A 576716-nucleotide genomic window follows, 5' to 3' on the forward strand; every position below is an offset into this window, starting at 1 on the left:
CTAGGATATCTGAACAACACAAACATCGATATAAGTATGAGATCTGTGCATAACGATAGAAATATGACGCACAGTACAACACAGAGGCACGACCGAGGCTGTAGAGAAGGTGTGACTAGAATGTCAGTATGGGCTCCTCCCTGTGAACTAGGATATCTGAACAACACAAACATCGATATAAGTATGAGATCTGTGCATAACGATAGAAATATGACGCACAGTACAACACAGAGGCACGACCGAGGCTGTAGAGAAGGTGTGACTAGAATGTCAGTATGGGCTCCTCCCTGTGATCTAGGATATCTGAACAACACAAACATCGATATAAGTATGAGATCTGTGCATAACGATAGAAATATGACGCACAGTACAACACAGAGGCACGACCGAGGCTGTAGAGAAGGTGTGACTAGAATGTCAGTATGGGCTCCTCCCTGTGAACTAGGATATCTGAACAACACAAACATCGATATAAGTACGAGATCTGTGCATAACGATAGAAATATGACGCACAGTACAACACAGAGGTACGACCGAGGCTGTAGAGAAGTAGTGACTAGAATGTCAGTATGGGCTCCTCCCTGTGACCTAGGATATCTGAACAACACAAATATCGATATAAGTATGAGACCTGTGCATAACGATAGAAATATGACGCACAGTACAACACAGAGGCACGACCGAGGCTGTAGAGAAGTAGTGACTAGAATGTCAGTATGGGCTCCTCCCTGTGATCTAGGATATCTGAACAACACAAACATCGATATGAGTATGAGACCTGTACATAATGATAGAAATACAACGCACAGTACAACACAGAGGCACGACCGAGGCTGTAGAGAAGGTGTGACTAGAATGTCAGTATGGGCTCCTCCCTGTGATCTAGGATATCTGAACAACACAAACATTGATATGAGTATGAGACCTGTGCATAACGATAGAAATACAACGCACAGTACAACACAGAGGCACGACCGAGGCTGTAGAGAAGGTGTGACTAGAATGTCAGTATGGGCTCCTCCCTGTGATCTAGGATATCTGAACAACACAAACATCGATATGAGTATGAGACCTGTACATAATGATAGAAATATGACGCACAGTACAACACAGAGGCACGACCGAGGCTGTAGAGGAGGTGTGACTAGAATGTCAGTATGGGCTCCTCCCTGTGATCTAGGATATCTGAACAACACAAACATCGATATAAGTATGAGACCTGTGCATAACGATAGAAATACAACGCACAGTACAACACAGAGGCACGACCGAGGCTGTAGAGAAGGTGTGACTAGAATGTCAGTATGGGCTCCTCCCTGTGATCTAGGATATCTGAACAACACAAACATCGATATAAGTATGAGTCCTGTGCATAACGATAGAAATACAACGCACAGTACAACACAGAGGTACGACCGAGGCTGTAGAGGAGGTGTGACTAGAATGTCAGTATGGGCTCCTCCCTGTGATCTAGGATATCTGAACAACACAAACATCGATATAAGTATGAGACCTGTGCATAACGATAGAAATACAACGCACAGTACAACACAGAGGCACGACCGAGGCTGTAGAGAAGGTGTGACTAGAATGTCAGTATGGGCTCCTCCCTGTGATCTAGGATATCTGAACAACACAAACATCGATATAAGTATGAGACCTGTGCATAACGATAGAAATACAACGCACAGTACAACACAGAGGTACGACCGAGGCTGTAGAGGAGGTGTGACTAGAATGTCAGTATGGGCTCCTCCCTGTGATCTAGGATATCTGAACAACACAAACATCGATATAAGTATGAGACCTGTGCATAACGATAGAAATACAACGCACAGTACAACACAGAGGTACGACCGAGGCTGTAGAGGAGGTGTGACTAGAATGTCAGTATGGGCTCCTCCCTGTGATCTAGGATATCTGAACAACACAAACATCGATATAAGTATGAGACCTGTGCATAACGATAGAAATACAACGCACAGTACAACACAGAGGTACGACCGAGGCTGTAGAGAAGGTGTGACTAGAATGTCAGTATGGGCTCCTCCCTGTGATCTAGGATATCTGAACAACACAAACATCGATATAAGTATGAGACCTGTGCATAACGATAGAAATACAACGCACAGTACAACACAGAGGTACGACCGAGGCTGTAGAGGAGGTGTGACTAGAATGTCAGTATGGGCTCCTCCCTGTGATCTAGGATATCTGAACAACACAAACATCGATATAAGTATGAGACCTGTGCATAACGATAGAAATACAACGCACAGTACAACACAGAGGTACGACCGAGGCTGTAGAGGAGGTGTGACTAGAATGTCAGTATGGGCTCCTCCCTGTGATCTAGGATATCTGAACAACACAAACATCGATATAAGTATGAGACCTGTGCATAACGATAGAAATACAACGCACAGTACAACACAGAGGTACGACCGAGGCTGTAGAGAAGGTGTGACTAGAATGTCAGTATGGGCTCCTCCCTGTGATCTAGGATATCTGAACAACACAAACATCGATATAAGTATGAGTCCTGTGCATAACGATAGAAATACAACGCACAGTACAACACAGAGGTACGACCGAGGCTGTAGAGGAGGTGTGACTAGAATGTCAGTATGGGCTCCTCCCTGTGATCTAGGATATCTGAACAACACAAACATCGATATAAGTATGAGACCTGTGCATAACGATAGAAATACAACGCACAGTACAACACAGAGGTACGACCGAGGCTGTAGAGGAGGTGTGACTAGAATGTCAGTATGGGCTCCTCCCTGTGATCTAGGATATCTGAACAACACAAACATCGATATAAGTATGAGACCTGTGCATAACGATAGAAATACAACGCACAGTACAACACAGAGGCACGACCGAGGCTGTAGAGAAGGTGTGACTAGAATGTCAGTATGGGCTCCTCCCTGTGATCTAGGATATCTGAACAACACAAACATCGATATGAGTATGAGACCTCTACATAATGATAGAAATATGACGCACAGTACAACACAGAGGCACGACCGAGGCTGTAGAGGAGGTGTGACTAGAATGTCAGTATGGGCTCCTCCCTGTGATCTAGGATATCTGAACAACACAAACATCGATATGAGTATGAGACCTGTGCATAATGATAGAAATAACTGTCATTAAAGATGGGTACGTGTAATAGACATAGTCAAAAATTTAATATCTAGAGTTCACTCGTTTGATTTAAGTACCAAACATAACCGTAAAAAATCAGTTAGGTACTGAATACAGAAGATGATTAACAAGATAAAGACACTCAGTTAAAATTAACTTTAAATTATTCAGAGACTTTTAACTACAGATTTTTCAACCTAATTTCTGGTTCATTGTTTTCAGAATTTGCTCCAACCCACATTGATGGAAAACCGTGTCAACAAAACCTATTCTTAGGGAGAAGCTGCCCTCTAAACTCGAGAACATAGCTGTAGATATTCTCAAGCGTGTGTTCAAAATTGAATATTTAAATTTCTTAGATAATAAAATAACTCGTGCTCTTTGATGAACGTAAACAAAACTTCATTTTATTTAACCATATGTAATTTTCAGTAATTAATCATTAGTGGCAAGTATTAGTCAAAATAAAACATGTCACTAAAACAGTATAAAATGAAAACATAATTTTAAATCTATAAGATTTCTCCCAGGGGGGTTTCTCAGGACATCAGCTTCACCAGTTTGGTCATACCCCTCCCCAGTGGCTGTTCAGACGTCCGCTAATCTAACTTGGCCATCTCGCCCAGGGTACATAATATTAAATCTGTAACAGCGTTTAGGCGCAAAAGAGGCAGAGTGTGTACTGCCTTATACCTCAGTAGCTACAGGCACAATTCAAGAATACAGAAGCAGTTTACTGCTCTCGTCTTGAACACCTTAATTTAAAACATGAAAGGCAGAGAGTCAATTGCAAAATTACTTGTATATGATGGCGATTGTAGGGACAGCAAAGTACCTTTAGCTATGGTCCACCATGGTAACGTTATGTAAGTGAGGAAGGCGTTGAGAGGCACGGACTGAGCTCTCTTGTTCTCTTTCCAGAAGTGGAATGTCTGTGTAAAGCCTCTCATTGTCCACAGCGGGTTGTATGCTCCATCGTCCAGCTCTGTAACACACAAGCCCAAAACACTTAGTACGTAAACTGGTCCATACAACTGGAGTAGCTGTGATATATTTATTGGTAGACAGCAATGTATTTTCAAACTTTCCTATCATACTCGGTGTGCTAGTAAGCCATGAATCGTTGACACACGTTTTTCAATGGATGAAATTTTAAACTTTAAAACTTTACTAACCGCCGGTTTTTACACTGTTTAAAAGTCATGTTGCTAAGGCTTTGAATATACTTTACTCAACCACAAACAACACATGTGTGTGCAAATAGATTAAGATTATACAGTAGAGTCCCGATATTCCAAAATGGTTGGGACCGGACCCATTTCAGATTACCAAATATTTTAGATTAACTAATAGTTAACTGCAATACATTAGAAATATTTCAAGGCGTAGATCATCAATAAAGTATTAAGATTAGTCAGAAAAATCTTATAGTGTAAATATTACTATTCCAAATTGAGATGTCTGTCTACTTCCTGGATGATTTTCCTGAATATATATACTCCCCTTTTTCTACAGTTAAAGTTTTAATTGACTGAAACATTTCACAAATATTATTAGCTTGGAATAAAACACCAATTATTACTCCTGACCTGAAAAATTTAGTTAGTTACCGTAAAATATCCCTTATAATATCTTTTGACACTTCAGTTTTGATGAATAAGAAACTGTAGTACTTTGTATAATCATATTCGGCGGATTCTAGATTTAATTTTCAAATCAAATAATTGTTTTGACACTAAAGAAAGCATTACATCAAATGCCTACCTAGAAGTAACTGGTATCTCGTCAATTAACAGGGTGTCTGTCTACTAAATCTGGTTTGAAAAATTCAAGAACTTTTCTAGGAGAATTCAACACCCCTGAATTTTAAGAGCTACTATCGGAACCCAACTTTAAGCTTTATCACGCCGTTTTATATTAAAAAAAAGACTTTTTAAAGATTTTTTTAAAGAAATCATCATTTATAACTAATGTATAAATAAATAAAAGGGCAAATGAAAAACTGTACTTCAAAAAATTTACAGTTCTTTTTTTTTGTACATTTAAAAGATATACAAAAAAAGGCAAATGGAGTTTTCTAGAAAACTCTCTCTTCCTTAGTTGAAAATGCTGTCAGTGACAGTGAAATATTCTAATGTTTTGTGTATATAGTGTAAAGTTTTGTTTTGTGTTTCCTGTGCCAGTTTGGACTCTTTCCCACTCAGGTAAGCCTGCTATCCTCTCAAAAAATCCTAAAAAATCTAGGCCCTTGTGCTCTATGCTACACCCTTAACCAAAAATATGTAATGTACAGACTTCTCTATTTTCACCCCTTGCTGTAAAGAAAACATGTGATTGGAATTTCTTTCATCTGTTTTTATTTTTGGTTTAGATTTCGTTGTTATTTCGTCGCCAGCATGGCAACCCATAGGCCCATGTTAATTTCTGTTTAATTTTTAATTAATTTTTTGTGCTAACTTTTCGGCCTTTTTTTTAATTTATAAAGGTATTCTGCACATCTACAGGCAAATATCTTTTAACAGTATGCGTAGATTTTCCCTGTGATGCACGCAAGCTGAGATAAAAGGTTTTAAAGAAACATGCTTGCCTATTAATATATAGATTGTTGACAAAATACAAATGGATGCTTGAAGATGCCACTGAAAACAAAATGCCTTGCAGAAGTTACAGCAAAATGTCAGAATGTAATTATTTAATATATTGATGTTCCAGTAGTAGGTAATTAATTCTTTTTCTGAAACTGCTACCAATTAATAGTATATTAATATAAATAATCGATTATGATGTATATAAAGTAACCACAGATTACTTCCTATTTACTAGACACAATAAAATCAACACCAACAAGTACTAAGCAAGCAAAGCTAACATGCAGTAGTGACCTACCATAACTGGGACCACTGAACGATGCTCTTCTTGTCGGCATATCACACCAGTAGTGAACTAAAGTGCCGTCGGGAGCTACTTTGTGAGGAGGTACTTGCCGATTCAACATCTTAGTCTTGCGATTCGCCGAGTCTTTAAACATTTTTGGAAGCGAGTTTGTGCAGTATTTGACAGGTGTCGGTTCAACGTCAGCGCAGGTGCATTTCTGCTTTTCCTCGGCCATTGCGCCAACGTCTACTCCCACCTCCAAGTCCGCCTCTCCCCAAGATAGACAATCATGGAACTCGTCTTCGTCACTGTCTTCCTCGTCTTTCTTGGACCCAGCCTCCGTCTCTGACTCACTCTCTCTGTCGGCCGTCAAAGTCGAAGGCTTGCAAATTTCCGAACGTGCTCGCATGCCCATGCACTTACAAGAACAATGAGAAGTGGCGGGAAGTGGTGAAACTAAACCAACGCTCGAACAATCTACAAACAAAAAGAGAGAAAAGAGGCTAAGCGAGCGATCGTCAGTAATGGATGAAGCAAACCGAATGGTGAACGACGAGGTGAGAGCAGACAACATTGATACATATGACATGACAGTGACAAAGCACACAGAGAGAAGAAAATTATTTACCAGTAGCTAGAGGTTTTTGGACATGAGTAGTCGTAATACTAGAGGCCTACAGATTTATAACATCACCAGGTTTAACCAGGAAAATGATTTTTAAAAATTATTCTATATTTAAATTCTACTTGAAGTTAAATGGCATCTTTTAGTGGATTCTTAGTATTTGTCTGAGCTTGAAATCATTAGTTTTTTGCTGATACGTTATAATTCTTCTTCTATCCTTACTTTGTCTTAAATGTAATATGATTTGATAACAAAGTCTTATTTTAATCAACTGATGACTCTGTCTAAAGTTACATTCTTTTAATTTGTGTAAGTCCAATAAATGAAACTAGCTCTAGAAGCACTAAATACAGCTATTACTACGCTACCTACAAATTTAAACAACTACATTGTGAACTACTTATACATGGTGTTTTTTTTTTACTCAACCCAAATCACAAGTACTATTAGACACTGTTTAAAGACAAAACAAGCTCACATTTTGCTACCCCTGTATTCTTTATTTCATTGCCAATCAGCAGATATGCATTGTTACATAGTTATCTACAAGTTTTAGTGTTACTGGGAATTTATTGTGGATAATTCCTTGGTGTTTTTGCAAGCTCTATTTGAGCATTAAAAAAACCATATTACATCTTATTTACAATCAACACTAAACTTTGGTGTTTTATGTTTATCAATAACACTTAACGGCTAAAACTCATTAATAACTGGAACGATGCATATTTGCTGATCGGCAGTGAAGTAAAGAAAACAGGGATATCATCATATGAGATTGTTTTGTTGTGCCTGACAGTAGTTGGGTTGAGTTTAAAAAAGCACCCTCTACCTATATCATTTTTCATCCTGAAATGATAATAAAACCAGATTTTTAATTCTACACAAGGAAACGGTACAGAACCTCACAGAAAAATAATACAATCATGACACAAACCTACCAAGACGGTAATCCAACTCCTACTAATTTTAATTGCAGTAATTATTGTCTTATTTTATTAAAAAAATATTTGGCCACAATTTTTTTTTCATAATATTATAAACCAAAACCACAACACTTTATGCCTTCATTACTTTTACTGAACTGCTAATAGCTTTTGCCACAGTAAAATGTTATGGTAACAAACTTCTAGTGGAATTATGTAAAAACTATTTTGGACTCGAGATGCAGAATAATTGAGGTTAATAAATCATTAGGCCAGAGAAATCATTCGGTGATGAAAAAGAAATGTCTCCTTGGTAGTAGTTTAATAAGCCCAGTCATTAACCCTAGCAGTGGCCAACCGTCGTCTAGTGACGGTTTGACGTTGATGCTTAGAATGGCCACCGTCGTCTGGTGACGGTATGGGCCAAAATTATTTTAACGGTAAAAAAACACTTATTATCAACTCAGATGAGAATAATATATATACCATTCGAAAGATCACATTCTGAACTTTCATTTTACATTTTATTACATAAACAAACCCTGTAGCATGTATATAACATTGTCACGACGATTAGAAATCAAATGAATTTTTGGCGCGGCACGACTTTTGCAGCTGACACTTGGGAACTGGCAAAACACGTCTTGTTTGTCATTACCCTGCTCGGGAAATTTTCGTCTTGGGATTTTGCGGGTGGTACCACTGGATAGCCATTGATTTTATCTTCATTGTGGTAGTGATATTTAGAACTAAATATTGATTTGACAACCGGTACGATTTTATGAAAACAGCTGTTTTCGAAATTTATAACAAATGGCCAACCATCGTCAGGTGACGGTAGGGAAATACGAATTACATACAGTGTAAGTTAATATTACTAGTCATATAATATGTCATATTGAAGAGGAAGAAATATAGATTGTGAGAATGGCATCCTTGCGCTCAGGGTTATTTACGTCTGCTCAAATGAAGACGACGGAAGTGAGTCATTACTGCTACAGCTGTCTTGTGTATTCGCCATTGTGTGTTGTTGCCAATGAGTGTTCGCTCTCATGTTATCCGCGATTTATTACTAAATACGTTATTAGTTCGTAGTGTTAGTGTTAGTGAAGTTTGTGTGTGTGTATAACAGTAATCTTCATGCATTTTATTATGCATAAATATTACTGAATTGTGTGAAATAGTGTTCATAAAAGGTTGTATTTTGTTAGCATCATGTCCAAAAATGACGATTCTGACATTCAGAGATGGTTGTACGAGACGGACCTTAGTTCGCCGTGCTATATATGCTATATAATGATATACCCAAGGTGTTATACATTTTTATAAAGGTAAATGAATACACTACAACATGTTTATATTGGTTTGGGGGTAAAAAATTTGGTAAAAAAGTTATAGCCTATACTAAATACTGTATTTTGTTAGCATCATGTCCAAAAATGACGATGACATTCAGAGATTGTTGTACGAGACGGATCTTAGTTCGCCGTGCTATATATGCTATATAATGATTTACCCAAGGTGTTATACATTTTTATAAAGGTGAATGAATATACTTGTTTATACATGTTTATATTGGTTTGGGTGTAAAAAGATTGGTAAAAAAGTTATATACTAAATACTGTACACTTCATTTTCTTGAAATGCGCAAAAAATTCAAAACGTTCTCAAATTGATACATAATCATAGGTGAAAATAACTGTTTACCATCATACTTATGACTTTTTTGGATTCCTTACTTCATTAGCTTTACAAATATGTACATATCATCATTAGTTTATACATATATAGCCTACACAATGTTTCACAACACAAACAAACACTTTATAGTTTACACTTATTTGCGGTTTTGGGGTTATTGTATTATTATGTCCCTATTACGTACAAAAAAAATATTTCTAACATGTTATACATTTTTATGTAGGTAATTGAATACACTACAAGATTATTATGTTTTTTTGAAGTAAAAAAAATTGGTACAAAAGTTGTATACTAAATACTGTGAATTTTTTTTCTCGCGAAATCGCTAAAGTATAGAAACATTATTTTATATACATATGTTTATAGGTAAAAAATAATTTTTACCATAAACTTAATGACTTTTTTTGATTCCTTACTCCATTAGCTTTACAAACATGTATATATCATTATTAGTATACACATATATTATATAACTTTTTACAACATAAACTAACACTGTACGGTTTTCAATTTTTTCGGTTCTCCGTTTGTCATTATATTTCGCTCCAAAAATTATGAAAAAAATTATTTTCTTAACATGTTATATATTTCTATGTAGGGAATTAGATTGTCTACAAAATGTATATAATGAATTTCCCATAAGAAATCCGTAGAAAAAAAAAATACCGAGGCCACTATTGAAACTTCAAAAGAAACAAATATTTTTTTTATTTTTTTCACTTTACCGATAAAATACATTGTCTAAATCGTTATGATATTACTATTTCTAGATTCTCCTGTTCTTTCTGAACAAAATGACTATGAGGTTGGCTAGGTTTACTTGTACGGTTGAATTTTTAAGAATTTTCAAAAAAAGTCTGCAAAATCGCCAAAATGGGTTGGCCATTCCCCAATTCTAGCATTGGCCACTGCTAGGGTTAAACAAAAATAAATTCCTCCACGCACTCCCCACTATAATAAACTCCTCAACGCCCCCCCCCCCCCACTATAGTTTTTTTGGATGCCTCACAACAAACTACATAAAAACACATTTGGAAAATTTATCATGATTTTTATTGATTTCCCTTTACCAATTAGTAATACTAGTTGCAGTTCATACTTTTAGGAGAAAACGAATTGCTTCATATCTGCATAAGAACTTAAGGTATAAACAACAAAGTTCTAAGATATTTTCAATTTAAATTTTTTAACATACTTTCTAAATCAACTACCTTCAAAATTTAAAAAAAATTGGGTAAAAATTACACAGGGTGTCTACTACATTCTGGATAAAAAATTCATGGACAATTCCCGTACATTTAAGGGCACTTTGGCGTAACCTTTGTCGGTGTCATTAGGCCTACCGAATAATTTTCCTGATTGGTCAAACTGTATTAATCTTGTTATTAACTGTAGTTGTACCAGATAGAAGAGTAAATAATAATAGATAGCCTAAGAGTTAAAAATTTCAAAATAGAAATTTATTGACAGTAAACAAGCATAGGCCTACCTATACTTTAGGTAAAACTTTTATAGTGTAACAGAGAAACGCAATCTCTTTAATGCATATTGTTGCTCAGTTCTTAGTACAAAATCAAGGTATGGTAAGCGGCTACCAATAAGCAATAAGCACAGAGTAAGATTATTGTATTTTCATTTGCAAAGTTAATATCGACACATAGCAATCATTAGTTGTTTATCTAGGCTCAATTACATTTTCTTAATATATTTTACAGCACTTTCAAGAATCAAAATACCCAGGCCTAGGCCTAATTATTTAGGAGGGCCTAAATAAACTGAGTAACAAACAATGAGGTTATAATAGCAGCAAAGTCACTATCATCATTCTAGTTCTTAAGATTTAGATTGCTTAAAGCATACAACTCAACAAATAAATATATGGGAAACAAAAAACATTTAAACCTGAATAGCCAACAATATAAGACAAAGATACAGAAAATGCAATGACATAATTTGAAACCAAGAAGGCCTACATAGTGATAAAACATTCATGCAAATAACAATGCTTGTAGTTTTGTCAATTGAAAGATAAAACATCCATAAAAAAGGGGTTAACTTACAAAATAAGACTGTAGATTATTTACATGTTTAATATGAAACCATAAACAGTTTTATGGCACTAGGCAATGGCCGCGGCAAAATGAATCTTCAAGCCAAGTACAAGTAAGAAGTGAAATTTAACAGCCATTATAAAGCTATTATTTTCACGATAAAATAGGTTTGGGATCTCATAATAATTCCTCATAATATAATCTCATAATAAGCCCTAGTAATAAAAACAGAAGTTGTAAAGGAATAAAAGTGATACAACTTTTATGAGCTAGCTAACTGAGTCAACAGTTCTTGGAAGTACTTGACTTGACACTTGATTGTCGTGATAAAATATTAATGGGTTTGAGATTGTTAATGGGATTTTTATTGCATAATTACTCTAGTAATAAATTATGAAAATGTAAACAAACATCTGATAAACCTTTTATGTGCTCCTAACCAACTAGCGATCAATAAAATTATGACCCATTAAAAATTTAAGGACATAGTCTGGCATTTAAGGACAATTCCCGTACATTTCATGGCCAGTAAAAAATTAAGTACAATTCCCGGTTTTCCCGGATTTCCCGGTTGGTAGACACCCTGTACAGGCATTTAAGTTTTTTAGCCTACTAAAACACGTTTATACATATTCATACCTAGGTAGCATCAAATGAAGTTCCGTCAAAAACTAAAACTCTTAAAAGTTGACAAAAAAATACTTCAAGACCTAGACAGAGTAAAAGAAATTAATAAAGGAAATTAAAAATGGACACTCTTTACACAGTCACACAGCTGACTTGACTCTTGATGCAGCAAACGATTACATCACAATAGACAACACTCTACAACGTCCAACATACACTCACCGTCTCTGACATCCCCTGCTTCTATCTCAGCCACTCCATTTGCAATACAGTCCAGTCCGTCATTCTCGGACCGAGTGCGAGCTCCGGGGCCGTTAGCCTCGTAAGCCTTGGTTCTCCATCCGCTGCGCACAAAGTTGTTCAGGTTGGCGCTTGGATCACTCAGTCTTCTCTGTAAGCAAATCGCGTTTCTTGTTTTTATCATTATTCATTTTATATCTCTATATAAATATAATAGTTGAAAATATAAATTTTAATTTTTGCATCAATATGCAATAAAAGATTAGTCTATTTTCTTACTAGCCCATTAAACTATCCAAAAGAAAAATAAGATTGGATAGATGTAGATTAACATCACATATAAGTACAATGTTCAGTTATGTGTTTATGTAGTCAGAAACCCCAGTAGTTTTGTGACTAAAACTCGTGTTTATCTCAACCCAACAAACTGACTGACATTGATTTGAGTTAATCTTGGTGGTTGAGCTAAAAACTTGATCGGTTTGACTGGTCAAGTTGACTTTTGACAAAATGTCAAACGAAGATCAATCTTTAAGTTTTTACATAGATAATTTTGAGAATGGATTTGGAATGTATATGGTACAAGTACATACTTGAACTGGTATATGACATACTTGAATTCAAGTAATAAACAACAAATTGCATATACATTAATAAGTTTTAGTTAGCAAGTTTTAAATGGTGTATACTAAAAATAATTTAACTAGGCCTATAAGAAAAATAGTCCTTGGTTCCTCATTCTATTGGACCAGCTGTAATCTAAATATATAAAAGGCAAAGCCCTCACTGACTCACTCATAACTAATTCTCCCACTTCCCATTTACCTAGGAGGCTGAAATTCGGTACGCCGATTCTTTGGGGATTAAATAGGAAAACTAAGTAGTTTTTATTCTGATCGGGCTTTCGGGCTCCACCCCAGTGGCTCTCGAGTTTCCCATGTTAAAACCTTTTGGTTGCAAATTAGCTAATTTGCAACCAAAAGGTGAGTGAGTGTAGCGAACGAACTTCAACCTGGAGGCGAGTTAGCGAAGCGAACGAGCTAACCTGAAGGCAAGTGAGCGCAGCGAACGAGCTCTAACCTAAAGGTGAGTGAGCGTATCGAACGAACTTCAACCAGGACGTGATTGAGCCATGTGAATACTTATGAAGTTAAACGGGGCAGAGCCCGCGGGTACAGCTAGTCAGTTTTATATTTAAATAGGTGAAGTTTAAAGAGCCTCTAACAGAATGTGCCACGGCCAATACTATTCTCTTCGTTCTTGATACGTATAATACTCTTGATACATATTTGAATAAAATATGTTTAAGTTTACATTAATTTGTCCTTTCAGTCTTGAGTATACAGTTTGTGTATATGACAGATCAATTGATAGCACATTGGTGGGTTGTTTGTAACTACATTTATTTTCTATTTTAAAACTGTCATCAGCTTTACTGTGGGAATACCCCTACTTCCATCAATAGTCAAAGGTAAAAGTGTACCTTGAAATACATTTACAATATTGCATATGATTTCAGAACTCTAAAATGCTTATTTTACATGCTAGCTAAGATCCCCCCTTCTCACCTGATGTCTGTAGACGTAGAAGTCTTCAGGATCCTCGTCCCAGTCAGAGTCCCACATGTCGATGGCACACAGTCCCGGCTCAGAGGTAGGTGTCTCTGCTCCATAGCCTGCCACAAACATACAAAATACAAGACCCTTGACACCTAAAACAACCAAAACATAGCAGAAGTCTGTGGGTTGTTTTTGACCAGAAGAAACTATCGTTGTCAGCTGAAGTATTAAAACATTACTACTTGGCTTTCCTTCTAAACACGCTTAATGAGCTGTTGCCCGTCAGCTTCACCCGACATATTTTTAGGCATTTTAACTACTATGATTACTATGAACCCGCTGAAGTTGTGACTTCGCTACAAACTAAAGTGATTTTTGGCATTAATTTTCCGTATAGTTATTAAAAAATAAATCCATTTATAAACTGTATATCTTATCGCTTCAGCTAATTAAACATATGGGACTACTGAAGTTAAACTCTTGGTAGTCAAGCCTTCCAAGAACTTCCAACTACTCTCTCTGGAACAACCTACATAATGTTTTTACCAAAAATACTATTCCTATTCTATCTCCTTTCACTTAAAATAATACCCTCAAACCAAATTTACCGATGGTAAAAAGTATTAGATTGTCTATCTTAAAGTAGCATTAATTAATTTCATGGAAGATTTTAAAGTATTTTTGAAAAACAGTTCAGTTTTAGAAAAGGCCTTGGCACAATGATTGCTTTAGCTGAGTTCTTCGATGAGGTGGCATGGGTCTTGGATGGGTCGCAGATCACAATGGGGTTCTGTGGACTTGTCCAAGGCATTTGATTGTGTTAACCACAATCTTCTTTTTTTTTAAAATTAGCATTTTATAAATGTTATACTAAATCGATATCTTGGCTTGGATACTACTTAAATGTTTGCTTCTAAAGGACAAAAATATAAAAAAATAGGCAAGAAATAAAATCTAATTGGGAGGAAATTAAAGTCAGGTTGCCTCAAGGGTCCATTCTGGGGCCACTTCTGTTAATACAATATCAATTAGTTAAGATGGGGACGCCACTATGTGCGTATTTTAACCCAAATATGAGTGAAGGATGAGTGTAGGATGAGTGGCGCGATCTTGTAGTCTTGTTAGTGACTAAGGCCGACATGTTCGTTAGACACAGCTGTTAATTAATAGCCCATACAGCTAATGATTTAAGTAAAAATGTTTCCAATAGTCTTATTCTGTATGCAGATGACACTACTGCAGTCGTCAAATCAAAAAATTATGAGGAATTAATTCTCAAACTTACAGAATGTCTTGTGAGCTAGAGAACTGGTTTGATATAAGTGGATTGAAAATGAATCAAGATAAAACTCAATTGGTTAGATTTTTTTAAGGGTACCATTTTTGGGTGTTTTGCTGATATCTCGGAAACCATGCATCCAAGCGAAATTATGGTAACTTTGGCGACAAAATGAAAGCTTATTAAATTGCCAGCAAGTTTGTACTTTACTATTTTTCTATATCTTGTATCGTTTTCACGTTATTTACTATCAACAGTTTGTAAATTTAGAAAAATTCATATTTCCTCATTTTTTTTTCTTTTTGACAAGTTACCTCTTTAAATGCTGGGCATAGGGTTGTAGAAAATCAAATTCCCTACAATGATATACTGTATATGACTTTACTAGTTTACCTTCTTCCGTTCAGATGTTAAAGCAAATTAACCGTCAGTTTAAAAAAATTAAATTTAAATTGAAGAAAATTAAAATCTAGTGATGAGCAAGGAATTTAAAGTCTTGCGACAGCTGTTGTCTACTGAACGATTCAATTTATTACCTTATCCAGTCAACTAATTGGTTGGAACATTCACTATCAAGTAGCTAAGGTGAGTACTGGGCGTCTAAAAATAGCACAGATACCCAACAGAATATCATTATATAACAGAATAACTATTATACTGTGCTATGTGGGATCTGAAGCACCAGGGTGGGTTGTTTAAAGCAAGGATGAGGATTTGGATGTAATTTATGTACAAGTTTGTCTAGCTACTGATTTACACAATTACTATAGTGGCCATTACTTACCAAAGCCTCAAGTAAGTTTACCTTTTGGTTTAGTGACGGCCATCTCTGCGTGCCCCTTGCCCTGAGGTCCTTTCATCCTCACAAACTCAACCCTCTGAGCTGCCTGACTTGAGAACAGACCAAATGTCATCCTCTGAGCCATCTTGCTGCTCATACTAGCCTGTACAACAAACAACAATACATTACACAGGGGACAAAATAAAGGAAGGTAGGTTTTTTTGTTTCAAACGCTGAAATGTATCGGAAACTAAAATGAAATAAATAAAAAGGCCTTTATTCACAAGCAAGTTTCATGTATACATGACTAGATGTACCCGCGGGCTTTGCCCCGTTTAACTTCATAAGTGAGCTCGTTCGCATGGCTCAATCATGTCCTGGTTGAAGTTCGTTCGCTACGCTCACTCACTTTTAGGTTGGAGCTCGTTCGCTGCGCTCACTTGCCTTCAGGTTAGCTCGTTCGCTACGCTAACTCGCCTCCAGGTTAAAGTACGTTCGCTACTCTCACTCACGTTTTGGTTGCAAATTAGCTGTTGTCATAAATAAAAAAAATAATAGTGCTGCATCCTGTTGGTAATCCTTATAACTTTAATGCAATTGAACATCATAGAACATAACCAACTTGTTTAATTGAAACAGCTGTTAAGATTCATTTATTCCATTTAAATATGAGTACTCATAAAGTTAACATGGGAAACTCCAGAGCCACTGGGGCGGAGCCCGAGAGTCCGATCAGAAGAAAAACAGCTTAGTTTTCCTGTTTAATGCCTAAAGAATCAATGTACCAAATTTCAGCCTCCTAGGTAAATGGGAATTAAGAGAATTAGTGATGAGTGAGTGAGTGAGTCAATGAGTCAGTGAGGGCTTTGCCTTTTATATATATAGATTTTCAAACTTACTCAAGTCAGAAACTAAATCAAACTAGCCTAATATTTACACATAATATACAAAAAATAACTATGAAAAAAATTACATTTTACAATTATTTTTTTTCCTGAATGAACTGAGTCACGCCTTTAACTAAGGCTGCGGTGTTTGAAGTGGCAACACTACATGGGATGGCTGAAATAATGGCTTTGACTACGCTACACTACTGAACACTCGCACCAGTCTCATCACAGAGTATTAGAGCAAGCGCGAAAATTATCTATTGATAGATGTTTTATATCTGACAACACTGATGTGTATGTAAAGAAGGAAATAATCATATGAGACTTGTGTGTCAATACAAAAAAATATTGATTAAAACCTATATGTTAATTGTTCTTTGTTACGTGTTTTAAGATTTTCGACGACCTCTTCGGAGTAATTCCATGTTCCTTTCTAGCCTACGCCTGATGACCCCTTTGTTGGGTTGAAACCGGTCGCCGCTCAACGGTGACATTGATCACATGACGGATTAAGGTACTTTAACCTCTAGTAATGACTAAGAACAGCGGTTCTTTCATCAAAATCACTTAAAATTCCAAAGAAGTATGACATTATATAAAAGGAAATACTTCCATAACATTAAAAGTAGCCTACAGTACTTAACAATTTATTAGGTACTGTAGCCTACTTTTAAATCTATTTAAAATAATCAAAAACAGACGTGACTTGTTAAAGAGTCATTGTTTAGATTCATTTAAAAAGGAGATAATGTTTTGGATTTTTAATAACTTTATTTTGTCAATATGTACCGGTAACTTATTGGTATCATTTTTAACACAGGAATGCTGCATACAAACTATATTTTAATTGCTTTGTTGTGACCTTTTATATTCATTTTGCAGTAGAACCAACTGCCCATGATCATAGTGGGCAAATTATACTTTCATCACCATATTATACAAATAGTACAAAATGTATTTGACACTTATAAGGTATTATCTACTGAAATGAGGGCCTAAATTTATTTACGCTTTGTTAAATACTCAATGACTCATCCTTTACATCAACACAAAATTTCTAAAAAGAAAATGGAAAATATTGAATCACCCCTATTTATGCCAAATATACAAATTAAAAATTAATTGTGTAAATTAATAATGTATGTTTTCAAAGGTTTAATTAAATTGCATCTAATAAACAAATTACCATAGGTAAATTAGTAGCGGTAAAATTATGTGATCATAATTATACTGAACTATAGTTTGAAGACTATATTTCCCAAAACAGCTCTAGAGAACAGTACAGTTAAGATAAGAAAATTATCTGGCCTCTTTTGATACCATACTAAAGCCTCCACTGTTAATTATGACTGCCTTTTAACAAGCCGCTACAGACTAAAATAGTACCCTTGTATGAAATAACTACTCCTTCACCGTAATTGCCCTTGTTATGCCATTTGATGAATGTTGTAACGTTATAACTTCTTTCATTTAAAAGGGTCTTCAATTATTATTTTATTTTAGAACCTAAATGTTCATTTTCAAGCTGCCACCAGTGAAAGTTGACCTAAACCCGGATCACAGACAGTACAACAGGTATTTAACCTTTTATTTGTAAAATACATGATCCAGAGGCTAAACATGTTACAGATATTATATTTTCTCCAAGTGAAATCGACAAATATATACCATCAATGCTTTGAAAAATTCTACAATATACAAAATGAGTTAAATAATTTAATCAGCTAAGGGTAAAATGATTAGGCCTACTTACCCTGGCATCATAGACTCTTTTGAGAGCGTCGTATCTTATGGAACCCAAGAATATGACAGCTTGAATGTGACCCGACCTGTCTGCTGCCACCAACTCTACACACACCATCTCACCGTCCCTCACAAGAATATCACAGAACACCTGCCAAACAGAGCAAATAATATAAATTGCAAATAATATAAATTGAAGGAATATGTTACCATTATATGTATGTATGGAAATTCCTTAAGAATTTTTTAGTACTAGTTGTAAAAAAGTTTAAAATGCACATTCTAGGTTACTTAATTGAAACATTAAAATGATCATACCTCATTAAAATTATCCACCATAAAGCACACGTGGGGGTAGACCATCTCTTCTACTTCCCCTTTAGTGTCCATTCTCCGACGACTAGGAGAGGCATAGACTTTCTGCAACACACATGGTTGACAAATTTATGTCAGTGAAGGTTTTAAATTTGAATGGACATTGTGATTAAATAGGTCCAAACCCTCAACTTAGGTATTTTAAACCGTACATAGTTACCTTAACAATTGCGACTGCTTTTGGATCTGTTTGGCTTGTATGACCCCTGTGTAGACCAATTTGTTTCTTACTAAGCAATAACTTGTTTGTGTAGTACTGGTCATAATGGTTGAAAAACTACATATTTAGCCAAAATTTAACCCAATCCTCAAAATAGCCTTGAGCCTATCATTACTGTACAGTCCCACAATCTTGAAATAGGTAGCCAAATGTGAATCGTAAGATTTCTAAGTTTGAGGAATGCCAGGTTACAAGGAAACAATGCCAGAAATCAAAAACCAAGTTTTAATACACGAAGAAGAACATGAACTAGTTGGTGGGATCATGTCCAGCAAGATATGACACACTTGGGAATGCAAGAAGAAGATGCTGAGGACAGAAAGAAACAGATGGAGGCGATGTGCTGCTGAGGCCAAGTAGTGACTGGGATACAAATGGCCATGGCAGTAAGTTGTAAGTTAGTAATATAGTACATATCCGTATTGTTTCTCATATACCTAACAATATTACATTTACAAACCCATTAAGTTAACTTGTTCTAGAAAACAAATTACTTACTTTTTCCAAAACCCTCAAAATTGTGGGCTGTGACGCGAAAAACAACAGCTAACTAAGGGCCATGTCATACGAGCGCTATTGCCGTCGCGCAGATGCCGTCGTGTTAAAGTCGCTCCAACCCGGCAATGGGGTTTTTATGGAGCATGTCATACGGACGCTAATGCCGTCGGCGAGTCCGCGTCAGCCGGACGCTGAGCGCAGCCAACGCGGACGGTCGCGCTAGCGACGCGGCGCACGTGACGCGGGACCCTGTCATACGGAGCGCTAGCGCTAGCGGGACGCATTTGCCGCGTGAGCACTGTCAGAACAACTGGAACACCTTTGGAGTGATCATTACGATATTTGATACGATGTTTGATACGGAAAAATTTATTTATTTAGTTGGAAAACTGCCACCTTTGTACGATGTAAAAGTCGAGTGATTACAGCAACAGGCAACTGAAGGCACAGTGCTGGATTGAGGTTGGGGATGCCATGCACGAAAACTGGAATCAGATGACAGGATTATTGGATTCTTCCGATAATACTCTTCACATGTATCTAAAATGTGCAAAAAGCTGATACAACCTAACTGGATGGTGTCCATCTTGGTAATAACATAATTGCCACGACGGCAAATGCGCCCTGAAGACGCTACGTATGACAGGCACCTGGCGTTGGCAAAGGGACGGCATCAACGCGCTGCATTTGCCGTGACGTATGACATGCAATTTTTCCAGGACTATCTCGACGGCAATAGCGCTTGTATGACATGGCCCTAATCAGAATTCATTGTCTTACTCCTAGATATTGATTTACATTAATATAACTATTTTGGTACCTTACAATATCCTTGTTATTCATTACTGAACTAAATGTTTTGTGGCATCTGCCACATCATCAGGTTAATCCACTTCTAAGATTTGTCATACATTTGAAATTGAGAACACAAAAACATGTTGACATGGCACATTTAACAAAAACTGTACATTGTTTAGAACAACCGTCACAGTTGCTCTAAATAATGTTCAGTTTTTTTTAAATGTGTCATGTCAACGTGTATTGTCCTTAATTTTAAATGTATGACGAATCTTAGTAGAAGACGAACCTGATGAAATATGTAGTTCAATAACGAGAAACAAGGATATTGTAAGGTAGGCCTAAGTAACAAAATATTTATATGAAGCTAACTAATTCTCCAGTTGTCAAGCATGTGTTGCTTTTGCATCCTGGTCCCTATGTCCCAAGTAACACTAGGTCCAAATGGCAAAGTGTACATAGAACAACAGCAAACAGGACATAATGTACTGTGTAACTGTAAAAGCCCTCCACAGTAACTCCCAGAACTGTAAACATGATGGCTTAGAGTTTTGTGGAACTAATGTAAAAATTCTTTATGAGAAATCCATACTGCCAGGTCATTGGGTGCCGAGTTTGTAGGAATTTACTGTGATTGTTAACTGGGGTTGAACTGCCTTTATCACAGTTGGTTGATTTATCTAGGTCTAATATTTCACACCCAAGACATAGGATAATCTATGGCATCTCTCGACTTGCTCATCAGTTAAGCAGTTGTTCTCACCTGGGAGTGCCGCCGTAGCACCTGCAGCTCCTTAGGTGATGTTCTGGTGCAGATGGCGAGTGTGAGAGTGTAGTCAAACTGGTGAATGATGAGGTTGAGATATACAGTCTCCTCCCAGTCCAACTCCGGGTCACCGATAGGCAGCTTACGGCTGTCCTTCCGGTAAACTTCCACCTCCGTCTAGTAACACAACATACCAAGTCATCCTTGATGACTATATTCAGCTTTCAGTACCATATAAAGAACTTTTATCAGTGCAGTGAAAACGTCCAGAAAAGTTCTAGTAATCTAAAGTAACTTCTTTGTTAATCGCTTCCAAAAGATTGGATATTTTCACTGTAATTAGCCATTACATCCAAGTCTGCATTCTGCTATTAACCTTTGCCGACAGACCGCCACCGCCCACCAGGTCCACCACTGCTCGAGCGAACTCCATTACCGCAACGATACATTGAATAGTCGTAGGTCTCGGTGGTGTAGTGGATAGCGTACCGGGCTGATAATATGGAGGTAGCCGGTTCGAAACCCACCGGAGGCATTGAATTTTTGACTTGATTTTTTTCATTATCAGCAAATTTGGTTGGTTTGGTTAGGTTATGATAGTTTAATTTTATAATTAAAAAATTATATAATTGATTTTGAGACATTTATAATTTTATTTTATGAACAGAAGTATTTTGTTATTAGTAGGTAGGCCTAAACCTTCATTCAAAATTTTCATTTTCAGCAAGTTTGGTTAGGTTATGACAGTTAAATTAATTTAAATTTAACCTACAAACGACACGTTTTGACAGCGACAGTGATAGAGATAACAATTTCCCACGAACAGTTCGGCTATGAACGGTATGATGCGCTCTGCACGGCGCGGTGGTGGGCAGTGGCGGTCTGACAGCAAGGTCTTGTCATGCTGCTCGCCCTTGATAGTTTCAACTATTTTTTTTCTAGAGCTGCAGTCTATGAGTACAGAATATAGACATTTCTAGAGTTAGACTCAGTTGAACTCAGAAAAACGAATTTTATTGTAACACTAGATCAGAAAATGAGAAACAAACCTTACCTCATACTTCGGCATGTAACGTGGAGATCCTTTGATATGTTTTTTCCTTACAAAGAATAATAAATCGTCACCATCTATGCAGTGTTCAGCTTGGAACAGGAAATGCCTCACAAATAGATCAGTCCAGTATGAGGAACCTTGCAACACTACAAATCCTGATTCTGGAAATAAAGACCAAATCATGTAAATCATGTCAATGATGAAGGTTTGAATCTTTGAGAGTTGAATCCAAAAAAAAATTGAACCATAGACCTAACCTCTTTTTTCTTCTTGTAACAATAACAACATTGGCTAATACATTTTCAAATGTAAAAATATTTCATGCAAATTTAGTCAATTAGTCTTTAATAAATAATTGAATTGTCCATTGGTTGTATGGGATAAGACTACTTTTAATTATTACTAGCTGGCCCGACAGACGTCGTCCTGTCCTAATGTGGATTTATGACAAATGCTCGTTCATTTTCACTAGTATAATTTGTTCATAATATAACACTAATAACCAGTTATAGGATATATAAAGCCAAAAGTACCCATGAACTTTTGAGAAACCCCCATAAACCATACTTAAAATGTTTGTCACTACGAGAAACCTTGCGCAAAACTATCCATTATTTTATAAATTGCCCTTTAAGGTCGTAATTCCTTTTGAAAGTGAACTTTTCATATACCTAATGTTAAAAATATCTCAGCTGTACTTATTTGTTTGTTATTCTTTCAATTTATTACCTTAATAAAATCAGGTGTGTTTATTTGTTTCTTTTACTGTATTTTGTTTATTTCAGGTTAACTTAACCAATCAATAGTGTTATTTATACTTATGATGTCTAACGGGGGTGAAGCCCATGGGTAACAGCTATAGTCCTCGCCACCCTAAGTTGAGGCAGCCAAAGGCCGCACTAGATATACGCCGTGCGGCCTTGGGCTGCCTCAACTTAGGGTGGCGAGGACTATAGTAGGATATAAAGCTAAAAGTGTTATTGCAAACTGTTATGAATTACCATCTTTCAGTAGCTGCCGCATTTCTTTTGTTCTTTGAAAATTTATCTCTTCCAGTAATTGTTCCAGAGCAGTAGGAGTCTTTAAAAAATTAGCCCCAGGAAAAGCCATTGAACTTTTTTTTAATTACAACCAAAAATTTAACTTATTCTTTTATATTGGTATATTGTATACATGAAAAATATTTGATTCAATTAAACTTGTGTTAGTGGTGACAGTCTTTAAAACCTCCAAACGGAATTTGGCCCATAAGGCAAAAATACCCCTCAGATTATTAGCTTAAGAAGATAATTACAAACTAAATATATACTTCCAGATAGACAATTCTATCGATTTAGTAATTACAACATCACAACACTATCATTCGAAATTCAGTCTTGTCACAATCCAACATTTGCTTTCTACTTTGCCTTTTCTACTTAGTCACATCAATCCATTGCTATTTCCAATTAGATTTCATGTCGTCTGCCTACTACTGACACTGACACTGCCTGTCAGAGCTCTGAGCGTCTGCTAGGATTGACTGACTAAACTCAAACTGGGAGAAGTGAAGTTTGAAGATGATTCACTGCATAACAGCTGAGAGGACGGTTCAATACTGAGTTCAAAGAGTACGAAGTAGAAGATTTTAAAAGTAAAACATAGGCTATAAAAATTATAATACACCCGCTACAAGTAAACCTGCAAACTAAGCGAATTTCTAATATTTGCCTAATTGGGTTTTCACTCAAATAAGTGATTTTAAAAATGGTATATTTCTCTAATTATATAACATTAGTTCAACAAACACTTGCTGATACAGGTAGGGTAATAAAGAGTTTTTTTTATAGTTATTTTTAATAGATTAATTTTCCAAATTTGAATCAAACTACAAAGTTAACTTATTCTCTATTATAATAACAGGAAAATTTTTCTTCCAAAGTATGTTGGAATTTTCTCCTTAACTATTGGCATTGACTAATGCTATTAGGCACATGCTTCAAATATACAGTACTAGATTATGGTTCGGAAAGATATTGCAACAGTTTTATGCTTTTAGGGTCAAAATTAAGAAAACCATATTTTTATTCCATAATCCACCCATACACACCCCCGCACACGTAGTCCAATCATGGTCCAACAATGGCTCTCGAACTCGTTCAAATAAATGTATGTTTACATGTAAATTCCATCAAAATTGGATCATTTTTGCTCGAGTTGCTAACGGACGGGGTAACGTAATTTTACCACAGCAATTTTATCAGCTGGGGCAAAGATAAATGGCTGGATGACAACACTAGCCAGTCTTTTTTACGGCCTTATTCTCAATACTGATGATATGCTATCTAAAGTTTGTTTGTCGGACCCTCAATAATTCAAATGTCACGCCATGGTAGCCTTGTAGACATTTATCAAATACAACTTGACCTCTAGTTTAACAAATATGATTATATTTTCTGTTGTATCAGTAACTGTGCTAGTCCTGGAAAGGATGACAGTGATTCTCACTGGAGTCTCTTGGTTTTTGATAGTAAAATAAAAACAATCTTATCACTTGATACTCTAAGTAAAACTAATGGGGAGGCAGCAATGAGTAGCCAACACTTTTCATGTTCATAACATTTTGTAGAGGTACCTTGTCCACAACAGCGCAACACATTCTATTACACCGTGTGTAAGTTACATGTTTTAACCAACGCAAAAGTTGTGTTCTATGGTTACTGTCTAAGCGAGTCACGGGTTCACTTCTCACTTGGCCAATATGGTACACCTCATTGATGGGGGGGTCTTCTGTTGTTGTACCAACAACGATTGAATCACTCTCTGCCTGTCATGTCAATTCTAAGTACCGGTAATCCCTTGAGCTACATACCTAAGTGTTCTCCTCTAAATCTAAAAAAAAAGGCAAACGAGGTGTATATGGAAGGTAGTTAAACAAAAGAGTAAGACTAAAGCAAAAGGATCTTGTTTCCAAAATGTAATAACTAAATCTCACTCTATTTTTAATACCAATAGGTCTGTGGAATTGTCACCTGTTAATGTACATGATCCTACACCTCCTGATGATTAAAAAACTCCAATCACCTGGAAAGGTTGCCCAGAGTAACAATAATGCACTTTGCCAAAAGTGCTTAACAGCTATTTTTAATGTTCCAAAGTCAATTTTTCGTATTGCATAGTATTTACTTATTATTCGATATATAATAGAACAGATTGTAAAGTAAATAAATAAATAAATAAATAAAAAAACTTTGCCAAAAGATTGTCAACAACGTTTAAGGTAAACGAAGGCAGCCAACCCAAAAAAATACTAAAACTTTGAACAGTAATCTATGGTCCGTTCTTGTCTCGCACTTCAGTAATTATAAGAGCTGTTGGGCTGTCTAAGCGTCACCAGCCAATGCTGAATCCGATAATTGACGAACCAACTCTCAAATACAGAAGCTGGTCAATGGTTTCCAAAATGCCATATTCTGATCTCTTGCATTTTTGAACGGGTTTGTTGGTTTTTTTCAAGGCCCCACTAGAAAAAAACGTTTTTCTAGTGGGGCCTTGGCTGCACTTGAGTGAGAGGGGTAAACTTTGACTTGCTATCTTGTTTGAATGTTTTTTTTTTTTTTAAATTAGTTTAGATTACAAATACATTTAGATAGGCAACCTAATATTGAAATGTTTACTATACAATCAACACTGAAATCAGAAAATTAATTATTCTCACTAATTTCTATATCTTCACAGGGAGTAAAAATCTGGGGAGTAAACATCCGAGGGTAAAATTCCGGTGGTAAAAATCCGGGCTGTACATCTACAGGTAGCCTAAACGCTATTTATATGAACAGGTGGTACAGTATGGATCCTATGACAATATAAAGTACATTGGTTGCGGTTGCGGACCAATGTGATAATCTAACATGAGCATTGACTTTGGATAGTTGATAGTAGCGAAGTCTATACTCAAAGCTAGGAAAGAAAGAGTTTAGACCGGACTGTACGTGACTGTACGCCTTGACTAATCTTGATTTCGTCTGTCGTCTCGTCGTCTGGTCTGTCTGTACTGTAGTGGAGTCTGGACTGGAGTCTGGGTCTGATTCTGTGATTCTGATTCTGGAGTGGTTAAATTTTAGAAATTAGAAAAGAACCAGACCAGAACTAAGTAGTGAAAACTTACTATCGATAGTCACACTATCGATAGTTTTCGATAGTTTTTTAAAAACTATCGATACTATCGATAGTACTATCGATAGTCACTCAAATGGAATTTTAATGCATATAATATTGTATATATCCTGCCTGCATGAGTTTAAACAATGGTTTCTACCTAGTCGAAGATAAAGCTGTATCAGATTATTAATTTTAACAATTTATGAGTGACGCCCTGGAGCCCCCTTTATGTTTTTTTTTTCCAAAATATTACAACATTTGTATAAAATAACAATAAGTTTTTTTTAAGGGTTACAACAATAAAAAAAGAAAAATTCTCTTACTATTTTCTTTTTATTATTCACTACAAAAATATTTTTTACTCACATAGCATAAATAATATATATATATATATATATATTTTATGACAATCTAAAACCATAGATCAAAGGAAAATACCGTATACCGGTGTCTACTATGTATGCTAAAACCCACGAGGCAAATGTACACATAAGTTCGGTAGAGAATTAGCAAATGCCCCCGCTTTCAAATGTTTGAGAAGGTAGCCTACTTGTCTACCGAGCTTTTCTACAATGAATTAAAAAAAAATAGTCTATAATATTAACTATAGGTATGCATTAACAGACAAACAATGAAATGTAAGAGTACCAGATAATGATTTCTTTACTTAATTTAACGTAAAAAAACTATCGATAGTCTCATCGATAGTATAATACTATCGACCCACTATCGATATTTTCAAACTATCGATACTATCGATAGTACTATCGATAGTAAGTTTTCACTAGAACTAAGAAAATGAATGTAAAGTAGCCTGTAGAGTAAGAATAACTGGTTGGTGGTTGGTTTTGTGAGGTGAGGGCCGACTCCGAGGGGTGACTGTGACTGACTTGTGTTACTTTGAGTTTTGAGTGAGAGTTGAGTTGAGGAATAAGGATTGAGGAGGAGGGTGTTCCATCCCACAATAATACAGTACGAAGGGGAAGGATACATAGTTAACAAACAATAAACCCTAATCATGGTAAAAAAGTGAAGGTTGTCATTTTCATTTAGATTGTGTTGTGGCTGGTGAATAATTGTGACTTAAACTTTAATATTACGATTTATCCAAAGAATGTCATAGCGAAAAGACATAATGGAGATTTGCGACATGCTCAAAGAAGAAGGATGGTTAGTAAAATAGTTAAATTAACTGTATGCTGGTTGGTACTTTGGTTAGTTATTAGCCTCCCTTATCCTCTTAGAATCTGATCAAAGATGGCCAAGTTATTATAAACAAATATTTTAATTTAGGCCTCTACTTGTAATTTACACTACATAAGTCTTACCTACCCAAGGTCTAGGCCCTAAGTTAGTAGCCTACAGAATTCATGTAGCTTAATTATTTCTCTCCTCATTCGTTTAAGTTAGGCCTAGCCTACCCCTTTTTTAAAATCTCATTTTCAAGAGAGCTAGGCCTACTTGAGTATGCTTTTTGGTTGTGTGGTCTCCATACCAAACTTACAGACCAGCTAGAATCAGTCCAAAGATGATTCATAAGTTTTCTGAGACAACGAGAGGGGTTTAACTACATAAGAGTTCCCATCAATGTTGTCTCAGAATCCTACGGGTTGCAGCCATTATCATGCAGAAGACGAGTACCGGTAGCAGATGTGTCCTTCCTCTACAAGCTCCTCAACAGCAAGGTAGTCTGCCCTTACCTCCTGGAGAAGATCAATTTCAGATCATCCCACCAGGACTAGGGAGCAGCGTTTATTTGAGCTGGAGCATGCAGAAAGAAGTAACCTCCAGAACAGTTCCATTCCAAGGGTCATGCGTTTTGGCAACAACGTCTCTGTATCGGTGGACCTTTTCATGACAGCCTAGCAGTCATAACACGCTCTGCAGCAGTGCCGGATTTAGGGTACTTGAGGCCCTAGGCCAAATTACTTGAGCGGCCCTCCCCCTCCCCCTGTGGTGGAAATTCCTTGCAATCGCGGAAATAATCGTGAATATCTCTTATGCATCAAGGGGACATCATCATTGACACCCGTGATCGTGGATGAAATCGTGGACATCTCTCCTAAATCAAGTCAAAGCAATCATAGGTATACGAGAGCGTGGCAAAATCATGAACATCCCCACGGGCTGCAACAAAGGGACATTATCACCGTCACCCGCGACCGCAGTAAAATCGTTAAGGGGATACGCCACTATCTCCAACTTTATTTTTATTTTTTAATTTTTGTCAACCTAATTAGTATATTTTGTTTATACTCGACTTATTTAGAAGATTTAGGTCCAAAAAATTGAATTTATGACTTATTTACTAAATGTATATGCGGTTTTAGTTTTTTTCACCCAAATTTTTAGGGATTCGGTATTGAGAATAACTTTTTAACTACTGAACTGAATGACATATTCTATTTATTTCCTGATTCAGGATTAAATAATGAGTCATTCTGTGTATAATCGTTATGGTAACTAACAAAACAAGATTTTTAGGACACTTTATTCAAAATATAAAAAAAGCTAAAAAAATTTAAAAATTAAGCGTAAACATAAATAGTTTTAGTAAATGTAATGCTATAGGGGTTTTTATACACACAATCCCTTATTACTTTATAAAGAAGGTCTGGTGAAAATTTGAATACTATAAGTATAGTACTAACGGAGTTATTCTAACTTTTGTACAATAACAACCTAAAAAACACGGTATTGAGATAATCGCAGGTGATTGGCAGAACTAAAATCCCCATGACAACACTAGTTTATTATTTTATATTATATATAAAAATACCAAAGTACTTATTTTGTTTTAAATAAATGTACCCTACTTTAAACCTTCATAATACATAATTATGATACAAAATCAAAAATGTAAATATCAGGAACAAAAAAAATAAATAGTCAAAGTTTTTTTCAAATTACTGGTTGCGGCGTTTTATATTTTATTTATTTTATACTAGGAGTTGTCAGATTGGAAACATTTTTTAGGTAAATGTTCACAACTAAATAACCTATCTAAAAATGCAACTTTTGGAAAATGTAAAATAAATAAAAAATATGGCCCAGAGATAGTGGCGTATCCCCTTAACATCTCCCGTGGCCCGCAATCACAGGGACATCATCATCAACACCCACGGCTGCGGCAAAATCGTTAACATCTCCCGCATGCCGCAATCACGGGGACATCATCATCGACACCCACGGCCGCGGCAAAATCGTGAACATCTCCCGCGGGCCGCAATCACAGGGACATCATCATCGACACCCACGGCCGCGGCAAAATCGTGAACATCTTCTGTGGGCCGCAATCATGGAAACATTATTATGGTCACCTGTGATCGCGGCAAACTAATGGTTAAAAAAATTATTTGTTTATCTAAAAAAATTGTTGTGCAATCTTCTGCGGCCCCCTCTTGCTTGCGGCCCTAGGCCGCGGCCTAATCGGCCTAGTGGTAAATCCGGCACTGCTCTGCAGCCACATCATGCTCCCCGCCACTGAGACCTAGTGTGTCCTATTGTTATTTGTTATCTTTTCACATCTCTTTTTTGATTTCTGTCTAACTTATTTCACTATGTTTGAGTTATCATTGCTATTGTTGATCCATTGTTTCAAACTGTTATTGTTGAATCAAATAAGTTATTTACCATTGTTACCGGTATTGCGTTTCCATATTTTATTTTGTACTTCGTTGTTATATTGTTGCTTTCCTATTGAAGATTATATTTCCTGTTACCGATGTTGCTCCTGCCATGTAGAATTTGTTTAGTTTTCTGTTAACATGCATGTTGTCACCACATAGGCTTTTTGCATCCACATTGTAAATTGGCGATCTTGCTGTTGGAATTAATATAAATAACTTAAATAAGAGGGGTTACCTAAGTTAAGTTTTTTTTTTTTTTTTTGCTGGACGCGCACATGAGGTTAATATGGGTTTGTGCAAACTAAGTGGCTCAAAGTCCAGTACTTTGGTGTTATCCGGAGGCCACCCTTATACAGCGCGCTGCAGGAGTTTTGTCAGGTTGGGTTTATCACTTTAAGTTAATGGACTTATTGTCCAAATTTGACATGATTTCAATAAGCGGCCTTTAAGTTCTACCTCCCAGAAGGCAGCTAAATTATGTTGGCGAGGATTGAGTTGAATGCATCGCCGCCTATAGCTGCCACACCAGATGCAGGCAGTGACAAGTGATGCATACGCTCCGGCCAACAACCTCACCTTGGCCTTCTTGGTGGGGAATTGGCGAGCTAAAGTATGACTTATCTGGTATTGTTTGATTCATAATGAAACGAGGGAAGTCTTACTAACATATTTATGATAACCTAACCTAACATAACCGCCGCAGCATGCTGTAAGGATGGCCTCCAGATAATACTAAAGGACCCTATGTCCTATCAGTAAGCTTAGTGCCAGACTCCAACGGGCTCGTTGTCCCCGGACTACCTACATAAAAGTGCCCTCGTCTCTTAAGGAACTATTAACGTAAGCACATACTTCGGGCTAGGCCTTTTTGACCTAGTTATGCCATTAGGACTTTCCTACTCATATTTTTCTGAACGTTAAGGCCGATTGAGATTGACCTTAGCCAAGGGGTAAGGCAAGCTTGGTAAGACAAGGGGGGGGGGGCCGAAGCATAGCTCCAACAATGCTGTCGGGAGTGATATTCAATGCCAGTCTAAGAGATCAAACAAGCTCAGCGGACATGTCACCTGTCACAATGGAATAAGGTTTTCCCGGCCGTATCTGCAATGCCATGACAGTCTGAGCTGGCGGTCTTCCCCATTCTGTGCAAAGAGGCTCGGAAGTAGGCTACCCGTGACCCAACAAAAAGTAGGTCACAAAATACCTGACATCCCCCTGCTTTTTGAATGCTGGGAACGAGCCTGGTGGTCCAACGTTCCCTAGACTTAGCGTCCCATTCGCGCCGACAGCGTTCAAAACTGTTAAACACTTCTCTCTGGCAGCAGTCTCTCTACCTACTTCAGGTCTCCTGCGATAGATCGCCTGCCACTCCCTCATGAGATGGAAGACGGGGATGACACTGGCAATCACCATGACTGCAGGTACATTGACCCAGCGGTAGGCAGATGCGACTTGTTAAGACTTTTCACCACTGAACTTGAGAAAGCCGGCTTGATTGACGTGCCTCTCCAGCACATGGGCCAAGACCTCAGCACCAATTGGACAGCTGACATCAGTAGGCGGGATTTGCAGGAGCTGACGACGTTTTTGGCATAAGGCTACTATAGATAGCAACTCCCTCAGTGGCTTTGCCAACGGTTTGCTTTATTTGCTCACTGAAAAACATTTGTCTGTCAATCATAATACTAAGGTATTAGGCATTAGGCTTGGTCTCCAGTTGTACATGGCCCAATTGTACAGGAAGCATGGTGGGAATTCTCTTCTTGGTTAAGACCACGATCTCAGTCTTTCCAACTGCCAGCCCAGCAACGAGCCGTGATCCTGCATCTGCTCGTTGACTTGGAACATCACTACTCTGAGTTTTAGCTTTGCATCCTCGACATTCTGCCTGTAACCAGAGCAGCAATATCATCACCAATGAACCGTGTTTCATCGGGCATTTGTAGTCTTAGCAGACTGTTATAAAGACATGTTACAAAGATACCCTAGGACCAATCCCTATTCAGCCCCAGGGTTGATGGAGATCCTACGGTGACCATCAGGGTGTCTAAAAGCATGACACTGTCTGCAAGGTAGGACTCGATTATTATTATCAGGATGTTAGGAGGATCATGGGACATATGCTCGAGCACCCGCAGCATACCGCTCCATCTGGAGGAGTTGAAAACGTTAATAGTCAACGCCCTATTGTATTTTCTCACCCCAACAACAAATGGCTTTAATAGAGCAGAACTTGTTTAATATTTAAATTACAGAAAAACCAGACTAATCCGTCCTTGACTAGTCCGTCTCCTTGCTTAATCCGACTGTGCTATCACCTTTTGGTGACAATGATATTATCACAGTGATATGTATTTACCATGGTGATGTGGAGATCGTCATTTTCGGGATGGCGGCAAAATATAGAACATCTGCCACGGTCTTGGGAACTTAATCATCATTGTCCACAATCGTGGAAAAATCCTATACATATCCCACAGTTACGGAAATAATCATAATCGTCTTTGGCGATCGTGGAAAAATCCTCAACATCCCCCACGGTCGTATGGACATAATTTTCCATCTTCCTCGATCACGGCAAAATTATAAACAACTGTTCAACTCGTTTGGACATCATCATTGTCCCTAGCAATCACGGAAACTTTATCATTGTTAGTCGTACCTATCTGCGATTGCCGCAAACTCCTGAATATCTCCTGTGGATATTGGAAACATCTCCTCTCCCGCGATCAAGGCTAAATACTGAACGCCTCCCGCGGTCACAGAAATATTATCATCGTCTGTAATCAGGTGTGGTCAATAAATGTTACGGATTAGCGAGGTTTTACCATAAAGTTATTTGGTCTAGAGTTGAAGTTTTCTTTTGTTTTACAATAACTTTGAAAGACCAATTACTTAATATTACTTAAAGAAGAAAAGAGTTGCTTGATAATATAATATTTTTACAATTATCTATTAGCAATTGCCGTAATGTTTTATTATTGTTTAAGTATTGTAGGCCTAATACAAAGTTTTTTACCTCATTTTTCTAGGCATCTGTCCAATGATGCTATCCAGCGAATATCAGAGAATGGAACAATCACGAACATTCGCACTCTGCACAATAAGATTCTAGATGTAAGTATACTCTACTGTTTATTTTATCTTAAAAACTGTAATTTTTCAATCTTATATTGCATCCATAAATGCTCACTTTGTTATAAGGTATAAATGTAGTAACTTTAAAAGTTAGTGAAATTCAAATTTTAAATCAGATTTTAACTTAGAAAATAATTTCTTTAGCCTAACTTATGTATAAAAGCTATCAAGAACATATTTAACTAGTTATAAGTTGACACATTCTAATTTATTTGGTTATGTACCAATGACCAATACCTAATAATTATATCTAGGCCCCACACTAGTTATAATTGTTTTTTTTTTTTTTCGCTAACAAGGTGGGCTAGTTATAGATGAAATGGTTTGTTTTAAATTTGTTGTTTTTGGCTCATTGTTATCCTCTGCCATTTTATTTCTAGCTGGACCTAAGAGAGATATCAGTGCCATTTTTCCCAGATGATATTGCGAAGGGAAAACTGGATTCTGTAAGTATTCTCCAAGCTTTAGAATAGGCTATTATCTAATTTGCTTAAAAAAAATATATATATAGAGTGCATACATCCTAAACAAAAGTGTGAACCAGACTAGGGTGTCAATGTATTTCAAACATGTTCAATGGTTTATCTTACAAACATGATACGTTAGCAATAGGTCTTATCATATGCTAAAAAAAATAGAGTTTGTGTTCGGCTATAATAATAGGGGGGGGGAGGGGGAAGGAACTTATATAGTAAACAAGGTTTTTGGGAATGTTGAGGACGTAGCCTGGAATCGTTAACAATAACTTTTTGGGTTGACCTACAAAAGGTTGTTGCTCCGAGGAAGGCAGTGCATTTAATCTGGGGGGGGGGGGGGGGGGGTCAGTTTGTGAGATGAAGGTAGTATCCAAGATGTAGCTTTTGCACCAAGTTTCAAGGAGTTTCTAATTTAAGGTTGGCCAGGTCTGAACAGTGTGTTCCCAAATTGAAACTTAAAAGTAACCATTACAATTACGTCCAGTCTACTTGACCAGGTTTTGTTGTACTGTATGTTTCTTAGTATTATAGGCTATTTTAAACACTTAATTTGTGAAAAAAAGGTTGTTTAAATTTTTAAATTCCTTCCAGAGTTTTAAAACTGCTAATAAAGACAACGAATGTAATTGTTTGTGAGTAAATACTGTTTACTTTTAAAATAATGTTAGGCTACATACTGTAAAAAAACTAATCATCGATTGATTTCTAAATACTTTGACATTGGTTAGGGTTCCGTTTCCCAGTTGTCGAAGCAAATCACCAAATTCATTTTCATCGGCATTGACACACATATTTTAGTTAGTTTAAGGAACATAAAGAAACAGAAACTACTTCCATATTATTAACTAGCTGTGTACCCGTTCTACGCACGGGGATCTTATAATATTCAGTTGAAACCTTCTTATATAAAGAACAGCAGTTGGTTTGCATATTTTAAGATATGCTGGCCAAACTATTATACATAGCTTCATTTTATGTTGTTTTTTGTTGTTCCGGATCGGTATGACAATCAATAAAAGGTTAAATTACCTCTGTGTCTGCCGGTCGATCCTATAACGGTAGGCTTACTTTTATTTTTACTATCTGATCTCGTTTGCATGGCTCAATCACGTCCTGGTTGAAGTTCGTTCGCTACGCTCACTCACCTGTATGTTGGAGCTCGTTCGCTGCGCTCACTTTCCTTCAGGTTAGCTCGTTCGCTACGCTCACTTGCCTTCAGGTTAGCTCGTTCGCTACGCTCACTCGCCTCCAGGTTGCAAATTAGCTGTTGTCATAAATGTAAAAGAAATAATAGTGCTAGTGCTGCACCCTGTTGGTAATCCTTGTAACTTTAATGCTATTGAACATCACAGAACAGAACCAACTTGTTTAATTGAAACAGCTGTTAAGATTCAATAATTTCATTTCTCATAAGGTTAACATGGGCTTCCAGAAATTCCACGTCAAAAATCGACAAAAACTTGATTTTCAAGGGTTTACTGTTAAATATCTAACTGTCTCATATTCGATGAAATACGTCTAAAACCATCTCATATATGTATAGTATTTGGAAAATAAGTTTCAGGCGGGACAGTGCTATAGTTATTGAGGAGTAGTTGTAATAAAGTGCGTATTTTAGCGTTACCAAGAGAATGACAGATAGACAGACAGACAGACAGACAGACAGACAGACAGAAATTGAGATAAGGTTTGATTCGGTTTCTCTGACCTATGAAATGTAAAAATAACCAAAAAGTTCATTATTCTAAGCAATTTACAGACAAAACTCTAATTTTATTTATATAGATTGAACCGTTTTTACTTGGAACATCAGGCAGTATCTGGTTAAAATCTCCTCCAAACAATATTATTTTCCACCCTGTCCTTAACCATTCCCTGTGCTGTGCACCAGTCATAAATACTTTCCTTCGTAGTCCTGGCCTTCCCCAAACACGATACATTTCAACAATACATTACCAGTCTAAACAAAAATAGAACCATTGACTATTGGATCAAGGCCCCACTAGAAAAACAGGCCATGCTGCAGTGCGGGCAGCGCAACACAACGTCAATCTTACCATTAAAATGTGACAAACAGCCAGCTTATTTACCAAAAACATTTATGGGATATGGCAGTGAATCTATCAATGAATCTACCCACTTGTGTGACGTCATGGGTCCTGCAGCATGGCCTGTGTTTCTAGTGGGGCCTTGATTGTATACGCAAGATGTATTAATAGTCAAAGATTGAGCACTACAATCAATAAACAAAATATATGTTTACATCAGCTGGTGTATTTAAAACAGCTTATTGAAACACCGTAGCAGTACTTCCATTAGAAAATGACTGGATCTTTGATGGGCTGTGGGACAGAGCAGGGTTAATTTTTGACACTTCTAATATCAACACCGTCCGTCCGCCGTTTTGACATCGTCTGTAGACCTTAAGCTTTCAAATGAATCCTCAACAGCCAAGTTACCTTTTTCCTAGCTCGAGATATTTCGTGGGGACCGATTTGCTTACAGAATTAAATACATAGATTTCCAGGCTATAGAAAAAAATAATGTGGATGACGGAACTACCCATGTTACAATACATAGCAAGTAAAAGCTAATCCTAATTATTGCTTATTTATTACTCGGGTTGAAGAAGATACTTTCTACTCCCAGGGTATGTTAGACAGGCTGATGAGCTTAGGCTACATCACAAAGAATGAGTTTTCCAACACTATATAAAATCCTGTTTTGGAACTAACCTGGTTAGAAATTAAGTTTGTGTGAAGTAATGTGAGGGAATGTTTACCCTCAATGATAAATTTAAATTTTACAAATTTTCCAGACAGTTCAGGGCACGTCTAACTATCCAGGGTCTAAAGTTAGTCTATCTTTTGATTTCTCTATACATCTCGAGGTTTAAGCTCAGTCCGCCGCAATCAGTTATGCTTACAATGGACTCATAATCGCCCATTTCGAGATATTGAATTTGAACTTTGACCCTACGGTCTTTACAACAGAATTATCGCGGTAACTAATGTTTACCGTTACGTTACCAACAGATTTTTGAGGTTGGGTTGCCACATGACCCTTGCCCTAACCGCTGATAAGCTCGGCCGCTACCTCAACTCTTACCTCTATCTCTACTCTTACCTCTCTCTCTATCTCTATCTCTCTCTCTCTATCTATCTCTCTCTCACTACTCCTTATTCTGTCTGACACCCTAATATAATAAATACTCTTGTCGTCTAAATCATTCAAACATAACTTCCATAACAATATGATTAATTCAAATAAGCCAATTAATAATCTAACGAAAGAATTGGGCTTAGAACCTAGAAATAATTACAGACGAGAAAACAAAATAAAACGTTTATTCTCATCAAAATAATATATTTATTTATTTGTTTATTAGGAGAATATATAATACCTTCTTCAAATAAATCAAATAAACTGTAAGGGATAAATAACCCTTACAGTAAGTTAATTATTAGTTTTATAATTTATGCTCTGATTTGTCTAAGGTGCCTGGGAACGTGATAGTGCAAGTACAGAAGGTCAGGAATATTTCCGCACCGAAGGCCAATGAGGATTCCCAAGCTGCACCTCGTATGTTGAAGATTCTGCTCACTGACGGACATACTACTTGCTACGGCATTGAGGTGGAGCACATTACTTCCCTCAGGTCAGTTGGATATTTTATTTTAATACAACATACCTAGGCTATATAGTTTCTCTAGATGAGTATATCTCCCTCTCCTCGTTGCATTGTAACGTTTAATTAATGAAAAATTGTAGAATTGACCAGCACATTGCTCAAGTGTGATATGTGCTACCTACAGTAGGGACCATGAGAGTTTGCAGTTGGTGGCAGCATATCACAAGACAGGGCGAATGCAACATTGCCATATCGCCTGTTGTTGACGCTAATTAAAATACTAAACAATATTTTCAGGTCAGCTGGTATTATTAGATTTGGCAACAACGTACAGTCCTCAGTTGGGTACTTCGAAGTCATATGGTAAATAGGCTCCTCCCTCAAGTGCAGACTCTCGTGGACCTTACTGTAGTGGAACTCTTTTGTAATTTTGTGTACTCATGTCTTTCACCAATATTTCTTTCATGTATCATCCATTCCTAAATAGAGTATAGGCTATTTACTCTAGCTATGGTGGTAGGCATACCCTGTACTGTAATTGTACCTAAACAATGTAAAGTTGTAGGCTACTAAATAATGGTGTAAATACCTGCATTCATGTGATCAATTTGTTGCTAAATTGCAACCGGTTTCGACTCACAAAGGAGTCATCGTCGGGCCAGTACAGATGACTCCTTTGTGAATCGAAACCGGTTGCAATTTAGCTACAAATTGATCACATGAATGCAGGTATTTACACCATTATTTAGTATTTAACTGTGATCAGGAGGCTAAAATTCAATATAATGATTGTAGGCTACAGTTGCTTACTCAACATAGGTACATTTATTTTAATTAAAGATTTGTCTACGAATGTTTAATTTTTTTCTTCTTTATATGAGTTTTTATATAATGAATAATAACAGATTTAAAATCATTGGAGACAGCGAAGATTTTGATCTCTAGTGATAATGATCTGTACCAGCCAACTCTCAAGTCGGTTTTATTTTTTCCCCAAAATTTAGACCAAAATTTGTTGTATGTAGCCTCAACACAGTTCCTGGTACCAAGGTGATGTTGAAGGGAGAGTCACTGATGATGTCTCATGGTCTGATGCTACTCAAGCCTTCCGTAGTGTCTGTGTTGGGTGGACGTGTCACTGCGCTCATAGACAAGTGGGAACTCAACAGGGTGTGTTGTACTTATATATGAATATTTTATTTTATTTTACTGTGATATAAGTAAACGTAACTAAATTTGTGGCTGTTGCACACATATTTCATAATTTACTTATTTTACTCATAAAGTATCCATTAAAATTGCTTAGTAAGGTCCCAAAAAAACTTTAGTTTATATATGACAAGTGTTGTAGTTCACACTATAGCACTGATTAGGTACAGGATTTGATCAAATTGGTTGAAATAACAGATGTTTACTTTTCTGCAGAGTTTAGCCAAGCACACCAGAGGTCGTATTGGGGAAGAAGGTGGACCTCCCCCTTGGATACCGTTTGGCCAGAAGATCCTTAGACCTAACCTGCAGGATAAGAATTTCAAGGTATGGTGTCATGTCTGAATTTTTTTTTAATTTGCGTTTAATTTTGTTGGTTATGAATGAACTGTTGTGTTTTGTTGTGACACCTAAAACTCATGAAGTAATTGTGAATGCACATTCTTGTCACAAGAGCAACATTTTATTAGAGACGGTGGTCAAATTCAAATAATCTTTATTTGTTTGTAGCATAGAATACATACATAATTTAAACATACATAAATCTAAGCATTTAAAATACAGTACCTTGAATCCGATCCCATGTCCTAAAACTTCAGGTTTGAAAACTTTATTTCAATTTTAATTCTTGAAAAGAATAATCGTTCAGAGCTTACAAGAGCTGTCTAGTTCTTTACGTGATTTTTGCTCACTATTTTCTAAGTTGGAGTAAATGTTATTTTAATTGTTACTGTCGGTATATCTGATCCACGGTTAATACCTTATAATATCATGTTAATGCAATATTTAAGGTTGATCAATATAATTATTTATTTATGTAAACATGCAAATGATGATATTAATGTCTATTTACACAATATTACGATGATTTTCATAGGATTTTTATACTATGTTGAATGAATTGTGGTTTCACATTAACGTTGGTGTCCTTACCCCCACTTCCCCAGGTAAACGGAGTTCTATTGTATTTCAATTATTTCAGCTAACCCGAAAAATTTTCTAATTCGAACAGTGTTTGATCCTATCTAATTTGGATTAGCCGGACTCAAGTGTATTCCTATTCTAAACAATTCCCAGATTATTTTTTATCCAGCCTGAAAAAATAAAACACAAATTTGTATATAAATTGTGTAATTGCTAAACTAGTGATTGTTTACAGTCGCTGGTAGATCTTGGTGGCAAGGAGAACGCAGAGTTTGAGGCTCAGAGGCAAGGTGCCATAGCGGAGGCAGCTCGGGGAGGTGCTCGTAAAGTGTTTGGAGGCGGCACCAAGCCTATCGTCGATCGCAATGTCAGGACCATCATGGACTACGGATACTCTCAGGACCAGGCAGAACAGGCTCTACGACAAACTAGGAACAATGTCGACCGAGCACTGCAGAATCTCCAGGTAAACCAGCCTAAAGATAGACCTATAGCGGGGTAGCTAAGTGGATATATTGTTCTCTGTAATATAGTGTTCATTGTTATACAGGGTGGCTGAAAAGTATAAGTAACTTACACCCCCCTTAACTTTTCAACCATTTCAGATATTTAAAATCTGTTTGGGCAACCTTCTTAGATACGAGGGGCTACAATAGTTATGGTCAATTTTGAAAATTTTGCCCTTAGGGGTAGCAGGGGTAGGGTAGCTCAAAATGTTCAAATGACAAGTATAGACGAGTTTGGTATCATTTTACAGGACTTGACAAAACATAACAATTGAAAAAGAAAACCAAAATCGGCCTACTAATAACAAAATGGCGCCCTAAAACGTTTCAAATCCAAATAACCATGAGGATGGCTGAAAATTCACTTTTTAAAATTAAAACCCCCTTTAACTTTTTAACCATTTGAGATATTTGAAATTGGTTTGCAGAAAAATGTTTGGATATGTAGGGTTACAATAATTATGGTCAATTTCAAAAAAAAACTTCCATTAGGGGTAGTGGGGGGTAGGGCGTAGCTCAAAATTTTCAAATAGCAAGTATAGTCGAGTTTAGTATAATTTTACTGGTCGGTCTTGACAATACATAATAATTAACATGAAGAAAGTAGAAATCGGACAATTAGTTACAAAACGGCAGCTAAAAATGATTAAGACAATGGTTATTAAAAGTTATTTTGAACTGCCAATTTGTTATTAATGATCCAATTTCTATTTTCTTTATGTTAATTGTTATGATTGTCAAGACCTATAAAATTATATCAAACTCGGCTATACTTGCTATTTGAAAATTTTAAACTACCCCCTACCCCCGCTACCCTTAGGGCCAAATTTTCAAAACTGACCATAATTATTGTAGCCCTTCGTATCCAAACAAGTTTCTGCAAACCAATTTCAAATATCTCAAATAGTTAAAGGGGGTGGAAATTAATTTTTAGCCACCCTCATGGTTATTTGGATTTGAAACGCTTTAGGGCGCCATTTTGTTATTAGTGGGCCGAGTTTGGTTTTCTTTATGTCAATTTTTATGTTTCGTCAAGAACTGTAAAATGATACCAAACTCGACTATACTTGACATTTGAAAATTTTGAGCTACCCCTAAGGGTAAAATTTTCAATATTGACCATAATTATTGTAGCTTCTCATATCTAAGAAAGTTTCCGCAAACATATTTCAAATATCTCAAATGGTTGAAAAGTTAAGGGGGGTGTAAGAGTTTTTACGCTTTGAAACTGGATCCAAGTGTAATTGATACCTAGTTGGTCTTTTAACTAATGGTTCTGATTAAATAACCAGATGATATTAGTAGTCTGTAACAAAGCTGCTATCTCATTCATTTAAAACTTATTCATAGGGATGGTCAAGTCTTGAAATTTCGGGAAATTTTACATCTCGTTACACGAGACGAGATTTCTTTTTGGCCGAGATTTTTATCAAGACGAGAATAAAAAAAAAAATTAAAAACGCCTGCAGAAAGTAAATGCAATACCCGCAATACAGGAGCGTGTTGTAGTTGCGTTTCCTTTGCGAAGGCGTTCTTATTAAATTAATCGTTTTAATGTAAATATTACTTTAATTATTTTAATAATATTACTTTAATAACATTTGAGAAGTTTTGTTAAGTTTAAGCAGTGTGAGGAATGTTTTATTACTATAAAAAGTCAAAACAAGTAACTATTTTATAAAAATGAATATTGCTTTTATTTTATGATTTATTTTATTTTAGGATAAGTTGAACTCTATCCAAACTGATATCACTATGTTTCCTAATTGTAGGCATTTTTAATAAGTTAGGCGTGATTAATAAAAAAATGTTATGCTGATGTTTTTTAATAAAAGATTGTAAATATTCTTGCATATTATCATTACTTTTGTATTTAAACAGTCATCTAACAATGTTACAAAATCAGGTAAAAATTTTGAACGAGCATTTCCCGTTGTGTATGAGAAGGGAAATCCCGTCTCGATCTCGTCTCGAAATTTTATGAGAAATAAAAAATCTTGTCTCGTCTCGTCTCGAACTAAAAATCTAATCTCGTCCATCCCTACTTATTCACCTTCAAATACACATCCTGGTCTGTATTACACGTCCTACATCTAATGCAATGAAAGAGTCTAGGTATGAGACAAAAAGCTCACCTGGATGGGGGAAAAACAATTCTGGCACAATAAACACAAAACTGTGCACTATCAAAATTCTGGTATCATTAAACGAGGAATACATAGTAGGCTAGTTTGATGAGAAATAAGAGTATTTATTTAAAAGAAGAATGCAACTTCTAATTTAATTTATCATAACAATTGAATTATGCAGAAGCAGGTATTTAAAACAGTTTTGTAACTTTTAGCTGTATTAAAATAAAATCACTGTGCCTGACATGGCTATGTTATATTTCAGAGGAGGTCAGGCAGTGGAAGAGAAGGAGGCAAGGGTGTAGGGGGAGGCAGAGAGGATGGGAGAGAGGAGAGGAGAGGGGAGAGAGGAGGCAGGCGGAGAGGTGATAGAGATGAGGAGGGTGGAGGAGGACCCAAACCTTCCGGACAAGTATCACTGTTTGCCTTCTTAGAAGATAAACTACCTACTTCCACAGGTATAAACAGTCATGAGTTTAGGATGTAACATAGATAGACCATGAGGGTCTAGGGTTTTTAAATATTTTCTGAGGATACACCCACCTGAATGGGAAAGAGTCCAGACTGGCACAAGAAACTCAAAACTTTTCACTATAAGCCTACACAAAACATTAGCATATTTCTTTGCCATTAACATAATTTTCCCTGTCCACTATTTGCCTCGAAGACAACCTTCTCATTTGAAAAAGCTGTCAGTGATAGTGAAATATTCTATTAGGTTTAGTGTAAAGTTTTATGTTTCTTGTTTCAAATTTTACTCTTTCCTGTTCAGGTAAGCCTGCTATCCACACAAAAATACTTTTAATGTTATATGAGTTATTTTGAAAAGGTTCAGCTAGCTTTCTTCATCACTGATGTTTAGGTTACAGTTGAGGTAACTTTACCCTTTTACATTTACGTGCTTTTAATCTCCAAACAATTTCAATCCACGTGTTTATTATCAAACAAATTTACTTGTATGTTTATAATGTTGTAATATCACTGGACTTTGTATTATCTAATAACAGAGAAGGAAGAAAAGGAGAATGAGAACCACCCGGTGTCAGGAGGATACAGTCACTCTAACAACCAAAGATACAACAACTCGTACCAAAAGGGTCGGTCAGAACGAGGCGCCAAAGGCCGAGGTCACTACAATGGTCCTTCGGAGTCTAGGAACCGAGATGAGCGCAGTAGACCGAACAACCCGCCTGTACAGAACCAGAAACCTCCTAGGTGAGTTGTGTTGACTGTACGAAATTATAATCCTTAGGAATGTTTTAAGTGGAACTTAGATATTATCAGGAGCTGTTTTCTCAAGAAAGTGAATATCAATAACTGTACAATTTTAAAGGTTTAATTTATCTGTGTTTTGCTCTTTGCTTTGCAACGGGATGTTAGCTAAGGAGAATAATGTTTGATGGACTATTCTAATCCATCAGTGGTTTCCTTTTATATTTAAATAGTATTGCTTGATCCAAACCATGTCTGGTGCCTCTTAGTTCCATGTTATGCTTGAGTTTCCATGTTCTTTTGCCTTCCCAAAGATTGTACTGAGTACCTTAATTTCACAAGCTTCTACCTCATAACTCCTACATGGCTTGGATACAGAAAAGTTGTAGTAAAACACTTTAGATTAATTCGTCCAAAATTTGTCTTCTGATTCAAAAGGTTTCAAAACCAGCAGCAAAGACACAACGAGTCGTATCAGAGCTGGAACTATAGCGATTACAACTACGACGACAGGAACAACTTCAACAACCGGTTGGCCCGAGGCTACGAGGATATGAGCGGAGACAATTACAACAGAAGAGCGCCTGCAATGCCTCCGACATACGAGCCTTCCCATGACTACAGCCGAGGTGGCAATCGTCGCTACGACATGCACTGTAAGACTTGATAAATGACTAAAACAATAACTGGTTCTAAATAGGCCTACTTCTCATCAATTATAGTTTGGCTGATGTTGTCAAATATCAAGCTGGATCAGGTTCTGTCTATAGACACTGAATTCTCACCGCGTTTTATTTTACTTGAGGATTACAGTAGTTTTATTTTATTGTACTAAGGGAACCACATAAGTCTATGTTATTACTGGGAATCATAGAAGCCACTTGTTCTATCAGGGGTCAAAGAAAGCTACATTGTAGGAAGTCACTGAGCTTGTTAGGTATCACAGAAGAGAAATCATTAATAAACAGTCAATTAAATTTAAATATAAATTTGTCCGCAGTTTTTTATAAAGCCATTGAAAAAATATTGAAAACATTTGACTTCACATTCACCTGAAAAAACCATCAGTAAAAATAAAATGCATTGGAACTCCAATCATCTGATTCAATTGTCCGATCCGGGCCCCATTCGGATAATCAAATATTCGGATGGTTGAATTTTTTTTCCAAATTCAGAGTCATTTTAAAGAAAATAGTCTGAGACATGCCTAAGTTTTACTGTTGCGATCGCAGAACATGTCTGTGACGATTTCGGGATCAGAAAATTTAAGCTTTTGCCGCCATTGTGGAGTATGAGTTCGATTTTCTGTGACCGCGGGAGACGATGATGGTGTCAACACGACCATGGTATATGTTTAAAATTGTGCCGCAATTGTGAAAACCCATGGCGATGTTACCCCATTACTGCGGTAGATGATGATGGTGTCCACACGACCGTGGGGTATGTTTATCTTTTGGCTGCAATTGTGAAAAACGATGGCGATGTTACCGTTCCTGCAGTAGAAAATGATGGTGTCCACACAACCGTGGGGTATGTTTATCTTTTGGCCACAATTGTGAAAAACTATGGCGATGTTGCCGTTACTGCGGTAGATGGTGACGGTGTCCACACAACCGTGGGGTATGTTTATCTTTTGGCCACAATTGTGAAAAACGATGGCGATATTACCGTTCCTGCAGTAGATTTTAAGTTTGGATACTTGTTTTCTGGCTATCAGTTACCAACCATCATTGTTCATGGTTAAAACTCTGTAAAAAGAAGTTGATCTAGTTAGTAAAAATTAATACAATTCTCAGAACCCTTTCAGTTAAACAATGTTTTTGACAACTAGTTTAAAGATAATCAACACTACTTTACCCTGTTTTCACAATGTGACTTACCAGGAATACCTTTTTATGAATTAACTACCATCTTTCTCTATCATTTGAATCTTTAACTAGATAAATTAATATGTTATGTTGGTTTTGCAGCCAGTAACGGTTCGACATACAAGGGCTCTCAAGCGCGTCAAATGATGGAAGCAGGAATGCCGGAGATTCCAGAGTTTCCGTTCAAGGACGCCTCCTCCTTGCCACCTCTCCTCTCAAACAATACTCCTAGTAAGTCAACAGTCCCTCATTGTTTCTACATCTAGGTGCATTTGACTTTGAACATATTTTTCAATAGGGAAGAAGCTATTACCATAGGTGGCACTGAAGGACGTAGACCCTGGAACGATTTACTTTTTTAATTTGATCTCACATGAAGCTAACCTTTTGTTTCAAATATTACGGAAATTAAAATTTTTATGTATATGAACAGTAAATATTAATCTATAGATAATATCTTTAGATAAAAATATTTATATATTACATACATATATGATTATGTAAATGTGTTCATAAACACAATAACTAGAGACATTCTGGTCCGAAATTTTGCTTAAATGTGTAGAGCTAGTTAAACTTGAGGCTTGTAATTTTTTTTTTTTTCATTGGCAGGTAAATCAAAGCAGTTAAAACCGTAAGGATGCAAATGATAATAGACTTGTTTTTTATCTAATCCCCAGCAAAACTGTAATAAAATCATAAAATTCTCCATGGGCAACTACTGTCCAAAAAAAAAAAACATGTAAGTTGTTGTAACATATTTTAGCCCAATAAATAAATTTACCATTGATATTTAAAAAATAAGTACAGGAATATTATTTCTTTAATCTGTATACATATATATATATTTAATCTGTTGACAGGTTACTTCCACAACACTCCCCCGCCCACAATTCCACCCCCGCCTCCAGGACTGGGCACCAATGGGGAAACTCCCGCCTGGGTATGGAAGATCGGGGACAAGTGTATGGCCAAGTACTGGGAGGATAACATGGTTAGTATCTGAACACCTAACCACCAGAGCTGTTTGATATATTACTGTATACATACCAGATCTACCTCGTCCTCTGTAGTAGCTTGAGTGGATCTAGGTAGCTAGCTTAACCAAAGTCCAAACCCGGGTCATCCACTACACTAGGTGTTGAGGCAGAGCAAGGACAACCAATCTTGTTTGTATAATCATAGACAAATAGAATAAATATAGTCTGTCAAAAGAAGGTTCCGGCGCCCACCTCTAGGTTTGCCGTGTAGTTACGGCGCACACCGCTAGCCGTATGTGACCAGTAGACGCTGCAGCAGTGTGCGCTGTAACTACACGGCAAACCTAGCGGTGGACGCCAGAACTTATGCTAACCGCAGCACAGCTGACGGTCTATATTTATTCTATTTTTCTATGGTATAATACACCATTTATGATTAAGTTTGTGTACCGAAGTAGACACCCCATCTATATGGACCAGCTCTAGCCTGTTTCTGTCCAAAGAGAACATGCTGTAGTTTATTGAAAAGCTCATAGGGTGTGCTACTTAACTCACAGTGTGCTTACTTACTCAAAATGGGTATCGAGTACAATGAAACGAAGTATCGAGTATCGGCGATTCTTCGAGGCATCGAGAATAAGAATCGGCCCATCCCTGCTTTTAACATATTCTTTAACAATACACTCTATGAGCTTGCAAAAATACCATGTTGAGTCTTATTTACAATTAATTCCTAATAACAGCAATTCACATTGATATCTTCCAAACAATGCATAGAAACTGAACGGCAGTGAAAAAAATTATAACAGGGATACCAACATATGAGCTTGTTCTGTCGTTTCAAAGTGTCTCTTGATAATTTTAATTTGAGTTACCGTAAAAAAAAAAACACTCTGTAGAAGATTACGTTAAAATTTACCAAGAAAGGTTTTGAAATTAAGTTTCCATGTTTGATTCTAGTACCTTGTCAAAAATTAAGGGAAACTGGATCAGTAGAAAACAAAAAAAAATTCACCTACTACACAAACTATTTGAGCTTGCGAAAAAGCCATTTTGAATCTTTCTTACAATAAATTTCCAATAACCCTAAACCTCATAAATAAAAGTGTGCAACAATGCATATAGTTTGATCGGCAATGAAGTAAAGAACACAGGATTATAAATGTATGGGTTTTTGCCGTTAAACAGTGTCTCACAGTACTTGTAATTTGGGTTGCGTTATAAAGAAAATACCATATACGTTTTATAACCAGGCCTACTCTGTAATATTTTAATGGTTCGTACTATTTTTGTTATCTTATAAAAGTTAATTTTCCACATGGTTTATCACTCTCGTTTTTTGTTTTTTTTTTCAGTATTATAACGCAGAAGTGACTGGTTTATCTAAGAAGACGTGTGTGGTTAAGTTTTTAGAATATGGAAATTTTGAGGAAGTCCTCCAAGCAGACTGTATACCTGCAACTGAGGTAAGGATGGTTTGTATTTGTAAGATGATTAAAAATTATTTAGAATGGAGAGGACACACCAAACTCAACTGAAGGAAGTTTACAGGCGAGTCACAGCACAAACAAATTGTATACACAATATAATTGATATTTCACCTACTTCAGAGGCTTCTTCAGAAGTTACAGAGGATAGGCCTAACAGTTTGAACACTGTTGTCTTTGTAAATGCTAAACCATCTGGCGAAATATCAAGTCTATTCAGTATATTATTTATTTATGCTGTGACTTGTCTGCAAACTTTCTTAAGTGAGTTAGTTGTGTCCTCTCCATCCTATATAATTTTTAAATCTAAGCTAAATGCTTTTACCAAAAATATAAAATCAAGATTAAAGAAGAGAAAGAGAACTCAAATCAAATCTAAAGCTCTTTATTTATTTCACGCACATTGGTACATATAAATAGTGTCAATTAATCACATTAGAAATGACCACTATTTAACACAATTTGTCCTCATATATACTTTTAGTTCTGTTGTGAACAAAAATGGAAAAACTCATCTAAAGAATAAATCGGTTTGTTTATTATGAATTCTTTAAGTTTGTTTTTAGATTTTTCAATATTATTTTCAGACTTTATCTTTTTGGTTAATACTTAAAAATGTCTTTCCCAAATATGTTGGTTTTTTTTTCTCGTAAAATTTTAATCTATGATGAGTTGGGATTATATCATTTGTTTGTCTTGTATTATACTTGTGGCATATGGAAGATTTAGCACTTACTGCCTCATTTTTCGAAATTAGTATGCAATCATAGATGTATTGTCCATAAACTGTTGGGATTTTAAGATTTACAAAGTGTTCCTCTTTGGCTGATTGATCATAATTTAGTTTAGAAAAAATTAATAATAGACTTAATGAGTTGTTAAAATTTTGGTCCAAACATAAAATGTCTTTAAAATGCACATTATTATTCCGATAGTATTAAACATCAGTAATTGATATCTGATCTGCTGAGAGCTGCTTCAAAGGCTCAGTAGATTGTATCAGCAAATTTCCTATGGAAAAGTGAGCTATCATCAGGGCCGGTTCTAGGAATTTTTCAGAGTTAAGCGAACACCCAAATCAGCGCCACTTAGGATTCCCCCCACCACCCCCCCTCCTCAAACCACTTAACCATATTTGTGAATTTTTCCCAATAATTTTGGGAACAACTTTTTTAGAAGTTTAAGTTAGAAGAATACTTACAATATAAGATTGTTTATTATTCGCAGAAATTTAACATTTTTACTTTTTTACTCATCATATAAACTTTAACAAAACCAAGGCCACACTAAAAACACAGGCCGTCATGTTCGTCAAGCATGACGTCACGATAGAAGACGGCAATGACATAATGTGTGCCGTTTGTGATCAGCTGCTTGATTTAATCTTTCCTTGGGAAATACATAAATAAATACCTACGTCATTGCCGTCTTCTATCTTGACTTCTTTGGGCTGACTGGACTCGCCACCAGATGATTTCAACAAAAATCTACCTACACATTGATTTGGCTTGTTTTTTATCTTCCTGTTCCAAATTCGCCTTACGATTTCTATAATAAGTGCCAGATGTTTTCTTTTTTTTCTTCCATTGTTTTCTTAGTATCGGCTCGCAATATACTTTCTTCTTATTTAATACGCTAATTATAAATTAAACATAAAACACTCGTAATCATTCACTTATCAACAATCATGAATCATCAAAACAACGCCAATACGATACCATTATGTATAAAACTAAAAGAGTGCAATACAACGTAATGCTCTGCTCTAGGATAAGAGGCAGAAGGGAGGGGAAAGTTTCTTGTTGTGACAAGTGGCGCTGCACGCTTGCTTATCTAGCTAGTATGAGTGAGTCGTGAAATGAAACCCACCGGCGCCGCGCAGTACGCTGCCAAGCGTCAGCTCACTACAAATCAAAACTGCAAATGGCATTGAGTCCTTGAGTAGTGCTTTACAAATATACACATTTTTCAAGTGCTGTTGGTACAAACAGAATAAATGCCTTTATTGTGGTATACTTGGACTCTGAGCGAAAATAAACAAAATTACGTTGTTCACGTAAAAAAAAAATTGTTCCGTTGGCGCCACTTTTTCGTGGCGCCATATGCGGCTGCGTAGTTCGCGTATGGGTTAAACCGGCCCTTTTGGCCCTGGCTATCATTTAAACTCAAGCTTGGAACTCTCTTAGAATTTTATTTCAGAATACACCGATAAACTTTTGAGAAGTTTTGAATGATTCATGAATGGACACATGTTTTTGAAACAGGAATTTCATTTCAGGATGCACTAATAACCTTTTGAAATGTTATGAATACTTTATGATTGAACATGTGTTTTTCAAAGAGGAATTTCATTTCAGGGTGCACTGATGACCTTTTGAGAAGTTTTGAATCCTTTTTAACTTGTCTGATTACGAGGACAAAGCGTTGTGTTATGTGTCCTTATAAGGAATTTAACTTAATTAATTTAATTTGATGAAAAAGTATTGATGAATTTGTTTAATCTTCTATGTTGTAATTGAATATTTCTGTTTCAGGAACCCTTGAGCCACTCTAACCAACACAGCAATGCAAACTCAACTCTTAATAGTAATAATAACCATTTTTCTGGTAAGCGGCTGCCTTTTTTTAGCTTCACTTATTGTTTAGATATTTTTGCAATATTTATGAACCATGATGATTATGACCACCTATCATAGTAATCTCGTAAATTTAGATTTAATTTAGTATATTTACTAATCAACGTTGCAGTCAATTTGAATACACACCAAATAAAGGTCCATCTACTATCTGATAAAACTGCTAATTAAAATATAAAATCTTCCAAACACTTTTGAAAAAATGCTTCGTAAAACTTTTGAAAGGAATGTCTTTAAGGTACAAAAATTGACCATAGTTTGTATTTTTTTTGCCATAATATGTTATTAACTGAGGTAGTATTTAATTGAGGAAATAAGGGCTGTTAGCCTGGGCAACAAAATTTGTAAGACCAACGCAACGACAGTGAAAATTATACACACAGAGGAAGGTATGAGCCTACTTGCTGGGCGACGATCGCGTGGTTTGTCTTTGGTCGTGAAAGTAACGCAAGAGGGGAATGACCAATCAGTTCTGCCTTATGTTTCGTGTTGTAGTCGCATGATCCACTATGAACACTCTCCGTTGCCATGACGGTCCCAAAGATTTTGTTGTCCATCTAGGACGGGGCCTTAGTACTCTGAAGTCAACTCATTGACCCCTGTCAAGTTTGTATACTGAGTAGTGCGTAGTAACAATGCTCTAGTTGGCCAAAATTTACTGCACTCTTGATATGTTAAATCAAAATCTTTATCCTATAAGGGTGTTCAAAAATGGTGGGGACAACTTGCATCTTGGATTTTCTCGCCATAAGAGCAATGTTAATTTTGTTATTTTCAAGCAGCCTCTGAAGAATTATTTACCACCTAAAATTATTTTTTCAAATACCAATGTGATTGTAATTTAAATATCTAGTATACTGTGGGATTACAGATTTGCTATGTAGTTTTTTATTTGTTTTATGAGTTAGAATGTCTAGGCTCCAAGGACTCTTAAATTACAAAAAAATGGCTGATTTTATGAAAAAATTCCAAGAACACTTTTATTTAGCATTTTAAATTCCCTATCACACGATACCAAGTTCAAAAAGATAAAGATTAAATAAGAAATAACTAAAATATCACGATTTTTATTCATTTCTGCTGTAAAATGGGATAGAATTTGAAGGTAGAAAGGAGCTAGTCAGGTTTGCCCCATTTTACAACTAAAATCGTAATATTTTAGCTATTTCTTATTCGATCTTTTTGAACTTTGTATCGTTTTATAGGGAATTTAAAATGGTAAATAAAAGTGTTCTTTACATTTTTCCATTAAATCATCAAACTTTTAGTAGTTTTAGTTTAAAAAACTAAAATGTCAGCTATTTTGAAATTTCAAGATGAATGTTTATCTGACATGGGTCTCGGCTGTCTTAAAATTCATACCAAGTTTCATAAAGAACGGGAAGTGATTTTTGAAAAATGTTTTTCTTGATTTTCTCTTTATTTTGACCCAAGGAATCACTAGGTAAATTATGTTCCCACCTTTTTCTGAACACCCTGTATGTTGATGTACCATCCATCAGTTAGCTTGAAATTTTGAAAAATTATTTTATATACCTGCCTGGGAAGGTTTCTTTTCTGCTGATCACAAAATCCCTTAGGGCTCTGTTCACCAGACTTACCTTGTCAAGCTGAGAGTTGAGAATTATTTTATTGATTGAGTTCCTGGTTAATATTAGGAAAGTTACAATTTTATGATTGTTTGCCCAGCAACAATTTTTTCAAATGATTTTTTCTGTACACTTTCTCACTTGTAATTGACACTAATAAAATATGTTGTAAAATTGTGTGGTCCCTGTAACTGGTTTCTATGAAACAGTAAGACAATGTCCATGTTTACGTGTAATGCTAATTTTTTATTTTTTATTTGTGTCATACAGGAATTCTCGAGTTCCGGCGAGGTGGAACGCGTCCATACATCAAGTCGGTGGACAGCAGCCATCGTAAGGCGCAGCGCAATTCACAACAGATGTATGTTCCTCCCGCACAACGTAAAGACTAATGTATATAGTCGTGTTGTACGAAACGCATTACAAACACGATAATGTCACATCAACACTTTCCTTACAGTCTTTTTTGGTCAGTAATTATTTGGAAAACCAAAGTTTGGCCAAAAGAAACAGTTATGAATCTGTAATATTCTGTTTATTCTATTTTTGAGAATACATTGAATCGTATGTGATCACAGTAAGAGTGTATAAAACTGGAGAGTGTGTTGCTTTTGTTATCTTCTCAAAGTTAAAAATCCACACAACTTTCACTTGAAGACACTGGACAAGAATAATATCCCTTTAATGAAAACAGCTGGTCTTAGTCTGTAACAAAGGTACACGTGGCACGTCACTTCACTATACCATCATACTTCTCTCATATTTGGGTAAAAAATACACACCTAGGTGGCGTCCCCATCTCAATTGCCAATGATCGGCAATAGTACATTGAATTGGAAAAAATATGTGTTTTTAGCTTAGAGGAGAAGTTTGAATGTCAAGTTGTGCAAGTGAAGTTGTCAATTTATATAATTTTTTTTCATTTATGTTGTTCAAGTTTTGTTGATTTTTTATCAATGCTGGTATTTTTCATTGCAAACCCTGACTACTTTATAATTTGTATTTAGAACCAAACTTCTTTAGATCATTAAGAATCTATTGATTATGTCTATACTGTCCTCAAACTCTGTTGATCAAACTCTGTTTCTTACGCAAATTTGGATATTTTACTGACCTGCAGTAACATGTTAATCATTGTTGAATGTTGATGTGACAACCGTTCTCTTAGTAGTTAAGTCGAGTTTGACTCAACATTGTGTTATGACAGCCTTAGTTGTATTAACAGCTTTATGTTTACTTAAATCATATAACCTAATATTGTATTTTTGTTATGTTGAATCATTGTAAAAATATTTATTGTTGTCAAGTAATGTTTTGTTGACTATAAGGTGTACTTTGTCCGTATTTTGTTTTAAAATTATTGTGTTATTTTTTTCAAATTATTGTAGTAAAATAAATTAAACATTTCTTAAATCATTTATTGTTTTTTTTTTACACCTTAATGTATTTAGGTATAAAATAACATTTTCAATGCAATTACTACCGTCCAAACTCACTTTAGTAATTTAATTTTCTTTCAAAAACCTTCAAGCTTTAATCAAACTAATATACACACAGTTTGATGTGTACCTAATGTGTGCAGTGTATTTAGGGGGATTGCCATTTGTAAAATGCAAGGAGAAATGCATAGAACTACTGTATTGAACAAATTAAAATGTCCCTTTTTGTCCCTTTTACCCATCATTTTAGGACCTTTTGGCCAATGTTCTGAACATCCCCCACAATGTCACGGAATTACAGATAATAACTACCCATATTATAACTATAATTTTATGTCACCTTATTAATTATTTAAAAATTTGTATATGAAAATAAATCTAAATGTTATCCGTGCCCAGGCTATAACTTCATCTCCATAAGTTAAAAGGTTTGCTTTAAAGGAGACAAACAAGATTGTTATGATTAAATCTTAAAAGCCTACAATTAAATACAACCATGCAAAAATAAAAATTCCATGAAGATATGTTTCTAAATAAAAATAAGTAATCTACAGTATTGTAATTATTTATTCTTCGTAAAGGACTCTGTATATTTTTTCTACATTAAAACAAATTTAATTATTATTAATCAAGTTCTTCTGTTGCGTCTTGTATCTATCTTAACTCAGCCTATAAATTGTATACCGAGGGGAACCTGCTCGCGGCTCTGGAACAAATAAAACATTAGGTTAGTTTTTTCTCTTTTTTAATCTACGTGGCAAAGTTCAGAACCACCATATGAACATAAGGAACTCTCAATCATGAGTGGTTAAAATAAAACCAATTCACAAGTGTAAGGAAATTTTGGGTCTGATATATTCCAAGCCATTGGTTTCTTTGCAATATTAATGCTGCCATAGAACACAGTTGGCAGGAGGAACAAAGTTATGTAGTTGTTATGCAATCTCCAATATATAATGTTATTATACAAATTTTGAAAAGCAATAATAATTAAGACTTACTCAATGTTCCTTTATACAAAATGCAACTGTAAAAAAATAGAAAAAAAATTGTAGCAAACAGAAACAACACATAACAATATTTTTATTATACTCTCTTGTCTATGCAAATTGAGGTCTGCATGATTTGATGGATAAGCCAAAACCTACGAGTACCATTGGACACTGAAGTAGGTATATACCTTCTATATGAACCAGGTGTCGCCCATTATTTATTAGAAAAGAACATACCCTAGTTTAAGAGTTATTATCTAAAAGCATTGGTTTCTCTGTATAAATCCCAAGTAAATTGTTTCCATATCTCATTACCCTTGTGACATGTAATGTTAAACAAATATTCATGCCTTTCATATGGGGGAAAACACGTTGACATACAGTCTAACCTTTATATAACGAACCTCGATATAACGAATTCCTTGATATAACGAATTTTTTTTAATCCCCTAGAACTCTCCATAAGACACAATGTATATTTTACCTCTACATAACGAACAAACCATAACAACGACCTTGATTTAACGAATTTTTCGTGATTTCGGCTAAAATAAGACACCTCAATATAACGAATTTGTCATTGTCAGAACCTCTACATTGCGAATTTAACCTCTGTATAACGAATTAGCTACGTCTTTCCCTCGATATAACAAATCCCCCACCCAATTATTGTTTTGGGAAAATCTGTTTCTTTATCAAATGGAATGGAAAGGTCACGTCATCGCTTGCGCTAACATTCGTCTGCTCCGTTTTACATCTTTGTCTGCTGTCGCTGCGCGCGCAATGTTGCAACTGAGAACTGAACTGAACTGATTTCATTTACTGAGGACTGATGACGACGTAATGTTAAGTAAGCTGTGATTGGGCGATATGGGATAACTATGGTGAATTGTACAATTTTTGGATAAAGAGAAAACTAAGGAAGAATAAAAACAAAACCAAAGAGAAAGAATAGCAACATCGTTATCTAACATTCGTTTTACGACTGTTTTTATTATCCTTAAGTTGGCTATGATTATATACTTAATAATGACTTATCTAATAATTTATTGTTTTCAATACGATTTGTTTCAACTAGCAACACCAATGCTATAGTTAATGATTATTATTGACATTCCTCTGTTGTGATAAATCAGTACTGTACTTTAAGGGGCGGTTCACGAGCTCGGGACTTCATAGTCCGCGACCAGACGTTGGTCCCGGACTATATAAGCGACGACCAAAAAATGGGTTCACGAGTCAGAGCCTAATGATGTGAAAGCCGGGCCCATTGTAGGTCGAGACCAAATCCATAGCGGAGCCTAATGACAGGGATTCGCAGGGAATTTCTGTTGAGACGTTGGTAACAACCAGTAACAACAGTCTGGAAACAAATGTGAAGCCACTGCTGTTGACATACGCACTTCCATACAATAGGATGATCGTGAAAAAGGGCTGAACCAAAACGTCCAAACCGATTATTTTTCCCGTTTTTCATTGTCCCAATGCTCGCCTATGATAATCTATCTAAGTTTATTGATTTATAAACACAACAATCCACGTTTGTATGAAATCAGATAATAGAAGTCTTTTTCTGTGTACATTAAGGTCGATTCACACACATCAGTCCAGTCACAGTTCCGTTACAGTGCAGTTGCAGTCCAGTTACAGTCCAGTCGCAGTTGCATCCGCAATTTCCCAGTCAATTGTCCGTCAGTTGGTTTCAGTCAGTCTTCCGTCTAATATTTATAGTAATTTACAGTCAAAAAATTTAAATTTTAAACCTATATTCTATTAAATTATCATTGTCCATCTTGTTGATTGTTACAAACAGTACTCAAAATACAAACGCAACCATTTTAACAACAATAACACTATTTTCTAACCTCAAACAGTTCCGTCAGGCGTCCGAAGAATCAAAAAGTATCGTTGGAAAGAAATCTGAAATTGACTGACGGATGCCAGCAGAGTGACTGACGGGACTGCAACGGATGAGTGTAGATAGCGCAATAGAAAATCCATCAAAGAATATTTTTGATAACTGTGACGTGCCTGAAGTGACTTTACTGTGACGTGCCGTAACTGATGTGTGTGAATCGACCTTTATTATAATTCAATTAAGATGCATGACAGAAAATAACTGGGTAGGCCTATTTATAACCGGATGAATGCCTATTTTGCATAAATGCCCGATAATTAAGGATGGTGATTTTTGGATAGGATAATTTTAACTAAACTTATTTAAATGGTACAATTATTGAAACTAAAATGTATTTAGAGGTACTGATTATTAGATATAAAAATCGTATGTGTGTGCTGGATTTAATCGTGGCTGTAAACAAAGAATATTCTTTCCGTTATTCTTCCACTCTATGTAAATCTAACTGTAAAATGTCGAAAATAATATTCTGCAATTAGCTCGTAATATGATTTATGTTAACAGCTATGGTTTTTAATTTACATTTTGTGTTGTTGCGATTTTTAAAATCAGTTTCATTACAATGCGTTTATATTTACTAGGTAGGAAGGATTTACTAGTATTATATTATATTTACTAGTAGGAAAACATAGTTTTTTTTTCTTTGGGCATAGTTTTGAACTGAAAATTTGATTTGTTCTGCTTTCATTACCAAACAAATAGCTACCATCAAAACTTTACTAACATCCAATAAATCACCAGTTTCTCGATGAAAAGTGCCATCAGCCAAAAATATTAGTGCAACTGACATTTTTTTCAATTTAGAATACTGTAATGGATTTTGCTGTCGGGAAATCCGTGCCTTGGAGTGAACGCCTCAAATGACTCATTGACGGCATCTTTGGACACATTTTAATCTATCTTTAAATTCATCAAGTCATAAAAGGGTTTTAGTCATGATAACGAGCTGGTCCTATGCGAGGTAGTGGAGTGATGGTACATAATTGTTAACATAATACAGTATAGATATTTCATAGTCATATTCAATACACATGGCGACCAGTGAGTACAACACAAGACGGTGATATCACCGCGAACCGTACTCAACGACTGACGGTTTGCTTGATGTTTCCCACGGCAAAAAATTATTTCTGATAATTATGTTGGATAACGATGGTTTAACTGTGGCTGATTAGTTATATTTATATTCTACGCATAATTTTGTCGTTAAAATTGTAATAACATGGGGTTTATCAGTAAAATATCTTTGTTATGATACTACTTTGTTACGTGCATAATTTATCTGTCGTTTTAAGTTGTTTTATGATTTTTTTCATGTTTTATGATCCTTTTTACCATTTTTACATATTTTTTAAATATGGTGTTGTGGGTAATGAAACTGTTCGGAATTTAATGAGGAACCATATTTAAACATTAGTTTTTAACAAATAATAAAAATAAAGGAGCTAATTAGATAAAACCGGCATCATGTCACGTTAAACCTGCCTCCTACCAGGTCTGAGTTGGAGACCAAACACCATTGTTCTTTTGGGCCCGAACCATCTCATTTGGGCTCGGACTTGACTCGTGAACCCACCGGGACTAATGATCAGAGCCGGGACTATCTGTAATTGGACTCGTGAACCCAACTTTTAAAACCGGGTTTTATCCCTGCACTAATTGTGTGCCGCCTATCAGTTTGGTCCGCGGCTTATATAGTCTCGAGCTCGTGAACCCGATTTTTTAAGTCGCGGCCCAAATACCGGTTATTTCCGGATTCTGGGCTCGGACTACGATAGTCCCGAGCTCGTGAACCGCCCCTAAGTAGCCTACCGGTATCACGAGCAGTAGCTTACAAAGCTTTCTACTGTTTTGTTTTGTTCTTTGTATGGTTTATGACTACGCAATACAGTGTTTGGCTAGGTTTTAGGAGGGTTAGAACAAGCTGTGATTTTAAACTTACAGTTTTTAACCTGTACCAAGGTCAATGCCATTGTCATGATTGCGCAATATTCAAGATCCCTCCCCTTTATTATGCCATGCCGGATAGTTTAGGTTCTACTGTACAATGTAAACACTGTACTGTAAAGTATTGTAGCCTATGCTACTTTAATTGTATTTTAATGAGGTCAAATCCCGACCTATATTGACCGACGCTGGTTCTGAACCTCGACTTAGCGAAATTCCTGCAAACCTAACCTCTATATAACGAACCTCGTTTAAACAAAATCCTTGATTAAATTCTTGGTTTAAAGCTAATGGCCTTCTTTTAAATAAAAATAAAACTTTTGCTATTAATTTTCATTCCAACTACTCCAATTCAAAATACTCTGATGACTCTTATTGCAGACAGCAGATAGTTATAAATTCTTAGGGTTACACGTTGATCCTTCTTTGAAGTGGGATGAGCATGTAAATTTTTTATCAAAAATTCTCCATAAAGGTCATTTTCTAATTCTAAACTTATCAAAAATCCTGGAGATAAACATTTTGAAAATGGTTTACTATGCATATATCTATTCAAACTTAACATATGGAGTGATATTTTGGGGCAACTCACAGTCTTCTCCAGCAATATTTAAGATTCAGAAAAGCATTGTCCGTGCTATGACAAATTCCCCCTATACTGCATCAGCCAAACCAATTTTCAGGAAACTAGATATTCTGCCTTTACCTTGCATTTTCATTCTACATACCCTTCTATTTGTTAAAGAAAATTTTCACAAATTCACTCTTTTAAAATCTACACATAACTATCCTACACGTAATTGTAATCTTTCTTTGCCGATACATCGAACAGCAGCTTTTGAAAAGACACCATTCTATACAGGCAGCCGATTATTTAATAAACTACCTTCTCATATTCGCAATGAATCAATCAATCAATTCTTCTGCCAAAGCATTTAAAAGAAAACTTGTTAACTATCTAAAGAGCCATATGTTTTATTCAGTAGAGGATTTCATTTTATATAGTAATAGTGGTTTGTAAAATGGTTCATGTGGAGAGTTTGTTTTCTCATTATGTTTAAGTTACATTAATTTAGTTTTTAACATTTTTGTATCATATTTTTGACATGTCATCTACCATTGAGGAAACTCCTCTGTATATGGTGTAATTTGTGACAATTTACATGAATAAATGAATAAATGATATAACGAATATTCAGTTCGGTCCCTTCAGATTCGTTATACTGAGGTTGGACTGTATTTGTCTGCGTGTCTGTTAATTTCTATTAGTTTTACCATTGATAAAACATCTCCCTTAGTAGATTTCTCATGCTTATGGAACAGCTGAAGACTATTTTATTGTTAGTTCTGTATGGTGTACTGCAGAGGTCGTGTTTTGTTTACAATTTGTTTCATGTTATTTCAGTAATTTAAAACCTCGTTTAACCAAATAATACGATCTAATCATAAACAATAACTCATTCTCTAGTTCAAACAGTAAGGACAACAGTAAACACAAATCAATAAATGAACGCTAAAGTAAAAGAAACAAAATTTCGCCAACACTAGCAGCCATTGTCACCGTACATGAACTAGACACGATAAACAAGCTTCAAAAATTACAATGGGATGAGAAGTCTACTTGTGTTGGTTAGTTTATTGTTTTACCCAAGAGTTGGGGATCTTCAAACATATGCTGGTCGACAAGATACTGAGGTCTCTTATGCTCAGGGTGTGCTGTCATCCATCTACAATACTCTTTTGTTGACCTGCAATAGAAATTGAACTTAGCAATATTGAAATCCGAAATATTTAAATAGTTTGACCATATCAGTTTTTATAGCAAATTTCTCATAAATATAAAAATGTTAAGGAAATGTTTTAGTGGAATTTAACCAAGTAAATTGAACATCACTTAGTCTACAGGTTTTCTGCGGTGAGGGTATTGAACCTGTGACTCTAACAGTAAAAAAATACCGACCACTGGAACAGCAAACAATAGTAAATTAAGTGTCTGCAGGTGGTCTTTTTCAATCCACCACCACTCCACCACTATTATTTTAATAATTTGTTAAACATATCAAAACTCTACAAACTACAAAACAATGATTGCGGACATAATCCATTTGTTCCAAGTTTCAAAACTAGTTTGATTTATCCTAGCATTATCCCTGTGATGCTGGTAATATCATTGTTTACTGCACTATAGGAACAACTATATTATTTATGATTTGTGTATAGAGTTGTTTTTGAACTACTTCACCTCAAATCTTTGATGTCCTTGTAAACATCAGCAAAGCTAAGCTGCTCCTCTGACAGTTTGTTCCATTCCAGCCAAGTTTCTGAAGTTTTGTTCTTCGGAGTTTTAAAGCGTAAATACTTTGGCAAAACTCGGCCGAATGCTGTTAGTCTGGACGGTTTCTTCTCAATTTCTGCGTCCCATATTAAGTGTTTTAAAAGTACTTCGTGGAAAGATTTCTGAAAAATTTAAACGTGTCAAATTTGGATTGATAGGGCAAAATGAAAATCATTTGAAGATTTATTAAAATTAGGTAACAAAGTTAACCTGATTTAAATACTACTTGTATTATATTTATTGTAATACTAGCAGAGTACCCGTCCTTCGTACGGGGTTGGAATATAAGTATAAAATGCTTATTGCAGTTATACTCAAGCTTTGCGTTTGCAATAAGGGAGGACACAGTTTGATAAAATTTGCTTTTTTAAATTTACAGTATTCTATATCATTACACATCTACCATAGCCATAATGTTCTACCACTTCACCTAAACAATAGAGAAAAATAAATTATCAACAATTCGCAAAATATCACAAATTATTTATGAAATGAAAAACATAAACATAACTGTAAACAATCCTACTTTGACAGTTCTCATTGCGAATCACAGTTTTTTGTTGCTGCTTAGTTCAAATTAGCTGTTTTCATAAATGCAAAAAATATAGTGCTGCACCCTGTTGGTAAATCTTATAACTTTTTAATGCTTTTCCATATCATAGAACCAACTTTTTTAGTTGAAACAGTTGACTAAATTCTTTAATTCCCTTTAAATATGAATACTCATAAGGTTAACATGGGGAATTACAGAGCCACTGGGGTGGAGCCCGAAAGGATTTTTGAGATAAGAATATGTCTATATGTTAATCGTGAATGTAAGCTATCATCATGCCAAATTTCAGCCCAATCCGCCCAGTGGTTTATAATGCGTGATTGAACTTCAAACACACAAACAAACACACAAACTTTCACATTTATAATATTAGTAAGATAATTTCATATGCTTACTTCTGGCATCTACAGGAATGTCGCCAGGTTATAGTAGAGGACTTTCTTCTCCCTGGTTTTCATGCAAATCGCTCGAGATGCTGGGTTGTCCATTCCAATTTGGAACAGTTCTTTGACAATCTCCTCGCTAATAAATGACTTCTCGTCACCACCCAGCTCCTTGATCCACTTGCAGAAGTCAACAGCAATCTGGAATAACAGTGTATAGCAAACGTCATAGTGGTAATTCTTTTATATCAGATCCCACATTGTGCACTAATTGTAAACTGTGGCAATGAATTGAAAAGGTAATTTAATAATAAATTTGTTTACGGAAAAATTTTTATTTTTGCTGTTGATAAAAAAAATTAGAGATGATAATCAACATTTCTCCAGCTAGCAGAGGTGGCTAACCTAGCATCATATGCTAACCAATATGCTGCACCTCCCGTATGATTAGATTTCATTTTCTTACAAACCCAAAATATCAGAGTGCATATTTTAAGGTAGAGATGACTGAATAATGATTTATGAATGAATGACATGATAGCGTCTCCGGCTAAGATAAGCTCTTCATTTTGCCAAGACCATTAATTTGTTGAAAGGCCAACGATCAAGGACATTTAAATCCAGTTTTGACGCATTAAAAAGCTATTAACTTTTCTCAGGATCAAACCATTATTAGATGGGCATAGCAGGTTCAGAAAGTTCAAGATAGACTTGCATCTCATCATCGTCTGCTTCCCCTACCTTGTTGATTAGGAAGTCACCCTTCTCCTCCAGTGTCATCTGCCTGAGATCACTGACATCTTTAGCATCTTTCACTCTCCAAGACGCAGCCTCTTCCTCTGGCAGATTGAGGAACCTTAAGATTGCTTTTTGGCGTAACATCATTTGCCGGTCAAACTTACTATGGAGAACAAGCATAATCGTCATTCATATAACGTAAATTGAGCAGTATAGCATTCATAACAAATTCCCTTTCCTCCAACCTTAACGAAACATAAGAACTGTAGATTGGTTATTAACATTAGAAAGCTTCAAAAATTCGATAAAAATATACCTCTTACCTACTTCTAAAATTTTCTGTTTCTATGTGCTATGGACTTGAAAAAGACAGAAAATAACAAATTAAATTGATGAAAACTGTACGTATACAGTATCAAAGTAAAGTTACTGTTTCTTCTCATAGTTACAAAGGGTTTACAGGAAAAACGTCATCATAGAAATTTAAAATAATGACTAGGCTAATAATAATAATGAATAAACCTGAATAAAAAGCCTTACACTTTGCTTTCCACTTCAACCACATCTGAAGAGCCATCGTAATCATAAATGTCCTCATTTTTCTCAGGTTCGACCTGAACCTCATTTTGACTTTCTGTTTGAGACACAACCGTTCTTGTAAGAGATTCATATTGAGAAGGTGTTGAGTATCCAGACAGTACGCTTTGTACTGTGGACGCCTAAAAGTTAAACAAACATAATAATGAAAAACACATGAAGTTTTGGTGGATTAAAAAGATCAGCTATCAAAGGTTTCTAGTTTTTTTATGGAATGTGGTCATTTTTTGTTATGAACATCTAGAAAATGAGTAGAAGAAAGATTCAGACCATATTTTAAAGCTTCTATTTGATATTTTAAAAGATTACATGATTGGAATTTCAATCAATTGCAAGTGATCATTTTAACAAATCTTACAAGGTTATTTTCTAAAAAAAATTTCTAAATTGCAATTTTTCACTATACTTTCTCACAAAATCTTTATAATAGGCCTACTAATTCTGCTGAATCGAGGTTGTTTTACGTTTAATATATTTGAAATAATTATATTTTAATTAATATTGATATTCAAGAATTTTATCTTTGTAACCTCTCAGTTTACATTATATACCAAAAACGTCAATATTTGAATTTAGTTTGTTTACTACAGGAATTAAATGTTGCTACCTGATTAAAATGTATTAGTTCTTAAATAATTGTTAGAAGTTACTCTTTAATTAAATGTGGACAAACATTTGATTTATTGAGTAAGATTTTTTCAAGCTTTAATACAACTACAGACATCTAAAGTGGCAGATAAGACTGGATGTTTTTTAAACTTTCAAGCCAAAGCAGAAAAATTGTGATTGGTTCCAGAATGAATCTCTAGCACTTTCAGGTTTGAAAGTAAGCACCTTCAATTCTAAATTAAATTCTATTATTTATATTATTCTATTATTCTATTATTTTGACTCCTTGAACAATGCCAATTTGTCTGCTGCAAAGAAGGTTGCTCAAAAGCTCTCAGATTATTTTGGTGAAAAAACGTGTATGGCTGAATTTCTGTCATTGAATGCTGTGGGCACAGCAGTCGAACAGCTATGACTGTGGTGTGATCTCCTGCTGGGTCGTAGAGTCTTTGGTAGATGACATTATCACTACTGGGTCATTAAATGTGCAGTATCTCCAGAATTGTAAACTCACCAATGAAGACGTGATTTTAAAACGCTCAATACTTGCATATCTTCTGCATGATTCCACAGCATTAAACAACGGATTGTTTTACAATTTGTTGATTAAAAAAGGAGGTAAAGTCAAGGAAAATAAAAGGTTGTGTAATACAGAGAAAACTTCAGCTACACCTAATTCACAATCCTGGACCCAAATACAACCTAGAGCTAAAAGAAATCATATTAAAACTAAAAAGGCATTGACAAAAGAACCTGAAATAGTAACAACAAATAAGTTTTCTGTTCTTGACAAACAAAGTAACCAGGATATTACCAAGGCAAATAGACCCGATAGAGAACTCATGACACCGGAAGACTCCATGACAAAGCCTACAGCACTTCAGATTGATAACACTAGGCCTAAAAGAAGAACAAGAAGAACTAGCCAAGGAACTACAACTACATGTCCTGATATTAATCTAACATTCTGCTCGGACAGTCAAGGTAGAAATGTAGCCAACAAGATTGAAACCTACAGCTTGGGCAAAATTAACACGTTTGGCTATGTACGAGCCAATACCACTCTACTGCAGGTTGTGGACTCAGCATCCATAGATAACAACAAGAATTACCCTTTAGTCATACTTGGAGGCACTAATGACAGTCTGAATGGAAACCTATCTGATATATATGTACATCTAGAACACAAACTTACCCAAATTAGCAAATCCAGACCAGTATTCTTATGTACTGTACCAACAAGACATGACAAACCCATGAATCACTTTGAAAATTTAAATATAGAGACGGTAAACAACTATCTCCATGAATTAACAGCTAGAAGTGACAATGTGCATCTAATCAATTTAAGTGAACTCAAAAGATATCACTACACATCCCATGGACTGCACCTCAATAACAAAGGCAAAACTAAATTAGCACATATTATAATTGACTGTTTAAAAAAGTGGTACAGCAACCGAAAAAATGCTAGGCCTACTGTTCTCACGAGTACACATGGCCTGAACTCTGGTACAGCCACAGCACTCATACAAAATCAAACAGTAACAGTTACAGCTACAAATCAAGACAACCCTGGAATTACTGTAATTGAGGCTGACATGAAAGTTGTTATTCAAGAACAAAAATGTAATGTAGATGTTGCTTTCGCTCATTGTATTTCAGCTGATTTCACTCATGAAAAAAACATGAGTGCAGGAGTAGCTGTAGCTTTTAAAGAGTGTTTTGGTAAACCATGTGATTCGGACTACTGTAACTCTAATTTAACACAGCAGAAAGTTAACAATGGGCCATCAGTTTTTGGCTTGGTCACTAAATCAAGGTACTACCAAAAACCAAGACATAACAAGTACATATTTTACAACAATGCTTTTGATCAACTAATAGAAGAATTTAATAAACAAAATTTGAAAACCCTAATTTGTTCTCCTATGGGATGCTCCAGAGATCATGTCACGCCTGCACACTTTGCAAAAAATATAGTGAAATTTCAAAGGTCAACTAATGCATCAGTTATCATCATAACTTCAGATGAAAGAACCAACACCAACATTAGAAATGGCCTTTCGCATGCTGCGTTTATCACAAGTCTCAGAGAAGCTATCGCTGTCAAAACTTCTAGTACTGGTATCCATAACATCCAACAACACACTGATGCAACCAGAACTACAACAGCAGTTCACAAAGATGTTAATGTCTACAGCCAACTACAAGAGGAAGATGATACCTCCCAGTCCAGTTTGAGAATTTCACCTTCAACTGTGTCAAGTGATGGGGGGTTGGCTGTCAGTGGGTGTGCTAGTGTCAGTGCGGTATCTGGTGCCGGCGTAATGCATAGCCTCTCTGCCCTATGTACACTTCAACTCCCTCCTCAAACCCGAAATATTAATATAAATTGTAATCTAGAAGCTAAGGATAAAGTAAGCAACGTTATATCTTGTACACCACCAACTGTAACAGACAACCCGCCTTCAAAAAACTTATTAAAGATGCCAAAAGAAATCACTTAAATTTAACCAACAAAAGTTTTAAATTGGATATATTTCATTTAAATATACAACACCTGCCATCTAGAATAGATTCTTTACAGATAACAGTTGAAGAATTAAATCCCGATTTAATATTAATTAATGAGCATAAAATGACAGATTTAGAACTTTCGAGATTTAATTTAAATAACTATTGTATTCACTCATCTTTTGCAAGAAGTAGATCTGGTGGTGGTGGTGTCTTGATCCTTGGTAAAATCAATGGAAATGTAAAACATAGAAAAATAAATATTTTGGAAAATACCAACATAATATGTGAAAAAGAATTTGAGTGTTGTATTACAGAGTACAAGCATAATAGTTTAAAGCTTTTACTAGTAGCAATATATCGATCCCCTTCTGTAAAAATTAATCTCTTTTTAGAGAAGCTTGACTCTTTATTAAATTTATTGTTGAAACATTTTAAAAACATTGTAATTGTTGGAGACATAAATATTAATGTATTGGACACTACTTACAGGAAAATGCTTAATGACGTACTACAGGTATATAGCATGAGATATCTTGTAAACTTTCCTACTCGTGTTACATATATGTCAGAATCAGCTCTAGATAATGTATTGACAAATGTTTTAGATTATAAGATGAATGTTACTGGAGTGAATACCCAGATATCTGATCACGATGGATTATTGTTGCAGATTAGTTGCCTAAATAATAAGTTCACAAACCAAAATGTTTTGACTCCAAATAAAATAACTGTAAAAGAAGTAAGAGACTTTAGTGAAAAAAATTTACACATGTTTACTAAATTATTAGATCATGAAAACTGGATAGATGTTTACAACGCAAATGTTATGGAGAAATTTGACACTTTTCATAGAATTTTTATGTTTTATTTTAATACATGCTTTCCTAAGTTTAAAAAACGATGCAAACAATCAAATAATATTTGGATAACAGATGATTTGAAGAATGAAAAATCTAAAATTGTAAACATGAGTAAAATGGCACGTAACACAAAAAATAAAATTTTATTTGATAAAGCCAAAAGTCTGAATAAGGATTTTAGAAAAAAAGTCATTGCTACTAAAAAAAAACATTTTGAGACTAAGGTTAAGCAATCTAGTAATGTATGTAAAACTACCTGGAAAATCCTTAATAATGAGGTCTCCAACAAGAAACCAGCATTTAGTAATATTGAAATAGATTTTAATCATACATTGTTTACTGATCCTGGAGATATTAGCTTAATATTTAATGATTTTTTGAGCACCTATGTAACCTCATCAATACTTCCTCACCTTGCACAAAATAGCAACACACATGTCAACAAGCCAATTCAACAAGTCTCCCAAACTAAATTTAGGTTAAAACCAGTCACAGATAGTGAAGTTTTAAAAATTATCAGTTCCTTTGATAACAAACTTTCAACTGGTTTTGATGAGATACCCATGACAATATTAAAGCATGCTTGCTATCAGTTAGTGAAACCTCTTGTGCATTTAATTAACTCATCTTTTGTTAGTGGATTATTTCCTTCTAAATTAAAAATTGCTAAAGTTATTCCTCTTTATAAAAACAACGATTCTAAAAAAATAACCAATTACCGTCCTCTTTCGCTATTACCTACCATTTCAAAAATATATGAGAAAGCAGTTTACATACAACTGACGAACTATCTGGAAACATATTCTTTACATGATAATAATCAGCATGGCTTCAGATCAGGAAGATCAGTTACAACTGCAGCAATAGATTTTATAGAATCAGTAATAAACTCTCTTGACAAAGGTGAAACAACAGTTGGCATATTTTTAGACTTAAGTAAGGCTTTTGACAGTGTGTCACATACAATTCTTTTAGATAAAATCAGAAGTTTGGGCATTGATGGCATTTCGTTTGAATGGTTTAGATCATATATTTCTAACAGATATCAATACGTTGTAATTAAAAATTTGACAAATAACAGGTTAATCTCAAGATCTTCTCCTCTTACAGAGATTCACCATGGGGTACCCCAAGGGTCTATTTTGGGACCGATCTCATTTCTCATTTATATTAGGGATCTGTCAATTCCATTTTCAACTAGTTTACACAGTAGTAATATCTGCCTGTATGCTGATGATGTTACTTTTAAAATCAGCAATTCATCTTTATCAAATTTAGAAAATTATTGTTCTGATACTTTAAATATGCTAAATACTTTTTTAAATTCTCATCAGCTCTTGTTAAATTTAAGCAAAAGTAATTTTATGGTTTTTACAACAGGAAAAAGAAAACAAATTGTACAGCCTGTAATTCAATTTCAAAATAATAAATTGGAAGAAATCACCACATGTACCGATTTTGTTGTAAAAGGCAACAAATCAATACAGGTTAATGCGAAGAACAGTCAGCTGGTTTCAACAATAGATCAGTATAGACCAGAATGCACCACGCACTAAAGACGGAGAGGGGATAAGGTTTAGCCGGGCGGCCATCCGTTTAAATCAGTACTCAGTCCTTACCCAAGTCTCATCGTAGCTAGTTCGGTAAAATTGTTTATCGTTCGTGGAAATTAAATTCATTTCGCGGCGTTTGGTCGGCCAATCTTAAATTTCCTTAAAGTCGTTCAGCCTATATCCCTAAGGGATATAATTGCCTCGCGATCGGAAATTAGAATCAGTGTTTTTGTCAAAAAGTGCAAAAGTTCGTTACCGGCCAAACGCAGTCCGCCATTTGAAAATTTCTCAAACGATTCACGAGTTCAATTGATCGCGTGTTGTAGTATACCGGCTAGTTACGTTTTCCCATCCTTTCCCCTTTGTGTTATATTTGTGGACGTCCAAACTGTAAGTAATTTTGTGTATTTATTTGTTAAATTGAGATTTTCAGTGAGTCGCACTTTGGTAAATTTTCCTGTCTTGTTTTGTCAATTCATGTAGAATAAGCACATGTTCATAGGTTCGATCACAATTTGTTGATTTTTAAATCCATTCATATTGTTGCAATCCGCTTTATTTATTAGACTGTGATATTTCTATAGTATTAAGAATAAATATATGAAAATGTTTTTATAGGGTAATTCAGAGTTGCTTTGTAATATTTTTATATAGTATTTGAATTTTGCACAGAGTCATTATTAAAAGTACAATTCGTTACAGAGTGTCACAATCAGCATTTTAATTTGGGGGAATCATTTAATATCAAAGGAGGGATTAGGTTGCTGGTTCGGCTGAATCGGGAAGTGTTATCGGAGGCTGTGCCAGTTTGCATATAGACGAACCGCCAAAGTGCCAAATTAGCTATAAAACAATAAGCAACGTTCCAGTAAATATTATTACGATTAAACGCAATACTGTTTAATCAGTTGACCTTCGAGAATCGACCTTCATATTTACATCGTTGGCCAACGAACAGGACTTGTTTGGCACTGGTCGTCTCAAATTAAATTAAATACCACTCCTCCGTTGACACCTTCGAGATCGGTGTGAAACCGCGCCAAATATTCCCCTTTGAATAAATCCGTTCAACATTCTCAGACAGATCAATTCCGTCTGATTGTGTCACTCAAGGTCATATTTTTATATTGCACCACACAATCAGAAACTGTCAAACTGGAATCATTATAAATCTTAAATAATGCTTAATAAATCAAATTGTACTCACTTTTAGTTCTCAATAACCTGGTAGTTCTTTATTATATGCTATAGTATCAAATTGGTAAACAAAAGGTAATTCAGTAAATAATAGGCCACTACAAAAGATTCACCTTTTAAGTGCAACACTAAACACTAGTGTAGTAGTGAGCAAGTAAATTCGGTGTAGAATTAAGACTGGTAAATTGCTCTCATTAAAGGTATTACTTTTTTGGAAGAACTACAAACAGTGCCAAGGGCGTCCCCTAAGGACCTTTTGGGAATATTTATATTTTGCAGGGCCCACTCATATTTTTTCAATAACATCAAGCTTCCACTGCCAAAAAGCTCTGTCTGATATTTTTATTTTCTGGAGTTCTTCCAACCCAGGGGCAACCAACATTTGTAAAGATTCATTTGAGAGCATTGCAAGGAGCAAATATATTTAAATACAATATTTAAATATATAAAAGTAGTAGGAGGGAGTTGTTTTTATTTTTCTTTACAAATAAATGATATCATCGCGTGATCTCTTGGTACTGTTTGTGTCTGTGCGATTCACTGAAATTGTTTAGATTATAAGAGATTCTATTATTATTGTTATTGTCGTTGTGTATTGTGCTGTAATTAATTGTCAATTGGTTTTTGTCATCGTGGAAAATTCGTTTTGTTAAAGTGAGATATATTATCGTAAATTGAATTATTTTCCTAGCGGGAAAAATGCACCAACAATTTGGGCCTGGGTATAATACAACTGCGAATGACCGACGCGATCGTATGTCAAGGAGAAATTTAGAGGAATTAATCGATTTAAATGCGCCGATACACCAAAACAATGAGCATATTCCATCAAATAATAATGGAGTTAGTTTAGGTAGACAAAATCCCGATTGTCGTTTACCGATCGTAAACGATGACGAACCATCGTCAAATAGACAAAATTCCGCTTGTCGTTTACCGATCGTAAACGATGACGAACCATCGCCAATTAGACAAAATTCTAATAGTTGTTTAATGGACCTAAACAACCACGAATTGACTGAAATGCTATCAAGTACGTCGAATGCAACTCAAGATAACAGTCATGCCAACAGCTCGTCGTACGTGGATATTCAACCTTCAAACGGCGAACGTGCGAGAGAGATGGAGATAGTCACTGCACAACAACGCGCGTCATTTCCTGTAGCGACTGGTTCACTGTCCACTGTTGCCCCGGTCAGTGCCACTGTACACCACCCACACCCACACACTCGACCTCTCACATACACTCACCATGACACACACGTACACGCTCACGCATACAATGTTAGTCAATCACTTACTAAAACCGATCAAATTGTGGTAATTGAACTGATTAATAAATTGAATACAGTCGACGGCACAGATGAACTTGAATTAATTTCATTTCTCAAAAACATCAAACCAATATTTGATATTTCTCCGAATTGTCATACAGAGATCATTAAACTTATTATCCCTAAGGTCAAAGGTCAAATGTTCCAATTGTTTTTAGAAGCAGTATCGAGTAACGCACGCTGGAATGTCTTACATGACGAGATATTACACAGATTTATTCCGTCAATTAGGCGACGAGAGATTGCATCGTTTGAGTTAGATCGACCACAACAACCGAATGAAACTTTTTCAGAATACGTCGATCACATCATATCTATCGCATTCGCTTTAAAATCGTCAATGTCAGAAGGCGAGGTGATTGAGATTGCTTTGACAAAATGTAATCCAACTGTTCGAAGTCATTTTTCGTTCGGTCAAATGCCACAAAGCTTATTTGAGCTAAAATCATTCGCAAATAGAATCACTAGTTCAATGCGTGCCGAAGAGAGATATTTTGGTAATGCAAATCGACGCCCATTGATTAATTCATCGCCTAGGGTTGTGAATCAAACTCGTCACAATCCAATTACGTCGCAAAACGATCTACGTAACAGACCCAGGGAAAGAATTGTAAAATGTTATCGTTGTCAAGGTGAAGGTCATATCGCTAGGAACTGTAGGGTTTCTTTAAACTAGATTCCGACGTTGTCAAGGGCACACAACGTCGAACTGTAAAGTTATCGCCCAACAAAAGTATGCAAGCAACAGATGTATCCGCGAAACTGCCGCTAATTAAGGTATTGTTTGGCAACAATATAGACTGCCTATCGCTGATAGACACTGGCAGTAGTAGGTCATTGATGAGTAAAACGCTTTTTAATAAGTTGCGAAGTGCTAATTTGATCAAACAGTCAAGTAAAATTAATCAATCAGTAGAAGTCGCGAACCGCCAGAAGATAACTGTGCGGACAGAGGTCAAAGTTCATTTTAAGATAGATAATCTGTCATGGGACTACAACTTCTGGGTAGTCAATCAACTTCCGTTACAGTTAATATTGGGGTACGATTTTATGAAGTTTGCGCGAATGTCCGTGAATTTAGGTGATTCAACAGCGGAGTTTAAGTTTAGGGAGAGTGTTAAATCATATTGTTTGATAGGAGAAGGAGAGATCCCAACTTGTGATAAACCCGATTTAGGTGATTCACCGCTCACAGACGACGAACGAAATAAATTCGAAAACCTACTTCGACAGTTTAGCGACGTTGTCACAGACAAAATCGGCTTAGCCAAGACTGAGCCTTACAAAATTCGTTTTAGTAAGGATATTGTGCCATTCCGACAAAGACCTTACCACGTCCAGCCAGATAAGATGGTAATAAGGAGAAATACTGTGCAACAATTATTAGATGAAGGGGTAATAGAAAAAAGTGTTTCAGAGTTTAGTTCTAGCGCCTTCCTAAGACCAAAAAAGGAACCCGGAAAATTTAGATTGGTAGTCAATTATAAAGAACTAAATAAGTTTATTGAAATGGACAGTTTCCCACAACCAGAAGTAGATAAAGTTTTTCCTTATTTTAAAGATGCTCGTTATTTCACTACACTTGATTTGAACAATAGCTATTACCAATGCCTATTACACCCTGATAGTAGGAAATACGCCGCTTTCAATGTAGGATATGCCTTATATCAGCCTCGTACTTGTCCCCAAGGAATAAAAATCGGTAGCCAGGTGTTAGGACGCATAGTCGACGAAATGCTAGGAGACTTAAAATTTAAATGTGTAATAAACTTTGTCGACGATCTCTGCATTTATAGCGCAAACCCACAGGATCATTACAATGACTTGAAAATGGTTTTGGAACGTCTAAGGGCCGCCGGACTTACAATCAAACCCAGCAAGGTCACCTTGGCAAAGAGGGGCATGCGTTTCCTGTCACACATAGTAAAGGATGGCAAACTGTATGTGGACGATACTAAAGCTGAAGTTATTAGTAATTTTCCTCGACCACGCAATTTAAAGGGTGTGCAACGATTTATCGGCATGGCTGCTTTTTATGCCAAGTTCATACCTAATTTCTCCGAAATCAGTAGACCATTGAACTACTTGAAAAAGAAAGGCGTAAGATTCAGGTGGGGTCCCGATCAACAATCTAGTTTCGACAAAATAAAGCAAACATTGTCCTCACCCGTCGTACTTCATCTTCCAGATTGGTCCAGGAGATTTATAATGTCGTGTGACGCAAGTGAAAACGCCGTAGGAATTGTCCTGGAACAGGAAATTAATGGCAATAATGTTCCAATCGCTTTTGCCAGCAAAACATTCTCAGGTGCTCAATTAAAATACAGCATGTATTTGAAGGAATTTGCCGCTGTATTGTACGGCCTGGAAAAGTTCAAGGATTATCTCACTGATAACCCATTCATCCTTAAAACCGATTGTATGGCTGTAACATATGTTATGGGCTCCGACAAGACTACTGGTATGTTAGCGCGTTGGAAACTACGATTTTCACAATTTCCATGCGAGAAAATCGAGCATTGTAGGGGCACACAAAACATAGTAAGCGACGCTCTAAGCCGGATGTTTGAAGTCAATGAACCACAACAGACTAAAACCCCAGCGCCACAAAGCAACGTTGGCCCCGACCGAGTCAAAGTCAACAAACAACAGCCGACTAAAACTCTCACACCACAAAATGATGTTGTCCCCGAACAAGTTTTCTTTCTACAACACTTCCCTGAAACCTTTGAGTCACTGAGTTCGAAACAACGCGAAGACCCACAGCTCCTCAATATTATAAATAACATCGAAGATGGAATCGACGTACCGAATTATTTTATAAAAAAGGGTATACTACGTTATCAAAAAAACCCCAGAAATCCGTCTAAAATCGTCGTTCCGACTCAAATGAGGAAAATGTTAATGAAATATTTTCACGACATTTCAATATCAGCTCACCTAGGAATAAAAAAGACTATCGGGCGAATCACACGCGAATTCACATGGGAGAAAATTTTCGACGAGGTTAAGCAATTTGTCAGATCTTGTAGCCTTTGTCAGCTGTCTAAACCAGCTCAAGCGCTAAATATTGGCCTGATGAATTCTAAACCTCCCGAAAGATGCTTTGAACGACTACACATCGATACCTTTGGACCATTAATACGAACCGCAAATGGAAATATGTACGCATTAGTTTGTGTCGATACATTTTCAAAGTTTAGTTGGATTATTCCATTAAAGAAGGCAAACACCAAAACAATCATTGCAGCGCTCAACATGGTTTCCCAGAAATAATTGTATCTGACAACGCATCCATTTTTAAGTCAGAAATGTTTAAAAGTTTTTTGTTCAGCTTAGGGATCAAACACATCAATACTTCTGTAGCTAGGCCAAACTCAAATCAGTCAGAAAGAGTCAATCGCAATCTGAAAATAGCGTTAAAGATATTCCATTCGCAAACACAAAAACGCTGGGATGAAAATATCGCATATTTAAACATGGGTTTAAATTCAGCCGTCCACGAAACAACCAAAGCGACGCCTGCGCGAATTTTCTTAGGACGAGAAATTAATCATCCATTGCAATTACAGTGGGACATCGATCAGGAAAACGATACTGACGTTACAGAGGATTGTATCGCAAAAATCATGGATAATATTAAATCAGCCCATCGCAAAAGTAGCGCCAGATATAATAAAAATAGGAATCCATCGCCGTTCCAAGAAAACGATTTGGTATTATATAAAAGGTACATACCAAGTAATAAAGCCAACGAAGTATCGCACAAATTGACTCAAACATGGAAAGGTCCATACGTCGTAACCAATGTGTTAAGTTCAGTAAATGTCAGAATTGAATTAGTCGAGGATCCCAGTATAAATCGAGTAGTTCATGTATGCCAATTGAAAAAATATTATCAGCGGTAGGTGGATCGAATCGTATCGTATTGTTTTGTATGTGTTTAAATGTTTAAATGTGGTAACGTAAGAATCTTTATATTGTATTATATAAATATTGTTGTGAAAAATTGGAGTAACAGTGAGTGATTTCCCTGACAGTGAATAAAAATCAATGATGTGCAACGGTGTAAGTGTGCTGGGCGACTCGCAGGCCAGAAGGATGTGTGAAACATGGACTATAGACGACCCCAGTGTTGATCTCAATGCCAGTGGGACCCGAGGCGGTTGGACAACCACAGACTTAAAATCAGCATTAAGACCCATATTGCCTCATCTCCACAAAACCTGTTTTATTATCTGCTCCATAAATGATATATTCAAGAAAGTACCCCCGAATCAAACCAAATCAAATCTTAAAATCATTACAACCCTCATTAAAGCCAGCAATAGAGACATTATAATTTCGACCATTCCCCCCACCCTCAACAGAAACCCACAACATCAAAACCAAATCAAACAAATCAATGTGTTTATACGATCGTTACATAATCCGCCCAGAGTACGAGTGTTACAATTTCATAAACAATTCCAACCGTTAACTACAATAAAGAAGAATGAATACTTCAAACACACTTATAAAAACGGCAGAAGAGATATTGTCCATCTGTCGAGAGAGGGTTATCGCCTGCTTATCGCATCACTGACAACAATGTTATCGCCGCTCTCTGTCTAACCATTGTTGAGCGCCCGCCCCACCCTCCCCAGCTGACAGCACTACTATCGGACCATTGTTGGGTCACTGTGCTACTGATCCACTAGAGCCAATACACCTGTGCCACTACGCTGCCGACCAACAACAATGTACGAGCCCAGCTGTTCACCACCTCGGACAACACGCTCTGCTGATTACCACATGTGGTAAATCATAGTGTCTATTCTGTGCGCGGGATGCCTTTGTGTGTTTAATGAGGAAATGATCAGTTGGTGTCCTTGTCATAAAATAGATCATTGTAATAGTTTAGTATTGTTGTTACCATTATTTAAATTGTTGTTGCCTGATTGTTGTCGTTATTGTTGATTGTAAATTGTAATTGTGTTCATGTGTATCGTCGTGGTCCACCGGCTAGGCCAAAAATGCTCCGAGGTAGTACGATAGGTTTGACTGTCCTGGGCCGATCACGGATCATTTTTTTCTGCTAGGGGGCATTTTGTACCGATTTTGTTGTAAAAGGCAACAAATCAATACAGGTTAATGCATGCGAAGAACAGTCAGCTGGTTTCAACAATAGATCAGTATAGACCAGAATGCACCACGCACTAAAGACGGAGAGGGGATAAGGTTTAGCCGGGCGGCCATCCGTTTAAATCAGTACTCAGTCCTTACCCAAGTCTCATCGTAGCTAGTTCGGTAAAATTGTTTATCGTTCGTGGAAATTAAATTCATTTCGCGGCGTTTGGTCGGCCAATCTTAAATTTCCTTAAAGTCGTTCAGCCTATATCCCTAAGGGATATAATTGCCTCGCGATCGGAAATTAGAATCAGTGTTTTTGTCAAAAAGTGCAAAAGTTCGTTACCGGCCAAACGCAGTCCGCCATTTGAAAATTTCTCAAACGATTCACGAGTTCAATTGATCGCGTGTTGTAGTATACCGGCTAGTTACGTTTTCCCATCCTTTCCCCTTTGTGTTATATTTGTGGACGTCCAAACTGTAAGTAATTTTGTGTATTTATTTGTTAAATTGAGATTTTCAGTGAGTCGCACTTTGGTAAATTTTCCTGTCTTGTTTTGTCAATTCATGTAGAATAAGCACATGTTCATAGGTTCGATCAAAATTTGTTGATTTTTAAATCCATTCATATTGTTGCAATCCGCTTTATTTATTAGACTGTGATATTTCTATAGTATTAAGAATAAATATATGAAAATGTTTTTATAGGGTAATTCAGAGTTGCTTTGTAATATTTTTATATAGTATTTGAATTTTGCACAGAGTCATTATTAAAAGTACAATTCGTTACAGAGTGTCACAATCAGCATTTTAATTTGGGGGAATCATTTAATATCAAAGGAGGGATTAGGTTGCTGGTTCGGCTGAATCGGGAAGTGTTATCGGAGGCTGTGCCAGTTTGCATATAGACGAACCGCCAAAGTGCCAAATTAGCTATAAAACAATAAGCAACGTTCCAGTAAATATTATTACGATTAAACGCAATACTGTTTAATCAGTTGACCTTCGAGAATCGACCTTCATATTTACATCGTTGGCCAACGAACAGGACTTGTTTGGCACTGGTCGTCTCAAATTAAATTAAATACCACTCCTCCGTTGACACCTTCGAGATCGGTGTGAAACCGCGCCAAATATTCCCCTTTGAATAAATCCGTTCAACATTCTCAGACAGATCAATTCCGTCTGATTGTGTCACTCAAGGTCATATTTTTATATTGCACCACACAATCAGAAACTGTCAAACTGGAATCATTATAAATCTTAAATAATGCTTAATAAATCAAATTGTACTCACTTTTAGTTCTCAATAACCTGGTAGTTCTTTATTATATGCTATAGTATCAAATTGGTAAACAAAAGGTAATTCAGTAAATAATAGGCCACTACAAAAGATTCACCTTTTAAGTGCAACACTAAACACTAGTGTAGTAGTGAGCAAGTAAATTCGGTGTAGAATTAAGACTGGTAAATTGCTCTCATTAAAGGTATTACTTTTTTGGAAGAACTACAAACAGTGCCAAGGGCGTCCCCTAAGGACCTTTTGGGAATATTTATATTTTGCAGGGCCCACTCATATTTTTTCAATAACATCAAGCTTCCACTGCCAAAAAGCTCTGTCTGATATTTTTATTTTCTGGAGTTCTTCCAACCCAGGGGCAACCAACATTTGTAAAGATTCATTTGAGAGCATTGCAAGGAGCAAATATATTTAAATACAATATTTAAATATATAAAAGTAGTAGGAGGGAGTTGTTTTTATTTTTCTTTACACACAACAAGGTTTTTAGGATTAATTGTAGACAAAAATCTTACATGGAATAAGCATGTTGACCAGGTAGTCAACAAAATTACTTCTGGTATCCATGCTATTAATAGAATGTCAAAATTTTGCTCAATAGAAACCTTAAAGATTCTTTATTTTGCTTTTATCAATTCATCAATATCTTTTGGCATAAGTATTTATGGCTGTACCTCTAAGCAAAACCTGGATAGAATTCTTACTCTTCAAAAAAGTGCAATCAGAATTATGTTAAATTTAGAATGGGATACTTCCGCTCGTCAATATTTTTCAAAATTGGGAATAATGACTGTGTATAGTATTTATGTTTTTCATACAATTTTACACACAAAAAAACTTTCTAATGCTAATTTGGTCCCTAAACTTGGTGATTGTCATAATTATTTTACCCGGAACAGAAACGAAATTGCTGTCAGTGTCCATAACTTGGAGCTCTTTAACAAAAAAACCACCTGTGCAGGGAAAAGGTTTTTGGACAAACTCCCAGCTGAGGTGAGGAATATTGATAATATTTCCAAATTTAAAAAAAAACTTAAACATTTCTTAACTGATAAAACACTTTATGGTTTCGATGAATTGTAGATTAGTTTTATTTAGTTTTAAGCCTAGTGACGCCATTCAATGTATGCGACTGTATACCATATGAATAAAGATATTTTTTCATTTCATTTCATTTCATTTCATCATTTTAACAAATCTTACAGGGTTATTTTCTAAAAAAATTTCTAAATTGCAATTTTTCACTATACTTTCTCACAAAATCTTTATAATAGGCCTACTAATTCTGCTGAATCGAGGTTGTTTTACGTTTAATATATTTGAAATAATTATATTTTAATTAATATTGATATTCAAGAATTTTATCTTTGTAACCTCTCAGTTTACATTATATACCAAAAACGTCAATATTTGAATTTAGTTTGTTTACTACAGGAATTAAATGTTGCTACCTGATTAAAATGTATTAGTTCTTAAATAATTGTTAGAAGTTACTCTTTAATTAAATGTGGACAAACATTTGATTTATTGAGTAAGATTTTTTCAAGCTTTAATACAACTACAGACATCTAAAGTGGCAGATAAGACTGGATGTTTTTTAAACTTTCAAGCCAAAGCAGAAAAATTGTGATTGGTTCCAGAATGAATCTCTAGCACTTTCAGGTTTGAAAGTAAGCACCTGCACCACTTGGCTACTGATGTAATATGGTCAGACATCAAATATACATTAAGGTTGATTTACACACATCAGTCCAGTGTCACACTTCAGTCTCACATGCATATGCAATTCCTGGTTCAACTGTCCATCAGTTGGTATCAGTCACTCTTCCATTAGTCCAGGAGCTGAGGGGGTTTGAGCATGCATGAAAGTAGTACGCAATGTTATTGCTGATTATTGTAATATGGACTGTGGTGATCAAAATTACGTATGTCGCCTATTTCAATAGTGGTCGATAAGGTGGGGGGGAGGGGGCAAACATGGCGGTTTGCGCTATGCGTTAAAACGCTGATAGTTCAAAAACGGTAAAAGATAGAACATCGGTTAAAACGTCGTTGGAATTCTTAAAATGTGGACAACAATAATGGTTATTGGGTCCGAGGTCGTATCTCTATAAATAAACAAGTTATTGTATAAAATATGTAAAAATGGACTTTTCGCGTAGTTTTTTAACCGAAAGTAGAATTAATTTGTGAGTGTCGCAAAGAAGTAATATCAAATATCTTTGCTGATAGTTGTAATATGGATTGTGGTGATAAAAAATACGTATGTCGCCTACTTTTCAGGTGGTCGAGAACTTGGGGGGAGGGGGGCAAAGATGGCGGAACGCGCTATGCATCGAGACGACTGTAGCTCGAGAACGGTACGAGATAGGACATCGGTTAAAACGTAGTTTTAATCCAAAAAATATTACCAATAGAAAAGGTCATAGGGTAAAAAGTTGTATCTTAACTAATAAAAAAGTTATAACAATAATAAGTTTAACAAAATCTACATCGCACAGCTATTTTTTTTTTCGAAAATCGTATGGATTGTTGATAAATAATAGTGTAATTCCTTAATTACTCGGCTATATATTAACTAGATGCATTTTCTTATAAGAAAAAAATATATTATTACGAATACATTTGGTTTAAAATGTAAAACACGGCCTCCAAACTACATATAATACTTGGGGTTTCGCCGCAATCAAATGCATAATACAGACTACCACTACAAATCCAATTTAATTTATTATAAAGTTGTAGGTTATTATAATATGATGTAACAGATTCTTATTCAGTTATGCCAGTTATTCAGTTCTTATTAACAGTTGTGCCGATATCAGCAGCACTGCGCAGCAATTATGACGCAACCTATCGGACGAACCCCAAGGCGTTTGGAGGCCGTGTTTTACATTTTAAACCAAATGTATTCGTAATAATATATTTTTTTCTTATAAGAAAATGCATCTAGTTAATATATAGCCGAGTAATTAAGGAATTACACTATTATTTATCAACAATCCATACGATTTTCGAAAAAAAATAGCTGTGCGATGTAGATTTTGTTAAACTTATTATTGTTATAACTTTTTTATTAGTTAAGATACAACTTTTTACCCTATTACCTTTTCTATTGGTAATATTTTTTGGATTGAAACTACGTTTTAACCGATGTCCTATCTCGTACCGTTCTCGAGCTACAGTCGTCTCGATGCATAGCGCGTTCCGCCATCTTTGCCCCCCTCCCCATAAGTTCTCGACCACCTGAAAAGTAGGCGACATGCGTATTTTTTATCACCACATTCCATATTACAACTATCAGCAAAGATATTTGATATTACTTCTTTGCGACACTCACAAATTAATTCTACTTTCGGTTAAAAAACTACGCGAAAAGTCCATTTTTACATATTTTATACAATAACTTGTTTATTTATAGAGATACGACCTCGGACCCAATAACCATTATTGTTGTCCACATTTTTAGAATTCCAACGACGTTTTAACCGATGTTCTATCTTTTACCGTTTTCGAACTATCAGCGTTTTAACGCATAGCGCAAACCGCCATGTTTGCCCCCTCCCCCCCACCTTATCGACCACTTTTGAAATAGGCGACATACGTAATTTTGATCACCACAGTCCATATTACAATAATCAGCAATAACATTGCGTACTACTTTCATGCATGCTCAAACCCCCTCAGCTCCTGGACTACATAGTTTTATTTACAGTGATGTTACAGTCAAGAACTTTTATATTTAAACACATAAATTTTTCATCGTCCATCTGGATGATTGTTAAAAAACAGTACTTAAAATCACACAATTATCTAAATAACAAAAACACAATTTTTTTTATGCAAAACATATACATCCCACGTACCTCAGGAGTCCAAACAATCCCAAAATATCGGTGGGAAGAAATATGAAAGTGACTGACGGACGCCGGCAGAGCAACTGACTGACCTGTGTAGGATGAGTGTAGATAGCGCAAAAGAAAATCCATTGAGAATAAATTGTTTGACTGTGAAGTAACTGTGGAACTGATGTGTGTGAATAAATATTTAGCATTCAAGTATGAAATAGGTAGGTATCTCTTACTCTGGTCCTTTTATCAACGCTGTCTCGTACATCAGTCGGCAAGGTTGTCTCAGGTGGGTTGTAAGGTACGATTGTCTCTACAGATGGAGACAACGTAGTCTCTCCGCTAAGCTGAGGCATGTCCAACATGGTAGCCAGACTGTTGTACACTGCTTCAGATACACACTCTTGAACCACTGAGTATTGCGCTTCTAGCGGCTATATGAAAATAAAAACCATTGCAGTAATATTTTGTTTAAGTCAGTACCTTGGTACCTATTACTTACTCATGTTTCTGGGGGTGGGTACCTATTGATTTGAAGCAGTGATTTAAAGGGTCTGAAGACGTGACAACTAAATATGGTGAGCAGCAGACACTCCTGTCATGTGTTGCATTTAGAGTGTGAAATACTTTATAATGAGACTGTTCCTTTGTAATTATTGAGCTAATATGAATATTAAAGTATAGTCAAAAAAATTTTAACAATGTTTAAATGATCATAAACGTTTAGAAATACTTAAACTGTAACCCTGAAGAGAGTAAAGTAGGCCTAAAGTTAATCTTGTTGAAGACTAGTGCTGAGGTCAAACCATATGACATGGTCTATCTGAGTCATATTCACCTCATCTGTTGGTTTATTGTCTCAGATAGCCTGCTGTCTTGTTAGTTCATAATAAGTCACAGCCAGGGTAATTGTAATATTAATTTTGGTACTTTCCTGTTAGAGGGAACATTCATTGATATCGATGATTTCTTTTCGATATATCGATATTTTTGTTTACCTTTACGATCCATATTTATACTGTTACGATCCATAACAATATGTATGTACAGCTTGAATAAAGATTATTTGAGTTTATTGAATTCCTTCTGTTTTAATACCATCAAACGTATTTAAATATTACATTATGAGAACTAGGCCTACCTACCTAATCTTGTTTAGGCAAAAATAATAGGGTGACCCGGGGCAATTCTGGCACGGGGCAATTATAGCAATGGCCTATATTTTTTTTAAATTTCAGCTTTACAGATCAGTGAAGCAATATTTGTTATTTCAGCATATACCTCCTATATATAGGAAAGCATTTTTGTAAAAATAAAATGTTTGCAGTAATTTTTATTAGCGATTAAAAAAGTACTTTCTTCCACAGCCCGAGGATATCGAAACATCGCACACGGCTAATTTTTTTTCCCCTATGAATTTTATATTTTATTTTTTTTTATACTCAAAGATAATTGTTCAGACTTAAAACTTCATGAACAAAAATAGTAATAGCAGTTATCTCTTTAAGATATTTAAATTTAAATTGGTGCTATAATTGCCCCATTTTCATATGCTATGGGGCAATTGTGGCAAAGAACCCGGGGCAATTATGGCAGCTATATATCTTTATACAAATAATGTATAAATTAAAGAATAAATTGTATAACAACGCGTGTTATGTGTAATATGTTTCATTTCAGTTCATTTGGATGGCTTTGTAAACACCTTTTGCTTAGATTACTCTATGGCAGCCTGATTATTTTTATTGTTTATTGTTGCTAGAAGTTTTGAGGTTAAGGCCCTTGTACGCTTGTACTGTCTTACCGGTTTATTCACAACTTCCTTATAAATAGAGATAGAACAAAAATTAAAACACCATCTTAAACAGCTAAATTAGGCCTATGCCATGATTGCCCCAATGTCAGAGCAATTTAAACAATAAGGAAAATATAAGGTATTGCTATAATTGCCCCAAGGTTGGGGCAATTCTGGCATCTGACACTCCAAAAAAAAACACCTCAAACCCCCTTAAGGGGAGTTTGAGATTGTTGTCTAAATATATGAAAACACTAGAGGAATAACATAGAATTACTATGGTAATTGTCAAAATAAAATGAAAAATATGTTCACCGCGGTACAAGCAGTTAAAGTTAAGGTTCACGTCTGGCTGCCAGAATTGCCCCGGGTCACCCTATGGCTTAAGAAATGAAACTGTTCTAAACTAACCGAACTTTCTGTATCATACTGGTAACCATTTCAAAATTCCGTTTGATAACAGAAAAGGGATGTGGGGAATAAAACAGAATTTTGAAATGTTACAGAAAGTTTGATTAGTCAAGTGTAAGGTTAGTTTGGAACAGTTTCATTTCAATATAATTTTTTAAATGGTTTGTTGATAGGTACAACAAATGAATACTGCTTTTTAGGCCTATTCATTTGCAATAGCTACAATGAGACAGTATGTTTATCTATATAAATAAAATTAGAGTTTTGTCTGTACATTGCTTAGAATAATGAACTTTTTGGTTATTTTTACATTTCATAGGTCGGAGAAACCGAATCAAACCTTATCTCAATTTCTGTCTGTCTGTCTGTCTGTCTGTCTGTCTGTCTATCTGTCATTCTCTTGGTAACGCTAAAATACGCACTTTATTACAACTACTCCTCAATAACTATAGCACTGTCCCGCCTGAAACTTATTTTCCAAATACTATACATATATGAGATGGTTTTAGACGTATTTCATCGAATATGAGACAGTTAGATATTTAACAGTAAACCCTTGAAAATCAAGTTTTTGTCGATTTTTGACGTGGAATTTCTGGAAGCCCATGTTAACCTTATGAGAAATGAAATTATTGAATCTTAACAGCTGTTTCAATTAAACAAGTTGGTTCTGTTCTGTGATGTTCAATAGCATTAAAGTTACAAGGATTACCAACAGGGTGCAGCACTAGCACTATTATTTCTTTTACATTTATGACAACAGCTAATTTGCAACCTGGAGGCGAGTGAGCGTAGCGAACGAGCTAACCTGAAGGCAAGTGAGCGTAGCGAACGAGCTAACCTGAAGGAAAGTGAGCGCAGCGAACGAGCTCCAACATACAGGTGAGTGAGCGTAGCGAACGAACTTCAACCAGGACGTGATTGAGCCATGCAAACGAGATCAGATAGTAAAAATAAAAGTAAGCCTACCGTTATAGGATCGACCGGCAGACACAGAGGTAATTTAACCTTTTATTGATTGTCATACCGATCCGGAACAACAAAAAACAACATAAAATGAAGCTATGTATAATAGTTTGGCCAGCATATCTTAAAATATGCAAACCAACTGCTGTTCGTTATATAAGAAGGTTTCAACTGAATATTATAAGATCCCCGTGCGTAGAACGGGTACACAGCTAGTTCATATATAAATCCCAAAGTACCCATGAACTTTTGAGAAAACTAAAAGTCACACCCTCATAAACGGTAAACCCCCATAAAATATTGATCATGACAAGAAACCTTGAGCAAAACTATCCATTATTTCATAAATTGCCCTTTGAGGTCGTAATCGTAATTCTTTTCTAAAGGGAACTTTCCATATACCTAATGTTAAAAATACCCTAGCTGTACTTTTGTTTGTATTACTGTATTCTTTGTTTATTCCAGCTCAACTTAACCAATCAATTATTAATGCTAGAAGTCAAACGGGATGAACCTCTTGGGTAACAGCTAGTATACTTACAATTGAAAGTTGTCTCTCCGCAGGATCATTAATAGCTTTCCACTTTTCCTTTCTTTTTGTCATTTCATACTTCAATGAGCAAATGGGCTTCTTAGTATATTTAAATTTTACTTGATTCATTTTCATGGACATTTTAATTGTTGATAAAGATAATTTGCTTATTAATTTTCAATACAGTTTTTGATAGGAGCTAACTTAATTAATTATTTCAATTCTAAAGTTGCATATAATTTCTGTTTGAAAAACACTAAACAAATCATTGTTGATAGTACAGTACATTAGTAGAAACAAAATTCTGTAGAGACCTATCTATAAGGTTTGTCCTTTGCCTATAGTAAAACATGGTAAAACCTAGGTTAACACAGATTATGTAACTGTTCCTAGTTTAATTTTGTTGCTATGACATCCGATCCAAATAATTTTGTGCAAGCAGGCAAGTATAGTGAGAAGGATGAGAAGTGGAACCTGGAACCAAGCCTGTCAACTCCAACACTTGATTTCCAATAAACGTCAGTGCTACCAACTGCTGATCTACTCAGCTGTAAACTTTTAAGTACAGGCGTTGATTATAGATCCGTAGTTATGAGCCATGGGTAAAACCATTTAGTATGTTTTATCTATGGTTAAGTCTATGGTAAAACATACTCCTATAGTAGATTTAACATCCGTATGAAACAGCTGAAGCTAATTTTATTGTTAGTTCCGTCCGGTGTATATTGTAGAGTCGTGTTTTGTTTACAATTTGTTTCTATTATTTTACGGTTAGTTTCTCATGATTTGTGCCTCGTTCGGTTTTATAGCTGGTGGACAAGTTATTGTTTATGATTACATTTTATTTGGTTAAACGAGGTTTTAGATTACTGAAATAGTAAGAAACGATTGTAAACCAAACACGACTCTACAGTACACCGGACAGAACTAATATGATATAATATATGAAACAAAATCTAAAATTGGAATTGTAATTGATCCATCCAACTTTAAGGTTTGAAACATCAACAAATCAACCCTTAAGAGGAAAATTTATAGTAAATGTGAAACTTATTTAAGAAACAAATATAATATAAATTCTATATCAGTAATTGGCATAATGATTGGTGCAAGAGGGACTATTACAACATTTTTTGACGAATTAAAAAAATATATAATCTTTCATCAAAATTAAAAAATGAAGTACCGTAGTCATAAAAGTGTTAAAAGGATCATGTAAAATCATTCAAAATCATTTATATGGACAACGTTATTAATCTAAGTTAAGTTACATATTATTTATATGATAAATTTAAGTTTTTTGTTACTGTGTCTAATAGGCAAAGTTTATTATAATAAACTCAGCTTTCATAATAAAATAAATAAAATTGGCTTCAGCTGGTCCATAAGGATGGGAAATCTACTAAGGGAGTATGTTTTATCTATGCTTGAGCTCACATACTGGATCTAAAATGAAAAGTCACCATCACCACTCGATTGATAAGAAGATTTTATTTAGTAGCCATTTTCCATGGCCATTTAAAACTTATCTATGTAAACTGTTAACATGTTACGTAATATTTGGTTTCTTACATATTTATATTGTTTACCAAGAAATATTGCCTTAGAACATATTATAATAATAATAATCACCCCTATGCTCTAAAAATTAAAATAAGGGAGGGAAAATGTGAGTTGCCTAACCTGGGACCATGGGAAGAAAACTAAAATAAAGAAGGCAGTGGTAGGGTCTTCCGGTTGCTATGAAACCAATAATATGAGGTTAGTTTTTTAATTCTGTTTATATTTACTAATGCATTGACAAGAAATTGTTTTGGGTTTTCTTAGTTACTTAACTTGAATGTATGGCACAGTTCTAGCACCTATCAATGGAAGGTCTTCCCTTACTGCCAGGTTATGCTTTTCGAGACATTACGGTAAGTAACTTTTCTTAATAATTCTAACTTGTCTTCATTTGGGAATAAATTTAACGTTTCTCAGTTATTGTATATTTTCAGGGATTGAGGGCATTCACAGTGGTTATTCCTGGCATTCCAGTGTACTTTGACGAATGTAATTTTTTTTATTTAATTTGTATGGTGATTTGGTTTTCTGTAAATTTTTCCCACGTTGTTTTATGAGAACTAAAAGCAAATATGGTAGTTAACTACCTAGATTAGGTTATAGGCTATTTTTACACCCAAACCTAGGTGCGTACCTATTTTAAGGCTATGAATTAGAAATGAGTGTTGAATGAACTAAATGACAGCTTTGTACTGACTATGAACTAAATTTTACTGTTAAACTTAATGCTACCTAAGTTAAAGCAGTTCTAGTTTGCTTATGTTTACCATAAATCTTAAAAATGTCTTTGAAAATACCACTTAATTGCTTTGGGATTCAAAACAGATTTATCAAGTCATGTTGGCTTATTAAAAAATTCAAATGGGATATCCATAATATTTTCACTTTTTTACTGATGGTGACTCAGACCTGAGGAAAATATAAACCATAGATAATTCCCCCAGCCCAGACTAAGCTAGAAACTCAGACTGTCTGTAAAAATATGACCATCCATCGTACTCTGGTTGCTCAGGGAGTGCGGCTGGAGCTCAGTCCTTCCTGTGAGGAACCCAACTCACACGTATGCACATTCTCATCCCTTATGTATGTGTTTGTGAATAGAGCAGACACTTTGACAAGCCACACTCCTTGAGCAAACTGGGTAGTCTATAAGCTTATTTTTATTCCACTTTCCATTGAATTTTACATCTAAAAATATTTGTAATGCCAAACATATGAACATAAGTTAGTAGATTATCCCCTTCAACCCAATTCAAATCACATATTTAATTTTTTGTATGATGAAATTTGCTTTCTATACATCTGTGAGCACTAAACTTTAATGTACCTATTGCTATTTATTTAATTTTCAGCAAACATTTTACATGCAATGTTTAAAACTTCTATAGCTTTCTTTGCTTGTAACTTAGGTACGGTAGACTACTTTGGAGTACCTAGTAGGTGAGGCGATAAGGATAAGGCACTGCAAGAATAACAGTTTCTCTTAGTGCAGGAAGTTAACTCTAGTAGCTAAAACAGAGTGGTGTAAAGTTTGTTGAAAAATTTTTAGTAAGCGAACGCTCACCATCAATACGGAAAAAATCATAGGTTGTCTATTAATATGAGATTTTTAGGAAAAAAAAGCAGAGTGGGGACACCATTCTCATGCTTTCCCACCCCACTACACCACTGATTGTAGGATTTTAATTAAATTAGTGTATTATGTGTTTTAGCAATCCAAATTCAATGTATCCCACCATTTTGACGTCAGAAATGGGTATGCTGTGAGTCGTAAACCTGAGTTTGGTATTGGGAAAACTCCATTGGACGTAAACTCAGTTCGCTATCACGATGCTCTTGATCCGATAAGGTATGAAAATCGTAAAGATTATTTTTCAACTTCAACACACTAATTTCGTCAAAATTTGACATTAAGGTACAGTACCTCAATCTTCTAGTTTAACACATTCAATACAAGGCTCCTCATACAGAGGAGTGTCCTCATACAGATAGGCATCGTATTAAATTAGTTTTAAATAATTTTTGGTTAAATTAAATAGGTAGGTAGGCCTAGTTATAATTGTTAAATATTTAAATGATTCATGGATAAATTAAAAAAATCCAGGCACATCATCAAGACGTTTAAACCAATCGCAACGTAATTTGATGCCTGTTATGATAGAAATTTCATGTCCAGATACACTTGAGTTCTCTAATGTCGTATTTAATAGTTCTCTTCTATTTTAGGGTAAATCTAACAGTGTGTACCGGTACCTTACTCTTTGATTATATAATACCAAAAAACAAGCAACAGGTTACTATAATACAAATAAATTGTTGTATTTTGTTGTGATTTTTAAAAGTTGGTTAAATTACAAGATATCAATAGAGTACCGTAAAGACAGTGTTTCAGTAAAAACCAAAAGGAACAATAAAAAAATCGTTGCACTTTTGTTCAGTCACATATTTCTAAGAATGATAGTTATAATTTTTTTTAATTCAAAAAAGGTTCTTGATGTGTCTTTTTCTGCACATCCACAACACTATCAACGAGTAATCTCTCGGAGCTGCTATCCACGAGCATGTTACAAGACAGTTAGGCAATCTAGATATTCCTAAGAGTAAGCTGGTCAGAACTCAAAATTGTTTTAGCACTGTGGTGATATAGGCTAAATCTACAAAAAAATGCTTAGTACTGTCAGTAGACCAAGCTGCAGGAGAAGCCTTGTCAGAAGACTAGTGCCTCATAATCTTTAGATCAGGGCTTAGGGACGAGTATTTTGTAGACCTTCTTTCCTTCTTTTGGTCAAAGCCAAGATATGTTTAAATGTATGTTTAGTGTGTAGCCTAAGTGTTTTCTATGTGATTAAACAATTATTTTAGCACAATTAATTTCTTATGTTGGAAAAAAGTCTAAAATCTGTAGTGCAGCAGTAATAGTCATTTTTGTAGATTTGAGAGCTGAAAATTGATGGACACTAATGTTCTATTATCTCCTAGATTTGATCCATCACTCATTTACGGCCGGGCAAAAAGCTACAAAATTCCAACATTCACTCCACATTTTGTTCAATATGACAAGAAATGTCTGACCTTCCGAGCGTTCTTTAGACAGTCCGTCGCTGAGTCACCGGATGAACACTTCCGCATCAGACAAGTCAACATCATCTACTTCCTTGAAGATGACACCCTCACTGTCATGGAACCTCCAGTGCAGGTAAGATAGCTTTCACCATTGGATATATTTTGTATTTTCCATTCTTCATTCAGCCATTACTTGGACAGTACTTTCTTACGTAAATCCAAAGTCAGACTGGGAAGAAACCTGTCCACCAGATCGGCCCACAAGCAATTATGTGGAGCCTAAAATATCCCCTTCCTCACACCATTTCAATTAGTTTGCTGTAGCAGAGTTGATGGGTTCTATCTTTATCACACATATTGCTTTGTGTGTTTACAATCAATTTTGTTGAGGCCAGTTTTGTGTTTGTAGTAATAAAAAGAAATTACAAATTTTTCTTGTATTTTGAGTTGCTCGGGAGGGACTTGCTTATTTCAGGCCATAACCAGGCCCTCCATAAAACTCTTGAATTCCCTTAAGGCCAGTCAAAACCTGCAGGTAGCAAAGTTATACTAGGAAAGCTTGTGTTGGTATTTGTTATGCTAATCAACTGACCTTTAGGCATTGTTTTAGTAGTTATGAATTGTAGTGTAACTTAGTTGAAAGATGTTTGGGGACCTCTCTCTCTCTTATTTTCCAACAAACACTGAGGTTGTGAATTATTTCACTGTATTTTTTTGTGATGGGGTTGATTCCCCTTCAAATTAATTAGTGCAAATTTAGCCATAGCTCACAATATATGTTCCCTTTATGGCTGAAAGTAAACTGCTTATTTACTGTAGGCTGTTTACAATCTCAGTTGATTCTTGCCTCATATTTCAAGCATTAATTAATCATCCCCATCCCTGTTGTTTAACCAGAACGCAGGATACGACCAAGGCAGGCTGGTACGCAGAGCCAAGATTCCGAAGGGATCGTCAGGCCAGCATTGGCACTGGAAAGACCTCAACGTTGGCATAGACCTTGTCATTTATGGTATCACCTACCACATTTGCAACTGTGATGAATTCACTACGGTAGGAAGATTTTTATACTTGCACTTTGTTTTTACACCTAAGTTTGTTAAATATACATTTGACTAAGGTAGTATACTGAAATAAGGAAGAACATTTTTTTGAGTCATAGATAGTATGTTAAAGAAGAGAGTTGTCAGAAATGTATTTTGTTTCATTATATATTGAATATCCTTCGTCAACTTATAAAATAATAAAAAATATGATACATCTCATATATTTTTGTAAACAATTATTTATACAGTTTGTAGAAATTTTATGTTGAATAAACCATTAATTTTATAATAATCAATCATTTATTGTTATTGACTGAATACAATATGGAACACGAATTGTCCATTGTACATAAAAATATATTTAAATAACAAACAGTCAATAAATTCTTAAATCTAAAATTTAATGTATCCTATACTCTGTTCACAAAATTTAGTGGGTGGGAGAATGGTGGGAGGTAGTTCCTCAAACATTTTTTGTGCTTAATGTACTTGTGTTACTTAATCAGCTGTTGAGATACCTACACTATTTTAAAGGTAAGGGTCAAGTGGAGGAGATATATTTCTTCCCATAAAGCTGCATAATTTTGTTAACTGAGTATAATGTATAATATCATACAATAATGTAAAAACTAAACAGTGAAACTAAATAGTAGTTCAAACTAACTTAACGTATTGTACCCTATTGTCTCATATCTATTAAGTTGTGTCCTTTTGGCTTATAATTTTTTCTTGGGATATTCGTCAATAAACCACAGCAACAGTTATACAAGTTCATTAGATATTACTAATACAGTTATTTTTCTTTTCAGTACTTGGGAGCAGTATTCATCATCAGTACATCTAAATATCAAAATATTATGTTAAGCAGTGTCTTATTTTTTATCTTATGCCTAGGAATTTCTGCTGAGTCAAGGTTTAGAGCTGAATGCAATGGAGGAAGTACCTCAGGATCCGTACATGTTGAGCCGACAAGGCTTCCCCCACCCTCCGTCTAGAGCTGGGCCTGTAGATGACAAGCTGCGGCGTTTCCTGGAGTACGACGGCAAAGTTCTAAGGTGGGGCCACTAACAGAAGTTATGAAAGGTTACTTATGTCAAATCTATCCATACAATAAAAATATGATTATGACAAAAGAAGAATCATTGACTGAAAAATGTTTTAATTATTGTGCTGACCAAAAATTTGTCTTATTTTGTATCCATCTATACCATTAGCATATTTACGGGAACTGTTAAAACCTTAGTCTTGTTACAATCTATAATGGATTTTTTGTTAAAAACTATCTCACTTGAAATGGAACGATCTAGTCTATCTAGGCTATCGATGGAACATTCAAATTATACTAACAAACATTATTATTGGATTTCAATTAGAGTATTCCATTATTTGTCTTGGTTGGTAGAAATTCATCTTTTTATCTTTGTTTATTCCCCGCAGGTTCTACGCAGTGTGGGACGAGAGAGAGAGTGGAGGGGAGATGAGGAAGTACGTCATCTACTACTACCTGGCCAACGACACGGTTGAGATTGGTGAAGTTAAGACTCCAAACTCCGGTCACGACTCGTTCCCCAAACTGCTCAACAAGATGAAAGTACCCAAGAATTGGAAAGATATTCCACGTACGTTTATCATATCTACCTTTATACTAAATACAATAAGGATTTTATCTGTAATATTCCTTTTTTAGACGTCCTACTTAATAGATTTTTATTGATTTGTTGTCATTTTAAAGCTTATCTTCTAATGAAGAGACAAAAATGATAAGTAAAAGGGTAAAACCTTTGGGACTCATTACCTTTGGGACCTTATATTTATAGGTAGCGCTTTCAAAGGTAGGTTTCAGGTTATGCTGCTGACCAACTTTCTTTAATTTGATGTACGGAAGGTAAATAAAAAAATAGGCCTACATCTAATAACACTTGAAAACAAATATTAACACTTGGTACTTTTTTAACAACACAGTAAATACCCATGAAAATGGTAGTGCAAAATTTAAATATTTTGGCTTTGTGAGCTTTAAAAATACCAAATCTAGGGTATGGTGATCTGCATTTCTTCTGGTTTCATTGTTGTTATGTCATCTATTTTTAAAGCTGTTAAGAAGTTTCCATATGAAGTGTTTTGAGAATTTCTGTTGGACTAGTTTGCACAAAAAAGAATGTGCACGTTCTGTGAGGGGTAACTTAAACGATTAAGGAGTAAAAACCTCTGGATAAGCATATTATCCTTTGTAGTGTGAGAAATACAAAACTTCAGAATATAATAGTTTTCTACAATTATGTAAAGAATTTGACTAGTATTTGAATTTGATTAGGATGTAAATTCAGTAGAATATTCCTGTGGTTTTTCAAATGGAAGTTGGATTCTACCATTCTGTTGGTTTTTAGCAGGTCTAAAAACAGCCATGTTTCTTGAGCTTGAGTTATTACTTTATCACATGTTTCAGAGGATTATCCGTCTATTTTCATGGAGCGCAGTGATGCAGAGGTGACTGAGTATTACCAACCTAAGGACTTTATGGTTGGCAACACAGTTCATATTATGGCGAGGAAGTGCGTACTATCTCTTCAATCCTCTCTAAACTAGGCATAGTTAGATTGTAACTGTAATGTGGTGTGGCTGGTCCTGGCGTGCCGGACATCTGCTGAAGCCCTGGGTAATCTTGCCAACCACTAGTGTCTTTTTATCTTTGTGATTAAGCCATACAAGTGGTTTGTAGCCAACCTCGAGCTGTATAGGTTCATCTGTATGAAAAATTACAAATTTAAAAAAATTAAGAATTTTTATCAGGGAAGGAGAACTTTTTCTGCGTTCGGGGTTTCCCTCCACTAAAATATGTTCAATAACAGTTACAATCACATTCAACACAATTATTATAACGTTGCCTAATAAATCAATATATTTTTTTAATTAAATGAAAACAGCAAAAATATATTTGGTGAAACAAATCAAGCTATAAAATAGTTTATAATTTGTTTCAGAGTTTTTTGTCTGTCGGTTTTGTAGGAATTTTAAACAAAACTGTGAATTTAGTTGAGATGAACATAGTTTGAAGCTATGCACTGTGGGACAATCCTAATACTCATCCCAATACATTGTATGGGTACGTTTATGTTCTTGGAATATTTTGCAGAACAATAGTTTTAATATATTAAAAGTTAACCAATAATTAAGATTTAAAAGCATGCATTTTTTGAGACAAAGAAAAGTCTAAATTTAAATTGTTAAATTTTCTAAATTATTGTTATTGTTGTTATAATTTATGTATTTGTTCCATCTATTTTAAGTACACTGAGTTATTATTCCTTCAAGTTTTCAATTGACATGTCTTCTGATTGTGATTGTGCACAGGTTTATGATCTACGACTGTGATGCGTTCACTCGCAAGTACTTCTCCCACTGTCTGCAGCTCGACCAGCCTGCTGCGATCAAAGTACTGGAAGAGAAGCCAGCACCACCGCCTCCTGTAATGATTATTTATACACATAATTGTATATTCATTTTAATAATACTTTGATTAGTTATTTTTCAAGTGAAATATGTTCATCTTCAGTTTATTTTGCCCTTCTTAAGTTTATAACAATCCTCTTCTGTTACGGTAATTTCTGAGCCTGGGTATTGGATAGGCCTTTCCATCCTCTTCTCTTCCTCTTAATTGTCTCCATTGGTCTCTCTCTCCTCTATCAACATCAATTCCATAGTTCTAGAAATTCTTCTCTTTTAACGTATCAAAACAATCCAAGTCTTGCTTATATTGTTAATAAATTAATAAACCCCACCATTATTTTTTAGAAACCTTATTTTATTTGTTGTTTAAAGTAACTCTTTTTATTATTCATGTTTATTGAATACTGTGCATAAATGAATTTTTATTTCCAACCAAATTGTAAAAGTTTGTAACTGTTTCACAGCCTCTCCCGCCACACATAGGTATAGGAGCTCCAGAAGATACGGCTCAGTCTTGTTACTCCTTCATGCCAAAACCTCCCAAGAAGGATATGCTCAGATACATCATCAACGCTGGGAAGGTGAGAACTTTGATTAATCCTGAAATTTTTACAAAATAATATCTCATGATGAACTAACTAACTTCTTGATCATTAGTATAGATATAGTTGACTTAGCTTACATAATCCTATATATAAGCTCATTTAATCAGTGATACCAAACACATTAAAAGCGTGCACACACACACACACATATATATATATATATACTAGCTGTAACCCGCGGGCTTTGCCCCGATGTATGTCAAAAGGGCCCTCTCATCTAAGCCACCCCAGGCCCCCAACTGTGACAGTACTTCACTCTGATTGGTTACAGATTGTTTTAATGTGATTCCCTAAGAAAAGCCTTTAAATCTTACAAATCAGTTGTTTTGGTTAATCAGACCAACCTGATGGCTTACCACACCTCATGTTTGGTTCAGAGATCTTCTCATCACCTAAGTATTCTCTCTTTTGAATTGTCAATTGTTACTGTTTGTTCTGTATTCTTTAAAATACATGTTAATCATAGTTTTTGAGACGTAAAGCATTATTTATATGCAATGAACAGATCCTTCTCTTTTAGACCTACATCATTTAGTTGCATTCTTTTAATGCACTCTGAGTTTCAAAGAAAACCGATTACTAAAGTCGGGACCACGTAAGTTTGCAGTTGGTGGCAGCCAATCACAAGACAAGGCTAGTGTGACGTTGCCACATCGCCCGTTGACAACACTAATTAAAATATAAGCAATATTTTCAAATCAGCTGGTATTATTAGATTTGGCAACACCGCGCGGTTCTCATTGGTTCATTCAAAACCATATGATAAATAGGCTCCTCACTCAACTGCAAACTTACGTGGTCCCGACAATAGGCTTATTGTACACAAATGGTTACAGAAACTGCGCTACACCGCGGTGCTAGACTGGGTCCACCCTGAGGACAAGGATCGCCAGTTCATGATAGAGTACAACCTGGCCAACGGAGAAGTGTTGGTGCAGGAACTGAAGGTACCCAACTCTGGGTTCGTGGCTGGTCGCTTCCTCCGACCCATGTGTCTGCCCAAACCTGGCTCCAACCCAGACAACCCTCAGTTCTACACGCCTGGCGACTTCAATATAGGTCAGTGGATACTTTGGGTTGTTGGATCTGTTATTATTTTTTTATTTGTAGCATAGTTTTTTATACCTCAACAAAGTAATAGTGTTATTTGGCTGACATTGTCCTGCCTATCCACTTAGTCCTTGTTGCACTGGTCATCAGTGCATCTACTACGCTGTATATTTATTGCTGGGCAATCAAACTTCCTGGTAGGCTGTTTTCCCCAGCCCAGGACGACTTTCCTTAGTTTTGCTATACATATATTATGTCCCACAAATATCAAAGTGCATAATTTTCTTGTATATAATCATATACCGCAATGGCAACTTGGGACTGAACCATCAACCTTCAGATTTTGAAATTGATTACTACAAACACTCCGATACCTGTGTCCTTTGAAATCTACATCTTAGTCCAGTAGAGACAAAAATAGGGGGGATAACTTACAAGTGGTCCGGTAGTTCTAATTTTTTATATGTTGTCTAGGATGGTTAGTAGGTGTTTAAAATGCAAAATTTCCCCTCTCCGCGCCCCTCGCCATATTGAAAAAATCTGTAAAAATCGGCACTTTCTTGAGTTTTTTGCCTATAATTTGTTTTGGTGCGTTTTAGCAAAAAAGTTATAGGCACTGTTGTAGACAATTAAATTTCCTACAATCTACGTTTGATTGTTTGTTTTTAGAACTTATGTCAAAGAAAATATTCACTTAACAAACAGGGGGGGGACCTAATTTTAGATCAAACTTTAGATTACTGCAATTCAGTAATGGCCTGTTATAGGAAAACAAGTATCACAATTAAATTTGTAGAGAACCAATTTAATTACCTACAAAATGCTTCAATCATTATTTGAAAACAGGAAGTGTGACTAAAAAAAACAAACCTTAAATCTAAAGTGTTTAATCTAAAATTTGATGTTTTGCCCTTTTTCTTAAGTGTATATTTTCTTAGCGAATACAGGAAATTTAATTTTCTACAACATTGACAATAACTTGGTTTCGCTATAACACACCAAAACCGGGATATAGGCAAAAATCTCAAGAATGTGCAGATTTTTATAGATTATTCCAATATGGCGGAAGGCGCGGAGGGGGAGAAATTGTGCATTTTGCATTTTTAACACCTACTTACCATCCTAAACAACATATAAAAAACTTAGAACCACCGGACCGTTTAAAAGTTCACAGACCTCTATTTATTAGATTAATAAAATGGTTTTTCTTTGTTTGAAATTTACTTTTGGTGATTAATGAGTTTATATTACAGTACTTTAGAGATTTTTGTGGACATTTATTTCCATCTTGATCAATAAAAAAACAAAGTGTCTCTTTCAGGATCTGGAGTCTGTCCCCACCCCCTCAGGTGATAACATCAAAACCTTACAATACAATACAAGAAGAGTCATGTTTTTAATACTTTATCACCTGAGACCAGGCTCAAAATCCAGTTCCTATAACAAAAAAAAATTTTGTTTCACTATTTGTGGTGGAATATCCCTAATAATCCATTTGATAAACAGTTTTAGTGCAAATAGTTGTATTGTATGAAAATGAACATTTTACATATTGATTGTATTAATATTATGATACAGGATCTATAGTGGATGTGTTTGGACATCGGTTCAAAATCACAAGTGCAGACCTGGCAGTGTACAAATACATGGAGGCCAACCCTGAGAAGTTTAGTGAGCAAACCCTGCAGGGGATGAGAGCTCACATGGTGCGACTGGGACTGCTCAACCAGGAGATAAAGGTAAGCAGACCTAGCAGTGTACAGATACATGGAGGCCAACCCTGAGAAGTTTAGTGAGCAAACCCTGCAGGGGATGAGAGCTCACATGGTGCGACTGGGACTGCTCAACCAGGAGATAAAGGTAAGTAGACCTAGCAGTGTACAGTTACATGGAGGCCAACCCTGAGAAGTTTAGTGAGCAAACCCTGCAGGGGATGAGAGCTCACATGGTGCGACTGGGACTGCTCAACCAGGAGATAAAGGTAAGCAGACCTAGCAGTGTACAGATACATGGAGGCCAACCCTGAGAAGTTTAGTGAGCAAACCCTGCAGGGGATGAGAGCTCACATGGTGCGACTGGGACTGCTCAACCAGGAGATAAAGGTAAGCAGACCTAGCAGTGTACAGATACATGGAGGCCAACCCTGAGAAGTTTAGTGAGCAAACCCTGCAGGGGATGAGAGCTCACATGGTGCGACTGGGACTGCTCAACCAGGAGATAAAGGTAAGCAGACCTAGCAGTGTACAGATACATGGAGGCCAACCCTGAGAAGTTTAGTGAGCAAACCCTGCAGGGGATGAGAGCTTACATGGTGCGACTGGGACTGCTCAACCAGGAGATAAAGGTAAGCAAGCAGACCTAGCAGTGTACAGTTACATGGAGGCCAACCCTGAGAAGTTTAGTGAGCAAACACTGCAGGGGATGAGAGCTCACATGGTGCGACTGGGACTGCTCAACCAGGAGATAAAGGTAAGCAGACCTAGCAGTGTACAGATACATGGAGGCCAACCCTGAGAAGTTTAGTGAGCAAACCCTGCAGGGGATGAGAGCTCACATGGTGCGACTGGGACTGCTCAACCAGGAGATAAAGGTAAGCAGACCTAGCAGTGTACAGATACATGGAGGCCAACCCTGAGAAGTTTAGTGAGCAAACCCTGCAGGGGATGAGAGCTCACATGGTACGACTGGGACTGCTCAACCAGGAGATAAAGGTAAGCAGACCTAGCAGTGTACAGATACATGGAGGCCAACCCTGAGAAGTTTAGTGAGCAAACCCTGCAGGGGATGAGAGCTCACATGGTGCGACTGGGACTGCTCAACCAGGAGATAAAGGTAAGCAGACCTAGCAGTGTACAGATACATGGAGGCCAACCCTGAGAAGTTTAGTGAGCAAACCCTGCAGGGGATGAGAGCTCACATGGTACGACTGGGACTGCTCAACCAGGAGATAAAGGTAAGAGCAGACCTAGCAGTGTACAGATACATGGAGGCCAACCCTGAGAAGTTTAGTGAGCAAACCCTGCAGGGGATGAGAGCTCACATGGTGCGACTGGGACTGCTCAACCAGGAGATAAAGGTAAGCAGACCTAGCAGTGTACAGATACATGGAGGCCAACCCTGAGAAGTTTAGTGAGCAAACCCTGCAGGGGATGAGAGCTCACATGGTACGACTGGGACTGCTCAACCAGGAGATAAAGGTAAGCAGACCTAGCAGTGTACAGATACATGGAGGCCAACCCTGAGAAGTTTAGTGAGCAAACCCTGCAGGGGATGAGAGCTCACATGGTGCGACTGGGACTGCTCAACCAGGAGATAAAGGTAAGCAAGCAGACCTAGCAGTGTACAGTTACATGGAGGCCAACCCTGAGAAGTTTAGTGAGCAAACCCTGCAGGGGATGAGAGCTCACATGGTGCGACTGGGACTGCTCAACCAGGAGATAAAGGTAAGCAGACCTAGCAGTGTACAGTTACATGGAGGCCAACCCTGAGAAGTTTAGTGAGCAAACCCTGCAGGGGATGAGAGCTCACATGGTACGACTGGGACTGCTCAACCAGGAGATAAAGGTAAGCAGACCTAGCAGTGTACAGATACATGGAGGCCAACAAGTTTAGTGAGCAAACACTGCAGGGGATGAGAGCTCACATGGTGCAACTGGGGCTGCTCAACCAGGAGATAAAGGTAAGCAGACCTAGCAGTGTACAGATACATGGAGGCCAACCCTGAGAAGTTTAGTGAGCAAACCCTGCAGGGGATGAGAGCTCACATGGTGCGACTGGGACTGCTCAACCAGGAGATAAAGGTAAGCAGACCTAGCAGTGTACAGATACATGGAGGCCAACCCTGAGAAGTTTAGTGAGCAAACCCTGCAGGGGATGAGAGCTCACATGGTACGACTGGGACTGCTCAACCAGGAGATAAAGGTAAGAGCAGACCTAGCAGTGTACAGATACATGGAGGCCAACCCTGAGAAGTTTAGTGAGCAAACCCTGCAGGGGATGAGAGCTCACATGGTGCGACTGGGACTGCTCAACCAGGAGATAAAGGTAAGCAGACCTAGCAGTGTACAGATACATGGAGGCCAACCCTGAGAAGTTTAGTGAGCAAACCCTGCAGGGGATGAGAGCTCACATGGTACGACTGGGACTGCTCAACCAGGAGATAAAGGTAAGCAGACCTAGCAGTGTACAGATACATGGAGGCCAACCCTGAGAAGTTTAGTGAGCAAACCCTGCAGGGGATGAGAGCTCACATGGTGCGACTGGGACTGCTCAACCAGGAGATAAAGGTAAGCAAGCAGACCTAGCAGTGTACAGTTACATGGAGGCCAACCCTGAGAAGTTTAGTGAGCAAACCCTGCAGGGGATGAGAGCTCACATGGTGCGACTGGGACTGCTCAACCAGGAGATAAAGGTAAGCAGACCTAGCAGTGTACAGTTACATGGAGGCCAACCCTGAGAAGTTTAGTGAGCAAACCCTGCAGGGGATGAGAGCTCACATGGTACGACTGGGACTGCTCAACCAGGAGATAAAGGTAAGCAGACCTAGCAGTGTACAGATACATGGAGGCCAACAAGTTTAGTGAGCAAACACTGCAGGGGATGAGAGCTCACATGGTGCAACTGGGGCTGCTCAACCAGGAGATAAAGGTAAGCAGACCTAAAATAGCAGACTTTAAATGGAATATTGAGTTCCTATTTCACATGACAAATTAATGTTTACAGGACCGAGCAGAGTTTGGTTTGCGCCACGTAGGTTGCCCAGAAGCCAGTAAAACTTGCTGATATTGAGTCTCACTTACTACTGGAATCTGTGTGTGTAGGCCTACAATCACAGTGTTTGTCGTAACATTTAAATTATTATTGTGATACATTTTATTAAATATTTTGAACACTTCAGTATACTTTTGCTTTATTAAGTAAATAATGATCATTTGTGCCCATGAACATCAATACAAATTTGATCTAACATTACTCTCCCTTGGACATATCAAACAGGGTACTGCTTCCCAGCCAAAAATCAAAGTTTATGGCTACTGATATTATTGGTTTCTTGAAAGGAGTTTTTCATAGATAATGGATATTTATATTTTGGAGTTTCTTACAATTATTTTGAGATGTGATGGATGAAGAATGAAGAAGCCACTTTTCCTAATATGTTGTGGGGTAGTTTTTTTAATGTTGAGATTGAATGGAACACAATTTGTATTCCTACCTAAAAAAAACTAGGGAAATCGTTAGGGATTTTTCTGAGTAACTCGATTGCTTACTTGCTCACCTGAGAACCAAAAGGTCAAAATTCAAAGCGTAGATAAGTCCATCTGAATGTATTAAAAAATATGTCGAATAATGCTTGATTGAAACCTATATTTACACCTATACTTATACAAAAAGATGGTGAATACATATAAAATATGGTAGTGGTACAATCATCATCAGAATCAATAGAAGAATGACAAGAATCTCGATGACATATCTACTTTTATCCTAGAATTTCAATCTTCATTTCATTTCAATCTTTAAGGTTGTAGTTGTAAATAAAGCTCTCTCTTTCTCTCTCTCGGTTACTGGAAGTTCTGGGCAAGAAGTTAATTCTACAATTAGGCCTACAGCTTGAGTCAAAATTACTTGTTTGTTAATTAGCTTATTTATATTTTTTACATTTTTCCTTATAGACCTAAATATACTATTCTTCCCAAGCATGTGACATTTGTGATAATTAAATAAGAAGTGAATTGTGAATTAGACCCCAATTGTACTTATAGAATCCTCTTGCCACGAATTCCGTTAACCAACAGGATATAAGTCGGGACATGTCATAATAACAGGATATAACTGGGACGGGTGGCGTCGTCCTGTAATCCAGCTACTAGGAGATCACGAATTGTGGATATTTATACGGCGTCCCCATCTTAAATAATTGATAATTGATAATTGACACCATCAAGACTCTTGTCATTTGCCTATCGGGTCTGATGATGATTGCAGTCTGCAATCAAAATCGATCACTTTCATTATTAAGAAGTAATTATGATAACATTTTACGAATATACCTGAATTTAGAAATTCTTAAGTGCAGACATTAAATAAATATGCTACATGTTTGGCTTAAAACAATCCCTATACAATAATATATACAGGAAAATTAACCCAATTGATCAGCTTTGTTAATTAATTATTACTACATTCAGTCAGTACATACACATAATTTTATGACACGACGGTTAAACCTAGATAAGCCTATTACTTTCATCCATATTTGTTTTGGAATTCAACTTTGTTGCTGAAAACTCAACTTAATTAGTGCAATAGTGAAACAAAAGCCCTGCAAACAACTTGAGGAATGAATTTGGTTTATTTCCTTATTCTGTAGGATTGTGGTGCTTTTAACGTAACATTTATAATTTTAATTGGCAAAATGAACCAATATTTTTATTTTGACGATTCCTCATTCGTATGTCAAGGTATTAAGCTTGAGTAGGAAAATAGACCACTGCAATATTTCACAAACAAAATATTATGATTATAAACTGGAATAAAATGCTAGAACTGGACTAAGGAAAATAAAACCATAAGTTGCATTATAAAATCTTTATTTACAATATATAACAATATATTAATTAATAAATCCAGCTAGTTTATGTATATGAATTTATGCTACGTATATTCACGGCTTCAGTTCTCTTAATATTAATGGTATTTTAAGCATAAAAGGAATTCTTGCAGAAGTTAAGCACTTCATTTCAAGTTCTTATTCAAGATTTCCGTTGACCTTAGAAATCAGACATAGAGATTTATACAAGTGTCAAGCATTTGTAGCGGCTCAATTATGGAAACAAACATGTTTGAGTGGTCGATTGGTTAAAAATAACTTAAGTGTATGTCAGTACAATTGAAGGTGAAAATTTGCTAATCTAAAGAATGTTGCTACCATGCAACATTGCTGCACTTTATTCAGTGTAGCCTACATTTCAAATAAATTGTGTTTGATCTATAAAGTTCACAGCACTTGGTTAAGAAAAATAGCATGTATTCAGGGAAGTCCAATTCAATGGTTAAACAAAAATAATTCCTAAAAAAGTATTTTAAACTCCAAATAGGTTTTAATTGTTATTTTATCATTCACTTTTGAAGTTATACATTTATAAAGAATAACTGCACAGAAATAATGAAAACTAATTATAAATAAATATATCTACTACTAATTGCTTAAGGGTAACAAAAGTTAAAATATCCTTTTTTTACAACACGATTTTCTACAAAGTATTTAGTTGTATTTACACATGGCACATTGTTTATTATTCTTTCTTGTGCTACACTAAAAAAAACAGTAATGATACAATAAAGTAAACTGAAGTCAAACAATGATCATTGATCTAAAATCAATAAGTCTTTTGGTTCATACGGAGTAGGATCTGTTTGAAAATACAGATTCAAATTTCCTAAAATAAATTTTAACCAGTTTGTTAAATGGACTAAGAAGCGCAAATGAATCGTCTAGTACCTGCATCCCAAGAAGTTATATACTCAGTGTTCGATTTGAGGCAGAACAGCGTTCCAGTTGCTCTCTTTCGGAAAGATAAAACAATACTTTCTCCATATACTATGGTATAGCAGGAGAAAGTAAAAATATTGGCAAAAATAGGTACTAGTCACATTAAATAGGTTACGGTTACGGCACCTCATTTTTTAACAAATCGAGCACTGGTTATACTTATGACTTAAACCAATATTGTCTACTATATTATATGGAAACCAGGTTCCACACCGTTTAGTACCTGGTTTCCATAATAAATTCTGTATAAATTCCTGTATAAAGGAACTTTTTACTGTCGAAGAAGTAAACATATTTGTTTAAATGCTTCTTCGACAAACTATAAATATGCACAGCCATTTTTGTTGATCAATTTCATTATCTAGTTTGATTATACTTGTGAGTGTAGCTTGACACAGTATTGGACACATACTATGTTCGGCCATCAATGAGACACTAACCCGATGTTTATTATTGCTCCTGTAAGGGGTCCAACGCAGCTTGCAACTCTTCATCATCAGGATCTGTTATGTGCTGCAAACAATCATAAATTTAGGTTATATAGTCAATGCTGTAGAATGTGCAGATTGATTCCTAAACACACAAAGACTTTACTTCCTTAAATTGTAAAAAGCAATACTAAACAGAAAATCTATATATATAATACGCTAAGCCGATTTTTATAAACAGAACTCCTCCCTCATTTTTGGACCGATTTTGATAATTAAAGTGTCAAAAGAATGGCCCTGATCTGTAGTTTTGCAAAGTCTTTTTAATTTTTTGAAATTTATATTAGTTTAGGCAGGATCTTCCATCAAAGTTGGATTTTCTCCCATAAGATTAACATGGGGAAATCTAAATATTTAATTGGAAACTTTGTCTCCACTAATTTGAGAGAACGACTGGGCGTAGAAACTTGGTAGAGGTGTCCAAAGAAAGGTCTTGGTCTCTAGATGAGTTACCAAAAGAAACACGAGGTGAATCCCGTTAGGGCTCTGCCCCAGAAGCCTTTAAAGATCCCTCCACAGATTTGTTTACATTTTCATCATGTGGATAATACTTTTGAATTAAACAGCAGTTAATTCTTAAATTGTATTTTAAACAACACACGTTTATTGGGAGCTATTGAATTGTCTAAAAGAAGTACCTATTTGCAATGTTATTTACTGATTTAAAAATTGATGAGCTCTTATCGTGTCTAATAACATCCGAACACAGAAAGAAACCTTGCCTAGAATGGTACGGGTACCTATCTTTGACAAATTATTTGCAGTGGCCTATATTACGGACCGTGGCCCACTGGGTTGGTAGCATTTTTGAAAATAACACGACATTTTGGCTGTAAAAAATGGCCCAATGAGTAAATACTATTTGATCAGCTACTGTAATGACAGAAAGGTCATATTCCTTTTAAACTAGACCACATCATCCTTTATACGATACGTTGATTAACAATGCATTTTAACATTAATATTTACGTAACAGCCAATTTACAGTATTCTTTCTTTTTGGAAATGCCACTTTGCTATGTCATTTATTTGCATTATTTGTTGCCAATGAAGCCGCACGCCCATATATAAACGAAGAGGCCCCTAACCGTAGATTTTGACGGGTTTCTCCTAGTATGTAAAAATACACTAAATGTCCTGTAATCTAGCTACTTTGGAGGTCAACAATTGTGGATATTTATAGGCATGATCTGTGGATGCGATACTCCCTGGTGTGGATTAACGTCCACACTCGTGAGTACTATGACTATCTGCAGTACTATCCTGATAATTAGACCAATTTGTAAAATACAAGGAGAAAATGTAGTTCGGATTCCACTATGAACTGTAGGTCCCTTAGTTGCCATTGGTTGTAGAGCTAATTAACAATTCTGTCTAAGGAACATGTCGACAACAAGTTTGCACCACTCATCCTATACTCATCTCCATTCATACGTGGCTTAAAATACCTACATTCGTATAGTCGCCATTTCAGATAAAAGTATTAAAGTATTAAGTCGATTTATATCAAGTAGAAGGTACTGCAAGATGCTTACTTAAGTATTTTAAGTCAAGTATGAATGGAGATGAGTGGCGCGATCTTGTAGTCTTGTAAGTGACTAAGGCCGACTTATTCATTAGACACAGCTGTAATTAATTAATATGTTGGGGCGGCTTCTTAATAATGAGAGGCTGATTAATGATTTGCTTGTTGAAGATGCTTTACATTGAGATGAATGTCTTACCTGTAATGCTCTAAGGTGTTCAGGGATGTCCTCAATTATGAAGATTTGTTCACTAGATATCCTCTGTATGGAGCCTCCACTGTCTACAATGTAGTCTCCATCATTTGTACTCAGCAGCTAGAATAACCATAATCCTCATTAAGTTTACTTCTTATTTTTAATGAGCATATCTTTAATTGGAGAAGTTAAGAGTAGAAGATTAAGGTGGGTTGGCCATATCCTAAGGAGAAAGGAGGAGAGTCTACTGAAGATAGCACTCAGAGGAAATCCGAGGGGAAGAAGACCAATAGGTAGACCGAAAGCCAGGTGGTGGGGTCAAGTACGAAAAGATTTGGAAAGGATGAGGCTTGTAGAGGAAGATGCATGGGACCGAGACTATTGGCGACAGCGTGTTGGCGAGGCCAAGTACCAGCTAGGGTACAAGTGGCCATGGCAGTAAGCAGTAAGTATATCTTTAATTGGGGTTGGAATCTGTCAAAATGCTTTAATTTATAGAGTAGTATTGATTTGAAACTAACCTAAAAATATATTTTTCTACACCCTGAATAACGTTAACGGATCAAGTTCACAACGTATATTCAAGCAGTTTATCAGTGGTTTTCTTTCTGTTGGGGTTTTCAAGCTGTTTAAACACATAAATAAATTATTATTTCATTAATCATTTACAGACCAATTTCAAACTAAAACGTTGTAATATAAGAGTTAGGAAAACATTTTTAGAAAAAGATTGAAATGAAAAAAAAAATTAAATGAAAAATGTCTTTATTTAAGAGGCGAAGATTGCTTGTGTAGGCTACACAACCCAACTATAGCTATCACAAAATATACTCAGATAAACTGTGTTAACTTTAATTTGATGATTAATTTCTGGCTTTAGTTTTTAATAACCACTAACCACTCAACTTATGTTGGTACTTCTGTTGATCAATAAAGATGTAAATGTATGTTGGCCTATTTCCTACTGAGTGGTGTGTGTACATTTGACCACAGCCAAGCTAATGTTTTGAATTGTAACCAAGTGCAGCATAATACTTCACATAGAATATTTCCTTTTAGTTTTTGTATGGGCTAATACTCACATTAGTAGTGATTGTTTTGATGCGTTTGATTTTCTTAGGGTTGGAGGTATTTGCATTTTTAAGCACTTTTTGTGTAAACACATTTCCTAGTACAATTTCTGTCCCATCATCTGCTTCTATCACACCATGAGATGTCCGTTTGTGAACAGTCAGCGTAGAGACCTGAAAAACAGAATGTTTTCAATAAATGCATTGCAGTGTTTAAGAGGTATAATATACTCGTAATGTATGCAGTACTGATGCTAAAACTACAGAACGGTTCACGAGAGTCTGCAGTTGAGGGAGGAGCCTATTTACCATGTGACTTCGAAGGAGCCAATGAGGACAAATGTGTTGACAAATGACCGGTGTTGACAAATCTAATAATACCAGCTGATATGAAAATATTGTTTAGTATATTTTAATTAGTGTCAAACAATTTATTTAGTAAACGGGTGATATTGTAACACCGCACTAGTCCAGTCTTGATATTGGCCTCCACCAACTGCAGACTCCTGTGGCCCCTAGTATAGTTGGACCACAGTACTTATCTTGGATCCCGGGAGACGATGATGAGCCCCTTAAACACCAACCGATACAGTTATTGAGTTACTTGTCATTTACATTAATATTAAACCTGAACACCTGTGTAGATTGCTACTGTAGCTTACCTGACGATAACTACGACCACAGACATTGCACTGGTAAGGTTTTTCTTGTGTGTGCACCATGTGATGCTTGTATAGGGAAGAGTATTCAGTAAACCTCTTGTTGCAACCCTGTAGGAAAATAGAAAACAATGTTCTTATTCTTTAAATAAAACTAGTGTACATGTTGCTCGAAATCGAGTAATTTCAAAGCAGTAAAGGAGTTATTTAAAAACAAATAACTTATTTAAGAACAAATATAAGTCATAAATTCCGATGAGTTTAAAAGAGTCAACTCAAAGATTACGTAACTAATGATAATACTCACAATGTACTTAATAGTTCAATATAATCAACATTTCTCGTAAATATTTGATCAATTTTCAAAAGCTGATCTGACTTTTAGTGTATTGTAGAAATGTTTCCCACTTATAGCCGCAATAGGTTGTCCATGTTGGTCTTTGTCAATGATAATGTAGTCTGCATGGTATCACCCATTGTCGCCAGTACGTTTACAAATTTCAGTCCATATTTTAATAGCACCAAATAACCATTAACTACCTGATTTTCTGCATAACCTCTCTGTCACTATTTTACAATTAACATATGTTCTTCTTCTCACTTTTAATTTCTGACAACACCTGGAGTTTCCAATGTTTGTTTCCCATGTTAATCTTATGGATAAATACGAAACTTTAAAGGGCCCCAGGGCCTCACTCTCTAGTTATTTCCCTAAAAAGAAAGTTTCCTGCACAACTTCACGTTACGCTCTTTCCAATGACATCAAAAACATGTCAATCGGTTCAGTAGTTTCGGAGGAGTAATTGTCACAAAAAACCTGCTTGCGTATTAAATAAGTAATAGATATAGATCTATGCCTATTGCTGTATGAAGAGTATAAGTTTAATCAGGGGTGCCCATCCCCCCCAAAGCTCACGTCGCAGAATCCCCCCCAAATTCGTTGTTTAACCCATGCCGGAAGGTCTGGGGGCTAACCCATAGTTATGTTTATAATGCGAGGAGGGAAGGGGTGCCCCCGACACCTCTTTAAATTTATGGGAATTTAAGCGTTTGAATCAAACTTTTAACCCAATTTAAATGGACGATTTTCCTTTAAAACTCTAGTAGCAAACTATTTGTTAGTTTAGTTTTAATTTAAATGAGTTGGATTTTTGACATGCACACAATTTGAATCAAAATTGGCCATGTAGTTTTTTTTACCCAAATTTTTCATGAGTTAATAGGTTTTAAAAGGGAAAATCACAAAAGTTGCAATAACTTTTGAACCATAATTTTTACGGCATAGAGGGTTTATACAATTTTTGTCATAGTCAAAGAGTATAACATGTTAATTTTTAATCAAAATCGTTCGGGCCAATTCTGAGAAAATTTTATTCATCCATTATTTTATAGGGTTTTATAGGGTTTTTATGGAATATCACTACTTAAAATCCAAAATGAAAAAAAAAACATCTGGAGAGACCATGGATTGGTACCTAAAATACCAAATTTCATCAAAATCTGACTCGGACCACAGGCGTGGTCTGTAGCTCTATTCCAAACATACACACATACAGACAGACACACACATCACTTCGAAAACCACTTTTTTGGGATCAGGGTTTTTACATAAACAATTCTTTTACCATATTAAATTGTAGGGGAAAAAGTACTTGAAGTTATGTCAAAAAGTGTGAGATATTTTCTAAATTGCCCTTTAATCCACTTCTGAGTTTGGTCCTTTTTAAATAAGTGTAAAATATTTAGTCTCAAAAATATTACTAGGCCTAAACTTAATAGTATATTTCGTGCCTAGGGCCAAAATGAGGTTTTGCTGGTTCAAGGTAGTTTTTAAGTTCGATACGAGGTCGAGGACTTAAAACGATCGAGAACTGCAAAACCATTTCAGTCCGTGGTACGAACGCTATTATTCACCACCCCACACTATACCCTATTACCACTAATTCACCTCAATGATAATGCACTGCACACTGATATAGTCAACACAACTACAACTTTAAGGTCATGTGGATAAATAATTTGAGGAATCAGCAAAAATGATACTGATTGTGTATTTAAAGCGGGCAGCTGATAACCTGCTCGATCCCCGAATGACGATGACAGCTGGCATGGCCTGCAAAACGTAACTTTCAGCCATCAATTAATGTACCTATATGTAAAACAGTTAAAAAACATCATAGTGTGGTAAAATAGTATATTACGTTACTAGTCCTGAATCCCGTGCGAGACGAAGTCGAGTAGTGGTTTTTTTTTTTATACGAGTCCGGCCAACACATTTTGGACGAGTGACGTACGATAGTTTACGCCATACTCTGCGCCATACTACTAAATCCGTTCAAATCCCAATATTACCACCAACTAAAGGACTAAAAATCACTAGAGAGGTTATGTTTTTGTTAGAACCACTCATTGCCACCCAAATACAGTATAATCAGCTGATTGGTGTCCGGCAAAACTCATTACAGTACAGTAGTACTGTATGAAACCCCATTTGATTAAGGACAAACAGCTGTTTTCTGGACTAAATCCTTGTATGGGAAGTTCGTCAAAATAGTGTAGTGGGGCGTAAAAAAATAATTTTATATCTATTCTAAGACTAGTAAAATTTGTTTGAAGCTCTTTCTAGATTCAAGAAAAGACAATCAAATACAATTTAATTATCCCAGAATCATGTGTTTCAGTTCTTGAAGTTAACGTAAACACATAGCCTATCAAAAACCTTAATTAAATTTTCACAGTACTGTATGTCAATTTCTTCCAATGAATAAATGACCCAGGCAAATTTATTTCGGAGAGCCAAAATAGGTACTTTCCTGTTAAAGGGAACATTCATTATTATCGATGATTTTTTCTCGATATATCGATATTTTTATTTTCCGATCCATTAAAAATTGACAACAACTAACTAATCTTGTTTAGGCTAAAATATTCTAAGCTAACCTAACATAACCAACCAAACTTGCTGGGCCATTTAAAAATTCCGTTTGGGTTTGGTAATAGAAAAGGCAAGTTAAACACGGAATTTGTAAATGTTATAGCAAGTTTGGTTAGTTATGTTAGGTTATTTTTTTTAGAGCCGTTTCATTTCATTATTGTTTGTTGATAGTGAACAATATTTATCGCGTAGTTGTCAGCTGATATGTTTCAATTTGTTAATATCGATATATCGAGAAAAATCATCGATAATAATGAATGTTCCCTTTAACAGGAAAGTACCCCAAAGGATTATCACAAGCTTTCATGTTGTTGTTGATGTTGTAAAAATAGCAAAATGATTGTCATTATCATAATACTGTTTTTTTATGAATCAAGAATATATTATAATAAACAAACCTAAAAAACCATCAATAGGTCCTCAAGGCGATGAGACTATTTGAGAATGAGTTCATAATGTAAAGGTAAAAACAAACTCAAATTGCAGATACAATTTAATAAGCAACCATAATCCTTTGACAGCAGTTGGCATGGAGTTGTTCTCACTGTCAAACATGATACGAGTCAGTAAGTGGAAGACCACATAAACGTATCTATATATTTAATAGCAATTATAAAATGATTTATTAATCAAGATAAAATGTCAAACGGGGTTTTGATTGCATAATTACCCCAGTAATAAATTAAGGAGGTCGTAAAAATTATCTGATTAATCTTTTATGTGCTTTTAACCAACCACCGGCTTGAATCCCCCCCAAAATCATAAAATCCCCCCCAAATAAAATTCTGATGTCGCATTTTGCGACATCAAACCCCCCTATGGGCACCCCTGAGTTTAATACTTGAGAAAATACATTATATTTTATCGATGATAGTAAACACCTATCTATTAAATATTGATTACCGGGGTAAATTGTTTAAAACTATTCTAAAAAATTACCGCTTCAGTGCAATCTTACGTGGAGTTATATGAAACTTTTGAAGGCAAATTGTGTAGGCTATTTCTCATGTATAACCACTTTAACTTTTTAGCCAGAAATTTTATAAAATGTCCCGTCTAAGGTATCCTAAACAACAAAACAATGGAGGTGGCAGGGGCTTAGCTCTTTTCCTCAAAACTTTGAAGGCACGGATGCTCTTTTGAGAAAAAGTGTGTTAATTTATTTACAAACTAATTGTTAAGAGTTTAATCTTTTTGACACCTTGAATGTTGAACGGAGAAAAAGTGTCAACAAAACATACTTCACTTCATAAATGCAAGGAGTGGCACTGTAATCATTAGTGCTCTCACCTTTCCAGCCATTTGCATCACTACTAACCTAGTTCACAAACCAATGCACTAAATCTATCTATGATGTAGGGCAGCGGTTCCCAAACTTACGAGGAGAGACAAAACATTACCAATGTTTTTTTTATCAGGATCCGTAATTTTTCAGTCGGTCTAGTGAGCACAGAATAGTAACAAGTGAGTACCAAGGGGCCGGGATGCACATTAAAATATTTTCAGTATATTCAATTCAATTCAATTTAATCACAAAAAAAATCACAACACAGAGGCTGAAGATCAGCAATTAATAAAAAAAAAAAAAAAAAATATGCGACATGTCAATACAAATCATGCATTATTCATAGTGTAACGTGATTAACAAAATTTAGCAAATTTCCCATATTGGGAATAAATACAAAAAATACCATGTGTAAAATGTCCAACATAAACAGTACAGTTGTGTAGTTATCAACATTTATTCCAGATAAGGTCTCTTGTAAAATGCTACGACTAAACTTCAGTTATAAATAATTTAAGTTTCTCAAATGATAGTGTTCTGGATTCAACTTTGTATTTTCAATATTATTATCCTCACAATTTTCATTTAGTTTAGTTTCTCTTGTACATAATAATACTAATAACATTATGATGGTAAATAATCATAGGTAGCATAATATTAATATATATTTTTTTGTAGGTTCTGCTTACTGTTTAGGGGCACTTTCTCAATAATTAAGTGAAACTAGCGATCCTGGCGCATGGAATCGTGCGCAATCTAGACATAGGAGAGAAAGGATTTGTGTTGATAATTTTTTACTTGGCGTTTTAAGATTCTTGGTTTTTTTGTTAAATGTGGAGATGGCAAAAGGTCTAATTGAGTTGGCAGTTTTTGTGCTGTTTTGGCAGTTTTGTTTGTGAAAGGCGGTAAAAGATTCTATTTTGATTAATCGACAGTAAAATTATTTGCCAAGCCAAGAAAATCTTCCTCCTTCTCAAGCTTTGGCCACGTTTAATCCTCGTCCACACAAACTATGTGTTCAAACCCCTCCCATGCGTCTATAATACTAACAGCGCGACATCCTACCACCCTGAGTGATAGGGATCATTGGGATTCACTATAACTATAACCTTTCCTCTCCCCTTCTTGGAGAAATTTTCATTCCTTTTAGCGAATTTCCCCTATAGGGAATAAGCTATTACTCATGGTAAGACCTGGACCCGGGACCGATTTACTTTTTCGTTTTGAGGTCCCTAGAGACCATAAACACCATCCGTTCAAATTCATATATATATATATATATTACTAAGTAAATCAAAATACCACAGTACCCTAAAAACATTTTATTTTATATTACTTACATGTTTCGGACATTAATGCCATGATCACAATATAGTATATAACCTATTAGTTTCTTTTATTTACAAACATTATTAGATATTTCTTGTTAAAGAACAGGTGATAATTTTGTATGTTAAGGGAAGGAGGTGTTTTCTTTAAGATTTATAATTTCATTGAATATTACGTTTTGATTTTGAATTTGTGTCAAGTTTAGTAAATTGTCTTTGTCATTAATATGATGAGTATAAATATAAAAGTCTTCTTTTGTATTCATTTTTTCACCTTTATTTTCAACATCCAGAATGTGCATATTTTTATTAATTTCTGAGTATGTATGGTCGGTCTGAAGTATATGTTCGGATAATGAGGATTTTTGTGTTGTCATATTGTTTGATCTGATTGCCTGTATATGCTCTTTGTACCTGACTTCGAATGTTCGACCTGTTTGACCAATATAGTACTTTTCACAGTTGTTACATGATAATTTGTAAATTCCAGATTTCTTATATACATTTGCAGGGTTGGGTCTCGGATTTGTTCTTTTTTGAATTATGTTAAAAGCGTTATTCCTTGTTTTATAACTTAGTTTAAATTTTGAGTTCGGTAATGTCTTTCTTAAGGTTTTGTTTAAGGATGAGCTGAATGGAATACATATAAATTCTTTCTTTACGTTTTCTTGTTCTTCTATTTTCAATCTTTACGTTTTTTCATTTTTTATTAATTTTTCAATCATTTTTTCTTTGTATCCATTTGTTTCTGCAATTCTTTTTATAGTTTTCTTTTCTATTTCAAAGTTGTCTTTAGACATTGGTATGTTAAGTAGTCTAAATACCATTGATTTGAATGTAGAAATTTTGTGTTGCCAAGGATGGTTTGACTCGAATGGAATGATTAGGTCAGTTTGTGTAGGTTTCCTATATATATTGAAATTATGTCGATCGTTTTCTTTAGTAATTGTTATGTCTAAGAAATTTATCTTCTTTTCTTGTGTCTCCATTGTAAATTTAAAATTAAGAAATTTATCTTCTTTTCTTGTGTCTCCATTGTAAATTTAAAATGGAGACACAAGAAAAGAAGATAAATTTCTTAGACATAACAATTACTAAAGAAAACGATCGACATAATTTCAATATATATAGGAAACCTACACAAACTGACCTAATCATTCCATTCGAGTCAAACCATCCTTGGCAACACAAAATTTCTACATTCAAATCAATGGTATTTAGACTACTTAACATACCAATGTCTAAAGACAACTTTGAAATAGAAAAGAAAACTATAAAAAGAATTGCAGAAACAAATGGATACAAAGAAAAAATGATTGAAAAATTAATAAAAAATGAAAAAACGAAAAGATTGAAAATAGAAGAACAAGAAAACGTAAAGAAAGAATTTATATGTATTCCATTCAGCTCATCCTTAAACAAAACCTTAAGAAAGACATTACCGAACTCAAAATTTAAACTAAGTTATAAAACAAGGAATAACGCTTTTAACATAATTCAAAAAAGAACAAATCCGAGACCCAACCCTGCAAATATATATAAGAAATCTGGAATTTACAAATTATCATGTAACAACTGTGAAAAGTACTATATTGGTCAAACAGGTCGAACATTCGAAGTCAGGTACAAAGAGCATATACAGGCAATCAGATCAAACAATATGACAACACAAAAATCCTCATTCGCCGAACATATACTTCAGACCGACCATACATACTCAGAAATTAATAAAAATATGCACATTCTGGATGTTGAAAATAAAGGTGAAAAAATGAATACAAAAGAAGACTTTTATATTTATACTCATCATATTAATGACAAAGACAATTTACTAAACTTGACACAAATTCAAAATCAAAACGTAATACTGTATTCAATGAAATTATAAATCTTAAAGAAAACACCTCCTTCCCTTAACATACAAAATTATCACCTGTTCTTTAACAAGAAATATCTAATAATGTTTGTAAATAAAAGAAACTAATAGGTTATATACTATACTGTGATCATGGCATTAATGTCCGAAACATGTAAGTAATATAAAATAAAATGTTTTTAGGGTACTGTGGTATTTTGATTTACTTAGTAACATTTAAAGTATCCCTCATTGATGTATACAATAACAAAATATATATATATATACATATATTTATATATGTGTCCGTTAGCGCGATAACTCGAGCAAAAATTATCCGATTTTGATGAAATTTGGTACAAACGTGTAATCCTACGTTTATTCTAACGAGTTCGCGAACCAGCATGATCGGACTATGGGAACAGGGATTTATGGGGGGTTTTATGGGGCAAAAATTGGTTTTTCCCATTTTTGACCCTAAAAACTTAAAATTTAGCAATTTCTTTCCAAACCATTTTGTAGAGCTTAAAAAAACAAGTAATTTAGTATATTAAAGAGTTATTATGCACCAAATGGTTTCGGAGAAAATTCCAAAAAACTGTAAATTTAAAATTCCCATGTTATTCTTATGGAGAATAAGTAAACTGATGTAGTTTTCTTGTTTATGATCATGTATTGATCAAATTTGGAAAATGCATTCATTTCATACTAAACTATTAACATAAAAAAAACACCTTTTACCCTCCCTGTTGCAGCAAACCTAAGTACTCGTTAAACTAATGCGCTATTTAATAGGGAATAAATGTGATATTTTTAATGAGACATTTTAGTGTAAATCCAATCAGGCAAATGGAAATTCGCTTAGTCTGCAGATTTGCTGCGGCGGGGGTATTCTTTCTTTGTTTTTGTTTCTTTCTTTTTAAATTTTAAAAGCCTGTATGTTTTCCCTTTTCTTCATATTTCTGTGCTACCTTCCTAAAGGTCTCAATTGTTTCCTTGTCTCTTATCAAGTTATATTTTCTCATCTCTAGACCTTTCCTATCCAAGACCTCTTCCTGATCTTTCCCATTTGCCTCCTGAAGTGGACAATTAATTCATCAAAACCTGACTTGCGGTCACTATTTCTCCGCATCTGCATCTCTTCCACCAGGTCAAATCTCCGCAAATTCGCCTTGAAATTTCCATGTCCTATGACAAACTGCGTTCAATAATGACCATAGTCAATGATAATGACCCATCTTTCAATATTGTTCCAGTCTCCTTCTGAAGTTTGACATATTATATCCGAACGTTTACCTTTATTCTTCACTCTGCTCCCAGCGCATTTGTATCAGCTAATGTATCCCCTCTTATTTTCCTATTTTTTCCGATTCCCGACTGATTTCCTTTTATTTGGTTATGTTTCGATTTTGTGGAAATAAAAACTGGTTTAAAACAGTGAAACATCAATCTTTTTAACTAATCTAACAAATCCTTATAGCGCATGTCTCCAATTTTAGTATAACCTGCTGTTTCAAATATTATTGTCAATTTCAAAGTATTCATCTGTTCAAATGTAAACAAACATTTTCTCCCTAAGAATAACATGGGAACTTTGAAGGCAGACTTTTGGGGGCAGAGCTCTGAAGGAATTCCAAAATTTTTTTGTTTGATGGCAAAACTACATGCTAAGACCTTTCTAACGACACCTTGGACATGGTGATCACTAGCACCACCGCTCCAAAACAATTATGACAAAAATATGCCTCAGCGTATTAAATATATAGATAGCCTAAATAATATTATTTTGTAGGTGGGTCGCAAAAAAATTCAAAGATGGGGATGATGGGTCGCCAAACCAAAAAGTTTTGAAATCACTGATGTAGGGTATAATCAATGTTGAAACTCTAAACACTATCCAAAGATAAAAACATCTATTGAAAACTGTGATAGAGATTCTATTTACATAAAAGCTTAACTTACTGTCTGAAAAGATAAAGGGTCTTATTTTTGTGTTTGGCAGAATTGTGTAATTTTGTATTACAACTGTATGTCATATTACATTGTAATAACACTTACCTCGACATTACAAGCATACGGCTTCTCTCCTGAGTGAATGCGAATGTGATTTTTGTAATTTGTCGCAGAAGCAAACGCTTTGTCACAGTACGGCTCGTTGCAGACATAAGGCCGTTCACCTGCACGTAAATAACATGTTAGTTTTGGTCAACTTGATACTATTTCGGAAAAAGAGAGTATAAAAGTATTAGAATGTCAGAAATTACCTGTGTGTGTTCTGATGTGAACTTTCCGAATGTTAGAGGTTGTGAAAGATCGATTACAGCCTTCTACAGGACAAACAAACGGACGTTCACCTGTAAATGCATTATTAGAATGAATATATGAAAACATTACCAACCATGTAACACAAAAAATTCCAACTAGTTTTGCTTCAATAATCCATATATAATCCCAATCTAAAATCTAAAATTGTCTTCTGCTGATCCATAAGGATGGCAAATGTATGTCAGGTTATACGTAATCTATGGTTTCATTTTATACCTGTATGGGTGCGTATGTGTTTCTGAAGATCTCCGGAAGTTTTAAAGCTCTTGGTGCAGAGGTTCTCTGGACATTTGTACGGTTTCTCGCCGGTGTGCGTGCGGACATGAGCTTTACGACTGTAGTCCGTCGAGAACGCTTTCCCACAACCATCAATGACGCACATGTACGGCTTACTGCCTGTGTGTGTCCGCTCATGAACCTGGAGGATTAATGAAAACAAAACTCATATCAGACAGGTTGTAAAAAAGGAGAAAATATTGTAACGTATTAAAATAAATATTAGGCTAAATATATATACAGAGAGTTTATCTTATACGTCAAACTTCAATGCCGTCAATTATGGCTTAGGTTATGAATATTTAGTTTTAACATCTAGAATAAAAAGTGTTATGACCCTTTGAACATCAATTAGGCCTAAAATAGGATTTGACACAGTTCTATTGAACTTGATGTAAAATAGTATAAACCTGATACACTGCTGGAGCAACCGAGCCAAACGGTCTAATAAGTCCTAATAACTTTATGTCACTGCACTCTGATTTTTGAACTGTAAACGCTTTTATTAGCAAATCATTTTGCAATGATCCTTGATAAAAGGAGAGGTAAAAAAAGAAAGGTTTTTTTGCTTAAGATCCCTACCAAGTTAGATTTCACTTCCAACAACTGTTGTTAATGTTAATTACAAATTGCTTAGAAAGATTATGATTATTTTAAACTGTACAGTAAGTTTCAAGGAAGAAATTTCTTTTCTACTACAAAAAAAATAGTTATGATATACCGGTACCTACTTTTGCATATTCAGTATGCCATATATTTCACAGACTTAAGTTTTGTAACAGAAAGTTAAATAAAAACTTAGACAAAACTAATTAAATATATCACAAATTTATAACGTAGAAGGTGGACAGAACAGACAAAAATAATCGTCAGTAAATATACTAATTGTTAATACCTTGAGATGATGAGAGGAGGTGTAAAGTCTGCCGCAGCCTTCCTGTGGACACATGAAGCTCTTCTGTTTCTTGACTGGAGGTTCAGGCTCCACCACTTGTAGGTCCTGTGTTTGCTGTGTCAGGGTGATGTACGCGACTGTGCCATCCTCCAGCTCCACTGCTTGGCTACCATCTGCAATATCACGTAAAGTCATCTATATTGTACTGTTTCTACCAGTAACATGAGGTATGTAGGTATTGCAGCTGTCCTTGATCATTGGGCATTGGATAAATGGCTAAGGAAACAGCTGACCTTAAGGCGGCTCCAGATATGCGCCATTTGCCACGAAATGTTTGACGATCAGCGATCTAGTCGTCTTGCTATTCGTTGATTAACGAGTAGACGTCTACCCACGAGTTGTTTTCCGAGCAACTGTTCGTTTTTGGAATAGCAAATATTTTTCACTTTGATGTGTGCAAAATTACCGACAATGAATGGGAAAACACAAGCAGGAATGTTTACTGCTTGGCAAATAGACAAACACCTATCCACGTTACTCGCGATTCAGCGAGTCACTGCTTGGTGCTTGGCGAATGGCCACAAGCCACACAAGGCGTCTCACTTCAAGCTACACTCATCCTTAGTTCAAATATGGATTAAAATATGGTCTTGTAGCATCCCTATCTTAATTGGTAATATAACATCCCTTTCAATCACAACGACTTCCGGATCATCCAAAATTATGAGTAGGCCTACATCTGATAATTTCCTGTAATTTCTAGAATATTGGGAACTTCCGTTTTACAAAATCTCTTAGTTTCAAATCTTGCCTATAAAAAATAACAGTACCTGAAAAGTTTACAAATTTGCGATACTTGTACATTTTGTAAAACTAATAGTAAAATAGGCCTCTTGTTCAATACCTTGGGGCTGAGAGTGTATGTAAGCAAGAGTTCCTCCATCAAGCTGCAAAACATGAGCTTCCAGCAAAGCAGAAGATGAATCTTCTGTTAGTAGCACTGGCAGATTCATGGGTTCTTCTTCCACCTGTAAAAATTCCTTTGTTAAGTGGAATTGAATCTTTTTTGTCTGAGAAATTGTCTCATTACCCATTTGAACATCACAAAACTTATTAAGTTATTTAATCATGCAATTTTCATAATTTTCCTCCCCCGAACCTTAAAGACACACAAATTTATTTCTCTTATAAAACATATTTCTAGAGGTTACACACACACCGACACATACATTTTGTTTGGTCACATATTGTCCTGCATAGCTGGCTGCCTAGTAAGGAAATAAAATAAAAAAATGGAAATAAAAATGGTACATACTAGTCAAGTAATTGACAAGAGGTGCAACTTGAAGCAGAGAGGCAAATAAGATAGAGATTGGGGGGGGGGGGTTGTGTATATTGGGATGATGTGATGTATATTTATTGCAAATTGGGTGAAGTATGGAGTTGTCCGACTGTTGTGCTAGGGCCTGGAGAATAGACGTTGGAAAACGGAGCGCTGATAGCGAAGGCAGGCTATTTTGTGGTGTGGCACTAAATAAAATAGTGGGGCTAAGCGTCACAAGCTAAAAAAATAATCCACCCACTTCCACCTGAACCATCTACATCAGCATTTTTAAAATGCTTTGAAAATTGTCCATCATAATTAAACTCTTCACGACTTTGACAGTTTTCACAAGGACAGATAGTGATAAATCATTATACCTCTTCTTCTTTATCCACATTCTCTTCTGAGTCCACATTGACAATCTCATCCTCCTCAGTGGGTTCTATCTCCAGCTTCTGCTCTATTTTAGTTGCAACTAAAGATGTAGATCCACAGTCGTCTACAGGCACCACATCTGCAAAACAACTTTCATATTTGATACCAGGCTGTTGAGGATTAACCTAGGGAAGGTTTTTACTTATGAAGGTTCTTTTCGGCTTCAAGAAACACTGTAAAGTGTAAGACTCATTCACATAGAAAGTAGCGTTGTTATTACCTTGGAAATGTCCAGATATAGTATAACCTTTGGGAACTTCTCTATTTATGGCATTACTTTGGAGTATTACTGTTAACTTGCCACTAATGTTATCAACTAGAAGGAAGACTATATTTACAATTTTATAGGCCTCGTATAAAAGACAGTTTTATGCTAAGCTTGATGATGCAAAGAAATCTAGACACACAAGATCTTGTCGGTACCTACCAAAACGGTGAAGCAAGGATATTGATTTTATAAACTGGGTCCATATATATATATATTTGGATTTAAATCACAAATAAAAACACAAATTAGATAATCGTAGCCTCTAAAAATATTATTTGTCTGCAAGAACATGTAGGTGAATGTGTTAAATGGCTACATTAGGCTGATAATAGAATATTTCTGCTGAAGTTAACATCACTCTGGAGTAGGCCTATGAGAATGGAGCAAAGAATTTTAGAAGAGTAACAAATTAGAAAATTTAACTACCATCAGGGGCAGGTTTAAAGGTTGTAGTGCCCTGATCTGCAAACAGTTTTGACATATTATGAAGTTCGAAGTTTTTTTTTTTTTAAATTGGCTTTTTCAAATGTTTGGGTTACGCCTGCAGCACCCTCTGTTGGCAATTAATTTTACCAAATTTGTAGACTTTTACTCTAATTGTTATAGAAAGAAAACCTTAGGTAATACATTAATAATAAATAAAATAATAATAAAATAACTAGTGGTGCTGCGTAGCAGTGACACGAAGTGCACTCGTAAGTCAGCCACCGGGCCTGCAGTGGCTGTACCAGTAACGCTCGTAAGTCAGCGCCAATAGGTTAAAAGGTCGAAATGCCCAATATTTTACAGCAAACATTTGGGCCTAGTGCTTAAAAACACAATTTTTTTATATTGAAGCATTGTTGTACAATTAAAGGTTACAGAGAAAATTCCAAAAAAATTACATTTAAAATTCCCATCTTGTGGAGAAAAGAAAACTGCTATAGTTTGCTAGTTTTTGGACATATATTTTGATCAAATTTGGGAAATTTCTTTAACCCTTTGCGGTTGAATGGCGAGTATAGGTCGCCGCCCGCCATTTTGCCGACTGCTCAAAAATGGCGATTTACAAGGACAAAAAAAAAATATTAAAAAATAAAAAAAGTTAATTTTTTTGGTTGAATGGCGAGTATAGGTCGCTGGGCGCCATTTTCCTGACTGCTTGAATGGCAAGCTAAATTCCCAGAAAAATGTGGAAAAAATTCGACCTCAAAGGGTTAATACCTCCTATAGGTCCAACTAAAATCATATCAAAAACACTTTTTCCCTTCCCCGTAGCAGCAAACCTAAGTATTAGGTAGATCTAATGTTATTTGAATGGGAATATAAAATATAACTTGTTTATGGGAATATCTTAGCTAAAATCCAATCAGACAAATTGAAATTCGCTTAGATGGTAGGTTTACTGTGGCGGGGGTATTTTAACCCTTTGAGTGCCAACGTCCGGGGAACCGGACGTTTTTAAAACGAGCCAAAAGTGCCGACGTACGGCCGACCGGACGTTTTTAGAACGAGCCAAAAGTGCCAACGTCCGGCTGACCGGACGTTTCGTAATGATCGAACAGTTGTCATAACAACCGAATGGATACTCGGATTCTTTTAACCCATATATTAACATTGAGTCGAAAGTTACTAGATGCGATACATCGATTTTCGTTGGTCAAAATATCGAAAATTCGATTTTTACGAAATTTTAACCTAAAAATCGCCAGATCGCGCTCGGCATTTTTAGCGCGACCTTCGGGACAAATCATCGGCATTTTTTGAGCGTTACTTTTATTTCTCGCCTGGCACTCTAAGGGTTAAATTAACATATAGCCAACAGCATTTGTTTTTAAAACATGGAGGTTAAAATACTGAATGAAATTTGTGTGTAGTTTATATTTTTATCAGCTTTTATTGTTCAACTAATTTATAGTCACAAAACTCTATGCTACTCTCCAAGTGTCATGACTCTGATTTAGGCTGGGCGTAGAATGTAAATTATTCTACTGTAAGAGCACTCACAGTAGAATAATTTTTACAGAAGCAGAGTAGCTTTTTGTTGTTTGCAAACCAAGATTTTCATTAGAGTGGAGCATATGGCATAACAACTAATCAAAGCTACATTGCATAAGATTCTTTAGAAATTTGACACCCTACAAATTTGATACTACAGGTTAGCCCAGGTACCCAAAGTTAAGTTTACAATTTACCACTAGCTGTTTGTAGCATGTCTGGTACGATGGCATGGGTTCCATCATTGAGTGTGATGATGGTGGGTCCATACGGCACAGACAATAGCGTCTCTGCTTCAAGCGAGTCTGACGTTAGGTCAGCAAGGCTGATTGTTTGACCATCTACTATCACTGGAAGAACTGAAACTGTCAAAAAACAGTAAGAGACCGTTATTATGCATTGCAACATGTTTCATCAGCATGTAATACGGTGAAATATATTTTTCACTTTTCTTTTTTTTTTATAAAAAATCTTTTTTACAAAACCAGGTTTTTTGTAAAAAAGATTTTTTATTTTTAGAACAATTAATTATGATATTACACTGACCCCGGGTCCAGTTTGTAGTTTATTTTAGATTTGCTTAAATTATATTTTGGTATAGCCTAGGCCTAATAATTAAATAGTCATTAAATTGACAACATAATATATATTTTAGAAAGGAACACTCAATTTTAACGGAAATATCACTTCAATAATATAATGTGATGAATTATAAATTTTTTACAGACTGAAGAAGAATGTCTAAGGTTTACCAAATCCAGCACTATTTCAAACAGTTTATGGATGCCACACCCTACTTCAAAATAGTTTAGAAGCTAATTTTTAACAAATCAGGTGCTATACTTAAGACGGTTACACACTATCGATCTTTTCCCCGAACAAGACCCCGAACCGAGCAGGGAGAAGGGAGAAGGGAGGTCGAAGGGAGGATGTTCGATAGTGTGTCACGGGTCCGTACACCGATCAAGACATCAGGCCGAGCAGGGAGACGAGCGCTCTGGAGGCGGTTTTTTGGCGAAAGATCAAAGAAAAGATCGGTCCGATGTACGATAGTGTGTCACGGTACATTTTTGCCCCGTACATCGTCGCGAGCGCCGCACCGAGCGGCCGCCTGCGCTAGCATTGATAGTTCCGCGCTCTCACTCGCACACACTCTCTATCTCTCTCCAAACTTCCTTTTGCCGTGCTCGGTAGAATTCGTCTGGTCTTGGTCATGTTCGGAGTAAAATTTTGCTGATATTTATCTCCCTTCTCCCTTCTCCCTGCTCGGTTCGAGGTCTTGATCGGGGAAAAGATCGATAGTGTGTCACCGCCTTTAGGGATGACAGAGTGGACCAGAATACTGCACAGACAAGCACTTAGCTTAACCATAGCCCTCCTGTAAATGGAGAGAGATACTACAATTAGGTATAATGGACACTCTCCGTAGCTCTACCCAAAATAATAATCTACTAGTTCTACTATGGTAATTTAAATAGTAAACTAACTTACATGTTGTTTCATCAAAATTGAGGGTCTCTGTTATCAACTGGGGGTCGTCATTGCTGCTCGAGTTGGAACAATCCATCATTCTTGCTTTATACAAGTGTTACCCTGAAAAATAAGAATGTAATGACTGGTATTTCACAATATCATCTTTGGAGTCATCCTTGTATGACATTAGACCCATTTGTCATCAACCAATTTACATACTAGCTTTGACTATTAATACAAATAGTCAGTGATACTAGCCCACTAATTTCTATTAGTTGATTAACAGGTTCAGTCCCAGCCGTCACACTCCTCTGTATGTAAAGTCACATCAAGCGGGAGTGAGTGTGTTAATGAAAGTAAAGTATAAAAATAACTTATGTAAATAACTAATTGTATTGTGATAGAATCTAAGAAATTTAATTTGGAATGGTTACGCTAATTCCAAACAACAAGTTGTCTAAGAAAATTTTAAATTTTGTATGATTAATTTGTATGATTTAATAATTTTAAATCATTTTAAAGGTTATTAACTAAAGAAGGTTTTAGTAATATTTGACACTCTCTATATAGTCCAGTTTAACATTAGAAAACTTATGTAAAGGTTTTTGCATATTTCTAAAAAATCACAAATTCAAACTTCTGTTGCAGAATACATACAGATGTTTCATCTCAACCAGTCTGTAAACTAGTACTAACTAGTTGCTCTGCCCGTGCTTCGCTACGGGGTGAGAATGCAGAAAAGAATAATTCGGTTTTACTTTAAGATACTATAATATACTATGAGAAACAGTTACAACACACTTACCAGGAAACATATAGGCAAAAGCTCAATCCTGCTTATTGATTATTTAAATTAAGATCTCTTAATGTATTACAGTACTATCATTTTTTAAAGTGTATAGAATTTAAAATATATGCAAAAATATAATCATAGATAAAACATACTCCCGTATAATTCATTGACCACATGGCACCAAGAAAAAATTCTCCTTGTAAACAAATTAAATTAAATAGCAGAACAGCATTTCTGACAACAGCTGTAGTTTCATAACAATGTTTGTGTCCCATGTTAATCTTATGGAGAAATACGAAAATTTAAAGGGCCCCAATGCCTCACTTTCTAATTATTTCCCTAAAAAGAAAGTTTCCTGCACAACTTCACGCTACGCTCTTTCCAATGACACCAAAAATATGTCAATCGGTTCAGTAGTTTCGGAGGAGTAATTGTCACAAAAAACCTGCTTGCGTATTAAATAAGTACGAGTAATGTCCAGTGGTCGAAACTCGACCAAAAATATGTAACGTACTCACTTATGTTATGTTTCACCCCACACTGTAAATAAAACATGTGATTGGAGTTTCTTCCATTTGTTTTGATTTTCTGTTTATATTTCGTTGTTATTTCGTCACCAGCATGGCAACGCATAAGATCCATGTAAATTTTTTCAAATTTTTAATCTCATTTTTTGCGCTTATCTTTGAGCCTATTTAAATTTATAAAGGGATTCTGCACACCTACAGGAAAATAGCTTTTTAACGGTATGCGTAGATTTTCCCTACGATGCACAGGAGCTGAGAAAAAAGGTTTTAAAGAAACATGCTTGCCTATTAATATATAGATAGATAGATTGTAAATTTAATGAGGATTCTGAAAATTACAATGAAAAAAATTAATTTGTCTGCTATTCCCTACCTGTGAGGGTATGGAAATCTAAATTAGAATACTAAGTAGTTTAACACATACAAATTTTCAACACTAACTTCGGTTTCACCCTGTATAGTAATTTTATTTAAAATTAAATAAAATTATTATATATTGGCCTTGTTGAACTTGTAAATTTAATTACCGAAGTACCTATACATTTCATTAACTTACTAACTTAGGCTAATAAGAAACTTGTATTTTTTCGTAGACGATAGTAGCTTAAGCATGATGAGCGCTCCCGCACTTAGAAATTTTAGTTATGACTACAACACTAGGCCTACTGTGTAAAATCAACAACCATAGTAAGTACAAGTTGTCGGAAATAAAGGAAAAAAGTTGAAATTTTACTGTTGATCACTCGCTGTAAAATGACTTAGTCAATAAATTATATCCACGAATAGGCCTACTAGAAAAGAACCGGTGTGGATCATTTGGGCTAAACATAAACCAATGACGTTTTTGGCCCGAAAATAAACATTAGGGTATTTAAATCTTAAATGAAACTGCAAAAACATATGTTAACCCTCCGAGTGTCATGCGTCGCTGCAGCGACTCACAAACACTGTTTACGGCGAAGGCTCTATGACTGACAAAATCGGATTGAACTGGATCGAGTTTGGTATCGTTCTTTTCATTATATTCTAAGCTTTCTCCAGAGGTCTGTCTCTTAGCGCTTTATGTTCTCCGAGCCGATCGTAATTGTAGCAGACAGCTGACGTGCGTATTTGTAAACAGGTTAGTTAACCTCGGACCGATGACTGATGTGTTTCATTATGTTTATCGTTGTTTTAGTGTTAAAAATCAAAAGTAGTGATATACGTGGTGCATTATAAGAAGATTTAAGTGATTTTGAAGGGCTGGTTGATGATCCTGAAGAAGTAGGTAGTGATATTGATGTAAATTATCAGCCAGATTCCTAGCTATGGTTAGGCTATGCATTCTTAGCTAAACGCTATGTACTGAAATCTGTTTTTTGCCCATAACTTATTTATTTGCAAATCTACTTCCTTATATTATTATATATTTGTAATCCTCATAAAATTTAGAACAAAGTGGCTATTTTCAAATATTTATAGGCCTATAATTTATACAATTTCATTGAGCGCGAACTTATTTTTTATTTTTTTTTTTCCAAAATAATTTTTATTTTTACCTAAAAAATTTTTTTTTAAACAAATATTCCTTAGGTTTTATGTATGATATTGAAGCCCATGATTTTCCAAACAAAATGGTATATAGAACAGTAGAATTAACATTGTTTTAAGCTTTTCAGATCCGTTTTAATAAAACCTTGCAAATGCGCCAAAAATAGGCGGACATTAAGGCCTAAACTATGGACACTCGGAAGGTTAATGCTATAAGTAAGGATTTGGGCCAAAAACGTCATTTGTTTATGTTTATGATCCATACCAGGTTTTATTCTAGTATTCGGTTATTTCTGAATAACAAATTGGTCCATGGGGTTGTACGTAAGTTACCTACATTTAAAAAAATGTAAAGGTAACTTAATAAATACACAGAGGATATGCGTCCGGCAGTGACGTCACTGGGTTGAGGGGGCCCGTAACCCCATTACCACAACAATATGATGTACAGCCATCGGTGTTTGTGGTGTAATGGATAGAGTGCTCGGCTGACATGCAAGAGGTCCCTGGTTCGAATCACATTGGTAACTTTTAACTTTTTGACAGATTTTGCTTTGAATTCCATTTCTTCTTAACTGTACATCTTTTGTTAGAATTTTTGGCATCTATAATTTTATTTTATGAGCAGATTTTAACCTTCAGTCGATTTTTTCATTATCAGCAAGTTTGGTTGGTTAGTTTAAGTAGGTTATGAGAGTAACTGCCTGACGCCCCATCCAATAAGTAACCAACCAACCCCTATAGGCTAGTTTGAACCAAATAAAAAATGAAAAGCCTACTGCCTAGAAGTGCATTTTCTACTGGTAAGGTAACATCACCTTGACAGGTAGGCCTAAACTTGTGTTAACCTAGGTCTGGACCTAGTGAAGTTCAACCTTGGTTATCAGCATAGATAACATAGGCCTAAGGTACATAATTATTGAAACTACATTTGTAAATTATGAGATGTCTGGTAATAATCATAGTATTTTAAGAAATCTTAGGTGTAATTTTCTTTAGGGATACCGGCATTCCTAGATTTGAATGTATTTTTCAGCATAAGAGTGTGTTATGCTAAGTTATAAAAATCCAATATGGCAGATTTAATAAGAGAATAGACATTGAACCATGCGAGATTATTCTGGGCACTATCATCAAACAGTGCATTAAAATACTATACACTAATTTGCGGGCTGATAATTTTTAATTATGTGCTCTTTCTATCTAATTTCATGCAACAATACAAATACAAAAGTAGTAAAGAATCTTGGGAAATTACCCATAAACTCCACGATCAGAACGCCCAACATTCATTGCAGATAGTAGGAAGTGGTGGAGGGGGTAAAAACACAATTTGGTGTCAAAGACATTCACATTGATTTATTACTTGAGGAAAAATATACTATAGGCTACTTTAATTCAGTTTTGATTTTTTTATTTTGATTTTAAAATTTAAAATTACCATTATCTTTTGCTTTTGTTGTACTTGAATATCAAGATTTAATAACACATTTAAACAAAAATTTTAATCTGTGCTATTTCGTTACATAATTGAGCGGAGCGAGCGAAGGTCTTATACGTCGACTTATGCATTTCGAATACGCAAACTCCTCCTAGACGGCTGAATCAATTGTTTTCAAATTTTGCATGATGATAAAGACCATATCGGTGAGTGCCAACATCTATATAGCATTAAAAAAGTCCCTCAGGAATCCGCCCCACTGGGTCTCAAAATTTCAATGTAAATCCTTATGGAAGCAGTATTTGACACATAAACAAAGACATATGATCAGCTGTTGACTTTTGAATGCAGTAGATAAAGAAATAGCTGATAGCATTATTCCACAGATATTGGAACAGAAACGGTATGGATCATAAATATAATCAAATGACGACACTAGCTTGAGGTCCATGACGTAGGAAGTGATTAAGGATGTAGTAAAGGTGAGCAGTCGCTGGAGTGTGGAAACTGTTTATTACGATTAGATTTAGTATCTGCATTATTCCTAAAATTCTATGGGAAGGGAGGAAAACAGCAAACAAAAACTCAACATATACAGTGTGTAAATTAAGTATGGAAACAAATCTGTATTTTTAAAACCGAAATAGATAGAAATATTCTATTTGTGGCAATAATAGTTAACAAAGATTCCGCAATTTTTCACATGAAAAATATTTTTTTACCCCCCTAACAGGGTAGGTGGTAGGGGGTGACTTATTTTTTTCAAATAGCAACCCCTATTGAGTGACCCCTCATTTTGAAGAGTTTGTCAAAAGAAACACAATGACGCAAATCCGAGGTGAATATCTCACTCCTAGCCCAAATGGCGGATATTCCAAAATTTGATTTATTGTACGTGAAAAGCACCAATTTCACAAATAATGGAAAGAAATCTGTATTTTTAAAACCGAAATAGATAGAAATATTCTGTTTGTGGAATTGATTGTTGACATAGGTTCCGCAATTTTTTTAATCAACAATATTTTTTCAACCCCTTTAACAGGGTAGGGGGTGGGAGTGACTTATTTTTTTCAACAACAACCCCTATTGAGTGACCCGTCATTTTGAAGGGTTTGTTAAAAGAAAAAGAATGACGCAAACCCGAGGTAGATATTTCACCCCTAGCCTAAATGGTGGGTAATGAAAAATTTAATTTTTGTAAAAAAAAGCCCATTTTGGAATATCCGCCATGTTAGCTAGGAGTGAGATATTCACCTCGGATTTGCGTCATTGTGTTTCTTTTGACAAACCCTTCAAAATGAGGGGTCACTCCATAGGGGTTGCTATTTGAAAAAAATAAGTCACCCCCTACCACCTACCCTGTTAGGGGGGTAAAAAAATATGTTTCATGTGAAAAATTGCGGAATCTTTGTTAACTATTATTGCCACAAATAGAATATTTCTATCTATTTCGGTTTTAAAAATACAGATTTGTTTCCATACTTAATTTACACACTGTATATCAAGCTTTTACGCAGAACTCAGCCATATGAAAGCAGTTCAATTTATTAACCAGCTCCCTGATAGTAACTTTGTAATATTTTCAGACTCACAATCAGCCATAGCAGCCATAGACAAAATTAATCAAAACTGTGATGTAGAGGGCATCGTAATGGATATAGTGTATGAGGTTTCCAATTCAGGTTACACAACCACCAGATTTATTCCTGTTCAGGTCCTTATACACTGGTCTCCTGGCCACTGTGGCATCATGGGCAATGAAACCACTGATAAATTAGCAAAGGAAGCTACTACCCATGGTACCGTAATAGACAATTTGTTAGTACCTATTGACGATTTTAAGAGCTACCTAAATACACTCTACCACAGCCAACATAACAAGTTATTTATTACTTCCGAAAAAGGTAACTGGTACAAGGGAATTGTAGATACAGTTCCCAAATGCACATGGTTCCGAAATTCAAGATTAAAAAGAAAGGACATTATCACGATGTGTCGACTATGTTTGTGACATATAAATGTGAATAAATCTCTATTCCTCATTAAAAAGTATTTTACGCCACTCTGCCTTAACTGCACAATGGGCCGCAATGAATCAGTAGAACACCTGATTATTGAATGCCCAGCACATGAATCAGCCAGGAATAGATGTTTTAAATCAACACAGAAGATAATACAGAAATGTAACAGCTCCAACTATCTGCTAGAAATTCTCAGAACTACCGACTCCACAGTATATCAAGAAATCATAGATTTCCTCATACACATAAAGAGAACAATTTAAACAAAAAACAAAACCAAACACAAACACTCACATAATTCATTCCAATCCTTGGATTCTTCATCCATGGGCCTCCTTTTCGGGATAGAAATGCTTGACAGCCCACAAGCGAGAAGACTCCAACCCAACCCCTCTCCCAACTATCCTATCATGGCCTTAGAATCCTACTAAATCCCATCTAGGCCTATTATCTGACAAAAAAAAACAAAACCAAATTTAAATTTACCACCAAACTAAAACAGTAGCCTATCCTCAACAATTCTAAGTCAATACTAACAAAAACTCGCCAAACTCTAATGAAAACCACAGAATCGTCAAATAAATTAGTGCACAACGAGGCTGCATATAATATAAGCCTGCCTTCAAGCAAATAAGATAAACAATTTTTTTATTACAAACTGCGGTGGGACGACGGAATGGGCACACGGAAGGGACTAAGGCTAAAGGTGTAGTGACGTCATATATCTAGTGGCTAATGTCTTCTCTTGAGGCGACACGATTACCGTAACGAAACGATGTGATTTCAGCGGCATTCGTGGCATAGTTGGTAGCGATTCGGATTGGTGTTCAGGAGGTCCCGGGTTCGAATCCTTCTGGCAGCTATAACTTTTTGTCAACAAATTTTTCATATCAGCAAGTTTGGTTGGTTAGGTTAGGTTATGACAGTTTAATTTTATAATACTAAATTTTAAAATTAATTTTATAATTAATTAAAAATTATAAGTAATTATTAATTAGATTTTTATCTTATATAGTTATTAAATTATCAGCAAGTCTGGTTGGTTAGGTTATGTTAAGACAGTTTAATTTTAAAAATTAAAAATTATTTTATAATTTGAAACAATATTTTATAATTAAAAAGTTAATTTTATAACTAAAAATTAAAAAAAAATTAAATTATTTCAACTTAACAGTTCTAGCGGCGAACGCTGACACTACAAGATATGTTAGCCTTAGTCTCTCCCGTGTGCCCCACCGGTGAGACGACGGTTGTCAAAACCCAAGAAACAAACCTACAATTTACAAACCTAACCTCACATAAACAAACGTATAACCTAAAAGCTACTGTATTGATTTTGATTATTTTGCAAGATAATTAAGCAATTTTGTTATTATCTGATTACATTGGAGTGTTCCAAAATTGTAATGCTTTTTACAAATTTATTTCAAACAAGTTTGGTCAGATACTTAGATAAAGTTTTCATGTTTTATGTTGAAGATGAAAATCTTTGTTACAAAAATTATAAAGATTTAGAAGTTGAAGTTAAGTTAATTGGCGATTATTTAGATAAAACTAAAGTGACTACAATACATACTGGTTATGTAGGAATATGTGTTAAGCAGAATTTATGTTTGCCAACTCTTATTTTAGGGTGAGATTTATTATGTTTAATTAGCCTAGCCCATGTTTTACTCGTAACTGTAGCTAGTGATGGGATAACTGAATGGTTTCCAGGACAGAATAATCTTTCAGTTACTTTTTGCGTCAATCGGATATTTTTAGTTGATTGAATCACCGAATCAATTTTAGTCATTATTCACTGCCCCAAACTTAGTTTGGCCCAAACTACAACAAATTTTTTCTTATGGCAAACTGAATAGGCTAGCATTTAGTCACTTAGCGTCAATCGGTAATTTTTAGTCGAACGAATCGCCGAATAAATTTTAGTTACCTGATGATGTGACGAATTAAATCAACTAAGTTTAGGCTAAATAACTAAATCACCGAATCGGTAAGACTAATTTAGCCAAATCAGGATAAAATAACCAAATTAGTCTGTTCAGCATCAATAACGAATTGGTTCGGTTATTTTCATTTGGTGATTCCCACCACTAACTGTACGTTAGCTAAGAAATTTGTTTGCTTGATTCAGCGGCCATTTCAAAATGTTAGGGCCTAGGCTATATACCATTTACCATTTACCATCGATGTCTTCTCCGCCGTCCTTGTAGACAGGGGAATCGTCAATGGCATATTATTATGTTGACATACATATATTAACATATTATTATGTTAATAAATTTTATAAGATTTAGGGTAGGGATGAGCATCGATAGTCAATTTTTTTCCATCATACCAATGTTTTTGCAAGTATTGAAATAACTTAATCGATGTTTTCCATGACTGAATTGTATATTAAGTTTTAGGTTAATTAGCTGTTACCACAAATACTAGAAAAGTACCGGTATGGATCATAGACATAAATGACTGTTAATTAATGCTATTAGTACAAGAGTTTAGTTTACTTTCGGGCCAAAACATCAAATTTGTTAAATTATGATCCATACCAGTTTTTTCTAGTATTCGTGGCGGTTACAGTACAGGGAGCAGACGAAAAACTGAAAAAAACACATTGATGTTTTCTCGACGATGTTATCGGTAGCCTACATTGATGTTACCATCAATGCTCATCCCTTATTTAGAGTTTTTAGTCATTATAACTTACTCTCTTTTGTTCGTGGTTTTGATAACTACAAGCTACTTAATGTTAACTTTTCATCAGTAACACCACAGAGTCTTCCTCCATGCGCATTTGTTTTTACAGTTTAGAAAAATATGTGATACGGACAGCCGGCAGTTTTAGGAGTAACAGTACCTCACGTGCATCTTTCTAGGAATCAATTAAACATTATTTTGGTCTCACACTTCCCCCGCAAAATCCTTATTGAGTTAATCAGTTGAAGCCTGAAAAGTAAATATAAAAATAGCCTGAAAATATAAATATATAAAAATAAATAAAATAAAGTTGTTACTTTTTTATCATAGATTTTATTCTAAATTTGTACTACTACAAATGAAAGAAACTATACATTTTCGAACCCAATGTGGTAATCATATCAGTAAGTTTTGGTTATTGTTGGTTTTGTTAATGTTCAAAGAATATATTTTGTTTTTGATTGAATAAATGATTGATAAGTTACTTTCATTTATTACACCAGACCATTAACTTAGTACGAGAGGTCGTCCAGTGGTCGAAACTCGACCAAAAATATGTAATGTACTCACTTAACTATTTTCACCCCACACTGTAAATAAAACATGTGATTGGAGTTTCCTCCATTTGTTTTGATTTTCTGTTTATATTTCGTTGTTATTTCGTAACCAGCATAGCAACGCATTAAGATCCATGTTAATTTTTTACAACTTTTAAACTTATTTTTTGTGCTTATCTTTGAGCCTATTTAAATTTATAAAGGGATTCTGCACACCTACAGGAAAATAGCTTTCCAACGGTATGCGTAGATTTTCCCTACGATGCACACGAGCTGAGAAAAAAGGTTTTAAAGAAACATGCTTGCCTATTAATATATAGATAGATACTCAATTTGATGTTTACATTAATTAAACACCAATAAAAAGGTGAACATATCATAACTCAATTCAATATTTACATCAAGAAAAATAATTTTTCAGCTGTATGGAACCAAATTCTAATTGCTGTAGGATCAATATTCAAACCAATAAAATATTGCTGGATCTCTGCGAAACTGTACCCTTTTATTCATCGATTCATATTTCAAATGTTCCTCCTTACCTTATTGATGATTTGTTTTACTATTTTTTAAATAGCATCCCAGCAGACAGGCTGTTTGCCTATGTCTGCTGATTTTCTAAAAAAAATTAAATAAGTTAATACAGAAATTATCTTTTAGCGAATTTCCCATATAGGGAATAAGCTATTACCGTAGTACTCATGGTAAGACCTGGACCCGGGACCGATTTTTTTTTTCGTTTTGAGGTCCCTAGAGGCCAAAAACACCATCCGTTCAAATTCATATATATATATATATATATTTATATATATATGTGTCCGTTAGCGCGATAACTCGAGCAAAAATGATCCGATTTTGATTAAATTTGGTACAAACGTGTAAACCTACGTTTATTCGAACGAGTTCGCGAACCAGCATGATCGGACCATGGGAACGGGGGTTTATGGGGGGTTTTATGGGGTAAAAATGGGTTTTTCCCATTTTTGACCCAAAAAACATCAAATTTTGCAATTTCCTTCTAAACTATTTTGTAGAGCTTAAAAAAACAAATAATTTAGTATATTGAAGCGTTATAATGCGCCTAATGGTTACGGAGAAAATTCCAAAAAATTGCAAATTTAAAATTCCCATGTTATTCTTATGGAGAATAAGTAAACTGTTGTAGTTTGCTTGTTTATTATTATATTTTGCCCAAATTTGGAACATGTTTTTATTTCTTACTAACAATTAACATTTTACATAAAACAACACTTTTACCCTCCCTGTTGCAGCAAACCTAAGTATGTGTTAAACTGATTCTATTTAAATAGGGATAAATGTGATATTTTTAAGGAGACATTTTAGTGTAAATCCAATCAGGCAAATGGAAATTCGCTTAGTCTGCAGGTTTGCTGCGGCGGGGGTATTTATTTTAGCTTTAGTTTACCTATATTTGTAATCGTTACGTATAAAAAGTATGTATTTTGTGGAAAATAAACATATTATTTCATTCATTCATTCACCTTTTGCGTTCTTACTTTTGAAAAAGTGCTAAGGTTAGCGAATGTTGACATATTGCGATGCAACATTGTAGGCTAATCTACTGCATTTACTGTAATATTTTCTGTAAGATGCTTGGCTTTGAGATTGGATGCACATTTTACCAACAAAACATAAATAACCAATATAAGCATATATTACCCCTTAAAGGTAGCATTTTTCCTTTTTGATTGAAGAAAAACACCTTTAAACGTCAAAATTATTATTAGGCATCATATTGTGCTTTGCCTGAAAAAATAAAGAATTTTTTGTTTAATTTCAACTCACCTTAATAAATTGAAAACCCACCTCAATTGAATTGTCCTCATTACTAACTAAGATAGTTATAGCCTACTATGGTACCTATTATAATTTTAATTTATTTTCAGGTGTCTACAGAATGAGAGACCAATAGTGTATATTGATGTTGAAAACCAAACGGATTTCAATAAACGTCTCATAGAAAATTTGCATATAACAAATTTATTTTTAGATGAACAAAGTGAAAAGTTGAAGTATGTCTTAAAATCACCTCATGTAGTTGCACAGTTTTCCATATGGAATATGAAAATACAGCTGTGGGAAACTGGTGAGTTAACAAATCGTGGCATTCTTTGTGATTTTGCAAAAAATAACGCAAAATATTTAACCTGATAAACAAGCTCTGATGTCTTACCTTAATAGAAAAGGAAAATGTAAATTGAAGAGAAGTAAATACTATTGTTTGGTTCATGAAAGTTAATATTTTCTAATTAGCCTGGCTGGATTGTTAAGAGTTTTGGAGCCATCTTTAAATTTGCTGTTGTGCATTCATCTCGAAGCTTTCCAAGTATGAGATAATGGTTCATATCAACCACCACTAGTTGAAGAGTACAGAACATTAAGGCACTCCATAGACTTTTCTGAGCTACCTTATTAAGTTAATTTGGTAGTGATTTTTGTAATCCAACTCTCTCCCAGGTCTGTGGAGAGTCAACTAACTGCACTTAAAAAACCATAAATAATTACTTATTGCATTCAGGGAGTGTCGTAAAGTGATCTGTGGCTTATCAATCTCCATAGTGTTTACAGCAAATCCAGCTGTAGCCTACATGTGTTTATGTATCATTAGAACTGATCTAATGGTTTGCAGGCCAGGGTGTAGGGTGAGTATCGCCCTGAGGTGCAAACAGCTTTGGCGCTTCCTTCCCTTTTTATGGGGGGGGGGTGTTTGGGGACCCTCCCTCGGAAAACTTAACATCCGAAAACAAGATTTAACACTATTTGAAAATTTGCTACTGATTGAAATTTCATGGTGGGTAAGCCTCTGTATTGTAAATTGCAATATAAAAATGGTTTATGTTACATTTTGTGTCAAATGATCCGTGTGCATTTAGTGCAACTACAGCTGTTTCATGCCCCTTGGGCACATCTTCAGATTGTCAGAAGAACGTTAGATAAAAAACAAATTAACTGCACATGGATTGTTTGACGCAAAAGGTAACATAAACCATTTTTATACTGATTGAAATTTATTTGTTTTTAGGTATTTTCATACTCATAGCAAACAAATCAAAGCAAAATACTGTATTAAAAAATATTTTAAATTTGGCATCCTGGGCAATTTGTGCTTTTTTGCTTGATGATACCATTTGAATGTCTTGCAGGTGAAATTTTCTACAGGACAATGGACATTCCTGTAATGATGTATGCTGTACAAACGTCAGGGTCAACAGGAAAACCTAAAACAGTACAAGTTACTGAGAAATCTATTCTTCCAAATATCTTAGATCTTAAGTAAGTTTTTCTTTTTTTGTATCCTACGTGAATCAGGCTGCATTACTATCTTGTTTAAAGTTTAAAAAATCTTAACCCTATGCAAGGATTTACCACCAGTTTGATTAGAATGCTTGGTGCGGGAGTTTGGCTGTTGAACGGGAAGACTAAGCTATTTAAATATTAAGATATAACATAACAGATCTGTACATTTATTAATATTTTATTAAGAACTAGCTGTACCCGCGGGCTTTGCCCCGCTTAACTTCATAAGTATTCGCATGGCTCAATCACGTCCTGGTTGAAGTTCGTTCGCTACGCTCACTCACCTTCAGGTTGGAAATCGTTCGCTGCGCTCACTTGTTTTCAGGTTAGCTCGTTCGCTACGCTTACTCGCCTCCAGGTTGATGTTCGTTAGCTACGCTCACTCACCTTTTGGTTGCAAATTAGCTGTTGTCATACATTTAAAAAAGTCATCCCTTTTATTGGTTATAATACAGTACTTTTATAAAGGTTTTTATGTTTTAATATTTAACATTGGAGAATTTAAACGTTGTTAAGTGCACAGGTGTGCTGCGATTGGGGTTTAATACATTTGGACTTATTCAAAAGTAAAATAGTTTTCTGTGCTGCAATCTGTAGAAACACTGTGGCACTATTTCAAATCATGACTAATGCTAATACAGAATGTTGTAGTTATTCAAACTTACAAAACAGTTGGTGAAAGTAAACATCTGCTTTTAAATTATATTTATTTGTTAACATTCTAGATCAAAAAGTCTGACATTGGCCCACTTAAAACCCTCTGGGGCAGAGCCCTTTTGACCGATCTGCACCAAACTTCACTCGAACCATCCTTGAAAGATGCTTAATAATGCCTGAAAGTTTCATTACAATCTGTCGAGCGGTTTCGGAGTCCATAACGTATATACACATATATACATACATAGTTTCTCTTTTATAGATATAGATTTGTTTTATGATTTAATGATTTAAAGGTGTTGGCAAAATCACGATTGTTTAATCTAATTTGATGTTTAATTACAGAGTTTTATACAATTCAATAACAAAGAGGAGTTGGGTAAATCAAACCTTAACGAACCTCAAAGAGGATAAATTGGGATTTTGGCTGGTTGAGGTTGAACTGGTAGACTTTTGATTGGAGTAAGGATGCATGCTATTATTCTTCTACCATTCTTCTCTCCATAATATTCTAATATTCTTCAAACCATAATTACTAATATCCTTAAGTTGTAACCATGTACTCTATTTAGTTTTAAGTTTTTGTTTCTTTTTTATTTTTAGAAGTCTTTGGAGGTTGACTCAAAACTCTTCCTCCTCTTTCTCTTTCTCTCCACTAAACACAGCCAAAATCAGAGGGTACTCTACTTATTATTTGTTTCATGTTTAGAAGTCTTTGGAATGTAACGGAGAATGATGTGATCCTGCTGGCATCCCCGCCATCTTTTGACCCGTTCATGGTAGATCTGTTGCTGGCTGTGGTATCAGGAGCTGCTCTCCTACTTGTCAGCCCTGAGGTGCGATTGTCCCCCCACTATCTGCTCGAAACAGTTTTTCCCGTCCATTCTCCCGCACTTGTGACAATTGCTCAACTCACACCTTCTATCTTCACTCGATGGAGCGTGGAACAGATTAGAACTCGGATCTTGTCGGAAGACAGCAATTTGAGGGTTCTTGCATTAGGTATGTTTCTACTATCAATAATAACAAGCTTGTAGAATTGTTTAATTTTATGTATTCTTAGTGCAATAGTGAATTATCAGACGTTTGCTAGATAAATGGTTGGTCTAAAGCCTTGTTTAAAGAAAACCAGTATACAGGCAGGACAAGGCTACCTGCTTCAGGTGACTTAAAATACATTAGAGGAAGGTAACCTGCCTGCTCTGGCATCAAGTAAATGGGGATTAATGGTAGAAATTATTGAGTAGCCTATTTGATTGTGGGTGGCTAAATACAAAAGTTCAGAAGGTATTTTTTTAGAACGTGTATCACTGACTTTTAAACAAAAAAGATTTGAAATATTCATACAATTTGATGAGCACTAGTAAGTGTACTTGTGTGCCTTGCAATGGAGTGAGAATGCAAAAGAGAATAATTTGGGTTTTCAAAGTTAATGTAAAAAACAATTTACAACAGAAAATAATCACAGTATTTTCCCTTGATCACCTCAACTACCATGCTTCAGAATACTCCCTACCCACTCATAACCACAAGACATCGAGAAAAAGATTATCATATACCCTCTAGATGTTTAAACCTACTGCTTGCCCAAATAAAGAATCTCACTCGAAATGAACAGAAAGCATCACTAACCGACTGGCTGAAAGTAAGACCCTTACATAAGAAAATGTGCACTGAAATTAAAAACATGCCACCATCTGGCTCAAAAATGTGTTTAATGCTATAATTTTCATTTTGTATGTATCTACACCACTAGCCTTTTTTTCCTTAGGAAACAATCCAAACTCTAGTCTTGTTACTATCAAACTTTCGACCTTTTGTTGGTAGCCCAGTGACAAGTGGCATCCTAGTCTAGAATCGAGCCTGATTCAGATCAAAAAAGTTAATTCACCCTTTTCATTTTCACGAGAAATTGTAGTAAAGAATTCCTGATTTCTGTAATATTAGAGGGTAAATAAATTAATTGTTTTGTGCTAGGTGGAGACAAGTTTCCACCAGGGTCGTGGTGGCTGCAGTGTCGTGCGGACGGTAACCGTACACAGTTGTACAACCTGTACGGCACCACGGAGGTGTCGTGTTGGGCCATGATGGGGTCTGGGACGGACGGCTCGCTGGGCTCACCTTTGACAGACACTGAGCTGAGGGTCGTGGACAGCGAGGGACGAACTATCACTGACGGTACTGGAGAGATGTACATTGGTGAGGTTACAAGGAAATATGAGTTGTTAGACCTTAGACTCTCGAAACTGACTACAAAAGTCATTTTTTTAAAGTGCTCAGTTTATTTTTATTTGTTTAGAATAGTAGCCTCTTTTAACCTTATAGCCTACATCTTCTAATCCACTAGGGCCTCAAGGGCCTGTGCGTGGAACCTTTGTCTATGCATAGAACTTGAGTGGCGTAGATAGACCTTCATTAAAGGGGGGATACCGTGTAGGGGGGGATACCGTGTAGGGGGGGTCTGGGAGGAATGGAATACCCCAATGAGAAAGAAGGGGTCCGAGGGAAATTTTGAAAAATTAACTTTTCTAAACACTATTTTTAAGCATTTAGAAAGTGAAATCTGGTAGGCCTCTTAATAATAAGCAATCAAATTGTAGTATCACCATGTTTTTAAAATTTATGAATCTAAGTTTTTTGTTTCAGTTTTAGGTAGACTATGCCTAGTTTTTTTATTACATTTATTTACAAACTACATAGGCTAGGCTCTTTCCTTTATGATAAAATTTAACTTTACGTCTTTCAATCCTTGAACACTGTATATTTTGATTAAAATGTTAGGCTAACTTAAACTTATTTTATAAATTTTATTTCAAATAAAAGTAAGTAAATCACTTAACTTAATTGTTGCATTTTATTTATTTGTGTAGTTAATGTTTTTGTGTGTTATTTTTGACACTACGTTGAATGTTAAAAACAGCTAACACTGTATTAGCTTAGTGATTTTTAAAATCACTAAATACTTTAGAATGTCAATGCAGTATAAGAGGTTTAATTGAACCCATAAACCCCTAAATTACATTCAGTAAAAGTTGATTTTAGCAAAGTGACAAACACACGCACACTAACAACAGACGGCTGACAATAGGTGTGATAAAGGTCAGATCAAGCGTAGTGTTGATGAAGGGGTAGAAGAAGGAGAGGGGGGGGGTTTAGTTGTTGACTGTACGGTGACTTAAGTGCGTTTGACTTTGACGCGCAAATACTGTACCACTGCAAATATATCAGTAACAGAATTTAAAAACTAAAAAAATAATCAGAAAGGATTTTTTCACCTATTATAATGTTCCACTGTAAAACTTGACATTCCATTCCATTCCCATGTTTACCAGGTGTAAGAATGAAAATGGAAATAGTTGATTTGAACCACTCGAAGCCACCAATTCAGTGTACAGATGCAAATTACAGACTTCTGCCAAAACTGAAAAGACTTCTTACTGTTAACTGTAACGTCTTTTAAGTTACCTCACCTGTCACAGTAACAAAATCTAACGGAGAGAAAAGGATTTTAAACCAAATTATAGCTTTTTTGGATTGATTAGTAGATACATTGATTAATATTTTTCTTTTTGTTAACTCATATTAGGAGTAAGCTGTTATTTGACACTATTAGAACTAGGATAACTAGTTTGTAATGTTTAGGCAGCAAAACTAGGATCTGCATGGTAGAAGGTGATATTTGGGACCAGATGACATCTCCTGTTTTTAGACCAACTGGAGACTTGGTTACTGTGAGTGAATTATTTATATGACAATTACCAACAAATATATTAATTCGTCACCTCTTACAGCTTTACTTCTAAGGTGAAAACCGGTGCATTTGCATACTGAGTATCTTCTTTAAAGTCCTCAAAGAACAAAGTAGTTGGCATGAAAGACCTCTGTAAATGTCGGCTACTCTGTTAAACCAGTTTTGCACCTATTTGGGTTTGTTAAGCGCCAGTGAATTTAAGTATGAATGGACCATAATCAGTCATATGATTGGAGCTATAACTTGGACAATGAGGCATATCTAAATGGATATAGTGCTCACTTTGTAATCAAGAGCTTGATGGTTTAATCTTTAGAAAGGTCAGAATGTAAGAATGTTGTTTGACAGTGGACGCAGCTGTCTTTTAATAAATAGTCCTGCAAAATAATCAGCTGATCATGGTTAGTACAACATGAACACACTGGGGTGTGTGAATCACAGTGTTGAATGAATAAGATGACAGCTTTGTTACTAACTTAGATCAACTAATGCTTTAGACAGGACCATTTATTAAAAGTCCAATGCTCAAGGACAGCTGGGTCCAGTTTTAGCGAATTTCCCATATAGGGAATAAGCTATTACCGTAGGTCTCATGGTAAGACCTAGACCCGGGACCGATTTACTTTTTCGTTTGAGGACCCCAGAGGCCAAAAACACCTTCCGTTCAAATTCATATATTTATACGTGTCCGTTAGCACGTTAACTCGAGCAAAAAGTGTCTGATTTTGATGAAATTTGGTACAAACGTGTAAACCTACGTTTATTCGAACGAGTTTGTAAACCAGCATGATCGGACTATGGGAACAGGGGTTTATGGGGGGTTTTATGAGGTAAAAATTGGGTACACATATTTTATTGACAGAAAACGTTCTCTAAAGTAACCCAAGAAAAACGCAAAGTTTCACAATTTTCTTTCATATCATTTTGTAGAGCTTAACACATTCGCTGCTACTGAAGTTCCGGAACGTCAGCCAGGCTACGGCGCCAGGAGCTAGGAACGTTTTGGAACGTCACCGCTCATTGTTGTTTAAAGTTCCATGGATCAGCCAGCTCGTCATGAGGGTCCTATATTTCTTTGCAGCTCGTGGGCGTGCAGACATACTTTTCTGACAATAAAAAATATATTTCCCCAAAATCACCACCAGGGTCGTTGAGAACAGGGCTTTGTCTCACCTCTTTCCTGCTAGATAGCGACATTACTTTACCGACTGCAACCTGGGTAGTGCTGCAATGTTACGTAGCGGCGAACGTTAGTTAAGCTCCTTGCGCCGTCCAGTCATCTAGCGGTCAGCAGCGAAGGTGTTAAGAAAATAAATAATTTTGTACATTGGAGGGTTGTTGTATGCCTAATGGTTATGTAGATAATAACAAAAAATGTAAATTTATAATTCCCATGTTATTTTTATGGAGAATAAATAAACTGTTGTAGTTTGCTTGTTTATGGATATTTTTAAAAATTGTAATAATCCAATTTTTGCCATTTTATTATTTCATACTTATTACTAAGCTATCAATATTTCAATAAAAACACACTTCAATACACTACCTGTAGCAGCAAACCTAAGTTTTCATTAAAATTAATGTTGTTTAAATAGGAAATAAATCTAACACTTTTAAGGGAATATTTTAGTAGAAGTCCAGCCTGGTAAATGGAAATTCGCTTAGTGGGTTTGTACTTAGTTTTGAAAAACTGTTTTGAAAGCTTTGCTTGGATTGAATAAAACATGTATTAGATAGTTAATCCGCTATTAAGTTTAAACAAAATATTAACCATTTTATCAATGTGAACCCATTTGATATGATTTGAATAAAAGCATTTTAACACGTATGAATAGATTGCAATACTTGTAATGTGTTACATTTCAACTTCCATGTCCATCAGGTGATTATGACGACATTGTAGGAGCATTAGAATGCCTGTTTAGAACTTCTTTCCCTCAACAAACCAACTTGTAATGAAAAAATATAAGGCTATATTCAATAATAAATCAATCATGAGCTAACTTGAACTAATCCCAAGGCACCAATCTGAAGATCTAGTTCCATATCTTTAATGACCAAATAAATATTCTTTTGGGAAATAAATTGTTTTTATTTTAATTAAATTTTAACGATGAATGGAAAAAAGCCATTTGGTTATACTGTAGATATTTAAAGTTAACAAGTTAGTAACAGGTAGGTACCAAACGCTTAATAAATACACTACTAAAATTTCTTAATATTGAAATGGTAACACAAACACAGTGAGTTATATTTTACACTCAATTAATGTATTGTGTGATTATGAACAAACCTATGTGTTGCAGGTGAAGAACAACAGATATGATTACATAGGACGTAAAGATAATTTAGTGAAGAGGTGGGGTCATCGGGTCAGTCTGGATGATGTAGAAGCAGTCGCATCAGAACACACAGACGTGGCCGCAGTCTGCTGCGTTCTGTGCAAGGACATCCTGGCTCTGTATATATGCCTGCGGAAAGGCACATCTGCTGTACACACGGTCAAAGACAGTTTGAAGCAAATTCTGTTGAAGCGTCTAAACAAAGCATCAGTTCCAGACGTTATTCTATTGGTTGATGAGTTACCACTCAATAGACATGGTAAGAGGAGATATTGATTTGTGGAGATATTGAGATTGGAGATATTGACCAAATGAGATCATGGTACTATTACAGTAAAGCGCGGGACTTCAGTCCCTGAGGTTCCGGGTTCAAATCCTTCCAAATCACCAATGGATTTTATCTAAGTGATAATGCCGCAACCCCTAGGTCTAATCTGAAATAATGTGAAAAACAATCCCCAGGCTCATGCCTAGCGTGATAGGACAAAAAAAAAAAAAAAAAAAAAAAAACTAGGAACAACTGGATAACATTTTGGCCGAATAAACGAACCGGTTAAAACCAATAAATTAAAATGATCATTTGTATCTAATAACAACTTGTGATTGGTTAAAAGTAGTGTTTTAGTCTCTTTTGGGATTGTACTAGCTCAACTGAGTCGTCAACCCGCTAAAAATGTATATGAAAAGGAAACAGATAAATCGTGAGAACGCTCAAATCATGGAGGCTGCGTATAAAGCCATGGGAAATATTTATGGTATCGATTCCGGGAAGTAACCGGAATTTCTGAGGCCGGATATTAGGGGTTCTACTGTAGCAACAAATTTGTTAACCAGAAATGATTTTGAATCGTTGAGTGAAAATAATAAAAAATTGCCTTGTAACTACACTTTTCATCTGATTTTGAGAATTTCTCACTGTTTCAACCAGATAAAATTATGGGTTTTCAACCAACTTGTTCATTATTTTTTATATATTCAGTTTATTTTTCAGGTAAAATAAACAAAAATAAATTAAAGATGATGCTGCCTGAACTGAAAGATGATGAAGCGAAATATGAAAACTCAATTGATCTTTTTAAACATCTATGGAAAAAATATACTTGCCAAGATGTGACAGAAGACTCTGGATTTCTCAGTATTGGAGGGAACTCTGTAACGGCAATGTTGATAGTAAACAGCATGGCTCTACGGGGCTTTGACCTATCAATGACGGTATTAACAGAAATGTTAAACAACGGAACTTTGTCTGACAGCTGTAGGCTGATTGAATCCTACAGTGGAAGTCAATCATTAAGAGTAACGCAAAGCCATTCTGAACCAGATGGGAATGTGTTTAAAAAGAAAAAAATAGATAACACAAATGATGTTATGTTTTTCAAAATGAAAGGCTCTACGAATAATTTATCAGAGATGGTTGAAAGTAACGTACTGAATATTGCTTGGTCGTACAATTTGGGGAAATGTGTGGATGCTTCGCCAACCTGTCTTGTATTTAGAGAGTAAGTTTGTTTTACTAAAAATTAATTTGATGTTTTACTAATACTTTTTCTAAAGATTCTTATAGTAATCAGATTAATGTGACAAAGGTAGAGGGCATAACCTTCTACCCTGCAGGCTCAAGATCAAATCCTACCAAATCACCAATGGGAATTTCCTGTGTGACTTGGTGGTATGCAGCTTACTAATGCCAGTCCACCCAATAAGTGAAAGTATAGGTAGCTTCATTAAGAAATGTCTCTGCAGTGATGGTCACCCTTCAGAAAGATCAGTTGATAATAAAATATATTTTATGATTGTTTAGGTTGTTTAGGTTTTTAGCAAATTTCCCTATAGAGAAGTAGCTATTACTGTAGGTGGCACGGTAAGACCTACGCCCAGGACAGATGTCCCCAGAGGCCAAAAACACCATGTATATACAGAGTGATCAACTCAAGGAGGCCACCATTGGGATATCGGAAACGGTAAGAATTAGAGAAAACTTGCCACCATTGGGATATCGGAAACGGTAAGAATTAGAGAAAACTTTAAATGGGGGACATTGCTTTACTTTTTGTGGCAGTTAAAAATGTGATTTTAGTTTTTTGAAATTCAGCCGCCATTTTCCAAAATGGTGGCCAACTTTGAAATTTCTTATGGAACTCCCTATATTTTATCCTGTTTTTGGATAGAACATGAAATTTAAAACCTTTTTATTCTTGACATTTTTTTTCGATAAACCCACTCGTTAAGGAGTTACAGCCTATTGAAAAAAATGACTTTCCTGTGTGCATTTTACATCATGTAGCTCCTAAACGAGTAAGTTTAGAGCAAAATTGCAAAGAATAAATAAGTCTTAGAATTGCATCTAAACATTCCATAAAGACCATAAAATACAGAGTTTTCCACTTATCAAGTTTGCCGCCATTTTGGAAAATGGCCGCCATTTTTTAAATAATAGAATTAATATTTTTAAACTTACTCGTTTAGGAGCTACATGATGTAAAATGTACACCAGAAGTCATTTTTCCATAGGCTGTAACTCCTAAATGAGTAGGTTTATCGAAAAAATGTCAAGAATAAAAAAGTTTTTAAATTTCATGTTCTATAAGAGCGTTCTATAAGAAAGAAAAAGAGTTCAAAGTTGGCCACCATTTTGGAAAATGGCGGCTGAATTTCAAAAAACTTACATCATATTTTTAACTGCCACAAAAAATAAAGGAATGTCCCCCATTTAAAGTTTTCTCTAAATCTTACCGTTTGTGATATCCCAATGGTGGCCTCCTTGAGTTGATAACCCTGTATAGTTCTACCATGTTATTTTTTGTGATCACCCTGTATATTTGTGTGTGTGTGTCCGTGAACGCGATAACTTTAGTAATTTTTGTCAGATTTTGATGAAATTTTGTTCAAAGGTGTAAGGTGGGATAAACTTGAATGAGTTCGCAAACCAGAATGATTGGAGTATGGGAACGGGGTGTAACAAATAATTTAGTATATCAAAGTGTTTTTGTACGGTTATTGGTAACGGAGAAAATTAAAAAATTGTAGATTTAAAATTACCATGTTATTCTTATGGAGAATATTGTAAAACTAGTGCACCTGTTGCTCGAATTCGAGCAGTTGTCAAGTATTACAGGCGTTATTTCAAAACAAATAACAGTCATCATTTCCGATGACTTAAAAGAGTCAACTCAAAGATAAAGTAATCACTAGTATAATCACTCGACTTCAGTTATCAAATCTGAAAACGAGCTCACTCTGAAAACGAACGCTCTTCTTTGTATCGTGTGTTTACTATGAACAGCTGTAATTAATACAAATTATTTGTTTGTTAAAGTAAACAAAATGTTTTCTTCATAAGAAATACATTGGGATTTTTATGGCCTGTAAGACAAAGCCCGAAAACTTTCGTAACAGGAATTGGTGAAAGGGGGCATCTACAGAAAAAATAGTTCAGTTTGACACATCGTTGTAAAAATCTGTCCATTATTAACGAAGGAGTAGTGTTTCGTAGAAATCGCCTTCACGTATTATATATAAGGATGTTGTAGTTTGCTTGTTTATCAATATATTTTGATCAAACTTGGCACATTTATTTATTTTATGTTAAAGCTATTAATATTTTAGTAAAAAACACTCTTTATTAGTTTCCTTATAGCAGCAAACCTAGGTACACGTGAAAGCTAATATTATTTAAATAGATTTAATTGAAAATATATTCAGACAAATGGAAATTCGCTTAGTCAGCTGGTTTGCTGCGGCGGGGGTCTTATTTATTTTGAGAAATTACTTTTTTAAGATCACTTGACTACTTTTTCTGGTACATATTACCTTAACATTTCTAATCTTTAAAATGTCAAACTGTTATAAAATAAGTATCATAATTGAGGAATGGTTATAGTGGTTCGAGGTTGGCAGTAGTGGGGTCTCACTCTGGAAGGTTGGCAGCACTAAGTCTAGAGAAAGGAGAGTTGTTGTGGGAAATTCAGTTACCTGACAGAATAGAGTCATCTGTCGTCCCCTCTCACTGCGGGAGGCAAGGGCTAATAGGTAATAACTGACAAGTTTCAACTTACCAGAAAGTTTGAATAACATACCGAGAAAAATAGTGATTACTATGATGTCCAAATTCAATAATTTAACGTTCTTGCTGCACCCAAAATTGAAATTAAAGAGGATCTGACATATTGTTCTCTTTGCTTTCACAAAGTTCATTGATGTTGGAAGTATTAGGAACTTGACATAACAGCTCTGCCTTGATGTAGGTTTGAGCAATGCAGAGACTTTTTAAATTACCTTTTTCAGATCCAAGCCCCTTTTATACTATGGCACACCATTGGGACTTGCGGCTCTGTAAGTGCGTTGAGTTAAATGAGAGCTATTATACCATGCAGCGGGCTAGATGCATGACAGTGCACCAAGGAGCCGTAGAAAAGTGTGGCCTCAAGGTGCATTGCATTATACGGGAGCTTTTATACTCTGCAATACGTAGTGCCAAATGATCAAAACAAAACGCCCCTGCAATATGTGTTAATTACATTTTTAAAGCATGGTAATGATCCAAACAATTAATAATTATTCACATAATTTATACACCTTGGAATAATTATGTTACTACACATAATAATGTTACTATACTAAATTGTTATAAGCAAGCTAGTTAATTATTTATTTATTTTATATACCGACGGACATCTTCAATTTTATAGACTAGACATAAATAGATTTCTCTAAAGTGACAGTATAGTTCAAATACATTTTTGTACAATATGTAACCCAGAATAAATATATGTACATATGTAACAATAAAAATAAATACATGTATAAATATAAATATATATATATTATATATATATATAACGACTTATGTTGTATTTAGCCACAGTTTCTATTTTAGCACAATCCAGGGCCATCCAGGAAATAATTATTTGAATTAAAGTCACTATTCAAATACAGGTCTGCATTAGAGTTCAGGTTATAGAATGACTTACTTGGTTGAGGATACTATGGTATCCTCTTTTTTCAATTACAGTACTACAAATCACTTTTAGTGGAGAATCCTTAAGTTGGTAGCGCTAAAGGCACCCTCACTGCCACGGCCGCCGCACAAACTTGGTGTCGGTTGTTGGTCGCAGCGATGTGCAGCGCGCCGCAGAGTATTAAAGGGACCAAACAGTGCTTTGATTCAACCAATTATGTGCTTTTTATTCAAAAACATATTCTTTTCATTATTTGTGAAAATACAGATTTTTGGCACTGTTATATCACAGAAAAGTTCAATAATCCAAAAACGCTTTACACTCCTAAATCACAAATTAAACATTTCCTAAATCATTTAAGACAATTTTTGTTCGTCTAAGCCATTATATACTAATTAAATCTTCGGACACATTACATTTTGGTTGAACCTTTCTCTATGTTAATAGATATTTTTCTCCATAAGTAACCCATGTCATCTTCAGGTTGCTACGATGGGAATGTGTACAGCATAAGTTTAACATGTGGTACTATCCTATGGAGCTTTAAAACAGCTGCGATGGTTAAAGGGACGGCTGTGGCAACGGACAAATCTTATATCATAGGCTCCTATGACTACCATGTCTACTGTCTGACCACAGTAAGTAGAACATATCTAGCATCTCCAGATAGTTTAATGTTTTTAATATAAAACAAATTATTGATTTTGTGGCCGATCGTTGGGCTTTAACTAAATGATCCTGGCTAATGAAACAGCTGATCTTAGTAAAGTTACAAAGCTACATTGCAAGTAACATCTTACAACATTCTACACTCATATGTTGTTAAAATACGCACCTAGGTGGTGTCCCCTTCGCAATGATTGATGACTTATTTATTGATTAAATTTCTTAACCTGTGCCATAGATAAAACATAGTCCCTTAGTAGATTTACCATCCTTATAGAACAGCTGAGGCCAATTTTATTGTTAGTTCTGTCCGGTTTTCTGTAGATGTCATGTTTTGTTTACAATTTGTTTCTATTATTTTAGGGTTAGTTTCTCATTATTTGCGTCTCACTGTTTGGTTACATAGCTAGTAGATGAGTTATTGTTTATGATTAGATAGTTTTATTTGGTTAAACAAGGTTTTAAATTACTGAAATAACAAGAAAAAATTGTAAACAAAACACAACATCTACAGAAAACCGGACAGAACTAACAATAAAATTGGCTTCAGCTGTTCCATAAGGATGGGAAATCTACTAAGGGACTATGTTTTATCCATGCCTGTGCTGTACCTGAAATGATCCTGAAAGATCCAGTAGTAACACATATATTTTTTCCTACAGTCACCCGACTAAGTTGGCTTCCTTGTACTGTTTATAGTACAGAAAGCTGCTAATTGCTGCATATTTATACTTTGCCGTACGGTTTATACTTTGTCGTACGGTTTATACTTTGCCGCACATCAGGATTCCAACGAAACAACACAAAACAGCGTTGTTCTATTATGCACGTAATCCGTGTACGCTTGGAAATAGGTTGGCAACACTTAAAGATAATAATACTATGAGCAGCTGATTGACTATTATAACTACGATTTAACCTGTCATTTAGTGTTTATAGTTTCGGTATTTCTGAACTTTCTGGACTTTTCTTTTAAACAAAACATTCCTACGATCTTAATAAACAAGAAAATACTTTTAAAGCATTTTTTTTAGGCGCGGAAACCACTTCAAATTACAAAAACATATTCTCAAAACGCGGAGCACATTTCTTGCCGAGGAAAAATAGCGGTACGGACCGGGTACTACTTTCTCTAGGGCACCATTTGTGTTGCCAGCTGAACCTAAAAACGTGTTGTATAGTGTTTGAAAGACTAATTATTTATATGCTTTATAGTGACTGTAGAAAAAATATAATGTGTAACACGAGTGCAAAAGGCCTTTGCTGCACTCAAGATCATTCTGCTGCTCTCGTGTGCAGCAAAGTGCCACTTTGCCCACTAGTTACACAAATGACTATTTCTAATAATACTGTATCAACAATAATTTTTTTTATTTTGTTCCAAGCAGTTAAGATTTACCACTTCCAAACTGATATCATAATTAAGACAGAATATATTTGTTGCAATAAAATAATTTTTCATTAACTTGTTGTTTATATGTTTCAACATTGAACTGTTATTGGCAAACATCATGTACAGCTGTTTCTATTCAGTCCACAGCTGGATTTGTCATGTGATGTGACAGATTAAACTAGTTTTTCCTACAGTTACCTAACAATGAACATGTTCTCTCACTGATTTGAGAAAGCAAAGTGGCCAATTCGCTCATCAGTGAGACAATGTTAACATTGTCTCACTCTAATTACTTTGTCTCACTCCAGATTTGCAACGTGAATGCACGAAATAGTGAGCGCGTAACATGCAGGCAACGTCGTATGCGCGTGAAATACGTTGGCAGCACTGGCTGTAAATCAGCTGGTCAGCTGTTGCACTGTTGTATTTGTCACTTCACATTAAATGTTATATCAAAAGTTCACTTCCGTGTAAAAATAGGTTATGTTTCTTCACCAATTTATTTGTTTTATGGTAACTGTAGGAAAAGTATAATGTGCAACTCGAGTTCAAAGTACAATTGCCTCACTCGAGAAACCATTCCTCACTCGCCTACGGCTCGTGAGTAAGGATTTCTCTCGAGTGAGTCAATTGATCACTTTTCTCACTAGTTGCACAAATAACTATTACCACTTGTTTAGTACATTTTCACGTTTTCCCCCTATACATAGTAGATGTATGGAGAAAGTATTGTTTTTGTCAACATTTTAGAGTTTAAGTTTTTGGTGAATATGGGTTATGGGTCCACCTAAAAAAAGTGGTTTTTGAAGAGTGATGTCTGTGGATCTGTCTATCTCTGTGTGTGTGTGTGTGGATGTTTACAGAGCTACAGATTAAACCTGTGATCCGATTTTGATGACATTTTGTGTGTTACTACTAATCCATAAATATGGTGTCTCCAGGCGTTTTTTAAAATTTTTTGATGGTCATCTTTTCATAAAAACCCATAAAATAACGGAATAAAGAATTAAGTTTTCTCAAAAATAATTGTTTGTGGTTCAAATGTAGTATATTATAGTCCTTTCAAATTTAAACTTAATAAAGCAACTTACATTGCAATACAAATTACGGTTCAAAAGTTATTGTGGCTTATGTGATTTTCCCATAAAACAACAAAAAAATATGATATTCAAAAAAAGCTCGTCTGACTAAAGTGAGTGATTAAAGTTTGGTATTTTATTGATCTTATATAAACATAATGGTACAGTCCCCATTGCTGTAAAAATTAAAGTTCAAGAGTTGTTGCATCTTTTTGTGATTTCACGCTCCCCCATAAAATACTATACTTTCTCCCACTGCTTGCCCATGATAAGGGTTGTTGGCAAGCTAATGGGAGAAAGTATGTTTCAGATTGCTGATACCGTTTATTTTATCTTACATCGTGTTAATGTTTGAATGAACCAATAATATTATTTGACAAAGGCACCTTAAGTGTAGACAAAGGCACCATACATGCATAAAGTTTTCACATCACAAATAAGGATCTTTGACTTGTCAAGGAGATATGTTCTTATGTAGTCGAAGCCCTATGTTTAGACACATTTGAATAATTAATACAGGGGAAATTTAACCCCAAATGGGGTTCTATAGTATCAGAGAAAAAATAAAATGCAGGGTCAAGACAAGAGTGGAATCTAAAATTAATAAAAATTACCCTGCCGCAGCAAACCTTAATTAATACTAAGTGAATTTTCATCTGTCCAATTTTATTTTCACTAAAATATCTCCTTAGAAATGTAATATTCCCTATTTAAATAACATTAGTTTAACAAGTACATAGGTTTGCTTCTACAGGGAAGGTAATAAAGTTTTTTTTTGTGAAGTGTTTAGAAATAAATACATTTTCCAAACATGTTAATACACAAGAAAACTCCCAACATTTTACTTATTCTCCATACAAATAACATAAGAATTTTTAATTTTAAGTTTTTTTTTTGGAATTTTATCCTCGACCATCAAGCGAATAACAACACTTCACTATACTAAATTATTTGTTTTTAAGCCCGACAAAATGGTTTGTAAAGATATTGCAAAACTTAATATATTTAAGGAAAAAAATAGGAAAAACCAATTTCTACCTTATAAAGCTCCCCACAAAACTCCCCGCGGGTGCGTTCCCATAGTCAGATCATTACTCTTTGGTGAACTCGTTTGAATGAATGTAGGTTTACTCGTTAAAACCAAATTTCATCAAAATATGATCCCTTTTGCTTGAATTTTCATGGTAATGGACATATACATATGCATTTGAATGGATGGTGATTTTGGACTCTGGAAACCTCAAAACAAAAAAAGAAATCAGTGTCGGGTCCAGGTCTTACCATGAGACCTACGGTAATAGCTTAGAAATTACCCATATGGGAAATTTTCCAAAATTGCCACTTGTTGACACCTAATAGTTTATTAGTTTCATTTACTATCACGTCATGCATTAGATGGGTTTTATCAGTTAATTGGTTTCACAATTCAACACATTTCTACCATGGAAGGTTTAAACACTCCCACTCACCAAAGGCATTTTACTATGTGATGCTGTGAAATGGTTTAGAGGTCCACCTTTAAATGCATTTTTCTACAACATGTGTTCTCTAAAGGATTATTGTCTATTGTTTGTAAGGATGGCAGACTAAACTGGAAGCAGAAGATGGATGGAATCGTGTTGGCAACACCTGTGTACCTGCCGCAACATAGTTTCGTCATAGTGGCTAGCCTGACTGGACAGTTGGCAGGTCTAGATGGTAGCAATGGAGAGTTTAAATGGACCATCTGTCTCGCCTCGCCTGTATTTTCCACTCCATGTATTGCTAAAGACTTGGTTGTGGTCGCTGAAGTGGAAGGAATCCTTCATGGAATACAAGCACTCAGTGGCAACAAGGTCAGTTGAAGCTGCAATTGAGGTATCAAATCAAATAAGTTACTCTGCGCCATAGACATGGTCATTGTATGTTTTGTATTCTTAACACCCAGCAGATTATTGGTTATTTTGCTTTAACTTAAAGCTGCCAAAAGTTTAATCAGAAAAAGTTATCAGTGTTCAATTCAATTCAAAACTTTTCATTCTGTTACATGTAAATTGTTTACAAAATAGAGTAAGACCTAACCTAAATTATACATATTATTAATATCTAAAAATACATCCCACATTTTTGAGTTTTCAGCTCTTAGGATAATATATACAACATTCATTACACACATCACTCCAAGAAATAGAACAAATAAAAAAATAAAATAACTACAAATGAGTCTCACAAATTAATACAGTAGAGTACTCCCTCTTATCCGGACTCCTCAGGACCGAGGTCAGTCTGGGTAACGGTTTTTCCGGTTAAACCGACGTCCCCAAAAACTTGCTATATAACCCAAATATTTGACTTAAAATTAGGAGAGCATTACATTTAGACACCTTCCTGCCGATGTAGTCCGGTTAACCCTTTGAGTGCCAACGTCCGGGGAACCGGACGTTTTTAAAACGAGCCAAAAGTGCCGACGTCCGGCCGACCGGACGTTTTTAGAACGAGCCAAAAGTGCCAACGTCCGGCTTACCGGACGTTTCGTAATGATCGAACAGTTGTCATAACAACCGAATGGATACTCGGATTCTTTTAACCCATATATTAACATTGAGTCGAAAGTTACTAGATGCGATACATCAATTTTCGTTGGTCAAAATATCGAAAATTCGATTTTTACGAAATTTTAACCTAAAAATCGCCAGATCGCGCTCGGCATTTTTAGCGCGACCTTCGGGAAAAATCATCGGCATTTTTTGAGCGTTACTTTTATTTCTCGCCTGGCACTCTAAGGGTTAAACCGATGTGCTGATAAAAATTGTCCGGTTAAAGAGATGTCATTTCCGCCTAGTTAATTACAGTGCCTAGTTAATTAGTTGGGGGTCCGGTTAAACCGATGTCTGGTTTAAAGGTGTCCGTATAAGAGTATATCTTAATGAATTTTTTTCTGATCACATACATTAGGTACGTCATTTATAAATTACCAAACACTTGTCATCCATACAAAATTTTGAATTCCTCATAACTTTGGAAGCTATAACCCCACAATCAGTAAAGTGTTACAGATTTGTATTGCTATAAATGCATTGTAGAAAGGGCTCCGCCCCAGAGGGTTTTAGGGGTCTAATGTCAGACTTTTGGAACTACAATGTTTACAAATAAATGTAATTTAAAAGCAGGTGTTTACTTTCACCAATTGTTGGTTTGAATAATCACAAAATTCTGTATTAGTCATGATTTGGAATAGTGCCACAATATTTCCACAGAATGCAGCACAGAAAACTATTTTACTTTTAGATAAGTCCAAATTTATTAAACCCCAATCGCAGCACACCTGTGCACTCAACGTTTAAATTCTCCCCTACTGTATTAAATATGTAAACATAAAAAGTAAAAACCTTTATCAAAGAAAAACTTGTATATTCATACACCTAATAAATATATAAAGATATAGATTGTAAAGAACAAATTACCATTTAAAATAATAGTTGTTAGCGCAGCAACGCGATATTAGTACCCATGAACTTTTGAGAAAACTAAAAGTCACACTCCCATAAAACATATACTTAAAATGTTCGCTCTAGGTCTGCAATAAGAAGCATATTCTTATGGAGACAAGGGCGGTCCCAGGGGGGGGGGGGGTCAGGGGGGTCATGACCCCCCCAAAATATTTTTTATATATATAAACTATTATACCAGGGGAACTTTAATAATTTTTATTGCAAATCGTTCTGCCAAATTGAAATGTATTGTAGTCTTTACACTTGTGGCGAATGAAAGGACTAATTACAATCTCTAACCTAAAACTCATCGGTCGAGTCTGACTGTTTTTTTGTACGTTATGAAAAGTAGGGAAGATCGGCAGACGACGGACGCTTTCAGACATATACAGCAACGGCAGTGTCCGATGCTGACATTCGACGTTCGGCCGCATTCTTCTTCTTATTTATTTTTTCGGCATTTAATGTTATCATTCATTTTAACATAGATGATTGAAAACATGAATTGGGCTTGGGTATTGGATAAAGAAAAGAAGTTGTATCAATAGTCAAAGATTGAAAGGTAGTTGAATATTAATTTATCTGAGTTGAGCGTTAGGAATTTGTAATTACAGTAATGTAATTCAATGATTACCGTAGCAAATTTCAAAACTTTCAATATTAAATAGTATTCATATTTAGAGCACCTGATATCATATATAAGAATACCACAACCCAATTGGCATGTTGCTAGCCATAAAACAACAACAAAATGGTAGTGTCTCAGACTTAGATGTGGAAGGGACAGATTTAATTCCCAGCACAACCACAAAATAGTTGCACAAAAACTTTATTCTCACGTTGACCCCTTGTAAAATGCCACTGGCACTGGCGTAGAAAAAATAAGAACACTGAGAACCAATTCTCCAGGCTGTAGCAGTGACAGGACGCCGACGGCAACGTTAGTTGGATAGTGTACTTTGTGTAGGTTAACTGTTGCTTACTGGGCAGGTATAATGCAGTCGTTTTGGGTCCAAGTTCTTAAACACTTCTTAGATAAAATAAGTTCTCTGGTTCGAAATCTTGGTCTGATTTTAAACATTATCCGTTTAGCATGCACATTGGCACCAGTTGAAAGCATGGTGGAAGGAAAATACATCCACCATGAGTTGAAAGGGTGTTTTCGTAAATCAATAATGCTTCAATGTGTTGTAATGTTGCGGTATTCCTTTGATATTAAAACCCCAAGTCTCAATAATGAAAAAACATGACATTATACAAGTTTATTTTTAGACATTTCTTTGACGTTTAAATAAACTGGGAAGCTTGAACACATTAAACTAGGCCCTCAAAATAGCTTCAAAACCACTCGTTTTAGCACGTTATTTCCAATTTTTTTCCCGGGGTGGTACCCCCGGACCCCCCTCCTTTGCTAGGGGGTATTCCCCCCGGTGACCCCCCCCAAAATATATCCCTAGGACCGCCCTTGTAAATGGAGAATATTGTAAATTGTTTACCTGTTAATTGTTTATTTGTTTTGTATTGTAAACCTTATGTTATTTAAATAAAACTGAAAATCAAATCAGGCAAATGGAAATTCCCTTAGTATGCAGGTTTGCTGCGGCAGGGGTATTTGATTATTTATAATGAGTGCTCAAGAGAGAAGATCATAAGTGCTTGATAAGTTCAATCACTTCCATTCCTAGGCTAATAAAAATTTCACAATTATGCAATTTCAGATGAGTATGTTGCTTTACAATTCCAGTTCATGTATTTGGTAAAAAATATTAGCTTTTTATGTTTGTTTTTGTAGAGAATTATATGGATGATATCAGTGTTAATAATTCCTTTTACTGGAAAGGTGAAAAAAACCACTTTTATGTAAGTACATTCCCTTAATGAAAACAACATACTCTGTGGACCTGCAACTGTTTAGGGCCTTTAAGGGATAGAAGAACCACAATAAAACGTTGCACAGGTTTTTTTATGTTTCTAAATGTTACTTTAAGATTAATCAAAGTTTCCAATAAGTTATGGGAGATCTGACAGCCTATTGGAAAATTAGGTTCAAGCATGTAAACCGAAGTCAAAGGAGATACAGAGGGAATTGTTTTCTAACAAAAAAATTATTTAGAGGTGGTTCTGAGGGGGCAAATTAAAGTCAATTATGTTCAATATAGAAATATTTTACTCAATCTTAATTTTGTACTTATTTTTACCCACAACATTTAACATTTTAAGCACGGCAGTAACACTGTATTTGCCAATTGGTTTGGTAAACAATCTGGCTTGGGAGATTGCCTGTTGTCAGTAGGGGGTTCATTGCCTGCCTTCCCCTCTCTCTTTCCATTATCTAATCAACTGTTATTTGTGTACTTCCACACCACACTCCAACACCAATAATACCTTTCTTGCTTTGTCAATGCTAATTTATGGTTATTGAAACCCCAATGACATTAGTAAATTAATTACCAGTAATATCCTCAATAATCAGTGTCTAATTGGATTATTTGTTTCAAAACATAAAAATTGGTTTGTGTAAAAACTAAAAATCATACTTCTTACTAATATTATAAATGTGAAGGTTTGTATGAAGTTCAATCACACATTAACTACTGGTCGGATCGGGTTGAAATTTGGTATGATGATAACTCACATTTCCGATTAACATATAGACGTATTCTTATCTCAAAAATCCTTTTGGGCTCTGGAGTTTCCCATGTTAACCTTATGAGTATTCAACTTTGTCAGCTGTTTCAACTACACAAGTTGGTTCTATGATATTAAATAGCATTAAAAAGTTATAAGGTTTACCAACAGGGTGTAGCACTATTAATCTTTCTGCCTTTATGACAACAGCTAATTTGAACCAACAAAAAGTTGTGGTATACTACAATGAGAACTTGACTTTTTTCTATTGTTTAGGTGAAGTGGTAGAACATTATGTCTATGGTAGATGAGCTATATTATAGCATACCGTAAATTGAAAGAACCAAATTTTCTTAAACCGCGTCCTCTCCCATTGCAAACGCAAAGCCAAATATAACTGCAATAAGCATTTTATACTCATATGCTAACCCCGTACGAAGGACGGGTACTCTGCTAGTAAATACATAAATAGGTTCTAATCACATTAAACAGGTTACAGTTCTGGCACCTCATTTTTAACAAATTGATCACTGTCCCCAAGTATGGTTTTGTGGCTTAAACTAGGGTCAAGAAGTTTATGACCTTACTATTTAAACAGTACCAGTCTATTTTTGTAAGATTACTTTTATTTCAGTTGATAAAATCAATAGTAGAAAAATGGCTGTGATGAGGGATATTGCCATGGTTTGCTCAGCAGCACGTTTAACAGTAAGACTCCTGCAAGTTAGTTATTTTTTTTTATTATTTCACAATCTTCATAAACTATTTTTAAATAGTTGAAATATCCCTCTCACAACTATAAAGAATGATATATCTCTATGAATGTAAAATGTCCCTGGTATTCTACATTTTCTTGCAGGTTTGGCAGTACTTCATAGGTAACAAGATCTTCTCATCTCTCATAACTGTTGAGGATTCAGTGTTGTTTGGTTGCCACGACAGCAGTGTCCGTCGTGTACGTGTGAGCAGCCCCAGTGAGATGTGGCGTCATCCTACTGACTCTCCTGTGTACGCTACCCCCACCCTACTCTCCCCCCAACACCTGGTTGTTGCCTCTACCTCAGGTGTTGTTAGTGTGCTAGATATAACCAATGGGTCAGAACTATGTTCCTCTGTGTTACCCAAAGAAGTATTCTCCTCGCCGGTGGCTTGTGGTGGTTACGTCGTCACCGGTTGCAGGGACGATAATGTTTACTGTTTTTTAGTTGGAAATAAAATTTTGTAAATACAAGTGTGTTAATGTGAAAGCCTTACACTGTAAACACTTTTACTCCTTCCTACAGAAAACTTTGTTGTAATCTATAATATAATTGGTCCTGAGATACTGTAATCAATTATGAGTTCTACCATACATCTAAAAATACTTAATAAAATGTTACATCCCTTTTCCAGCCGTCCTAGTTAACCAATTTTTATGATTGATGTGTCATTTTAAAGCTTATGACCTAGCGTAGAACCGAATATTAACTAAAAAGATTATTTCCTTTCGGGTTTCGCCCCTCTTCTATTTGATTTATTTCTAGAGTTTGCTTTCAAAGATTCATGGATGCTGACCCATTTTATCCAGAGGCTTAAATGTAAATAGTAATTTTAACAGCTGATTGTTTATTCTGAGCTCAGTCAGAATGTAAACAAGAAAACAGTTTGTTAGCCTGTAAGGCTATTTTTTTAAATAACTGTACCCTGATATAGGCCTAGGTAGGTAAATTATTCTTAATGGTGTGGATCTAAAATCAACAAATTTGTTGTAATCAGTAGTTTTTTTTATACAGGGTGTAAATTAAGTCTCGAAAAATCTGTATTTTTTAAACCAAAATAGATAGAAATATTCTGTTTTTGTAGTGTTAATTGTTAAAGGTTTCATAATTTTTTACATCAAAAATATTTTTAACCCCCCCTTAACAGGGTAGGGGGTGACTTATTGTTTTCAAATAGCAACACCTATTCAGTGATCCCTCATTTTAAAGGATTTGTCAAAAGAAACACAACAACGCAAACCCGAGGTGGATATCTCACCCCTAGCCAAAATGGCAGGTATTCCAAAATTACTGCACGTAAAAAAGCACCAATTAAACAAAGTATGGAAACAACTCTGTATTTTTAAAACCGAAATAGATAGAAATATTCTGTTTGTGGAATTGACTGTTAACATAGGTTCCGCAATTTTTTACAATATTTTTTAACCCCTTTAACAGGGTGGGGGTTGGGGTGATTTTTTTTAAATAACAATCCCTATTGAGTGACCCCTCATTTTGAAGGGTTTGTCAAAAGAAATACAATTACGCAAACCCGAGGTAGATATTTAATCCCTAGCCTAAATGGTGGGTATTCCAAAATTTGATTTATGTGAAAAAGCACCTATTTTGGAATACACACCATTTTGGCTAGAGGTGAGATATTTACCTTGGGTTTGCGTCATTGTGTTTTTTTTGACAAGCCCTTCAAAATGAGGGGTCACTCAATAGGGTCAGTCTATTTCAGTCCTATGTCAGTCTATTTGCAAAAAAATAAGTCACCCCCCCTACCCTGTTAGGGAGGTAAAACAATTTTTTTGGTTTAAAAAATTGCAGAACCTTTGTTAAGAGTCAATGCTACAAACAAAATATTTCTATCTATTTCGGTTTTATAAATAAAGGTTTGTTTCAAGACTTAATTTACACACTATACCTAATGACTGTCTTAAGAAAACCACATAGTCTGAAAATTAAAAGGGTATAAGCATTATTCATTTAGCCTCGGAAACCAGTTTTTACGCAATTAAAATGCACAATTTGCGCATCGGTCCCCTCATCTATACTTATTTATATTAACTTAATAACCTAACTTTTACCGCATTGTTAAGCCCTAAAGTGGGTAGTATCTTTGACTGTCTTTCAATATTGATAAAGAATATAAGATAACAATAGTTGACAATTGTATTTCAATACTAGACAAAGTGTCTTTATATCATAATGAATGTTTAAATACTCGTAGCAATTGAATGTGCACACATATTGTTCTTTTTACTATCAGACTAATTTAAAATGGTAATTTTAATCTGCAAGGGGTAATGAGGGTTAAAAACTTAAGTACACGGTTTCAGATTACAAAAAAATTTAATATATTTCATGCTTGTAGCAATTTAACAGATAATAATAATTACAATAATTTTTAGCATATTCTGCAAAATAACAGCTAAATAATGATTTTCAAGCAAAACAATAATTTGTCCACCACCTTGCATTTTTATCTACAAGCACTGTGTATTTGCAATAAGTTAGATATTAAAAAAAAATATTATATTTTCCAAATATATAATTCTGTATATTATTTCATTTTTGTTAAAGGAAATCAATATGCAGGAACCAGAGAGAGGAAATTTTAAGAATCATGAATTACACACAGTACCCCATAAAGACCAGAACATTTATGTTTTGCAGGAAAATTATTTTAATACTAATAAATTATTTTGGCATGACAGAAGTATAATATAGTATAATATACCAGTTTATATTTTAACTCAAATAACTTTCATAGATTGAGGCATGCTTAGGATTATTTAATTAGGCTAGTTCCAAAAAGTGTTTAAATTAAAGGATTTGATTTGCCTATGTTCAAAAACCCATTCATAATACATAACATCACATTCTTCAAATTTTAGGTATAGCTAAAAATATATTTAAACATCTAATGTTTTAACAGTGATAGCCCTATCTTAAACTTTTCACTTGTGATTTTATAAATACAAGTCTAGAACAAAAATGATTTATGCGTTTTACAGGGGTTATATCTGTTGGCCAATAAGTTTACTTACAAAATAAATTTTTTAAGAATATAGCAGATGGTAAAATTTGGCCCGTAGTATACCTTCAGTTAAATAGGCCTACTTTAATTACATTGGCTTAGTATGATTGGTATCTCATTTAAACAAAACTTAATTTCTCAAAGCCAATAATCATAAGTTAATAGATTGACAATAGATTCTTCCATCTGTGAGTTAACTTAGAATAACCAATTGTTACCAAAACAGACCATGAACCAGTTTCATTCAACATAAAGAGAAGTTGATTTATTACAAAACAGAAAAGTAATTTATACAACCTTTAAAATACTTGTGTGATACAATGAACAGCGTGTATATACCATAAAAAGCAAGGGATGATAAACAGGGTTCAGTAAAATAAACAATTCTACACGGTAAATTTTATAACAAAATAAATGCATTGAGCACATCTAAAATTACTCTCCAATACACATCTAAATCTTTATTGTATTAAATGTACTAGTTTTTGCGAACATTGCACGAAATGTTTTGCAAAGTAAACAAACAGATAAAATCAGGACAAAGAAGCTCAATATACAGTGGCATTTGTTTGGGAGGTTTACTAGTTTGTACACTTACAAAGAACATCGACTATCTTACTTATTCGTATCTTCAAAAAAGCTTTTTACTATTCTCAATCGCTTTAAAATGGAATGTTTTTTTACTCAGTTGTGAAGATAATGCAACAATGAGTGTTATTTACACACATTTAAACCTTTTTAACCTTTTAAACACCAAATATGATTAAAAATAAACTCCTATAGACTAAATTAACAAACGGGAATCCCTAGATTAAAATATAAGGTGTAAAAGCAAGCTAAGACTTACAATTAAAAAGGCTTCTAAAATTGAAATCATATGCACGTTGTGGTGGTTAAAAAAGCTGGCTTTCCAAAAGAAAATATGAATGAAAACCTGTTATTAACAGAAACATTTAAAGACCATGGATATTAAGCGTGGAAACAATATTATTTAGAAATACAGAGCTCTCTTCTCCAGCTTTGGTATGTTAAATTTGGTAAATGTTAATCCAAAATAAAACTATACTAAAATCTCCTGTAGTAAAAAGGTTAGGAGAATTATATTCAAATAGTTGAATGGAAAACATAAAATACAAGAGATTTGCCTAGATATGACAAGAAGACTTCATTATAGTTATAAAGAAAATCTTTGGTATAAAAGTTACAAAAAAATCTACACTTGAACTTTAGAAGCCTTTTAAAAAGTTGATTTTAAGTGGTGGATTAAATATATTTTACAGAGGAAAACTTATTGAATGATACGAAAAGTACCATAAAGATATTTAATGAAAATAAAAATTACTTTTAAATATGGTAAACAGTACAGCATACATGCACAGTTTATATAGAAGATTAGAGTTCCGATAAACAAACATGCCTTTTCAAAGATGATTGCCAAAAATTCTCTTGCAATTTCTTCCACTGTAAGAATTAAGCGCAGCACATCAAACATATCATGTTCAACACCTGAAAAAAAAAACATAACTTTTTCATTAAAACTGGATTTTAAAATCAAAGAAAACGTTTGGAAGACAAAAAAGTTTCAATTAAAAATTAGTTTCAATGTGATAACAGCGTGTTAGGGAGACTGAAAATCAATGTATAAACCACTTGACTTGTTTGCTTAAAGCCATACAAACTTAAGTACCAAACTTCAAAAGCCTAAGTGGCAGTAGTTTATGTAAGTTTTAAAAGAAACAATGAACATGCATTTAGCAAAATTTGTACAATAAAAATCTAAGTTAAGGCAGGTACAATATTCGGTTTCTCAAGGATCGGTTCTTGGACCGTTCCTATTCTTATGTTATCTGGGAGGTATGCAGGAACACCTAACTAATAAAATTCAGAATACCAAACTATGTTTATATGCAGACGACATCAGTATGTCAATGCATGACAGAAATACAAACGGTATATAGAATCCAAAATAGAAAATGCCATTTCAATACTTTTCTCAATGATAAAAAATCTTTTATTAAATAAGAACAAAACTACTTTGGTTAAATTTTCTTGTAAAAATTCACAAAACAATGAAATTTTTAATAACTTTGAGAATAACACCAAGTTTTAGGTCTTATAGTTGATAAACCGTTAACCTGGTCCAAACATCTTGATCATGTTTGTAAGAAAATAAGTTCTGGAATCTTTATAATTAATAGACTTCAACCTTTTTGCAATGTACAAACCCTTAAAACAGTTTACTATGCCCACATTTACTCCCATATATCTTATGGTATTGAAACTTATGGGGGTACGAGTAATCAAAATTTAAAAAGAATTTTACTATTACAAATGGTAAAGCAAAAACAGTATGTGCATATTTATCAGACACATCCTAAATTTAGAAAGAACCTCTAGCAAAAATTCTTTAAGAAAATATTTCAAAGATTTGGAAATTTTAACAGTTCTGTGTTTAGCAATTCTTTATGTAAAAAATAATGAATCAAAATTAGAGCAACAACAGGATATCCATAATTACAATACTAGATATAAACAAAATTTCACAATTAAAAATCATAAAAAAGAAAAATATAAGCAAAGTCCTCAGGCCTATTTATATTGGCATTAAATTTATCCATCAACTCCCAGATGGCATAAGGAAGGAGCAAAGCACTTAATTAAATTTAAAAAGAAACTGAAACAATTTTTAATAGGAAATTCTTTTTACAGTCTGGATGATTTTTTTTTAACTTTAAGTAATGTACAGTATTTATTTTATCTAAAAACTGCTGTTATATAAATCTTTTAACTTTATGTAGCCTAATATATTTATGTTATTTAAAAATAACATAATGACACATTCATGTACGATGTATCTGTGCGTTCTGAATAAAGATTTTATTGATTGATTGATTGAACATTATTAACAGGATTTTAAACCAAGTTCCCACAGATAAGTTCTATTCCAATGAATAGGCTATGAAGTTAACAGCAAAAATATTTTTAAAGTAAAGTTGGTTGCACAAAATATAAAAGTTGAAAATAGGTAGTTTTAAATGCAAAATATTTTTCCTACAGTTGCCTGACAAAGTTGGCTTCCTTGAACTGATTACCAGTACGCCAAGCTACAGTAATTGGTGCATTTTTACTTTTGCAGCACTTAATTTTTTTCTCGCACTCCAGTATTCCAACCAAACAACACAAAACGTTTCTAGTGCGTTTGAAAATAAGTTGCCAACAATTAAAGATATTAATTAGGACTCAGCTGGTGCAGTGTTTCCAATTTTGTTCAACGCTTGGATTAAACCTAACCTATAATGTGTTGTATAGTGTTTGAAAGACTAATTATTTATATTCTTTATAGTAACTGTAGGAAAAATATAATGTATGACACTAGTGCAAAGATCCTTTGCTGCACTCGAGAAACTCTCCACACTCGCCAGTGGCTCATGTGTTTAAACATTTCTCTCATGCGCAGCAAAGTGCCACTTTGCACACTACTTACACAAAAGTAACTATTTAGTCAAGTATTTCTAAGATGAGGTGATTGTTTTTAAGTAGACTAGTTTAGCCCAAAGGAAAATTGAGGTCATCATTTAAGTAGGTACTGGTAGGTACATGTTTTAGCATTTTATTTAGGCCTATCAAATATATTCATAAGACAAATTTTTCCTTCACTCCCCAAATCAATACCTACCTAAGTTAGTTCTAAAAACAGATAGCCAGTAAATTGAGCTGGAAATTGTCAACCTATAGGCTAATAAGGATCACAATCTTTTGAGAAAACCGCAAGTCACACACTTATCAACCGTGGGCTTGATGTGAAATTTCCCAGTAAAATGTCAAGTCAAAATGATCCAGACTAATGAAACCGCTGATCTTAGTCAGTAACAAAGCTACACAGGTCATCACACCATTCTACACTCATCCTTCACTCATATTTGGGTTAAAATACGCACCTAGGTGGCGTCCCCATCTCAATCATTGATAATTGATTGATTGATTGATAATTGACATGTAGCCTATGCTACATTATCCTGTGCGCAGCTTTTATATTTTTATTCGGTAAACTGTTCTTGAAAAATCTGTTTTTTTTATTCTTACTTTCACCTACAAACATGAACAAAAATGTAGAATCGTGGTCTTCTGGCGACGACCATGTCAAAAATGATGAATCACTAACACTCACCGACGTTTCGGCCTCGATACAGAGTGCCATCTTCAGGGCGACTTGACTCCGCACGACGAGAGTGTTAGTGATTCATCATTTTTGACATGGTCGTCGCCAGAAGACCACGATTCTACATTAAGTGACCATGGAAGCCTATCCAGGAAGATGAACAAAAATGAACTTTCACATATATGCGGGGTTTGCGCTAGCCTATTTCAAGAAAAATATATTAAACTAGGTAGGCCTATTATTGTCTTTGACATAGACTGGGCAAAAGGTTATCGAAAATATAAAAAAATCAATAATATATTATTTACAAACGATTGCAGCCTATTACAACGTAATGATCGCTGTTTCACAGGTTTTCACCAACTGTTAACGAAGTGACAGCAGGTCTATGAGTAAGATTAAATTGGGTACATCGGTCTGTGGCAATGACCGCGGTGTCGCATAGTATATGCGACGCTCAGTAGCAAACGTGTTAAGTTATAATGTAGCCTACCTACTTTAAAATTTTAATCAAAGTTTTAAATTCCCATTGCGTTATTGATACTGTGAAGGCCGGATTTGAGTGATATTTAACTTACAGGGATAATTCATATGGCTGGAAAGCTACCTTAACATGAGATAGAGTGGTTTATCTAAGAATTATAGCGTACCTTACTGATCTTCGTCTCCAAGTTCAACCTTCACCTTCGAAAAGTCAAAATCTTCCCCTGTTCCTCTCTTGTATATATCCAATACATCAAGACATGTTGTTTCAAAGTGAGTCGTTGCATCGTATGACTTAGAAATAAAAATTTGACTTTCTTTGCCATCATCAGTTGGTTCAAGATAATCAGACACTGTGACAAATTTCTGTTTAATGGGACCTAACAGATCCAGACCTGGTTTAATTTCAGCTTCAGGGTTTTCAGTTTCAACCGTTGTAGAGACCATTGCAACAAACCAGCCTTTGGCTGCAACCTGGTGAGTGTGACTCACCAAAGATACATAAATATCTGATTTCCTGTTCACTTGTTTTTGAGGAATGATTATTTGAGTTGATAGTGCGTCCCTTGTGTTAGGAATGGGATGATCCATCAGGCAAATACAACGAATAACCTTGCCGGTTTTCTTAGCCTTATTGGGAACATACGATGGGTCACAGTATACCTGTTTGCATTTTGCAATTTCTTCTCCTGATTTAATACCAACAGCTTTGCCGTTTTCGATAACAATTTCATCTACTGGCTTATCAAGCATGTAGGTACCACCATAGATTGCACTGAGTCGAGCAAAGCCCTGAGGCAGTTCACCAAGTCCATACATGGGATATAGATAGGGGGACTTGCCATAACGAGCAAGAGAGTCACTGTACAGCTTTATTCGGCAGATTGTTTGGGCAGCTGGATAGTTCAGGTAATCATCATCAAGGTACAGAGCCAATGCATGCCCTGTAAAATCTTGGGTGTTCCTATCTAGACCAAATTTCTCATACAGTTGCTGAGTTGTGGTGCTGTTAGGATCTAGATCCTTCCAAGTTTTTGGGTCATCGAGTTTGACATCTTGGACATAAATGAGGAAGTTCCTAAACCTTCTCTTCTCAAACATCCCCATTAAATCTGAGGCCAGAGCTTCCTTCTGGTCCACAGGGACTTTGGAGATTTTCCCCTGTTTGTATACATAACTACCTTCGACAGATTTGAATTCGAGGTACCTTGTTACCCCCGTGTGAATGAGCAATTTTACTAACAGGCCATTTGCCATGAGGAATTTTGGAATCAGGTCTACATTCCAATCCCTGCCTCTTCCATACGTTTCATCAGGAGATGGTGCACCATAACGTGCAAATAACTCTTCCAGAGGTGTGATGGAAGCTGATTCGCCACCATAGTACTTATTCCTGTCGATATGCAGAACTTTCTTACCAGAAACAGAGAGCATACCGCTTAGGATACATTCTTTTAAACCAGTCCCGAGCACTATTGCGTCGTATTCTTCATCCATATTGGTTTATTTTCACTTTATAACAAAAATTAACAAAATTACACACTCACTAACAGAGTACGATTTCCGAAACGCCAAACCAAAAGTAAGACGAATTCCACAGACAGATAGATTTTTGCCAACTGAGCAACGTTAAATTCCCAGCAAAATACCTTGAACAATACGATTTTTAAGCTGTAAATTGATGTAACTCAAAACCTTCCGTTGGTATACCTGTTCAGCAGAAACAGACATTTTGCTGCTGTATGATGACGTTCTACTATCAGGCTAGCCACTCATAAACAATTATGACGATTACGTTATTCAATATACTAATATAATGTATGTACTATTTTTTATTTATCGCATGGCTTTTTTAGTAAGCTACAATACTAAACAGAGTTTATTTGTTTGCTAGTTTCAGGAACAATAACTGAATCAATATATTTTCAGAGTGATAACCGAATGAGTTATATCATTGGGAGTATGTTTTTACATGCCGTGGCCTGGGGCCCGGAGGAAGGTCTACTGAAATCTGACGATGATGACATTAAGCTCGCGGAAACCAGAAAGGAACGAAAAAACGACTTTCCAGGGGCGAGTTGCAAAGATGGAGGATAGCGGATGCTTTAGCCCGAAAAGGTGCTATCCAGAAATGAGAGGAGGCTGGCGTGGCCTGCCAAGCACCAAAACTCTGCTCCCTGCAAAGCCAGTTCCTCCGGGAACAAGGATGCTGGGGAAAAAGCAAGGCGAGTGTGGCACCCCCATGATGAAGGATCCAGGAAGAACGATGGAAAGAGGGGGAAAAAAGAAGACGAGGACGAAAGAGGGATAGGGCTCGGTCGTTTAACAGAGAGCACCGGCACGCACCTATTCGGAGACACTGTCTGTGGAGAAGATGGCTATCACCAAATCTGAACACCCAGACTGGAAACGGACGGAGGCTGAAGCCAATAAAATCAAGGGGGAGCTGTCCAGGTGGGCCTTTCGTGGCAAAGACGTCAGAACAAGCAGCTGCCATCTTGAAAGTGGAGCGTTGGTGGTTGGCTGGCATAACGCAGCCAAAAAGGATTGGCTGGTCGAGCAATTTTAGGAGGTGAGTCCTTTAAGAGAAATATCGCTACAGCTTGCCCCAGCCAGAGACCCTGTGAAAGCTGTGAAGGTATCAGCTATCAGCGTTTTGTGATATTTATGTGCCCAGCCTTACAAAGGTCTGCGTATGGTCCTATTGACAGGAGACCAAACCAAGTAAACCCTGACAGTGATGTAAATACTGCAACTAAAATACCGGACAAGCCTATTATAAACTCTCTAGATAACTGGGCTTATGTAACGCCTCAAAATGTCATTAAAATAATCAAACAATTCAAGAACACAACTAGTCAGGATATTTATGGCTTAAACATCATTGTACTGAAACATGTTGCGGACATTATTGCTGATCCCCTAGCAAAAGTACTTAATCTTTGTATGTCCCATGGGGTTTTCCCTGATGTCTTAAAAGTTTCTAAAACAGTACCCATTTTTAAAAAGGGCAACCCTGAAGATGTAGGAAGCTATCGACCGATTTCCATAGTGCCCATGTTTGCAAAGATTTATGAGAGTATAATGAAAACACAGCTTGTTCAACACTTTGAAACAAATGGTCTGTTTAGTGACTCACAGTATGGTTTTAGGTCTGGTAGAACCACAACTACTGCAGTTCTTAAACTTGTCACTGAGGTAGTCGATGCTTTCGAAGAGGGGAATTCAGTTGCACTCACCCTAGCTGACTTAAGCAAAGCTTTTGATTGCGTCTCCCACATTCAACTGCTAGAAAAGTTACATCTATATGGCGTTGGGGGGCCAGCACTGCTTGCCTTTAAATCCTACCTCCTAAATCGAAAACAGATCATGGCAGTAAAAGGGGCAAATTCACAACCATTGCCGGTTAAACATGGCGTGCCCCAGGGATCTGTGTTGGGCCCTGTGCTATTTTTGGTGATGGTAAACGACCTCGGACAGTTAGGCAACGTCTTGCTTTTTGCGGACGACACGACTATCTTTGCGGATGCAAGCACTCCTGAGGAAGCCAGGGCCAAGGCTGTACAGTCCTTTGAGAAAACCAAGACGTGGTTCAAAGCAAATAAGCTTTGCCTAAATGAAACCAAAACGCAACACATGACCTGCAGTCTAGCTCGGAATCCCATCCCTGATAACCTGCCTGAAGTAAAATTATTAGGCTTCATAATCGACCCCAAACTCACCTGGGGAAAACACACCATGAAAGTGTGCACCAAGCTATCGAGGACATTGCATCTCTTTAGGAAGCTCAAACCTATGCTGACAAAGCAATACCTACTGACTGTCTACTTTGCTTTGTTCCACAGCCATATCAGCTATGGGTTGGAGGTTTGGGGCCATGCAGCTGGATGTAAGGATGTACTTTTGTTACAAAAGAAGGTAGTCAGACTTATTTCGTCCGCTGACTACCACGAACATTGCAGACCTCTTTTTAGTAAACTCAATATCCTTACAGTATACAGCCAGTACATTCTAATCACCCTAAACAACGTAAGGACCAACATCTCTAGTCTTGCATTGAGAGAAGACCAACATGATCACAATACAAGGTCAAAATCCAACCTTGATATCCCTTTCTGCAGACTAAACAAAAAAAAGGACAGCTTTCCTATGTTGGCAATTAGGATGTACAACCGACTGCCACTGTACTTAAAAAACCTTGAGCTTGAGGCCTCAGTTTTCAAAAACGAACTGAGGGAGTGGCTACTGGCAAGACCCTTGTACTCCCTAGATGAGTTTTATAAAATTTGCGTCTAACCTGCCGCCAAACTTGTAAATATGTATATATATATTATTGTTATTTTTATTTGACTCAGTCTATCCAGCAAGAGCTGGTCAACGACGTCGAGGGAGTAAGTAAGTAAGTAAGTAAGTACCAAAGGGAAGAACAGGTTAACATAGTCAAAAGGTTCTCACGGTTCGCCTGGGATTTGACGGATATTGAGAACCTGTGAATGGGGGTGCACAATAAGCTGTTCTAGTTGCGATGCAATCCCATGGTCACTTGTATGCCTGGCCCTCTATAAAAAACCTGTGGCCTGTAGTTAAAGGTGATCGAAGATCATAAATAAATCTAATATATATTTTTTGAGTTCTACGGTATTACAGTAATTAATTGAAGTGGGGGGGGGGTTAAAGGTGGCCGCGAGTGCCGAGTGGGGAAACACTTGTTACTTGATCAATAAGAGTCTAGATGATACCATAGATTAAACGGGAGTATGTTTAATCTATGATGATACTCGACTCTTAGGGCTGATATATATATATTGTTAGTAATAGTCTATTTTACTGTACTAGCATAGACTAACCAAGGGAGCATGTTTTATCGTGGTTTTTATCCATGGTACTATTCTAGGCTCGAGTCTAAGGGTACTAAATGAACGACGTCCCAATTACCGAAACTATCTTTCGGCCATATGAGTTGTCGGTAAATTCGTAAATTCCATTGTAAAATCACGTATCACGTCTTCGCTTTAAAGGAGGTGGTAGTTGTAGTAGTGGTACACCTGGTTGAACTGTCCGTAGGGGATAGTGCTGGGTTCACAACAGACCAACCGTATGATTCGGTTGTGTTTCGATTGTTATCAACTGAAAGTCGAAATCGTAATCGTAGAGAATCGAACCGATGTTGTTATCGTAAGTTACGTTACGAGCGAGAGTGAAGTGAAATAAATATGGTTGCCTACCTTGTTTCATTTTCACGAACCCTTGTCTCTCGTAACACCACCCATCAGCGCCTTCTCCCACCACCGAATCATACGCCCGTCATTTGCGTGAGGCCGGAGTTGGCGCGAAATTTAAAATTGCATGCTAATAAATGGGCTGTTAGCGCATGTTCAACCCTCGAGTTCTTACTTGAAAAAAGTTAAATAAATGCGTTTTGTGGTGATAACATTTCTGTTAATACTACTTATTTACAATTACCTGACATAGCCGAAAATTCAGAGATACATGTAATATATCTACATGATAAATTGCATTTGAACATCTGAACTGTGAGTAGGTTTTCATTGCATATTCAGTTCTTGGGGCCCAAAATAAAATTCTAAACAAATTTATAATCAAGCTTCTAGTATGGCAAGCATTCCTTTGTTTTATAACTAGAGAGTATATATCCTGGCTAAAAATCATACTTTTACGTTTCTAACTAATCATAAATGACCTGAAAGTAATAGGATATGTAGTTTTTTTTTTTTTAATACAGTTAAAATAATTTTGATTATAACAATCTGTTAGCACTGCAGAACTGTATGTAAAAGCAAATAAAAGTAATATATTATTTTTATTAAGGCATGACCATGAACGCCTTTTAAGGTGAACCATGAACCATGAATGCAATTTATGGCCTGTTACTGTAGGCTATGATTCTGATTCACTCACTAATAGGCTACATTTATAAAATTCTTGAATTTGTTATATCATACTTTTAAAGACACAATACCAGAAATTATTCCTTACTAGATTAGAATCACCATTTTAAGGGTAATTAAATAAATTTCAAAATAGCTTATATTATATTAAGTTTAGGCTATTAACAAGACGCATGAAAACAGTAAACCTCTGAAACTTAGATTCTTTCAAGTTAGGCTATGTAAAAATCCATGTTGGAGTCCTAAAAAATGTTATTTTTTTACCACTGTTACCATTTGACTGTCTTCGCTATAAGTTGAGATCTTCATTAGGCAATTATAATTATTGTGAAACATTGACATTGCACAATTCCAATGCTGAAGGACAGTTAAGTATTTTGAATAACTTAAAGTTCAAAATTACAAGAATTAAAATATTAAAAAACAATGACTGTGAAATAAAACAAAATATATTTTGCAAGAGTAACTTAACTAATTTTGAAACCCCAATAGGCACAATAGAAATTTTATTGATGAGGAAGTTGAGGTTTAGTAAATAAAAAAAATTAATTAGTCCAAATACAGTGTATTTAAACATTTCACAAAAACAAAGTGATTCTTCTTTTGTCCAAGTCTTAGGTCATTACATTTGGAGTTTTTTCATTGGAGAAACTGAACTATCAATTTGAGTGTGTTTGCTGTGGTGGATTTGGTTGATTTCCGTTTGATTTTCCCTGTGCTTTGTCTTGGAGTCTTAATCTCCATGGGTTCAATTGGAGTCTGAAACAAATAAGGCCTTAGTTTTTTTTAAAACATTACTCGATTACAAAAGTAAGAGGTGGTCCTTACTTTAATCAAGATTAAACCAAACTAGACAAAACTGTGAGTGTGAGATAATAATTCGCTTCTACTGAAATGAGCTGTAAAAATTAAAAAATCAAAGCTACACTTGCGCTGACACCAGGTAAAAGTAATAAAAGTAAAAATAATAGAATACTAAATCAGGTATAGTTAGGTTTCAAAGTTCCGTTAGAGGTAATTCTGAGCAATTACTTGGTCAACCCCAATTTTTTTCATATTTTACTACGGTCATCAGGAGGTTCTCAGAAAGCAAGAAACATATAATTCAAGCCCCGCAAGGTTAAGTTAGGTTAGGTTAGGTTAGGTTAAGTTAGGTTATTAATTAACCTAACCTAACCTAACCTAACGTAACGGTACTGTTACAATTGGCCTTAGAGATGTATTTGAGACTAAAAAAAAACATAAGTAAGTAACGTGTTTTCACACCCGTCACATAGAAAAGGATTGTCGGAGGAACCACTAGCCATAGCCATAACGGTACTGTCACAACTGGCCTTCCGCGCGTCTCCCGCAAGCCACTGTTATCGCTTGGACTTTGAACCTTCTTATCGCTCGGCAACCTGTACGATGGCCTTGCGGGCCTTGAATTATATGTTTCTTGCTTTCTGAGAACCTCCTGATGACCGTAGTAAAATATGAAAAAAATTGGGGTTGACCAAGTAATTGCTCAGAATTACCCCGTTAGATAACAAAATTACTTTACACTAAATACTTCCATGTAGCTGTGCCACAGGCCTTATATGGAAGTGCAACCAAAATTAGCTAATACAATTTATTGTTTTTTTTTTTTTTTACAGGGATTTCATTAAAATTACAGCCACTATTAACTGCCACAGTGAGAGTAATAAGTTAGTGTCACTATTACTCTCACTGTGGCAGTTAGGCCTATGTTAAGTAAGGTTGTCACCAGATTCATATGGCAGATATCGATCCGGAAGGAAAAATTTAGGGTAATCTGAGGACTTTAAAACATTGCATGAATAACGATAAAGACACTTAGCACCTGAAAATGTTGACACTGTAGGCTAAATTGTATTCTTTAATAGGACAACAGCCTAATTATTTCTGAATATTATAGTAGGTAGTACAGTATTGTAGTTCTGATAGGGTTATATGTCTGCTTGAGTTTTAAGGCCAAAATATTATCATAAGTTATAAGTTAGCTGATAAACACCGATTTCTGTGACTGTGAAATTTTGCTATGCCAGCTTATTTTTTCCTAAAACTAAGTAGGCCTATTCCTACGATCTTATAATACATGAAAACAACCTTAACATTTTTCTAAGGCACAGAAGACTTTCATTTTAAGGTACTGTACCGGTATTTTAAAGATGGACTGCTTCTCTGGTGGAGTAATACCAGACGGGGGCACGACCACTGGCAAACGATTACATTTCAAATGGTCAGTCAGTCACTGTCAAACAACCTAGGCCTTAGTTTTTCTGTAACCCCCTGAAATGTCACTGTACAGCGCTTTGCAGAGTTAGGTTAGGTTTATTATGATCATTATGTTATTATGATAAAACCTTAACTAATATATAATTAAGATGTAAAAGCATAACTTATCTTACCTCAACAATATCAGGCTATCCATAGAAAAGTTGTCCACGGCGGTGTTTTTTTTTTCTGAACTGCTGTACCTACATAATCGGTGAGTTCAGCGTCATCTTTAAGGAGCTTGACAAGTGCTCCAAGTCTTATCTAACTTAAACTTCATCATCAGATAAATGTTTACTGCAAAGAATCAATACTAAACAGTTTCTTTCAGATTTTTTTCTTTTGACAGCCTTTTCCCAGGATTTCAACAGCTTTGGGCGAGTTAATAGAAATCTGAAATTGTTAAAAAATAGTTAAACTTAATTCACAGTAACCTTTAGGCCTAGTTTCCATAAATCCACATACATTGTAGTTCAACACCTATACCTGGAAATGTAAATAATAGCATAATAGCTATGAAGGGCCTATGATTGATAAATAGAGCTGACGCTACTACTTGTCAGTATAGGTGCGAGTATAGGCTACTCTAAGCGCACGACTTGTTTGCGCGTGGCCCCTCCACCGCCTCCTTAGCCAGGAGGGGCCCCCACCACTGCCCGGCTCTTGGCCAATCTGCTACTAGTCGCCCTAAAAATGTTGTCTATACTGCTTCTACTCCCAGCGGATGCGTAACACCAACACATGGCACCTGTTGATCTTATAATATTTCCATCGCTTCTCTGTGAATGGTTTGCCCTTTTTACGGGTGGTTGCCATAATATTAATCTATGTTAGCCTAGCCTGACACTTTTTTAACCCACGGCTTAACAATCACTCAATAATTACTCAACCGCACTACTCATCTAAACAGCACAGTCCAATAAACTGACAGTTGATAGAACACGATAGAATACAATACTCTTCTGGTCATAAAATAGGATAATAAAATCATAAAATGTCATAAAATACTTTACGTACGACATTAAGAGACCGACTTTCGTTTTATCAACTTAGGGATATAAAATAAATAACTGCAAGTCATTAACCGTTTTAAAGGGTGTTCGGAAAACCTGTCCGATATTTTAAGGTGTTATTTATTGTACATAATATGAAAATAAGCAAAAGTTTCCATAATTTTATGTACTAAGCCTTGTGGTTTTCTGTTTATAGATATATCTGTATGTGTTTTTACATACATCTATATCTATATCTGAAGATACCACCTATAAACGTTAAAAATTTACACCTAAAAAGTCAAACTTTACGATTAAATTGGAATATAGGCCTAATATGATTTTACCGTTTGGTGTACATTTAAATAAGTAAAAAAATAGTTATATCAAAATAAAATACTCTACTACAGTAACAAAACAATAATATAGAACCCTTAGTATTTGTCAAATTCAAATTTAAATTTTAAAAAAATGTACGCAAAAAAGGAAAACAACGCGAACAGCGCTAGTCGAATGTTTTTAGAAAGCGTAGTCCGACCAATGCTACAGAAACTTTGGCTGCGTGGTGGGAGATTGGTACCGCTCTCCCCCCGCGCACCCGGCTCGCAAACAAGTCGTGCGCTTACAGTACTGTAGTAGCATGCTAGTAGGTATGATTACCAAAATAAAAATACAAGAATTTATTTTATTCAGTTAATTAATAGTTCAAATTAAAATGCACTTCTGATTTTAAACAGTAAGAAGTTATCTGAAGCCCTAACCAGTCTAGGCATAAAGCTGGGTTTTCCTAGGCGCGGAAGCGGAGAGCGGAGAGAGGAACGCGGAGAGCGGAAAAGAGATTAACATGGTGTTCCGCTCTGTTTCTAGGAAAACAGTAACATTAAATTACCTAAGACAAGTGGAGTCCGCTCTCCGCGTTCCTCTCTCCGCTCTCCACTTCCGCGCCTAGGAAAGACCCGGCTTAAGTTAGCGACAACATTTCTTGATACAGTAAGTAATTATTTAAAACTTACTTGTAAAAGTGGATCCCATTTCCTTTATTGTAGGCTACGTTTCTTTGCATCCAAATTCAATACAATATCTAACCAAATTTGCTTAATTGACTCACACTCACATAATTAAGATAAACATAATTACAATAAGATATCTTGTCGTTCATTAAAGGTCAATTGTTTGGAGGACCCCTATCCAAATCATCTGTCATCGGCAACACAGTGGTAATTAAGGTAATTAAAACCTCACCCAGATAGTCTAAGTTATCCTTAATAGGTTAAGGCATCTTGGTGGGATTATAAGAATGAATGCCAACATTTCTAGTTAAAATTGTGGCTGTATTTTAGTCAATTTTAAGTTACAGTAGCCTACAATCCATAAGTAGATTAAAACAAATAAAGCTGTAACATTTGTATACAGAAAAAAATAACTAACTTAACCAGACTTATTAAAATAATTATTTCTATTAGGTAAGTATTGAATGAATTTGATTAGTAAAGATGCATGCAAAGAGTAAAGTGTTACTGTTTTTTCACCACTCACCAGAGGGCCTGTTAAAAAGATGTGTTCTATGAGTTAATTTGAAGGTAAAATTTGTTAAATTTTAAAATTTTACCTAACCAACACACTTAAGTTTCAGGCTGAAGCAAGCTTTTATTTAGGGCCTTATTTTATTTTACATTCCAACACAGGGCATATAAAATAACATGTTAAATGGGTGACACAGTGCTGAGATTTTGTCGGCCAGTGACTATGGGTGGTGCCAGCATATTTTTTTTAATAATTCACATTTGAAATGTATACGAATAAAAAAAAAAATATGTAAATATTTTAGAGTAGGCTATTGAGCTATGATTTTGGCCCAAGAGGTTGTGAAGGGAGCCTTGGCCTGTTATGACATTCTAGGATTCCGGTACATAATTAAGTGAGATTATATGGACTATTTACAAGCGAATAAGTATAATCGAAAAATTCATTAGAAGATGCGTAGAAATATGTGTTCTTTTCACTTTAATTTAAGCTAAGCAAAAATTTCCGGGGGAACCCTCCGACCCCAGGTATCACATAAACACCCGGTAAGTCCGGCACCTCTGTTGCCCAGTGGAAATCCCTTAAAATATGCTCTGTTTCCAACATACTATATGACTTACCTATCTTAACTTATTGTGTCAGTTTCATTCTTTTAAATGACCAGCATACTTTTAATTTTATTTGTATTAACTTAAATAGGCTACATCCTAATATAATTATCAATGGGGGAATTGTATGTAAATAAATCCCCCTCCTCCCCAAACAATAATTGGAACCTAGAATAATAATTCTGGAGTAATAATATTTGGTTTTTTATATTTGAACTTCAGAAACCATAAGTAAAAGGCCTAAATTGGTTTTCTAAAAGACATCATAGTTTGCGCAATTGATTTGATATTTTTATTTTGCTGATTCAGTTAAGCTATTAATAGTTTGACTCTAATAGGGCAAAGCGTTTTCAAACTCACTTAAAATTGGGAATAACTAAATAAACTAAGTTTATTGAAATTCCTCAACATAGATAAAAACATAACCTGAGTAACCTCAATCAATTATTTCACATTTGCAATTGAGCGGCAGACGACACGACGACAGCACTCCAATCCAATCCTAATGTTAGCCTGTGCGAGTGCGATGCGATGCAATGCGATTACAGATACGACTTACAACATGTTCGATATTCTTCGACACACAACCGAATCATACGGTTGGTCTGTTGTGAACCCAGCACTATCCGACTGTAGGATTCTGTCTGTCTGTCATCTGCCTCCTGGCCTGACTGGAGTGACTGGACTGTGCTGTGAACTGTGGCTAGTGCGAGTCTGCAAATAAATAATATACTGACTGGATGACGTTTAACCTTTTCCCGTCAGGTAATCCTTTGTGGTTAAGTGTCCACTCAACTAAACTTATTTAATTTTAGTTAGGTAATTATTTTATGTGAACGTTTGTTTAGTGAATTTTGTTCATATGATGTATAAAAACAGACTTACTGGAAGTTGTAGGCTAATGCCATGATTGCTTAGTAATGTTAGTAGCCTATGCTGACTGAATAACTTAAGTTAATTTAATTCTACTCAGATGACTTAAAACTAGCCTACCTAGGCCTAGAATAATCTTTGAGATTGAAAGGGCGTCAATACAAGTTGTGCAGTTGTAATATGTACAAGTTAATACAAGTTGTTTGCATAAATCTCAATCTAGGCTTTGGTGCCTTGATTAAAATGATCCAGCCTAACAGGTAACATAGTCAATGGTAATACCTTAGGTAATACTTAAAAAAAATTAAAATGAAGATCTGATTCACAAAATATACACACAAAAGTCCTATAAAAAAAAATAAAAAACCGGACCCAAGTATGTTATTTGTCTTTAACATGTACTTAAAATAATATAAGTTACTCTATAAAATCCATTGATACTACAATGAGCAGCAAGTAAATGAATTTTCTGATAGGACTTATAACATAATTTTTGGTTCAATACTAGGCTATCTACCGTACGTTTTGTAGGGCTGTAGAGAATGGTTAAATTCTTGACGAGAACCTCAAATTCACAAGCATATTGATTACGTTTTGAATAAAATATCTGTAGGGATCTTCATGCTCCGCACTCTTAAAAACATGCGGTTTCATCTGAGAGCTCTTGACTTGCCTACCCTTATCTTACCTATGCTGTACAGTGTAGGCCTACCTGTCTGAGGGTGTGAAAATCAAAGGACTCAGTTCATTTTCAAACTTCAGGAAAGTGCTCTCCGAATTAACTTATTTAATCTCTTCATCGTCGCAAATCCTGCAAAGAAGTCTTCAAATCACATAAAGTTGGTTCTCACTTTCCCATCCATTTAAATTTTAGAAACCCTATCATTCATTAGGTAAAACCTTACATCATATGTTTATTCAAGCTTCCTTTGCTATCCTTTTCGCGACAGTACCATGGCATTCCACCACATTCTTAAAAAAAAAACTTTCACTTCAATGTAGTAAAACTTTTTAACTATCTCCCTCTGCTACTGAAAGCCAATTAGGACTTAGGAAAATTTAGAAAGTTTTGTAAAAAATTTAATCTTAAAAGACATGGTCTGCTACAGCGTCCGTGATTTTGCTGGTAGTTTTGTTGAACAGTAAAATGTGGTGTGTCATAAATCAAGTAAAATAACTGTATTATGCTTATTTAATTTTTAATTTAATTTTAAAGAAATGAAATTCTAGTTGAGACTTGAATGCAAACACAAGTTATTTGTCAATCTAGCTTAATAAACGACTTTGACTTTAACATAGTCACCAAATCTTACTGCATTTTTTATGTGTGCATTACGTTCTCTGTGGTTTTTATGTTCTCATATGGTTTCACATCACCCAAAATGCACATTGACCCATATCATGTCACCAAATTATCATTGGCCATTGAACTGCTAGCTGAAGTAATTGTCTTTCACATAATTGTTGGTCCATAAACATTATCAAACTTACTGTATTTTATACTTGGTTGGGTGGTTACAGTGCTTGTCTAACAATCAGAAGGTGACTGGTTCGCTTGTAAACTGAGGCAGTCTTTTTAGCGAATTTCCCTATAGGAAGTAGCTGGCAAGTAGTAGTCCCTGGGGACTACTAGTAACAGGGAAGTAGTCTCTAGTAGTATGTGGCACGGTAATACCTAGGCCCGGGACCGATTTAATTTATCATTTTGATGTCCTCAGAGACCAGAAACACCATTCGTTAAAATTTTTGTAGGTAGCCTATATGTTATTGTAGAAATATTTATATATATATATATAGAGAGAGAGAGAGATATATAGATATATATATACCTATATATATTATCTCCGTGAACGCAATAACTTGAGTGACGGTACGATTTTGATGAAATTTGGTTTAAAGGTATAAGGCGTGATAAACTTGAATGAGTTCGCAAACCAGCATGATCGGACTATGGGAACAGGGGTTTAAGGGGGGTTGTATGGGGTATCAAATAGGTTTTTCCCATTTTTTACCCTAAAAACACAAATTTTCTTTTCAAACCATTTTGTAGAGCTTAAAAAAAATAAATTAGTGTATTGAACCGTTGTTATGCGCCTAATAGTTCCAAAAAACAGAAAATTCCAAAAAAATTCTAAATTTAAAATAGACCTAATTCCAATGTTATTCTTATGAAGTCAACAATTGTAGTTTGCTTTTGTTTATGAACATATTTTGATCAAATTTAGAAAATGCAAATTCATTTCTTACTAAACTACAGTGTTAAAATTTAACAACAAATAACACTTTTTACTCTCCCTTTTGCAGCAAACCTAAGTATTTGTTAATCTAATTTTATTTAAATAGGGAATAATTGTGATATTTTTAAGGAGATATTTCAGTGTAAATCCAATCAGGCAAATGGAAATTCCCTAAGTCTGCAGGTTTGCTGTGGCGGGGTTATTTATATATGTATATATATTAAACACATATATCGTCAGATATGTCGTCACATATATCGTTAAACACAAAAATTATATATATATACACGTCTGTGAGCATGATAACTTGAGTGATTTTTGTCTGATTTTGATAAAATTTAGTTTAAAGGTGTAAGAAAAGATAAGCTTGAATGAGTTCGTGAACCATCATGATCGGTCCATGGGTACGGGGTTTTACAGAGGATTTTATAGGATATAAATTGGTATTTCTCATTTTTGACGCTCAAAACACAAAATTTGTCCAATTTCTCTCTAAACCTTTTTAAGGAGCTTAAAAAACAAATAACATAGTATATCAACGTGATTTGTATGGTCATTGGTGAAGGAGAAAATTAAAAAAATTGTAAATTTAAAATTTCCATGTTATTCTTGTGGAGAATATTGTGTTGTAAGTTTGCTTGTTTATGGATATATTTTGATCATACATGGCAATTTATTTTATACTAAGCTATTAATATTTTATAAAAAAAACCCACTTTATTAGTTTCCTTGTAGCAGAAAACCTAGGTACTTGTTAAACCTAATGTTATTTAATTGAAAATCAATTCAGACAAACAGAAATTTGCTTAGTCAGCAGGTTTGCTGTGGCGGGGGTATTTCATATTGTTTTTGACGTAGACCTGTTACAAATGTTTAATGTATGCCTTCATGGGTTTCCACTGTTTCTAGTAGTAGGCCTATTGTTTTCTTTGCGCACGACTTAACTAAATGCATATGAATGCTTTCTAGTTAGCCATAAAGCTACTCATATCTGTACATGTCATTGTTGATAACAACAGCTATAACTGCTAAACATACATCATAGAGCCGAAGGACACACTGTGTTTTTAATTAGTTTTAACACTATCAGCTAGGCTATTTTTACAGTCTTTAACTATTCATGTTTTCCTTTAATTGTTTATAGGGTTACTTATTGTTGTAGCCTAAACGTCTAATAACACTTTTAAAGTTTACACTAACTTCTCTTAAGTAGGTACTGTAAACACATAGCTGTGTCATGGATAAATTCATTGTTTTTAATAGCAATCCATGTCTATTTTGTGTGTTTTTTTTTTTGCTCTTTGCTCTTTGAATTTTGCTTTTTGATGAAAAATGATAGGAAATGTAAATAATAAGTTTTTGTATAAATAAAGATACTTATCAGTAGCAACTTGTTCAGTAAAGAATATTACTTCATTACATATTTTATATATTATATTTTTTTATATATTTAGTTTAGAATATACTTTACTAGCCATACCCGCGGGCTTTGCCCCGTTTAACTTCCTAATTTTCAAGATGAGCTCGTTCGCATGGCTCAATCACGTCCTGGTTGAAGTTCATTCGCTACGCTCACTCACTTTTAGGTTGGAGCTCGTTCGCTGCGCTCACTTGCCTTCAGGTTAGCTCGTTCACTACGCTAACTCGCCTCCAGGTTGAAGTTTGTTCGCTACACTCACTCACCTTTTGGTTGCAAATTAGCTGTTGTCATAAATGTAAAAGAAATAATAGTGCTGCACCCTGTTGGCAATCATTGTAACTTTAATGCTGTTGAACATCATAGAACAGAACCAACTTGTTTAATTGAAACAGCTGTTAAGATTCATTAATTCCATTTAAATAGGAATACTCAAAAGGTTAACATGGAAAACTCCAGAGCCACTGGGGCGGAGCCCGAGAGTCCGATCAGAATAAAAACAGCTTAGTTTTCCTATTTAATGCCTAAAGAATCAGTGTCCCAAATTTCAGCCTCCTAGGTAAATGGGAAGTAAGATAATTAGTGATGAGTGAGTGAGTCAGTCAGTCAGTCAGTCAGTCAGTCATTGAGTCAGTGAGGGCTGTGCCTTTTATATATATAGATTTTAATTCAAACATCATCTACAACACCGCAATATAAATACTGGAGAGGTGAGGGGAGGACCAGAGACAATGGAACCGACGAGTGATAAGGAAATGCAAGTGATACCTGACCATTTGTGTATCAAACAGCCTAGACTCAACTTTTGCATTAATAACACTGGTCTGCTCGTTGTGTTTACAATTTTATTTTATCGGCCGTATGTGTGTGCGCACTATTTGTTTGTGTATGTGGTTGTGTATGTTTTTATGTATGAAGGTTGTCACGATTAAAAGTTTTTGACATGACTTTTAAAAACTTTTTATCATGACAACCTTTATTTGTATTATGTGTATGTGTCAAAAACTTTTAATCATGACATCCTTCATTTGTATTATGTGTATGTATCAAAAACTTTTAATCATGACAACCTTCATTTGTATTATGTGTATGTGTCAAAAACTTTTAATCATGACAACCTTTCTATGAAGTAAGCATTCTTGTAGGTATTCACCTGATGATGATCTCTTAGATAACCGAAACTAGTTGTGAACACAATTGGATTGTGTAAATCAGGCATTTAAACCATTATTAGTAAAGAATATGAATGAAGCATTACCAGTCCAAACAAAAAATAACAAAACTGAAAAGTGTTCTGTGTAGTAATTTCTACATGACCTAAGAGTAGAAATTCCTTAGTCATGACTGTGCTGATTGTTGTCGTGTGACTAATCATGGTTGAGCAACGTAGTCAGCAAACTCTTTGCTCCGAATATTTTCAGCTGGAGTTTTCACTTGGCCATGAAAGCTCCTCCTATCACACTTATGAACACAAGATATAATTACTGTATATAGAAACAATGTAAGAAAAACTAACGGGTTATTGTGTGTAAGTCATAAAGATAGAAATTACAGAAAACGAAATAGGGACATGAAAGTCAAAAAGGCTCGTTAAAATTACTCATAATCCTGAATAAGTTGCCTAGATATAGGATTTGGATAGTTACTGATACTTGTGTACAAGCCGATTTTAAACGGTGTGCCATCTCCAGGCAGGGTTCGACTTGATGGAGAAAGCAGAATTGTGTAGCAAAAAAACCTGTAGCTGTAAATCTAGGAACTTCCAAGATAACATTTGACCTATTTTTCATCTTTGAAATTTATTAAAAAAATCTTAGGCTATTTAATAAAGTTTGAAAAATAGTCAACTTTAAGCACACTCCACAAAACACTTGAAACCTCAATAACCTTCTTTCCTAGTCAATAAACTATTTTTGCATTTTAAATATTTATTTTAGATAAAATAAATGTGTGTTTGCAGATATTGAGGATGCAGGATGAGTGTTCGAGGCCAGATGAGTCTAGAGGCGGTGGAGCCGCTGTACCCTCGCGCGGCGTTAGGCGACACGTCACTGCGGTCACGCGGTCACTCGCGAAGTGCCAGTCATGGTGGAGTGGGTGCAACACTGTCGCCTGCTGCACGACCCTCCGCCTTGAAACAGCGCGGCCACCAACGCGCGTTCTCCCAGGTAGGCCTATAGTGCTGCTGTGCCTCTTTAGGATGCAAGAATAAAAAATAAGTTGAGTAAAGTGGTGTATTTAGAGACATATTTTCAATTTTGTTTGGATTTTTCTTACTTATCAAATGTTAAAAACAACTAATTGTTACTTTGATAAAAATATGTTTTGCGTAGAAAGAAATAGTCTAAATCAAAATAAAATTTGCTAAACACAAGTCATCTTATTGGAAAATGATCTTCGTCATGAATAATTGTAGGCCTACCAAAGAGCTCAACCATCATGAAATAGTGTCAAAAACTAAAAGAACCAGTAGCATATGCAACCAAATTTTGCTTTCTGGTAAAAAAATCTTTAAAACTGAAATTAAACTTCTGAAAATTTTTAATATATACCCACATTATGATGTTTCTTTCGACATGAAATAATACTGTTGGTGTAAATTAATAAGAGTTGATATTTTTCCATAGGTTCTCTAAATAATAAGTCTCCATAATAGACAAACTTCTTAAATTATTAAATTATAATGACACGTGTGTCACAATAAGTTAATACATCTTAGTAACAACCAGATTTAAGAACTAGCCTAATCAATGATTATAGATCAACCAAATTAAATATGAACATCTAGACAGTTTTTAGAGGAAAGTGTTTGAGCTTGTTTTCAGTTTTCATGTCAGAAACATTTTTGATGTTTGAATACTTTCCTGTCCAAACAACAAGTTATAATTCAAACTAAATTTAAAACTAACATAAATTTATGAAATTTCAGGGCATGATCGACACTGATTCCGGTTTCATAAAGGGCCATAGCCGAGTCGGCTCCAAGACTGACTTTATCCTCCCGCCGGGCCACAGGGACACGGAGGATCTGCCTGGCGCTACCACCAGGAAGGGACACTCGCGCCAGGCCTCACGGTCCGAGAGCATCTACACTCTGCGGAACAACGCGCCACCACCCAAGTGGCAGCAAATGCTGTACTCACTGCTGCCCTGCAGTCGACTGCCTGAGGGAGATGAGCCACGGACGAGGACAGTCGTACCCAACCACCTCGTCCCTCCCAACACCCCGATGAAACTGCACCCGAACGGAAACCGCCCGGACAACCGGATAAGGACTACAAAATATACCCTTTTGTCGTTTCTTCCAAAAAACTTGCTAGAACAATTCCACCGTGTGGCGAATTTATATTTTATATTTATAGTGCTGTTAAATTGGTTCCCCTCAATCAACGCGTTCGGTAAAGAGATTGCGATTATACCAGTGACGTTTGTGCTCGGTGTGACCGCCATCAAGGATTTGTTTGAGGATAGAAGACGACATGCGAGTGACAAAAGAATCAACAACACGACTGTGAGAGTTTATGTCAGGTTAGTAAACTGTGTCATTTGTACTAGTTACCTAGTTGATATTGGTTTTCCGAATCCACTCATTGATCTTTTGGTTCTTTGAGCATTGTATTTAAATTAGAATGGTGGCTTAGAATTCTAGATAAGGGCTTATTTTCTGAATTGATTGAATAAGACCACAGTAGATTAAACATGACCTCACACAATGTCTCAAATCACCCAACAACTGTAACTTTCACTTTTCAATTTAAAGCTAACATTACTTTCACTCACATATTTGTATAAAATCTCTTTAACGAATGAATCCCTACCTGAAAATTGTCCTTGTGAATTTCAGAAAGTTCATCAAAATGTAGGCTACCTACTTATTTTAATTTGTTAATTTCAATGGTATCACATACATCAGTGTAATTCAATCCACTAAACAATGCAATGTTTACACATTGTAACCGAAAACACCATTTTTAGTAAGTCATAACAATTGTTTGGTGAAACGCAATGGTTAGTTTACACTCAGTGTCACTTTTTTGCAGTTTTAATACAAACATACTTACTAAACTTATTTAAAGTAGGCCTAGGTCTACAATTAAAAAATTGTGGATTTAATTATTTTAAAATAAAATAGTTGTCTAATTCAACCATTTTATCTCAAGTCAAAATGTTTATCCTAGTTCTAACAAACTCAAAATGAAAGAAAAATCACAATCAAAGTAGGCCTAGTTTTATTTGAAAAATTATAATAGCCTACGGTAGTAAAAATGTATGGAGAGAGTTGAATAGTATAACTTAACGTTATTGAATTGTAACAATTTATTGGGTAGGTGTGACCTATGTAAAAATTCTTGGGCGTAAAAAATTTAAACCGACTTGTATTAATATTTGATATTCTGTGTCTCGAGTAACTTATTCCATTATTCCATTATTTTGAGTCTAGTGATTTAAAAATGAATTTGAAAATAATATTTAACTTTGATAACTAAATAGACCAGGCCTTGTATTCAGTGATACCATTTCAAATCTTACACATTTGAATATTAATTTGTTAAAACGTTTGTACACTTCAATAGCCTGCATTTTAAATTACAAAAAGATAAAGTTAAAAAACTACAGACTAATCAAATTTTAAATAAGTTAGCCTACATTTTGTAAGCTAATAAAATATATCCTACCGTACGTTTTTAGATTTGACAAACTATAAAAAATGACGTACCTAAAGTTATAAGGCCTAGGCCTACTGTTTCAATATATTTAACGAATAATAGCCTAAAATAGGGGTTTTTATCTCAAAAATATTCCTAAACATGTGTATTCTTATGAATCAAAATTTGATTTACTAACAAGACCTGTGTGTAAGAAACATTTTTTTTCAACTAACAATATTCCTAATAACTCGCTCAAAACTTGTTGTATCAGTAGCAAAGTTGATAAACCTAACCAAGATAGTACAACTAAGCAAGATTGCAAAAGGAAAATTAGGCTATATTTCCTGTTGACTTAAGGAACAAAAAGTTACTAGCCTCTTGTGCATCATTGACTATTGGATAGAGTACAGAGGAAGATATCCAATTTATATGGATCAGCTGGTCATATTTTTTTTACTAAAAACTAATGGAGTTGTGTGAGCCAGCACAGTGTCTAAAACTCTATTTTCTACCTTATTTTTTGTTTCTGACATAGGTGATGGGTCATAACAGTTGCTATAGCTCAGAATAAGTCGTTTCATCAGATTTACTTCGTAAGATTTGATCAGACTTGTGTGCTCCAATGTTGTGGGTTTGTTTCCTAAACTACAATGTCAGTTAATGTCAGTTCACTATTCATGCGTCTCAATCCGCTAACTTTAGAAAAGCATATTTTTAGCCTTGACACGTGTCATCTGTATTGACTGATGTTGGAACTCTGTTTGATAAACGCTAGGAAATTTGCATTGCCAGTTGTTGCTCTTTGGAATGGGAGAGTGACTATGTTGAATGGTTTGTTTGTCACATTATCATGGACGTTAATAACTTACCTTAAATGAGCAATTCTTATCGATATTTATTTTTGGTAACTTATGTCATGAAATTTTGTATACAAGGTTTTGTTTCAATGTTCATGGATATTTTTTAAGAAAAAAAAATATTGAAAAGTACCTCAACGAATTTCTACAAAGGGTTTAATGAGCTGCCAAGTTGGCTGTGAAATAGCAACAAAAGTAAATAAAAGAATTGTTACAGTATTCTGATCATGTTGCTAATTTAGAGATGATTGATTATTTAAGGCAAAATCACCACTTTTACACAATCATATTTAAAGCACAAGTTTTTTACACGTTTTAAATAGCCTAATGTTTGGATATTGTTTGGTTTTGGTAATTAAAAAAATATTTTTAATAGTCTAGGTCTATGTAAATAATTTTACCTATTGGTGTAGCCTACTACGTATTTAGTGAAATAGAAAAAAAAACTTAATCTATTAATTATTATCTATTATCTACTTAATCTATATCTATGTTGAATATTTACTCAACATTAATTATACGCCTGCCAGCAGCAAACTTGCAGACTAAGCGAATTTCCATTTACCTGGCTAGATTTCCACGAAATATTCCCTTAAAATGTCAGATTTATACCCCAAATTTAATTAACATCAGTTTTAATGAGTGGGTGGTACTTAGTTTGCTGCTACAGGGAAGGTGATGAGATGTTTTTCTTTATTGAAATAATGTGTTCTTTGACCAAGACTATTTATTCAAACAATGATCATAGACTGCTGGGTCCAGTATCAAACAATAAAAGTTTTTGTTTTTGCTCAGAATCAAACCGGCAACTTTTTAAGTGCATAACCACTCAATACTCGTGAAAACTTCTTCACTAACTAATGCTGATGGTTTAATTGTTAAAAATACTCTCAGGTAGTAAAGAAAATTAAACTCATTTCATGCAGAAAAGTATAGGAAAACAAACGTGCTATTTTTACTTTATGAGTTTGAAAATAAACAGTAATTTCTACGTCAGAGGTATGAATCAGAGCAGGTATGACTTGTTGAATGTTTAACTCGGCCAGTGTCGTGACTGGGCCGCTGTTATCAGTTGATTGCATCAGTCATGCTATTCCCCAGATGGCCTGGGAGTGCCCGGGCTACATTATTGATAAACCGTACCAATCATCGATTCCTTTTACTCATTCGTCATAATCAAGGCTGACTTCCATTGTTTAATAATTGAGTTTGTCCCAGTCAATTTGAAGCTTTATGATTGTTGTTTCTCTATTTTTTGGGGGAAATTGTGAAAATTATTCTAAAGTGGTTTTTGAAAATTGAATTTTTAAGAAGTAAAAATTGTTGCATTTCAGTTTTTCTACTAATTTGTATTCTTCGTAAAGATCTAATAAAATCTGAAAGAAATTGTAAATATTGACTTTTTTGTTAAGGTAGTTTTGCAAAAAATATGTCTAGTTTTATCCAGTCTTAAATTTCTGATCAGGTATCAAACAAAACTTACCATCTCCAGGACTGTATTTAATTTTTCGTAGTAAAATTCAACCATTAATACCGTATATCCTGTTTACTTTCAATGCAGTTATTTGTAAAATTAAATCATAACCATTTTCATCTTAAGGCTAATTACTACTGTTTAAAGCATGTAATACACAAGTTTGTGGTTTTGTATTTATCAATTAAATAGCTTAATTGAAAGTTTATTCTCAAATATTCTGGCTCCAATATTTGAAACTATGTAAAATTATTAGGAACACCTTTTTACCATCACCTATTTTCAAATTCACATATAGGTATAATGAAATGTCCCTACTAACCTACATTTAGAGCAATGGCTACACTTAGTACAGTATTTGAATTATTATGGTATTTCAAGCTTTACTGGCTGTTAACTAGGATGCAAGCAAACCCTCTTCTTATTTACCATTTCATTAGTAAACTATTTTGGTTTACTGACAAATTGACAACTTGGTTCAGTATCAAACCTACTCTTATATAGATTTTTATTTATCATCCGGTGAAAATTTAATGTTAAATTTATCTAATGAGGGAGCTATGTTATATTGCTTATTTCTTGTACTTTTTTAACAAGTATAAAGAAATACAACAATCTAGTTGTGAACTATTGTTTGCCTTTTGGCACAAGTAGTAAAATCCACCCATTATAAATTATTAACACCTAATCCACAGTCACACTCAAACGTAACCGAATATAAAACATATGAAACCAGGCTTCAAACTTTGGAAACGAAACGAGTAGTATGAGCAGTATTCAAAGTCAATGATCAACCTTTCAGAAATCTCGTAGCATGTCTGGTAAGGCTGTCCCTTGTTGGTAACACTTATTGTCAAGTGCCATTGTGACCAACGTGAACCACTCACGTTGTTTACCATTCACTCAAGAGAGGTGAAACGGTCTCTTCAATACTGGGCTCGGTCGTAAATTAAAACTGGTATTGCTGAAACTATTTTACTACCTAATTAGTAGCTTTACCAACTCTTTATGAAGCTTTAAGAGTAAAATGTTGACATATTTTCTGTAACTAATGAGACTATAGGGTATATATATATATATAACTATAATACGCCAACATGAAATTTGTCCTTTGAACTCCTCCACCATTTCTTAACCGATGTTGACCATTCACATCTCATTGGAAAGGACGTATTGCGTAGACTTGTAAACTGACCTTAATTTTTTTTTAATGTCTCTTGGGCTCTGCCTATTCTATATCAATATTCACAAGAAATATTGATTATATCGAACTGTTATGTACATCGTGAGTATTTCCATTAGTTACATAATCCTTGAGTTGACCCTTTAAACCCATAGGAACTTAAATGACTGTTATTAGTTTTGTAATAACTCCATTAATGCTTTAAAATTGCTCAAATTCGAGCAACATGTACACTAGTACAGAATGATTTCACCACCTTTGTATTACAAAGTTGCCTATTTCATCTGTTTCAATCAGCTTTCTTGTAGTTGGTAGGCCTACACAATTATTATTTTGACAGTCAATGAGTATTGTGTAGTTTTTTTTTTTCAAATTTGTTTCTTAATTACTCCCTACCTTAAACCAACTGATAGGCGAGTGTACCTACAGTATTTTATGTGTTTCAAAAATATTTTAGCTTGTCAACAAGTCTCGAAAGCTGGCTATGTAAACTAGCCACAACAGTGGCCTAGGCCTATATGACCATTGTAACAGTATAAAAAAGAAAATCCAATGATTTATATAAACATTTTTTTGCCAAACGTTATTTTAAGCACACACCCTTGAAGTTTAAATTGTTCTCCACAAAAATGCTACACATGTTTGTTAGAGCAGTCACATTTGTCTTGTAGTTTAGTTACCGTAATTAAGGTGAGGTGAGGCAAGTGCGTTTTTTTTTGGTAATTAACTTATCTAGTTAAATAAAATAACTAACATAATTTATTTTAATCATGCAGTAGTAGCTTAAATGCAGGCATTCCTTTGGCTAAAGCATTTTTTGGCAATTTTTAAGCAAGTTTGGTAATGCATCACACCATTATTACATGTAGCGGCATTCACACATAATCTTTGTATTTTTTAATGAAAACAAAGTGAATTTTTATAGTCACAAAATACTAGCCTACATAGATTGCTGCTATTTTAAACAAAAACAAACACCTAGTCAGTTTTAATGTTAAATAATTATGACCAATCTATTAATTTTAATCAAATAAAATATTTGTTTGGCCACAGCAATTGTTTTAAAATTAATCTTGATAATCTTAAGTTTTGAATAGTCTACACCACAGTTCATTAGCCACTTTTATTGAGCTGATAGCTTATCTGATGCATGTTTGTTTTTACCAAGCTTCATGATGTGTGCCTATCGCCTGACATTGACCATAATAAAGCCAATATGGTGTGTGCTTGATTAAAAAGCTTAGCACAGTTCAAGATTAAATATTATCTACGGTTTTAAATTACTTTGTGCTCATGTTTGCTTGATCGATTTCAATAATTAATTCAGTTTCTTATGTAGGTCTAGTCCAAATTAATATTTGATGTTTACATTATTTACACTGCTAATTTTGTGAATTATCTTTGTGTTTGTGTAGGCAGTAACCAAAATTACCAATTAATTGAAAATAGTATTTAAATGTTAGTTTTACATTAATTGGCTGTACAAAAATATAATACAATACACATTTAAAATTTTGTTAAAAAGAAACAGATTTTTTTGAATTTTTCTCTCTTTAAATGCTTTATTACTGAAGAATAGAATGAAGGTTTGGTTTGCCACTAAGTTTTATGATTAATACATTCACAATGCAATTATTTAATATTCCTTAACATTTACCTTCATGTAAAACTAAATTTTATCTCACCTAGGAAGTTATAAAAAATGTATTTTCTGTTGAAGTCTTCCGGAATTGGTAATCAATTATAACAGGTTACGTACCTTGACGTCCACAATTCCTCAGTCGAACTTCCGTTCACTAGTTTTGACTACTAAGTAGTCATTTTCATAACGGAAAGCCTGCCGGCCAATTATGTTAAATGTCTACCGTGTTATGTATGTGTGTTTAATGTATATAAGAAAATTTGACTACATTCAATGAATGGAATATTTTAACGTTCCGTTTTGAAAATGACTACTTAGTAGTCAAAACTAGTCAACGGAAGTTCGACTGAGGAATTGTAGACATCAAGGTACGTAACCTGTTATAAAAAAAATTTCCCATTTTCTCTAATTTTGATTTGACCGCATAGATAGGCATAACAATGATGAATAATATACCCATTAAAATTTATTGCACAGATGAAAATTAAACAAAAATTGGTTCAGTATTTTTTTACCCGTGTTTTTAGCTTATTTTAAACATTTCTTCTCCTATTTCCATACAGAAATCAATATAAATTCTGTACATTTAAATTATTTTGATTTGTTACTTTTCCCCTGTATATATTTCATTTAAATTTTGAGTTTTGGTAGGCAATAATATCAGGGTCAGATAAAATTTGACCTACTTTATTGGGTTTTGTTTTCTTTAATAAAGCAGTTTCAAAGTTATTAAAACATATCTGAAGAGGTGTGTTACAACTGGGTTGGGCCAAACAAAAGGTGTCATTCCATATTTATGTTGACTATTAAAACACATTCATTGCCAGACTTTTTCTGTACGAACTAAGAGTAAGACTTATTCGACGTGCTGGTATTTCTATACCACCTGATCAAAACTAATTGTTTCTGTTTATTATTTCAAAGTTTAGGCTATCTTGATAATTAATAAAATATTTTTCCCAATATGCTTTTATTTTGTTGACTCTGGTATTACATTAGTATTGGTCTGGTTTCAGTTACAATTACAGTAGTAACGTATACTGGGTAGCCAAATGGTTAATGTGCTAACCTTAAAATCTGAATGTTTCTGATTTTGAGCTCAGCCGTTGGATATCCATTAAGGGCTATTTTTTAAAGAAGCATTTAGCTGTACAATAAAAAACACAAAAAAAAACTGATGTTAGATTATAACAACACCAGGGAAAGAACTGTTTATTTGAAACAAGGCAAAAAGGTTAATGATGTTTTTAAAAAACAAACAATTAAAACCAAGATATACAAATTAACTGTTCTAGTTGTGGGAAAGATCGATTCTGGATCCATAAAACCTTATAATTTGTCTATTTATCAATCATACTTTCTATCATCAAGTTCATGTTCTGTAGAAACATAGACTACGGTTTCAACAGTTTCATTGAAAAAATGTAAAAATAAACCTCTGGTAATTTGGAAGAAAACAAAAATAATGATGTTAAATGCAATTTTTTTCTTAGCTGTAATTATTTATTGTACAAAAAAACCTACTTTAACATAATCATTACTCTATTAAACAAAATAATAATTGTTTTCTGATAACTTTTTCCTTATAATTTTTTTACTGCAAGAATGATGGTCATCTAATCACGCCCTCACATTTAAATACACCTGCCACCAATCAATATACTTTCACCCGCATTGTTGACTCATCGTGTTAGGCCTCAGGATCAAAGTGATAAGAGTGACATAGCTTTAAAATGGCTTTAATTGTTTAATTCTATTAAAATTTTACTACAGTAATTAAAAAATACCTACATAGGGTGTACCACAAACAGGTTGCTATTTTTGAATTAATATACCAGATGTGCCCAACACGCTATAAACATGAAACTTCATAATTATAACAAACACAAATTTAAAAAAGTAGGCCATAGGTAAAAAAAAAAAAATTCCAAAAAATTCCACTTAGTTTTGACCACTCTAACAAAATGGCGGAACATCAAAATAATTGTGTTTTTGTTAAATTTATTTTATTAACAAAACAAACCAAAACAATTTAAGCAACTTACAAACAATTTACAATATAATTTGCATCAAGGATCAAAATGAAATTTAACCCCACAGTTTATAATTTAATGCAAAGATTACTGAAGGGTTTTCGAAAAAGTAGTTGCTTTAGCAAAACTGGAAGCTAATGACCCCTGCAGGCATACTGCTGCTGCGGAGTAGCGACCCCCAGGGACTGTGTTACATTCAATATGTGTCGTGTTGCTAAGTAGTTTGTTTTGGCGCAGTGAGGAGGAGAGATACAAGAAGTTGCCATGGAAGGACGTGAGAGTAGGAGACCTTCTGCATCTGTCCAACAACGAGGTGATCCCAGCAGACGTACTGCTGCTGCGGAGTAGCGACCCCCAGGGACTGTGCTACATAGACACCTGTGACCTTGATGGGGAGAGCAACTTGAAGCAGCGGCAGGTGGCCAGGGGCTTCGTTGAGAAGGTAAAGTCTAGAAAGTTTAATCAAGACAGTCAGTACAATAGCAATTGATAATTTTGTCAACGAGTGATATTCATTGATTAACCTTTTGAATTCCATAGTCTGATGTATCAGACATAAGACTACCTGTAACTAAGACATAGACTGGGACAGGTGGCGTCGTCCTGTAATCCAGCTACTAGGAGGTCACGAATTGTGGATATTTATAGGCATGCACTGTGGATACGAGACTCCCTGGTGTGGATTAACATCCACACGAGTGAGTACTAGGACTATCCGCAGTACTATCCTGATAATTAGACCAATTTGTATATACTAAGGCAAAAATGTAGTTCGGATTCCACTACAAACTGTAGGTTCCTTAGTTACCATTAGCTGTATGGACTAATTAACAGCTGTGTCTGAGGAATACACACACAAATTCCAGTGTCGTTGTTTAGTGTAGCTTTGTTAGGCCTTAGTCACTAAGAAGACTACAAGATCGCGCCACTCATCCTACACTCATCTCCATACTTAACTTTGCATCTTCATACTTGGCTTAAAATACCTACTTCGTATGGTCGCCATTTAATAAGAAAGAAAGTATTAAACTAAATCACGCAAATTATTTATATAATTACTGGAAGCTATACATGACATTCTGGAAATATAGCTTAGAACTACTAAGTTTGGAATTACCAATGTTCAATGTTGTAATGCAGTGGACAACTAGGTCGGATCGATTACAACTAAACATGTTAATCCGTTAATAATTTTTTTCCCCATGAACTACCAAGTCATGTGCGAGGTAAAGGTCCTGCCTACAACATTAACCTAAAATAAATATTGAAGTCATAAATATCAGAGGCTGAATAGTGAAGTGGGTGATTGTCTTTTCCTCCTCTGTCCATCCATTGGTTGAAAAAGTGTTGTTCAGTAATATTGGGTTCCCTTGTGACAAATAACAATAGTATTAATCACTCCTCCTATTTATATAAGTGTTACATAAATTATATGAAAAGTAGACCCCAATTGTAAAAAAATTACGCACAAAACAATGTCAACAAAAACATTACTTTTAACTAGGAATAAAAATTACGAAAACCACCAACACACTAATTATAAATTGTAAATTAATTTACTTATATTACTGAAAAGCATTATGTTGTTGGAGGGTGACTTGTTAACGAGTTAAACAAAATTATTTGAGTGAAATTATTATAATTGAGAAGAATGAACTTCAGTTAAATTCATAAATCGACTTCTGAAATAGGGTTGTCTTGAATATTTGCAAGCAGAAATAAAAGATGTTATCATTGTTCGTAAGACCTAAATCTTTATCTCAATGTAGGCTATATTATTACAGATTAAATTTTATACTACTGTACTTTAAATAAATTTATTAACAACTCATCTATACACTATAACATAATATTTACTCAGTCTTTGAATCATACCAAATCATTATCGTCAACAGTTTTTACCATTATTGATGAAATGAGGGAATAAAATACTTTATTAATAACTAGCTGTACCCGCGGGCTTTGCCCCGTTTACAATTCATATGTGAGCTCGTTCGCATGGCTCAATCACGTCCTGGTTGAAGTTCGTTCGCTACGCTCACTCACCTTTAGGTTGGAGCTCGTTCGCTGCGCTCACACGTCCTGGTTGAAGTTCGTTCGCTACGCTCACTCACCTTTACGGTAGGAGCTCGTTCGCTGCGCTCACTTGCCTTCAGGTTAGCTCGTTCGCTACGCTAACTCGCCTCCGGGTTGAAGTTCGTTCGCTACGCTCACTCACTTTTGGTTTCAAATTAGCTGTTGTGAAATATTAAAAAAAATAATAGTGCTGCACTCTGTTGGTAATCCTTGTAACTTTAATGCTATTTAACATCATAGAACAGAACCAACTTGTTTAATTGAAACAGCTGTTAAGATTCATTAATTCGATTTAAATATGAGTACTCTTTAGGTTAACATGGGAAACTCCAGAGCCACTGGGGCGGAGCCCGAGAGTCCGATCAGAATAAAAACCACTTAGTTTTCCTATTTAATGCCTAAAGAATCAGTTTACCAAATTTCAGCCTTCTAGGTAAGTGGGAAGTGGGAGAATTAGTGATGAGTGAGTGAGTGAGTGAGTGAGTCAGTGAGGGCTTTGCCTTTTATATATATAGATTGATGTAAAAAGGAAAGATATTAAAACATTAACACTTCAAACTGTGAACATATTAGGACAACATAATAATAATCACAAGCAGCTGATATTAAAAGACACATTAAAAAGATATTTGATTATATAGCATCAAACAAAGCAATACTATATAAAATCTTCAACATTTCCCCTTAATCAAACATCTTTTTTTTTTATTATTTAATCTGAGTCTTTAAGTCCCATGTCCGTCAATTATTAAGGCCATTTTCATAGAAAACTTCCAATTGTTATAATTTAAAACACCCTCTAGACGTTCAACATTACTATTTCCTCCCATTATAATATTTGTCATACTAGACAATCCTGTATTACTTGAGGTAGGTGTAATAGTATGAGTTGTATTAGTGTTTTCTTGTGTAGTTTCCATTTTAGGTCAAACAACATAAAAATTCAGTTCAAGAAATTAGGTAACAAAATATTGTTCATAAGCCTAGAAATCTTACCAAACACAATCAGTCCAGAATTCTTCATTTTAACCCTTTCAGTGCTATGAAACGATATATCGTTGTTTTAAAAAATCTCTAAGGGATATAGAGAGGAAGGTTATTTTAACAAAAAATAGCAAAACGGCCATTGATGACCTGCATGTTCATAGGATACACTATCAACCACTTAGCTAAAAGATTCGCCCAATCCGATGATTTTGAGGTGTATGTCTAAACCAAGGATTATGAACACCTCACTATGCCCCAGTGGTTGTAGTATATCGCTACAAACACACAGGTCACCAATTATTTGCCACACAGGACGGGATTCGAACCCGAGCAGACGAATGACACTGGCCAAGTGACACACGCCCTAGCCTTCTCGGCTATCTGTGCTTGAAGACTGGGGAGTCAAAACCCGGTATTTAAGCTGTCGCCGACGATTGCGAACAGATGGCGCTGTAGATGGTTGTTCAATGTGTTACTAGGTAGCAGCACCAGCTAGTCACGGACTATTTAGATGCAATCTTTTAGTTTAAACACAACAGTGATCATAAATGTGTTCCTGAGACTTTGCTGCAAAACATTAGTTTCCCTAAAATGGCTATATTACGATAACCTCGTCCAACTAAATCAAGGTTAAATTCAATATTACATTGTAAACTATATGTCGTTTGATTTTATGAGATTTTGGTTTCAAATAATGCTATCAGAACATAAAAATGTATAGGAAAACCAGGAAAATTACAACAAAAACTAAGTTTTATTTAATGTTTACTACAAATAGGGGGATTTATCTTTCTTATATATTTTCTTATTGTGTTATTATTCAAAATTAGCCTAATTAATAAAATAGTGACAACATGACAGTTAAAATTCAACAACAGGTAATGGAATTAAAAGGCAAACAAAAAAGTCTTACAAAATATGAATTATTGGCCTAGCACTGAAAGGGTTAATGTAGTTTTATACATATTCAAAATGAATTATATCAAAAACGTCTTCTGGGCCCATAACCTGATGAAATGAGGGAATAAAATACTTTATTAATAATTGATGTAAAAGGAAAGATATTAAAACATTAACACTTCAAACTGTGAACATATTAGGACAACATAATAATAATCACAAGCAGCTGATATTAAAAGACACATTAAAAAGATATTTGATTATATAGCATTAAGCAAAGCAATACTATATAAAATCCTCAACAATTATCAATTGAGATGGAGACGCCACCTAGGTGCGTATTTTAACCCGAATATGAGTGTAGGGGACGAGTGTAGAATGATGTGAGATGATCTGTGTAGCTTTGTTACTACTGATCAGCTGTTTCATCAGTTTTGTCAAAGCCATTGAAATAAAATATCTCATTTGATTATTTTAACCACTAAAACTAATAGCAACAGTGGAAAAGTTATAGAGTACATTATTTTGTAAATTTTATTTTAGTAACAACCAAAAGTAAAATATTATACCCCTACTCTCAAAAATACACTTGGTGATAACTCACAAATTTTGAAATGTAATTAATTTTTCTTATAAATAACAGATAATCTGTGCACATTACGGATGATTCTACAGTATAGTAAAAGATTTTCAAGCAAATACTAAAGACATCATGTAAAATTAAATTTTGTAGTAACTTACACTTTGTTGCAGCAAGAGGTGTTTTCTCCGCAGCTGTTTCGCAGTGTTGTTGAGGTTGACGCCCCCACCACCAAGATCTACCGTTTCCACGGTGCTATTGTTCACCCGTCGGGAGAGCGAGTACCTGTTGGCACGGACAACCTTGTGTTGCGTGAATGTATCCTCAAAAACACTGACTTTGTAGAGGGCATCGTCGTCTATGCAGGTAACTTTTCATATCAGTAAGAGTAAAACAATTAACTACACTGAAATAACTTGTTGATTGCTTGCGACTTGTCCACATTTTCCCCCACATATCTGAGTAGGCCTTCTCTTAAATGTTGTAGTTAATGTATATCTGTTCTTTGTTTGGTCTTTAGTGTTAGTGATTGTGGGCTAATGTGATTAAAAAACGATTACATTGTTTATATCATGATTAGTAAAAGAAAAGTTGTGAAAAAATAGAAATTGTAATCTGTACTAATATTAATTCGTTGTAGGTATTGTCTCCTACAGAGAGAGTTGCACTGATTTTAAATATCAGTATGGAAAACGGAGGGGTGTCAAAGTATAAGTATGCTTTGGGCTTTGTGTACCACTTAACAGTATTGTTAGTGAGGCAGAGTGTTAGGTAGTAGATTTGAACATGTTGTGATTTGGGTGTAAATTATGTTTCTGGGGTACAAAGGGTTAATTTGATTTTATAGCTATCTTTATTGGGAATAATGAGTTACAATATATCTTTTGTAGGTCATGAGACAAAGGCGATGCTGAACAACAACGGGCCGAGGTACAAACGGTCCTCGCTGGAGCGGCAGATGAACGGAGACATCATGTGGTGTGTGGTGATACTGGTGGTGTTCTGTCTTATTGGTGCCCTGGGCAGTCGCTCGTGGCTCAAGACATTCACCCTGCCATTCGACGACGTTCCCTTTCTGCTGACCAGCGGCTCGGCCAACGTCGAAGGAATGCTGACGTTCTGGACGTTTATTATCATCTTGCAGGTGATATTTTAGCTGTCACACCTTTACTTGATTTTTAAATAGGGACTGCAGAATTTTGAAGAAATTGTTCAATTTTCTTTTAGATACTGCAGAAGTAAATAGGAAACAACAAATCAACCTCGAAAGAAACATATCCTAATTGTCTCCACCTGATCCACAGGGATGGCAAATCTAGGAGGAGGGGATCTAAAGAAAACTCTCTCTTCCTTAGTTGAAAATGCTGTCAGTGACAGTTAAATATTCTAATATTGTGTATATAGAGTAAAGTGTTGTTTATCCTGTATCAGCTTGGACTTTTTTCCATTGTGGTAAGCCTGCTGCTGACTCCATTCTGTATTTTCTCTGTATAAATCATGAATAATAGATTTATGATTCAGATTCTGCTATCCTCACAAAGAAAATCCTTAAAACCTAGGCCCTTGTTACATCCTTAAATCTATTAAGAAGTATGTTTAATATTGTGTTTTTTTCCTCTTGAATTTTTTTTAACGGACTAGAAAAGGCTCTTAAGAACAAACCATACTCTTACTCTTAATCTCAAAACCACACATGTTTAAGTAGGTGATTCAAAATCAAAATACAAAGTTCCTCTATCTCTCAGATCTTCAGTTGATGATATTCCGTCCAAACCTGCTCTCACTTAGTTCCCCATTTTTGCTAGGCTCAGTCTCCTTCTTTCTCATTGTTTTTATTACTTGTTTTAGACTGTTATCACAACTAGTCATTAATCTCTCCAGGTGATGATTCCGTTATCCCTGTACGTGACGGTGGAATGTACTAAGATGCTGCAGGTGTACCACATCAACAACAATGTAGAACTGTACGATCCCTTGACAGACAAGCGACTCGAGTGTCGAGCCCTCAACATCACAGAGGAGCTGGGCCAGGTCAGTCTATCAGATTGGTTCAACATTTAATTTTCCTATAGGGGCATATTTTTAAAAACTTCCCTGTGACTTACTATCTTTGACTTTTAAAAGACTGTAACATTGCTAAACCAGTATTTAAATTCCTAATTCCTATTTGTATCTATGTCCTTTATAGATTACCAAACCGTCCACTTGATTAATATGAAACTTTTGGAATTTGTTACACCTTGGGACTTGTTAAAACCCTGTTGATACTAAAATGTTTTATATTGTTTATATTAATTGAGACCATTTAATTTTTAATTTAATTTAGATATTTAATATTTAATAATTTAATATTTAGTTTAATTGAGACTATGTTAAATAGTCGTAAGCTTAGTTTTATCCTCTGTTATAATTACTGTTGAATTTTCCCTGTGCTATATTAAAGTGTTGAATTTTATTATTATTTATAAACATAGTCTATTTTTAATTATAATCTGTGTAAATTTAATGCGCGGTTGAAGGATGAATTTGTTTTCCCTTGGTATAAGAGACAACTTGTATAAAAACAATTGTATTCATGACAAAGCACCTGTACATACATCCTGTAATATTTTTTGACGCTTTGTACCAATAAATATAATTCATTCATTCATACACACATGTCCGGGGAAGGTTTCTGTCTTATTCTTGATCTTAAAATATCCTATGCACTCTGTCTCCCCTGGTAGACATATTGGTTGGCAGACTAAAACCATTGTTTCTTTACTATTTCTTAATCAGCACCAGAAGTGAAAGTTTAAAAATTTCAGGTTATGGTCGTGATAATAGCTTTAAATATAAAAAAGTTAGTTTACATAAATCTGTTTTCCTATCAAATCTAAAATTTATTCTCAAATCTTGTTCGTTGTGTGTTCATAGTTGGAAAAAGCTAGTTTTAAATGCTTATTGGTGTTCCAGATACAGTACATATTCTCAGACAAGACTGGAACCCTGACTGAGAACAAGATGTTGTTCAGGAGATGCACAGTGGCCGGCGTCGACTACAACCACCCCCCTGTTGACCACATTCCAGTAAGCACCTGTCTAACTCAATAAATTGTTCAACTATACTATTATACTACTATATTGAGTGGGGAAAAATTACAAAAGTTACTTCCTTCATAGAAAGGTTATGCTTTTAGGAAAAAGCATTTAGCTTGGATTAAAATATAAATATATAGGATGGAGAGGACACAGCTAACTCACCTGATGAAAGGTTGCAGACGAGTCAAAGAACACATAAAACACACACATAATAATACTTGAGATTTCGCCTCTTTCAGAGGCTTCTTCAGAAGTAGGCCTAGATGGCAGTTACAAGAACAATAAGTGAACTTGGACCTTAAAATAATGAAGTATTCATAGGTACACTTGGGGATGGGTCGAAATGTAAGCCCTGGAAACTAGAATTAGTATTTGAGGGGGTTGTTCTTGTAACTGCCATCTAGGCCTACTTCTGAAGAAGCCTCTGAAAGAGGCGAAATCTCAAGTATTATTAAATGTGTGTGTTTTATGTGTTCTTTGACTCGTCTGCAACCTTTCATCAGGTGAGTTAGCTATGTCCTCTCCATCCTATATATTCCTTCATAGAAAAAAATGGTTGGTACTTTTGGTTCTGAACAAGACAAGACTTTTATTTCCATCCTAAATTTTTGGGTTGGAATTTTTCTTCCTGTGTAAGAAGGAGTACTTTAGTTTGTTTTAAAAAAATCCTTGAGTAAACTCCTGCAAATCACAATAATGACAAACAAACTCAGTTTTTATTGCTATGTCATGTAAAAACCAACAAAGAGTAAAAATACATTGATAACCAGACTCTTCTCACAAACAGGAATGGGCCCACTATTACAGAATTCTAAAGAACTATGTAAAGCTTTAAGGCAAGTCTCCAATGGTTACCAATAGAAAAAAAGTAGTACCTTTAGTAATCATAAACTTTGAAGTGTGTATTTAACACAATGTCATCATGACTATACACTGTTATCTTATTTCCCGCAATTGTGGAGACATTATCATGGCTTCCTACAAAAGTGGCAAAATAATTCTCATCTGCTACGTCTGCGTAAACATTTTAATAGTTCCTCCAATAGCGAAGAAATTGTGGACAGTGGACATCTCCCTTGATGGCGAAGACATCATCATCAGTGACAAAATAGTGAACATCTCCCGTATGGTGGAGACATAATTATTGACACTTATGATCCTGGCTAGATTGTGGATCACGTCATCGTCACTTGGAAACTTGGCAGAATTGCTGACGGTTGGAACAAATCCTGAAACCTGAAACCTAAGCATAAACCTTCCCCCAAAATCGGGACTATGTATTATTCCCAAAGTCTTAGGACCTGTCCATAAAGTAAAGAAGAGAAAAGTTTGTAACTACCACACAAGATAATACTTTTTGTGACACAGTTATAGTACATTTCCAAATATATACAATTTAACAAAGTTAACAAAAATTTTTTTTTTTTAAAGCGACCAACTGGCAATATTAATCGTGATTTTTTATAATTTGTAATTTGATGAAAATATCTAAACAACAAAAATTGTTTAAAAAAATCATGTTTTGACAAACAAGATTTTATAACCGTTTTCTTTACAAACACTTAGTTTTCATCATCTTAGTGACAAGAACGTTAGAGAGAGAGAGTGTGAAATTCTTCACTTTACAATCATGATGATTGAATTTGGTGTCATTTAAGATAGGTCACATTTAGTCTTGCTTTACAAAACGCTATCCTCCCAGTCCTTGAAATCATCGTTGGAATAAAAAGGGCGTGAGAGCAACCAGTGTTTAGACTCTTCTTGCTTGATTTGGTCTTCGGAACAGTCTTGCTCCGGCGTAGATGGGCTGTTGAAACCTTGTAGTATGGTGAGTTGGTAGGTTGAAGTCTAAGGTTAAATGTAACAATGTGTTGATATTGCACTCCTATAGTTTGTTTTAACCACTGAGCTATAATAATAACTGGAGTAACCACTCTGTGTTTTAAAAACGTACCACTGTTTTTGCTGGTTTTGTTTCAGAGTTTCGTTTTGTTAGGTTGGCCGCGTGATCGGGTTGGTGGGACTTGTCAAATTAGAGGCAAAATCAAGATGGCGTCATCCTGTTTTGTTGATGATAGTAAACAAAAATCTGCCGACTCAACATTATGATTGCAATATAAGTTTTTTTTTTTTTTATTTTACGAGCAAGAGCAACCCATTTTAACAAGATCATAAAACGATGGTTGTTATTTAATCAAATGCCATAGGGCTATTGGCCTAAACCAATATCTCCAAACCAGGAAACTTGACTAGCCTATTTTCACCACATAGCTTGAAAAAAAGGTAAATAGGTTGGTATTTATTTACTTTCAAACAAAAACAATTTATAATGTTTCAAAATAACTTTAAATACAGAGGTTTTAACGTGCAATAACTTAAATAGGTTTTTGATACAAGTCCTTGAAATAACGAATAACATAACCCCAAATAAATAGTATGGTTAGGTTAGAATGAATTGGAATTATTTGACAGCATCCCACCAACCGATCACACGGCCAACCTAACAACACGAAACACCAAAAACAAACCAGCCAAAACAGTGGCACGTTTTTCTCTAACGTTTAGCCATAGAGTAGTGACTCCAGTTTATAATCTATATCTCAATGGTTTTAACTTACTACAACGATTGTTCAGAAGCTACATGAAGTGATATTGTCCAGGTGAGCAAGCCACAGCCGTTGTGTATCAACAGTAAGCTGTCTGCAGATCTGTGTACGTTACCTCAAGTACAAGAGTTCATGATAGTGATGGCTCTGTGTAACACTGTCGTCATTGCCAGGCATCCTCATGTAGATATTGTAAGTATTGTGAGATTGCTGCGTAAAATCCCACTCGTAACGTTATGAACAGTTGTACTAGATGTTACCAGTTTGATCCTAAGTGAAGCCTTAAATAGTGACTATTCATTTCTTAAAATCAAATTAGGTTTAATATCATTTTACTCACACTATTTTAGTAAAACGTTAGCTATGATGCACAATACAGGTAAGTTTTGAAACAAAAAATCTAACTTACATTACACAAATTTTTGTTTTTTAGCTTTTAGCATTCTTTTGCAGTGAACACCAAATGCATTAGGAAATTTTTCTAAACCAACAACAAACAAAACAAACATTTGTAGATCAGATGTGCCAGATTGATTTAAGTTTTTTTTTATGGGATTTAAAAATAATGTCATTGAATTATTTAGGAATTGACAAATCTCAAATTTTCGAGATTAAACAAATCTTGTTAGTTTTTTGTAACATTTAATTTGCTCTGAGACTTTTTCGAAACAACATTATTAAACAAAAAAATTAAAGCGCCTTTGAAAAACCAACTCAACATCAATGCGCTCCTGTATTGCGGGTATTGCAGATACTTTTTGGAGGCGTTTTTTACTGTTTACATCGAAAAAATCTGTAAAATCGGTTTATCTGATAATTTGTTTATGTGTATACCGGATCTAATAGGTTTTACAGTATGATATCAATATCACTGAGAAAAAGTAATACCGTACAAGCTACTACAATTTTCTTTCGTCTCTTATAGACTGTTTTTGTTGTGATACAGTTAGTTGTGAAGTGCATGTTACAGTTTTACATTGAAGATGTCTCATTCTATTTTTATTTTGTTTTAATTAAGATCTACATAACTGTTTAAGTTCCTGTAAGCTTTTGTTATTTTGTACACTCTTTTTGTATCAACCTTTGTAATAAGTAATTAGCTATTGTACTTAAGTTGTTGTTTTAGTAGTGCTTTATTGTTATTTATTAACCATTGTGAATCTACGCATTAAATAATGGAAAGTCCTTAAATGCTTCCCTGGATCTTACCTTAGTCATAACAAACAATCGGTGAGTCGGTGGCTCAGTTGGTAGTGTCACAGACTTCAGGCTCAAGGCAGTGATGTCGTATATTGGGATCCTGGTTACTGCCGCAAACATTTTATCAGTACAGTTCACCTATGTACTGTACCGGCACATCCCTTGCTTTGCTGGATACTTTCCACGCACAGATCTGTAGTCTATGTGGACGGGCTAATGCAAGGTTAAAAAAACCGCCAACCTCTTGTATCTTTTTCTACTGTATAATAATGAATGTTTTTGTGGGTACAGATGAACGCAAGTGGAGTGATAGATAGTCACGGGGATGACGATACCAATAGAGGTGACTTCCTCAAGACACAAGCTAGTTACCCCGGGGCACCGTCCGCCTCTAGGTACAGGAGACTGGCGGAGTCTCGGTCCATCACCCCCTCGCCTACACCACTACTGGGTGACACAGAACAAGCGTTCAAGGTACATTAATCAACTGATCAAAATATGAAAAATTTGTGTCACAGCTAAAATCTTAGTAAAAAATTCAACCTCTAATAATTTTCAATTATGGGATCGGGACTATGACGGTTCAATAGATAGACGGATAACTGAAAATTTATCATAAATGACTAGAGCTTTAATAATTACAATGATTATTGAAATTTAATTAATAACACGGTGTACTCATAAATTACACAAAGTGTCGTTTTATTTAGAGTACACGCTCATCTATATATTATAGTGCATATAAAAACTACGGCACCGTAAGACCTTATATCAACACATTCCCAATCACATATTTAAGCTGCAGCCAGTTTTGTAGTTGAATTGAGTCACTATCAGATTGTACTGATTTAAATTACTTTGCAATAAGTTTTCAACTAAAGGAACTTATTGTAAGCGTGTATTTTATGTCACATAAACTTTAAGTAACAAAAACATTGGCTATCTAGCTTGCCCATATTGATGGAATGTCTACTTTTGTTTTTAAAAGTCAATGAAATGATCAGTATTTCACTTGTTTATTCCAAGGTACGGGAGATGGCAGATGGCAGTATGGAGGTTAGGAGTACCCTGGTCAGGATACCGAGCGGGGAATGTCTTGCGTCTCCTCTCCCTCTCGCCCCTCTCCCCGCCAACCCTGTTAAACAGTCTCCTCTGCGACCCAGACTGCTCAACGTGCCTTCCATCCTGTCTGGTGTTGTCAGCAGGAAACTTAGCTCCAGTAAAAACGGTGTGAATTATTTTTAACCTACTTTTTATTGCTTAAATAAAATACTCCATATTCATTCAGTAGACTACATTATTCATAAATTGTGCCAAGAATACAGTTAGTATGGATTTTTTTTAACTAACGTTTATCCAAAGTTAAAAAGTAAAAAATTAAATCTACAAACAATCTGTATTTTCAGTTAGGCCATGAAATTTCTATAATGGAGAAGGAGATATCAATAATGGATATTTCTTTGTGTTTTATTTGTTAATTGTTTTTATGTTCTTCCGCAAACTAAATGAAAACTTTTTCTGTTAAAACTATTTTTATTTGTATTTGTGAAGTTTCAAAACTGACCTGTTGCTTAAGGATTTAATTTTGTAACCAGTAATATACCTTTATTTACAGGTCAAAAAAGTTGTGATACCTAATTGTAGGAAAAACATTCAGTTTACTGATTTTTTATTAAATTATTTTCTTTTTTGTATCGCAGGATTGTTTCTTGGGTTTTTAAGTTCAAGTTGTTCCATCATTAGAATATTTTTTCAAATTGTTAATATACATCATACTGGTAAAGTTATATGAATATGTAAATTGTGATAACTTTTGCAATATTTTGTTGTTTGTGGTAGGAGTTACAAATAGTTCGCCCCGCAGTACGCCTGGTGAAGCTAAGCCTATTTTCGAGGCGGAGAGTCCAGACGAACTGGCGCTGGTAGAGACTGCCTACTGCTACAACTGTAGACTCACCAAGCGGACACCCACCTCCGCGGCCGTCTCACTGCCTGGCGGTAATAAATACAATAGCATCAATAGTAACCAATTCTCCTTTCACTGATATATCTTCTCTTGTACCTTAGAAATATTCTTGACTCATTCATTTTATATCTTTTTTACACTTTGATATTTTCCAATTTGTTGAAAAGAACATTGGCCTTGTAGATCCATAATCCCATTTCAAAGCCAGACAAAAATTAATTGCAAAGTGTTTAAAAATTAATTGGGTATCTTCTTTTTTATTGTACTTGGTATTTATAAATAACATTAATTAAATTTATTCCTTTACTAGTGGAACCCCGTCGAAATCGACGGTTAATCTTGAGGTTTTATGTAAATTCAGCTAACTGCGATAGATAGAGTGAAGTCATTAAAATCTTATTTAAATGAAGGGAGGATAAGCATAATAATAAGTGTGACGATTGTGTTCCCTAAAAAACGTGATTGTTGAATTCGTTTAACACAATATTTCCTACCTTTTTATCGGCTTTAGGTTGCCCAAAAGGTTTTTTAGGAGTCTTTATAATTGTTCGTTCATGAGTTTGTTTTAAGTCAAAGCCTTCAAAAAAGCTTAATATGGGAGAATGAGTTCATATAATTAGTCTATCATGTTACGGAAAGAGTCAATATTTATACTAACAACTAATTCCATCTGCTTTAGAAAAATCATTCAGATTGTATCCAGATTTATAAGTAAATCTTCATCTTTGGTCATAAAAATACAGAATTTTATCACCATTTAAATAAGTTTTTTTTTTGTATTTGATAAAAATATCTGATTCTCCAGATAGCAGTAACATTCTTACTTCGATCTAAGCAATTTTAATTCCTTCTCTTGCCACATCGACCCATGTATTTAATCATCCTGTTCTTACTTGATAATTCATTAACTTATGGGGTAGTTTTGCCTGGCCATATCGACCACATAAAGCTGTGCATGTTTTTCGTGGATGGAATGAACCATAATTGCAGGAAATTTGATCACAAATCTTGAACATTTGCAGAACTAAATCCATAACCTAGTCCAGCCTTGATAACAAATCATGCAATTGCGATGAGATGTGATGACACTGTTGTGTTTCCGAATGTTTTGTATGTAGTGAGGTTTAGATGCATTGTTCGACCTAGCTACATGTGTACATCAAAGTAAAAACCCTGTAGGTCTACACTTTTTTTAAATACCTGAATTGACATTAGTTCACCTACTTCACCAAAACCATAGATGAAACATACTCCGTAGTTAGTCTATTCCAAAACTTGAACACAGCTCTCATCCTCAACGTAAGTTACTCATCTATGACACAATTTTCAACACGATTATCGAAAACTTTCATACCAATAAATGAATTTCTGGTGTTCTTTCTTGAATTTCAACCTTACAATATGTATAAGATAACCCAATAAGGAATAATAATATGTTCCTTTGAAAATGATATGTCACACTTATTTCATAATTTAAAATTTTCTAAGATCAATAAAGCATAGATTTTTGAACAAAACATTTAAAACTAATCATAAATTCATCATTTTGTAGAAACTATAAAAAACTTGTCATGCAGTGGAGAATCAATTTAAAATCATAAATAATAATGTAAACATTTAATTTTGACAGTTTCAGTAGACATTTGAATACAATTTTAATATTAACAGCTGGTTCATTAATAGCTGGTAGTGTAAAATTATCCATATGGTCATAATGTAAATACAATTGCTGAGTGAACTTTAAAGGCCTCTGGGGCAGAGCCCCAAGGAAATTTACCTCGTTTCTCTTTTGAGGGCTCACCTACAGACCAATACCTTTCTTTAGACACCCCTACCAAGTTTCTACACCCAGCCGTTCTCTCAAATTAGCTGTGACAAAAACCCCGTTTTCCTCCATAAGAATAACATGGGATGGGACTTTAAAGGCCACTGGGGCAGAGCCCCGAGGGAATTTACCACGTTTCTCTTTTGATGGCTCATCTACAGACCAAGACCTTTCTTTAGACCCCTACCGAGTTTCTACGACCAGCCGTTCTCTCAAAATAGCTATGACAAAGAAAAACAGTTTCAAATTAATATATAGATACTAGCTGACCCGGCGAACTTCGTATCGTCTAAGTTATAGGTTTCCCCTAAGACAGACCGATGGAAAGAATGTACCGTTACGTTTAATTTTCAAGATGATCTCGTTCGCATCGCTCAATCACGTCCTGGTTGAAGTTCGTTCGCTACGCTCACTCACCTTTGGGTTGGAGCTCGTTCGCTACGCTCACTCACCTTTAGGTTGGAGCTCGTTCGCTGCGCTCACTTGCCTTCAGGTTAGCTCGTTCGCTACGCTAACTCGCCTCCAGGTTGAAGTTCGTTCGCTACGCTCACTCACCTTTGGGTTGGAGCTCGTTCGCTGCGCTCACTTGCCTTCAGGTTAGCTCAGGGTTGCCACCAGCCATGAAAACCTTGAAAAGCGTGAATTATGCGTGAATTTAGGTGACCATGAAAAAGTGCGTGAATTATGCGTGAATTTCGCCATTGGACCATGAATTCTCAAAATCATTATTAATAATTCAGCCAAAACCCCTAAATGTGCTGAATCAAATACTCCGTATTAAAACCATTCTCGAAATGAACACCGAGATAAAACGTCAAAGTGGGAGTGTCAAGATAAAAAGTTTTGTTGCCATGCCACGAACAGGAACGATTGCGTAGTTTATTCAAGGTCAAATCCGATCGTAACCGACGTCAGCCGAGTAGTCTAGAGATGAGAATTATCGTTGTTTTCCGGCAACGGTTATAACGATAACGCAGCTGCCCAATAACGTGTTGCGGCGTTCAGTTATCGTTGTCGGTTGATCAGTTCAGTTTTCAGTTGTAGTCGGGAGTCGGGCGTGGCCCAGACAGGATGCGTTATTCTCACTGAGCTAAAATTATAACTGGAGGTAGCACTGCCATGGCAGAAGTCTGTCAAAAGCGTGTCGCTAATTTTGTTAGGTTGGTATAGCAGTGAGTTTTTTCATCCAATGACATGGCTTCTATAACTAGGTTTGTATGGCAGTGAGTTTTTTCATCCAATAACATGGCTTCTTTATAACTCACACCTCACGCAAACATGGCGGCTGGCGACACGCATCTTTGACATTCAGTGCTACCATTGACTAATGGTGCTACCTCCAGTTAGAATTATAGCTCAGTGGTTATTCTAGTTCGTTTCAGAAGTTATCGTTGCTCTGGTAGCGTTACGGCAACGGCACTAATGGCAATGCATGTTTTCGTTTTCGTTGTCCGCGCGGCTTTCCTGCAACATTGTGTAGATAGATACGTTATTATAATAACAGGGAGTTCTCCGCAACGTGTTGCCGCGATAACGTTGCCGTGGCCGCAACACTGTTATTCATCCTGTTATGTTATAACGCCCATCTCTACCGAGTACCGATCTACCGATAAAATCGATGCTTTCGGAGCCAAAACATCGATCACATCGATGTTTGTTCCGAGTTTCTCGTCTGTTCTCTGCACTGTAACAGCCAATTAACCTAAAACCAATACAATTCAGTTACGGAAAACATCAATACTGTATTTCATTACTTTTTTTGGCCTAAAAGACCGATGTAACAAACCAAATCATCGGTTCGGTAATCTACCATCGATGTAAACAAACAACTTCGAACATCGATAGAAAAGACATCGATGTTTCGAAAACATCGACAATCGGAATTGATGCTCGCTAGTCGCTCTCACTCATTCTCTACTCTCTACTCTAGTGTTCGTGTGGAAGGAAATACAGAATAACCATAACCTAAAAGTTTTAAACTGATCTGAAACTTGTCAAACGTTTGAAGTAGTGGTGGACACTGGACAGTAAGATCACTTTTTGCACTCGTGATTCCGTTTTGTGCTTCTTATAATTGATTACCCAACACTCAGTGGAACAAGTGTTCAGATTAAATATTTTTTATTACTGATATATCATACTTCCGATACTTTACAACGTTAAAATAAGAAGTACCTTGCCTTGCCATAAAGGTCAAAATGGCTTGCTCCGGCTGGAACTTAATCGTCTTCTGTGTTTGTTTGGTCAAATATGTCGTATTTCAAACTACTGTCAGTGTTGAGTAAATGTGTTTACAACGTGAGTTTAAGTTTATTTATTTAGGCCTAAGTTGCAAGAAGTCAATGTTGTGCTGAAAAATGGTGATTTCGTTCTGAGGCTGGTAAATGTAAATGTTTTGTTAGAAGCATAGGTGTTTTCAGTCAATACGAATCTAACTAATGAGATGTAAATTTAATTAAATAATTGTTTTAACTGTGATTTAAACCTGTGTAGGCAAATGATAATATATAAACTGATCCAATCGGAAGAAACATCCTTCTAAACTAAGTTTATTTTAACCTTTTCTGTAATGTAATTAATTATTTTTTTATTACTTAAAAGTTAGCCTATGTTTAAACTTACATTTAACTAATCCACTAATATTTAACTATTTAACTAAATATTTATTTACATAATATTACCTTTTTAGAGTGTTTTTATCAGTCAGTCGGTAACCTTTAATCTTCTCAATAAATAAAAGTTGGTTCAGGCATAACTTAGCCTAGATTCAGCTTTGGATTACAATGTAGGCTAGCCTACTGTGTTACAGTAGTAATAGATTGCATGTGCGTTTTAGTAGGCCTAGATATGGCCCATTACTAAGTTAACCGTTTCTTGATCATGTTCTTAACATTTGTTTTTATTATGCCTATTATCTTAATTACCGGTATGCGTTATGCCTATTATCTTAATTTGATGTTTAGACAGTAAAGTTCTAGGCCATTGCTGGATTAACTAAGTTAAACCTTTTATGTTTGGATGCAATGTTTTTTAGGTTAGGCCTATACCTAACTACCAATCCGACTTATTATTTATTTATTATTTCTTCTAACGTTTGAATTTATCATTAGGCCTAAGTTATGATGTTGTTAAATCAGATGTTTCAATTTTTTTTAAGAATTACATTGTATTATCACACACAAGATTTTTATTAAATATCCTTTTTCATCTGTGATTTTACTTTTTTTAGACTGGATAAATTTTATTAAATTCTTATTTTTCACTCTAAAATAATTGCATGAAATGTGTTTTATTTTATAGTAGCACACAAAACTATATATTGTCGATAAATTAATGTACAATTCTGAACTAGGCAATACTCTTTTATGGTGAAATTGTGCGAGCATATACCCCATGAATTTTTCAAAACTACCAATGAAAACCTTGAATTATGCATGAATTTTTTTATCTCACTTTGGTGGCAACCCTGTAGCTCGTTCGCTACGCTAACTCGCCTCCAGGTTGAAGTTCGTTCGCTACGCTCACTCACCTTTTGGTTGCAAATTAGCTGTTGTCATAAATGTAAAAGAAATAATAGTGCTGCACCCTGTTGGTAATCCTTGTAACTTTAATGCTATTGAACATCATAGAACAGAACCAACTTGTTTAATTGAAACAGCTGTTAAGATTCAATAATTCCATTTCTCATAAGGTTAACATGGGCAACTCCAGAGCCACTGGGGCGGAGCCCTTTTAAGAATTTCGAAACGGGAAATAGTTTACGTCCGATTCGCATACCTACAGAATTTACACACCAAATTTCATAACGATCGGTGAAGTCGTTCCGGAGGAGTTTGCAGACAAACACTGTGACACGAGAATTTTATATATTAGATTTTTTGTAACAGTTAATGTTAAACAGGTTTTGTTCCACTACAACTGAGTTGTTAAATTTCTTTGTTATTGAATGTTATTACACTAGTATGCTATCTTGAAAACAAAACTGGATAGCACTTTTTTCCCATGTAGGGAATAAGCTATTACCGTAGGTCTCATGGTAAGAACTAAACACAGGACTGATTTACTTTTTTGTTTTGAGGTTCCCATTGGCCAAAAACACCGTTCACATAATATATGTCTGTTAGCGTGGTATCTCAAGAAAAAAATTATAAAGTTTTTATGAAATTTGGTACAGAGGTACACACCTGCATTTATTTGAACGGAGTTTGTGCACGATCAAACTATGGGAACAGCGGTTTATGGGGGTTTTATGGGGTAAAAATGGGTTTTTCCCATTTTTGAACCTAAAAACGTAAAATTTTACAATTTCGTTTGAAACCATTTTGTAGAGCTTTAAAAAATAAATGATTTAGTATATTGAAATGTTGTTGTATGCCTAACGGTTATGAAAATAATAAAAAAAAATTGTAAATTTAAAATTCCAATGTTATTTTTATGGAGAATTAATAAATGATTGTAGTATGCTTGTTTATGGATATATTAAAACCAAATTTGGAAATTTTGTTTATTTAATACTAAGCTATCGACATTTCAATAAAAAAACCTCATTACCTTCCCTGTAGCAGCAAACCTAATTACTCATTAAAAATAATTAGATTTGAAAATTAAATAAATCTGCCAATTTTAAAGGAGTATTTTTGTAGAAATCCTGCCAGGTAAATGGAAATCGCTTAGTCTGCAGGTTTTGCTGCGGCAGGGGTATCTTCATTTTTATTCTACTTGGTATTTATTATCTACAAGTTGAATGTGCCAGTTATAATCGTTATTTCATTTATAAGTATTATGATTCTTGTCCAGAATAGGTTTTATTTGATTTTTGATTAGAAAAGCAGGCTTACCAAGTGGAAGTGGGTGATTGCAATATTCTCTTCTTTGTGATCAGTAAGGTAGTCAGCGACCATGAAATATTTCAATTGTGTACGAATATGTTTCCTATTGAAGAGACTCGCCCAATGTACAGGTAAGCCTGCTATGTATATGATAGGATTTTAAAGTGATTTAGGTTAATGAATCAATGTATTACAGGACAAGGTGTGATGGAGTATGATGTGCTGAAGATACTACCGTTTGACTCGGCTCGCAAGTGCATGTCTGTGGTTGTACGACAGCCAGTCACTGGAGACATCGTACTGTACTGCAAGGGAGCTGACAGTGCGATATTTGCCAGACTAGCACCAATGGGTGAGCAGACCGCAACTATTTTATCTAAAAACCTCATTTATACAAATTGTTAAGGATTTACTTTAAAGTCATTGAAGTAACTGAAAATGAACTCTAACTGCATTTCAAAGGCACTGTAAATCACTGAATTTTATAAGTCCACGAAATAAAATAATAAACAAAAAAATATTCATTCTACTCTTTTACTCCCCAAAATTAGAAGCAGTAAAAGAAGTTCAGATTTGAAGGTGAACAGAACTTTAACTCTTGTAGGCTTTTGTAGCTAGGTAATCCACTAGATAGAGCCATCAAAAGGCAATAATCAACTATGTTGTTTATGGTCTTACACTTAGCACCACAATTACCCTTTTAAACCCATCACACTGTGAATTATTGATCAGCAACGCAAAGGTTAATTTTACTTTGAAATTTGGATTATAATTTATTAAGCAGTTTTCTTTTGTGGGTGATTCTAGCCTCCCTTGCTACTGAGTCATCCTGTGCAAAATGTTAATACATCTTGTAGAACACTATAAGTAATTTTAGTTGAGTAGTTAGTTAAATATTTGTACTCCACGCTGTAAATAAAAAACATGTGATTGGAATTTCTTATTTTTGTTTTGATTTTCTCTTTCTGTTTAAATGTTGTTTGTTATTTTGTTACCAGCATGGTAACACAAGACCTATGTAATTTTTTTTAAATTTAAAATTCATTTTTTGTTTATTTTTGGATCTATTTTAAATTAGAGAATCTGCACATCTACTGGAAAATATCTTTGAAACAGTGTGCATAGAATTTTCCTGCAATCCAGACAAGCTGAGAAAAAGGTTTTCAAGAAACATGCTTGCCTATTAATATAAAGGATTAAACCTAAATCAATAGATCAATACCAACAGATAAATCTAAATAGGATTTTTGTCTGGTTAAAATTACAATCTACTGTTAAATTTGAAATAAACATGACTTCTAACAGTAGGCCCTAATGTTAAAGTCTGTCTAAAATAATTGTGCGGTTGAAATTCAACATATGATTTCCTTATTATGGTAAATCTCCCTCTCATTTACCCTTTTCTACACAAAAATACCCGTAACAATCATCTGTTTTATATTGCAGACAGGTTTTTAGGAAGCTTTTGTTTTTTATGATTGAACTACACACATAATAAAACAAGAAGATTTATTTTAACATAAATAATCTACGTATTAATTTTAATTTCACTAGAAGTTTTGTTGTACTGTAATATAGATAATCTTGGACTAACATTTATGCTTTATGCTTTTGATGGATTGTTTTAAATACAATTTTAGTTCAGGTAATGTAACTATACATTATTAAATTAGTTAATATCGTGGTGAACTGGTTTCACAATTCTAAAGCGATTCTTCACTTCTTATTTAGTTATTATTTTAATACCGTCGGCAATGGGAACTTTGTCAAGGTCTCTAGCGGAGCCCTAAGGTCAGATCAGGATGAAAACCATTGGGTTATCCTGTTTATGCCTGAATAATCCGTGTACAACATCAGAGTACTTTGCCTTTAATATGTACCTATTAGGTCATGATGAACAACGGAGTCATTTCATTAAACTTGTTTTATTATACCATACATTATTTGCTATAATTTTCTTTTACTGAGGATAAACTAACATAACAAATTGATCATACTATTTGAATGAACGAGTTATGTTTAAAGATACACAAAAATTAAACCATTTGTATGAAACAGTTATATTTAAGTTTTTGCATTTTTTCGTTGTTTACTAATTGTATAAATATTTCAAATCCCTAATAATAAAAGCCCAATATGCCTGAGTACACACCAAATAGAAAACAAAACTCGTAAAAATATATAAATATAATTTTATTTATAAAACATATATTAAACCACAAAATGAACACAATGATGTAAATTTAACAAAAGTTAGATGTAATGTGAACGTTAACAAATTACTGGAAACGTTCCATTACATCATTCACTCTCATAACTGGAAAGTAGATGTTCACCATCATCTTCGCTTAAGCCACCAGAGTCATCCTGCAGATTTATAATGAATGGTTCCATAATTTCGTCACGCAGTCCTTCTTTAAAAAAATCTTCTTCCTGGATATTTTCAGCATGAATTACACATTTCTTCCAGTCTCCTACTGTTACATGGTTCATGACATTTTCAAGAAGGTTCCTGACATCCTTTATTTTAAAAGACGTGTTATTTTGCGCTACCTCCCCTTTCACTTGAGCCCAAATTAGCTCTATGGGATTGTATTGACAATGGTAGGGGGTAGGCGAACAACCTCAGACCCATATGCAACGCAAGTTCATCCAGTTCGTACTGTGGGGGAAAATCTTGCCTGTGCTCCCGCACGGTGGTAAGGAGTTCTGCTACTGTATGGACTGGATGATTGTGTTCAATACCATTATCTGATAGCCACTTCACAATGTCTGCCTTTCTAGATTTTGAACTTAGCATTTTGTTAAGTCGTTTCGAATGGTAGCTGGCATTATCCATTACAATAATCTTTTGATATATTTTCTATATTACAATCTTCGGAGTCCATATTATGTGCTGCAATGTATTTAATTCCTTCTCAAGTTAAGTTTTGGACTTTTTTTTCTATTTCTAATTAACACTAATCAATTAAACCCAGACTGAATAATATTAAACTGCACAAAATATCATCATAATAATCACAATGTTGTTTACTACTAAAATGTAAACAAAGTGACACCTGTTGTAAAATCATGAACAGTATGAATCAGCTGTAGGCTAATATGTGGTGGTGGCAGGGGCCAGGGAGAAAACAGGGGAAAACAAATTTGTCCTTCAACCGCACATTAAATTCAGACAGAGTATAGTTGAGGTTGGTAGAGTGGGGTGTAGAAAAATCAGAGCACCTTAACAGAGCAGAGTACAGGTGGAACTGACTCTAATTTGTTTCCCTACGTAACTATTACTTAACTAATAAGGTCCATTCACTCCATGTTGCTTCATTGCCTCAAAATTGCACTCATTGTGCTTCAGCATTATTGTACAGAAATTACCACAATAGTTTTTAAGTTCCACTAGGCCTATACATTTTTTTATATTTTCAGTTTTACCAACTCGGACATTAAATAAGTCACTAATAGCTATTGAGCCTATGCACTGCACAGGCTTCCAGCCTATGTAGGGTTATTTCCTGAATGTTGTATATCAAACATTACTGTAATTTATTCCTTTGTATTTTTTTTAACAGTTAATGTTAAACAGGTTTTTTTCCACTACAAGTGAATTGTTAAATTTATATATTTTTTTAAATGAAGTATATCTTGATCTGACATGATTGCAGACAGCCTACAAGCGCAGCAGTGTCTGTTGCGGACGCAGCAGCACCTCAACACGTATGCTCGCCAGGGTCTGCGTGTGCTGGTCATGGCCAAGCGCAAGCTGAGTGTCCCGCAGTTCACCGAGTGGCAGGAGAGACTACAAGAGGCTGACCTGCTGCATGACACCAGGGAAAGGCGGCTCAGAGAACTGTACAATCAGCTGGAGTGCAACCTCTCACTGCTCGGTAAAACCCAATCATTTATACTGTCAGAATCAAACATTATCACAATTCAATTTTAATTACTAGCCGACACGTGCGAAGCATTCACTTCAATCCCACTTCAGTTGGTTCATCGCAGTAAGTGCATCATTGGTTTAAATATGGGTCCTTACTTCAGGAATAGATGTGCCTAAAAATTAACATAGATGGCTAAAAATTACTTCCTTCTAAATATTTAGTTTGAACGTTTGAACTTAACAGGTAGTTAAGTTAACTCATTTTAACAAATTTCCAGAGCCCCCTTTCCTTTCCAAGGTTAGGAACCTATGTTAAATTTATTGGTTTAACAGTGAATCATCTCAACAAATAGGTCTATATTTAACACTTCTGGTATGGTATATATTGTTTTGATTTGAATGTGTTTGGTTGTCAAAGTGTGGGTTGTACAAATAGGCCTAAGTTTGATTTTCTTAATCCCTTAATAAAACCAACCTACACTAATAAAAAATAATCAGTTTTAAAAATTGGTATAGGGATATTTTGTTTTTGAAATAAAACAATTAAGTAGCCTAATTTAAAATGAGGTACCGATGGTACCGGAACCGAGAACCGAGAATCGATTTTGGTTAGGAACCGATAGGTACCAGAACCGACATTGAAAAAGTGGTACCGACCCATCACTATTTTTCTTATAACTTTATGTAACCTTATCAAGGCAAGTAATAAAGTTTTGTATTTAAATTTTGAGATTCAAGATTTGGGATGTGATTGATAAGTTACTGTTCTGGTTTTGACATTAGAACACGGGTTTTGATCATCATTAGAACCCAAGTGTAAGCTCTTTTAACTGTCCTAATGCAGTGGTGATGTATTGTTGCAGGGGCGACCGGTATAGAGGACAGACTACAGGAGGGTGTTCAAGAGACAATGTGTGCGCTGCGTGCGGCCGGCATCGTCGTGTGGCTGCTGACGGGAGACAAGACAGAGACGGCCATCAACGTGGCGTACTCGGCCAAACTGTTCTCCGCCAACATGGAACTACTGCGACTCTCAGCCAGGAGCAAGGAGGCGGCTGAGGCCACAATTAACTTCTACAACAACGAGATACAGCACTCGCTCTCTGAGAACAGGTGAGTTGAGTCACACTCGCTAATCCAGCACATGGGACTTTGGCCGTGCCGGGTAATTGAAAACTCTGAAATACTGATTGTACAACACCAGCAAAATGTTTCTACCTCTAGTTTTCTAATCCAAGTTAGTACTGCTTCATCAAGGTTAAATTGTAGAGAAAACCCAGCTAGTAACCTATGTGTTTACCATATTATATGAGTTTTAGCCATCAATGTTACACCTGTATGATTTGTCTCCATTTGGACAAGTAAGGTACATACATGGAAAGGACTTCCTTAAGAACTGCCATTACGGTATCAATTCCAGTTGTGAAGTTCAAAAAAATAAGTATGACCACAGCAATCAGACATTCGCCAAATAGCTTGTGCCATTGACTTATATTATACCTACCCATTTTAGTTGGACTCTCAACTAAAGGTCTGCTCAATCAGTTACTAAAACTGACTTGGCAACCAAACACGACCAAATCATACAAGTGAAACTGGTCAATATATTATTGTTTGACTGTGTAAATACAGCCATGATTATCTTAAATACTGATATTTTGTACCATTTAATTATTTAATATTATTTTTTTAGCAGACAAAATGCGGGTCAAGGAACTCCTACTGCACCCAGTAGGAAAAAACCTGTGAAGAAAAAAGCACTGGTGGTTGACGGGAAGACTTTAACGTAAGTAGTGAAGTTACTATGCATTCATTAATTGTTTTAAGAATCAAATGCTTGTTTATTGTATTTGACAGAATGTCAATGTGCATGCCTCATACATTGCAAAAATAAAATAACAAGTTTGTGTTTTATTTTAGTAATTTTAGTTTGAATGAAGGGACCTGGCTGAGAAACAGCTGATTTTAGTCAGTAACAAAGCTACACAGATAATTTACACTCACCCATCATTCATACTCATCATATAACACCATGTTTGTGTGACAGGTACATTCTAGACCCCAGGTCCAACCTGCAGAGGCCGTTCCTAGAGCTGACACGTCACTGCTCGTCCGTGCTCGCTTGTCGTACCACCCCGCTACAGAAGGCCTATCTAGTGCGGATAGTCAAGGAAAGGCTACACATGCGCACTTGTGCCATCGGTAACTAAACTAGCAATAGATCGTCACAAAACAATAAAGTTAATTTATATTTTAAATTTAAATTTAACAGGTCATACGTCATACGTCAATATCAACCGGTGTTTAAAGCCCCAGCCGGTAACCTGTGGTGTGTATCCCTCTATAAATTTCCATTTATTTAACACCTTCACTGCGTTTGCATGGTGGCCAGCCGCGGCCGGGTGCAGGGACAGCTAATGCTCTGTGTGGATGAGTGTGCGAACATGTTTAAATTTAGTTTCATCCAATAGGAGAGGTATATTATAGCATGTACTGGGTTCCATTCGTTGTGAATGTAGTTTTAAAAGAAACCAACAGATAGCAGCACTAAAAAAAGTGGTAACAGGCCCTCAATATTGCCAAATGGAGGGGAAAAGCAGGGGCAAAGTCACAAAGGGGAAAGGGGCACCATCAAAAATACCGCATAAAATTTGTCAAGCACAATTTTTAGGTTAGGTTCCTTCCACAATGATTAACTACAATCAACTACAAATCACTACAACCGTCAAAAAGAGCCACTTTAGGCTTTAGTGATGAAATGTATTAGGACATTTTAATAGTGGTACATGGAGGCCTCTGCGGTTCTGTGTGTACACGTTTTATTATATTTCAAAAAGAAACTTTTTGGCTGGTATGTTATCAATAGTTAATCCGCAACTGTGTAGGCCTACAGTAAACTGGAAGCTAGAACCAGGGCAAGATTATTAGTGACTGACTTTAAATAAAATCTCTCAAGCAAATATCAGTAAAATTAAAACTTTGCACCCTGTGTTCAGTACTTAATTGAGGTAGCCTATCTATAATTTCATTTCACAAGACCAAGTGGCATAGAAATATTTTTGCCTTGGAATAGTATACGCCAAAAAACAACATTACGAAGCACTTCTTTAAGATACACGTAGTATAAGAGTTGTATTGCAACAATGCTACAAACAACAATGTAAATTACAAAATGTTATGTTTTAATGGCGGCAACAAACCTTATTGAATCTTAAGGATTTTGAAAATGTTTTGTATTGCTTTACAGGAGACGGAGCCAATGATGTGTCTATGATACAGACAGCTGACGTAGGTATCGGCATCGCAGGCCAGGAGGGAATGCAAGCTGTGATGGCTTCAGACTTCTCCATGTCCAGGTTTAAGTTCCTGCGTAAATTCTTGCTGGTGCACGGCCACTGGTCTTATGACAGACTCTCTCGGATGGTTCTTTATTTTTTCTACAAGAATGCGGTAAGGATTTGTCTTCTCTTGGTTACAAGATGTAAGCTAAAACCGATGACCTTATCGTCTACCCGATAAAAAGCTTTTTTTTAAGTTAGAATAGTTTTTAAATTGGTAAAATGACAAAGAATAACTAGTTAACTATAGTCGGGACCACGAAAGTTTGCAGTTGGCGGCATCCAATCACAAGACAAGGCTTTAGTTATATATAGGCCTAGTAAATAACTTTAGTTATGTATCCATTCTCTCTATAAATGTATAAAGATTTTATAATTAACCTAGGAAAATAATACTATATCTGTTTACAGACTTTTGTCTTCCTAATATTCTGGTACCAACTGTACTGTGGATTCTCTGGTACCATAATGATTGACCAGATGTACCATATGTTGTACAACCTATTCTTCACATCTTTACCACCAATAGCAATTGGTAAGAAATAAGAGTATTAATAATCAAATATATTTAGTTATGGATTTTTAAAACAGCCTGATAAAGGTTTCATTTACCTGTGTAACTGCCAGAACGGGTTGTTTAGCAATCACAGGTGTATCTTGCTACTTAATATTTAGCTAACTAACTTGAAGGTTTACTCCATTTTCTGTTGCATGAAACAGCTGTGTTTCAATTAAACCAGAAAGGCTCTGACAGTACCAGCGATCACGAGAGACGATGTCCTCGCAATTGCAGATGTTCAAAATTGTCATGCGATTGCAAGAGAAAATCACCAATTAGATCACAAATTATATACTGTAGTTCTTGTGACATAATGGTATATTCACACTACAAAAATGTATACATATATATGATTATTAAAGCCTATATGGATTTTTAGACTTATATAGTTTGAGGTGATCTTTGTAATCCCTGGTTCATACAAGTATGATTTTTGGTGTCCAGGTTCGCTAGACACCCTGTTTAAGCCTAAAGTACACTTCTCTCACTTGCCAGGTTTTTTTTCAATAATAGAGAAGTAGCTGTGAGCACTTGCCTCTATCGTGCTATCTAAATACAGATTTTCTAAGTTAGATGAACCTTTGTAATCAATCCTAAAGATCAGGACAACAATTATTAATTCTGATTGATTGGACTGACCTTGATGTGGCAAATGCAAAACTATCTCTAAAAATGACTGTTCATTTTAGCTTTATCTCCACACTCCTTGTAGACTCATTGTAATTATTGTAGGCTAAAGCTTTCTTATCACCATTACAATTAAAAAGTTCAATCAAGTAAACTGGGTAGTACATTGATAAGATATTGTGTTGTGCCATGCAGTGTTTTCATCAAAACTCCCAATACATCATGAATATAATATCACAGTAAATACAGGCTACTGTACAATGAATATTAACTTTCTTAAGAATTTAAATAATCATAAGCCTACTTGTGTTATCTTGACTAAGCAAACTATGAATATAACAAACACAATTTAATATATCTACAAACAAAATTAAATTGTTTTGTTTCACAACATAATTTGCACAAAAATGCAAAGAATTTTTATTTTAGTTAGTCAACAAGTTATATTAGAGCAACTAAAAAATCAGCAAGAAAATTTCAAAAATCACCGCTGAACTCTAATTTGAAAACAATCTAGTTTTGGGAAATTTGGAGGGGGGCTACCTCGGTCCTTTCTGTTAATGCGGCCCTTGGATGAAAAGGTTGGAGACCCCTGGCTGAATATAAGTTGGTGGTAATATGATCTATTAAAAACCTTAAATACCCGACTACCAACAATCGATGAAACACAAACTTAACTGTAACTGCATGGATAAAAATTACGACACCACTATTTATTATGATTAGTTTGAATATTACCACTGACATGGTCGTTCCATCGTAGGTGTGTATGACCAGGACGCACCACAAGCGTTGCTGCTGGCCAGGCCAGCGTTGTATGAGAAGGGACGGAATGGAAAGGTGTATCAGCCGTCTTCCTTTTGGATCACCACAATAGACTCTATGTACCAGTCAATCGCCATCTTCTACATCACTATTGCGGTGAGTGTTGCAGCAAAGCTGAATGAAAAGCATGCACTCAATTGAGGGACGTTTTCAGAAAGCCTATACACCAAATTTGAAAGTTCAAAATGGTTTTTTTTTCAAATTTCTCAAGAAGGAAGGAAGGATAAACAACTAACTATCCTTTTCTACAACAAAGTACTCCTCTTTGGTCTATGTTCTATGTTGGGAACTGTTTATAGTACCAATGAATACAACACTTATAAGAAGCGCAATGACTTTGTAAAAATTTAAGTCTGGGAATCTGAATTTTGGATAGTTCCCGCAGCTGCCGCTAGTTAGACTATCGCGAGCGCGTGGCCAAGTCAGCTGACTGAGTGAGAGAGAGAATTAGGACAAAGAGTCGGCTCAGAGAGAGAGAGAGATGAAGTAGTGTGGCCGCCTTGCGAGCGATCATAGCGGCGGTTGCGCTTGGATAATCTTGGCCGCAAAATTCCAGTCTGACTAATTTCTATAAGCATTTTGCTTCTTAAAGGATTTGTATTCGTTGGTTCTAAGCCGTGCAGCTTAGTATTAAATTTACAGATTTACAAAACAAACATTATGTTAATGGGGATTAAGCATGTATGAAGTGTGCACAGTCTGAGGAGAAGGTGGCTGTCAGTAAATGGTGTATCATAATCAGAATCAATCAGAATCAGAATCAGAAAAGCTTTATTCAAGATTTATACATTATATACCTACATGAAATATATGCATAAATACAGAATGTACCTGTTGATATAAATAAATAAAATAAAAGGGCCACCCTTGAACAATCAATTGACACTATCTTTACAAGAGAAATAATTTGTCAACAAAATGTGCCAATCATGTTTCAGGGGTATTCGGATACAACGGAGCTGGGTATCTGGGAGTTTGGTACTACCATCACTACCTCTTGTATGTGGGCCATGCTGGGACAAGTAGCACTGGAGACTCAATCATGGGTCAGTACAAAGAAAACATAAAACAGGCTTAAAGTTCTGTAATGGGTTGCTGATTTTCTCTGTGTATTTGTCAAATATTACATTAGTGTAAACCTAAACTTATCGGAATTCAAGATACAGTAGTTAAAATATGCAATTAAATAGAAGAAACAATTTACTATCAGCTTTTAAGATAGCTTGTTTAATGTTTATTGACAGTTCTTTCATGTAGTCCTTTTAACGATATCTCAGTTACAGCTAAAATAAGATTGTTTTAAATTTGTAGAGGTATTTTTTATATTGTTGTGTTGGCTATTTGCAGAGTTTGTCTAAGTTGTATAAAAGTCAGATTGGCTCCCACCTATATTATTAAATCGCAGGTTACAATTTTATTTATTTGCTTAAATACTTTATTGCAAATGACAACGTTAATGATAATAAATGATTTTTTAAATGATGTATTTATTTGATTTCTTAGCATATTTTTTAGTTATTATAGTTTAAATGTATTTTATGTATATGACTATTTCACCTGTTTCCCAGCTATGCTCGATCTGTGAACGTTTTGTGAAAATAAATGATTGACTTGACTTTACTAAAAGTTTTAATGCTTTACTTTAAACAAAGTTACCTGTATTAAGAGTCACTTGGAGGCTAGTGGCCATCATGGATAATTTCAAACAGCTGCTGATGAATTTTTTACCACCCAAAACTATTTTGTTTAACACCAAAGTATAATTTAAATATCTAGAATACTGTGAGATTATAAATGTTCTTTGTAGTTTTTAATAGTTCTCCAAGGGAGTCCATGGAAGCTAACACCCGTCTTGGATTTGCTCATCATAAGCGCAATGTGAATGTCGTTAATTTCAAATATCCACTGAATAGTTATTTGCCATCTCAAATTTTTTTTTTTATTCAGAGTGATTGTAATTGAAATTTGAATTTTTTTTTTATTATTTAAAAGTAACGTGACGGACTACGATTAACTACGTAGCATTCCTAACTCCCAAAGTATTGGATCGATTTGACGGGACTTTTTAATGCTCTAGTCTGCCGTAACCCTGACTATTGTACCATTTTTCAGGTTCTTTCACAAATGTACGACAATACAATTTATTACCGTTGTATTAGTTTATGATTTTCTATTTTGTATTATTTCCATACAATCTTTCCCTACTTTATCTTATATATTTGTAGGATATTGTTACAACAGTAGTGTAAATTCAAATGTTACAACTTTATTATTACAACTCAAATTAGGAAGGAAAAAAGAAAGTGGATAGAGAACTTGGCCAGCTATGGGGATGGAGGAGGCTGGGTTTTCTTTTTCCTTCCTTATTTTGAATACCATATTTTTGCAAAATTGATTACTCAACTTTTTTAATAAAGTTTGTGAGTGATGGAAATCAATGGTAAATGGTCATGGATAGTCATGGGAAGTCATGGAAATAATTGACAAATTGTCTGTGGACCCCCTGTGAGGGCCTACTAGCAGTTTTATTTAGTGTTGCTATCTGTTGGGTTCTTTCAATACAATGTCCACAACTACTGGAATATGTTACATGCTGCAACACATTCTTATTTGGGTCAAACTAAATTTAAAAGTTTTTGCACACACACACAGCGCGGCCGGCCATCTCGCAGCCACACTTAATATGTTGCTTTGTATGATTTTACGGATCAATGTAGGAGTTTTAAGGGGGTTAATGTTTAAAGAATTTTATATTTTAAAAAGAATCTCTTAACTTGTGCTTAGTACGTAGATTTCAAAATGCAATTTTTAAACCATTTAAATTTAACCTACATAACCCCACTTCACATATTTTTCCAAAGAGACTAATGTTACAAATTTATCATTGTGTTGGAAATGCTTTATCAGCTATTCTACTTGTTAGTTTTTCAATGGTTGCGTTGCACTGTTACAGACGATACTCCATGTGATATCCATGGTGGTGTCAGTAGGTGCGTACTACTTGTTCTGTCTGGTGTACAACTCAGTGTGTATGCAGTGCTGGGGACTGCCCAGTAACACCTGGGTACTGAAGACTACGATGGGCGCGCCGATGCATTGGCTCACTGTGCTGCTCACTACTGTGGCCGCCCTGCTGCCCAGGTATGTGTGCAAGCAGAGCTAAGTAAGTCAATCATTAGTCACAAACCTTTTCAAAATGCAATTCAATGTTATGATGTAGGGTTGTATATTTTTTTAAGTACATTAAACTCATAAAAGGATAACAAAACAAAAGGCAATGTTTTCTTAACATTAGAGTTGAAATAAGATTAAGAATAGGTAAAAATAATAATTCTAATAATTAACATTCCAACTAGGGATGGACGAGATTGGATTTTTAGTTCGAGACGAGACGAGACGAGATTTTTTATTTCTCATAAAATTTCGAGACGAGATCAAGACGGGATTTCCCTTCTCATACACAACGGGAAATGCACGTTCAAAATTTTTACCTGATTTTGTAACATTGTTAGATGATTGTTTAAATACAAAAATAATGATAATAGGCAAGAATATTTACAATCTTTTATTAAAAAACATCAGCATAACATTTTTTTATTAATCACGCCTAACTTATTAAAAATGCCTACAATTAGGAAACATAGTGATATCAGTTAGGATAGAGTTCAACTTATCCTAAAATAAAATAAAAGCAATATTCATTTTTATAAAATAGTTACTTGTTTTGACTTTTTATAGTAATAAAACATTCCTCACACTGCTTACACTTAACAAAACTTCTCAAATGTTATTAAAGTAATATTATTAAAATAATTAAAGTAATATTTACATTTAAAGAATTAATTAAATAAGAACGCCTTCGCAAAGAAAACACAACTACAACACGCTCCTGTATTGCGGGTATTGCATTTACTTTCTGCAGGCGTTTTAATTTTTTTTTTTTTATTCTCGTCTCGATAAAAATCTTGGCCAAAAAGAAATCTCGTCTCGTGTAACGAGATGTAAAATTTCCCGAAATTTTTCCCGAAATTTCGAGACTTGACCATCCTTAATTCCAACATGAAATAACTTAGCTTAGTTTATTTTACGACCAAGATTTTTTTTTTTACAAAAAATTTACATTTAAATATTTATTTTAGAGATGTAGGCCTACTATCTAGTATTTAATTTTATAGTTGAATAGTTTTATTAAATAAACAGTTCAAATGCTAACGGTCATAATGAATAATCAATATTGCAATATTGCAATTGTAATATTGCAATCATCACAGTCAGTTGCGGAGACATGTTCATTGTCTGCCATTATAGTTGCAAAATCCTGAATTTCTCCATCGGTCACTGAAACATCTTCGTTTTTTGCGATCGTGGCAAAATCATGATCTCCTGCGGTCGTATAGACATCATCAATGTCTTTCTCAATAGAGACTTGAATGATAGACAATGATAGGTCTTGTGGACAAGATTATCGTCAATCATGAACACGTAAAATTATGGAACATCTTCTGCTGTTATGGAAACATCATCATTGTCTTCTGCGATCTTGTCAAAACACTAAAGATGTCCCATGTTTGTTTGGGCATCATCATGGTCTCCCGCGATCGCAGAAAAGTTACATTCATCATGGCTGAAACATGAACTTTTCAAACTCATCTTCGTATCAGGACCCTAAAAGCTTGATTTTTGACTTAGTGCTTGATCTCTCAAGCTTGTAGTCTAGTCTCAGCTCAGCTTGAAATTCAGCCCCTCGCATACCTCTATCTAAAACTATACCTTAATTTCTTAACCGACAACAGCAAGTGGCATGCAGCTCCTTTGTGAGTGGGCTTGTTAAACCATAACCACACCAATGTGGTGAAGTAAACACTGATATTTCCTAATGACTGTGTATGCAGGCTGGTGATTAAGACCTTGCTCGCAAGTCTCTGGCCAGATGACGTTACTACGGCTGTTCTGGAGATGAAAAATGCTACAAAGAGAGGAGACAACTTTCTTGTCTCTTGGTCCAGGTCAACTTCTACTTCTTCTATCTACCGGTAGGTGCCTGACGTCTCTTGATTTTTTTAAAATTCATCTTGTTATATGTATTTAAGTTCTCCTCAAAACAATATTCTAATATTGCAATAGTTTAGTCGGCTTTCACATCATGCAAAAACTTAACAAACATTTGGTAAATCAACCATCTGGTAATATTTGTGCTGTGATGTAGGGCAGCCTATGAGAAGAACATTCACTCCCAGACCCTGACTGCAGTTGGCTGACGATGGCTGTCTCGCGGCAAACCTCATTGGCTGTGATCTCGGGACCATTCTCCCCCCCCCCCCCCCTTAAACGCTTCTTCCATCAAGTTTGGTGGTCAATCAAACGAATCAGATCAAAAACTGGTCTGCTCTCCACTTAAGTTTACTTGTTAAAGGCATTGTATTTAAGTTTTAAGTATATTATATTTGAACCTGCTACCTGTTCCTTTTTACCAAGGTATTGCCATACCGATATTTTAATCCTGTAAAGGAACCTACTGCCCATAGTGAGGATTATCTCTGTAACCAATCTATTTTGTGAACTTATTGTATATACATTATTATTAATATTTTTAGAATCTATCTAGTTAAATATCTTCCTAGAGCTTTCCATTTCACGGACCATTGTTTGTACTTCCAAAGATTATTCTCTTGTTCAAGACTATAGAGTAATTTACTAATTAACTATAACATATTTTGCCTTAACGGCCTTTTGTTTAGGTCAATATTATTGTTTTATTAATTATTAAAGTGATTAAATATTTATTACCGTATATGTATAATATTCTGTGTATATTTTGTAAAAACAATTTAATTAAATAAGTGTCATATTTTATATAGTCTTAGTTTTCTTTTTCTGACTGGGTTTTTACATTTTTTTAACAAACATTATATTCAAAGATCACAAGATTAGTTTAACCTTTCCAAAAGTTGATTTGGTTTTCCATTTTTTAAGACGGAATGAAAATTTCATCTCAAACCTCCGGGATGAAATGTTTACATGAACATGTGGAGTAAAGTTATTCAAAGATTCAAAAACCATAACAGCTGTAGTTCAGATTTTTTACCCGTAAATCTCAGGGATACAGCTGTTTCCTTAGGCTTTTTGTACTACAACACAACTCTAAATTCCAGAGAGGTGATCAATGTTCTGATTGACTTAAAATACAATGATAATGTCAGCAACTAACAATAACAATACAGAAGTTTACGCTTCTTCCTAATCATGAGTCTGATTTTAAAGCAACGAAGAGTTTGAATGAAACAATGAACAATTGGATGGTCAATCGTACAACACTGATCTCTACTTGTGATTGATGATGGAAACTCTGATCCACACGGTATCTTTGATATTCAACTGATCAATACGTGTTTTTTGTACATTTTGTGTGAGAATTTTGTACATTGTGTTAGAAGGTAGCTGGTGCTGTTTTGATGTATAGAAGTTATTTAGAGCAATTAGAGTCAATTTATCTTACACAGTTACATTGCTGTTTGTACAAATGTATTGTAAATAATGGTTGTCATTTGCCTATTGTGCCTGTAAAACTGTCTCGTTTAGAGTAGGAGAGTGCACGGCTGTGGTTATTTTGTGGTTTGGCCACATCATTTACTCAGTTTGATTACAATAATTCATGGTGTTCTGATTTAGTGTAAATAGAGCGAAGAGATGATGCAGTTTTTATCAATGGTGTAAGCTGGTTTCAAATCCAATAGTCTGAATTCATCTTAGTTTTTTCTGCGGTAAAAATCTATTAATAAATTAAATCTCTTAAATTAGATTGCAGATTACACTAAAGCAAATTGCAATCCTATGCCACCAGAATATAGTTATTGTGTTTGATGAATAGTAATTAATAAGTGTAAGGATTGGGGAATATCCCAGTGACAAATTTGCAGGATTTCTTTCATGTAGAACTGGGTTCAAAACCCACACTAAGCAGTTGCTTCATGACAATAAGTATAGGTATCTAAGATGAAGAAAACCTTCCCCAAATTTAAGAAAACCATTCCCTAAAGCCATACAATAATTTAGTTTTAGAAACAAGAATTAGATGTTTCTCATCTTATGATTGCTGTAGTAATACTTATGTTTGTGCTTATTTTTCTTTTGGATCAAATCACAAAATAATCAGTATTTGTTTGTGCCAAACAGTTCATAAACTCAAAAATAACTTCATTGTTGTTTATATTACTGATATTTTTATACAGTCGTAAATGTTGAAGATTACAGATCTGCTTAAAATTGTGTCACAAGTTCAATGAGACTTCGTTGTGAATAAGTTGATTGTATTTACGAATAACACTAACCCTCCATAACAATATAAGTTTTAAACTTTTTCAAAGAAAGGTGTTGATCTTTTTAAACTACCTCGTACTTTCCATGTTTTCCAGTAATTGTATAGGTACTTACTTCAAGCTTCATGTATTTGTTTGTAAGATTTAATTGCTTAAAAGAGGTTTATGGTGGTTATCTTAAAGTATTCAGTCCTAAAAAGAGGATTTTTTTAATAGTAATTCACTTTTAATAGAAAAACAATCTCTTCCATAGTTTTAAAGGATGAAGTATTCATTTATTTTAATTTTATTTTTTGTTTACAGTGTTGTAGGTCTACAGTAAAATAAATTAACTAACAAATTCCATTGTTGAATCTGTAACTAATTTGGACTCTTGATTTCACTACCCCCTTTAAGTATCCAATAGTCAATGCCACCCCTAAACCAAAATACCCCGGCCGCAGCAAACCTGCAGACTAAGCGAATTTCCATCTACCTGGCTGGGAATCCACTAAATTATTCCCTTAAAATTGTAAGATTTATTTCCTTTTTAAATATAATTAATTTTTATGAGTACTTTGGTTTGCTGCTACAGGGAAGAAATAGGTTTTTTTATTGAAATATTGATAGCTTAGTATGAAGTAAACAAAATTTCATTGAGATATGTCCACAGACAAGCAAGCTACAAAAGTTTATTATTTATTTATTCTCTATAAGATTAACATAGTAATTTTAAATTTAAACTTTTTGGGGATTTTTTCCGTAACAGTTAGACATACAACAATGCTTCAATTTACTATTTTTTTTTTTTGAGCTCTACAAAATGGTTTGGAAAGAAATTCAAAATTTTATGTTTACAGGGTGAAAAATGGGGACCCCATAAACCCCTGTTCCCATAGTCCGATCATGCTGGTTCGCGAACTCATTCCAATAAAAGTAAGTTTACACCAAATTTTATCAAAATCGGATCATTTTTGCGCTAGTTATTGTGCTAACGGACACATATATAAATATCTATGTATGAATTTGAACGGATGGTGTTTTTGGCCTCAGGGGACCTCAAAACAAAAAAGTAAATCGGTCCCGGGTCCAGGTCTTATCATGAGACCTACGGTAATAGCTATTCCCTATATGGGAAATTCGCTAAAAAATAATCAGGGGCTATTTATATTTCCAGTTCAACATGGATTAGGTGGTTAGGTGTCATACACAATACACATATTACGTTATACACTTTTTTGTCCTTCCACCTTTTAACACTATGCCATACCTCTCACCCCTTATTGTGTTACATAATATATGAATGGCCCCTTAGTACAGTTTGTAAAAACAGATACAAAAATTAATCAGACAGTTTTCCAAACATGATTAAGTTTAGATTAATTTCTTCCATGTGAGCTGGAATTTTCTCAAGTTTTAAACATTAATGTATTCACGTAGTTGTATTGTTTTAAAAAATCTATTCTTCTTGTACACGATTGCTGCATCAAAAGACATTAGGTCTACCAATATTTACTTGTGGTAGTTGTAGTTAGTAACTTATGTGATATTAAATTTCTAAAGTGTTACTTTATTTGCAAATTCCCTTGTTGCTTATTATTAATATTCAGGCAATTAGTTAAGTTACAATCAAAAAGTTGTTTTGCAAACTTCCCAAGTTCCTAAGATCCAAAAGTGGAATGAATTAATCTGTTTAATGTCCCTAAACAATACGAGTTGAAGAAAAAATTCTCTCAAAGACTGTTTCTCCCAGGATGGAGAAAAAAGACAAAAGTATTTAAACTGTACATGCACTTTGATGATATGCTATAGACATCCCAGAAACAAAACAACCCTGGGCCATTTCGGGTTGCGCAAGTTTGAACTCATTGCCACACCCACCAGCGCAAACCAAGTTTTTTTTCTGCGCAGGTCGTTTTGTTCTTGGGATGTCTATACAAGACCTAACAGTGAATCTAGGTTTTGTACCAAAATCTCAAGCAAGTTTTGATGTTTGTTCCAGTTGAGTTTTCTGATGTTGACTAAATGTTTCCTCTTATTTTTAAATAAATTTTACAAATTATCTCTTACTCATGAAGGGGGCTCTAGACATGCGCCACTCGCCGAGAAAGAAATATTTTACGATCTAGTCGTCTTGCTATTCACTGATTAACGAGTAGACGTCTAAACACGTGTTGTTTTCCGAGCAACTGTTCATTTTTTGTTCCTTTCGGGATTAAAAAATAGTTGTTCACTTTGATGTGTACAAAATACCGACAATCAACGGGAAAACACATTTGCTGCTTACCAAATAGACAGACACCTATCCACACTACCTACTCGTGATTCGGTGAATCGCTGCTCGGCGCTTGGCGAATGGCACATGTCTGGAGCCGCCTTTAGTAATGTCTGGAGCCACCTGTAGTAATGTCTGTATGCCATTTTTCATTGGGCTATCTAACAATACGTCAGAAACCATCCAGACTAGGGTTTGGTCAAGTTCTCTTACCAAATACAAATAGTAGTTTACAAGAATTCTGGTGGATCATAATCATTAACAAATTATGTTGCTGGCCCGAATTATATACTAATAGTACATATGGTTTTGATAGTTCCATTTAAGCAATCTAATAGAATTTGTTGGATCGACCCCTAAATACTTATTTTTATTGGCAAATTGGGTATAAATTTAAAGGTTCTATCCTCTATCCTCTAGATGTGTCTTTTGCGGGTTTGGATGATATCTCGTGTTAAATAATGTTTATTTTTGGGCCAGAAACATAATTTGTTTATTTTATGATCGATACCAGTTCTGGTATTTCGTGGTAGTTTATATTTATTGAAGAAATGTTCTCTTGGAGCTTTGAAACAGCAAACATAATTATTGTTTTGGGACCTTTTTATGCAGATAATTTTGGCTATGGGAGTCATTGGAGCACATGGACTATATTTTCACCAGATTCATAACAAAAATTAATACATTATTGCCATATTATTAAAGATAATGATTAATTGTAATCTAGCTCATACAAATTAATTGTGAATATTTTTTTCATTATTCAGATATATCTACTGTTTTTCATGTATGAGTTTTCTGTATCAACAATCACATCAAAATCTTTGGCCTTTACTTTTAGCTTTATCTGGATGGATATTTTATGCAAACCAGTTATTTATTTAATTCAAGTTTGTGTACAAAGTAAAAGACATTACATTTTGTAAATACCCCTTTGTTATTTAAGGTGTAAGTTATACAGTAGTTATTTATTCAACTGAGTTTATTGTAAAATCAATCTATTAATTATCAAATACAGGGACTTAAAACCGCCTATTCTTCCTTGCAACCTATGTATTCACTTGTCACTGTATACATTTTAAATTACGTGAGTATTATATTAACTTAAGTGAAGAAAATTATCTTATTTTTGTGTTTTCTGCAGTTATAATATTAATATCAAAGATACTCTGTTGAATAAAAGGATTATTATTTACAAGGATAGGGATCAGCTAGTTTACCTGGTAGGCAGAGTCCAGATTAGCCTTGGTAACACATGTAAAACACATATTACACAAAACAGAAAACTTAACATTTCGTCCCAGTTAGGGACTTCATCAGAGGGGAGAAGAAAGAAGACTGGCAGTTAATGTTCCAATTCAAAAGTTCCACAACAGTGCTGCCAAATGTAGTTTGAATTGAAATAAAAATTCATGTTATGTACATTTATATACACACCCTCAAACCCATGGTACACCATGGTGGACACATGGTAGGTTGATTAAAAGTTCATTGAAAAAATGTGAAGCTAGCTGAGGAAAGGGTTTGGTGGATTATCTGATGTTAAGGTTAGGAAGGTTTCTGGAATCCGTAATGTATTGGGTAGGCTATTTCTCACCTTTTGAGTAGGGAGCTGTTACATTGGTCTTTGAGGAGGGATTTGATGTAAAGACGTTCTCAATCAGTCCTATCCCTAGTGATGCCAATAGTAGAAAGTGCTGTATTGGAGTTCAACTTTACAAGCAGTAAACAGTTCAAGAAATAATTTTACCTCTTCAGGACTCTTTCATCATCAGAATAATTAATTGCCAGTATTACATCTTTAAACAGCTTTCTTTAAACAGCTTTTTATTGTGCGAAATTCTAGTTGGAATGTCTCTGTTAGTGCTTTTAGGTAGGTCATGAATGATAATGTTACGCTACGTTTGGAACGATCTTCAATTTCGCCAATAATATCCTCATGACATACTGTAGCAGAGGACTTTGATTACTCAAGAACTTCAACTTTTTCTTCAAGAGTGTCTATGCGTAACTCAGAGTTCCATATACGATTTTCAATCGACTCCAGTTTGCTATTGACGGCTTTCATGTAATTTTTTTTTCTCGCTAAATTAGATGACTTAATTATGTCAACATTTTCGACAAGGTGGTTGGAATTTACTAAGCGATGTCACAGTAGATGAGTCTGTCGTGGAAAGATTTTGATTGGCTAAATGATTCTTGAGTCAAAGGCTTCTTGCCATGGCCATCACATCTTTGATAAGTTCAAAATGATTGAAGGTTCTGGTTGGTTGTTGTTGTGACAGATTCGGATTCCTTGGCTTAAGAGTGACGCTAGGCTAGGTCTACCAGGTAAGCTAGCTGATCCCTATCCTTGTACATAATAAATGATCCTAATCAGCCAATTGGCCTTTTCTTAACTTCTGTTGAATAAAAAACATAAACAGTACTTAAAAGCATCACTACTCACCCAGATACAAGTATGAACATTGTTCTCAGATTGGTTTAGATATTAAATGATTGTTAGAATGTTTGTTCTTTAAACCAACTTATAAAAATGTATGATATAAAATGATCAACAGGCATCTAAGAAATAAATTTGGTAAACAATAAAGACTATTTTATGGCTTAACAAATTTATTTAATGTTTAACATTACATAAAACCTTTACATCACCCTTTTACAAATATTTTCACTCACCCTTGTATTATTAACAAAGAAATTGTTTTGCAAACCAGTATTATATTTTTAATGTTGGGAATAAAATGACAAAACATAACTTATTTTGTACTAAATAAACGCTCAAAAGTAATATTAAGTTTAATTCAACGCACAATTTGTTAGCTGATCACTTACATTTGGATTTTTTCATCACTCTGTATATGAAACTAGCTCATTTCTGCACAGCCGAGCTATCTGAAAATCATCAATTTTCAAACCAGCAAAACATAATTATTTTGCCTGTCCTTGCACAAAAAAACAACTGCCGTTCCAAAAAAAAACTTTTACTTGCCCTAATGAAGTTTTTTTTAAGCTTGACAAGAGCCCTAATGTACCCATTATATTTTAGACAAAAATTTTTGAAAATGGCATTTGTGCTGAAACAAGTCAGTACCTAAATATCTTAATAAATAATGTTTACTTGGGTACTCAGTTTATCAATGTTGAATTTTCCTTCAGATATTGTAGCCCTATTATAATATTTTTTGTAGTTTTAAAAGAAATATTTTTCAGGCAACTCACTTCTGAATAAATTTTAAACCTATGCAATGACAACTTCAAACAGAATTATAAGACCGTTGAATAATATTTTATTATTTAAAACCAAGACGCTTTGAGTGACTTTTTGCATCAAGATAAAGTATCGTAGTAGACAAGTATCGTTCACTACTCGTCACGAAAAATCCATTCCAGTGCTTGATAATCGTTTCTGCGCCCTTTTAAACTAAACCCTTTTTCAAATCAATCTATTAACTTACAAAATCAAAAACAACAAATGCAAATCCTTTAAATACAAATCAAACAAAATTTCCTGGAGATTATATACAGCAATAAAATCACAACAGATAAGGAATGCAAAATTGAAAAAGGTTTCATGGAAAACAACACACTAAGTTTTATAAAAGTGAAAAAAAACCAAAAATCCCAAGATATTACAAATACAGTTTTCATTGACCTGCACAATTTAACTTGCCAATATTGTTAAGAAATATAACTTTGCTTGACATAACTTCGAAGGTAAATGTCGAGTTATGTTTCCAATAGTTATTTGTGTAACTAGTGTGCGAAGTGGCACTTTGCTGCGGCAGGCGAGTGTGGAAAGTTTCTCGAATGCAGAAAATTTAAAACAACATTGGTTAACAAGTATAGTTAGAACTTAGAGCCAACTATACTTTACATTTATACTTTTTGATGAAATGGCGACCATACAAAGTAGGTATTTTAAGCCAAGTATGAATGGAGATGAGTGTAGATGGGTGGTGCGATCTTGTAGTCTTGTTAGTGACTAAGGCCGACATATTCCTTAGACACAGCTGTTAATTAAAAGCCCATACAGCTAATGACAACTAAGGGATCTACAGTTTATAGTGGAATCCGAACCACATTTTTGCCTTGGTATATACCAATTGGTCTAATTATCAGGATAAATATAGTTTTAAAATCAACTATAACTAAAAAAGCTTATAGTTTCATGAACTCAAAGCATGTTCTTTATCCGTATAAGTGCTGCAATGTTAATGGAATTTTTATTCTGTTTTGTAGCATGCAAAATAAAATAAAATATCATTATTGAACTTTTGGAGCTACTAGCTCCTTCTTCAGTAGTAGAGCCTTTCTATTGATAACTGTAAAATACGCCCGCCGCGGCAAACCTGCCGAATAAGCGATTTTTGATTTGCCTGAATTGATTTTCAATTAAATATATTCAAATAACATTATCGCCATTTAATAAGAAAGTATTAAAGTATTAGGTTTAATACTTTACTATGAAATTGCGACCATACAAATGCAGGTATCTTATGCCAAGTATGAATGGAGATGAGTGGTGAGATCTTGTAGTCTTTTACTGTTTAACGAGTACCTAGGTTTGCTGCTACAGGGAGACTAATAGTGTTTTTTTTTAAATATAAATAGGTTAGTGTAAAATAAATTAATTTTGCCAAGTTTGATAAAAATATATCCATAAACAAGAGTAAACAACTTCATTTTTCAATATTCTCCATAAGAACAACATGAACATTTTAGATTTACAATATTTTTTTTATTTTCACCGTAACCAATAACCGTAAAAAACACTTTCATATACGAAAAATTTGTTTTTTAAGCTCTTAAAAATGGTCTAAAGAGTAATTGAGAAATGTTTTAGTTTAGAGGGTCAAAAAATTAGAAAACCAAATTTTTACCCTGTGAACCCCCATTCACTTGTGTATTTGGGTTAAAATATGCACCAAAGTGGCGTCACTATCTCCATGGTTGATAGCTGAAATTGATAATTTATTGCAATAAAACAAGATATGAAATGTTATTTGCCTTGTTATTTTGCAAGGTTATTGCAATACAAGTAACTGGACCTTATTTTCCTAGTCATCACTCATATTAGAATTTGGCATTATTTCTACTGTGTAAAATGAACTAAAACAACCTGATAACAATCAGATAAGATAAGTGTGTGCCCATCAAATTCATCATCAAATTTATCACACAATTCCTCATTTAAAACACTTAGTTCAAATAAATAAAAAATAAATAACACTATCACTATACACTGTATCTCGTAGCCGTGCTTGACCTGAATTGATTAAAGAGTTTAGCCTACAGCCGATACACAAGTAGAAGGAAATTGTTTTAGATTAAAAGTTTATTTAGATTTAATAAATACTATGAGGCTTCAGATCAGCCAGTTCTTCTCAAATAGAGAAAGCATCACTTTATTGCTTGATCTGAGACAGCTTTATCAGGATGTATACTTTCAACTTTGCAGCGTTGTAGAAAGACACTTTGGACTGTTGGCTGTTAACCATGTGCTACACAGACTACGCTAGACTCTGAGAAGTCAGTTCTTCACTTGGTAAATCAACATCGTCATCAAGGTCCTGGTCTTCATCTTCGTCCACCTGGAAGAGCAAACACTCATTAGAAATTACAATATTGTAAAAAATCTTAATGACAAGACAAAATATGATCTGTAGTAACTCTAGTAAAAAGGATGGATGGAGGCAGAGAAGTAAAAATCTGAATGGAGGGAGTAATAGGTGGAAGAAGAGTGAGAGTTGGAAGACTCCCATGAGCAGTTAATATAAAAGATTACTGGTACTTTTGTATTATACCGACCACACTTAAATTGGGGTAGGTCACCACACCTAGGTTAGGTTAAGATAACTGGTGGAAGATAACCTAACCTAAGGGTAACCAATTTAGGTGTGGTCGGTAAAATACCAGATTACTTGATGCTGAAAGGGAAACATCTACTGCAAATGGAAGAGGAGAAGATTTAGAAGGAGAAACAAGGATATAAGAGTCTCATCAGAACACCAAGGAAAGCTGATAAATCAAATTGGGATCAAACTAACGATATTGTCAAGGTTTTCAGGAGAATGGTTGGAGAGTGGCTACCAAATCTGATTCAATCACCATAAAATGTTTAAACTCAAAATCCAATTCCACAGATTTCGACCAATCCATGCCCAGGTAAAAATCATTCTTTCAGAATAGACAATAGACAATAGACAATAGACAATAGACAAATAATCTTTATTTACACATTCATTAAGAATAGTAGTAGCGTCAATTTACAATTTTTTCTAAATGTTTGGTTGAGGTGTTGTTTAGTCAAAGACCTGTTGATGGTATTCTTCTAAGGAATAGAAAGATCGATTAATGAGCCATTGATGCAAAGCTGGTTTGAGGTCATCTTCTGACTTGCTTCTTAGATCTGGAGGTAGCCTGTTGTAGATTTTCATTCCTGCGTATGAAGGTTTCTTTTCAAACTGTGCCGTGCGATGTTGTGGAAGGTTGTACTGCATGGTGTTTCTCAGGTTGTGTTGGTGCATTTCGCCACGCCTTGTAGGGTTATTTCTTACTGCAAATAACACAACTTCCTGGATGTAGAGTGCTACAAGGGTAAGTACTTTGAGTGACCTGAATGCTTCCCTGCAGCTGTCGAGTCTGTGGAGTCCTGCAGTTATTCTTACCAGGGGTGCCCAGAGGGGGGGAACGTGGCGCGTTTGCGCCACAGGAATTTTTGGGGGGGGAACTTCTTTAGGGAGATTTTGGGGGGGATATTTTTTTGTTAGCTGTCATAATGAATGTAGAATTTTGTATAATCAGACTGAAAAACTTTTTCTAAGTAGCTCACTATCAACACCAACAACATTCTGCCATTCGTAATTAAGATTGCTTCTAAGAATGGTAAAACGCACCTTATCAGACAATCCTTAATATGTACTAGTGTCGACTTTTTTTATTCTGTGTTCGCTGACTTTTACTTGCTACATTAGTTTTGGTGGTTCTTTCACTCCACCATCGTCAGTCTTAGGCCTTTAAAAAGATCCACTTCTGGAGGTGTCGTCAGAATACGTTACAAACATTTAACACAAAACACAAAACGATTAAAGATATGCCTATCAATGCACAAGAGTACATTGGCACGGGCAGGACTGGAAGTAAACTGAATCAGTTCAGGTTATGACGGACCGACGTGGTCTCTGGATTGTCGTCTGTTTTGTGCGTTTTCAACAGCTGATATTGGACTATTGTTGTAGTGACTGAGAAGAGTGTTGAAAATATAATGGGATTCATAATTAATTGAGTGTTTTCATTCAAAATTTGTGTGCTGTCCATAGTTTTTATGTCTTTATATATTCCAATCTCTTCCAAAGTATGTAATAAATTTCTTTTCACGCAGTAATGTAGAATTTCGAGACCATCATTTATATCCAGCATAAAAATTGGTTATTATTGTCGATAGTTTTGAATTGAAAACTCAATTATGAATCCCATTATATTTTCAACACTCTTCTCTGTCACTACAATTAGTCCTAACATCTGTTGAAAACGCAGACGACAATCCAGAGACCACGTCGGTCTGTCATAACCTGATTCAGTTTACTTCCAGTCCTGCCCGAAGCAATGTCCTCGCATGAATTGATAGGCCTATCTGTAATCGTTTTGTGTTTTGTGTTAAATGTTTGAAACATATTCTGACGACACCTCCAGAAGTCGATCCTTTTGTAAGTCTGACGATGGTGTATGTTACATATGGAAGTCTAAATATGTTAAAGAACCGCCAAAACATATGTAGCAAGTAAAATACGACACTACCGTACATATATTATTAAGGATTGTCTGACAAGATGCGTCTCTACCTTATTAATGCTCTTAAAGCTGTTTGAATTCTTAAGCCCTGTAAAAATTAACGCCACCTAACATATTTGTACAGTTACAATACTGTGTTGGAGTAGAGTAATTCACCAAGTATATTGAGCACATGTTGGCTGACAATACAGTTTCTGAATTGTAAATTGAAAAACTTCTAATTCGTCCGTTAGTTAGATATAATGATGTATTGTTAAATGACGTTTCCTATTAAACATTTAATATTGATTATCAGCAGGTTTGTTTTTCTTTACCTCAAGTTTACTAAATAATACTTGAAATGCTCGTTTTATGAGGTAAAGGGGAAATTGTCAGATAAATTGGCAGGTGGAGGGTAGGTTTAAATAGACGGCAGCATAAATTGGGGGGGACTACTCCTTTGCCTTGGGGGGGGGGGGTTGCGCCTCTGGGTTTGGGGGGGATGGGCACCTCTGATTCTTACTGCCTTTTTTTGTTTTCTGAGAACTCTTTGCATGTTAGTGGCAGAGGTTCCACCCCATGCTACAAGTCCATATCTCATATGCGACTCGAAAAGTGCAAAGTATGCTACTTTTGTTGTCATGTCATCTGTTGCATTTTTTATATGTTTAAGAGCATAGATGGTTGAACTTAATTTTTTACATATATTGTCCACATGAGGGGTCCAGGTTAAATTCTTGTCGAGTGTGATGCCCAAAAACTTAGCTTCATCTTCCACTTCTACATCTGGGAGTCGTGGCACTTCTTGAGATTTACGGCCAAAAGCTATTTGAGTTGTTTTAGACGTGTTTACTGCAAGATCATTGTTATAGCAGTATTGGTAGGCCATACTGAGTGACACATAGGATTTTACTTCTAGATTTTCAGCTAGTGGTTCATTAAACACTAAGGTTGTGTCATCAGCATACATAAAAGTAAGGCAGGCGTCTCCTATTTGTTGCGGCAAATCGTTGGTAAAAAGAATAAACAGTACCGGACCCATAACTGAACCTTGGGGAACTCCTCGATTTATTGGTTGAAAATTTGATCTTGTTTTTCTTATTAGGCTGTCATCTCTGTGCCTTAGTTCTACAAACTGACTCCTGTCTGTAAGGTAGCTTTGAAACCATTCTCTTACTATCCCTGATACCCCCAGGGAATCCAGCTTTTTAATGATTAGCTGGTGGTCAAGGCAGTCAAATGCCTTACTGAAATCAAGAAAGATTCCTGTTGTTAGATTTCCTTCATCTAGGCTGTCAATCAGGGACTCAACCATCTGAATTATTGCTGTTGTTGTGGATTTCCCTGTTGTAAATCCATGTTGAAGGTTGTTTAGTAGGTTGTGATTTGTGCAGTGGTCTAAAAGTCTTTTTAAAACAACTTTTTCGTATATTTTGGAGAAGGTGGAAACGAGGGAAATTGGTCTGTAGTTGCTTGCTTCTAATGTGCTACCTTTTTTAAATTTCGGGTATACTTTAGTTATTTTAAGTAGTGAAGGAAAGATGCCTTGTTTTAGGGACTTATTTATCAAATCAGCCAATGGTAGTGCTAGTTCATTGCAGCAATGCTTAAGTATTTTTGACGAGATTTCATCAATTCCAGACGAGTTTTTTGCTTTAAGTTTGTTTATAATCATTTTAACTTCCTTCTCGTCTGTGCTTTGAAAGGAGGAAAACAGTGGACCTGTTTGAGTTACGTCAGGAGTTTGAGCTGTGGTCTTTAGGTGTTTTTGTTTCTCTACTGTTTTTTCTCCTACTTGTGTAAAAAATGTATTCAAATGCTCTGCAACATGGGTCACATTACTTATGAGTTGGCCATCTACTTGAAGGGTTATTTCATTTAGGGATGTTTCCTTTTTGGACCACACTGTGTTTATTGTTTCCCAGATAGCTTTAGATTTATTTTCAGCTTTCATCAACTGGTCAGAGTTAACCTTTTTCCGCATCGTTTTCAAGTACAGGTCATAGTTCTTTTTATTTTCAATAGAAACCCTTCTGTCATCTGGATTTCCCGTCACCTCAAACTTTCTTAGAGCTTTAAGAAATTTGGCTTTAAGTCTCACTGCTTCTGGGTCCATGGAGAATTTTAGTTTATGTTTTCTTTGTCCAGAAAACACAAACTAAAAAAATGAATGATTTTTGTCATTCAATTGTTAAGATTAGTAACAATAATACATTTTATAATGTGGGTGTATCATATTAATTTATGATTTGCTTTAAAAAGGTATTTTTTCCAAACACTATTCTGATGGTTCGTACCTGAACTTAGATAAAGAGAAATTACTTTTTTGTTTAATTTTAATGAATAAGTTATATTAGAAGATTTGTTTTATATTAGTTTATATTTTTTAAGAGTGACACCAATGAGAGCCTCAGACTCTTCTTCACACACTGACGTGCAGTCTTGTGAGGAATATTTTTCCATTTCATAACAAAATTGTCATCATAATATGAACTGGAAATAAATCATCTGGAATATTCAATCTTGCAATATTGGTCCCTAAGACAGTACAATTTTGATTGTGTATCGACTTAATTTCTGTTCATGGGGTTGGACTTGGACTAGATGGTGTTAAAAACTGTATAATATTGAACATAGATTGCTCACCTTTTCTCCTAATGCTCTCAGTCGCACCTTGAAGTTGCCCAATTTAGCGTCTTGGTCTGCAAGCAGTTCCAATAAGTCTTCTTGATCTCTCTTGAGTCTCGCGAGCTCCATAGACTCTTCTGTGAGCTCCGCTAGTCTCTGGTGAGCTTCCGTTAACTCATCCCTTAGCCTCTGCAACTAAGTATCATCAAATAAAATGTTAACAACAAAATTGTAGAACCTGTAGCTAATTTATGGTAGGGTTTAGTCTAGGCTGTTTTAAATTTTAGGTCTTATCTTATTTTACAATCTAGAAAAATATTCTAGCTGATAATAGATTGTGAAAAAAATCGTATTCTCCTCAATGTTGTAAACCCAACTTCCTAAACAATCTGTAAAACCTAAGTGTGCTGGTACTTTTCAGTCGGAAGCTTTTTGAAAGGAAAAAGTCTTGTTCCTTTTTTACGTTAACCTGAACTTATAAGGTACCTAACCATGCCTTCTAACAAAATACAATAAGAGGATACATCATATTTATCTATCATCTGTATGGGCGTGGCCTATTAATAAAGAGCTGTGTCTAAGGAACATGTCGGCCCTAGTCACTAACAAGACAACAAGATCGCGCAACTCATCCCTCTCTCATATTTGGGTTAAAATATGCACATAGTGGCGTCCCCATCTTAAATAATTGATCAATGTTTTAATGTTTCTGTAACATAATAGTATATGCTGTGAAAAGAGGCAAAAGTTAGGGGTTTTTTACTTAAAGTTGGGTTTCAAGTTTAAAAAGATTGACAGAATATCCAAGTTTAGTAAAACGAGTTATTAAGTTTACCTCTTCACTGTTTTGACTGCTGCTTTCTGCTATGACTGTTTTCTGTAAACTGCTGCTAATTTTAGCTTCATTCAGTTCTTCATTCTGAAAAATACATTTTGAAAACAAACATTAAAAAATAATGCTTTTACAAAATATTATCTTGAACAGTAATAAATAATAATACAGAAAAATTCTTGAGAGTTTGACATTCGAAAGTTCGGTACAGGCTGTGACGATGTGACATTACAGCAGCCGTCAATTAAGGATTTGCTAAGATAAGTGACCAAAGCCTGTTAATATTTTTGTGCACAAGCCCCAACGCCTTTTCTACATATATAGCTACTCTACCCACACCTTACCCTACTACTCCCCTACTCTTCCCTACTACTCCTACTCTCCCCTGTTCTTCACAGTAAGTAGATAGACAGTTGGCTTGTGGCTCTGTGTTTTGTTAAGATGGAAATGAAATTGGACACTCTAAAAAGGATTGACAAAGGTGAAAAAGTAATTCAAGTGGTGAATCATTTGAATGTTATTCGATCAACATGGATTGGCTAAATGAAGAGGTGCGCGAAAAGACTTTTGTTCTGAATCAATAGACGAGAGAATGACTATAAAGAGGGCTGAGTATGAAAAAGGTTAGTGAAGCTCTTTCTTAGTGGTTTAGAATTCAGCAGGAGAAAGGAACTCCAATCACAGGACTCATTCTACAAGAAAACAATCCTTGAAATGTTATCAAGACATTAATGAGGAAGGTGATCCAGAATTCACAGCAAGCTCTGGATTGCTTGACTTATGGAAACAGAGACATGATATTAAACAATTGAGCATTTGTGGTAAGAAATTATCAACAAAACCAAAAAAACCCCAAAGCATTCAAAAGTACTACGGTCGATGCTGATCTCCCTGCGTGGTATGGAAACCTACCAAATAGTTTGTTTTCTATAGCAATAAATTTGTTTGCTTTATAAATTTGTCTCACGTTTTAAATACTACCTACGTTTAAATTACCAATATACTCCATAAAGTTTGACATTTCGATAGTTCGACACCTCCTTAGTCCACAAAGTGTGGAACTATCGAGGTTCTACTGTAATAAAAACAGTCAAGAAACACATAGAAAGGCACAAATAAATATTACCCATTGACTAAGGTTTCAGAAAGTGTAATATACAGGAGGCATTGGCTTTGGAAGTTCAAACATAGCAATTCTTCTTATATAAAAACACATAAAATAGGTCATACAAGTACTTTACCAATTCCTTTATAATAGTTTCTTTGTTTTTGAGCTCTGCCCTCAACTCGGCTGTTTCGTCTTCCTCAGTATTCATGCCTCCGGAACTGACCTTTGAAATTAAAAATGACATATTGATATTGTTGGCGAGGCCAAAAACCTTCTGAGGTTTGAGTGGCCTAATAGGTAAGGTATATTGATATTATATTACAATAGTGAATCCTATGATAGAAATACATACATTATTAAAAGTAGGTAAACACAAATCTTGTTATGGTACCTGATTGAACTAGGAAAAAAATCAATGAATGGTTTTTATTTTAGATTATTTATTTAAAGATGATAGTTCGAAACTAGACCCAGCTGTCCTTGATCATTGGACTTTTGAAAAATTATCCTTGCTTATGAAACCGCTGACTTTTGTCAGTAGCTTAAAACTACCTGTACCGTAGAGTATTTAGTCGGATCAATTGAGCCATCTACGGCACTGACCACAAGAGAACACCGGAGATCAAGGTTTAGTATCAAATTCAGAAATATTCAGAATCAAATCTTGGTAATATTATGTTTTCTTTAAAAGATTATTTATGTTTGTGATTGCAAGATGAGGGGAGAAAAACGGGTAAAAATATGCACATTTAAATGAAGAACAGTTCCTGGAGCATAGAGGGTCTGTACCTGAGCTCTGAGCACCATGTTCTGATCCCTCAGCTGAGCTAAGGAGTTGTTCAGCTCCTCGTTCTGAGCTGCCAGCATGTGGTTCTCATGCCTGAGACTGTCCACTGTCAGTTGAAGGTCGTGTAAGCGTTTGTCCTGTTCTCGTATGAGGTCTTTGTATTGCAACACCATTGCACTCTCAGCTGGTGACAACTCCATGTCTCCGTTTAGAAGATCGGCTGCTGTCTTTGCTGTTACCGTCTTGATGATCATTCCTGTGAAATACGAGAGTAAATTGTGGGTGTTGAAAGCTTAAGTATTTAACAAATCATAAAATCACATTAAAATATATTTAAAATATAACATAGTAAGAAAAAAGTGCTCTCTAATCTTTGTCTTGTATTTAATATTTAACCTTTTTCTTTAGATATTTTAGTAATACGTAGTTGGGATAGTAAACTATCACTTAAGACTTAAGGTACTAAAAAAACGAGCCATCATGTATTCAGTATTATTTGTTAGGGGTTTGATTTATAAATAAGAGTTTGTTAGACCTTAACTTTAAATACATAATTAGACATTCTGAAGAATATAAGGTAAGTTTTCCTGTGAGTTTGGTGTCCATTAATGCCTAGTGAGTATGTATTGATGTTAAATAAATAAATATTTATCTCTAATTTGACAGGACATTATACGGTGTGAGCTTTCTTATTTGGTAGCCAGGGGCCAAGCAATATTTTGTTTGTGACAGTTATACCTTAGGTTAGTAAAATAGGAAATCGTCCTTTCAATGTTGTATTGACAAGAGTCAAAGGTCACTAGACTGCAGCGCCACAACCTTTAATATGAAAACAATACCTTCCAAAGCCTTGAAGAGTTTGCAGAACTCATGGTCTAACAACAGTTCCGCAGGAGACCTCGGTTTCAGTTCTGGATGTTTGGACGCCTTGCTGTACTGCTCGTGACGGCTCACTTCGCCCAGCTTGGCTAGAAACACCTCGTGTCCGATACGCTTCTCTATCAGGTGTCTCAGGTTCTCCTGTCACACACAGCTAAGGTAAAAATGTTGTTTTAACATTAGTACGTATAGTACATTAGTTAATGTTACAACATGTATGTATTTGTATTTATTATTTGTATTTTATGTATGTATTATGTATTTGTTAAAAACATTGGTAGGCCTAATAGTTAATAAACATTAGTAACATTGGCACCTATTACCAAATTTAATGGCGTTGCAAATATGAGTGAACAATGAGTGTACAGTGGACGCCTTGCGTAGCTCTGTTAAATCTGATTAATTAAAAATTAAATAGGTTTGTCTACAACTCAATCTTTTATAACTTTTGTGCGACAGGCCTGTTAAATTTAATGTTTGTATTTTTGTTAAATGTAAAATGTACTTGGTGTTCGTGTTGTGTGTTTCTATTGTGACGACACTGCTTTAGCTGAATCTTCTGTCTGATGATGGCATTCTAATGCCGAAACGACAGAGTGAGCTGTAGACAATGGTAAATACATATTTTTAATTATATCGCAGCTAAAGGGTTAAAACATGGATTTTAAAACTGATTAAGACCAGCAGATTTACAACTCAGGGGCAGTAAAATTGTATGCATTTTTCATATAATGGAACAGCATAGATGTATTAGAAGGTGAGTTTAAATTAGAGATTGTAAATGGGGAATGGTTGTGATGCCTTGGGTAGCTTTTCTAAGACTTTGATATTTTATCCAGGGTCAGTAGATTAGGTAAAACAACTATACTTTCAAAACCTATGATTATCTTGTGTGTAAATTATGTGAATGAGATTTATTTTTAAGTTAATTAATACAGTTTATTTCACAGCAGACTTGCGACACTATTCTTTACTGAGTAGCTCTCTAATATGTGTTATAGTTACATACATTACATTGTAAATAACAAATAATTCAATATTTTTTTCTGAAACTAAACAGTAATATATTGCAAAATATAATAAACAAGAATAAAGGTCAACAGTTTATCTAAGTTAGTTTAAAGGAACTGTGTATGCGAAATGCATGAAAATCATCAACCAACGATAACGAATGTTGATTACAAACAATTCCATTATTTCATGCTTACTAGATACTTGATTTTTTTATTAGTGCGTAATGAGTTTTATTTTAATGAAATCACAAACAAAAACTGAGAATAAAACCATGTACTTATCAGTCACAATAGAGTATAATTCAGAACCATTATCAAGAGCAACTGAAGGTTGGCTATGTTTGTGGTGATAAGTTCAATAGCATGTGGAAGAAAAGTAAACAACAGTTTACTGCATTCACATTGATATGGAAATGAGCATACAGGAACAAGTTACATTGACTTGCAACTTTTTCTAGTTTAAGTGCAAAAAATGCATGTCTACAAATGTTTCGTTAGTGGAAAATATAAAAAATCATGTTTTTCTTAACTTTGTTTGATGTCTCAATGGTCAAATCCACTCATCCTACACTCATCTCCATTCATACTTGGCTTAAAATACCTACATTGTATGGTCGCCATTTCATAAGAAAGTATAAAGTATAAAGTAAAGTATAAATCAAGACCATTGAAACGCAAATATTGATCCATTTAATTTAATAAATCTTATAAAAAAGGAGGCTTTTGTAGATGAATATATAATGTGTGTGTTTGTTCCTGACACTAACACTACTGAACTAACATGGCCAATATTCAACATTAAGGTAGATGATAAAGGGCTATTTATGTCTTAAAAATTTGTTGGACAATGTTCTGTGGACATCCACAGTTTTGAGGAGGAGCTTGGAATTGTAATCATTAGTTACTTGGAAGTAACTAATGATTGATCTCCAACTCAAGGCCCCACTAGAAAAACAGGCCATGCTACAGGATCCATGACATCACACCAGTGGATAGATTCATTGATAGATTATTGCCATATCCCATATGTTTTAGGTAAACAAGCTGACTGTTTGTCAGATTTTAATGGTAAGATTTTAGTACAACTATCCACCACTTTGACGTTGTGTTGCGCTGCCCGCACTGCAGCAATGGCCTGATTTCTAGTGGGGCCTTGTCCAACTCTGCATGGAAACAAAAATAAAACCCCAGTATTTACATTAATTTGCTCTATCTATTTAAATTAAATTTTATCTTGACACACATCTGGCCAAACTGAGACTCAATCTGAGTAAGTTTACGTGTCAATATGGTTTGAAAGACTTCACTTTACAATTGATAAAAATTATATAAACAATGTACTAACTTTGGTAAAGTTGGTAACAGAGTCGTCATTGAACTGCACACAGATTCCAATGAGAAACGCACAGACTCCTTGAACCAACTCTTCATTGTCGTCTCTCTCGGTGCTGCCAGCCTTCACACAAACATAAAGCTTCAGTGTACTATCAAATGAATCTCACATTTATAATAGTTGTTAAGGGTGCTTCAACAAACATATTTAAGAGGTGTTTTTGAAGTTAACCCATTGACGCCGAGTCATTTGAGTAGCTCGTCACCGCATTTCATGGCAAGAGAGTACTGCTAATAAATTGGCCCTGAAGTAGCTCGGCAAATTCACCCTGCAAGTGCTGGTGTCGTGTGTTCTGCGGACAGTGGCATGGAAGCTTAGTTGCACTGAAAAGTCTAGCATTGAGGTCTTTATATATGAGCATGTTCAAGTTCAAACCCTGTAATGATAAGCTGACTAATGTGTGGCATAGCTGGTGTGCAAGGCCCTCCTTAAATAAACTGTGTCTGGCTTTAGGTAGAAGTTAGTTGGTAGTGGCATTAGTGAGTTTAAAAGAGATTGCACAAAACACCTCAATTGATCTCTATACAAAAGTACAGAAGAGGACAAAGATTTTCCTTTTTTGGCTTCAATTTTGGTTAAAAATGTAATGTTGAAATACTCGTTTGATAAAAGTTATAAAAGAACATAGCTTAAACTAAAAACAATAATTAATAGAGAAATAAAAAAATACATCCTTAAAATTGTATTATTTAGTACCTAACTGCAAAGACAGTTACGCTTTAAAAGAGTAGAGAATTATACAATTACTGCCTACAGTTATATCATTATATATTAAATCATTGAAGACAATTTTGAACAAATAAACCTGCACATTATATTTTATAGGTCATACGCTACTTATCGTTAGGCTTTAAAAGAGTAGAGAATGATACAATTACTGCCTACAGTTATATCATCACATATTAAATCATTGAAGACAATTTTGAAAAAAATAAACCTGCACATTATATTTTATAGGTCATACGCTGCTTATCGTTAGGCCTGGATGCGATTTGGTAAGAGCACCTGTAAGCAAAACTGCCTAAGCCAAGGGCTATTTAAAGACTGATACCAATAGTTAAAATTTCTTTTTAATAGGCAACAGCTTTTAACTTAAGCACAGTAATTTTATTTAAATTAAACTAACATAAGCCTGAAGATGGTTCCATTGTTGAGCCGAAATTAGTTGCAGTGCAACCATTTGGATTACAAAAAAATACAGTTATCTAAACCACTTTTTTAGCAGTTTTACATAGTTATTTTGTTATTAGATCTCCACTTTCATACAGAACTTATGAAATCCCAAATCAAGCATGAATGACGAGGACTACCTTTCTCTATTGATGTTTACCTGAGCAGTCAGATATGGTATGCTGGATGGAATGCTGAGGAACTGTTTGACTGCTGCAGGACAGTGAGCCAGCCAGGTGCAAAGTAACATCAGCAACCCAAGCTTGCTCTGCACCTTGCTGCTCTGCAACAGAACTCACATTATAAATACACTCTGATTTTGTTAATTGTTTCTGTGAACAATCAATATTGTTTTCTATGTTTTAGACAACTGGTGTTGTTTTAATGTTTGGAGTTATATAAATTCTATTAATAAGTTGGGGATTTCTTTCAATAATGAATTAACCACGCTATTTTATACTATTTGTACCTAACACGCAAAGGCCTCTGACGCTCATGTGTATGGGCCAAAGCAAGGGTAAAGAGGTGAAAGTCTTAAAAAAAAATCAAAAAGTATACTCCTTTAACTGTGTAAATGTATAAATGTGTAAAGTATATGAAGAGTGGGTTTTGATTTGTTCTTTTTATTTTACAAACTCAAATTTTCACATGTAATCTGGTTCAATCCTAAACCCTTCAAACAAAACTCCTTATCAACTAAATAGAATTTTCCCAAAAAATAATTTTTGTGATAATCACAGGCTTACCTGAAAGAGACCCACTCTGGCACAAGAAACACAAGAATCAAGAACTTTATTGTCAGTAAAATACATAATGTGGTTAATACATTAGTATTTCCTAACTTGTCAATTACTCCTAAACCTAAACATAATATAACTTTTCTTCACCTTAAAATAAAATATTCTAACAATCTATAATTAGTAAAATAAATTTGTATCAGTCACTAGCCAAAATTCATCTATTGGATAAAGACATCCTGTAATCCAGCTACTAGGAGGTAACGAATTGTGGATATTTATAGGAATGCACTGTGGATGCGATGCTCCCTGGTGTGGATAAATGTCCGCACAAGTGAGTACTCCGACTATCCGCAGTACTATCCTGATAATTAGACCAATTTGTAAATTACAAGGAAAAAATGTGGTTCGGATTCCACTATAAACTGTAGGTCCCTTAGTTGCCATTAGCTGTATGGGCTATTAATTAACAGCTGTGACTAAGGAACATGTCGGACTTAGTCACTAACAAGACTACAAGATCGCGCCTTTCATCCTACACTCGTCCTTCACTCATATTTGGGTTAAAATACGCACATAGTGGTGTCCCCATCTTAAACAATTGATAATTGATAATTGACAGAGCTTAACATAAACATTCTTTAATTTCTTAATAAATTAATTAAGACAAAAATTTTGGAACTGTTTTGGTAGATGGCTCCAAAGTCTTGGAGCACAAAAAAGACTAGCTAATGCTTGTTGCCTTATGCCATACCTTTCAATATGGATGTGTTTTTTTACCTCTAGTGTCATATGAATGAACTTATTCATTTTTTGTTTTAAAGATAGCTTTGAAATATACCTACTAAAACTCTGTAAATGATAGAGCAAAAGAACCGTAAGAATCTCAAGATTTTTAAAAGTTTCCTTATAAGAAAAAATGCATAACAATTAGAAGCGCTCTCTCTTTAAACTCGCCCTTGTTCGAAAATGCTGTCAGTGACAGTGACATGTTCATTGTGTGTTTCTTGTGTCATAATGGGCTTTTCCCGTTTAAGTAAGACTGTTCATTAACATACATGTTGCAGTAGTTGTGTAGCCTGGTGTAGTAGGCTGACAGGAGTGTTGCCAGTATTGGCCGCCAGGAGCACTCTAAGCAATTCCTCCCGCTGCTCTGGGTTCTCTATGAGCGCGTGAGACAAGGCAATCGCTGAAAACCAGTTGGACAGAGGGTCGTGGCTGAAGAGACCTCCACATAGCAGCTGACCGCTGGACAGGTTCACCACTACAACCAAAAACAAGTGTAGAAGAGCGTTCCACTCAAAAGAGCTCAGAAATATTATATTGAATGTACTTATGATGGTACTGTGAAAACAAAAGTGTTTAGACTGACCTCTTTGCACAGGGGTTCTTTTTTTGTTTTGGCTTACGTCCAATTTTATTTTCCTCATGAACAGGAAAATTTAAATTATTCTTAAACTCATTTTTGAGGGGTAAGAATAACAACACATTAAGGGTAAGCAAAAAGTAACAAAATACCTGATTTGAAGTGAAATTCACAATAAATCCAACTGTCCTATCAACTTTCTCGACAACTGCAAACACCAACTAACTGACAGTAGTAATTCAGGGTGGTTGCGAATTCATGGTAGAAAGAAATGGTTGTGCATTGGTTTATGTAATACTTACGTACCAAACTTAGGAACAATATCTGAGAACAATGTGAAACAGAACACCGTCTAATCAACCCATCTAAACTTAATAAACTCTAGTTAGGCTAGTTTCTTCACTCAAAGAAAAACAACTTGATTCATGACAAATTAACCTTTCTAACCTTCAGTAGTGCTGGGAAGCAGTGTTTTCACAAGTTGTCTTTGACCCTCTTCGTTTTGGAAAAGGAAACACTGGAAACAGTAGAGGACAGCGCAGCGCAGCAAAAATGGCTGCTTCTCATTCACCATAGACATCAACAGGACCACTATCGCTTCCCTAAAACATTGTTCATACATTTTATTACATATTATATTATAGCTACTCCAAAGATCCTCACACCAGAGTTAATTTTTTATGCCAAAGACAATGAAACAATAAACTGGGTCTACTGTGAATTGAAAGTTTTGTTGTAAATAAAATCAAAATCATTAATTGTTGTAGACATTTTACAATGCATAAAAAATAGTCACAAAATACATAATGCTGTTATTAATACAGCAAATAAATTCTTACGTATAATCAATCAATATAATAAGATCTAGAATTTATTTAAAGCATGAAATCAACATGATAAGTTCAGTTACAGAGCCACGTTTTTCGAACTAATCTATAATAAAATACCAGGTGGCCGAATGAATAGTATTCAATTTTAAATCTGAAAGATGCTAGTTTCCAATCCCAAAAAGGACCGATTTTAAACATAGTCATCAGAGGTTAATTTTGGATGGTAACAGGACCAAGATATGGATCCTCCTTTTACAAAAGATCTCAAAAATGTGCTAAAAGTACTCAAAGACACATGAACTTAACTATTTAGACACAACTTGCATAGCCTCACCTGGGAGGGGTGGAAGGGGCCATGACGGTGGTGAAGTATTGCTGGTTTCCATGGTTACCACGTATAGCCTCAGCCAGGGCACAGATAGTCTCAGTCAGGGTGTCCACAGGCACACCCCCCGCCATCAGCATGTGACACAGAGCCTCTAGTATACCACTAGCATGAAGCGCTCGCTGACACGAAGCCGTCACCTGCGCGGGGTTACCAGGGGACACCAGGGTGCGAAGAATCTGACAAGTAGAAAAATACATAAATGTTAAGCAAAGGACTCGGTAAGCACGCTATTAAATTGTGTTTGGAGTTAATAAACTTATGTGAATGGATGTTTTATTTTTTTTAACACAAAAGGAAAAAATATCCATGTATCATAAAGTAAAGGATAGTAGCTAACTGACAAACTCCTTTATGCCATTTGGGGTTTTTGAACACCAGAATAAAAAGAACAAACAGCTTTAATTTCAGGGTAATCTAAATAAATCACATGGAATAAATTTGTACTTTAAATTGACTATAGTGGAGCCTCAACTAACTGTCACAACCTCAATTTCTATCATCTGTCTATTCAGTTGACCGTCAGAGTCGTGGCCCCGTAGGTTAATAGAACTGACTATGTGTGTGAAATCGCTCTAAAGAGCGCTAAAGAGTGGACCATTCAATAAGAATTTTGTAGCTCCTAATGAAATAAATCTTTTACTGAAATTAATACTAAAATATGGAGATTGCTCTGTATTATCTTCACTCCCGTCTATCTAATTTCATGGTGGAACGAGGAATATTCAATGAAGACTACTTTACATTCTTTTGACCTAATGATGTGCTCCATCCGAAGCATGAAACAGCTGTAGTTCTAACCAACTGCAAAGGATCGTTTTGACAGTAACAAGGTAATATAACTCAATATATTGTCTATCTAAGCCAAGCCTAATTTTTAACATCTAGGGAACCTACCTGCAGCACACAGTGGATGTTAGCGACTTTCTGAGAAGACCAACCAGCACCCTCCTCACCTTCCGGTGGCAAAGTGAACATTGGCGCAAGGCGTTGAATGTAGCTGCCTGTGTATATAAATTACTTTAGTGATGCATTACTACTACTAATACTCAGCTTTTATTTCATTCAAAGGAACCAAGAACTTAAGGCCTACTTAAATATTTCTGGTTGAAAAAATAGTTCTGGTCGGAACAGGTTTGTAGTAAACATATTTTGAAAGCTTTGTCTTCACTCCTCCCTGCTATGATTTAGGCCTATCACTATCTACTACAAAAAATGCACAGACTTCAGCTAAACAAACTTTTGAATCTGTGGTTTCAATTGAAGCAAGCAAATTATTCTTTCTCCCCTCTGACAATTATTTTATTGGACCACATTTAATAAACAAAAGGATAGACAAAAATACTATAAGATAAAATCTTTGAAGCTTGATGCTTGAGCTTGAGCTAAATAATTCAGACAGATGCATTTCACAAAATAATCTTCAGCTGATCCATAAGGGTGATAAAGGAGTGTATTTAACCTACAACTACATTGTACCTTCTTTGAAGAAGTTCTGGTTGGAGGTGTTGTTACGCAGCAGGTTCAACATGAGTAGGAGACAGTCTTCCACCACAATCCCCCCGTCTGCTCCCCCCTCCTCCTTGATCACTTCAAACAGCCGATCAAACGCATTTTCAAAAGCAACGATCTTCTGGATATTGGCATTACCTTTGGTCAGCTGGATCAATAACAGCAGGGCCTGTTTTAAAATCAGTTTGTTAATTGACTGAAATTCTGACGTTTGCATTGAAGATTATCATTAGCAATATCATAAGAAATTCCATACCAAATAACCTCCAAAATCCCCCACTGCCTACATTGACAAATTCTGTGTAACTTTATATGTATTCAAGTTGTTCAAGCATTAACGTAGATAAAACATACTCCCTTAGTAGATTTGTCTTTGTCATCCTTATGGAAGAGCAGAAGCCAATTTTATTGTTGGTTCTGTACGTCCAACTGGAGAGGTTGTGTTTTGTTTACAATTTATTTATCATCATTTCAGTAATTTAAAACCTCATTTAACCAAATAAAACAATATGATCATAAACAATGACTGGTCTCCTAGTTATATAACGAAATAGTAAAGTAAAAATCAAGAAAATAACCCTAAAATAATAGAAAAAAAATTTTGTCCACCCGAGCGATCAGTGTGGACGTACATGAACTAGACATGAAAAACAAGCTTCAAAATTTACAATGGGATGAGGAGTCTCCTTGTGTTGCTTAGTCTGTGACACCACACACTTTGAGTGACTGATTAAATCAATGGCATTATAGGTGGTATGATAGTTAAGGTACTGGTTGGGCAAAAGCAACGACTTTTCTCACCTCATTGCGGATCACATCTCTGCTATCTCCCAAGAGATCCATCATCTTCGAGACACCCATAGGACTAACGAGGATGATCTCTTGAATGTCTCGTGGCCTGAGAACGTACATTTGGTATTTAAATAAACAATTAAAACAGAAATGAGACATGTTGAAATCAGCTCCAAAGGGAGTTAAGAAAAAGAAAATGTTAAATATTTAATAAAGAATTAAAACATTATTTTATGTTTAAACCAAACTAAAATCCACCCTCCAGCTCTTGCTACATCTGTTTCAAGTACAAGCTAATTAATTTGTCCGATTAACTGGGTTCCCATATGAAACAGATCTCGGAGGACTGTATCTAAAAACATGAACAATGTTTCGGTAATTTAAACTCCTTAAATTGTTTACTAATATTTTTGTAATTTTGTAATTACTAGAAAAACGTAGAATATTGATTTTTTAAATTTTTTTGATATTTAATATTTAAACTTTTAAAGTACAAGTAATAATAGTATCAAATCAAATATATATATATATAATACGTGAAGCCGTTTTTTGTTAACGCAACTCCTCCCTTGTTTGTGGACCAATTTCAACGTTTGAGGTGTCAAAAGATTCGTCTCAATATGTAGTTTTGCAATAAGGTTTTAGAATTCTAAAATTCCTGCTCTTAAGAGCGTGATGCCCACTCAAAGGTCGGATTTTCCCCATAAGAAATACATAGAACAAGTTTAAAACCAAAAAACAGCTGTTTATAAGAAGCTGTAGCTTTTTGGGAGTAAATATTGATGTTTGTAATATTTAGTAGGTTAAGACCAAGTTAAACAGTTCAAATCAGTTTTGTTGGAAGAACAGAAAATGCCGCAAGTTCAAAGAAGAAATATTGAACACGGTAGTAGGACACAATTAATAATAAGATATTTTGTGCGTATGAGGAGAGTAGAAAAAGAGAGACCTGGTCTAACAAATACCCATCCAGATACACATTCACTTTGTGAGATGAATAATATTTGCCAGTTCTGCTATGCAACTGACTTTGGAAGAAAAAAAATATACGAAGCTCATAGTGTTGTCACGGTGGGAAAGTAAACTTGCCTAAATGTCAGATCAAATGAATGCATGCAAGAAATGTTTACTTCAGACACTGACAGATCGGGATATTTCAATACATTTTGTTAAAATTACGTTAACCAACTTTTAATGGTGTTGCTGCTTTAGCCTATTCAAAGCAGGTTATGGCTGTCCAGTTGGTAACCCCGAGTTTGTGGGTAAAAAATGGAGCACATGAAATGGTTGACATCACCCCACTTTTCAGGTTACTCTACGGAGAAAATTCGTTTGATCGGGGGATGTCTCAAATCAAAGAAATAAAATGGCCCAACTTTAATTACTTAAGAAAGGTTATCAGTAAGGTAACAGTGTTCTTCAATTCTCAATGCTAGAAAACTTTGTTGCAACATATTAACTCGAATTGAGGCAGATCGTTTTAGCATTCATTAGAAGTTATCAGTTAAAATCGAGAGCAGAAATGATGTAGGTGAACCTTGGTAACGCCATTAGAGATATTTAAAATTAGTTTCTAACAAGTTTTCAAATAACTCTAAGATGTACCTAAAGTTACTAGAATTTAAGCATAAGGTTTTCCTCGGCGTTATGTTTCATACTAGGCGGCTCATTGAGCCGCACGGGTTCACTAGTATTTAATAATAATTAAGTAACATAAGTACCAATAGACTTTATCAAATTATAGCCGTCTCCAAAAAATAACTCGAAACTATGAGTAGGCTTGCAATAAACATTAAAAAAATGTAAGGAATTACATTAAACATTCTATAAGTTTACATAAAGGGTTTCTTTAAAAAAAAATCTGTTTAATCGATCAACCTCGGCAAAGAACTAATTTGGTAACTATGTTAGGTAATTAAATAAGCGATGTATATTTACAAGCACAATACTCACTTGTTAGCTAATAAGGTAGTAAGAAGTTTAACAGCTGGCCAGCGAACTTGAAACTCATATTCTTCCATGAAACTCAAAACAAGACCAACGTTTTCTGGCTTCTTTATGAAAATCTCAGTAAACTGTTCTCCTACGTGAGATAAGGACTCATGGCTCAGATCTGGACGTTCTACAATCAAAACAAAACATATAGTAACAATAATGAACATGTAAATAGGATCAAAGGTGGATGGGTAATATTATAGAGTTTATTCTTCACCGTATAAAAATTGTTGTAAATACCTGCATTTATGCGATCAAATGCTAAATTGCAACCGGTTTCAACTCACATAGGAGTCATCGTCGGGCCAGTACAGATGTCATCTAGCTTCACTCGAAGGTCGTCAATTCATAATAAATAAATATAAAACGCACACGAACCCGAACAATTAGGATTAAAAACAAAGAGTAATACTCCAAAGGCATGGAACACGACAATGACTCCTATGTGAGTTGAAACCGGTTTCAATTTAGCAACACATTTGATTGCATAAATGCAGGTATTTACACCATTTTTTGTATTTTAATGCGGTCAGGAGGCTAAAATTCAATATAATGGAGAAATAAAAGTTACGTCAAACGTTCCACTAAAACCTTAAAAATTTGTGTAAATTCAATACCGTATTGAAATTTATTTATTTTAGGAAGCGAGAGAAAATTGTTTTCAGCACACAAGTGATCAGTCATTATGAGAATTCTGCTTACAGACTACCTAACTAGGCCTACTCCCATAGAAACCTTCTATGCTCATTTATACTTAAAGTTGAAATTGTTTGTCACTGTAGTGTACATAGGTCAGATCAACATTTTACCTCCATGAGGGTTAGCGAGACGACATACAATTCAAGTTGGGTCTAGGCCAGAATACGGTGCATGTCAAGTTTTAGTGCAGAAAGTACTCTGGATAAAATGTGACATGCCGCCTAGGACATATATCTATAACTAACGATTAAGGTAGTGATAAAAATCAGGGATTATGCCTATGCATTTACATATCTTATTGTGAGGTACCGGTGTCGGTACATTGAATGCATGTATAACAACACTCACCTTCTTCTTCAAAGATCTCAGGAGACGTGATGTTGCATAACGTGTCCAGGACATAGCCTACAATCTCACAGTCATTGTGATCCATCTCAAGTACTTGTCTGAGCGCATCCATTCCCTGAGCTCCCACCTCTACACGATACTTTCGGGATAGCGCTTTCAAGGCTCTGCATGCATCTCGTCGGTCATCCAGCAGGGTTGATGATTGGACACGATCAACCAATCGCTCAACCTTAACAATAAAATAACAATGCTGGCGTTTGGCAATCTAGTACTTTCATCAAACCACTATTTGGCACCATAGTTGTTGATGAAAATGTTGGACTACAGACAGAGGTAAGGTAGCCTAATAAGTTATTAAAGGTGTCCAAGGGCTATAAAATAGATTTTATGATAAAATAGAAATAACTTTTACAAAAAAAAACCTTTAAAGCAGCTAATTGCTCGGATCCAAATACAAAAAACTTATTTTTTTAAATTGATAGGCCTACTTAGAGTAATGCTTGGAAATTTCATAGGCCTACAGTTCCGCAGAGAACCTGCGATATATTGTCGGATGAATAACAATTAAATATGTAGGCCTATGTTTATCCTACTGTATTTGATAAATCAATTAGGTTCAAAATATTGTTTATTTTTTCCAATGAAAACATCAAATTGATTTATGATTTGTTAACTTTTTAGGCTATATATTTGTAATAAATAAAACTAACAATATTTAACCAGGAACTGTTTTTTTTTTCAATACTGTAACCACATAGAAATCAAAAATACAAAGAAAAAGTTTTGATTATGTTTTGTGGTAGGTATGGTATATTCAATTCAATACAATATTAATATCAAACCAAATACATAACCGGTATTGATATATATTTTGCCTACGACCGTTTTTTAAAGTAGCCGTTTCAGTACAGTTCTTAGAATTGAAAAGTATCTCATAACAGCATTGTTTACTTTCATAACAGCATAAGTTAGTTTTACTCATAACAACACGGGTAACAGACCAATGAGGTTCAAGGATTGAGAGAGGAGAAGCAAAATTGTAATGATTTGAAATTCAACTAATCAGCTGTTCAGGCCAATTTAATTGTTGATTGGTGCAATTAGTATTTGATACAATGTTTCGTTGCATCACTGTCAGTGGCAATTAGAGGTTATAAACAAAAACATAACCTCTGTTATGAGTAGTGATTTTTAGTAATTAAAACACCGTCGTAGGTAAAGTAGTGTACGCAACTCACGTAAATAGTGTTAACGACACTCGTAGAAGTTTTTAAGGCACTCGTGTCATTACCACTATCTCTACGCAATCCTTACGTAAACTACTATATCACTATTCATCAGACAATATACTTATCACAGGTTCTCTGCCAAACTGTAAGTTAACTAACCCAGTGATTTTCTCAATAGAGACACATAAAGAAATCTGGAATTTTAAATTAGGTAATTAAGTTTAGGCCTAGTACTCCTGAGTTTACTTTGAACATCTAAGTTAGCCTAGGCATATCACACCACTCCCACCATAACGCTACTTATTGCTATACTTCTTCGGTGTGGTTCAATGTACTTAATCAGCAAAACAGTGTTGTATATTGTATTTCATACTGTTAATATTAATTATTGCTCACGCCAAGTATATCTATTTCACATTAAATTACGAGTTCTTATCAATGTCAACTCGACACTCTTGTAAAATGGCATGTAATAAATAAATGCCAATTTGGTGACAGCACAAGTCTGTTGGTGTTACACAGAGCTCAGTTTAAAATCAAATATGGTTATATTAGACTTGGTTCTGTTAATTTTTTTTTTTTTAAGAAGGACGCTACCTTAATTCAACCCATCATAACCTTACATGGTGATCAGATGGAGCTGCATCTGTAATGTTTAGCCTGACTGTAGCCATGCTATATATGCATGACAATCGTCAATGCACTTTTGTAATGTCCAATGACAAATAAATAATTCTGATTCTGATTGATCTACAAATGCAGTACAGTAGGGCCTAGTAGTGCTATATAAGTAAGGCTCACTGACCTACAGCCCAAAGGCCTAATCTTTGTTTAGCATATTTTTTATTTACCCTACGTCTTTAAGATTACACGGTTTTTTTAAATCTCAGATAGGCATACAAAAAATTTGACAATTTAAATAGGTTAACATACCTTTAGTCGTCAATCCTAAAATTAGTCTATGGCGACTAGTACGAAACATCAATGTTTCATTGTCGAGCCTCTTGCCTCTTAAAAATATTGGGACATCTTGTCATCGTCATTACACAATAGTACATTTAACATATAAACACAGACACAAACTATTTACAAAAATGAATGCACGGCCGGCTATAGGTACCACGGTGACAGAAACGATGCAACTCATGGACAGATGTCCCAATATTTTTTACTTAAGAGGCAAGAGGCTTGACAATGAAACCTTGATGTTTCGAAACTATTCGTCATAGACTAATTTTAGGATTGACAACGTAAGGTATGTTAACCTATTAATGTTGTCAATAGCCCAATCAATCCTGGAGGCAATGATGAATAAAAAGAAAAAATTTCTAGAAGTTATTTATTGATGTTCGGAATAGCACCAAGGCAACTTACATAACTTATCATATATGTGTAAAGATTTACGGAGTACAGTTTCTCAACTCTGTGCTAGAATAATCGATTGAAACTATTGATTCGATTAAAAAGTGAAGCTTTTCATTCAATTTTATCATTATCAACAAGTTTGGTTGGTTATGACGGTTTAATTTAATGATATAGGCTAGTTAAAAATATTGATTATTAATTGATATTCTGAATCGGCAGTGTCAATCGATATTAGTGTAGGTAGTCCCATGTTATAAGTTCCATGTTATAAAATTGTAAAAAAGTTAACTTAAAAAACATTACTTTATTTATGACTTACTGTTTCGGCCCCAGATGGTTGGGCTCCAGGTTGAGGAGCTCCTAGGACAGATTTTAATCCACTTTTGAAATACTCCATATCCGATTTATGATTATAGGCTATTCTAAAAACAGATCGACTCAAAGTACCATTATTTACATTACACGTCACTTATGGATGCAGGTAGAGCCTGGCCTATGGGGGGGGGGGCAAATAATACCGTAAAATACAACAAGAACAAGATAGAGGAGAAAGATTAAAGATAGTGTGCAAAGAATTCAGAAAAGAGCAGGAGCAGACCAGACACTGACTGTCACTGTCACTGTGTGTGTGTGTAGTGTAGTTTGACAAATGGAAAATGACAACTGTTCAAATGAAAAAAAGTCAGTGAACAGCTGTTATTAAAACATGGAGTTAAAAAATAAGTTAGAACTTTGACGGGATCCGGGATCCGACGGGTCATCCCATAACTTCGAGTACTTTTAATTCTGATTTATCTGAATTCCCATAACAATATATTATATTTTAATTCTGAGCTATCGAAATCCCAAGTTATCAGAAACCCACCCGTTGTTACAACCCTACTTGCGATTATGCCACTTCAAAGGCCACGGCCTGGAGTTAAAGGGGGCCGTGATTTAAAGTGTATGATAAAAGTGGAGTCAATATTTTCATAGCCTAGTAACCAAGCTTTCGTATCCTTAAAAATTACAGAAGTACCACTAGATGCCTCCAAACTTAACAGTCAATACAACACTACTTGCGATGTTGCCACTTCGAATGCCGGAGTTAAAGGTGGCCCTGCCTCAGCAATGCTGTTGCTGTTAAGCTTAAACGTACGATTTAAGCGTTCTTGAAAATTATAAATTAGTAGGTACATTATTTTGGAGTTGGTTATTTTATTTTATTTTACATTCCAACGGACAGCTCCATTTTGATACTAAACAAACATAATTTAGGTAGGCCTTAGTATTTACAGTATCAGTATTTTTAGTTTTGCCGGAAACCTTTATGCTCGGGGTTATGCATTTTAGTATTTTAATGTACTGGCCTTTATTTAAACTTGGAATTATGAATATCATCCATTACAACATAATTATTTATTAATCAGGTCTGAGTTGGTCATCAGCTTGGATTGTAGAATGTAGAACCTTTTATGATACTTAAGTACTTTTAATCTATGCCTACAGCCCCTGGCACAGCAGTTAAGTTTGAAAGTTTCATGAGAACAAGAGAAACCAACCCAGTCACACTCAAAACAAAGTACATTGGTTTCCGTTCCGGTCCGGATAACTTATGTTTCAATTGAAAACGAAACGAACGAAAGCGTCTCTCTCATCAACCTTCTCGTTCTCGTTTGTATTTTGTAAATTAAATTGTAAGTAAGTTAGGAAATAACAAAAACTTTGGTTGACAACTACACAGTCTACTACTAAGTACTTAGTCTGGTTTTAATTATTTCTCATAATTTATCATAAAAATCCCAGAACTACTTGACTATAATTAATTAATTAAGTACTATCATCCTATCATACTATAGTGAAGATATAGGTCTAAGTCAAGTTTGATATTTATACCTCCAACATTTATTTTTAAAAGCCCAGGTTAGCAACATGTCAACTGGTGAAAATTCATCAGAGTTCCACAACTGTATTTTGAAAAGGTTGTCAGAGAATTTTTCTAAGCTAGATGAGATGAATGCTCAAATATTGAAACTAAGAGCCAAAGATGGACTTCTTCTCAAGGATCAAGCTAAATTTTACTGTCCAGATAGTGTTGAAGTGTTCATATGTGAGATTGAAGAGAGTAGGCCTACTCAAGATGGACCTCAACATCCAGATTGCCTAATGAAATTAAATATGATTCAAAAGCTTTGTGAAGTGCCCCCACTGGCTCCAAAATCACCAAATGGGGAGGAAAATAACTGAATAGAAGATATTCAAGGAGGAAAATGTCAGTCTAAGAGTTTTTTTTTAGCAGGACAACTTGCAGCAGTTTACTTAAAGTTAACAAGTAATTTTAAAGCTTGTTGTGACTTATTAAGGTTAGCCTTAAAGTAAGTAATGCTTTAACATTGTGTAAGTTAACTGTATGTATGCCTAATTAATAAAGAATCCTTTTTTCTGGTCAGGTCTTGTGTTTTAACTAGGCTAACTTAGGTGTAAACAATTTAGGTAGGCTTAGGGCCTACTTACACAGTCAGGCTATAACTTAGGTCTAGCTTACAGTACCTGTCATGTTTACGCTAAATAGGCTTAGTGTCTAGCCAGTTCCAAAAGAATTTATACTGAAGAATAGCCTAGGCTTGAGTAGTAATGTTTCAAAGTTAGGCCTAACTTAAGTTATGTATTGTAACCTGTTATTTGTTAAACATATTCTTGACTGAATTTATGCTTCAAGGAAGGGTTTTCTGTAAGTTAACTAACTTATTCCATGCTAGCCTACTTGGTCCTGACCAAAAATTTTGTTTGCCCTTGCATGGCAACTTTACTTAAGTTAATTCTCCCTTTCATTATTAATTAAGTTACTAATTGGCCTAAGTTACTGCCTTTTATTTTGAAAGTTTTTAAACTATATGTAAATTAAGATGGATATCTAAGTAGTTTGAGAAATGTCTTAACTTTAAGTGTATTTTACTTATACGGTAGGACCCTAAGTTGAATTTTAATTTACTTAGACCCACATGTACCTAAATTAGGTAGGCTGTTTGCAATAAGTAATTAAATGAGTAGGTCAACCACAGTCTATAAAAATTATGGGCTTGTTTTTAGTAGGTCCTAACCAGTATACATTTTCAAAACTTAACAATTTACTAAGGTTAAAACATTTTACTTCCCTTAGTTAAAAAGTAGACATTGTAAAAATAACAAGTATACCGCTATGAATAACAGAAGAACTGCTACAAGTCATAAGATTTACGAACTGGGTTTATGCGGTTTGGAACAAGTAGGCCTATCGATTTGTACCTCCAACTTAAGTTTATGTGTATGTGTATTATCCAATTAAGTTTGTAAATTTGTGTATTAACTTAAGCCATTAATCCAAAAAATAGGCCTACTTAAAATAATAAATCTGAAATAAGGTTTTAGCCTTTGTAATGAATTTGTAAATGAAACTAATAAGATAAGTTAAGTTTTTTTTTCTAATAAAAAATTATACTATCAAATCTCACGTTCTTAACCTAACTGGAGCATAATTCAGTTTGAATGAGTTGTTAAGTTAACTTAATTTGTTTCAAAACTGTGCTGTGAATCATTGTTTTGGATAGAAAGGCAACTAGGTGTGTTTAAAAAAATTTTGAATGATGAGTACAACCATAGATAAAACATACTTCCTTAGTAGATTTCTCATCCTTATGGAACAGCTGAAGACAATTTTATTGTTAGTTCATGTACGGTTTATGTAGAGGTCGTGTTTTGTTTACAATTTGTTTCCCGTTATTACAGCCATTTAAAACCTCGTTTAACCAAATAATACGATCTAATCATAAACAATAACTTGTCCCCTAGTTATATAACCAAACAGTAAAGCACAAATTAAGAAATTAACCCTAAAATAATGGAAACAAAGTTTCATCGACACTAGCGCCGTCACGTAGGCCTACATGAACTAGACACGAAAAACATGCTTCAAAATTTACAATGGGATGAGAAGTCTACTTGTGTTGGTTAGTCTATGGTACAACAAACAGTGATGAGTCCAAACAGTGGTGGCTGCTGAGGCCAGCTGCACACTGATTTGACAAAACGTTTTGTCAAAAGACGTCGGAAGCAAGTGGCCTACCATGCAGTTAAATGGAAGCATCACACACTGATTCTCCTGCAGTTGGTGTCCTTCTTCTGGATTCCTGTTGACAGTAAATTGAGTAGGTAATGAAACGTATCAATTTTAATTATACAATATTTATAAAATTTGGCAGCATCAGCTCGTAACTCCACAATGAATCCCCCAATCTTTTGTTTTTGATTAATGGAATGAGCCCAATGCGCCCTTCCTTTGTTTAGTTTTGAAAGTTGTATAACGTTCCACAACATAATTGCTACGTCCACTTCCTCATCCATTGTTATTAACACCACACAATCTCTGGCTTTTCACAACACTGGTCTACGGGTGACTGGATTAGTTTACCCTCCAGTTTTTGTCTTTTGTCTGAGACCACTGCACACCAATGCGACATTTTTGTTTTCCGAAAAGACGTCATCCTACAAAACGATTTCTCAAAAAACGGTTTTACACATTTTTACATTTTTTACAAAACGTTTTGTCTGACCATTATGCGGTCAGCCTGATCATTTAGTTGGAAGAAAAGCCGGTCTTGGATGGTCGCAAACCAGCATGATCAGACCATGGGAACGGTGTTTAATGGTTTGATGGGGTAAAAATGGGGTTTAATAATTTTTTTCCCTTAAAAAATTTATCGAGCTCAAAAAAAATTATTTAGTATATCAAAGTGTTGTAGGGTTATTGGTTACGTAGAAAATTAAAAAATTCCCCCAAGGTGTGACGTTCTGTGCGACACCTTTCCTAATGCTGGCTCTGGTTGGGAGGTTCACTGCTAGGGAAAAATAAATGATTTACAACAATCTGTACTAAAAAAATATGGATAGGCTACTCATGTCCCATAGGCTACTCTATAAAAATAAAAAATAAACTAATTAGGTATTAAATTATTAATTAATTATAACAGTATAAGCGTAAATATATGTTTTAAGTGTTATAAGACGTTTCTCTTATTTACTTTCCGTATTATATTACATCCAACAGCAATTAATTGTAAAAAATAAGATAGCATTGGTGGTGGTGATGGAGGATTCTAATAAGCATGCACGTCCTGCTCCCCACTCTAAATGGTTCGATCCTTAACACTTGATAATACTGTTCCTTTTAAACAGAGAATGGCACAATTTATTTATTAGGCCAACTGCAATTCATGTTCAATTTTTTTAAGAAAGAATGTTTTAATATACCAATTTTTACAATAATTTTACACATAAAATATTGAAGAAAGGTCTGCGGGTGAGGAACCAATGATGCTGGCGACATTTCCCTTTTGTATGGCCATGGCATATAATGTATGTTCAAATTTGTTTAGCACATAAAAAAAATAAACAACGTTTTCACAATAACATATAACTAAAAGAACCCTAAAACAAAAAACAGAAAAAACTAAACTGAATTCTCCATTGAGTACACAGGATTTTGGGAAATTAGAAAAGAGTTCATTAACAAATCTGTACAAAGTTATATTTCTCCAGTCAACATTTATCAGACAAAAGGCTCAATATTGATCTCGAGTGCAGCAGCAGGCAGTGTGAGATCAAACTTGGTGGTCACGTCTGGATGGACAACTCCCATCACTCCGATCACACTGCCTCGAAGAACTATCTGCGCACATCTCTGAGGGAAGTATGTGCTGTCTGTAAATAAAACATCAAATTATTGGTTTGACTTTAATGTAGATCCAAACTTGTTTATTTGCTGGGTCTTTGCCTCAAGCTGCACCTAGGTAAGATTACATTTATTTGTGTATTTAGCTTGTGGGTAAAATGTTATAACCATTGAACAGTTACGTATTCAGACCTTCATGAGCACGAAGACAGTATCCCGTGTCTGGATCAAACGGAATGTTGAGAAGCTGCATGAAGCGGTCGAGCAGTCCATGGATAACTTCAAATCCTGGCGATTTGTTGTAGTTCACTGCACAGAAGTGACGTTCATTGCGGGCTCCCACTTCTAAAACATAAATCAAATAACGATTAACCTAACATATAAACTAAATCAGTATCCATTGAGGAAAATGGCTTATTTCTGGTATTTAAAATCCTTAACTTGTTACACAAATTTAGGATTGTTGTTTAATAATACCCTTATGTTTGAAAAGTTTGAGTAAGTGCCAAAGTAGTATCAAGTTAGGACTCCATGGTTACTAACACTAAACGAGGAGAACGTCCGTGTCATGGACTGAAACTTGGCACTTAGTAATAAATTACTGTCTGTGAAAAGCAGTTGTATCCCTAGATGACCTAGTTTGTACTGTTTCCAAGTAGTCTCACTCATGGCTTTAAACCTACACAGTTTACAGTAATAAGTAGGCTAAAAATCCTTAAAGATCAGGAGGTACTCAAACAAGGAAGTAGTTGTAAAAATCTGTTATAAAAACATAAAGTAGCCTGTAACCTCATTAATTACTCTGTACTGCTTTATTAATTGCAAGTTGGTAATGGCAATTGAGGTAATTAATCTTGCCAAACAGGTCATTATCCAATCTGATACTTTCTCATAACCTAAACTTTCCACTTCAACTAAGAACTGTAAATGCTTTATATAACAAAAGATATATTGATAGTATCTAGTAAAACAGAACGAGACCTGCTTCCGGGTCTTTGAGGACGACGTCAGATATCTCAAACAGTCTCAATGGTAGAGGCATGTTTTTGTTGGCAGCGACTGTCTTGAACAGACCTGGGAGTAGTGTAGTACGGGCAACTTGAAACTCCAGTGTTTTTGGGTTGGAAATGTGAACTGCAGGAAGACTCTCTATCAGTTTGCCGACCTTACTGGATATGTCATCCTTTGAACACTAAACAAAGTAAAAACTTACAACTTAATATATTTCATTCCAACTCAAAACACCTTCATTAGGATGAAAATTTTGTCAGTGAAGGTAAAATTTGCTGAACTTTCAATTCAATATTTATTGAGTAAAAGGTTTTTTGTTTCTTGTGCCATGATGGACTCTCCCACATTCTGACAAGCCTGATATCCCAAAAGAATTCTTATAACGTAGTTCCTCGTTCTTAAGTTTATTTATTTATTTTGACGGCAAACACAATTTTTACAATAAATTTTACATTGTGATACATGCGACAAGATGCTTTTTTACATGTTGTTAAATATTGTGCAGATGTTACATCAACAACCTTAAACAAAAGTTAAGTTAGATCAGGGGTACAGTTTTGTAATCTTCTCCTTAAGGTTAAGACTATTGGACATTCAAAATAACTGAGCTGTAATCAATGTATGGGTTCAAGAAATGTACTTTTTATGTAAATTTAAAACGTCTGACCATAGAATAACCAACTCAAGTAGACGTCTCATCCCATTGCATATTTTGAAGCTTGTTTTTTGTGTCTAATTCATGTAGACACTGGGTGTTAGTGTCAAAAAATTTTGTTTCTAATATTTTAGGGTTAATTTCATGATTTGTGCTCAACTGTTTCATTCATTATAATTAGGCGACAAGTTATTGTTTATGATTATTTTATATTGTTTTATTGGGATAAACAAGGTTTTAAATTACTAAAATAACAAGAAACAAATTGTAAACAAAACACTACAGTGCACCGGATGGAACTAACAATAAAATCTTCAGTCTTCAGCTGATCCATAAGGATAGGAAATCTACTAAGGGAGTATGTTTTATCTATGGACTTAGTATCAATTATTTGGATGACATTAAAAAATAAGAAGTCGGTACGTACTTGAGACCATATACATTTACACCCCTGTCCCTATTAACAGCCTTTTTAGTGGTTTTCACTAATTCGGTACTGCCTAAATATTGCATTAGTAAGTGTCTACTGTAACTTTTTTGTATCTTTATCTGCTGCAAACATCAGGTATTCAATAAAAGTCACGCTTTTTCAAAAACTCTGGGTCTAGGGGATCTCATACATAGCCTCCTAATTTTCTTACATTAATGAATTTCCATTGTCTATCCCCAATACTCGTCTTTCTACACACAGTAGGTACTAATGTAATGTTTTACTATGTTATGTTTAAGGGTTAAGATCCCCTTAACCCTCCATTTATTAAGGATCCCCTTAATAAATGAGTAATATATTCACCAATGAGAAAGTAAGAGCCTCAGTGAAGCCAGCCTGAGCTATCTGTTCCCTCATCTGTTCTGTCAGCTTGTTGAGAGGTACCTGAAATCAGGAAAATAGCAGTTAATTGCAGCTTCATTATTACAAATTGATTCAAGTCAGGACTTTAAACTAAACAAAAATTCCTAACGCTACAAAACGAAATAAGATTCAATTAGTCTAAACATTTTTTAGCCGAGTCTTAAAATTGTTGTAAGACCGTGCTTCTATTGTGCAAGGAGGTGCACTGTACTGAGCTGGCCTGAAGTAAGAAAACTCAGCATCAAGCATAACCCTTGGTATATCAAGCAACAAGTCCTGCCTAATTTTGCGCTCTCATGGGCGATCTCGCTTTCAGTTTTACTTTTGAGTACTGTGGTGCCTCAGTGACCATTGTTTTGTGAACGATACAGGCAACCTGCTTATCACAGCTCGCCAGGACGGATATTGTATATATGTCATCCTATGGTGACTTGTGATATGATTATATTTTTTAGGGTTGTATTATTGTATGTGGACCTTAGGGAGCAATTCTATAGCCTGTGTAGTATTGTGATCTGTTCCTGTGTTAAACTGTATCAAAAACCGAGGCAGTAAATCAAGATAGGGAAAATTAGTGATTTGACCAACTTCAACTTGATATTTGCTGGGAGCAGTGTTCTAAACCTGTTAAGCACTTTTAGTTTCCAACTTGTTTGCTTATCTGTTTGACATCGTTAACTGAAAAAGTCAGCTGTGAGTCAATAGTCAAACCAAGAATATTCAAGCTTTTGAAAATCAACAGATCTGAATTAAGTGTCACTTGAACTTACCTGGTAACCAATTGTGCTAGTCTTGGGCACTGTTTTGAGGATGTTGTTGTAGCCAAATGCAATGGCAGCATCTTCGTAGATGTCGACTGGATGGAAGATGTCGTGTCGGGAGGGAGGCACCTCGACCACGATCTCTCCTCCCATCGTCACACGAGACTTGAGGCACATCTTGCTCAGCAGCGATGCCAAGTGGTCTGAGGACTCACTACAAAATAATTAAATCCTTACCATAAACGGTATCAGCAAACTGACACATACTTTCTCCCATAAGCTTGTAAACAACCTTTATCTTGGGTAAGTGGTGGGTGTAACTGTGATATTCTATAGGGATGAATTACAAAAGTTGCAATAACTTTTGAACCGTAATTGTTACAGCAATGGGGGTTGCACTATTTTTGTTTGGAATTATAAGGGCCATAACAAAATAATTTTAATCAAAACCTTTTCCCCCCAAAATTCTATATTTTTTTATGGGTAGTAACTAGTAACATAAGTTTCCATAACTTTTGAACCATAACTTTGACGGAAATGGGATCTGTACCATTTTATTCAAAATTTTAAGGACCATTACATACTAATTTTAATCTAAACCGGCCTTTTTTTTTATTAAAACCCAAGTTATTATTTTAATGGGGTTTTTATAGGAAAATAACACAAGTTAAAATAACTTTGGAACCATAATTTTTATGTAAATGGAATTTGTACCATTTTATTCAGAATTTAAAGGACTATAGGTACAAAATGTTTATCAAAATCGTTGGGCCGTTTTTGAGAAAATCAAATTTTTTAATTATTTCATGAGTTTTATGGGAAAATCACCATTAAAAAAATGATAGAAAAAAACGCCTGGAGATATAATGGATTAGTACCTACATACAAAATTTCATCAAAATCGGACGACAGGTGTGGTCTGTAGCTCTGTACACATCCACACACACAGACATCACTTCGAAAACCACTTTTTTGGGTTCAGGCGGACCCAAAACAGATATATCTACTCAAAACTAAAACTCGAAAATTTTGAAAAAACCAATACTTTCTCCATCAAATCAAATCCCCTTGAATTTATTTTACCATTTATCACATGTTATTGCCAACCTCAATAAGAACTAAGAAGTCAACCTTGATAACAAGTCTTATTTAATAATCCCCATGGTAGTCTTGTTATCGAGGTTCTTCCTATCTATGTATATGGGGAGACAACATTTTTATACATCTGGTTATAATGGGCTACAAATGGTGTGTATTCACAGTGTGCTAATGAGCAGTCTGAAGTAGAGTCACCTTTTGTAAAGTAACACTGGCCACAATTCTCTGGCATCCATCATGGCGGCTTTTTCATAAAAAAAAACTAGCATAGGTACTAGAAAAAAACTTGTAATTTTTGGAGCGTTCTATTGTTTTTATGATAAGCAGTACCGGTAACCCTCCAACAGCAATGAGACAACCATTGTGCAAAAGACTGCAACTGGTACAGTTGGCCATTCGACTTATTAGGACAATCTATAGATATTTTTCCATTTCACAATGGGTTAACCCATGAGCTTTAAATTTACTCACTTAGCTTTACTTCTTATTTAGCTTTAAACTTGTCAAGTATAATTTTTACTTTCCTCAACATTTTATTCATTACAACTATTCAGAAACAAACAAAACATTAAAGCTTTTTTGGTAAAGATGGCTTTAACCCAGGGTTTTGTAATGTATAGTATTTAACGGCTTACCTTACTGACGGAAATTGAAGAAAATACACATTCTAGTCTGTGGTTATGGTCGCACTAAATCACTACTGAATTATAATTTACAAATTAATCTAGGGTTATTATTTGAGGTTTAGGATAGGGGTGTTCTCTGGATTTGGTCATTTACCTGTTAGGTGATCTTAACTCTGAGGAGTTGCTAGTTGGGGGAAGGGATTTATTGACTTTATTATGGAAGCAGCTATTGAAATCGTTGTTGTCGCAAGTGGCTGCATGGTTAGCTACAAGTTTGTATTTAAATTTATTTTTCCCATCTTGCTTGTGCCCATTCATCCTAGTACCTATGCTGTTAGTAGTTAGGCTTACATATTGAGCGGGACACATTTTGCATTGCAATTAGTAAATCACACAATCATACCACAAAACAGTAGGCTTTTGTAAATATAGATTCATTTGTATTGAATAAATCAAAACAAGTTAAAATACTAATACACAAGGTGGGTGCAACAAATAACTCACTTTATGCCAAGATATTTGTTGATTTTCTTGGCCGACACTTGCTCCTTGCGGTAAGATAGTGTTGGGTACTTCAACACTTTTTTGTCTGGCCGCTCCACTTCCACCACCTCTACTTGGTAAGGCTCAGTGCAATACTGGGAGAAGGCACACACCAAGGTGTCCAGCACTACTATAGCCTGGCCAAATAAATCATATAACCCTCGTAATTTATTCTCAACAATAATCCAATGGTGAAATATTTTAAAACTAAATCCATAACACAGTATAGTCATGACTGAACACTATCTTTTAACGAGTATTTAGTTTAAAATGGTTTACTGTACCTGCATATAGTAATCCTTTGTTACTTTTTTGGTAACTAGTTTCGGTTCTTTTGAACCACGCCTCAAGCTGATCAGGCCTTAAGGTGTTAGGTGATCTCTTTATTTGAAGGTCGTCAACAGAGTCCAATAAATAAAACAAACACAAGACCCGATAACATATTAATAAATCAACAGAATAAATATACGGTTACAAAAGACACAAAGGAACATTGATAAAAACAAACATGACCAGGCTAAAGTAAAGTCCAGACTGGTGGTCAAGGTGATCTATTGACCGCCAGTCTAAACCTAATATAATTCCGGTCAGGTTCATGTTTCATGGTTCATGTCAATGTTTCTTCATGTTTTTATAACCACTCTACCTATGTTTTTGTGTCTCGTTCGTCTTTGTATGTGTTTTATTTATTGAACTCTGTTAATAACCTTCGAATGATGTGATCACCTGACACCTTGAGGACTGAGGATGATTTAGAAGAACCAAAACTAGTTGCCAAAATAGCTCCAAAGGATTAATATATGCAGGTATCGTAAACCATTTTAAGTATAATACAGTAATCTGGAGGCTGAACAACTCTTTGAAAACAAAACAAGTACCTATTTAGGTTTGCTACAAGGAAGGACATTTTTTTTCTTGACATTAATAGTAGAGTATGAAATAAATAGATTTGATCAATACCAAAACCTTCCATAAACAAGCAAAATACAGTAGTTTACTAAAAAATTGTATTTACCTTTTGTCTACAGCTCAATAAGTTGTAACTTCCGTTACGGCAGTTTCGGCATTAACATACCATCATCAGACGTCTTCGGCTGAAGTAGCGTCGTCACAGTAGAAACACATAACACGAACACGAACACATTTTACAAATACAAATATACAAAAATAAAACTAACAGGCCTGTCGCACACTTGTTACCGGTTGACATGATCAATCCGATGGGTTCGGCATCTAGCTCTGATCATGTCAACCGGTAACAAGTGTGCGACAGGCCTGTTAGTTTTATTTTTGTATATTTGTATTTGTAAAATGTGTTCGTGTTATGTGTTTCTACTGTGACGACGCTGCTTCAGCCGAAGACGTCTGATGATGGCACGTTAATGCCGAAACGGCCGTAACGGAAGTTACAACTTATTGAGCTGTAGACAAAAGGTAAATACAATTTTTTAGTTACATCACAGCTCAGGGGCTAAAAATATGGACAGTAGTTTACTTTTCCTCCACAAAAATAACATGAGATTTTTTAATGCAGGCTCAAGTTTTTGGAATTTTCTCCTGTAACCTTAACCGACAATGCTTAAATATACAGACTTATTTGTTTTTAAGCTTTATATGATAGCTGTAATAGAAATATGGACATTTTTCATTCATAAAAATTGAAAAAAAATATTTAAAACTTTTAAAAATATTTAGATCTTGCTAGTTCGTGGTTTCAGGTCACATACCTGATCAAGTTTTTTTAGCTCTAAACTAACAATGAAAAATTTCATTAAAATTAGGCCAAAATCATTCAAGTTATTAAACCTCAAAATGAAAAAAATAAATCGGCCATGGGCCTACTTCTATAACTATGCCACCTACATATTATAGCTTCTACACTATATAGGGACAATTCACAAAAAGGTTTTAATCTTTAACTAATTGGGACTACAATCTGAATCATACCTGTAAAATATGCATCTTTTGAGTCATTTTGAATTCTAGTTGATTCAAAGAGATATATTTACCTTAGTGAGGTCAGTAGCAGTGCACTCTATGAAGACATTCTTGGTGTCCAAAGTGATGCGAGAATGGTGACCATTGATGATCGGAGGCATGGACAGCACAACTCCCTTGCTGTCTTTGATGATCGGGTAGACAGGACTGTCTCTGATGATGTGAAGATACTGCTTCAATTGAGCATGACTCTAGGCATTGGAAGTGTATGTTAGAAAGCTTCAAGAATAATCATTGGAAAATAAACTAAATTTATACTTACTCTCTAGGCAGAAATTGTGACAAAAATTACATACTGAATCTAGACTAGAGTTTTTGTAGGGGTTTGCCTGTTTTTTATACCTCTCCTCCACCACCACCTCCAGCCCACCTCTTTTACCTCACCTCTTTCTCCAGCTCTTGGTTGGTAAACATGTTATCATCACTCCTTACCGAAAGTACTATTTTTGATAACAGCTGATATCAAAGAAAGTGGTTTCCCAAGCTCTAATCAAGGCAAAAACGATCAGCTGATTTTCCCTTGCTCTAAAATTACTTTCCCTCGCCCTCGATCAGTTCTCCATTTATTTATTACATGCTCTAGTGTTTTGTTAGGTTTATTTTCATGACTTCAATCAGCTTTTTCATTGCTGCACAATATAAATGAATACAGAAACAGGCATTAGTTTGTTTTGCTGTATTTTTAGCATAGTGCGTGTTGGAAATTGCTCAAAGTATGTCTAACATTACTGATGATTTGATGAAAACAGCTTCAGAGGTAACTAATCACATGCCACCAGAGAAATCAGAGGAAATATACGAAGAGGAATACAGAATGTTTAGAAACTGGTACAAATTACAAAATGTTAAGTCAATTTTATCTAAACCTAAACAGTCTATAATCATGATACCATATATGTACGTTGTGAAGTTTATTTTCAAACTTCAGTTTGTAAACTCGTTTCCTACAGCTCTCGGTCGTTAAACTCTTTTCCTCCAGCCACCAGCTCTCGGTTGATAAACTTGTTTCCTCCAGCAGGGGTTCACACAAACGTCTTCTTAGCCACATCTTAATACCCATTAAGGGCGTTAAGCTTGTTTGCTCATAACTCCATTTGAATTAGATTTAAAATTAACTCTTGATTCAAGTGACCCCACAATTCTTCCTCTGTTATTATTTTTACCCTCTCATTAGTCAACGGGATTAGGTCCTAAGTTATATAGTTTTTATTCTAACATTGTAAAATAGTTAAACCGAAAAAATAGTGTAACAAATTTACATTCAGTCTACATTAAAGAACTACAGAACATTTAATATGACTACCACTAATTCTTCGTGTAGACATAAATCGACCTTTCTTCAGTATTAACTATTTGATGGGTAGTACTAGTGTGTCTTGCTTTTAAATCAGAACTGAACTGGAAGTAAGACTGTACAGTAAAGGTTTGCCATAGGACTAGATCTGTAACTTTTACCAAATATCAATGAATGAATAGAAAATATAGAAAAAATAGAAGAATGCTAGTAAAAAAACTAAGATTAAAACTTTAAAAAATCAACAGACTGAAATAGAGAATACAATAAGCAATTGGCATAGGGGACAGAAGAAGGGACTTTTTTTCTTAATTTTGCCTGACAACCAAGTGTGGGGGAAAATACCAATATTTTCCAAATAAACTTACAGAAAACAGCTCCATGAGTTCAACAGCTGTTCGTTCTTTGTCCGTGTTAAGAGCTTGGAACTTGATCTGTGATGGAGGTAACGCATCATAGGTGAACGGACCTGAACAAGTAAACAGTTTTAACATGTTGTTCGAGGGATTATTGCAGACATTTCCCATCACGTAAGTAAAAAAACAACTAATCGAGATTGAAAATGTCCGCAATAGTTCCCCAATCACTTTAAAAACCCACCATCACCAATAATGAACTTTAAATAAAGTTTTAACTTTTAACATTTTGAACAGATACGATTTCTCTGAACAGAAGGTACACCATGTATATTAAAGTTAGTTTTGTTTCACCCCTATTGAGTGATGAAGGATGGGAACTTACAAATCATCACTAAAATATATTATAACTGTCTTGGTATTGTAGTGATAACTGCACACCCCTTCGAATCTAAAGGTCGCTGGTTCGATTCTAAGCAAAATCGTTTCCATACCCAACATTTTTTTTGTATTTTTTTTTATCAAAATATATCCATTAACAAGCAAACTACAACAATTTACAATATTCTTCATAAGAATAACATGAAAATTTTAAAATTGAAATTTTTTGAAATTTTTTGTTACCAATAAACGTACAAAAACACTTTGATATAATAAATGATTTGTTTTTTTAAGTTCTTTAAAAGGGTCTAGAGAGAAATTGGGAAATTTTGTGTGGTGAGGGTCAAAAATTAGAAAAACCAATTTTTACCCCATAAAACCCACTGTAAAACCTTGTTCCCATTGTCCGATCATTCTGGTTTGTGAACTCACGGACACACATATATATACACACATATAAAAAAAATTGAACGATTGGTGTTTTTGGCCTCTGGGGACATCAAATGAAAAAGTAAATTGTTCCCGGGCCTAGGTCTTACCGTGCCACCTAAGGTAATAGCTACTTCCCTATGGGTACGGAAATTCGCTAAAAATGTCAAATTTAAAAGTGTGAGTTCTTTTGTGCTTTTTTTCAAATTGATTTTTCAGAGCCTTTGGACGGAAGTCAACTAGGCCAACTATTGTCTTTCTATAAGTACCGGTAATAGGTTATTTCAAATTGATGTTGTTACATTATTAATTGTTTGGTAGAGGAAGTTTCATATTTATAATAGATGTAGGGTAGGCCTACCTATCAGTTTCGACAAAAGACCTGAGACCTGACTCCTGAGTGCAAGTTTTATATTTGGAAGGATTTGGATTTTACCTTGAATAGTGTCCAGGTCATGTGTGCCGATCGCTACGAGCGTGCGCTTCCGAGCTATATTCTGATGCAACTTGTCCTGAAGATCGATGAAGCTGGCGTAGTTGTCTGGCGTGAAGTTAACACCTCTCAATACAGCAGCTACAGCATAGCCTCGGATCTGCTGAGTCTGCGGTTTTATGGCAATTAGGACACAATTCACACTTCATTACAATTCACAATTCATTAGAAAGTTTTTTTTTCATATAACCTAATAATTATAGCTAAATAAACAATAAAAAATAATAACAAGGTTAAAATATCTGTTGCATTGTTGAATGGTCTATGGCTGGTTTTTTGTCAGGCTCATCGCTGGTTTTTAACCTAGAGGCTAGTTATGAAGCTAGACACTAAGTTAATAAGATCAAAACCCTTCATCACTGAGTAATAAAACACAGACAGCTCTTCTGTTTACATTACTGCCCCTGATTTAAGTGGAGAACCATACATATCTAAGGCTCCAAAATCACTGAAGATGAAGACCCAGTGACTTTTGCCAATAAAAGAAATTATATAAAGAAGGCTTAATTTAATTACAAGATTGGAAGAAAGAAATTGAACTCACGGCTTCAGTGACAATGAGTCGTTGAACTTTGCTTTTGTCTTTCGGTAAAGCTGCTTTAAACTGAGGTGGATCCATCCTAAAAAGAATATAAACATTGAGCTAAAACAAGCTATAAATGTTATATAAGGAAGACTAAGTAATTATTAATTATTAAATAAACTGTTACAACTGTGCAATATCCTTTTATTGGACCAAAGGACATTAAACAGGTAACAGTTTATTTAATAATTTAATTCTTCAATATACAGTAGTAGGAAAATGAACTCCGAATTATTAGGCTGGGCGCACACTGATCCAGCATTTCACCTGAAGCAAAATGTTGCACAACGATACTTGAACCTGGCATGTAAACTAGTGATATATGTTTCAGTGTGAAAAAGTACATCACAGAGGTGCCTCGCAACGTTTGCTTGATCAGTGTGCGGCCTCCCATTGAAATACATGGGGCGCTCGTACCCAGTGAAACATTTTGCCTCGCAACACTTGCTTCAGGAGAAATGCTGCATCAGCGTGCGACCGGCCTTAGTTGAAATGTCAATCCTGAATAAAAAACCTAATAGAATTGTATCCAGTTAGCAACTGGACCAAACAACTAACCAAACAACTAGTCTTTGTCTAGCTAACTTTAAACTATTTTTTAATTTTATGATATGGCACTGCCACAACCTTTACAACATTGGTCCAGTAACTTATTTTCCAGAGAATATGTGTTACTGAATTCATTACAGTAATTTAATTTAATTTTACTGTATTTTCAATGGTAACCCCAATTACAATAATGCATGTTTAAGAAGCCATCAGTTTTATGGCAGAAGATATAATGGCTTAAAACAACAACTAAACTCAATATAACAGTAAAATGACAGAGTGAACTTCAAACAAAAGCAATTAATAGTATTTATCAATTTTTTGTGAAAACATCTTCACGAATAAGCTTGATATGCATTGTGCAAAAAGAAAGACATTTGAAAGAAGCAAACAGGATAACACATGACTTGTGATTAACAGTTTAGAGATCATTTACTTAAGACAAAAGCCCTAAATTTATATTCATGATTAAACTAAAACATACCTGATAATAGTGATAATAGAAAAATATCTGGCTATACTGGTTGGTTGCTACATTTTATAGCCTTACAAGATTTGATAAAGAATGCATTGTAAACTAGCTCACTTGTTTTGAAAGACCAGAAGCCCTTGGCACAAACCCTCCAGACACAGCAGGTCATATCTGTTGGCGGGAATGTCGATCTTATAGATGACTTCCTCAGAAGCTCCGCTCGCGTTTCCACTCGCCAGGCCTGTCTCTTTGGCCATCATCTGTTTCTCTGTCGTCTACAAGGGAATAATTTCAAGTAAATACATTTTCATTTACAATGTAACAGTCTTGTATTAGATTAATATTAGAATTGAAAATACCCCACCACAGCAAACCTGCAGTCTATTTGCCTGATTTCATTTTTAGAGAGAAATTGGGAAATTGTATGTATTGAGGGTCAAAATGAGAAAAACTAATTTTTACCCAGTTAATCCCTCCATAAAATCCCGTTCTTGTGGTCTGAGGACGCTGGTTCGCAAACTCGTTCAAATAAATGTAGCTTTACATGTGTGTACCAAATTTTCCCATAATCGGATCATTTTTGCTCGAGATATTGTACTAACGGACACACACAAACACACACACACACATATATATATATATAAGTAGATATATTCATGTCACTTCTGGGCCAAAAAAGGAGCCACTCAAAAATTAAATGAATTTTCCTATTTTTTTATACAATATGCTATATTTTTTACCCTTTTAGGTCAATTTCTAACATTTTCATATTTTTCTAGAAAAAGTATACAATTTTGATGAAATTTTCATGAATATGTCTATATTTTACATAAAATTGACTACAAAACAAAATGTTTTTAAAAACAAGTAAAATTTTAAAATTTTTTATTCAAATTTTCTAAATATTTCATTTAAATTATTGTTTTTTGTAAATAATATTTTTCCTATTTGAGTTATTCAAAATCTATTAAAAGTATTGAATTTCTCAGAAAATTCTAATGATATTTGATGTATTACAAGTCCATATTTCATTTTAAATAATTTTAAACTTAAACATGAAATGTTATCAAAAATGATAATCTTAAGATAAAAAGATAAGTATTGATTTAAATTGAAAATAAATATCACCAATGAAAAGCTTGTTAAAAATTAATGCTATTTCATATATTATACATTTCTGTACGATTAAAGATAATGTAAAAATCAACAAAAACAAATTGCGTTGTAAATATAATGTTATTGAAGGAATATTAGTCTATGGCCTAATTTGTTTGGTCGATCTTTTTATGAAAATAAGTGATTGAATAAAATAATAACCAGTTGAATGTTAGTAAATTGCAGTGTGGATTAAAATAATTATTTTGATTTATCTAAACTAATCGAAAAGTATTTTATAATTAATGCTTAAAATGTATAATCAATGGTTAAATAGTTAGCTAATGAAACTAGCCGATTGAACAAAAAAAAAGTGTCAAGTTAGCAAAAATCTCGTCATTAGCTATCATAATGGGTGTGGCTCTGTCGACTGGCTGATTTTCTATGTATATTCTCATTTTGTTTTATGAAGAAATATTTAAAATAAGAGTTTATTGATGGTAAAAGTTTATTATTTATTGATTGAAGATGAAGTATAAAGAAGATTAACTATGAAAATTGTGAAACTATCGTGTTGTGAAGTGAAATGTGTTTGAAGTGTTCATCACCATATTTGGATTGTTCAAGTGTTTTTAACTAATATTTTAATAAGTAAAAGTGATTTATTGAACTATTTATAGACTATTTTTATTGTTTGCAATCATAGCTTGTTTATAAAACAATCCGAATTTTCAAGGCCAAGTGATTGCTGCTTTGTTTGATAGTTTTTTGCCAAACCATATGACATTCAAGGACAGTGTGCTTCTAAAGCACGCTTTGATAAATCTGAATTGTACAGTAAATATTTTGTGTAGAAAAATTTAAGTGACTGCGCTGTTTTATTTGACAGTTTTTTTGCTAAACCAAATGATGTTCAACGAAAGCGTGCATTGCATGCACGCTTTGATAAATCTGAATTGTACAGTAAATATTATTTGTTTATGTTTGTGTGAGTTATTTTTCTTACCGAATTCCTATTCAGTAATTCAAATGTTAATATCGAATGTTTCAACTTATTATTCGATTGTTAATATCGAATGAAATTATTTGAAATATAATTATTGTATGTTATTGTATGTTTACTTGAGTGTTTTTAAACCAATCTTAACCAAATTTGAAACATACCCTCATTGAATATTAAAGAATGTTTTTGACTTATGTTAAGGGTGGTTTCATCCCTTATTTTGTATTTTATTTATACAAATTTAAAAATGATTTGTCAATTCTGAAACTTAAAAATAATGTTTAAAATCAATGTCTTTAATAAAATTTTCCAATTTAGGGTGAACTACCCTTAAACTAAAAACCTTAATAACTTTTTTGTTTGTTAAGATATTTACATGAAATTTGGTATGATATATCTATAAGGTAAGTACAAATTTATTAAATAATAAAATTTAAAATATTCATTTCTTGTGACCTTGAAAATCAAAAATTTTTATTTATTAATATTTTTTTTATGAAACAAATTTTAAATTAACAATAGTAGTCTCATTATTCATAAAATATAATAATATTTTGAAAAATATGTCAAAAAGTAGTAAATAAATGGTGGTTTTATAATAATTTTATTTGATTTCACTTATATCATTTTTAATCACATTATACTCTAATAGTTTTTCAGATACAACAACTACATAGCAATTAGTTTTACTAGCAACAGTTATATCATAATCAAAATCCATATTTATTATTATATCATTTTTTGATCCTGAAATATTTACAGTAGTTTTTGTAGTATCAATCACATACAATGGTCTATTTTCAATGAATTCTGTTGGATCATAATACATTTCACTATTGTTATAATAAACCTTTTTATAATCTTGATACATTTGATATACAATTCTAAATTTTCCATTATTTATATCTAGATTTATTAATTCATCAGGATAATAGTGACCATTTAATTTTACTCTAATATTTTTAATATACATACTATCAAATTTTGAAGTGTCATATAATTGATCATTAGTTCTACCTTTTTGAAAACCAATTATTATAAATTTTGGATTATAGATGTTTCGATAAATATTTGTTATATCAAAACTAACTGTTTTTCCAGTTATTGTCTTTTGTTCAATACATTGCCAATGATTAAAGTGAAATAGTATTTTTTCTTTTTTAGTTATTTCATTAATATATTGAATTTTACTTGTAGTTTTATACTCAATTATTGGAACTCTAATGAAAAAGTCATCAATAATTACTTTTCCAGCACCTGGTAATGTAGTATCATCAAAAGTTCCATCAACTTTTTTAGTTTTCCATCTAAAAATAGCATCATTATCTTCAGATCTAACAAAACATATATTGAATCCTCCTTTGTATATTGGAACATTAACATTTTCAAAGAAACCTAATCCAAAATGTGATAGATTACCCACAGCTTCAAATGTTTTTTTGAAATCTGATTGAAATCCATTACAAATGTTGGATACTGCTTCTGTTTTTGAATAAGTAACAGTACCTTTTATTGTACTCAATTGTCCAGGATATTCAATTTCCTCAATTAATTTATTATGTTTTCTAATTTCAATTTTTGAAAATAAGAATGGTATAAAATTATTAATCAACTTTACATTATCTGTAGCACTATAGTCTTTATCATCAGATTTTTTTAATGATCCTGAAATATAAAATTGAAACTTAGATGAACAAAATCCATCACCAAAATCAATATTAAATTCAGTTTTTTTGTTTGGTTCATTCAAATGTAGTTTAGATAAAGGATAAAAATTTTTATATTCAGCTCTTTCAATTTCATAAGTATTAGCCATTTATTAAGGAAAAATTTATGAAAAAATATGGAAAGAAAAAGGTTTTTTAAAACCAGTAAAATTTTTGTAATAAAGAATAGTTTTATAAATCTTTTTGGAATAATTTAATCAATCTCGTCATAATCCATTTTTTCTTTAAACTGTTCAATATTCAGTGCATGATCTATGATGAATTTTGCTGATATATTTTGATATTGTAACACTATTTCCCAATCCAAATCATTTTTATATTTATCAATAAAATCTTCATCTAAATTTTGATACTTACAAACCAAATTAATATAAGCATTAAGTTGATAATTAATAAACTCATCAATAAATTGTATACTTAATGTTTGATATTGTGCAATTTTTTCCCAATTTAGTTTATTTTGAAACAATCTGATCATATCTTCATTCAATTCATATTTTTCTGAAATAATATTCCAATCTTCATTGGTCAACATAAATTGGTTTCTGATAATAAAAAGATCAAATGAGTTATAGTTTGCCATTTATTAGGAAGAAATTTTTGCAAAACTACTTTTCTTTGAATTACATATACAACATTTTGCTTTAATCATATTTTTATTTTTTAATTTTATTGCTTGAATGTCTTTAGAATTGGTTTTTTGTTTACATTTAAGACAGTAAATAAACTCCATTTATATAGTAAAAATTATTGATCTTCTTGGTTTTCTGTATTAAGTTTATCTTCTAATATTTGTGCTAATCCAGCAGTTACTAATCTTATTTTTTCAGCAAGTTTATCTTCAAGTTGTTTTTCTAAATCTTCAACATACATTTTTAGATTAAATAATGAATTAACCAATTCATTTAAATCCTGTTTAGTTTTTGAATGATCATTACCAACCTTAATAATAGAATTTAAAACTTCATTTAACTCAGATTTTATGACAACATCATAGTCGTTAATGCTTGGTTTTACATTAACAATCCTTCTAGAATTAATACTTAAATAATTTTTGGATAGACTAATAGCATTAACCAAATTATTAGTTTTCTTAATATGGTTTTTTAAATCCTTATTAATATCATTAAAAATGGAATTTAATTTTGAATTAATATAATCATTTTTTACTTCAATAAAATCTTTTTTCTGTCTACCAAATAGATCAAATATATTTAATGAATCCATATTTATTAAGAATTAATTTATTGATTATGTTATCAAATCTTATATTTTTATTCAACTCATTTAATACAAAAACACACAAATGACCACATATAGGTGGATCATTATAATTTTGAATTTGTGAATCATTAAAAAATATATTGTCTTTTCCTAAATATTTAACAATTTCCTTAAAAGGTTTATTAACAATTTTTCCATAAGAATCAAAGTAATATTTAATTTTATCTTTTTTATAATAACATATCCAATGAGTTCCATTACCAGAAAAAGAATCTAAATTGACTACACCACATTCAAATTTATTAACAGTTTTTGGAAGCATATCTCTCATAAAAACACCTCTAAAATTCTTAATATTTTGACATAATTTTTCTAAATCAGCTAAAGTCAATGGGTTGAAATTTTTTTCTTAACATATTTTAATGTTTTTTCATCTAATCCAGATCCTTTTACATTAGCTAATTCTTGATCTAACCAATTTATAAATTCTCTAAATTTTGGAATAACATTGTCTTTTACTACTTTAGCTCCTCTTCTAACTTTTGGTGTTAAACTATTTATGCCAGGAATATAATCAGCAACATTTAATATTTCATTTAATAAACCACCATCTTTTATTTGTTTAAGTTGACTGTAAGAAAATTCAAGTCTTAATCCAGTATTTAATTTTTTATGTTTTTCTAATTTATTCAATTGTCTTTTAGTTAATAATAATACATCATTACCATTTTTAAATTGATCTATTTCAAATTGTATAGTCAAATTTTTATTTTTCTTAAAAGCAGATTTAATTTTAGATTTTTGATAATCAGTTAAATTTACCTTAACTTTCTCCATTTATATAGGTTAAAATTTTAATCCTATTTCTAATCCCATTCCAAATTTTCTTTTTAACCACATAGCACCTGATGTTGGTAAAGCAACTAATCTTTCACCTATATCATGATCACTAGATGTTGCTATATCCCATGCTTTATCTTGTAATATTTTATCAGCAATATCATTTCTAGATTCTGTATCTTTATGATCTCTATAAAATATATCATGTTCTTTAGCAGCTTTATCTAAATCATTTATTCCAGGATCACCTCTTTTTAATCTTTTTTGTAGCTTAGTTCCAGGTCCTAGATATTGAAAACCAGGTACATGCAATTCAAATGGTAAATTATTTATAAAATCATTTAATAATCCTGAACCTATAATTGGTGATGTTATAGTTGGTAATATTCTTTTTAAATATTTTATACCATCAGGTTTTTCAATTAATTCATCTAATTTGTTTGAAATAAAATCTTTAATAGCCCTTTTTTCATTGATAAAGTTATTATTTCCAGCTTTTTCTTGAGCATATATATAATTGATTATACTTTCTAATTTGTTTAAATCATCAATATATCTGTATTCAATTTTATTTTCTGAATATTTTCTTATACCAGATCCTTCAATATTTCCTTTAGAATCCCAAATAAATTTAATCAAATTCATATATTTATTACCTTTACTTGATTTTGGTTTTCTAGTACTTGGATCATTATTTTTATAAATTGAATCTGTTTCCCATAAAATTTTTGAGTAATTATTTAAATCATCTTGACTATATAAATTATCATCTGGTTTGTCTTTATATGTCAATAATCTCCATAAACCTTGAGTGCCAGTATATGTTTTACCATTAACAAGTAAATCATCATTATCAATTACTGTTATTTTATCACCAATCATAAATGATTTTTTATGTTTATCCCAATACAAACCAAATTTATCATCTTTTGCTCTAGGTAAATATTTTTGTGCAATTGGACCAATGATTTTATTTAATATTTGAGGTGAAACAATATTTGGATCTATAAATGTTGATTCTTCTTCAATAATTTGTTCTCTTATTGGTCTAAATGGAGTACTTGAAGGTAACATAAATTCTTCTTCAGATTGTGGTATTGATATGTTTGCAAATTGATTAACAATAGGTACTAAATCCATTAAATTTTTATTTTCATTTAAAACATCACCAATTTTATTTTCTACTTTACCAATTGCAGATGTTATTGGTTCATATGCTTTTTGTTTAATTTGTTCATAATTTTCATCAATTTTAATTTGATTTTTAAATTCTTTTATTAATTTTTTTTCAATTTCATCTAACTTCTTAGCCTTGTCGACAGTTATGTTATCCATTTATTAAAAGAAAAAATATGTTGACATAAACATAAACCATGTTAACATAAACATAAACTATGTCGATTAAGCACAATCAACACTACACTAATGATTAATATAAATAAAACAAAAATAATAAGTAAATCTAAAAATAAACACAAACACATCATTTTTTATTTTCTGTAAATTTAATAAAAAAAATAAACACTAAAGATAAGGCAAATATTATTATAACAAATATTTTATCAACAATTAAATCAAGCATACACCACATTTATTTAGAAGAAAATTTTATATTAGAAAACTTATTCATATATTTTCCTTCATTTGTTTTTAATATCAAATTCATAGTTAAAAATCCATAATTTTCTTTCCAACAATCATTACAAATATCCTTAAATTCATTAAATGACATATCAGAACCTACAAAATGATCAAAAATTTGTTTTACATAATGATTATTTTGCTTAAAAATACATAACATATTTAAATTATTCCTTATTAATTTAATGTCAACTTTTGAATAACATTGTGAAAGATAAATACATGATATGTTTTTATGTCTACCCATTACAAAATACTCTTTTATTTTATCTTGATTTTCTAAAATACAATCATCAAAAACAATTAATGAATTTGGTTTACAATCATTTAATGAAATTATATCTTTACATGAACCAAAGAAATTTGCAACTTTTTTGTTAATGTTCATTTCAATATTTTTAAATCTATGTTGTAGTTTTATATATGCAGGCTGCTCTAATGATTTACTAAAAATATATAAATTTGTGTATGGTATCAATCTTTTATAGATGAAATTTAATAGTAATGTTGTTTTACCAGAACCACTTGATCCTATTATTAACAATCTAATTGGTTGATTATTCTTGATTTTTTCATCATATGTATCAAATTTTATCTTATTTTTTTCCTTTAAAAATTTTTCCATTTAAATAAGATGAAATTATTTAAAATTATAGGCAATTCTTCAAAGATTGAACTAAGATTAGAACATCCAATTCATTTAGATGGAAATTATAGTATTGGTCTTTGTGGATTTTATTCAGATAATTTTATATTAAATGTACCAAATGATTATAAAAATATATATGGTTTTAGTATTATTGATCAAAACAAAACAATTGATCAATATTTTAATATAAAGAAAGGATATTACACCTTAGAAGACATAAAAAAATTATTTACAAAAAGTTTAACAGAATTTAAAAATAAATATGATAAATTTAATGAAAATGAATTTTTATTAGAAAACAATGGTCCTTTTATTGTAATAAAATCACCTGTTAAAATTATAGTCACAGCTTTCATAATTGATCTATTAGGGTTAAAAGATGAAATGATTGAACCAAATGTATTAATAAAAGGAATAAAATTACCAAAATTAAGACCTTTTGATGTTATTGAAATCCATTGTAATTTAGTTGAACCTAGCATTGAAAATCATAAAGATCATTTACATTTACATAGAGAATCTGAAATTTTATATTCTTTCTTTCCAAATATTGAATATGGTTTAAAGATTAGTGAAAAGCCAAATGAAATTAATTATGTTCCTTTAAAAAATATAAATAAAATTCAAAATATTAAAATTACTATTCAAGATAATGAAGGAAATTTATTGAATAATGAAAATGTAAGATCGATTGTGTATTTAAAATTAAAAAAAGAATCTTCTATATAAAATTAGATTTAAATGATTAAAAATATAAGTTTATAAAGGTTTAATTATCAAATAAACTATTGAATTTATGGAATTTATTAAGATGTAAGTCACTAAAATTGCAACCAGTTTAATTGATTAAAAAAACAAGTTTGTAAAGGTTTATTTAAGGTTTAATTATCAAATAAATTATTAAATTTATGGAATTTATTAAATATTCGACGCGTCGCAAAAATCGCGACGCGTGAATAAATGATAAAAAATGAGTTTATAAAGGTTTAATTATTAAATAAACTATTAAAAAACATGAAATTTATCAAAATTATTAAAGTTTTTTATATCATAAAAATCTTGAAGTAGATTAATTGATTAAAAAAACAAGTTTGTAAAGGTTTATTTAAGGTTTAATTATCAAATAAATTATTAAATTTATGGAATTTATTAAATATTTGACGCGTCGCAAAAATCGCGACGCGTGAATAAATGATAAAAAATGAGTTTATAAAGGTTTAATTATTAAATAAACTATTAAAAAACATGAAATTTATTAGAATTATTTAAGTTTTTTTATACCATAAAAATCTTGAAGTAGATTAATTGATTAAAAAAACAAGTTTGTAAAGGTTTATTTAAGGTTTAATTATTAAATAAACTAATAGATTTTATAGAATTTATTAAGAAATAATCAAGTCACTAATATTGTGACTTGTTTAAATAATTAAAAATATAAGTTTATAAAAGTTTTAAAACTAAATAATATAGAGTTTGAAGAAATAAATTATAAAAATGATAAATGTAAATTATATAGTTCTATTAAAAATTATATAAAACAACTTAATAGAAGAGAAAGAATTTAATAAATTGGAAAAAAGTAATATACCTATAAATTGTAATAATTCAACTATAAATATTACATATTAATTATATTTTGATCATTTTCTTTAAAACTATCTTTAACATATTTTAAAACTATATGTAAAAATGGCATAATACAAAAATTAAATGTTAAGTGATAAACATAATATTGGTTGTACTTAAAAAGATAAACTAAATGTTTATTTGATATTTTTGTTTTATATAAATATAATTTTTGATCATTTTTACTATTTATTAATTCTTTTGGTATAATTATTATTTCCATTTATTAAAAATATTTTTCAATAAATTCTTTAATTTTAGTTCTATATGGTTTTAAATTTTTATCTTCTTTATTCTGATATATATTATAATTTTTATATCTAAATAAAAATATTTTACCATAAGTCATATTTGGATATAAATATATTATTTGGTTATCATTTATATTTAAAACTTCTTTTGGTATAATTAATGCATGTGGTTGATCGCTCATTTAGTAATATTTTTATGTCCCCAAGGTAATGTATCTACTCTATTTTCACATACAAATCTTTTATTATCTTTATTACTTAAAGCTAATTTGTTAATTCTCACTGTGTATAATTCATGTTTAAAACTTCTAATACATGTCATCTCTCTATATTGTTCCACATCATCAAACAAACATTTCTTAAAATCATTCATATTAATTGACTTACTTACAACACTTTTCTTGATTCCTTTACATTTAACTGGATTTTTCTTATCAAACTCATAACTGTATAGCTTTGATCTTAATCCACAATATTCTTCTAAAATTTCACCATTTAATTCATCTTTAAATTTTCCAATTACTTTTTTATTCTTTTCATTAAAACATTCATGATCTTTCTTATAATCACTTGTATCGAAATCATTTATATTTTCTTTAATAATTTTATAAGGATCTTTCTTTAATTCCACAAAGTAACTATCAGTGTCCATATATAATAGTTTTATATTTGGATCAAATTTCTTCAATTTTTCATGATAAAATTCATACATCAATAGCTTTGATAATTCTAAAACTGAAAATCCTATATAAATTGGTTTATCAAATTTTACTTTTTCTTTAATCATGTGAGAAGCAATACAATCGGTATCAAATATCTTAAATGTTTTAAAGTTTGGTTTTTTAGCTAGTTTTAATGAATATTCTTCATTACCTAATTTTATATCACATCTATTTCTAACATTTTCCATTGTCTTACCAAATACGGAATTATTCATTAATTTGAAGAAGTCTTTTTCAAAATCTGACTTTGATTGAGCTCTTAATTTTGTATTCAATTGAATATATTTTTTCATATAATTGTCTTGATCAAATGCAATCACTCTAGTGACTCTTTTTAATTTTAATCCTTTTTTTAAGTAATATTTTAAGTTTCTTGAATGAACCACATAGTCTTTTTTATTAAATAATGTAGTACAAAGCTTATTATTATAATGTTCAGGAGCTAATGGTAAATCCTTGTGATTATCATGTAATTCCTTTGGATATTCTAAATCAACATCTAAAATATAACCATAATCAGCATTTTCATCTAATTCTAATATAGTTTCTTTCCATTCATCAGTTGTATATACATTTGGATTCATCCATTTAATATCTTTATATGGTAGTTTTTGACTTAAGGCCCATCCATATAAATTGTTTGCATCTACATATAACATGTAATTTTTAGGTTTATTAGGATCATAATTTTTGGTATATTTGTTATTTGCTTTACAATACCTTGTAACACATTGAGAAATTCCACCTCTTATACCTTTTTCAATCATCAAATACATATCATAATCACTTATTAATTCTAATTCTATTTTTGTTAATTTTAACATAGAGTCCCATGCTAATGATGGTGATGTTAAATAATGTGCAGGATCTAATTGATAGTTCTTTAAACAAACTAATCTAAAATTTTCAAATATATCAGCTAATAGCATCACATCTTGAATATTGTATAAATCAGAATAATTTCCTAATGTTTTAACTTTTAATTTATTCCAAACTTTTAGATAGTATTTATAATCATCATCACTAATATTTTCATCAGTTAAAGAACTATAAAACTGTGCTTTATCTAATATTTTATCATAATTTAATTTTTCAATATCATCTATAAACTCATAAGGAAATATACCTTTAGAAGATAATATTTCAAATGTTTCATCATCTTTTTCAATTATATCAATGTTTTTTATAAATTTAGTCAAGTGTTTAAATTCTTTCAGATTTTTAGCTAACTTATCAATTGATGAGGCCATAAATCTAAACGTATCTACAAATGAGAATTTTACAAATTTTCTAGGTTTATCATCTTCAAATTCATAACCATATCCTGAATTTACTGAATAATTTATATATTTTTCATCAGTATTTGCTATTAAATCAATTTTACCATATTTTTTAGCTAATTCTTTGATAAACAAATGTGTATCATAGTTTGAACTATTATGACAAAACACAGGTATATTTTGTGGAAATTTTAGATTTAAATTACAACTTGAATGTGCTGCACCTCTAAATTTTCCTGTTAAATGACAGTGATCTCTTACCTTTCGTCTTGTGTCATTATCAAAACCACTAGTTTCACAAATATGACAAACACTTGCTTTATGATATTCAATTTCTTCATTTTTAGTTAAACTCATAGGCTTTTTGTTTTTCGAATTATATTTTTTAGCTATATACTTTGAAATCTCATCTAAGTATTCAAATAATTTATTTGGTACATTTTTCATTTCTTCATCTGTTTTTGCTCTATAACAAATTGGTTTATATATTTTATTAGTCACTCTAGAAACTAAATAAATTGTGAATCCATAAGGTATATGTTTCTGAATTTTATTTGTATATGAGTTGTTTGGATTATTTTCACAAGTATTAATCTTTTTCAGAATGCTTTCAAAATCCATATAAATTACAAAAGGATGTTCAAGTTTTTTACAATAATTTTCAAATTTAACAGTTTCACCAGGAAATGGCAAAATTGGTCGACAAGGTTCAAGAGATTTACAAATTATTAAATGTTCACTTAAATCTTTGTTTTTGTAAAAATGTGTTAAACATCTTCTACAAATGAATTTCTTATGTCTGTTACTTTTTGTTAATTGAGTAGAAACAAATTTACTTAAATCTGTTATCAAAACATAATGTGAATTATTATCATTTTTTATATACAATAGATCAATATCTAATCTCGCATTGTAATTTTCAGATATTTGTAATGGAACAATCTTTTTATCTTCATCAAATCTGTATACATTAATTGACATGGATGGATAATTATATTTAGAATCAAATGATCTTTTTTCAAATAATTTTATATCTTTTAAACTCATTGGATAATCAAATTCTTTAAAAATTTCATCATTCAAGTAATTTTTATATTGTTTTACTCTATGTGGATGATCAAACTTTTTATCTTCATATTTATCAATAGCACATCTAATTGCATAAATAAAACAATATTCATCTTTATTTTTGAAATTTATACAACACTTTTTATTTTTTATTTCAATTGGTAATTCAACATATGAACCACCATTTAATGAATTATGTTTACTTAGTTTTAAATTTAAATCTAAACATCTTTTTAATGACCAACCAGATCCTTTTGATGGTTGATTTAAATTTTCTCTTAATATTAATTTTTTAAATTGATCATCAATAAATTCATCAGTGTTTAATATATCTGAACTTCTTAAAGGATAATACATTTGGGTTTTTTGACTATCACCATTTACTAATTGTCTTTCATATTCACAAGATAATGATAACTGACCTCTTTTATTTTTAAATTCTTGTTTTTCAATCAATTTTTTAATTTCATTTCTTTGTGATTCTAAATATTCAGATATATCTAAATCATCATTTGAATTTGTTAAATAATACTCTTGAAAATAACCTTTTAATGATGACACTTCCTGAATATTTATTACATTTTCCTTTGGAATTGGTTTATTTTTTAAATGATCAGTTAATAATCCAATCAATTCTTTTCTAGTTTTATCTTTTATTTTAATACCATTTTTAATTGATAGATTCTGAATAAATTGTAATGATCTATATTTTAGATTATTAGGATTTTGTTTGATATTATTTAATCTTTTAATTAGTTCATCTCTATTTAAATTGTCAACATTTCTAACAGATAATTTGTTAGCAATTTCTTTTAATTTTTCACTGTTAAATAGTGAATAATTTGTTGGATCATATGACTTCTTTAATTCTTTTAATTGATCTAAATTTTCGTTTTGATAATCAACTATTTTATTTTGTTTACACCAAAGTTTTAAGTTATTAACTTCAGTTTCATATTTAGTTTTATTTTCAAAATGTTTCTTTGAATTATAATGTCTATTATAATTTTTAGATAATATATTCTTATTACAATAAGGGCATAATATATTTTTATTTGTACGCTCCATTTATTAGAAGAAAAATGTGCACGATTTATTAAGAATAATTTTATTTGAAAAAATTATTGTTGTAAAATATAAATATTAAGATAAATATTTATGTGTTAATTTAAAAATTATAAAGTATTTTAAATCAAACTTAAACTTTTTTAAAACCAGTAATTTTTTTAAATAATACTTTCAAAAATTAATATTATTTTTATGAATTTTCTAATTTATTTATGTTTTTATTATGAATTTTAGTTTGTAAATGTTTTTGAAGATAACTAAGCCATTTTAAATCTCTACCACATTCACAATGGGTTGTGACTCTCATCATTTTTCTAACACATTCAATACAAATTGCAAATTTTTTATCTTTACTATAATAATGTTTATGAAAATTTTCCATATCTTTTGTTTCCTTACAATTCAAACATACTTTTTCACTTTTTTCTTCTACTATAATATTATCATATAACTTTTTTCTATAAATTAAATCACATTCTTTACAATATGAAAGTAATCCATCTTTATATTTTTTATTTTTATAAAAATTATTAATATTTTTTAATTGTTTACACTTTGAACATTCCTTCTCCATTTATATAGTATAAAATTTTACAAATTAGTTTTCTTCAATTCATAATCATAAAAACTACCAAGTATATCTTCATCATTCAAGTCTTTAATACTATATGTAACAGGATTTGTATTATTAATTCTGGAAACAACAAATATTTCTCTTGACCAATTGTTTTTATATTTATTTGAAAAAGTTGATTTTTTGTTTCCTATTCTAACTCTATCATTTATTTTAAATTTAGATTTTGTAATTATTTTTGGTGGGATATATTTAAAAACTGTATTTAATAAATCATTTTCATTTTCTTTATTTACCTCAATTGGTTTCATTTTAATTGTTGAATGATATGAATTATTATATTCTTTAACTATTTCTTTAAGAATATCAATCCATCTAAAATTTTTATTAATTTCAAATAAAACTTTCATTTTTTCATTTTGAGTCCTATTATATCTTTCAATAATACTTGATTTTTCTTCATTTTCTGTATGATACATTTTAATATTATATTTCTTTAAAATTCCATTAAATTCTTTATTTACAAATTCTAATCCTTTGTCTGTATGTAATAAGTTTGGTGGTTTATGGCCAATTTTTATTGAATCTTTAATTATTTGTTCAAATGCTATAGATACATGTTTTCCATCTTTTTTCTTCAATGGTTTTGACCAAACATATTTAGAAAATGTATCAATAACATTCAACATGTATTTATAACCATCATTTTCTTTTTCATAATTTTTCATAATGATTAAATCAGCTGCCCATAAATCATCAATACCTAATGTAACTATTTTTCTTTTTCGAAATTTTTTTCTTATTAGAGCATGAATTTCTTTAGCTTCAATTATTTGATCTTTTTTATTTAATTCCTTTTTTATTATTGGTTTAATTTCCTTTTTAATTATTTTACTTTTATTTGTTTTACAAATTGAACATTTAGTAGCAATTCTAAACAAACCATTCTTCATTTCAACAATTTCTGGATTAATATTTTTAGTTTTCTTCTTAAATTTATGACACTGAATAAGTTCTTCCATTTAGATATAAACATTTTATATATAAATGGATATATGTTATAAATGTCGTAATTTTAATAACTTTACAATTACTAAAAATTATATAGGATGTAATATATGTAAAAAAATTATTTTTGAAAAAAAGATTAATAAACGAAAAAATAAAAACAAACATCTTATAAATATTTTAAGAGAATTTAATCATTTTCAACCATATCGCACACAACAATTAATCAATGAAATCTATACGTTATGTATTTTAGACAATAGTTTTGAAATAACACCTAAAAATATAAAATTATTCTTAAAACAAAGAAATTATACAAACTGGATATTTTACTATCAATTCTTAAACAAAATATTCAATATTGATTTTGAATTAAATTTTGAAGATAAAAGAAATATTACAGTAATTTTTAATGCATATTTCAGTTTTACAAAAAGAAATATATCATTTAAAAAACTATTACCAATGATTTTTAAACTTTTAGAATTAAATTTTTATATAAAACCAGAATTTGATAATATTTTTTTAAAATTCTTAAAACATCTATCAACTTTAAATGATCCATGCATAATATATCAACATAATGGTTTTTCTGATAACATAAGTGATACATCAGATATTATTAAAAAAATATAATTTTAAATATCACACAACAGTTCTAACAAACTGTTGTGTGATATTTAAAATTCTTTTCATATATTTCAATTATTAACTGTTTAAAATTTTTATAATTATTTTTTGTAATAAATGGATCTATTAGAAGAGATTAATAATATTGGAGAATGTAAATTCAAAGAATATAAACCAATAAAAAGTTTAGAATTGAATACAAAATATAAAATAGAAAAATTTGAAAAAGTTAAAGATAAATATGGACCAACAGTTATTGTTGAATTAGAAAAATGTAAAGTTCATTTGCCTCATAGATTTATTAATATATTTGATGAAAAAACAATTAAAGAATTAAATAAAAAAGATTTAAACTTAATTATTACTGAAATTAAAACATTCAAAGATAAAGAAACTGTTTTAGTTAAATTTGTATAAAAATTAAATTTTAAAATTTTACTTGTTTTTAAAAACATTTTGTTTTGTAGTCAATTTTATGTAAAATATAGACATATTCATGAAAATTTCATCAAAATTGTATACTTTTTCTAGAAAAATATGAAAATGTTAGAAATTGACCTAAAAGGGTAAAAAATATAGCATATTGTATAAAAAAATAGGAAAATTCATTTAATTTTTGAGTGGCTCCTTTTTTGGCCCAGAAGTGACATGAATATATCTACTTATATATATATATATATGAACAGGGAGGTTGATAAAGTGTGTTTATTGACCAAATATTAATAGCTTAGCGTAAAATAAATACATTTGTCAAGTTTGATTAAAATATATCCATAAACAAGCAAACTACAAAATTTTACAATATTCTCTATAAGAATAACATGAAAATTTTAAATTTACAATTTTTTTTCTCCGTAACCGTTCAACTGTACAAAAAACACTTTGATATGATAAATTATTTGTTTTTAAAACAGTCTAGAGTGTTTTTCTTCTAAATTCTCGGCCTTACGGTGAGAGCCGCGTTCAGTTGGTATAATATATACTATGTACAGCACCAAACGTTTCGCCCGTGAGGCATCCTCAGTGGCATACCTGTGATTATTATGAGTCTCAGCTATGACTAGACACGGCTCACACCGGAAGACTGTGAATTGTGATGACTCCGGCCGCTCAAGCCTACGAATGAAACCTAAAACCTCTTACCTCCCAACCTCTCTAAAACCTCTTACACACCTGGGCCCAGGCCCATTTTTTACTAAAGCGGCTATGACGAGTTCAAAGTTACCTGGAGCATTTAGTAGAATGATAACTTACCACCTCATCAAGCTCCAATCCAAAGTCAAAACATAAATTTTGAAATTCTTCATCACCTACAAAAAAAAAAAAAAAAGAAATAGGTATAAATTTAAACTATAAATAACTGGTATAGGTGGAGTGGAATAAACCGAGCACTTATTTGCGGCTGCTAGCAAGTGGTTTAATCAAAACAAGTAAGACTAAGGATCCTGTTCAGAAAAAAATTACTATTCTCTATATATTAAACAAAAACACTTTAATATACTCCTTTCACTCATCTTATCACTGCAATTTCTTTACAAATTTGATGGTTGCCCCTGGGTTGGAAGAATCAAGAGATCAAATGATCACTCAAAAGAGGTATGGCAGTGGAAGCTTGGTGTTAAATAAAAATAGAGTGGGAACTGTAGATTAAAAATTATTCCCAGAGATCCTAAGAGGTCTATAGGTACTGGCTGACTTCATCCAAAATTGTATGGCAACCTTACAACTACCGGTACGATGATTTTAATATTACACTACTAACACCAAAATAATATTTTATAAACAAAGTTAAATCTTTTGTAGGCTAGCGTAATTTTCAACCTGTCAAACCTTTTTGGTGTATTTGTCAAACCTAATATTGTTGTAATGTGATTACTATAAACTGAGAGGATGAATGAAACCAAATATTGGTATAATATGGATATCTATTATGCCAAAAGAAAAACACAGTTTTAGCAATACACAATTGTTTTGGTATTACTGATGAATTGATCTTAAATCTGTCACTTAAACTGAACTGCAGATTATTTAATGAGTCAATCTCAGCAAACAGTCAGTAAGCGTGGTCGTGCGACTAACAATAGGACTGGGTGCTGGCAATGTAATGTTATTAATTAAATTGAGACTACTCAGGGCTGCAAATGCTGTTGTATAATACAACCCCCGTTCTAAGGACGGGATCATGTAGTCAGTTGAAACCTTCTTATAATCAGAACAGCAGTTGGTTTGCATGTTTAGTGTGCATTTTTCCAGATATGCAGGCAAAACTCTGTGTACAGCAATGTTTCAGGGTCTGTTTCCCGGTTAACAAAACTTAAGTACAATTTGACACACACACAAACAGAATCTCCGGTTAGAGACCTGAATGATGCCTAGAAATTTAATTTAAAATCTGTTATTTAAGGTACAATGTTTTTAATTTCACTTGGTTTTGGATTTTCTTACTAAACAACCTTACTTTGTAAATCAATTCAGTTACAGCGACAAATTAAATTATTTTCTGCGTTATTTTAAAAGGCGATAGCAGTGCTTTAAACATCAACCACAATTTGAAAAAGGTTTTATTATACTAATTACAACAGCTATAAAATTGAATCTGAATCTTATGAATACCGTACTTAAATCATTAGAGCTACAAAAAGATGATGTCTCTTATTGTTAACAAGTTTTGGTTCCTAATACATAATTGTTTGGTACCTAGTTACAAATTTTACCACGAGCAGTGGAACATAAATCGTCCCATATAATCCTGCATGAGCCACTAGTTAAATAGTAAAACTTACACTAAGAAAACAACTAAACTAGGCTACTTACAATTTTGTCCATACATTCACAGCACAATATTACACTTAGGGTAAATCGGGCAGACCTCTACTATCGCAAAAATTTGGAAAATTCAAATTCGCAGCGATACGGTACGCAGTGAAATTTTTAAATAGCGGCTTGCGCTAGCTGGAATAAAAGTTGGTGATTGAATTTCTTTTTGATCTTTGACAGTGATACAGGTGCTTTTATATCCCTTCAGGATATAAGCTCATTGACAAAATCAAAATTTGAACCAGCTAGCACCACAACTATTAATTAATTTTACACACGAGCAAAAGCAAACCCACAATTCGACTGTAACATATACAGATAGAATGAGAACGGGTCCTGGCTACTTGCTTCCACTTTGACTTTGCCGGCAAATCACAAGACCTAGGAATTCTGCCCCATGATTGGACGACAGCGATCAGCTGACAAATGGTTTGGCTTGGGGATTTAAACTTAAGATTGGAATTAGATCAAATTCAGCACAATGCTTTTCCGGTCATGGCCCCGAAGCTGTACAATAAGCTCCCTGACAAGGCTCCAAACGTCTTGAAGGCAATAGGATTACTTTCAAGTCTTTTAGCCTTTGGAGAGAAAAACCTTGGGTACAGTTTTTTAAGTGGGCTACGCTAATATTCATTGAAACTATCGATTCGATTAGTAAACCTTCAAGCGATTTTTTCACCATCAGCAAGTTTAGTTGGTTAGATTAGGTTATGATACCCTAGTTTAATTTTCATAACAGATATATTTTAAAATATCGATTATTAATCAATATTTTCAATTCGATAGTTTCAATCAATATTATCGTAGCCCAGTTAAGAAACTGTACCCAAAACCTTAACTTACTACAAGTCGAGCGAGTTATTCAAGGATGATTTCTTTCGGTGGCTTCATACTCCATGTCCATGCCATTTGTGGGACACTCTTGGAATTGTTTGTCCATAATCTAGTTACTGTAAATATGTATATACATTTTTTCATGCAGCTTATCCAGTATAACCTGGTCTCAAGCAAAGAAGGAGGCAACCAGGTAGACAAAATTTATAAATCTGGCAAACTGATTGGTGTATAAAAACAATAGGCTACAGGAATACTTACTATATTTTTTCCCAAGCGTTTTGAAGAGTAAATCTCTATTAACTGCAATGGTAGGCATGAGTATGAAAATATCAAACTATTAAAATAGAAAACTCGTAATAATTAGCTTATAGACTAGGTATACCAGACCTACACTTACAAACAAGTTTGAAGTTTGAGGTTAGTTTGTTTTTACAATGCAATGCAACACTACTACTGTGCAGACGACAGCTGTGTTGGAACGATAGCAGATTGCATCATATCCATCATAGACTAACAAAAATGTAAGTTGTCTAAGTATACATTGAGATCATTGATTATGGGTACAAACATATTTCTTCAGAATCCTAAATATAGTTATTGGGAACACCTGCATGGCCACCTTTAACTACAGGCCGCGGCCTTGTACAATTATTGGCAACGTTGCAAATGGTGTTGTCTAGCACCAGCAGGCCGTGGCCTAGAGTTAAAGGGGTCGTGATTCGGCCCGACCACCTCCGGGGCACGGACCATTTTTCTACCACACAGCGCGCTATACAGTAGAGTATTATACATCTGAATTACCTCCTCTTCATCGATGACCAGCCTAGGCTGGATAGATAGCGTCAAATAAAAAATAAAAACTAATTTAGATATATCTGTATATACATTTAAAACTGTGTGGTGGCGGTGGACAGTTAGTTCATCGCGCCAGCATACTTGATGAACTCCGTAGTTGAGTAGAAAGGGTTCTCAAATAAAAATTGTTTAATTTTATTTGTGAACACTTTTGTGTCAAGTTCTGTTATTTTACCAGGCAGAGCATTGTTTATCCTGACAGCTATGGCAGGGAAACTGTCTCTCGTCATAGTTAGTCTATAGCGATCTGTATTTAATTTATGGGCACTTCGGACATTATGGTCGTGCATGTCACCCCTTGTTTCATGAGAGTTCAACTTTCCTTTGACGTGCAGAAGGCAATCGATGTTCAACACTCAACTATTTCCAAAATATGGCCCCAGCTTAGCTTTACGTGGAGGGGGTTTCAAGATCGTTACAGGAACGCACTAACATGTTTTTTCCAAAGTGCCAAAATTAAACAATTTTTTGAGAAACAGTTTTTTTCACCAGAATATTTTCAATGTCAGTTTAAATTTGTTTATTTTTGGTCTGGAACTGTAGTTCCAAAGCGTCTTAACAAATCCTAGCTCTGATCCTCCAGTCTTATAGAATATGAAAGAATGGACTCAGCCACCCTGGGTTGAATATGATGGCAAATAAGATAAATAAATAAGAATTTTGTACTATTAAATAAATTACCGTAATGTAAATTGTGAAAAGACACTTTAAGAAGTGATTAGTATAAAATATTTGCTGATTTTTGTTTCTAAATGACCTTCTGTTTAAATGAAACGAATGATTATGTTTATTGTCGTTAATAGGCCTTCTACCACGGGCACCTTTTTTTGGGTGGCCGTGCCTACAATCTGTGACATTATAATAATCCGATCGCGCTCATATTTACACAGAATACAGTACAAAATTAGCTTAACCCATGTGATTTTTTTAACCCGGCTAAACCGGGTTGGTCCCAGGGATATGCTAATTATAGGATTATGTTTTGTCGCCCGTTGTATCAGATCAACACGCCCTCAACTCATAGTCTTTGTAATAAATAATCATTTGGTCAATTACAATAATTATCGTATCCTACCATAAAATATCGTATATATGGTAGACCTGACTGAAGCGAGCAGCTGATGCCATTCCCACAATGCAACATTCTCTTCATATAAGCTATGCCCCAAAATCAGGATTATAAGGTATGACTCAAAATCAGGATTATAAGCTATAGAACAGAATCGGAATTATAAGCTGCGCCACTATTTGACCATTATAAGTTGTGAAACTGAAAATGTGTCATACCTTATAACGTTTTAGAGAAATTGTGGCATAGCTTATAATTTTTCGTGAAAGTGTGGCATAGCTTATAACTGATTATAAGCTATGCCACATTTTCAACATTATAAGCTATGGAACAAATTCACGATTATAAGCTATGACACCCCACGCTGTGGCCTACTACAAAGTTCATGACAATCGTCAAAAGAAAAACAAAACAATCAAGATGGCTCTGCCAACTAGAATAACATGTCAAGCAAACATAACCTCAAAAATATCCTTTACACTACTATATAAACAAAAACTAACCTCAACCTCAAGCGCCTCAAGTAACAGAAACAGATAACTTACCATTCTCATGTAATCTTAGTTTTATTCCAGTCTTGTTGTCGCCTTTTATAAAATATATTTATTGATTGGATGTTAATCGAGCCCTAATCTAGTAACCGTAAGTTTTTGTGAATCTGATTATAGGCTAGTTCAAGGTATATTCATTTTAAAGTTCATTGGATTTTATATAGATAAGTAAACTGATGTAGTTTGCTTGTTTATGAACATATTTTGATCAAATTTGGATTTTCATTTGTTACTTACTAAACTATTAACATTTTACAAAGAAAATAATAAACCACTTTAACCCTTCCTGTTGCAGAAAACCTAAGCAGCCTCCTAAGTAGGCCTATTCGTTAAGCTAATTCTATTTAAATGGGTAATAAATGTGATATTTTTAAGGAGACATTTAAGTGTGAAACCAATCAGGCAAATGGAAATTCGCTTAGTCTGCAGGTTTGCTGCAGCGGGGGTATTTTGAAAACTGGGATAGGCCTAGTTCATGCTGTCTTAAGCGCATCAGGCTAGCAGGTGTTTCTTAAATATGGTACAGTTATTAATAATGTTTGTAAGAGGATCTAGCCTACAATGATGTCTATGGTGGCTTTTATTAAAGAGCAGCAAGGCACAAAATACATCCTGGTTATTTGAGCTTTTGAACCCTCACACGTATCTTTTGGACTCATATTTTTCCAATGACAGGCTACAGACGGTTGAAATATCCAGGAGTGAGGCAATTGGGTTAGTCTGCAAAACATGTGGATTAGTCATACCCTCATCAGCTTTTTCATAAAAAAAAATATTGAAGTCATCAGGGAAACCTGCAGTTATCATCGTCCTAGGAGTTCTGCGGCTAAGCTATTTACAACGTCCCATCTCGCCTTAAATGTAACTTATTGGATGCCTCTTATATTTCCAAAGCGTCATTTTTTTTCTTTTAGTATGAAGAACATATGGTAGATACAGTTTCTTAGTTTAAATTTACAAAGTATAAAGTCTTTCCTTCTGCTGAGGAACAGTGGACGTATTAAAGTCTGTTAGTCAGTGCGATTAGGAGGGTGGTTTTTTCCTAACATAAGGAGGAATATGTAGAGATATGAATGTAAAGTTTACCTTGTAAGATATAACACTACCATGTGCTTTCCCGGTGGTATAATTTGCCCCCCCCCCTCAATTTTATTGATCAATTGCTGCCACTGGGGATATTTTGTCTGTTCCTGACTGTTCTAAGATTTGTCGGTTTTAAGATTTATTATTTCAACAATAGGGTTTGGCCTTCATTACTCTGAGTGGGAGTGTTTGATCAAATCTTTCCATAAATATGTCAATCAAATATTAACAGCTCCCTCAAGATCAGAATTAGCATCAGCATTTTGAACGACAAAACAATGTATGCAGTAATTTACTTCATAATAGAGGCATTTTGTTATCGGTGGTAATTTTCAGAAACATAGCCTACATTGTAGGCTATACTAAGCAGCCTTATTTGAGTGGCAGTTTATTAGTACCACTTCTGCACTAAAGGCTAGTTAGCCAAAAATGAGTTACCTAATGTTCAATTTCTGTTTCCAGTCCCTGTAGTTGATGTTTGTTGGCCTAGCTAAGGAGTCGAGGAACGCTTGCTCACATTTTATCTGGTAGTGAAGCGACAGCTTGTAGTTGCAGAGTAGACTAGAGAATAGTTTCTCTTCTCTGGATTTGGTTGCATGATGGTTAAATACATATTACAGTTAGCTTTTTTCATAGATGTTCCCGAATCCAACAACCGATCAGGTCATCGGATTTGATGAAGATGTCGAAGAGGAAACAGGACCTAAAAAGGCTTCTACAAAAAAAATGGGTGGATTTTATCGACTTAATCTACATCCATCTGTTCTAAAAGGTGTTCTAAAGCGAGGATACAAAACACCTACGCCAATTCAAAGAAAGGTAGGTAACAGATTAAAGGCATCTGGGAATGTTCTCCACTACTAATTAACACAAAGCCTAAAGACTAAAATAAGGTGCTGCAGGCAAAAAAAATAATTTTTGAACTAGGTCTCTTAAAGTTATTTAAACATGTTTTAATTATACTCCCTTAGTACCATACGTAGTAACATGTAGGATTAAACTCCATTTACTTTGAAATGCTTAACAGACAAATTGTTGATTATAACTTTTCAAAACAGAAACAACATGAAATTGGTTTAAAAAATTCATAATAACCCTCCTGTAGCCTACAAAATGGTATTTAAAAAAACAGCCTTTTGAAAGATTAATCATGGGACATAATTTATCGATTGGCTGTGCTGCTATTTTACAAAAGCTTCAAATGTCTGTAAAAGTCTTTACTAAAGCTAACACTGATAAAAGTTGGATGAACTGGAAACAAATTCAACCAATGTTTGCTTTTTAGTAGAGGAATAAGAGTAAGATGAACTATCGCAAAAAGGAAGAGCACCATCATGTCAGAGTAGTGTGAAAACATTTATGGCAGCAAAGTGAACAAAGAAGTCACTACAGTTTTTTATCAGTTGAAATTGCTTCCCTCTAGCAATTTAATACCGTCAACCAGCAAATTAATTCAATAAAACTATGACTTTCAGACAATTCCACTCATCATGGAAGGTAGGGATGTGGTGGCTATGGCTCGAACTGGCAGCGGAAAGACAGCAAGTTTTCTGATTCCGCTCTTTGAGAGAATTTTGGCCAAACCCAGTAAACATTCTATCAAAGCACTTATTTTATCTCCAACAAGAGAACTCGCATTACAGGTAGGCCTACACAATTTTGAATCAAATTTTAACTATTTAGTTCATTTAGCGTATTTGACAAATGGAAAAAGCCACTTTATAAATTTCCTATTTACTGAAAATTTTACAGACAAAGATATGTTTCAAAATCGTAACAAAAAGCAATATTACAAATCTCACATTGTCCCACCTTTGACCCTTCCTTCACTCTAATGCCACAATGCAGTAAATTTCATACAAAATCGGAATTAAAAGCTTTGATGGTCACTATCTACAAACTAGGTCTTTTGAGTACAGCTCAGAAACTTATTTGTAAGTGGTGACATTTTGACCTTATTGCAGACAACCATTTCAGCAGATCACTGGAATAGGTGCTACTACTGTATGACTACTACTTAATAGGTGCTACTGTATGACTACTACTTAATAGGTGCTACTGTATGACTATTACATAGTAGGTGGTACGACTGAGTATCGACTGTAGACTCCTGTTCCAGTGAACCGCTCTGAAGGTGGCTGTCTGCAACAAGGCGAAAATGTCGGCACCTAGTAACACCTGTCACTGATCAAATACAGATTGAAACACATATTGTTACAATCCTTGAAACTAAATAATTTACTATCAATATAGGGTACAAAACATTACGATAATGATCTAATGATATTGGAAAATTTTCATAATAGTATAAGGGTTTTGCAGCAGCCATAAGAAAAAAAAAATCATAAATTATTGATGTTATAGTAGCATCTAAGATGTTCAGGAATAAAAGAATCAGTGATGGCTTTATAATTTTATCTCGCAAGATGCAAAATAAAAGTCAAAACTTAAACCATCTAACTGTTTTCCATTCGTACCACTGACACACGCAAAATTGTATATTTAAAAATCTTAATAAAACCTACACAACAATAGTTCCTGTTTGTAAATATCTAATCCCAGTTTTCCATGATTGCAGACAATGAAGTTTGTCAAAGATCTGGGAAGGTTTTGTGGAGTGAAAGCCGCTGCAGTGTTGGGTGGAGACTCTATGGACTGTCAGTTCTCAGTGGTACACAGCAAGCCGGACGTGGTCGTAGCCACTCCCGGTCGCTTCCTCCACCTCTGCGTCGAGATGGACCTGAAGCTTACGGAAGTGGAGTACGTTGTGTTTGACGAGGCAGATAGGCTCTTCGAGATGGGCTTTGGAGAACAGCTCAAGGAGATTATACACCGCCTCCCTGAGAGTCGGCAGACTCTACTGTTCTCAGCCACACTCCCCAAAGTACTCGTAGAGTTTGCTCGAGCTGGTTTGACCGATCCGGTTTTGTTGAGGTATGCACACAAAATGATCTTATCCAAGTGTTAGTTAATCAATTTTGTGATGTGTTTTAAAGTCTAAGGCAATTTTGTTTGGAAGATTTTCTAACAGTCAGTTATATCTTATGTTCCAGGTTGTGCAACATTTGTCAATGTCAAAAAATATTTTGTGTTTGCAATACAAAATTTGCCCAACAAACAACATATGAAACAAGTAAAATTGAACTCAACTTAAAAAAGGTGTATTACCAGGAAATAACTGAAATTATCATTAATTACATTAAAATTGTTATTACGAAATTAAAGTTAAGTTCTTGAAATATTTACAATTGTGCATCAATATTCATTTTTATAATGAGATTATGTCGTTCTTGAAAATCTAGGAACATCTTTGTTCAAGCTGTACTTGTAATATATAATAGGGATTTTTCAACAAAAGACATGCACTGGCTAGTGATAACCTCTTATACAGTTGGAGGTCAAATCTGTTACTTACTATACCCCATTTGTCCGCTGTTGTGACAGTTGTTAAAACTTGTTTTTTAAGCACATAAAAAAATGGATGACGCAAAGCAGTTATTGATTTGCTAATAATAGAGCCTAGACCTTGCAAATGTTTTTCATATCATAAGTCCTATAATGATCGATTATTAAAAAGAACTATGAATTTATTTTCTCATTTAACCCAGAAAGAGTTTAGTTTTTACTTATTCAGAATGATTTCCACTCATGTTCGCACTGTAAGATCTAGAATTATAACAATTATTAATTTTACAGATTGGATGTAGAAAGTAAACTACCCGAGACGTTGGCGTTGTCGTTTGTGTCGTGTCGGTCAGATGAGAAGCCTGCGGCTTTACTCACTCTACTTGACCATGTGATCGCACCAGATAGCCAAGTGGCAATCTTTGTCGCTACAAAGCATCATGTTGAATATATACATATGGTTGGTGTTTTATTTTGATACTATTAACTAGCTCTAAATAAGTGATCAAAGGCAAAAATTAGTTTTTTCTAGATTTTGGTTAAGGCTGGATCTTTTTCCATGTAGGCTTTGTTCAAAGCTTATGTCATACAACCATTTGTCTAACAATAAGACAGAAATATGTTAAATATAAATCTTTCATCAATGGAAATATGTAAAATAAAATCCTCCAAAAATTCCAGTGGCACTAGTGGGCACTGTCTTTCCCCTCTGGGCACCCCTGCCTTTTAATACAGTATATTATAAACATTAATATTAGTGATGGAGGATTCTAAATCCTATTACAATTTCAAAAACAACACAATTATAGAATTTACTGAGAAAAGAGAATCAATTCACATTAATATTTATGAGCATCACAATCAACTACAGGAGAATTTAATGCCTTGTCCAATCCCTACAATCACAACATCCCTTTCTTGCAACTGTCATAAAATTGCAAGATTTCTGTCCCAAAATAATCATGAATAACAAATATAAACCATTTTTGAATATTTGCGATTTTTCACAATTCTATTCATGTTCATTTACACTTACTGCCTTGAAACATACACACAAGTTGAGGTAACGTGGGAAATCCATCTCAGATCAAGCCGATCAAATATCAAATATAAATCTTAAGATTTGTAAGACATCTCCCTAATTCATTTTAAATTAAAACAGTAATAATTATATATGATTGTAGCTTTAAAATATTTTGAATCCCCCTTTCAAACACTAATACTAACTAACTTAATGTTTTGGTCAGCTGCTGGACCAGGCTGGGGTGCCTAACACGTTTGTCTACTCAGACCTGGACCCGTCGGCTCGTAAGATCAACACAGCCAAGTTCCAGACAGGCAAGGTGAAGGCACTCATAGTCACCGATGTCGCGGCTCGAGGTCTCGATATTCCCTCTCTGGACGCCGTCATCAACTACAACTTTCCAGCCAAGGCCAAGCTGTTTGTCCACAGAGTTGGTTAGTTGTTTTGATTTAGTTGGTCTCACCTTAAAATTTGAAGGTTTGATTACAATTAATAACTCAATAATCCTTTATTCAACCAAAGTATCAAAAACAGATTTGCATTGGTCATGTCAAACAAAATACATCTTTACGTCTAAAAATTGAAATCAAACAATTGTTCTTAAATCAAACAAGATTAATGAATCACAAGCCTCCTCAAACTTAACTAAACCCATCATCGACACATTCACGGAAACTGTAGCAACTCTTGGCCAGGAGTAAAATCAATTCTGAACTCTGATGCCACTTAGCATTGGACCAGATTAGCTGTGTCATAGTTATAGACAAGCCTTTCAAGGTGGAAGTTGGATAGTAACAAGACCAGAGTTTGGACCATCACCTTACCAAAAACTGTAAAAATGCTAATTACGTAGACACAAGTAAACACGTAAACACAAGTAATGATGACATACTGAAACAAATTTTAGGTTTCAATCAGCATGGGAAGACTCTTTATTAAAAGGGAAAAATCTAGATATCTTTTTATCAAAGCTAATTTTTAGTCTTTACTGTAGCCTACAGTAATTTTATCGATCAGATAAAATCTTTGGCTCATAAATTAATTTTCAAAGTTGAGGTGTGCTGTAATTTCGGACTTCCCTGCAGAAGGGAAGAGTTTGATCCCCGTCATCATATCCAACAAGATTTGAGGGTTTAGGTCCGCATTCTTTTTAAGCCTCTGTGATTCTAATGTACAAAATGACACAGGCGTATAGAAACTAAATATTATATTTATATTTCAAATATCCAATGTTTTAGGAGCCAGTTACTCGCAGCAATGGCAGGACACTATGATCTAATTTTAACTCACTATTGCTACTAGCTCAGAATTATTGGCGTGTTTGTAACCTAGAGGTTAGCATCTCAGACTTGATTGTGAGATTGACAGATTCAATCCCTTGCATAAACTAAATTAATTCTTTGAACATACAGGCAGGTGTGCCAGAGCTGGTAGAGCAGGGACTGCTCACTCTCTAGTGGCCGGGGATGAGCTATGCTACTTGTTGGACCTGTGTCTGTTCCTGGGCCGCAGCCTCAGTTGTGTAGGGTCTGATGACTCGGCTGCTGCGCCTGACGCCCTCGGACGCATCCCTCAACACCTGCTGGACGAGCAACTCAGCAAGATCATACTGTGGCACGACAACAACTCTGCTCTGGTCAGTACATCTATTATATGTTGTTTATGCTTACTTGCTTGGTAAAAAATATGTATTGTTGTGTAAATTATGTAAGAAGGATTGGCTATAAGTAACTTATGGGTCTGCGGTGCACAGAAAAAGTAGCTATGATACGGCTCTGACCTAATCGGTTCGGTACAGCATTTTCCCAGTTATTGTGCTATTTGGAACATAGAATAAAGTAAGGCTACGAGTTGTGTTAAGTTATCAAGTAAAATTGTTCCTTCTCAAATAAACATGTTCTGTTCCTAAAAATACCCAACCTAATTTTACAACCACTTTATGATGACTGACTTATCTTAGTAGGTAATAAAATAGGTAAAGCAATTATCCTCACTGTTTATCTTTCTTGACACGATCATGTTAGGAGTTAACGGTTTTGATAATGTGTTGATTTGTTTTGTGTTAATAATTGTTGATAGAAAACCATGAATGTAGGATAGGCTTACTAATTTATCCATCTTTAAAGTAATGTCAATGTATCAAAATTAAAAATAATGGCTTAGAATAGGATCCTGAAAAGAAAACTGCAAAAAATACTGATTACAGTGTACCGATGTAATGTAACGTACAGAACCCTATTACCTTAAACATTCTGTACCCCAGACCCCTTATAAAGTAACCGAGATTTATATGGGGAGAATGAACACAGAACGGAACAGCGGATAATTGACAGAGTATTATAGCATCTAAACTGCACTCACCGGTATTCATTCCAAGACTGAGATCGTCTCCTTTCTTCCGTTGGTCTCTCCTTTGACCTCTTTGACCTCTATTTAAATCGTAACGTCTTGTTGTGGCTTTTGGTTTAACAATCACTAGGCCTACCGTATATACTATATTATTAATGAAATAAAACTTTTACTTCTTGACACATAAAATAATATGAACACTTCTTTTACTTTATAACATTCCCTCCCAACTTAAATAACAAACTAAAATAAAAAATCTTCCTGGGAGGGTATCAAATCTTCAAATTATAAATCTAGTTTTTTTGGCTCTCGCCGCTCTCTTTGCGAACGACGGACCGGTAAAACTTTTGGACTATTCGGTAGGCCTAACTCCTGAGTCTTGATGGGTGAACTTTGAGGTGTTTCTTGTGTTACCACTGGAGTGGTGTCCTTGATGGGAGAATTATTCTTACTTCTTCTTAACTCCTCTTAAGGGGTACTGATCAATTTTTCTGGGGTGTTTCTCAGTGTCGCTTTTTCATACTCATTAGCAGGTAAGACAACAATATCCTCTTCTGAGTTACAGTAATTTGCCCGCAGGTGATCCGCATGGACAAACCTACTACGACCTTCCGTTTTTACCAGATAAGTCACATTACTGATAATTTTGGTCACTACTCCAGGTAGCCAGTTTAGTTCTTCTTGCCGTACACTTTTAACAAACACCTTTTGGCCTACTTGAAATGATCTCTCAGATCCTCTATGTTTATTGGCAGCAGTTTCAATCTTCACTTGTTTCGCCTCACAATCCGTTGCCAAGTGTGGCTTCAAAAGACTAAGCCGAGTTCTGGGCTTGAAATTAAAGATAAGTTCTGCTGGAGTCAACCCAGTTGCCGTATGAGGGGTATTGCGGTAAGCAAATAGGAAGCTATCAATACGATGTTGCAAAGTGCGCTTTGATTGTTGATTTTCGTCCTGTAGCAACTGTCTCAAAAATGCACCTTTAGTAGTTTGCACTGCCCTCTCCGCCAAACCATTTGATGCAGGGTGGTATGGGGGTGTGACTACATGTAGGATCCCATTACTTTTAAGAAAATCATTAAATTCCCTGGAAGTAAGCTGTGGACCTCCATCGCTTACCAAGGTGCTAGGTAAGCCTAGCGTGGCAAAACATGATCGAAGTTTTTCAATGGTTTTAGCTGAAGTCGTGGTCTGCATATGAAAAACTTCTAACCATTTTGAGTAGCTGTCTACTACTATAAGAAACTCTTGTCCTTTGAATGAGGCGAAGTCTATATGAATACGTTGCCAACAATGCTTAGGCCACGCCCAATGCTGTAAAGGGACTAGTGGAGTTGTGTTACGGGTAGATTGACAGATCTTACATTCCTTGACAGTTTCTTCTATGTTTTGGTCTAACTTGGGCCACCAAACATAACTACGAGCTAAGCTCTTCATTCTAGATTCCCCAGGATGTTCCTGATGTAGCAAGTTCAAGATTTCTTTGCGGAATGGACTTGGAATAATTACTCTCCTCCCCCACAAAACACAATTCCGTTCAACTGAAATTTCTGCCCTTCTAAGGAAATAGGGTCTAAGTGTATCATCCATATGACTAGGCCAACCATGAAGTGCAAAATCAAGGATTTTTGACAAAATTGGGTCATTAACTGTAGCTAGGCTAATCTCTTTATGAGTTACAGGCAACTCATCATCACTTGAAAAGAACGCTACGCAGTGTTCAGGGCCAGGCTTAACATGTTCACATGGAAGTCGACTAAGTGCATCGGCATGACACATGTCCGAACCTTTGCGATAAGTTAGGTCGTAACTATAAGCTGACAAAATCAGCGCCCATCGCTGTACTCTAGCAGCTGCCAAAGTTGGAATACATTTGTTAGGTCCTAATAAAAATGTCAATGGACGATGATCAGTTGCTAACAGAAAGTGTTTGCCATATAAGAATGTGTGGAATTTTTTTACCACGAAGACTAAAGCCAACGCTTCTTTTTCAATTTGGGAATACTTGACTTCATGTACCGTTAAAGTTCTCGATGTGAATGCAACAGGGCGCTCTGATCCATCGGCCAATCGATGAGACAACAATCCACCAATTCCATAGGGGCTAGCATCTGCTGTAACTATGATTTCAAGATCGGGGTTGAAGGGCATCAACACTCGATTAGTAAGTAACATTTCCTTACTTTGTACAAACGAATTTTCACATAGGTTGGTCCAGTCCCACTTTACATCTTTGTTCAGTAGATTGTACAAAGGGTGAAGCAGAGTTGAGAGGTTAGGTAAAAATCTGCCATAATAATTGATTAGGCCTAAATACGAGCGCAGCTGTGTCAAATTGGTCGGTCGAGGCGCCTTTTTGATAGCCTCGGTCAGTTCATCACTAGGTTCTATTTTGTCTGGGCTCAACTTGTGGCCTAGGAAAGTTATGCTTTCTGTAAAAAACTCACTTTTTTTAGCATTGATCCTCACTCCATACTGCTGAAATCTAGACAACACTGCCTCTACACACTTGTATAAACCACTATACGTTTGACCAATCAACAAAATGTCATCTAAATAACAGTACACATTTTTAAGACCATGCAAAATTTTATCCATGACGGACTGAAAAATCGCACCTGCGCTTGTGATACCGAACGGCAGTTTCCGGTAGCGAAAAAGTCCCCTTGTAGTGTTGATAGTTAACAGTTCCTGTGCTGTTTCATTTACACATAGTTGGTTGTACGCTGCTGTCAAGTCTATTTTACAAAACATTTTAGCTCCAGATATATTAGAAAAAATCTCTTCCGGCAAGGGTAGCGGATAATGGTCAGTTCTCAGACAAGGATTGATTGTTGTTTTGAAATCCCCACATACTCGAACTGTACTGTCACTCTTAGGTACTATTACTATGGGAGATGCCCAATTTGTTTTAGTCACAGGGTATATAACTTCATTTTCAACTAGCCTATCTAGTTCTTTATCGAGTTTTTCTTTAAGAGCAAATGGTACATTGCGTGCCTTGCAAAAGATAGGTTGAGAATTTTCCTTAAGAGTTAAGTCAACTTTAATGTCTTTAACTGTCCCAATACCAGCTTGAAAAACATCGGCAAACTTAGTCTTCAAGTCCTTAAGTCCTATTGTAGTAATTGGAAAGTTCCTACCTTCAATTCCGTTGACTGAACATACTTCTTGATTTTCCCGGCTCTGAGCAATCTTTTCCCAGTCGAGCCTGATTTTCTCTAACCAATTCCGTCCCATCAGTATGGGTTGCGTACTAGATCCTTTTATAACTACCATCGGCAGTGAATGGCTTCTCCCCTCCGTTGTGACATCAGCCTGAAACTCACCCAAAACATCAATCTTTTGCCCAGTATAAGTCTTAAGACTGACCTGGCTCTTCCTCAGTTCTGGTAGGTTATCCTGAAAATTATTAACATATGCATTTTCCGGCATCACGGACACTACAGCACCTGTATCTATCGTCATACGTACAGATTTACCATTTATGCACATCTCAACTTCATAACTGTTCGATATAGGCCTAGATCTATCACTGTCAGAATAGGCTATGGTAAACAGCTCCAAATCTTCCGAAGATTCATGCACTTCATCTTGGTTATTCATTTGACTACCATCATGGTCGCAATAATTCACTTTACCCTTAGAATTGTGTTTGTGCTGAGTTTTACGACACACCTTTGCTAAATGACCCTTTACCCCACAACTATTGCAGGTATACTCCTTATACGGACAAGGTTTTTCATCATGGTTCATTCCACAACGGTAACAACCACTAGGTCTTGACCATTGAGAGGCCCTATAACTAGACCTAACCCCACTACTGCTAGGCCTAGGTTTAGAATTCTTAACATAATTAATGCCTGAAAAACTCTCAGGATGTAGCGCTCTCACATTACTACAAGCATTTTCTAGTACTAAAGCTAGACTCAAAGCCTTATCAAAGGTGAGAGAATCCCCCTCGGCCAACAAGCGACTTTGAATGTCACTGGACCTCAATCCACAAAGAAACCTATCTCTCAAGGCTGAGTTTAAGAACTCGCCATAATCACAGGAGGAGGCTAGCTTTTTAAGTTGAATTGCAAATTCATTTACATTTTCCCCCTCCTTCTGCACCCTCTTATTAAAAACGAACCTCTCATAGGCTGTATTCTTCTTAGGTAGAAAGTACTCAGACAAAGCCTTTACAATTTCATTATAAGTTTTCTCACTAGGTTTGGAAGGTAAAAGCAAATTTTTCAGTGTTGCATACAACTCAGGACCCATGAGAGAGATAAATAGGGATACTTTAGCCTCATCCTTAACTTCATTGACTTTGAAAAAATGCCCTAGCCTTTCAACGTAATTCTCAAAAGTTTCCACTTCTTTATTAAATTCTTGGATTTTACCAATTATTTGCTTCGACATTTTCGATAATATTCCCCAAAATTGCAGTTCAGAATAGCTATTATGCTAAAACTTACAATTTTCGAAGTTGTGCGACAACGTGGTGTTGCATACTTTCCTGTCGTAGCCAAGGCCTACTCAGGTTAACTCTCAGTTTAACCCTAAACTTCCAGATATTTCCAAAAATATCTTCCAAAATATAAAGTTCTTGGTTTAATTAAATCAATTCCTTGAATTTCCGAGCTGAAAACCCTAAAAACTTCGCTAAACGCACAAATTTCAACAAAACTTTTCAAGTCTGTACAAAACACTTTGGCCTCGTCGCCATTAAAGTAACCGAGATTTATATGGGGAGAATGAACACAGAACGGAACAGCGGATAATTGACAGAGTATTATAGCATCTAAACTGCACTCACCGGTATTCATTCCAAGACTGAGATCGTCTCCTTTCTTCCGTTGGTCTCTCCTTTGACCTCTTTGACCTCTATTTAAATCGTAACGTCTTGTTGTGGCTTTTGGTTTAACAATCACTAGGCCTACCGTATATACTATATTATTAATGAAATAAAACTTTTACTTCTTGACACATAAAATAATATGAACACTTCTTTTACTTTATAACACCTTATTCCATCAGTATACAACACAAACTGATGCAGTAAAAAGTGTACACACATTGTCAATATTGACAACAACTTCCTGACCACCATTGTACCTAAATACACTCTTCCCAACTCAAACTTGGTTAAAAAATACTGTCAGTGAAAGTTAAATATTTTCCCATTCACGTAAGCCTATGATATGTCCAGGCAGGACAGAGGCGTGTGAGTGAGAACGCATACAAGCAGTACCTGCGGTCGAGGCCAGGCGCTTCAGTAGACAGTGTGAGAAGAGTCAAGGAGTTACCTACAGCGACCCTCGGGGCTCATCCCGCGTTTGTCTCCATCTCTAAACCTCTACTGGACCGAGCCTCCATGCTTGTACAGATGAAGAATTATAAACCGCAAGGGGTAAGTGATTTTAGGTATTAATAGTGTCAAATGTCAAACTGAAGGCACTTGTGTTGTAAACATTCTTCGTATAAATGTGAGAGTTCAACGGTGTCCAAGTGTTTTATGTCCAAAGCTAAAAACAAAATGCAATGATTGTCAATGTTAGTGAAGTGAAATATTACTTAAACCTCATGGAACAATTAATTGAAACACAGGAGATTATTTTTTAAAATGTCAGGCCAAAAGTCCAATATTAAAATGGTTATAATATTACCTGTTTCCGTCTGTGATCCTATATTTGTTGTATAGAGCAACCGGTTTCAAGGTTATAACCTCATATTCAGGCTCTTGTTGTCACTCTTGCTAGATCGTTGAGTTTTACAAACACACAAAAGCACTAACATTTAAATAAATAAACACAAGACATTTACAGACGAAGACGATTAACATAAATTCGGGAACTAGTTCCACACACGACGCGGCACGGACAAATGTTTTGTCATAGATCTTAGTAGGGGATTTTGCAGAATCAGACACATATTAACCTACTTGTAGAGATTGTTGTAAATTGTGCTTCAGACTTTTTGCCTGAGATGTAAGACTTATGAAACTAGGTGGCCAATATTTGACGAGTTGTGACTCTAGGTAATGTGCTCTGTGATGTTCACACTCCACTTGGAATATAATCTCTGGCAAATTTGACTTGCACTTTATAACCATTGTCACAGCCATTTCATTAGACCGAATAAAAAACAGAAACCCCCGTCTTATTTTCAATAATTTTCTAATTCCAAACATATACATAGTTCATACATTCTTTAGGCATTTCCCTACAAAGGGAATATTGTGACTAAGATGCATTTTATAACTAGTTATGTTATACCACACAATAAACATTTTAATTAATGGAATGTTCATTTATTGTACTGTAATTATTTATTTATGTTTACAGACAGTTTTTGAATTTGGCCAAAGCTCTCATGTGCAGTCCTACAATGTGATGAAAACAAAACGTACCAAGGACAGTGAGAAAATATACAGGTTCAAACAGAAGTTGAAGCAGGACAATGTAATGTGTGAAGGTAACTATCTCAGACTACAGCAGAATAGAATATTGTGTTAGTTGTACTGAAAATGCAGACCGAGTAAGTTGATGATTTAAAAATTAGTTTCAGTGCTTCTAATATTACAGTATTCTATAATGTAATGAGTGTACGTACACTTGTTATGTGCAAAAGCCAAACCTTGAATTTTGAATCCACCTTAATGTCAAAATACTCCCGCCACAGCAAACCTGTCGACTAAGCGAATTTTCATTTGTCTGAATTGGTTTTCAATTAAATCTATTAACTTAACATTGGGTTTAACAAGTACCTAGGTTTGATGCTACAAGGAAACTAATAAAGTTTATTTTTCAGTAAAATATTAATAGCTTAATATAAAATAAATAAATTTGCCAAGTTTGATAACAAATATCCATAAACAAGCAAACTACAACATTTTACAATATTCTCCTTAAGAATAACATGGGAATTGTAAATTTACAATTTTTTGAATTTTCTATGTTACTAATAACCGTACAAAAACACTTTGATATACTACGTAAATTATTTGTTTTTTTAAGTTCTTTTAAAAGGTCTGGAGAAAAAGATAAATTTTGTGTTTTAATGGTAAAAAATGAAAAAAAACCCATTTTTACTCACATAAAACCCCCTGTTAAACTCTGTTACCATGGTCCGATCATGCTGGATCGCGAATTCATTCAAGTTTATCCTGTCTTACACCTACAAACCAAATTTTATCAAAATCGGACAAAAATTACTTAAGATATCGTCTTCAAAGACATATATACAAATTTGAACGAATAGTGTTTTTGGCCTCTGGGGACATCAAAATGAAAAAGTAAATCGGTCCCGGGCCTAGGTATTACCATGAGACCTACGGTAATAGCTACTTACCTTTAGGGAAATTTGCTAAAAAGATGCAAATTTCAGATTCCATGGGCTGGACTTGAGAAGTGAATCGAAAATCACATATTTAGTTACACTCACAGCCAATATGCCATCACAACCTGTATGTTTGTTCAAGGCAGTCAAAGAAACGGGAGCTGAAATAAGATGTACAAGTCACAACAATTTCGAGATTTTTAGAATACAATTTTTACAATATTATCACGATTGCGGGAAATGGTAACGTGGCTGGATCATTGATGTCGCAATCGTGGGTGATAATCATAATGTTGCTGCTATTCTAGCAGGAACAGATTTGATAAATAAATGATAAGTCGTAAAGTTGTTTCAAAATTAGATCAAGTTTACTTAAATTAGAAATTCCAGATTTTAAACTCAAATCTCAAGGAATTGGATTTGAGATTTGAAATCCCTGGATTAGACCGTACCTCTAATACAACATTAAATATTAATCAATAAAGGCAAAATCTCAATATTATTTCATTTAAGGCGAAGAGAAGAAGTTGGAGTTGGAGTCCAGCAGTGTGGCAGACATCAGCCGCACATTCAGTAGAGTGATCCTGCCAGCCAAGCGTAGAGAGGCCCGAGCCTTGTCAGGGGGAGGCAAGAGGGTGAAAGTGGGGGGAGTGGACACCGAGAACTTTATCCCTTACAAACCTGCTGACTCTCACAGTGAACAAGGGTCAGTTACAGAAATTATCGTTAAAAAATAAATTAACAATAACAGTTTACATTCTCCATTCATACTTGGCTTAAAATACCTACTTTGTATGGTCGCCATTTCATTGAAAAGTATAGAAGTAAAGTCTTTCGAGCAGCCAGTCTGTAAGTTTTATTTTTGAAAGTGAATGAATTATTCTGCTGTTGTCCAATGCCAACCACCTGATTGCCCGCTTTTGTTGGATGAGAATGTGCTCTAGGTTGAATGCAGTGGACCCGCCCCCCCCCCCCCCCCACAGACCTCTATGCTATATCTCAGGTGAGATTCAAAAAGACCTAAATAGACTACCTTCGCTGCATCTGTTCCTGTTATTTGTTTTATCCTTCTGCTTGGAAATCTTCAGCTGAGCTGGAAAACTCCTTGAGAGAGTGATTTTTTTATTATGTCTGTCAGAGGGCCTACCAGTTCTTCTTTGCAGAGTTTCGCAAATTTTGCTATTTCATCAGTGCCTGTTGAGGTTTTTCATGGAAGGAATCGTGAAAGGAGGGATACACTGAGGGATACCTGAGAAAGGAAGGATACACAACTAACTCACCTGAATAAAGAAGTCCCAGGAGGTCAATAGAACACATACAAAGTACATATTAAACTGATAAAGGGACTTCTTCAGAGGTCTAGAATGTATGACAGGCTTGCCAAAACTTAACTTGTATACACTAAAAATTATAAACTGTATGTACACGATTGATTTTTCTGGAATTGAATATATATATAGAATAATTGAGTACATACAGTTTATAATTTTTAGTGTATACGAGTTAAGTGTTGGCAAGCCTGTCAGACATTTAAAACAGTGTTAGAACTGTAACTGCCATTCTACCTTCTAAGCCTCTGAAAGGGGCGAAATATCAGTTTAATGTGTACTTTTTATGTGTTCTATTGCCTGGGACTACTTTATTCAGGTGAGTTAGTTGTGTATCCTTACTTTCTCCTCAATAATTATTCCACAGCCAAGTTGCTTTTTCCCCTTTTAAAAAAACTAACATTTATGAGTCATATGAACTCAGACAATGAGTAATATACTATAAAATGGTATTACTCATTTTATAGCAAGTGATATTAACTATGAAAACTGCATCAACACGTTGTGAATGCTTTAGACCGATAAAGCTTATTTGACAATTAGATTGTTCTTTAATTTGATCCTTTTTTGCCAGATTGGCAGTAGAGAACTTCCAACAGACAGCTGATAGAGCCATGTTGGACCTGACTGGAGACACAGACAGAGCTCTGCGGCAGGGAGGCCAGCGTGCCAAGATGGTGTGGGACAAGAAACGCAAGAGGATGGTTGGAGTGGAAACTAACAGCAAGGTATGTATCAAATATTTCAAAACATAATTCCCACAATGTGTTTAGTTGAACAATACATTTACTATTACATCCTTATCGTCTAGTGATACATTGAGTGTCATCTGGTTCTTGACCTGTTCAATAATAAATAAAAAATTAATAATGTTGTATCAAACAATAATTTGTAAGTTTCCATTTAACCCTTTAAACTCAAAGAGAAGATTTAGAACTGTTCTCACATTAGTTTTTTGTGTAATAAAATTTTAGACAAAGATAATAGCAAAATAACCTTACTTCCACCCACATACAGCTATCAATGGGAGTAAAACCGTAGACAAAAAGAATTAAATATAGACTGTCAGCTGTGCTGCGGTTACCATGGTTACCATACGTTACGGCGTTAGTGTGTAGTGTAACTACACGGCGCTCTGCGGTCTACGCCAGAACCTATGGTAACCGCAGCACAGCTGACTATATTTAAATCTTTTTGTCTATGGTAAAACTAAACAAAAACAGTTGAAAGATACCTAACATACACTGCAATCTGGGACTCGTTTAGAACTATTACTCAGGCTTTTGGTTGATCAAAGTTTTTAGAGCAGTTGTCATACAGAAGATAGCACTGTGTTCACCTGTCTGTGAGAGAGCTGGGTGGAAGTTGATAAGAAGGGTGGATTCATCAGGCACAATCACACTTTCTGCTACTTTTCGTTATCCTTTATGCATGTCCATCGAGAACTTGTGTTAAAATAATTTTGACCATTGTCATCATGAGATGACGGTAAATGGTGATAAAAATAGGTAAAATTTACACCAGGATTATTGCATTGAGTTAAACCTACAGCCCCATGTTTAGCAAGGACATGTATTACTTATTGTTTTGGATATTGACTTATCTGTTGTTAGGCTGGCAAGATCAAGTCAGAGTCAGGCACATGGATACCGGCCTCTTACAAGAGTGGCCGCTACAAGGCCTGGGTAGAGAAGAACAAGGCTGGAGAGGAGCAGAGCGATGATGACGACAATGACAAGGACAAGGCTGCCAGTGAGTGTTTTGTGGACTATTTTTGTAACTTATATTTCTGTGCAGATGGCCAAAGGATTAATCTAGCCAAGATTTTTTTATTTTAAGGATGCATATAGATTAGGTTTTCTACGACACCGACACACCTGGGAATGAGTGTTAAATGAATTTAATGAAAGCTTTATTACTGACTGATCAGCTGGTTCCTTGGCCAGGATCATTTGTTGGAAGCATAACGGTCAATGACATATCTGGGTCCAGTGTCAAACCATTAAAAAGATTTGGATCTTTCTCAGGATCAATTTAGCAACCTTGAATTGTAGAACCATAGACAGTACCTGTCTGATTTTCTTAAAAATTGTATATGTAGGTATAGGCCTAAACAATATTTCTAGAAGTTTTTTTACATTTTGAAATATAACTTATAAAGGCCGTTAACACCACTAAGCCATGGATATTTATAGGCCTATCAAAAACATCTAAATTAGAATAAATTTTGAAGGATTTACCCCAAACAAAATGGCACCCTTTCTCCCTCTAAATCTCTGTAAAAATAGCAGATCAGAATTTATCGGTCGAAACATGACAAATGTTTTACAAAACTAATAAAAATGCAAATTAACTAATAAAAATTGCCGAACAATTGAATATTATCATAGGCAAAGGAGTAGTGTATAGTTTTATAAAAGTAGTTAATGAAAGTGTGATTAAAAATGGTGTTGTTACCTTTTCTGTTATGTTTTTAGAATTGAAAACTACCCCCAACACCCGCTGGGGCAGACACAACATCAAAGCACAGCAGAAAGAAAAGTTTAAATTGAAAAACGCTGACCAGATCCTCAAGCAGAGAATGATAGCTGAGAAGAACAGAAAAAGGAATTCAAAAAAGAAGTCTAAGAAAAGAAAGTAAAATAAAAACGTTTTAATTTTGCATTTAATTGTGTTGTTTTATTGAATAAACCTACCGAGGAATGAATCAGCGGCCTAATTATATTTAAAATATCAACTTACAATAACATTGAATAAAAAGATACATATTTTTCTCAGGTTTATACCGGTATACTTCTGATAATTGAGAGCAAAATCTGAGATCAAGATTTCCCAGTCTGGAGAAAACCTAATAGTTATTTGAGCAACTAGTGAGCAAAGGGAGCAATTGACTCACTCGAGAGAAATACTTACTCACGAGCCGTAGGCGAGTGAGGAATGGTTTCTCTCGAGTGAGTCAATTGCACTTTGCACTCGAGTTGCACATTATATTTTTCCTACAGTTACCATAAAACAAATAAATTGGTAAAGAAACTTAACATATTTTTACACAGAAGTGAACTTTTAATATGCCATTTAATGATCGTCTGCAAGATGGTGGATTTGCTGGGTTGTTAGTTTCTGTGCTCCGAGTGATAAACTTACCTGTATGTCATTTCCAAGAAGTGGTTCCTTAATACTTCGTTTCTGGTGAGCGGTCTAACCTCAAAGTCAAATTGATAATATCTATTGCTGTTTTATTCTACTAATTTATCTACTGAATAAGAATTATATGGGCTGTAATTCAACTCTTCTACAAGTTTATGCACGATAATATTACTTTCAACTTTCAACATTTATGGAACATTTAGTTTTATATTTTTTTTGTAGCAAATACTAGAACAAACAACCTGACAGTTGCAGATGACTCCAAGCTTCTTCTGTCAGTGTCCACTGCCTTCATTATCGCTTCGCCACTGAGTAACCTGATCAATGCCCACTATGGTTCAGCCGTACTATATCTAATGTAATAACCAAATGTAGTCAAGAATCTTAGCAAAGCACTTAAACTGCTACGTAGTGGAAATTTTTATCAATAAAAACCATAGCTTAATAATATTGCATCACCAGGGATTAAAATCAATACGAATTTATATTATACACAATGTCTTCTCCTGAAGTTTGCCCAGTCTGTGTGATTATTGTTTCTAAGGATGAGAAGGGAATCCAATGTGATGGACCGTGCGACAGATGGTTTCACGCCTCATGCACTAGTCTGTCGCAAGCTGAATATACAAAGCTTTCAAAGGATAGTAGTCGCAAATGGTCTTGTGGGCGTGATGACTGTGTTAACAGCTCTAAACAGCCTTTAAATTTGTTGATTAATCAGTTGTCTCAGTTATCAAAAGTAATAGGAGACTTAGTGACAAAGGTTGATCAGCTTACACCTTTACCTGCAAAAGTAGACCAGATTCTGGAACAGGTAGATGGCCTCAACAAAAATCTAGTGTCTTTAGAACAACGTGTAAATGTTAATGAGGCTAAAATAGCTAGTCTAGAAAAGTCAGTAAATGACTCTGCGAGAAGTAACTTTGATATGGAGATGGTAGTGTCTGAAGTCAATGAGAGAAATCGTCGAGCTTCTAACATAATGGTTTATGGACTCCCTGAATCTACCAGCAATGACACTCAGACAAGAATTAATCATGATCTTGATCAAATTTCGAAACTGATTAACTCTGCTCTGCCTGAACTAAGCGTCACAGCTGTTAAGGCCTACAGGGTTGGGAAGAAATCTGCAGACAAAGCCAGACCTTTGAAAGTGTTGCTAAAGAGTGAGCAAGATGCTCGCTCTGTCTTGTCCAAATTCTCGTCAGAAGTGGCCAAAAATGTTGATCCAGATTTCTCGTCCGTCAAACTTGGAAGAGATCGCACTCCCAATGAACAAAACTACTATAAATCGATTGCCGCGGAACTTGAAGAGAGAAAGAAACAAGGAGAGCTCAACCTCACAATAAAATATAAGAACAATATACCATCAATAGTTCAGAGTTCAAAAAACGATTAAAATCCAACGGTCTCCCATCTGCTGTTTCTCCTTTAAACCTTTATTTTCAGAATGTAAATGGATTAAGAAGTAAAATCAACCTGTTGGCCAAATCAGCACCTACATCTCTCTATGATGTGATTTCATTGGCGGAAACTAACCTATCTCCTGATGTTAGTAATAGCGAACTCGGCCTTACGGACTTTACAGTCTTTAGATGCGATAGGTCAGAGCACACCAGTGACAAAAGAAGTGGAGGAGGAGTACTCATCACAATCAGAAAAAGTATATCCTGCACTCAGATCTTTCCTTCAAATAGGTCAGTCGAGTGCCTCTTTATCCTATGCAAAATTGGATCATCTTTTACTATGATTGGAAACGTGTATATACCTCCAGGACAACCCTCCTCAACATATTCTGCCTTCTCTGATATTGTTGATGAGGTTATGAACCTAACAAAGGATCTTACTAACATTTTCCTAATGGGTGACTTCAACCAGCCCGATACAGACTGGATCAACCACGAATCTTCCAAGATTATATCTCCTTCTTCCCATTTTCTTCTAGAGGCTGCGTCTTCTTATGATCTGAAACAAGTCAACCGAGTTCCAAATTTTCGAGGTGTGTTGCTGGATTTGATTTTCTCATCGATTCACGGGCTGCAAGTTGAAAATGCTGAGGATGTCCTTTTAGAGGAGGATAGACATCACCCTGCCTTGTTCTTTACTTTTGATGCCACTCTGTCTACTTCCTCTGATGGTCCTAGGGAATACATCAACTATCGCAGATGCAATGTTGACTTAGTGTTGAAAGACCTGTATAACCTCAACTACCCTGTGTTTGATGAGCTTCATGATGCTGAAACGATATTTAACTGGTTTTCGGATTTTCTTGGAAAGAGTATCAGACTACATTCTCCCCTAAAGAAGACTGCAAATTGTAACTTCCCATGCTGGTTTACCAAGGATCTGAAGAGACTAATTATTTCTAAGAAAATACTTCATAAGAAATATAAGTCATCTCTATCACCCTCTGATTATGAAGATTTTAAATGTGCCAGAAGAGACTGCAAGGTTTTAACCAGTATCTGCTACTCAAATTACATCAGTAGAGTGGAGGAAGGCATCCCTCACAATATAAAGTCATTCTGGTCACATGTGAAAAACCTAAAGAGCTCTTCTACTTTTCCCTCAAGAATGATCTTCGAATCTGCAAACGCTACCGAAGCTGACGGAAAATGTAATCTCTTTGCAGAGTATTTCTCATCGGTGTTTGGTGACATGGACGTCAACGTGCCTATCTTCAACTTTGGTCTGAACAAAACCATCAACGGCTGCGTTTTTTCGGCGATTGATGTTCAAAAGAAACTTGAGTGTCTTGACACTAACAAGGGAGCTGGACCTGATGGAATTCCACCTGCAATTCTCAAACATTGTGCCCAAGTCCTTGCCCCACACCTTGCAATCTACTTTAAAAAACTGCTTGATGAGGGGATTTTTCCTTCCACGCTAAAGCAAAGTTATGTTGTGCCCATCTTCAAGTCTGGTAGTAGCAACGATGTAAAGAATTACAGGCCAATTGCCATTCAACCATGCTTAGCTAAAGTATATGAAAGTCTTGTCCTGGATAATTTACTCTTCCAACTTAACAGTTTTATCATCCCTGAACAACATGGCTTTCTACGTGGTCGTTCGTCCTCTACAAACCTTCTAGTCTTCCAAAACTACATTATGTCAGCATTTAATAAGTCTTCACAAGTGGACTGCATATATCTTGACTTCAGCAAAGCCTTCGATAAGGTTAACCATCGTCTACTTTTAGCAAAGCTGGAAGGCTACGGTATATGTGGATCCCTACTGCGGTGGCTAAGAAGTTATTTGAGTGATCGAGAGCTCATTGTCAAGTGTGATGGAGGCTTTTCTTATCCGTTCCCTGTTCCGTCTGGGGTACCCCAGGGGTCTCACCTGGGTCCTCTGCTGTTTGATATTTTCATAAATGACATAAGCAAGGTAATATCATCCAATTTTCTTCTTTTTGCTGATGATATCAAGGTATTTGCGGAGGTAACATGCTCAGACTCCCAAGACCAACTCCAGTCATCTCTGGATAAAATCAGTAAATGGTGTGATGATAACGCTATGGAGTTGAATGTTGCCAAGTGCCTCACGATGTTCTTCAGTCGCAGTACTGTAGTGCACCCTTACAACTACAGCATAAACGGTGCCATCCTGAAAGTGGTTGATATGGTCAAAGATTTGGGCGTCATCACTACTCCTACCCTCAGTCCCTATGAGCATATCAGCCAAATAGCAAAAAGGGCTTCATCACTTCTTGGCTTCATTTTTCGAACAACAAAAGACCTCAAGAACCCTCTCACACTTATAATCCTCTACAAGACTTTGGTACGTCCCGTGATGGAATACTGCTCTGTTGTCTGGTCTCCTTATCAGTCTTTGCACATCGATATACTAGATAAGATACAAAGAAGATTTATTAGACTGATTGGTCTTAGACTGGGGTACCACTTTCAGGATGTTCCTATTATCACCCTGGAGAAATACTATGATCTGCAACCACTCAGTCTGAGAAGGAAATGTTACGACCTGCAGTTTCTCTTCAAACTCGTGAATGGTATCATCGACTGCACATCTTTGCTGAATAATATAGAATTCTCTGCCCCTAAAGGAACCAGATCCAAAACGTTATTTGCCAGAGGATTCCAAGCAAGGAATTACTCCTACCATCATGGGTTGTCAAGGTTGCTGAGGATGGGTGGAGAGGCTTCGACTCACATTGACTTCTTCGGGATTTCTTCTTCCTCATTCAAGAGAGACGCCTCAAGATATTTACAAGGGAGAACATCTTAGAAGCATTTTCCTGCCCTCCTGTGGGAACAAGTGATGTGTAGTTCTTGTTTAGGTGGTGCCTTTAAAGGGCCACACCTTAGTTCTGTTTTGAGGCTGGTGTTACCTCAGCAAGGTGCAGTGCAATATAGGTGGTGCCTTTAAAGGGCCACAAATGAAAGTTGGTGCTTTTTAGCATGGTGTTTGGTGTTTGACACAGTGTTCTTCCCATGTCATGCATGCATACACACACACATACTCCCACAAATTATACTTTTGTTAATACTTTTGTAATATTTTACTGTCTTTTGTTATTATTTTCACAGTTTATAATTTGTTATCTTTGTTGCCATAGTCTATTTTGTTGGTCTTATTTAATCGTTGTTGTTATTGCCTGTTGTAAAGTTACCGTCATTACTGCTTGCTACTTGTTACCATTATTACTAGGCATAGTCTTCTTGTTGTTATTTATTGTAGTTTTCAGGTCCCACTCATGTATTTATTGCCAGCTTCCTTATTTATTATTATTGCACGATTTTTGCACATACACACACACTCCCACAAATTACACTTTTTTAGTACTTCTGTAATATTTTGCTGTCTTTTGTTATTATTTTTACAGTTTATAATTTGTTATCTTTGTTGCCATAGTCTATTTTGTTGGTCTTATTTAATCGTTGTTGTTATTGCCTGTTGTAAAGTCACCGTCATTACTGCTTGTTACTTGTTACCATTATTACTAGGCATAGTCTTCTTGTTGTTATTTATTGTAGTTTTTAGGTCTCACTCATGTATTTATTGCCAGCTTCCTTATTTATTATTATTGCACGATTTTTGTAACCACTGTTATTAACTTATTATTTGCTACTTATGTATAGTTCATAGTTTGACAAAATTGTATTAATGGAGAAACCGTTGGAATAAATAAATAAATAAATAAATAAATGATACAACAGCTGACCAGCTGATTTACAGCCAGTGCTGCCAACGTATTACGCGCGCATACGACCTTGTCTGCATGTTACACGCTCACTATTTCGTGCCTTCACGTTGCTAATCTGGAGCGAGTGAGACAAAGTAATTAGAGTGAGACTATGTTAACATTGTCTCACTGATGAGAGAATTGGCCACTTTGCTTTCTCAAATCAGTGAGAGAACATGTACGTACATTGTTAGGTAACTGTAGGAAAAAGTATTTACCTACGACCGTTTTTTAAAGTAGCCATTTCAGTCCAGTTCTTAGAATTGAAAAGTTTCACTTTACAGCTGTTTACTTTCATATCAGCATAGTTTCATTTCATATCAGCATAGTTTTTCTCATATCCACACAGGTAACGGACCAATGAGGTTCAAGTATTGAGAGAAAAGAATTAAAATTGTAATGCTTCGAACGTCAACTAATCAGCTGATCAGTTGACCAATTTAATTGTTGATCCGACTTGTTCATGTTGATACTCGTATATTCTTAATTAAGTTGGTGGAAGTCCAAAAATAAATGAAATATTTGCCGAATTGTACCTGATACAATATTATTTATGGCAAGAATGCTGCTAGCAATGTAATATTTAACGAAGTTTAACAAACACGTAATTACAGGAAATCAGCTGATTATACAACAAGTCGTTGCATCATTTTCAGTGGCAATGACAATACACGAAAACATAACCTCTCTAAAAAGTTATCAGTAGTGATTGTTAGTAATTAAATCCAGATTGATAGTAATTAAAAAACGGTCGTAGGTAAAGTAGTGTACGCAACTCGCGTTAATAGTCTTTACGACACTCGTAGAAGTTTTTAAGGCACTTGCCAAGGCTCGTGCCTTAAATTTTCTACTCGTGTCGTAAAGACTCACTTAACGCAATTGTTGCGTAAACTACTATTACCCTTAGAAAAGGAGATTACAAAGGGAGGAAATATAAAAGGTTGTACAAATACACTTTATTTACAAAAATCCTATCAATGAATGTTCTATCTACTGTGACTAAACTGGAGGAGAGCTTTTTCCACTTTTTTCCGTTTCCTCTCACTACGCACCTGCTCCATGTGGTGGAAGTATTTTTCTCTGAAGCTGGTGACGACAGTGCACTGGTTGGCTGCAGGTACTAGTTCCATCTCCTGGTATACAAGAAAAGTATTAACTAAATAATTTTGGATTTGATTCACTTTTCTGTTAGAATATATTCTAGTAGATGACTAAAATAGTATATTTCATAACAAGAGTAGAAAGTGAGACATTACATATTTGAGACTATGTTTGAAGTGCAAGATTTATCGAGCACTTTAAATAATCGGGAATATGTATAGACCTACTTTCACTCGTGTTTTGAACGTTACTTTTTGCTACACTACAAAGAATAATTATTTTCTTCATTACAAAACTTGTAGAATCTTTTAGTTTATGCCTTCAATTTAAAGTTTATGTTGACTTAAGTTGTTGAAAATTGAAACAGTTGTTAAAACAATAACAAATACTTGTTTGTTTACGTCGGCAAAATAAAAAAAAGATAGTAAACATTCTTTTGCCGTAGTAAACATTAAACAATGTAATTATAGATTTTCGCTGGTGATAAACATGCAACAGAAACATAACGTTTCACAGTAGTGTAGCAAAAATGCTCTTACGAAAGTTCCAACAGCAACAGCTGTAATAGCTATGGTAATCTACCTAAATATTAAACATTTTCACATGATTTAACCTAGTCATATGAGCCAATTCTATCACCAGGCCTATACTGTTTTCTGATTAGGACAGTTGAATTAGTCAGTCAAGTTGTCTAATTAACAATGAACAAAACAAGGTTAAATATATTTAAGAAGTCTCCTTTTTTCTCTCAGATAAATCCAAGTCTTGCCTTAAAAAATGTGTTCTGCGGACCAATCGATCATCTAGGAAAATCAGTAAGTCAACATTTATTGACTAAGCGCCTCATAGCTAGAGAGTGCCTATTCCCATTTTTTACCTTCTCATATTTTTTACACAATACAAACCATTAACAAATAATAATATTGAAAATCCCTACTTCCACCGATTGTTTGTCCTACCAACTTTTGCATGGGTGATTGAATGGTGATGTATTAGTATAGTTTTTGTATAAACTCAACTTTAAATATAATCAATGCTCTAGAAGACTGCTGAGTCAATTAGTCTGGTTTTATGGTTATGAAAGGTGATATAAAAACTTTATATTGATCTTTACAAACCTTATTACATTCAACATTCCCGGCCTTTTTTTGTTTTCCCCTTCGCCTTCTACCACCATATCAAACACAAGATTATGTTGGTTCTTAACATTCACCTATAAAATAAGATTGGGAAAATAAGCTGACTCTTAATGTAAAAATATAACTTACTCATTGTTGGGGTTTGCCCCTGAACCATTAAGATAGTGGATTATTTATATTTTATTTTATTCCCAGCTCAAAAATAGTTGTATCTACAACTAAGTTTTTTTTTTCGTCCTCGAGAACTATTAGTCTTTTTGCAACAATGTACGAGTGCGTGTTATCATAACAATTTGATATTTCTCAACATGGTACCGATGTGATCATGACGCAACTAGCGCCAAAACCTTGGTTGTAGATACAAATATTTTTGAGCTGGGACAATTTTTTTTATATAAACCACTATACAGTGTGTAAATTAAGTATGGAAACAATTCTGTATTTTTTAAACCTAAACCGATAGAAGAAATGTTCCAATTTTTTTAATACCCGCCATTTTCACTGGGGGTGGGATGCCCACCTCAAGTTTGCGGCATTGTGTTTCTTTTTGACAAACCCTTCAAAATGAAGGGTCATTCAATAGGGCTTTTTGAAAAAAAATAAGGCACCCCCTACTCTGTTAGGGATTTTAAAATATTTCTGATGTAAAATATTGCAAAACCTTTGTTAACAATCAATGCCACAAACAGAATATTTCTATCTAGGCCTATTTCAGTTTAAAGAATACAGATTTGTTTCCATACCTAATCGTGGCAGCCTGCTGATTTTATTCTAAATTGTGCCTACTTGAACTAGTACTTAAAAGAAAGAATAACTCCTGCTGCTTTAAGCAGTACAGGTTTACAGGATTTAGAGAAAATTTTCGGAACCTTGCTAGGTCTATATAACTTTATTATTGTAGTGGCGCTGACAAACCTTGTACGGTATTTGTACCTTATGTTCATGTATTATTGTTTTTGTCTATAGAATAAATTGATTTTAATTGTTTAAAGATGTATTGTAATTTTAGCAATCAATCACTTAAATGAATATTATAATTTACTACTAACATTTAGTTAGGGTTATTCATTATCAACTAAATATTAGGTCTATTATCTATAGCTTAAAACGTGATCCTTAATCATTATGCAAAACTATAGAAGGTATCTCAATCTTTAGAGTTTTGCTCTAAAGTCACACTAACCGTTGGTTCCCGATGCTTGTGGTAGGTGAGCAGCCTTCGAGACGCGAAAGTAGACAGGATCTGTTCACAGTTGGCCACCAGTTGTAGGCAGGGATGTTCAGGGAGGGCGTTTTCATCATAGTCGTCTCGGAATATCGGAATCCACGTCACCAGTCGTCCCCCCACCCTCAGATGTTTGGCCGCAAAGCACAACAGGTCAGAGACGAGTTGCTCCATACTGTAGCTGGTCTTGGAGGGGATGTGGGACTCTCGGTTCTCCTCTGCTACAGTCAGTGTCTCTCTGGACGAACCGACCCTCTCTATTGACTCGCGGATGCCGTAGGGCGCTAGGATCAGATTAGTTATTTTAACAATTGAATATAAAATTGATCTAAAGGAGAAACATTATCACTACGTCTAAGACCAAATATGAACCTGATAGAGGTTGAAAACCAGGGAGACGGTGTTGTTTGTTGCAAAAAAGTCCTAAGCTGCATGTGTCCCTAAAGGAACGGAATTTAAGCAGTTAATATTTGAACATTTAAAAGACTTGACTAAGGGAAAGGTTTTAGTAACTGTAGAGTAATTAAAACAACCCCACAACAGAAAACCTGCAGACTAAGCGAATTTCCATTTACCTGGCTGGATTTCTACTAAAATATTCCCTGAAAATTGTCAGATTTATTTCCTATTTAAAAAACATTAATTTTAATTAGTACCTAGGTTTGTTGCTACAGGTAAAGTATTGAGGTGTGTTTTTGATTGAAATGTTGATAGCTTAGTATGAAATAAACAAAATTTCTAAACTTGATTCAAATATGTGCATAAACAAGCAAACTAAAACAGTTTATTAATTCTCCATAAGAATATCATGGGAATTTTAAATTTAAAGTTTTTTTTTATTACCTCCATAACCGTTAGGCATACAACAAGGCTTCAACATACAAAATTATTAATTTTTTTAAGCTCTACAAATTGTTTTAGAAAGAAATTGTAAAATTTTATGATTTTAGAGTAAAAAATAAGAAAAACCAATTTTTACCCCATTAAACCCTCGTTCCCATAGTCCGATCATGTTGGTTTGCAAACTCGTTCAAATAAACGTAGGTTTTTCAAGTTTGTACCAAATTTCATCAAAATCAGATCATCTTTGCTCGACTTATCGCGCTAACGGACACATATAAATATACATATATATGAATTTGAACGGAGGGTGTTTTTGGCCTCTGGGACTTCAAAATGAAAAAGTAAATCGGTCCCGGGTCTAAGTCTTACCATGAGACCTACGGTAATAGCTTATTCCTTATATGGGAAATTCACTAAAAACTCCATTTTTTTTAGTTTTAGTTTTACATTCATGGTTTTAGTTTTGACCTAAGTTGTCCTGAAAATAGTCTTTAACTGAGGTATGTTTGCAAAGACGTTTTTATTTATTGTTTGTGGTTTTGAATTTTGACATTCAAAGTAGTGGAAATGTCCCTTTAACCTAGCAAAGAGTATTAAAAGAAAATCCAAATTTTATATATTTAGGTAGCTGCAAAATACAACTAGATAATTCTTTTGTGGCGGTTCTATCTTAAAATGTAAGTATAAACAAACTTTAAATAATAAATAATCACTAGCTCTTACCATGCACAGTCTTAAGGCCTGTGCATCTTCTGGTGTCCATGAGATAATTTGGTTTATTGCTACACTTAGGTAAAATAAATTGCAATTTTAAATGATCATACATTTTAACTTGATTAAGATACAGCCCAACTCGACCTGCTTTCGGGTAATCCACACTTTGTTCAGATTTTAAAACCAGGATATAAAAGGAGCATTCTTATCAAAAGCATAACAAGTACAAACTCACGATCTGTAATGATAGCGTCCACCACCAGCTCATCCCTCCATAGAGGTACCGAGGCGTCCGCTACGACGACATCCAAGTATTGACTGGTCAGCTGGTATTGGTCAAAGTTGGCCATGACACTCTCGTCGTCCTGCCTGCCCCTGAACTGATACAAACACAAGATGGAGATGCTACTGAGTATACTTCAACCCAATTATGAAGGAAGAGTAGCCTTTTGTAACCTTTTTACTCAGTAAGACCAACTGTCTCTTAAGCAAGGACCATTTATTACAAGCTTAATAACCGCAGACAACTGGGTCCAGCTCCATCCATCACAAAAACTACAGACTGCTGAATAGTTTTGTGGGAAAATTTGGGAAGATTCTTGGACAAAAAAAATAACTGTAGGTTGACATCGCAGGTGGAGACGTTACCGCTAAAACAATTAACGTACAATGTTCTTATATGGAAGAGAAAAATGTAAACAGTAGCAATAATTTTTTTTCTCTTCTGTAATAATAGCTATTTACCTTACAAGTGTAGTAAGAGCCTTTTTACATCACGCAGGTGAATGATGTGCAACGTGCGGAAGCGATTTGCATAGTTCACCTAAGTGATGTAAACACGCTCTTGCGTAACGTGTAACGTACAAGATTTTACCTGACCCGACAATATACAGGGGGTATTGTACGTAGGTACAATATTTTTCATTATCCATTTCACTCATCTTCTAACAGTAACGTTCTTTTACAAACAAAAGCTAGGTTTGGAAAATTCTTTAAAGCATAACAATAAAATTCAAGCTGATTTCTAGCGCTGAACGTCGTTAGCTCCATAGAGGTATATATTTTTAAGTTGAGCACTGCAATACGATCATCAATGTTATTTAAATGGGTTTCATTACTTCACTAGTGAGGTAAAGAAGTTGTTTACATCACACTTGGGATAGGGAAGTTTAACATGGCGGGTTGGGTAAATATTATTATTATAGTTGGTTGTATAAACCAAACTACAAAATTCAACATAGAAAATGTTATGACCATTTTAAGCGAGAAAATCATAAAATCTTACTTACCCTATCCTGTTTCCTGGTAGGTTTTGTCTTTGCATGTAGCATCATGAAGTCTATATCTGTGCCAAACACAAAACCTCCAAAACTTGCAGCAGCAATCAGCAAAGATCCTAAAATTACAACCATTTAGAAAAATGTCTGGCAATTAGATACTAGACATAGACATTCCTTATTGCACAAAACATTCCTTTACATAACATAACATTTAGAATAGGTGCATTGCAAAAAATTAAAACTATACATAAAACATTAAACATTTAAACCAAACTTTAAACAGTATAAAAAATATTCTAAATTTAGGTTCTGTAAAAATTTGCAATTAAATAAGTAGCCTAATTAAATTATTTGTCTCTCTTAATTTTTTTTTTTTCAATAACTTGTAGCATGATGGAAGCACATTGTACAATCTCAGCCCAGCATATACAATGGACTTTTTCATTTAGGGTCAATTGGTGTCTGGGTAGTCAAAACTAATTGATTGGCATAAAGAACACCAATATCGGCCCAATAATATCAAAATGGTGCCTAAAACGTATCAAATCCAAATAACCATGAGGGTGGCTGAAAATTAACATGCACACCCCCTTATCTTTTTAACTATTTGAGATATTTAAAATCGGTTTGCGGCAACCTGTTTAGATATGAGGGGCTACAATGACGGTTAGTTTTAAAAAAATTGGAGGGAAATTTTTAACATGGGAACGGGGTTTTACGGGGTAAAAATAGGGTTTTCTCGTTTTTCACCCTCAAAACATAACATTTCCCAATTTATCTATAGACCATTTTGAAGAGCTTAAAAAAAAACAAATAATTTAGTATATTAAAGTGTTTTTGTAGGGTTATTGGTTACGTAAAAACGCAAAAAATTGTAATTTTAAAATTCCCTTGTTATTTTTATGGATAATAAGTAAACTACTGATATAGCTTGCTTGTTGAGCGGAGCGAAGCGAAGCTCTTTGGGATCAAAAACAATGCAATCCTTATAACACTTAATCTCAATAACGGCTGAACATATTTTAGCCAAACTTACCATGGTTTTTTGTCAAATGTTTGGATGGTTTAAAGTTTAGACGTAACCAATTTCAATTTTTGAAATGCCTATATAATTTTTGAGTAACTCAAAGTTCTAAATTTTAACATTGGTCTTATGGGTTGCCATGATGGTTACAAAATAACGACGTAAATGTAAATAAAACAAAGAATCATAGCATATGTTAAAATCAAGCCACGACCTAAACACGGTACAAAGGAAAAAAATTTGGATGATGACAACTAATCAAATGCCACAGAGAAAGTCTTAAGTTAACATTTGAGTCCCAATTTGGAAACAACCACTGATCGAATAGGTACAGTCATGGATAAAAATGCGTTTTTAGGTAGAGTATTTAACAGTTTTTATTTACGTAGCTAAATAAGGTTATAACAAACAATAATATTTTATCTTTAACAATTCGTCGGTGAATCAAATTCATGGATCCATCTCATAAATTGCAAACTTAAACAGGTCTACGACGTAGGAAGTGGTGAATGAAGTTGTAAAGGCTAGCAGTGCAGATTGTGGGAGTTCTGCATTTTGTATTATATCTATAAAAATTTTTTCATTTATTACTTTATAAAAAACCATGAAACATGATTGCTTCGCTCAACTGGCTTTCATTGCTATGAAATCAATCCTAGTTTTTGTAGGTATATGTTTTGATCAAACTTGGCAAATCTATATCTTTTATGCTAAGCTATTAATGTTTTACTAAAAACACACTTAAATACCCTCCCTGTAGCAGCAAACCTAGGTTATTAAATCTAATGTTATTGAAACAGATTGAATCGAAAATCAAATCAGGCAAATGGAAATTTGCTTAGTCTAAAGGTTTGGTGCGGCGAGTGTATTTTTCATTTGCTACAACAATTATAAGAACTGATGAACTACTGTGTCCTTTAGTGTGATAGACATTGTAAATGACTAGTTAGTATTGTCTCAAGGTAGACTAACCGCTGCCCACAAAAGGATCCAAGACAAGGTCCCCTGGGCGGACCTGGGCTATGTTGGCCATGATCAGACTTAGCTGAGCGTCCATACTGGTGTTGCCGATAAACTTGCGCTTCTTGAGGTTCAGCTTGGTCATCAGGTCCCGCCTACCTTTCCCTACCTAGAAACAAGAACAGCAAAATGTATGTGTTTAGTATTACTGAGAAATAATATTACTCTGGAACCAAAATAATTGATAGGTTCATGTTATATATAACATTTTTTGTCTCAAGCAGATGGTAAAAATGGTAAAACTATTTGTAAAATGTTTTTAACTTTGACGAATAAACACCAAAACATCAAAAAACTTGGGGTTGATAACACATCTATAGGCTACCCTAAATGTTAACACGGCTCCAATTCATAAATCAGCTAGTAAGCTAAATCAGAAAAAATTTAGAAGCAAATAATAAACAACTTACTATTCTTCCAAAGAATACTCTGTTGGGCTCATTTGGAATGTTGTTAGGATCCATACCGTAGTGTTCAAAATACTGCAATGCTAGGTCCGGACTGTTCAATTTCACCGAGCCTTGAATAGGCAGGTATGAGAAAGACTGAAACAGGATCAACACGTTGAATTAATAATCCTTACTTACTTACTTACTTACTCCTGTGGACACACAAATCTCAAGTGATTTTTGGCCTCGCCAACAATGCTCCTCCACTGCTGTCTGTCTTCTTTCCAATCCTTACTTACTACAAAAAAAAAAAAAAAAAAACACTGCTAGGAAAAAATTAACTGAACAATTTTTAATACATCAAACACATTAACTTAAAGCTAATAACACCCATGTGTATCACACAGCATATGCTCTACTTTGAGTTCAAAAACAATTGTTGCTATTGGTATAGCAATTCTATTTGTTGGACACAACAAGTAATACAAGAGGGACTTAACATCTCATTATATTATATTATAGACTGGGACGGTGGTGTCGTCCTGTAATCCAGCTCCTGGGAGGTCACCAATTGTGGATATTTATAGGCATGCGCTGTGGATGCGATAGCTAGTCGTACTTGTGAGTACTATGACTATCGGCAGTACTACCGTATCCTGATAATTAGACCAATTCGTTAATTACAAGGAACAAATGTGGTTCGTATTCCGCTATAAACAGTAGGTCCCTTAGTTGCCTTTGGCTGTAAGGGCTATCAATTAACAGCTGTGTCTAAGGAATATGTTGGCCTTAGTCACTAACAAGAGTACAAGATCAAGCCACTCATCTCCTTTCATACTTGGGTTAAAATACCTACATTCGTATGGTCACCATTTCAAAGTAAAGAATTAAAAGTAAAGTATAAGTATTTTTTTTAATTAATTTTTTTTCCTAGGACACTAGGCACGAGCCTGAAATTGAAAGTATAAGTATTAAAGTAAAATCTGGAGCCTGTTTTGATTCGTTCCTGTTTAGATTTGCGCCTGTTTTAAATCTCAGACATTACTTAAGAAATCAAACAACATCCACTTTCATCTAACCTCAATCTTTTCCAACTTCTCTCTCTGCGTCTGATGATTGCAGAAAGTGTCCACCTTTATTTTGAAGGTAGAGAGAGGAGAGAAATATGGCCGTATAAGGGTTTCCTGTTCTCTCAGCTGACTGTGCAGATCAGCTGTGTTGGTAGCACTGGCCCACAAGTGGACAATGCGTCTGATACATACTGACCGAGATGCAATCAAGCGAGCTGAATCTTCTGATGGTAACTCTACCAACCAGAATGGCTGAAAATTTAACAACAATCTTTTAGCACAAAGTGATCAGTAAACATTTTTAAATCAAACAAGTTTAAAAACAAAGGACATGACAATGAAATTAACAACTGCAAATTGCAAACACAATTATTCAGTAAACTTTTGGCTTGACTGTTTTTTTTTTTGTTTTTTTTTTTACCAAATTCAAGATTTGTAGGTTTGGCTTGATTAATAGGTTTTGATGACATGATTGTCCACGTAAAGATTGTTTATAACAAACTTAAAAATAAAAAATTGAAAGAGAAAAAACTGCAGCACTCATTTGATTTTGAGAAGCTCGCAGTGACTTCTCAACTGATTGGCATACCTGTATCATTACTGACGGGTTGGCAGCTAGATAACCAAACACTCAAACGGGGAGCTAAATGGTGGCGTCAATGGCAAAGCGACATTGCTAAACACAACTCCTAGAATGTGCATTACTGTTAGGCCAAAAGTTTTATCATCGATTTCCTCTGAAATTGTATGTACAAGAATATTTCTAAAAAATGGGTTTTGAAAGTGCCAACTTACCTCATTGCTAGGCTCTTCAATCCACTTTAATGGGATCTTGAACAATTTTGCAATAGCTGTGATTTCCTGAAAGAAAACAAATTAGTAGGCCTCGTGGAGAATTGATTAATTTAATTGAGATGGGAACGCCATCTAGGTGTGTATTTTAACCCAAATATGAGTGACGGATGAAGTATAGGTAATGATCTATGTATAAGACTAACTGTGTCAATAGCCAGGACCATTTATTTGAAGCCCAATGATTAGGAACAGCTGAGCCCAGTATCGAACCATAAAAAATCTACTGTCTTTTCTCAGGATCAATCAGGCAACATTTTTGATTGTTAGTTTGAGGTTTACAAGTTTGTACCAAATTGGCAAATTTCAACAAAATCGGATGATTTTTGCTTGAGTTATCGTGCTAATGGACATGTTTTTGACATCTGGGGACATCAAAACCAAAAAATAAATCAGTCTTGGGTCCAGGTATTACCATGAGGCTACAGTAATTACTTATTCCCTAACTTATGGGAAATTCACTAAAAGGTTTTCAAATCAGAGAGGAAGATTGATGGATTACTTTAAGGAATTAGACAATTAGATCACTTTAGATCACTTAAGACCACTTTCAACAATCAGCATGTGTTCCTGAGCACAATCTATAACCTCAGCAGCCTCGTCTTTGGTTAGTGAAGTTATGGATGCATTATAAAAGGTTGACATAGGCCTAACACTTTGTGACCTAAGTAAAATATTTAACTAGGTATCCTAAAATTAAAATAATTAGAGGAATTAATACAGTAGAATCTTGATATCAAGTATATCTCATGGTCATGGAGATGATCTAATAAGACTTGTTATCAAGGTTGACTTCTCATCGAGGTATGCAATAACATGTAATTAAGGGTCGTTTGAAGATATTAAAACAGAAGGAATACGGATTGTGAAGTAAAACCAAAATATCTATACCCTAGGCTATATCGGAAAAAATTATAGATAATAATGAATGTTCATTTTAACATGAAAGTACCGAAGTATGTTTATGCAACTACCTTTAAAATATAGGTAGCCTGTAGGTATATAGGTAATTGTTTAAATCTATGTGATGTGCGATAAAGTAGCTTTAAATACTGAACATTACTGATACTGAACAATATTTATTCATCCTTATCCAAATTGTCAGCTGAAATGTTTCAATTTATTGTTTGGTTGTAAAAATAAAATATCAATATTCGAAAATAAATCATCAATAATAATGAATGTTCCTTTTAACAGGAAAGTAGGCCCTACCCATACTTAGAGAATAGGGCCTTTATGGACAAGTTATCAAGTTGGTGAATTAATTAATTAATTCACTGCTAAATGCCTGCATGCTAAGAATTGTATGATTTTCAGAAACAAGATTTTAGAGCCTTGACACAAACCTGTGTTTAATGGTTATATTCGACAGTTTCTGATTCTGACAAATGTATTTAAAATAAAATGCACTTACCGGTAGTCGAAATGAATTATGTTCATTGGCAAAATACAAGAGGTATCGTTTAAGTCCTAGGCACATTGTACGTGCTAGCTTAGTCTCCTGTCAATAATTTGATAAACTATAACCAATTTTATTCTAAAAGCTTACATTAGAAAACGATTCCACATTGTAAATACAAATTCATAATAATTATGTTACAATTTGAAAAATCTAACCTAAAACTTCTCGTCTTATGTTTTCTATTCTATCCTCTATTCTAAGCTGTCTGCTGGCTGAGTTGAGTACTGGACTGGAACTGGACAGTGGACACAGCATTTTTTTCATCAGATGGTTTTTTTCTTGTTCTTATTAGTGAAAACAATAACCAGTAGAACCAACAGCACAACAACTAACAATGTTTAATCATAGATAAAACCATATAAAACATAATCCCATACGTTTAGGTGCATGTTTTATCTATGGTTTAATGTTTGTGTATTTTCCTTCCACCATGGTTTGTGTGTTAGTTTAGTGTTATGGCGTTATGGTGTTACTGTTACTAAACAAAATATGTAGAGTGGCTGGTTTTAGGGAACATCAAATATGAATTTCATAAACTTAGTTTTTGTGGATTGATGATTCGGCTTTTAGCTAAAGTTTGAACCGCTTGAAAAGGCAAATAAAAATATTACTCTTGGCCTAAAGCATAGATAAAACATACTCCTCCTTGAGGAGTTTATCTATGCCTAAAGTTACTATAGTATCCGACTGTGTCGCTGATGGGTTTAGTTCAAAGGAGCCTATCTTGATCTAGTTTGCTATATTAGTCAAATAAAGTAGTTAGAGTTATTGCATGGTGGAAGGAAAAAACGTTTTTTCCTTCCACCATGGAGTTATTGAGTTATAAAAGAAAAGGTTTTATAAAAATCACATATTGATTTAGTTAACATATAAGTTAGCTAAGCGCAACTTCAGATTTTTGTGATATAAGGTTGACAGCAGTTTGTTTACAGAAGAAGAAGAAGTGCAGTAAATTAAATTTAATAAATTTCAATTCCCAAATAAATACTCATAGATTACTAGATTAGTAGCCTAATAATAATTTAATTTGTATACAAACAATATTAGAAAAGAAATAAATTTCTTAAAAGAGTTGGTTGTAATTTTGAAATTATAATATGGAAAGTTTTTCTAAAAGTGAAATTGTTTCAAATTATCACGAGGAACCCCAAATTACTTCTCCTGACCCTGATGAGCGTATTGTTGCAAGGAGACTCAGAATACAGAAAAGAAATGCGGCGGCTCGCAAAAGGTTTGTAAGCAATAATTAGCCTACTCAAATCAAACAAATCTCTTAAAGGCTGTTTATCAACTATTTAAAATTAGTGAGAGTCAAGTGTTAGGTACCAAACTAATTACAAACATATAAACAAGGACTGTTCTAGAAGGTATAGACCATATTTTTGCCAGATTCTCTACAAGTTAGTCCTCGCAATCCTAACTGGGGGCAGCCCAAACTGACCTGCTGCAGGTCAATTGCCAGGTTGGTTCTGCACGACCCTTTTACAATCCTATTAGGTAGCAACGTTTTCTGTGAACTTAGTTCAATATTTTATTAGGCTATTTAACATTAAAAAATTACCTGTAATCGGATGTATTTATTTACTTGTTTACGTTAATGACATCGATTTAACAAACGTTTTCGTCCCATTTCAAACAGACAATGTTTACGATTTATACTTATGTTGTATGTACTTATTTTATTTATAAGTTAATGTAATCTAGCTTAAAACCTGTAAAACTTATCCGTAAAAACAGAAATGTTTGTAAGCTAACTTAATTAAATTGATGTATTTTTACTTAGTTAAAGTAAACCAGTGGCGGATCCAGAGGGGGGGGGGGCGAAGGGGGCGACCCCTCCTCCTCGGGCAGTAGCCTAGTGCATACTTACACATTGCGTAAAATAATAAGTTGTCACACTACTTAACTTTGGACAAAGAAATGGGTATAAAACTGCCATTTTGGAGACTTTCACACAAATTTTCAGGGGGGTTACTCCCAAACCCTCCAGACCCCCTGGTTTGCCCCTCTCCCTTGTGCCTCATATTTAGATCCACCACTGATGTAAACAAGTAAATTAAAACATCCTATTATAATTTTTTTATTTTAATATTGAATTAGGTAGGGCATTCACGGAAGCGTCTCTAATAAGTTTGGAAAAGGGTCGTGAGGGACCAACCTGGTAACTTAGGTAATTGACCCTGCAGGTCAGTTTGGGCTGCCTCAAGTTAGGGTGGCGAAGAACGAAGACTATTATAGTAAATTACTTAAGGGTTGGGGAGTCAGTATTTCTAACTTTGATATGCTAGCCTACAGTGATTTCAACTTATTTATGTTCAACGGTTCCACCATTTTACGATAAAAAAAGTTAATGATATAAGACAGCAAGATTTCAAAATAAATAACAACACTAAGCAATAAATAAATAGGCCTAACATTAAGTTAATTACTAACTATAACTGAAGCTTAATCTATTTAACAATCTTTTCTCTAGCATTTAGTTTAAAAACTAATTTGTAAACTGTAATTATTTCCCCTAAAAGTTTTGCAGAGTGTGCTGTCGCGAAACACAGAAGTTTTGTGGTTCATATTGAATACTATTATTTTAGGTAGGCTTGTACATATAAACATTATTTTAAAACTAGTAATTTAAATATGCTTACTGTACATTTTTAATCCAGACTGCAAGCTGTGGAGGATAAAGAAGAAGGTCTTGATGACGAAAGTAAAGAGGAAACTGTTTTGGAAAAACAGGTGGAGAAAAGCACAGTTGAACTGTTGACTTTGGCTCATGAAGGAAGAGAATTGGTAAGTGTCAGACTTTAGCTTGCACACAATACTTTCTTTGACTATTGATGGAAGGAGCAGACTTCCCATTTTCATGTTAATACTGTAACTTAGCCAGTTTTAGAATCAAATTTGACGGATTTGGATTTAAGCTACAGTAGACTCTCGCTCATCCGAATCGGCCTTGTCCGGACCCCGCTAGTCCGGATCAGCAATCGTGATTTTTTTTTAGCGGCACAGTAGGTACAGTAGTTAGTCAAAATCCGAGATAAACAGGACCAAGACTACCTCGGATAATCAAAAACTCAAATAACACCGCGGTAAAAATTATTACAAGGTGAATTGCATTTGCCCGGCTATCAATAAGTACTGTGGACCTGGAACAAAATTGAAAAAAACTGCTATAACATTTGCTCGACTCTCGATAGTCCGGATTTTTCGTAATCCGGACCGGGCGTCCACCACATTAGTCTGGATGAGCGAGAGTCTTACTGTATTAAGTATCGATTTCTGTTGAATACGCAAACTTTTATAGTTTGCCAAGCAAAATTAGTAAATAGTTATTTAGTAAATAGGCCTACTATAAGCAAAACAGTACCAAGCCGAAACAAAAAGAAAACTTATTGTGAACTAAAGCTTCCTTTATGTCACATCGGGTAAAAAAAAAGAAATAAGAAAATCTAATTTTTTCAGCCTCAAACCTGCGAGCAGCTTATGTTTAGTTTGGATAAATGGAAAAAATTTGGTCATGCTAGTGAGAATGTCCAATGTGTTGATGATTTGTTGAAAACTATTTTAACAAAAGACTAAGTTATATGGGAGAAAGTTGAATTAGCAAACAATATCAGAGGAGCTCTAATACCAACCAGTTTAAATAAGATAGGCTATATTTATAAAACTAGGTGGCGTTTGCAGACGCGTCCACAAAATTAAGCAGAGACATCATGTCATATATTGCCATTGATCCTCACCATCAAGCTTCAAAATTATTTTTACTTACAATATGAAATTGAGAAGTTTTGTGTGGGGATTCAATTTTAGGGTGATCAAAATAGCTACATTTTATTTCCCAGTGAAGAGAAGCATTTTTTTTTTTTTTAACACAGATGTTATAATAAATGGCTTTTTGAGACCTACATTTACATTTTAGGCTTAAAACGTCTGGGATGGTATATTTACTTTTTCTCAAAGAGGGCGGTACAGCTCAGATAGTGATAATATTCAACCCAAACAGTTTCGGCTTATACAATATTGGTTACTGATAACTGTCTGACAGTTAAACTTCATGCGATGATAAGTATAGAATTAAAACACAAAACATTCTCTCATATCCCAAGACCTCCAAAACAAAAAAATCAATTAGAGCAATATATTTAGTTAAACAATTGAACATGAATACATGAATTTTATTGGATAGACAATATTAATCTCAACAAATGTGAACTTTTCAAACTAAAAGCATAGACAAATAGAATTAAATATAGACCGACAGCAGTGCTGCGGTCAGTGTAGGCCTATAAAAATCGTTATATATCAGTGATACTAAAGGTGATCTTCGAGTAATACTGGTATCTTTCTCCAGACCAAGCTTTTGTTAATGCTCATCAAACGTTCTTTTGGAAATACTGGGTCGAAAGCAGCCCTTCTATTATTTGGATGCGGCTCACAGCAACATACGTCAATCCAGCACTGAATTACGAGTATGGTCCAATATCAATAAATATATGGTTCAGGGCCAGGTCTTGTGATTTGTGAATAATTGTAAGAGAGAAGGCAGGTGTCAATGGAAATTGTTTTCAGGTACACTTAATGCCACGTTTTACAAATTTAGTTACAATAATGAACATAACATGGGACAATCGGTACCACATAATTGTATAATATTGGTCCTCTATAGTTATTAATTCAACTAATACACACAAAGGCTGCATGTCCAAATGTGATAAGAATTCTTCATATTTGTAATCTGAGGATGTGTTCAAGCAGATATTGGCATCTAATCGGAACACATTGTTGCTGCTATTGAAGGTTTGTTAATGGCACAAATTAATGCCACAGGACTTTGTAGTTTATAAGTTTGTAAGTAGTCAGGTCAACACATCTTCTTTTCTTGCCGTGATACGAACAGCGTTGCAAAGTTCTGATTTTGTTCATATTTTTTATATGAATCGTAAAGAAAAGAATCTATAATCGTCCTCTGTTATCGTTCTATGAGCAATATAATTAAAACATTACACAAATACTTTCTAAATAACTGGTGTAAATACCTGCATTTATGTGATCAATATGTTGCTAAATTGTAACCGGTTTCGACTCACAAAGGACTCATCGTCGGGCCAGTACAGATGTCTTCTTGTTTTATTCGAAGGTCGTCAATTCATAATAAATAAATACATTTAGCACGTATTTTGAACATAGAAACGAACATTCATTGTCGAATGAACATATATCGTCGCTTAGAATTATTTGGATGGAACGCGAACAACAATATATCGTTCCATAGCACTTTTTGGGAAAATGACGCACAACAATATATTGTCACATAGCACTAAAAGGGTTAAATGGTAGGACTATTAGGTATGTACTCAAGTAGATTCATGCTTCATAGCCTATAGCTTATGATACTTATTAGCTTTAATTTCAGATAACAAATGTTAGAGTAGCTGCTGACTCCCATGAAGTCTCGCGTAGATCGGAGCAAGCTGAGGCAAAGGCAGCGAGACTCAAGAAACTTGAAGATGAAGCTAATATTGCTCAGGAAAAGTTTAACAATATTAATGAGAAATGGGAAGGAATTGCCATACTTAATGATCCTCTGGACTTGCATCAAGAAACAGAGATGCAGAGAGGTTAGTGGAAAAATCCAAAACATCATGAAAAAAATGACATCTAGATATAATTTGTACATATTTAAGTACCGGTAGTTGAACACCTGCAAGCATGACTATTAACCTTTTTTGATTTTAAAATTTCACACAAAGTTGGAAAAGATGAACTTTTTATTAATTATTAATTATATTATATCATAGGCCCAGTCTCCTTTTTGTTATATGGACAAGTTTGGCATTTTTATACTAGTTTGACAAAACTGAGTCTACTTTAACTAAAAATTACAAACATTACATCATTGGACAATAGATTTTGTTATGTACTTAACACTTGAACATGCTATGAAAGTAGGTCAACTACAAAAATGTATAAGTCGAGAAAATAAATTGAAGATTAAGAAGAATTAAAAAAATAATCTCTTCCTCTTGCATTTTGTTAAGTCATTCTAAATTGATTTTTAATTTTTTTTTTGTACTCAAACTTTTTTGCCTGTGGTGTATTTAAACTCATAATTGAAACTAAACTTCATTCTAAAACTTAACTTCAAACTAAACTAAAATAAAAAATTAAAAAACTTAAACTAAAAACTTGTGAAAATTGTAAGAGATTTTGCCTGCATCTTAGACACCTATATTTTGTTGTTGTTGTTAACTTAAATGGGTCAAGATATCATCATCACTAATATCCAAAGGCAAATTTGCATGGTCTGAACATGGGCCTCCAGAACATAATTATTTTGCTCTAAATTTTTATTTATATAGATAGTACAACCATTATCACAATGTATGAATTTAGTTTTTGCGGATCCTCTCGCTCAGCCATCGCCTAAAGACTATAATTATTAATGGTCAAGTCAGTTTTTATTTTGTTGTGTCACATTTGTGTGCAGATGCTTGCTAAAACATGCGATGTCAACCATTCAAGGCAAACAACTATTTTGTTCCAGAGAAGTGCAAGGATCTGATATCACAGAAGGATCAGCTGATTGCAGAGTTAAAGGCGGAGTTGAAGTCAGGAGATGTCAGGTTTATTAAGGATCAGCAGAAACAAGCGGAAGATATCTCGTTGCTGGTAGAACGGATTGACAGTCAGATTGCTATCATGAGGCGTGCCTACCGACGTGAACTCATATTAATTGAGGTGTGGTGATGTTAAAACTATGTTTCCATTCCAATATTTTGTAAAACATAGTATTCTGAATTAGTGTTTTAATAGCTATTTACCTTACAAGTGTAGTAAGAGCGTTTTTACATCACGCAGGTGAATGTTGTGCAACGAGCGGAAGCAAGTTGCATAATTTACCTAAGTGATGTAAACACGCTCTTGCGTAACGTGTATCGTACAAGATTTTACCTGACCCGACAATATACAGGAGGTTACAAGCAATATTTTTAATTATCCATTTCACTCATCTTCTAACAGTAACGTTCATTTACAAACAAAATCTAGGTTATGAAAATTCTTCAAAACATTACAATAAAATTCAAGCGCACAGCTGATTTCTAGCGTTGAACGTCGTTGACTCCATAGAGGTATATTTTTTAAGTTAAGCACTCAATGTTATTTAAATGGGTTTCATTACCTCACCGAGTGAGTTTTGTTCAACTTTACCTCACTCGAGAAGTAATGATGTTGTATACATCACGCTTGGGATAGGGAAGTTTAACATGGCGGGTTAGGTAAAATACTTTTATAAAAGGTCCTTTAAAGTGTGCAGTATTACAGAATGCACGCGTGTGTGTAATGCCAGTTTCCTGTTGCTGATTATTTCAATAGCATAAATCCACATACCTTCCCAAGGCTCGTTTTTTTTTATCTGACGTGCAGTATTGTCCTTTTGCATATATGTTTGAATATCTTTTCCTATTATTAGGCCTATTTAGATTAAAAGTTTCAGTTCATCATGATAATTGAATCTCGGATTTACATTACCTCGTCATCACATATGTAGTAATTTATCTATTAGAATTATAATAGTGATAACACAAAAGTAATATTGTAACAGCAATATATTTATGTCAAAATTGAATGTAAGTGATATATCCATGTATTTGATATTGTATACGGTAGTATTTTCACTTGATGTTTGCGACTCGGTTCCTGCACTCAAGCTTTGCTTCGCAGGGACCTAATTTCAGAGTATTTTGTGTAAAATATGTACTGTATATGTAATGTTTATTTTTCTGAATAAATTGAATTAGAAACCATTGCCGACAGGCCGCCACCGCCCTCCACCACCCACCACCGCTCGAGCGAACACCATTACCGCAACGATACGTTGTACAGCCATCGGTCTCGGTGGTGTAGTAGATAGTGTATCGGGCTGATGATATCGAAGATACCCGGTCCGAAACCCACCGGAGGCATTAACTTTTTGATTAGATTTTTGTAGTTAAATTAATATAAATTTAACCTACAAACGATACGTTTTGACAGCGACAGTGATAGAGATGACAATTTCCCACGAACACTTCGGCTATGCACGGTATGATGCGTTCTGCACGGCGTGCTGGTGGGCGGTGGCGGTCTGTCGGTAACGTCTCGTATTGAATTGAATTGAATTGAGTAATATATACCATATATCAAACCATATATATACCATATATATATTGATGGCATATATCAATTGAAGACAGCTGTACACACTACATACCACATCCAATCAATGTTTCAGCTGAATTTCCGAAACAAAGATAACTAAATACAGTATCTTACAGGGGTCGTATGTCTAAAGCCAAGTGAGCAAAATCAACATCTAACTTTCTCACATCTTTGTTAAAGGGTGGGTTTAATCAGGAAACATAAATTCTCTTAAAGCATTAAATGTGTCTACAAACCATACCGTTAGCAAAGTTATGGTAATCTTTCAGAATGATTAAGAATGATGGCTAATAATGCAAGGGAAGTAGTGTTTCCAAATTCCTCATCTAAAATGTTGTAACTTAAAGAGGGATAGAAGTTTTTTGGATGTTTCAGCAAGCAATTGACATTGAACGCAAAGAAACGATGGAGCTGAACAACAAGCGATGGGAATCGCTTTACAAGCAGCGAGAGGAGGACGAGATAAACAACCTGGAGCAGAGGTTTGTGGCTCTCTCGGAACATAATCAGCTGATGCAAGATATCCTCATACACCACCAGGAGAAGTACCGAGCCACCAAGATATCATTGGAGAAAGACATTCAGGTGAGTCTGTTTAGCTATTTGGTGCTAACTCCGCAGTAGCATTGACTCTAAATGTTGAATACTAAGTAGACATCCCATCTATATGGCAGTTATCACCAGTTTTTATAACGTACTTATGAGCTTGCTTTCTTGTCTGTTTGGTACAAATTATTATCAATTATCAATTATCTATTATTATCAATTATCAATCATTGAGATGGGGACACCACCTAGGTGCATATTTTAACCCAAATATGAGTGAAGGATGAGTGTAGAATGGTTTGTGATGACCTGTGTAGCTTTGTTACTGACCAAGATCAGCGGTTTCATTAGTTAGGATCATTTATTTAAAGCCCAATGCCCAAATAATTTAGTATATTGAAGCGTTATTATGCGCCTAATGGTTACGAAGAAAATTCCAAAAAAACTGTAAATTTAAAATTCCTATGTTTTTCTTATGGAGAATAAGTAAATTGTTGTAGTTTGCTTGTTTATGATCATATTTTGATCAAATTTGGAAAATGCATTCATTTCATACTAAACTATTAATTTTAAACTTTTTTTTACTAACATTTTACAAAAAAAAACACCTTTTTGCCCTCCCTGTTGCAGCAAACCTAAGTATTCGCTAAACTAATGTTATTTAAATAGGGAATAAACGTGATATTTTTAAGGAGACATTTTAGTGTAGATCCAATCAGGCAAATGGAAATTTGCTTAGTCTGCAGGTTTGCTGTGGCGGAGGTATTTTTCCTTTGTACTGTGTTTAGATTGTGGCTTGATTTTAACATATGCTATGATTATTTGTTTTGCCGTTATTTTGTAACCATCATGGCATCCATAAGGCCAATGTTAAAATTTAAAATCTTTGAGTTACTTTTAAATTATTAAGTTATCAAAAATTTACATTGGTTTTGTCTAAGCCTTCCAAACATTTGACAAAACAACCTTGGCAAGTTTGGCTAAAACATGTTCAGCCGTTATTGAGTTAATTGTTAGAAAGTTTGCATTGAAGACGATCCCAGAGAAACTTCGCTTCGCTCCGCTCAACTATTAAATAACATTCCGACACATTATAGCAGATGGTGAAAATTAGAAGATTGAGGTAGTTAGAGGATGTGTAAGGAACAGAAATAGACCTGATGTTGAAAAAAGTGTGAAGAGGGCAACCAATAGAACAATGGCTGAAGAGAACATCTTGACTTAGATGGACTGAGAAAGTGAGGAAAAATCTAAAGTAGTTAGAAACAACATTTTAAGATGACACGGGAGAGGCGGATATTGGAGAATATTGTTGGCCAGGCGAAGAATCTCTTGTAATTTGTGTGACAACAAGATTGAGGGTAAAATAAATTATTGTTGTCATTTAAAATAAACAAAAATATAGCTCTAAAAGTCCCTTATATTTTCTTTGTTGTAATTGTGGCAGGTTCTTCAACAACAACTTGAACAAGTTAAGGCCATATGTCTTCTGAACAAGGAAAAGATGGAGTACAACTATCAGGTGCTGAAGAAACGGGACGAGGAGAGTCTGCTGATACGATCTCAGCAGAAGCGGCGGATTAACAAGTAATCAAACTATAGTTATTAACTCATTCAACCAATTGAATTAAATTCAATAAATTTAATTTTGAGTGTATGAAAAAAGCTAATAAGTCTGATAACTATATATATATCATGCAGTTTTAACCACTAATTTGATGTCTAATATTTAGTCAACAGGTTCCGATGTTGTTTACAAAGCCAAACAACATTTAACCAGGGGTGGCTCCAGAATATATTTTTGGGGACGGTGGGGGGGGGGGGGGGGTCATTGTTTAGCATTTGGAGATTCAGTAACTCCCTCCACTCAAAATTTATTTCAGTAACGTTAATCATAAATGTTGTACATTATAGGCTTTGAGTATTTATTTATATTATTATTTAATAATACATTAGAACTCCAATTATCCGAATCAGTTGGGACCGGACCCCATTAGGATAATCAAAAATTCGGATAGTTGGAGTATTAAAAAAAAAATAGACTGAGTCATGCCGAGCTTTTACTATTGCCATCGCAGAACGGAAAATTTACAATTTTGCCGCGATTGTAGAGTACGATTATGATTTTCTGTGACCCCGGGAGACGATGATGGTTTCAACACGACCGTGACATATATTTAACATTTTGCCGTGATCCCGAAAAACGATGATATTTCTGTGATCGCGGGAGACGATGATGGTTTCAACACAAACGCGAGACAGGTTTTGGATTTTGCTGCTATCACAGCTTCTGCCTTCTTTATAACGATTCTTACTGTGTTCTTAAATTATTTTTGTAAGCAATTTGGATAAAAGGCAATTCGGATAGTTGGAGTTAGGATAATTTGAGTTCTACTGTAATAACAAATTATTAATTAGGCCTACCAGTACCAAATTTAAAATCTTATTGTTATGTGAATATCGTTTTTAGACTTTTCCTCCGCTCTGTGAGCCACTACTGCATTCAACCCAATGATATCTTCATTTTACCTTTGAAAACACTACACATTTTCAGTTATTTATTTTTAATAATTGAATTAAGAACGCTTTTGGCTTTACTGTAGCAATAATGATAATAGTTAGATAGTGATATTTTTTTGGGAATCCTGATATTAATCATGATGTACGTTGGATTAAGGGCCTTTATATAGGCTTCACAGTAAAAGTTTTCTCAAAAGAAAAATGTTTATTATACTTGGAAATTTGGTATAAAATCTTTTCAAATTTGGTTTGATTTTTTAACATATAGTGGTAGAGAGGACTGCTAGTACTAACTTTGCCTCACAAATAAAAGCATGATTCCTTTTTTGATTACATGTTTAAATATTGCATTACTTAACTCAATACTACAGATTACAGGACATAGTAACAACTCTTCGCCGTAAGATTCAAGCGATGGAGCAGAGTACACAAGTAGAAGTGAAGAGATTGACATCGGAAGTTATAAAACTGCATAGAAACATCAAAGATATTTTAATGAAGGCTGAACATTTCTCTTCTGTAAATGAAGCCAAATACTTTCAGCTGTGGAAGTTCAACCATGATTCAGCTAAAAAGCTGTTAAATAAGGTTTGTGGTTGCTAGTTATAGTTTTAGATCATCTTGTTTTTTTACCATTACAAAATGGTATGATTATTTCTAAAATGACATTTGTACTTTTTCTGCCATTGGCAGTTTTTTAATGTTAATTAATGGTACGGTAGAAAAACCTCAGTCTTGTTCCCAACTAACTTCGATCTTTTGATAGAATAGCGTCATTGGTTGATGACAAATATTCTCAAGGTCTAGAATTCTGTAACCAGAACCAGATTTTTAGCCGAGCATTTTAACCACTCAACTGGTCAGACAAATATTTGTATCTATTTACAACCATCATAACTTTATAAACAAACACTAATGTTATAATGCATTTTATGGTTACAGGTCCTCTCAATCGACAGACTTATTTATGAGCAACAACTGGGCATTGAGTGGCAACCACCTCCAACAACGTTTGTGGCCAAGAAAGATCTTCCATCCTATAAATCGGCCGTGATGAAGGATTCAACTGATAAAATTGAAGGTATTTGAGAATATTACAGGAGCACTCTTGATGTGTACCATGGTCTCTCGCTCGTCCTTAGCAAAACGCAGATCGTGATCCTGACCAAGTAGCGGATTGACACCATTGAGCCTTTGCAGTTCGCGGCAGTAGAAATCCAAAACATTTGAGCTGCCAACTACCTTGTTATGGTCATGGTGGGCAATAAGCTAAGCTTGCAGGACCAGATCATCTGTACAGTGGCCTCTGAGTTGATTTTTTCCTAAGTCAAAGGACCAGGAAGAACAAAGGAGTGAACCCATACATACCAGTTCTGATAGGAGAGCTGGGAATAGGAGACACGGGTAGCTAGACCAAGCGACTGATTGAGCAAGTAGCACAACTTCTTCTGCTGCCCACATATGGCTGCCTAGAAGCTAAACCATGTAGGGCTGTTGTTGGTGGATGATGACAGAGGGTGAGGATAATTGGACCTGTGTGACACAGTTTGTCCAGAGCGTTCTCTGCCAAGAAGATTGACCTTGACCGGGATGCGGTCTAGATCATATAAGAATTGAATGCCAGAAACCTGAGAGCTTGGGTCACACATTGAACTGACCTGTAGTAATGTGACAAACAATCTGTGTCCAACAGAGTAGAGGGGGTTTTCAGTGAGTAGTCCGATAAATTCAGGAGTTTCACACTACAGGTGCAACTGTGTGCGTAAAAGCATTTTTACCTCTTCTTCCTAAAATAATCACACAATAGGAGTTTTTGTTTGATTATTAGAGTTATAACTTCAGAAGAAAGGAAATGCATAAATTAGAATCAGAATAAGGAGAAAGGAAGGATACACAACTAACTCACCTGAATAAAGAGTCCCAGGAGGTCTATAGAACACATAAAAAGTACACATTAAACTGATATTTCGCCCTTTTTTTTTCTACCTAGAAAATTTTCTACCTCTGAAGAAGCCCCTGAAAGGGGCGAAATGTCAGTTTAATGTGTACTTTTTATGTGTTCTATTGACCTCCTCTGACTCTTTATTCAGGTGAGTTAGTTGTGTATCCTTCCTTTCTCCTTAATAATTATTCCAAAGCCAAGTTGCTTTTTTCCTTTAAAAAAACTAACCCACTTATTAGGATTTTGGGCAGTAAAACTGCTGTAAAACAAGACAACAACTTTTTGTATGGGTGAAAAGAAATAGCCTTCAATTTGAAAAATAATCAAAATTCCAAGTCTGCCTGATTTTAGAAAAGGCATTCTTTTGGAGATTGAACTGTGTGTACTAGTGATGTGTCAAAACCAAATCTCAAATCTCAAAACCATCAACACTTTGGAAAAGTTTCGGTTTTGAGATTCGATTACCGAGTTTTGAAGTTCAAAAGTTTTGAAATAGGGAGTTTTGGCACTTATATTTTAGAAAATGATGACATTTTTGTGTCATTATTATTAACATTGTTTACACACAAGCTAGTAGCAATCGAGCAAACACATCTCCATTAACACTAATGAAACAAGTAAATTGTATTCTGAACTGCAAAAGGCATCTTAAATACTGGAACAGCTTAGAATTCAGTTTCATATCGATATTCGATATTTATTAAAAACAAAGAAATATTGATCACTAAATGTTCTAATTAATGTAATATTTATGTTTATTTCAATGTCAAGAGTTTCATTTATTTTAATGTTAGTTGTTTATAAAAAAATATGTTATTTTGGGTTTGAAGTTTATGTGTCACATTTATGTTATTACCTATATCTGGATTAGGAGTCTCTTTCAGTTTTGATCGCATAATCTCATAATCATAATGAAAATGTTATCATTACCTGTATTTTTTATTTTTTAGCAACCTTGACCAAGTTTTGCGTTCAAGTTTTGAGATTCGAGATTCGGGATTAGATTTTTTTAGTTTTGTTTTGGTTTCAAGATTCGAAATTTTTGGTTTTGACTATCGCTAGTGTGTACATCTTAGTTTAAGGGAGCGCACAACAAAATATAAAATATAACATTACATTATAGGCCTAAATATAACAAGAGAGGGAACTCGCTGAGATCGGCACAGAAAGTATGGCAGGACTAGCTGTGTTACTCACTTTTACCCATAACTGACTCCAAATTCAAATTCCTCACTATTATTATTTTAACACCACTGAAATCTGACACTATGTTTAATCTCAATAATTTTAAATAAAGATGATTCTGAATATGTATTAGATTTGGAAAAATCTAGCTACTAAAATATGGGTCCAAACAATAATTTTAAAAATTTCAAACATTAAATTTAACTAGTTTACATGTTGCTCAAATTCGAGCAATTGCAAAATATTACCTAGAAGTTATTTTAAAACGAATAACAGTCATATTTACAATGAGTTTAAAAGAGTCAACTCAAAGATTACCGGTGTGTAACTCAGACCATGTTAACTTCGTTATTGATAAACCTAAAGCATTCCGGCCGGTTTTCTCCTTCTCAAAATGCCTCGCTCTACAGGCAACACAGGTCATTGATAGAGGGTCAATTGAGAACGAAAAGTCGTTTTGGGGTAGTGTTAGGGCGCATTTGTAATATAATAGTTGAGATTGTCCAGGGTCAGGTGCTGACTGTGATGAGTTGAGCCATAGATAAAACATACTCCCTTGGTAGTCTATTAGTCTAGGTTGGTTAGTCTATGGTTAAGCCTATTTCGCACCACCTGTAGCTGCGGTCGTTATCACGATTGTCGATTACGCCTCTTGTCTATGTTTCGTTGTCGTCGCGTCGGAGGCATTTAAAAGAAAAATAAAACGACAAATAAACAAATTATAGCTACACAAAACAACTATAAATGCACAAATTTCAGTTACAATCGTGCTAACTCGATCCGTCATAGCGACATAAAACAACGATAAATACAAATTTAATATAAATTTAAGATACAACCATACTAACACAATCCGTCTTGGGGGTTATGTTTACACAAACTCAAACAGTAAATATAAATGTACTCAGTGCGTTTCATTGAATTGAAAAATAAATAACAGCAATTAAATTATACAGCTGATCAAAATGTAAACAATTATGTTCTTCATAAGGATAACATGGGAACTTTCAAAGCCACTGGGGCAGAGCCCAAGGGGCTTTTTCGAAAATGTAAGGCCAGTTTGCAAATCTACGCGACACGCTCTTTCCAATGAGACGTCAATTGATAAAATCGGTTAAGAAATGGAGAAGGAGTTCAACCGACAAAGTTTCATGTAGCGTATTAATTATATAGATTGTCCTTTGCACTCAAAAATACATTACAATAGGCTGCCTTTTGTTTGGACACCTTTGGACCTTTACTGCACGTAAAGGAAAATATTACAATGTATAACAATTTTATCTGTTCAGGAGAACAGCTGAGGGAGGAAGGCAGCAGGGGTGAAGAAGAACAACTGTTGAAGCACATCTTGGAGTCTGTGGCTGATCGGTCGGGCTTCTTGGTGGAAGAGCGACTGAATGTGTTACTAGCTCCGTACACTAGAGAACAGAACACACTGGTCCGCATAGACAACGTGTTCAGTGTCAGTAAATATGTTTTTATTGATTTTTTGTTCTTGTCTTAAAACGGCTATCACATCATGTACAGTGATTGCAAGTGAAATCCTTTACACTTACTGATTAATTACATTAAGGGTAAAATAACATTTTTCATAAGGAAAGATAGTCACATGTTCTGTTATGGTTAGCTTGTTTAGAGTCTTGTTGTTTGCACAGGCCTTGGGAGTGTCCAGACAAGAAGACATTGAGTTGCTTAGGAAGACAATGAAGCCTTACATAGTCTGTGTGACGTGTCATCCCATCTTGAAGGCTGTAAACCCTGTCTTCCACCCCTCCACTCCACCAGCGTGAGTATTTTCAAAAGGTTTATTTTTTGAAGATGTAATAATTGTCGGTTAAAATAGTATTGAAGTCGGTGAAACATCAGTGAATATGTACTGGAAAGAAACATACTATAAATTGTCTCCAGCTGTTCTAAGGTGGAAAATCTCTAAGTGTGTTTAATGTATGTTTCCTCCAATCCCTCCGAAGTTTTTCTTCCTTTACCATGTGCCATTTCATTCTTCTTTTCTTCACAAACCTCTTCATCACATTCATCTGCCTTTATTTATGTATCTATTTCTCCGAGGCAAAACGCCAATTAACAATCATATTCTTACAAATAAATACATAAGTCCTTCTTCTAGAATCTCCTCTTGGCCTTCTTTCCTCTATCACCATCAATTTCATTTTTGTGGGATTCTCCCTCTTTTAAGTGTGTTATTTCACTCCTCTCAAATATAATAACCATCTTATTTAAGCCTTTTTTAAATTTTTCTCAAAAGATGTCTTCAAACTCGCCGTCTTAAGATCTCTTCATTACTAACTCAATACCACTTTTTTTCATTCAACCTCTACTAACTAAATTTCTTCAGCTAGTAATCTCTTCATCTCTTTTCCCTTTTCCCCCCACTTTCCATACTTCTGGTCCATAACTACCTTTTGGTCTGTAGTATAGGTATCTTATAAATGGATTTTGATGCTTTCATATGTACTTTATCTATAGTAAGTGCTTCATATTTTGAATGAACTCTTGAATGAAGCTTCTTTCTCAGGCTAGTCATGATGTCACACCTCATCTTCCCATCACTTATCAACATTGTACCCAAGTACGTAAAACTAACTTTAGTAGGTCCTCTTCCTCCATAAAAAATTACTCCATCTCTCAACATCACCATTACCTCTTTCTGGTCTTAACTGATTCTCAACCCTCTTCATGGTGCAACCATGCCATTCTTGACACCCTCAAAACATCACGTGTCCTTATCATTTACCATAAATAATTTCATAGTCAACATGTAAAACATTTATCACAGTACATTAAGATATTGCTTTTATTTTTGACCGTGATATATTTTTTCCAGACCTTTAATCTCTGAGGATAAGCTGAAGGTTCACGTCTTTGAAAAAGTTAAAGAAGTTCATGATGAAGAAAAGAAAACAACCACCAAAGAGAGGTAATTTCAACAGGCTTCTTCCATGTAATAAAATATTTCAAATGCCGTCAATGGTAGTTCAGGCATATTTGTCCCTTTTGTTGAAAAATTAAAAGAGACACACTCATATTCTTTAAGTAATATACATCTTTTTTGTGAAGACTGTAAGTTAATCTTGCATAGCTTAAACATCGCCGTATTTATTGCATAACAACCAATTAACTGAAAGCAACAACTTCAATCAATTCTTGGTTTTGGGTTTTTGTTAAAATAAAAACCAGTAAAACAGACATCTCTGACTCTAAAACCAACTGATCCCTAATTTAATTTGACCATTTTGTATAAAAACATTAGGTAACAACTTTTAAAGTTCATTAGCACAGTAAATAGTTCTACATGTTTAGTAGTTTATGGTAGACAGTAAAATAAAAAAAATTCAAATGTTTTTTTAAACGGTAGCTGAGTGGTTATAGTGTTCGCCTAGTAATAAAAAAATCGCCTGTTCAATCCTGAGGAAAGTTGGTAGCTTTTTGATGGTTCGAAACTGGACCCAGCTGTTCCTGATCATTGGGCTTTAAATAAATGATCCTAACTAATGAAACCGCTGATCTTGGTCAGTAACAAAGCTACACAGGTCATCACACACCATTCTACACTCATCCTTCACTCATATTTGGGTTGAAATACGCACCTAGGTGGCGTCCCCATCTCAATAATTGATAATTGATAATTGAAACATTATAGTGTTCGCCTAGTAATAAAAAAATCGCCTGTTCAATCCTGAGGAAAGTTGGTAGCTTTTTGATGGCTCGAAACTGGACCCAGCTGTTCCTGATCATTGGGCTTTAAATAAATGATCCTAACTAATGAAACCGCTGATCTTGGTCAGTAACAAAGCTACACAGGTCATCACACACCATTCTACACTCATCCTTCACTCATATTTGGGTTGAAATACGCACCTAGGTGGCGTCCCCATCTCAATAATTGATAATTGATAATTGAAACATTAAATTTATGAACAATATCTACGTTGTAGGCCTGCATGACACTATGTACCATTGATGTTTCACAGCTATTATCTAAAATATATATACCTTTATTATTATAAAGCAATTACTTATGTCAGTACATTTAGATTTTTTAGTGTGCTGCCAAATACTTTGTTTCAAGTTAAAGTGCCTGCCACAAACCACCGTAGAAATAGTTTTTTTTGGGAATCTTTGTTCTAAAAAAAAAGTAAACTTTTTGTTTGTTAGCCTTATGCATCAATTGGACCTCGCCGACAAGTTTTTTTTTTTTAACTTGGTGAGGCCAAGCTGTTGTAATTCATATAGTAAATATATTTGAATTTGAATTACTATTAGGCCTGCACTTTGTTTGAATCTATTAATTTTTTATGTTGTCATATTTCGCTATTAATAGGACACCTAATTAATAAGCTGATTAATATGTGTACCTTGTGACATATGGCCAGACCAACAGTTAAGCACGGAACAGTATTTCCGGGGGTCAGTGACGACATCTTAAGCAGGGATTTTAGCCAGGAAGATTCCTTCTTGGAAGATCTGTCAGAACAAACATCTAGCAGCAGATCTGGGACCCACACAAGCAACAGTAAGTTTATTGAACTAATTCTGAATTTGGTGTTTTGAAATATAAATTTGAAATATCTCAGTGCACACTATGTTAAAGAGCAAATGACCTGAAAGTAAAAAACATACGTTAAAATAACACTTATACATATATTTACACTTATACTGTTTTCTCGCAAGACGGTAAATACATATAAAAGATGGTAAGTGGTGATCAATTTCGATCATCAGATAGAAAAAGTTACACAGCAGGACAACGTCGGAAGAAATAAAAATAGAAAACACCAGATATGCTACATTTAGTTACACAAAGGATCGCTAACAAATTCAAGAAATATGGAGTATCGATAACCTTCAGGATTCAGAACACCTTGTATTGCGTCCACTCATCAATGCATGGCTCATGGACTAATTGGTTCTGATGATGATTGGAGTGTCCAATCAAAATCAATCACCACTTTCCATCTTTTATATGTATTTACCGTCTTGTGAGTAAACAGTATAAGTGTAAATAATAAATATATAATTACAATTGTTATTTGACGTATTTTTTATGGTTTCAGGTAATTTAATAACACGTAGGATGCTGATCAAGAAGTCATTTAAAGGGCAAATGCAATATGAATATATGTATTGTTTTTGTGCTATGAGATATATTATTTCTGCAAAGTATTTTACTGTAAACATTACCACACTAAAATAATTTTTATAAGAATCATTTTTAAGTATTGTGGAAATTCAAGAGTTAAATTGTACTTTATATATTATTTAATCTATTTTACTATTTCGTATTCTGTCGTAGAAGCAGCTGACCCCTCAGAGTTTACATTTTTCTCTGAGAAAACAGTCCAATCTCCTGTTCCTTCCCCGTCCGAAATCTCCTGTGAAATCCCTCTCCTTGACAATGGTAATTAAGCCTTAGCACAAGATACATTAAAAATAAAATAGCTCAATAACTAGGTACATTTAAAATTAGTTTTCAATTTTAGATACTACATAGAATTTAGGATCGTTAATTTTTGATAGTCCATATGTAGAATTCTCAAATTATTGTCTGTTCCATCTAGTTTGTTTATGTTTGCTAATCTTAAAAAAATAGTTCTCAAATTGTAGGGCAAATTTTACACAATGTTCTCTACTTTGGCTCATATCAGAGAACAAGAGGTAGGATACAAATATATTTTTGATTTAGAAATTAGTCTGGTGGCTGATTAAAAAGCAAGAAAAAGCTATGTCAGAACACAGGGTTTTAAACTAAGCATGTCACTTTAGTCTTTGAACAAGAAAACAAACCTAACATATATCTTTTAAGAGTTCCCGAGGGCTTGTATCTGAATGGAAAGAGTCCAATTTCGTTTAAGATACACACAACTTCACACTATACACACAAAAAATGGAATATTTCACTGTCACTGAAAGCTAAATTAAGGAGCCTATGTTACATTCTTAATAAATATCTCGTTATTGTTTTTACTTTCTCCCCCTATACCATAGTATATGGAGAAAGTATTGTTTTCGTCAAAATTTTCGAGTTTGAGTTTTGAGTGGATATATCCGTTTTGGGTCCCCCTGGACCCAAAAAAGTGGTTTTCAAAGTGATGTCTGTGTGTCTGGATGTGTACAGAGCTAGGGACTACACCTGTGGTCCGATTTCGATGAAATTTGGTATGTAGGTTCTAATCCATGGTATCTCCAGGCGTTTTTTTCATTTTTTTGAAATTTTGATTTTTAATGGGGATTTTCCCATAAAAACCCATAAAAAACCGGAAAAATCGGATTTTCTCGAAAATGGCCCGAACGATTTTGATAAAAATGTAGTATGTTGTAGCCCTTTAAATTCTGAACAAAATGGTACAAATACCATTTCTGTAAAAATTACGGTTCAAAAGTTATGGTAAATTATGTTATTTTCCCATAAAAAACCCATAACATAACGAAAAATAGGATTTTAGAAAAAAATCCGGTTTTATTTTAACATAGTATGTTATGGTCCTTAAAATTTTGATAGTTTTTTCATTTTTAAATTTTTTTTATTTTTAATGGGAATTTTCCCATAAAACCCCATAAAATAACGGAAAAATAGGATTTTCCCAAAAACGGCCCGAACGATTTTGATAAAGTGTTGTATGTTATAGTCCTTTATATTCTGAACAAAATGGTACAAATCCCATTTCTGTAAAAATTATGGTTCAAAAGTTATTGTAAATTATGCTATTTTCCCATAAAACCCCATAAAATAACGGAAAAATCCGATTTTCACAAAAATGGCCCGAAAGATTTTGATAAAAATTTAGTATGTAGTCCTTTTAATTGTGAACAAAATTGTATAAATCCCATTTCCGTATATTTACTCTCACCGCTTACACATGATAAAGGTTGTTGACAAACTTATGGGAGAAAGTATGTGTCAGAATGCTGATACCGTTTATTTTTTTATCAGTTAGGTGTAACCAAAGCGGGCATTCATTATCTGCTAATGATTTAACCAAACCCTTTTAAATAATATTAATCGATTTCAATGATTTCAGTGGAGGAAATGGAACATGACCCTTCCCATGAACAGTCTATCAACCCAGTGTTTGTGCTCAAGGCATTGAGAGAATTTGTTGAGAAGTTTCAAGCATCCAACCAAAGGTTAATGTCTAAAATATGTTAAGATGAGGTTTGTCTTGGAAATAAAGTGAACTATCCATTTAGCTGTTTAAGTACAGCAGTTATTAGAGTGCTCGTTGTCTGCAACGAGGTAGGTCAATTTCCCATGGAGAATAAGCTAAGTGAAAATCCAGTCAGGCAAACAGAAATTTGCTTAGTCTGCTGGTTTGCTGCGGTGGGGGTATTTGCAGCTTTTGCTGGAATATCAGTTTATTTGTTTTGTACCGGATTTCACATTACAAGTTTCTATGGACATATTTTGTTCTTGTACTTACATAGTTTTGCAATTAGCAAATGAAAACATTAACCGACAAGGCAAATGAGGACTTATTTTATATTTAATAAAATATTTCATAATCCTATGTGGGAATTTACAGGTTAAGCAAGGATTTAGTCGATAAGATGACAATGATGAGTTCTGATCAAAATCCTTAAAGATTAACAATAATTTATTGTATCGGATTGTACATTCAAATTTATTTTCCAAAATTTACTGCATGAATGTAATCTTTTACAAATGTTTAGCAAGAAAAAAACAACTACGATAGGGCAAAGGAAAAATGAGAGAAAGTCCATTTCACAACAGTTAACAGAAGATGATGTGAAGATGTATTGGGAACAGTTTCGTTCGGCTTTTCCCCCAGACAGAGAGAGGCTGTGGGATTGTCTACATCTAGGAATGCAGCAATACCACTCCGTGCTTCAAGGTGGGCTTTTGTTACATCCCTAAATGTATTCCTTTAATTATTTCTTATTGCCTGTTTATTTTATAGTTGTAAGTGTCTCAATTTCTGCCCATTTGCTGTAGGCATCCACAATTAGGAGAAAATGATGACCATAAATTGGTCCAGAAAAATCAACATGAACTCTTTGCATAGGCCTTGAAGGATATTTCCAGTGGTGAACTGGTGCTAGGGTGATTCATGCTGTTCTCGTTGACATCCCGAACAATTTAAGGCCAAATTTTCAATGTCTGCATCAGTTTTACCAAACATATGAACGAGCTAGTCCCTTCATGCACACTATGACTATACCCACATGAGATGAAGTTCTTGCACGAAGTTGTTTGAGAATCACAATACGATTCCGTTTTAATAAACATCCAAGCTGAATTAACCATTCTTGTTCAGAAGACATCGGGTGATGGATTGGTTCCCCTCTGATTAGTGATTGATAAATATCTCTAAGACATCTGAATCTGATTGTGTATTTTTAGCTATTTCTTCACCTGTGACAGGTACCTTAAATGTCTAACTTTACTTATTGCCTGTTTATTTTATAACCATTATCAGCTGGTTTACTTGTTGTGTGTTTACTTGTTTCCTTTGTTTTTAATTTGTGTTGAATAAAGTTGGTTGGTAATTACTTTGATAAACACATTGAATTGGTTCTAATAACATACATAACATATTTGTATGTTCTTCCTGAACTGTGGCAACACATCCAATCATGTCCTGTCACATCCAGGTGTGTCCAGTTTTTTTTTTCAGACACATTCATCCTAATTAAGTTACATCATAGATAAAACATACTCCCTTAGTAGATTTGTCATCCTTATGAAACAGCTGAAACCAATTTTATTGTTAGTTCTGTACGTCCAACTGTAGAGGTTGTGTTTTGTTTACAATTTGTTTCTTGTTATTTCAGTCATTTAAAACCTCATTTAAGATTTTTAGAAGAAGATGTTTCAATTTCAGAATTAGAATTTCCATTTAGCAGGATATTAGAATCATCAGCATACAGACTCATGGATCCGTCACTCCCAGCAATAGCCCCAGGCAATCCTCTACTATAACAAAGAAAGAGTAGAGGGCCCAGGATTGACCCTGGGGGACTCCATATCGTAGTGTCTTGTGCTGTGATTGATTTTTTTTTCAATGTAGTTTATTTTATAATGTTCTATGATGTCATCCACTTCAACAAACTGGTGTCTATTTTTAATATAGGATTCAAACCATACAAGTTCTTTATCGCGGACTCCAAGCTCATTTAAAACCTTAATTAATTTATTGTGCGACACACTTTCAAAGGCTTTAATGAGGTCTGAGAATATTCCTACAACCTTTTTCCCTTTATCAATTGCATTTACTCTATAAATTTTACACCTGCTGTTACTGTGGATTTTCCTTTTCGAAAGCCATGTTGCTCTTTGTCTAGTAACTGATTGATTTCCAGATATCTAGACAGCTGAATATAAACTATGAGGACTTACTGAATTTCACTTGTGTTGCTTAGTCTATGGTCACATTTAGTAAGGAAAAACTATGGAAAGAATTTCAGATACAGATAACCTCTGAACTGGTCCATAGAATTCTAGTCCATTGACAACATTTAGGTGGTTTAATGGGAAGGTTTCCTGGGTTTCGGACCATTTTCTTTTATCTCAATCTGATTAGCTGTTGTTTCAAAGTTTGGGTGAGGTGGAAGCGTTTCTCTCAAACCTCCTAAATCTTTTAAATGGAGTATAGTTGTGGTTTTTTTTCGAAAAAAGTATTTGTTTCTATCTCCCAGTTATGATGAATCAAAGACCCATTTCTGTCTCAAGAGCAACTTTATTCCGCCAATCATATACCATAGTATAATGGAAAGCATTGCTAGACGTAAGTTGAAAATTCCCTCTTTTATCATTTTTTAAATGTATACTCACAAATTTTGTAAATAATATATTTGCTTTAGCCTTACACTTGTTATATCTTCAGAAAGACACAAAATGAGTTCAGAAATTGAGCAGTTGAGAGTGCAAAACGCAGACCTCCGACGCCTTCTACAGAAGTATGCTTTGCCCAACAATGTAAGTAAGCACTGGACTTCTCATGGGTCAGTTTGTTATTTGAAGTTTTAATAATGTTGATAAAGTTAAATCAATCTAAACATCTAGTTATAAAAAGGAAAACATTTGATTCAGTAATACATGTGCAAACTGCCAGACTACTGACTACTTTTGTTCTTTGGTTGTAATTTTTTAAATACAGTTGAGCAAAAATTAATGAATCACCTTGTAATCAATAGCTCAGAATGAAAATAATTATTTTGTTAACAAGATCCGATCTTTTTCTATTGATGGCCAGTAATCAAGCTGATCTGGTATTTCACTACATTCTACTCTTATCCTACATCCTTCACTAAAATTCATATTAACTCGGTTGCTACAGACGTTAGAAAAATCCAAACCTAAACCTTTGTTGACACATGGCATTGGCGTGTATCCTAGCTAATATGGCACATTGTTGAAACTTCTCCCGCTCTTGGGTTTTTCTGATATTTTGACACTCGTAGTTTTAAGTTTTTCCACCTGAGAGAGGGTGTTGCCAAGCAAATGTGCATATCAATTATTATCAATTATCTAAGATGGGGACGTCACTATGTGCGTATTTTAACCCAAATATGAGTGAAGGATGAGTGTAGGTGTAGGATGAGTGGCGCGATCTTGTAGTCTTGTTAGTGACTAAGGCCGACATGTTCCTTAGACACAGCTGTTAATTAATAGCCCATACAGCTAATGGCAACTAAGGGACCTACAGTTTATTGTGGAATCCGAACCACATTTTTTCCTCGTAATTAACGAATTGGTCTAATTATTAGGAAAGTACTGCGGATAGTCGTATTACTCACTAGTGCGGACGTTAATCCACACCAGGGAGCATCGCATCCACAGTGCATCCCTATAATTATCCACAATTCGTGACCTCCTAGTAGCTGGATTACAGGACGACGCCACCCGTCCCAGTCAAAAATTTTAATTGAACTATATGGTTTAACCCAACTGTATCCATATAAAATTTCCAAGGGTAAAATTTAGTGTTTTAAGGTAATAAAAACAACTTGTTTACATTTAAAAATAATTTTTCTGTTCCTTAATGTGACATGTAACTGCTAAACCAAGATCCATGTATATACATTATCACATTCAAAGGAGCTTGTCATAAAGTAATAAGCTTGAAAGTGAACTCGGGTTTAAGCTTAATATTGTGAGGAAGTTTTGGTACAATTAAATAACAATTGAACTTGGATTTGTAATTATCTTCAAATAAGTTTTTTTATTTTTTATTTTAATAACTAACCATTCCGATTGATAAAATCAATCCTCCAAACAAATTCAAATTTATTCTTGGATTATCTGTTAAATTTGCATAAAACTGCTGAGATAAAAGTTTTTTGGTGTTTCACAGATGAAACCGATCAAGGGTCCTCGTCAGAGTTTGCCTCCGTTGTCAGCCAAGACCCCGCCTGCCCCTGCCACCACACCTGCTCATCTCGTACTCACCTTCGACAACAGTTCTCGGCTGTGAGATAAAACAATGTAAGACGGTTCATGAGAAAATCTATTTATATTTAGTAACAGACATTTGTGTACCAAATCTGCTTCTACATCCAGCAAGATTGAACGAAAGTCAATGTAAGAGTGTCTCAATGTCTGTTCAGTAATATAGATGGCGTACTTGAGTTTTAAATAAATTCAAAGTGTAAAAGTGCATAGCTTACTCTAAACCGTCAGCATTACAAAAATACTCCTTTAAAGATTCATCATCCTTATGGAATAGCTACAGAACAAGTTCATTAGTTCCGTCATTGAATACAAAACCCATAAGAAGTGCAATACCTTTGTTAAAAATTCAGTCTGGGAATATTTGAATTTCGGATAGTTCCTGTGGCAGCCACCAGGTAGACGGTCAAGCCAGCTGACTAAGTGAGAGAGAGTGAGACAAAGAATCGGCTTAGAGAGAGAGAGAGAGAAATAGAGTATCCCTGCCACCGCACGAGCAATCCTAACGGAGGCCAAGCGAAGGTCATTTTGGTGGCACGATCCCAGTCTGACTATTCTCCATAATCATTTTGCTTCTTAAAAGGGATTGTATTCATTGGTTCTGTCCAGGTTATAATGTCAGTCTGTTTACATTTTGATTTATATTTAATGTACTACAATAATAATAACGCATGGAAACAGGCTTCATATTTTTCAATAGAATGAGAAGTCTACTACTTGCACTATTCATTGTCTATTTCAACAGTTACCTTTCAACTTTTTAAGAATGAATTATATTCACTGGCCTGTCGAGGTTGTGTTGTAATACAGTTTGTATAGAGCTGATCTTGCAGAGAACAATGCAAAGTAGAAGCAGGTAGTCCAATATTTACTGAAAAGAAAATGTTTTAATACTAATCAGAACACACTCTAAATATACAGAATAGAACACGCTTTAAATTGTCTTAATTCTATAAGGTCGTATGTTTCATCCATGATGTTATCTGTTGGTATAGCGTTATTGGTCTATCTATGTTAATCTAAATTTTAAAATATTAAATTTGGCTTTCAATATCATGTGATTTCACCTCTACAGACCTTATGTTAGCTTTATTTAGCTACAATTAATTATACAATTAACAATTAATTATAATTAATTATACAATTAATTAATTGTACAAGGTATTTTAAGCTAACATTACCAAAGCCAACAACCAAAGTTATTCGTTGGTTTATTGGATTTAAATAAGAAATTTTCTTTCCAGATAACATTATATATATTTCCCATCTCTTTACAAATCTTTTTACAGTACACAAAATAATAAAAACAAAACTGTACAAAATACTTTGAAACATGTATATACATTATCACATTCAAGGCAGCTTGTCATATAGCAGGCTTGCAAGTGAACAAAAAATTTAAGCATAATACGGTAAAAAAGTATTCTGAGGATCGAAAAAGCATTATGAATGGATAAAATGGCTTTAGAAGATGTCTTTAGGCTTCTCTAAGTCATAACACAGACTATTCTAAATTGTCCCTTTGTTGTCAAAAGTAATATTGTGCAATCTTACCACTTTGTTTGGGGCTCCATTATGCACAAATTCCTATGTTCAGACATTGTTTGACCTTTGAACTCTGTACAACTCAATTCTAAACTATGCTACAACACATAATAAATAATACTAGTGCACCTGTTGCTCGAACTTGAGCAATTGCAAATCATTACATGCGTTATTTCAAAACAAATAACAGTCATAAATTCCGATGACTTAAAAAATGTCAACTCAAAGATAATTTAATCAATCAAAGATCACTCCAGTTATCGAAACTGAAAACGAACGCTCTTGTGTGTATCATGTGTTTACTATGAACAGCTGTAATGAATACAAATTATTCATCTCCTGTTTAAGTAAACAAAATCTTTTCTTCATAAGAAATACATTGGGATTTTGATGACCTGTGGGGCAAAGCCCAAGGACTTTAATTACAGGAATCGGCAAAAGGGGGCGTATACACAAAAAATACTTAATTTTGACACATTGTTTGTAAAAATCCGTCCATTATTAACGGAGGAGTACTGTTTTGTAGAAATCACCTTCTAAGGATATCAACACAGAGGGAAATGTTTACCCCTTTGAGGTGTTTGTTTGTTTTTTTAAAACGAGGTATACCAAGCTTGTAATAGTGTTTTTTTTAGTATTCTACAATAGATTTAGTAAACAACATAGTCAATAAAGGATATCTTACACTTCCATTTTACTGTATTAGTCCAATATATCACAACAAGATGCAGTAGACTCCCTTTTATTCAGATCCGTTTGGTTGGTTCCAAGTTTAAATGTTTCAGACCTGTCTAATCACACACACACACACACACCGCTTGGTCCAAAACAACTTGAAAATAAACAAGTCACAAATGGTTTGCCTTGCGCTTTTTGAAATGTACAGATTTTTACTGGTGTATTCCTTTATTGTGTATAATACTCAATGATTTTTCTTTTTTGTATTAAGCTTGATGGTTTGTACTACGGTTACTAGTTTTGGATTACGGTCCAGACCTTAGTTAGGTGTCCGAACATGAGGAGTCTAATTGTTATAATAAAAAAAAAAATTATACAGTGTTTTAGGTTTTATAATTGCTATCTCAACTATTTACTGTAAAACCTAAAAAGTCTAATTTATTTACAACAAAGCAACATGAAATGTATGCTTTATAACAGCAACAGTAAAACTTGCAACATTTGATAAAGTGTTTAAGCATATAGTAACTGTAAAATTTGTTTGGTTGTAAACTCCGTCAGAATTTTTATACTTTCACTAATCCTAGTGGTCATCATCAATCTTCATAAATAAACAGTAGTTAAATATCACCAATGTCAATTTTTCTTATAACTCTATGGCCTTGAAAGAAGAATACCCTTGGATTCAAAATATATGCAATGTAATTTTATCTAAGCTTTCATCCTAGGCCCAACTAGAAAAACAGCCCATGCTGCAGCGCGAGCAGCGCAACACTTCTGTACTAAAATCTTACGATTAAAATCTGACAAACAGCCAACATTTACCAAAAACATATGGGATATTGTAGTGAATATATCCACTAGTGTGACGTCATGGATCCTGCAGCATGGCCTGTTTTTCTAGTGGGGCCTTGCTTCATCTCTCCACTTATTCATCTAATGCAATTCAAAATGCTCTTGTCTTTTTACAATCTTCATAAGACTAAAGTTCATTATCTTCACTTTAAACAGATACAAACAAAATTACAATAACAAATTGTAAACATATTTGTATCATGTAATCAGTTTGTATACTTATGATATAACTTATCCTTAGAGTTTATGTTTACATGAATTAAATTATTTTATTTGGCAATTGGCATCCTCTTCAGCATTTAATAAAAAAATATTCAAATTTGTATACATATTTTAATCTAAGTGGCATTTTTTGTATTTTTTGTAAGGGAATAATCCATTCATCAAGCTACATTATTGATATTATCATACAAATATCAATATTTAAGGGCAGCTGGATCTCAGAATCAATCCTTTCGGAATCAATCCAGCAGCCTTTGGATTTGAATAGGAGGTTTTTAACCATAGCATCCCATTTTATTAAAAAATTAAAATAGATTGATAAAATCTAAACTATTCAATTGTTTTACTCATGGTTAATGTTACTGAAAATGTTTAAATATTATTTTGTTAGACCTTGGTTAGGCGTTGGTTTTGGTGGTAGGTAATGTTGAAGGGGTTGTAGTCAATTGAGTGGTAAGTGCTAGCGTTGTTGGAGTTGTCATTGTTGAAGTTGATGGTGTGGTGGTTTGTACTGTTGTGTTGGTAACTTGTGTTGTTGCAGTCCCAGCCGTGGTCGGTTGATTGGTTGTCACAGTATCAGCTGATTTTGATCTTGAGTTATAGTCCGAGTAGCAGTCCGAGTTTATTTCAAGTTTGAACGACTCATCTGCTGGCAATGATGCAGATTCTTTTGCAGCCTAAAAATATGTTATGTTATAATAATTTTATTTAGTAACAAGTTTGACTTGTACTTTGCACTCTCTCTTTCCATCTTGTCCACTAAAACAGAACCTTAGTTAACATATAACACTATATCCAATGCAAAACTGATTCTGTTATCACTCTCCAAGCCAAAAACTACCGAGGAATATTAACCCAGGCAATTTAGCCCAAATTTGTAATACTGAGGAATATTAACAAGTATGTGGCCAATATGTTTAGGATACCTTTTTAGTTTATAATTGTTGTAGTAACTACTCAGCAGGAATGTATTAATTACAACATCAGGAAAAAATCTAAAACCATACCAACCCATCACAAACTTGATTTTTTTTTAAAGAACCATCACATGCACGACCTAAATTCTTTAAAACATTAAGTTTAAATTTAATTAAAGTTGTATCTTTTTCTATTTATAGAACTACTAGACATTCCATCCCCTTCTTAAAGCTGCAATCAATTTTAGAATAAGTGTGGAAGTAATGAATTGAATCATTGACAAGGTTACCCTGATATAAATTACTGATTTCTGTTAAATACGCCAACATTTTGACCGAGTGAAATTAAAAGTACGTATTGCGTGCTACAGCATCTTTGTGACACATTAACTGATTATCTCATAGTAACAAAAACCAAGGGAGGTTTAAATAGAATTTTAGATTAGGGGTCTCCAAAACGGCCATGGGCCTCATTCATCCTGTAAACAAATTCTCTCTGGCTTGCAAACCGCTTGATACTGGAAAAAACAATTTGTTTGTAAAGATACACCATACTGTCTCTTGCGATAGCAGCAATGCCTTTTAGTATATTTTGCTTATAGATAAATAACAGCCATGGATACTATCTTTTTCATCGAAAGATATTCATTGCAATTGCAAGAGAGGAAAATTTATTGTGGAGAGCTTAAGGAATACAGTCAAAGACTCTACACGCTCCTCTAGTGAATCTTTGATGCTATACTATTTTCCTATAACTGCTCATATTACTGATGCTAATAGAACTACTGTTTTAAACAACAAACCTTCTCCACTGCTTGGAGCACTCGAAGAAAGTTCTGCCCAGCCAACTTTTTCAGATCGTTCTCGCTCCATTTTTCATCTCCGAGACGATCAAACAAAGTAGGAAATGTAGAAACATCATGTAAATGGGCAGGGTATCTAGAAATCAACCAGAAAAGATTACACAAATGTTCACTTTCCCCTTTATTCAATATCTACAGTGGCTGCCAATGCCGCCTTTTATAAATCCCCTCAGCTAATTGTGATAAAATATTTTGATTCATTCAATCTTACTCTACATTAGAATGTTCAAGTCCAAATGTTTCTGTACTATGTTTCTGAGTTGCCAAATTTAGTTCAACAAGACTCTGATAGATGGCAAGTATTCATCTTATTTTTATTAAAACAGGGGGGAAGTAGGAATTTAAAAGGTTTTGTAACAGCAGAAATTTCACTGCAATTTCTTGTCTAACCTAGTTCAATTTTACACATAAGCTGAAAGAGTCTTTGAGCCAGAAAGCATATTACAAAATTCAGACTTTTTTTAAAGATACATTTTAATGGTTTTTTTAATTCTTGTTAGGGCATAATTAGATTACGGAACCTAGATATAAATGAGATATAAATTGACGATGTACCAGCTTGGGAATTACTTTTGTAATCATTGTATCAGGCGTTATGTACAATAAAGCTTTGTCTATTGTCTATTGTCTAACCATTCCAAAATCATGTGCTTATCTCTGCAAAAATACTGAAAGCAGGACTCATTCCTTGCAAAGCCCTTCTGTAGCACCAGATTACAGAAAATGAAAGTTTTTTGTGACAATTACAGGAACACTTATTAAATAGTTCAAAGGGTTTCTCAAATTACATTTTATTGTGCGCAAATTCGGGCAAATAACTAAACGACAGTTGCATAAAACTGATGAAAAGTCAGCATTCCCAAGTGATTACATAAGAACTGGAGAACTAACTTCCCTCCAACCATTTACAACTGTTGCAGGTGCTATGTGTCTTTTACAAATGATTTACCTAATTTACAAAAACTACTCACACTTCATCCTGAGCATCATACTCTGCTCCTATACCAAGTTTGTCAACTCCAGTTATGTTCTTCATGTAGTTTAGGTGCTCTGGAAAATGAAGAGTATGATGAAGACATAATATAAATTTATTGGTGTCAAAAAATAACCATGGAAAGTTATATTTGAAAGACAGATAGTGTTTAAATAAATTTATGATCATGTAGAATAATTTTTTAGGTAAACTAGAGGACCCATGCTGCTCCGCAGCGTTAAAATAATTATTATATCCGAGAAATAATCAAATTTATAATTTTTGATTGAGTAATACAGTATCTTGAGCTTAACTAATTCAAACGATCAATATCTCAAATTAAATCCTATAATTTACTGATTATTTTGTGTCTAAAACATATAGAAATACATGAACAATACTGGAGCTATTGATTTTTAACCATACTAAAACCTTATGAAAAATACTTTTTATATTAGTTTTTCACCTTGCGTTTGCTTGAAACTCGTCCAATTTGAATAACTAATAGCTTAAATGAAAGCCAGTATTTAACTGAAGGTTCTTAGACTAAAATATATAGGATTATAAATTTAAAACTGGTAAAGGTACATCTCAAATTGAAGTAAGAATCATAAAATAAATCAAATTATGTGTTCTAGTCGTGTAATACTGTAGATAAATATTTGTAGATAATTGATGGCAAATTTGTGATTGCATACCTTCAATTCGAGACCTCAATCATGAAAATCGGTCGGGTAGAAAAGCCAAACGAACCCGGCAAAGAAAAGCCAATTTAACTTCCATAAGAAAAACATGGGAAGCGAATTTCGTTTGTGTATACACCGAGTGGGATTATAGATAAATATATGCCAATGCTATATGGCAAATCTGTGCGTGCATACCTTCAATTTGAGACCTCAATCATCAAAATCGGTCGGGCAGAAGAGGCAAACGAACTCGGCAAAGAAAAGCCAAATTTAACTTCCATAAGAAATACATGGGGAGCAAATTTTATTTGGGTATACACCGAGTGGGATTATAGATAAATATATGCCAATGCTTGATGGCAAATCTGTGCGTGCATACCTTCAATTTGAGACCTCAATCATTAAAATCGGTCTTGTAGAAGAGCCCAAAGAACTTGGCAAAGAAAAGCCAAACTTAACTCCCATAAGAAATACATGGGGAGCAAATTTCGTTTACATATAAGCCGAGTGGGATTATAGATAAATATATTCCGATGCTTGATGGCAAATCTGTGCGTGCATACCTTCAATTTGAGACCTCAATCATGAAAATCGGTCGGGTAGAAGAGCCAAACGAACTCGGCAAAGAAAACCCAAATTTAACTCCCATAAAAAATATATGGGGAGCAAATTTCGTTTACGTAAAAGCCGAGTAATACTATAGATAATTATATGCCGATGCTTGATGGCAAATCTGTGCGTGAATACCTTCAATTTGAGACCTCAATCATGAAAATCGGTCGGGTAGAAGAGCCAAACGAACTCGGCAAAGAAAACCCAAATTTAACTCCCATAAGAAATACATGGGGAGCAAATTTCGTTTACGTAAAAGCCGAGTAATACTATAGATAATTATATGCCGATGCTTGATGGCAAATCTGTGCGTGAATACCTTCAATTTGAGACCTCAATCATGAAAATCGGTCGGGTAGAAGAGCCAAACGAACTCGGCAAAGAAAACCCAAATTTAACTCCCTTAAGAAATACATGGGGAGCAAATTTCGTTTACGTATAAGCCGAGTAATACTATAGATAATTATATGCCGATGCTTGATGGCAAATCTGTGCGTGAATACCTTCAATTTGAGACCTCAATCATGAAAATCGGTCGGGTAGAAGAGCCAAACGAACTCGGCAAAGAAAACCCAAATTTAACTCCCATAAGAAATACATGGGGAGCAAATTTCGTTTACGTATAAGCCGAGTAATACTATAGATAATTATATACCGATGCTTGATGGCAAATCTGTGCGTGAATACCTTCAATTTGAGACCTCAATCATGAAAATCGGTCGGGTAGAAGAGCCAAACGAACTCGGAAAAGAAAAACCAAATTTTTTTAATATATAAGATTATCGATTAACTCTTGAGTAATTTACTCAAAGCTCTTGAGTGGCTTTTATTATTTGAGTTAGCAAGTTTAAGCGTGTTAAAAAGTATTTGCATGTCATTAAAATAGTGTATGTTCAAAAGTGTCCCTTTATTTCCAATCAATAGCTGCCAAAACATTTACAATGTAGGAAAATATTTTAAAAAAAATATCACTGCATTTTAGCTCTATCTCTGAAATAAATACACTTGAACTATTAGTTTCTAATTAAAGTAAAGTCTTAAATACATACTTATAACATCACTTATGGAGATATTGGTTATGTTGTTGTTGAGGTACTGTGCCGCAAATGTGACCATCACAATACCACCATTTTCTTTCTGAAAAAAAAAACATTGGAACATTATTTGTTGTTTGATAAAAATAATTTATGATATAAATAAAGTATAATGCTGAGAAAAGGCTAGTAACTTTTGGAGTAAATTACTCAGGAATGTCTTTGGGCTGACAAAATTGAGAATAAAAATATAACTTTAGGGAACCATGGGATCTGTCTCACTCAAGCATTAAACAAGATTACTGGAATAACACACGCATTTGACATGGACTGTGTATATGATAAACCTGCATAAGAGAAACCCCTAGGCCCAACCCAAGGGAAAGGTATGATATGTGTAATGTATGTTGGAGGAGATGAAGAAGAATAAACAGGATATTGGAAGAAGAATGCACAAATTAGTTGGTATGTCCAAATATACTTACAGTATCTTCTTGAATATAAATTCAGATTGTCCCAGGAGTAAGTAAACAAGGAATAAGGCCACAAAAATATTTAATTGAGCATTTTTCATTGATTTATTTTTATTATTTTCCGCCTCATCTTATGACACATATAGCCTATTGATGATTGAAAACAATTTTTTGGTGGGCACACACACAGTGGCCTCTTAAAATAGAGTGACCTATTAAGTGATATTCACAATCAAAAAATAAAATATAAATATAAAATCCAGATTTTTTGTGCCACTGTTTTATTTTTATTTTTTTGGTCTGTTTTTTGTCTAGGGAAACAAAAGTATTCCGTTAATGGTTATTTTAAAAGGTTACACATAAGATACTGCAATTTCTCTTAAGAATACATTAACATGTTTAGATTAATCATATTCTCACCAGTTTCTGCAGAACGTCGTCCTTGATGTTACGAGAGTTGTTGACAACTCCGTAAGCGGCTGCACGCGTGAACACAACCGGAGCTTTGGTTATGCTGAGAACGTCCAGTTGTGTTTTGTGAGAAGCCTCTGATAAGTCAATCAGCATGCCCAGGCGGTTCATCTCTTTCACAACTGCCTAAAATGAACAGTAATAACAAAGACTAGAAGTAAAGGCATTCACAATGAATAACTATGATGGTCTTCGGCATGGAGCAGTGTGACATCATGTTTCTGCTTGGTTGCATCAGAGCAGTAATGTGATCACTGCTACTAAAGATGTTCCCCTGATAGTGTCAAGAAATAACTAACATAAATCAGGAAGTTTTACTGAATTCCATCATGTGAGACAATATAGAATATCATAGTCTGCAAAAAACTGATAGCAAAAACAAGCATCACTAATGGAATTTCTGAGAACGTCAGTGTAAAAAATAAGATAAAAAAGTCATAGCACACAATGTGTAGAGTGGTGTCTACAAATCCTTTTGTTCAAAGATGGAACGGATTATTAAACATATAGATAGATTTACAGTAAATTGAATAGAAATCTGTATGACTAGAAAAATTGGCTAAAACCTTAAAAGAGGAATTTATGGAAAGAGAATAGTGGTAGGCCACAAACAATTCTAAGAAACCGTAGGCTATAAAGGTGGGCATAATACTGAACAATTAATGGAAAAGGAGGAGCACACATTGCCAACATACATTGGTGTGTGGCCTTTAGGGACAAAGATAAAAGAAGTCTTATCAGCTTCTAAATCAATGATGATGATCCTTTAATCCAGCAGTTTAATCCAGTTAATGTTAATGTTTTCCCCATGTAAAATCAATACATACAATAATAATCTCAAAATATTAATGTTGTTGCAATGTGACAGTCTAAAAATGTTATAACTTCCTAAAGCACTACACATAATACAACTCAATAGGCCCAAGTAAATAGTTTGACTTACCGCCCCAAAACTAGTAAGTCCAATTGAATCATTTGGGTCACTGTACGATGAAGCCCTGAAAAATAACACAATATAAGTCCACTTCACAATATAACAAAATAATAGTTTTTTATAGTGTTTTTAAGTTAAAAACCTATCTGTTGATAGGTACCGTTTTCAACCACCTGAAAAGTATGCGGCATGTGTATTTTTTATCACTACAGTCCGTAGTACAATTACTTCTTTGCGACACTCACAAATTTTTTTCTACTTTCGGCTACTGTTGCAGGAATTGAATGAAATGTCTTGGTGAATAAAACTTCCCAGAAAAATATTAGTTCTTCAATAAACACTCTTTTAAGGGCACAAATCTTAATTAAAAGGTTAAAATTCATCAGCTGTTTCAATTGTTTGTTTCCTTTTTCCTGAGTTATCCTTTTGAGTCTGACTATAGTTTTTCTATATTAAACAATGAAAAGGAACGGTATGTTTTTCTGTGGCATTGGATGGTATTACCTTTTAAGTTTTGTTTCTGTACTTTTAACACATTAATCAATGTATCAAAAAAATATTTTGTTTATTTTTGTGGGAAATGAACCATATAGGCAGTTTGGAAGGAAACGTATATTATGTGGAAGAGGAAAAAATGCTCATCTATAAGAGTACTAGCTGTACCCGCGGGCTTTGCCCCGCTTAACTTCATAAGTATTCGCATGGCTCAATCGCGTCCTGGTTGAAGTTCGTTCGCTGCGCTCACTTGTTTTCAGGTTAGCTCGTTCGCTACGCTTACTCGCCTCCAGGTTGATGTTCGTTCGCTACGCTCACTCACCTTTTGGTTGCAAATTAGCTGTTGTCATAAATTTAAAAAAGTCATCCCTTTTATTGTTTATAATACTTTGATAAAGGTTTTTTATGTTTTAATATTTAACATTGGAGAATTTAAACGTTGTTAAGTGCACAGGTGTGCTGCAATTGGGGTTTAATACATTTGGACTTATTCAAAAGTAAAATATTTTTCTGTGCTGCACTGTGTAGAAACACTGTGGCACTATTTCAAATCATGACTATTGCTAATACAGAATGTTGTTATTATTCAAACGTACAAAACAGTTGGTGAAAGTCTGCTTTTGAATTATATTTATTTGTAAACATTGATCAAAAAGTCTGACATTGGCCCACTTAAAACCTTCTGGGGCAGAGCCCTTTTGACAGATCTGCACCAAACTTTACTCGAAACATCCTTGAAAGATGCTTAATAATGCCTGAAAGTTTCATTACAATCTGTCAAGCGGTTTCGGAGTCCTTAACGTATATACATATATATATATATACACACATACATAGTTCCTCTTTTATAGATATAGATTCTCCCTTATGACATGACATTCCTTATCATCTCACTCCATTACACACTTACCGTACATTCATATTCAACATAAAATGCACCTAAGTGTCTTCAATGATACTTGATGTTGATGAAACTGATTTACATCAAAAACAAGCTCCTACTCAAAATATGGGTTGGACAAAGCAGGCCACCTCTTACGAAATAAGATAAATAGTGCTAAATTAAGTAAGATAAAGAGTGTTTGATTGTAACTACTGACCAAGCCGTGGAGCAGTTGGACGTGAGGGACAAGACTCGGACACCGAGGTTGTGAAGTGTTCGCAACACAGACATGCGGCCGTCGAAGGAATGTCCACTAGTAACAGCTAGCAGCCCTCCCAGCCTGTCTGTCCTGAACCCGTCTGTTACATCTGTAATGCAAATGCATGAGGAAAATAGTTTTGAAATTGTAAAAATCCACAGGTAGTTAGAAAAGTTAGTACTTATTTAATTTATTCTAAAATTGCAAGCAGCTTGATTGAAAAAAACTATATGACTTTATTGATCCTTGGGGAATCAATTAATGATGTATTCTAACGAAATGTTGATGTTAGGTAGCAAAAAGACCAGAGTTTTAATATTATTTTTACATACCTTTTTAAAATGCCAATTATAAAGAGAAACACCAAATAAAAGGTTTGTTTATCTTTGCAATATAGATGGAAATGCATAATTAAAATCCATCTTTTTCCTTATTTATAGTAGAATATACCCAATCTTCTTCAGATACCTGAGAACCAAGCCATAGTCCGAACTAAAAAATATCTGAATTCCCATATTCCTTTGGAGGCAGTTTCGAAAAATCAAAAAGCTTCTGACTTTTTTTGGATGAAACTGTCAATCTCTTGATTACTAAGTTTTACCTCTCAGATATGACCAATGTTTGAACTAATCCAAGTAAGGTAATGAATGAGTGAGTCACAACAGTGTTAAGATATTGGTGATTAGTGTGTAAAGTCAAGAAAAATTCTGCCAAACACAAACAAAATTAGTTTAATTTTAATTTAGTCTACTCACCGCTGCTTTCTTTCACAATTGTTACGTTGCCAGAGTAGTGGGACAGCAGACGAGACATGGCATCTACTTGTTCTAGAGTGAGAGCAACAGCATCCTTGTACTCAGCTTCGCATGGAACCCGCAAACTCCAAATCTGCATAGATAAATAGAGCAACGGAGGAAGTTAAAAAAAACTACAGCACTGACTTTGAATAGTGTGAGTAAACCTCATATCCTATTGTGAAACTTGAAACCTATTTTGATGTGTGTTTTATGAAGTCAATCAATCAGTTTAGTAATAACCCATGTAGCACAGATGGTTGGGCCAACGTTGGTAAATGGTGGAGCCACACAGTTGGCCAACGGTAGAAATGTCACCTCTTTAAACTGTTTTCCAGCCAACCTTTGTCCAACAATGGCCCAACCAAAATTATTTCACACAAAATAATAAAGATTTAGTACGAAAAGCATAATTATTAGTTGAGTAAATTGATTAAATAGTTCATAAAAACAAATTTTGAAAAAAAGCTGGAACAAAATTTTTTTGCCCAGACGGGTCTCGAACCCGGGTCCTTCGACTTATGAGCCTCTTACCTTACCACTGAGCTATCTGTGATTGTTGATACAGAGAGTTTTCAAGTGGTGAAAGAGTAGCCGACAGTTGCAATGGTCGCAATACTTCAAACATTTTTGATACTACACAGTATAATATGATTCTGTTAATCTGTTAAGGCATCATAAGTAGTTATTTTTTTTTGGAGTTAGAGAGGATACTGGTGTTTGAATATAGATTAATTAATTACCGTTAGATTATTAATGCTATTATAATTGACTGTTATATGATTAATTACTCTTTCCCCTGAAATTGTTGCAAATAAGTTAAAGAATATTAATTAAAAAAATATTTGCATTATTATAATTATTAAAATTCATTGTTGTAGCCCCGGAACTGTAATATATAAAATATCTGGTTTTACAATACCTTTATCAGTTCCAAAAACTTTTGGAAACTTTTGGAACTGATAAAGGTAACTTATTGTAAAACAAGATATTTTATTATAATTATGTTGTGAAAGCTAGACCCAGAGAATGAAAGTCGTGTAAACTCAACTATGGACCATCGTTGGTCCAACAAAAGTATCTTTTGTTGGTCCAACGGAGTGAAAAACGGTTGGACAACGGTTGGCTTGATGTATGATACCCAACAATGCATATTAATGTATTTCATTAACAATGAACCGATGTTGGTCCACAGTTGTAAATATTGGTTGGCCCAACTACGAGATATACAGTTGGACAACGGTTGGTTGGTTGTGGAAGCTCCAACCAACCATCGACCAACTGTCCCACAGTTGGCCAACGTTGGCCCAACCATCTGTGCTACATGGGAAACTTGTCATCTCAAGCGACAAACTCTTAACACAAAGGGTGTACATTTTTAGCGAATATCCCTATAGGGAAGTAGCTATTTTCGTAGGTGGCACGGTTAGACCTAGACCCCGGACCGATTTATTTTTTCATTTTCATGTCCCTAGAGGCCAAACACATTCATTCATTTTTATATGTGTCCTTGAACGCAATAACTCGAGTAATTTTAGTCCGATTTTGATTAAATTTGGCTTGAAGGTGTAGGTGGTATAAACTTGAATCTGAATGAGTTCGCAATTAGTATATCAGGTCATAAAAACGGGGTGTTATGGGGTATTGAATTTTCCAAAAAATATTTTTACTCTTAAAACATAAAAATGCCCGATTTTTTATTACAACCATCATATAGAGCTTAAAGAAACAAATAATATTGTATATTAAAGCAATGTAAAACTAAACGTTATGGAAAAAATTCAAAATACTGTTTAATATTCCCTTGTAATTCTTATGGAGAAAAAGAAAACTGTTTATGAATGAATGTATGTTGATTAAATTTTAATTTATTTACTTCATCCTATAATATTAACTTTTGGTAAAAAAATGCTTTTTACCTTCCTCGTAGCAGCAAACTTAGGTACTCCTTAAATCCATTGCTATTTAAATGGGGAATGAAATACGTCTTTTTTAATTTATGGAAATCTTATTGTAAAAATCCAATCAGACTAATTGAAAACGCTTAGTCTGCAGGTTTGCTGCGGCGGGGTATTTTCTTAGTAGGAAAGTCCTAATAAGCAGAAAGTGTAAATAGTGTGTTAGACTTAGAAGATAATCACACACATTATTTTGTGTATAGATTTTGTTTAATTTCAATAGTGCTGTAGGGCCTGTACTTCAAAAATAGCCTTGCTAAAGAATTACCTGGTCTTCTTCAGCAAATTTATTGCCAATACCTTCATTTTTGGCGATGTTTATTTTATGTTGTATATTCACCAAAAATAGATTGTTATTGTCATTTAAAAAAATTATTACTCGGTACATTTCATCACTGTTTAGTATTGTTTATATTTGCACATATTTGCCCCAAAAATTTGTTCAGGTTCAGATCTCAGAATTTCGTAAATAATATGTTTTCCAAATCGGCGGTGGGCAATCTAATCTAATCTAATCCCTTGTATTTTGTGAGAAAATGGATAAGTTGAGAAATAAATTCTTTTCCAGCCTGTTATTTACCTGAGATCCGACAAATCCGCTTTGAAGTCTTGGAATATCCGTCTGACAGCTTTTACAAGCTGTGTTCCCAAACACTGTGTCATTGCTGAGATTGTGGTCAAAGTTTACTTTGGAAATGTTGTTCTGTACCAGATTCCTCAGATTTACCGCAAAGAAATTAGACCTGGATGTGGGAAATATACATTCATTACTAAAAGTCATCACTGTACCTATTGAGTATAATGAATCTAAAGACTGATTGCAAAGAAATACTTTGTTAAGGTGTAAAAAGAATTGAAAAAATCCATCATTACAGTATAACAATACAGGATAGCAATATCATGAAAACAGAAGAAGGGTATTTAGATTCTATTTTTGAAAGACATGTTTTTAGGCGAGGTTTATTATACTGTATTGATCAGCTTGTGGGCTTCACTCACCTGAATTTGTTTTTCAACTCCTGTACGCGAGAAACATAAAGTTTTAATTCCCTGAGGAAGCGGAACGTTGTTTTTGGTCGTGAAACGTCGGAGCAAATCCAAGGACGATTTTTTATTTGCATGTATGTGTGTTGTGTGTCTTCATTGTATTACATTTTGACGAGTCCTGGATTAACAAATTAAGGTGAGTGAAGCCCACAAGCTGATCAATACGGTATTTAGATTACAAACTACAATAAATACCTAAAGTAAAAACAAAAACACTCCCCATATCTTCTTATCTGTAGTAAACCTAGCAAGTTAATTAAAACTCAATTGTCATATTATTTAAATTTATGAGTGGAACTGTTTTGAAATAGTTCAATATGGTAAAACCTTTTTCCTTATCTCACAAGTTTACAAAAACACAAGAAAACTTCCTTAAATACAGGCTTAAAGCTATACAAATTTGCAAAATTTAAAAATTGGCAATACAGTAAACTTTTTAAGTTTAAATCAAGAAGATTTTATTGAATAAGGTTTATTATTCTAACTCAGATTATTTAGCTGACACCCTTTGTGGTTGACAATTAATATTATTTTTTGTATGCAATAAATAATCATGTAAGATACCGTACTGTTTAAATTCATCTATAATGGTCCTCATAATTCTAAACAAAAGAGAGATATCCTGTAAAAATCACGGTTCAAAAGTTAATGCAAATTTTGTGAATTTTACCTATTAAATATCATAGTTACTCTCATCGCTTACCCATAATAAATTTTGCTAACAAGCTAATGGGAGAAAGTATGTGTCAGATTGCTGATACCGTTTTTTTTACAGCTATGTTTATGTTAATATTAATAGAAAATTATTTAAAGTGTATCTACACAGCAGCTAGGGAACATAATATTGTTCTCTTTAGCGTTCTCAAGCTGCTTGCCATTATTTGCAAGGAACCAAGATTATGTCTCTTCTGCATCTTGACCCCGTTGCAAGGCGATGGTATAGCACTAAAGTATAGCGACTAGTTTAGTATATTTTCTCTGTACCACAATTTTACCCACCCCACAACTAGTGGAGACTCTTGTAGGACTTTGCCACCTTTGAAAGGCTGAACAAAAGAGCTACTGTTGGGCGATGAGAGTCCTGACCAGATCACTGCTATCAGTATTATACCCACTACAGCGCCACCAGCATAGAGCAGTTTGCGTGTGTCTAGTGGGTACACGTACACTGAAACACATATTTCAATCAAGCAAACAATAAATGACCCGAAAATAATAATGCTTATTGTATTATTATTTCAATACAACTGTCAAAAAACGTTAAAACACAAGTAGAGATTATTAGTATTAGATCCATCCAAATATGTCATTTTTTATGTTTTTGATCCATGCTTTACAAAATATAAATTGTTGTAAAGACAGAAGCGCAATTTATTTTCACTAAGGAAAATGAATTGCTTACTCCCTACAAGGAGTGGATTAAATCTTATTTAATTTATGGCAATGAGTGCCACTTTTGTTAAGTGGGGATGATTTCCTACTATGATAAACAAACAAGATTAAGTTATTAAAAGGATAATCAATCATCTCATTGTGATGTATCATATTGATATGTACTGCATCTTGATGATGAAACAAATAAGGCCCTTTTTTATACACTACTTAACACTTGTATATGGGTAAATTCCCAAGTTCTGTTAATAAATTACCAAAATGTCCTTAGCTAGTTGTGTAATTTTTTTTACGCCACACTACATTATTTTGACGAACTTCCCACGCAAGTATTTAGTCCAGAAAACAGCTGTTTGCCGCCAGCTTATTCAAATGGTGTTTCATTGCGTACTACTGTGCTGCAATGAGTTTTACCGGACACCAATCAGCTGATTGTACTGTATTTAGTATTTAGGTGGCAATGAGTGGTTATAAACAAAAACATAACCTCTCGATGACTAGTGATTTTTAGTCCTTTAGTTGGTGGAAATATATAAGGATTTGTACAGATTTAGTAGTATGGCGTAAACTATCGTACATCACTCGTCCAAAATGTGTGTACCGGACTCGTATGGTAATCCCGTACTCGACTTCGTCTCGCACGGGAACGACCACACTCGTCCGGTAAACACTTATTTTCAGGACTAGTAACGTAATATACTATTACGCCACACTACATTATTTTGATTAACTTCCCACGCAAGGATTTAGTCCAGAAAACAGCTGTTTGCCGCCAGCTTATTCAAATGGGGTTTCATTGCGTAATACTGTTCTGCAATGAGTTTTACCGAACACCAATCAGCTGATAATACTGTATTTGCGTGGCAATGATTGGTTATAAACAAAAACATAACCTTTCTTAGAGGTTATGATTAGTGATTTTTAGTCCTTTAGATGGTGGAAATATTATAAGGATTTGTACGGATTTAGTAGTATGGCGTAAAATATCGTACGTCACTCGTCCAAAATGTGTTTACCGTACTCGTATGGTAATCCCGTACTCGACTTCGTCTCGCACGGGAACGACCACACTCGTCCGGCAAACACCTATTTTCAGGACTAGTAACGTAATATACTATTACATACAGATAAAATTCGGATCTGAAATTGTTTGCCAGTAGAAAAACTGACTACTAAAACTTTATTCAGTAATCTGAACATGCAACTCAATGAATTTGGAAGTGACCTCTACAAGGGATTTTATCAAGGTTTGTTTTATTGCGAAGTTATCTTATCCTACAGATTGATTTAAGTTTAACAGTGTTATATCATGATCTTAAGCAATACAGGGGAAAATTTTTAGGAACAAAAACTTCTTTTAAATAATGTTATATAATATAGAGTGAACTTTTCAAGTTGGTCCTAAATTTTATAAAATAAACTATTTAAAACGTTTTTTCACAATCTAGTTTACTGGCACACAATGTTTGCAGACTTAAACCAGTGTGAATATCCACTGTAAATATGCTAGGTATTGTTCTGTAGTTTACCAGTTATATTGGTTTTAAAACCGGCCGAGTCATATTTGGTCGTTTTAAGTATCAGGCCTTCAAATTGAACTGTTTTATGAAGTAACCTGAGGTATAAAAAAACATGTTGGAATGTAAATGTAAATCCAAATTTGGTTATATTTTGGTTTTATAATTTCTATAACTAATCGTTAATTGTTGATTTTTTTACCTCTATTCTCCATTATTAGTTACTAGTGTACCTGTTGCTAGAATTCGAGCAATTGCGAAGTGTTACAGGCGTTATTTTAAAACAAATAACAGCCATAATTTCCGATGACTTTAAAAGAGTCGACTCAAAGATTACGGAAATACTCACAATGTACATAACAATTCGATATAATCAACATTTCTTGTAAATATATTTTAACTAGCTGTACCCGTGGGCTTTGCCCCGTTTAACTTCATAAGTATTCGCATGGCTCATTCACGTACTGGTTGAAGTTTGTTCGCTGCGCTCACTTGCCTTCAGGTTAGCTCGTTCGCTACGCTAACTCGCCTCCAGGTTGAAGTTCGTTCGCTACGCTCACTCACCTTTTGGTTGGAAATTAGCTGTTGTCATAAATGTAAAAGAAATAATAGTGCTGCACCCTGTTGGTAATCCTTGTAACTTTTATGCTATTGAACATCATAGAACAGAACCAACTTGTTTAATTGAAACAGCTGTCAAGATTCATTAATTCCTTTTAAATGTGAAAAATCATAAGGTTAACATGGGGAACTACAGAGCCACTGGGGCGGAGCCCGAAAGGATTTTTGGGATAATAATATGCTTTAATGTTAATCGAGAATGTGAGCTATCATCATGCCAAATTTTAGCCCAATCCGTCCAGTAGTTTGTGCGTGATTGAGCAACACACACACAAACTCACAAACTTTCAGATTTATAATATTAGTAAGATATTTCAAAAGCTGATCTTGCTTTTTGGTGTTTTCTACAAATGTTTCCCATTCAAAGCTGCATTAGGTTGTCTAAAGATTATAAAATAAAAAAACAAACATTATTTCAATTTCTTCTACTTAGTGGTGTTCTATGACTTTCCTTTGTTTCCATTGATTGTAGGCCCACTTTTATAAACTAGCAGACTGGGTATATACCCAGGGGCGCCGAAGGTTTGGGGGCGCCCCCTCAACTGCGCCCCCTCAACTAGGAAAAAAAGGGTGCACTGCTTTTGGCTTTGCCCATCAGGGCACCACTGACCCTTAACGCGGCCCTGATAGATTGCAAATCCGCTCTTTTAATGATTGGTAAAGAAATGCAGCACATTGTTAATTCAGTTTTCTTTAGTATATCAAATTGTCGAGACTTTTTCTTGCTGTTTTCCATTTTTTTATTTACGCCAACCCAAATTCAAATAGTACATATTTCATTTCAACCATGTCAGTAAATGTTTTTAGCATATGTTTCCTTCAATTGCAACTAAAATATTAACAGCAATTAAATTATCCACCTGATCATAATCAACGTAAATAAATATGTTCTTTATAAGGATAACATGGGAACTTTAAAAGCCACTGGGGCAGAGCCCAAGGGACTTTAAAAATATGATATGTGGGTTTAAATCTTAAAACAAAAAAGCCTTATTGTTCACAAAGTTTCATGTAGCGTATTAATAATATACATTTTGGAAACTACCATTGCTTAAACAATTATGTTATGCAGATTGTTTTAGATTTAGTACCTACCAAGAACTAAACATTAAATTTATTAGATAAGTTATTTAGCTAAATTAAAAATATTTACTACAAAATACTATAATTTTTTATTTTAAATTTACCGGTACTATAAAAATATTTACGTTAATCATAGTGAACAAATTTTAAATTATACAAAAAGAAAACATTTTTTATTAGTACACCTGTATAAATACATAGATTGCTATACAAATTACCCATATCAGCTGTTTTATTAACTGCAGCTACAAAAAGGTATTGACGATAATATGGACAATTAAGGGCTGTAAAGTGGAAACTGAATTTTCCCAGCCTTATGACCAAGTCCAATCGATTTCTTGTGGCCAAATACCCCTTAGTAAAAAAAATTAAAAATCTGCGGACAAAAATAAAAATTTGTAAGTACACACGCTTCTTGATTATCAATTACTTACATGAACTTTATTTACAAGTATAGCTTTCAGGTAGTGATACTCAATTTTACCTACACTAGCTTAAATATACAATTTTAGGATATCAATACAAGGCACTAGCGTATTTGAGGTAAGATTTACAACTTGTTTTACCTTGTCTACAACACCTAGAGATTGACTCCATGCAGCCTTCTCTTCTCTCTGTGGGATAATAACTCATGGCCTCGACTGATAACTGTCTTATCTCACCTGAAACTAGATACTCAAAGAGCTCAATAACTTAATCAGTTCTATGAACAGTATCTGGTCATGCTAAATGTTTATGGCATGTAAACATTGTGTGTAGCTTACGAGTTCCTCTTTGCATCATTAACTGTTATTTTATCAGTTGATTAGCCATGCTTTGAACTTAAAATTAGGAAAATAAGTCTATTACGGAACAAAAAAGTGTTGCCAATGGTTGTAGAATTTTCGTATTTTTTATATTATAAATAAAACATCATGGACTAACTTATACATGTATAGTATCAACTAGTTTTGAAAATCTCGATATATATATTCCTGTGATGGTGTAAAATAGAATGCATTTAAAAATGTAAACAACACAAACATAAACGTTATAATTACCTTGTTGCTCCCATGGAAAACAATAAATGAGTTGTGTGGATACCATTTAAAAAAAATCATGGGTGTCATTTAAGCTTTTTAACTGGGATGGCAAGATCTATAGGGGGGGTCCAAGGGTCTCCTACCCCAGGAAATGTTAAGAAACTGGCTTTAAATTTGTTTAAGCTTTTTCAATTTATTTTCACAACAAGTTTATTGCTAACAGCTAAACAATCATTTTAAAACTAAAACAATAATTTTTAAAGAATTGAGTTGTTAACTAAACCAAACAACTCAAATATGTGCCTAATTTTAATTTATATGTGTCCAGCCTGCTTGGTTTTTATAAAAGGAAAAATCAAGTAAACATTTGTAAACAAATTTCTATTTTACTCAATGTTATCATATTGCATCACAAGTTACTTTTGCACAAAATGAAGCCTTCTCTTCTGGCTTGAATTAGAGTCATCAATAACTTTGGAAATGTTTACTTCATCACTCCTTTCAATAGCCAAAAAGAGCTAACGAAGACAACAGAGTTGCCATTTTCAGACAACTATACATTTCTCATTCACCCTCTTCACACATTTAAAGTTCCTTATTTCATTACATAAATTCTCTACTACCGGTACACCAATATTTCTTTCTAAGTTTATGATTTAAAAGTTTTCAAAAGACATGCTGTGCCAAACATAAGCATGATTAATGGAAAATCAATCAAGTTTGAAAGTTCCTTCTGGCTAGACTTGTATTTTTCAGTTTTAAGTGTTTGTAAATTATTTAGACTTTTACTTTTTACTTCAAAATTGGGTGGCAAAATACTGGGCTCCACAATTCTGGGTGGCAACTGGCACCCCTGAATTAGGCACCAATAGAACAGTAGGAAAACTGGTATTTTAAAAATGTAGATGCAATTTTAATAATTATTTACTCTAAGCATTTTCACTCTAAACTTACTTATTTAGAATGTACACAGCAAGTCATTTTTTCTTAGTTGTAACACGCTGTAACTCCTAAACAAGTAGCTTTAGAGAAAAAAATTCCAAGAATAAAAACGTTTTTAAATTGCAATTAAAATAGAATTGCATTGCAGAACATAAGGTCTTCCCAAAAGAAAATCAAAGTTGGCGGCCATATTGGAAAAATGGCGGCTAAAATTATTTGTTCATCTTGGCCAACATTTTTAAAATAAAAAATCCAAGGCAGTTACAATTAAAAATTTGTTTATGCCTCTTGTAACTTTTGATTTAAACAGGTGACACACTTATATAAATCACCCTTAATATGTTAAATGATCTTTTAGAAATAAATTTAGAACACAAAAAACTAAATGGTGGATATCTCGCCAACAAAGCATTTTTGGAACAAAAATTTATTCTCGATTTTTGTTTGATTTTGACCCAATAAACAACTTATTCCTAAATTCTTTGTAAGTTACTTACTTATATGGGACACCCAGTATAATGTAACGGTGATCTTGAATTTTATTCTGAAGAACTACAAAAATGGATATATGTAGAGATATTATTCCAAGATAAGAATCAGGGTCATCATCAAATCACTCAGAATCTGAAATATTTAGGCAGTGTTTCAAGAGACAATCAATGAGGTTGTGGCGTGACCCACTACAGAACATGCCATGTCCATGTATAGTGTCTCTCCCTCTTGGCTTAGTGAACTGAAACTCTAATGGTTTATCGTGTTTAGGTCAAAATAAAATATATGATTCAAGATCATAATTTGTTTGATTTGAATCTCAGTATTTTCATGTTGACTTGAATCAGATCTTTTTAAACATTATACTTAGCATTTTTTTGCTTTCTCTCCATCTGATGGATAGACATAGCTCGTAGATTTTCAGCTGTTTTGAGATATTATTATTAACTAGAGGTCGCCCCGTGGTCGAGAACTCGACCAAAAATATGTAATGTTCTAACAGACTTCTCTATTTTCACCCCAAACTGTAGAAAATAAAACATGTGATCGGAATTTCTTCAATTTATTTTCATTTTCTGTTGTTTTTGTTTATGCGTCATTATTTCGTCACCCCATTAGACCCTATTAGATTTATTTCGCATGGCAACCCATTAGACCCATGTTAATTTTTAGAAATTTTAAATTCATTAGCTCCAAAATTTATTCATTGGATAATATCATGGACAAAATATTTTGCTACCGGTACTGTATGATTTAATGAAGTGAGTTATCGGAGATGAGAGTCAGTCATATGATCCAGCTGTTGGAGTTGGATAACGGTTACACAACCATCTCATGAAGACAGATACATACAGTCTGTCAGTGATATGATAGACGGCTGTCTGTCTATACCAGTTGAGGCTTCAGCTATCTCCGCCACTCCGCGTCTGTCAATGTTATCAGATCTATAGCTAAGATGGTGACAATTTCGTCATGATTAAAACTATTCATGTGGGCTACCTATTATTTTAGTAAACTTTTTCAAGTCTAATAGTTTTTGTAACATGATTATAGGTTCCTTCCCAACATAAAAGATGGGATCGGATATTATCTCCGGACACGTGAAAACAATGTTTCACTAATCTGAGATGGAAAATTCTCATGTATTTGTAGTTATTCCAGGTAGTAGATTAAATAATTGTCCATGCTCTTAAGTTTCAGATTTTTAATCAGGCAATATGGACTAAACACAGATCAATTGAACAATATTAATTTTTACACAGTAAGCACACTGTACAGTAATTATAATCAGATTAAATTAAAGATTAAACACCGACGATTAGGCCTACTGTTGACTACCGTACTAGAAATTAAATAGCAATGGTTCAACAATTGCAATAACAAATATTTCTAGGGTGGTATTGTATTGCCTGACACTGCTTGAATATAATCATTGGGCGTGTATAAATAATTAGATCACTTGATGTATAGGCCTACTATTAATGATGTACCTAATTATTGTGATACAGTATAACATATACGGCATTGTATTGATACAATTAGAGTGATGCTTGTACTTAAGTAAATTGCTTGGATTTATTTAATGTTCTTTCCCGTCTTTCTTCGTAAGGATACGGTAAATGACTTCTGTCTGTCTGTCCATGATCATGAAGCAAAAAAGTGCCCTCATTTTCGCGTTTCATGGGGAAAACGAGAGCACCTTTATCGAAGGAACTGTTTAGGTGTTTTCTACATGTGGTATGGAAAGTGTATGTTAGCATAGATGAAGTAATAATATATAGGCTCTTTAAAATAGTCTTGGAACGAAATTTATAGACGTTTACCAACCTTCTTTAGTAAATGTTGAACATATTTTATCGTGATTTGCGGAATACGCATTTGCTGATAGTGACACAAATATATTTTCACTGTTTTAAAACAGGCAGGCATGGAAAAGATTAAGATATTTCAATTTCCCGTATCCAAATTTAACTTTTATGTTACGCTTATATTTTATGGTATGTATCAACTTTAATTTTAGCTCAAGTCAATGCCTTCAACACGAGGGGAAGTGCCAGAAAGTAGTTAAAGAACATAGCAAGAAACAGGAAATATCCGAATTTTGTTTACATGTCACGTTGAGTAACTAAATGGATCGTAAACATAAACAAAATATAGTGTTACTCATCCGAAAACAAACATTAATTAACACGCGTAGAACTGTAGCACCTTTATGTTATATATACCATTTATGTGTTATGGAACTTATGTTATGTTCCCATAAAACCCCATAAAACAAAAAATTGGATTTTAGAAAAAAGGCCGGGTTTGATTAAAATGTGTATGTTATGGTCCTTAAAATTGTGAACAAAATGGTACAGATCCCATTTCCATGAAAAAGTACGGTTCAAACGTTACTTTAAATTATGTTATTTCCCATAAAAACCCCGTAAAATAACAAAATACTATCGGATTTTAGGAAAAACCTGGTTTTGATTAAAATTAATATGTGGTACTTATAATTCTAACCAAAAATAGTACAACCCCTATTGCTGTAACAATTATGGTTCAAAAGGTATTACAACTTTTGTAATTTATCCATATAGAATATCATAATTACTCCCACCGCTTACCCATGATAAAGGTTGTTTTTAAGCTAATGGGAGAAAGTATGTGTCAGTTTGCTGATACCATTTATTAAGTTGGTAATTACTAAAAAAACATCAACTAAACCATCGATAAACGATGCTGGTGATAGCTGGTGACGGCAGCTATTTTAAGAGCTCCTTCCTTTTAACTTTAAGAGTCGCCTGACATGTTCCATAGTAAGGCATTCAGGTTGCAAGTGGAAACAAACAGCTGATTTCCCTTAATTATTTGGATTTTTTAAACACTAAAATTGATTACAATTTGAACCGGTAAACATTGAAACTTTTCTTTTGTTTATGGACGATAGCCTTTCTACCCTTGAAAAACATTTCAGAACAGGCAGTTTTTTGTACTCACCAGGACCAGGCACACTGACAGAACACACCTCTATTTTACATTATGGTTGGAATATTTTTGTCAACACGTTTGGAACGCAATATTACCGTACTATTGTAAAAATGTAGTGATTTGGTAAAAATGGTTTTGTCAATAAGTTCATTGAAATCAATATATCTGAATAGCGATGCAACTATTGCTTGTACGTAAACACCGTTAGGCTATTACACACTGTACAGCTGCTACGAAGCCTTGAAACAAATTCACGCCTGTGTGGGATATACAGAGTGGCCTTCATAGTGTTTTAGACGATTGTTTTTCAATTCCTACAATTTACATAGCTCTGTGACGCTTTGGTTTGGTTTAATCCTTCTTCAAAATCGTATTATTAACTTAATTGGGGATTCGTTTTATTTTTTATCATCGTGAAAAGTTAATTAATTATCACCGAAATTGAGTAGTTAAAATCTAATTTTCGTCAGAGGAAAGTAAAGTTATTCCATTCAGAAATCAGTAAATGCGAAGTTGGATACGGTTTTACAACACCTTACGTAGGTTTACAGCTGCAGCACTTAACAGGTGATAATAAAACCGTTTTGGGAAATTATTGTAACCTACCCATCATAAAGTTCACCTATTATTTTATTAGGTAGGTGGATTTAAACATTGTAGCATTGGCAACATTAAATAACTTTGGAAAAAAAGTCTAAATATTATATCTTATTTAGTTTTTCATTTAAATGGTCTCATTTAAGTGATCTCATCAATTGGAGATCAATGAATGGACTAAATTATTCCCTCCTACGTAAGCAGTAAACAAACCTTACGCCACACTGTCAAAACTTAACTATGTCCAACACTCGTTAACCGTCCTACGACTTACCGGCGAACTTTCTTACAGCGAGATAACAACCTGTGAAAGCACGTGAACTACTCTGTGAAAATGTTAAAGTGAACTACAACTACATCTAGTGTAGGATATTGACGTACGGATGCGCGCGCGGAGCTAACTACTACCACAGCCATGGCAATAACCGCGACGCAAGGGTAAACAAGTGATCGAGTCACCACTGCCATTGCCTGCTAATTAGGTTAGGTCATTCGTGTTAACGATGGATGACAATGCAACAGGATAGATAAGATAATATCTATCTTGAAACCAGATTTCAGGGATAGATATTAGATAGATTATCTATCTAATATCAATATCTATCCCTGAAATCGGATTTCAAATTAGTCACAGAGGGTGTGCCACAAGGCTCAATACTTGGTCCACTACTGTTTTTGGTTTATATCAATGACCTACCTCTGATTTTAAAGTCAACATCAGTAATGTTTGCTGATGGCATTTCCATTATTTTCACTGATCATAGTAAAATTTTCATGCAACAAACAGCTGATCGATCAACAAGATTTCCTTAAGCTAGAAAAATTGTTTGAAATGGTTTGGCGATTGGCGAAATAAAGTAAATAAAGATACATCTCTTCTGATGGAATTCCAAAAAAACTACCAGAAATCTGACTCATCAACAAAATTAGATTTGAATCTTTCTCTAAATTCAGTAAGCTCAGTCTAATTCTTATAGGCATCTTTCATGTTCATTATTTTATCTAAATCTGTTGACATATCCACTCTCATGATGGTTTATTATGGTTATCTCTATAACTTGTTTAATTATGGTGTGATCTTCTGGGGAAATTCAGATAGGAGAAAAAAAGTTAATACATAAGAGAATTATCCGTATTATTTTTGGACTTAAAGGAAAAAATCCTGTAAGAGTATTTTTAAAAATCACAAAATTCTTACTTTTCCCAGTATATACATATATAGTTTGATTTTGTACATAAGACAAAATTTATCAAATTTTCCAAATAACTCTGATTTTCACAACTATAACACAAGACAAAAGAATAGCCTTACATAACACCCCCACCATTGAACATTCTCCATATTACTCTGGTATAAAATTGTATAATAGCCTGCCTAGCACCATAAAGTGTTTGACAGATTTTAAAAGATTTAAAACCAGTTTATTCAAATTGTTGTCAGATAAATGCTGCTACAAGATTGGGGACTTCTTCAATTAGCTCTTAGTAGAATGTAAAATCAATAGTAATGTATATCAATGTATAGTTATGTTTATTCTTGACTTGACAAAATTCATGTATACAAATGTACTGTTTGATAAAGGATTTTTTTATCTGATTTGATTTGAATAGTACAGCTAGCGGTGTGACCCACGATGGATTTGATTTGAATAGACACTTTGGATTGTCTAGGAGATTTCTTCCATCAAATTTAAAGATAACGATTAAGTACTTTCTACACCTGTAGGAGAGGTGGGTAAAATTGAATTGGAACGTTCAACCTTGTGGAATTTTATTAATAAAAGCTAGCAACATCGCAACAATATCGAATCACTTATAATCTGTTAACAATATTTTGAGACGGTATAGGTAGATAGTAATAATTGGTAAGACGTTTGATTAAAGGAAAAGTTACCCCTCCACTTTTACTTTCTCCCCGTATACAGTACATAGTATATGGAGAAAGTATTTTTTCGTCAAAGTTTTTGAGTTTGAGTGGATATATCCATTTTCGGTCCCTCTGAACAAAAAAAAAGTGGTTTTCGAAGTGATGTTTGTGTGTGTAGATGTGTACAGACTACATAGCCACAGACCACACCTGTTGTCCGATTTTCATGAAATTTGCTATGTAGGTACTAATCCATGGTATCTCCAGGTATTTTTTCAATTTTTTTCTTAAATTTACATTTTTAATTGGGATTTTTTCAAAAAAAAAAACATAAAATAACGGAAAAATCTAATTTTCTCGAAAATGGCCAAAACGATTTTGATGAAAATTTAGTGTGTTATGGCCCAAGATTCTGAACAAATTGGTACACATCCATTTCCGTAAAAATTACGGTTCAAAAATTATTGTATCTTACGTTTTTTTCCCATCAAATTTAAAAAAATAAACGGTATCAGCATTCTGACCCATACTTTCTCCCTCAAGTTTGTCAACACCCTTTATCATGTGTAAGTGGTTAGAGTAAATATACGGAAATGGGATTTGTACAATTTTGTTCAGAATTTAAAGGACTACAACATACTAAATTTTTATCAAAATCGTTTGGGCCATTTTTGGGAAAATCCGATTTTTCCGTTATTTTATGGGGTTTTTACAGGAAAATAACATAATTTACAATAACTTTTAAACCGTAATTTTTACAGAAATGGGATTTGTACCATTTTGTTCAGAATTTAAAGGGCAACAACATTAAGGGGATTAAAATATGTTTTGCATTTAAAGTAATGAAATTCAAGTGAAGAGAGTGTACTGGTACCCCTACATTATTATTTAATTATTTGGATAAACAAAATGTTGTAGTCTTTACCTAGCTAAAAAAAAGAAAATACAGTCATGGTGAGCAGTTTTGTTTGTTTCTTACTTTTTATGCACCTGGCATTTTTCTTTTCCTTGCACCTTGAATCAACCTAAGACCTCTTGGGCCCATTTGCCCCAGCAGCCCTGATGGGGAGGCCCTATGAAAAATTCTACCTCCCTGATTAAAAGATCTAATAGGTAGCACAATCACCTGTGAAACACTGTAAACAAGTTTTTTTTTTACCTAGGAATAATTACAACCACAAAATTAAAAATGAAATAAAATTTGATCATCAAACAACTGTAACAGATTTGATTCATGCAACTTCTATGATACAAAGAAATAGTGAGTTGTATAGATATTCTACTTATTCCACTAGAAATTACCCAACACACTATCAACTTTAAGTGTTTGAAAGAAAATTGATAATTTTATTTATCTCTCTAAGAGGAGGTAAATCACTATGTCAATCACTCTCGTAAAATCACAGAGTTGACAGTACAGAGGTTTTGAAAAATGCTATACACGGCAGTTTTAGTAATTTCTGTGTTACTTGTAAACGCAGCATGTGATGTAGTGAGGTAATTATAATAGTCATTTGATTTAATATAAAGATTATGAGTTATTGATTTTTTACTGATTCAGTTAGTTTAATATTGTAGAGTTTTAAGTGGAGGGGATTCTCAAAAACTGAAAGTTATGCTATTTAATTTAGCTCCACTAATTGAAATACAGAAATGTAATTCTGGGAAAAACTATAAAATTTTGTTTTTAAAGGTTTACTAAAAACATTCAAAACACTTTCTCTCTACCAATAATCTTAAGTAATCTCTCCATGAATTAATTAATATAAACAAAGTTACAAATCTGTCGATCTTGGAAAGTAATCCTTTAATGTGTACAAAGCTCAAGACTTAGATTTATTTTCAAAAGATATCTATGTAACCGGATTTACTTTTTAAGATTGCCATTAACTTAAGAAAGACACCATTGAAGAAATTGTAGAAAGTAATAACAAGTGATGTAGCTGTAAATTTACCAGTGCGAGAACACTTGCCATCTTCTCAGAAAAATAGGGGTCACCTTTTAATACATAGATTTTTTGTAAAAATCAGGGTGGGAATGCACCCCACTACACCAATTCATTCCTTGATAGGATCACAGTTAGTTACTGTATTGGAGAAATTTCTGGACTAAATAAAAATCAAATAGAGCTATTGCCTTTCAATATTTGATAGTCATCGGAATCATTTATGCTCAAACCACACTGACACTTGTTGTGGGGGTGGGGAGGGGAATAACTTTTGACTCTAAAGAAAACTCAGCAACCAGAAAATAACAATAATAGCAACAGTAACAACCTAATGTTTACAGGATTCCTTTGAAGCGCAATAACAACAATAAGTTACATGAGGATTTCGAATCATTTAAAGAAAGACATGTGAAACGGCTCAAGAGCAAATTTTCCCTTAATTCTCAAGGCTACCTTCCCCTAACAGATGTTGATGATGTAAGTATTCCATGATTCCAAAAATGTAACTGCATTTCATTTGCAATATTATCGTCTGTTTTGTTTAGTAAATTCTTGATCAGAATGAGACATTTATGGTGCTAACAACACCCAGAGCCGGCCTTAAGCACGAGCGAAAAGTGCGGCCGCACAGGGTCCCGAATCTGAGGGGCCCTGCGTTTTGTGAAAAATAAAAAAATGTAAGAAGTCAGTGAATTTTACATAATTTATGCCAGTTATGAAGAATTAACAAGGGGGGAATATAAATACTAACATTATACATTGGGATTTTTGTTAGTTAGTACCATTGGGATCCTAATTTGTGGTAGTAAACCACAACCATAAAAGCACACTAAACAAAAAATCTTGTTAATAATACAGTAGCCTATGGCTGTGAATATTGAGTAGTATTGTTAGTAAACATCGATTTATCTTTTATAATAAATACCCTTAAAGGTTTAATAATTTTAAAAAACCTTAAATTAAAGTATTTAAACAGATACAATGATACAATAGATGTTAGGCAGGTTTGAGTGCTTTGACTCTGCTTTTTTGTTGCTTAGAGGCTTAACCAGTCTCAATGTGGGAACGCTGACCACTATATAGGTTCTTTTGGAAAAGCAGAGTGAAAACGGTGTGTTCCTGTTTCACTACACCATTGGGACAAACAATGTAGGCTTAACAATGTTAGGCAAGTTACACACCGGTATCTCCGACATAATGTCGCGATATTTATCATGCTGGCAACATGCCCCTCGAAAACCAACCTATGTTAACTTAAAGAGCTATACACACCAGTCGCAGGCCCGTGTCACAAGCGAACCAACCGGTCGGTGTTTGGACAGACATGTCTCTTGTCTGTCTTGGGCCCGCGCATGCGCAGAACACGTTTCTAGTAGTTTCAAAAATGTTGACAGCCTTTCTTCAATGTTAATTGATTTCTGATAGTTATTATCCTTGATTCTAAGTTTATATTTTAACAGACCGCACAGTTTTCCAAAGGTTTCCGGTTTCATCTTTTGAAAGTTTTGAATCTTTTCATGGTGTTGAAACAACTGTTTTGTTGGAGTCAATTGACTGGACCACTGATTGTCTTTCCAATAAGGATGGGTCCAGAATTCTCTTTGAACATGTCTTCTTCGTCGTCGTCTTCTTCTCCTTAACACCAACAGCAACACATCATCTTCTGATGATGATGACATTATTGAAACCGATGAAAAATTGATTCCTTCTCATGTCGCCAGCACGTGCCTCTTCCCATGGTTGTATCTTATTATATGTCGCAGACATCATGCCCACGACATCAGAAATATTAGCGACACTATGTAACCCGCCTTATGTTTTCTACAGGTTGAATATTACGGAGAGATTTCTATTGGTTATCCCGAGCAAACATTTACTGTGTTGTTTGACACTGGCTCAGCTGATCTTTGGGTTCCGTCATCTACTTGTAGATTCTGGGACGTAGGCTGCTGTAAGTACTCAAATCAAATCAAAATATCTTTATCACTGAATAAAAAAAATCATCTTTATTCCTGGCATAGTTTGAATTGTTTACCTTTTATATTTTATACTCCACAATCTGAAAAAAATGTGGTTAATTTGAGCAGAACTCCCAGGCAAATTCATTATTTTTTCCAGATTTACTGACAGAAAATCCTGGTAGTCCCTGTCGTTATTCCTAGTCACCAAGTCTACCTTTTACTAGGGGTCTGCGGGTACCTCTTATAACTCACAAAAATAAAAATAAGTGTTTGTCTGTTATATACATTCTATAAAATTTGACAATACTTACTTACACTGATCAATAAATATTTTATTTCAGGGTTCCATAATAAATACAACAGCAAGAAAAGTTTAACATATGTGAGTGATGGCAGACCGTTTAGCATTCAATACCTCTCTGGATCCGCCTCTGGTATTCTGTCAAGAGAAAATGTCACAGTAAGAATGGATGTTTTATTCAAATTTGTGATTTTTCTTCTATAAATACATAATACATGGATTTTTTGGTTTTATAAAGCTATTGGTATTGTTATAATGTTATAACACATTCAAAATGTTCAATGAGGGGATAAAATATGGTAATAACATGAAATAAGAGTTAAATAATGAGAATCATTTGAAGGAACGAAAAGAGCTTGCAAACGCCTTAATTAAATCTATACTATTATAAAGAAGGGGTGGTGTCTGTGTGTGTTTAATAACACGCACAATAATGATCAAGAAGTCATTTAATAAAATTGCAGAGTAAATAAAAAAAAAATAGTCTAATAATACTTTAACAAAACATGGTATAAATTGTATATAGGTTTCAATTGTTATTAGACGTATTTTTATATACTTTCGGTAAATTTAAAAAAAACTTACAATGCTGATCATGAATTTATTATATTGGTCAACATGTCATTTTTTGGGACAAATCACTCTAAATCTACAACGGTACTGCTGCATTCATTGTACCCACTTGTTATTGGAAGATTGTACTCTTTTAAAACTTAGTCCTTGAGTTTGATGTATTTTCTATGTGAAATAACAAAAAAAAGTGTATGGTAAAGTCAAACTCTCTGTTGAAAATTTTGAAGCAGGATTGAATGAGTTATATGAAAATATAGGTGTGGTTCCCACTTACAGTACATCAATTGGCACTTTGCAGATATCATCATTGTTTTAAAATGCTGTCAATCTAAACTGGTACTTATAAAGACTACTTTGTTTTCATCGGGCTATTAATACGAATTATACATGTTTTATTTATTTTTTCTTCAACTACTTTTTGCCAAAGGAATTATTGGCTTACGGAAGTTAGTTTTTATGTGCGTTTTATCTTGGCAACGTTTACTGTAGACTTCTTGAGGGAATGTCTCTCACTTTTTTGGAGTAGATTTTAAAGCTTTACCGGTACCGTTACCAGATGGCAAATAATTGTTTACTTTTTATCTTGTATGTAGTTTATCTTATAGTAAAGTTTGTCAACGTGTAACTTTGATTTTGAAATCAGCACCAAGAAATTTACATTTATAATAATTATGACTAAGTTTCTGGCTCAGTCGGTCACGGGCTTCAGGCCCAAGGCAGTGATGTTTTGGGTTAGGATCCTGATACTACTGGATCCACTACTTTTTACAGTACCCGCTCACTCCTTGCTTTGGTGAATACTTTCCACAGACAAATCCGTAGTCTATGTGGACGGACAAAAGAAAAATTAAAAGAGGCTACCAACCTCTTAGAAAAAATTAAAATCCTCTACTTAAACTAATCTTAAAATTGTCCTCTGCAATAAGATATGATAAATCATCTATAACAATAACAATGGAAGTTATCCAATTTAAGAGGGTTCTAGCCGGCAGCCTGAATGACAATTCAAGATGGCGGATTATATGGATTGAAATATAGTTAAGGATTGAACATGACTTGTAAAAGCTGTCAACGTTCTAAAACTAATTTTTCAATGATTGTGTGCTTTTTGTGCTCTTAACATATCAGAGCTTGAGATGGGGAAAAAATATTTTTGAGTTAAAATCACATAATGAAAAGATTTATGTACAGATTTTCAAAATTATTTTGTAAATACCTTAAGAAACAATTACGAAGTAGTTCATTTACTGCAATGCGTGGTTGGGATTTTTGTTTAATATTTTACAGTTCATTTCAACTCGATCAACACTTAAATAATGCCACTAGGTTCTTTTTTGTAAGACCGTGTTTACGCTATAACCAGCCGGCGGGTGGAACCCTTTTTAGTGGATTGCCTATTTTAGTAGTTATCAAAATCAAATTTTACTTTCTCCACAAATACCTACTATATCAAGAAAGTATTGACTTCCTCAAAATCATTGAGTTTGAGTGGATATACCCGTTTTGGGTCCTCTGAACCTAAAATAAGTGGTTTTGAAGTGATGTCTCTGTGTGTGTGTCTGTATTAGTGAATGTGTACAGAGCTGCAGCCCCATACATGTAGTCCGATTTTTATGCAATTTGGTATGTAGGCACATTTTGTTGTAAATTTTTATTTTTAATTGTGATTTTCCTGTAAAATAACAAAAAAATAAACATTTTCCAAAAACGGCCCAAACAATTTTGACAACAAAAATCAGATTTTGGAAAAAAAACCTATTTTGATTAAAATAAGTATATTATGGTCCTTTAAATTCTGAACAAAATAGTACAAATTCCCTTTCCATAATAATTAGGCCTAAGGTTAAAAATTTACTGTAACAGATTTTTGGAAAAAACCGTTTTGAATCAAATTAATATGCTATGGTCCTTATAAACAAAAAATAGTGCAACAAAATCTAGTTGTGGAAACAATTACAGCCCACATGTTTTTGCAACTTTTGACATTTTCTCTAGATAAAATATCATAGTTACTCTCACCACTTTAACGTGACAAAGGTTGTTCACAAGCTAATGGGAGAAAGTATGTCAGATAGCTGCAATACCATTTATTAATTTAACATGGTTTAGTCATTACATAATGAACAAAGTAATTCTTAGAAAACTGTAGCATATCACTAAGGGCCAGCGCGCACTATCCCGACCACGACCACGACCAAGACCAAACGCCCGACCGGTCGTTGTCGTTCACCATGCAACCAGAGCATGACCCAACCACGACCTGACCAAGGTAATGAATGTTTTACCAACTTCAGTTCAGTGTCAAGATTGATGTTTAAGAAGTAGCTGCTGTGGTGCATTTGTATCGTAGGTACATTAAGCGGAAGAAGAAACGATGCTGGATACATCCAATTATAACTGAGAATTTTCCTTCCGAGTAGTATCATCACGTCCACCAAACATCAGCGTGATCTCCTCCCAAGCTTCCTTCTTCATCCCTCTGTTGGCAAAATCTACAGCTGATAGATCCCATAAACAGGGCCTTTCTTTAATAGCTATAATAAAACTCTCAGGGTTAAAATCCTTCGACATTTTACAAAAGAATTCACTTCACAAACCACACAAAAAACAACTGCTCACCGTTTGATTGATCCAGGAATACTGGAGGTTGAGTGGTGTACTGGTCGGGTCGGAGACAAGTCGGGGGTAGTGCGCGTCGTCCCATTATATTGTGTGCTATTTTTGGTTGCAACAGCCAGCAAGTCGGGCCCCCACTAAACTGGAAGGACTTTGGTCTTCCATCCAGGGTCCAACCAGTCGACCAGTGCGCGCTGTTCCAATTACGCCTATTAAAAACTGGCCGTATCCGACCAGTCAGCGTCGTGGTTGTGGTCATGGTTGGGATAGTGTGCGCCGGCCCTAACTACATAATATTTTATTTCTCTTACTTGGTCCAGCTTGCTGGAGTTTATGTGACTAATCAAACGTTTGCTGAGATCAACCGACCAAGTCTCCAGTTCGCATTATCCAAGTTTGATGGTATTCTTGGACTGGCCTTTCCAAGTGTTGCAGCCAGCAATGAGACGCCTGTATTTGTTAACATGGTCCATCAAAAAGAAGTTGCCAAACCATTCTTTGCATTTTACCTCAACAAGTAAGTGCATTCACTGTAGTATGAGTAGCCTCCGCAGGGGCGGCTCCAGAGGCCAGGTAGGCCTAGGCCTACCCAAAATTTTGGTAGATATTTTAAAATTATAAATAAATAAAGACAAAGGGAAAGAATTACACCTAATTATTTTGCATTTAAATGTTTTAATTCCCCCCTTTTTGCAGGGGAGCTCACCACTCATACCTCTTGTATCCTGATCAAACTCCTTCTTGTTCCTTGTCAGGCCTACCCAAAAAATTATTCCTTGGAGCTGCCCCTGAGCCTCCGGATTGCAAAGAATCTATATATATAGTACGTAACTAATAATAGTGGTTTAAATACCTGATTCTGACAATCCAAACGTATCCCACAACTAGTTTCAACCTGCCAAGAGGTCATCATCAGGTCATTACTTCATATGAAGGTCATCAGGATTAATAGTTTTTTACTCATACACACACAAACAAACAAATAGCGCGCAGAAGTCTCATGACGCAACTTCTGCATTACAAACACTGGTACGCTCAGTGTTTAGGCCCAGCACACACGGTGTGACTGTTTTACAACTTTCGTTGCAAACTTGTTGCGAGTGCAACTGTTTTGTGACCTTGGCAATATATTGCAGTGGGGAAGCGCACACGACGCAACTGGTTGTATGCGATTTAAAAAAAAACATTAGAAACCAGTTGCATGCAACCGTGGGCCCGACGTTGCAGACTTTAGTTGCACGAGACCACGGGGTGTTTTGTGGTGTTTGGTGGTATTTTGATGGTATTTTGACGGCCGTATAGTGTTATTAGTGTTTATAATTTCCTATCCGACTAGCTCTAGCTGCTACAAACAGCCTAGTACTAACATTCTTGCTCAAATAAGGGTGAACCCAATGCTCTCTCAGTACCCTTCGCTGTCTTCGGTATTGATAATAGCTAATAACGTCTTGTTCGTCTGAGACTGACATAGTAAGCGCACTTAAACAACGTAACAACACTAAATTGACACTCCATTGATTGCACAATAGACGCAACTGTAGTTGTAAAACAGTCACACTGTGTGCAGACAGAAGTTTTGTTTCAGTTGCAAACTGGTTTCAGGTGCAACTTGTTTGCAACAGTTGTTGTAAAACAGTCACACCGTGTGCGCTGGGCCTAAATGTTTAATTTTATCGGCCAGAAGTGTGGGCACCCTATGTATTTGTTCGTATGTATGTGTAAAGAACTGTTAATCCTGACGACCTTCCTTCTTAGTAGGTTGAACTAGTTGTGGAATACAACGTTGGGATTGCCAGAATCGGGTATTTAACCGACTATTATTAAGTGCATTCATTGTATAACAATGGAATATTCTTTTAGTTGTGTAAACTGATTGAAAAGGAAATTAAATTGTATGTTAATATTTATATTTAATCATAGACTCTTCTAAAACAAGGCTGTGGTTGGACTTAAGTGGCAATGCCGCAGTTTTGGCCTACCGGCAATGCCGCAGTTTTGGCCTACCACCGAGACCACTGGCACTAATTCTTGAGCTACGTCTGCGGGTTTTTAACTTGTTTGTCATTACAGATATTACTAAAGCGAGTAGACTGGCGAGCACGGCCTTGTATTACAGGAGACTATGATTCAGCCCATTCCTTTTTGTCATAAAGCTTAGTGGAGAGAGTTACCTAAAGATTGTTTTCGTTTCAATAGGGTAGATGTACTAAACATTAAAATAATAACAGTTAAATTGTAGTTTACAACAATTGTTTTTAAAAGTTAAAACAAAAACAATCAAAAGAATACATATTTTTATATAGTTTTTATGTTTTCAACATTTTTCAGTCCTCCACAAGGTAAAGATTTTTTGAGATAATTGTTAAAATGAAACACCTTGATATGAAATATGTAAATTAACAAAAAAAAAAACATATTCTTAAGGTTAAGTTACTGGTGTCGCGTAATTTTTTTTTCAATTGGAGTTCCGGCATATAGGGCATAATGCAGTCATTTGGAGGCTTCTGACTGGCTATAATGAAGGTTTACTAATCTAAAAAATAGATCTGTTCATAAAATAAAATTATAAATGCCTCAAATTCATTTTTATAACTTTTTAATTATAAAATTAAACTATCATAACCTAACCAAACCAACCAAACTTGCTGATGATGAAAAAATCCAATGAAGGTTTACTAATCGAAAAAAATAGTTATGTTTATAAAATAAAACTATAATAAAATGGCTCTAATTCATTTTTATAATGTTTTAATTATAAATTTAAACTATCATAACCTAACCAAACTAACCAAACCTGCTGATGGTGAAAAAATTTTAGACAAAAAGTTAGTGCCATGACTGGGATTCGAACCTGGTACCTTTAGATTATCAGTTCGGTACGCTATCCACTACGCCACCGAAGCCAATGGCTGCTCCACGTATCGTTGCGGTAATGGTCTTCTCTCAAGCCAATCAATATACTGAATCTCCCTATATACCGCAACTCATATTGAAATAAAAATTACGCTCCCTGGTTGGTGAGGCTAAACAAATGATGACCTTCAATGACTGGACTATCTCATGATCTGTCAGCAATGTCAGCTACCTGTGTTGTTATTCATATGTGTTTGAAAACATATGGTGTTAGAATATTATTTGTTTAGTTGTTGGTAAACATTCTGAATCTGGTTTATTGTAAAAAGCTACCTAATAAAGTATTTGTCTTATTAAAATTATATTTTAATTTAACTTGCGATAACACTACATGGTGGCAGCGGGCTTTTTATTGTTTTAGCAATATACAGTACATGAAGATGAAAAGTTTTAGTGTTCCTACCCCAGAACATTTTGATTTTAAAGGAGAAAACTAGGGATGGACGGGATTGAATTTTTAGTTCGGGACGGGACGGGACGGGATTTTTATTTCCTTCCCAATTTTCGGGACGGGACGGGACGGGATTTTTTTCTGTGCATAAAAAGAAAGTACTGTATTGCAGTTACCAAAAAAGACATACGAAATCAATTTTTACCATTTGTGGTACTGATCTATAAAAACCAAAAAATGGGTAACAATTTACAGGTACCTATAGAAACTTGTGACTCGCGGGTCACGGGGTGATCGTCTGTATGACTCACGGTCACAGCGCGATCGTCGTCATGACTCGCGGTCACAGCACGATCGTCGGTATGACTCGCGGTCACGGCGCGATCGTCGGTATGACTCGCGGTCACGGCGCGATCGTCGGTATGACTCCGCGGTCACGGGGTTATTGTCGGTATGACTCCACGGTCACGGCGCGATCGTCGTCATGACTCGCGGTCACGGCGCGATCGTCAGCATGACTCGCGGTCACGGCGGGATCGTCGTCACGACTCGCGGTCACGGCGCGATCGTCGTCATGACTCGCGGTCACGGCGCGATCGTCGTCATGACTCGCGGTCACGGGGTTATCGTCGTCATGACTCCACGGTCACGGCGCGATCGTCGTCATGACTCGCGGTCACGGCGCGATCGTCGTCATGACTCGCGGTCACGGCGCGATCGTCGTCATGACCATCGATATATAACTACTGGATCGGCAGCTCCGCTCCGCTGCCCGAGCCGCCAGCAGTGGTTGCGTTCAAAGAAATGAAGGGTGAGAGTGGGCAAAAGCGCAACGCAGTGTATTGCTTCTGCATTGTCGCGGCATATGTTAAGATGTTATATACCTAAAAAATGGGTTTTAAGAGACTTCTTTTTCAAATCCTTTATCTTCTTGACATGCTCAATCATAATCAATGTAATGAGTAAACATAACAGTACTATTAACACTTTATCCATATGGGTTTATTCCGTAATTTACAAGATTGTTTGTCAACTAGATTCTGCTTGTTTAAATGGGTTCTGCTGTGTAAACATGGGTTGCAATCACTTATATAATTTTGTATGGTAGTAGGATGAAAAAAAAATTGACTACAAAACAAGTGTTTATTTAATGTAACTGTCTTTATAACGTTTACTAGACGCTCACATGGATCACATGTTACAAAACAAAATGGTCTTTGTCAATTTTTTTCTTTAACCTAAGTTTGACTTTTGTTCTTTCTACCGATTCCCTTTTTGCAAGGTGATCTTGAAAAAAAAATTATTTAGGCCTAATTACATACACACTTGTACCGTACACACATACCGACATACTTGTAGTTATTCCATATGCAACAATTAATTTGTTGTCTCCTTTTAGGAACAAATAAAATCAAATTATCCTTTATTCATTTTGTACATAAATGCATGAATAGTGTCAATACAATAATAGTGACAAAACATATCTTAAAAATACTGTACAAGAGTCAGTTGAAAAAATCATTTACCTTAAAACATCATTTATTGCATTAAAACTCAAATATATGCTTTTTAAACGATTTAAGGGAAGCTGCAGATTTAATCGAATCAGCAGGTTATTATAAAACTTAACACCAGAATAGAGGGAGAAGATTTTAAAGTTGAAGTTTTGTGTTTAGGGTATAAAATGCAGCTTTTGTGTCGGGTATTATAATTACGATTGTCCAAATTAACAGAACATTTAGAAATATTTTGTTTCATAAATATTAACAAACTATAGATGTACAGACTGGGAAAGGTAAGAATATTGTTGCTTTTAAATGTATTTTCACAAGAACCCCAGCTTTGATAGAGTAAATTGTTCTAATGATTCTTTTTTGCAATTTAAAAACTTTTTTCCTTTTGTCGGAATATCCTCAAAATACTATTCCGTAACTAAAAATAGGATAAACATATCCATGTAGTATACCATCATAAGAGTGGAAACATCAGCTGTTCTAGAATGAATGAGAGTTACAAAATATGCTTTATTTAGCTTTATGATGACGTCTTTTATGTGAGTTTTCCAGGTTAATTTATGATCCACTGTTATTTCTAAAAATTTTGTGCAGTTAGCAAGGTTGCAAGATAGAGGAGTGTTTTTGTGCAAAGAATTGTTATTAACGGAATTTTTTTAAAGTTAGGCCTAATTAAAAGAGACTTGGATTGATTTAGTAAAAGTTATTTTTATTCGTTAGACAGATTTGTAACAATAACATAAATAAATAAAAATTCATATGCTATAACTGAAAATTTCCAAGTATTCAATTCCAAATTAATATTTAATACTTACTTGTAAAAAGAAAGGTTGCAATGTCTACTCCATCTCTACGTACAATTGTATGCAGCGCAACTCTTAACCGTTGTATTTTATTACCATTTTGAAACTTAAAAACCAACTAGGCACTAGTTATCACATGTATTAAAAAAAAAACTTAGTCTTTCTCGCAGCAGACGGCAAGACAAACAGCCAGGGTGCCAAATCACAAATTCGCGAGTCTGACGGTTGTCATGTGACATTAAAAGGCGGGAAATGAAATGTGGGAAATATAGGAGTGATAATGTGTTTTGTTTGAGGATAATTAAGTAAACTTTTAAAGCCATTTCAATAAAAGTAATCATTTATAACAAAGGGAACTTAAAAACAATCTAATTACATTATGCATCATAACTATTAATCCAATCATATTTAAAAAAAACTGCCAGTGTTTGTATGTAGTCGCATGGTTGTCGCTCAGTTCTTGCCCACCCAGCACCTGCACGTCTATGGATACTCTCCCGCATCACACTCGTGTGTGCGACCGGATTTCAAACCACAGCGCTTATGGACAGCGCGCAATCCAGTAGTATATATCGATGGTCATGACTCGCGGTCACGGGGTTATCGTCGTCATGACTCCACGGTCACGGCATGATCGTCGGTATGACTCGTTCACGGCTCGATCGTCAGCATGACTCCACCATCACGGCATGATAGTCAGTATGACTCCGCGGTCACGGCGCGATCGTCGGTAGGACTCCGCGGTCACGGTGCGATCGTCGGTAGGACTCCGCGGTCACGGCGCGATCGTCGGTATGACTCGCGGTCACGGCGCGGTCGTCGGTAGGACTCCGCGGTCACGGCGTAATCGTCGAAATGACTTCGTCTCCTGCGTTCGCGGACCTATTGCTCGCAATAACGGCGTTATCGGCACTCGCAAAGCGGAAAAATCGCCGACGATCGGACGAAATCCCGTCCCGAAAAATTCCCGAGTCAAATGTAATCCCGTCCCGATAATCGGGAATATTTTTTTCCCGAAAAATTCCCGAAATTTCGGGACACGTCCATCCCTAGAGAAAACTGGTCTAAATGGAAAACTCGTTTCTTGCGCTTTCATGCGGTATCTGGGCTCACCAATGAAGACGAACCATATCAGGTAAACACCTTACTATATATGATGGGCGAAAAGGCCGAAAGCATATTTGAATCATTTAATTTGACATCTGAGGAATGTAAAAGTTTCAAAACTGTTTTAAAAAAATTTGATACATATTTCGCTCCTTCTAAAAATGTAATCTTTGAGAGGTACATGTTTCATACTAGGGTTCAACATGAGGAGCGTGTTGAGAGTTTGATTCATGATCTTCATGAGATGGCTTCTAGATGCGATTTTCCTGCTTCTTATAAAGATGAGGCTATACGAGATCAACTTGTTGTAGCGATTAGAGACAAAAGTTTATCTGAAAAACTACAAATGAATGCAGATCTAACCCTTAATTCTGCTGTCTCAAATGTTAAGCAAGCCGAATCGGTTAAAATGCAACAATCATTGATGAGGTCCGGGTCTTCAGAACATGCACTAACTGCAGATAAAGTCACTTCAAGGACTTGGGGCACTAAATTTGCTCAGAAACCTCCAGTTGATTCCAAAGCGTCCAGTACCAATTACTATAATCAATGCCAGTGGTGTGGTAACGCTCAACATGAACGACCAAAATGTCCTGCCCGGAATATTTTCTGTCGAAACTGTAACAGGAAGGGCCATTTTGCTAAATGTTGCCAGTTCAAAAATGTCAAGGAAATAAATTCAAACCCTCTTCAAGATGAAGTTATTAAGAGTGACAAAATTTGTGGGGTCTGTTAATCCTCAAAAGAATCCTAAGGCAAAATGGTCTGCTGAAGTTAAACTAAATGGAGTATGTATTCAAGCTAAGATAGACACTGGAGCTGACGTTTGTGTCTTGTCCCAATCACTCTATAAATTGAAATTATTTATGTACCCACTAAATTCAAGTAACAAAGCTTTAGTTGGGCCTGACGGATCCGTCCTTAATATCTTAGGCGTATTCGAGGGTACAATCCAGTACAAGAATCAATATTGTAAGTCTCAGTTTTATGTAATATCTGGTGCTGATAGAACCCTTTTGAGCAATGAAGTTAGCGAAAAATTGGGTCTAGTTAAAAGGATGTTTCGAGTCAACTCAACTGGCTCATTTGATCCCTTTACATCATACCCTAAACTTTTCAGCGGTCTTGGTGATACACAAGCTCATTATAATATAAAATTAAAGCCAAACGCTGAACCGTACTCTCTCAAAGTTCCAAGGCGTGTTCCCCTACCCTATAAAGATGCTGTAAAAAAAGAACTAGATGCAATGTTGGATAAAGGTGTTATCGTGAGAGTAGACACTCCGACTGACTGGTGTTCACCTCTTGTCATTGTCCCTAAAAAGGACAATTCAATAAGACTTTGCGTAGATTTTACTAAACTTAATGAGAGTGTTAAACGAGAACTATATCCTGTGCCCTCTGTAGACTACACTCTGGGACAATTAGATGGTGCTAAGGTGTTCTCGAAACTAGATGCTAACTCGGGTTATTGGCAAATACCCATAACAGAAGAAGCTTCATATTTGACTACTTTCATCACGCCTTTTGGAAGGTTCAGATTTTTACGACTTCCTTTCGGGATTTCCACTGGTTCAGAAGTATTCCAGCGTCAAATGTCTGAATCACTTGAAGGCCTTCAAGGTGTTGTTTGCCATTTCGATGACATAACTATATACGGGAAAGATATGGAAGAACATGACAAAAATTTACATCGTGTTTTGTGTAGGCTCCAGGAAAAGGGCTGGACACTTAATAGATCAAAATGTGTGTTCCGGCATGACAGTATCAGTTTACTAGGCCACCTTGTAACTAAAAATGGTATTAAGCCAGATCCCTCTCGTGTTGAGGCTATCCAAAAACTCAAGACGCCAACTAATGTTAAAGAACTAAGGAGAATTCTAGGTGTTGTCAATTACGTAGCCAAGTTTATTCGTAATTTGTCGACCATAGTTCATCCACTACATGCTTTACTGCAAAGAAATACAGAATTTGTTTGGGGGCCTGATCAAGACCAAGCTTTGGAAAAGATTAAACTGTCATTGATGTCCGAACCGTGTCTCGCTTTATACAGCATTTCTAAAGAAACCTTCCTCTCAGCGGATTCCTCGTCATACGGTATTGGAGTTGCACTACTTCAGCTTCAAGAAGATGGAACTAAACGTCCGGTGGCCTATGCTTCGAGAAGTTTGTCATCAGCCGAACGTAATTGGGCTCAAATAGAAAAAGAAGCTCTAGCGATTGCTTGGGGGTGTGAACGGTTTGAACACCTCATTTTAGGGTTGCATTTGCATATTGAGACAGACCATAAGCCCTTGCTCTCCATATTCAAGATAAAAGACTTGGACAATATTACTCCCAGGCTTCAGAGAATACGACTCCGACTGATGAGATATACGTATGACATTACCTACACGCCCGGTAAACAGTTGATTTTGGCTGATGCACTGTCTCGAGACACAGAGAACTCTGAAGAGGAATGGGAACTTACAGAGGAAATCCTTGCTTATATACAAAACATTGACACTACTCTACCAACAGTTTCGGATGAAAGGTTGCGAGAAATAAATCAAGAAACTATGAAAGATGAAACTCTAAAACATGTGTCACAGTATTGTGTGAAAGGTTGGCCAGAAAAATCTAAGATTCCAGAGGATGTATTGCCCTACTGGTATCACAGAGAAGATATAAGTGAGCAAAATGGTATACTTCTCTTTGGAAGTCGTATTATAATACCAAATTCTCTAAGAGCTAATGTACTAAGAAGTATTCATGAAGGACATCAAGGCATAACAAAATGTAGATCTTTTGCAAAATTGACTGTATGGTGGCCTCGTCTTTCTCAACAAATCAAAGAACTAGTAGAAAATTGCAAGACATGTGCAGAAAATCGCGCTACGAGAGCAGAGCCGCTGATACCAACCCCTTATCCGGATAGACCTTGGCAAATAGTGGGTGCCGATTTGCTGAAGTGCAAAGGTCACTGGCATCTCTTAATCTCAGACTATTATTCCAGGTTTATGGAGATTGCTAGACTAAATGACTTAAAAATGGACACTATTGTGACATATACAAAGTCCATCTTCGCACGTCATGGTGTACCTGAGACAGTGAGAGCAGACTGTGGTTCTCAATTTAACTGCTGTCAATTCAAACAACTTGGTCGTGATTATGGATTTAAATTGATTACATCAAGCCCAAAATTTCCACAAAGCAACGGCTTCATAGAAGCGCAAGTAAAAAACTTTAAGTACCACTTAGAAAAAAGTTATGATCCCTACAAAATGCTACTTATGTTAAGAGCAACCCCTCTGGAAAATGGGAAAAGTCCAGCGGAATTACTTTTCGGGAGAAGGATCCGCACTTATGTTCCGATAATGTCTGATCAACTAATACCCTATCTGGTATAGACACTGAAAAGTTAAGGAAAAAGGAAGAAGCAAGAATTGATCGTCAAAAGATTTATTTTGTCAAAAGACATAGAGCCACAGAATTGCCTACTCTACCTGATGGAGCTCAAGTCCATATAAAGGACAGGAATCAAGAAGGAACTATATTAAACAAACATCCTGCACCTCGATCCTATATAATTCAAACGCAAGATGGTTGTTTGCGGAGGAACAGAAGATCACTGCAAAGATTTAGCTCTACTATGCCTTCTGATCAACCAGCACTGCAGACCAGTCCCTCAGAAAACCTGAGAAGATCAGAACCATCGCAGACAAATCCTTTAGCGAATCTAAGAAGATCAACAAGACAATTCAAACCTACCCGGAGGTTCGATCTTTAAAGGGGAGATGTGTTGTTATTCATATGTGTTTGAAAACATATGGTGTTAGAATATTATTTGTTTAGTTGTTGGTAAACATTCTGAATCTGGTTTATTGTAAAAAGCTACCTAATAAAGTATTTGTCTTATTAAAATTATATTTTAATTTAACTTGCGATAACACTACACTACCTACTTATTATTCACACTAATTGACACTGTTCACAGGGACAAAACAAAGGAAGACGGAGGAGAATTGACTTTCGGATATACAAACAGATCCCATTTTAATGAAAAGTTTACGTTTGTTCCCGTCATCAAACCAGCTAAATTTTGGTCCTTCTATTTGGACGGGTAAGTAGGAGTTACAATTCTTTGCTAAACATATCACTATAAACTATCATATGTTTGATAAATGTGATAATAAATAATAATAAACCTTTTAGATGTGAATTGGTATCTGAAAATTTTTTTATTGTAGAATCACCGTCAATTCTAAAGACATTGGTATAGACAACGTCACAGCCATCGTTGACTCAGGAACTTCCCTCATCGTTGGGCCGCCAGACCAAATAAAAGCCATCAACGAGGCCATCGGGGCTACGTACAGCCTAGGACTTTACTTTGTAAGACAATTTTGTAAGAGTAGTGTAAATAAAAGGGTTACACTCCTTACCTATTTTAGAATTCCAAATCTTTATCCTTATCCAATCCCCTCCTAGGTCCTCTTTGTTCTTCCCTTCATCTCCTTATTAAAAAATGCCTGTCACAAAAGATTTATTCACATTGTATGATAAGATATAAAGTTAACAGTGAGCTAGGTTATTTCCCCGACAGCATGACTCGGTACTCTAGTTAATGAGTGTTTGTAAATGAGAAACGGTTCCAAAGTTCCAAATATTTGTTTCAGATTATAGAAAACTGTATCCTATTGCCAATTGTAGACCTATTAGGTACTTTTTTTGAAATTGTAATGGAGGAGATGAAACCAAATTGTATTGTTGTTTTGACTGAGCTTAATATGACAAAAGGTAATCTAGAAAGATTTAATAAAAAAAATCAATTCTCATTAACTTCCTAGTATTGCCGTACCATTACTTTAGGTGGAGGTGTGGTGATATTTTCAGAGGAGGGTTTGAAAAAACTAGGTCTTTAAATAAAAATAAAAACTGGAAGACCTTACAGAAGATAACATTTTTGAATGTTGTGTCTGTGTGGCAAATGCAATTAATTCAATTCAACATCCAATGGCAAACGTAAAATTCAAGTTTGTTCTTGTAGGAATATACAGTAAGCCTCAGATGCAAAAAATGGAATTTCTTAATAGATTAGATAGGTTTTTCAAAGCTCTAGTTGCTTTAAATGAGAAAAATTTTGTTATTGAGGGGGATTTTAAAATGAAGTTTTAAGTCTAAAACCAGAGAATCAGGATTTAAAGAATATTCTTGCTTATAATAGTTTTAGTTTTTCAGTAAATACGATAAGATTTTTTAGTAAAAAAAGTGATATTTTGTCAACATAAATTTTGAGCATTCAACATTTAATCCTTGCTGAAATTATGGCTTTTTAATTGTACCTGGTTAAAAAAACTGTGTGTGACTCCTCACGTTGTCAATTCAAAGCGACCTCTGCTGGGTTAAGGTAATTATCTTATGTTAGGATTTCTGTAAAATTATTTGTATGTATCGACTCTATTCATATATGTACATAAAGACCAAATAAAGATTATTGATTCTGATTCTGATACTGGTAATGAGAATGCCATTCATGTTTGGAAGAGTCAAAATGGCATATTTGTTATGTTCAAGGTGGATTGCAATAAGATAGACACTCTGCCAAATATAACTTTCACAATCAACGGAAGATCATTTAATCTGACAGGACAGGATTATGTCGTTGAGGTGAGTTACAGTGTGGTTATTGAGCTTGCTGGGTAATAAATAAGCTAAATTCAGTTATGAGTAAAGTCAGTGGCTTTTTGATGGTTAGAAGCTATTCTTGATCATTGAGCTTTACATAAAAGACCCTGGAACAGCTGGTCTTAAACAAGACTACTTACAGCATCTTTACCTAAAAGTAAACAACGAGGCCGGTTTTGCGTATAAATTCTTAGTTTGCTTGTATACCGCAACCAGGCTCCTCACCACTTACTGGCATCATTTGTGAACAGATTGATACAAATTGCAGCTCCGTGTAAGCTTCGCTGTGTGTTTTTAATATTTTCTAAGCCATTGAATCTCCTGCCGCGCCCAAGAAAGGTCAGTGATACGTTTTTTCATTACAAGATACATTTCTGATGCTGTAATTGTAATTCATCGCCAGATGCCTGGAGTTTATGACCCTGATGCAATGAAAGTGCAGAAATCGGCCAGGGAGCTAAGCAAATACGGCCCTTACTTAAAAAAAACTGCCCTCGTATTCCCAAGTTCCCTGGCAAAGTTGGTTGTAATTATATTTTGAGTGCCTAATGTTAACAATTGTTTTTTTTTATTATTTTTTAATGCACCCTGCTTCCCAGCTGCTCCCTTTTCATTTTCGATGTTCTCTTTAAATTTAACTGCTGTCAACATTTTGTTATTTTCATTTATTGTGGTACTTACCACGATTACTAGAAAAATATCAGTATGGATCATAAACATAAACAAATGACGTTTTTGGCCCGAAAATAAACATTATTTAACATTGCTTAAATGGAACTGCCAAAACATATGTTCAATGCTATTAGTATAGGATTCGGACCAACAACGTAATTTGTTTATGTTTATGATCCATACCGGTATTTTTCTAGTATTCGTGGTACTTACCCAGATTGTCATGTGTGTGCTAATCTTAAACTTGTGTTCTAGATTCCTTCCCACTTGAAGGTAGAATCAGATACCATATCCCAAATTGTTATGAATCTTGTATTTTCCTATTAAGTAATACAAAACATATACAAATTGCCTTTAAACCACTATATCTTTTTGTTTTGCAGATGAAAAGATTCGTCTTATTCAAAAGCTGCATAAGCGGGTTCATGGGAGTTGATGTCGGATCTCCACTGTTCATTTTAGGAAATGTTTTCATGCGGAGGGTCTACATTCAATTCAACACGGGCCATGGGTCAATTGGTTTTACCCATCTAACTGACTAGCCACCATGCCCATGATGGTTAAAACAAGATAGCCTATTTACTGAACTAAGGAATAAATAAGTATAACTATTGATAACAAGATGTAATATATTTTTATGGTAATAAATATTGTTTAACAAATGCTAATTTTATTACTATATTACCCAGAAGAAGATCTTTTCCAGGGGTCAGTCATGTAGTTTTCTATGTACATGGTCTTAGTACGCCTTATCTTGAGGAGCAATTGGTCATCTTCGTCTGGGTCTTCCTTTACTGAGAGAATTTCAATGCGAGATATTGAGAGAAATTCAGGGTTCATCGGACTGACACCCTTGATCACATCCACTTCATCTCCTTCTTTGAGCTGATTAATAAAAATAGTTTAAATACTTTATTGAAATTAATTACTGTATAATCAATACAAATACTTTAGTAAATACTTTAGTAGGAAATCATGCTATTTATTGTTTGGAAATTTGGAATCTAGATTGTTATTAAGCTGTTAAAATCTATACTAGTATATCAAAATCTAATGGTGTCAGTCTGTATGCCTATTACTATGAAAATTCCGCCGCCGCAGCAAACCTGCGGACTAAGCAAATTTCCATTTGTTTGAATTTATTTTCAATCAAATCAATTTAAATAAGATGAGGTTTAAAGAGTACCTAGGTTTGCTGCTACAAGAAAACTAGTAAAGTAAGTTTTTTTAGTGAAATTTGTGTAGCTTCTTAGTATAAATTAAATAAATTTGCCAAGTTTGATCGATATATATCAATAAATAAGCAAACCCCTATCTCCCCCATGCTATAGCTGTGGCTTTTTGCCATTCTAAGGCTCCGGTTGCCCCTCTAGATTTCTTCATTGCAACATGTATAGCCTATGCTAGTCCTCCTAGGCCCCCAGGTACTACTGGTATTTATTTAAGGTAGAAATCATAAACATTTAATCGGCCACTGTACAACTAAACACAAACCAATGACTGTTTAATAATTTTATAACTGCCTTTTTACTTTGGGCTCTAGGTACTGTAGCTGTAATAAGACAGTGGAATTGATAACAAAAAAACCAATAACAATATTATGTTTATACTGACAATTTTAAACACGGCAGTATACGTTTATTTCGTTGTACAAGGTTGGCAACGCTCCGTGCAGTGGGCGCGACTTCCAGAGTTAGCGAATTACGCCGCAGGACAAAATCGAGTTATCAGGTTATAGGTTAGCCAATTCCTGACTGAAACGCTTAGCCAGTTCTGCCACCCGATCGAGTTAGTGAGTTCCAATTCATGAAGTTTTGTAGTTTTATTGTCTGCTCAACAAAGCTTTAACATTATTGAATCTCAAAAACCTTATTTTTTATCCTTAATTATTTTTTTCAAATATAAAGATTTACTTCATAGAGATTACGGTATGGAAAATCTCCTGTACAGCAGTCAAATATACATTTATAAAAATTAAACCTACAGTATAGATGAAAGAAGGACTTAAAGTTAATATCTCCCATGCCTTCTGCTGTTTGTTTGGCATAGTCAATCATAATCTTAGAAATAAAAACTTAAAATCTATTTGATTAAATACAATTTAATATTACTTGGTGGTTCTTCTTGGATGGTTTGACGCCATTAACTCTGAGACTGCCTTCATAAAACGCTGCCTCTGCTTTGCTGGAATGTGAAAAAACAAAATGAGTTTAAATGTGTGATTTTAAAATGTTACCACATATAAACAGATATAAGTTGTATTGTCTTTTTAGGTAATATATATATACTAGCAGAGTACCCGTCCTTCGTACGGGGTTGGCATATAGGAATTAAATGCTAATTGCAGTTAAGCTCAAGCTTTGCGTTTTCAATGGAGGGGACACAGTTTTATCAAATTTGCTTCTTTAAATTTACTGTACATTATACATAGTATTAGTGATAGTCAAAAGCAGAAATTTCGAATCTCAAAACCAAAACTTAAAAAATCGAATCCCGAATCTCAAAACTTGAACGCGAAACTTGGTCAAGGTTGCTAAAAAATAAAAAATACAGGTAATAATAACATTTTCATTATGATTATGAGATTATGCGAGCAAAACTGAAAGAGATTATGAGTAGATACTCATAAGGTTAACATGGGGAACTACAGAGCCACTGGGGTGGAGCCCGAAAGGATTTTTGAGATAAGAATATGCCTATATGTTAATCGGGAATGTGAGCTATCATCGTGCCAAATTTCAGCCCAATCTGTCCAGTAGTTAATGTGTGATTGAACTTCAAACAAACACACAATCATTCACATTTATAATATTATAGTAAGACTAGCTGACCCGGCGAACTTCGTATCGCCTAAGTTATAGGTTTCCCCTAAGACAGACCGATGGAAAGAAAGTACCGTTACGTTTAATTTTCAAGATGATCTCGTTCGCATCGCTCAATCACGTCCTGGTTGAAGTTCGGTCGCTACGCTCACTCACCTTTGGGTTGGAGCTCGTTCGCTACGCTCACTCACCTTTTGGTTGCAAATTAGCTGTTAAATAATAGTGCTGCACCCTGTTGGTAATCCTTGTAACTTTAATGCTATTGAACATCATAGAACAGAACCAACTTGTTTAATTGAAACAGCTGTTAAGATTCATTAGTTCCATTTCTCATAAGGTTAACATGGGAAACTCCAGAGCCACTGGGGCGGAGCCCTTTTAAGAATTTTGAAACGGGAAATAGTTTACGTCCGATTCGCATACCTACAGAATTTACACACCAAATTTCATAACGATCGGTGAAGTCGTTCCGGAGGAGTTTGCAGACAAACACTGTGACACGAGAATTTTATATATTAGATATATTCTAGTAATATTATTTTGTACAAATTATTAGTCACATGGGTTACCCTACCTTGAATTATTGTTCAAAATTGTTTATATAATACAACTAAGCAGGCCCATTTTTATGAACAGGCAGACTGGGCATATGCCCAGGGGCGCCGGTGGTCTAGGGGCGCCCGCTGGGTGCCCCAAAACCACCGCCTACCAGCACTAGGTCAAAAGAGGGGCGCTGCTCTTGGGTTTGCCCAGGACTCCACTGACCCTTAACACGGCCCTGCAACTAAGGAACATTTTTAATAGTAATCTTTATGACTATTAATTAGATATACATAATTTCTTTGAATAGGCCTATAGACAAATTCACTTTGAAAAAACACATAGAGATAATGTCATCCTCCAAATTGTAAAATGCAAAATCTCTCTGTTTTATAGTATCCATATTGGTCGATTCCTCGGTCTTTATTTGGTTCTAGTAGTATTTTAACATGATCTGACCGCTTTACCCGGCTAAAAGTAACATAAAGTTGACCACTGGGTTGACACTGGTTTTTTTCAAATAAATGCCAACTTTTGTGAAGGTTTGGCCTTGCGCTTTATTTATAGTAATAGCGAATCACAATGGGAATTGAATCCTTGTAAACTTAAACGGCATATTAGGATCTGTATATATTAGTTTTATTTTTGGCATGAAAAATATGTTTCCTTTACCAACTCCAGTAATTCCTTCTAACTTTACGCTTTTTTCAGACATACCTAACTCAACCAATCGTAGTCCATTAACTAATCCAGACCATTAAAATTGGGAAAATGTCTTATTTCAGCTTTTTATAATAGTATACATATTACAAATTACCATATGCCAAATAAATTAAATCACATGTTTTAAAGTAAACAAAGCAGACATTGCCTAGATTCCCATTCTACTTAAATGTGAATTAATTTATTCCTTAACAACCTTTGGGTGCAAAATTAAGAAAAATTAATAATTTTCCCTAACATTTCATGCCCAGACCTTGGGCTAAAAAAATTTTTCTAAAATTTTGGGCTTACGGAATTAGATATCTATAACCTATATATTTAATACGCGACATGAAACTTTGTGAATAATAAGGCTTTTTTGTTTTAAGATTTAACCCCACATATTATATACCAAAATGTTCGTCTAGGTGTGTAGATGTGCAAACTGGCTTTAGATTTTCGAAATATACCTTTTTAAGGACGTGGGCTGCCCTCAAAGTTCCTTCCATAAGGATAACATTATGATTGATTTGAATGTTATTATATTCTGAAACAGATGTCAATACGTTAGTTTAAAAAAATTAAATCCCAGCTGATTTGTTTGGTTTTGAAATGTAAACAGTTTGCATGTTTTTAAAAATAAATTAGAAACCCGACAAAGAAATGTTACCTATAGGACACGACGGGAGAAAAGTTTTACATTATATTTTCATTTAAACATGCCAAGGCAGGGCCGGTTTAACCCATACGCGAACTACGCGGTCGCATATGGCGCCACAAAAAAGTGGCGCCAACGGGACACAATTTTTTTTCATAAGACAAAATTGGAAACAACTTTACTGACAAGTAAACAACTTAATTTTGTTTTTTTTTCACTCAGAGTTCAAGTATCCAAAGCACCACAGCAAAGGCATTTATACTGTTTGTACCAATAGCAATTGAAAAATGTGTATACTTGTACAGCACTTCAAAAAATTCAACTCAAGGCATTGATTTGCAGTTTTTGATTTGTAGTGAGCTGACGCTCGGCAGCGTGTACAGCGCGGCGCCTGTGGGTTTCATTTCATGACTCACGCTCGAGATAAGCGCGCAGCGCCACTTTTGTCACAACAAGAAACTTCCCCCTCCCTTCTACCCCTGATCAAACTACCCTCCTAGAGCAGAGCACTGAGCAGTGAGCAGTACGTTGTATTGCACTCTTAGTTGTATACCGTATCGTATTGATATTGTTTTGATAATTGTTGATAAAAGTAATGATTACGAGTGTTTTTAGTTTTGTTCCAAGGTTTATTGCGGACATTTTCCATCACGAATGTAAAAAACAATACACAACGTTTCGGGATCTGGAATCTGATCCCGTCTTCAGGTGAAAAAACTTAACTAACACATTACAACTAACAATACACAAACGCCCAACCTAAGTTGGAATACACTACAGAGGGTAGTAGTCAAAAAATATGCACTGTATAGCAGTTAAGTCATGATACAACATGCAATTAATAACAAATCACAAAACACCATAATCTATAAAAGGTTTAACGTAAAGAGCTCACACAATGGAACACTTAAAGCACCGTACGCAAAGACTCCACCAATGAGACTGAACCAACATGGCTGACCAATCGGAAACACGGAGACAACAGGAATGGCTTCCGGTCCCTGGAAAAGTAAAACCAACAAAATGGCGGAGCGATGTACGATGCCGCAAGATGGGTGTTAATTATGTTTATTCCTATCACGAGTTTTACTACGAGTTAACATAACGTGCGTATTTTGAGGAGAACTCGTTATTTCCCTATTTATTGAACAATTAAGTTCCTTATCCTTTAGTTCCTTGTTCAAAATGGGTAGCCAAAGTGGCCTTATTTCAACAACTACAACTTTTTTACAACTCTGCGCTCGCAATGGTCAGCACTCGAGCTAAAATTGAACATAACGATGGAGGGCCTTTCATGTATAAGGTGCACGAAACAATTTATCACTCAATTGGCACCTTTCAACCGTCAGAAGAGGAGCATCCCAAGTATGCCAAAGTTTATATCTACGACGTCGACACCGCTGTTCAAGAAAGAATGCTAAACAAAGCTAATGGCTCTTGCAGCACTGAACTCATGCACATTTTGACTCGACATTTGGTTTATATTAATCCAAACCGCAAATTTTCAGCATGATGAGCTCCGTCCTGCAAAATAATCCTACTGAACAGCAAAAAGAACTTAGAATGCATATACAATGCATATAGAATGCATAACGATCGAGCTCGAGACCAAAGTCGATACAACGATGCAACTTCTAACGACGTTGCTATAATATCCTAATTTATTATTCGTGCGAATTCGCACGGGTTCAACTAGTATAATATAATTAATACGCGAACTCGAAGTTTGTCGGTTGAACTCCTCCGCCATTTCTTAACCAATTTTATCCATTGTCGTCTCATTGGAAAGAGTGTGTCGGGTAGATTTGCAAACTGGCCTTACATTTTTGAAAATGTCCCTTGGGCTCTGCCCCAGTGGCTTTGAAAGTTCCCATGTTATCCTTATGAAGAACATAATTGTTTACCTTTTGATAAGCTGTATAATTTAATTGCTGTTATCTATATATAAAGCCAAAAGTACCGATGAACTTTTGAGAAAACTACAAGTCACGCCCCCATAAACCATATACTTAAAATGTTCGTCATGACGAGAAACCTTGCGCAAAACTATCCATTATTATCATAAATTGCCCGTTAAGGTCGTAATTCCTTTCTAAAGGGAATTTTTTATATACCTAATGTTAAAAATACCTCAGCTGTACTTATTTGTTTGTTATTCATTTATTAAAATCAGGTGTGATTATTTGTTTCTATTACTGTATTTTGTTTATTTCAGGTTAACTTAACCAATCAATAGTTTTATTAATACTTATGATGTCAAACGAGGTGAAGCCCGTGGGTAACAGCTAGTTTATTGAGCGAAGCTCTTATACGTCGACTCTTATGCATTTCGTAATACGCAAACTCCTCCTAGACGGCTGAATCAATCGTTTTCAAATTTTGCATGGTGATAAAGACCATATCGGTGAGTGCCAACATCTATATGGCGTTAAAAAAGTCTCTCAGGAATCCGCCCCACTGGGTCTCAAAGTTTCAATGTAATCCTTATGGAATCAGTATTTGACACATAAACAAAGACATATGATCAGCTGTTTACGTACGTAAACCTACGTAAGAACACCTTTAATTTGACACATCAAACGTTAAAATCCGTCCAGCGGTTATCGAGTTATGGCTGTGAAAAGAAAACTGCTTGCGTATTAATATATAGATTCCTATATGCCAACCCCAACCGAAGGACGGGTACTCATAATGCGGTTTACATGATATTTTTGTTTTGTTGAATGAAAAACTCATAAAAACTTCGTTTTTATCTTAAAAATAGTTGAGGCATGATGTTGAGCCCCATAAGTCAATACCATATTGTATAATGTAATAATAGGTTGGGCCTCCCTTTGAAGTAAGCACGTGCCTTCTCAACAAAAATCTGCATAACACTGATAAAATCGCTGAAGTGTGTACCGCAAAAGATCCACCAACACGATTATAATGCTATTTAAAGATCCTTCCAAAAGCATTCTTTATATTATATTCATCAGAAAGAAGATAAACCAGTTAACATAGGGAAACCCAAGACGGTATAAGAAATATGTTATTCATGACTGAACAACCATATTTTCTAACTAATGCAATAGTCATTATTGTTTCTACATACACTATTTATTTCTCATTAAACATTGCTAAATGCTCATATTTTTTATAATTTTACTCATTTTGTCGCAGTTGGAAGAATTGTTGCAAGCCTTTATAGCAACCGTTGATTTCGACAGGTTTCACCTAATTGTAATAGGTTGCCCTAGGTCAAGTAATCATGAAAAACCTTTGATAAGGCTGACTGTAAATAACTAGCTGTTGAACTGTTCATTGTTGTTGGATATTTTTAGTTAACTGTTATTATAGTTCACATGTATATGGTTGTGTTGTTTGTAGAAATAAAATCTGTTTATCCAAATTTTATTTTTCACCAAATTTATAAAAATGTTTTAATTTTTAAACCTTTTCAAATTTCTTATACTTCTCTTTTGCCATGCTTACCGTACCCCTTCCATTTTAATGCTTTAAATAAAAAAATATGGTGATACTTGGAACTCACTTTCTTGCTATTCCTAGGACTTTTTTCACAAGCCCATCCACTCTCATTGACTGAGTTTTTATAAATATTGGTTTAGTCGCTCTAGATTCCCCTTCATCATTGTCCTCTCCATCTGAATCTGAATCATATTCAGGTCCCTGTAAAGTTAGAAAATATTATAATTAGTGATTTTACCTAAATTGTGGATATTTATAGGCATGTACTGTGGATGCGATACTCCCTTGTGTGGATTAACTTCCACACTAGTAAGTACTACGACTATCCACAGTACTATCCTGATAATTAGACAATTCGCTAATACCAAGGCAGAAATGTGGTTTGGATTCCACTATAAACTGTAGGCCTTAGTTGTCATTTATTTATTTATTTATTTATTAAAATATCACATAACGCCTAAGGAGTGCTTCTGCACGCAGGCAGGTAAATTGTCAAAATATACCAGTGTACTAGTATACAAAGAACTCATTAGCTGTATAGGCTATTCATTAACAGCTGTGTCTAAGGAATATGTCGGCCTTAGTCACTAACAAGACTAAAGATCACGCCACTCATTCTACACTAATTCCTTTCATACTTGGCTTAAAATACCTATGTTTATGGTCGCCATTTAAATGAAAAGTATTAAAGTACCAAACAGAAATTATATTATTTATTAAAGTTGAGAGAAAAGTAGGTACATGAGTAGGCGTCACCGCCCCAGAACTACTTGGATTGTAAATACTACATGGGCTGTTCAAATAGTAACCTCCGTTTGCTTCTTGCACGGGAAGTGGAGGGGATAGCGCCGCCATTCTTTCGCTTGCGTGCGTCGCAGGTCAGTCGTCGTCCAGCCAGGGATGTGTTGTCTGAGTGCTATTTTTGCCGTCACTAGTCAAAACGAGTACTGCAATCAAAAATCCCGCAAAATGTGAAATGCGTGCTGTGATTCGGTTTTTCTTAGTTAAACAGTATTTGGCAGCAGCTATTCATAGAGAACTTTGTGCTGTGTAAATAGACTTAAAATTATTAGTGCAGGAGTTGGGGCGAGAATATGGGTTCATCCGGGAATATGGGTTCATTTAGTTCATTAGTTTAAAAATGGTTAAACGAACATGCATTATGAAGAAGGCAGGCCATCTGTGTGTTTTTTTATAGCAAATTTCTCATATAGGGAATAAGCTATTACTGTAGTACCTGGACCCGGGACCGATTTACTTTTTTGTTTTGAGGTCCCTAGACGCAAAAAACACCATCCGTTCAAATTCATATATATCTACGTATATATATATATATGTGTGTCCGTTAGCTCCAGCAAAAATGATCCGATATTGATGAAGTTTGGTATAAACGCGTAAACCTACATTTATTCAAATGATTCGCGAACCAGCATGATCCGATTATGGGATCGGGGGTTTATGGGGGGTTTTATGGGGTTAAAATTTGTTATTCCAATTTTTGACCCAAAAAACATAAAATTTAGCAATTTCTTTCCAAGAGCTTAAAAAAACAAATATTTTAGTATATTGAAGCGTTATGCGCCAAATGGTTACAGAGAAAATTAAAAAAAAATAGTAAATTTAAAATTTCCATGTTATTCTCATGGAGAGAATAGACTGTTGTACCGATAGTTTGCTTGTTTATGAACATATTTCGATAAAATTTGGAAATGCATTCATATCTTACTGTAGTAAACTATTAACATTTGACAAAAAATAGTATATTTCATTACTAGGACCGAAAGTGGCATTTTCCATCGTGCGCTCAGGTTTTTGGGTGAGGCGAAGCCGAACACAGGGTACCCTAATGTCACGTACGAGGCGAATAATGGAGCAAGTGCCGGATAATAACTTTCGGTACGAGTTATGAACGATACTTTTCATCACGACACAAAAATACACAAACACAGATTAGCAGACCTCAGTAATATTACAACAATTTTATTTCTCAATTAATTTGATTGAACATAAAAACTAATTGAGAGCGAGGGAAAATCAGCTGACCGATTTTTCTTACTACTTTCATTGATGTCAGCTGTTATTGAAAATAGTTACTTTCGTTAAGGAGTGATGAAAAAAAACTTTTTCATCCCCCCTATTGCAGCAAACTTAAGTACTCATTAAACTTATTATATTTAAATAGGGAATAAATGTGATATTTTTAAGGAGACATTTTAGTGTAAATCCAATTAGGCAAATGGAAATTTGCTTAGTCTACAGGTTTGCTGCGGCGGGGGTATTTTTTTCATGGGGAGGAGAATGCTGCTTACTCCTAATGCTGCCCAGAAAACCTCCATAGGTATATTATTATTTCTTTTTTTACGCTTAACAAAATGGTTCGGAAATAAACTGTGAAATTTTGTGTTTTTAGGGTCAAAATATCTAATGGGAAAACCCAATTTTAACCCTATAAACCCTATTCCCTATTCCAATCATGCAGGTTCGTGAACTCGTTCAAATAAACGTAATTTTACATGCTTTTACCGAATTCCGGTCCGTGACGTAGGAAGTAGTGAAGGAAGTAGTAAAGGCGAGCTGTTTGGGGTATGGGATCTGTTTATGACCAATAGATTAAGGTATTTGCAATCCTAAAATGATATGGAAAGGGAGGGAAACAGGTCCGTGACGTAGGAAGTGGTGAAGGAAGTAGTAAATGCGAGCAGACCGGAGTGTGGGAACTGTTTATGACCATTACATTAAGGTATCTACAAACCTAAAATGCTATGGGAAGGGAGGAAAACAGGTCCGTGACGTAGGGAAATGGTGAAGGAAGTAGTAAAGGCGAGTTGTCCAGGGTGTGGGATCTGTTTATGACCAATAGATTAAGGTATTTTCAATCCAATAATGCTAAGGGAAGGGAGGTAAACAGGTCCGTGACGTAGGAAGTGGTGAAGGATGTAGTCAAGGCGAGCTGTCCGGAGTGTGGAAACTGTTTAAATGACGATTAGATTAAGGTATCTACAAACCTAAAATGCTATGGGAAGGGAGGAAAACAGGTCCGTGACATAGGAAGTAGTGAAGGAAGTAGTTAAGGCGAGCTGTTTGGGGTATGGGATCTGTTTATGACAAATAGATTAAGGTATTTGCAATCCTAAAATGATATGGAAAGGGAGACCGGAGTGTGGGAACTGTTTATGACGATTAGATTAAGGTATCTACAAACCTAAAATGCTATGGGAAGGGAGGAAAACAGGTCTGTGACGTAGGAAGTGGTGAAGAAAGTAGTAAAGGCTAGTTGTCCGGATTGTGAGATTTGTTAATGACCAACAGATTAAGGTATTTTCAATCCAATAATGCTAAGGGAAGGGAGGTAAACAGGAAATGGTGAAGGAAGTAGTGACGGCGAGTTGTTCGGAGTGTGGGAACTGTTTATGACGATTAGATTAAGGTATCTGCAATCCTAATATGCTATGGAAAGGGAGGGAAACAGGTCCGTGACATAGAAAGTGGTGAAGGAAGTAGTAAAGGCGAGCTGTCCGGAGTGTGGGAACTGTTTATGAAGATTAGATTAAAGTCTCTGCAATCCTAAAATGCTATAGAAAGGGAGGGAATCAGGTCGGTGACGTAGGAAGTGATGAATAAAGTAGTAAAGGAGAGTTGTTCGGAGTGTGGGATCTGTTTATGACCAATAGATTAAGGTATTTGCAATCCAATAAAGCTAAAGGAAGGGAGTGAAACAGGTCCGAGACTTAGGAAGTGGTGAAGGAAGTAGTCAAGGCGAGCTGTCCGGAGTGTGGGAATTGTTTTTGACGATTAGATTAATGTATATACAATCTTAAAATTCTAAGAAGAGTTGAAGTAAGTAGTAAGGTGAGCAGTGTGGAGTGTGGGAACTAAAAACCATTTGTAGCAGTTAGATTAATGTATCTGTAATGCTGAAATGCTATGAGAAGGGATGGAAGCATGCCACGACATAGAAAATGGTGAAAGAAGTAGTAAAGGCTAGCAGTGCGGAGTGAGGGCAATGTTTGTTACAATTAGATTAACGTATCTAAAATACTTAAATGCTATGTAAAGTGGTGAAAACAGGTCCACGATGTAGGAAGTGGCTTAGGAAGTAGTAAAGTATGAGCATAGTGTGAGAACCGTCTGTGGCAGTTAGATTAATGTATTTTCAATCCTAAAATGCTATGAGAAGGGAAGGAAACAGCCCCCACGACGTAGGATGTGGTGAAGGAAGTAGTAAAGGCTGGTAGTGCAGAGTGGGGAACCGTTTGGGCAGTTGGATAAATGTTACTTAAATGCTATGAGAAGGAAAGGAATCAGCTCTATGACGTAGGAAGTGGTGAAGGAAGTAGTAAGGCTTGCTTGCAGTGCAGAGTGTGGGAACTGTCTTTGGCAATTACATTAATGTATCTGCAATCCTAAAATGCTATATGGGAAGAGAGGGAAACAGGTCCACGACGTAGGGGGTGGTGAAGGAAGTAGTAAAGGTGAGCAGTGTTGAGTGTGGGAATGGTGTATCTGCAATGCTAAAATGCTATGGGAAGAGACTGTAGACTGTAGGTTAAAATTATTACGAAGCACGAATCGATACATATTTCGATACATGCAATCGTTTACAATAGAAATTTACAACTGAGTTGACAACAGCTGATTTTTACTCCATAGAGGCTAAAAACGATTTTACTCCCTAAAGAGTAAAAATACTACTTTAGACCCGCAACGCATGCATTAAAAGACTGTTTTTACTGCAGTATGACAAAAACAATATAATATGAACCCTTGATGACTCCGCTCAATTTTGTGGATGCCTCTGCGATTGCCACCTAGTTAGAATAGTACTGCACGGATAGTTGTAGTTTACTCACTAGTGGTTAATCCACACCAGGGAGCATCGCATCCACAGTGCATCCCTATAAATATCCACAATTCGTGATCTCCTACTCGTGACCACAGCTACTCGTGAATAAGTAGCTGGATTACAGGACGACGCCACCCGTCCCAGTCATAAATATATATGTGTTGTAATGGTCAAATTTTATTGGGAGGGTTAGTTTCAATTATTTTAAGGCCGCGAAGGCTCGAGCGCGTTCGACAACAATGTCAAACATGTCCACGGCAAGTCAAGTCTCCTAGTTTGTGACTTGGCCGCTGCGACCTCGGGGCGCTGACGTAGACGTGGTGGGGAGAAGCGGAGACCAGCGGACAGTGGACATTTCTTGGGACAGTCGATGGCGAGCGCTTGTTCGCCAAACACCCTCCCTCAAGACCGTGCAGTCGACGGCGAGCGCATGTTCGCTACACACCCTCTCCTGACATATATAGCGGACCTGCGGCGAGAATAAGTTGTAGATGCGATACGTAACGAGCGCGAAAATAAAAGCGATAATAATAAAAATCGAGAGAAGTATCGTCAGACGTAAGTACTGTGGTATATTGTGGTAAGTACTGTGGCAATTGAACTCATCAATGCTGATTTGCACAGCATTTTTCAATGGTCTGTCATGAATGGCCTTGGATTCAACGTTGACAAGTGTGTTGTCATGCATACTGGACCACATATTCTAATGCAGGAGTTGAGTAAATCTGACATTAAAGTCACCCTTGATGGCATGGGATTGTCTGTCTGTGACACTGTCAACATGCTTGGTGTTGTACTTGACAAAGACCTCTCTTTTTCTGACCACGTCACATCTGCAGTCCAACGCGCAGTGGGAAGATTGAGAGGTCTTAGGCAGATTCAAAACTCTCCTGCCAGAATTTGCCAAAACGCAACTCATGCAGTCCTTGGTCTTTCCAGCCTTCACATATTGCTTTCCTGCATATGGAAACAGCATCTCTAAGGAGGATATGGCAAGAGTTCAGAGAATTCAAAATTCTGCCATAAGGTTCATTTTTGGCCTTAGTCGCTTTGACCACGTGTCCTCCTACAGAGATGCTGCTAAGCTCATCCCAATGGATGACATGTGCAGAAAGCTGACCTGCTGCCTGGTCCACAAAGTGCTCACGCTGGGAGAGCCTCATTACCTCAGCGAGAGACTGAAGTACAGGAGGGAGATCTGTCTGCGTAGTACTCGCACAGGAGTGCTCCGACCGCAGGCTTCACTTTCCTAAAGTGAGGCTTGAGGCTGGAAGAAGGTCTTTTTCTTATTTCGGCCCGCAGTTGTACAATGGCCTCCCTCAAGAGATCAAGTGCTCAAAATCGTACAACACATTCAGGGCCGCAATGAAAAAAACAAATGTAAAATGTATTTGTTTGTATTACTTATGTAAATATATTAGGATAGTTTAGATTTAGTGACTTGAGTTAGTTTGAAAACCATGTATTATGAAACTCGCTCGTAAATAAAGGCCTTTTTATTTATTTATTATTTATATCATTATGCTAATAATAATCTTACATTATTAGTATTATTTTCCCGTTTTACTTTGGCGAGTAAAAGTTAAATATTCTTTCGATCACCTTAGGTGTAAGAGATTAGCGTATTGTATTTCTCAGGCCGGTACTGCGAGTGCAGTGCCACAGTAGCCTATACTTTTTAGTTTATTTAGCTAAAGTGGTTTTATTTTATTTTATCCAAAAGTATTTCATTTCGTTATTTTGTTATTGCGTGGGACGACCTATTATTTCACTACGTTTTATTCGAGAAGCGATACCTTTTGTTAGACCTAGAACCTGGTCACGTATTTTAGTTCACATAGAAGCATCGTATCTAGTGCCGATATATTCCTAGTCAGTGCGTCGTTGTGCTGACATACAACCATAGTATAGTGTGCGTGTAGGACGACGAAGGTACCATCCACGAAGATCGAGAAGCGGTTAGCGAGCGACGAGGCTGTCAGCTAGGACCCTGGACTACTCGAGCTATCAGAGCAAATCGGAGGTAAGATTAGGATAGGTTTACCCTACCCGAAATAAACACCTCACAGTGTACACACAATTGTTTGGATGAAGGTTTACTATTAGGCTATAAATATTAAAGAAAGCATACTGGGGGGTTCAGGGGTAGCCTGAAATTATATTTTATTTTATAAACTCTATGTTTCAACCTTTAGGCCATTTACAAAAATAACATATTTAACCTCACTTTAAACACAATACAATGATTAATAAATAAACATCAGGTTAAGATCTTGACATATGATTTTTCTTTTTTCTTAATAAATAAATAAAAAATAACATGTTGAGTTTATAAACTAAAAAAATCATTTCAGGGTAACCTACTGAATAAGAATGCTTTCATATTGTTATAGAGGTTAAAAAACTGTAGAAGGCTCACACTGAAGTTTACTTGAGTATGAAAAACAATCAAACAATTACTAACTTTCTTCTTATCTTACTAACTTACTTCTACCTTGAGTTATCGTGCTAACGTACACATATATAGCCTATATATGAATTTGAACGGATTATGTTTTTGGCCTCTAGGGACATCAAAATGAAAAAGTAAATTGCTCCCGGGTCTAGGTCTTACCACGAGTACTACGGTAATAGCTTATTCCCTAGGCTATATGGGAAATTCGCTAAAAGGACATTTAGAGCCCCCTAGCCCCCTTAGCTCCACCCCCACTGATCAGTAGGCTACTTTTAATATTGTCCAAGGCCAAGGACCCTCCACCAATTGTCCCAAATTTGGCTTATACATGCTTTTTTCTTCTATTTCATATTTTTTTGTCTTCGTTGCCTAGACAAGCAGAAGCCAAATTTAAAAGAGAGCACTGGCCATCCCACCTCAAAACTTCCTGGTTTTTGACCATTATACTGTCATGTGAGCTAAAGTCCTTTATCTCGTGACCATATAAATTCTACAAGGTATTACCTTCTGTATCCAATAGTCAATAGTATTACCCTGCACGGCTGTACTTTTCCGCAAAATTGCCGTCAATAGATTTTGAGGTGCGTGGTTTGTAATTTTTTGCCTTAGTACTTTCGTATTATACGGTTCAAATCAATTCAAATCAAATTATCTTTATTCAATTTATACATTTCAGCGCGCTGTGGCGGGTAGGTTAGATTGGCTTAAATGATAAATTTGTACGAGTCATCAGGTATTGTTCGATTGATAACGACACAATGAAAGTTGTATACAAACATATTTTATGATAACCCAACCTAACCTAACCGCCGCAGCGCGCTGTAAAATAAGGGGCCTGTGTATGATACGATAGTACCTATGCCTTATATGACCCACATTCGTTCCTAACATACCTTTAGGCTTATACTGTTGTGTGCGTGATTATGTACTTAATTACGTGACCATATAGGCTAGGTATTAAGCTGTGCAGCCCTATTTGCCCGGAATAGGGCTACCAATAGATTTATATGAGCGTGCACACTTAACTTACTTATTGGTGAGTTATTGGCAGGTTCAAGTAGTGTCCAAGTAGGGTCCACATCTTACCACAATTGGTCATGATAATCACGAATAAAACTTAGGCTAACATAAGTTACCAATGAAATTATCAGTGTGAATGAAGTTGAGTAAATGTTAATGTTACTATATCTAGCAAAAATGCTAACGTTGGTTAATATGCATTTTAGGGTTTGCTCGCAATTTTTGAAATTCTTTTTTTCATTCTACTAGAAATTCAATGCCGATTCTGAAAATGACGTTCTTTTTCCACGCAAAACGACCATAACACGAAAAAACGACCAAACATGTTTTTTACAAAAACACGTCATGTGGGTACTCAAATTAACCGGAATATTAAGCAGATCAACAATATATGCAAGAATTTGTGATCTGCATTCGAGATTTCAACGAAAATGTGATACTACCAGCAATAACCCCAACCAACTCACTAGGGGACAGTTGGGAATTTGAGGTTTTGGATGCAGAAGACATCTTGAACGTGGTTATCATCGTAAATTAGGCGGGGAAAGGGTAATTTAATGTGTAAAAGGGAAATTTAACGGGAAATAATGGGTAATTAACTTAATCGGAAGAATTAAGTTAGTGTGGGAAATTCGCTTGGAATTTGGAAATCTTTCAGTACCAACCTATTCATTGGTTATTTATCTATAAGTATAAAAGAGGATGTTTGTATATATATATATATATATATATATATATTTGTTTGGCAGTGATAAACTCAGACACCGCTGAACCGATTGCCACGAAACTTGGTACATACGTGTAGAATTTCATGGTATAGGTTTATACACCATCAATTTCGTGATCCGTCCAATCGGCTCCGCCCCAGTGGCTCTGGAGTTTCCCATGTTAACCTTATGAGAAATGGAATTAATGAATCTTAACAGCTGTTTCAATTAAACAAGTTGGTTCTGCTCTATGATGTTCAATAGCATTTAAGTTACAAGGATTACCAACAGGGTGCAGCACTATTATTTCTTTTACATTCATGACAACAGCTAATTTGCAACCAAAAGGTGAGTGAGCGTAGCGAACGACCTTCAACCTGGAGGCGAGTTAGTGTAGCGAACGAGCTAACCTGAAAGCAAGTGAGCGTAGTGAACGAGCTAACCTGAAGGCAAGTGAGCGCAGCGAACGAGCTCCAACCTAAAGGTGAGTGAGCGCTACGAACGAGCTCCAACCTAAAGGTGAGTGAGCGTAGCGAACGAACTTCAACCAGGACGTGATTGAGCCATGCGAACGAGATCATCTTGAAAATTAAGAAGTTAAACGGGGCAAAGCCCGCAGGTTACAGCTAGTATAAAGTATTAGGCTATGTAATAGTAGACTTACATATTCAAGGTCACATACGTACAATGGTTTTAAGTTGTCAATTTTGCCTCAGTTATGTGCAAATGTATTACTCGGCCATGATCTCATGAAGTATCGCTCTCATGTTGACGTATCTTTTGGAGGACCTAGACCACCACTTTCTATATGTAGCTTACTATCGGCTGATGTTGTATCTCCAAAATTGTTCAGTAATTTAGTTCCTAATATACGACCCATTGCCACTAAGACTCAGAGATTTTCAGACGAAGACAAACAATTCATTACCTGTGAGGTACAAAACATGCTATCTGAGGGCATTATTGAAGAGACTAACTCTCCCTGGCGAGCTCAGCCACTAATCACTGTGAATGAAAACCATAAGAAACGTCTAGTTATTGACTATTCACAAACAATAAATAAATATACTTTACTTGATGCTTACCCACTACCCCGGATTGACGACATTGTATGTAAAGTGGCTAGCTATGCCATATTCATTACTATTGACTTGAAATCAGCATATCATCAAATTCCCATTTCTGTAGAAGAAAGACCTTACACAGCATTCAAAGCTGATGGTAAGCTATACCAATTCACTAGAATCCCCTTTGGTGTCACTAACGGTGTAGCCTGTTTTCAAAGAGTGATAGACTCCATAATATCAAAAGAAAATCTTAAAGGAGTGTATGCTTATTTAGATGATATAACCATCTGTGGCGGCTCTCAAGCAGAACATGACGAGAATTTCCAAAGGTTTCTTCAGGTAGTTAAAAAGTATAATTTCACTTTAAACGGTAAGAAGTCCAAGTATTCTCTTAGTTCAATAAAGCTATTAGGTTATTTGATATGTAATAAAACCATGAGACCAGATCCAGACAGACTGAAACCGTTGTTGGAAATGCCTCCTCCCAAAGATGCAACATCTCTTAAGCGTGTTGTAGGAATGTTTGCCCATTACTCTAAGTGGATACAAAATTTTTCAGACAAAATACAAAACTTGGTCCGTTGTAAATCTTTTCCTTTGCCTCAATCTGCAAAATCTGCCTTTGATGAACTGAAAAAGGACATTGCCAGCTCGATTATTACTACCATTGACCCAGAAAGTCCTCTACTGCGGTAGAGACTGATGCATCTGACTTTGCTTTTGCTGCAACTCTAAGTCAAAATGGAAGACCTTTAGCATTCTTTTCCAGAAGTCTTTCTGACACTGAACGAAGACACTCTGCTATTGAAAAGGAAGCAAGTGCCATTTAGAAGCTGTGGAAATGGAAACACTTTCTTATCGGTCATCATTTCAAACTAATGACAGATCAACAAGCCCTTTCCTTTATTTTTGATATGAATCACTCAAGTAAGATCAAAAATGACAAAATTTTGTGGTGGCGACTTGAGTTGTCGTGTTACAGTTTTGATATCGTGTATCGTCCAGGAAATAAAAATGTTGTAGCAGATACATTCTAAAGAGTCAGTGCCTCAGTTACTGAAAGGCCTAATCGTCTCTTTGATTTACATCAAGCACTAAGCCATCCGGGTGTGACTCGAATGTACCACTGGATTAGGAGTAAGAATCTTCCTTATTCCCTACAGGAAGTAAAGAATATAACAACGTCGTGTCCTGTTTGTGCTGAGCTTAAGCCACGTTTTTACAAACCTGTTGATCAGCACCTAATCAAGGCTACTTCGCCATTTGAAAGATTGAATATTGACTTCAAAGGACCTATTCCATCCAGCACAGGAAATAATTATACCTACAATCATAGATGATTATTCCAGGTTCCCATTCGCTTATCCGTGTAGGAATACTACTAAACAAAAAAGTTCGTCTACTGTGATTAATTGTCTTAGTAATCTATTTTCAATGTTTGGAATTCCAAGTTACATCCACTCCGACAGAGGATCTTCATTTTTATCTCAAGAACTAGTATCGTTTTAACATTCTCGTGGTATCGCCACAAGTAAAACAACACCTTACAATCCAGAAGGAAATGGACAAGTCGATCGCTTCAACGGAACTCTTTGGAGAACAATAACTCTTGCACTGAAGACAAATAATTTACCAATTAGGCAGTGGGAGCGTGTTCTCAATGATGCATTGCATGCTATTAGATCTTTACTGTGTATGGCTACCAATGCAACTCCCCACAAACGCTTCTTTGTACACTCTAGTAGATCAAGCAATGGAATTGCTTTGCCCACATGGCTAAGTTTTCCTGGACCAGCTCTACTAAAATGTCATAATCAGTCAATCAAGTACGACGAGAAAGTGGATGAAGCAGAGATTATATCGAAGCTAACTCTCAGTATTCTCGTGTTCGAAATAAAAATGGACAAGAATCGAACAAGTCTCTAAGGCATTTAGCTCCTCTAGGGGATGTGAGACTTCTCAGAGATTAAACCAACACTGCTATGGCCCAGACAAAAAATGTTAACAAAAAGTTAGTGCTACCAGCGGGATTCGAACCCGGTACCTTCATATTATCAGCCAGGAACGCTTCCACTACACCACCGAGGCCAATGACTCACAATGGTATCGTTGCAGTAATGAGGTAATTTCATTAATGCGGGCGGTAATTTCAAAAATCTCTAAAAATATAACGACTCTCTCCCACTTACAGGATTAAATTATCCTTTGTGGGGGATAATTTCGCTTTGTAAATATTTTTGTACAGGGATCATAATATTATGTAATGTCTGTTTTTTGCAAAATAAATGATATATTTTGATTTGATTGATTTGATTTGGTGTTCCCTCAAGAGAAGAGATCTGACAGCTGACGTCATCAAAGGCTCTTCTATACCTCCCTTGAGTAAATACATAAAAGTTGGAGGTTGCTTGTTGGTTAGGTTTGGTTAGGTTAGGGTTGGTTAGGTAAGGTTTGGTTGGTTTAGGTTGGGTTATGCTTAGTATAAACAATTTTAATAAAATAATGACCAGCTACTCAGCTGGTAATTTAACTCAGGCAAAAGTTTGGAACAAAGATTCAAAATAAGTTAGCATCGCAGATTTTCGGAAATCTCGCTTTTCAATTGACGTCGGATCCAAAAAATTCATGAATAACTTATTTGTGATCTGTTTAATAGTGATGTGCAAGATGTTAATAGGCCTACATAATACAATCAAATCGTTTTGATTGTATTTTTGCTTAGCGAGAGGTTCTTACCAAGAGGTTTTATCGAGATGTTTGCGGCGATTGTTTCGTTTCAGCACGCTTCTCTCGTATCTCATATTCGTCTAAAAGACAACCAAGAAGCGAGAAGTCCTTACCGAGAGTCTTTTTAACGGGATGTTCATAGCGATTGTTTTGTTAAGTACGGCATCGGCAATTATTAATCATCATTAAATTTTTGTTGCATCTGCCGGGGATTGACCCCCAATAAGAGGTCTAACTTACTTAATTTAAAACAGAGAAAGGTTTATGGATACCTATATTACTTACTTTATCTACGGAATAGTGACTAATAACTTACCACTCATTAAAAGACTATTTGACTATTAATTGACGAGACAATATATTTTACTAACAAAATGTTTGTAGCCTATTTAACTTAAATCAAAATGTTTAGGTTATAACAAGACTAAAAGTTCTCGTAAATGTTATTTTAACAATATTATTTACCATTACGGTACTTTAAAATCATTTTTTTATTTCTGTTGAGATACTTACAGAGTGACGTAAATGTTTATTCATATGTCAGCAGTAGCCTATAGGTATCTTTGACAATAGAATAGTCAATAGTTGTACGGTACATAATAGATAATAGTCTGCTATTCTATAAGAAATAATCTAGAAAATGAATTAACATCATTGTAACAACTCCCATGAAATGTAGACAGATACAGACAGGCGTTTAGGCTTAACAAATGCAACAATCGAGAGAAACTTACATCTCTCGATTGTACAAACACCTCTCGCCAAGGAATCGAAACAATCGATAAGCGGAACCTCTCGAGAAGGAACATTTCGATTGTTAAAACATCTCGCAATCGGGCATCACTAAGTTTACTGCTTAATATTCCAGTTAATTTGTATTAAAACCCCACATGACATGTTTTGGTAAAAAACATTTTTGGGGGACTCGATCCCTATTTTGTTGACCCGGGTCAACAAATTCAATATATTTAGGAAAAATCCCACTTGGAATGTAGATATTTACATGAAAATTGGAAAGAAGGTTTATCCACATGTATTCTACTCGTATGTAAAATTTGGTAACGATTAAAAAATACTTACCAATTTTATTAACTAAAAACAACCCAAAATAGTTAAATTTTTTTTTTGTTGACCCGGGTCAATCGCCTAAAAAAGGTACTTAAAATGAAACTATATACATGAAACTGATGGGCGTGACAGAAGATAAGAGAAAAAAAGAAATGTATATATGTATAATATTGTAATTATTATGTTAGAAAAAAGAACGAACTGAAAAAAAATATATAGTCCCTGGAAATATGTTTGTAAGTATACTCAGCTTAATTAGCTATTTACGACGGTTTTTTGTTAATAAAATAGGTAAATATTTTTTAATCGCTACCAATTTTTACATAGGTACGTATACAATACATGTGGATATACCTTCGTCCCAAGCTTCATGTACTTATATAGTTTAATTCTAAGTAGGCCTACCTTTTTTCCGCGATTGACCAGAATTAACAAAATAGAATTAGCTATTTTGGGTGGTTTTTAGTTAAAAAAATAGGTAAATCTTTTTTAATCGTTACCAAATTTTACATACGTGTACAATACATCTGGATATACATTTGTTCTAAGTTTTAGGTTTTATGTATATAGTTTAATTCTAAGTACCTTTTTTAGGCAATTGACCCTGGTCAACAAAATAAAAAATTAACTATTTTGGGCGGTTTTTAGTTAATAAAATAGGTAAATCTTTCTTAATCGTTACCAAATTTTCCATACGTGTACAATAGATGTGGATATAGGCCTACATTCGTTTCAAGTTTCATGTAAATATCTACATCCTAAGTGGTTATTTTGCTAAATGTATTGAATTTGTTGACCCAAGTCAACAAAATAGTCAGTCCCCCATTTTTGGTCGTTTTTCCGCGGAAAAAAAACGTCATTGTCGAAATCAGCGTTGAATTTCGAGTGGGCTAGAATGGAAACAAATTTTTTTTAAATCACGTGCAAAGCGTAAAATGCAAAGTTTACCCTAAAATATCAACTTACCTTTGATTCCTTTTTGGATTTGAAGCGTCGTTGGAATTCTCGAGGGCTTTGATGATTAAGATGAACTCTAAGCAAGGGAGATTGGTATGAACTAATATTATAAATAGAAGAATAACTGGTGCAACTTTTCAAGGGTGAACGGCAATCAACACAAGTTGTAACAAATCTTTCGGCGCTAAAACTATATCTAGGCCTACTACTATTTAGAGGTTTTGAATGCTCACAATAGAGCTTAACCGTCGCTCTTGAAAAAATTAAAATATTTATTTTGCTAAATGAAAATGTTTTCATTAAGACTTGTTTGCTATAGTTCATTATAACATTCATTTGTAAGCGTAACTTAAGTTACTAAATATGCTTAGGAAACTAAGCTCCATAAACCTGGGAGAAGGGGGTGAAATAAATTGATAAGATAACATTAACTAGAATTCCAATGAAAAGTGTCAAAGCATTAAAAGTACAGTTATTAGTTAACTTAAGTATACATGGATGTAAAACTAGGAAGTTTTGACACTGAAACATGTGTTTGAGGTTAGGAAGTTTTGATGCCACGGCCTTCTTGATCTACTGATCTGACGCTGACGTCATAGCTTAATGTTGGTTTATTGGCAGTTCACTTGCACAGTTTCACACCGATTTAAGTTAGTATAAATAGTATTAGTATATATATTATAAGTTTAGGCATATCCTAAATACATTATTATTTGCTTTCTTCGTCTCTATTTCGAAACACATCACCTTATTTTAGTTTCCTTCATCGGTTTGTTTGATGTTATATTTAATTGTGTTTTTATTTAGGTTAAAGCGGCTATTTGCAATTGCACTGAAAGCATATCGTAACTTAAATTAATTTGATCCCTTTACTAGGTGAATGGTATTGAAACAAACTATGATATTGTTTCTCTCTACCACAATCTTTAATACCTTAAATCATAGGTCTAATAACAATAATTATCTTTTAATAAGTTCAATTAGTATGCCTAGTGTATTTCAAACAAATTAAATAGTCTTATAACAAAGTAAATAGATTAAATAGTCTAGTTCTAGTATTGACACAGTAATTAAAATTAAATCGCATCAAGTATTGGGGGCTAAGACATTGACAACAAATACATAACCTCTAAATCGTAATTAATTAGTAAATTAAAGCAATAACAAAACAATATGGCGTCGACTCAAAAAGAGTAATTTATGCCGAAAGAGAGGAAGAAGAAAGTGCAGTCAACCTCCACTCAACAGCCAGATAGGTGTTGAGTAACATCCGTTTCAATCGCGGATTACTCCTCTCATAATGCGCAAGCGCGAGTAAACTGTTCCGTGGAGCTGTGACTTATATCAGATATCAGATCTATCTGTTACAACGTTTAACTTACAATGAATTGAATCATTGACTATATATACCTGTAGGTATAGTCAATGATTGAAGACAGCACACAGGAGGTTACAACACAACTTACAACCTCCTAACCAACTATAGTCAAGGCCCCACTAGAAAAAACAGGCCATGTAGGCCCCTGAATATGTGGTTTGACCTAGAAATAATTAGAACACAGATGAAACCATTGTTGTTCGATAGTGAAAAGTATTGAGAATAATATATCAAAAGTCTCCAAAAATATCTTTGGTGGAACACCACCATTTTTCCAAAATGGCGGCCAAATCCAGTAGTTTTTTGCTTTTTATTGAAATTCTGACTTTCCAGTCAATATTGGTGAAAAGTCGTCAATACATTTAATGTTCCTCCTGAAATTACCTTTAAAATGATACCAAATACATGTACCTACAACAAAAAATAAACCCCGTACAAATAATAAAATATTTCAAATAAAAATATTTGTTATAAATTAATGTAATAGTCCACCAAACTAAAAAAAAACCAGACACAGGGATCGTATAAAAATTTGCAAGTAAACATTTTATGGTTTTATTTTTATTGTTGTGGTGTGCAGAGTGACATACCAAAAGTTGCAAAAATCAGTCCACGGGAAACCCCTAAATTAAGGAAAAAATGGCGGCTTTTTCCAATATTGGACAAATTTTGCAACAAAACATACCACATGTTTTTTTGCACATTTTTTGAGATATTGACTTGGAACCACGGCCGATATTTATTGGATGGTCCGTACTTAATTTCAATAGGGAACGCTTTTTGGGCCGCCATCATGGATCAGCCATATTGGATCTGCCATATTGGATATAAATATTTTTTAATGTAATAATAGTGTTGTGACACATCATTATGAACTAGATTTCCACGCTGATTTCAATGCTGAAATCCGTTTTTAAATAAGTTTATTCGTTGCTTAAGATATATTAAAACGAAAACTCTCCCCTATACATCAGTTATGGACGTATTGTAAGTTACTTAGAAAATGTGTTTGGATTATTTTTCTCCAGGTATTATTATTGCTTGCAGTTCGTTCTAGCCTTAAAATATTCAGTGATAAAAGATCTTTCATTTTTGTTAGCTTTCATTTTGTTTTATTTATAGTTAAAACAGACTAGTTATAGACGAGGTACAAACCCCAACACAAAATTAAATTAAACTTTTTTATCAGTTTTTGTTAAAAGATTTATATCTCGGGTTGTTAATATGTTAACAAGTTCATTCTGGTATCAAAGTACTCAGTAAATGTTTGGCTTTAATTTTATTGATTATTAAATGACACATGACAAATTTAAAACGAATCATGTAGGCCTACCTTCAATGAACTATTGAGTGAATTATTGTTATTTTGAAATTTGTCTTTAGTTAAAGACATTTATCCCCAACTAGTGTACATGTTGCTCGAAATCGAGCAATTGCAAAGAAGTACAGGAGTTACATATACACAAATGACTTGTTTAAAAACTAATAACAGTCATTATTTCCGATGATATTTAAAGAGTCAACTAAAAGATTAACTAATGGAAATACTCACAATTTACATAACAGTCCTCTTCCAGTTATAGGGTTAATTTTTAACTATCAAACTGCCCATGGACGGGAAAAGGTAAGCTTACAATTTAAGTCAACGTAAAAAGGCTGTCAGCTTTTATAATGTACCATACCTAAGTTATTTATCCAATTTGTAGACAATAAGGTGTAGGCTACTTTAAACTCTACAGGACAGAGTTAGGCAAAAACTGACAGAACTCTGAAATGGTGTTATTTATAATAGGCTTACTCATATAGGTACCAAATCCTTAAAATAAAAATGCAATAACTAATATCATTGAACACAAACCAACATCAAAAACTATACACATTTTTAACATAGATAATTTACACATTGACTGTTTACAATTAACATATGTTCTTCTTCTCACTTTTAATTTTTGCTTCGCAACGGGAAAAATCTGTTTCATAATCATTGAAATAGATTTATAATACATTTTTATATAATAGTATAGATCATAGTATAGAATCTATCATAAAGTTTAAGATTAAATAAACTTACTACATAGTTGTTTAATTTTTTTGGATCAGCTGTCTGAAATTATGAAATAAGCATTTGACAGTTCTGGTTGTTTACATTTAAATGTCAAAGCAAATGTAAACATTGTGAATTTTCTCATGCTTCCATGGAGACCAATTATTAATATTTAATTTCTGACAACAGCTGGAGTTTCAAAACAATGTTTGTTTCCCATGTTAATCTTATGGAGAAATACGAAACTTTAAAGGGCCCCAGGGCCTCACTCTCTAATTATTTCTCCAAAAAGAAAGTTTCCTGCACAACTTCACGTTACGTTCTTTCCAATGACACCAAAAACATGTCAATCGGTTCAGTAGTTTCGGAGGAGTAATTGTCACAAAAATCCTGCTTGTGTATTAAATAAGTATAGATTCTAAATAACTCCCAATAAGGAATCCATAGCTAAAATAAAAGTCAATATTTGAACGAATAGCTATGACTAGTTTTTCCCGTTTTCACTCTGCACAACATTACAAAATAAAACCATAAAACGTTTTGTTGAAATTTTTTAAAGGCCATATCCTATATTTATCTAAATATAATTTCCAAGTTACACAGTTACAGTGATTTATAAGTACAGTTATTTGTTAGTCATATGTACCATCAGTAAAAACACCACTCCCAATCTGTTGGACCTGCTGGTGAACTATTTCCACGCCATACTTGAACCTGATAGTACAACCTTAGACTGTGGTAGTTTTCAATGTGTTTTTAAATTGTCAAAGTACGAAACGTCCATAAGAAATGTATGGGGGAGAGTTTTCGTTTTTATATATCTTAAAATCGTAAAACGCTATTTAAAAAACTGATTTCAGCATTGAAATCAGCGTGGAAATCTAGTTCATAATGATGTGTCACAACACTATAATTACATTAAAAAATATTTATATCCAATATGGCAGATCCAATATGGCTGATCCAAGATGGCGGCCCAAAAAGCGTCCCCTATTGAAATTAAGTACGGACTATCCAATAAATATCGGTCGTGGTTCCAAGTCAATATCTCGAAAAATGTTCAAAAAACATGTGGTATGTTTTGTTGCAAAATTTGTCCAATATTGGGAAAAGCCGCCATTTTTTCCTTAATTTAGGGGTTTCCCGTGGACTGATTTTTTGCAACTTTTGGTATGTCACTCTGCACACCACAACAATAAAAATAAAACCATAAAATGTTTACTTGCAAATTTTTATACGATCCCTGTGTCTGGTTTTTTTTAGTTTGGTGGACTATTACATTAATTTATAACAAATATTTTTATTTGAAATATTTTATTATTTGTACGGGGTTTATTTTTTGTTGTAGGGACATGTATTTGGTATCATTTTAAAGGTAATTTCAGGAGGAACATTAAATGTATTGACGACTTTTCACCAATATTGACTGGAAAGTCAGAATTTCAATAAAAAGCAAAAAACTACTGGATTTGGCCGCCATTTTGGAAAAATGGTGGTGTTCCACCAAAGATATTTTTGGAGACTTTTGATATGTTATTCACAATACTTTTCACTATCGAACAACAATGGTTTCATCTGTGTTCTAATTATTTCTAGGTTTTGCTATTTATTTTCTTATTTTAAGGCGCCTAATGCTGCAGCACGGGCAGCGCAACTCTACGTCACAGTGGTGGATGGTTGTACCATAGACTAACCAAGTATGTTTAATCTATGGTTGTACCAAGGATTTACAGTCAACGGTTGTACTAAACTCTTACCATTAAAATCTTAAAAACAACCAGCTTGTTTATTTACCTAAAACATATGGGAATGGTGATAGAAATACCATAGACTTACTATAGTCCGCGCTTTGCTTTTATTATTGACTATTGGATGCAGAAGACTTAAGTCTACTTTCTCGTTCTTGCTCATCCGTTTGTTTATTTTTTAGTGCCTAGACCTATCTCAAAATATGTAAACTAATATTATGTAAGTTAAGTTATGCTAGTTAAGTATTTACAAATTAATTTATACTTAAGTTATTTTATAGTTTTGTGCTGAAACTATAAGCACTCAATCACTTCACGCTGTATGTTCGTCAGGCATGAATAAAGTAAATTCTTGTTTATGTCTCATGTTTATCAAAATGTACTAGTGATTATGGTAAAGCTTTTGGAATAATAAAAAAGGAATGTGAGAAGTTAGGTTCCTTTGTAACACAGAGATGAAGTTGGCCTGACCTATAAGGTGGTTTCAGTCTAGCTGTTAATTTAAGAATATACGTATGTTTAAGTTACTCCGTGTTTTGACTGCATCTATGTTACCTTCTTACGTAACGGATACAAATGGCCGAGTGGAATTGCATTTTTTCAATTGCCTTACCTGTGTCATCGTCATCATCTTGTATTAATATGGGTTGGTTAGGTTAAAAGTAGACATAGTTACTAGGTGGCGTTCGCAGAGGCATCCACAAAATTGAGCGGAGTCATCAAGGGTTCATATTATATTGTTTTTGTCTTACTGCAGTAAAAACAGTATTTTTTTCATGCATGCGCTGCGGGTCTAAAGTAGCATTTTTAATATTTAGGGAGTAAAAATCGTTTTTAGCCTCTATGGAGTAAAAATCAGCTGTTGTCAACTCAGTTGTAAATTTCGATTGTAAACGATTGCATGTATCGAAAATATGTATCGATTTGTGCTTCGTAATCATTTTAACATATTCCAGTCTACAGTCTCTTCCCGTAGCATTTTAGCATTGCAGATACATTAATCCATTCCCAAACTCAACACTGCTCACCTTTACTACTTCCTTCACCACACCCTACTTCGTGGACCTGTTTCCCTCTCTTCCCATAGCATTTTAGGATTGCAGATACATTAATTTAATTGCCAAAGACAGTTCCCACACTCTGCGCTGTTAGCCTTACTACTTCCTTCACCATTTACTACGTCATTGGCCTGTTTCCTTCCTTTCTCATAGCATTTAAGTATTACAAATTCATTTATCCATCTGCTCAAACGGTTCCCCCACTCTGCACTGCCAGCTTTTACTACTTCCTTCACCACTTACGTCGTGGACCTGTATTCATCGCTTTCCATAGCATTTTAGTATTTTAGATACGTTAATCTAATTGCAACAAACATCCCCACTGTCCGTACTGCTAGACTTTACTACTTCTTTCACAATTTCCTATGTCTTGGGCATGCTTCCATCCCTTCTCATAGCATTTCAGCATTGCAGATACATTAAAACTGCTACAAACGGTTTCCAGTTCCCACACTCCACACTGCTCACCTTACTACTTCTTTCACCTGTTTCTACGTCGCGGATCTGTTTCCCTCTCTTCCCATAGCATTTTAAGATTGCAGATACCTGAATCTAATCGTCATAAACAGATCCCACACTCCGAACAGCTCGCCTTTACTACTTCCTTCGCCACTTCCCACATCGCGGACCTGTTTCCCTCCCTTTCCGTAGCATTTTAGGAACGTTGTGACCTTAATCTAATCGTCATAAACAGTTTCCATACTCCAGACTGTTCACCTTTACTACTTCCTTAACCTCTTCATACGTCACGAACCTCAAGCTAGTGTCGTCATTTGATTATAGTACCTGGGGACCGAGCTTTGCTCGGGGAAAATCATTAGTTCACTCTGAAAGCACCGTAGTATTGGAGATGCATAAATCCACACATCTACATCCTACACAATTTCCTACGTCATGGATCTGTTTCCCTCCATTCCATTGCATTTAAAGATTGCAGATACCTTAATCTAATCGTCATAAACAGTTCCCACACTCCGGACTACTCGCCTTGACTACTTCCTTCACCACTTCCTACGTCGCGGACCTGTTTTCCTCCCTTCCCATAGCATTAGGATTGCAAATACCTTAATCTAATCGTCATAAACAGTTCCCACACTCCGGACAGCTCACCTTGACTACTTCCTTCATCACTTCCTACGTTGCGGACCTGTTTTCCTCCCTTCCCGTAGCATTTTAGGTTTGCTGATACCATAATCTAATTGTCATAAACATTTCAAACACTCCGGACAACTCGCCTAGACTACTTCCTTCACCACTTCCTACGTCGCGGACCTATTTTCCTCCCTTTCCATAGCATTTTAGAATTGCAAATACCTTAATCTAATCGTCATAAACAGTCCCCACACTCCGGACAGCTCACCTTGACTACTTCCTTCATCACTTCCTACGTCGCGGACCTGTTTTCCTCCCTTCCCGTAGCATTTTAGGTTTACTGATACCTTAATCTAATTGTCATAAACATTTCCAACACTCCGGACAACTCGCCTAGACTACTTCCTTCACCACTTCCTACGTCGCGGACTTATTTTCCTCCCTTTCCATAGCATTTTAGGATTGCAAATACCTTAATCTAATCATCATAAACAGTTCCCACGCTCCAGACAGCTCGCCTTGACTACTTCCTTGACCACTTCTTACGTCACGGACCTGTTTCCCTCCCTTCCCATAGCATTTTAGGATTGCCCATACCCTTATCTAATCGCCATAAACAGTTCCCTCACTCCTGACAGCTCGCCTTGACTACTTCCTTCACCACTTTTTAGGATTGCAGATACCAATGTATTCGTCATAAACAGATCCTAGACTTCGCACTGCTACCCTTGACTACAATGTATCGAGTAATCTTAAGTATAATCTTTGCTCAATATTAACAAGTGATGTTTTTCCTTTTGTACTGTATTTGTAATTTCCTAGTATACTGTGGGTAGTTGGCTTATTATGAGCACATGCTAAAACTTAAAATCTTTTGTTTACTTTTTACTTGTTATTTAATTCAGCCAACATGGTTACCTAGCAACCCATAAGACTAATGTTAAAAAAATGTGATTTTCAGTTTCATTTTTCTACGGATTCCTGAGAGACTTTTTTAACGCTATATAGATGTTGGCACTCACCGATATGGTCTTTATCACCATGCAAAATTTGAAAACGATTGATTCAGCCGTCTAGGAGGAGTTTGCGTATTACGAAATGCATAAAAGTCGACGTATAAGAGCTTCGCTCGCTTCGCTCGCTCCGCTCAACAACCTGTCCTGTGTGCTACATTCAATTCCTTGTAAACGTAAACGTTGTAACAGATAAATCTGATATATGTCACAGTTCCACACTCCACAGAACGGTTTACTCTCGCATGCGCATTTCAGAGGAGTAATCCGCGATTGAAACGGATGTGGAACGTACATCGGTGCGGTTTCTTCTTGTTCAAATCCCAAGCCTCCTAATTAGAAGAGCCAATGAGCTATAATTTTTATCCAAATGCTGAATTTGTGTTGCGAACGCTGGATAAGCGCTATTATACCAAAAGCAAGAGTAGAATTTTAGCGTCGGCTGCTAGACATTTTTAAATTTAAAACTTAATTTAAAAAAAAAACTGAAACTAAACAAAAATTATGGCTTCGACTGTCCCTAGTTCTCAAAATTATCTTTCTTTCACAAAAATCATGAAAATCCGTCAAGTGGTTGATTCAGAATCGTGAAATAAATAAAACCCTGTCTCATTTTAATATATAGGTAGTAGTAAACACGTTGCTCAAAATCGAGCAATTGCAAAGAAGTAAAGTAGTTATTTAAAAACAAATAAGAGTAATCATAATTTCCGATGAGTTTAAAAGACTCAACTCATAAATTACGTACGGTACCTAACAGTTCCATATAATCTACATTTCTTGTAAATATTTTATCATTTTTCAAAAGCTGATCTGGTTTTTCAATGTTTTATTACGTTGTCCGTGTTGATCTTCGTCAATTATAATGTAGTCTGCATGGTAGGGCCTACCACCCATTGTCGCCAATACGTTTACAAATTTCAGTCATTTTTTTATAGCGATAACATTTTGTTTACATGACTAAGAACTACCTGATTTTCTGCATAACCTCTCTGTCGCAATTTTATTTGCATCAATTGGCATTCATTTGGCTAGTTACTGTTTTATCGTAAATTATATTTACCTGAAAAAATGCAGAATTGAAAGGCCAAATGTCGTTCAGATGGTTCCCTTAAATTTGAATGATAATGTGAATAATGGAATCCTTCAATGGAGGTTTTATTAAGGTTTCTTGGATTTATCCACATTCCTTTAAAATCACTTGACTTTTATGAAAACATTTATTAATGTCCTTGCCGTACCAGTTTAATTCGGACTTAGAGGGGTTTCCTCAACCAAACATCATAAATTTAAGTCCATGTTTCCTACAAAATAGTACACTTCGGCTAACATCCTTGTTCATTGTTTGTGGGACTCTTATATTTTGTAGCTATGTAGGTGTTTTTCATTATATAGATTGATAACGATGGTAAATTGTTTTTAAATCTCCATTTCTTCTACTTGGTGGCGTTCTATGACTTTGCTATGTTTCCATGGTTAACAAATCGGTTCTTTCAATGATTTCTCAAGAAATACAGCAAGTTACTATGTCAATTCATTTTTCTTATTTGGTAAAATATATATTAAATTGTCCAGGCTTTCTCGACTTTTTACATTGTAATATGTACGAATGTAAATTAAAATAGTAAATATTTAATTTCATCAAAATCAGTAAATGTACGCAATGTGTTTCATTGAATTGAAAAATAAATAACAGCAATTAAATTATACAGCTGATCAAAATGTATACAATTATGTTTTTCATAAGGATAACACGGGAACTTTAACAGCCACTGGGGCAGAGCCCAAGGGACTTTAGAAAAATGTAAGGCCAGTTTGCACACACTCGACACACTCTTTCCAATGAGACGTCAATTGATAAAATTGGTTAAGAAATGGCGGAGGAGTTTTACCGACAAAGTTTCATGTAGCGTATTAATTATATAGATATGATGATGACTAGTGCACCTGTAGCTCGAATTCGAGCAATTTGCAAAGTAATACAGGTGTTATTTCAAAACAAATAACAATCAAATTACTTAAAACAATCCGATTACTTAAAAGAGTCAACTCAAAGATAATGTGTAATCAATCACTCCACTGACAGTTATCGAAACTGGAAACAAACTCACTCTGAAAACGAATGCTCTTGTGTGTATCATGTGTTTACTACCTGAACAGCTGTAATTAATACAAATTATTCGTCTGTTTATGTAAACGAAATCTTTTCTTCGTAAGAAATACATCGGGATTTTGATAGCCTGAGGGGCAAAGCCCGAGGACTTTTTAATTGAATTGGGGCGTATACACAAAAAATACTTAGTTTTGACACATCCTTATTAAGTCCATCCATTATTAACGGAGGAGTAGTGTTTTGTAGAAATCACCTTCACGTATTAAATATAAGGATGATAGCATGACATGATAATATGATAAGTAAACTGTTGTAGTTTGCTTGTTTATGAACATAGCAGCTGGTAGCAGAGTACCCGTTCTTTGTACGGGGTTGGCATTTAAGTATAAAATGCTTATTACAGTTATACTCAAGCTTTGGTTGGTTTGCAATGGGGGAGGACGCAGTTTGATAAAATTTTGTTCTTTAAATTTACAGTATGCTATAGTGTAACTTAACACATCTTCCATAGCCATACTCTTCTACCACTGCACCTAAACAATAGAAATAAAAAATTATCAAACATTCACACAATATCACAAATCTATATATCTAATTCCGTAAGCCCAAAATTTTACTATGAAATTTTGAGCAAACGGAAGGCCATAGAAAGCTGGGAGAGGTCTCATTTTAAAGGTCTGGGCATGAAATTTTGGGGAAAATTATTCATTTTTCTTAATCGTGCACCAAAATGTTGCTACGGAATAAAATAATTTACATTTAAATAGCATGGGAATCTAGGTCATGTCTGCTTTGTTTACTTTAAAACATGTGGTTTAACTTTATTTAAAGCATATGGTAATGTAATATCATTACTGTAATATGTGTACTATTTATAAAGCTGAAATAAACTTTTTCCCAAATTTAAGGGTCTGGATTTAATGCGATTGGTTGTGTTAGGTATGTCTGAAATAAGTGTAAAGATAGAAGTAATTACTGGAGTAGGCAAAGTGAACATATTTTTCATGCCAAAAATTAAACTAATATCTACAGATCCTAATATGCCGTTTAAGTTTACAAGGATTCAATGCCCATTGCAAATAGCTTTCACTGCTATTATAAATAAAGTGCAAGGCCAAACCTTCAAAAAAGTTGGCATTTATTTGAAAAAACCAGTGTTAACATACACAAATGTTAAACGATAATTCAAGGTAGGGTAACCCATGAGACTAATACATGTAATTTATACAAAATAGTTACTAGAATATACATAATAGGGGCTATTGCCCCTACAAGCCACTAGTCTTTAAATCTAATTCCGTAAGCCCAAAACTTTACAATGAAATTGTGAGCGAACAGGGCAGGCCGTAGAAAGCTGGGACAGGTCTCATTTTAAAGGTTTGGGCGTGAAATTTTGGGGAAAATTATTATTTTTTCTCAATAATGCACTCAAAGGTTGATATGGAATAAAATAATTCACATTTAAATAGCATGGGAATCTAGGTAATGCCTGCTTTGTTTACTTTTAAACATGTGGTTTAACTTAATCTAAAGCATATGTAATATCATAGACTAACCAACACAAGTAGACTTCTCATCCCATTGTAAATTTTGAAGCTCGTTTTTCATGTCTAGTTCATGTACGCCACACTGGGCGCTAGTGTCGACGAAATTTTGTTTCTATTATTTTAGGGTTAATTTCTTGATTTGTGCTTTACTGTTTGGTTAAATAACTAGGGGACAATTTATTGTTTATGATTAGATTGTATTGTTTGGCTAAACGAGGTTTTCAATGACTGTATTAACGGGAAACAAATTGTAAACAAAACACGACCTCTACATAAACCGTACATGAACTAACAATAAAATTGTCTTCAGCTGTTCCATTAGGATGAGAAATCTACTAAGGGAGTATGTTTTATCTATGATAATATGTACTTTAATATGTATACTATTATCATTGACTAATTATTAGTCAAAGCTCATGGTGGAAATTTCCTTCCACCATGGGTCAAAGCTATTATAAAGCTGAAATATACTTTTTCCAATTGTATGTCTTTTAGTGTAAAAACAAAATAAGGAAATAATATAAGTCAAAAAATGTAAAATATAATATAATGTAGACTGTTTTTATTATAAACACACCGCATGAACAGTCCTTTGGAATTTTTATTTTAAACAGAAAACAGAGCAGACATCAAAATGCATTATGCAGGTATGTAATAACTATTATACATATTATATAATACAAAAATGTTAAACGATAATTCAAGGTAGGGTAACCAATGAGACTAACAATTTGTACAAAATAATTACTAGAATTTATATATATATAGGGGCTATTGGCCCTACAAGCCGCTAGTTATTCATTAAATACATAAACATATAGTAACTACAAACAATCTTACTTTGACAGACCTCATATTGTATCACAGCTTTTTGATGCTGATTGCTGATTAAATTAGTTAAAATTAGCTGTAATTGTCATAAATGCAAAAATAATAGTGCTGCACTCTGTTGGCAAACCTATAACTTGTAATGCTATTGCATAACATAGAGCCAATTTTGTTTAGTTTAAACAGCTGACTAAATTCTTTAATTCCTTTTAAATATGAAGAGATTTTATTCACTGGATGTCCCCCACAAAGATTCCAATCCAAGGTTCTAAGACACATTCTCCAGGCACCATGGTTCGTTAACAACGAAGTGCTCCATAGAGACAGTCGAACCCCAACGATCAAAGAAGAAATTTCAAGGTTAATTAAGTGCCAAATACTTAAAGAAATTAGAGTACCATCCCAACTACCTTGCTTTGAATTTGTTGGACAACAGCAACTGTATTATATAGATTGAAAAGATGCCATGTTTTGGACCTGAGTAGTCGTTTTTAGAGATTTATGAACTTTAAACTTTGTACCATTATGCAAAGTTTGTGTGTTAGCTTTATTGTTGGATAAAGACTACCTAACTACTGTGTTTAAATTTTATCATATTTGCTTATTGTTCTATTTTTGTTGAATAGATTGTAAATTAAATAAAATGTAAAAAAAATATAAGGAGGTTAACATGGGGAACTGTAGAGCCACTGTGGTGGAGCCCGAAAGGATTTTTGAGATAAGAATAGACCTATATGTTAATCGGGAATGTGAGCTATCATCATGCCAAATTTCAGCCAATCTGTCCAGTACCTAGTTAATGCGTGATTGAACTTCAAACAAACAAATCAAACAAAGTACAAACATACAAACTTTCACATTCATAATATTAGTAAGATTTTGATCAAATTTGTTTTATGCAATTTTTTACCCCAATTATTAATTTTATTAATTTTATTATTAATTTTATTAATTTTTACCCCATAAATAATCCCCGTTTCCATAGCTTAATCACACTGGTTCGCCAACTCATTCAAGTTTATCCCGCCCTACACCTGCAAACCAAATTTCATCTAAATCGGACAAAAATTACTCAAGTTTTTGTGTTCTCGGACACACACACATAAATGTAAATTCGAACGAATAGTGTTTTTGGCTTCTAGGAATATCAAAATAAAAAAGTAACTTATATCGGCCCCGGGTCTAAGTCCTACCATGCCACCTACGGTAATAGTTACTTCCTTATGGGGAAATTTGCTAAAACCACCTTTTGGGTTCAGGGGGGCCCAAAATGGATGTATCCACTCAAAAATCATACTCAAAAATGTTTAAATACTTTCATCGCCATATACTATGGTAGGGGAGAAAGTTCAAATCATCCAACTAAATTAACATTGTTACTATACAGTGTCATAGATTTTTTAGTACTCTATTAACAGTTTTTCAAGAGCAAACCAGATGGCTCAGCTCAGCTGGTGTTGGTTGTGCACATTATGTGCTACTAACTAGCTAGTTTTGTGGCTAACTCAACTTAAAAAAGGTGTCATATTAATTGAAACCCGGCAACTATAGCTTGTTTTGAACCCTGCAAATGGACAGTCTTGAAAAATTTTAAAAATACAATTAGACCTGTGTTTACATTTGTATCCAGTTTTCATAGTGAAATTTAAAAGGGAATAAGCAACTTTTGCCACTTATTGAAAATCCAAAACGGAAATTCACTTAGTCTGCAGGTTTGCTGCTGCAGGAGTATTTTGTTTCTCTTATCATTGGTAAATGTATTATATAAACGTTAACCCCTTGAGCTATGGAACAGGTAAAGTGACACCTTTGAATATTAATAGAAGAAAATATTTTATCCCCGTGTTATGGACGTAGGCTAGTTGAGCCACCGACAGAGTGTGTTCTGATTGTAAATAATTGATTTATGTCCAATACATTAATCAATTCAAACTGATAGGACAACTTTATAATACAACATATTTTATGTCACATCAACTACTAAACTAAAGAATAAAATAGAACTTGCTTTGGCAGTACCGGTAGTGCTTTATGTCGAGCGGCATATTCAACAATGTTCTTTTTGAATAGAAAAAAAATACTGCTGGTCCATGTAGATAGGATACATAACTACTTCAGTAATCAAAAGTCATTGATAAACTAAAATGTACCATATTGTTTGAACCTGTGAGTTCCATAAAAAAACACCCCTGCTGTACAAATCAAGGGTAGTTGTTCTGCTAGTTTAGTATCGTCATAGATAAAACAAAACATACTCCCTTAGTAGATTTCTCATCCTTATGGAACAGCTGAAGACAATTTTATTGTTAGTTCTGTACGGTTTATGTAAAAGGTTGTGTTTTGTTTACAATTTGTTTCCCGTTATTACAGCCATTTAAAACCTCGTTTAACCAAATAATACGATATAATCATAAACAATAACTTGTCCCCTAGTTATATAACCAAACAGTAAAGCACAAATCAAGAAATTAACCCTAAAATAATAGAAACAAAGTTTCGTCGACACTAACGCCCATGTGTCACGTACATGAACTAGACACGAAAAACGTGCTTCAAAATTTACAATGGGATGAGAAGTCTACTTGTGTTGGTTAGTCTATGGTATCGTTAAGTTATAAAAGTCTACATGCAGGTTCTATCAATATTTCATGCTATTGTACTGTACAAACATTCATTAATTTGTTTATAACTGTTGATTATTTGTTTAAATCATATGTTTGATACTTTTAAATTATTGTAAGCAATTCAAGTCTTTAAAAATCATGTAAAATTTTCCAGTTCATTTTGGTTTTATCAAGAAAACACAAGATAAATTTTAAATATTACAGAAATTATATATAATTACTTATTTGGTAAGTAATTTATTTATAGGTAGACGAAAAATAAGCAAAACTTTATTAATATGGAAACATGCATAAACCATGTTGTTGTGGGACATTGATACAAGATTCCAAAGATGTCCTACCTACCTATCTTATTTTCAAAATCGCCTAAATGTAATTTCAGGTCGGTTCTTTACTTTTTTCTTATCTGTAATTTTAGGGAATTTCCAATATAGGGAATTAGCTATTGCCGTAGGTGTCATGGTAAGACCTGGCCCCGAGACATGTACAAATATATGTGTGTTAGTTAGCACGATAACTCAAGCAAAAATGATCCGACTTTAATCAAACTTGATATAAACGTGTAAACCAGTGTAAGCCTACATTATTTATTCAATCAATGAGTTGGCGGACCTGCATGATCCGACTATGGGAACAGGGGTTTATAGGGGGTAAGAATTGGGTTTTCCCATTTTGACCCTAAAATATAAAATGTTGCAATCTCTTTCTAAACTGTTTTGTAGAGCTTGAAAGAGTAATAATTAATAATTTGGCAAATTGAAGGGGTTATGTAGGCCTATGCCTAGCAATAACGGAGCAAATTCTATAAAGGTGTAGTAAATTTAAAATTCCCATTTTATTCTTATAGAGAATAAATAAACTGTTGTAGCAATGTTAGCATTGTTTATGGAAATATTTTAATCAAATTTGGCAAATTGGTTTATATCATACTTAAGCTAACTTATCAATTTTAATCAATAAAAAAAGCACACATCATCCCTGTGGCAGCAAACCCAAACCCATAGGTACACATTAAAAAGTAATTTTATTTAAAAAGGAAATAAATCCAACAATTTTAAGGTAATATGATTTGTGGAAATCCAGCCAGGTAAATGGATTCACAGGGGTGGCGGAATTGTACCCTCCTGGAATTGTACCCCCTGCAGGCTAGTGACGTCACGATGACGTCTCATTTTCTCAACCAAAACGGCGTGTACGGGCTGGAATTGTACCCCCCTCATAAAACTTTGATATTGTTATGCACGAGTGGATTGATTAAATCCACTGGCATCTAAAAAACTGTACGGACCGGAATTGTACCCCCCTGGAATTGTACCCCCTCTGTTAGAACTCACTTTTATTTGGCCAGTGTACGGGGTGGAATTGTACCCCCCTGGAATTGTACCCCCCGTCAGTCTAGCCCTTCTTATAGGACCGGAATTGTACCCCCTGGTGACCACAGAAGAAGATGTACGGCCCGGAATTGTACCCCCTGGAATTGTACCCCCTCCCCCCATTTCACCCAGGAGCTTGTCTATTGTGATTATACCAAGTAAAATCAAAACAATTAATAGTTATGTTGGATATTAGAGGGGAATCACACGAAAGTGAACTGAACCAAGTTACCCGACACCTAATGAATTGCTTGTTGTCAAAGGATATTCTTAGAAACTGCAAATTAAGGCCATTCCGAGTAACATGCGAGAGGCCTAACAGACTTCTTTGTACGTTATTCATTAATATTTTCTTAACCTTCCCAAGTACTAACTGTTCATAGGTTAGCTTAAATTCACAAAGGTTAAAACTTTGACAAACTGTGAAATACTTTGTACCAGATTCCTACAACTAAATTTTACAACAGGTATTTTGTCCACCTTTGCCAGAGTGCTAGAGACTTGAAATTTTGTGGTATTGAAATATGGGGTCTTATATAGATTAACGGTGAAATTTGCAAAAGTCCTATTTTCAAATTTTAACCCCCTCAAAAAATCTAAAATACCTCCTAAAACTAAAAAAAACATGTTTTTTAACGACTATAGCTCTAAAACAGTAAGAGCTAGAAAATATTTTAAAGAATTTTCATGGTCAGGAATAAAATTTTCAACAAAACACTAATAAACATTTTTCGAAAATCACACTCCTTCACCCTCTAAAAACGCCCTACTTTTAAAATTTGGTAAATTTCTTTCAAATATATTATGAATTTTGCAATTTTTTCTACCTAAGAATTTTTTTTGTGTAAATATTATTAATGATTTGTATTTAGCTTAGTTTACTTTTAAATTCTACTCTTTACATGTTTTTTCATAACTTTACTCCTTGAACTCCAAAACTTAAGTTGAAAGATAAAATTTGAAAGGTTTTTACCACTTTTACAAGCCCCATGTTATTCTTATGGAGAACTAGCTGGCCCGACAGACGTCGTCCTGTCCTAATGTGGTTTTATGTCAAATGCTTGTTCATTTTCATGATCCTGGTTGAAGATGGTTCGCTACGCTCACTCACCTTTAGGTTGGAGCTCGTTCGCTGCGCTCACTTGCCTTCAGGTTAGCTCGTTCGTTACGCTAACTCGCCTCCAGTTTGAAGTTCGTTCGCTACGCTCACTCACCTTTTGGTTGCAAATTAGCTGTTGTCATAAATAAAAAAAAAAAATCGTACTGCACCCTGTTGGTAAACTTATTAACTTTTCAATGCTATTGAACATCACAGAATCAAATTGCTTAGTTGAACCAGCTGTTAAGAGTCTTTAATTCCATTTAAATATGAGTACTCATAAGGTTAACATGGGAAACCCCAGAGCCACTGGGGCGGAGCCCTTTTGATGGATCTGCACCAAACTTCACACAAACCATCCTTCAATAGTGCTTAATAATGCCTGAAAGTTTCATTACAATCTGTCGAGCGGTTTCGGAGTCCATAAAGGACAAACAAACAAACAAACAAACATACATACATTGGATTTTATATATATAGATAACTATGAAATTTAAAGACTTTGGTATGCTCATCTGATTCGTTTAGAAACGTGCTAGAGACTTGACATTTGGGAGTATTGTAGTATGGGATCCTTAATTAACGGTGAAATTCCCACAAGTCCCATTTTAAAATTTTTACCCACCCAAAAATCCAAAATGACAGACATCTAAATTTTTTTTTTTTTTTTTTTTTTTTTTTTTTTTTGAAAAAGAGGTTGGCGGCCTCTTTTAACCTTGCATTTGCCCGTCCACATAGACTAAGCACCCGTGCGTGGATCGTTTACAGCAAAGCAAGGAGTGAGCCGGTACAGTACAAAGGTGAACTGTACTGATAAAATGTTATCGGCAGTGACCAGGATCCGAACCCACGACATCGCTGCCTTGGGCCCGAAGTCCGCGACGGTACCGACTGAGCCACCGACTCACCAAATACCCCTGCCGCAGCAAACCTGCAGACTAAGCGAATTTCAACTTGTCTGATTACATAGGCTTATTTACTAAAATATTTCCATAAATAAGAAATATTTATTCCCAATTTAAATAACATTTAAATAACCCAATTTAACGAGTGCTTAGGTTTGCTGCTACGGGGAAGGTAAACAGTGTTTTTTGACCAAACGTCAATAGTATAGGATGAGTTAAATAAATTTGCCAAATTTGATCGAAATACATCCATAAACAAGTCAACCACAACAGTTTTCATTTTCTCCATAAGAATAACATGGGAATTTTAAATTTGCCCTTTTTTGAATTTTTTCCATAACCCTTAGGCATACAACAATGCTTCAATATACTAAATTATTTCTTTTTTTATTCTCTACAAAATGGTTGGGAACGAAATTCCAAAATTTTATGTTTTTAGGGTCTAAAATGGGAAAAACCCATTTTTACCCCATAAAACCCCCCATAAAACCCCCATAAACCCCCGTTCCCATGGTCCGATCATGCTGGTTCGCGAACTCATTCGAATAAATGTAGGTTTATACGTTTATACTAAATTTCATCAAAATCTGATAATTTTTGTTCGAGTTATCGTGCTAACGGACATATATATATATATGTATTTAAACGGATGGTGTTTTTGGCCTCTGGGGACCTCAAAACAAAAAGTAAATCGGTCCCGGGTCCAGGTCTTACCATGAGAGCTACGGTAATAGCTTATTCCCTATATGGGAAATTTGCTAAAAGTGAAATATATATATAAATGAATATAAACGGCAAACGGATGGTGTTTTTGGCCTCTAGGGACCTCAAAATGAAAAATTAAATCGGTCCTGGGTCCAGGTCTTAATATGAGTACTACGGTAATAGCTTATTCCCTATGGAAAATTTGCTAAAAAAAAAAAACACGTTTTTTTAAACGGCTATAACTCAAAAACGATAAGAGCTAGAAAAGATTTTACAGAATTTTCATGGGCAGGAGTTAAATTTTATACAAAACTCTATTTGGCGTTTTCCAAAAATCACACCACTAAACAAACCCTACTTTCAAAAATTGGTAAATTTGGTTCAATTTTTGGTTTTCGCTACTCTTTCCTAACTAATACATTTTTTTTTTTTTATTATTAAGGCTTTTTACTCTTCTTAGTTTATTTTAAATACTACTTATTACACGTTTTTTTGTAGGTAGCTTATCTCCATCACCCCTGAAATGTAAGATTAATGTCAACATTTGAAAGATTCTAACACTGTTACGATGCTATAACAGTTTCCCATGTTATTCTTATGGGGAATAAGCTTGAAAGTGACTTACTTCGGCGTTAGTTTCTTAACCATTTAGAAACGTGATAGAGACTTGAAACTTTAACCCCTGGAAACTATGACATGGGTTTTTACACTCACCTAGGCCCCCATCACCAAAATAAAAAGTCAATTTAAAAGAATCTTTTACTTACATTCAATATCAAGGGAGTTAAAAGCGGTTTGCCGATTAATGTTTTTCGCAACTTTGCACCCTTATCCCTAAGTTGTCAACCACCCCTGGAGGCGATAACATGGGCTTTTACACTCATTTAGGCCCCCATTACCAAAATCAAATGTCAAAATCTCTGACTCTTTTCATGCATACTCAACTGCACCTAGCGCCTGTACGATTAGTGACTGTAAAGATCCGAGTGTCTCCGACAGAGGGTCCCATTGGAGCCTTTTAGTGTTTGATAGTAAGCGGCTCAAAACATATAATTTTGACTCACAGGCTTTTAAACAATGTGCCGCTAAAACTTTCGCACGTAATCTTGGTTTCATTGAAGACTCCTTTGTCCAAGTCCATTGTTCACAACAGAAAAACGACTTTGAGTGCGGCTTAAATGTCCTGATAAATGCTAAAATGATTCAGACTTTTTATTGTCGCATTGAAAATGAGCATAACTTGTCTATTGCTGATTAGGTTGAATTGGTTATGCAAGGTGAAAGTGTGAGCCAGGCTAAATCAACAAATGTAAATATAAGTAATAATCATGACCCTCCAAAAGCTTCTGCATGCTCGCCAATTAAGTTAAAAAAGGTTCAGCAGGTGTTTGGAAAGTTGTTAGCACAAAATCTAAGTGTTCTAAGTTTAGGACTGGTTTGGAGGAAACTCAGCAGATAATATGCAAAAATAGCTTTGCCCCTCTTTTAAGACACCTTAGCAATACTGCCAATCTTATTCCTGCTATCCAACCAAGAGTATCTCCTCCAAATAGTAGTGACCCAAATAATTCCAAAAAACAAATCCAAATCTAAGCCTGCTGCGCAGGAAAGTAAGGGAAATGAAAATAAAAATGACAAATGTAGCACTAACATCGTCAAAACTGTTAAAAAACAAAATGAACTTTTACTAAAAGCTTTTACCAAGGGCAACATTAGAGTGTTTGCAGATAGTCATGGTCAAAATGACTCTATTAGGAATGCTTTCAATGTTAGTTGCAGTGTGAAACCTGGTGCTAATAGCAAGAGAGTTGTCGAGGGTGTACCAACCGTCTTGCCTAGCATGTCTAAAGATGATTTTCTAGTTATAGTAGGTGGTACAAACAACTTTGTCAACGGACATTGTGGTAGCCTAGTCGCGGAGCTGGAGACTGTGATGAGGGCCGCGCAGCACACCAACATCCTTGTTGTGGGATTGCCTTTGTGTCATGACCAGCCTCCACTTAACCCAATCATCTCGACAACCAACCGACAAATCAAATCCCTTGTCGAAACCTTCCAAAATGGGCTGTATTTATTACTTTCAAATCTCAACAGACTGTGCTACACTAGGCATAATTTGCATTTGTATGCCAGGGGAAAGCATCGTTTTGCGATTGCATTGGGGAATCTAATAACCTATCCAAAGAAATCCCTATCTCAGAACATAGGTTCTCCTCCTCAGGGACTTCCTAATAATCCTACCCAAGCGCTCTCCTCCTCTTACAGAGGTCATTCCGACTCCTGATCCGATCGAACAGATTTTTGGTAGGGGTTGGTCTGGTTTTTGTCAATTCGGTTTTTTTAGCGCTGGCCCGGAGGCAGTACCACGTACCTTGGATGAGCCCGGGGCAAGTGTGGGTGAGGTGCATCTGGACTGTCTGAAACTGCTTCACCAAAATATACGAGGTCTCTCAGACAAAATAGAGTTGTTTGATGTGTTCCTGCAAGATAAATTGCCTGACGTGATATGTCTGTCTGAGCACAATCTGAGAGACATGGAGTTTGAGACGATTAAGCTCAATGGTTATATAAATGTGGCTGCTTTCTGCCGACCATCAATGCAGAGAGGTGGTGTCGGTATTTTTGTAAGGCATTTTTTAAGGAGCACAAAAATAGATGTGTCTGAGTTTTGTGTGGAGGGTAAATGCAAATTAGCTGCTTCAAAACAGTATTTTGAAAATGAAATCATACTCGTCATTGCTGTTTATAGACCCCAACTAATCAACATGATTTATTTTTTGAGAACATGACTGGATGTCTTTATAAATTTGTAAATTTCAACCAAAAAATCTTAGTTTTTGGTGATTTAAATACTGATCTGTCTAAAAATTCCTTCGTAACACATAAGCTGTCAACCATTATGAAATCCTTTGGACTCAGAAACACGATAAGTTAATATACAAGGGAGTTCAAATGTTCTAGATCCTTGATAGATTACATATTTACTGACATCGATCATCGATGATAAAAGAATTAAAAGTGAAGTTCTTGTGATGGCCCCCTCAGACCACCACGCCCAGATAGTTTCCATAAACTGTTCACTAAATGACAGGGATAATCTAATAAAATACAAATTTTTGAGAGAATTCAATAATAATACAAAGCTACACTTTAAGCTATTACTTAAGCAACAGAACTGGATATCAGTGTATAACACAACAAAAATGAATGACAAATTTGCCTAAGTTGTATCAAATATTTGAAAAAGACAGACTGGCAGGTGCTTGAGCAATGAGCAGTAACCAGATGTTTGGCGTTACCAAGGCGCAACTTTCCTGCTCTCTCCATGTCTGCGCTCTCTCCTACACTCCCCCCTCTCTCTCGCGCCTACCCCTCTCCCACATCACCGCCTCTCCCGCGCACCACCCACCTCTCCTTTGCTCCCCCCTCGACTTTTCGTGATCAACACTACGTTGTCTTTATTTATTGTTTACATAATTGTTCTTTATTTATTGCCTAACGTTGTCGTGTTTATATCTTCAAAGAGAGGTTGCGGATATATCCACAGCTTTTTTACTCATCCGTGGACGGATAGCGGAAATATCCGCATAGTTAAAAACGAGTAAAAAATTATTTTGACAGTATGAAGTGTTCCATTGTGTTAATTTTATGTACACTTGTAAAACAAAACACAAATAAGGAAAATTAATTTTTATTTTTTCCTATAACTTTTTTCTGTTCTAAGTCATGTTTTTGTCAGTCCGGGAAGGGTTAAGAATCAAATCACATGTTAGAAAACTTGTGAGGCAAAAGAAATCTGAATTGTTGTTATATAAAATAAACAAGGCAGAAAATAAAGGCAAGGCTATATGGGATACAATTAATGAAAATAAAAATGGAACACACAAACAATTTAAGGAACCCCACCTCCTTGATGAGAAAGGTTATTTAATCAGAGATCCACAATTAGTAGCTGATCGATTTAATAATTTTTTTGTTAAGATTGGCAGCCAGTCAAATAAAAAAAGTTACTAACAAGGTACAAGGTATGTGTCAAATTGCCTCTTCCTTTCCCCAACAACTGAAAAAAAGTCGCAACTGAGATAAGGTTGATTTATATTTATATTTATTTATTTATATTTATATTATTTATATTTATAGTAGAATGCAATCCTTCATGTATAAATGTGTTACTGTAATTTGCTATTTGAGTCGGAGCTATCTGTTTGTTCTAAAGCAATGTCTGCATGGAGCTAATGTTTGTTGATGTACTTTTCACTCTAACAGTATAGTTACAGATACCTGTACTTTTGAACCTAAGCAATTTTGAAGTTGTGCTCCTATTATTATGTTGTGTTCCTATTTTTATCCGTTTCATGTTGGAAATAGTTCTAATGTGCTTGGTGATGATGAGGTTTGCTTTTGAATATGATTGTGAAAGTGATTGTAAATATGTTAACCACATAGAAAAAATGTTGAAATGTTTCACACCCTGTATACAAGAAAGTGTCGGAATATCTTTAATGTGATCTTTAATACAATTCACAGTATTGCTCAACCGTTATCTTTTAGCTTTAACCAATGTCTGCAGGAAGGTATTTTTCCTAGTAAATTAAAAATCTCTAAAATATGTCCAATTTATAAGAAAGGCACAAAAGACAAACCTGAAAGCTATTGACCTGTTTCGCGGATTCCAATTGTTGGTAAACTCTTTGAAATGTTAGTTTATGATCAAGTTAGTTATTTTTTAGAAGACAATAACTTTCTCAATTTGGTTTTCGGAAAGGAAAATCCACTATCAATGCCGTGGATCGGCTCGTAAGAGAAGTGCTCATGACTTTTGAGAACAAAGCCTATGCTCAGGTCACTATGTGTGATCTGAGCAAGGCTTTTGATTGTGTTGACCATGATGATCTTTTATTAAAACTTAACTACTATGGGTTTTCTGGCAATTCATTAACTTTTTTTGAATCCTATCTTAAAAATATACTTCAAACTGACTCAGTTAATGGTGAACACTCCAAGGAAATCTTGGTTCAATACGAAGTCCCACAAGGATCTGTTTTAGGACCCCTGCTGTTCTTGATTGGTATTAATGATCTTCCTAGCTCTGTTCCTACAAAGTCTCTGTTATATGCTGATGATACCACTTTTGTAGACATTTCTGATGACTTTGTTCATCTCAATTTACTTGCCCAGACAACTTTGAAAGACGCTTGCGACTTGGTTTAAAGCAAATGGATTTTTACTTAATAATCAAAAAACTCAAAAAAATGTTATTTACATTAAGGACAGTAGATGGTGTAATTATGATGATTTGGTCTCAAATGCAAAGTTTTTAGGAATTTATATTGATGACAAGTTAAACTGGCAACCACATAGTCCAGGAGCTGAGGGGGTTTGACCATGCATGAAAGTAGTACGTAATGTTATTGCTGATTATTGTAATATGGACTGTGGTGATCAAAATTACGTATGTCGCCTATTTCAAAAGTGGTCGATAAGGTGGTGGGGAGGGGGCAAACATGGCGGTTTGCGCTATGCGTTAAAACGCTGATATTTCGAAAACGGTAAAAGATAGAACATCGGTTAAAACGTCGTTGTAATTCTAAAAATGTGTACTAAAATAATGGTTATTGAGTCCGAGGTCGTATCTCTATAAATAAACAAGTTATTGTATAAAATATGTAAAAATGTACTTTTCGTGTAGTTTTTTTTACCGAAAGTAGAATTAATTTGTGAGTGTCGCAAAGAAGTAATATGAAATATCTTTGCTGATAGTTGTAATATGGACTGTGGTGATAAAAAATATGCATGTCGCCTACTTTTCAGGTGGTCGAGAACTTGAGGGGAGGGGGGCAAAGATGGCGGAACGCGCTATGCATTGAAACGACTGTAGCTCGATAACGGTACGAGATAGGACATAGGTTAAAACGTAGTTTTAATCCAAAACATATGGCCAATAGACAAGGTTATTGGGTAAAAAGTTGTATCTTAACTAATAAAAAAGTTATAAGAATAATAAGTTTAACAAAATCTACATTATACAGCTATTTTCTTCAAAAATCATATGGTTTGTTGATAAAAAATAGTGTAATTACTTAACTACTCGGCTAAATATTAACTAGATGCATTTTCTTATAAGAAAAAATATATTATTACGAATACATATGGTTTAAAATGTAGAACACGGCCTCCAAACTACGTACTACTTGGGGTTTCGCCGCAATCAAATGCATAATACAGATTACCACTACGAATCCAATTATAATTATAATGTTATAGGTTATTACAATAATAATAACAGTTAAATACAGTTATATGAAATAAATACCCTCGCCGCAGCAAACCTGCAGACTAAGCGAATTTCCATTTGACTGATTGGATTTACACTGAAATGTCTACTTAAAAATATAACATTTATTCCCGATTTAAATATAATTAGTTTAAAAAGTACCCAGGTTTGCTGCATCAGGGAGGGTAAAACTGTTTTTTTTTGTAAAATGTTAATAGTTAGTAAGAAATAAAAACATTTTCCAAATTTGATCAAAATATGTTCATAAACAAGCAAACTACAACAGTTTACTTATTCTCCATAAGAATAACATGGGAATTTTAAATTTACAATTTTTTGGAATCTTCTTCGTAACCATTAGGCGCATAATAATGCTTCAATATACTAAATTATTTGTCTTTTTAAGCTCTACAAAATGGTTTAGAAAGAAATTGCAAAATTTTATGTTTTTTGAGTCAAAAATGGGTAAAACCTATTTTTACCCCATAAAAACCCCCATAAACCCCCGTTCCCATGGTCCTATCATGCTGGATCGGGAACTCGTTCAAATAAACGTAGGTTTACACGTTTGTACCAAATTTCATCAAAATCGGATCATTATTGCTCGAGTTATCGTGCTAACGGACACATATATATTCTTGAGGAGATCTTGATAGAGTTTATGATAAATGAAACATGAAAAAAAAAACTTTGGGGGGATTAACAGTTGTGCCAATATCAGCAGCACTGCGCAGCAATTATGACGCAACCTATCGGAGGAACCCCAAGGCATTTGGAGGCCGTGTTTTACATTTTAAACCATATGTATTCGTAATAATATATATTTTTTCTTATAAGAAAATGCATCTAGTTAATATTTAGCCGAGTAGTTAAGTAATTACACTATTTTTTATCAACAATCCATATGATTTTTGAAGAAAATAGCTGTATAATGTAGATTTTGTTAAACTTATTATTGTTATAACTTTTTTATTAGTTAAGATACAACTTTTTACCCAATAACCTTGTCTATTGGCCATATGTTTTGGATTAAAACTACGTTTTAACCTATGTCCTATCTCGTACCGTTATCGAGCTACAGTCGTTTCAATGCATACCGCGTTCCGCCATCTTTGCCCCCCTCCCCTCAAGTTTTTTGACCACCTGAAAAGTAGGCGACATGCATATTTTTTATCACCACAGTCCATATTACAACTATCAGCAAAGATATTTCATATTACTTCTTTGCGACACTCACAAATTAATTCTACTTTCGGTAAAAAAAACTACACGAAAAGTCCATTTTTATATATTTTATACAATAACTTGTTTATTTATAGAGATACGACCTCGGACTCAATAACCATTATTTTAGTACACATTTTTAGAATTACAACGACGTTTTAACCGATGTTCTATCTTTTACCGTTTTCGAAATATCAGTGTTTTAACGCATAGCGCAAATCGCCATGTTTGCCCCCTCCCCACCACCTTATCGACCACTTTTGAAATAGGCGACATCATACATAATTTTGATCACCACAGTCCATATTACAATAATCAGCAATAACATTGCATACTACTTTCATGCATGCTCAAATCCCCTCAACTCCTGGACTATTGAGCACATATCTTGTAGACTTTCACGAGTTATCTATCTTTTAAAACGATTGTCAATGTGCGGTTCCAAGTCATTATCTAAAAACAGCTTACATTGCCTATTTTCAATCTATTCTTAGATATGGTCTGATTTTGTTTAGCAACTGTGCTAAAATTGATGACCTTATCCTTCAGAAGAAGGCAATAATTAGAGTTATGACCAAGTCAGATATAAGTGCTCATTTCAGGCCTTTATTTACTCAGTTGGAAATACAAACCATTATCAACCTTTACATTTTTGATCTTATATCTTATATACTAAAAAATCTGGATCTTGTTACACTCACTGGGGTTATGCACAGTTACAACACTCGCAATAGGGATAACGCAGCAATTGAGTACAATAGGCTCAGCAAATCACTGTCTAGTCATGTAGTACTATCCCTAAAGGTATACAGGGCGGCTGAAAAGTAACTTGCACCCCCTCTTAACTTTTCAACCATTTGATATATTTGAAATCGGTTTGCGGCAACCTTCTTAGATATGAAGGGCTACAATAATTATGGTCAATTTTGAAAATTTTACCCCTAGGGGTAGCGGGGGTAGGGGGTAGCTCAAAATTTTCAAATTGTAAGTATAGTCAAGTTTGGTATCATTTTACAGGTCTTGACGAAACATAAACATTGACATAAAGAAAACCAAAATCGGCTCACTAATAACAAAATGGCGCCCTAAAACGTTTCAAATCCAAATAACTATGAAGGGTGGCAAAAAAATTAACTTGCACCCTCTTTAGCTTTTTAACTATTTGAGATATTTGAAATCGGTTTGCGGCAACTTGTTTGGAGATTAAGGGCTACAATAATTATGGTCAGTTTTGAAAATTTTGCCCTTTAGGGGTAGCGGGGGTAGGGGGTAGCTCAAAATTTTCGAACAGCAAGTATATTCGAGTTTGGTATCATTTTACAGGTCTTGACTAAACATAACAAATATCATAAAGAAAATAGAAATCGGACCAATAATAACAAAATTGCAGCTAAAAATGATTGAGGCAATGGTTATTTAAAGTAATTTTGAACTGCCATTTTGTTATTATTGGTTCGATTTCTATTTTCTTTATGTTAATTGTTATGTTTCGTCAAAACCTACAAAATGATACCAAACTCGACTAGCCTATACTTGCTATTTGAAAATTTTGAGCTACCCCCTACCCCCGCTACCCCTAAGAGCAAAATTTTCAAAACTGACCATAATTATTGTAGCCCCTCATATCTTAGAAGGTTGCCGCAAACCGATTTAAAATATCTCAAATGGTTGAAAATTTATGGGGGGGTGCAAGTTACTTTTCTGCCACCCTGTATAGTAAAGTACTTAATCTTAGTAAGAAATATAAATATACTGTTAAAGATTTTAAGAAAAAATTGTATGAGTGGTTATCTAAAGTGAGTTTTTCTTATTAAAACAGATAGAATTTTAATGTTTGAAATCTGCTATGTATAATTTTTGATTCTTGTATAGTTCCTATGACTTGTATATTCCTATGATATGTGATATTACCCTTAGGCCTAATTAGAATCGAGACTTGGCATTTCTGCTGTACATTTGACTTTGTCAATACTTATGTAGCCTGAAAGACAATAAACATATTCTTATTCTATTCTTATATGTTAAAAACTGCAGCAATTTATAAGATTTCCAACCATATGCTACATAAGTATTATGTCTGAGCTTTATGTCTGCTTATGTACGCTTTAGTGGTTTGAAGACTACAAAGCATGGTGTCTTTAACATTTAAAACATAGAAAGACGGCATGTATTAAGCAAAAGTTGTACTGTATTTTTTTTCAGCTTGAACAGTAAAAACAGTAAAAAAGTTCCCTGTTTTCTGGTATTCAACCCACTAAAACAAACAAAAAAATATCTTCACCTCAATAGTGTAGCATATGGATGGAAAGCTTATAAAAAATGGTGCAGTTTTTAACATACTAGAGGTCGTCCATTGGTCGAAAACTTGACCAAAGATATGTACTGTACAGACTTCTCTATTTCCATCCCACACTGTAAATAAAACATGTGATTGGACTTTCTTTAATTTGTTTTGATTTTCTGTTTATATTTCGTTGTTATTTTATATTATAATATCACAACCCATAAGACCTATGTTGATTTTTATATAAATTTTAAATTCATGGTTAAAAAAAAACGTGCTTGCCTATTAATATATAGATTCCAACACTTTCTTGTATACAGGGTGTGAAAATGCAATAAACCATTGTTTTTTAAATTTTTATCAAACATCTTAATTTTTATCTTTGAATCTATTTACAATGGAGTTTTTACAACTGATCCTCCGTCATTTTTTATTATTCTTGTTCAAAATTTAATGTAGAATACGAAAATGACATTATTTACTCAAATCCATTTACAGGTAATTGAGAAATAGCTACAGTATTAAGTTTAAAAACATGGTTATTTTTGATAAACTTAAAATAATATAGTACCAATCACCCTGTATTTGATTTTACAAGAATATTAAAATCTATAAATAGAAAAATATTTGTAAATCACATTGTTATATTTATAATTTTTGTTGAATGTTATTGTCATATTAGTAGTTGACAGTTCTAACCACTAACTTTTATTCCAGGAACTCATCAGTCGCAACATTATTGATCTAAAATCGAAATTAGGAGAAAACACTATCATTAATAAACATAATCCTCATAAAAACTTATTAGAGATAAATAGACATCATGGAGCAAGCTCAGAATGACCAATTATCATTATATGTCAAAAAACTTCTTGAGCTGCTTGATTCACTTGATGTGACAATTTTGAACTCTGACCGACGAGGCAATAAGCTAGAAACTGTGAGGTCCTTGGCACCTGTACCAACCAAAAGTGGGAAACCAAATGAGAAGTGCAAAAACAAATGCAGGATGATTAAAGTCGAAAGAAACTCAAAGACAAAAACTGCTACTGTTACAGTTACACCTGAACCACCTACCACTCCCCCTCCTGGCTTGTGGACTATAAATGAAAAAGGGTATGCAGTGTTAAATGTGTCTGGCAAACAACCTAATGGGACATGGTTTATGAGCTCTTCAGGTAATTCAGAATTGTTGCCCAATGGAAGGCAATTTCCTCCCCTTCCTCAAGGAGGAAAATGGATCATCGAATCTGGAAATCCTAAGTGGGTTGTTAAACAAAACCCTACAATTACACCTGAACCACCTACCACTCCCCCTCCTGGCTCGTGGACTATAAATGAAAAAGGGTATGCAGTGTTAAATGTGTCTGGCAAACAACCTAATGGGACATGGTTTATAAACTCTTCAGGCAATTCAGAATTGTTGCCCAATGGGAGGCAATTTCCTCCCCTTCCTCAAGGAGGAAAATGGATCATCAAATCTGGAAATCCTAAGTGGGTTTTTACACAAAACCCTACAATTAAACCTGAACAACCTACCACTCCCCCTCCTGGCTCGTGGACTATAAATGAAAAAGGGTATGCAGTGTTAAATGTATCTGGCAAACAACCTAATGGGACATGGTTTATGAACTCTTCAGGCAATTCAGAATTGTTGCCCAATGGAAGGCAATTTCCTCCCCTTCCTCAAGGAGGAAAATGGATCATCGAATCTGGAAATCCTAAGTGGGTTGTTACACAAAACCCTACAATTATACCTGAACCACCTACCACTCTCCCTCCTGGCTCGTGGACTATAAATGAAAAAGGGTATGCAGTGTTAAATGTGTCTGGCAAACAACCTAATGGGACATGGTTTATGAACTCTTCAGGTAATTCAGAATTGTTGCCCAATGGAAGGCAATTTCCTCCCCTTCCTCAAGGAGGAAAATGGATCATCGAATCTGGAAATCCTAAGTGGGTTGTTACACAAAACCCTACAATTATACCTGAACCACCTACCACTCTCCCTCCTGGCTCGTGGACTATAAATGAAAAAGGGTATGCAGTGTTAAATGTGTCTGGCAAACAACCAAATGGGACATGGTTTATGAACTCTTCAGGCAATTCTGAATTGTTGCCCAATGGAAGGCAATTTCCTCCCCTTCCTCAAGGAGGAAAATGGATCATCGAATCTGGAAATCCTAAGTGGGTTTTTACACAAAACCCTACAATTAAACCTGAACCACCTACCACTCCCCCTCCTGGCTCGTGGACTATAAATGAAAAAGGGTATGCAGTGTTAAATGTATCTGGCAAACAACCTAATGGGACATGGTTCATGAACTCTTCAGGCAATTCAGAATTGTTGCCCAATGGAAGGCAATTTCCTCCCCTTCCTCAAGGAGGAAAATGGATCATCGAATCTGGAAATCCTAAGTGGGTTGTTACACAAAACCCTACAATTATACCTGAACCACCTACCACTCCCCCTCCTGGCTCGTGGACTATAAATGAAAAAGGGTATGCAGTGTTAAATGTGTCTGGCAAACAACCTAATGGGACATGGTTTATGAACTCTTCAGGCAATTCAGAATTGTTGCCCAATGGAAGGCAATTTCCTCCCCTTCCTCAAGGAGGAAAATGGATCATCGAATCTGGAATTCCTAAATGGGATGTTACACAAAACCCTACAATTATACCTGAACAACATACCACTCCCCCTCCTGGCTGGTGGACTATAAATGAAAAAGGGTATGCAGTGTTAAATGTTTATGGCAAACAGCCTAATGGGACATGGTTTATGAACTCTTCAGGTAATTCAGAATTTTTACCCAATGGAAGGCAATTTCCTCCCCTTCCTCAAGGAGGAAAATGGACCATCGAATCTGGAAGTCCTAAGTGGGATGTTAAACAAAACCCTACAATTATACCTGAACAACCTACCACTCCCCCTCCTGGCTGGTGGACTATAAATGAAAAAGGGTATGCAGTGTTAAATGTTTATGGCAAACAGCCTAATGGGACATGGTTTATGAACTCTTCAGGTAATTCAGAATTTTTACCCAATGGAAGGCAATTTCCTCCCCTTCCTCAAGGAGGAAAATGGACCATCGAATCTGGAAGTCCTAAGTGGGATGTTAAACAAAACCCTACAATTATACCTGAACAACCTACCACTCCCCCTCCTGGCTGGTGGACTATAAATGAAAAAGGGTATGCAGTGTTAAATGTTTATGGCAAACAGCCTAATGGGACATGGTTTATGAACTCTTCAGGTAATTCAGAATTTTTACCCAATGGAAGGCAATTTCCTCCCCTTCCTCAAGGAGGAAAATGGACCATCGAATCTGGAAGTCCTAAGTGGGATGTTAAACAAAACCCTACAATTATACCTGAACAACCTACCACTCCCCCTCCTGGCTGGTGGACTATAAATGAAAACGGGTATGCAGTGTTAAATGTTTATGGCAAACAACCTAATGGGACATGGATTAAGAACTCTTCAGGCAATTCAGAATTTTTACCCAATGGAAGACAATTTCCTCCCCTTCCTCAAGGAGGAAAATGGACCATCGAATCTGGAAGTCCTAAGTGGGATGTTAAACAAAACCCTACAATTACACCTGAACAACCTACCACTCCCCCTCCTGGCTGGTGGACTATAAATGCAAACGGGTATTCAGTGTTAAATGTTTATGGCAAACCACCTAATGGGACATGGTTTATGAACTCTTCAGGCAATCCAGAATTTGTACCCAATGGAAGACAATTTCCTCCCCTTCCTCAAGGAGGAAAATGGACCATCACATCATCTGGAAGTCCTAAGTGGGTTATTACACAAAACCCTACAATTACACCTCAAAAACCTACCAATATTCCTCCTGGTGAATGGATTATAAATCAAACAGGACATGCAGTGTTAAATGTTTATGACAAAAAACAAGATGGAACATGGTTTATGAATGCTTCAGGCTATCCAGAATTTTTAGAGGAAGATATGCAACTTCCTCCCCTTCGTCAGGGAGGACAATGGAAAATAACTCTTGATGGAAGGCCTCAGTGGTTACCTACACAAAAAGAACAAACCACTCCACCACCTGGCCAGTGGATTGTAAATGATTCAGGGTATGCAGTGTTAAACGTTAATGGCGTAAATGGAATATGGTTTATGAACGCTTTTGGATACCCAGAACTTCTACCCAATGGAAAACAACTTCCTCTTCTTCCTCAGGGAGGTCATTGGAAAATTTCTTCTGACGGAAAGCCTATTTGGGTTCCAATGTTGTGTACTGAAGGTAACTGTGATGGATCTGTGACTGCTCAAGCAATTTCTACTAGTTTTAAGGGAGATGCAAACGCTGTATCTTTGGCCACATCTGTAGATGGTTCTCGTGCTAACGCCATTTCCCAAGCTATAACTCATTCTGGTAGTGCCTTTGCAGAATCTACACTTAGTTCAAGACGTTACACACCAAAGCCAACAAGAGCACAAATGCCACCCAAAGTGGTGGATGGCTATTTCCCTAGTACCAGCTTACAGGAAACATATCCAATAGATTCCAATCCTGCCATTAGAAAGGTGTATCAAGATATTCATAAAACTCTGAAGGATATTGATGAGTGCGTCAGCAAAATTATGTACAAACTAGATTTGTAAACCCAATAAAAGTATGCATTGATTTTGTAAGATGATTTTCCTCTATTTTATTATCTCTTGCATTCTATTAATGTTTTGTCACTAATCAGAGACCATTAAATCATTTAAATTTTTTTTAGAAAACCCACCCTTTTGAAACTGTTAAACCATTTTTTTACAAGCTCCAAAAGAATTTGAGATTTTGAGGGATATATTTAAAATCCTGTAAAATAGCGTTCAGGTAGAGTAGTCAAAAACTGTTGAATTGATTTATAGTTTACATTGTATGGACAACTGCATTCAGTTGAATTAGTATTTAAGTTTTATTGCAATAATCTTTATATTAAATAATGCCATGCGCTTGAATCGGACCTATCTGATTTCAGATCATCCATCATACGTGATTATGCTCATGCTGAAGTTTTACTTTTCTCAAAGTAAGATTTAGTACATTACCAAGAAATAAATCAGACTCCTTATAACACAATCTTTTCATAGTTATTTGTGTGGCTAGTGGGTGAAGTGGCACTTTGCTGCACACAAGAGAAATGCTCGAGTGCAGCAAGGGCAGTTTGCACTCATGTAAATAATTATATTGTCTAACACTCTTCAACACGTTTTTAGGTTAGATTAAATCTAAACTTTGAACTAAATAAAAGCATTATTTCTTATAGTGGGGATGGGTCAAGGCTACTATACAGAAAGCTGTCTCATTCACGTATGCTGTGTGTAGCCAGCGCCCGGAGTGTGTGACGTCACTCACCGATCTCAGTCTTGAGTGCACTAGCGAATGCCTTACTACACTGGCCGCACTACCAAGAACACTGTATGGGTAACTAGAAATGGTTAATTGCCCTGGTCTAAACAGTAGTGTTTTTTTAAACTAGTGTGTTTTTAAATTACTTTTCTAGGCTAATCCAGTCCAAGTATAACTAAAATAAAAAAAAACTATTTTAAGAATCAATTATCAAACTAAGCTCTACAAGGTTTCACTGTTTTAGCTTTCAAAATAACATATACAGTAGTGCATATTTCTTAGTGCCTATACTACTATAGGTCGGCCGGTTAGAAAACGACCTGCATAAAATTTTTAGCGCATGTAGGGGAGGTAACGGTGAGGGAGGGTATGTTCCCCCTCTCCGCCAATGGCCGTTTTCACACTGCACGACACAACGACACCGACACCGACAATGGCTTTAAACTACACCGACACGGCGCCGGCCCAGTGTCGTGGGAGTTGGAATCCTGTGTTACCAAATGGAACTACTTAAACAATGATATAATAACATTTCATGATGCTCAAATATCGATGCGATTTAGGCTATACAATATTTTTTGCAGGACCTATTTTTCTCAAGTTATGAAGAACCTAATTGTTTACATTTTGATCAGCTGTATAATTTAATTTGATTAGCTGTGTTCGGGAAGGTTGGGGGTGGAGTGGCAGTGGAGTGGGGGAAGAGCCGTAGTCTGTCTCACTCCCACAGCTCGGTATCTCTTTCTCGCACCCATGCTATGAGGAGGACGCTTTCTAACCGGCCTATAGCTGCATGATCTAATTAGTGTATTCATGAAAACCAACTTTACTGAACATATTAATTTGTTTTACTTTGAGACTGTTATATACCTATAAGATGATTGGTTTCCCTACTTCTTTTAATTGAAATACGTAGCAGACGGGTAAATAAATCAATAATTAATATAATCTCATTTTTATTAGAGCATTTCTACGAATTTAGAAGAATGTCAACATATTGTTTTTTTATATTTCTTTGAAGTTTTCCTGTCTTTACTGTCTTTACTCACTGGCCCACTGGTTTTGCTTTTCAGAGTCAGCTTTTCGTTTAGAAATTTCATTCTAATTAATGTTCTTTGTTTCATGAATGCTCTAGTGACCTCTTCAGGAATACAAGGGTGTATTTCTGGATAGCTGACATTGTTATTCATTTTACGGCGCCTGAAAGAAAAAACATTTTGTAGTTAACTTTATAGAATACTTTTCAATGGAGTTACTCGTTGAATTTAAGTTATATAGGGGACCAATTAATAGACGGATCTATATTACTAGCTTAATAAACGGTATCAGCAATCTGCGTAAATATCCTAAATAGAATAAATATAGCCTTCTATTTGAAGCCTTATAAAAAAAAACATTTGAAATATCTAAATTTAATTGCAAACAATATAATAACTTCTTGTAGCTCTTTATTTTATGTTAAAAAATTACTACACTTACAAAATAACATTCCTTTTATCATAAAAAAATGTTCTTGTTTGATATTACTTACTTACTTACTGCCCTGGCCATTTCCCATTTGTACCCCAGTCGGTACTTGGCCTCAGCAACACAGCGCCTCCATCCGTCTCTTTCTTCAGCATCCTCCTCTCCAATTCCCAGCCGCCTCATGTCTTGTTGCACCTGGTTCCACCATTTAGTCTTTGGTCGTCCCCTGGGTCTTCGACCTTCTAGTGTTCCCCTCAGAATGTTCTTCAGGTTTGACTCTTCTTCTCTTCTTAGTACGCGTCCTGCCCATTTTAGTCTCCTACTTCTTATTTCTCCAATGATGTCTGTATTTTTGTACATTTCTCTTACTTCCTGGTTGTGCCTCTTCCTCCACTCTCTATTTTCTAGTGTTGGGCCAAAAATTTTCCTCAATACTTTATTTTCAAAAACTATTATTTTTCTTTCTTCTTTTTTGTTCAGGATCCAAGTCCCTGAGCCATATAAAATTACTGGACGGATTATTGTTTTATACAGACGTAACTTTTTTGTGTGGGATAGTAATTTTGAGCTCATTAATTTATTGCAGGCATAGAGACTTTTGTTTGCCTTTATTTTATGAGATTTTGTTTGACATTATTCAATTTAAAAAATAAGTAACAAACAAGCTAAAATCTTTTTTTCTTAGATACAGTCTTGCTCAGTGCATTTAGAGTTTAGTAATGAACACTGCAAAAGCTTGCTCAATTGTATTGTTGGTGAAATTAAAGATAATGAAAGAAAATTTATGTCAATCTATGATCTCAGGTTCTTTTGAATAGTTTGATTTTTCATTTACCATTATAGATTTTGTACTTTTGACATAATAAAGACCACCCTTCTTGAATTTAAAAATAAATGGTGATTGAAGGTAGGTAAAAAGGCAAGTGCCAACCTTACAATATGTATAAGCTAACCAGATGAGGAATAGTTATATGTTCCTTTGAAATTGATAAGTCACACTTATTTCATAATTAAAAATTTTCTAAGAGCAATAAAGCATAGATTTTTGAACAAAACATTTCAAACGTATCATAAATTCATCATTTTGTTGAAACTATAAAAAACTTGCCATGCAGTGGAGAATCCATTTAAAATCATAAATAATAATGTAAACATTTAATTTTGACAGTTTCAGTTTTGAATACAATTTTAATATTAACAGCTGGTTCATTAAAAGTAGTGTAAAATTATCCATATGGTCGAAATGTAAACAAAATTGCAGAGTGAACTTTAAAGGCCTCTGGGGCAGAGCCCCAAGGAAATTTACATCGTTTCTCTATTGAGGGCTCACCTACAGACCAATACCTTTCTTTAGACACCCCTACCAAGTTTCTATGCCCAGCCGTTCTCTCAAATTAGCTGTGACAAAAACCTCGTTTTCCTCCATAAGAATAACATGGGATGGGAATTTAAAGGCCACTGGGGCAGAGCCCCGAGGGAATTTACCAAACTTCTCTTTTGATGGCTCATCTACAGACCAGGACCTTTCTTTAGACACCTCTACCGAGTTTCTGCGCCCAGCCGTTCTCTCAAAATAGCTGTCACAAAGAAAAACAGTTTCAAATTAATATATAGACTAGTTGAAACCCGTCGAAATCGACGGTTAATCTTGAGGTTTTATGTAAATTCAGCTAACTGCGTTGGATAGAGTGAAGTCATTAAAATCTTAGTTATATGAAGGGAGGATAAGCAATAATAAGTATGACGATTGTGTTCCCTAAAAAAACGTGATTGATAAATTCGTTTAACACAATATTTCCTACCTTTCTTTTTATCGGCTTTAGGTTGACCAAAAGATTTTTTAGGAGTCTTATAATTGTTTGTTCATGAGTTTGTTTCATACCAAAGCCACTTTCACTATATGGGAGAATGAGGTCATATACTGTAATTAGTCTATCATGTTACGGAAAGAGTCAATATTTATTACTAACCACTAATTCCATCTGCTTTAGGAAAATCATTCAGATTGATCCGGATTTATAAGTAAATCTTCATCTTTTTTTTTTAAATAAAAATATCTGATTCTCCAGAAAGCAGTAACATTCTTACTTCGATCTCAGCAATTTTTAATCCTTCTCTTGCCACATCAACCCATGTATTTAATCATCCTGTTCTTACTTGATAATTCATTAACTTATGGGGTAGTTTTGCCTTGGCCATATAGATCCCATAAAGCTGTGCATGTATTTCGTGGATTGGAATGAACCATAATTGTAGGAAATTTTATCACAAATCTTGAACATTTGCGGAACCAAATCCATAACCTAGTCCAGCATTGGTAACAAAAACTATGCAAATGCGATGAGATGTGATGGCACTGTTGTGTTTCCGAATGTTTTGTATGTAGTGAGGTTTAGATGCGTTGTTCAACCTAGCTACATGTGTACATCAAAGTAAAAACTGTGTACACATTTTTTTTTAATACCTAAATTGACATTAGTTCACCTACTTTGCCAAAACCATAGACTCCGTAGTTAGTCTATTCCAAAACGTGAACACAGCTCTCATCCTCAACGTACTAATCTATGACACAATTTTCAACCCGATTATCAAAAACTGTTATACCAATAAATGAATCTCAGGTGTTCTTTCTTGAATTTAAAAATAAATAGTGATTGAAAGTAGGAAAAAAAGGCAAGTGCCAACCTTACAATATGTATAAGCTAACCCGATAAGGAATAGTTATATGTTCCTTTGAAATTGATAAGTCACACTTATTTCATAATTTAAAATTTTCTAAGAGCAATAAAGCATAGATTTTTGAACAAAACATTTCAAATGTATCATACATTCATCATTTTTTTGAAACTATAAAAAACTTGCCATGCAGTAGAGAATCCATTTAAAATCATTAATAATAATGTAAACATTTAATTTTGACAGTTTCAGTAGACCTTTGAATACAATTTTAATATTAACAGCTGGTTCATTAAAAGTAGTGTAAAATTATCCATATGGTCGAAATGTAAACAAAATTGCAGAGTGAACTTTAAAGGCCTCTGGGGCAGAGCCCCAAGGAAATTTACATCGTTTCTCTTTTGAGGACTCACCTACAGACCAATACCTTTCTTTAAACACCCCTACTAAGTTTCTACGCCCAGCCGTTCTCTCAAATTAGCTGTGACAAAAACCTCGTTTTCCTCCATAAGAATAACATGGGATGGGAATTTGAAGGCCACTGGGGCAGAGCCCCAAGGGAATTCTCCATGTTTCTCTTTTGATGGCTCATCTACAGACCAGGACCTTTCTTTAGACACCTCTACCGAGTTTCTACGCCCAGCCGTGTTCTCAAAATAGCTGTCACAAAGAAAAACAGTTTCAAATTAATATATAGATTAGATTTAACAAGTGCTTAGGTTTGCTGCTACGGGGAAGGTAAAAAGTGTTTTTTGACCATATGTCAATAGTATCGGATGAAATCAATAAATTTGCCAAATTGTATCAATATATATATCTATAAACAAGTAAACTACAACAGTTTTCATTTTCGCCATAAAAATAACATGGAAATTTTAAATTACACTTTTTTTTCTCCGTGACTGTTAGGCATACAACAGCACTTCAATATATTAAATTATTTCTTTTTTTAAGCTCTACAAAATGGTTGAGAAAGAAATTGCAAAATTTTTTGTTTTTAGGGTAAAAAGTGGGAAAAACCCATTTTTACCCCATAAAACCCCCCATAAACCCCTGTTCCCATCGTCCGATTATGCTGGTTCGCGAACTCGTTCAAATAAACGTAGGTTTAGACGTTTGTACCAAATTTCATAAAAATCGGACCATTTTTACTTGAGTTATCGCGCTAACGGACACATATATAAATATATATATATATATATGAATTTGAACGGATGGTGTTTTTGGTCTCTGGGGACCTCAAAACGAAAAAGTAAATCGGTCCCGGGTCTAGGTCTTACCATGAGACCTACGGTAATAGCTTATTCCCTATATGGGAAATTCGCTAAAAACTAATATAATAATATACGAGGTGTTAGCCCTTCCTACGTACGGGAATTCAGTAGTCAGTTAAAACCGTGTACATTTCAGATCAGCTAGTTTACTCCTATAAAGACAAAGTTTCTTGCAGTTTTAATGTGAAAAATCATCTTGTACACAAATGTTGTGTGACCAAATATGTTTTTATTCCATCATAGGCCTATAATACGATATGCATTTTAAATCCGATAATTTTACAATAAAACATCAATTCCGCAATTTTTACGATGTGAAAAGCGTTGAAGTGAGATTTTCAGCCGATTCGCACAGACGCACACTGATTATAAGTAGCATAAACTCGCCCACCTTATTATTAATGCAGTAAATTGGAAATATAACTCATCAAAAAATATTCAAATAATTGAAACTCATATGAGAAAGTCAATAAATAAGTTCCACAACACAACAAAAACAATGTTGCGTTTGCACATTGCATTTCGGCGGATGTACAGAATGACAAACAAATGAGTGCAGGTGTCGCTGTAGTTTTTAAAGAACACTTTGGTAAACCTGACACTTCTAATTTCACCAGCTCGCACCTGACTTGCCAAACTGCTAAGGAAGGAGCCACAGTGTACAGTCTTGTAACCAAAGCCAAATACTACGAGAAACCCACCCCAGAGGACTATAACGAAGCCTTTCAGCAATTAAATACTGATTTTAAGAAGAAGAAACTTGATAGGCTTATTTGTTCTCCTATGGGCTGCATAAGAGATAATATTTCAACTGATTGTTTTGTTCACAATCTGGTAAAATTCCAGCAAGAAACCTCAGCCCATGTTACAGTAATAACATTCAATGAAAGATCAAGATGGCCAAAAAGAGGGTTAACCTTTGTTGAGTTTGTTAAAGAGCTTCGCAGAAAAATATCACACACACTGTCAATAAGAGTGATAGCAAGATAGTTTCATCTGATTGTACAGCCATCACAGACACCAGTGACCAAGAACAGCTGGAAGAACATAGGACCAACACCACTCCTACGTCAGAACTGGTGAATGAACATCTGTCAGCTACTCTCTCTCAGGCAAGTCATCACTCCAGCCAACAACACGACCCTCCTGTGGTGCCAGGCCAGCTGCAGTTCAGTGAAGTGGTCAAGTTAGGTAGTGATGAAAAGCAGAGCATTTGTGATTTAAAAGCTGAAAATTCATAGTGCCTTACAGTAAGGAATTGTCCTGTAAACCAGATTCCAAAGAATGTAAATAGTAATATAAGTTGTAGTGGATCGGCACAGTCATCTTTCTCAGCTTTAAACTCAATTCTACAAACCACCACACCAATAAAAAAAAATCACAACATAATTTTATAAAAATTTTTTACCAGAACATTCAACACCTCCCCTCTAGGTTAAATTCACTACAGGCAATTTTAGACGAAATAAATCCCCATATAGTTATTTTATCTGAACATGACACAAAAGAAGATGAACCAAATAAAAAGGGTTAATTTAAATTCTTATTCAATAAAATCTAGTTTTTCTAGAAAAGTAAAGTCTAAAGGGGGGGTTATTATTTTGGTAGAGAAGAGTTTTGAGCTGAGGAGGGTCTCGGTGCCGGATACAATATGTAATGTTCTACTTGAGGAGTTGCAATTTGAATTTTGTGCCTATAAATTTATTATTAATAAGCAAAAATATCTCATTATTGGTATTTATAGGTCACCTAGATCAGATGTAAATATTTTTCTGGACAGGTTAGATATTTTAATTGATTATTTTAATAAAAAATATGATAAAATTATTGTAGCAGGTGACCTCAATATTGATGTTTTAGTATCGGATAGCAGACATAGATTGTTACAACAGATGTTAGAAAGAAAAAATATGAGGTACCTTGTCGATTTCCCAACAAGAGTTAGGCCTACAGATAATTCGGAGACAGCAATAGATAACTTTTTGATAAAAAATATTAAATTATCTAACTTAAAGGTAGAAGGTCTGGTTACTTTCTTATCTGACCATGATGGACAGCTATTAAAATTAAAATGCCAAAATTCTATGAAAACTGTAAATTTGCCAACTAAACAAGAGTTGAGAAAATTTTCACCAGAAAACATTAATCTTTTTACACAATTGCTTTCCAATGAATCTTTGTTCGATGTCTATAATTCCAGCATAGAAACAAAGTATGATGTCTTTTATAAAATTTTTTCTTTCTATTTTGATGAGGCTTTTAAAAAAAAATTGGTTACAAAGAGAAATAAAAAACGTACATGGATGACTAAAGAATTAAAGATTAAACAACAGCATATTATTCAACTGACTAAGGAATATCGTGTAGTAAAAAAAGTATTAGTTTAAAAGATTGTTTACATCAGGAAAAGATTACTTATAAAAGAGAATTAAATAAGGCTAAACACAGATATTTAAAAAAAAATTGGAAATTCCCAAAACATTCAGAAAACTGTCTGGAATATAATCAACTCTGAAGTTGGGGAAAATGACAAGAAACCATTAAAAAATATAATTTTAAAACAAAATTCAGAAAAAATTTTAGACCCTAGTAAAATTGCAAATATGTTTAATGGTTATTTTAGCAACATGGTTACAGATTTAAATTTAAATAGCAACAATCAGAATGTGCCGGCTGATGTGAAAGCTGATTTTATCGATGACTTGTTTGTAAAACCAACATTTGAGCTGAAACCTATCACTGAAAGGGAGGTGGAAAAAATCATTCAATCCTTAAAAAATTAACATTCCAGTGGGCATGATGAAATTCCTGTAACAATAATAAAGGCTGCAAAAACCTATATCACCAAAATTGTATGTCATCTGATCAATTCTTCGTTTGTATCAGGCATTTTTCCTAGCAAATTAAAGCAGGCAAAAATAATTCCTTTGTACAAAAAAAAAATGACCCTGAAAATATATCCAATTATCGCCTAGTATCTGTTCTTCCTTCAATTTCTAAAGTGTATGAAAAAGCAGTTTACTTACAATTATCAGAGTTTTTGGAGAAATTTAATATTTTGGATGATAATCAGCATGGATTCCGGAATGGAAGATCAGTTGTGAGTGCAGCTGTTTCTTTTATCGAATCAGTCATTGATTCAGTAGACAAAGGACATTATACAATTGGCATATTTATGGAACTTTCTAAAGCATTTGATAGTGTAAAACATAGTACATCACTAGAAAAACTTAAAATAATTGGAATATCTAAAAGAGCTCTTAACTGGTTTTCTTCCTATTTGACAAATAGATCTCAATTTGTGGAAATTACCCATTTGACAAATCATAATAGAATTATCAAATCATCATCAACTTATCAACCAATTAAATTTGGGGTCCCACAAGGTTCAATTTTGGGACCTTTGCTTTTTTTGTGTTACCTTAAGGGCATGGAAGATAATTTAACCTACAAGCAAAATTCCATATTATGTCTTTACGCTGATGATTCCAATTTGATTGTATCATCTAAATCTCCAGAAGAAACTGAAATTTTTACATATGTAGAATTAGAGAATATTGGAAACTATTTTTACAATCATAACTTATTATTAAATTCACAAAAAAACAAAATTTATAAATTTCAGAACAGCTCAGAACAAAATTACAAAAGAGCCAACAATAATTTACAACTCAAATAACATTCAAAAAGAAAATCTTATCAACTTTCTGGGTTTAACAATAGATGAAAATTTGAATTGGGATAAACCATCGATATAAACACACACAGAAAGTTTTGACCAAAACTAACTCCGGAATTTATGCATTGTCAAATATGTCCTTTTATTGTAATTTGAAAACCCTAAAAAGTATATATTTTGCTCACATCCACTCTCATCTTTCATTCGGTTTAGCATTATATGGGTCAACAAAAAAATTTAATATGGATAGCATTCTGAAGCGGCAAAAAGAGGCTATCAGAATTATGCTTAAGCTTAAAAGAGATGATTCGGCAAAAGAACATTTTAAGAAATTACAAATTTTTACAGTTTATGGGCAATATATTTATGAAACAATTCTTATTGCAAAAAAAAAAAATGAATCTGAGCAAGTAATAAATTCAGTACATTCTTATAATTTCAGGAGGAGAAGAGAGTTTGTCCAGCCTCACAAATTAAAATTTTTTGAAAAAAAAACCCTCATACGCTGGTAACGAGTTTCTAAAATTTGTCCCTGAATTGATAAAAAAAGAAACAAACCTATCTAAATTCAAGAAAATTCTAAAAGATTAATTAATAAATTTAGCATTATATTCTTTTGAGGAGTTTTCCACCTCCTCCCATACATAGATATAGTATTTTTATTTTAAGTATTCTGACACTATTCACTGTACCACCAATGTACATGACTTATGATGAATAAAGATGTTTGAATATGAATATGAATACATACAGTAGAGAGAGTAATAGTCAATTGAGAAGTGTATAGACTTAGTCAACGATACCACTTTCCATAGCATACCTGCCTCTTCCATAATTATTATCACCACAATACAACTACCATACACAATTTCCAGTAGGTCTGAATAGAAACGACCTAAAATAAAACGATAATATCCAATAAAATTCACAGTACACATAAATCGTCACACCTATCCTTTATATCAATTTCACTGCATTAATTGCTAATTAAATAAGTGTAAACAAAGAAAAGTAAAAACAATAACAGTCGGAACTCACGATTACTAAAAAAACTGGTCACATGTAGCAGGAATATAAAAAGTAAACACGCTAGTTTACCACTAAACTAATGACTTAATTGTCAATGTTTATTATCCATACCGTTATCAGTTATATCCTTAACAATTACCCACCCTCATTGAATAAGTGTACATCGTAATTTCCCATATTAGTTCATTTAAGCTACATTATATTCATAGTTGTAATAAAAATAAATACCCCCACCGCAGCAAACCTGCAGACTAAGCGAATTTCCATTTCCCTGAATGGATTTACACTAAAATGTCTCCTTAAAAATATCACATTTATTCCCTATTTAAATAGAATCAGTTTAAAACATACTTAGGTTTGCTGTAACAGGGAGGGTAAAAGTGTTTTTTATGTAAAATGTTAATAGTTGGTAAGAAATAAAAACATTTTCCAAATTTGGGCAAAATATGTTAATAAACAAGCAAACTACAACAGTTTAATTATTCTCCATAAGAATAACATGGAAATTTTAAATTTAAAATTTTTTGGAATTTTCTTCGTAACCATTAGGTGCATTATATCGCTTCAATATACTAAATTATTTGTTTTTTTAAGCTCTACAAAATAGTTTAGAAAGAAATTGCAAAATTTTATGTTTTTTGGGTCAAAAATGGGAAAAACCCATTTTTACCCCATAAAAGCCCCCATAAACCCCCGTTCCCATGGTCCGATCATGCTGGTTCGCGAACTCGTTCGAATAAACGTAGGTTTACACGTTTGTACCAAATTTCATCAAAATCGGATCATTTTTGCTCGAGTTATCGCGCTAACGGACACATATATATAAATATATATATATATATATATATGAATTTGAACGGATGGTGTTTTTGGCCTCTAGGGACCTCAAAACGAAAAAAAAATCGGTCCTGGGTCCAGGTCTTACCATGAGTACTACGGTAATAGCTTATTCCCTATATGGGAAATTCGCTAAAATGAAATAAAAATAAATAACACGATTTCATAAAAGGATGGTTGGTCTAATTGCAGTATCCTAGGTCAATGTTGACGTTGCGTAAACTCGGCTGAGGTTGTGGTGGTAATTTAAAATCGTGATTCCTGATTATTCTTGATCTTCTTTTTATGACATCAATATTTCCGGGCCTAATCCAAACAAAGTTAAAGCAGACAAACATTAATTGTAATCAAAAAGCTATAAAACATGTAAACATTGTTATTTTTCTATTCTTTCCTCGAAAAGTGGAATAGTAAAATAATTTGCATTTATCCTTTTTTATTAAGACTCGTGTACAGAGCCTCGATTTGTACTGTGGTTTAATTAATTTTGGTCTAAACTATTTTAAACTGTGGTCTAATTATCTCTACTAATCTTACCTACTTATTTCCTATAATCAATGAAAAAATAAGAGTAAATAAAATAACCTCATATTTCCATAGTTTATATTTAACCAGCTGTTAGTTAAAACAAATTATATCATTCTAAAGCAAATCGAAGATTACAAAGATTGCTTTAAAAAAATAATTTGAACATCCTAGTATTTTACTATGTATAATTTAATTAATTTGTCATCCTCTTACAGAAGAATTGAACGTATCAATGATTTGCATTACACATAGTATAAATAAGTCAACCATTAGTATGTCTTTACATTTTTATCCAAATGCTGAATTTGTGACACAAAAGCTGAATGTTTACAGCTGTTATGTTAAGCAAATTAAACCAAAAGCTAGTTTAGAATCTTAGCGTTGGCTGCTAGACTTTTTAAAAATTAAAACTTAATTTCTAAAACACTGGGACCCTAAACTAAAATTATGGCTTCGACATTCCCTAGTTCTCAAAATTATTTTTCTTTCAACACAAAAATCATGAAAATCCGTCGAGTGGTTGATTCAGAATCGTGAAATAAAAAAACACTGTTTCGTTTTAATATTATAGATTAAAGTGTTATTGTGCACCTGAATGTTACGGAAAAAATTCCAAAAAATTGTAAATTTGAAATTTCCATGTTATTCTTATGGAGATTAATTAAACGTTGTTGTTTGCTTGTTTATCAGCATATTTTGATCACATTTATTTGGAAAATGCATTTATTTCATACTATACTATTATAATTTTTTTAAATACTGTTTTACCCTCCCTGTTGCAGCAAACCTAGAGTACTCGTTAAACTAATGCTATTTAGGGAATAAATGTGATATTTTTAAGGAGAAATTTTAGTGTAAATCCAATTAGGCAAATGGAAATTTGCTTAGTCTGCAGGTTTGCTGCGGTGTGGTTATTGATAGTACAGTAGACTCCCTCTTATCCGGACTCCTCGGGACTTTCCGGTCAGGGCCGATTCTAGGAATTTTTTAGAGTTAAGCGAACACCCGAATCAGTGTCACTTAGAATCCCCCCCCCCCCCCCAAAACCCATGAACATAACTTAACCGTATTTGTGATTTTTTTCCCAATAATTTTGGGAAGAACTTTTTTTATAAGTGTAGGTAGAAGAATACTAACTTGCAATAAAAGACTATATTATTCAATAAAAGATAGATATTATTCGCAGAAATGTGACATTTAGACACTTATACTCATCATATAAACTTTAGCAAAACCAAGGCCACACTAAAAAAACAGGCCGTAATGCTCGTCATTAGATATCAATACGTATCAATATACAATTTTTGTATTGATATATATATTGATCTCTTCCACTAGGGTAATTCTTCTTTTACATTCATCCTTTCTCCTTTTTGTTCATGTTCTAAAATGTTGACACTATCTTCAATTTTTCCATAACTATGGTTATGTGATAAAATGTGTTCCGCGTACATTGATTTTTGAGTTGTCATGTTGTTGGATTGAATGTGTTCTTTGAATCGGCAAGAAATTGATCGCCCTGTTTGTCCGATATAAAATTTAGAACAATCTTTGCAATTGATTTGGTATATTCCTGGTTTTTCATATTTATTCATTGGTAGCCGATTATTGTTGGACATTTGTTGTATTAATCTTTATATGTCTTTATTGTTGTGTGGACTCAATTCTGTATTTGTGTGTGTATGTCTATTGGTAACGCATTAATGTCCTTATTTTTCGTGGAAAAGACAAGAGCACCATTGTTAATAAAAATTTCAACCCGAATAAGTGTGCAGTAGTGAGGTTGAGGTAGTGTTTTAACTACTTTTAACCAGTGTGGAAAGTAACTTTCAATTACAGGCCTACCTTAGGGCTATGCCTCATAGATCTATACTGTAAAGCAATTCCTTTCATCGTTAGATATAAAATATGAACTAACACGATCGGGTGACATTTAATTGCGAAGCATTCGTTTTGGCTTTGAAACTATCAGATATTGTATTTGAGAAGGTTTATATGTATTCCTAAACAATTATAGTTTTGCCATCATATCTGGAAAAATGCACACTAAATATGCAAACCAACTCCTGTTCTGAATATAAGGTTTTAACTTACTACTAGATTCCCGTACGTAGAACGGGCAAACCGCTAGTTATCGTTTAGAGATATATATATATATATATAGTCAATGGTAGGAACAGAAAATAACACATTAGAAAAGCGAGTTTAGCATCATCCGTAAACCTCTGTTACAATCAACCACTGCAGTTGTGGTTTTTTACTTACCACTTTACACAACCGCCATTGAAGCGCCGTGTCAATGAGTGGAAACCATATTTCTAAGCCATTGGCGACGATCATTATTAAATTTAAAGTTTCCCAGCCGTATACAACACTGATTCAAGGTCTTCTTTCTGGTTATCAAAACTCAAGAACAATTTATACACAAAGAATCTCTGGTTCCTGAACTGGATGATGCCTAGTTATTTAATTTCATTTACACGGTTACACTATTACACTATATTATTGCACTTTCGATTAATTAAATCCGTTATGTAAGAAAAACGTTTTTAATCAATTGGGATTTACATTCAAAACGTGATTGAAAAAGGTTGCGGTATTTGTAAACAACATTTGTAAACATATCAGTGACAGCTAGGAAAAATAATCTTGATCCGAACAGCTGTTCGTTATTTCATAGATGATTATGCAATAAAAATTGGACGAAAACTTGACATAAATCGCACAAAACTACATTTTTGAACGTTCGTAATATTATTTACAAAGTAGTGAGGCCATATTTTAATGGCTAAAGACAATCTCGCCAATCCAGTGAATACATTAAAATGACTTGGATCTTGATAGGTACTCTCGTTTTCCAGGAGAAGATAGCGTAAAATGCCATCTTGAGTGTTACAGACAAAGGGAAAGACAGACAGACAGACAGACAGACAGAAATTGAGATAAGACTCGTTTCTGCTTATTTAATGTATAAGACGTAAAAATAACCTAAAAATATATAATTCTGAGCAATGTACAGACAAAACTCTAATTTTATTTATATAGATGGTCATAAAAGTAAATTAGTTTATAGCAAAACATAGTTATAAAAATAATATTAACTATTTTTAATATTCATTCAAACGTCTGTTATGGTCGTGACAGGATTTTGTGTTTTTCCACTAAAGATGCTCTTAAAAAAAAAAACTACCAAAGATATTGCGTTACCATGGACATTTTCTGAAACTTCAAATGTTAATAAAAAAAAAAAATAATAAAAGTTTTGAAAAAAGGGGGAAAAATTTTCAAAGTGCTTTTCTTGAAAACGTATGTTTTTAAATTTTCACTCATCAATTATAATATATATATATATATATATAGATATATATGTGTGTCCGTTAGTGTGATAACTCGAGCAAAAATGATCCGATTTTGATGAAATTTGGTACAAACGTGTAAACCTACGTTTATTCGAACAAGTTCGCGAACCAGCATGATCGGACCATGGGAACGGGGGTTTATGGGGGCTTTTATGGGGTAAAAATGGGTTTATAGCGAATTTCCCTATAGGGAAGTAGCTATTACCGTAGGTCTCATGGTAAGACTTAAGCCCGGGACCGATTTACTTTTTCAGTTTGATGTCCCTAGAGGCCAAAAACACCATTCGCTCAAATTTTTATATATGTATATAAATATATATATATATATATATATGTGTGTCCGTGAACACGATAACTTGAGTAATCTTTATCCGATTTTGATGAAATTTGGTTTGAAGGTGTAAGGCGGGATATAAACTTGAATGAGTTCGCGATCCAGCATGATCGGACCATGGGAACAGGGTTTTATGGGGTAAAAATTGGTTTTTCTCACTTTTGACCCTCAAAACACAAAATTTCCCAATTTTTCTCTAAACCTTCTTAAAGAGCTTAAAAAAACAAACAATTCAGTATATCAAAGTGTTTTTGTACGGTTATTGAAAACTACGGAGAAGACGGAGAAAACTAAAAAAATGGTAAATTTAAAATTCCCATGTTATTCTTATGGAGAATATTGTGAAATGTTGTAGTTTGCTCGTTTATGGAAATATTTTTATCAAACTTGGCAAATTTATTTATTTTATAGTAAGCTATCAATATTTTACTAAAAACACACCTTATTAGTTTCCTTGTAGCAGCAAACCTAGGTACTCGTTAAACCTAATGTTATTTAAATAGATCAATTGAAAATCAATTCAGCCAAATGGAAATTCGCTTAGACGGCAGGTTTGCTGCGGCGGGGGTATTCTCATTTTTGACCCAAAAAACATAAAATTTTGCAATTTCTTTAAACTATTATGTAGAGCTTAAAAAAACTAATAATTTAGTATATTGAAGCGTTATAATGCGCCTAATGGTTACGGTGAAAATTCAAAACATTGTAAACTTAAAACTCCTATGTTATTACGGAGAGTACATAAACTGTTGTAGTTTGCTTGTTTATAATAGTATTTAAATCAATTAAAGTTATTTAAACACGGCAAATTTATTTATTTTAAACCAAGCTATTAATATATTAATTGACTCAATTTATTAATCTCCCTGTAGCAGCAAACCTAGGTACTCATGAAACCTAATGTTATTGAAATTGATTTAATTGAAAATCAAATCAGGGAAAAGAAAACTCACTTAATCTGCAGGTTTGCTGTGGTGGGGGTATTCTGCCTATTCCATGAATTGCAGAGACGGTAGTGCAGCCTTTGATTGCAAGGAAAGTGAATAGGTTGCTGCAGATCTCTGGAGGGAGTTGAGAACACAAAACAGTCGGTATAAAAATAATAAAAATCGGTTCTGGCATTCGGTCATTGTAGCCCATTCATGGCGACCCAGCATCCTTTTACAGCCGCCATCTTGATGACGTCATTACGGATGACCGAGGTCCTTAAAAATTGGGGTCTGTGCAGTTTTGGGTTCAGAAACTGGTATACTATAACCACCTAAAATTGCAGCCTCCCCGCCAGAACTGAAATATTTTCCTGCTACCCAACCTGACTATTCACTCTAGTAACTATTAAAATATCGTTTGACAAAATATTTTGTGATCTTCGATTATTTTGCACTCTGATAACTGGAAAGAACTGGTCTCGGTCTTTGACTGCCGTATGTGTAAAAAAATATTGATCGCTAATGTTGTTACCTGGAGGGGCCATGGATATTTTCGGTAAGTTGAAAGTTATTATAGCCCAGTCAAATGGTGTTTTGAAATGGAAAGTTTTGGTGTAATTGTTTTCTTTTGTTTTCTTTATGTTTTTTGGGGTGCTGAATCCAAATTTGAAGTTTTCCAACAAAAATTTTTTCGGCAAATATGAAATTTTTTGAAAAATAGGATGAAAATTGTATTTTTTTCTAGTTTTTGGCTCATAATCTATCGAATAATAATTTTTCCCAAATATCATCCTATACTAAAATAAAGAGCATAAAATTCTCTACAGTTTATGTATCTATAACTTTTATCTACCACAAAGAAGTGTTTATCAAACAAAATTTAAAAGATCTTCAAAATTCATTGATTTAGGAAAAAACCAAAATTATTTCCGTTATGACTTCTCCAGGTTATAATAGGATGTAAAAGTGTAAAACGTCCCATAAATCTTGTTTTATTTATAAATATTAAACCCTTTTAATTTAAAATACATGTACACCAACATAATGGTAGATACAAATTACTTTGATTAAGTTAAACTTTTTAATTCCTCCGAGACTTCTTGGCCAACGGTACCATAATTTCTGCAGAGCTACTTTCAGGTTCTTTTTCACCTAAAACACCTTTCAAGATTTGGATCTTCAGTATGTGTGAATGCTTTAAATAAGGCAGACTTGACCTCTTTCCTGATACCAAAGTCATCGAATAGAGACATTGGGTACGGACATAGTTCCTATTTCAAAAAGCCTTCAAGTTTCTCATCAGACTGCTAGGCAATTGCCATTCTGTAAACAATAGTAGTTGGATTGATAGGTACGATTAAGGTCATCATGTATTTTAAGGGAATGGATCATTGTGGAAAGTGGTAAAACTCTGTCTTTTCTGTCAAACTTAACCTGTTGAAAATCGATGAAATCGATGTTATTCTCAGAAGATAATAATGTATATCTTTTAATCTACTGTAGAAAACAATAATTATTGTTCATAGTCACCATTGGCATCAAAAACAAAACTCAACCATACAACTATTACCTGGTTTTATGAAATTGACTTTGGATTGATTCAGCCACCTGCGTGGCAGAATGATTAGTTGTTACTATTGAGTTAATATTACCACAGAGAATAGACCATTTATGATAGGATGGTCTATTGTATGTGATATTACACTGAAGATTACTCAATATAGGGAAAAATTGTTCCGATGAAATACTGATTATACTTGACTTTCTCCCCGAAGTACTGAGGCAATTTTGTAAACGATGAATGAATGCATAGCATGCGAGTACTGACGACTACACTACAGTAGCGGGCTGTGGCCGTCTACGGTGAGCAACAAGCAGACGCCTGCCGGTGCCCCCCCCCCCCCCCCCGTTACATAAATATTTTATTTACTGTATATATATTTTTAAATTTTTATATATGTGTCCGTTAGCACGATAACTCTATCAAATCATCCGATTTTTACGAAATTTGTTATAAACTTGTAAACCTTAATTTAACCGGGAGGAGTTCGCGAGCCAGCATGATCAGACCAGTTGGTTTTGGTGGGGTTAGTTATTATGGGGGTCAAAATTTAGTTTTTTTTACCCTTAAAGTATACAATCCTGCAATTTCTCCCAAACAATTTTGTATAGCTTAAAAAACAAATAATTTAATATATTGAAGCTTTAATATGCACCTAATAGTAACGGAGAAAAAAAATATTTAAAATTCTCATTTTATTCTTATAGGGAATTAGTAAACTATTATATTTTGCTTGTTATGAACATATTTTGATAAAAAGTGGAAAAGGTACTCATTTCATACAAAACCATTAAAATTTAAAACACTTTTTACCCTCCCTGTTGCAGCAAACCTAAGTACTCGTTAAACCAATGCTATTTAAATGGGGAACAAGTTCGATATGTTTAAAGTGATGTTTTAGAGTAAATTGAATCATGCAAATGAAAATTCACTTAGTCTGCAAGTTTGCTGCGTCGGGGGTATTATGTAATTTCTATTAATTACTTTGTAAATGATAATGTACTTGGTATCCATTTTCTGGAAGTAATATAAATGTTAAATATTCAATGTTCAATAATTTCTGAATAAAATAACTTTATTTATATTAATATAAATCTCTTATCATTGGTTCGATTTTCATCACCAGATAGTCAATGTATGCGGAATTTTATGCTCTACAATTCATTTATGATTTGTTATTTTTTTTGTAGGCTAGACGGGTTTTTGACGTTTAAGCAAATTCTAAAAAATAACCCTGAATTTCAAGGATTTTGTGGTCCCAGGTCAGAAGCTCACCTGGAAAAATGGGACAAACTTAAATCCTTTTTACTTCTATATAAATAGAAAGGATTAAAATTATCCCCAGCTTTCCAGGAATTATTTCTGGGCGAAAACCTATTTTACTGGCCTATAATTTAAAGGTTGTAAGCCAAAAACTAGAAATAAAGCATTTTTAATTAATTAATTTTTTAATTCATATTTGACGAAATAATTTTTGTTGGAAAACATCAGATTCGTGTTCAGCAACCCCAAAAACATAAAATAAGCCTTAAAAAACAATTACACCAGAACTTTCCACTTCGAGCCCTTTTTAAACACCATTTGACTGGGCTATTAGACGGTTTTTATTATAACATATATTAAATGGAAGACTGCTATACAATTATCACATGTTTCATTTACAGCGTTGGGTGAAAATAATGAAGTCTGTACATTACATTATTTTTCATTGTTTTTCTATCAAGCTTTCGACCACTGGACGTCCTCTAAAAGGCCTATATACATATGAATACAGGATGGGTGTAGAACGGAGTGAGATTATCTGTTTACTAGCCAGAACCATTTAAGCCCAATAATCAAAGAAAGCTGGGTCCAGTGTTGCCTCAAAAAGCTACTCTACTGACCTTTGTTAGGATCGATTTGGCAATTTTTTTCCATAGGTGAACACTATTTTAACTAGGCCCTAGCTCTCAAAATCTCAAATTATTCTATTGGAGCATGTAAAAATGTACTGGTTTAAGAGTTTTAAAATACCTAAAGGGTGTTGTTTTGAAAAAAATGCCTTACAATTTGATGGTCTCTATTAAGGGGACTGTGACTGCCTATTTTATGCAGTGTTAAATGTATGCTAGACATCTGGAGAACTATAAGGGATAGAGCCTTAATTTTAATTTTTTAATTTTAAAGATCAAATGTTTATGTAGTTCCGCATAGGAGATTTAAATACATTTTTACTCTAAGTGTTTTTTATAGGAATAAAAAAATACTAATTTAATTTTTCTAATAAAAACTTGTGGGTTGCATTAATTAAAATACTTCTGGTAGGAACTAGTATGTTGTGTATAAAATATGTGGTAATACTTTGGATACTCTTAGTCCAACGATAGTGAGAAAAGTAACATCAAAGTTAAGAAACTGACTTTCATAGCGAATGAATAAAAGTATAGCAGTTGTACAGTAGCCCACTGACGCTCAAGTAGTTCGTTGACTCAGACCTAGGAGCGCTAGTGTCATCATGTGCTTTCTTATAACTATACAAACTACCCAATCGTCCGATGGTGGCATGGTAGCTCAGTTGGCTAAGGCGTTGCACTGACAAGTGTAGCGCTGAGGTCTTTCTACATGCGCGGGTTCGATTCCCGACGTGTGCAATCCTGACTAAGCTTAATAATGTGCTTATACTTTTATACTTTTCAATGAAATAGCAACCATACAAAGTAGTTATTTTAAGCCAAGTATGAATGGAGACAAGTGTAGTACGAGTGGCGCGATCTTGTAGTCTTGTTTGTGACTAAGGCCGGCATATTCCTTAGACACAGCTGTTAATTAATAGCCCATACAGCTAATGCAAATAAGGGACCTAAAGGTGGGATAGGCCTACCTTAAAGGTGCCTGGCTTGGGTGGAAGTTGACGGCATAATCGAGTTTAAAAGGGATTGCACACTACACCTGTTTTGTTGCTTTTTCCTGTAGAGGAGGAGGACTCCTTTTTTTGTTTTATTTTGGTTAAAAATGGACATATCGTGTTTCAATAGGTACGTATCTGTTAACAGCAGTAACACGACATAAGATAAAAGAAATTCTTCAAAAGAATAAGAAATAATGTTATCATTTTCGATTTTTTTCTAGTTACAGTCCCCTTAAGTAACAATATATTACTGGAATGCAAGTAATAATTATATAGAAGTAATACTCTATCAAAATTAATCCATACTTTTATTGTGTTTAAAATCCTAGTTTGTACATAATTTTGTTGACACACTCATCAATATCCTTCAGAGTTTTATGAATATCTTGATACACCTTTCTAATGGCAGGATGAGAATCTATTGGATATGTTTCCTGTAAGCTGGTATTAGGGAAATAGCCATCTTCCACATTTGGTGGCATTTGTGATCTTGTAGGCTTTGGTGCTTTACGGTCGCGGCGTCTTGAAGTAGCTGTAGCTACTGCTATTGAGTTACCGTCTATAGCTGTAGATTCTGAAATAGCATTACCTACAGCTGTTGTAGTGGAATAGGCGGTAGCACCAGGAATATCTGCCGTCGCTTTAGCTTTTGCATCTCCCTTTAAACTAATAGCAATTGCTTCAGCAACATTACCTTTAGAACTTGACTTGGGATCCTGAATCCAAATAGGCTTTCCACTATCAGAAATGGTCCATTTACCTTTCTGAGGAAGAGGAGGAAGTTTATTTCCATATGATAAAAACTCTGCCTCACCAAAAGCGTTCTTAAACCATGTTCCATTAGGCTGAGGACCATAAACAATTAACACTGCATGCCCTGTTTCATTTACAATCCAACGGCCAGAAGGAACGGTTTGTCCTTGTCGTAAAGGTACCCACTGAGGCCTTCCATCAAGAGTGATTTTCCATTGTCCTCCTTGAGGAAGGGGAGGAAATTCATTTCCATGGGGTAAAAATTCTGGGTTGCCTGAAGCATTCATAAAATATGTTCCATCAAGTTGTTGGCCATAGACAACTAACATTGCATGCCCTGTTTCATTTATCATCCACACGCCAGCAGGAAGAGTGGTTTGTTGATCAGTTTTAATTGTAGGGTTTTGTGTAACAACCCACTTAGGACTTCCAGATTCGATGATCCATTTTCCTCCTTGAGGAAGGGGAGGAAGTGGCTTTCCATTGTCTAAGAATTCTGCTTTGCCTGAAGAGTTCATTAACCATGTCCCATTAGGTTGTTTGCCAGAAACATCTAACATTGCATGCCCTGTACGATTTATAAACCACTCACCAGCAGGAAGGGTGGTTTGTTGATCAGTTTTAATTGTAGGGTTTTGTGTAACTACCCACTTAGGACTTCCAGATTCGATGATCCATTTTCCTCCTTGAGGAAGGGGAGGAAGTGGCTTTCCATTGTCTAAGAATTCTGCTTTGCCTGAAGAGTTCATTAACCATGTCCCATTAGGTTGTTTGCCAGAAACATCTAACATTGCATGCCCTGTACGATTTATAAACCACTCACCAGCAGGAAGGGTGGTTTGTTGATCAGTTTTAATTGTAGGGTTTTGTGTAACAACCCACTTAGGACTTCCAGATTCGATGATCCATTTTCCTCCTTGAGGAAGGGGAGGAAGTGGCTTTCCATTGTCTAAGAATTCTGCTTTGCCTGAAGAGTTCATTAACCATGTCCCATTAGGTTGTTTGCCAGAAACATCTAACATTGCATGCCCTGTACGATTTATAAACCACTCACCAGCAGGAAGGGTGGTTTGTTGATCAGTTTTAATTGTAGGGTTTTGTGTAACTACCCACTTAGGACTTCCAGATTCGAGGATCCATTGTCCTCCTTGAGGAAGGGGAGGAAGTGGCTTTCCATTGTCTAAGAATTCTGCTTTGCCTGAAGAGTTCATTAACCATATCCCATTAGGTTGTTTGCCAGAAACATTTAACATTGCATGCCCTGTATGATTTATAAACCACTCACCAGCAGGAAGGGTGGTTTGTTGATCAGTTTTAATTGTAGGGTTTTGTGTAACAACCCACTTAGGATTTCCAGATTCGATGATCCATTTTCCTCCTTGAGGAAGGGGAGGAAATTGCCTTCCATTGGGCAACAATTCTGAATTGCCTGAAGAGTTCATAAACCATGTCCCATTAGGTTGTTTGCCAGACACATTTAACACTGCATACCCTTTTTCATTTATAGTCCACGAGCCAGGAGGGGGAGTGGTAGGTGGTTCAGGTTTAATCGTAGGGTTTTGTGTAAAAACCCACTTAGGATTTTTTTTGCACTTCTCATTTGGTTTCTCACTTTTGGTTGGTACAGGTGCTAAGGACCTCACAGTTTCTAGCTTATTGCCTTGTCGGTCACGGTTCAAAATTGTCACATCAAGTGAATCAAGCAGCTCAACAAGTTTTTTGATGTATAATGATAACTGGCCATTCTGAGCTTGCTCCATGATGTCTATTTATCCCTAATAAGTTCTTATGAGGAGTTCTTAATGATAGTGATTTCTCCTAATTTCAATTTTAGATCATTAATGTTGAGCCTGATGAGTTCCTGGAATAAAAGTTAGTGGTTAGCACTGTCAACTATTAATATGACAATAATAATTGACATCTACATTCAACAAAAGTTATGAATATGTGATGTGGGAAGCAGTGGCGGCGATAACAGCCCGCGGGCCCCCCCGCAAGTTTGTTCGCCGGGCCCCTCTCTCCCAATGATCTTTAAAAACATTTTCCCATGTATTACCGCCTAAACTTGCAATTTTGCAATAAACTTGACAAGGCATCTCCCGAGGCGTCATTATCGTCTTCCATGATCGCGGCAAAATCATAAATGAGTGAAAATTTTAAAAACGTATGTTTTCATGACCCTGGCCTTTTACTTCGTAGATACTGAATTTGTTGTGTATTATTATGTGTTTTAATATTTTTTGGGACGGGGGCAACATGTTACGAACATTTATTTGGTTTTAAATAGGTTCTAGGTATTTTTTTCGTATTTTTAAAGTCTCAAAATTCACGACCATGACGTGTCCCTAGGGTACATTTTCAAACTTTCACGCTGTTTTAGACTAATTATTCATGCCGAAATATATAAAGCTATATTTTTATGTCATCAATAATAGTTATTAAACTTACAAAAAATGAGCATATTATAATTTTATTGTCATTGCAAACTGACTACCATGACAAAATAAGTCTGTCCCTCGATTTGGCGTCACGACCATTTGGGAAAAATTTGTAACTTGGAGCACGACAGTGGCAAGCCTGGCGTCGATTGCGTCAGTTCGTTTTAGAGACTAGTTCGGGGTGTACGTTAAGTTTGTTGTGCCAGTCGTTTTGTGTTGAAAGAAGTAGTTACAAGATTAATAAAGGTAAGTTTGTGTTTTTTGTAATTTTGGTGTGTCCATGACCGTACGTAGTCATTTGATGAAGAAGATGTGGTTTTAATTTTTGTTGATATATTTCAATTGCTACATTAACCTAGAAGTTCCACTTTGTATCCTCGAACATGAAGTGCAGGGCTACCGCCAGAACAAAGCCAAATAACACGTAATGTCATGACCAAAGTTTCACGACCACCGCGGGTTTTTTCACGACCAATCCAGCCCTATGGATTATACTGTGTTTGGTCGTGACAATAACTTAAATATAATTGTAAATTGAACAGTTTAGATCAATTGAAACACATATTTTTATTATAACCAACAGTATAATTGAAGGATTGTTTACAAAGATTTAGATTATCCAGGCAATTCACGACCGTACCGCTTGTCCCTGACCATCACGTTGATGATTTCTATCATAAAAATTTCAAAAATTAAAATATCATCATATTTCAATGTTTTATAGGTACACAAAAGAAGCACACCTCTATAAAAACATAGGTAAAAAATTTTCGGGTTTCAGGTAAGTTTTTTACAAGTTATACAAACTTAAAAGATTTTATTGGCTTTTATTCTATTTTTTTATTTTTTATTTTTTCTAGAAAGACCAAATATACCAAAAGCTTAGTGAGCTGTTTATTGTATAATGGCCATAAAAGTAAATTAATTTATAGCAAAACATAGTTATAAAAATAATATTAACTATTTTTAATATTCAGTTTTATGTCCGTGATGGTCGTGACAAAATTTCGTGTTTTTCCATAAAAGATGCTCTATTTATAAAAATTTGCCAAAGATATTGCGTTACCATGGACATTTTATAAAACTTCAAATGTCAATGAAATAAAAAAAAGTTTCAAAAAACGGAACAAAAATTTTAAAAGTGCTTTCCCTGAAAATGTACGTTTTTAAATTTTCACTCAAATACTTCCCGTAGTCATAAGTCATGGAAGAAACATTATCATAGTTTACCGTGATTGCAAAGGCAACCAAACCTATGACATCATTAGATAGCAGCATCATCGTCTCCCGCGCTCACGGCCCAATCTAATATCACGGCTGTTACGTACTTAATATTTATAAAGCATAATTGTAAGAAACTAAAAATAAGTCTTTTTTTTATTCATCATCAATCTTAGAATGTAAACATATTAACAGCTGTAATATATTAAAAATAGGATTGAAATTAATCCAGCTTATATAGATATAAAACAACATATAACAACGGCCTAATATCTCCCCGCGACCCGTCAGTGGTGACGGATAAATCATTTTTCCGTAATCGCGGCTAAATCCTAGATATATATCTCGCTAAAAAAGAAACATAATTATTGTCTTCCGCAATCGCAGCAAAATATTGAACATCTGCGGCCGCGGAGACATCGTCATCGTCACCCGCCTAGGTTAACAAAATTGTCAAGTTTATTTAGTCGAATCAGCATAGAGGATCCTCCATGGTGTCACCCGCTGGGGGCTAGGAGAATTGACATTAATGTTTTATCTTCCTATGCCAGAGGCCACATTGGTTATAAATACGGCCCTATTATTATGCAACCAATTTTGACTGCGCCTTCACACAATCCACGAGGACAGTTAATGCAACCCGCATGACTGATGACAATTCTCTTACTTAGTTTGGTAGATGATTTATATCGATCGGTCAAGTAATAGTGTTAGTTTAGCTGTTGTAAACTACTTGAACTATAGGTTTGAACAAATTTTCACCATAAAAAAATGTATTTTAATTCTCATATAAATATTGTTATGATAGGGGACCCGTGTGGCTCAGCCTGTCACACTATCGCGGGCCCGTGTGCCGGTAAAATTTACCGAAAATCCCGGTCAAGGCTCACGGGCCCCCCTAGCTTGGGGGCCCCCCTGCACTGCGGGCCCTGCGGGCCCGCTGTCACCGCCACTGGTGGGAAGCGAACAGGGACCTCTTGTCGGGAATTTTTGATTTTGAGTTATATATATATATATTTGAATTCCTTATTAAATTCCGAATCACTTGGTGCAAGTCCCGTGTATCTACGATTTTCTTTGTTAAAGTTATAGGACTTTGAAATTTTGTTATGGAAAAGGGTCATTTTGAGAAAAACCATTTCAAAAACTTCAAGTACGCATAAAAACAGTTTTTTTTTGTATTTAAGAAACGATTTTGGTATCAACAGAAAGCTTATAATATCCTCTTTGGAGACAAAACCCATTTTTGTCTAAACTCCCGGTAGTTTTAATTTAAATAATTGTTTTATTTAAGCATGTCGTAAAAATCACTTTTCAGAATAGGGAACTCTTGTCGGTCCTATGTTATTTCTCCATAACATAAGAAAAGGTACCTCTTGTCGGGACCGCAAAATTTGTGAGATATATTGTTCTCCGCAAACTGAACTTTGATGTAGTTCTCTTAATTTTGTCTAGAATGCAGGAAAATTCATTTTTTGGACTGAAGTTTGTTTATAAAGTGAATATTAGAAATGGCACCTCTTGTTGTTATGGCGAAATAACATTGAGTGACAAGAGGTACCTTTTCTCAGACCTTGCGGAGGCCAACAAAATAATTTATTTAGACCATTTACCTCTTGAATTTGATATTTTAACCGATACTGTCCTGTTCTATGATAAATGAGGTATAACAATCAATAAAAAACCAAAGTTCGATATTTTTGATCTTAATTACTTACTGTATATCGGCCGTACTGGAAATTTTCCATCGCTGACAAGAGGTCCCTTTTCGCTTTCCATATCACATATAACAATGTGATTTACGAATATTTTTATGTTTATAGATTTTAATATTCTTGTAAAATCAAATATTTGGTCAGCATTATTATTACTTTTCAACATGTTTTCCATGTGGTTAACATAATATGTTACAATCACTTTCACAATCATATTCAAAAGCAAACCTCATCATTACCAAGCACATGAGGACTATTTCCAACATGTAACGGATAAAAATAGGAACACGACATAATAATAGGAGCATAACTTTAAAATTGCTTAGGTTCAAAAGTACAGGTATCTGTAACTATACTGTTAGAGTGAAAAGTACATCAACAAACGTTAGCTCCAAAAAAACATTGCTTTAGAACAAACAGATATGGTCCGGTTTTTATAACATTTGGTATGTAGGTACTAATCTATAGTATCTTCAGCAGTTTTTTTTAACTTTGATTTTTAATGTAGATTTTTCCATATAGAACCATAAAATAACAGAAATATTTAATTTAAAAAAAAATGGCATGAATGATTTTGAAAAAAAAATTAGTTTGTTGCAGCCCTTCTAATTCTGAACAAAATGGTATAACGCCATTACTGTAAAACTTGCGGTTCAAAAATTATTGTAAAATATGTTATTTTCCCAATAAAAACCATTACATAAGAGGAAATCTTATTTTTAATAAAAAAAAACCTGTGTTGATTGAAATAAGTATGTGATATTCCTTAACGCAATACTGTAGTGCACCCCCCCCCTGTTCCAGCACAAATTACGGTTCAAAGGTAATGCAGCTTTTATCATAGTTAGTTTCAGTTTCTCCCTTTGCTTGGTTGTTAAAAGCTAATGGGAGAAAGGATGTGTCAGATTGCTGATACTGTGATAGTGATAGTACTACTGTATATAGCCAATGACAAGAGATAAGGAAATGGTCTTGCAAAAACTAATTGTTTAAAAAATTAGCACGTTTTCTGGGTTTTAAATAATTCTCTGATGGTTCTAAATATCCCACTTGTACTACCATAGACAAAAAGAATTAAATATATACTGTCAGCTGTGCTGCAGTTACATTGGTTGCCATGGGTTCTGGTGGACACCGCTGGGAGCGCTGTGTAGCTATGTAGAGCTTACGCCTTAACTACATGGCAGGCTCAGTGTTGTGCGCCAGAACCTAAGGTAGGTAACCACAGCACAGCTGACGGTCTATATTTAATTCTTTTTGTCTATGGAGTTACAATTTAACAGCTAAGTTAAAATCAAGTGCAATGATTTTAGCAAACTTTCTATATTGGGAGTAAGCTATTACCTACCATAGATCTCATAGTTTTTTTTTCTTTTATGGGGAGGAGGTAAAAATGCATTTACGCACACTGAGGTGCTCAATGGCCACTCAGTAGTGCCGGACTCCCGTGGGCTCATTGTCCCCGGACTACCGGCTAAAAAACCCCCTCATCTCCTAGGACACTAGCCTGGAACTGTTTCGCACATTACTTCGGGCTAGGCCTTTTATACTACGCCCCTAGGGCTTTCCTTCTGGTTTCCTCAGAAAATTAAGGCCGATCGAGGTTGACCTTCTTATCCCGAAGTATGGCCTCGACGAACTGGTTTACACAGTTCCAGTTTCCTTCCCCCTGGAGCATAGCTCCAACGATGTTGTCGGGAGTAATATCGACGCCGATCTCGGAGATCAAGGAGGCTCGGCGGACATGCCACCTGTCGCAGAAGAAGAAGGTATGCTCAGCCGTGTCTGCAATGCCAGGACAGTACATACAGTCTGGGCTGGCAGCCTTCCCCATTCTGTGCAAAAAGGCCCGAAAGTACCCGTGACCCGAAAAAAATTTAGTCAAGTAGTACCCAACCTCACCATGCTCCCGTTCCACCCATGGTCGGATGCTAGGAATGAGCCTGGCGGTCCAACGTCCCCGAGACTCGGCTTCCCATTCACGCTGCCAGCGGTCAAAACTGCGGTTGCGTTCTTCTCTGGCAGCAGTCTCTCTATCTACTTCAGGTCTCCTGCGGTATATCGCCTGTCGCTCCCTCGCGAGATGAAAGACGGGGATGACACTGGCAATCACCATGACTCCAGGCTCGGAAACCGTGCGGTAAGCGGAAGCAACTCGCAAGGCACCTCGACGCTGAACACAGGAGAGCCTGTCACGGAAGACACGCCTCTCCAGCACGTGGGCCCAGATTTCAGCGCCGTACAAGAGTACTGATTGGACGGCAGACATCAGTAGGCGGCGTTTGCAGGAGCGGGGGCCGCCGACGTTTGGCATAAGCCTACTAAGGGCAACAACCCCCTTGGCGGCTTTGTCAACAGTTCGCTTTATCTGCTCGCCGAAAGACATTTTGCCGTCAATCATAACACCAAGGTATTTGGCATACGGCTTGGTCTCCAATTGGGCATGGCCTACTTGCAAAGGAAGGACGGTGGGAATTCTTTTCTTGGTTAGGATCACGATCTCTGTTTTTTCAACTGCCAACGATAAGCCGTGGTCCCGCATCCACTCGTTGACACGGAGCATCACTATACCAAGTTTAAGCTCTGCTTCTTCAACGGTTCTGCCTGCAACCAGAGCAGCGACGTCGTCGGCGTAGCCAACGAGGCGGGTCTCGTCTGGCATTTCGAGTCTAAGCAGACTGTCGTAAGACACGTTCCAGAGATCAGGTCCAAGGATCGATCCCTGTGCAGCCCCAGAAGTGACAGAGATCCGACACTGACCTTCGGTGGTGTCAAAAAGCAGGACGCGGTCTGAAAGGTAGGACTCAATCATTCGCAATATGTACCATAGATCTCATAGTAAGACCTGGACCCTTGACCAATTTACCTTTATGTTATGTAGTCACCAGAGACCAAACATTATCTGTTATTAAATGAAATAGGCCTATCCTTTATTTCAACAGGAAAAGTTTGGGCCACATGCCCTTTCTTACACTTAACCTGCACACTTATAAATTTTTTAATAGAAAACATTTTTCTTCAAAAACAATACCTACTTATAAAAATAACAACAATTGTCTAACAAAATCATTCACACACTTTGTCAGCAATTACACAACACCAAAACAATCTTTGGACGCACCAGCATAGGCCATACCCTCAAAGTACATAGGCTACAATCATTGACTATCGTTGTATTAATAGTCAAAGATACAATTTTTTTCAGGGCCACCACGGACCGGGGGACGATTACCAAGCATTTTCATGGATAAAGGTAAATTGTTTCAAAGCTGTTATGTGTCTATAGCACAATAATTAGAGTGAAATTCATCCAATTTTGATTTAATTTGGTACAAATGTGTAAACTTATCTTTATTCAATTGAGTTTTGCAAAACAGCAAGATCGAACTTTGGTAAAGGGGTTTACAGACCAGTCAAAATGAAGCCAACCTGTCAGGGGATGCCTCATTTTGCGCCTAAAAGTCGTGATTTCTTGCTATGTATTATTTGATCTTTTTCAGCTTAGTGTTATTTGATAGAAACGGTTAAATTCTTAAAAAATGTTAGTGGCATGATTTCATAAACTCAGCCATATTTTTTTAAGATATACAAGTTAAAATGCCTGCCATAAAAATTGTGAACATCTTCCTTACAAGGCTTAAAAAATGTATTCTTTGATTTTTGTTTTATTCGACCTATAATAAAACCTATTTCTAAATGTTTGATACTAAATTATGGGACACCCTGTATGAAAAGAATAAAATTACTGATAAGAAAACAGCAAAGAGGCGACTGAACTTATCATTTTGTAATTTTGAAAATAAGAAACAACTTGGGAGTTAATAAGAAACAAATTTGGGAGTTTTATTTCAATGCCCATACAACATAGTTACAACAACATAGTTTAGGCATATTGTTGTAGAAATAAAGTTTTACTTATTTTTTCCACATTTAAACTACTTACCAAATGAACGTATTAAATACAATTTATGTAATATTCAAAATTTATCTTGCGTTTTCTTGATAAAACTAAATGAAACTGGTAAATTTTACATGATCCTTTATGACTTGAATTGTTTACAATAATTTTTAAAAGTACATATCAGCCATATGATAAAAAGAAGATAAGTAACATTATAAACATATGTCATAAGTGTTTGCACAGTACCTATAGCATGGAATATTATAATAAACTGCATGTTGTATTTTATAACTAAATAATGAATATAATTTAGATTTCTTTTTATTGGAAAAACATTTTTTCTATAAAAAATACTGTTTAAATAGAGGTCATTTTGTGTGTAGGATCACACTGGTCTTGTTAGCGCAACAAACAAACAAAGCCCAACCTATCTATTCTATAGTTGTACTCTTTCTGAACCTCACCATCCTAGATACCTATCTTAGACCAGGCCCATAATTATGAAATCCATCTCTACAAAATGCAAGAAGCATTTCATGTAACAATTGGGGAAACAACATTTTTATGATAATTTGACCCTGCTGAGTACGAATCTGCCTGTTGCCAAAGCGAAATTAGAACCGGAATTGCGATATCAAAGATATGGTGGCCAGACCCTGTTTACCCCATATGTTGTCAGTTGGCCTAAAATAATGGTTTAAACATCTGCATAGGGGTTTTATTGGGTGAAAAACACATTGCAACACTCAAAATTTACTTAGATTACCATTGAGGGCATTTTATGTTCCAAGATCCTTTGTTTGAAATTCATTGTTGGTGATGGTGAGTTAATGTTGTTCAAAGGTTTATTGCGGACATTTTCCATCACACAACGTTTTGGGATCTCTAATCTGATCCCTTCCTCAGGTGAAAAAACTTAACTAACACATTACAACTAACAATACACAAACACCCAACCTAAGTTGGAATACACTACAGGGGGTAGCAGTAAAAAAATATGCACTGTATAGCAGTCAAGTCATGAAACAACATGCAAATAATAATCAATCACAAAACACTAATCTATAAAAGGTGTAACGTAAAAAAAAAACTGCTGTTTCTCAGTTACCTACCTGAGTCTCAGTTGGATCAGTTCCGTTGTGAAGATAGTATTTTACTAAAGAAAATTCCCACTCCTAAACCTAATCTTAGTAAAGAGGAAACCAAAGCAATTTGGGAAAGACGGTACTGTAAAGATTTTGCCCGCGGATAAAGGGAATGCCACGGTAGTTCTTGATACTGTGACATACGAAGAAAAAATGTTAGAAACTTTGCAATCTGGCAAATACACCCAATTGAAAAAAGAACCCACAGAAACTTTCGAGCGTAAAATCGCTAGTAGGTACTGTACTCTAAAAAAAACACAAAAAGATTTTTAGCGACAAACAAAGGACTCGGTTAACACCACACCATTCCAAAATTCCACACATGTACGGGTTACCTAAGATCCATAAACCTAACGTTCCTCTGAGACCGATAGTTAGCTTGAGTGATTTTGCTTGTAGGGAATTGTCTAAATTCCTTCTGGACATTTTAAAGCCTTTAGTAGGAAACACTGGATTCGTTTATCAAAAACTCCAAAGATTTTGTAGAAAAGTCTAAATCTATCGTACTGGCTGATACTGACAAGCTGGTCAGCTTCGATGTTGAAAGTCTGTTTACGAATGTCCCCATTTCGGAAACCCTAAAAATAATTGAGACTCTTCTCACAAACGACGATACTTTAGCAAACAGAACTAAACTCCCTGTTAACGTCATAATAGAACTTTTGGAGTTGTGTACTCAGTGTAACTATTTCCAATTAGAGGGTAAATTATACCGTCAAGATGAGGGTATGGCCATGGGGTCACCATTGTCACCTATCTTTGCCAACATCTTTATGGAGGAGTTTGAGCAATAAGCTTTGGCTTTGGCTCGGCTCAAACCGAAGATATGGTGGAGATATGTAGATGACACTTTCGTGGTTTTCCCTCCGGAGATGATAAATTGAATGAGTTTTTAGAACACCTCAATAGCGTATTATCTTTCATAAAACTAACCATGGAGGTAGAATCACAAAACAAACTCCCCTTTTTGGATGTGCTCATAGAAAAGCATTTGAATCTATATATATAATACGTGAAGCCGTATTTTGTTAACGCAACTCCTCCCTTATTTGTGGACCAATTTTAACGTTTAAGGTGTCAAAAGATTCGTCTCAATATGTAGTTTTGCAATAAGGTTTTAGAACTTTAAAATGTCTACTCTTAAGGGCGCGAGACCCTCTCAAAGGTCGGGTTTTCCCCATAAGAAATACATAGAACAAATTTAAAAACAAAAAACAGCTGTTTATAAAAAGAAACCTTTTAGCTTTTTGGGAGTAAATATTGATGTTTTAATATTCAGTAGGTTAAGACCAAATTAAACAGTTAATCAGTTTTGTTGGAAGAACGGAAAATGCCTCAAGTTCAAAGAAGAAATATTGAAAACGGGAGGAGACAATTATTAATAATAAGATATCTTATGCGTATGAGGAGAGAAGAAAAAGAGAGGTCTGATCTAACAGATACCCATCTAGATACACATTCACTTGGTGAGATGAATAATATTTGCCAGTTCTACTATGCAACTTACTTTGGAAGTGAAAAAATATATTAAGCACATAGTGTTGTCACTGTGGTAAAGTATACTTGCCTAATGTCAGGTCAAATGAATGCATGCGAGAAATGTTTACTTCTGACACTGACAGATCTCAAAACATTTAGTACAAACAATAATAATGATTTGACTATGATAAGTTCAAGTAGTAAGGTTATACAAAATCTTGGCGGACCTTAAGTTTTTATTTTAAACTTTTGTATTACTCGCTCTACTTTAATTTAGGAAAAAAAACAAATGGATTGTTTACTTCTTGGTTATGTTGCCAGTTCCTCGGACAAACGTATACAAAGTTTTTTGACTGAATTTTAGTGGCAATATTAGACATAAGTGAAGGAAATAGTGTTTATGTATTTAACGATCGATTAGCTACAGTCAAGTTTATTTTTATGATTCAGGAGAGGCAAATAACATACGCTGTTCAAAAAGAGAAAATGAAAATTCCTATCCAAATCTTATAGCTACAAGAGTTATCCAACCTATTTCATGGTGTTGCTGCTTTAGCCTATTCAACGCAGATTATGGCTTTCCTGTTGATAACCCAGAGTTTGTGGGTAAAAAATGGAGCACATTAAATAGTTGATATCACTCCACTTTTCAGGATTCTCTACGAAGAAAATTTGTTTAATTAGGAGGATGTCTCGAATCAAAGAAATAAAATGACCCAACTTAAATAAACACATGTTATAATTAAGGCAACAGTTTTCTTCAATTCTTAATGCTGGAAAAACTTTGTTGCAACATGTTAACTCGAATTGAAGCAGATCGTTTAGCATTCATTAGAAGTTATCAATTAAAACTGAGAGCAGAAATAATGTAGGTAGACCTTGACGACGCAAACAGAGATATTTAAAATTAGTTTCTAACAAGTGTTTAAACAACTCTGAGATGTAACTAGAATTACTTGAATTTAAGCATAACGTTTTCCTCGGCGTTATGTTTCATAATATGCGGCTCATTGAGCCGCACGGGTTCTCTAGTAGTCATAGAACATCTGTTTATAGAAAGAAGACTCACACAGGGCAGTATTTAAACTTTCAATCAAACCACCAAATTTCTGTCAAGGAGGGAGTTGCTTACTCTCTGTTTGACAAGGCTAAGAGCATTTGCTCCAATCAGGATGAGTTAAAGGATGAAATAAAGAAAGTAGAACAGGATTTGGCAAGTAACGGATACCCTAGATCCATTATAAACAAATGCAAGAAAGATAGGGCTACGCGTGAACCTTTACAAAATCGCAAGGAAAAGCTCGTCCACCTGTCAATCCCGTATGTGTCAGGGCTGTTGGAAAAAATCAGAAGGGTTGCTAGGAAATTTAATGTGCAAACAGCGTTTAGGAGACAAAACACACTTAGGCAGAGTCTCGTCAAAACAAAACCCAAAAATGACACTCAGGATAATAAAAACTGACAAAATAAATTGCAATGATTGTTCCAGGCCTTACTATGGCGAGACAAAAAGACCGTTGAACATTAGAATCAAAGAACACAGAGAAAACACCAAAAAAGGTTTAGTGGAAAAATCTAAGATCGCTCTTCATTGCTGGTCCGAAAATCATCGTATGAATTTTGAATAGGCAAAAATTGTCCATAAGGAACCTCATTTTTTTCAAACGTAAACTCTTTGAAGCCTCATACATTAAATTAGCAGACCAACCAATCAGTCAGTCATCGGTTGAAATCAGGTCACTTTGGCTACCCATTTTGATCAAGGAACTAAAGGATAGGGAACTTAATAGTTTGTAGTGAGCTGACAGATCCGAGTAAAAATTTAAAAACGTACGTTTTCAGGAAAAGCGCTTTGCAAATTTTTTCCCCTTTTTTCAAAACTTTTATTATTTTTTTTTATTTCATTAACATTTGAAGTTTCATAAAATGTCCATGGTAACGCAATATCTTTTGGTAGTTTTTTTTTTAAAAGAGCATCTTTAGTGGAAAAACACAAAATCCCGTCACAGCCATAACGGACGTTTAAATGAATATTAAAAATGGTTAATATTATTTTTATAACTATGTTTTGCTATGAACCAATTTACTTTTATGATCATTATACAATAAAAAGGCCACTGGGGTTTTGGTATATTTGGTCTTTCTAGAAAAAACTAAAAAAACTAAAAAAATTGAAAAAAACCAATAAAATCTTTTTAAGTTTGTATAACTCCGAAAAAACTTACCTGAGACCCGAAAAATCGTTATGTTTGTATAGAGGTGTGCTTCTTTTGTGTATAAAACATTGAAATATGACGATATTTTAATTTTTGAAATTTTTATGATAGAAATCATAAACGTGATGGTCAGGGACAAGCGGTACAGTCCTAAATTGTCTGGAATAATCTAATTCTTTCTAAACAATTCTTCAATTATACTGTTAGTTATAATAAAAATATGTGTTTCAATTGAACTAAACTTTTCAATTTACAACTATATTAAAGTTATTGTCACGACCAAACACAGTATAATCCATAGGGCTGGATTGGTCGTGAAAAAACCCGCGATGGTCGTGAAACTTTGGTCGTGAAATTACGTGTTATTTGGCTCTGTTCTGGCGGTAGCCCTGCACCTCATGTTCGAGGATACAAAGTGGACTTCTAGGTTAATCTAGCAATTGAAATATCTAATATACAAAAATTAACACCATGTCTACTTCATCGAATGACTACGTACGGTCATGGACACACCAAAATTACAAAAAACACAATATTTCTTTTATTAATCTTGTAATTCCTCCTTTCAACTCGAAACGACCGGCACTACAATCCTGACGTACACCCCGAACTAGTCTCTAAAACCTACTGACTCCATCGACGCCAGACTTGCCACTGTCTTGCTCCAAAGTTGAAAATTTTTCCCAAATGGTCGTGACACCAAATCGAGGGACAGACTTATTTTGTCATGGTAGTCAGTTTGCAATGACAATAAAATTATAATATGCTCCTTTTATATGTCACCTTGTCGGTCACAGGTCAAAATTGTCACATCAAGTGAATCAAGCAGCTCAACAAGTTTTTTGATGTATAATGATAACTGGCCATTCTGAGCTTGCTCCATGATGTCTATTTATCCCTAATAAGTTCTTATGAGGAGTTCTTAATGATAGTGATTTCTCCTAATTTCAATTTTAGATCATTAATGTTGAGCCTGATGAGTTCCTGGAATAAAAGTTAGTGGTTAGCACTGTCAACTATTAATATGACAATAATAATTGACATCTACATTCAACAAAAGTTATAAATATGTGATGTGGGAAGCAGTGGCGGCGATAACAGCCCGCGGGCCCCCCTGCAAGTTTGTTCGCCGGGCCCCTCTCTCCCAATGATCTTTAAAAACATTTTCCCATGTATTACCGCCTAAACTTGCAATTTTGCAATAAACTTGACAAGGCATCTCCCGAGGCGTCATTATCGTCTTCCATGATCGCGGCAAAATCATAAATGAGTGAAAATTTAAAAAACGTATGTTTTCATGACCCTGGCCTTTTACTTCGTAGATACTGAATTTGTAGTGTATTATTATGTGTTTTAATATTTTTTGGGACGGGGGCAACATGTTACAAACATTTATTTGGTTAAAGTCTTAAAATTCACGACCATGACGTGTCCCTAGGGTACATTTTCAAACTTTCACGCTGTTTTAGACTAATTATTCATGCCGAAATATATAAAGCTATATTTTTATGTCATCAATAATAGTTATTAAACTTACAAAAAATGAGCATATTATAATTTTATTGTCATTGCAAACTGACTACCATGACAAAATAAGTCTGTCCCTCGATTTGGCGTCACGACCATTTGGGAAAAATTTGTAACTTTGGAGCACGACAGTGGCAAGCCTGGCGTCGATTGCGTCAGTTCGTTTTAGAGACTAGTTCGGGGTGTACGTTAAGTTTGTTGTGCCAGTCGTTTTGTGTTGAAAGAAGTAGTTACAAGATTAATAAAGGTAAGTTTGTGTTTTTTGTAATTTTGGTGTGTCCATGACCGTACGTAGTCATTTGATGAAGAAGATGTGGTGTTAATTTTTGTTTATAAGATATTTCAATTGCTAGATTAATCTAGAAGTCCACTTTGTATCCTCGAACATGAGGTGCAGGGCTACCGCCAGAACAGAGCCAAATAACACGTAATGTCACGACCAAAGTTTCACGACCATCGCGGGTTTTTCACGACCAATCCAGCCTTATGGATTATAGTGTGTTTGGTCGTGACAATAACTTTAATATCATTGTAAATTGAACAGTTTAGTTCATTTTAAACACATATTTTTATTATAACCAACAGTATAATTGAAGGATTGTTTAGAAAGGTTTAGATTATTTCAGAAAATTTACGACCGTACCGCTTGTCCCTGACCATCACGTTTATGATTTCTATCATAAAAATTTCAAAAAATTAAAATATCGTCATATTTCAATGTTTTATACACAAAAGAAGCACACCTCTATACAAACATAACGATTTTTCGGGTCTCAGGTAAGTTTTTTCGTAGTTATACAAACTTAAAAAGATTTTAATGGCTTTTTTTTCAATTTTTTGTTTTTTTATTTTTTTCTAGAAAGACCAAATATACCAAAAGCTCAGTGACCTTTTTATTGTATAATGGTCATAAAAGTAAATTAGTTTATAGCAAAACATAGTTATAAAAATAATATTAACTATTTTTAATATTTATTTAAACGTCTGTTATGGTCGTGACAGGATTTTGTGTTTTTCCACTAAAATCTACCAAAGATATTGCGTTACCATGGACATTTTATGAAACTTCAAATGTTAATGAAATAAAAAAAAAATAAAAGTTTTGAAAAAAATGGAAAAAATTTGCAAAGTGCTTTTCCTGAAAACGTACGTTTTTAAATTTTCACTCAAATACCTTAAATAAATGTCTAGAGGTTTCCACTAAATATTATTGTTTAATTTATCATACTTTTAAAATTAATTAACAATTAATTGTCTAGAGCAAATAAAAATGAACCACTTTTGTTGGAAAAACCTAGAAGGATGATTCTTTCTTTATTTTTCTCTCCTTAGCAACCAAAATTCAATAAAACTATTTAAAACATCTGTCAGCTGATAGATCTGTCAGCTCACTACAGGACTTTTTTGGGGGAGGTACCCAAAAATCCCCCAGACCCCCCCCCCCGTTCACCCCCCCCCTTGTGACTGTTTTAGATCCGCCACTGGATTATTGTAGACTATTTAAAAATTGACAAAATAAATCTAGGGGTAAATAATAGCGGTAATTGAAATAGATTAATATAAGTTATAGAGTGTAATGATACTTTATTTTTTACAAAATGTTCCACACAGTATTAAGTTCCTAACAAGAAGATTAATATAAACTAATTCATTCATTCAAACGTATTCATTGTCGTGCATTGCGCAATTTGATTTGGTGAAATTGTGGCTCAAGGCCGGACCTTCACAAAAGTTTTTATTTGAAAAAAAAAACCCAGTTATTGTAAAAACCAATGGCCAACTTTATGTTGCTTTTAGATGGGTAAAGAGGCCAGATGATGTTAATAGTACTAGAACCAAATAAAGATCAAGGAATCGACCAAAATGGATACTATACAACAAATGTTTTTTCAGAGAGATTTTGTTATAGAATTCGCATTTTACAATGATGACATTATCTCTATGTATTTTTCTAAGTGAATTTGTCTATATTTAAAGAAATCTATACATATAGATTTAATTAATAGCCATGAAGATTGTTATTGGAAAATGTTCCTTAGTTGTATCATGATTATTTGGTTGTATTATGATTAGAAAGTTTATATTATAAACACACCACATCATGCGGTCTGCACCTTTTGGAATTTCATTGGTCCTACGCTGTGTAATGCAATCTCATTTAAAAGTTAAATTCCTTCATGTTCATCCGATGCTCATTTATTCTTCTTTCATTAATATCGTGCCAAATGTGGCGCCTGTTGTTCTCATTTTGAGGAACAATACCTCTACGTGGAGTATTCCGACATTATACATTATTACTGTGCAAAAGATCCATTGTAAAGTTAAAAGTTTAAAAGTATCAAATTGTTTGTTCAAAAGATTTTACCTAATTTTCACTTTATGTTGTTTACTACTTTACAACAATTTTACAATAACAAAATAATGCACTATCAGGTGTGGTAGTATTTTTTTTTCAATTTTTATAATCACAGCTGCGTTTAAAATTAATAAAAAGACGTAAAATTAGATTCCTATAAATGTGAATTATTTTATTCCATAACAACCTTTTGGTGCATAATTAATAAAAATGAATAGTTTTCCCAAAATTTCATGCTCAGACATTTAAAATGAGACCTTTCCCAGCTTTCTAGGGCCTCCCGTTCGCTCACAATTTCATTGTAAAATTTTGGGCTTATGGAATTAGATATAGATATATATTCTACAAATTATTATTTTATTAATAAAAATATCTGATGTTTCAAAATATATTTATAAACACTTTAAAAATATAATATAGTTTCAAAAATATTTTAAATATATATTTAAAATATTCTCAACACATAATTTTTTTTATATTTAATAGGAAAAATATACATATAAAATATGTAGGCTATGTTATAGATTCTATACTTATTTTATCAATATATTTAATTGATATTTTGCATTGCTTTTTGGTAATATTTTAAATATATATTTGAATATATCAAACTATTATTAAAGATATATTATTTATATATTTTATTTGAGGTTCTATGAAATACAACTTTGAATATATAAAATATTTATAAAATACATTTTTGTGCTACTAGGGATAAGTGTGTTTTTTATTAAAATATCAATAGCTTAATATGATATAAATAAATCCACCAAGTTTGATCAAAATATATCCATTAACAAGCCAACTACAACATTTTACAATATTCTCCATAAGAATAACATGGAAATTTTTAATTACCAATTTTTTTACTTTTCTCCGTAACCATTCACCGTACAAAACCACTTTAGTATACTAAATTATTTGTTATTCTAAGCTCTTTAAAAAGGTCTGGAGAAAACATTATAAATTTGGTGTTTTAAGGGTAAAAAATGAGAAAACCCCATTTTTACCCCATAAAACCCACCGTTAAATCCCGTTCCCATGGTCCGATCATGCTGGTTCGCGAACTCATTCAAGTGTATCCCACCTTACACCTTCAAATCAAATTTTATTAAAATCGGACAAAAATTACTCAAGCTATCATCCGGACGTACACATATAGGCCTATATATATATCTTTAAATAGATATACTGTATATGCACATATATCAAAATTTGAACGAATGGTGTTTTTGGCCTCTGGGGACATCAAAATGAAAAAGTAAATCGGTCCCGGGCTTGGGTCTTACCATGAGACCTACGGTAATAGCTACTTCCCTATAAGGAAATTCGCTAAAAATATTCTTTAGAACTATCAGCTTAGTTTATTAATCTGTGATTTTGCCATTGATTATAGGAAATAAGTACGATTCTATAACCAACGATGTATCCAAATCGAGGCTCTGCCCCCGAGTCTTCATACGAAAGCTTATGAAAATGATTTTTCTGTTCGACTTTTTGAAGAAAGAATAGGAAAATAACAACGTTTCCATGTTTTAATTCATTTAGAAAATTTTTTGTTTACAGTAAATGTTTAACCACATGAACTTTGCAGCTTGAACAACAGCTCGTATTTATGAAGAATCAAAGAATGTAGCAAAGCACGGGTACATCAGCTGGACAGCTGAGCCGAATAAAACCAGTAACTTCATAAAAAACGTTGCACATTTCATATTCTAAAAGTTTTTTAGTTTTTGCTTTTACCCCTAGCCAACCTAAAGTAAAATAGTGATAGTTTTTGTTAAAAAATTAATACAGGGGGAAATTAAAGTAAACGTGCGTTCTCACCTGATTCCCAAAAGATTTTGATAAAAAAAGAGATAAAATAATGACAGCAGGATCAGATATCTAGTTTGAATGTTTAATCGTGTCAAAACAAACTTTTATATCCATTTATCTTTGTTACACAAAGCTATTTAGGTTAAACTTGGATTTAATCCTTAATAACAGTTACTGCAATGAAATAGAACAGTAGTAACTTGGTAAAAGCATTACGATTTTGTTCCTGAGAGAGTAGTTAAAAACTTTTGGTAGAAAGACAGTTAATTTTTCAAATGAAGAATTTCTCCCTTAGATTGACTTCAGTAGTTCCATAATTGGGGTGGGGGGGGGGGATATTGTTGTGCACTTTTTAAGCTTTAACATTGGGACAATGGCATAGACAGTCTTTGAGGAGGGGAACTACTATCACTAGAAATTGTGCGATCAGTGTCGCACCTATCATACTTTATGAACAGTCCTCGTATGTTCCTAATGAGGTAGGTAGACTGCATACAAATGAAAATATTAATGGACTATGAATGCACTTTCATAAAACATTGACTACAAACTTCACTCACTCACTTACTAAATTAGATACTCAATTATCACATAACTCAAGATAAAATAATTGTAAATATTAGATTTAACAACTTATAATGTTTAACTTCAGTACATACAGCAAGTATAACAATAAACACTTCTACTATATATAATAAATAATTATAATAGATAAATAAGTAACATACATTTAATGACGTTATTACTAACTGTAATAAATAGATGGACCTGTTGCTATTAAAAAAATCCTTGGTAAAAAAGTGTTAAGTCAATCTTAGCCACAGTAAATGAAAAAAATTTTAATCTGAACAAGAAAACATATATAAAATAAAAAAATACGAATTATTATCTTATATTAAAAACACAAGATTAATTTATTACCGGTACCTCATCATAAAACCTTTGACTATTAATACAACAACTTCTGTATCCAATAGTCAATGATATAACCATAGATAAAACCTTTAAAACATACTCCTTGGTATAGATTTTCCATCCTTATGGAGCAGCAGACAATAATAACTTGTCCAATAGTTATTGTATAACCAAACAGTGAGGCACAGATCATGAGAAACTATAACCCTAAAATAATAGAATTTTTTTTACAGAATTTATTTCTGGTTCAATGATGACATTATTCACAGAAGCATTAACAAAATAAACAAGAAAATAACAATAATAACATCATGGGTTTGCCCCATGGTGGAAGGAAAAAACATAGGTGTGCTATTCCCGTCATATTCTGACGTCACGTGGATTGCAAACAAAAGATCACCTGATTGTAACTGTCAAATTAGTATGTATTTGTTTTGATTTGGTTGTTATTGTTTTTTTATAAAAACACACATTATAAAAACAATAACAACCAAATCAAAACCAATATGACGGGAATAGCACACCTATGTTTTTTCCTTCCACCATGGGTTTGCCCAGACCTGAGACACCCTGTAACATAATTAATTTAGATAAAAATATTATATCTTCTTTAGGTTTCATTCATCCAATATATCTTGAGGAAGCCTTCGACGTAGCCTCCTGTTCTCAGTTGCTTCGCTAAGATGAAAAGCTAGTGCACCAGGAACATTGTTTAAAGACTTCAGAAATTTGGAGGTGGTTTTTTTTATAAAGGCCGAGATAGACTCCACTCAATTGTAAACAAAACAAGACATCTACAGTACACCGGACAGAACTAACAATAAAATTGGCTATAGCTGTTCCATAAGGATGGGAAATCTACTAAGGAGTATGTTTTAGCTATGATATAACTGAGATAGAAATTGAATAAACTTAATGATAATACAATTAATTAAAAATATTAGAATAACATTTGGACTCTTTTGAATGTAAACTTAACACACCTGAACTAGTTCTTAATCTGGTTCTTATGCATTGAGGAAGCTCACCTACACAAAAAAACTTCAGAACCACAAACATGTTATTTGATTAATAGACATACTGGTACAGATGTAGGTTGTCAGAAACAATAGTCACATAGTTTATCACATTTCAGCCGAGGGAATATTATCCTGTTCCATTAGTACAATTGAGGTGATGACTAAACTCCAGAATTACAAAACTTCCTTGAAGATGAAGTCGAGTCTTCAGAAGTATAAGTTTATATCGTCCAGTATACATCCGAGGAATTGTCAGGACGGCCTTTCCATACAATAGGGATTGAAATTTTGAACCACAAAACTTACTTCAAGATAAATTGACTCTTCAGAAGTAAAATTATACATATTTTATGTATGATAGAATATCTAATTAGCCTTTCCCATACAACAGAGATGTTAACTCCACAACACAACTAACAAACTTCTGTTGAAACTTTAGTCTAATCTGTCAGTACCCCTGAGGAAATGTGAGTGTAGCCTTCTCTGCCTGCTCATGAGGCGAGCCTAACTGTCTCTTGTGGGTTTTGTCAGATAAGGATAGTTTGGCGATGAGCGCCATTGGTGATCCTACTCTCAGCAACACCGCCACCAAGACGACCACAGCCACCAAGATAATGGCAGCAGTGAGAGCTTCTCTGACAAGCTGACGTCGACTCAACAGCACCAAGTGGACTTCCACTTGTGGGTCGTCCTGCCACGACACCCACGTGTGGTTCCACAGGGCAGGGTCAGCCCGAGGATCGCTGGGCTTGTTGTTGGGTGGAACAACTGTTTGACGATATCTGCAAAGAAAATGTTAAATTATTCTTTATCAAATAAAAAGTTCATTGTAATTTTTAACATTTTTTGTATGTTATTCTTTTAATTTATTACCTTTTAAAATGGTGTGATTATTTGTTTGTATTCCTATATTCTGTTTTGTTTATTTCAGCTTAACTTAACCAATCAATAGTTTTATTAATATACTTATAAAGTCAAACGGGGTGAAGCCCGTAGGTAACAACTAGTATCAATAATTATCATTATAGTGCATCAAGAAATAACCACACAATAACTAGGTTCACAGCAGTTGTCTGCTTGCAATATTGAGCGGAGCAAGCATATTAATCAAAACTGTTTAAGTCAATGCTATGTCTGTCATACGTAAATGGGATGTCTACTTACTGTATCCAAAGTCAATGGTCCTTTTGGTTCACATAAATGAGATGTCTATTTGCAGTATCTAAAGTCAATGGTGCATTTAACTCAAGTAAACGAGATGCCTAGTCTACTTGCAGTAAAGTCAATGGTACAATTGGTTCACGTAAATGAGATGTCTACTTGCAGTATCTAAAGTCAATGGTCTTTCGGTTCTTATAAATTAAATGTCTACTTGAAGTATCTAATGTCAATGGCACATTTGGTTCAAGTAAATGGAATGTCCTAAAATGTCTACTTGTAATATCAAAAGCCAATGGTTCATAATCCTTATTAGTTATACATTTTGTAGCATAATGCTCAACGGCATCAATCCGATTGTTCTTCCGTTTTGTTCTCTATTTTGTTATGTGCTAGTTTAGATGAATCATTGATAAACATGCACATGTTACAACTTTTGTTTACCTTTTTATTGTTATCTTGCACATACTGTCATGACAACCAATCAACCCATTAGGCTAATGTTAAATTTCTCAAAGTTTAAATTCACATTAGTCCAGTCAATGAATGATTCAAAAGTAGGTGTAGAGTGCGTGAGCAGGTAACTAAGCGATTCCTTCAGAAACTTGTTCAGGGGGCTTAGGGTGTTAACATACCAAAAGTCCTGACTCCTAGGTGGTGAGTCAGGGGGTGGAGGGGGGAAAAAGGGGGGGGAGAGGTATGCATTTTGGGTTTTTTGATTATATCTCGAAAACTATCAACTTTTTGTATACTATAGTAAATTATAAAATTGAAGAAGATTAAATTTTCTACGAGAAAAGTATATAATGTGTTTATTTTGGTTCAACAGATTACAAGTTATAACTTATTTAATTGATATCTTATTAAAATACTCCTTCCATAAGAAATACATGTAAATTAGTATGCGAAATGGGGCGAATCCTATCCGCCCAAAGGAAATATAAATGATATTCTGGAAATCTTGACAAAATTTCCAGTAATTTGACACTTTAATCATGAAATTTTGTCAAAAATTAAAGCGAGGGTGAGCGTTTAAAAATGGGATGATTTAAGGTTTTTTTATATTTCCAATAAAAAAACACCAAAACTCGACATTTTGTTACCTCTCCCTCGCCTTAATTTTGGATCGATTTTAATGATTAAAGTGTCAAATTACTGGAAATTTTGTCAAGATTTCCAGAATATCATTTATATTTCCTTTGGGCGGATAGGATTCGCCCCATTTCGCATACTAATTTACATGTATTTCTTATGGAAGGAGATTTTAATAAGATATCAATTAAATAAGTTATAACTCGTAATCTGTTGAACCAAAATAAACACATTATATACTTTTCTTGTAGAAAATTTAATCTTCTTCAATTTTATAATTTACTATAGTATACAAAAAGTTGATAGTTTTCGAGATATAATCAAAAAACCCAAAATGCGTACCTTTCCCCCCCCTTTTTCCCCCCTCCACCCCCTGGCTCACCACCTAGGAGTCAGGACTTTTGGTATGTTAACACCCTAAGCCCCCTGAACAAGTTTCTGAAGGAATCGCTTAGTTACCTGCTCACGCACTCTACACCTCATTCCTTGACTGGACTACATAGGGAAAAGCCCTGTGGTAAGATTTATACTATTTCAGATTGATACCTTCTCACGGTTGGTTACTATGACTGTGCTAAGTTTTGTGCAGATCACTTCAGCCGTTCAGGCAGAGTACCGTATTTGTAAAAAAAAGCAGGAGTGTAGCATAAGAGCTTAGCTCACTTCGCTTCGCTCCGCTCAATTAGGTATATGGAAAGCTCCTTTGGAAAGGAATTACAACCTTAAAGGGCAATTTATGAAATAATGGATTGTTTTGCGCAAGGGTTCTCATTATGACGAACATTTTAAGTACATGGTTTATGGGGGTGTGACATAGTTTTCTTAAAAGTTCATGGGTCGGTACTTTGGGATTTATATGGATTACTTTGTATTTACTACTTGTGAATTGGTAAAATAAATTACATAGGTATCAAGAAGAGTCCATTATCACCAGGTGCAAATAGTAATTTCTTAATTAATTAGGTATCAATTATTTCTATCGCTCAATATTACTAGGGAACCCAATGGGTTGCATAGTAAGAAGCATAATGTTGAGGAAAACCTGCTGCTTAAATTCAAGTTAATTGCAGTGAGATTATTTGAGTTGTCTGAAAACTTGATGGAAATTGAGTTTAAATATCTCTAATTGCATTTGAAGGTTCACGTACATTTCTATTCTCAGTGTTGACTGATTACTTTGCTAAACATTCTACTTAATTAAAATGAATATGTCTGTAATATTTTGCAACAAAGTTTTTACAGTATGAATTACTGAAAACAATTAGTTGTTCCCTAACCGATTAGAGCCTTATAATCTGTGTGAAGAAAATTAAAGTTGGGTAACTTTATTTCTTTGGGCTGTACCGTAGCTCCTTTCTTCGATTTGAGGCATCCCTCTTGACAAACGCTCTGCCTGTGGGGCAGAGCCCTCAGGAAATTTGTTCATACCAATACTTTTTGGTAAATTTACAGACCCACTCAAGCTTCATTATGCTGTACATGTGCCTATATTTTTACTTGATCAAAAGTCTTAAATTATGACCACAAACTATATGTAGACAAAAGATCTAGTCATTTCAAACAATTACACTTTTTTGCAAAAATTTAACTTTTTGGCAACTACTAATCCGCATACTCTGTTAAGAAGAAAAATATGATCAACAAAAATAGTTTTCAGTTTTCACTGTTTTCAGATAATTCATTAAACATACATAGCCATCAGTATCTCCATATCCGCCAACACTTCGGGCCTAGCCTCCGCGAGGTTTAGCCTCTCACACGGGTCCTCCTTGATGTTGAAGAGGCAAGGAGCCTCGCGAGGCCGGCACTCCACCACAGTAGCTGAGCAGGTCAGCTGAGCCTGCTGCCGTAGTGTCAGCACTGTGTCAGAGTGTAGCAGCATCCAGGCTGAGGCAGGGGTACCAACATATAGTTCAGTTCAAATGACATTTATACCGAATGTTTATAGCTTTGGATAGGATTTATAGTTTTACACAATATGGTGTTAAGTTAAATGGAAATACCAAGTTTAAAACCATAAGGATTTATTAAAACCTCCTTCAGGGAGTTATGTTTGACATAAAATTTGGTCAAAGATGAGGTAAAGTAAATTATTTTTATTTTTGGATAAGTTTTTAATGCAGTAAATGAAAGGAGAAAAGTCAATAGCTCTTTGATGGTTAAAAAGTAAACCCCACCGAGCAATGCTTAGTCCTCTGGTGCTTAAATAATCTGTGAAAACTACCATAACAAGGCCACTCACCTGGGCTGGTAGAGTTCACTTGATGTTTCTCTCTAATCTGTTGCCAAGTGGTGAAGCCTGAAAGAGCTACGGAGGCTCGTGATGTCAACACAGCCTCCACATCATACTTCTGACCTTCAACTCCACGACCAGTCTCTCCGTACCATCCGTCTGCTACACCCTTGTGTACATTACCTACACAACAGCGTAGGGTTTACAAATGAATGCCGGTATCTTAATAACACTTGGCACTTGATATAGCAACTCTGGCACAAGTAAACATAGCACTAAACCATCAAAACATCAAAATACCCAAGCTGCCGCAAACCTGCAGACCAAGTGAATTTTTATTTGCCTGATTTGATTTTAATAAGAAAGTATTAAGTATTTTTATTCAAATATAGCCTATTTCTTTTAACGCATTAGCATTGTTAGTAATAACTATACTCATCTCTCGGTTACAGAGGAGTGTGAGGGAACGGTTACATAGGAGTGTGACGATCGGTAGGGAATGGTTACAGAGGAGTGTGACGGTCGGTAGGGAACGGTTACAGAGGAGTGTGACGGTCGGTAGGGAAAGGTTGCAGAGGAGTGTGACGGTCGGTAGGGAATGGTTACAGAGGAGTGTGACGGTCGGTAGGGAACGGTTACAGAGGAGTGTGACAGTCGGTAGGGAACGGTTACAGAGGAGTGTGACGGTCGGTAGGGAACGGTTACAGAGGATTGTGACAGTCGGTAGAAAACGGTTACAGAGGAGTGTGACGGTTGGTAGGGAACGGTTACAGAGGAGTGTGACAGTCGGTAGGGAACGTTTTAAGTTATCAGATTTATTTCCAAAAAACATTACGTTTAATGAGTACTTAGATTTGCTACTACAGTTAGGTAATAGTGAAATGTTGACAGCTTAGCATGGAATGAATAAATTTGCCAAATGTTATTAAACTATATCCAAAAAAATACAAATAAAACAGTTCACTTATTCTTTAAAAGATTGACGCGAGAATTTTAAATTTACAGTTTTCTCCGTAACTATTTGGCTTATAACAATTCTCGAATATTCTAAATTATTTTTTAAAGTTCTGCAAAATGGTTCACGAATAAATTGTTAAGTTTTATTTTTGTTGGGCCAAATGGGGAAACTAATTTGACTTCTACCTTTGACTGTTCAAGAAGAAATTTTATAGTTAGCTGACCTCCCTAAATAAGGAAATTCACTGATGTACAGTGGATTTTGCAACAATGTCAAATACACAAATCAACATTTGGTAAGAGCTTGGTTCTAAACCGTTATTTGCGTTCTTTCACATTTAGAAGCAGATTTTAGACTACAACTATATCGGTTTATTGAATTTATCTGTTCAGATTGTTATTTAGCAAATTTTCCTATAGGGAAGTAGCTGTTACCGTAGTTGGCACGGTAAGACCTGGAGCGGGGACCAATATACTTTTTCATTTAGATGTCTCTAGAGGCCATAACACAATTTAATCAAATTTTTATATACGAGACGAATAAAATATAATATAAATCCGTGAACGCCAAAACTTAAGTATTAATTTTAGTCCTATTTTGATGAAATTTGCCTTGAGTGTTTTTTTACGGCTGTTGGCTAAAGAGAAAATTAAAAAAATGGCAAGTTTGAAATTCCTATTTTATTCTTATGGAGAATGAGTAAACTGTGGTAGTTTGCTTGTTTATGGATACATTTGATCAAACTCGGCAAATTTATTTATTTTATAAAACTTTCTAAGTTAGATTTTACTAAAAACACACATTATTACCCTCCTTAATTTTAGAAACAAACCTAAGTACTTGTTAACCCTAATGTCATTTAAATAGATTTAGTTGAAAATCCAATCCGGCAAATGGAAATTGGCTTAGTCTACAGGTTTTCTGCGGTGGGGGTATTTCAATTTAGATGACATTAATTTATAATCTTCCTTTTTTTATTTCCTATCCTATCTTAGTGGCATTGTTGTGTATAACAAAACCTTTTTTAGAAAATAAGATTTTAAAACTTAAATTCTTACATAGTTGGAAAGGTAAACAAATCTTTAATATAAACAAGAATAAAATGCCCCCGCTGTAGCAAACATGCCGACTTAGCCAATTTCCATTTGCCTGGATTGATTTTTAATTATTAACTAGCTGTTACCCACGGGCTCCACCCCGTTTACTACATAAGTTTAATAAAACTATTAATAAAAGTATTAATAATCGACTGGGAAAGGTTTAAAGAATGCTTTCATGAAAATTGTCTCCTTCCTCGCCAACTAAAAGACAAAACCCAAATAGATGAGGCTATCGATTTGTTTGTCACTTCCATTCGTCTCTCAGTAGAACAAGCAACGGTTCGTCAGTTTAAACCTAACAAATCGTTTTCCTCAATTCCTCAATACATCCTGGTCCCTTATTAATTTGAAGAATAGACATAGAAGATTATGGCAACGCTACAGAACTCCTTCTTTTCGCAGAAGATATAATCAGCTCATTTGACGAGTCCGAATTTTAAGCATTTACTCATTTCGTCCGAATGATGAATTTCAAAACCCTGAATTTTCAGCTCATGTTGCCACAGTTAATTCCTGCCCACTTATCACGGTGGAACGGCCAATTAAATATACTTCTCCATCTGAAATCTCTAACTTCATCAAGTCGCTAAGAATCAAGAAAACTCCTGGACACGACGGAATACCTAACATTATTTTACATAATCTACCACGAAAAGGACTTGCTTTCCTTGCTTCTCTGTTCAATGCCTGTCTCACAAAATCATACTTCCCGCGAATGTGGAAACATTCTCTCATAATTGTCATCCACAAACCTGGAAAACCTACATCGCAAGTAAATAGTTATCGTCCGATTAGCCTCCTCCCCACATTGTCTAAACTGTTTGAAAAAATCATTAAGCAACGCCTAGACTCCTACGTAGATAGTGCTTCCCTAATACCTCCTCATCAGTTTGGTTTTCGCTCCCAACATTCCACGACACATCAACTTTTAAGAGTTTCTGAAGACATCATTAAAGGATTTGAAAGAAAATGTCATACTGTTGCAGTTTTTCTTGATGTAAGTCAGGCCTTTGACCGTGTTTGGCACGATGGTTTGTTGTATAAACTAAGAAAGTTCGGAGTCCCCTCCTACCTACAGAGAATTATTGAAAACTTCCTTGAAGATAGAACGTTTTCAGTTAATATTGATGGCTCCCTATCAACTGCCAGACCAATTCAAGCCGGAGTCCCACAGGGAGCAATTCTCTCGCCTCTATTATATAACATTTACACCTCTGATTTGCCATTGTCAAACCATGTCCAAACAGCCGTGTTTGCTGATGACACCCTCCTCTACTCTACACACCATGACATCGAAGTTGTGGCCAATAACATTCAAATTTCCTTAAACGATTTGGTGGAATGGTTCACAAAATGGAGAATAGCCATAAATCCGACGAAGAGTGAAGCGAAGATTTTTACCCTCCGAAAACCGTTAGATCCTCCAAATTTAGAAATTCTAGGTGAACAGATTGCATGGAACCCTCCTGACCAAGCAATAAAATATTTAGGTGTATACTTCGACCGAAAGTTAAATTGGAAATTTCATATAAATAAAAAATTAAATTTGGCTTATGGCAGATTATCAAAATTGTTTCCTTTAATCAACAAAAAATCATGTATGTCTATGAAGAATGGAAGCCTTTTATACAAAACACTTCTACGTCCACTATTGTTATACGCCTGCCCAGTATGGGGAACTGCTTCATCAAGCTCAATTCGCAAACTGCAAACATTTCAAAATAAAGTTTTAAGGATAGTTCTAAAATGTCCCTGGTATTTTCGAACCCGTCAAATACATTTAGAACTGGGGATAAAACCTATAGAAGACTTTATCAAGAAAGTTACATCAAAATTGTTTACAAAACTTCCATTAACCAGCAGCATTGGATTTTATAACACAGGCCAACCTTCTGAAATCCAGAGACTCCGACTAAAACCCAGATTGCCTCAAGATGTTTTATTATAACCATTTTTTTTGTTTTCATTGATTTGTGTTTCATTGGTGGACAGTGCCTTTACAGTCCGACCCGCTAAAACAGTGACAATAAGTGCCTGAGGGGCTAAGCTGACCTCTATCCATGTTAATGTAATTTATAATGTTATGTTTGTCTTTCTTATATTATACCTAACCTGTATAGCAATGAAATGCTGATCGGTTAATAAAATCTATAAAAAAAAACTAAAAAAAAAACTATTGATTGGTTAAGTTAAGCTGAAATAAACAAAGCAGAATACAGTAATGGTAATACAAACAAATAATAACAGCTGAGGTATTTTTAACATTAGGTAAATGGAAAGTTCCCTTTGGAAAGCAATTACGACCTTATAGGGCAATTTATGAAATAATGGATAATTTTGCGCAAGGTTTCTCGTCATGACGATCATTTTAAGTATATGGTTTATGGGGGTGTGACTTGTAGTTTTCTCAAAAGTTCATGGGTACTTTTGGCTTTATATATAGATCTATTAAATTAACATTTATGTTTAACGAGTACCTAGGTTAGCTGCTGCAGGGAAACTAATAGTGTGTTTTTATTAAAATATCAATAGCTTAGTATGAAATAAATGAAAACGCCACGTTTGATCAAAATGTATCCATAAACAAGCCAACTACAACATATTACCCGGTCTTAGGTCTTACCATGAGACCTACGGTAATAGCTACTTCCCTATAAATTCGCTAAAAAATATCAGCTGATATAACTATAAGAACAGTAATTCAAAACATTCTCCTCAAAATTTAAACAATGTAATCAGCGAGCTAACTAGGTAGTTTTCTTGATCGTTTCGGCCTTTCTAGAGGTTGATTTTCTTGGTAATCACGTTCGGAAATGAAGTTTGGTTAATATAATCGTCATGATCTTGGATATCAATCTCTTGAGTGACATTCAATTTTGGATTGACATTCCATTCTGGATTGATGTTCGGTTCTGGATTGATGTTTGACTCTGGAATGACATTCATTTGATTTGTGATCCATCATCTGTCATCTGTCACCAGTTCAGAATTATCTTTCAGTGTTGGAAGGCATTGGTTTTGCGTTGGAAGACCTATGGTTTTCTAATTGACTTATATCCCAAACTACTCTTGGAGATAGGTACTTGAGGGATACAGTTGACTTACTTCCACCATTGTGTTTTAACAAGGCATAATGAGGGTTAGCTCTACTTCCTCGACTAAAGGATCATTCGGTGGCCGAACAGTTCTTTTTAAGAATATCGGTCCTAGTTTCATGAGCCAAGCTGGCAGTGAGGTGCCATTGAGGTATTGCCGAGGATGTATGAAAAACCTGTAATTTGGCATACTGTTACTCCAAGTGCACAAAATAGATCTTATGAAGTGCAATCCATCACTGAGCATAATTTCCCATTGTCCCAAACAGGGACAGGGCAGTGACAGCCCTTTGGGGCTACCAGCCGCCTGTACAGGCCCTGTAGTGAGTCGTTGAATTTGGTATTATGTTTATGTGCGGGTGTTGGTGTGTGTGTGTGTGTGTGTGTGGGTGTGTTTGTATGTGTGTGTGTCTGTATGTGTGGTTTGTAGGTACTAATCCATAGTATCTCCAGGTGGTTTTTTTTTACTTTTATTTGTAACTAGCAGTTACCCGGCGCACGTTGCTGCGCTAACAAAATACATATGTCTATGTGAAAAGCATGTTTTTTCTACATTTAAACAGACGATAGTCAAGGATTGCCCTAGTGCCTTATAATGGTGATTGCAAAAGTAAGACACTAAGGAAATATTGTAGTTGATTAAATTCAGAGGGTTATTCGGATGATATCATCAGTATTCTTGGGATTAAGACTATTTCTCCCTTAAACCTACCACGGATAATTTTTGCTTTAATCAATTTAGACTTCATTCTTTTAATCGTTAGTCTGGTAATGTTGCACAGCTTCGGTGGATTTAAGTTTCGCATTTGGAGTTCCTTCTTTTAATGACAGTAATGTGGTGGGTTAATCAAAAATTGAGAGGCATTTGAATAATCGAGATAGCAGCACACAAGATTATTATTCACCTAATAATTTATGTTATATTGTGTGGGTATAGAAGGAAAGATAAATATATTAAGGCATTGTCATCCCTTTTATTGTTTATAATACTTTGATAAAGGTTTTTATTTTTTTAATATTTAACATTGGTGTTTTTAAATGTTGTTGAGTGCACAGGTGTGCTGCGATTGGGGTTTAATACATTTGGACTTATTCTAAAGTAAAATAGTTTCCTGTGCTGCACTCTGTAGAAACACTGTGGCACTATTTCAAATCATGACTAATGCGCTAATGCTAATACAGAGTTGTGATTATTCAAACCTACAAAACAGTTGGTGAAAGTAAACATCTGCTTTTATATTATATTTATTTGTAAACATTGTAGTTCAAAAAGTCTGACATTGGCCCACTTAAAACCCTCTAGGGCAGAGCCCTTTTGACGGATCTGCACCAAACTTCACTCGAACCATCCTTGAAAGATGCTTAATAATGCCTGAAAGTTTCATTACAATCTGTCGAGCGGTTTTGGAGTCCATAACGTATATACACACACACATACATACATACATAGTTCCTCTTTTATAGATATAGATGTTGATTTTCCCATAAAAATTCATAAAATAACGGACAAATTTAATGTTCTCAAAAATGGCCCCAATGTTTTTGATAAAAATTTAACATGTTGTAGTCCTTAAAATTCTTAACAAAATGACCAAACATTTCCATTATATTATAATAAACATTACGGTTCAAAATTTATTATAAATTATTTCCCATAAAAAAACCCCCATAAAATAAGAGAAAATCAAATTTTTAAAAAAACCCTGTTTTGTTTGAAATTAGTATGTGATAATCCTTATAATTCCAAAAAACATAATGCAACCCCCATTGCTATAAAAATTACAGTTCAAAAGTTATTGTAACTTATGTTATTTTGCAATAAAAAAGAAATTTAGATTTTTTGGGGAAAAAAACAATCTATACTTATTTAATAGGCAAGCAGGTTTTTTGTGACAATTACTCCTCCGAAACTACTGAACCGATTGACATGTTTTTGGTGTCATTGGAAAGAGCGTAACGTGAAGTTGTGGAGGAAACTTTCTTTTTAGGGAAATAATTAGAATGTGAGGCACTGGGACCCTTTAAAGTTTCATATTTCTCCATAAGATTAACATGGGAAACAAAAATTGTTATGAAACTCCAGCTGTTGTACGAAATTAAAAGTGAGAAGAAGAACATATTTTAATTGTAAAAAGACAACAATTTTGCTAATTAAATAGTTTGCTACAAATATTTAACGACTTCGTTGAAAGGAAATATTTACTATTTGAGTTTGGGTTGGCTAATGGATATTACAATGGAAAAAGTGAGAGAGCCTGGATAAATTGGTATTCTAAAAAAACTGCATTAACACTGTGCTGCATTTTTTAGTAATCGTTGAAAAAGCCGATTTGCAAACCATGAAAACATAGGAAAGTCATAAAACACTACTAAGGAGAAGAATTAGAAATAATGTTTTTTGTTTTTTTAATTTCCTGATTGTGGAAAACACTAAAAAACAATATCAGCTTTTGAAAAATGATAAGATATTTACAAGAAATTTTGATTATATCATATCCATCTGTTATGTACATCTTGAGTATTTCCATAATCTTTGAGTCGAATCTTTTAAAGTCATCAGAAATTATGACTGTCGTTCGTTTTACAATAATGCCTGTGATTCTTGGCAATTGCTCGAATTTGAGCAACAGGGACACTAGTTATGATTTAAATTTGTCTGTTATGGTCCTTATAATTCTAAACAAAATAGTTTATCCCTTCAATCCTATAAAAGTATTGTTCAAAAGATAGTAGGTACAACTTTTGTGATTTTTATTTTACCTATTAAATATCATAGTTACTCTCATCGCTTACCCATGATAAAGGTTGTTAACAAGCTAATAGGAGAAAGTATTTGTCAGATTGCTGATACCGTTTATTTAGTTTGTTCTTACTGTTATGATGTTTATAAACAGTACTCCCTCTTATCCTGATACCTTTTAACCGGACATCGATTTAACTGGACTACACTTGGGGGAAATGACATCTCTTTAACCGGACAATTTTTATCAGCACATCGGTTTAACCGGACTAGATCGGCAGGAGGTGGGCGGTAGTGAAACGACTGTTCTAGTGGGAAAGATTTGAGACCAGTGATCATGACTCTAATTTCAATGCTCTCCTAAATTTAAGTCAAATACAGTATGCATTTAAACGGTCAGTTAAAACAAGTTTTTTGAGACATCGGTTTAACCGGTAACCCGTTATCCAGACTAGCCTCGGTCCCGAGAAGTCCGGATAAGAGGGAGTCTACTGTATCTTGCTTCTTCCTTTGCATAGTAGTTACTAATTTATTTTTGCAAATTGTACCGATTTCATAGCATAAACAACGAATTAACGTGTAGCAGACGCAAACAATAGTCAGCTGATCAATTACCCACAATTCCAACCAAAGTGGTAGGGATATGACGAGCCGCCAGCAACGAGTGTATCAGTGTTCTGGTTCTGTTCTTCCCGTGTCCCGAACGTAGCTAGTCGGAAACCTTTCGTTCGTGCAAATTAAATTCATTTTGCGGTGTTGGTCGGATAAATTTTCATTTCCTCGAAATCGTTTAGCCTATATCCCGAAGGGATATAATTGCAACGCGGTTGGAAATTAGAATCAGTTTTGATCGTCAAACCAGTGTCAAAAAGTTTGTTTTACCGGCCAACGCAGTCCGCCATTTGGAAATTTCACGTTCGTCACACACAAGTTCAATTTGATCGTGTTTTTAATAGAATACCGGCTAGTTACAATTCCTCATCCTTATCCTTCAAATTGTGTTTGTGTTTATTGTGGACGTCCGAAATTGTAAGTAATTTGTGTTATTTATTTGTTAACTTTAGAATTCAGTGAGTCGCACATGGTTAATTTTCCTGTCATATTTTGTTATTTCCTGTCAAATGATCACATGTTTCCAGGTTCGAATTCAATTCACTGATTTTTATATCCATTTATAGTGCAATAATCTGTAGTATTTTCTAAGCTGTGATGATCCAATAGTATTAAGAATAAATAGACGAAAATGTTATTGTAGGGTAATTCAGAGTTAGGCTACTTCATAAGATTTTCATAGTGTTGGAATTTTTAAACAGAGCCATTATCGAATTTCATTGTTGAGTATAAATGGTACAATTCATTTAAAGAGTGCCACAGTCAGTATTTGATTTGGGGGAAATAAATTAATATCAAAGGAGGGAGCAGGTAGCTGGTTCGGCTAGATACGGAAGTGTTGTCGGAAGTTGTGTCAGTTTGAACATAGATGAACCGCCAAAGTACCAAATTAGCTATAAAATAATAAAGCAACATTCTAATAAATACTGCTACGATTGAACACATTACTGTTTAATCAGTTGGACTGCGAGACGACCTTCGTTTTTGATCGTTGGCCAACAAAAAGGATTTGCTTGGTACTGGTCATCTCAAACAATTAAATTAAATACCACTCTTCCGTTAATACTTTCGCGATAGGTGTTAAATCGCACCATATCTTCCCTTTTGATAAATTCATTCAACAGTTTCAATAATTTCCAACTGATTGTGTAACTCAAGGTCATTTTGATTAAATAAATCACAACCAGTAACTGTAAATTGAAGTCAATTGTAATTATTAAATTCTGTGCAATAAATTCAAATTGGTACTCACTTTCTAGTTCTCAATAACCTTGGTAATTCATTATTATCTATATAATTAATACGCTACACGAAACTTTGTCGGTTGAACTCCTCCGCCATTTCTTAACCGATTTTATCCATTGACGTCTCATTTGAAAGAGCGTGTCACGTAGATTTGCAAAATGGCCTTACATTTTTGAAAAAGTCCCTTGGGCTCTGCCCCAGTGGCTTTTAAAGTTCCCATGTTATCCTTATGAAGAACATATTTGTTTACATTATGATCAGCTGGATATTTAATTGCTTACGGAAAGTAAATAAAAGAAACGTCTTATAACACTTAAAACATATATTTACGCTTATAATGTTACTCACAAGACGGTAAATATACAAAAAAGATGGTAAGTGGTGATCGATTTCGATTGGACACTCCAATCATCATCAGACCCTATAGTCGAATGTCCCTATTATAAGCGAATTGCTGTTAATATTTAAGGTGAAATTCAAAGAAATGCGTCCTACAAAAATTAAATCATTGAAAGAACCCATTTGCAAATTATGGAAACATAAAAAGGCCACTGAGTAGAAGAAATAGAGATAATATTTTTTAAAGAATTTATGATCGTTATTAGCCTATATAATGAAGAACACCTGCAAGATGAAGATTCCTACAAACGATGAACGAGGGTATTAGCCGAAGTGCTACAATTTATAGTAGGAAACATGGACTTAACTTTTCTAGGAAATGTTGAACATCGTGAGTATCTCCATGAGTTACACACCGGTAATCTTTGAGTTGACTCTTTTAAACTCTTTGTAAATATGGCTGTTTTTCATTTTGAAATAACCTCTGTAATACTTAGCGATTGCTTGAATTCGAGCAACATGTATACTAGTTAGTATTATTCAGATATTGAAATAAAGGTAATTCAGTAAATCATAGGCCATTACAAAAGATTCACCTTTTAAGTGCAACACTAAATATCAGTGTAGTAGTGAGCAAATTAAATTCAGTGTAGTTTAAGATTGGTATTATTATTACTGAAGGTATTGCAGTCTGGAAGAACTTCAAACAGTACCAAGGACGTCCCATAAGGACTTCTGGGGAGTATTTTATTTTACAGGGCCCACTCAAATATTTATTTAACACCAAGCTTCCACTGCCAAAGCTCTGTTTGGTACTTTTACTTTCCAAGTTCTTCCAACCTAGGGGCAACCAAGATTTGTAAAGAATTCACTTTGAGAGCATTGCAAGGAGTAAATATATTTAAATACAATATTTAAATATATAAGTCAGAGTTTTTATTTTTCTTTAAAAAATAACAAACAAGGTTGTGTTTCCATGGAAACCAGATATCACCCAAAATCAGCTGTGGTAAGGTAAAACAAACAATTTGTTTTCTATGTTATCTATATAAATAAAATTAGTGTTTTGTCTGTACATTGCTCAGAATCATAAACGTTTAGGTCATTTTTACGTTTTATACATTTAAGAAACCGAAACAAGTCTCATCTAAATTTCTGTCTGTCTGTCTTCCTGTCTGTCACGGCCCAAGAGTCATTTTACGCGGCCTTCTCCTGAAAAACGAGAGTACCTATCAAGTTCCAAATCATTTTATGTATTCACTGGATTGGCGAGATTGTCTTTATGGCCATTAAAATATGGCGTCACTACTTTGTAAATAAAATGACGGACGTTTAAAAACCCAATTTTGTGCGATTTTATGTAAAGTTTTCCCAATGTTTATCACATATTCATCTATGAAATAACAAACAGCTGTTCGAATCAAGATTATTTCTTCTAGCTGTCACTGATATGTTTACATTGAATGTTGTTTACAAATACCGCAACCATTTCCGATCACGTTTTGAAAAGCAAATGATCAATTATCAATTATTTAAGATGGGGACGCCACTATGTGTGTATTTTAACCCAAATATGAGTGAAGGATGAGTGTAGGATGAGTGGCGCGATCTTGTAGTCTTGTTAGTGACTAAGGCCGACATGTTCCTTAGACACAGCTGTTAATTAATAGCCCATACAGCTAATGGCAACTAAAGGGACCTACAGTTTATTGTGGAATCCGAACCACATTTTTTCCTCGTAATTAACGAATTGGTCTAATTATTTAGGATAGTACTGCGGATAGTCGTAGTACTCACTAGTGCGGACGTTGATCCACACCAGGTAGCATCGCATCCACAGTGCATCCCTATAATTATCCTCCTAGTAGCTAGATTACAGGACGACGCCACCCGTCCCAGTCTGATCCAAACCAAACCAAAATCCAAACCAAGTAAGATTAAAATGTTATTCCTTACATAAAGGATTTAATTAATGGCAAGTGCAATAATTTGTAGGGTATCCGTAAATGAAAATAGAGATTCTTTGTGTATACAATTGTTCTTGAGTTTTGATAACCGGGAAAAAGACCTTGAATCAGTGTTGTTTAATGCTGGGAAACTTAACACAGGTAATTTAACGTTTTATTGATTGTCATACCAATCCGGAACAACAACAAACAACATAATACCCCCGCCGCAGCAAACCTGCAGACTAAGCGAATTTCAACTCGTCTGATTACATTTTTACTAAAATATTTCCATAAAAAAGACATATTATTCCCTATTTAAATAACATTAGATTTAACGAGTGCTTAGGTTTGCTGCTACAGGGAAGGTAAAAAGTGTTTTTTGACCATACGTCAATAGTATAGGATGAAATAAATAAATTTGACAAATTTTATCAATATGTACCCATAAGCAAGTAAACTACAACAATTTTCATTTTCTCCATAAGAATAACATGGGTATTTTTAATTACACTATTTTTGAATTTTCTCCGTGACCGTTAGGCATACAACAGCGCTTCAATATACTAAATTATTTCTTTTTTTAAGCTCTACAAAACGGTTAAGAAAGAAATCACAAAATGTTTTGTTTTTAGGTTCAAAAATGGGAAAACCCCATTTTTACCCCATAAAACCCCCCATAAACCCCCGTTCCCATGGTCCGATTATGCTGGATCGCGAACTCGTTTGAATAAACGTAGGTTTACACGTTTGTACCAAATTTCATCAAAATCGGATCATTTTTGCTCGAGTTATCGCGCTAACGGACACATATATATATACAGATATAAATATATATATGAATTTGAACGGATGGTGTTTTTGGCCTCTAGGGACCTCAAAATGAAAAATTAAATCGGTCTTGGGTCCAGGTCTTACCATGAGTACTACGGTAATAGCGTATTCCCTATATGGGAAATTCGCTAAAATGAAGTTATATATAATATGTAGTTTGGCCAGCATATCTGAAAATATGCAAACCAACTGCTGTTTTTATATATGAAGGTTTTAACTGAGTACTAAAAGATCCCCGTGCGTAGAACGGGTACACAGCTAGTTACTTATAAAAGTAAACAACTTGTGCTTTTTCTACGTAGGGAATCAGTTAAACTTTATAATAGTAGTATAATTTGGTGTCTGGATTAATCTTGGGATTTGTAAATCAAGTTTTATTACAAAAATAATTGTTTAAATTATATTAATAATTTTATTTTTTTTAATTTTACACATTGATTATCTACTTACAGTATACCACTTTTTTGTAGATAATTTTACTATGAACAAAATCGTGAAACAATTATTAATTTATTACCTAAGGTTTTATTTCTATAACAATTAGAGTAAGAGACTACAAATTCGGTAATATTAATTGCCGACAGAGGGTGCTGCAGGCAGCGCATTTATTCCTTCCCAAATGGGTTAAGTAATCCTACCTTACCATAACAATAAAGTTTACAGACAATAGAGTAACCGTTGAAGGTTAGTTAATCTATTGTCTGTGTTTTAACTCAAAGAAAAACTATAGAGCTTACCTTTGATGTACTTCCAGTCTCCCTTCCGCAGGGCAGCGTAAACATCTCCAACGTCGTCAATGTTGTGAACAAACTCCTTACGAGGTGAAGTCTTGTCAGATACCAGGGCTTCCCACATATCTACACCGTCTATCTCGCCCAGTTCAGACACATTATGACCTAAAGAACAGGGATTACAACTTTAGTAGGCGACCAAAGTTGTTCATCTTTGTCAGAATTTGTTAACGGTACCTGAGTAATATTCTTTGAAATAAATTAAATTTTTTGATTTTTTACAGTTCAAAATGATGTTCCTTTATTATACTATTGAATCATGGATACAGTACTGAAGTAGCAATCCCAACAAGGGACTATCCTTATAGCTAATTATTACTAAGAAAGAACTTGTTTTATGGCCCACTAGGAAAATGTGCTACCAACTAAAATTTGATTTCTTTGAATATGACTACTTGAATGTATTATAGCCTACAATAAGTTGTCATTTTCAGATTGATAGCTTTGTTAAATTAAAAAAGTTGGTATATTCAACAGAAAATAGTAACTGGAGAACTTGCTTCTGACTAAATTCAACTAAGTTCATTTTATTCCGAAACTGATATAATAATGGAATGTCTATTTCTATCCATAGTTAAAGGCAGTATATATAGTTTGGTTTATTGCAGATGTGCAGACCTGTAGCGGAGTACAAGGTAGGCAGCCAGTCTGTCATGTACATCAGCTGTGTGGAGACTCGTTGTCTACGTTGCATCAGAGGACTCCAGATAGCTGCGACTGAACGAACACCTCCCTCCCATGGTGTCTCTTTAATCTGAAATAATACAGGAAAAATGTATTTACAGTAAGCCTTATTGTTGTTGATAATACAATTACATTTTAGGTGTGTTTTTTAATTATAGAAATCCAAACGCTTTTAAGAGAAAGGGGTCTGTCTATAAGCCCTCAAATTAGTTAATTTGCAATGTATACTCCATGGAATGATCCAGTGAACCCTCAGTAAGGCACACAAGTGCAAGTCTGATTATCCATTGCATCGCAAACTCAATTTTTGAACAGCTGCCATTTTTTTCTCAGTTGTTCGAATGAGTTTGCATTTGCTTCATTATTTTACACTAATTATGACTTTTAATTTGATGTATATAACAACCCATGCTTACATTTATAATTTTCTTCTGACTCCTAATGGGCCGCTCCCCTGGAGGAGGTAAGGTAGTGCTGAGTAATTTGAGAAATAGATTTGTATTACCATTTTTTTCTTTTTAGGGAGAGGAGGGAAAATGCATTTGCCAAACAGGTAGCCAGCCTGTAGTGTGAGACTCTGAGAGGATCAGCTACTCACTAAAAAAAAACTCCCTCTACTCTGTTGGACACAGACCTGGGATTGTTTGTCACATTTCATCAAGTCAGGCCAACATGTGACCTAAGCCCTAGGGCTCCCACTGTTTCCGGAATTCTGTTCTGTATTACCTAGTTCGCATCTCGATCAAGGTCAATCTTCTGGGCACGGTGAATACCTTGGACAGAATGTGACACACAAGTCTTCACCCTCCACCATTATTGGGATGACCCGTGTCCACCGATAGCAGTCCTACGTTGTATTGAGCCTCCAGGCGGGACCTTTCCAATCACGGACAGTGGAAAAAAGTGTGTTTTGCATCGTCGTGAGTGCCTGGGCAGTAGATACAATCGAGTGACTCAGATTTGCCTATCCTGAATAGGTACGATTGGAAAAATCTGTGACTTGTCAGTAATTGGATGAGGTAAAATTCCACCATTCCATTTCCAATCCATCCATTTCCTGCCACCGATTTACCCAAGGTTGGACTTGCTGAATCAGTCGCCTGGTCCAGCGTCCCCGTCTCTCCTGTTCCCAGCTCTCCTGCCAGAGCGGGTAGGTGCGGGTGGGCTCCTCACTTCTTGCGTCATGCCTGGTCCTCTCCGCACCGCTGATATAATGCCTTTCATCTCTGCATAATTTTCAGCTGCATGAAGAACTAACATCAGTAAACTTTGGAGGGTAAAGATTCAGAACGACATTTGACCGTTCTCTTGTGATCTGTGACTATAATAGGATCTATTGTTCCCGTTCGAATGGAGTGAGGCATGTCATACCCGGTGGGGCAGGTAGACTGTCCACCCTAATTAGTACTGCTCATTGATTTTCCTAGATGTGACAAACTTGGACATGACGAAGTTGGTGGTGACCTTTACAATTACCTTCACCTTTTGAACTGTATTATATTATCAATTGCATGCACCCAACGTTTTTCGTTTTAAATCTTACAAGTATTTATACTCTCCACATATTTATAAATTATTTTCTACTTTTTAGTTTTTAATGTGTGTGGATGTTAAATCTATTTCATGCATCTATATCAGATTAAGACAGAGGCATGTGGGAAATCTAAGGTTTTAATTGTGTTTCTTTTCATATATTTATGTATTAGATTGAATGTGTGGCCTACCTACTAACTATAAATATATCAATCTTTTTAATTTATTGTTTACTTTATAGAATACTAAATAAATAACAAATGACATTATTAACAAACGCCTTTATATCTGCAATCTAACCCCAACTGAAGCAGCAGAGTATTCTCTTTGGAAGTCTACTAAATATATTAAACGTCCAGTTCAACATGTACCTCCAATTCGGAAACCTGACGGGTCCTGGGCTAAAACCCCTGAAGAAAAAGCGAAGGTTTTTGAAGATCGCTTTTCTGATGTATTACTGCATATTACTCCAAATCCCCCCAATGACGAAAGTGAAATTTACGAATTTTTGGATGCACCAAATCAGTTGTCACTGCCTATAAAATCTTGCAATCCTTCAGAGGTTTCAAGAATAATTTTTAAGGAAATTGACCCCTTGAAAAGTCCTGGGTACGATCTCATCACTGGAAAGATTTTAAGAGAACTACCCCGTAAAGGCATTATGTTGTTGACATTTATATTTAATGCTATGTTACGATTGTAAAATTTTTCTGTTCAACCGAAAATTGCACAAATAGTTGTTATCCCAAAACCAGGCAAGCCACCTAATGACACATCTTCTTACAGACCCATAAGCTTGCTTCCTATAGTATCAAAGTTGTTTGAAAAGGTAATACTTAAAAGGTTAACCCCCACTGTTGATGAATTAAACTTAATACCGGATCATCAGTTCGGCTTCCGCAAACAACATTCCACCATTCAACAAACTCACCGATTAGTGGATATTATAAAAAACACATTTGAGAAAAAACAGTACTGTTCTGCTGCATTTTTGGATGTCCAACAGGCGTTTGACAAGGTGTGGCATGTCGGACTTCTGTTTAAACTCAAAACCTCTCTCCCTCACTCTTTGTATAACCTTCTGAAATCATATCTGACCAATCGATATTTTCAAATAAAATTCGATAATTCGTTATCTGATCTGAAGCCGATACAGTCTGGAGTACCTCAGGGGAGTGTTCTTGGTCGCTTGCTATATTTGATATGTACAGCAGACATCCCTATGGTCCCCAACGTCACAGTTGCAACGTTTGCTGATGACACCGCACTGTTGTCGAGTCATGTGGACCCTCAAGTCGCTTACATAAATCTACAAGCTGCCTTGACTGAGCTCCAATATTGGCTTAAAAAGTGGAGGATAAAAGTCAACGAAAACAAGTCCAAACATATTGTTTTTACTCTGAGAACAGAGTACAATCCTCCAGTAACCATTAATAATGTAGCTTTAACGGAGGCAGACAGTGTAAAATATTTAGGTCTAACTCTTGACAAAAAATTAAATTGGAAATCTCATATCTGGTGCAAGAGACAGCAAATGGAATTAAAACTTTGTAAACTCAATTGGCTAGTAGGTATGAATTCAAAATTATCATTGGCTAACAAAATTTTACTGTATAAAGTTATGATCAAACCAATTTGGACATACGGAATTCAACTTTGGGGGACCTCGAGCGAATCCAACATCGAAATTCTTGAACGATTTCAGGCTAAGGCACTGAGAAGAATTATTGGCGCACCCTGGTTCGTATCCAACACTACAATTAGGAATGACTTCAAAATTAAATCAGTGAAAAAAGAAATTAGCCTACAGACCTTAGCAAAAATTATCAAGAAAAATTAGAATATCATCCGAACAGTCTTGCTGTTAATCTGCTTGACAATAGACAGTGCATTACCAGATTAAAAAGTGTTGTGCATGTGCTGGACCTAAGCTACAGATTTCTGTAAATGTTTAAATGACTGATCCAATTTTTGGCAAGACTTGTTGATGAACAGGTGCTTGCTTCTTGACATTGTTTTGATATATGTTTTACTTATTGTTCTCGTATTTGAAGTTTGAACAAATTGTAAAATAAATTCTGAAAAAAAACAAAAAAAAAAATAAATCAGTAGCAAAACTAAGTCAGCTGTTATAAACTTTAGAAATTTTGCTGTACCTTACCAATACAGTCTTTGAAATATTAAAGAAACTATATCTATAGGTACTATAAAAAATTTTAAACAAATAAATTAGCATTAAAGACAGTAGACAAAACTAATATGATTATCAAAACATCAAGGACTAAAAATGTAATAGCAAATACAGTAGGCCTATATTTTTCACTGCATCTCTGATTCTACTCTAAAAAAATATCAACAAACAACTTAATATACAAACTCTTTTAATCAGTTCCATCGTCCATTGTCTTTACATTTTGCACACTTACCATTAAGTAGACATAGTACCTAATAGATATTTCATTGATTTTAGAAACAAAGGAACATGTGTACTGCTTAGTTTTATGATATTTTCCTTGGTTTAATTTAATCAGTGGTGTGGCAAAACATAAATAATAAATTTATCAAATAAAGTAAATGTGAACTGAAAGCTATGTTAAGATAAAATAAGAGCATTTTGTATTACCATTTGATAATGAATTATAGTTACACATTACAACAGATTTTAAAAAACAAAACTCGACGTACAATTTAGTTATTGATGATATTCTTTAGTTTAATTTAAGCATAGGTTTAGCAAAACACAATAACTTAATTTACCTAAATATACATACAAAAAAAAAAAAAAAAACAATGTGATGTGCAAGTTATGTTATGTTAATCTAACACATGTGAAGCAGTTAGAATTTATTTGAAGTAGCCTCCAAATTCATATAAAACATCTATACATTGTAATTTTAATTTAATTTTAATTTAAGGAGCAGCACGGAATTTGAAAAGATTATTGTAAGACACAAAAAACCGATGGTTTGAAGAATATACTCAATCTTTGTCGGCTACGGAAGCTACGGATTACTCGTTATGGAAAGTAACAAAAAGGCTGAAGCAACCCCAAATTTCAATCCCGCCAATTCGTAAACCGGATGGAAGCTGGGCTAAGAGTGACATAGAAAAACCTGAAGCTTTCGGGGATTACTTTTCCAATGTATTCAAGCCAAATGTAGGTGTGGTCAATAATGAAGAAGAAATAATAGAATTCTTGGACTCTCCACTTCAACTTGACTTTCCTCTGGAAAAATTCAGACCTACAGAAATTAAGGCAACCATTGACAAATCGCTAAATCCGAAAAAATCTCCTGGTTACGATTCTATCACTGGGAAAATGTTAAAAGAACTGCCAAGGAAAGGAATGATTTTTATTGCATTTCTCTTTAATTCTATATTGAGACTAGACCACATACCAACTCAATTTAAGAAAGCCCAATTAATTGTTATACCAAAACCAGGAAAACCTCCTCATGAAATCACTTCCTACAGACCTATAAGTCTCTTGCCTATAGTGTCCAAGTTGTTTGAGAAATTGTTCCTCAAAAGACTACAAGCTCTTTTTGAAGAAGACGACGTCATTCCAGGACACCAATTCGGGTTTAGACGGAGACATGGCACCGTGGAGCAGGTCCATAGGGTTGTTCATACAATTCGAAACTGTTTGGAAAACAAACAATTTTGTTCTGCTGCTTTCCTTGATGTCAGTCAGGCATTTGACAAAGTATGGCACTCTGGCTTACTATTCAAAATTAAGAAGTTACTACCCCATTCAGTTTTTCCTATTTTAAAATCATATCTTACCAACAGAACTTTCCAAATTAAACATCAAAATTACTTAACTGACCTTTACCCTATAGAATCAGGAATCCCCCAAGGAAGCGTGCTTGGACCATACTTGTATATTCTCTATACATCGGATCTACCAGAAAGTGTAAACACTATGGTTGCTACATTTGCGGATGACACGGCGATTTTATCTGTCCACGACAATCCAGCTCAAGCTACAGCAAATTTACAGCTAAACTTGGATGAAATTTCTCATTGGTTTAAAACATGGAGGTTCAAAATTAATGAAAATAAATCAGCACACATTACTTTTACCTTAAATCAGGCTACATGTCCTCCAGTATCCATGAACAATATTCACCTCCCTCAAGTAACGGAAATAAAATACTTGGGCATGCACTTAGATGCAAAGCTTAATTGGAAGGCACATATCTGGACTAAAAGGCAACATCTAAATTTAAAAACAACTAAACTTAATTGGCTTCTTGGATCTAAATCAAAACTCAGTACACAAAATAAATTGTTACTGTAAAACCAATTTGGACTTATGGTATTCAGCTTTGGGGATCAGCAAGTACCTCAAACATTGAAATTATTCAACGTTACCAATCAAAATTATTACGTAAAATTGTCAACGCTCCTTGGTTTGTTACCAACAGAACACTTCACAATGATCTTCAAATTCGAACAGTAAAAGAAGAAATTACAAAATATAGTGAAAAATACATTATAAAATTGGAAAATCATTCAAATCATCTTGCACTTAATTTATTGGACAATCACAACACCATTTACAGACTGAAGCGACATACGATATTGGACCTACCATTCAGATTCGGCTAAGTGATCGAAATTCTCTTTGTTTGCTAGTGTTGACGGTGGTCAATCACTAGCTCATGTTCTTCAAGTTATTTTTGTATTACTATTTATATCATTTGCTTATTGTTCAACTTGAACAGATTGTAAATTAAATAAAGTTAAAAAAAAAATATAAAACACCTATACATTGTAATTTTCATACTGTTTCCATGAAATCATATCAATAATATTATTTCATAACTTAGACGCTTTAAAAAAATCCAAAGCAGAGCCGGAGTTGATACCGGGAGTTGATACAGCAATGGTTATAGAATCTTTTTTTTTATATAATCATTGGCATAGTTTTAGAATAAATAATCCATGATAAAAGGTTAGATTAAAATAAACCTACCTCATAGTTATGGAAAATATTATATTTAATTTCTTTGTATCAGCTGTCTAAAGTTATGCAGTTTAGCAGTTCTTCTTGTTTACATTTAAATGCCAAACCAAATGTAAACAAACATTGTTAGTGGTTCTCATCACAGCCATAGAGACCAATCAATATTTACTTTTAAAATCTTCACCTCAGAACTTTTAAAGCCAAAGGGGCAAAGCCTACGTCAGTATCCAAATGTGAATAGTCCTATAATGGTCCTTTGTATGGTAACTATATTTTTGTTAAATTTTTAGCCCAGTTGGTTCAGTAGTTTTTGCACCTATTAGCAATACACATACAGACAGACACCATTAGATTTTTTTTAAATAGTATAGATATCTGTTGAATAAAGGAGCATAACTTGTACCTCTTAACCTCTGCTCTTTGGACTGTCAAATTTAAGTATTTGCAGCTGACTTAAATTAATTGATATACAGTATTTACATTCTTTCAAAATGTAAACATTGAAAATTTGGAAGCCCATGAGGCGTAGCCCAAGGGAAATATGAAAGTTAAATTATATAATATTGCATTGTAATCCATTTGTGAGCTATGTTTCAAATTTCAAGTCTCTAGCTCATCGGGAACTTCTTTTGAAAAAATTGATATCAAAATTTTTAGGGAAGCGAGCTAAAAAAAACAAGCCCATGATATGGGGCGTAGCCCAAGGGAAATATGAAAATTAAATAATATAATATTGCATTGTCATCCATTTGTGAGCTATGTTTCAACTTTCAAGTCTCTAGCTCATCGGGAACTTAGTATAAAATTGATTGCAATATTTGTACCGGACAAGAAAGCGAGCTAATAAAAACGTTTTAAAATGCAGTTTTCCCTTGGTTTTAACTTCGTTAGTCAAACATGCTTAACTAAATTAAGTCATTATAATATATGAATGGTTTTAGAATTAATATGTTTTTTTCAAAAATTATATGTTGTCTTATTTGATTTTGTTTTATCCTAGGATGCTAGGCACAAGCCCGGGATTGTTTTTCACATTTCTTCAGACTAGACCTAGGGGTTACGGCATTATCACTTAGATAAAATCCATTGGTGATTTGGTGGGATTCGAACCCGGGACCCCAGGAACCGGAGTCACGCGCTCTAACCACTAGACCAGCTCGCTCCCCTGTCCTATCAGATTAAACATTTATCTTTTTAATACATTTTTGTGAGAAAAGCTACGGATTGTTAGGTTGGTATATTTAATCCATCATTCACATTTAGTAGGCCTGGTATTAAAACTACGATTTAGACTGTAATATCCTAAAATCAATCCCTCAGTTCATGTATTATTCCTTTGTTAGAATTTTATCAAATAAGCCTAGGGTTTTTACTACTTGGGTAGAATTTCAGTACCCTTACAGGAGTTGATTCGTGATAAGTGTTATCCTGAGAGCAGGGTGGGCTGTTGAAACTCGAAACATCAATACAGTTAAAGACTATACTCAAATACTATCTGAGATAACAATTACAAATAGCACTTGCACCAGGGTCACCGTGGACCACGACTATGCCACGGGCGAAATAACCTTGACACCCTGTATATAGGTTATACTGTTACCAGTAGAGTGAACTCCTCAACCTTGGCAATACGTATTGGAATCTATTGCAAGTTAAAAGTGAGATTTACTCTTATCTGAGATCCAGATCCAGAGTACCGTAGTAAGAAAAGTTAGCAATGGTTGTACAAAACTTAACCTGGGTTCAAGTGTATTTTTAATATAATGTTAAAACATTAGTATGAAATGAAACAAATTGCCTAATTCGGCCGAAATATATCCTTGACTCTAAGCAAACTAAAACAGCTCATAAAGGCTACTTACAGTCTTCGCAATCCTGTGGTAAAGTTATGGCACTACGGCCGTTTCGGAGATCACTTCATATACTGTAGTAGGCCTACACTAAATTCAATTACTGTACTATTTTTTACAACAAAAACTACGCACCCGACGATTGAGTGATCTATCTCGTACTCCATTAAGGCCGTATTGCTATAACTTGCCAGGATTGCAAAGACTGTACTGTATATATATATATAATTACAGTTTTGTCTGTACATTGCGTAGAATCATGGAGTTTTTGGTTATTTTTACGTTTTATAGCCTAAGAAATCGAACACGAGTCCTGTCTCAATTTCTGTCTGCCTGTCTGTCTATATGTCTGTCTGTCTCTGTCATTCTGGCTGTACCGCCAAAATGTTCATTTACGCGGCCTACTCCGAGAGAGTACCGATCAAGTTTCAAATCATTTTTATGTATTCACTGGATGGGTGAGAGTTTTTTTGGCTACTAAAATATGGCGTAACTGTACTTTGGAAATAAAATAAATAACTTTCAAAAACCCAATTGTGTGCGGATTTTGTCAAGTTTTCTCCCAATGTCTACCACATACGTCATCTATGAAATGACGAACAGCTGTTCGGATAGATTCTTTTTCCCAGCTGTTACTGATATGTTTACATAAAATAATGTTGTTTACAAATACAGCAACCATTTCCGATCACGTTTTTTAAGCAAATCCAAACCAAGTGAGCTTACAAACGAGTGATTGACGGCACTTCAATGACGGTTGTTGTGTTAAGTGTTAACTATTAAATCACAACTGGAATGGGTGATCGTGGATGTTGCTGCGATCTCGGAAGATCTTTTAGATTTCGTTGCGAATGTAACAAAGGTTTACGAATGCTGCTAAACTCCCTTTTCCAATATGTCACTTTCGGTTTCTACTCATCGCTATTGTGCTGCAATCGCCGGACCGTACTGTCGATAGTAGCCCATCTCTTGGGTACGGAGGCTTACCCAACTATCCATACCTATCCACATTTCTACGACGATTATTGATACAGGTAATTTTCCCTGGCCTACCTACTAAGGAAATAAAATTACAAACGTCCAAAACCCCAATTTTATGCGATTTTTCACAGTTTCTCTTAATGTGATATACCAACCACTGTTTAGAGAATACGCCATCTATTAAATAACAAAGCGTTGTTTGGGTAAAGGTTGTTTCTTTAAACTGTCACCGATATGTTTACATTACAAGTTGTTTACAGATAATGCAATAATGGGAAATGACTTTGATTATCGATAATGTTTTGAGTGAAAGTCCAAAACCAAGGGAGGGAGTGATACCTTGTGACTTGATTAACGCATTTAATCAGTCGGAAGTACTTGTTAAATATGGTATTAAGAGGTAAAATTGTGAGAAATACCTTTAGATCCTAAAACTGAAGATCCATTAGGGTTTTGGTAGAACAGGAACAAGATGAGCAGAGAAGCGATGGCTCTGGCCAGAGTGACGAGAATCGAAGGACCACAGATGAAAGATGATGTTGAGAAATGACTATTGTTGTGTAGTATGTAATTCTTCACTGATTTAAATTAAAACTCTTCTTCATTAATAAAAAGAAAGCAATTCACTACTCATGAATATTCTGGACTGTACACGAAAATTTACAACACATTTACTTTAAATAAAAATATCTTCTTGGATCCTAGCTTGACACTTGGTACTATAAATTTGGAATCCATATTTAAATGAGAAATGATGAAATAATGCACTTGGAGCGGTAAGAGAGAAAGAGAGATTAAAATATTTAATATGAACTAAACCAAAAGGTAAGCACTGTGTACTGTGAGAGAGGTGAGTCTAAACTGAACTGACTAGTACGAAGTGCTGTAGTGAACTTTGGACAGTGATGTCATCATATCAGCTGTTGTATCCTTTCAATAACTGAACTAAAAACTTGACTTGAATGTTAATACTACTTGATTAATTGTTTATATTTGACTGTATATAGTTCATATGTTATTAAATAAATATTTTATTAAATGTCCTTAGTTGAATTACTAAATATTTAACATACCGGCCCCCCCTGAACCCCTGGGTTCTGAAAACAACACAAAAAATGAGAAAATCAATAAAAAAGGGGGGTGGTAACTCCTCTTCACTATTCCATAGGAAGGACAGACACCTTTGTCACAGGACGAGAGAGGTGTCCACTTGCGGTCTTCAGGTGCACGACCCGTACTATTCCATCAGTACCAGGTGAAACGGAGAGAACTCGTCCAAGCTTCCAGGAGAGTGGAGGCAAGTTGTCTTCATGAATGACAACCAAGTCATTGACTTCAATATTCTTCTTGGGGTTGACCCATTTATTTCTCTCTTGAAGAGTGTACAGATACTCTTTCTGCCAGCGAGCCCAGATATGTTGACTGAACTGTTGGACTAACTGCCAGCGTTTTAATCGGTTGATAGGAATGCTACGCAAGTCAGGTTCAAGAGGTGTCATAAGAGGACCACCTACTAAAAAATGACCTGGCGTCAAAGCTTCTAGGTCCGAGGGATCAGAAGAAAGAGGAGTTATAGGCCTAGAGTTCATCATTCCTTCAATACGGGTGATTAAAGTCGAAAACTCTTCCAGTGACAGGGTCTGTTGTCCAATGACTCTTATTAGGTGAAATTTCACACTTTTGACGGCCCTCTCCCAAAGGCCTCCCTGATGAGGTGCATGTGGAGGTAAGAAGTGAAATTTAATATTGAAATTCTCAGCGTAGCATTGTACTGTGGAATCCTTGATTAAATTTTCAAAGTTGCGTCTGAGTTTTTCGGATGCACCTGTGAAATTTGTAGCATTGTCACAGTGAATATCTGAAACGATTCCTCGTCTGGAGACAAATCTGGTAAGAGCGGCTAAATAGGCATCCGCTGTTAGGTCGGTTACTACTTCTATGTGTACCGCCTTAGTAGAGAAGCAAATAAATATACAAATATAAACCTTGATAGGTTGAACTCGTCTTAGTAGATGTTGCTTCACAAAGAAGTGTCCTGCATAATCTACACCAGATATGGAAAATGGCCTTGAAGGTGTAACTCGATTCATAGGTAATTCCCCCATGAGTGGAGAAGAATGAGGAGGTTTACATCTGAAACATTTTATGCATTTAAAGATCCTAGATCTTATTAAGCTTCTAGCACTGAGAATCCAGTACTTGTTTGCCAGCATAGCCTGAGTTAGAGTTGGACCAGAGTGCAAATATAAGACATGATGGTGGCCAATCAAAATATCAACTAACCTATGACCTTTAGGTAGCAAGACGGGGTGTTTGTGATCTTCAGAGATATCAGCCTTGTTTATTCTTCCCCCTACTCGAATGAGGCCATCTTTATCCAGATAAGGAGCTAGGCGTCTAATGCGTACAGAGCAAGGTTTATTGGATTTCAAACATGAGATTTCTTCAGAAAAATATTCTCGTTGAACCAATTTACAAATCAGGTTATGAGCCTCTTTTATCTCCTGAGAAGTTAAATTCCCAATTTGGTTAACTTTATTTCTGGTGTTATGAATGAAGCGCAGCAGGTATGCGGAAACATGAAGTAGTGTTGTCCAAGATGAGAAGCGAGTGAGGAGAGAAAATGGTTCATCCGGAACAGCAGAGAGAGTGTTAACTGTGAGAATCTTAGTTTCAGGGATAGACTCTTCAGGTAAAGATTTACAGACAGACTTTGGCCAATTTTCTTCAGAGTTACACAACCAGACAGGTCCATTCCACCAAAGTGTGTGGTTAATCAAATCTTGTGGGGCGGTACCCCTTGACCCAACATCCGCTGGATTTTCTAGTGATGAAATATGTTGCCAAAATGAAGGTGGGATGTTTTCCTGTATTTCTGCAACTCGATTTGACACATAAACCTTGAGTCGATAAGAGGGCATGCCAATCCATGAAAGCACGATTGTGGAATCGCACCAAGCTGTGTATGAACTAATCTTGCAGTGAGGTGAGAGAAGTTGTATACAGTAATTTAGGAGCTTAGACATCAGGTGTGCTCCGCAGAGCTCCAAGCGAGGTATGGAAATACGCTTCAGAGGTGCGACTCTTGACTTCGCTATCAGAAGATAAGTCGATATAATTCCTTGTGAATTTACAACTCTCAGGTAAACACAACTACAATATCCTGCTTCACTTGCATCAGAAAAAGCATGTAGCTGAATATCTTTAGCTGAAGAAAGTCCCACGTAGCGAGGTATCTTGAGCATTTCAATATATGGAAGTTCATTGGCGAACTTGTTCCAAACTGATATAACGCTGTCGTCTAGGGGTTCATCCCAATCGAGACCAAGTGTCCATAAGTATTGCATGAAGGATTTGGACCAGAAGGTTACAGGAGTTAACCATCCTGACGGGTCATAGATCTGTGATATCACACTTAAAACAATTCTTTTTGTAGGAGTTTCCTTAATATTTTGAGTTCTTACAGAATAAGAAAAAACATCTTCATTAGGAATCCATTTAAGTCCTAAAACACTATGAACTGGTTGTTCGGGAGCTCGAAAACCAATAGGTTTTTCTTTGTGATCTTCAGGGATCGACTGTAAGAGTAATGGATTATTCGAAGACCATTTTCTTAACTCGAAACCTCCTTTTTTGAGTAACTGAACCACATCATTTTTCAACAAAAGAGCGTTTTCTACGCAATTACTACCCAATAGGGCGTCATCGACATAAATCTGATCCTTTAGAGCAGTTGCGGCTAGAGGATGATTTTTTCCTTCATCAATAATGAGTTGTTGAATGACACGATTTGCCAAGTAGGGCGATGATGTGAGTCCATAAGTGACAGTCGCTAGCTGATAGATTTGAAGAGGCATTTTATCATTCTCTCTCCAGAAAATAAGTTGAAATATCTGATCAGATTCCTTTACAAGGACTTGTCGAAACATCTGCTTGATGTCGCATGAAAAAACAACCGCATGTCGGCGAAAGTTGAGAATGATGTCACATATGTTGTTGTGGAGTTTTGGTCCTTGATGAAGAATACTGTTGAGAGACAGAGATGTTGATGTAGGTGCTGATGCGTTGAATACTACCCTTAATTTTCCATCTTTAAAAATTCCATGATGTGGAAGGTAGTAATGAGGATTATTTTTAAGACGTGGTGACTGACAGAGTGTCATATGTCCCGAAGACAAGTAATCTCTCATAAAATCAACATAAGTTTCCTTGAAATCAGGATTAGAACGAAATTTATTCTCCAGAGACCAGAATAGGGATTTTGCCATTTTGCTCGAGTTGCCTAATGTTGACGGATCGTCTGAGAAAGGCAAAGAGACAATATATCTTCCTTCAGGAGTGCGAGAGTGCGTAGATACAAAATGTTTTTCACATTTTTCTTCGGCTAAGGATTGCTTGCTTGTAAGAGGGGGTTCCTCTACAGCCCAAAACTGTTGGATAGAGGTGTGAAGATCCAAACTATTGGTGGTTAAGAGTGTGACTAATCCATGAAATGAATTTTTGCAAGTTGAGGCGACAGGGGTCGATCCTAAGAGCGCATATCCAAAAATGGTGTCAATTGCTACAGGCATATTCTCACCAAGTGACAAAAACTGGCCTTTCACAGAGGAGGCAAAAAGGTCAGCTCCAATTAGAACATCAATAGGAGCGGGTTTATCAAAAGTAGGATCGGCTAACATTAAATGTTGCATCTGTGAGCGAACTTCAGGAGTGATCTTAGCTCGAGGTAAATCTGGAGTGATATTATCCAAAATGAAGACAGGGTGAGAGCTTGCCAATACATATCCACTAAGGGACTGGAGAGTGACATGAGTTAACCCTTTTGTTTTCACCTGAGCAGACGAGATGCCATTAATAAGCGTTTTATTAGCATGAGAGCGCTTAATCCCTAAAGACTGAGCACATCTTTGAGTAATGAAGGTAGACTGAGCAGCAGAATCTAAAACTCCCCTACAAACTAGGGTCTTACCTTCGCTTGATTTTACCACAATTAAAGCAGTGGCAAGAAGAACTGTGTTCTCTGTATTTGTCAAACCAACAAAACCAGATTCATTTTTATTTGAGTCAGAACTTGGAGCTCGTTTGTCTGTGTTACCTTTAGACACATTAGGAGAGGGATTATTTTCAGAATCCATAAAATGCAAAAGAGAGTGATGTTTTCTTTTACACGTAGAACATGTACGCCATGAATTGCATTCCTTTACCTTATGCTTATCGCCAAGACAGTTGGTGCACAAATTTTTGCCTTTAACAAAATTATACATTTCTTGTGAAGTCAATTTAAGAAAACCTTTGCATTGATAGATTTTGTGATCTGCACCTGCGCAAAATGTACAAACAGTGCGAGGAGTTGCAATAAGCGCCGATTTATTTGAGCGCTGAGGGGGTTTTACTTGAGTGTGGTGGCCTAAGGTACCCTTAAGAGATGATCCCACATTAGTAAGATTAGCTGCTTCAAGATTTACACAGTGAGACTCAATGTACTTGGTTAACTCATCTAACTTAGGAGTTACAGAGTTATCACTTCGACTCTGTTCAAAATGATGGCGAAAATCAGAATCAAATTTTCTTAACAAGTGAGAGGTCAAAATTAAATTTTCCTGAGAAATTTCTTCATCTAGAGCTTTAAGTGCTTCAATGTTTTCATTTAAAACAGACAAAAACCTTCTAAGTTGCTTTACTGAGGGATTGTGAAGAACTGGTAAGTCTAACACATTGTTGACATGAAGAGAGATTAGTAATCTTGTATTCTGATACCTTTTAAGTAGAGATTCCCATGCAATAAAATAATTAGCATTAGTCATAGGGATGTTTTTAACAACTGAAAGTGCCTCTCCCTCAAGACAGCTTAACAAATAACTCATTTTTTCAACACCAGAAATACTATCATTTTTATGAATAGTATTTTCAAACAAATTTTTGAACGCCATCCACTTTTCATGTTGACCTGAGAAGGTACCAAGTTGAAGTTTAGGAAGCTGTACACTAACCTTAGTTGTAGCTACTTGGCTGATAGCTGCATTGGAATCATCCAGGTTTGGCTGGCTCGACTGGTTAGAGCTTGGGGAAGGTATCAAGTTCACACACAAAGAGTGAATAGACACATAGAGATCACTTATTTCATCTTGTAATGTTGAAATTGTAGTGATATTTTCACTTTCATCTAATTCCTCAGGTAAAGGCACAGTGCCGAACAACTTATTCACTAATTTGTCAAAATCATTATTTTTGGCTGTAGCGGTGGAATCCAAAAGAGTGAGCTTTGTTATAAGTTGAGGAGTGATAGGTTCCTTTTCGATAGCAAGCACTTTTGCTTCAATTGACTTAAGCCTGGCTAGCACAAGCTCAGATTGCTTCACAAAAGTTGAGAACCTCATTTTGAATAAGTCTTAAATTCAATAAAATTCCAAAATAAAAATAAATGCAGATTAAAATAAGTTTATAATGAGCAAAACTTATTTAAAGACAGCCAGGATTCATTGTATTAAATATTAATATTAGTCAACTTGAAATCAGAGAGAAATATTCAGCCATAGTATAGGCCTATAAAAAGTTTAAGTCCCAGAAAATATCTACCTGCAATTATTTCCAGATAATAAATTTGAAATTCAATAAAACATGTTATTTCAAACACAAACTGTAATTAAATGTTCAATCCGTATTAATAAACATTCTTCTGTCACTTTAATTTAAAAGTGTAAGCAAACAATTGAGGTTATGAAAACATAAACAAAGTCTTGCATAATGACATTTAAGTTTTCATTTCTATCCATCAGCAGCGCTAGTGTTGATCAGCTGTGAAGTTGGTATGACTTCCATGATTTTCTGAATATTCAGCAACAAGAGAGAAACTTGTTTCACATTACAGGGGGGAGAGAGGGGGGCAGACAGGATGCAGCCCGATAATGCACAATAGAGAATAGACAAACTATGCATGAAAATACAGGAGTTGTAGACAGTACAGTCTGAGTCTGAGAACAAAATTTTCTGTCTGGGACAACAAAACTTTATGTGTTATTTCACAAATTACTGCAACAATTTAATAAATTGATAATAATGTGATCAAAAATATTTAATCCTCTTGTTAATGATACTTAATGTTGATGACAGATTTATTCAATTAATTTATTCAGTTCAAATAAATACAAAACTTAATAGTCACAGTAGATTATTTTCCATAGGCTGGGAAACATCCGGCTCGAAGGACCATGTTAAATATGGTATTAAGAGGTAAAATTGTGAGAAATACCTTTAGATCCTAAAACTGAAGATCCATTAGGGTTTTGGTAGAACAGGAACAAGATGAGCAGAGAAGCGATGGCTCTGGCCAGAGTGACGAGAATCGAAGGACCACAGATGAAAGATGATGTTGAGAAATGACTATTGTTGTGTAGTATGTAATTCTTCACTGATTTAAATTAAAACTCTTCTTCATTAATAAAAAGAAAGCAATTCACTACTCATGAATATTCTGGACTGTACACGAAAATTTACAACACATTTACTTTAAATAAAAATATCTTCTTGGATCCTAGCTTGACACTTGGTACTATAAATTTGGAATCCATATTTAAATGAGAAATGATGAAATAATGCACTTGGAGCGGTAAGAGAGAAAGAGAGATTAAAATATTTAATATGAACTAAACCAAAAGGTAAGCACTGTGTACTGTGAGAGAGGTGAGTCTAAACTGAACTGACTAGTACGAAGTGCTGTAGTGAACTTTGGACAGTGATGTCATCATATCAGCTGTTGTATCCTTTCAATAACTGAACTAAAAACTTGACTTGAATGTTAATACTACTTGATTAATTGTTTATATTTGACTGTATATAGTTCATATGTTATTAAATAAATATTTTATTAAATGTCCTTAGTTGAATTACTAAATATTTAACAGTACTATTGTTCTTAACTGTAGTAAATGTTGGTTTTTGGTTCTGGTTCTTTTCGTTAGAACCAGTGTTTGCGAGATCCATTTTTAGGTACCAACACATATAACTATTTACAACTTAGTTACCTTTGGTGTTGCACCTTATTCCTTACAGTTATAATAAATTTAATTGATGTCTCACTGTATAATCTTTGAGCTTTCTGTATGGATTTTAAAATGTTAATTTATACTATGAAAATAGTATAACACATTTGAATAAAACATATTATTAGTAAACCACAATTTTTATTTACGCTTTACGTTGTTTACGTATCAATAGTTCGTGGCATGTGTATTGTAAATTAAATTACCGATCTAAATCGTCTTTAGTACTTAATTTCATATGCAGTCATTTCGACATAACTTCGGACTAAGCAAATTGTTATTACATACGGCATTATTACTGCGCGATAAGTAGGCTAAATACGATATGATAAAATTTGACGACACCTACAAAGATTTCAAATGCACTAATTTTAAATGTACTTTGTACTTTACTTTAGTTAAAGCGTAGCAAGTGTCCTAATCCAATTTAGTATTTTTGTGTGTATGTCTGTTGGTAACACATCAGTGTCCTTATTTCTCAGTTTTTCGCGGAAAAGACTAGAGCACATGTGTTAATGAAAATATCAACCGGAATTAAGTGTGCAATGGTGAGGTTAGGGAAGTATTTGAACTACTTTTAACCAGTGAGGAAAGTAGCTTTCAATATTATAGGCCTACCTTAGGGCCCATACATTTATAAAGCTGTGTTTTTATGCAATCATTGGATATGAAATATAGACTATTATGATTTATATCCATAATTTGTTTTTGCTTTAAACTGTCAGATATTATCCACGAAAGTTTAAATGTGTATTCCTATAATAGTTTTGCCTGCATACCGGTATCTGGAAAAATTCACACTTAATATGCAAAACTGCTGTGCTGAATATAAGAAGGTTTTACAAAAAATTTAAAAAAATCTCAAATAAAATTGAAAGAAACGCTGTCACGTTTTAATATAGAGATGATGATGATGATAAGAATTATAAAAATATACTCTTGTTTACATTTACATGTTTTTAAGATTAATGTTAAAACTTATTATAGCATCACGATAATACGTGCAGTTTACCACCGAAAACAAAAATAAACCTTCCTAAATATATGTTAATATGACAGAATGCAATAAAAATATCCCCCACTCTTGGATTAATCCATCTATTTACATCTTTATTGATGGATGTTTAAAAAAGAACACTCTCAATGCCATCAGTGTCTTGTTGACATATTATAACATTCTAGAAAAGGGCGTGGTCTCTTCTCGTGGATAATTGTGTAATCGGTGTAAAAAATAATTAATCATTTCTGCGCTTGATCACGAAGTATCCATAAAATCAACGATCTATCTTGTAGTTTGTATTTTCAAATTTGTGATTTGTTTAGACAGTTAACATGTACAAATTAACATTTTAAATTCTACATGCGCAAAATTTCTCTCTGAAAATGGTATATCGTTTGACCAACGAAAACGTCTATCTACTATGTTAAAAATTAGACCAATTCGTTAATTAGAAGGCAAATATGTCGTTCGGATTCCACAATAAACTGTAGATCCCTTAGTTGCCATTGGCTGAATGGGCTATTAATTAACAACTGTGTCTAAGGAACATGTCGGCCTTAGTCACTAAGAAGATTTACAAGATCGCGCCACTCACCTCCATTCATACTTGGCAAAATAACTATATTCGTATGGTCGCCATTTCAATTTAAAGTATTAAAGTGCCTATGCGTGGAACCATAGACTAATTAACGTTTGTTTAAGCGAAGCAAGGGGGAGACGAAACCATACAAGTATGAAGGGTATTGATAACAATGTTAACCGTGGCTATATAATACTCTATAGTCTCTGTATTTTATACCCCTGCAACAACGTTCGGGAAGATATACGACTATACAGAGTGTCCCGTAAGTAAACAGCCAAACTCCAAGAAATGGTTCCATGGGTCAAAATAAAGAGAAAATCACGAATAACATTTTTTCCAAAATCACTTCGATAACCAGATATCCACGAATTTGTATTTGTTACATAACAATTTTTATTTTTGAATTTTTCCAACCGATCTTTATAAAACCAGTAACAACATTGTAAAATTGCATGTACCTAAAGATTTCCTCGCACGTGCGTGTGCACAAGAGGATGTAAAAATATTTAGCATGATGTTGCATGAAATAAAGGTTTTTGAATTGAATTAAATTGAAAACTGGGTATGTAGGTTAAGGTAGAAAAGGCCAATGTTAGAAAAAAAATCATCTTCATTCAACTTAAAATTTCAAAATGGCGGTCATTTAAATTTTTTAACTTAAATTACTAAAAAACGGCTGATTTTATGAAAAAAAACTTCAAGGACACTTTTATTTAGCATTTTTAATTCCCTATCAAACGATACCAAGTTCAATAAGATCAAATAAGAAATAACTACAATATTATTATTATTTTTTTTTGTAAACGGGGCAAACCAGACTCCCTGTCTCCCTTATTCAACACCATTTTACAACTAAAAAAAATCTTAATATTTCAGCTATTTCTCATTCAATCTTATTGAACTTGGTATGGTTTGATAAGGAATTAAAAATGCCAAATAAAAGTGTTCTTGAAGAATTTTCATAAAATTAGCCGTTTTTAAGTAATTTAAAAACAATTTAAATGGACGCCATTTTGAAATTATAAGTTGAATCAAGATACATTTTTTTCTAACATTGATCTTTTTTACCTTAACCTACATACCAAGTTTAATAAAGATCGCTTGAAAAAATTCCAAAATAAAAATGTTAATGTAAAAAATACAAAATGGCGGATATCTGGTTAACGAAGCGATTTAGGAAAAAGTGTTATTTTTGATTTCTCTTTATTTTGACCCATAGAACCATTTCCCGGAGTTAGTCTGTTTACTTATGGGACACCCTGTATACGCGAGCACAGGACGCTAGACATCCCTGCTTTCGCGCCAACTGAGCCACCGAATGTAGCTATGTACTACTGTTGCTCACTTAAAATATATTAGAAATACCTCGAGTATCGATTTTACCCCTTTTGCGCCAACCTTAAAGTAGCATCCAAAATATAGATATTGTACTAATTACAGGGATAGATTTATTGCAGGTACTCACCCCTCTAAGAGGGAAGTTGGAGCCTCTGTTGGAGTGGATTCCGTGTGTAGGTGCTCCGTTGTCCGACATAAACACTATGATGCTGTTTCCCAACATACCGCGAGTTCTCAGTGCTGCAACCACTTCACCTACGGACTGGTCCAATCGTGACACCATCGCTGAAACATTCAACATCTGGCTGAAACCAAGCTACAAATATCAAATTAATTATTACCTTATTTTGTTTAATGGGATCTTGAGTAATAGGTAATAGTTTGCATATTACTATAAGTATTGTGTATCAACAGTCAATGCTATTATACTAATATGTTTCATACAACTCAAGTACATTAAAAACTATAGGGAGGTTGTGTACATTTCAGAGTTTTTCTTCTTGGTCGCAATAGAGTTTTGATCTTGTGGATAGATACCTAAAAACCGTTTTAGGTAGGTTTATGACTGGGACGGGTGGCGTAGTGTAATCCAGCTACTAGGTCGCGAATTCTGGATATTTATAGGCATGCACTGTGGATGCAATACTCCCTGGAGTGGATTAACGTCCGCACGAGTGAGTACTACGACTATCCGCAGTACTATCATGATATTTAGACCAATTCGTATATACCAAGGCAAAAATTTGGTTCGGATTCCACTATAAACTGTAGGTCCCTTAGTTGCAATTAGCTGTATGGGCTATTAATTAACAGCTGTGTCTAAGAAATGTCGGCCTTAATCACTAACAAGACTACAAGATCGCGCCACTCATCCTACATTCATCTCCATTTATACTTGGCTTAAAATACCTACTTTGTATGGTCGCCATTTAATAAGAAATTATTTAAGTATTTCGCCTACTTATGGATCAATATGCACAAGCTGGCGAAATACTTCAACTTCAAGGGGTCGTGTTAGTGTGATGGCATAAGAAGCGAAGATCCACACAAGCTGCAGAAATTTACGTAAGGTAATATGCAAACTACTATTCAAGACCACTACCACAGACAAAAAGGTAATAACTACTTTAATACTCTTTATGAGTATCACTTTACTACTTTAATGTCTTGCAACTTTATGATCAAACTTAGTCACGTTATTCAGAGTGTCAAAAGCTGTTTTATCCAACTAATGAGTAATTCACAGTAGACTATGATAAGAAATAAGTTTGATTTAAACACTAAATACGAACAAACGATAACATAGTAGAGATATCATAAAGAACGCGAACTGAGAAGAAATACCCCCGCCACAGCAAACCTGCAGACTAAGCGAATTTCCATTAACCTGATTGGATTTACACTAAAATGCCTCCATAAAAATAGCACATTTATTTCCTATTTAAATAGAATAAGTTTAACGAGTACATAGGTTTGCTGCAACAGGGAGGATAAAAAGATTTTTTTATAAATTGATAATAGTTTAGTAAGAAATAAAAGTATTTTCCAAAATCTATCAAAATATGTTCATAAACAAGCAAACTACAACAGTTAACTTATTCTCCATAAGAATAACATGGGAATTTCAAAATTACAATTTTTTTGAATTTTCTCCGCAACAAATAGGCGCATAATAACGCTTCAACATACTAAATTATTGGTTTTTTTAAGCTCTACAAAACGGTTTAAAAAGAAATTGTGAAATTTCGTGTATTTAGGGTCAAAAATGGGAAAAACCTATTTTTACCCCATAAAACCCCCCATAAACCCCCGTTCCCATTGTCCGATCATGCTGGTTCGCGAACTCATTCAAGTTTATCCTGCCTTACACCTTCAAACCAAATTTTATCAAAATCGGACAAAAATTACTCAAGTTATCGTGCGGATGGACATATATATATATATATATATATATATATATAATAGATATATAAAAATTTGAACGAATGGTGTTTTTGGCCTCTGGGGACATCAAAATGAAAAAGTAAATCGGTCCCGGGCTTAGGTCTTACCATGAGACCTACGGTAATAGCTACTTCCCTATAGGGAAATTCGCTAATAAACAGATACAGTATCATAAACTCCACCACATTTCATACAGGCACGTAATACTACAGTACTAACGTAATGCTGGTGCCTGCGAACAATTGATTCCGCACTACATTCAACATCAACAACCCGTACAAAAGTATTACATTTTACAGTTAGTTGTTGCCACGCAATAGTTTAAGTCAGATTCCGTGCGTTTTCTGTCATTTGAAGACTTCATGATTACAAACACAGATCTTATCTGCTTCACAAAGAGCTATTTCGAGGAATCCCTGACATCGCAACCTTGTCAATAGTTCCCACAGCTGAACTTGAGGACCGCCCCTGACCGACACACTACTGATGCAATCACCCTCATATGCGGGCGATATGAGGCATGAAAATTAAACTTTGCACTGTTTTGGATTCAAAATATACCAGTCACACTTGATTCTTCACTGACGTGCTGTAATCCATTACCACTGACGTTTAATATATTACCAGCGTACATATCAATAGTCAATGCTATTAATTAATATGTTTCATACAACCATATATGGAACATAAGGGAGTAGGCCTATATTTATCTATGATACAACTCAAATACATTAAAAACTATAGGGAGTTGTGTACATTTCAGGGAGTTTTCTTCTTGGTCGCAATAGGGTTCTGATTATGTGGGCATTAAATCAGCTTTTAGGTAGTTTTATGTTACCTATGTTAAATTTGAGACTTCGCCAAATGAATCATATCCTTTTTAGAGTATAATATGATTAAAGTTTTTGTTACTTCGGTCTTGGAATCGGCACAAAGATAATATAATAATAAACAAAAATAATTTCTAGACCAGTGGTTTAGCCAGGAAAAATCTATTATGGCCATAGCCCTTAATATGCATACAAACTGCATGGGATACACTTTCGAAAAATTAAAATGGGTCTTAGGCCTACCGGTTGCCATGCCGCCATGGTAGCCATGGTTTCAGCTAGGCTCATGGCCCCCACATTTAATTGTGGGCCCTGTCACCAGGATCCGGCTCGGGCCCCCCTACCAACCGGGGGGTCGGGGGGGTATGGAATACCCCCCAGCCTAGAGGGGGGGTCCGGGGAATTCTCCCCCGGGAAAATTGTGAAAATGTCATGTATTTTAGTGAGTTTTTAAGGCAATCTAGGTATTAAATTTGTGAGTGGTAAATGGCACTTTTGCAGCCTTTTTAAGGAAGAAAAGAGTTCTTCAATGAGTTTTATAAGACTTAAAATTACAGGAATTCAGCAATTAAAACTATTATATCAATACACAAAAGCTCCATGCCTATTAATATTTTGTCTTTTTTATTTCCCTGTAAAAGGGTTTGGCTATCTTAACTGCTATAATTGTACTTTGTAATATGGAGTAGGAAAAAAACTTACGTAAATCGAGTTTAACAACTTACACCAATGAAATCATATTTTATTCAGTGACAATTTTCATCAAGAATTTTAACAATACTACATTTTTTGGGAGTGGATGCCTGTGAGCTGCCGAACTTGCGCGAGTAGTCACGGAGAAAAACGAATGTGCACGAGTAGTGCCGAGAATGACCGATGCTGTCGATGCCGATGCTATCCAATCCATGCTTTAGACAGTATACCGAGCGAATTGGGAAGAAAACTTAGGTCAAAATTATTACAATCTTTCATATTTTTTAAACTCCAAAAGTAAAGAATTTTTAAGTTTGTGTCAAATAACCTAGATTGCAATTATTAATTGAAATATTCCATACATAAAAGTGCAACCGGGACCAAATGTTGATAAAACGGGACAAATAAGCGTCCCGAGAGGATTTGTCGGGACGGACCAGTCCCCCTAAAACGGGACGTCTGGTCACCTTAGCTATGGTACATAGTACATGTCAATTTTTCAATGCTTTACACATTTTATTTTAACTTATAACTGTAAGGATTCATTCTTGAAACTATCAGTTCAATTATAAAACCAAACTTTGTTTATTATGGAGGGAATGAGGTAGGAGTGGCTAGGCGCCTGGCGGGAGGAAGGGGTAGATGGAGTTTGTGGAGCCGGCCACTGGGGCCCGAGCTGGCTGTTCTGCTGTTGTATAGTACATACGCACCTACGCACCTATAGTATTTAAATATAAACTACCTTAGAATCTAGAATGAATACATTTTCAATTATTTAACTTTGTTTTTTGTAAAATATATATATTATTTTTTATCTTCAATTTATGATCTGCTGTAAAGTGATCTTCAATGGGGAAAAAAAGAAAAAAAAAGAAAAAAAATGGGTAGGCCCGGGCCCCCTTAGGGCCCGGGCCCTGTGACCAGAGTTGCACCAGCCCCACCCTTGTGGGGGCCATGGCTAGGCTAAACAAAAATAATCGTAGTATAGGCTATGTTTACATAGAGCAAAGGGAAAGACCAATCTCTGTTGAGGACACAACAGAGGACTAATGAGACTCTTCGAGACGCAAGTTTTCGTGTGGCAGTCAAAGACAGTGGTATTCCTCCGTTGTGGGCAACTGTACCCGATAGACGTTGTAAATGACTGTCCACCAACCTTCACCAGGAATGAGTACAGTATCACTCTTCTTCTTCCTACAGCAATGTGACGGCTTATACAGGTAATGTCAATATAGACTCCTAGTAGTGGTAGGCAAAACCAGAAATTTTGTATCTAAAAAAAACAAAAAACACTTAAAATTGAATCTTGATTCTCGAATCCCCCAATGTCGACGGATAGCGCCACTGTCCCGAAATTTAGCCCTTGACTGTACTTGTATTATTCTGACACGTATTTGTACATCTACGTGAAAACACCCTAATTTGACACCTCAAACGTTAAAATCCGTCCATCCGTTATAGAGTTATGTCTGTGAAAGGAAAACTGCTTGCGTATACTGATAACAAGATCAGTTTTAGATAGTTTACTTAAAGAACTGAAAAATACAGAACTGAAAATACAGTACTGAAAGTACAGAAACATTTCTGTTTTTTTTGTGTCAACCCACCATTGCCTCCAACGAAATAACAAAACTTCTGATAACATCCTATCAGTATCAGTCCTCAAATTTGACAAACTCCTCGCCATTGACTTACCAGCATAAACGCGGCGCTCCGGGTCCACGATATGGCTGAACTTTGCCACCTCCTCGTCGGGCGCCTGGAAGGGCTCCTTACCAGTGCCAGCGTGAGGGGCGAGGTGGGAGAGGTACAGGAACAGAGGGTCCTGGGGATTGTGGTCCTGGATCACCCGGACAGCCTCCTCTGTGAAGATGTCCGTAGAGTATCGACCTTGAGCGGCCCAGTCGACAGTCAGGTTGCGGCGCATATCGTACCCGGAGTACGGCAAGAACTGGCAACATACAAGGATATACAGAATAATACGACATTAACTGGCAACAAACAAGAAGTTGGTTTATATGACATGAACTGGAAACGTACAAGGATATACAGAATAATACGACATTAACTGGCAACAAACAAGAAGTTGGTTTATATGACATGAACTGGCAACATACAAGGATATACAGAATAATACGACATTAACTGGCAACAAACAAGAAGTTGGTTTATATGACATGAACTGGCAACATACAAGGATATACAGAATAATACGACATTAACTGGCAACAAACAAGAAGTTGGTTTATATGACATGAACTGGCAACATACAAGGATATACAGAATAATACGACATTAACTGGCAACAAACAAGAAGTTGGTTTATATGACATGAACTGGAAACGTACAAGGATATACAGAATAATACGACATTAACTGGCAACAAACAAGAAGTTGGTTTATATGACATGAACTGGCAACATACAAGGATATACAGAATAATACGACATTAACTGGCAACAAACAAGAAGTTGGTTTATATGACATGAACTGGCAACATACAAGGATATACAGAATAATACGACATTAACTGGCAACAAACAAGAAGTTGGTTTATATGACATGAACTGGAAACGTACAAGGATATACAGAATAATACGACATTAACTGGCAACAAACAAGAAGTTGGTTTATATGACATGAACTGGAAACGTACAAGGATATATAGAATAATACGACATTAACTGGCAACAAACAAGAAGTTGGTTTATATGACATGAACTGGAAACGTACAAGGATATATAGAATAATACGACATTAACTGGCAACAAACAAGAAGTTGGTTTATATGACATGAACTGGCAACATACAAGGATATACAGAATAATACGACATTAACTGGCAACAAACAAGAAGTTGGATTATATGACATGAACTGGCAACGTACAAGGATATACAGAATAATACGACATCAACTGGCAACAAACAAGAAGTTGGTTTATATGACATGAACTGGCAACGTACAAGGAGATGCAGAACAATACTACACTAGTGTTCCTGTTGCTCGGATTCGAGCAATTGCAAAGTATTACAGGCTTTATTTTAAAACGAATAAACGTCATAATTTTGTTCCATATGACTTTAAGATTAAGATTTAGGAGTCGACTCAAATATTATGGAAATACTCACGATGTACACGCCAGTTCTATATAATCAACATTTTTTACTCATAACCGCGTTAGGTTGTCCATAATAACGAATATAAATTCTAAAAAAACATTTATATTTCTTGTACTTGATGGTGTTTTATGACTTTCCTATGTTTCCCTAGTTTGCAAATCGGCTCTTTCGTTTCAATGATTGCTCACAGTGAAAAATACAACACAGTATTAATTCAGTTTTATTTTTAGTATATCAAATTGTCAGGCTTTCTCGCATTTTCCATATTTACGCCAAACCAAATTCAAATTGTAAATATTTTATTTCCAAGTCAGTAATGTTTGTAGCACAAGTTTCCTTAAATTTCAACTAAAATAAACAGCAAATAAATCAACCAAGTGATCATAATGTAACCAAGTATGTTCTTCATAAGGATAACGTGGGAACTTTAAAAGCCATGGGACTTTTCAGAAATGTAAGGCCAGTTTGCAAATCTACATACCTAGACGAACATTTTGGTATATAATATGTGGGGTTTAATCTTAAAATAAAAAAGCCTTATTGTTCACAAGGTTTCATGTAGCGCATTAATAATATAAAAGATAGATTAACTGGCAACAAACGAGAAGGAGGTTTATATGACATGAACTGGCAATTACAAGGAGGAGGATTATATGACATGAACTGGCAATTACAAGGAGGAGGTTTATATGACATGAACTGGCAACATACAAGGAGGAGGTTTATATGAAATGAACTGGCAATTACAAGGAGGAGGTTTATATGACATGAACTGGCAATTCCAAGGAGGAGGTTTATATGACATGAACTGGCAACATACAAGGAGGAGGTTTGTGTGACATGAACTGGCAATTACAAGGAGGAGGATTTTATGACATGAACTGGCAATTACAAGGAGGAGGTTTATATGACATGAGCTGGCAATTACATGGAGGAGGATTATATGACATGAACTGGCAATTACAAGGAGGAGGTTTATATGACATGAACAGGCAACATACAAGGAGGAGGTTTATATGACATGAACTGGCAATTACATGGAGGAGGATTATATGACATGAACTGGCAACATACAAGGAGGAGGTTTATATGACATGAACTGGCAATTACAAGGAGGAGGATTTTATGACATGAACTGGCAATTACAAGGAGGAGCTTTATATGACATGAACTGGCAACATACAAGGAGGAGGTTTATATGACATGAACTGGCAACATACTAGGAGGAGGTTTATATGACATAAACTGGCAATTACATGGAGGAGGATTATATGACATGAACTGACAATTACAAGGAGCAGGATTATATGACATGAACTGGCAATTACATGGAGGAGGATTATATGACATGAACAGGCAACATACAAGGAGGAGGTTTATATGACATGAACTGGCAATTACATGGAGGAGGATTATATGACATGAACTGGCAATTACAAGGAGGAGGTTTATATGACATGAACAGGCAACATACAAGGAGGAGGTTTATGTGACATAAACTGGCAACATACAAGGAGGAGGTTTATATGACATGAACTGGCAACATACAAGGGAGGAGAATTACATGACATGAACTGGCAACATACAAGGACAAGGTTTATATGAAATGAACTGGCAACATACAAGGAGGAGGTATATATATGTATACATATATAAATGTGAATTTTACTTCACTAGGTGTTAAAATTAATTTTTTATGCTAAAATAAATAATACATGGGTAAATGTTTTATACATAAGATGTTTGACTGTATAGATTATTTCTTACATTACTTCTCCACGATAGAATTGACAGCAGTAGAAATCAACCAAAAACTCTCTGGTATACAAAGTACAAGTACAGTATTATTTGATGCCTTCTTGCTTAACGCAAAGTGCCCTAACATGCATATTCTAACTTTAGGTCTCAATACAGAGTATTCTCGACAACTAAATAGAGTAGAAAACAAGTTAAGTTCGTTGAAACTAATGGACCTTAACTAATCTAAAAGATCACAACCTCCTTCTATCCACATGGAGATGTCATTATACCACACCTTCACTTTGTAATGGAACCATCTTTTAAGAAATACCATATGCTTAGGACATGCTTTGGTAAACTTATTTTTACCACTTTACAAAGTTGGACCTACCGTGGCTTTGACGTAGTGATCATAGTAGTCCTGGAAGCCCTGGTAGTAGCCGTAGTGGGAGTCGAAGCCACGGAAGGTGGGGGTGTACTCCTGTCTGTGGAAGCCCAGGTGCCACTTGCCGATGGCGTGGGTGCGGTACCCCAGGGTGCGCAGGTGCTCTGGTAGCAACTTCTCGTGTAGAGGCAGTCCCCATGGCTCTGCCTCCAAAATTACCAGGTGCTGCATGCCTGATGTAATAATGAGGTGTAACTGTGTTGTAGTTGTGTAAGGGCCCGAGCTTGTCTACAGAGATTTTATATAGTGAGTTTGAGCTGTATAAAAAACACTCGTATATAGAGCGCAAAACGAGTTTATTAGGAATTGGTGTTTTAGATTTAACTTTGAGATTTTTTTTCATTTAACTTAGGGTTTGAAAGAAGCTCAATATTTAAAAAAATCTGATTTCTTATCACGTTAATATTAAAATAGAAAGGAAATTACTTTTGAACCCTGAAGTCGTTGACTATTGGTCTGTCCAATTTTATATTGATGGAGAACCTGTTAGACTAGTCACTGGAAATTCTACTCACACCCATCATTGGCTTGAGAACAACAGGATTGCAACTCGCATCGCCGATTAACTTCACCAATTCAACAGTCTAGCCTTACGGTAAAATACGATTGATAAAAATAGACAATGTTGCAATTTAAGAACTGTTTGGACGTTTAAATTATTTTGATTCCACAAAAGACATTAATTTGAACTAACGCTTACACTATGTACTCTATGGCATGTAGGCTACTCTGTGTACTCACCGGTGTGTATGGGGTATTTTCCAGTCATGAAGGCAGATCTGGAGGGAGTGCAGAGCGCGGGAGTGTAGTGGCTGTTGAGAATCACCCCGTTGTAGGCCAAAGCGTCAATGTTGGGAGTTGGGATCTGATCAGAGCCGTGGAAACCGACATCGTTCCATCCCTGGAAACATATAGAAATAATATTAAATATGCTTGCGACATGGGACTTGTATCAATAAACACTGATTTTGGAGACTTGAGTCGACATCCCTTATGGACATATTGATATTGTCAGTATTTTCCGAAGGATAGCGGAGACTTGAGTCGACACCCCTTATGGACATATTGACATTGTCAGTATTTTCCGAAGGAGAGCGGAGACTTGAGTCGACACCCCTTATGGACATATTGATATTGTCAGTGTTTTCTGAAGGAGAGCGGAGACTTGAGTCGACATCCCTTATGGACATATTGATATTGTCAGTGTTTTCTGAAGGAGAGCGGAGACTTGAGTCGACAGCCCTTATAGACATATTGATATTGTCAGTGTTTTCTGAAGGAGAGCTGAGACTTGAGTCGACATCCCTTATGGACATATTGATATTGTCAGTGTTTTCTGAAGGAGAGCGGAGACTTGAGTCGACATCCCATATGGACATATTGATATAGTCAGTGTTTTCTGAAGGAGAGCGGATACTTGAGTCGACATCTCTTATGGACATATTGATATTGTCAGTGTTTTCTGAAGGAGAGCGGAGACTTGAGTCGACATCTCTTATGGACATATTGATATTGTCAGTGTTTTCTTTAGGAGAGCGGAGACTTGAGTCGACATCCCTTATGGACATATTGATATTGTCAGTGTTTTCTGAAGGAGAGCGGAGACTTGAGTCGACATCCCTTATGGACATATTGATATTGTCAGTGTTTTCTGAAGGAGGACGGAGACTTGAGTCGACATGGACATATTGATATTGTTAGTGTTTTCTTTAGGAGAGCGGAGACTTGAGTCGACATCCCTTATGGACATATTGATATTGTCAGTGTTTTCTGAAGGAGAGCTGAGACTTGAGTCGACATCCCTTATGGACATATTGATATTGTCAGTGTTTTCTGAAGGAGAGCGGAGACTTGAGTCGACATCCCATATGGACATATTGATATAGTCAGTGTTTTCTGAAGGAGAGCGGATACTTGAGTCGACATCTCTTATGGACATATTGATATTGTCAGTGTTTTCTGAAGGAGAGCGGAGACTTGAGTCGACATCCCTTATGGACATATTGATATTGTCAGTGTTTTCTGAAGGAGAGCGGAGACTTGAGTCGACATCCCTTATGGACATATTGATATTGTCAGTGTTTTCTGAAGGAGGACGGAGACTTGAGTCGACATCCCTTATGGACATATTGATGTTGTCAGTGTTTTGTTTGTTTTGTTTTTAAGGAATGAGTCTCCCACAGAGCGTCGTGCTTTATAAGCTCTATTTTCTATTTTGAGATTTCCGTACTATACATCTCATGGTCAAGAGGTTTAATTTAACAAAGTTGTCCTGACAGTGTGGAATGATTATAAATTTCGTGTGGTAGAAAAGAAAACTGCATTTAGAGCATTCCAAATTGGCAACAACTTTAAAACAGCAATAAAAGCTTGAATTCGTGGAGTCTAAAATGGAGTATAGTAGTCTCCGTCTCGATTGGTAATATAATATTCTATAGACTTAATACAAGTTTTCTATATAATAAAAAAAATGTCCTCAGTAATTTGTATTCAAACTTGTTAAATATATTTACAGTGATGTTTGAAGCTCTCCCCCCCCCAAAAAAAGAAAAAAAAATACAACAGGCAAGATTATGCACTAAACTAGGGACTGACTATGTGTGATAAATATTACAATGATTGCAGCGATAGCGAAATGCAGTTACATAAGCAGGTCATTGGCAGAGTAGATTCCCACTGTAGTGTGACTTGGCCTTCTCGTGATATAACTCTCTCTGACCTAGACCTCCTGTAGCTACTGTACCAATGTCAATGCCAAGTTCAAGTGGAATAGGCCCTATCTGTCTTCCATCCTGGAGGCACGTATACGTCCTGAGGCACTCAAGATAAACTTAAATGATGTCAAGTTCTAGTGTCTTCAGTTCAACGGATTAGCTTTTACACGGACTTCTCTGTTACACCCCTTATGCAGCTGTCCTACTTAACAGATTTTTACTAAGGTCTCATTTTAAAGCTTACGATCTTGAAGAGTGACAAATGACTAAAAAGGTAATTTCCTTTGGGACTTCGCCCTCGATGTTTTTTTAGTCAGATTGTGAACTTGAGACAAACCAGTTTATGAAAATGGATTAAAGGCTACTTTTTTTATAATTATAACCTGACTGAGGTAGGCAAATCACTATTTAAAGCGTACTTGTCCAATTTAACAATGTTTAATTGGAAAATAACACAGTATTTGTATTCACCTAATAATTGTCTTACGAAAACTTGGTAAAAGGATATTCCTTTATTCGTTTTGCCTCTGAAACAAGTTTTTGAACCCTATTAAAATGTGCAGTTTACACACGGGCCCTCTATTTATAGAATTAATTTAGTGTACGTTTTTGAATGAGGTATTCGACTTAGTGAAAGGGAAGACTGAGCTCATTTCCTTGTTTAGCTTGAGTTTAACCTTGTTTAATTTTTGAGAAAGGGTGAATGGACGCCGAGGCTTTTTATAGAACATACATAACGAATGAATTTATTAAAATACTATCTAAGAAGAATGTAATTTGTGATGGAAAAGTTTAACGGACTGTTCTGTGCAGATTACAAAATGTATAGTTGAACCAGAACAATATTTTATAAAAAAAATTGACCTTTGAGTTTGGAAATGCTTTACTTCTTTAAGGCTTTATCTAAAATTAAATTTGTTGATTGGTGTTTGACTGTCATAGAACTAATGACAACTAATGACATTATATGTCATACAGGTTCCTAGAAGGCTTACGTTAAATGACTGAATCATTTTCGCTATAAACTCTATAAACAACCAAGCTATAAGCTATAAGCTATAAACAACCAAGCGAGTTAATGTTTAAGACTCGCAGATTTAAGTATTGATAACAGGGGTTTGTAGTATGGTAAAAGTTTCTTTTCTGCGTTATTTAATGACTAATGCATGATATATCATACTTAAAAGTTTCTATTTGAGAGCAAACGCAATAATTTTTCCGCTTCACACAAAAAATCTACCAAATGCAATCTCTAAATTTTACTCCACAGTATTTTTGCCCAACCAACTTATACAACCCGTTAAAACTACTAAATGTTTTGAATCGAAAAAACGTGGTTCCTACTCAATTTTCCTTAAGGTAAATTACAATTTACATAAGTCAATAGACACTATTATTTCCGCAGGCAAGATTTCCCCCGTTTAAGTTTACCGGTACTTTCGATATACTATTATTTCCGCAGGCAAGATTTCCCCCGTTTAAGTTTACCGGTACTTTCGATATAAGTGTAAAAGGTGTAAAGAACAAATAATATATATATACCTAATAAGTTTTGCAAGTTCACAATAAGTTTGTGAACATCCCGATCTTTTTTGTCAGACGATTTTTGACTGTATCCCCAAAAAGTGTTATTTTTGTTTAATATTAAAAATTAAAAACCTAAATTAATTAAACATTTTCTTATCCTAGGAAATCATTCAATTTTGAACATCACATTACTATCCTATGTACATATATGGGCTAATTGATAAAATTAATATTCTTTGTAGTTAAGTGCCCCCCATAATCTCCGTGAAAAATAAACTAAGTAGACTTAATGTTCATAAATATTACACTGTATTTATAAAAAACTATTGAGCGGAAAACACTTAAACTTAATGGGGAGGAATAGAGAAATAAAGCCTAATTGATTTTATACACAGTCCTAGAACGCAATTGTAAATATATAGAAAACTTTTATTCCGTACGTGTTAAATAACCTGCATTAGATTTATAACTAGTTGAGTTCAAATTTTAACAAAATCCATAAACGATTTTTCTCGGTATTTCGTAAACACTTTTTTAATATTATCTGTAACATTTTAGTTGGAAAAAAATCATTCATCTTTTTGGATTTAATTAAAGTTTTTGTCAGGTTAAAAGCTTCGTGGAAGTAAAAAAAGGTTTAGTAAACACATCATTACACTTATTCCCTCCTTGTTGAGTGGTCATTCACCAAACACAATACCTAACATAACAATCCTATGTATGGTTAAAAGCATTTGGGGTTGAATGTAATACGCCTGATCCAGGTCAGTAGTTACTGCTAGCTAATACAGCAGAATTACTGTAAACCTTACGTTTGTCTATGTTAATTGTAAAATACCTTTACTTACCTTTACCTTCCCAAAATGGCTAAAAAGCTATTGACATTGCATTTAAATCAAAGTCTTAGACCAGCTCTAGTATGTCTACCTACTGAAAACGTTACGGGTTCTAAAACGGCATAAGCTATAGCAGTTAAGAATTAAAAAAATATTAATAATAATATTGCAGATCCGATGTGTGTGTATATTCCGATTGTAGTAGGCGACGGGATTAGGTAAATGCGATTCAAAATCAAGCCTTTAAAATAATTCTAGAATATGTCTGAAATTACTTATACCCGCATTAAGTAATAAAACCATTTATAATTCAGAGTTTTAACAAATCATAAAATGTACAGTATATGCATGAGATAGTTGAACTCCAGTTTTTCCTAATCGATAAAAATTTTGATTGTAAATTGGTATATTATTTAGAACATATCACATAAAATAATTATATCTCCTCTCTGGCAGCCCCTAAGCTGAATCTCAAGGAATTTTGACAAAACAAGACACACTTTAATAAAAATCTCCAACCAATACTTCAACCTCCAATAGCTTTTTTATCTAATTAGTTTCACGCTTACACGACCAAAAACGTGGTAAAATTTAGTAAATCAAAGTAGGATAACATACCAAATCATCAGCCAATATGACGACCATGTGCGGCGGGGTAGACGCAGATACACAGAAGAGCGCTGATGCTACGGCTACCAGAAGTGCTGATAATCCGTCCATTGCGCTGCTGGAGAGCTGCTGCACCGCGCACACAACACTGACTCCGTCTCTGGCGGAGTCCCCCAGGACTCCTCGGCCTTGGCTGTAGTGGGGTCCGCACTCTGCACTCCCCCAGCTCCTGGTAGCCGTCATAGAAACTAGCATGCTGGGGAAGGGTTTTGTGTTGTTTCGTTTTGGACATTCCATTTTTCTTCTCTATATGAAAAATTTAAGGATAAAGCTTATTGATGCAGTAACAGAAATTTATTTGAGTTTTCAATTGAAGTTGCCGGCATCATGAAGAGGGATCGAATTGAAGAAGTGAAACAAATCTTAGACCATCAGTTAAGTCAGTGGTTCAACCAGAAGAAGTTTTCAAACAAAAATGTTTGAGTTTGGAGAGCCTTGAGATGAAGATTACGGGTACCATTGACGGGTTTTGGCCCAGTGGGGCAAGGGAACGAAAAGACTAAATTTGAGAATCAACATTAATTGCATTGACAAATTCTTCTCAAAGTAAGTTGGCGTTGGCATTTTAGTGCCAGGAAATCGTCTGTATGGAAATTAAGAAAGTTAAAAGATTATGGGGGAAATCTATGACAAGTCAGTACATTGATAAAAAAATTGGGAGTTTCCTCCCTTTACACGCCGCTATGACTGACTAGAATAGGCCGCAAGTTTTGGTGTAAATCTGCTATAAAAAGTTTGTTATTCATTCACCAAAAGACACAAAATCCACGGATCTGATGAAACGGATTTCTAGGTGTAGATATTCTTAGAGTACGCCTATATATATTCACATAAACAGTTCTCTAGAGTCTATAACAAAGAAGTAACCAAGTAACCTATAGAATCTACATTAATCTTGTTGTTATAAATAGTCACAACTTACTTTAGTTAGAAGAAGAGCATTAAAGAATAGTAAATACTTATAAAAGCACAGTAATGGTAAAGAATGGTATTACGACTTAGAATAGTATGAAGAACTAAATCTTGTGTATTCACTGATATTTTAGTAGTATGTAATTGTGTAGCCTATGTTTATTTATGATCATGTATATTATACATGTACACACATAACATAACAAAACATAATACTGTATAACATAAAATCAATATGTATGTTATGTAATGTAGTATAATTCGAGCATTTAGAGAAAAATACGATTTAAAAATGGTCTAACGTAAATTAACTTTTGTTTTTACATCAGTATAAGTACCGGAGACCAAGCCGTGGCTCGGTATGCTTATTTCGATTGTAAAAGCATACAAAGGAATCTCACGTTTTCTTTATAACTAATTTCGGCTTGTATTATTTAAGTTCAAAGGAATTTAAATTTATTATTATGGAAATTTTAACTTGACAATCCAACAAACTAATTTATTTTAATCTCACTCATTTCTTACGTTTTAAATAAACGTACGTGTGTACAAATGTTAAAAAAGTATTTTATTATATTAGTTCCTATTGTAGGAGTTATCTTAGGTTAATACAGTAGCAATCAGCTACAGCTTTAATACAGCATAGTACAACGTATGTTAAGGGGTGTGATTTATTTATCGGTACTAAATAAATCTTTCTCTAGTGTATAAGTAAAACTTCAGCGAAAGCATACTATCTAAAATACTATCATTTGATGGATTAGCTGGATTCTGGATTCTAGCATATACAGCTTACTGTCTATCTATCTATCTATCTATCTATCTATCTATCTATATATTAATAGGCAAGCATGTTTCTTAAAAACCTTTTTTCTCAGCTCGTGTGCATCGCAGGGGAAATCTACGCATACCGTTGAAAATATATTTTCCTGTAGAAGTGCAGAATCCCTTTAAACATTTATCATAGGCTCAAATATAAACACGAAAAATGGATTTAAAATTTAAAAAAATTCACATGGGCTTTATGGGTTGCCATGCTGGTGACGAAATAACAACGAAATATAAACAGAAGATCAAAACAAATGGAAGAAATTACAATCACATGTTTTATTTACAGCGTGAGGTGAAAATAGAGAAGCCTCTTTTACATTCCATCTCCATGTTAAAGTTCTCACCAGTTTTTTCTTTAAATTCGTCGTAGTTGATGTGAGCCACTAACAGATTGCGCTGATCTAAATGACTAATTTCTGTCGAATACAGGATGTTTTTTACCAAGTCAACCTTATGGAATGACTTGAGATATAGCAACTGTTGACCCATCAACTTTGTCAGCAACAAAAAATAAGAGATAAAATTTAATTTAAGACACGCATTCGGTAATTGGCTCGCACAACTACATGTTAAAAAAAAATGGCGACAGCTGGTCCATATAGATGGGGTGTCTACTTCAGTATCCAATAGTCAATACGTGTACATTACATGTTTCTGGTCGAGTTTTCGACCACTGGACGACCACTAGTAAATATTATTGTAATACAACTAACTTGATTGACTATTGTAATACTAATTCAACTGAATACAGCTGTCCAAATAACGTAAACAATAAAAGAGTAAATATTAATTTGTAAAATCTACCCTTAAATAAGAGTGAAACATTGAGTTGACGCCAGTGCATTCAAACGTCACCAATATGAAATAGTCGCTCTATTTTCCCCAATGTCGAGTAATCTTCAGTGTAATCTTTGCTCAATACTGTAGTTACAACTGATGTTTTTCCCTTTGGACTGTAATTTGTAATTTTCTGGTATACTGTGGATGGCTTGTTGTAAACACATGTTAGCAGTAGTATTTTGTTTATTTTTGCTTGTTATTTTGTTTGAACTCACAAAGTTAGTTTAGTAACTTAAAAGGTCAATTTTAAAATTTAAAATTTTCAAATAAGTTGTGTGGCGAAGAACGAATTTTCCTCAGGTAGAGAGACTTACACCATTCACGTTTTTAAGACTGGAAGTCCCTAACGTTGTCTTCCGAACAAATAATGTATTTTCGTAAACTGTTGCACGTCCTATATTATCATTACCTGAGAATGAAGAAAACAATGTAACATGTTCCCTGATGAGATAAATATTTAGTTAACCTCAAACTGTCATTTTTTACAGCATTTATTTCTTGTTCAATGAGGACATTATTTACAGAAGTTTTAACAAAATAAACAAGAAATTAACAATAATGACATCGTGGGTTCACCCAGACCTAAGACACCCTGTAACATAATTAATTTAGATAAACATATTCAATCTTCTTCAGGCTTCATTCATCCAAAGATCTTGAGGGACCCTTCGACGTAGCCTCCTGTTCTCAGTTGCTTCGACAAGATGAAAAGCTAGTGCACCAGGAACATTGTATAAAGACTTCAAATTTCGGAGGTGTTTTTTTTTCAATAAAGGCCGAGACAGACTCCACTCCTAGCTCTTCATGTATATTCCTGTTTCCATTAAACTAGGAAGCATTCACCACTATTCTTAGAATTTTGTTTTGAATCACTTGAATTTTGAAGAGTTTGTTTTTTTATATAGATAATCCCCAGATAGGTGATGCATTTGTAATCAAAGGCCGAATTATTGATTTGTTGATTAGAACTGTACTAGGCTTCAGAGTAGATTTCCTATTGACCAAAGGGAAAAGCTTTGCAAGGCATGCATAACCTTGGGACAGTTTATTTATCAACGTTGTCGTTCCAATTACAGTAAGTCAAACGGACATTAAATACACATCAAAATAGGCATGTGATTTTACAATAATGTGAGTGCAGTCTACACTTGCTGTATCCAAAATCAATTTTATTAAATTATAGTAGTAAATAAAGAACAACTGAGCACCCTGAATATTATGTTTTTTAGTAGAAGTTACATGTTTCGGACATGAGTCCATTTTCAAACTTCAAATAAAAAGATATATCAGCAGCCCTATTACGTAAACACCTAAATTACAACATAAATTTTATTAATATTTTGATCATTAAAAGATTTATTGAAAATCTTAAGCTTATCCTTAATCACACCTACCTAAGGTTTTTACGATTGACTTACTCAGTTAATAAAATATTAAAATACTTGTTACCTGTAATTATTTATAAGAAACTGTTCCTTCTATTGTGAAATCTGCAGCCTTTTACAAACGGTGTTTCTTGAACGGTTGGTTTACTAGAGTGAGCTTATGTTGAACTATTATGTTTGTACTACACTCAATGTTTTTTGTCTTGTTTACAGTGCGAATATTTACTTTTAAAATAGACATGTTGTGAAATAAATAAATAGTAATCTGAATCATAGAAAACAAGTTCTATAAAATATATGCCGGACAGAAATCCATGAAAACTTAAATTATCTTCAGCTGCTGCATAAGGGCAAAAAATCTACAAAGAAATACCTCAAATCAGACTAGAGACAATTTACGATAATTTAAGTAACAATTCGTTAATATATCATAACATCTTAACAGTTTTTACTGGGAAATAATAGATATTGTGTCCTGTCGATCAAAACCTGTTCCAATCAACACTTCCCAATTAGGAGACTGTGCGACATTGGGTTTGTGTAGAACAATCTTTTCTGTTGCAATAAATAAAAAGCCAGTTAGGATGCAACGTGTGACAATTCTTGTTTGATTCCAGTCCTGTATTCTTCTCATGCGCGAAGACAGTGGTCCTGGTTAAGCAGATGCTGTAGTAGACCATGGCCTGGAGAGTGAAGACTATAATGTGGAAGATGAACTCAAATGTTGCAAAATGTGTTTCATAGTAATGGAAGAACAATCGTGTAAGTAATTGTACCATTGTGTCTATGAATATGTTAGGGTTTGCCGGCACTGCTTCAGAAAAACTTAATGTTTTTGTAGGGTGAGGCAGACCAAGACCACCCACCCGTACAGAATTTATAGCGGCCAAATCAGTAGAGGTAGATTATTCGTAACTGCTTAAACCCCCCAATTTTCACCCCGTAAAATTTTGTGAAATTATTTCGAAATATTCCAAACTCACCAATAGGGTGTTTTTGAAGGGATGGGGTAGTTTTTGGAAAATGTTCAAACTTTTTTATAAAACGGGAGATAGATGTCTGGAAAATGTTTGTTTTTTAAAGACCTTTTTAATGATGTACTACACAAACTATGTTGCTATTTGAGTTTATTCACTTTGAGTTAATTCAAAGTAAATAGTTCCTAGATTTTACAAAATGTCTTCAATTTTTTTAAATTAGTAAACGTTAGCGTACTGGTGCTTTGAGAGTATTTTTGGAAAGGGCCTCTTTTCATTAATCTGGGATAAAAAATCGTGCTTCTTTATAACTATGCAATAAAACTTACTGTTAGACCCTGCGTTTTAGACACTTTGAAACATCCTGTAGCCAACATTAGTATCAAGATAACGACTCTGTCTGAGGTATTAGCTCTAGCTCACAGTCAGTAACACTGCCATCATATTTTAGCGAATTTCCCTATAGGGAAGTAGCTATTACCGTAGGTCTCATGGTAAGACCTAGGCCCGGGACCGATTTACTTTTTCATTTTGATGTCCCCAGAGGCCAAAAACACCATTCGTTCAAATTTTTATATATCTATATATATATATATATATATATATATATATTATTTTCTTGCATTTTTAGGGCTACTAATATAATAAAATTAAAACATATATAACAAAGTACCCTTTTAGTAATAAAATAATTACTAAAAGGGTACTTTGTTATATATGTTTTAATTTTAATATATATATATATATATATATATATATATATATATATATATATGTCCATCCGCACGATAACTTGAGTAATTTTTGTCCGATTTCGATAAAATTTGGTTTGAAGGTGTAAGGCGGGATAAACTTGAACGAGTTCGCGAACCAGCATGATCGGACTATGGGAACGGGGGTTTACGGGGGGTTTTATGGGGTAAAAATAGGTTTTTCCCATTTTTGACCCAAAAAACATAAAATTTTGCAAAATCTTTCCAAACCATTTTGTAGAGCTTAAAAAAACAAATAATTTAGTATATTGAAGTGTTACTATGCGCCTAATGGTTACGGAGAAAATTCCAAAAAAATATAAACTTTAGATTCCCATGTTATTCTTATGGAGAACAAGTAAATTGTTGTAGTTTGCTTGTTTATGAACATATTTTGATCAAATTTGGAAATTGTTTTTATTTCTTACTAACTATTAACATTTTACAAAAAAAAAAACAGTTTTACCCTCCCTGATGCAGCAAACCTAAGTACCTGTTAAGCTAATTCTATTTAAATAGGAAATAAATGTTAAATTTTTAAGTATACATTTTAGTGTAAATCCAATCAGGCAAATGGAAATTCGCTTAGTCTGCAGGTTTGCTGCGGCGGGGGTATTTTCTTCTTTTAACAGAAGTCCTGAACTAATCTTTGTCTTTAAATAAACATCTTGTTTGTTGGTGTCGTATATACATTTTATCTGTGACTTTCTATAGATTCATCCAGTTGAGCGTTAATAACTAATACCCTTCCTACCAACTAGAAACTTAGCAGAGCCATCTTTTATGTCAGGTATTTCTGACAACACTATCAACCGAGTTGTGTGTGTTTCTGTAGCGAAATTAAATCGAAGGGGGTAATACAGGTACAGGAAATAGGACTGCTAGGAAAAACATTGCAAATATTGTGGAACATGTAAAAAAACCTCTCAAAGTAAATAGGTTAGTTTCGTGCAATTTTTAAATCTGGAATCCTTCAGGTGGGAAGGAGCCCAGGGTATGAAAAGATCAGTACACACACAGCGCTGCTCTGGGTAACAGGATTGCTTGGACAATAAAAGTGGACATAACTTATTGGTGTTTAATTGGTTTTCATATTTGTCCTTTTCAACTAAACGTTTTAAGTCAAAGTTGTTTTCAGCAACTTCATTTCCCGTTGCACGATTTGTGTACAGGTTTTGTTCACATCCTAAAACGGAAACTTTTGTACTAAGTTACGGTAACAATCCTTTACACATGATGATCATTAGACAACTGAACAACCGTCAGGACTAATTATTATGCAGCCAAGCTAGTATGCGGGTTATTTGCTGGGAGCAGAGTTATAATCGCAACTGTCAAACGTCTCAACTGTCAGCTGATTTATGATATCAATCCACCCTCAATACTTTCTCTATAGTCGAGGCCATGTCAAGGTCATTGTCTAGGCATTAGCAACCTGCATGACTTTGAAAATCATCGCGTTATTGGAAACAGAATCATAATTGCATCGAATATTAATGTTACAATCAGAAAAATGTAATCATTGTAAGAATATAGCATTGACTATTGGAATGCTCAGAGGCCTATATGCTGTGGGTATCTCTTTTTATAATTCTGTGATTTTTAATGGAACATGGGGATTTCCCTATACGGACTAGGTCTTTAACAAGTTAAAAGCTATTTTTAGTAGGTGACATTGAAATAACTAAGATAGGTATTTAATCAACCTATTAGAACTATTTGCTATTGTAATAATGTTAGATGAGATAAAAACTACTTTTTTGTCACCAACCTACATTGTAAAGCAATTATTTCAGACTAGCTGTGTACCCGTTCTACGCACGGGGATCTTATAATATTCAGTTGAAACCTTCTTATATAAAGAACAGCAGTTGGTTTGCATATTTTAAGATATGCTGGCCAAACTATTATACATAGCTTCATTTTATGTTGTTTTTTGTTGTTCCGGATCGGTATGACAATCAATAAAAGGTTAAATTACCTCTGTGTCTGCCGGTCGATCCTATAACGGTAGGCTTACTTTTATTTTTACTATCTGATCTCGTTTGCATGGCTCAATCACGTCCTGGTTGAAGTTCGTTCGCTACGCTCACTCACCTGTATGTTGGAGCTCGTTCGCTGCGCTCACTTTCCTTCAGGTTAGCTCGTTCGCTACGCTCACTTGCCTTCAGGTTAGCTCGTTCGCTACGCTCACTCGCCTCCAGGTTGCAAATTAGCTGTTGTCATAAATGTAAAAGAAATAATAGTGCTAGTGCTGCACCCTGTTGGTAATCCTTGTAACTTTAATGCTATTGAACATCACAGAACAGAACCAACTTGTTTAATTGAAACAGCTGTTAAGATTCAATAATTTCATTTCTCATAAGGTTAACATGGGCTTCCAGAAATTCCACGTCAAAAATCGACAAAAACTTGATTTTCAAGGGTTTACTGTTAAATATCTAACTGTCTCATATTCGATGAAATACGTCTAAAACCATCTCATATATGTATAGTATTTGGAAAATAAGTTTCAGGCGGGACAGTGCTATAGTTATTGAGGAGTAGTTGTAATAAAGTGCGTATTTTAGCGTTACCAAGAGAATGACAGATAGACAGACAGACAGACAGACAGACAGACAGACAGAAATTGAGATAAGGTTTGATTCGGTTTCTCTGACCTATGAAATGTAAAAATAACCAAAAAGTTCATTATTCTAAGCAATGTACAGACAAAACTCTAATTTTATTTATATAGATTGCTAAGCGTACATACAGATTTCAAAGAAAAGAAGGTTTGTTCTGAAAACACGTTTGTTTAGAAATAATAGGGTTTCATGCGAGTCAAATGGTTTGATTTTAAAATAAAATACACATTCATACCTGTGATATGTTGTTCGACTTCAGCTAATAGTTTTAGTAATAAAATCAGATTGGACAAACTGAACAAATATCAATCCTCGTGTAATTTTTATTATATTTAGTAAGTAATATTGTTTACATTTTTGTAATATTCCACACATGATCTATTGGAGGATAAAAGTTTATTTTGACAAATCTTAAGTCTCGCCCATGGCCCAAAGAAGTTGTAGGTAAAGTTACTTCAACAGAATAAGTCTAGTTCTCTTTCGATACGACGATTAAGGATGTGTACGATAGAGTATACTGACTTGCACTGCGAATCAGGATTTGCAAGAAAGCTTAAGAGTTAGGCCAAAGCTACCCTAAAAGAGAAAGCTTATTTTATCTTGTTCTTCAACTTTATGTTGTTGAATGTAGTTCTAAAGTAACCGGTTTTAGATTTCCTTATTTCCGAGAGGTCAGTTCCGCCAAGTTTTGCACACTCTACCTAACTCAAGAAACAGACTTGACTAGGTGTATATAGAAACCCAACTTTGAATGAAAAATACTATTAGCTTGTTCAAGCCCGAACTCTACTATTGGTACAAACTAATTGTATTTTATCAGTAACAACACTAAACACAACTTCCCACGCTCGCTGAGGTGTCAACGTCGTGAAAATATAATAATTACTTATTTAAACAAGATATATTGTATACAAAGTATATAAAGTCCCGCGCCGGCTTAATATTTTCTAAACTACATCAGATAAATCAGTAAGATTTGGTACGTCGACACCACACTTAAAAATGTACTTTTTTAAGGAACTATCAGTTTTCTGTCATATCATGGGGACGTCCAGCAAGGAGTCAGAAGGAAATATTAATCTGAAGCATAGGTTGATATGTAAATCAAATTAAAGACATTTACTAGCAGAATATAATGCCGCAAATTTGAACTTAACAACCGAGGCAAAAATGACCGCGGTTCAAAGATTCCTTTAATTTGCATCGCTACTATTACGCCAACTCCTCAGGGTTCCTATCCCTAAGAATAGGAAGAAAATCTTTAGCGTTCGCATA

At 34.8% G+C, this 576716-nt stretch overlaps 19 protein-coding genes and 1 long non-coding RNA gene across 35 annotated transcripts; 9 read left to right on the top strand and 11 right to left on the bottom strand.

The window, feature by feature from the left end:
• Window positions 1–3025: 3025 nt before the first annotated feature.
• Window positions 3026–23636, bottom strand: LOC128990030 (uncharacterized protein KIAA0930 homolog). 2 transcript variants are annotated; one of them, XM_054412243.1, is made up of 11 exons: window positions 23159–23636; window positions 22158–22318; window positions 21101–21280; window positions 18765–18866; window positions 18457–18597; window positions 15838–15976; window positions 13763–13869; window positions 12177–12345; window positions 6040–6504; window positions 3989–4138; window positions 3026–3096 (listed from the first exon to the last, which is right to left on the bottom strand). In XM_054412243.1, the coding sequence occupies exons 1-11, from the start codon at window positions 23265–23267 to the stop codon at window positions 3056–3058; spliced, it is 1764 nt and encodes a 587-aa protein (XP_054268218.1). In that variant the 5' UTR covers window positions 23268–23636; the 3' UTR covers window positions 3026–3055. The 2 variants fall into 2 exon arrangements, with proteins under 2 accessions (XP_054268218.1, XP_054268220.1); XM_054412245.1 differs by lacking the exon at window positions 6040–6504.
• A 3550-nt stretch (window positions 23637–27186) lies between these two features.
• On the top strand, window positions 27187–53127 carry LOC128990476 (tudor domain-containing protein 3). Its single transcript, XM_054412847.1, has 15 exons — window positions 27187–27467; window positions 32959–33043; window positions 33445–33510; window positions 37038–37198; window positions 38197–38341; window positions 38597–38707; window positions 39540–39770; window positions 42205–42397; window positions 42947–43154; window positions 43590–43807; window positions 45122–45250; window positions 45883–46013; window positions 47355–47465; window positions 50021–50093; window positions 51982–53127. Exons 1-15 carry the CDS (start codon window positions 27433–27435, stop codon window positions 52101–52103), a joined length of 2019 nt encoding a protein of 672 aa, XP_054268822.1. The 5' UTR covers window positions 27187–27432; the 3' UTR covers window positions 52104–53127.
• Window positions 53128–53729: 602 nt separating this feature from the next.
• Window positions 53730–85021, bottom strand: LOC128988463 (uncharacterized). Its single transcript, XM_054409768.1, has 8 exons — window positions 84657–85021; window positions 81180–81377; window positions 62557–62735; window positions 62020–62179; window positions 61291–61479; window positions 60250–60464; window positions 59655–59755; window positions 53730–53856 (listed from the first exon to the last, which is right to left on the bottom strand). Exons 1-5 carry the CDS (start codon window positions 84786–84788, stop codon window positions 61300–61302), a joined length of 849 nt encoding a protein of 282 aa, XP_054265743.1. The 5' UTR covers window positions 84789–85021; the 3' UTR covers window positions 53730–53856; window positions 59655–59755; window positions 60250–60464; window positions 61291–61299.
• A 1364-nt stretch (window positions 85022–86385) lies between these two features.
• LOC128989448 (EF-hand domain-containing protein 1-like) lies at window positions 86386–97447 on the top strand. The gene is made up of 13 exons (XM_054411341.1): window positions 86386–86563; window positions 87923–88059; window positions 89190–89406; window positions 90171–90326; window positions 91214–91374; window positions 91757–91938; window positions 92766–92871; window positions 93671–93785; window positions 94231–94347; window positions 95208–95430; window positions 97000–97160; window positions 97231–97281; window positions 97352–97447. Exons 1-13 carry the CDS (start codon window positions 86516–86518, stop codon window positions 97445–97447), a joined length of 1770 nt encoding a protein of 589 aa, XP_054267316.1. The 5' UTR covers window positions 86386–86515.
• Window positions 97448–99778: 2331 nt separating this feature from the next.
• LOC128988537 (uncharacterized) lies at window positions 99779–100322 on the top strand. The gene is made up of 2 exons (XR_008490399.1): window positions 99779–99832; window positions 100144–100322. It is a non-coding gene; the product is annotated as an uncharacterized LOC128988537 (long non-coding RNA).
• Window positions 100323–102001: 1679 nt separating this feature from the next.
• LOC128990692 (zinc finger protein 76-like) lies at window positions 102002–127449 on the bottom strand. The gene is made up of 13 exons (XM_054413212.1): window positions 127396–127449; window positions 123306–123407; window positions 122012–122179; window positions 119512–119648; window positions 118715–118838; window positions 117811–117983; window positions 116856–117057; window positions 116579–116668; window positions 116373–116491; window positions 106915–107022; window positions 106265–106426; window positions 105186–105302; window positions 102002–103486 (listed from the first exon to the last, which is right to left on the bottom strand). The coding sequence occupies exons 2-13, from the start codon at window positions 123382–123384 to the stop codon at window positions 103424–103426; spliced, it is 1542 nt and encodes a 513-aa protein (XP_054269187.1). The 5' UTR covers window positions 123385–123407; window positions 127396–127449; the 3' UTR covers window positions 102002–103423.
• Window positions 127450–130961: 3512 nt separating this feature from the next.
• Window positions 130962–158456, top strand: LOC128991053 (beta-alanine-activating enzyme). 4 transcript variants are annotated; one of them, XM_054413772.1, is made up of 12 exons: window positions 130962–131232; window positions 134761–134960; window positions 136018–136147; window positions 137538–137830; window positions 138806–139027; window positions 140471–140559; window positions 142886–143180; window positions 143913–144420; window positions 146802–146950; window positions 148363–148517; window positions 152595–152852; window positions 157975–158456. In XM_054413772.1, the coding sequence occupies exons 1-12, from the start codon at window positions 131006–131008 to the stop codon at window positions 158338–158340; spliced, it is 2892 nt and encodes a 963-aa protein (XP_054269747.1). In that variant the 5' UTR covers window positions 130962–131005; the 3' UTR covers window positions 158341–158456. The 4 variants fall into 4 exon arrangements, with proteins under 4 accessions (XP_054269747.1, XP_054269749.1, XP_054269748.1 ...); XM_054413774.1 differs by lacking the exon at window positions 130962–131232 and adding an exon at window positions 131553–131592; XM_054413773.1 differs by lacking the exon at window positions 130962–131232 and adding an exon at window positions 131942–131991.
• A 1735-nt stretch (window positions 158457–160191) lies between these two features.
• Window positions 160192–167161, bottom strand: LOC128988937 (rab GDP dissociation inhibitor alpha). Its single transcript, XM_054410729.1, has 2 exons — window positions 165708–167161; window positions 160192–162404 (listed from the first exon to the last, which is right to left on the bottom strand). Exon 1 carries the CDS (start codon window positions 167035–167037, stop codon window positions 165709–165711), a length of 1329 nt encoding a protein of 442 aa, XP_054266704.1. The 5' UTR covers window positions 167038–167161; the 3' UTR covers window positions 160192–162404; window position 165708.
• Window positions 167162–177504: 10343 nt separating this feature from the next.
• On the top strand, window positions 177505–233452 carry LOC128988441 (phospholipid-transporting ATPase VD). Of its 3 annotated transcripts, none has more exons than XM_054409723.1 (24): window positions 177505–177615; window positions 183338–183545; window positions 184307–184905; window positions 193453–193657; window positions 197932–198124; window positions 198649–198902; window positions 199640–199789; window positions 200714–200827; window positions 203500–203637; window positions 204937–205119; window positions 205672–205873; window positions 206485–206643; window positions 213462–213617; window positions 216925–217146; window positions 218003–218252; window positions 218833–218925; window positions 219187–219341; window positions 220387–220589; window positions 220889–221012; window positions 222427–222584; window positions 223427–223534; window positions 225442–225629; window positions 227381–227521; window positions 227695–233452. In XM_054409723.1, the coding sequence occupies exons 2-24, from the start codon at window positions 183354–183356 to the stop codon at window positions 227744–227746; spliced, it is 4239 nt and encodes a 1412-aa protein (XP_054265698.1). In that variant the 5' UTR covers window positions 177505–177615; window positions 183338–183353; the 3' UTR covers window positions 227747–233452. The 3 variants fall into 3 exon arrangements, with proteins under 3 accessions (XP_054265698.1, XP_054265699.1, XP_054265697.1); XM_054409724.1 differs by lacking the exon at window positions 177505–177615 and adding an exon at window positions 177622–177669 and having other exon boundaries at window positions 218836–218925; XM_054409722.1 differs by lacking the exon at window positions 177505–177615 and adding an exon at window positions 177623–177669.
• Window positions 233453–235040: 1588 nt separating this feature from the next.
• On the bottom strand, window positions 235041–261423 carry LOC128988823 (general vesicular transport factor p115). 2 transcript variants are annotated; one of them, XM_054410502.1, is made up of 17 exons: window positions 261219–261423; window positions 258306–258534; window positions 257217–257385; window positions 255273–255369; window positions 254439–254640; window positions 253857–253963; window positions 252909–253138; window positions 252192–252346; window positions 251437–251642; window positions 249802–249924; window positions 248424–248534; window positions 246026–246206; window positions 245189–245442; window positions 244533–244622; window positions 243295–243378; window positions 242478–242648; window positions 235041–237652 (listed from the first exon to the last, which is right to left on the bottom strand). In XM_054410502.1, the coding sequence occupies exons 1-17, from the start codon at window positions 261294–261296 to the stop codon at window positions 237572–237574; spliced, it is 2568 nt and encodes an 855-aa protein (XP_054266477.1). In that variant the 5' UTR covers window positions 261297–261423; the 3' UTR covers window positions 235041–237571. The 2 variants fall into 2 exon arrangements, with proteins under 2 accessions (XP_054266477.1, XP_054266476.1); XM_054410501.1 differs by having other exon boundaries at window positions 242478–242654; window positions 261219–261422.
• Window positions 261424–266414: 4991 nt separating this feature from the next.
• Window positions 266415–299187, bottom strand: LOC128990738 (phenylalanine--tRNA ligase beta subunit). The gene is made up of 13 exons (XM_054413284.1): window positions 299006–299187; window positions 296348–296403; window positions 278802–278962; window positions 277628–277703; window positions 277027–277192; window positions 275793–275893; window positions 274142–274321; window positions 272094–272269; window positions 269875–270079; window positions 269045–269125; window positions 267567–267777; window positions 266778–266930; window positions 266415–266614 (listed from the first exon to the last, which is right to left on the bottom strand). The coding sequence occupies exons 1-13, from the start codon at window positions 299061–299063 to the stop codon at window positions 266463–266465; spliced, it is 1776 nt and encodes a 591-aa protein (XP_054269259.1). The 5' UTR covers window positions 299064–299187; the 3' UTR covers window positions 266415–266462.
• Window positions 299188–301136: 1949 nt separating this feature from the next.
• On the top strand, window positions 301137–320436 carry LOC128990311 (ATP-dependent RNA helicase DDX54). Its single transcript, XM_054412641.1, has 13 exons — window positions 301137–301313; window positions 302942–303124; window positions 303781–303948; window positions 304884–305239; window positions 306002–306170; window positions 306958–307168; window positions 308147–308370; window positions 314281–314481; window positions 315416–315545; window positions 316923–317115; window positions 318312–318465; window positions 319351–319489; window positions 320215–320436. Exons 2-13 carry the CDS (start codon window positions 302942–302944, stop codon window positions 320376–320378), a joined length of 2292 nt encoding a protein of 763 aa, XP_054268616.1. The 5' UTR covers window positions 301137–301313; the 3' UTR covers window positions 320379–320436.
• A 6587-nt stretch (window positions 320437–327023) lies between these two features.
• Window positions 327024–338387, bottom strand: LOC128989971 (tRNA (guanine(10)-N2)-methyltransferase homolog). 2 transcript variants are annotated; one of them, XM_054412150.1, is made up of 10 exons: window positions 338159–338387; window positions 336688–336753; window positions 335902–336144; window positions 334844–334978; window positions 334386–334542; window positions 332399–332505; window positions 331345–331489; window positions 329511–329836; window positions 328307–328401; window positions 327024–327220 (listed from the first exon to the last, which is right to left on the bottom strand). In XM_054412150.1, exons 1-10 carry the CDS (start codon window positions 338222–338224, stop codon window positions 327208–327210), a joined length of 1353 nt encoding a protein of 450 aa, XP_054268125.1. In that variant the 5' UTR covers window positions 338225–338387; the 3' UTR covers window positions 327024–327207. The 2 variants fall into 2 exon arrangements, with proteins under 2 accessions (XP_054268125.1, XP_054268123.1); XM_054412148.1 differs by lacking the exon at window positions 328307–328401.
• An 827-nt stretch (window positions 338388–339214) lies between these two features.
• LOC128990999 (dynein regulatory complex protein 1) lies at window positions 339215–364903 on the top strand. Of its 2 annotated transcripts, XM_054413699.1 has the most exons (17): window positions 339215–339437; window positions 340867–340993; window positions 343617–343821; window positions 344748–344941; window positions 346778–346987; window positions 348396–348535; window positions 349840–350056; window positions 350411–350549; window positions 353885–354057; window positions 354251–354381; window positions 355438–355530; window positions 356987–357126; window positions 357907–358011; window positions 359633–359738; window positions 360282–360463; window positions 362456–362547; window positions 363926–364903. In XM_054413699.1, the coding sequence occupies exons 1-17, from the start codon at window positions 339304–339306 to the stop codon at window positions 364043–364045; spliced, it is 2508 nt and encodes an 835-aa protein (XP_054269674.1). In that variant the 5' UTR covers window positions 339215–339303; the 3' UTR covers window positions 364046–364903. The 2 variants fall into 2 exon arrangements, with proteins under 2 accessions (XP_054269674.1, XP_054269675.1); XM_054413700.1 differs by lacking the exon at window positions 357907–358011 and having other exon boundaries at window positions 339216–339437.
• A 349-nt stretch (window positions 364904–365252) lies between these two features.
• Window positions 365253–390751, bottom strand: LOC128988850 (dipeptidase 1-like). 3 transcript variants are annotated; one of them, XM_054410562.1, is made up of 13 exons: window positions 389774–389984; window positions 386794–386920; window positions 384899–385000; window positions 380719–380887; window positions 379253–379415; window positions 376676–376808; window positions 375879–376029; window positions 374293–374347; window positions 373299–373475; window positions 372421–372508; window positions 370072–370150; window positions 369041–369176; window positions 365253–367997 (listed from the first exon to the last, which is right to left on the bottom strand). In XM_054410562.1, exons 3-13 carry the CDS (start codon window positions 384963–384965, stop codon window positions 367719–367721), a joined length of 1497 nt encoding a protein of 498 aa, XP_054266537.1. In that variant the 5' UTR covers window positions 384966–385000; window positions 386794–386920; window positions 389774–389984; the 3' UTR covers window positions 365253–367718. The 3 variants fall into 3 exon arrangements, with proteins under 3 accessions (XP_054266537.1, XP_054266538.1, XP_054266539.1); XM_054410563.1 differs by lacking the exons at window positions 386794–386920; window positions 389774–389984 and adding an exon at window positions 390636–390751; XM_054410564.1 differs by lacking the exon at window positions 386794–386920.
• A 2853-nt stretch (window positions 390752–393604) lies between these two features.
• LOC128988654 (lysosomal aspartic protease-like) lies at window positions 393605–413358 on the top strand. The gene is made up of 9 exons (XM_054410141.1): window positions 393605–393725; window positions 394519–394654; window positions 396005–396128; window positions 396480–396598; window positions 399949–400145; window positions 410333–410458; window positions 410586–410730; window positions 411913–412005; window positions 413079–413358. Exons 1-9 carry the CDS (start codon window positions 393661–393663, stop codon window positions 413235–413237), a joined length of 1164 nt encoding a protein of 387 aa, XP_054266116.1. The 5' UTR covers window positions 393605–393660; the 3' UTR covers window positions 413238–413358.
• On the bottom strand, window positions 413307–436300 carry LOC128988655 (mitochondrial transcription rescue factor 1). Of its 5 annotated transcripts, XM_054410146.1 has the most exons (6): window positions 435739–436293; window positions 420950–421086; window positions 418339–418418; window positions 417230–417306; window positions 414807–414879; window positions 413441–413580 (listed from the first exon to the last, which is right to left on the bottom strand). In XM_054410146.1, the coding sequence occupies exons 1-5, from the start codon at window positions 436063–436065 to the stop codon at window positions 414856–414858; spliced, it is 645 nt and encodes a 214-aa protein (XP_054266121.1). In that variant the 5' UTR covers window positions 436066–436293; the 3' UTR covers window positions 413441–413580; window positions 414807–414855. The 5 variants fall into 5 exon arrangements, with proteins under 5 accessions (XP_054266122.1, XP_054266117.1, XP_054266120.1 ...); XM_054410147.1 differs by lacking the exons at window positions 417230–417306; window positions 435739–436293 and adding an exon at window positions 421695–421792 and having other exon boundaries at window positions 413307–413580; window positions 418313–418418; XM_054410145.1 differs by lacking the exon at window positions 417230–417306 and having other exon boundaries at window positions 413417–413580; window positions 435739–436289.
• Window positions 436301–451272: 14972 nt separating this feature from the next.
• Window positions 451273–469712, top strand: LOC128988650 (uncharacterized). Its single transcript, XM_054410138.1, has 2 exons — window positions 451273–451402; window positions 465756–469712. The coding sequence occupies exon 2, from the start codon at window positions 465862–465864 to the stop codon at window positions 469675–469677; it is 3816 nt and encodes a 1271-aa protein (XP_054266113.1). The 5' UTR covers window positions 451273–451402; window positions 465756–465861; the 3' UTR covers window positions 469678–469712.
• Window positions 469713–491262: 21550 nt separating this feature from the next.
• Window positions 491263–501181, bottom strand: LOC128988651 (uncharacterized). The gene is made up of 2 exons (XM_054410139.1): window positions 501044–501181; window positions 491263–493587 (listed from the first exon to the last, which is right to left on the bottom strand). The coding sequence occupies exon 2, from the start codon at window positions 493484–493486 to the stop codon at window positions 491291–491293; it is 2196 nt and encodes a 731-aa protein (XP_054266114.1). The 5' UTR covers window positions 493487–493587; window positions 501044–501181; the 3' UTR covers window positions 491263–491290.
• Window positions 501182–511608: 10427 nt separating this feature from the next.
• On the bottom strand, window positions 511609–567278 carry LOC128988653 (arylsulfatase B-like). The gene is made up of 10 exons (XM_054410140.1): window positions 567067–567278; window positions 562113–562272; window positions 561318–561544; window positions 557762–558017; window positions 552727–552884; window positions 532238–532373; window positions 531566–531724; window positions 517969–518142; window positions 517418–517613; window positions 511609–514258 (listed from the first exon to the last, which is right to left on the bottom strand). Exons 1-10 carry the CDS (start codon window positions 567166–567168, stop codon window positions 513925–513927), a joined length of 1902 nt encoding a protein of 633 aa, XP_054266115.1. The 5' UTR covers window positions 567169–567278; the 3' UTR covers window positions 511609–513924.
• Between the last annotated feature and the right edge of the window lie 9438 nt (window positions 567279–576716).

This window comes from Macrosteles quadrilineatus, unplaced genomic scaffold (genome assembly GCF_028750875.1).
Source record: "Macrosteles quadrilineatus isolate MER2022 unplaced genomic scaffold, UCM_ALF_1.0 Scaffold_3__2_contigs__length_128488019, whole genome shotgun sequence".
In the NCBI taxonomy this organism is placed as follows: domain Eukaryota; kingdom Metazoa; phylum Arthropoda; class Insecta; order Hemiptera; family Cicadellidae; genus Macrosteles; species Macrosteles quadrilineatus.

Coding starts and splice junctions, on each gene's coding strand:
- LOC128990030 (XM_054412243.1), bottom strand. CDS start 23,267: ATGGCTTTTCCTGGGGCTAATTTTTTAAAGACTCCTACTGCTCTGGAA. Junction 13,870..15,837: donor GGCCGTCACTAAACCAAAAG/GTAAACTTACTT, acceptor TGTTTGTGGCAG/GCTATGGAGCAGAGACACCT. Junction 6,505..12,176: donor AGCAGGGGATGTCAGAGACG/GTGAGTGTATGT, acceptor TTTTGTTTGTAG/ATTGTTCGAGCGTTGGTTTA.
- LOC128990476 (XM_054412847.1), top strand. CDS start 27,433: ATGGAGATTTGCGACATGCTCAAAGAAGAAGGATG. Junction 37,199..38,196: donor GAGCACATTACTTCCCTCAG/GTCAGTTGGATA, acceptor TGTTGTATGTAG/CCTCAACACAGTTCCTGGTA. Junction 47,466..50,020: donor ACTGTATACCTGCAACTGAG/GTAAGGATGGTT, acceptor TTTCTGTTTCAG/GAACCCTTGAGCCACTCTAA.
- LOC128988463 (XM_054409768.1), bottom strand. CDS start 84,788: ATGTCCATGAAAATGAATCAAGTAAAATTTAAATATACTAAGAAGCCC. Junction 81,378..84,656: donor CGGAGAGACAACTTTCAATT/GTAAGTATACTA, acceptor ATTTTCATATAG/CCGCTAGAAGCGCAATACTC. Junction 62,180..62,556: donor GTTGAAGTGGAAAGCAAAGT/GTAAGGCTTTTT, acceptor TGTTCTCCATAG/TAAGTTTGACCGGCAAATGA.
- LOC128989448 (XM_054411341.1), top strand. CDS start 86,516: ATGGAAGGTCTTCCCTTACTGCCAGGTTATGCTTTTCGAGACATTACG. Junction 90,327..91,213: donor ACTGTGATGAATTCACTACG/GTAGGAAGATTT, acceptor TCTTATGCCTAG/GAATTTCTGCTGAGTCAAGG. Junction 91,375..91,756: donor TACGACGGCAAAGTTCTAAG/GTGGGGCCACTA, acceptor TATTCCCCGCAG/GTTCTACGCAGTGTGGGACG.
- LOC128990692 (XM_054413212.1), bottom strand. CDS start 123,384: ATGATGGATTGTTCCAACTCGAGCAGCAATGACGACCCCCAGTTGATA. Junction 118,839..119,511: donor ATGTGGATAAAGAAGAAGAG/GTATAATGATTT, acceptor GAATTTTTACAG/GTGGAAGAAGAACCCATGAA. Junction 103,487..105,185: donor AACACCTTAGAGCATTACAG/GTAAGACATTCA, acceptor GATTGTTTGCAG/CACATAACAGATCCTGATGA.
- LOC128991053 (XM_054413772.1), top strand. CDS start 131,006: ATGCTTTTTACAAATTTATTTCAAACAAGTTTGGTCAGATACTTAGAT. Junction 146,951..148,362: donor CGGGAGGCAAGGGCTAATAG/GTAATAACTGAC, acceptor TGTCATCTTCAG/GTTGCTACGATGGGAATGTG. Junction 152,853..157,974: donor AAGCACTCAGTGGCAACAAG/GTCAGTTGAAGC, acceptor ATTTTCTTGCAG/GTTTGGCAGTACTTCATAGG.
- LOC128988937 (XM_054410729.1), bottom strand. CDS start 167,037: ATGGATGAAGAATACGACGCAATAGTGCTCGGGACTGGTTTAAAAGAA.
- LOC128988441 (XM_054409723.1), top strand. CDS start 183,354: ATGAGTGTTCGAGGCCAGATGAGTCTAGAGGCGGTGGAGCCGCTGTAC. Junction 205,120..205,671: donor ACACAGAACAAGCGTTCAAG/GTACATTAATCA, acceptor GTTTATTCCAAG/GTACGGGAGATGGCAGATGG. Junction 218,926..219,186: donor GTTGACGGGAAGACTTTAAC/GTAAGTAGTGAA, acceptor TTTGTGTGACAG/GTACATTCTAGACCCCAGGT.
- LOC128988823 (XM_054410501.1), bottom strand. CDS start 261,296: ATGGAGTATTTCAAAAGTGGATTAAAATCTGTCCTAGGAGCTCCTCAA. Junction 248,535..249,801: donor TACCATATCTGACTGCTCAG/GTAAACATCAAT, acceptor GTTTGTGTGAAG/GCTGGCAGCACCGAGAGAGA. Junction 245,443..246,025: donor ACTCTTCAAGGCTTTGGAAG/GTATTGTTTTCA, acceptor CGTATTTCACAG/GAATGATCATCAAGACGGTA.
- LOC128990738 (XM_054413284.1), bottom strand. CDS start 299,063: ATGCCTACCATTGCAGTTAATAGAGATTTACTCTTCAAAACGCTTGGG. Junction 278,963..296,347: donor GATTGGAGCTTGATGAGGTG/GTAAGTTATCAT, acceptor ATTCCCTTGTAG/ACGACAGAGAAACAGATGAT. Junction 272,270..274,141: donor CTGCTACTGACCTCACTAAG/GTAAATATATCT, acceptor TTATTTGGCCAG/GCTATAGTAGTGCTGGACAC.
- LOC128990311 (XM_054412641.1), top strand. CDS start 302,942: ATGTTCCCGAATCCAACAACCGATCAGGTCATCGGATTTGATGAAGAT. Junction 305,240..306,001: donor ACCGATCCGGTTTTGTTGAG/GTATGCACACAA, acceptor TTAATTTTACAG/ATTGGATGTAGAAAGTAAAC. Junction 317,116..318,311: donor GACTCTCACAGTGAACAAGG/GTCAGTTACAGA, acceptor CTTTTTTGCCAG/ATTGGCAGTAGAGAACTTCC.
- LOC128989971 (XM_054412148.1), bottom strand. CDS start 338,224: ATGTGCCTAGGACTTAAACGATACCTCTTGTATTTTGCCAATGAACAT. Junction 334,543..334,843: donor GAGTATTCTTTGGAAGAATA/GTAAGTTGTTTA, acceptor TCTTGTTTCTAG/GTAGGGAAAGGTAGGCGGGA. Junction 329,837..331,344: donor GGACGCTATCATTACAGATC/GTGAGTTTGTAC, acceptor ATCTGATCCTAG/CGCCCTACGGCATCCGCGAG.
- LOC128990999 (XM_054413699.1), top strand. CDS start 339,304: ATGGAAAGTTTTTCTAAAAGTGAAATTGTTTCAAATTATCACGAGGAA. Junction 346,988..348,395: donor CATTGGAGAAAGACATTCAG/GTGAGTCTGTTT, acceptor TAATTGTGGCAG/GTTCTTCAACAACAACTTGA. Junction 362,548..363,925: donor AGTATGCTTTGCCCAACAAT/GTAAGTAAGCAC, acceptor GGTGTTTCACAG/ATGAAACCGATCAAGGGTCC.
- LOC128988850 (XM_054410563.1), bottom strand. CDS start 384,965: ATGAGTTATTATCCCACAGAGAGAAGAGAAGGCTGCATGGAGTCAATC. Junction 380,888..384,898: donor CTCTAGGTGTTGTAGACAAG/GTAAAACAAGTT, acceptor TATGTGTTTCAG/TGTACGTGTACCCACTAGAC. Junction 367,998..369,040: donor TGCTCCAAGCAGTGGAGAAG/GTTTGTTGTTTA, acceptor ACATATTTTTAG/GCTGCAAAAGAATCTGCATC.
- LOC128988654 (XM_054410141.1), top strand. CDS start 393,661: ATGCTATACACGGCAGTTTTAGTAATTTCTGTGTTACTTGTAAACGCA. Junction 396,599..399,948: donor TGTCAAGAGAAAATGTCACA/GTAAGAATGGAT, acceptor TACTTGGTCCAG/CTTGCTGGAGTTTATGTGAC. Junction 400,146..410,332: donor TTTGCATTTTACCTCAACAA/GTAAGTGCATTC, acceptor CACTGTTCACAG/GGACAAAACAAAGGAAGACG.
- LOC128988655 (XM_054410142.1), bottom strand. CDS start 436,065: ATGAATGTTATAATGAACTATAGCAAACAAGTCTTAATGAAAACATTT. Junction 414,880..420,949: donor GTCCTAGGAATAGCAAGAAA/GTGAGTTCCAAG, acceptor TTCACATTCCAG/CAAAGCAGAGGCAGCGTTTT. Junction 413,581..414,806: donor CATCCAAGAAGAACCACCAA/GTAATATTAAAT, acceptor TTTATTAATCAG/CTCAAAGAAGGAGATGAAGT.
- LOC128988650 (XM_054410138.1), top strand. CDS start 465,862: ATGGAGCAAGCTCAGAATGACCAATTATCATTATATGTCAAAAAACTT.
- LOC128988651 (XM_054410139.1), bottom strand. CDS start 493,486: ATGGAGCAAGCTCAGAATGGCCAGTTATCATTATACATCAAAAAACTT.
- LOC128988653 (XM_054410140.1), bottom strand. CDS start 567,168: ATGGACGGATTATCAGCACTTCTGGTAGCCGTAGCATCAGCGCTCTTC. Junction 562,273..567,066: donor TCATATTGGCTGATGATTTG/GTATGTTATCCT, acceptor ATATGTTTCCAG/GGATGGAACGATGTCGGTTT. Junction 531,725..532,237: donor TACCTTGTACTCCGCTACAG/GTCTGCACATCT, acceptor CCTGTTCTTTAG/GTCATAATGTGTCTGAACTG.